Source organism: Giraffa tippelskirchi, chromosome 3 (assembly GCF_054371585.1).
Source record: "Giraffa tippelskirchi isolate mGirTip1 chromosome 3, T2T-mGirTip1v1.2.pri, whole genome shotgun sequence".
Classification (NCBI taxonomy): Eukaryota; Metazoa; Chordata; class Mammalia; order Artiodactyla; family Giraffidae; genus Giraffa; species Giraffa tippelskirchi.
In genome coordinates, this window is record NC_137277.1 from 80,350,062 (window position 1) to 80,793,359 (window position 443,298).

Consider the following 443,298-nt stretch of genomic DNA (forward strand, 5'->3'; position numbering starts at 1 on the left):
AAATCCCAGAGTGGATGATTTATCAGTTGGTACTCTGCTGCACTGCAAGAGTGAATGTATTGCCCATGCACGGATAAGTGCTTTTCCTATCAGCAAAGATGGACTCATGATAGCATGTTTCTAAGATTTCTTGATAGAAATTGGAGCTAGAATATGTCAGCCATTATATTATACTCTAAAAAGTAATCAGTTTCATAATGTCACATCTTGGTCAATTAAAATATGGAATACTATTGACTACTTTGGCACCTACATCTAACTAGAAACTTCAACACAACTAATCATTTTGTATTTTGTTGATGGTAACTATAAGTGCGTTCTTCATTTCTATGTTCTTGAAGGTAATTTTTGGTCATATATATCACTTGTCTAAAAATACAATTGGGTTCTCGCTTCGGCAGCACATATACTAAAATTGTAACGATACAGAGAAAATTAGCATGGCCCCTGCACAAGGATGACATACAAATTCATGAAGCGTTCCATATTTTTACGACTCTGAGGGGTGGGATGGGGAGCGAGGTGGGAGGGGTGTTCGGGATGGGGGATACATGTACACCCATGGATGATTCATGTCAAGGTATGGCAAAAACCACTACCATATTGCAAAATAATTAACATCCAATTAAAACAAATAAATTTTAAAAAATACAATTGGTATTATACCTTATCACTTAAAGGAAAATTGACTGAGGTACCACAAAGGCCAAGTGTTAAACTTGTATTTTATCAAATTATTTATAAATTTAATCATATTAAAAACAGTGAAGCACTGTTATGTGTCTACTCAGGACTTATAAATGGATATGCAAGCAAACCACTCAGTTTTTGTTCAAATCTATGGCAGCATATTATGTAATTGCACACATATTGATTTACTATTACAGTTCAAAATGTATCACAAATCATGCACAATGACCCAGGCGTCACAGAATGTACATGTGCAAGTCATGACAGCAGTCTAAGGTTACGAGCTGGTTTTCTTGACACATGAGTCCCATTCTTCTGTGCTCTAACTCTAAACCATCATAGGTAAAAATTCAATAAGTTAGCGGGATGGTACGACCTCAGAGAACTTCATAATTAGGAAAATATATATGGTTTCTTTAAATGTAAGAAATTATTAGTTGGCTTAATCACAGTTTTGTAGCTCAGTGTGTCATGTATCACTAATGTCCTTGTGAATGAATAAAAACCTTTTCAAGAGTTTTGGTATGGGTTCTTATCCATATGAATTAGGTAATATGCTAAATTCCCAGGTGATGTATGATACAATCAGGTTAGGAAAACACTTCTTGTTAGTGGAACCAGTGCTATGAGGAACTGATGACCAAGAGTTAAAGTAGGCATTTCTTAATTTAATGGTTGTATAATATAGACATATATTTATGTGCATGGTACAACAAAAATACCCAGCACAACTGCAATTTTTTAAATATATGATGAAAAACCAGTGTTTCCAAACATGATTCCCAGATTACTGATAAACAAGGAGAAATATTCTTCAGATTTATATATAAACATATGAACTCCAAATATAAATCCATTTAAATTCCTCCTTGATAGCAGTGCAGAGACTTATTTCTAAATAGAACTTAGAAGTTACTTTTATTTAAATGTAATAACAATATCATAAGTCATGCTTGAGAAGCAGCACTTTTTTTTTAATACATTGTCTATTATATTTGTGTCTTCTGTATAAAGTACTGAATGTGAGTTCTTAAAGATGGATTTTTCTAGTGTATTCCTCAAGGTTATGAAAGCATGTATCATTACTACAGGAACAAATGTTTTGTGTGTTCATATCTTTTTTATCCCTAATGGTTTACACATGCAGATAATGAAATGTATATTATGTCTACCAAGTACCTGGAAACAGTATAGAATTTACTTGCCTGTTTCTCAGCTCCACTACGAGTTCTCTGAAATGTAATTTAACATTAAATTCTTGTAAAGGTAATAATGTTAACATGATTTTCTCATTCACCCTTTGCAGGTACGGGATATTTATTATCATATGAATAGTGATTCATAATTGCTTTAAAGGAATGCAGTTGCTCTTATTTAAGAGAGAAAATTTTCACTGTATTTAATATTTGATAGGGAATATACTCCTATTTAATATCCCATTGCAGAATAGTGATCTGTTTGTAACAGGACAGTGACCAAATTAAATGAAGACAGTTTACTAAAGTCAAATATGCTGGTTTCTATGGTATAGTCTTTTTGCCATGAGAAAGGAACTAGCTATTGAATTCATTTCTCCTATACTTTCTCACCATGTCATTAATTTTAATGGGAAAAAGTTTAGAAGATGTGATATAATAAAGAATTTGTTTGCCTATCACTAAATAACTGACTGTATATGGCATAGATAATTTAACCCAATGGTCATATTAAATATTTTTTGGGTTCACAGAACTGTGAAGTTCATGGAAATTGAATTTCATGTTAGACACAAACAGGAAGTATTGTCTAAGGAGATATTGTCTATTTATTGATAGATGAGATGATAAAGACAAGATGTCAAATAATACCTATAACAATATAGTGAAATGACAGATGGAATGGAGGATGGAAAATTGAAAGAGATGGAAACTCAGTTATGATTATGTATTAATGTTCTTCTCTGTGATGTTGGTTGGAAAAAAATTATATCTTCCTCCTTTCTTCTGTTTTGGAGTTCAGTTCAGTTCAGTCGCTCAGTCGTGTCCGACTCTTTGCGACCCCATGAATTGCAGCACGCCAGGCCTCTCTGTCCATCACCAATTCCCTGAGCATACCCAAACCCATGTCCATCGAGTCGGTTATGCCATCCAACCATCTCATCCTCTGTCGTCCCCTTCTCCTCCTGCCCCCAATACTACCCAGCATTAGGGTCTTTTCCAATGAGTCAACCCTTCGCATGAGGTGGCCAAAGTATTGGAGTTTCAGCTTCAACATCAGACCTTCCAATGAACACCCAGGATTGATCTCTTTTAGGATGGATTGATTGGATCTCCTTGCAGTCCAAGGGACTCTCAAGAGTCTTCTCCAACACCACAGTTCAAAAGTAAACTTTTGGAGTAAACACACATAAATGTACATATGGATACACATCCATATATATATCTACAAACTTGCATACAAATGCATCTAATTGTATCTATATTCATAACGAGTGTCTTCTGAAAATCTTACAAAGAATTGGGGTAGAAAGTCATCCCAGGCACCCTCTTCTCTTTCCATATGATCATTCCATCAGAACTGAACTGACCCTGAGACTCATGGGCTACCTTCAAGAAAAACTCCTCCAGTATAGCACACAGACCCTGTCATGTAAACATCTAAGGCTTAGCCTCTTTGAGCCAACCTGCAAACTTACAGATGGGTAGAAAAGAGGAGTATTTCTCCATTGTGTGTTTACACTTGGCAGCCCCTCCCCTTCAAATTCGATTCTTTTTAAGTGAAGAGATAACATAAATAGGAGGAGAATCTTAAAGAATAAGTTACCATAAGTCATCACTTGATTTTATCTGGTGTGTCTTTTAGAGCATTGCTATAGATATACCCATTTGAATGCAGAGTTCCAAAGAATAGCAAGGAGAGATAAGAAAGCATTCCTCAGTGGTCAGTGCAAAGAAATAGAGGAAACCAATAGAATGGCAAAGACTAGAGATCTCTTCAAGAAAATTAAAAATACTGAGGGAATATTTCATGCAAAGATGGGCTCAATAAAGGACAGAAATGGGATGGACCTAAAAGAAGCAGAAGATATTAAGAACAGGTGTCAAGAATACACAGAAGAACTATACAAAAAAGATCTTCACAACCCAGATAATAACAATGGTATGATCACTCACCTAGAGCCAGACATACTGTAATGTGAAGTCAAGTGGGCTTTAGAAAGCATCACTATTTACAAAGCTAGTGGAGGTGATGAAATTCCAGTTGAGCTATTTCAAATCCTGAAAGATGATGCTGTGAAAGTGCTGCACTCAATATGCCAGCAAATTTGGAAAACTGAGCAGTGGCCACAGGACTGGAAAAGGTCAGTTTTCTTTCCAATCCCTAAGTCAGGCAATGCCAAAGATTGCTCAAACTACCGCACAATTGCACTCATCTCACACGCTAGCAAAGTAATGCTCAAAATTCTCCAAGCCAGGCTTCAGCAATACATGAACCGTGAACTTCCTGATGTCCAAGCTGGATTTAGAAAAGGCAGAGGAACCAGAGATCAAATTGCAAACATCCCCTGGATCATCGAAAAACCAAGGGAGTTCCAGAAAAATATCTATTACTGCTTTATTGACTATGCCAAAGCCTTTGACTGGGTGGATGACAACAAACGGTGGAAAATTCTGAAAGAGATGGGAATACCAGACCACCTGACCTGCCCCTTGAGAAACCTGTATGTAGGTCAGGAAGCAACAGTTAGAACTGGACATGGAACAACAGACTGGTTCCAAATAGGAAAAAGAGTACGTCAAGGCTGTATATTGTCACCCTGCTTATTTAACTTATATGCAGAGTACATCATGAGAAATGCTGGGCTGGAAGAAGCACAAGCTGGAATCAAGATTCCCAGGAGGAATATCAATAACCTCAGATATGCAGATGACACACTCTTATGGCAGAAAGTGAAGAAGAACTAAAGAGCCTCTCGATGAAAGTGAAAGAGGAGAGTGAAAAAGTTGGCTTAAAGCTCAACATTCAGAAAACCAAGATCATGGCATCTGGTCCCATCACTTCATGGCAGATAGATGGGGAAACAGTGGAAAGAGTGGCAGACTTTATTTTCCGGGGCTCCAAAACCACTGCAGATGGTGACTGCAGCCATGAACCTAAAAGATGCTTGCTCCTTGGGAGAAAAGTTATGACCAACCTAGACAGCATATTAAAAAGCAGAGACATTACTTTGCCAATAAAGGTCCATCTAGTCAAAGCTATGGTTTTTCCAGTAGTCATGTATGGATGTGAGAGTTGGACTGTAAAGAAAACTGAGCACCAAAGAATTGATGCTTTTGAACTGTGGTGTTGGAGAAGACTCTTGAGAGTCCCTTGGACTGCAAGGAGATCCAACCAGTACATCCAAAGGAAATCAGTCCTGAATATTCATTGGAAGGACTGATGTTAAAGCTGAAACTCCTATTCTTTGGCCACCTGATGTGAAGAACTGACTCATTTGAAAAGACCTTGATGCTGGGAAAGATTGAAGGCAGGAGGAGAAGGGGATGACAGAGGATGAGATGGTCAGATGGCAACACCAACACAATGGACATGAGTTTGAGTATATTCCGGGAGTTGGTAATGGACAGGGAGGCCTGGCGTGCTGCATTCCATGGGGTTGTAAAGAGTTGGACATGACTGAGTGACTGAACTGAATTGATAGAGGACCAGCAGCATCAGTATCACCTAGGACCTTGTTGAAAATGAAGAACCTCAGATTCCACTCCAGACCTACTGAATCAGAATCTACATCTTAGCAAGACTCTCAGGTCATTTTTATGCATATTAGAGTTTGAGGAACAGTGTTTTAGAGAACACTTTGGTTTTTAATGACTTCCAGCCTTGTATGCAGTAACTTCATGTTGGTGACATCTATGCTCCAAATTTTTAATATTCAAAATGGAAAAATTCAACACTGTCATAGGAATATTGAGATAGCTTGACAGATTTCTATAGTATAAACAGTAAAAGAAGTTAAAGTGGTAAGGACCATCCTGGAATCTAGAATCCTGTTTGCAAATTAACTTAGGTTGAGGGCTTACATGTTTAATCAGAGAGTTTTGACAATGTGTGTTATATAGGCAATGCCACCAAGAACTATGCAAAATAGATTCCAAAAGAATATATACTATTCTGTGTTTTAAAGCCCACAGTACTAGTCAATAAAGTCCTTGAGGGCCATAATAGGTCAGGCAGTACTTGTCTATTTGAAAATATGCCAAATATTTACTCAGAATGAATAAAATACTCTTGGCATTTAGAAGTTCTTTCGGTGGGGGATGGGGGTGCAGGAAATAAGAAAACATTTGCAATTATATTCAGAGTTGTATGCCCCACCAATGAGCGTAAATAGCCAACAAGTCACTGCCAACATTAAATGCCCTTTGGAAAATTTAGCAATGAATTCCCAGGGCATATTATTTCAAGTGACCTAGAAACTTCAGTTATAGTGGGATCACTTAAATGTTTTGCAGTAAAAGTAATCTAAGTCTTAGTAGATTGTTAATATTTATTGCTGCCATTTTTATAATCAGAGATTAACAAGGAAACTTTGCTATTCATGACATAAGCATTAAAGTACATTTTTGATGCCAAACACAGTACAAAGTTTATATGGCTATTTTAATAACATCGATAAATATATTAAAATTTGGCATTATTGATATTTAAATTATATGACTTTGGCTGTATACTACATTGTCAGAAATAAGGAAATTATAACTAAAGTTCATTCTCATTTTAATTATTTAGTGATAGATATGACTTTCCATATCTAATCTGGAATTGCCATTTGGCAATTCTAGATTGAATTCAGTTCAGTTGCTCAGTCGTGTCCGACTCTTTGCAACCTCATGGACCACAGCATGCCAGGCCTCCCTGTCCATCACCAACTCCCAGAGTTTACTCAAACTCATGTCCATTGAGTCGGTGATGCCATCCAACAATCTCATCCTCTGTCGTCCCCTTCTCCTCCTGCCTTCAATCTTTCCCAGCATCAAGGTCTTTTCAAATGAGTCAGTTCTTCACATCAGGTGGCCAAAGAATAGGAGTTTCAGCTTCAACATCAGTCCTTCCAATGAATATGCAGGACTGATTTCCTTTGGAATGTACTGGTTGGATCTCCTTGCAGTCCAAGGGACTCTCAAGAGTCTTCTCCAACACCACAGTTTAAAAACATCAATTCTTCACCGCTCAGCTTTCTTTATAGTCCAGCTCTCACATCCATACATGACTACTGGAAAAACTATAGCTTTGACTAGATGGACCTTTATTGGCAAAGTAATGTCTCTGCTTTTTAATATGCTGTCTAGGTTGGTCATAACTTTTCTCCCAAGGAGCAAGCATCTTTTAGGTTCATGGCTGCAGTCACCATCTGCAGTGGTTTTGGAGCCCCGGAAAATAAAGTCTGCCACTCTTTCCACTGTTTCCCCATCTATCTGCCATGAAGTGATGGGACCAGATGCCATGATCTTGGTTTTCTGAATGTTGAGCTTTAAGCCAACTTTTTCACTCTCCTCTTTCACTTTCATCGAGAGGCTCTTTAGTTCTTCTTCACTTTCTGCCATTAAGAGTGTGTCATCTGCATATCTGAGGTTATTGATATTCCTCCTGGGAATCTTGATTCCAGCTTGTGCTTCTTCCAGCCCAGCATTTCTCATGATGTACTCTGCATATAAGTTAAATAAGCAGGGTGACAATATACAGCCTTGACGTACTCTTTTTCCTATTTGGAACCAGTCTGTTGTTCCATGTCCAGTTCTAACTGTTGCTTCCTGACCTACATACAGGTTTCTCAAGGGGCAGGTCAGGTGGTCTGGTATTCCCATCTCTTTCAGAATTTTCCACCGTTTGTTGTCATCCACCCAGTCAAAGGCTTTGGCATAGTCAATAAAGCAGTAATAGATATTTTTCTGGAACTCCCTTGGTTTTTCGATGATCCAGGGGATGTTTGCAATTTGATCTCTGGTTCCTCTGCCTTTTCTAAATCCAGCTTGGACATCAGGAAGTTCACGGTTCATGTATTGCTGAAGCCTGGCTTGGAGAATTTTGAGCATTACTTTGCTAGCGTGTGAGATGGGTGCAATTGTGTGGTAGTTTGAGCATTCTTTGGTATTGCATTTCTTTTTTTTTTATTTTAAATTAGTTTATTTATTTATTTTTTAACTTTACAATATTGTATTGGTTTTGCCATACATTGACATGAATCCACCATGGGTGTACGTGTGTTCCCCTTTCAGAACCCCCCTCCCACCTCCCTCCCCATCCCATCCCTCCAGGTCATCCCAGTGCACCAGCCCCGATCACCCTGTATCATGGCATTGCATTTATTTGGGATTGAAAAGAAAACTGACCTTTTCCAGTCCTGTGGCCACTGCTCAGTTTTCCAAATTTGCTGGCATATTGAGTGCAGCACTTTCACAGCATCATCTTTCAGGATTTGAAATAGCTTAACTGGAATTTCATCACCTCCACTAGCTTTGCAAATAGTGATGCTTCCTAAGGCCCACTTGACTTCACATTACAGTATGTCTGGCTCTAGGTGAGTGATCACATCATCATGATTATCTGGGTCATGAAGATCTTTTTTGTATAGTTCTTCTGTGTATTCTTGACACCTGTTCTTAATATCTTCTGCTTCTTTTAGGTCCATCCCATTTCTGTCCTTTATTGAGCCCATCTTTGCATGAAATGTTCCCTCAGTATTTTTAATTTTCTTGAAGAGATCTCTAGTCTTTGCCATTCTATTGTTTTCCCCTATTTCTTTGCACTGACCACTGAGGAATGCTTTCTTATCTCTCCTTGCTATTCTTTGGAACTCTGCATTCAAATGGGTATATCTTTCCTTTTCTCCTTTGCTTTTTGCTTCTCTTCTTTTCACAGCTATGTGTAAGGCCTCCTCATTCAGCCATTTTGCTTTTTTGCATTTCTTTTTCTTAGAAACAGTCTTCCTCCCTGTCTCCTGTACAATGTCACAAACCTCTGTCCATAGTTCATCAGGCACTCTGTCTTTCAAATCTAGTCCCTTAAATCTATTTCTCACTTCCACTGTATAATCATAAGTGATTTGATTTAGGTCATACCTGAATGGTTTAGTGGTTTTCCCTACTTTTTTCAATTTCAGTCTGAATTTGTCAATAAGGAGTTCCTGATCTGAGCCACAGTCTGCTCCTGGTCTTGTTTTTGCTGACTGCATAGAGCTTCTCCATCTTGGGCTGCAAAGAATATAATCAGTCTGATTTTGGTGTTGACCATCTGGTGATGTCCATGTGTAGAGTCTTCTCTTGTGTTGTTGGAAGAGGGTGTTTGCTATGACCAGTGCATTCTCTTGGCAAAACTCTATTAGCCTTTGCCCTGCTTCATTCTGTACCCCAAGGCCAAATTTGCCTGTTACCCCAGGTGTTTCCTGACTTCCTGCTTTTGCATTCCAGTCCCCTATAATGAAAAGGACATCTTTTTGGGTGTTAGTTCTAGAAGGTCTTGTAGGTCTTCTTAGAACCGTTCAACTTCAGCTTCTTCAGCATTACTGGTCAGGGCATAGACTTGGATTACCATGATATTGAATGGTTTGCCTTGGAAATGAACAGAGATCATTCTGTCATTTTTGAGACTGCATCCAAGACTGCCTTTTGGACTCTTTTGACTATGATGGCTACTCCATTTCTTCTAAGGGATTCTTGCCCACAGTAGTAGACATAATGGTCATCTGAGTTGAATTCACCCATTCCAGTCCATTTTAATTCGCTGATTCCTAAAATGTCAACGTTCACTCTTGCCATCTCTTTCTTGATCACATCCAATTTGCCTTGAATCATGGACCTAATATTCTAGGTTCTTATGCAATATTGCTCTTTACAGCATGGGACCTTGTTTCCATCACCAGTCACATCCACAACTGGGTGTTGTTTTTTCTTTGGCTCGGTCTCTACCTTCTTTCTGAAGTTATTTCTCCACTGATCTCCAGTAGCATATTGGGCACCTACTGACATGGGGCGTTCATCTTTCAGTGTCCTATCTTTTTGCCTTCTCATCCTGGGTATGAAGCAGTCTTGGGTATGGCATAAGCCCTCTTGAAGGAGGTTGCTCTTAACCCCACCATAGAGCTGCCAGAACTTACACAGGACTGGGAAATAGACTCTCGGAGGACACAACAGAACCTTGTGCACCAGGACCCAGAAGAAAGGAGTCTCCCCAGAGGAGACTGCCCCGGACTCGCCTGTGTGTGTCCGGAAGTCTCTTGTGGAGGCATGAGTCAGTGGTGACCTGATGCAGGGTTGGCACTGAGTATCGCAGTACATGTATGGGATCTTTTGAGGGAAGTCACCGTTATCTTCATTACCTCCACCATAGTTTGGCCCCACGTAAATAGCAGGGAGGGAACACAGCTCCACAAATCGACAGAAAATTGGATTAATGATTTACTGAGCATGGCCCCGTCCATCAGAACAAGACCCAGTTTCCCCCTCAGTCAGTCTCTCCCACCAAGAAGCTTCCATAAGCCTTTTATCCTTCTCCATCACAGGGCAGACAGACTGAAAACTACAATCACAGAAAACAAACCAATCTAATCACTTGGACCACAGCCTTGTCTAACTCAGTGAAACTATGAGCCATGCCCTGTAGGGCCACCCGAGATGGACTGGTCATGGTGGAGAGTTCTGATGAAACGTGGTCCACTGGAGAAGAGAATGGCAAATCACTTCTGTGTTCTTGCCTTGAGAACCCCATGAACAGTATGAAATTCTAGATTAGATATGTAGGTATACTAGATGAGATAAAAGTAGACGATAAAACTCATATTGTAGATAAAGTAGATGAGATAAAATTCAGCCCATCTTTTGATGTTGCTCAGAGGATCCTAGAGGCATCAGAATCTTTTTTTAATTTGATAAACATAGGCTTTTTGTTGAGGTTGTCATGTATCTTCTTAACAAGTTAATTGAAATCCTTGAATAGTGCTTATTAAAATAGTGGAACACTGATTTTATAAAGTATAGCATGTATTTGAGCCTGTTTTAATCATCTTGCATTCAGATAGAAATAGAAATGAGCACTTGTTTTAAAGATATGGGCTATTCTGAATTACTCCTCTCAAATGTTACTGCTTTGAAGTGCCAAAGACCTAAATTCTAATCCTAGCTCTGCTACAGAAGAGCTCTAAGGATTTAGGCAACTAAAAATCTCTGTCCCTGATATTCTCTGCCTGTGAATAATGATGGTATAAATTAAACCATCTCTAAAAGTGCTTCCAGCTCTCACTGATCTCTAAGGGGTATTAAACACACAAGTGCATCCTTGGTTTTCTCATTAGAACAGACAGATGATATTACCAAGGACTTGATAGGTGGGGGCCAAATGATCGAGAGGCAAGCCAAGTTTTAGAATAAAATTTCAAGAAAAATTTTCTGGGAAGCAGAAGGCAAATAAGAACTTTCTTTTCTGGGAACAGTATACACTTGGAAGTCATAAAATATTCTCTTTGTTCAACAGAGAAGAAAAGAAAATATATTACAGTAAGATTCCAAATAGAGTCAGTTAAAAACACAGTTAAAAAGCAGTCAGACTCCTATTCAGTCCCTATAAGTCCCAGACTCAATGCCCTCTAATGCAGAAATGCTGTTAGCAATCTATTACTCAGTGGAATGATAAAATAATTGAGAACATAGCACATAGTAACTATTGACAAATTATCCCTATGTTAGAGAAGAGAGAGTTAATTGGCATAGATGTTGTCAATTTTCTGGAAAAATGCAACCTTAGTTGGCCATCACCTTTGTATGGAGTGAATGTGAAATCGAATGGTAGCATAATAGAATATAAAAAGTCATTTGGACATGTTTAGCATGTAGAATCTTGACCTTCATAGATAGGTAACCTCAGAAGATTGTAGCACTCAAAACAAGGTTATCAGTATGTCCACCCACACAACACCTGCTTTCAAGGAAAGGTCCATGTCAGTTTCAGGCAGTTACAAAATTTTGGCTTTTATTATATTGAAATGAATCAAATTATTTTCCTATCATCTCTTTTGAAATAAGCTTGGCTTCCCTGATATCTCAGTTGGTAAAGAATCTGCCTGCAATGCAGGAGACCCCGGTTCAATTCTGGGTCAGGAAGATCCACTGGAGAAGGAATAGGCTACCCACTCCAGTATTCTTGGGCTTCCTTTGTGGCTCAGCTGGTAAAGAATCTGCTTGCAATGCGGGAGACCTGGGTTCAGTCCCTGAGTTGGGAAGATCCCCTGAAGAAGGGAAAGGCTACCCACTCCAGTATTCTGGCCTAGAGAATTCCATGGACCATACAGTCCATCGGGTCACAAAAAGTCAGACATGACTGAGTGACTTTTACTTCACACTTTATATATATCTAATGTTTTCTTCTAAATGGTTCATGTATTTTTTTAATGTATCATTTGATTTCACTTTGATCTAGTTTAGCTCTCATTCTCAGGGGGAAGCAACTCTGTTACAGTCATTTTTTTAAACAATATCTTTTTATTGCATTTAGAGTAATTACAACTAGAACACTTCATAATTTTATTCTAAATTGAACTAAGTGAAAGTGAAAGTTGCTCAGTCGTATCCAACTGTGTGACCCCATGAACTGAGTCCATGGAATTCTCCAGGCCAGAATACTGGAGTGGGTAGCTTTTCCTTTCTCTGGGGATCTTCCCAACCCAGAGATCGAACCCAGGTCTCCCACATTGCAAGCAGATTCTTTACCAGCTGAGTCACAAAGGAAGCCCAAGAATACTGGAGTGGGTAGCCTATCCCTTTTCCAGGAGATCTTCCTGGCCCAGGAATTGAACCGGGGTCTTCTGCATTGCAGGCACGGATTCTTTATCAACTGAGCTATCATGGAAGTTAAGAGAAATTGAACTAAAGCCTGGACATAAATATTTTCAAGTGCTCAACATGTTCAGATATGATTTTCTTTATTTTTAAAGTTTCACAGGAAGAGATTATATGTTTAGTTAAGCGTACATATCTAAAAGGAAAATCTGATTTTGTGAAATTATACATTCTGGTTTTCAGAGCAAAAATAATCCTGATAGAGAAATTATCTGAGCATTGTCTGCGACCCCACCCCCATCACAAACAAGACCACACATGCACACACGCACACGTGCACACACATACACACTCACTCACCAGTATGACCAGTGTGGCCAAATGGTGGAGAATGAGGAGCAGGCACATAGTCACAAAAGTCAGAGCCATAAGAAGAATGAAAATAGCACACTAAGCTTTCAGAAGCACCAGTTTTCAAAGTGAGCCGGTAGAGAGAGCAATAGCTATATTTTCAAACACAAACGTCTTCAACTTTCTAATCAGTTGCCCTGTGATAGAACATAAACTGTAGTAAATCATGACTTGATGTCCTGTTATGTATCCCATAAATGAGGTGGGGGGGAGTATCACTGGTGTGCTTTACTTGGTGAATATGCTTATGCAGATGCTTCATAAACAGTTACAATAAATATATTCTACAGTGTCTTTTAATTTAATAGAAAACTTTAAAAAAAACTTGCATGTACATTGACTGGAACATGTTCTATGTGGAAACTGCATCTTTCTTGGGTTTTAAGAAGAGTGTTCCATAGCATATCTGTATTGTTACTGAAGTTCCTTAAAGATAGGGGAATGCGGTTTCATGGCCTATTCCTCTAATGCTGAGTTTCTCAACCTTGGCATTACTAACATTTGGGGCCAGGTACATCTTTGTTGTGGGGACAGTCTTGTGCACTATAGAATGCTCAGCAGCATCCCCAGCTTCTACACACTAGACACCATTACCACACCCACCCTCAGTTGTGACAACCAAAATATCTCCAAATATTGCCAAATATGCTTAGCATTCTATCATCCTCAGCTGGGAACCACTGTTCTAAAGCACAAGTTAAGATCAAACTATGGTGCTTTGTTAGCAAAATTTAGAAAATAAAATCCAGCAATTAATGTGGCCTTCACACAATAATTTTACTGGTATATCTCTATTTCACCTTTTCTTTTATCAATTTTTGTTTCTTAAGTGGATTACTACTATCCTGAATAGATTAATAACGTTTTTATTTAACAAATTTGTTACGAGAGCTGAAATTTCCAACTTATCACCCCCACTCCCCATATAATGATTATGTTCAATCAAATATGCCAAGTAGAAGCCCACAAAATTCATCAGATTAAAGTCCCATGTCCTCTGGGATTTGAGAGGAAAAAACTGTGGAGAATATAATTTTTTGGTAAAGAATTACCAAAAATTTCTGTTTTGGTGTTCAAACAGAACATTTGGTGTTCGTTTGCCATCAAAGTTTACATGCACACTTCTAAATGTCATCAATATAATTCTGTTTAAGTCTGTGCCTATAGTATAGTTTCTAAGGATGTGACTTTTTAGTCTGTAAACCCTTAAATCCACCATAAAGCATCAAAATTTGTAGCTTGTCAAACAAAATTTGTTTCTTGTCAATTCCTTCTCTCACCCTTCTATGTGAAGAAAACAGAATTTGACGAGATACTGTAGTCAAGAGTATTGACATAAAGTCACTTTAATAGGGTTGTTTTTTTCCTTTTTCCTTTTGCTTTTGTTTTTCATTCGGGAAAACTATTGGTGGTTGCTAGATGTTAGAAACTGCAGTATAAAGAAAATTGATGTTGTTTATAAATACTTCTGAAAATGAACTCATTTAAAATATTGCACATGTGTGGCTTCTGTCAGCAATTGCAAATATCTTTGTATTTTTTAGTACTAGACAAAAATTCCAGCATCTCTAGAAAGTGTTGAACCTGCTTACCTCCAGGAAGGAGATTTGATTCCACACTAGTGCCTGGAATATAGACTTATCAGTGTGACAAGCATATAACAGTAAGGCAAGATGTGCATGGTAAGGGAGTATATGGGAATTCTCAATTCTTTCCTCTTAATATTTCTGGAGACCCAAAACCTCTCTTTTGAAAGAGTCTATTCAATTTTTAAATGGCTCAGAAAAGAAAAAGGGCTTTCCTAGTGGCTCAGTTGTAAAGAATCCACCTGCCAAGCAGGAGAATCAGATTCAATACCTGGGTCAGGAAGATCCCCTGGAGAAGGAAATGGCAACCCACTCCAGTATCCTTGCCTGAGAAATCCCATGGACAGAGAAGCCTGGCAGGCTATATAGTCCATGCGGTTGCAAAGGGTCAGACACTACTTAGCAACTGAGCATTCAGCAGAAAAAGAAAAAAAACACTAATTTTTGAAGAGATAAAAAAAATGAAATCTAATCAAATTGTGATTCTTAGGTATAAGATGGAGTGATTGTTTTAAGCATTAGCTTTTTCAGTTGTGACACTTTAAAAATAAACAAACCTAGTAAGAGAAAAATATTGCAGGTCTCAAGAATTTTGAACATAATTTTTTAAATGCTTTGTAATTTAAATTTATGCAAATATTAAACTAAATATCAATCCCTTATGTTTATAAAACTAGGAAACAGAAAACCACAAACCAGAGAGAAACAAATCTAATAAAATTATACTTACCAGCATTTGTTAATGTGCCAGATGACATATTGTTGAAACTAATCACCACTTATAATGTGAATATAGTTTTACAGCAAGCTACAAGGAAAGAATGACCATTGAAAAGGTTGTTTGGTGAGCATGGAGTTAGAGAGGTAAGTTTGAATTCATTATCATTTGACTCAGATGGTCTGACATGCTACCCTCACAATACGATGAGGGTTCTGTGAATGTGTGGGAACTGACTGCCTTCTTTCAAGGTGGTGCTGGAAATCATGAGGAGAGCACCCGCTTCCCCTGGTAACCCCTTCTACTGCACTGCATTAATGAACAATGTGTTCATGACTTACTAAAAGTCTTTTTTTCCTTTGCATTCTCTTATAGCCTGAAAGCCATTCTCATTAAGGTAACTGAAAATCTATCTACCAAACAGGACCCGTCTACTGCTTAACTCTGTTTCCTAATAGCAACCCTACTTCCCTGATTGTTGAGTTCTGGGGTCTGCCTCAGTGTCACCTTTATGCCCTACACACACCGCCACCCTCTCCCACTCACTGTCAGTGGAGGTCTTTAATAAGCCAACATACATTCAATCGTTTCTCATTCAGTGTCAAAAACCCAATTAAAACGTTGATTGTCTACAAACAGTAGCAACTGTGATGTGACACTATTCCAGTCATTGGAACTGGAATGATACATGTCTTACGTATTAAAGCATCCACGTGTCTGGTACCTTGGGGAGGTGCACCCCTGACATTCTATACAGAAACTGAGCTAAGTACCTGAAACAGAAGTAAATGAACTCATCATGGATGTAGATGCTGATCTTTCACACGTCTCTGGAAAAAGGTGGTGGAATTTCTATTTCCTATGAAGAACTCTCTACCTACCCTTCTGTTTTTTCTTCCCCTTCAAAAAAGAAAAATTTTGACAAAAGTTATACACTTCTATCTCCTACCACTTCGTGGACACGACAACTCCCTAATGTTAAAATGGCACTGGATCCAAATGGCACATTCCAGCAACATTTGGAACATCTTCCTTATTCTTAAAGAATTCATTTCCTTTGGCTTTTGTGCTACCATTCTCAACTGGATTTCCTCTTATTCATCTTTCTTAATCTTTTGGCCTGTCTCCTCCTCCTAACTGTTGCATTTCCTCAGTTATCCATCCTTGTTCTTTTCACTTTTAGGTCTCCCTGTTCTCCTGAGTGACAGATCACCCACTCCCAAAGTTTCAGGTGCCAACCAAATGAGTTGAGAGATGCTGAAGGTTTATTTCCAGTCTAGACTCCTATTATAAGCTCCAGATTCTATCATCTATTCTGCACCTTCAGCTGAATCTCCCACCAGCCCCTCAGTTCTGCCTATATTAGAACTTCTTTTTTTCCAAGACAAGCTTGCTTCTCTCCTTAAAAGGCATTATTGCCAACCCACTTGTTTAAGCCAGAAATCTTGGAGTCATGCTTACATGTGTTTTTCTCACTCTGAGTTCTCTAATTCTTAACAACTCAAAAGTCTCGACTTTGATCTTTTCTTTTATCTTCACTGACACCATCCTGCTCTGGCCAGATGAGACAGCCTCCCTACCTGGTCCTGCTCCTCAAAGAGGGTCATTCTTGCCCCTCCTTGTGAGATACAGACCCAGAGGGGTTATGACACAACTAGATAGAAATTAAACTAGGATAGAACCCAGATTTCATAACTTCCGGCTATGCCATGTCTCTGACTGGGGATTTTCCTCTGTTTTAGCCAGAAAAGAAGGATCTCTTCCCTACCCTCATCTCTCCTTCCCCTCTTCCAGCAGGACGTCATGCTCCAACTGTCCCAACACGCTCTTAGATCCAACTTCTTGACTATCATGCAGACTCCTTTCACAAGGGAAGAGATGTTTAAAGACATTGATTATATTCACAGAAGGGACATTATATTTGGGACAGTGGGAAGATGGTCCATCTTTGGTGCAGCTAAAATATAGGCCATACTTAAAGATTTCTCAGTTCTGAATATTCTTGAGTCAAAGCCAAGTCTGTATGTGTCTGACTGTCCTAGAAGGGTGACTCCTGCTCATACCCACATCTCATAGCCAGTCTATCCAGCAAGTAGAATTGAATCCACACTATTTCTGAAGTTATAGTGAACTATTTAACTTAAATTGTTGGCTTTATTAATTTGGAACTGCAAATATGTTAATCTTATTCTTACCTTAGTAAACGTTTATTTCTCTTAAATGTCTATTGTAAAAAAAAAATCATTTAGTAGAGGAGGTATTACAGGAAGTAACAACTATTTACAGGAATTTCAAGACAATAAAACAATAGTGTGAACTGTTCTTTGCCCCTCAACTCCTATTTTAATATTATTACATGTTTCTATTCTCAACTGGGTCACTGACCTGGAATCATTGAATATAGAATGGCTAAAAAGGAAAAAATTAGACCTGGAACATTCTGTATGAGGTAATGTTAACTAAAAAAGTGGAGACATGGCATTAGTTTCTGTATATTTATCAGATACTACTTGCAGAATAAAGATGTGGAATGTTGGAATCTGATGAATTAATCAACTTGAATAAAGCTTTCAAAGGACACAGCAGGGGAAGGAATAATCAGAGAACAAGTTGAATTAAAAGATTTTAATTATTGTGAGCCATCACCTCCTATTTTTATTGTTTTTTTTTCAGTGTCTATAGTGAAATCAGTAAAATCTAGTTATATTCCATTATAAAACTATCTATTCATTGTGATTTGGATTATTATTTAAATAAATTTAGATTCATCTAATTCCATTGGAAAGGCTATAATATCTAAACATGAATGTTTCATTTTTTCAAATACTTTTGAAACATTTTTCTAAAGATAAGAAACTCCTTTCTTGTGTATTTCTCTATTTTAAATAGCTTTTCCTTTTGTTATATGCAGCAATAATCTTTACTGTAGAAAACACAAAGAATATAGATAAGCAAAAAATAAGAATATCAAATTAACCCATAATCTGCCACTCAAGAGACAATTATTATTAGCATTTTAGTATTTATATTTCCAGGCTTTTTGCTGGACATGCATGCATACACACATACACACACAGGTGTTATAGCTAGCTGTAAACATATAGATCATCAGTTCTCTCCAGCCAAAGACTATCAGGAGCATATCCAGAGTTAAACATTTTGGGCTTATTGCTTGTTGTAATAACCGTAGGGAAGGGAAGCTCAGGGCATCTCAGTAGCAGGGAGTTTGAAGGGACTTATGATAGGGTTTGGGCTTATGTTAGGTGACTTTGAGGAATTTTAAGGAAATAGGGCCTTGCTGTAGATTGGAGGCAAAGATAAGTCTATGTTTGGGTATCTTAATAAATGTTATCTATAGGGCAGGAATAATGAATAGAGATAGAAGGTACAAACTGGTAAAGAAGCACCAGTCACTCATATTAGCTAGGATAGATTTCTGTGTCATTTTTGTGTCTTGGACAACGTTCATGCTTGTGTTCAGACAAGGTGATGGAGTGGTTTTGCTGTTGTCTTGACCCATCATGGTCCCAGAATGTTTGTGTTAATGTTCTGTGATCTTGTTTACATTCAACAGGAGGACACAGATTGAGCTGGGAGTGCCCAGCCAGCTTCTTGATATCAGGGCCTGCTTTCTTCTCTTTCAAAGTTTAGAGAGTTTTGAAACTTACAGAGGATTTTATACTTGATACTCTTTTAACCTGTAATGGGTATAGTTTCTGTAGGGTTAATTATTCTGTTTTCTTCCTCTCGGCTCCCACAAGCATCTCCAGCCCATACCACACTCTACCTACATGGATGGAAGGAGATGAAGGTTCACATGCAGTTGATAGTGTTTTTTCATTTTGGCCAAGATGAAAAGAACTTGCTAAAGATAATACTTAACTGCTAATGCTTTAGCTTTTTATGGTATTCTATTCTATAGAATATAGATATATTTGGTTTTTTATTTTTTTGTCTTTTTTTTTTTATGGCCTCACCGCACAACTTATGGGATCTTAGTTCACCAACTAGGGATCAAACTCATGCCCTATGCAGTGGAAGCAAGGAGTCTTAAGCACTGGATTGCCAGGGAAGTCCCTGCTTTAGTTTTTTAAATGGGGGCATAAACATTTGCCTAGGGGGTGCAATGGTAAAGAACTGCCTGTCAATATAGGAGACTCAGGAGACAAGGGTTCGATCCCTCGGTCGGGAAGAGCCCCTCAAGCAGGAAATGGCAACCCAATCCAGCATTCTTGCCTGGAAGATTCCATGGACAGAAGAGCCTGGCTGGCTACAGTCCATAGGGTTGCAAAGAGCTGGACACAACTGAGCACGCACGCACGTAACATTTAACACTAAGGTCCACAGTGAAAGTCAAAAGCTGAGAGGTGTTTTGCTCCTGGTAGGGAGCCAGGGAGCAGCAGCCAGGGAGGTCTGACTTCCTAACCCACTACAACCTCATTTCCTTAAAATGAATCTCAGGTTTCAGAGAAAGTCATTCACCACATAGTCATCGATGTATTTCTCTGATAAAGTTATTCATTTCTTCAAGAAATATGTCACTGCATACTGTATTAGTTTGCTGTGGTGACTGTAACACAGTACCACAGACTGCATGGCTTAATAGAAATTAACTTTCTCACAGTCCTAGAGGCTACACATTTGAGATAAATGTGTCCGCATTGTTGGTTTCTTCTGAAGCCTTACTCTTTGGCTTATCATCTTCTTCCCACATCTTCACATGATCTTTCCTCAGTGTACATATCTCAATCTCCTCTTCTTACCAAGATACTTAATGACCTCACTGTTACTTAATTACCTCTTTGAAGACTCCAGCTACAGTCACATTTTGAGGTACTCAGGGTAACGATTTCATCACAGGAAAGGGAGGGGCACACAATTCAGCTCATAACAAATGCCCATGATGTGTCACCACTGCCCTAGGCAGTGTCCCTCACCTGTGCTGGTCAAAGTCAGAATAGGAGCCGGAAAGTCAAGAGTGGAAGATGGTGGATGCGGTCAGTAGCCCAAGTGATGCAAGGTTTCCAAGGGTTGCTGAAGATTTAAATAAAATAAGTGATGTGAAATGTGTACTGTGTATTTGTAGTATTTGGATTTTGGTGTGGAATTTAGATTGGAGGTAGACAAGAATACTAAAGAGCTAATCCAATAGCACAGTGAGGAATAAGGCACTGAGGATGGCAGTGGCCACAGAACTCTAAAGGTTCAGGATGTATTTAGGTGGTAGAATTAAAGGAATATATTGACCTCTCAGAAGCAGATATGAGGGAGAAAGAAGAATTGGAAACAATTCCCAGTGCTCTAACTTGGGTGATTGGATAGACTGTGGCATGATTAACTCAGATGGGAAAATTCAGAGATACGTAGACTCATAAGGAGTTCAGCATTGGTGATACCCAGTAGATGGTGAAATGTGAATGTGCAGCTTGTGTGGAGATGAGAGCGCCAGAGACATCATTTTGAAGTCATCAAGATGCAGTCGAAGCCTTGAACGGAGATGAGTTGACACAAGGAAAGCACAAAGAGTAAGAAGAGACAGAAACGGAGAAAAAGCAGCACTTAAGAAGAGGCGGGAGGAAGAATGCTCACCGAGGCAGGAGTGTGTTGGAGATTCTCCAGTGAGACTGGCACCTTGCAATTCAAGTTTGGAGAGATTCTTAGAGGAGGAAGTGCAAACGTTGATAGGTGAAATGGTGAAAGTGATGGAATGCATGAAAATCTTAGTTCTTCATTGATAAAATGTCCTATTAAAGAATCTGAGGACAAAGGAAGACACAGTCTGAGAACCAGTTCAAGGTCAGTGTTATGAACTAATTGATTTTTCAATCACTTGACATACATAGTTTTCCTGTGAGTGGATTTTATTTGAAGTTCTATACATCATATATTACTGCACATTATAAAAATACATTATTTTTTAAAGTACTCATTGCAACCTGCCAGGGATGCATCAGGAATTAATAACTCATGACAACCAAAAATGTCACATATAAGTAAAAAATGATCCTTGGACTTAGAAATAAGAAATGCCCTAGATATTTTGACTTGAGTATCATCAGAAGAATGATGAGAAAAGCAGCTAACGAGGTTCAGAAATGAATAGGAAATGAAGAAATGGACCTAGGAATAAACCCAGATATAAATTAAATGATGAGAAAATGTATATAATGTGTTAACTATCAGAGGTGACACAAAATAGGGACAGAGCTTCAATTAATGCAGATTGCTGTTATAGTTGGAGCTGTTACTGGAAGGGAAAAGAGACTGGCACCCACAAGGCATTGCAGAGTCATGGGAAGGTCTGTGTCTTTTATTATTTGTTAGTTTTTAAAACAAGCAAGACCATAATATACTTAACAGCTAAGAGGCAGAAGCTACTAAAAAGAAATGGTTAAACATATCATATGGATAAGCAGAGACAAGAGGGGAAGGATCCAGAATATTTATCTAGACATGAAGAGGAAGAGGTTATTTCCCTGTGAGCCTGGAGCAGCAAAGATAAGCATATGTATGTTTATGAGACAAATGTTTGGGCTTTGCCCTTGATGACAGTGTTTATAAGGGATGTAGCTTCAACTTGTCTATGGATATTGGAAAAGAAGCAATGCCACAGAGAAGAGACCTAGCGAGAGCAAGACGCGAAGCACAGCTATAGGGTCAAAGTGCTGGCATGGGAAAGGAGGGAATGTCATTCAAGACCTGGTGGACAGAGGCTGTGTGGCTAAGGTGTGGAAAAGGCCTTCCAAATAGTAACAGTAACCAATACACTATGTTCTGTGATGTGAACAAAGGCTCTTTAACAACTATGATAATGAATTAAAAACCAGCTATAAAATTTAAAAAGTAAATGAAAACTTATAAAGTATAGTTAATAAACAGTAAAATAAAAATTCTCACTATGAAGAAGTATTCTCATTTTACAGAGAAGAAACCAAGCTTCAGTGATTAATTCAAAGTCATTTTCCTAATAACTTGCACATCTGAGATTTGAGTTGAAGTCTGTCTGCTCCAGAAGCTGTGCTGTCCATCCTTCCCTCTGCTGTTATCACACGTGGACGTTGGAGTCCCTCGGGGCAGCCGCAGGGCTTACAGAAGTAGTGCTAATGTCCTTAATGAAGGTAGAAGAATGACCTGAAAGTCTGGAGGAGAAGAGTAGAAAGAGGTGGTCAAAGAACCTTAGCTTCAAAGGCAAAGCAGACTATGTACATGAGTCAAAATGTAACGTGTAGAGGTGGTGATGGGAAGCTGAGGAGACCCAGAACATGGCTGAGTGGACACTAAGCAGTTTCTACCAGGTGAGCCCACAAGGAAAGCAGCATCCTCTAGGGAGACCCGCATTTCAGGTATAGCAAGGAGCTGAGAGAGCACTCTGAAAAGACCGATTATGCAGAATGTTTACAATGGAATGGAGGTTCTAAACAGCCATTCAAGAGAGGCAGACAGAGCACCAATAGCAAAGAAAGATTTTTTCAGAAGGCTTATTTCCTACTCAACTGTCTTATTTATGTCAGCTATGGGATGATGGTCCAAACAGCTTTTTGTCAGTGTTTAAGTTTTCTTTGCTGTTTATAAAAGTAATTCAGGCTCCTTGTGCCCAGATAACATAGCTTATGCTTCAATACACAGGGCCTCTTTGCCTCTTTTTTCCCCCACATAGGTGTGATTTCCCTTGTTTAGTCTTCTTCAGCTTTTGGTGGCCTTCATACATAGAAAAGCAGTTTAATGGATATTTTTCATGGAGAAAGTTTTTTGTTTATTATTTGTTTTGATTTTATTGACTAGATTTTATATTTTTTAATTTTATTTTTTAATTTCACAACTGGTTTTGGATAAACTACCATGATAGTAATTAGAGGGTTTTTTTTTTAAACAAAAGTATTAAATGCTCATGGTGAAAATACAAACCCTTCAGGCAGGTGTAAAGGAAAACCTGAAAGTTTTTCATCCTTGATATGAGACAACTAGATTGAAGGCAGGAGGAGAAGGGGACAACAGAGGATGGTATGGTTGGATGGCATCACCGACTTGATGGACATGAGTTTGAGCAAGCTCTAGGAGTTGGTGATGGACAGGGAGGCCTGGCGTGCTACAGTCCATGAGGTTGCAAAGAGTCGGACACGACTGAGCCACTGAACTGAATTGAGGCCCAACTATCTAAAGGAAATCGCTCTTAACAGATTTTTAGTATCATCCCAAAAGTTTGCTATAGAGTCTCATCAAACAAATATTTAATGAGCAACTTCTACCTAGTACAGCACTGGGTCAGAAGTCAGGGATTTAAAGGCCAACTAAACAGATTCTGTTGCTTAAAAAAAATTTATAGAATTTATAGCCCCGTGGAAGAATCAGGAGAAAATTAAGGAAACATTAAAACATACAAACAACAACAAGCAAATAAGAACTATGACTGAAATAAAGATTGCTATGGACAAAAATAATATGCATTTTATATTGTTTTGGAACTTGCTTTTCATCTACTGCCTTAGCCATCTTTGTGGGGCAATATGGTTCTAACTCACTATCTGTAGTTACTGGATGATATTCTTATCATGGTTATATGATCTAGCATTCAACCATTCCCTTGTTGATCAATGTTCAGGTTGTTTCCAATATTTTTCCACTTAAAACATTACTAAAATAATCATCTTTATACTCATACATCTATGTTTTGAAGCATTTGACCCTTTTCTGACACATGTATGCAAATATTTCCCTCCATCTTTGGAATTTGACTAGGGTAGATCGTGCCATCCAATTATTTACTTGGTGACTCATCCAGGTCTCTGAGTTTCCAGTCTTGCTTAAGATAGTCTGTCCAACCTGAGAAGTTCCACAAGTATTTTTCTTTGTGTAGTTATTTTATTATGATCTTTTCACTTTTAAATATTTAATCCATTTGAGATTTATGTTACATGGTATGAGGTGCTTTCTTCTGAATAAATATTCAATTATATCAGCACCATGGTCAACTGAACCATCATAGATTCATTCCTCAGGTTTCCCTGGATCTATTTCTGGATACTCTATTCTATTTAATAATTTATTTTTATATTGCTATGCCAATACCTGGCAGTTTGCTATAGTTTTATAGTAAGGTGTAATTTCTGATAAAGCAGTTTCTGTTTTCACTAGTTTTCTTTTCCCAGGGCTACCAAATGGTCTACTGTATCAATATAAAAACTCCCTATTGGCAGACATAAGTTTCCCGTTTATATTTCCTACTACAAATTTCTAAAACAACTCTTTTTTTCCATCATTTAATATATTTCTATGTGGCAAAAATAGAAAACAAAAACCACAAATTAATGTGTGTCTGATCTGCTATCGGCCCACTTATTAGTAGGTGACACTGTCATACATAGCTGTATTATAAACAATTGAAATTCACATTTTCCCAAAATTAACTGCCATGATTCTGTAGTGTTATTCACAATGTGTCAAACCCACAAATGTTCAACATTCAATGCCATGAACCTACGTAAACAATTTTCACCCCACTGGATTTATTTTACTGGTATGCACAGCCTTCTGACCCTTAGAATTTCAAGGATCAAATGCTTTAACTGACTAATCCTTTTAACATCTTTTTCTAGTGGTAATTCCTGCTCATACCCACTGCCAAATATTATACCCACTGCCAAATATTAACGCCTAAAATCTTTAAACAAAACTCTTAGAAACAGAGATATGAGGCAGACAACTTGGCTGGTTCTAATATTGACATGTGACATTGCTTCATCTTCAAAGCCCTTTTGTGTCACTAACTCATGAAAAACAATGTGTAACTAGAACCTTTAGCCTTCTCCTACAGCAGCAGATTCTCACTCTGAAAGAGAGATTTGCATTCCATGCTGACTTCCCCAGGGTGTTTGCTTGCCTCTTACACATGTACAAAGAGAAGATCTACTCAACGCCTCTAAGGACTGTTCTACGTCAACAGTCTGCAATCAAAGAGCATGATTATTGAATTGGATTTGCTTACAAAAATGCAAATAACTTGGTAAAGTAGTAACTGTTGTTAGTGCCAGTGAAACAATGTGGGAAACTTTGCAACAGGGAATGTGAACTTTGTTTAAAAAAAATACTCTTAAAAATAATGTTAATCACTTGTCAATCAAACACACAGACAACCAGGATCCTAGCCAGAGTACTCCTAGCTTTCAGTGTCAATGCCTATCAAAGGAACACCTAAGAGGTGGTATTAATAGTTACCAAAGATCTTTTGGATATTATAAATCCTACTCATGGGTCAAGAGGTAGAGCCCCATTTCCATGCTTTTCTTTTTTTTAAACTTGCCCTATAGCTCCTCTATGCCTCATTCAGTTTCATCTAGTGAGTTACCTTTTAGTGTTATGTCCTTGACTTTCATTAAAAGCTTCTACCAAAAATATCAACTTATAAATCAGTTCACTACATCTGCAAAAGATATATTATTAAATACTTTATGTTCTATATATCACTCAATACCCTCTCTGTAAAGTTGTACCTCATAAATTTTTAAAATTCAGTGTTAACAAAATTGCACTTCCCCAAAGAATTGGTATGCTTCCCTCTCTAGACTGAAAATCATGTCTCTTTATTCTTTAACTTTTAGGAAGTTCACCATCAAATGTGAAGATCATCTATAGTAAGTAGAGTTGCCTTTTTGGTATGTGAGCTTATGTTCTTTGACATGGTTTTAGTTTTCTACTCTGTTTTTATTTTCTCTGAAAGGCATTCTTCATTTCTGTTTCTTTTTGACATATTTTACCTGATTTTGCTGAAAGGCCTCAATTATGGGGGGGGGGGGGGATGGATGAAATGTAAAGTTTCTGGCCCAAGTTATTCTCTCCATGAGGAGTTCTGCTTTTATTGCACCTTTCAGTGGCCTCCTCCATCTCTGGGTTCCTGAGCACTTAGTATCTTTATCAGTCATTTTTGGCTCTTCCTTCCACTGTCTTTCCTTGAATTGTTACATAGCTCTCTTGTCTTTCCAATTAGTAAGGGAAGGATATTACCCTTTCCATAGCCTCCATAGTTCTTGGTATATGGAAGACCCTCAGAAATAACTTGAGAAGAAAAGATATGTGAGAGAGGAAGGGAGGAAGAGAAAAGGAACAGAATAAAACTCGGAAGTTAATGTAAAAAATACACAAGCCTGTCAAGTTAAGGAATAAGTCTATTGGAAATGGAAACAATTATCTAGTAATAAGGTAAAGGCTTGGTAGGTTTAGCTTGAAGTTGGAAGAGTTTTATTATTTTTTAAACGTTATTTTATTGAAGTATAATACAATGTGTTACTTTCTGCTGTACAGCAAAATGATTCAGTCATACATACATACCTTTCATATTCTTTTTCATTATGGTTTGTTACAGGATATTGAATATAGTTCCCTATGCTATATAGTAGGACCTGTCCTTTATCCATTCTGGATATAATAGTTTGCATTTGCTAATCCCAAACTCCGGATCCATCTCTCTTCCAACCACTATTGCAACCACAAGTCGGTTCTCTCTGTCTGTGAGTAACTGTTTCTGTTTCATAGAAAGAGTTCATTTGTGTCATATTTTGGATTCCACATGTGATATTATATGGTATCTGTAAGAAATTTTTATTGTTGTCTCTATATAAGTAGTAGAGTCAGGCAGGAAGCACGTGCAACTCTGTAGCATAACTGAAGAGAGTTGAGTCAAGGGACTATTACAAGGTGTAGGCAGGTTTGTGAGCACTAACCATGGATGGTGAAGAGTCCTGGGAAAAGCCCAGCTAAAAACCCACGGGAAAGGAGCAGTTACCAGAAGCCAAAGAGTTTACCTGTAGGAAAGCGGTCCCCAATAAGAGCATGGTCACAATTAGGACAGGGCCAAACTACAGCCAGACAAGGAGGGAGCCAAAGGAATACTTACCCCAAACTCTCTCCTGCCAGTACATCCCATAGGACGGAAGGATGTGGGCAGTGGATGCAAGGGCAGCCAAAGAATATTCAGCATCCTGCCCTTTGCTTTCACAGTAAGGCTTACTTCAGAAGGACTCGATGTTTATCATTAGGTGAGAAAATGTGGGTGGAGGGGATGGTATCTGACTCGGAATTTAAAATAGATAGGGTAAAGCAGAGGTAAAAAACCTACATCTCTTCAACAGACATACAAACACTTCAGAATTCCAAAAGAACATAAATCATCATTTAAGGCTCAAAGGGTCTTTCAAATACTTCAAAGCTCACTTTTATTTTTGAGATAGTAGAGATGCCCTCGGAGAAGGCAATGGCACCCCACTCCAGTACTCTCGCCTGGAAAATCCCATGGATGGAGGAGCCCGGTAGGCTCCAGTCCATGGGGTCGCAAAGAGTCGGACACGACTGAGCGACTTCACTTTCACTTTTCCTTTCATGCACTGGAGAAGGAAATGGCAACCCACTCCAGTGTTCTTGCCTGGAGAATCCCAGGGACGGGAGAGCCTGGTGGGCTGCCGTCTATGGGGTCGCACAAGGTGGGACACAATTGAAGCGACTTAGCAGCAGCAGCAGCAGCAGAGATGCCTTAGGGGTCATTTTTAGGTTTTTGTCCCACACAGGCTCTTTTACTTTTGGAGAATCCATCCCTTAAATATCAACCATATTTAAAAATGAAAAATAATAGATGTTTATCACATGCCTACAAAAAAAGACATGTTAACTAGTCAACTGCAGAGCTAACATGTCTTTTTTTTTGTAGGCATGTGATAAACATTATTTTTCATTTTTGCAAAGTTTTTTGGAACAAAACTTTTTTTTCATCTCCAAAGACATTTTTGGCCCCCAAAGAGCCTTTAATCCTTAGGTCTGTGCCTGCAGTAGTTACTGGATAAAATAAGCTTATCTCTTTTTGGTGTATGTAAAGCTTATTATTTGACAATAATATCATCACCAGTGAGCATCTGCTTGTGGTTGCATTTGATCTGGTTTAAGGTTTACTGTGCCAAGGTCCCAGAAATCCAGCTTATTTCTTCTTTAAGATACCAGTAGTTCTCGAGTTTTGCTTTAATTCCACATATAAATGTCATGTCACCTGCTGAGGTTCTTCAGGGAAAGACATGATGTGTTTCTATGAGCTAATCTTTAGATTTTTCAAAGATTCCTTGGAGAACACTATTCTGGATATTCAGCTGGGTAGATAATGGATTAAATGAATATTACCAAGCACAGAAATGATTTTCTTTTATGTCATGCTTGGCAGCAGCAAACAAACTAAATGCTTATAATCTGTCACATTCTCACTGTCCTAGACACTGTCTTGTTCATTCTGTCATTTAATCTTCCCCCAAAACCCTTTGAAGTAGATATTATAATCCCCAATTTACAACTGACAAATCTGAGACTCTGAGATTCAAGTGAGTTGCCTAAGCCTGCGTAGGGTGAAAGTAAAATGCCACATGTCCCTGGAGTCAGGGCTACCAAGAAACACAAGAACAACTTTTTGATCTTTCTTATTTTGATAGAAGTGTCACACGTGTCTAAAATAAACTTTTTGTACTTAAGGTGCCATTAAATGTGTGAGTGACTATTAGCACACCTGTAAACAATTGTAGAAAGCAGTTAACTCAATCTTACTCCTAAAGCAATTGTAACTGCTACTGCTGCTGCTAAGTCGCTTTCAGTCGTGTCCGACTCTGTGCGACCCCATAGACGGCAGCCCACCAGGCTCCGCCGTCCCTGGGATTCTCCAGGCAAGAATACTGGAGTGGGTTGCCGTTTCCTTCTCCAGTGAAAGCAATTGTAACTAGAGGTAGAAAAATTTGGGACAAAGAGAAGTCTGGAATTTCAGGCAGCACTTCCTTGCTCCCATGTCTCTGCTGTAGCTTTGCCTGCCTTTGTAATTCAAGGACCACAGATCCTAATCCATCAGAATGGGTTGTTTGGGTCAGCACATTCTTTCCTATGCAATTCCTGAATTTGCTTTTCTACTTCCCTATGTAAAAATAGCTCAATGAGAAGCCTATATTTCAACTTTGAAACACTTTATGAGTGGAAGGGACTTTATAGATCTCATATTACTAGATATTACTGTGCTTGCTAAAATGCAGACTCCTTGAGAGCACAGATTCTGTTGCACACATTGCTATAATCACAGTGCTTGAGTTGTGTTTAATACAGTAAGAACACACACACACACAAATTTAATGGATTATAAGAGACATCAATTTTACTCTTTTCTGTCAGAAATGACTCTTATATTAACCTTAAAAACTGTACCCATTTCTCAAATAACCCCCAGTAAGTCCTTCCTTTGGTAACTTGTCCTAAAGAGTATAAATAAAGTCTGACAACAACCACAGTTGTGTAGATGGAGATACTACCTGAGTTTTACACACATCCTAGTCTAGGTTTCAGTTGTAGAATACTGAGAATTTATTAGTTTATGTGGACCATAGTGTCCAAAAATACAGGAACCAGAACTTCTTATTGGTCACCACTATTTAACCATCTCCTAGCACAATGCCTGGCGAAAGTCACCGCTCAATAAGCAATGTTTGTTGAGTAAATAAGCAATTATAGAATCCCAAATTATAATAATTTAGTACATTATTCAGCACTGAGCATATAGTTAATTATTTATTGAACTGCCTTGACTATAATGTTCAAAAAGAGAATCACCCCATGCATTCCAAAACTAAGTAGGCATTATATTTGAATTATCAGCTGTTTTGGATTATCTTTGGGACTCCTCTCCACTGTTAGGGTGATAAATTAGGAGCTTACTGCATCAATAAGCTCCCCAAATCTGAGTAGTGTTTAGTTTCCACTGGGATAGCTTACTATATTACAACTATGGAAGATTTAATTTTAAAACTAATGCTTACCATAATACCATGTGTTGTCCACTGTTGTTCACTAATCCAATAACATGGCCTCTTCCCAGAGTAGTGAATTAGCTCTTTACTTACTGGTCTCTTCTTCCTTTCCTTTCCTTCTTTTATTCCTTTCTTCTTAGCTCTGAATGTCACATAAAGATGGAAATGCCAAAAGGCAAGTATCTTGGTAATGCTGCAAAGTCTAAAAACATCCAAGAACAGTGAATAGATAAGCAGCTTTGGAGAACACTTGACCTTATGTCTATAATATATATGATCCACTTTCCCTGCTCTTGAACTCTCAGTTTTGCACCAGGTCAAAATGACATAAACTTCAAGATTCTATGTATCCACTCCCTCTAATTCCTATAAGAATTAAAGTGGTTTGATTTTGGTTCTAATAAACCTAACAACACATTAACATGCTTCACATTAGGTCAAGTGAATCTAAGAGTGCATATACATACACAGATTCACCATACATACACGTGCACAAACACATTTTAAATAGATAACCAGCTGGTGAACCCTGCAAATCAGAAAGATCACATGACATTTCAAGTCTTGCTTTGCTTTGTTACTGGCCAGTTGCCTGTAACACAGTCTGTAATTGAGAATTATTTTTATGATATGTAACATGAAACTAGTTGTTTCTGAATAAAGAAGTCAAACAGGATTTTGGCAGATAGAGTCTATAGTGGGAAAAGTAATACCGACAATATGCATATCACTGCTTAAGAAAATAAGACAAATGTTTCAATATGTCACCTTGTCTATATAACTATATTACATAAGTTGTTCAGTATATTTTAGTGCTGTTTTGTGTTAATAAGTTAAAGTGTGTTAGTCACTCAGTCATGTACGACTCTTTGTGATCCAGTGGACTGTAGACCACCAGGCTCCTCTGTCCATGGAATTCTCCAGATCAGAACACTGGAGTAGGTAGCCATTCCCTTCTGTAAGGGATCTTCCCAGCCCAAAGACTGAACCTGGGTGTCCTGCATTGCAGGCAGATTCTTTACTTTCTGAGCCACCAGGGAAGCCCTGTTAATAAGTTAATCACAACTCAGGAAGTTGAAAAATCTGATGCATGGCCTTCCACAGCAGGGGACATTTTAATTACAGACATAAACTTAACTTAAAATTTAAAATTTTAGTCTATTTTACTAAGAAAAATCTCTTATTATCAACAAGACAATTTTCTTCCCTCTTAGTGAAACTTTACAAATCTCTCAGCTGAACTATTATAAAGCTCTTTTGGTATGCTCTTTTGTATTTGAAATATCTCTTGCTTGAAATTAAATTCAGTCTTAAAATAGCAACTATATCATCTCCTAACTACTTCCCATTAGTAACAGCAAACTCCAGAGATTAGTAAGGCAGCTTTCATGTGCCTGAAAAAGAATACTATGGATGATTTAAACAAAATACTTGGCTACTCAGTAAGGATCAGTGCATGTATATTTGTAAATATTAATGCCAGGAAAAAAAAGGAATCTGAAAAAAGAAATCATTACACTGTATAGGCTAAGTTTAAGCCAAGTTCAGATTTTGTCTTTCAACTGTTATTTCTTGCAGGGCTGTAAAACACAGCTCATTAACACTGGCCTAACTCTGCAAAACACAAGTAGATTCTGGAGAAGATAGATAGCATAAATTAACTCTCTTCATTGCTGAGGTTTTTAGACACTGATTCTTAAAAAAAAAAAAAAAAAAAGTGAACTCTTATGCATGAGATAGACTCCCTCATCTGTTTGTGATGATTGACAGGTCCATTTGGTTGATTGTAAGGGGGAAGGGAACAGGCACCAGACCTGACTCAGGGCAGAGCCCTCAGGTTTGGAACTGTTTTGTATAATTGCCCGCAAGTGTTTTCTATTGTTAAAAATTCTCCTCAGACTCGTATTTTCAGATAGTAGCATGGGCGACAAGGGCTCTTCCCCAAGCCTCAACAGAGTTATTCTTTAAGTACGGTTGTTTCCTTGGTAAAGCCCCTTTTGAGATGCTAAACTTAGCACTGCCAATCAGAAGAACAGGTGGTCAGCGCCACTACCAAATAGGCCCCGCTCCCATCATGCTTTCCTCGGACAGCCAATCAGCCAGCGCCCTGCCCTGAGATGTGGGGCTGTCAGCAGATCTGGCAAATATAAGACCCGGCCCGCCCCTGGCTCTTGAGCAGTCGTGCATTCCCACCCTCGCCTCGGGTGTAGGGATTGCATAGAAAAAGCAAAACTACACAGTCTTGACTGTGTAGTTTTGTTTTTAGGTTAGAGGCTCACCGATTCATGTTGGAGATGGTCGAAAAAACCAACTCTAAATAGGACGTCGTTTCAGAAGCAACCTTGGGCTTAGTCCCACCCTTTTTGGGCACTCCTGAGAAATCAGGTGAGCAGCATCTTTTCTTTCTTATTAGTAGAGTCCCGTCCTTATTAGTTTCTAGTTCCCTACTAGCTTTGTGTGCTCAATGCCTATAAAGGTGTTTGTCGGACTGCTTGGTGCTGGTTCTGATTCACTCTTGCTTTTTAACTTCTGTTTTAAAATATGTGAACGCTTTTCTTTAAAAAGTTCAGTGTTTTAGCATATCGACAGTTAGTGATTCAAATTGTTTAAAAGCATTTAATTCTAAAAGTATTAAAAGTCGGGGTCTGAAATGATGTAAAATGTTTGCTTCTTTTAGACTTTTTTTTTGTTGAGAATGTTCAAGGTTATATTACTCAGTGATAAAGCGAGACACACCAAGAATAGCTCTGATAAAATGCATGTGGTATCAGCTACACCCTGATGACTTTTTAAGGGAATCAACTGCTGAGGTATCAGTTGCAGGACGGTGACAGAACACTTGCCTGCTGTCAGTCATCTGCTGAAGAGTTTATTTTGGGAGCATGACATTTTAGATGCATACCTTCAGCCCTAATTAGACAAAGGTCTCTCAAGAGCAAGTGCTAAAGCAACAAATTTACCTAAATGATGGGAAAAGAAGAACCATCTAGGCCAGTTAATTGCAATATATCTAAAAATTTTGAAAACAAGAAAAGCTATCTGTTTTCTAAAACACTCAGAATTTCATTATGTGTTTTAATTTAACTCATTATCAAATTATATGATATTAAATAAATGTTGAGGTTAAGGGCAAGAAATAGTGTTTTAGAGACTTATTTCAAATTATGCCTTGATTTCTCATCTTCCTGAAATTAGATGACTAACTGTGAATGCCTATAAATATATAGGTATATAAATGGTGCAAGAATACAGCTATTTTTAGAAGATGCACTCACTTGGAAACAGAAAAAGTTAGCCACAAAAATATTGTTTTTGTGTCCTACAGATATATGCTATGCTAAGGAATTCTTGGCAACAGTTAAAAAAAAAACCCTTTTGGATATTATCAGAATTTTTCAAATATAAATGTTATTATCTCAGAATTCTAGTTTTATTTTCTTTTTAACTTAAGTAAAAAGTAACAAGAAGGTAATTATGACTAGAAAAATTATTGCTCCATAAGCTTTTAATTAATACAGAATTGTATGAACACTAGTAGTGAAACAGTTGACAGCTGAGAATCTGCTTTTTATGTCAGAATAGTGGAATAGTGACATTGAATAAGAAGGTATTTATGCATCAGAAAAATTCTTCTCATGATCTCTAAAACTGATAAGCAAAATATTTTCTTCCACTTAACAAGAGAATTTAACTGCCAGTTTCATGTTATTTTCTTTGATTTTTTTAATATTTGTGCTATAAAAGTATAGGTGCTTTCACTTTAGCTACACTTCACACCAGCCTTCCCTTTTTGCATTCTGGACATTTGTTCTTTATTAAGAACTCAAGTTAGTATTTTTCAGATCTGTAATAAATTTTGGCATACTAAGTTAAATTTAAACTTTGTGAATATTTACTTCAGCTGTAGCAACATTTTTAGTGAGCAATTACAATATGAAGAAATATTAAGAAATAAAAAGCACTGTATGCTGTGTACAGAGGGTTTGTGCTTAGTTGACAAAGCTTTCCAAAACTTTTCAAATAAGGAAAGAAATTATAAAGTTTAAACTTTTAGTTTTGGTTACTATTTTAAACATTCACCTGGATTACTTAAATTTGTAATGCCTGAATCTTGTCAACTTTGTAAATAACAGTGAGTGAAAAATACTGGAAGGAAGGACATTTTAAAAAAATAATTCCTTCAGACATTGATGGGATGCAAAGATTCATTTTACCCTTTTGACACATTTCTTTTATTATTTGTCATGATCCCTAGTTGCCTCCAGCTTTCCCTTTCTCCTGACTCTCTCCCAGGTTTCCCACCTTTGGTAAGACTGAATATCCCTCTTTGACCACTAGCATACATTCCTTGCTCTGCTTGCTTCAATTTTTTCCCTCCATCTCCTGTTAGACTTGCTACTCCGTTAAGCTGCAAATCAACTCAGAAGCCAAATTCAAGCCACAAAAGAGAACACTCTGGGCCCACAGATGATCTGAGAAGCAACCCATTTGGAAAATGTGTGTTTCTGCCATCGACAGAGCAGCTCCAGAATGGCCCTTAGTTGTGACCCTCTAACTTCTTTTCTCTTCCTTTCCAGAGTGCCTGAAAAGATGACAACTCAAGCACCGACGTTTACGCAGCCGTTACAAAGCGTTGTGGTACTGGAGGGTAGTACCGCAACCTTTGAGGCTCACATTAGTGGTAAGCTCACTCATCCACATGTTCCTCTGTCTCCTCTGCCTCCTCTCTGTTAACTTTTTTGTAGGACTCAACATTAAGTCTAAGCCCTGCTTTCACTTTGTGAAATTGGCCCAACTCTATGGAAGGGTCATTATAAGAGTATACCATTCCCAGAGTGCTGACAAAATCTGACAGTATAATGGTTTGAAAATGTTTTATTCATATTTATAATTCCACAAAGCAAAATAATTAGCATTGGATTAAAGCTGTTGTCAGAATCCAGCTTCTGAGTAGGACCAAATTTGGTCATTCTATATTTGGATTCAGCTGCAGAGCCAGACTGGAAGCCAAGTACACCAGACTGATAGGGGCCAGTCCTGGAGCTACCGGGCGAGTAGCCTGGTGCTGACTGTTCGTGTCCCTGAGCCTCTGTGGTTTCATATGGAAAATCACAAGACAACTGACTTCTCCCAAAGGCAGAACTTTCAATGATGAGCTAACTCCAAAGTATTTCATTCTTTTATTCTCAATCTTTAAGTGACTCTAGTCAGTGAAAAGATTTTCCAGTCATTTTAAAATGACACTCCAAAATAATATATGCCACTCGTTTCATATATTAAAGAGAAACAAACACTAACCCTAGAATTATATTTAATAGAAAGTTCTTTTGTCTCATTGTTCCCCCTTCTTTTTCTTCTTTATAACTCAGTTAAAGGATGATTTTGAAAATGGAAGATTTCTGGGACCTGTCATCATGTGACAAAATGGTGGTAGTCTATGAACCATATTGTAAATAATCTGAGAATTTTTAATCAACATTTTCTCCTTTTGTAGTATTATAATTGGTTATGTAAGATTATATGAATTAATTAAAAGTTGATGCTTGATGCACCTCCATGGTGCATGGTTCCTCTTTTTTTTTTTTAACTTTATGGCTTATAATAAAGATATAAAATAAGATTTCCTTTTCCTTTCTCTTTCCACATTTTGTTTTCTATTATGTGCCAATCTTATTCATAACTGGGTAACACTATTTTACAGTACACAAATATCATATGTGATATTTTGACATAATATCATATGATTTGACATAACTATCATAATCATTCTTCAGTTTCTATTGTATATGTATATAGAGACCCATTCAGTTCTTCCCATACGTGACAAACTCTGACTGACTGCCAAATAATTTACTTATTCATCTTGTAACACTCAGTGACTCTTAAACAAGCAGATCACATATGGCTTCATTGGGAAGTTCACCTGCTTGTAGAGTAATGGAATCTGGCTTCCCCATAGCTTCTTGTTCCTTCATACTTTATGCTAATAGAATTCTTAGGAAAACACCACTGAAAATATTGGACACCCATGAATTCGTCAAATCAACTATTCACTCGGCCACAGTGGGAGATTGACTAATGTAAAGACAACAAAATAAACTTTCTCTTGCTCACCTTCACTTCCTCAGTTGAAAGAGTTAGATCACCGGCCTTCATACCAAAGGCAGAATAAACCATGCTCTGAATTTGCCTCATGCTTCTGAATGCAGAATTTTAGTATATTTAAAACATCCAACCGAGTACCTGTAGTCCCTCGCGCCACGATCCATGGTGGGTGAAGAGAATTGTCCTTTTCTACCTACGACTCCAAGTATCCATGTCGTTCTGAAAGACTGGGTTCAGCTTCCTCTCTTCCTGTGTGAGCATGGCATTTCTCCTGAAGTGTGTTTGAAAGGCAGGAGAGGTCAGGCAGACTGTGTCCCCATAACCACAGGGGAGGTAAAGAGATAATCGTGTCCTTTTGTGCTTTTTAGGCTGAACTTGCAGATCCCTTTGCTGCTTTTGTTCTTTATTTGTTTTTGAAGAGGACAGCAGTCACTTTTTTTCTCAGAATTTCCTTGGCTCTTCACTTTAATAAATCTCTTTTATGATTTTAATGATGTCTATTAAATTGCCTTAGATAGACCCCTGGGCAGGAGGGCGGGTGATGGCAGTTCTAGGCCTCTCTGTGCCACTGCCCGCTGAGGGACCTTGGAAGAATCATTGAGATTTTTTTGGCCTCAGTTTCCTCCCCTGTAAAGTGAAGGTGCTGGCCTCTGTGTGAACCCACAGACCTTCCTAATGGTCTGCAACTTTGTACTTTTATCACACAGCTGTCAAATTTTCACTGTCATTGAATAGCATAACACTCTGGATAGCTTTTATGGTTTAAGATAAGGGAGTGAACATAACGGGACAGAATAGAGGACTTGGCAGTGCCCCAAACATAAAGATGAATTCTTTGTTTCCTAGGTTTCCCAGTTCCTGAGGTGAGCTGGTTTAGGGATGGCCAGGTGATTTCTACTTCCACTCTGCCCGGCGTGCAGATCTCCTTTAGCGATGGCCGCGCTAGACTGACGATCCCCGCCGTGACAAAAGCCAACAGTGGACGATACTCCCTGAGAGCCACCAATGGATCTGGACAAGCGACTAGTACTGCTGAGCTTCTCGTGACAGGTAGGCAGGAGGGGACCTGCCCATCCCCTGAAACACGCCTCCCAGAAGGCATCTCCAGGATCTGGGGTGGGGGTTGTCCACCAAGAACTAGTGAGCACAAGTAGCTGGAATCCAGAGAAGGGCTCATTGGATGCTGCATTGACAGCAAAGTTGTTTGTCTTGTGGAATTTAATTTTCCTCAAAAAGTGGCTGAGAACTACTTCCTTTATGCATTTATCAAGCACCTAAAAGTATACTAAGGAAATGTTAAAAATTGTGTTTCTGAGCAAGTAGAAAGGCTTGGAGTCTTGTGTACACGCCTACTAAGGAAATATGCATATCTCCAAGAATTCCCACTTTAACAGGTGCCTATGATTCTGACACTAGTGGTCCACAGACTACCCATTTAAGAAGTATTGCTCTAGGCTATGATGTTTAATAATTCTTCATTTACTTTCCATTTCTAAAATAATTGCACTGTAAGCATAGAAAAAGGGCAAATTCTTGTTTATGATTCAAGTGCATGACACAGTTTCCCCATAAAAGTTACCACCCAATCTTTATGGCCTCTGTCATTTTGTCTATCCTTTACTTTGTAAGACATTAATACACAGAACATTACATTACTTTACATATCTTTCATGAACTGCATAACATTACATATGTTTATCCAATAAACTGTGTTTAGCACTGTTTAAGTATAGGGCTATCATTGACCAAAACAGAAGGAACATCAGGTATGAACTTTAACTTTTATCCAGAATATTCAGAAGGGACAATGCACAAGGTTGACAGCATCTGCTATTGTTTATTACTCAAAAACATGTCAAAATTAATCCCACTCACCCTTCACATTTATTTTATTAAAAACTTCCAACATAATTTTAAAAATCTGCTTTCTGTAGCATAACTAACATTAAAGCATGTCATTATTTGGATTAACATTTTAAATGCAAGTAAATATTTGAGTTATTTGAATATTGATTAAGTTGGAACCAATTGAGGATTTTATATTTAAATTAAAATGTAGTGATTCTGTAAGTTATAGGTATATCCAGCAAACCAACCATTGGAATTTATTTTAATGCAACCTGCTGAAATATGTAGTTACCTTAACATATTAAAAAGTGCTAGATGTGAAGTTGGGAGTAACTGATGGAAAAATTCTCTAAAAACATTGTAACATGATAACATTTTAAAAATGTGGTGACCTAGAACAGCTAAACTAAACAAAGCCGTAAAGTATGGCGGTGGGTGCCCTCTGCCACCTCCTGGCTCCTCCCTTGCTGTCATCTGATGGATGAGCTGGGCTCAAGGACAGCCAAGGATGTTTGAGTCAGTGAGTCATGGCCTGGTTTCGGAAACAGAGCTGTGATTACTTAAAAATAGCTTGCTGGGAGTACCCTGATTGGCACTGGTCCTGATTTTCTTCCCTTCTGCTGCAGCGGAGACAGCGCCACCCAACTTCACTCAACGGCTGCAGAGCATGACTGTGAGACAAGGAAGCCAAGTGCGACTCCAAGTGAGAGTGACTGGAATCCCTACACCTGTGGTGAAGTTCTACCGGGACGGAGCCGAAATCCAGAGCTCCCTCGATTTTCAAATTTCACAAGAAGGCGAACTCTACAGCTTACTGATTGCAGAAGCATACCCAGAAGACTCCGGCACCTATTCAGTAAATGCCACCAATAGCGTTGGAAGAGCTACTTCCACTGCCGAATTACTGGTTCAAGGTATGCCCTGGAGGTTGAGGAACAGGAGGTGGGAGAGGGGACATTCAGGACTGAGTGGGACCAGGGATCCACCTGCCTCCCCTCTGAGGTCATGGAATACTGTGAGCTGAAATCAAAGCTGGCTTTTCAACACCCATGAAAAGGAGGAGTTAAGAATCATTAAAGCAATCTGTAATTTTTAACGCCACTAGAAACTGGAAAGTATTTCAATTAAGTCATCTACATTTTCAAATTATTGGCAAATAATGAAATTTTTAAAAAGGATTCTAAGTAAACTCATATCTAATAATAAATATTTTCTTTGTTTAAACCTAACTTCTATTTATACAAAATCCAAATCTTACTGCAGTTTTCCCCATTGGGATACCTAGAAAATCCTATTGACTTTGTAGTCAGAATTAACATAACCCCTTTAAAACTGGGTCCTTGTGCTCCCTCCTAAATATTTGTCTTTCCCTTCCTACAGGTGAAGAAGTAGTACCCGCTAAAAGGACAAAGACAATTGTTTCGACTGCTCAGATTTCAGAAACACGACAAACTCGAATTGAAAAGGTTTTCTTTAAATATATACTGTATATACTGCCTTTTAAATTGTTGCTTCACCAACTATTTCTCCTCACCATGGTCTTTGTTTTTCTCTTTGCAGAAGATTGAGGCCCACTTTGATGCCAGATCAATTGCAGCAGTTGAGATGGTTATAGATGGTGCCGCTGGGCAACAGCTGCCGCATAAAACACCTCCCAGGATACCTCCTAAACCAAAATCAAGGTCTCCCACACCACCATCCATTGCTGCCAAAGCACAGTTGGCTCGACAGCAGTCCCCATCGCCGATAAGACACTCCCCTTCCCCTGTCAGACATGTGCGGGCACCGACTCCATCTCCGGTCAGGTAAGGCTTTTTAAAAGAGATCAGGTCATTATGCATTTTAAAATTAGGCTTAATTCAATAAGAAGAGATATAAAAGGAAGGAATAATGAATGTTGTGTGTGATAAAAAGAGTTAAACCAAAAAGATACTGTTTATGATCTTCACAAATCTTTACCGTCCACGGGTAAATTGGAAAACTTTCTAAGCTCTAATTCTACATTCTTATTTGTATGCCATTCAGTATCTGCTCCAGGAGCTAAGAGAAAGCACAGTGAGATGACAAGAGCACAGAATTGAAGGCTGGAAGCCCTGTGTTCAGTATTCTTGATCACCAGCTAAAATGTGACTTACAGAATAGTTGTAATAATAAAATATTAATATATACTGACCAGTTTCTCTGTCAGACATTTGATTGCACTCTGTGTATATTATCTCATTAAATAATCATAGCAACCTCTAAGAAGTATCACCCCTAATTTTTTAAATAGGTGACCAGTAGTTAAAGAAGTTTAAAGAAGTTAAATTGCTTAAGGTCTTAGTCATGTCATTTGTAAATTATAGAGAATGATAGTAAGAATGATCTCAAGATGTGAGGGTTCAATGAGATAATTAGTTGAAGGTATCTTCTAAATATGAATTATACAAATGTTCTTATGCTCTAATAGTAAAACCTTCTAAATATTTTGCATGTGCTTATGTTATTTCATCTAGAATATAAGCTGGATTTCTTTGCTTAGTTAATAGGGAGATATTTTAGAAAGTAAGCATGTATCATCAGAACTCAGAAACTATATAAGCAAGTGTAAACTATCCATAGCAAATTTGAACTTTTGGGATTTAGCTTAACATGCTGAGGTTTTGTTGTTTTTTTTTTAATATGATAAACTAGTAAAAGGGGAAAGTTTTGTGTTTTGTTTTTTTTTTTTAAAAAACAGTGTTTCTTGACCAATTTAAAATTTTTTAAATGTAGAGAAAGTTCCTGTGCCAAGAAAACTTTTAAAGAAAGAATAAGTTAATAGTTGATTCAAAAAATATTCAAACTTATTGTAACATTACTATCATCAAAAAATGTGACAGTGGTAAATAAATAGAATATACATGGGAAGCGGAACAGAGGATCCAAAAATTAATCCAGGTACCCAGGAAATTCAATTTTTAATCCATGTGACTTTTCAGTTCAGTGGGGAAAAGAATATTTTGTGTTACAAAGAATGCTGGCCCAATTAGCTATCCATTTGGGAGAAAACAAATGTAAACCTGTATCTCTCACCATTTACAAAATAAGTCTCATGTTGACCATGGAGCTAAATTTTTTAAAAATTAAAAAACAAATGAGAATAAAATTTGAGAAAACATTTGTTGGGCAGAGCTTTTAAAAATAGATGTACAGATTCAACTACATAAAAACAAAAATTTGTATATGGCAAAACTAAAATCATTGCTACACCAAATAGTGCATTTGTTAAAAAAAAATGTAAGGGTACCTCTTCCTCAAGATATGTCATTGCCTCTACCATAAAATATTAAAGCAAACATACAATACTTGCAGTGTGAATAGTACAAGTGTAGAAACCATGCATAACCTACACAACTGTACATGTCAATGCTGTCTAAGACCCCATAAGAAATAAGCAAATACAAACAGTAGATCTTGGGGAAAATATTTGCAACATTTCATGGCAAAGCTCTAATATGCCAGATGTATCAAGAACTTCCACAAACTAATTATTAAAGAAAAAACAAGCAACACAAATGAAAAAAGTGGAAAATAACAAACATTTTGTACCAGAGGCAATGTCAATGTCCAGCAAACATATGGGAAAATGCTAGATATTTTCCCGTCTTTATTATAGTGCCCACTTTAAAAATTAAAGATACTGATAAATACTAATATGAAGCCTTGGCCAAAAACCTCAGTTTTAAAAATTTGTCTGGCTATGAAGTTTTAAAAGTGTTCTGTTTCAAGCTAACTCCAAGTTTGCACACCACAAAATCATAAGACAGGTCAAACGTGATTTCGGGGTGGGGGGGGCGAATAACAACCTCACCATATATTTAATCCAAGCCCAAGAGTCATTTAGAATTACAGAGTTTCCCTGATTCTGTGGAGCATTTTTGACTGTCTTAGAAGTACTGAGAATTCATTAATAGCAATTCCAATTATTTAGCCCCCCAAATTTACTTTAAAATGATTAAGAAATTAAAATGTCAATTTCTGGAGAAAATAATAGTTATCCAGGATGGACAATTTCCTGAATCTTGATTTTTGTTGTAAAGTAAGGCAAACATATTTCACTGAATAAGGTGCATTATATCTCGCTGTGACCAGATGATTATTTTTTTTATTGTAAGAGCAGAAATAAGCACTTTCCTATAATGACTAAAATTACACTGATTTTCACAGTTACAGGCTTACCTGCAACCTGCTGCTAATCATTTATGTCATGCTAATCATGTCTTTAAGTCTATTTGAATTAGACCCATTTTACCAGGTACAGCAAGAACAAGACATAGGTCGAAAATTGGAAATACATGTCACTTTGCATTTCTTCAATTAGTGTAAACCCTACATTATTCTAAACTGGTCTTTGTTATGTTCAAAGGCAGTCACTTTCAAAATAGAGACATGTTCCCCTAGATCTCCCTTTTGTTGATTACAACTCCATTTATAAAATGTAAATTGATTTTCACCCAAAAAACCCTTCTTCAAGAAAATGATTAAGCATTTCTTCATGAAACAGGTCAATATTGTAATGTACTGTTGATTTACTCTAAAATTTGGAGTAGATATCAACTGTACCTTGAGCCTTAATTAGAATAATTGTTTTATTTATGATCGATATAAGTTAAATACCCTATGTAATGTCAGAATGCATTTATAAACATGTTTCCTGTATGCAGAAGTAGTTAAATGCAATGATAAGGCAATACTGCCACCTAGAGGGAAAAGTATATTAAACCCTATCAATTAAAAATTAAATTATGAAAAGTTTCATCTTAAAATAGTTGACTGATGCCTGGAATTATTATTGTCAATTAAATGCTGTCTTTTTTTTTGACTGTAGATAGCTTTATTCAGTACCCATATTCTTGAGCTGATGCTGTTGCATTTTGAACACAAATAAAAAATGATGAAAACTGTTTTGGAAGAAACTATCAGTTTAACCAAAAACTATATAATCCTTACTTTAGTCACTAAGTTGTGTCTGACTCTATGCAACCCCATGGACTGTAGCCAGCCAGGCTCCTCTGTCCATGGGATTTCTCAGGCAAGAATACTGGAATGGGTTGCCATTTCCTTTTCCAGGGGATCTTCTCAACCCAAGGATTGAACCCGAGTCTCCTGAATTGGCAGACAGATTCTTTACCACTGAGCCACCTAGGAATTATGGAATCCTTAGGTTTCAAATTATCCACTATAAGGATATTTAAAAGAAGTTCAGGGTACAATACAATGAGGATGTGAGGGTAAACAAATACAGAAGATATTTAAAACAGCAGTGCACCACACTTGGACCAGAACAGTTTCCAAAGCACAGCTATACCCCTAGAATTCTGCAAAATGACTAATGAGAAAGCCTTGCAATTCACAAAGCATATGAGCATGATGAAGGCTGTGGGAAGTCTTACAGGAAAAATGAGAAAGGTTTATCTTGTTTTAACCTCAAGCTGCACAGCATGTTGATTACAGAAATCTTGCTTCCTTCAACACCTATTTGACACCCCCTTGCCCCCCAGAATTGGGAGTGCAGAGAAATTTAGAGTTATGTTTCCATATTTTCAGTGCCCTTTCTTTGACTGTATTTTGAGGAAACACCTGCTGTCTTGACTTTTCTAAACATGAAACGGTAGGGCAGAGCACGGAATTCTTTAGGATGAAATCTGGTTCTCATACAGAATTACAGCAGATGAGAATAAGACTTACTGAAATTTAGAACAAGTTACTTTCAAGTACATTACTTGTCTCTGTATAGGTTATTGAGCCATGGATTTTAAAACCCTGCCTTAAACACTTCCAGATTTTTCTTCCTTCATTCAAAGCTAATGACCCAGAGAGTAGTTCCTTGCCTTGGCACTCTTTGACCTCTGCCATTTGACTTTCAGGTCCGTGTCTCCGGCGGGGAGGATCTCCACATCCCCCATCAGATCGGTTAAGTCTCCCTTACTTGTCCGGAAGGCTCAGACACCCACCATGCCCCCAGGCCCTGAAGTGCCTCCCCCTTGGAAGCAAGAGGGCTACGTGGCTTCATCTGAGGCTGAGATGAGAGAAACCACGGTGACTGGTGCTACTCAGATCAGGACAGAGGAGAGATGGGAAGGGAGATATGGGATCCAGGAGCAAGTAACCATCAGTGGAGCTGCAGGCGCCGCTGCCAGCACTACCTTTGCAGCAGGAGCTGTCGCCACTGGGGCTGCAGAGGTACTGCTAGAGCTTCCTCCCTCCTTTCCTGTTCTGGTTTCTCCCACCAGAATCCTGCCATTGAAACACAGTCTGTATAGGTTGAAGAAAAATGCATACGAACATAATACAACAGAAAGTGAAAACCAAATTTGGCTTATGCTCTGTGAAATGCTCTATGAAAATGCTCTGCCTGCATGCATGCTAAGTCACTTCAGTTGTGTCTGACCCTTTGCGTCCCTATGGTGTGTAGCCCGCCAGGCTCCTCTGTCCGTGGGATTCTTCAGGCAAGAATACTGGAGTGGGTTAGCATGCCCTCCTCCAGGGAATCATCCCGACCCAGGGATTGAACCCAGTTCTCTTATGTTTCCTGCGTTGGCAGGCGGCTACTTTACCACCAGTGACACCTGGGAAGCTCCACAAAAGCTGTGCTCTGTGAGATGTTTATAATTGTAGATTTTAGCAATGAATACCATATCGCTTAGCGGTGATAGATGCACATGTCTGTTTTACTCTTGATGACTTCGTTTCCAGTGTGTTTTGCATTTTCTACTGGGCATGTCATTTCAGAAACTAATATGCTTGCTCATTGCCAATCCAGGTGAAACAAGAAGCTGACAAAAGTGCAGCTGTTGCCACCGTTGTTGCTGCTGTTGATATGGCCAGAGTGAGAGAACCAGTTATCAGCGCTGTAGAGCAGACTGCTCAGAGGACAACCACGACTGCTGTGCACATCCAACCTGCTCAAGAACAGGTGGGCATGGGCCCAGGTTGAACAGATTTCCCAGTTGAACCAGTGTTCAGATTGTTTTGAGGGCGGCACTGAGCCCTCCATGGCCCAGACTTTTAGGACATTCTGAGCTGGTGGTCTGAGACTAGAGATGTTCAGGATACAAAGACTCTGTGTCAGGTCTCTGTCACGCAGCTCAGCAGGTAAGAGGTACCTCTCAGGAGGTCAGACAAGGTACCTAAAATATGGGGGCACGCCTGAGTTAAGATGAGTAAAGGGTGGCTGAGAAGTTAAGCTGAGCAAACGAGGTACACGGCACTTGAAGCTGTAGTTCCAGAACTCTTTCCAGGATCCAGGCAGGGAAACCATTATTTGAGGGCTGCCACTACGTTTTTCTAAGCTTTCCCTAAAGAGCTTTGCTTTTACTTTCCTCACAACCTATGTGACATTTGATTCATAGCTGAAAGGTGTTGTAAATCCAAGATCATTTCCCACCTCGTATTTGAATAGATTTTCTGTTATAGTTTAAAATCACTCTAGCTTTCCTCCTTATCCTCTCCTGTGTGACATTTATGTCTTTATCCTGATTTATCATTGTAACTTTTTATATAAGGCACATTACAGTGTTTCTTTTCTCTCCCCTGTGAAAATCAGATAAGAAAGGAGGCAGAGAAGACTGCTGTAACTAAAGTGGTAGTGGCCGCCGATAAAGCCAAAGAACAAGAATTAAAAGCCAGAACCAGAGAAGTAATTACGACAAAACAAGAGCAGGTGCACGTAACTCATGAACAGGTGAAAATGGTTTTTGATATGAAATTGTTGTTGCTGCTGTTATCAGTGTCAACACAGATAATGCTGTTTACAAGGAGAGGTGTTGTTTTGTGGGCAACATGGTTGTGTTCCTGGGTACTAGATACCAAAGTCTCTTAGAGTCCCTGAATGCTTCCCTTGTGTAGGCAAAAGGGAGCTCTGGGAACACACACTGGAAGTAGAGACAGGGGTCTCTTCTGCCCTGACGTGGAGATGCGCCGACTACCTATGAGGCTATGAGGGAGGGAGAACTAGATGCTGAAATAGGAAGAGTGGTAAAGAACAGCGAACCCACAGTGCTTTGAGAATAGCTTTGCAACTGCTTCCTGACTCGGGAAAAACATTTGAGCATGGATTTGAAATGAGGTGGAGAATCTGGCCCGCTCAGGGCAAATGACCAGAACAAAAGGTGAAAAAGACAGCCCCACGATTGGAGGCCTTCAGGAGCAGATTAGATAAGACCGCCTGATAGGGCTGTTGGCCAGCGCTGCCCATTGTCAGTTGGGTGGTTTGGGAAGATAACTTCCAAGCTTCTTTTAACCCTGAGATCCTGAATTTCAGTGATGATGGCCGAGAATGACAAAGAGGAAAATGGGGAAAACTGCCCCTCCCCCAGCACTCCACTTTCCCCTCACATACACCTTACGTGTCCAGATCCAAGCACAGTATTTTCTGGGCTTCCCAGGTGGCACTAATGGTAAAGAACCCACCTGCCAGTGCAGGAGACTTAAGAGACGTGGGTTTGATCCCTGGGTCAGGAAGATCCCCTGGAGAAGGAAATGGCAACACACTCCAGTATTCTTGCCTGGAAAATCCCATGGACAGAGGAACCTGGCAGGCTATAGTCCATAGGGTTGCAAAATGCTGGACGTGACTGAAGCAACTTAACTCACAAGGGTTTGGAAAACATTTTACCTGGGATATGGACAAAAATGTTCTCCCCATAATATCTCAGTTTTAGAAAGATTAAGTCTTGATATTCCAAACCTTCATAACATTTAGGACATTTTTCAAAGCAAATGCAAAAATATTGTATAAATGTGGATTATAAATCACCTATGCTTGATTTTTCATTTATAAAATTAAAGAATCAGTATTACTTGTAATGTCTTCCATTCTAATAGCCTATGTTCTAGGATTTCCTTTAGATGACAGAGTGGCACAGAATAATACGGCCATATACCCATTTATAAAAATTGGAAGTCTTTTTAAAGAAGACTACACTCTCTAATTCAAAGCAAAGAATGTTGAATCCATTTTTTTTCCTCTAAGCAGCCTAACTTATGGTTTAGACAAAGAGCATAGCGCTATTAATGAAAATGAGATCATTTTATTTAGTGGGCTCTCTGGAAAAAGACTTCTTTTATTTCCTATTTTGTTATATTTATTAAACATTATGTCAGCTTTCATTAGAAATCAGCAGACAATAAGGTTTGTTTTTATTGTTGATTTCAGATAAGAAAAGAAACTGAAAAAGCATTTGTACCAAAAGTAGTAATTTCCGCAGCTAAAGCCAAAGAACAAGAAACTAGAATAACTGGAGAGATTACTACAAAACAAGAACAAAAACAAATAACTCAAGAAACAGTAAGTCCAATTTTGTAAATGCCTTGTAATTTGTTGACAAATATCACATTCCAGACAGCTATGTGTTCCCTCTAACCAAAACCTCTACGTGTAGGAGTCTTCTGTGTATATTTTCTTTTTGTTTTTTCTCTATGTCTAGCATTGAGATTCTTTCATGATGGAAATTCTGCTCTCATTGCATAATTTTCCACTCAACTGATCAGTTTCAAGAAGACTGTCTATCAACTAGAATAGTTTGAGGCACGTCAATGACATTTCTAGAGCACACTTAAACAGAAGATAGTGATCACTCCAGCCCAGTTACCCACTGGTACAATCAGTTTTTCCATGCATAGCCCAAGCCCTGGGGCACTTAAACTGTAACGCACAAACTTTGTATAGTTGTAAGACATGCACGCATGTCCGCCCCCCTATACACACATACACCAGCTATGAACGCTGCAACTAAATATCAAGTGAAAGTGAAGAATTCCAACATCAGGGAAAACCAGTACTTGTAAGAAAGTGAATTTCTGGTTGATCAACAGTGACCCAGAAGTGTTTGCTGGTTTTATGCCATAGAGCCAAGTTGGAAAAACCTCAGTGTTACCAAAAGCAACTTCTCTCCCATGTATTGAATCCAACTTTAAAGGGCCTAGAAAGAGGTCCTTTCTTGTTCAAGTAGATTCTTTCATGTTCAAGTAGATTTCAGTGACACTGGGGTTGTTTCAACTTGTCCAGCCTCTCTTAATCTCAAGCTTTGTTGATCTCAGAACTACTTTTTTAAAAAGGTCCAACTCAGACTTAAAAGACTGGTCAGAGGCCATTGGATGAACTTTTCTCTCCTTACAGTGAGTGAGAGAGTTTGAATGCACAAGAACCTAGGTTGCATAATCAAGAGCATAGAAATCCTTGTTGCCATTGCAAGGCTGATAACTGGCAAGTTCAATAACCGTAGTTGTTTAGCCATTTGCCAGTGAGTACTCACTAAGTTCCCTAATGTGTCAATATATCTCAAAGATGAGAATTTTTCAGTTTCTAAGACAATTTACTAAGGGGCAGGTGGGCAGAAAAGAAGTCCATTTCTGGGTGTTAAACACAAGTGTAGGCCCTTAAAACAGAACTGTGGTATTTCCTCTCTCACCACTAAGCATTCTATATCCTCCTGAATGTTACAAAGTTAACTTGCCATTTCTCTTGTGCCTTTTGAAACTCAAACCTTTATTTCACTCTGAAAATCAGATAATACAGAAAGCTGAGACAGCTGCTGTGTCCATGGTGGTAGTTGAAACTGCCAAGCCCACAAAACTAGAAACAATTCTGGGAGCCCAAGAAGAAATTGTCACACAACAAGATCAAATGCACATAACTCATGAAAAGGTGACAATTCTTGCTGGTGTGAAATTCACTCTTGTTTCACTCTGTTTACAAGCCACCTACATTTTCATCCTAGGTCTTAAAATCATCACTTTTTCACCTTCTCTTCTTATAACTCATACAGGAAGCTTCACCATCTCTCAAGAACCTTTTGCTATCTGTCTAGCTTTCACCGCCACTTTTCACTCCTAACTTTCGTATTTCCTTTGGATTGTTACTAATATAATATTATCATTCATTTTAATATTTAACATGTTTCTATTGAAGATTCCAGTGTACAAGTCAATTGATATAATGCAAAATTATGTGTTATTGATGACTGTATTGGCACTTCCCATAAATTATGAGAATAATGTGAAAAATGCATCCTTTTATTGCTCATCACATTTTTTTGTTTTAGACTGAACTTACTTTGATATTGCTACTAATGAAACAATATTGATGGTCAAAGCAACTCAAATGACAAAATGTCCTTGAGTAGGAAGAAATGTTCTTCCTTTCTCAACTTTGAGTTACCTTTTTTTTAATTAGAGCTGAATGAAATTTAATGACCATTTTCTCACCTTTTTTTTTTTATCATATGAGCAGATATTGAAAGAAACTAGGAAAACAGTGGTACCTAAAGTCATAGTTGCTACACCCAAAGTCAAAGAACAAGATGTAGTATCAAGAACTAGAGAAGGCATCACTACCAAAAGAGAGCAAGTTCAAGTAACTCAGGAAAAGGTGAATACAGATATTCAATATGGGGAAAGTTCATCTTTAAACTAATTTCTAGTAAAACATTAACTGCGATGTGATATGAATTATTAATCTGTATTTTCCTTTTTGAATCTCCAACTAAAAACCACCTGGTGAATGTATGACTTTTTCTCATTACCTTTATCTGCACATTTGATTTTCATTCATCTGTAACATTTGTAATTCATTTTATTCACCATTATCCTTTGCATGAAGATTAGCATTTTTAGCCTGATTTCTAGAAAACAATATATGGAATCATCTGGAGATTTTTTTTTTTTGTAGTTAACATTTCTAAGGTTTGTGATTCCTAGTCAGTGTGTGCACACACTGCCCCAGTGAAAGTTAACTTCTCTTGTGTAGTTAACCCTGAATAACTTTGCCTTGCATCCCCACTAAGAGGGGGGAAGGGTCATTCCATATGAATCTAAAGCCCTGTGCAATTTAAACTTGATTTTACTGTGATAATCAGATGAGAAAGGAAGCTGAGAAAATTGCCTTGTCTACAATAGCAGTTGCTACTGCTAAAGCCAAAGAACAAGAAACAGTACTGAGAACTAGAGAAGAAATGGCTACTAGACAAGAACAAATCCAAGTTACTCATGGAAAGGTGACTATTGCTATTCCAAGTGTGAAATCCCCTATTATAATACACTGACACAAATCTCATGTGAAATCCTCTATTATAATACTTTAATACCAAGTCTCAGAATTTCTTATGAGACAGTATTAACCTAATTTATTTTTAGTTATACAATTGGAAAATTAAAAAACAAATTATTTATTATTGTTAATATTACTACATAGTCTTTTCCTCACTAATTGCTTTACTATTATTTTCCATTTTTTATTATTAATGTCTAGAATTCTCTAGAAGTTGATGATGGAAATTGCATGCAGGCTGTATAAAATTATAGTATTTTTATCTCTAGACTTGTACACATGGACCATTCAAAACTAAAAGCAGGGGTTTCATTAAGGTAGTCAATTTATGAATATATTTTTTTCACTTTTAAATATGTTACTTCTTGATTTTATGGGTATGAAGTTTCAGTTATGCAAGATGAGTAAGTCCTAGAGATCTATTGAACAACATTGTGCCTAGAGTTAACAATACTATATTGTGCATTTAAAGAGTAGACATCATGTTAAGTGTACTTACCACAATAAAACATGAAATTATGGGAAATAGGGAAAAAATGAAATTGCATGCAGGCTAATTTTAAGAAACACCATGGACATTTAAAAAAATATATATATGTATGTAAATAATGACTTACTGTCAAGAAGATATAGATTTTGAGGGGTTCATAAATTCAATATCTTACGTTGTAGAGTATGGTGTTATTTTAAGAAATAACCTATAATTTTCATCATGTGAAACTTTATCTTTTTTCTCTCTGCAAATATCAGATGAGAAAAGAAGCTGAGGAAATCATAATGCCTGCTATAGTAGCTCTCACTAACACTGAACAAGATGCAGTATTAAAATCTTGAGAAGAAATTATCCAACCAGAATAAATACACACAAGCTATGAAAAGGTGGTTTGTAGCATCTATTTGTGGCTATGAAATTTCCATGAATTAACCTACTTCCCATGAATCTATGCCTCGGGTACTGAGTAAACTATTTACCTAATTTTATTCTTTATTGCTAATATAGTAACTGGATATTAGCAACTAAAGTTTTTCAATTTCTTTAGTATCATAACATTCCTTTCTGTATTTCCCTCAATGCTGTTCTCTACGTCTACATCTTTAGGGTTTTTTCTGAGACACAATTTACGATCAGCTGTTAAACATTACCCAAGTCTAATATTGGGCTTCCCTCATGGCTCAGTTGGTAAAGAATCGGCCTGCAGTGCAGGAGACCCCGGTTTGATTCCTGGGTTGGGAAGATCCACTGGAAAGGGGATAGGCTACCCACTCCAGTATTCTTGGGCTTTTCTGGTGGCTCACCTGGTAAAGAATCTGCCTGCATCATGGTAGACCTGGGTTCAATCCCTGGATTTGGAAGATCCTCTGGAGAAGGGAAAGGCTACCCACTCCAGTATTCTGGCCTGGAAAATTCCATGTAATGTATGTATAGTCCATGGGGTCGCAAAGAGTCAGCCACGACTGAGTGACTTTTACTCCACACTCAAGTCTAATCTTGAATGGCATATCAACCTTTTTGAAGTCTCATTGACATCAGAAATTCCAATATGTAACATAACCTCATTTTTTTGTTTGTTCTGAATCCCACAAATTTGACTAACTTATTTTTGTTATTTAAAATTAGCTAAGAATGGAAGCTAAGAAAATGTCTACACCCAAAATAATAGTTACTAGTGCAAAATCTACTGAATCAGCCACACTGCCAAGAACTAGAAAAGGATTTGCTATTAAGCAGGAACAAATGTATCTTTTTCATAAGGAGATGAAAACTGATGCAGTGGAGGTGAAAAGCATTGTTTCATCCCATTTCATCATCAGTTCTCCCAACTTTTCATCCATCATGAGTCATTGTGCTTCTGCTGTTCCATTTATTTGCTTGACTGATCAACAGAACATTAGAGACAATTAGATTCAGTCCAATTCTTTCAGTGAAACAGCATTTCTAGTTGTGAAAAGTCAGATTAAATGACACTTTACTAATTGTTCTCAGCTTAATTTGATAGGAATTGAGATCTCCAATTCTAGTCTAATTCTTCCTGATTATCTAGTTTAGGAAAATATGAGGGATATTAGAGTCAGAAAGAAATAAGAAATAAAAGCGGCTGTCAGCCTAGAATACTCATTTGTGATTGTCCACCAAAATGAGGGTATGGGTCCACCAGCATATCTATATAGAGTTGATATATGTTAACTCAGGAAAAAACATATAAATACTTCCCCAATTTAAAATATCTTACCATAGTTAAGATTCTTTTTTTGCATAAGTTTTAAATTAAGAATGACATTCATCTATGTCAGTTGGTGAGTGACAGTTTCTTTGAACCTAAGATTTCTCATTATTAAAATAGAACAATTTATTTCATAGACTGGTTGAAAGATTCAAATGAGATATAATGTAAATATAATCATCTTACAGGCAAATTTGTTTATTTATATAAACAAATATAAATCTGTTGATAACATTTAAAACATCTCTAAAATTAAAGTCAACTTATGGCCCATGTGGTTTAAAAAAAGAAACAACCAAATGAACTAACTTAAACCACCTAATCCTCACATATATCTTACAGTTTGTTCTAAGATGCAATCTAAAGTGAAAATGGTATCTATCCTTCTTCAAGGCAGATTAGATTGTTTGTGGCTTCCTAGAAGGAGAGCTGGATGAAGCCTGTGATCACTAAAGGCCCAATTTCATCTCAAAAATACCTCATTTACATATTAAATGGTTCAGATCATTTACCATTTGAACAGATATATAGAGGTAGTACACTTGAAAAACATTTCAGATGCAATCTAGGTTCTACTTACAGCAGCAGAAAACTGGACACTAATAAAATATTCCAGCATTCTCTTAAACAGCACTGATGGACATGGTGATGTGATGTTTGCAATATGCTGTTTCCAAGTATTGCACAGAATCATAACATATGAGCCATATCAACTGGCTTGCTTTCTATAAAAGAGAAACTCCTTGCAAACTGTGTTCCCATTTGTGATAATCATATTCATGGAAATGAGAAAACAACATTTTGTTTTCCTTCTTCACTTGAACTTTCAATGGTAATGACAGTAAATTGAACTTTGCTGTGGAAGGTTATTCTCTTGAATCCAAATAGGATAACACTTTCATTTTCATCTCAGCATCTTCATTCATGTGTTTTAAGAAAGACACTTTCTAATAAATTAAAAATTTCTTATCTCTAGGGAATCATAAGTAAATTAATATGTTCCCTGTGTGTTCACAAGCTTTCTTGTTATCTCAGATTTGCATGTGAGTATACAATGCTGCAGCAGCTGATGTTTTCTGGATGGGACTGTGACAGTATCTGAGGGCATTTTTATCATCACTGACATTGCACCTACACTAGACTGAATGATTGGCAATAAGGAATAATAAATTAAGATAACCAGCCCCAAAGTTCTGACTTCACAAGTGCTGTCTGTCTGCCATGGACAAAATACTGGACAAACTCAAAACTTCTTTACTATTTTATACACATATTGTGTTGTCCTGTGTTGTGTTTGTGTGATTTAATGTCTAATTAAGCCAGGCTTCATAGAGGGTATCTAACTAGATGTCTACACATTATAATGATCAGTGAAACATTAAGTTCCTAAATGCATTTCTAAGTCACATTTCTGGAGACATTAACATAGTTATGTAACATAGGCACCATCTGCCCATCACGCCTTATAGGCATTTGTCTTTTCTCGATGACTATCCTAGGAGGAAAGTCCCAACCTGACTTTGACATTACTGAGTGTTAATTCTGGAAACCTTGTCTGCAGGTGGACGTTGGGAAAAAGGCAGAAGCTGTAGCAACAGTGGTTGCTGCAGTCGACCAGGCCCGAGTTCGAGAGCCCAGAGAACCTGGGCATGTTGAAGAATCATACGCTCAGCAGACCACTTTGGAGTATGGATATAAGGAGCACATTTCCGCCACAAAGGTAGCTGAGCAGCCCCCACGTCCAGCCTCAGAGCCCCACGTTGTCCCTAAAGCAGTCAAACCTAGAGTGATCCACGCTCCTTCTGAGACTCATATCACAACTACTGATCAAATGGGAATGCACATATCATCACAGGTGAGTTTGGACCCACTGCCTGTTTCTGGGAAAGCAAGCATAACTACTGTGGTCATCTGGTGAGCAAGGGCTTCACTGAGTTCCATTTTCATGCAGATCAAGAAAACTACAGATCTAACAAGTGAAAGATTAGTCCATGTGGATAAACGTCCCCGCACAGCAAGCCCTCACTTTACTGTTTCAAAAATCTCTGTTCCTAAGACAGAACATGGATATGAGGTAAGAAGTTAAAGAGCATGACAAAGCAATGTTAGGCTTAAAGGAAGAAAGTAGATGTGTGATATGGAGGATCTTTGGTAAAGGCAGTACAGGCTTGTTTTTGGTGATGTCTGTTTACCCTCACATAGATTCCGAAGCCCCTAAAGTTCGATTACTGGAACTTGCCCAGCAGAGTGAGCCTAGGCTATCAGATGGTTATCTGACACCTCTGAGAAGACACAAATCCACACAGGCTTCTCTCTGTTTCACATTTTGTAAAAGGTTCAGTTCAGTTTTCCTTATGCTGTGAGATATTTCAGAGAGACATAAATGAGAATTGATACAAATACTAAAGACAGACATTGAGAAATCATGTGTTTGTATACTCAGGATAACAAGATGGAGATGTGTTACCGTGTGGTGGTTGGGCTGGACTGTGGGATCACACAGGCCTGGATTAGCACCCTAACTCTGCCCCTTATTAGCTCTATCATCAGGAACAAATTAGTACAAGTGAAAACTTTAGTAAGTTGACAACATCTAATAATCCTCAATATTAGTCACAACTATTTTTATTTTGAGGTTTCCCAGGTGGTGCTAGTGGTAAAGAACCCACCTGCCAATGCAGGAGACATAAGAGATGTGGATTCAACCCCTGGGTTGGGAAGATCCCCTGGAGGAGGGCATGGCAACCCACTCCAGTATTCTGGTCTGGTGAATCCCATGGACAGGGGAGTCTGGTGGGCTACAGTCCATAGAGTCACAAAGAGTCAAACACAACTGAAATGACTTAGCAGGCACACATTCTTATGTTACACACCCAAGTCATAGAATCCAAACTTTATATGCTTCAGAGAATTATAAGGTATATTTAATACCTGCATTTGGGATAATCTCAAATACCCAGACAGCAACAGAATAAAGAGAGTAAGGAAACCCTTAAAATATTCTTCTAAGCTTTTCCACTGTCACCTCTCACACAGATTTGTGGCCAAAGCCTAAATGTTCTATTTTAAAGTAGTTCTTAGGAATTAACCAAGTAGTTAAAATTTTTATTATTTTTGAATTTCCCACTGTTGTATTTTCAAACACTGCTTCCTTGGCATGACTTAAGTGAAAATCCATGACCAAGTTTTAGAAGACCTTCAGTCCCTTTATGATAAGAGCATAAACTAAGAAGTTCTAAACACAACTGTATAAGGAAGACTTTCAAATGTATTTTAGAAGCTGGCAGGAATGATAGTGAGCTTTATTACTGGCTTATCTCTGACTTTTCACTAACTGTAAAAGTGATAATGAGAACATTAAAAAGGGGACCACATAGAAAATTGACTCAGACTCACCACAAGAGTGCTAGTGGCAAAGGACTTCTGAGAGGCGACTGGGATGGCAGTTAAGTGACTATTTTCTGACTCTTTCTATTTAGGCATCAATAGCCGGTACCGCTATTGCCACATTACAAAAAGAGTTGTCAGCCACACCTTCTGCTCAGAAGGTCACCAAATCTGTGAAGGCACCTACTGTGAAGCCTGCTGAGGCTAGAGTGAGAGCAGAGCCCACTCCTTCACCCCAGTTCCCCTTCGTAGAGACACCAGAGACTTTTAAGAGTCAAGCTGACATTGAGGTGAAGAAGGAGGTTGGGGTGAGCATCACTGGTGTTGCAGTCCGTGAAGAGCGCTTCGAAGCACTGCATGAGCGTGAAGCCAAGGTTGGTTGGTCACTGGAGCCCCTGCTGTCCCTTAATCCATTCCCGCGGAGCAGGACCAGGCACTAGGCCAATCTGTGCTACAGAAGTGTTCAGCCAGGTGTCCTGCCTTCCTCCATTGCTCAGACTTCATTTTATCCAGCACAGTATGAGTCAGAACTCTTCTTCTTGAATTATTTTTATAGTTTTGCACGTGCTAAGAGTTTGAGACTCCCCCTAATTTCCTGAGCATTATGTAACATCCTTTGTCAAAATTGTAGGTAACAGAGACAGCAAGAGTACCTGCACCTGTGGAAATCCCTGTTACTCCACCAACGTTAGTCTCGGTGAGTAAAGTTGATAGTGTTGGATCACATGACTATCTAGTCAAATAATGTTCATATATGCAAAGATCAGCTTCTCAAACTTGAAAATTCCATGAGTGTGTTTGCAAGTATTTATTTTAAGACAATATACTATTAGGCAAGGAGAGGGGGAATTCTGTGTGACAGCCTCAATCACGTATCCAACAGATTCGATGAGTTTCTGTTATGTGTAAGGCATGATGGCAAGACTAGTCTAGCCCTCCTTGAAATCTGTCTTACTATCTGAAAAAAAATGTATGTAAATAAGCATAATAAAATATAGAAGGTGATAAGCACTTTAGTAGAGGGAGGGTGCAAAGGAAAGTTCTATTACTTCCAGTTGAGGATAGCATGGAAAGCTTTGCTGAAGAGGCAGCATTCGCTGCTGAGCCTTCAAGCTTCGTTAGGATTTGAATATGTGCAAACAACAGAGGTTACAGGGATGCCCTTTTATATGACATCAGTACAGTTCCACCTTATGAAGTTGGAAATACCTTACATTTATTTCAAATTGGGAGTATTCCAATTTCCAAAGGAGTTTATTTACTGATAGTTCCACAGTCTTGATTTTAAGAAAGCATTTTATGACAATTAGAAGGTATGAGGTCAAACCCCCACATTTGGTACAACATATAGAGATGATTCGTTAATCTGCACACATATCAACACTTCCTATTTCTTCTTTCTTTAGGGCTTAAAAAACGTGACCGTTATTGAAGGTGAATCTGTCACCTTAGAGTGCCACATCTCTGGATACCCATCCCCCAAAGTGACATGGTACAGGGAAGACTACCAGATAGAAAGTTCCATTGATTTCCAGATAACCTTCCAGAGTGGAATTGCTCGCCTGATGATTCGTGAAGCCTTTGCAGAAGACAGCGGGCGGTTCAGTTGCACTGCTGTGAATGAGGCTGGGACCGTCAGCACATCCTGCTATCTAGCTGTGCAAGGTCAGTGGCCACACCCCCACTGACCTTCCACACACTCCTCCCTGTCACCTGACACTTCTTTCTACATACTTGATAATGGAGTCCCCTTTTAGAATTGAGGGGTTAATTACGGGCTCAACTGCTAAGGAGAGGTCAGTAGTGAAGCGAACTAAATACCTGACTTTAACAAGAGAAACTTCTGTCTTCTTCTAGTGTCAGAAGAATTTGAAAAGGAAACAACAGCTGTGGCTGAGAAAATTACCACAGAAGAGAAACGGTAACACCTTCTTTTGCTAATAAGTTTTCATTGTAGTACAGTTTTGCTTGGTTAGTCCCTTTCGTGTTGGCAAATGGCAGTCCAGAAGCTAATATGAAGGGCATTCTCTTTCCAGCTTCGTCGAATCAAGAGATGTGGTAATGACTGATACTAGCATCACAGAGGAACCAGCAGGGCCGGGAGAACCTGCTGCTCCTTTCTTTATTACAAAACCAGTGGTCCAGAAACTGGTGGAAGGTGGGAGCATTGTATTTGAATGCCAGGTTGGTGGCAACCCGAAGCCCCATGTCTACTGGAAAAAGTCCGGTGTTCCTCTAACCACAGGATACAGGTATTTTCATGGTTGAATGATAGAGCTTTCTGTGATTTGTCTGATAGGTTTATGAAGCCAAGAGAGAATAGTATATAGTTACCCCACCCTCAGAGGTAGGGTCTTTTGTTATAGAGCCTTCATCGTGTGCTTTGAAGTGTTTTCGTGTTTTCATACAAAGTCTTATTGAGAAACAGAGTTATGTGACAAAAGTGGATGGAAGATATATACTGTATATTCTGGTTTGATTCACTTATAGTGCTGGTGAAATAGAGAAAATGATGTGGAATTTTTACACACATAGAACATATTTTTCCACCAAGGATCTGAAACAACTTTCAATAAAAAGGCATAATAATTAAGTCACTAAAAGATAAAAGATAAAAGAAAAAGGGTAATTTTTGAAGAAAGACTGGTTATATGTGAAAATCTATGCTAATAAATTTGCAATTGAATATAAAATTCAGCTTTGAATTTCCTGCAACTTAATCTAAAAATGTATCCATCATATCTTAATAAGAAGAAATATAGTGTACCAAAGACTTAATATTGAAATGTTTAAAGAAATTTATTGTTTTCATTATTCATTTGATCTTCACATAAAACAGTGAACAAAATAATGAGCAAAGAGAAATATCTTAGTATTTAAATGACCTCATCATTTGCTAACATAAACACTGAAGTCTCTTATTTCCATACAGTTGATTCTAGTGGTATTATAGTCTATTATTTATTTTGAAGAATATATGACTATTATTTAAAATGAAAATTTTAACTTATTAGGCCTTTATTACTCATGTCCATGCATTTCGCTCAATTTTTAGCAATCTTGTATTCTATGGTGGAGCTTAGTCCCATGTTTAGGATCACTGAATTTTATACCACAGATCCACATAAGGCTTATTTTACTCACATAAGGGTTATTTATGAACTCTTTTGTTTGTTCATTTCCATAAAGATACAAAGTGAGTTACAACAAACAAACTGGCGAGTGCAGGCTGGTGATTTCGATGACTTTTGCTGATGATGCTGGAGAATACACTATTGTTATTCGTAATAAGCATGGAGAAACTTCGGCATCTGCCTCCTTGCTTGAAGAAGGTGAGTGCAACCCTAAGTAGTTCCATGTGCATGAGAAGAATGGAAATGCAGGGAGGAAGCAGTGCTGCATGATTGTCAGAAGTGCTGCTGCAGCATTCCGGTTTTGATACTGGCTCTGTCCACATGCGCCCTCCTCTTGGCCTCAGCTGTATAGGAAATGTTTTAGACCACATGGCCTCAAAAAACGTACCAGTACTAAACTTCAAAGGTTCTAACAATAGTTTATTTTTGGTGCATTCATTTCTAAGTATATAATGACTTTGAACTTTCCCAGCAGTTCAGTGGTTAAGACTCTGCCTTCCAATGCAGGGAGTGCAGGTTCAATCCCTGGTCAGGGAACTAAGATCCCACATGCCATGTGGTTCGGCCAAAACAGTAACATTAAATTAAAAAATGAAAATGTAAGGATTCTAAATCCCATGTCCCTCTAGATCTAGACAGATATTAGTGAGTGCAATGAAGACAGTGGAGAAATTGGAGGGTATATGTCCTGCCTCAAGGGGTCAGTAGCTCCTCACCTCCAATATGTTGTTGCCAGGCACACATGTACCAGGCTCAATGTTGCTAGAGCTTCCAATGGTTTTTTTTTTTTTAAAGCTAGAAATCAGGATTTTCAATATTCATAAGTAATTTGGAAAAAAAAATGTGTAATAGCACGTACCTGTGGGTCTCCATTATCTTTGCCAAAATGTTCATTTATAGTGGACCATCCTATGTTCTGTACAAAACCCCTTAGGATTAGAATATTGTCCCCATTGCGCAGATGAAGCACTCAAGACCAAGGAGGATAAATGAATTGCCAGAAGTCACATGACAAATTAGGAAGACCTCTAGGGTTGATCCCAAAGGACTGACTGCTAATATAAAATTTTTTCTACAATAGTAGTGGCTGCTTTGACTTATTAATGTAAGTTTGGGTTTGAAATTCAATCTACTTAGTCTATCCTGAACACTTTGATAGTAAAATTTGGAAAATCTGGCTTTTGTTTATCAACTTTCCATAGGCTAGGACTTGCTTGAATGAACAGTGACATGAGGCTTTTTCATAAGAACATTAAAAATTAACTCATGTTCTTAACCCCTAGCTGATTATGAGTCACTGATGAAATCCCAGCAAGAAATGCTTTACCAAACACAAGTGACTGCATTTGTGCAAGAACCTAAAGTTGGAGAAATAGCACCTGGATATGTATACTCTGACTATGAAAAAGAGTATGAAAAAGAACAAGCCTTAATTAGGAAGAAAATGGCCAAAGATACTGTAATGGTCAGAACTTTTGTGGAAGACCAGGTGGGTATAACAATAATGACCAAGTAAATCACTCCACACATTATTCTTTCCTCCCGCAGTGCCCCTGTTTTTGTTTGGTATTTTCATTTTTGAGTGATGGGCCAGGGTTATACTACTATAAGCAGGTCCAGGCTCACTGCTGATGAGCTTCTTAATCTTCATAATATTAATATGTTGCACATGTGACTTTGGAAATAAAGATTACATGTAAGTAGGAAAAACAATTACTAAAACAACAAAGCTCATTACTGCCGACATTTTTTTCATTGGTAGGATAGACGTCATATGTATAACCCATACTCTTAGAATACCATTGTCCCAGACACCACAGCATGAACTTCCAAAGATGACTGGAAGGCAGATTAAAAAATAATGACTCATCTAATTATCACTGAAAAACAAATAAAAAAGCAAAAATAAAATGCTTCTAGATGTTTCTTCCTGTTAAAAATTTTAATCAAACCTTATTTCTGAAAACATATACTCGTAAAGAATTTCTATCAGTCAGCAGATATCTTTTTAACAGATTGTCATCTTTTTTACTGCATAGGAATTCCACATTTCTTCCTTTGAAGAGAGACTTATTAAAGAAATTGAATACAGAATAATAAAGACTACATTAGAAGAACTTCTTGAAGAAGATGGAGAAGAAAAGATGGCAGTTGACATTTCTGAATCTGAAGCTATTGAAGCAGGATTTGATTTAAGAGTCAAGAACTATAGAATTCTTGAAGGGATGGGTGTTACATTTCATTGCAAGATGTCTGGGTATCCTTTACCCAAGGTAAAATATAAGCATTGATCATACCTCCATGCTACAATAAAGACACACATAGACTATAGTGTAACTCCTTTATCTAAATTTTATTTACATGTGCATGATATTATTTGCAGATTGCATGGTATAAAGATGGCAAGCGCATCAGACATGGAGAGAGATACCATATGGACTTTCTACAAGATGGCAGAGCTAGTCTGCGAATACCTGTTGTTCTTCCGGAAGATGAAGGCATCTATACTGCATTTGCCAGCAATATTAAAGGAAATGCAATTTGCTCAGGGAAATTGTATGTGGAGCCTGCTGCCCCTCTTAGTGCTCCAACTTACATACCCACACCAGAGCCAGTGAGCAGAATCAGGTGAGGCTCATAACAATTCAGGTTGATTAGTATTTAAATTGTTTAAAACACCAAATATCTCAGTAGCAAATTGCTGTCATGTCGTGGGGGGTATGAAGGCTGAAATAACCCGAAGTCTACCATTCTCAGTACTGGCAATTGCCCAATTTTTATTTTTTACCCCTGTGTAGAATGAGCAAAGCATCTTTCATCATGTATCATATTATCTGTTTTGCCAGTGCCATAGCTAATATAGTGAAGGCTGTAAAGAGTTGTTTAACATCTGATTTTACATGTGTTATCCCTAGTTTATGAGGAAAGCATGGCAACCCGTCCATGGGGTCACACAGAGTTGGACACAACTGAACCAGTTTAGCATGCAAGCATGCATGCGTGGCAACCCACTCCACTATTCATGCCTGGAGAATCCCATAGACAGAGGAGCCTGGTGGACTGCAGTCCATAGGGTCGCACAGAGTCTGACACGACTAAAGCGACTTAACACAAGCACACATCACTAATTTATACAACAACCGTGCAATGGAGGGATTATTGTTGCTATTTTGGGAGTGAGAACACTAAGTTTCTGTGACCCTGTGAAAATAGCCTTAGTTCACCCAGCCTGTGTGGTGGTGCCAGAACTTGAAATCCAATCCAAGCCAATCTGGCTACAATGTAGGGTTTGGGACTTTTTTCAAATATCTTTTATTTGTTTTTCCTCTTCTGGGGTATGTAAGTTATTTTTCTTTTTCCATATTTATGTTGGTGGTATTTAACCAACCAACATTTATTGAAATATTTTGTTAGTTGTACCAAAAAAGTTCAGTAACTCATTAAATCCAGTTGGTGAGGGAGCGACAGTATTAAGGACCAGTCTAAGATTTTGAGGATGGGTTCCCGGCTGTGTTGAATAATTCCTGACTGGGATTGATGGTATAGACAAATATAGTTTTGGGAGCAATAATAATGTATTCCGGTTTGGATCCCAATGAGTTTGAGGTACCTTTTAATATACAAAGTAAATTCTAAAATAATGTTAAGAAAGAAATTTATTATGGTGAGTTTTCTCTATGCCTCATAAAAATATTCTTTTTTGCATTTTGTTTTTCAGATCCATCTCTCCACGTTCAGTGAGCAGATCTCCGATACGCATATCCCCTGCTAGGATGTCCCCTGCACGGATGTCCCCTGGACGCAGGCTGGAGGAAACAGATGAGTCACAACTCGAGAGACTGTATAAGCCAGTCTTTGTGTTGAAACCTACTTCTTTCAAGTGTGTAGAAGGACAGACTGCCAGATTTGACTTAAAGGTTGTGGGTCGACCCATGCCCGAGACCTTCTGGTTTCATGATGGTAAGTGTAAGTTTTCGCTAATAAATTATTAAACGTAAAAATAAACTTATCTGTGTGTCTAACAACTTTTAAAAACAACTATTTTAACGTGATTTCTTTTTTGCTTATTTGTATGATAGGCCAGCAAATTGTCAATGACTATACCCATAAAGTAGTCGTTAAAGAAGATGGCACCCAGTCACTGCTTATTGTCCCTGCAAGCCCCGATGATTCTGGGGAATGGACGGTGGTTGCCCAAAACAGGGCAGGGAAATCTTCAATTTCAGTGATTTTAACTGTGGAAGGTATTTACTCTGAAGATTCAAAATAAATAACCTTATCACTTGGGTTTTAAACAGGTAGTTCAGCCCTACTCACTCAGAATCACAACCTTTTTCTTTCAGCTGTGGAACATCAGGTAAAACCAGTGTTTGTGGAAAAACTGAGGAATCTCAACATAAAGGAAGGTTCCCGACTTGAAATGAAAGTCAGAGCTACGGGCAACCCCAATCCTGACATCGTGTGGTTGAAAAACAGTGAAATCATTGTACCTCATAAATATCCCAAAATCAGGTAAGTTTGCTTGAAAAATAATAAAACTAAACTCATTACACAAATCCAATACTCAAGGAAGTAACAACTACTTCTGTATTGATGATTTATTTTCCACTTTTTATAGAATTGAAGGAACCAAGGGAGAAGCTGCCCTTAAAATCGATTCCACTGTCAGCCAAGACTCTGCCTGGTACACTGCAACTGCTATTAATAAGGCTGGCCGAGACACTACACGATGCAAAGTAAATGTTGAAGTTGAGTTTGCAGAGCCTGAGCCAGAGAGAAGATTAATCATCCCACGAGGGACATATAGAGCAAAGGAGATTGCAGCTCCAGAACTGGAGCCTCTCCATTTGCGATATGGCCAAGAGCAGTGGGAAGAGGGTGACCTCTATGACAAAGAAAAGCAACAGAAACCATTTTTCAAGAAAAAACTCACTTCCTTAAGACTCAAGCGCTTTGGGCCTGCCCACTTTGAATGCAGGCTGACACCAATTGGTGACCCAACGATGGTGGTGGAATGGCTCCATGATGGAAAGCCACTGGAAGCAGCCAACAGGCTCCGCATGATCAATGAATTTGGGTATTGTAGCCTTGATTATGCAGTGGCGTATTCCAGAGACAGTGGTGTCATTACTTGCAGAGCTACTAACAAATATGGAACAGATCACACATCTGCTACCCTTATTGTCAAAGATGAGAAGAGTCTTGTGGAGGAATCTCAATTGCCTGAGGGGAGGAAAGGCTTACAGAGAATTGAAGAATTAGAGCGAATGGCTCATGAAGGTGCCCTTACTGGTGTGACAACTGATCAAAAAGAGAAGCAAAAGCCAGACATTGTCTTGTTCCCAGAACCAGTAAGAGTACTGGAAGGGGAGACCGCCAGATTCCGTTGCCGGGTAACAGGCTACCCTCAGCCCAAAGTTAACTGGTACCTTAATGGGCAGCTCATCCGTAAAAGCAAACGGTTCAGAGTCCGCTATGATGGCATTCATTATCTGGACATCGTGGACTGCAAGTCTTATGATACAGGTGAAGTCAAGGTCACCGCAGAAAACCCTGAAGGTGTGATAGATCATAAAGTAAAGCTTGAGATCCAACAGAGGGAAGATTTTAGGTCTGTCCTTAGGCGAGCCCCTGAGCCAAAGCCCGAATTTCACGTCCATGAACCTGGGAAACTTCAGTTTGAAGTACAAAAAGTAGACAGACCTGTTGACACCACTGAAACCAAGGAAATTGTGAGGCTGAAAAGGGCTGAAAGAATCACCCATGAAAAAGTGTCTGAAGAGTCAGAAGAGCTGCGTAGCAAGTTCAAGCGCAGGACTGAGGAAGGCTATTATGAAGCCATTACAGCTGTGGAGCTCAAGTCTCGTAAGAAGGATGAATCCTATGAAGAGCTTCTAAGGAAGACAAAAGAAGAACTTCTCCACTGGACCAAGGAGCTAACCGAAGAGGAGAAGAAAGCCCTTGCTGAAGAAGGCAAAATCACTATTCCAACTTTTAAACCTGACAAAATTGAATTAAGTCCTAGTATGGAGGCCCCCAAAATATTCGAAAGAATCCAAAGCCAAACAGTGGGCCAGGGATCTGATGCACACTTCCGCGTCAGAGTGGTGGGAAAACCTGATCCTGAATGTGAGTGGTACAAAAACGGTGTGAAGATTGAGCGCTCTGACCGAATCTACTGGTATTGGCCCGAAGACAATGTTTGTGAGTTGGTCATAAGAGATGTGACTGCTGAGGACTCTGCCAGCATCATGGTGAAAGCCATCAATATTGCTGGGGAAACCTCAAGCCACGCATTCTTACTTGTCCAGGGTAATTTGAATTTCTTTCATTTGATGGATCTATTTTTATTTATCTGTGAATATCTAATAGTGTATTGTCTTAATTTTCTTTTCCATTATCCAAATTGTGTATTCAACTTAATGTACTTTATCCCCCCCTTTTTCTCTTGTAGCCAAGCAATTGATCACTTTTACACAGGAATTACAAGATGTTGTTGCTAAGGAAAAAGACACCATGGCAACTTTTGAATGTGAAACCTCAGAGCCATTTGTCAAAGTGAAATGGTATAAAGATGGTGTGGAGATTCACACAGGAGATAAATATAGGATGCATTCTGACAGGAAAGTTCACTTCCTCTCCGTGCTGACAATTGACACATCTGATGCTGAAGACTATAGCTGTGTGCTTGTGGAAGATGAAAACGTGAAAACAACAGCTAAACTTATTGTCGAAGGTAGTAAATAATGATTTTGTTGTTTACTCAAGTTTTAGAGTTACTTTTATTATGTGATAAAATTACCTATGCAATTTTCACCTCCTAAAAAGAATTACCTATGAATTAAATATAAGCTTCATACCAAGAATCATGACTGTATAATACTAATTAAGAATATTGACAATTGGGAGGTTTTTAAAGTGAGGGTTATTTTGATGTCTTGTTTTTAAAATTTTTTTGAATTATAATTCCATGCTTTATTAAAAATAATTTAAAAATTGAAATAACTCCTTTTATTGACAATTTATTTCTCAGTCCATAAGTTAGATATTAAGAATATTCCTGATAGGATAGGGAAGATAAGAGATTTACAGGAAATTTAATTTTTCATCTAAGTCTAGATACGTAACTCTCCAGAGAAATTAACTTCTCCTTATCTCATAATTCAGGTGCAGTTGTTGAGTTTGTGAAAGAACTTCAGGACATAGAGGTTCCAGAATCATTTTCAGGGGAGTTAGAATGCATTATAACCCCGGAAAATATAGAAGGTAAATGGTATCATAAGGGTGTGGAGCTTAAATCCAATGGCAAGTACACAATTACATCTCGCCGTGGACGTCAGAACCTCACAGTCAAGGATGTGACCAAAGAGGACCAGGGAGAATACAGCTTTGTTGTCGATGGGAAAAAGACAACCTGTAAACTAAAGATGAAACGTAAGCCTCCTCCTTCTTTTCAGCCTATAGCAAGCATCATTATGGTTTATTGATAATAAATGGTCATAACGTTCTTTTCTCTCCCCATATTTTCACAGCCCGCCCCATTGCTATCCTACAAGGACTCAGTGATCAAAAAGTCTGCGAGGGTGACATTGTTCAGCTTGAAGTTAAAGTCTCCTTAGAGAATGTGGAAGGTGTCTGGATGAAAGATGGCGAAGAAGTGCAGCCAGGCGACAGGGTTCACATTGTGATAGACAAGCAGTCACACATGCTGCTTATCGAAGACATGACGAAGGAGGATGCTGGCCATTACTCCTTCACCATCCCTTCCCTTGGACTGTCGACCCATGGGCGCGTCTCTGTCTACAGTGAGTGCAACTTACACAGTCTTATATCTACGCTGTCAAGCGAGCATGTATTTCCAACAAAAATTTGTATTCACAAATCTTTTGTATGTGTGGTTTTGCAGGTGTTGATGTGATAACACCTTTAAAAGATGTTAATGTTCTTGAGGGCACCAAGGCTGTGCTCGAATGTAAGGTCTCAGTCCCTGATGTGACCTCTGTTAAATGGTACTTAAATGATGAACAAATCAAGCCTGATGATCGCGTGCATGCCATTGTCAAAGGCACTAAGCAGCGACTTGTGATTAACCGGACCCATGCTTCAGATGAAGGACCTTACAAGCTGGTGGTTGGCAGAGTTGAAACCAGCTGTGATCTGTCTGTAGAAAGTAAGACTTCTTCCATCTCACTTAATATTGTCTTAAGCATTCTATTTTCCCCAGTGTAATAGTAACCAAGTGATGATTATATTTTTCCCCCAGAAATTAAAATTATCAGAGGTCTTCGTGACCTTACCTGTACAGAGACCCAAAATGTGGTCTTGGAAGTTGAACTGTCCCACTCAGGAATTGATGTCTTGTGGAATTTTAAGGACAAGGAAATCAAACCCAGTTCTAAATATAAAATTGAAGCTCATGGAAAAATATATAAGTTGACAGTTCTAAATATGATGAAAGATGATGAAGGAGAGTATACATTTTATGCTGGAGAAAATAGGACATCTGGAAAACTTACCGTGGCAGGTTAGGACATTTATAAATTATAAGTTCTTTTAACTTAAGAAATCATTGCCCGTTTCCTTTCTTATTCCCTGCAGTTTCCTGCTTGTGTTGTTGTCAACCAGTAATCCCGTCAACACTGTTCCCATCAGCCTAAATTCGAAATATTCTTCCAGGAAGTCATAACTCAAATGCCCTCTCCTCTGCAAAACCTTCCTTGATCTTCTCATTTGTAGATCTGACTCCTCCAACCACAGTATCACTCTGTGTTTCTTTCATGACCCATATTCGTATATTTGTTTTATTCTCCATTTCTTCTTCCCACACTTGAGCAGATACCTCCAAAGTCTGGAGTTGCTTCTTTCTCATCTTCATATAATCCAATACTTTGTAGATGATAGATTGATGAATGAATGTTTTGCTTGTTGGATCAAGTTTTATTTAAACCTTCCTACTGTAAAGATGTATTCATTTTTTTATTGCCCTGTTTCATTCATTTTTGTTCCCTTCACACTATTACTGGGCCCAATGAATATTTTAAAAATATACCTCAGTGGGTGTGTGTCTGTGTGTCTTTTTCCTATAACATGAAGTAAACCATTCTCAGCAGAAGTCACTAGCTTTAAAATAAGCAATCAAAAGTCTAAACCAATTGTCAAGAAAAAACTAGAAGTCATCATTAATTGGTGCATTACAATTTAGATTTTGAGAAGTGTGAATATGACATTGAGGTTAAATTATACAGTTCGTGGCATCTAGTATATAAGCAAGTCAAATGGGAATAGTGTGTCTTCTTTGGTATAAAAATTTTTATGGTTTGTACTTTATCACATTATATAATTTCCTCAGAGATTTGATCATGAAAACTTCTGAAACAAAATTTCAGATTCTGCACTTTGATACAGTTAATATAAATTACGTGTTTTTAAATGTGTGAAAACAAGAAAAAACTCTGAGCCTGTATGTGATCTCACCCAACATTTTTAAAGTAACTGATACAGGCCAGAAGCTCCTAGGAACTCAGGACACAGAAATGAATAAGACATGATATTTCTTTTGAGGAATTCACAATTCAGAGAGGGACGGATACATTAGCAACTAAGTTGCTGAAGGAATAATTATTTCTGCCGGTAGCTGATGGCACTGGAGCTTCATGGAAGAGATGACAGTGACTTTCAGTATATGGGAATCCCCAATCTTCTAGAGACGTTGAGGATATAATTTTGTTGAGCAGATTTGTTTTCCAGTCAAGCATTAGACATATTTTAAGGAAACCATCCTTAGGAGACTAAACAGAATGCTTTTGAAGAATAAACTGAGTTACAGGCCATTCATGAAGTGTGCTTCACATTGGAGTTCTCAGAATTCTGTATAACAGTTGCTTTTCCATTTGCAAACCCTTCCTGATTCTAATAGCTTCCCTGGGTACATACTTAGAATACATACTTACTTAGAATGAGAGATTTCTGTAATATCTTCTCAGTGTGGGTAAAAATAATTTTATTAGAAATTTTCATGATGTGCAAAATTATGTTTTAAAATTTGTTATATAATTGTGCGAAGATTTCTTTATTGTTAAAATATTTTTTAAAGACTCACACTTGTATTTCTCTTGTTCCAAAGGGGGCGCCATCTCTAAGCCACTCACAGATCAGACTGTAGCTGAGTCCCAGGAAGCTGTGTTTGAGTGTGAAGTTGCCAACCCAGATTCTGAAGGCGAATGGTTGAAAGATGGCAAACATCTACCACTGAGTAAAACCATCAGAAGTGAATCTGATGGCCACAAAAGGAGACTTATCATTGCTGCCACCAAACTAGATGACATTGGAGAATACACCTACAAGGTGGCCACTTCCAAAACATCTGCCAAACTCAAAGTTGAAGGTCAGTGATATAACAACAGAGTGGTCCATTTCAAATCATATTGCGTTTTGGACAGTTATCCTAAAAGTCAAATAGTGTAATCATTTTGGGTGCCATAAATCCTCATTTCATAAAATCATTATAAATTCTTGAACTTTCTGAGCCATATACCACAGGTGCAAAATTGCTTCTGAGTTTATATGAAGAAGCCATGTCTTGGGTTCCAACTCTATGAAACAGCAAATTAGATGCTCTTATTCCCTAGTCTTCTTTCATCCTTCTCTAATCCGTTGATTAAGCTATTGGTATACAGCTAAGTGAAGTTGCTCAGTCATGTCCTACTCTTTGTGACCCCATGGAATGTAGCCAGCCAGGCTTCTTCATCCATGGGATTTTCCAGGCAGGAATACTGGAGTGGGTTACCATTTCCTTCTTCAGGGGACTTTCCCAACCAGGGATTGAACCCAGGTTTCCCGCACTGCAGGCAGACTCTTTACCATCAAGCCACCAGGGAAGCCCAGTATAGAGCTATATAAACTTCATAGAAAAATCATTGTACAATGTACTTTTCAAACTGGGTCCTAGATTTTCCAGAGTAATCGCAAAGTGTCTTATTTTAAAAACTTTGGAGATGCTGCATAACTACGAAAATTGTTGATAACCATTCATTTGCAAGATGACCAGGTAACAGTCTTATTCAGGAATTCTCGTACTTGATGGTATCATCTTTATTTCCTACACCAATCATAAATTTGTCCTCAGCTGTCAAAATTAAGAAGACTCTGAAGAACCTCACGGTGACAGAGACACAGGATGCTGTTTTCACGGTGGAGCTCACACACCCTAACGTAAAAGGTGTCCAGTGGATCAGAAACGGCGTTGTGCTGGAATCCAATGACAAGTACACTATCTCAGTCAAAGGAACAGTTTACTCCCTGAGAATTAAAAACTGTGCCGTGGTGGATGAATCTGTTTATGGCTTCAAGCTTGGAAAGCTGGGAGCCAGTGCCAGACTGCACGTTGAGAGTAAGTTGACTTAGAAACACTTTGTAAGTTGCCACCTCATGGTTACCATGAAGTGAAGCATATCACTAAATGGCTTCATCTTTCCCCATCAGCCGTCAAGATCATTAAGAAGCCAAAGGATGTGACTGCCTTGGAAAATGCCACCGTTTCCTTTGAAGTTAGCGTTTCCCATGACACAGTGCCAGTAAAATGGTTCCACAAGAATGTAGAGATTAAGCCGAGTGACAAACACAGGCTGGTCTCAGAAAGGAAGGTCCACAAACTGATGCTGCAGCATATTTCCCCCTCGGATGCTGGGGAATACACAGCTGTGGTAGGGCAACTGGAATGCAAAGCAAAACTATTTGTGGAGAGTAAGTATGAGACAGCCTTGGCAGCATTGCTAGGTAGTCTTATTTGTTTGCTTCATCTTAAAAAAAAAAATATATATATATATATATTAACCAGAGTGCTCTCTGATTTTTCCCAAGCATTACATATTACAAAAACCATGAAAAACATTGAGGTGCCCGAGACCAAAACTGCCTCCTTTGAGTGTGAGGTCTCCCACTTCAATGTACCTTCCATGTGGCTGAAGAATGGCGTGGAGATTGAGATGAGTGAAAAGTTCAAGATTGTGGTGCAGGGAAAACTCCACCAGCTAATCATCATGAACACCAGCACAGAGGACTCAGCAGAATACACATTTGTCTGTGGCAATGACCAAGTCAGCGCCACCCTCAAAGTGACCCGTAAGTAAATACATGTGTATATAGAATACCCAGTAGACTCATCACCCCATAGCCTACACTTTTTCTTCCTCATCTACTGTGTGCACACTCAGTTAGGTATCTGGATAAAATTTTTGATTAGAATAGCATTCAGAGACTCTCTATAAAGATGCTCCAGTGTCTATCGCTTGCTTTTTCTGTTCCCCTGTCACTTGGCATAATCCTGTAGAGCGGTACCTCTCTGAACTGTGATCACTTGAACAGACATACTAAAAACATTCCAAGGTTTTGTTCTGTGCCTGTTATAACCCATGTCATACTGACACGAAATCTCCTTGGGTATATTTGCTTCCCCTTTTGCAGCAATCATGATTACATCCATGCTGAAGGACATCAATGCTGAAGAAAAAGACACCATTACCTTTGAGGTGACAGTGAACTATGAAGGCATCTCTTACAAATGGTTAAAGAATGGTGTGGAAATCAAATCAACTGACAGGTGTCAGATGAGAACCAAAAAGCTCACCCACTCACTGAACATCAGAAATGTCCACTTTGGGGATGCTGCTGAGTACACCTTTGTGGCTGGAAAAGCTACCTCAACAGCCACTCTTTATGTGGAAGGTATGGTTTCATAAATGTCATATCCATAAAAAGAAATGTCAAGCACACTACATAAAATGTTAGTGCATCAGCTAATGAATGAATAAATAAAGTGTATCTATACAATGAAATATTACTTAGTAATAATAAGGAAGTACTGCTAAATATTACAGCATGGATGAACCTTAACCTTATACCAAGTGAAAGAAGCTAGTTACAAAGAACCACATATTTTATGAATCCAGTTACAGGAAAAGTTCAGAATGCACAAATCAATAGAGACATAGATTTGTGCCTAAGTCTGCGGGAAGAACAGTGCATGGGGTCTGGAAGGTTATGGCTAAGGGATATGTGGTTTCTTCGGAGGGTAATGAGAATGCCTTGAAATTGATTATGGTGATGGCTGTACAATTCTAAGTGTACCAAAAGCCCCTAACGTTGTATGCTTTCAGTGGGTGAATTGTATAGTATGTAATCATATCTTGGCAAAGCTGTTAGAAAGGTTAATTCTTTTACATGCTATTCTCCAGCTCGTCATATAGAATTCAGGAAACACATTAAGGACATTAAGGTTCTCGAGAAGAAGCGAGCCGTGTTTGAATGTGAAGTTTCTGAACCTGACATCACCGTGCAGTGGATGAAAGATGGCCAGGAGCTGCAGCTAGTGGACAGGTCCGTTGGTGTGTTGTGCCCCCTCCCAGTGATTCCCAGTTTCCTTTGAGTCGTCATACATTAAACCCCACTTTCCATTTCCTCCACAGAATAAAGATACAGAAGGAGAAGTACGTCCACCGCCTGCTGATCCCATCCACGCGGATGTCCGACGCCGGGAAGTACACAGTGGTGGCTGGGGGCAACATGTCCAGTGCCAACCTCTTTGTCGAGGGCAGAGATGTTCGCATCCGAAGCATTAAAAGGGAGGTTCAGGTAATTGTCCACGTGCTGAGTTTTTAGAGGTATCATCAATAGCACCTAATCTATCATTTTGTCACTTAATTTTTTGACTTTAAAATTTTCCAACCACTGTCTTCTAAAAAAATGAAATCAGCTTATCCCTGGCTTAACACTCTTATACTGATATCAACTTAGTCACAGTTTCCTCTCACTTAGGGGATAAGTGTGTCCTCTGCAGCTGTCTAAATACTTTAATGAAAGCAGCTGTAGAAACTTCACCACTTGCCAAGCAGCACCAGCTCGAAAAGAACTGAAATTTAAATCGTGGTGTTTGCACAGCAACTGGAATTCAGGGAATTCAGAACAAGGTGGCTTTTTCTAGAAGCCTTCTACTGTGGAAAGGCAGCTGTTTAGGGACTTGGCTGGGAATACACCCTCTGAGCAAAGCTGGATTCCTAGCAGGGATGCTGAGAAAACACCTTCGCTCTTGACTGCCTGTGTAGAGCTTGTCCTCAGGGGTGCCAGTCTTCCCACAAGGTATAATGCGGGTAATATGTGAAGAGAAGCAGTACTTGAGTTCACACTTATGATGTTGCTCATCTACTAAGAGCCAGGCATTACAGGCTTTATTTAGTCCATAGTGAAAAAGCCTTCAATGAAGACTCAGATGACCTAGATATGTCTTCCCTCCTCTGCTGTCCAATTCTGAGCCTTTATTTCTTCACTTTAAAAAATGAGGATAATAGTTCCTGCCTAAGTCACAAGGTTATTGTTTACATCATATGAAATCAAATTGAGTAGTAACTTAAAAGGGCTTTGTCAGTGAAAACAGCCCTCGGATGTAAAGTGTCATTATTTCTGTTATGATAAACTAAGAAGCAAACATTTAAGGATGAAATCATTGTCTCCGTGAAGGTATAAGCATAATTCTCTGCAAAAGAAGTGTGGGCTCCATCTGTCCAAGTACAGGGAGAGAAAATTGAGAGGGTACTATAACAAGTCAACTTCCTATATCATGTGTGGGTTTGGCATGTTCTTCAAATGAGCTGGTTTAGAAACGGGTTAAAACCAAAAGGAAACCAGGACTTCAGTGTTCTTTTTCTGTTGCTCCATCAAAAGGTTATTGAGAAACAACGTGCTGTTGTTGAGTTTGAGGTCAATGAAGATGATGTTGATGCCCACTGGTATAAAGATGGCATTGAAATCAATTTCCAAGTTCAGGAAAGACACCAGTATGTGGTGGAGAGAAGAATCCACCGGATGTTTATCTCTGAGACCAGGCACAGTGATGCCGGTGAATACACCTTCGTAGCAGGAAGGAACAGGAGTTCTGTTACGCTCTATGTCAATGGTAGGTAGAGACGTTAACATGTCTGTTCATCCATCTGTGGTAATCCCCCCACTTCAATTTACTAAACTTCTGGTAGACCCTGGGCAATTTCTCAAGAACCCATGGTGCTTGTATGTTTGGGGCTACATGTATTTTCATGTTATACCTGTGGAAAAGGGATGGCAGCTTTAAAAGGGATTAAAATGTCATTTCTAGGAAGCACCTAATGGCTAGATTCTTATTCAGTCGGTCAACACTATCAAACTTTCACTGTGTGTCAATTATACTAGACCCCAAGTGGGTTTCTAGGTAGAGCAATCAGTGTTCTGGTTCTCTGCCCTTGGCCCTAACTGCTTGAGCACTTGTAGCACTACCAAGCAATGGGGCATTTCCACCTCTAGCAGGGCATGCATGGGAGAATCTAGAGAGCCACAGGTGAGTTCCAGGAGCTCTGACTTCAGAGGGGAATTTCACATGCTGCCAAACCAGGGGCGCAACATTAAACCACCGACTTCTCTTATGAGGAACCTTTGAGCTGAATGAGGCTGGTCTAGGTCTGAGGCTAGCCTCCATACACAGAGAAAATGCAACCTCTGTTCCTGTCCTGACCGTGAGTCCTATCTGTCTGAACAAATACTCCTGAGACAGTCGAAGGAACACTAAGAGAAATCTCAAGTTTCATAAAAATGAACCATATTGCCGACATTCCCTCGGGCCCTGGAAGACCAAACAGTCATGGTTCAGTTATTACAATTTCTGTATTAGTGGTAGAGAAACTGAGCAGCGTAGTAAAGGTCTTTCCATGTGACCATGTCAGAAAACAGCCTCACAGAAGTCATTTCTTGGCTCATGAGCCACTCAGTTTCCCTTAGTCATCGTGACACCAAGAATATGTTCTGATTAGCCTAACAGGAAAGTTGATTTTTAAAAAATTACCTAATTGCCTTTAGATCTAAAATGACATTCATTCACTCATAATGATTGCACTTCATTGGCACCAGTATCTTTAAAAAATGACTATGACACATACACAAATACTTGCAAAACAGACCTGAATGGGATAATCGAGCTCACCACGGGATTTGCCCAATGACTGTTAAAAATAGGTAGCATGTGGAAGTGTTCCAGTATTCTTTAGGGGACTGTCCACTGCTCCTCAATTCAGACCCCAGCCAGGAAAGGGGTGATCATATTATGTTGAGAAACTCAGCACTTGCAGCACCTACCTACCCCCCAAATATCAAAAGTATTTTTCTAAAGCTATTCCCTCTACTTATGGACAGAATTCCATTTTTTTTTTCCTACTTAGCATGAGGAATATTCTAACATTCTGAGACAATTAAAGATACCACAATTCCAAACTTCTGTTTCAGGGTACATAACCACTTGGCAGTGAACTAACATGGATTTTCCAGTGCTTTCCTGTGTTTTCATGGGCTATCTGTCTTCTTTTCTTCCCAGCCCCAGAGCCACCCCAGATTCTGCAGGAACTCCAGCCTATTACCGTGCAGTCTGGCAAGCCTGCCCGCTTCTGTGCTGTGATATCCGGCAGACCACAGCCCAAAATTTCCTGGTATAAAGAAGAGCAGCTGCTTTCCACTGGTTTCAAGTGCAAATTCCTTCACGATGGGCAAGAATATACACTTTTGCTCATTGAAGCCTTCCCAGAGGACGCAGCCGTCTACACCTGTGAAGCCAGGAATGACTACGGAGTTGCCACCACCTCAGCATCACTCTCTGTGGAAGGTAGAAATGCCTTGCTACTTCTCAGCTTAAACTGAAACCTAAGAAACTCGCTTTTGCATTCTCCCAGGGCATTTAAAAAATACAGCTTGGAAGTCCTAAAAGTAGATTGCTATACGACTTGGAAACTTTGAAAGGGCTCCATGGCCAGATAAATTAAGAGAAATTGGCTTGCTTCATTCTGAGAGGTCTGTAGGGTGACTTAATTCTGACGACTCTTGTGGTCCCTTTCTTTAGTTCCAGAAGTTGTGTCTCCTGATCAGGAAATGCCAGTTTATCCTCCTGCTATTGTCAGCCCACTTCAGGACGCTGTCACTTCTGAGGGACGGCCAGCCCACTTTCAATGCAGAGTTTCTGGAACAGGTAGGTTTACCAGGAAGGGTAGAATTGCTAATATTTAAAAAGACTGATTTAAGTGAAGAAAAGGTTTTCTCACCCCTTCCTCCCTTACAAACAGTTCTCATTCATAATTTGAAGTTTAATGGGCATCTTGCAGAACATTTACTTGAATTACTGAATTAAGAATTAGATCAGTGTTTCCCACCACTATTTTTAGGACTATACACCTGAAAATAGTGAAGATGATAAATTTCATGCTATGTGTTTAAAAGAAAAATTCAGTGTTTTTCAGTGTTTTAAACTTACAAAAATGTCATGTTTTCTTTATGGTTGTAGTCAGACTTTTGTTACCTCTTGAAAAAATACAACAAAACCTACAATCATTATTAAATTAATTATAATAGCATCTACATATTTTTTAAAAGAAGAGTCTATTTATATGTAAGACGTTCAGTCTACAGACAGGGCTTGTGTGAAAAGGCACATGCATTTAGAAGGCGTGTCTGGTACTGGACAAAAGTGGGGGCCTGACGATTGGAGAGGTTGAATTTGAATCTTAGCTCCACTGTGTGACCTTCAGCAAAGACATGATTCCTCTGGTTCTCTTTCCCTCATGAATAAAGTGAGGATAATAAAGCAGTCATAAAATATACATTTCATGAGGGCAGGGATTCTTAATATCGAAAACCTGATGCCTGAAAAGCAGTAGCTACTAGAAGAAAAGCTCTGTAAAAGCAAGAGTAGATCCTTGTCCTAGGATAGCTCTGGACATAGTAGATGCTCAGTACTTGTTGATTGGACAAAAGCATGATTGTTAAATGGCTGATATCCCCTGCTTCAGATCATTCATTCATCATGATTATTTTAGATAACCCACATTAGCACGTAGCACAGTGCCCATCTAAAAGTAATCCCTCAATCTATTAGCTGTTACGATTTTTTAATTGCTGCATGTTTCCCAAAGACCATTAGCCCCTCCCATCCCCCCAGGAGTATGACCTTAGTAGAATAAGACAGAATGTTTGGAGCCATTTTTACCCAATGATGATTTTAGATTGACAGGGTAAGCCAACTTTATCCCAGCTGAAAATCCTTCTCTCATTTTCTTGGCTTTTATATGCCACCACAAAGGGAAATTGTCCCAGCTTGGGCATCTCACAGCACTCCTAGTAAGTGTGTTTTGTTTATAGTGCTTCTCCCATTAGTTTATGACCCAGTCTCTACCTTGCCAGAGGCCATTTTCCTAAACAAGTTAGTATTTCTACCATGCTTCTATCACCTAATGATTTCCTCCTCTGATTTGGAGATGCTGATCTAGAAACCAAATAGACCCACTTGATTTTATGAGCATAATTAAAGGATACAAAGTATATAAAGCACTTATAGGCGTGACATGGCTGACAAGTGGCTGGTACTCAATATATTAATTTTATTACAACCACTGAAAGGAATTATAGAAACATAAAAGTCTGGTAATGGGGGACCAACATAGATAAATACTGTAGACTTTATTACTTTAAAACATAATATTTGAGAAACCCTAAATATTAAGAAATCAGAACTGAATTGATAATATCTTACTAACACAAGAAAGAAAAAGCAATTTTAATTTTAAATTCACCAAAGTCACACTAAATAATTTATCTATTTGTTGAATTTTTAGAGGAAAAATTTTGAATAATTATATGTAAATATGGATTATCTAAAGTAGTAGTCTTATATATATTTATATAGTGATTTTTTAGGTAAGTCATTTTATAGTTTGCTTTTAGGATGTTGTAAAAATACATCTGAATCTTTAGCAGACCTCAATTGGGATAGCAAAAGAAAAATATCTTTTCTATATGGGCAATGTCTTTAAATGTTTGAATGGACTTTATAAATTCATGTGATCATTAACTCTCTCTGTGTGGCAATATTTAGATATATACAGAGGTTTTAGCATCCTGTCATAAATGTATTTTCTATGTAACAAAAATTAAATGCATTGAATAAAATGCCTTTTTAAAATAAAAGCTTACTGGATCACATTGTTTCATGCCCTTCGGACTGAAAATATTTACACAGCTTGCCTTAAGAAAGTAAATGCAGCTCTACTTTCTGCAAACTGGAAAAAAAAAAAATGTAGGCTGAAGCCCTAGTCTCATGTTATGGGAAATCAATACTTAACAAAACACAGAATATGGTCCGAGCTATCTGGCGGTGCTTTTATGAGTGAGAATGTTGTCAACTGAAGGTCTCTGGTGCCACCTACTGGTAGCATAGAAATTTGGAAGAGTAGAATTTTAAAACGTAAATATTTGCTACTGTTCATTCTGTAATGAGTCAGTATCATTTGGAGGCTTACAGAGTGGCAACTAGCTAAGTGAAATGATAAATAATTAGTTAGGCAGTGAGGAAGGCCCATCGCTCATTTAAGCATCTCTTTTGTTTTATTCTACCAATATTTGTGTCCTGCTGTTGAGACATCATGCTAGGTTCTAGCGCTCCCACACCTGACCCTGGCTTCACGGAGCTCAGTGTGTAGGTGAGGAGATGCACGGCTAGATTCCAAGGTCGTAAGTGCTGTAACAGCCCACCTACTCAGTGCTCTCTGTCTGGGAGACAGCTGGGGAAAGATGCATGGATGGCACACTGAAGAATTAATGGCTTATTGAGCACAAGGGTGCTTCAGACAGAAAACGACATTTACAGAGTCCTAAAGGTTTCCAGAACACTTGTGCTGGCAACAAGTGGTTTAAATATGGTCATGTAATGAGGGAGCTGAGAGGCTAGAAAAGAAGGCAAGGGCCAGATACTAAAGTTATTAGTATCCTATGGTTAGTTAGGACTCCTGTTTACTTTGAGGAATCACTGAGAGATTTTTAAACCCCTCAGTAACATGATCAGGTTTTAGAAGCAACACTGATAATGAAAGGAGGAATGGACAGATGTGGGAGATGAGACTGGAGGTGAGGAGCCAGCAGAGAGGCTGGTATTCTTTCATATCATAAGGATAGGCTTGGAAAGTGTTGACAACGATGGTAGTCAGAAGAAAGAAGGGGGCAGATTGTGCAAGAGTTCAGGAGGTAGAATGAATGAGACCCAGGGACCAAATACAATGGTGTAGCGGGGGTGAGGAGCAGAGGTTGTGGGGTGGCCTCACAGGAGCTAGGAGAAGCCAGTGGCTGACACAGGGACTGGTAGTCCAACGAGAAGCACCAAGTCCACTACCAAGACAGATCTTGCCCTTTAGCTCATTTCTTACAGGCAATCCATGCCTGTCCTCCTGCTTCATTCAGTTCACCAAAGGAAGAAGTTGTCAGGAAAAATAAGCTTTCTTGTGAGGACTAATACTCTCTACCCTTCCCTTTCCATTGAGGACTAAACAAACAAACCAAGTGTTTGTAGGATGACTTTTACATCCTATGTGATAATATTGCTTTTATATCCTATGACCCTGTTTCTTTGGCAAGTTGTTGAAGGCATTGCTGATCCCTTGTGAGGTTAGCTATTCTTGCTTTAATGAATGACTGTGCTTATTGTTTATAAAGCCCTTTCCTCTGTGTGTCATGGAATTCACACAGCAGTTTTATAGCCTATGAATTATTATGCTTCTTATTTTACAAATGAGAAGACTTATTCAAAGAGATTAGCTTACATGTCTAAGGTCACATGGCTGATAAATTGTATTGTCAGGATTCCATTTCCTATTTTACCTTGCTACCTAAGGAAGTGGAATGATTTGTTTCTTTAAAAGGGGCACTTGTTTATAAACAACTACCATAGTGGGAAGTGGGGGAAACCTTCATAAACTAGTAGTTATGCAAAAATGCAAGCAAACACTAAATGATTGGACTGTTGGAAGATCTCCATGGATCATATTGAGATAAGGAAGTAACATAATGACCACATTGCAAAAAGAAGATGCTTTTGATTTTGGCTTTTAAAACAAGTAACTGAATTTGAATCTACATTCGACTTACAGGGTTATAGCTTTAGTGAAAGGATACTAATTTTAAAAGTACACATCACCTTAAACTTTAACAGCATATACTATTTTATCCTTGGTTTGGGTTTTTATTTTCTATCATTTTAAGATGGTTCAAATCCTTGTGTGGAAATACCTAGTTATAGTATTATTTATTATTACTGCTGCTTTGAAAAAAAGCCAAATTTATCTAAGATGCTCAAATTTCATGAATCTTTCTTTCAGTTTTAAAGATTATTTTCTGATGTGCTGAGACCTTCCAATGCTTGCCCACTGGTAACAAAATAGTAGAGGTTTTTTTTCTTCAGCCTTCAATGGTATCTCTTTTAGACCTTATGGAGTATTGATCATTTCAGCTCTAATTTTGATGGATCTTTCTCCCTAAACAGATTTTCCTCATTTCCTGTCTCAGTAGGCAACCAGTCTCAGTCACCTTGAGAGGTCACTATTTCTCAGGACAGTCCTTCTCTCAAAGTCACCGAATGTGTAAAAATCTCATCTTTGCTTCCATAGTGTGACATGCAAATGATTACAAAGAATATAACTAAAATTGTAAAATTTCAAACATTTTAACCCGTCTATAAGCTGGATTTCTCTAAAATCATGTTTCCTTCTTAAAAATGACAAGAAATTATATAAGATCAGATGTGGCATGCCCAAAAGTATCATATTATTTAGATAAATATAAAATTAGTCACCTATATAGTCCATTTTGTGTTTGCAGGTAAATAAAAATATCCACTTTGGGTAATTTAAAGATCCTTTTCCTTTTGTATTACAGATCTAAAAGTGTCTTGGTACAGCAAAGACAAGAAAATCAAGCCATCTCGGTTCTTTAAAATGACCCAGTTTGAAGACACTTACCAACTGGAAATTGCAGAAGCTTTTCCAGAAGACGAAGGAATTTATACTTTCGTTGCCAGTAATGCTGTAGGTCAAGTCTCAAGCACAGCCACTCTGAGACTAGAAGGTATGGTAAAACAGTTTTAAGAGCCACATTTAAACATAGATCTCATCTTACAATGTCAGTAACAATCACTAAGGATTTCATGTAAATCATCGTTGGTCCTACCTTTCTCTTAATGTAACTAATTGTTTCCATGTTACATGCAATGTTCTCTCTTTTCAGTTATCCCCTCCCACTATGAATCACAGAGCATATCATCTTTTATTTTGCCCTGCTTTGTCTCCATAGTATTTTGTAATGTATTGCTCTCATTACCAGCTTTCATGCTTCCTGAGCAGCATGTATCAGAATGGGGAGAAACATATGCTAAAGAATTAGGTAGATTTGTTTTCTCATCTGGTTAGCATGAAAATTTTTAAAAAGAATTTTTCTGTGTAAGGGTGTTCCTATCCCACATGGTATTGACAAAATTCTGATTTCCCAGAAGCTACTGTGGATGATTTCAGGTCTGTACATCAGCTGGATGTGTTTCGCCATCATTCAAAGAATGCTTGAGGATTGAGAGGCTCAGCTGTGAGATGGTTTAACATTTTTCTATTACTTGGGGCTCTTAAATTGCATTCAGGAACACTTCCTCAGTATCAGGGCAAGGGAGGGCGCTTTGATTCAAAATGAGATAGTATTTTTATACAGTCAGACTATTTTTCCTGAGCAATTTAGTCTCTAATATTTTTAAAATTTATTTGTTTTTGGCTGCATTGGGTCTTAGTTGTGGCTCGCTGGGTCTTCGTTGAGGCAAGAGGGCTTCAGCCCTGTAGGTGTGACATATGGCCTTAGTTGCCCCACAACATGTGGGACCTTAGTTCCCCGACTAGGGATTAAACCCATGTCCCCTGCATTGGAAGGCGGCCTCCTAACCATTGGACCACCAGGAAAGTCCTTAGTCTCTATGATATTAAACACATACAAATACATGAGGAGTTAAGGCAGCTCTCACTTTTTTCCCTTAATTTTAAAAACTTCATTTTGATAATCAGAGGTTTTCTTAACAATCAGTGTAATGTGGTTTACCAAAAATAAAAGCTGGTCTTACAACCGGAGGGGGAAAAAATAACAGAAAACAAGAACATCTAACCTGAATTGCATACTCTGCTACTGCCTTCATGAACAATGTATGAAATTCCTTAGACTATTTATGCCTCAGCGTGTCTGGAGAATGGTAGGGAACTTGTATGGTTTTGAATCAGTAGTGGCATATGTTGACAAGGCATCAAGATTGGATTAGATTCTAGTCCCCCATTGAAATTTGCACCCCAATGAGTTCTGGTTTCAATGCAGGGTATGTACGACATTAAAGGTTGGCATGCTTCTTTTCAGGATTTAGCACACTTGAAGAAGTTACATCCAACTCTCAATGGCATATCTCTTCATCAGTTTCATTTAAGAAGGAGCCCCTTGGCCAAAAGCCCATCTTCATCCAGCCTCTATCCAGCCTCAGGGTGCACACCGGGGAGACAGTCAGATTTCATGCCAGGGTTTCTGGCATTCCCAAGCCAGAAATCCAGTGGTTTCATAACCAACAATCAATTCTACCAACAAAAGATGTAGTTTTCCACTTTGAGGAGTCCACAGGCTTGGCTTTAATGCTTATAGTTGATGCTTACTCAGAGCATGCCGGGCAATACTGTTGCAAAGCAGCCAATAGCGCTGGGGAAGCCACTTGTGCAGCTACCCTCACAGTGACTCCAAAAGGTAAAGGAAGCCCAGCTTGCTTCAAAGACTTTGACCTGCTGCATCCCTGCTTCTCCCACTGTTGCTAATGAGAGTCTCTGCTGTGTGTCTAAGTGCATATTGTGGCTGGTCCATCATTTACTAACAGTTCCCCCTAAGTCCTCAACTATGGTTTAACCAGTATACTTGAAATCTCACTGAAGTATGTGTTCAGGGCATTCCACTAGTTATTATTTGGGAAGATCCCCTGGAGGATGGCATGGCAACCCACTCCAGTATTCTTGCATGGAGAATCCCATGGACAGAGGAGCCTGGTGGGCTACAGGGCACAGGGTCACACAGAGTTGGACACAACTGAGGCTACTTAGCATGCAGGCATCAACTTTGCTTGACATTTTTACTTTTCTAAACAACATCTCATCACTGCATCATTAATGATCTACTTGCTACCTATTGCTGATAAAGCATATGGGAGAGGGAGGACAAATGATATCCCAAATAGAGTCAGGAGAAAAGAGTGGTTATATCACTCTGTGAAGCTGCAATGACAACAGAAGGAAGGAAGCAGATACTTCGTGGCATCTGCGTGAGCCTTCATCGTCCATTCATCACAGCATCACTGGGAATGAACTCTCTTTTGTGTAATCCTGACACCCTGGAGCACACTGCATCTAGAAGGCTGCTTCTGAGCAACAGTGGTGTCTTTCATCTTCATCTGCCATGCCATTTTATTAACCTGGCCAAGTGACGAAACTTAGCTCTTAATATTGTTTTCTTTTTCTTGTCACTTATCATAAGTGCAAGCCCTAGCTAGGCAAAGTTCTGGGAGAGATCTAAGTGTCCACCAAGTCCCAGACAGCAGCAGAGTCCTCTTTCACAAAGCAGGACTGGCAAAATATTGCAGAGTGAAATGAAGTCATTTCAAAGATCATCATATGAATATGAATTGCAGGTTTTTGAAAGTGTATCTCAAAGTTGCACCCACACAGCTGCATCCATTGAAGATGTAGAGTTGCACCAGGCTGCATCCCTTTGACAAATTGCAGAAAGCACTGAGTTATCTGAGAAAAGTGCTGAAGAGCCAATGGGTGAAGTGCCAAAAATTCTCCTGCATCTTCAGGACCTCTCTGTAAAGTGCAGTGACACGACTCAGTTCCTCTGTGTTTTAGAAGATGAGTCTTCTGTTGATATAACTTGAATTTATGAAGATGTAAAGCTAGAGGAATATAAGAGAGTGAAGCAGTCACAAAATGGAAATATTCAGTCTCTTACCACATGTAATGTTCAGCTGGTAGACCAAGGAGTGTACAGCTGCATTGTACACAATGAGTATGGAGAGAAGACAATGTCAGCAGTGCTAAGACTAGAAGGTGGTTATTGGATTTTTAGCTCTGACTTGCTTCATTTCATCCTCATCACTTCATGCAGGTTTTCCATCATGCAAATTGTATCAATGAATATTAATTTAAACACCCTTAAGTTAACACTCTATTCATAAATGACTTGTGAAAGTCAACCAACTCATTGGCTAAACTTACGAACATGTAACTTTCCACTCTAGATTCACAGAAGCTTAACTTTCAAATCTGAGTTCAGGAAGTTAAGGTTTGTTTCATATGTGCCATTTTTTTCTAATGTTTACGAAACATACCACCTAGGAAGTGTACCAAAGTAGTTTAAGGTGTTATAGATCATTGAGTTTTTATTGAGTATTTATTATTGTGCCTGGCATTGTCTGGACCAAAATTAGTAGTCTTTAGACATTTCTCAATCAATGCCGCTGCTTTACAATCTCAGCTTCTTGCAGAATTGTAAAATTATCTCATAGCAAGATACTATTTTTGTTGTTATTGTACTTGACTCACCGCTGTGTCTGGAAGGACATGAATGTATTTATCTGGGCAGAAGATAATGTCTTCCTTTCATCCTTGGATTGTCTTCTTCACTATTAATGAAATGAGAAAAGTATTCTTCATGTACTCGAATCCTGTGCTGTGTGTCTGCAGGCAAAGGACCTTCACTGAATCCCATGGAGGGAGGTGGGAGGAAGAAGTTTGGGCATCTCCAAGAGTCTGTGGAGCTGTGCCCTTTAGTTCTTCCCCAATCCAGCCATGCTATTTTTGAGGTGTTAGAAATGAACAGGGGGGCAACACAGTGCTATTTGCATGGCCATCTTTGCACTGCATTTTGAAACAGATTAATTAACTCACTTAAAGTATCTGCAATCCTCACTCATCAGAAGGAGGATTTTTTTCTTTCTTGATCTGACGGTTTTGGTCTATAGCTGTTTCTGATTAATTTTCAAAGCCTAAGAAAGGAATAGGTCAAGAACTGAGGTCTAATTATGCAAATTAGATGAAAATTAAGTGGAAAATTGCACCATCCTGAAAGTGGACCCTCAGTTTCACCATGGCTGCTAGCTAGCACAGTCATCAGACAGGTAACTATCTACCTAGATGTGTTGTCTACGAGCCATGTAGGTGACAACTGGGACTGTTCCTGCAGTAAAATAATTGGGAGCTGGCTGTGTTTTTGGAGATGTGAGCAATGTAGGCCTTTCAACTTGCTTCCTAAAGAACTTGGTGCCCTAGGACTGTGTTTGATCACCATGTTCCCAGAGTGGATTTGAACTGGACATTTTTGCCTTGGAATTTTCAGTTCACTCAGTTCCAGCAGCTTATATTATTAAAATGTTCTTGGCCAATGAGCACTTTTTTTTCCCCTTGGCAAGTCCAGACTGCCTTATTTAAGAAAATTAAGACATAAGCCACTTTTAAGTGTATGAAGAGTAAAGGATCAGGCACAGTTATCTAATTATCTAACATGAGCCAGTCTTTATCTGGTCCTCTTTTATTTTGCCCTAATGACTTTATATAGGCTACTGAGTTAGCTACGAAAGTCAGGTAGGAATCTGAACCCCCGTAAGTCTGTTTGGGTAGAGTTCTCATGTGCATAGTAAGCATAGATAAATATCAGTTTTGAGACTAACGTGCTGCTTTCTCTCTCATCCTAATGACATTCCATCTCCTCTAAATTCTGCTTGTGTTTTACAAATGCAGCTAATTTATTCCTTTCCCAAACTTTATTCTTACCTAGCAAAAGTATACCAAATCCGAGCATTTACAAAATTACCCTTAGTTCAGACCCTAAAAGTATTAAAACACTCAAAGAGTCCCAACTTAAAACAACGCATGAAGTAAAGAGAGCGTCATCAAAGAAAACATCAAGTTTGTCAGTAACTTCATGCCAGAGACTACAAGGAACCGAGAAGGCAGGGCAGTAGACCCGCTGACTTGTGTCACGCAGACAGGAGAATGAGAGTGGACCTGGACATCTGCTTCCTCCAGAAGCCACCCCGAGATGATTGTGTCTAAAGGCTGTGACTTTTCCTTATATAATAAAAGCAACTTTGAGCTGAGGACTCTCTGTTTTGCTCTTTAACATATAATCGGACTTTGCATAAAGTTTTAAAGGTGGTTTCAAATCAAAAGAGTTTTTACTAGCAGGAAACACTTAATTCTTTAGGGAAAGCGGAGTTAAAAGTGGCAAGTTAGAAAATGCATGTTTCTTCTAAATGTGATTTTTGTCTCTTAGCAAGTATTCAGTCAATAAGACAATTGAAAGAAATATTCCTATAGTTTATGGATTGCTTTTCTCAATGCATGTAAAAGGCATGGGGAATTATGGAACTAAAAGTGGAAATTTCACAGAGAACCTAAAATAAAAATGTTTTAAAATCTTTCTGTCATCATCATGTACCTTACCAGCTCATTGATTTGTTTGGCATGGATTTTGAGGGGTGCATTTGGGGTATATAGTTTTCTATTATTATAATAAAGAGAAAATTGTAATTATATGAATCATGAATTGAGGCAGCAAGTATATGGAATTAATCATGAAAATCTCCTGTTTTTCCATTCCAGCTCCTGAATCAATGTTGCATGAGCAGATTGAGATGGAGATGAAAGGTATTGTAACATTGAATGTGAGATTTAAATAGAAATTCTGAAGGATTAATAAAATCCTTGAGCTTCCTTCTGTTAGTATTATTGAGAAAAATGACATAGATGTACAAATATATCTCTTAGAGTATATATTACTATGTCGCATGCCTGGTTTAATATGCTGATGGTTACATGCATTTCACAGTCATTTGTTTTGTGGTAATTTAAACTTTTATTTTTAAAATTTGTCAGCCATATTCACCTTCTTGTTTGCAGACATTTTTAAAAGCGTGTATTAGAAAAGGTTTTCATCTTAATGCATGAAATCATAAGTAGAAGTTTGTTTACAAAATCACAGTGAATTATATTGAACAATAGACAATAACCTAGCTGTCATTCTCAGAATGCAATGTCATGAATGAATTATAATTGAAATGCTTTTTTGTTTAGGATGTGTGAAAATGTTACATTCCCATTCTGGTTTACACTTCATGCACATACATCATTTTAACATTGATATGTCTCTTACACTGGCTTGCAGATAGCTGCCTTATGTGATCCTTATTGCCTGCTTTTCTTTGCATAACATCATGACTTTATGGCTGTATTAGTTCGAATAAACGCCTTCTCATTTTATCTTATTTTAGCTAATTATTTATGGTCGTAGTTCTCATATATATTTCTTAAATAGTTAATTCTCCAAAAATATAATAATTTAATCTATAATCAAAAGGATCAGAAAGGGCGTTTATTCCACTCTCTGCAAGTCAGGTAAGATTTGCCTCTTAGCCATCAAAAGAACAAAGTTTTCCTGCTCTCAAAACAAATATGCACAGGAACATGTTATTTTGAAATGCATTTTTGCTTGTTCAAGAAGAAATTTCAGCAGTTTGAAGAAAAGACCAGACAACGAACGATTTTCGTGTCAGAATCTTTTAAACAGAGCATGGTGTTGCGTTTATTCGAACAAATATGGTGAGTGAATTTTTTTTTATGGATTTGTGAGAATCTGTAGCATGCACTTTATTTCATTTTCTATTTTGCAATTTCATTTATTTTCAACTTTTTCAAATACTATGGAAAATAGTAAAATGCTTTCTAATTGAACTTTTTTTTTAGAGTCATCCTCTGAGGAAGAATCTGAGCATCCAGAAAGAGAGACCCGTGATGCTTTCTCAGATTCTGAAGACGTAGACCACAGCTCCATGACTGCTAAAAGATATGCAAGTAGAATATCATCAACAAGCTCCTGGCCAGAATATTTCAAGCCTTCTTTTACCCAAAAGCTTACATTTAAATATGTTTTTGAGGGTGAACCTGTTGTTTTTATGTGTAAATTAATTGCCTGTCCAACTCCAAAAATGACTTGGTTTCAAAACAATCGACCTATCGCAACAGGGCTTCGACGAGTCATAAAAACAGAGAGTGATTTACATCATCACTCTTCCAGCTTAGAGGTTAAAAGTGTCCAAGACCGAGATTCTGGAAGTTACAGATTATTAGCAATTAATAGTGAAGGCTCTGCTGAATCAACTGCATCGTTGCTCGTAATTCAAAAAGGGCAAGATGAGAAATATTTAGAATTTCTGAAAAGGGTAGAACAGACGCATGGAAATGTGGCAGCTTTAGCTGAAAGGAGAGAAGGGAGGTTGAAGGTTGACCTGAGGTTTACTGGTTCTCCCTTTAATAAGAAGCAAGACATGGAACAACAGGGAATGATACGAACTATACACTTTAAGACAGTGTGCCCTAGCAGGAAAACAGATTTAATGTATGAGGAAGAATATTTAGAAAGTAAATCTGACATAAGGGAATGGCTTAATGTAGGCGAAAGTTTCTTGGACGAGGAGACCAAAATGAAGTTGCGCCGTTTACGGGAGGCTAGAAGAATGTTGTTGGAGAAAAAGAAATTATCTCTGTTAGACACATCATCTGAAATAAGTTCAAGAACTCTAAGAAGTGAAGATAGTGATAAGGATGCTCTATTCTCTAGAGAGGAAATAAAAAGCAGTTCTATGCCTGATCTAGCTGACGATAGGGAAGAGGTAGATAATTCAACCGAGGGCTCTGTCCAGGATCTGCAGGTCCTTCCTAATTTAATGGATCAAAATGTGGAATCTGGAGAAGCTCCCACAATCTTTCACACTGCTGTCAATGAGGAAATTCTCCAGACTGAAATGAGAATGAGCCAAGAGGCATTTCTAAGAGAAGGTCTATCAAGAGACCATCTATACAGTAAGATTCTAGTAAATGAGACTATCCAAGCAGGAGAACAACTTGAAGCCATTATGACCCAAACTGAAATTGTAGAGTCATCTGAAGATACCGTGAATGTAAGTAAGAATGAGGAAATATTTGAGACTCCTGAAAAGGTATCTCAAGTCACTACACCATACACCAGTGAATCTTTTGGCTCAGTTGTAAATATCCAAGAAAGTGAAGCATTAGATATTGAAATAAGAAAAGATGATGTGAGAGAGTTACAACACTCCACCTCCGTTAAAGTTGATGAATTTGAAACTGAACAGGAAGAAAAAGCCACAAGATATTTTGAAAATCCTTTCCAAAAACGTCTGCAACGTTGCCCACCTTCATTTCTTCAAGAAATAGAATCGCAAGAAGTTTATGAAGGTGATCGTTGTGAATTTGTGTGTCATTTTCAAGGATATCCTCAACCCATAGTGACATGGTATAACAACGATACACCAATCCCACATAATCGAGGCTTTATCACTCAGACCTTCGAAAACTATTCAGTATTAACCTTTTCTTCTGTTCTTCCTCAAAATGAAGGCTTCATTACCTGCGTGCTATTTAACCAATATGGAACAGTAAAAACAACAAGTGTACTTAAAGTGAAGTCAAAACAAAGGCGTGATCTGGAAGCATATAGTGTCCCCGTGTTGCAAGACTATACCGATGAGGAAGAGGAACTGATGTTGGTGTTTGACCAAGCAAAAGGCATACCTCCTTCTTTAAGACAAGAGGGCCAAACAAACCTCCATATGTTAAAAACTAACCCACCAGTTCCTCCCTCTGCAGACACAGAATTGCTTTCCTTTCCTGTAGAAATTCAGATAACAGCAGCTACTCCTACCCCAGAACAGGATAGAGAGTCAAGAGACTTGTTTCAACTCGAGGAGTTGGAACCTAAAGCAACACCTCAGGATGAGGCAACTTGCTCACCAAAACACAAGTTCATATTCTCTTCTGACATTACTAACGAGCCACCAGATGTGTTACAGGAAATGCCACAACATGCCAGGTGTAGAGAAGGGGATTCCATAGTCCTTGAATGTTTACTCTCTGGTGAGCCTAAACCAGCTGTGACATGGTTCCACAACGGAGTCCTTTTAAGGCAGAACCAGAAGTTCCAGTTTGAAGAAATTAATTATTGCCACAGGCTATATATTAATGATGTTAATTCTCAAGATTCTGGGAAATATAGGTGCTTTGCTGAAAACAATTCAGGCACAGTTGAGAGTGTTTCAGACCTAACAGTGGAACCTGTCACTGACAGGGGATATAGTCAATTAGAAAATATGGGTGGAATTTATACCAGATATTCCAAAGATCAACATATTCAGGGAGAATCTGTAAGAGCACATTTTTATGATTATCCAACTGGTTCTTTTACTCCCCGATCCAGTATAAAAGAATATTCTGTAAGAGAGTATTTTCAAAGCCTTGAGACAGTTGAACAGATAGAACAGAAAGGCCATGTTACTTGCACATCTTCTAGAGAAAAACTGCCCAGATTTATGCAGTTCACTTCTAGATCCTTAAGAATCAACAAGCCTCTCCGAGCTGAACTCGTACAATGGCAAGATGAAGGGAAAGAGGAACATGTAAATGAAAAATCAAAGCCACACCAAGCAGAGGGGACTGTTTATCCATTTAGTGATGATTTCAGTGAAGTTAAAAATAGAAAAGAAGTAAGAAATGATTTTGGAAAATTCAGTGCACCAGAGAGGGAAAATGTGCAAGAATATGCCCAGCCTGACTATTTACCAAATATCCACTCTGAGAGAACTTCTGATAGTTTCAATATAAAAGAATCATCCATCGTTGTATGTGAAGAACCTTTTGGTGAAGAGACATACTACCCAGGAAAAAAGGTGAGGCATAGAATCATCGCATTTGAAAAGTTACAACAGGTAGAAAAAGGCATTCTAGAAAAAAGACCTACCAAGAAATCATTTGTGAATCCTCCTCAAAAGAAACTTGATGACAAAGACTTTCCATTAAGACAAAGAAAATCAAGACCAAGTAACCTACACACAAATGTGCATGAGGCAGAGGAAGTGTCTCCAAACACTGAACAGGATTCATCTAACATTGTAATGAATTTAAAGCTGCTTTCTTCTCAAACTCATAAGGAGTCTGAATTACAAGAAAGGGAACAACAGAAGGAAATAGCTCTTACAGATCAATCTGCAGTTTCTGAAAGGGCTGAATATGAAGCACCCGTTACATTTGACCTCAAGCAATTTCAGGCTCAAATAGAAACTGCAGATGTAAAATTTCAAGAAGTCAGATTACATGGTGATCAACCAGAAGAAACTTATTTTCAAACCCAGCATCCTGCTTCTGAAGCAGCCGATGCTGAGAATCTTGTATTTGATCTGAAACAAATGTATTCTCATTTAGGAGACCCAGCTAAGGAGTTTCAAGAGCAAAAAACTAGTCAAGAGCAGGCAACACCATATAAAGAGGAAGTTCCTAGCCCTGAAACCATACAATCTGACACACAGGATACCTCTCAAAGTGCGCAAAGTAACATACTTGCAAATCCAGAGATTTCTTCCAGTAAGGAGTTTTCAGATAGGACTCTGAGGGAGAAAAGTGGCAGTGATGAAAATGGCTTTTATTTGGAAAAACATACACAGGAACAAAATTTAGAAATTTTAAACACTGATATTTCTCTTAAAACTTTTTCTGAAGAGATCTATAGTGAGTCATGTGCCCTACTTCAGAGCTCATCTGCTAATGTAGGAGAAACTGATATTTCTGAGAAAAATGGAGATGGGAGTTTCATCTCACATTTGAAAAAAGCTGCAAGTGAGGAAAAGCTTTTAGAGATTTGTGAAATGGAGGAAGCACATACCTTGGAACCAGAGTTGACATCATTTCAAAAGCAAGATGGAGGGACAGAGGCATATACCACTGGAATTCTGGGAGACCACACAGGTGATGTTCAGGAAGCAGACACACTGCACAGGCAAATGCCCTTAAGTCAGTGCTTTCCCTTCCTGGTAACTGAGGAACAACAGAATCCAAACGAACAAGTTAGGGGAAAAACGGATACCCCTGAAAAAGAAAAATGTTATGAAGAAATTCAAGTACAGGATGAAACTTCTTTCTCCACTACTGAAAGAGAAAAGGTAGAAACTTGTTTTTCTGAAAACCCTCCTAAGTTGGATGAGGCACATACAACGGAGGTGACGGAATCTGAGACCTCCCTGACACAGTACTTACTTGCTGCTGGAAAACATGAAGTTCCTGAGACTAAAGACACGAGGCACAAGGCAGAACGTGTTCAGACTGACTCAGTCACATCAATGGAGGTTGAAGAAGTAACTTTCAACACTGTGTATGAGTATTACAGCCAACAACAGGAGTCACTGGGACGCCCATTTTCTCCTGAATCTGATGTTTCGATTGATGTGGGAAGTATCAGCAGTGAAGAAATCTCTGAGCTAGATCAGTTTTATACCCCACCATCCTCTGTTGAACATTTTGAAACTCCAAAGTCTCCTGATTTGTATTTTCCTCCTTTAGATACAACTAAAAAATTCTCAAGAGATTTAGGGGATAAGACTACTGAAAGAACCACAGCTCTAGAGGAAGCTAGTGAAAGGTACTCAACACCTTCTGAAGGCGAGGTAGCAGAAAGATATTCCACACCCCCAGGAGAGACACTAGAGAGATATTCCACACCTCCTGGAGAGGCCTTAGAGAGATACTCCACACCCCCAGGAGAGACCCTAGAGAGATACTCCACACCCCCAGGAGAGACCCTAGAAAGATACTCCACACCCCCAGGAGAGACCCTAGAGAGATATTCCACCCCTTTAGGAGGAAAAACAGCTGAAGAATACTCTATACCTACCAGAGGACCAAACCCCACTGAAAACTTTAAAAGGCACCCATCAGAGCTAGGAAGGGAGGACAGTCTGGCAAGTGAACATTTCCACACACCTACAGAAGACAGAAGCTCAGCCTATGAATTATGGCGTTCTGATTCCTTTGGCACACCCAGTGAAGCCGTTGAACCCAAAGACAATGAAATGCCTCCATCTTTTATTGAACCGCTGACCAAAAGGAAGATCTATGAAAACACAACCTTGGGCTTCATTGTTGAAGTTGAGGGCCTTCCAGTTCCTGGTGTGAAATGGTATCGAAATAAATCTTTGCTGGAGCCAGATGAAAGAATCAAAATAGAAAGGGTGGGTAATGTGTGCTCTTTGGAAATTGCTAGCATTCAAAACGGAGAGGGGGGAGAGTACATGTGCCATGCTGTGAACATCATAGGGGAAGCAAAGAGCTTTGCACACGTGGACATCGTGCCCCAACAAAAGAGAGCAGTGGCACTCCCACCTCCAGTAACACATCAGCATGTCATGGAGTTTGATCTGGAAAACACTGCGTCAAGGACCCCTTCGCCTCAGGAAATTATCCTGGAAGTTGAATTAAGTGAAAAAGATGTTAAAGAATTTGAGAAGCAGGTGAAAATAGTCACAGTTCCTGAATTTACTCCTGATCATAAAAGCATGGTTGTGAGCCTAGATGTTCTCCCATTGAATTTAGCAGATCCAAGTATGGCTTCAAGGGAGGCAGAAGACAAAGATTTAAAAATCGACTTAGAAGTATTCGAAATGCCTCCTCGCTTTGTAATGCCTATTTGTGATTTTAGAATTCCAGAAAACTCAGACGCTGTGTTCAAATGTTCAGTCATAGGCGTCCCAACTCCCGAAGTAAAATGGTATAAAGAATACACGTGTATTGAGCCAGATGACCTTAAATATGTTATTAGTGAGGAGAAGGGAAGTCACACCCTGAAGATTCGCAATGTTTGTCTTTCTGACAGTGCGACATACAGGTGCAGAGCTGTGAACGGTGTAGGGGAGGCGATCTGTCGGGGATTCCTCACCATGGGAGACTCCGAAATGTCGGCTCTGATGGCACAGAGAAGCAAAGTGACGTTAAGCAGTGTGAAGGAAGAGTTAGTCTTAAAGAGCAAATATGCAGACAGCTTTTTTGAATTTCAGGTGGTAGAAGGGCCTCCCAGGTTCATCAAAGGTATTTCTGACTGTTCTGCACCGTTAGGTACAGCAGCTTATTTCCAGTGTTTAGTCCGTGGCTCTCCAAGGCCCATGGTTTACTGGTATAAAGATGGGAAGTTAGTGCAAGGAGCAAGGTTCAGTGCCGAGGAAAGTGGCATAGGATTCCACAACCTGTTCATAACAAGCTTAGTGAAAGAGGATGAAGGTGAGTACAGGTGTGTAGCTACAAACAAATCGGGCATGGCTGAGGCCCGCGCTGTGCTAACTCTCATTTAAGCTCTATGCGATATGTTAGTGCCCCCATGATGATGAGAATTGATGAGTGCTTTCACTGTTTCCAAATTATGTAGATCTGATAGGTTTCCAAATACATCTGCTCTGTTTGAACACATTACACTGAAAAAACCCTGGGAAAACACTTTCTCTATGTGGAAATCTCTTGTTTGTAACACATGTAAATATTCTGTTATCTAAACTGTGGGATCATCACCTGTGTCAATTCTGCTGTGACGCATCAAGCACTATTAAACATCTCCTTGGCTACCTACTTGTTGGCATTTCTGCTTTACCTTCCTTCCTCCTCCATAAAGTGTGTCAGCAGCATGCATTTCTCTTTTAGCAGATAAACTGTCTATGTAAAGTAAACTGTGAAATGGAAGACCATGTCAGATGACCACACAGACAAATGGTAAGGTAAAATCTCTCTGCTCGGAGTAGAAGTCAGTTTTGAAATAATAACCCTTTTTCATCCAAATTCATGCTTATTTACTCAGACTTTGAATAAACCAAACAGCAATAGAAACCAGCTTTGCCCAGTTGGTAACTAATTCTATAATTTGTTTTACCTTGTAGTCTTAATATTTACTTTTAGCTCTTTAAAAAATATTTTCCTTATTAATATTCCTCCTCTTAAGCATTTTAACTCTTGCTGGTGTTGAAGGGACCAATGGTGCTCTCTTGGTGGATAGAGTTCACCTAGACATTTGCAGAATATGCAAATAAATATCTTTCCACTTCTGGAACTGCTTCATTTTCTCAATTTTTGAGATAACATTAAGTATAAAAATGCAACATTAATTTGATACTGGCCTGGGATGAGGAAAGGACTACTGTATCTCATTTACATATAAATTTTAAGCTGTAGTACAATTTCAGAATCTTTAAAATTAGAAAAAGAAAGTGGGATACTTTTAATATTGAGGCAGTATGGCAATTTGTATTTCAGATTATATACAAATAATTAGCTTGCCTGTCATTTTCCTGAATTTTATTTTTAAAACTAACTAGAAATTAATAAGCATTCAAATTTAAGATTTATCAACATATATGTTTCTAAAGTGACTCTTTTGGTTTTTCAAAGTTATAATTATATAAATTCACAAAATCCTTAATGTACCTATGTGCCACTGTGAGCTAAATTTTCTCTCATATAAGATGTAATAAATACAAAGAAATTTAGTTTTCCTGTATAAAAACAAAGGGTTAGCCCAAAAGACCTCAGAAGCAATCATTCAACTCTGATTGTATGTCATCCCAGTCAGTAGTAACTTCTCTTAATATAATTCAGAATGTATTTTAGCTTTGCCACAGTTGACAAGAGGAATAATAGAATATAGTAATTAGATTATGAAACTTTTCTTCTTCCAGCTCTATAAATTACTCACTATTATCTTATGGCTGTTTTCCACCCTGAGTTGAGCAATGTTTGCATACTATGATCATTTTAAATATACTAATTTTAATTGAATTGTAAAGCATTAGTCCTTTAAATTTTCAAAAGAATCCATATATCCAGTTATGTTTATTGTGTTTCTTTCATTGGTCAAATTTTTTATTCCCACAGTGAGGGTTCCCTAAAAGCCTTTCAAATTAAGGAAGAAACCTGGGAGTATATGTAGGATCTAGACAGAGCAGTCAGGCTTATACCCCACGCTCCTCCCTGCCCCGCAGAAGAACATTGGCTTTGCTTAGAGTCACCATAACTTATCAATATAGATACACTGTTGTGGAACTATCATTTCTGGTTCAACCAATGAGCACACAATATCTGGTCATAATTATAGACATGATGTAATATATCACATCATGAATCCCTGCAATAAAACTAATTCTACAGTTTAGAGACTTGGGGATTTATTCTACTCTTGATCACATAATGGATGTTTAAATAAATTACAAATTCAAGTTATGACAAACAAGCACACTTTACGCGAACGTTATACAGCATCACAATAGTTCAAACCTGTTCTTAAAAAAAAGAAGAAGAAAAGTTTTATTGCCTTTTTGGATTGGCAGAAAGAGCTGAAAACTATACTTTTATGCTTATAAAAAGGTGGGCTTTATTTGATTTTGCTCATTAGAATTCTGTTAGTCTCAGGAGCATTAAACTTGAGGATATTCAAAATAGCAATGACGGAGTAAAGAAAAATAAGCCTTGCCCACACGTGGCTTACTTATTGTTACAGATAATTAAATGGAATTTTTTGTTTGCCAGCTCAATGCCATATAACTTAAAAGCCTGAGATATTAATTTCTCTTATGCTAGATATAAAATTCATTGTACTACGCATAGTAGAATCTAGACATAATTATTAGCTATTACTACTGCATGTATTTTTAACTATACCTTTCATGTTTCAGCACTCTTGAATTTCCTTTAGTATCTTTTTATGGTTACTATACCATGTTTAGAAGAAAGGGAAAACACTGAAAATATTTCAACATGTTAGTGAGTAGGGGTATTTTCACTATATTGACATTCACTCCCTTTATAGATATTTTGGGAGTATAAATGAAGGGAAAGCTGACATTAGTGATAACATTATAGATTAAATGTGAAGTTAAGTGGTCATTAGAATGTGAAATTAATCAATGTTTTTACAACTTACTAATTGAAATTATAAATAATTGAGTATTTATAGATAAGTTTTATCAATATATTTATAGCCAACAGACACTGGAGTCTTGCTCTTTACTGCTTATACGTTTGTATTAAAACATAAGACTGTTCCCTGTAATGCAAGTGGAGTGAGCTAATACAATAGTCAAACTACTTTTAGGTAAAGTAATAAAACTATTATTAACAGAGCTGTTCTACATACCTAACAAATTTAATGAAAAGCTAATCCCTTGTTATCAAATTACATTTCTTTCATTCTGTTCATGAAACTTTAAAGAACATCTGTTATTCATTGCTTGTTTTTCTGTTCAATAAGACTGTATAGGTATTTCTTGTGCAATAAAATATAATCAAATTTTTAATGCTGGAGTTTTCTCTCATTTCTGATTCTCCCATTTTCTTAGCATAAGCCTCATTATAAAAGCTTTGCTGAAGTGATGTGGCAATTTACACAGGCAAAAGAAGCCCTGCATTTCTAGTAACTGAAAAACAGTGGTTCTCTTACAAATTCAGATCAACCATTTTCTGTAGCCACTTATTTTTAATAATGGCTTCAGTTTATAAGCAGTAACTAAAACATAAATGTTTTATTTTGGAAATAAGTAGTCTTCAATTTGACAATGAAGATCATTCTTAAACTCAAGAAAATTCTAAATGTAAGAAATAATTATGGATATTTTTAGGCATTTATTTAAATAGTCCTCAATTCTTTTTTATTTAATATTTAAGTAATATTAAATGATATTAGTTACTTAATGTTTATTGGAATTTTTAGTTAAAACTTACGTTTTAAAGAAAAATATTTGGATCCAGAATTCTTTTATTATAAATATATAGCCAGCAGTTTTGCAAACTTTAGAATTGAAACTATCACAAAGGAAAACTCATAAGAACATCTTTAAAATTTATAAACTCTAACACAAATGAAATGGATTGAAAGTTGCATCAGTACTTATATAATAAGCTAAGGTTAAAATTTTTAGAAATGTGCTTTTTGATAAATTGATCTCATGATAATTAACAATTTCAGGAATAAAGCAGAAGAAGACTGTCAATTGGTGTGTAATTCTTTGACTTCTTCGTTTAAGTAAAATTGATAGTACAATAATAATCATTTTTTCCCATACAGAGTTTTCTATTTCTCTTCCGTCTGCCGAGGAAGAAGGACCTCAAACCTCTAGCTGTGACCTTCAGTTATCTAATAGAAATGAAACACTTGAACCTTTGTCTGAACCTTCAGTTTATTCACCTAAATTCGATTCCAAAAAGGAGGGCAATGCCCCAGTTTTCATCAATGAAGTGTCAAATGCTGAAATAAGCATAGGGGATGTGGCGAAGCTGTTTGTTACTGTCATTGGCATTCCCACACCCCAGATACAGTGGTTCTTTAATGGAGCAATGTTAACCCCTTCAGCTGACTACAAATTTGTTTTTGACGGTAATGATCACAGCTTAATCATTCTGTTCACCAAACTGGAGGATGAGGGAGAATATACATGTATTGCCAGTAATGAATATGGGCAGGCAATGTGTAGCGCATATCTGAAAATAAATTCTGAAGCCGAGGGCCATGAAGAACCAGAATCGGCAGAGGAGAAGTCTCTGGAAAAGCTCCAAGGTCCTTGTCCTCCTTACTTCCTTAAGAAGTTAAAACCAGTGCACTGTGTGCAGGGGCTCCCTGCCATCTTTGAATACATGGTAGTCGGAGAGCCTGCACCCACTGTTTTGTGGTTCAAAGAAAACAAGCAACTTTGTACCAATGTTTATTACACTATCATTCATAATCCTGATGGTTCCGGGACATTCATCGTCAATGATCCTCAGAAAGAAGATGGCGGTCTCTATGTCTGTAAAGCGGAGAATGTGTGGGGTGAGTCCACCTGTGCAGCAGAGCTATCTGTGCTTCTGGAAGACACAGACATGACTGATGCCACCTGCAAAGCAGCGTCCACACCAGAAGCTCCGGAAGGTTTTCCACACACATTGTTAAAGGCCCCTGCACTTGAGACGTTTGACTCAGAGCAGGAAGTTGTAACTTTCGTAAAAGATGCCATTTTGAAAGCTGCTTTAATTGCAGAAGAAAAACAACAGTTTTCTTATGAGCATGTGGTTAAAACCAATGAACTAAGCAGTCAAGTTACTTTAAAAGCTGAGCAACTGCAATCCACAGTCATGTTGGGGCATGACATGCCCACTCCTGAAAGCACCAGAGAACTTCTTTCCATCAGTGACACTATTCATGTCCAGCCTATCAAGGAACTACCTCCCAATTTACAGCTGCAAATTGCCCAGTCCCAGGACACCCTCTCCAGAGAAGATACTCTGATGTGTCAAGAGCGTGAGTCACAGCTAGTTCTATCAGATACGGAAAAAATCTTCGCAAGTGCCATGTCCATAGAGGAAATTAGTTCGTCAACAGTTGAGTCTCTGCAAACTTTATTAGCTGAACCTAAAGAGAGTTATCCACGGTCATCAATAAAAGAAACACCAGCCTATTCATATCTGACCTCTGTGGCTGAGGAAGTACTTTTATCAAAAGACAAGACAATGTCTGCAGTGGACAGAGGGCAAAGAGAGACTTTTCAAAAACAAGAGTCACAAAATGCTCTCTTCCTGAATCAGAGCTTAGCTGAGGAACATGCACAAAGTTTCCAGGGTCCTGATGTCACAGTCTCCAGGGTCTCTTCAGAACACACGTGCACAGAAAGTGAAATTTTGATGGAAAGTGTGGATCAACTGGATAGTGCGGGGCAAGATTTTGCAGCCAGGGTTGAGGAAGGCAAGTCCTTAAGGTTTCCATTAGCATGTGAGGAAAAGCAGGTACTGCTCAAGGAAGAACATTCTGCCACCTTGGCATTGCCCCTGAACCAAACCATGGAGTATAAAAAGGAGCCTATGGCAGTAAATGGCGTGCAGGAGGTGCAGAGAAGTGATTTTCTTTCAAAGGAAAGTTTGCTTTCTGGTATTCCAGAAGAGCAGCGATCAAACCTGAAAACTCAGATCCGCAGTGCTTTGCAAGCAGCAGTGGCCAGCGAGCAACTGAGTCTTTTCTCTGAATGGTTAAGAAACATTGAACAGGTGGAGGTCAAGGCCATAGACTTTACCCAAGAGCCCAACTGCATTATGTGCACCTATCTGATTACCTCAGTGAAATCTCTGACAGAAGAATTAACCATCACTATTAAAGACATTGATCCTCAAATGGCTGACTTGAAAACTGAACTGAAGGAGGCGTTGTGCTCTATATGTGAGGAAATGAACATTTTAACAGCTGAGGAGCCTGGAATTGAGAAAGGAGCCACAGTAGTCTTGCAGGAAGATGTTTCTCTTTCCAGTTCACAGAAGCTTGAAGCAATCACTGAACTGGAAGTTGAATCAAAGTATCTTGTCTCAAAGGAAGAGATCAGTTATTTTAAGGTGGAGAGTCAGGTCAAAGCTGTGGGTACCACAACTGCTTCTGCTGCTGTTTCTGATGGAAAACAGGATGAGATACCAAAACCATTAGAGGAAAAAAAGAAAGTCTCTGAAGGTGGTACTGAGGAGGTTGGTACAGTAGAGATAAAGGAAGCTGAGGATGAGGAAGATAGGCAGCTTGGAGAAGATGGTCCTGATGTACAGACACCCTTGGTGGACACAATTGCTGAGGAAGGTGACATCATAAGCCTTACGTCAATCATAACAAACGCCAAAGAGGTGAATTGGTATTTTGAGAGTAAACTGGTCCCTTCAGATGAAAAGTTCAAGTGTTTACAGGATCAAAATACATATACGCTAGTAATCGACAAAGTAAATAGAGAAGAGCATCAAGGAGAATATACATGTGAGGCCTTGAATGACAACGGAAAAGCAACAACTTCAGCAAAACTCACTGTAGTCAAAAGAGGTTGGATTTTTAAAGATTCAGTGGATCAAGCTCTAACATTCACTGGGTTGTCGTGACTTAGGTTTCATCACTGAATTTTCACTTACCTGCCATTGCCAGAATTTATTTAGAGTAAAAATGAAATCACAGGCATAATCATGGTTATTAACTTTTCTCCTTTTCCCTTACTGCCTTACTGGGTGGTGTGTTATAGTTATACTGCTATTTATTTAAAAAAAAATAAATGTATTTTCATATATTTCATAAAACTGATCAATGTTTTCAGTCTATTCCTATATGAAAATACTTTAATGATATGTAATCAAAAGCTGTCAGTGAACACCTAGTTACCCTGAAATCATCAGTCTCATTCTTAAATTCATAATAACCATGATTAATTGTCTATTTGTGTTTCTCATTTCGATTTCTTTTTTTTTTGCTATTGTTTCACTACATCACTTTATTTAGTAGATCATGTTTCTTTCACGGTATTCTGAGTATTCCTAGTCAGCATGGTATATTAAAAAAATACATCATGTTATGCATGTAAGCCAAAGCATCACATTTTTCACAATTCACTGGAAAATAACAATTGAATATGTTGAAAGCTGCTCATTGTCTTCTTTTGCCTTCGATGATCTTTCTCAGTTTCCAGTCACTTGTCTTAAACTGCTGCAATCCATCTCACCAATTCAACTGTTTAACTCCATTAACAGCAACAAAAGTTAGAAGGAAAAGAAAAATATGAGGTGCCTGGTAAGGAGGCGTGCTAACAGCCTCTGCTTCCCTTTGCAGCTGCTCCAGTGATCAGGAGGAGAATTGAGCCCCTGGAAGTAGCCCTGGGCCACCTCGCCAAATTTACCTGTGAGATCCACAGCGCCCCCAATGTCCGCTTCCAGTGGTTCAAAGCTGGGCGAGAAATCCATGAAAGTGACAAGTGTTCTATTCGGTCTGCAAATTATGTCACCACCCTGGAAATCCTGAGAACCCAGGTTGTTGACTGTGGCGAGTACACCTGCAAAGCTTCCAACGAGTATGGCAGTGTCAGCTGCACAGCCACACTGACTGTGACAGGTAAATGCCGTATGCTGACACAGATGTCATTCCATTTCATATTATTGCCTGTTTTACTTTCATATAGGCGCAGGAAGTGTGTGTTCTACCAACTGGAGAGACCAATAGCCAACGTGGTAACACAGTGGCTCCTGCAGAGCCTATGAGAGATGAAAAATTCTTGTTTACGTTCCTATTTCTAACAACAGCTAAAGAAAAAAATAACTTTTTATTTCAAGAGGATGTCAAGGACTCATACAAGCAGTAACTCCTGATAGTTTGGTTTGGGTTTTTGTTTTGTTCTCTTTCTTTTCTTTAAATAGTCTGGCTTGCCCCTTAGTATAAAAAATTTTCAGGACACTTTGGTGCTGCTAAAAAATAAATGATGTCCCAATATATTTAATTACTTGGAATCAATTAACCAATTAATAACAGGAAAAAAACAGAACAGAAAAAAAGGACAGAGCATAAGACTAAAGTTAAACAAATCCTAAAAAGAGATAGGGAGGTATTATAGGACTCCAAGCTAGGTTTCTCACCCTAGGCTTTATTACTAATTTAAAAATAAGAATAACTACACAAATATTCTGTTCTTAGTTTCCTAATAACATACAGGATGACTGTCAAGTAGGTAACACTCAAGTGTTTGAATTCCCTTATTTGCAAAAAAAGATTCGTAGCTCTTTCCTTTCTCTCCCTTCCTTCCCTCTCTGTCTCTCTTGCTTTCTTTCTACCATGGGAAAATGTGACTATGAGCTTATGAATTATGGTTTGGGATCAGGGGTAGCAATAACTTGTGTTGTTGACAGAAGCCATGCACTAAATGTCAGGGTGGGCCTGTCCTTTGGTCTTCTTTTTGTTTTTGAAGTTTAGTTGACTTACCATATTACCTTTATCTTCTTTTCCAATGAGAGCATGGAGGGGAAAGACAAATGCAGCACATGTCATTGACTTGAAAAATACGGGGTTACCTATAGCTTCCTCTCCTCCACAACTCTTCCATGTCGGAAACTCCACACCGCAGGCCCACAGTGACCCATTCAGTGGTTTTTACTTTGTGATCAGAGAATATCTATGCCACTAAGTGCATGGCATTATTCTTAATGACACTTTGGGAAATTTCTTTATCCAAAATAGGCCTGTTCAGTAATGGAACTAACACTTGAGCTTCAAGTCACAGAGGAAAGAAGACGAGGATTTTTTTTTAATCAGAAAGAGAGGTTCCTAAAGGCTTTCTTCCAAATGCAGAATGGACAAAGAAAATTACTGTTATATATATTTTTACAAGTTTGAAATGGTTTAGCAGATGCATTTATAGTTGAAACATGAGGGTTAGACTTTACAAAACTATTCAAACTTTTTCTATTACTCACTTAATATCCCTGCTCTTCAGAAAAGTCAAGAACATTTTCTTCATATTCCTTATAGTTTTCTGATTTGCAGAAATAAAGTACCAGTTGAATTGCTTATCAGATAGTTCAAACAATCAGCTAATAAAATGGACAGATCTTTAGCAATTGTAAGTTAATGTTATGAAATAAAAGAAGAACAAATCTTCTTTAATTTCAAGTGCTCTCTTGCTCCGCTATAAAAAACTTTCTTGTCCCTTTCCTTTGATGCATCTTTTCATCTTCTTAATACATTACCCTACTTTAAATAATGTCTCATGTCCATCTAAAGCTATAACTCATCTCTTCTCTTTCTTGGAATATGTAATTACAACAGGAGCTTTGTGGGGACAAAATATAACACTGAAAACATTTCTCTTACAGAGGCATATCCACCAACCTTCTTCTCCAGACCTAAGTCCATAACGACTTTTGTGGGTAAGGCAGCCAAGTTTCTCTGCACAGTGACAGGCACTCCCGTGATTGAAACCATTTGGCAGAAAGATGGCATGGCCCTCTCACCTTCCCCTACCTGCAAGATTTCAGATGTAGACAACAAACACATTTTAGAGCTCTCAAATCTTACAGTTCACGACAGAGGAGTTTACTCCTGTAAGGCTTCTAACAAGTTTGGAGCCGACACGTGCCAAGCTGAGTTGGACATAATTGACAAACCACATTTCATTAAAGAACTGGAGCCTGTACAATCAGCTATCAATAAGAAGATCCACCTTGAGGGCCAAGTAGATGAAGACAGAAAAGTCACAATCACGTGGAGCAAAAATGGGCAGAAGCTCCCCCCGGGGAAAGATTATAAGATTTATTTTGAAGATAAAATAGCATCACTTGAGATCCCTCTGGCCAAACTCAAAGATTCGGGAACTTATGTTTGCACAGCTTCCAATGAGGCTGGAAGCAGCTCCACTTCAGCGACAGTAACTATCAGAGGTAAGAAGTGTGTGAACAATGTTTCACTCCCTTCTCTTCAGGGATGCCTCAATAGACAAACTGTTGACACACTGCAGTCGGCGCATTTTGTGATGAAAATGATTTCATCCCAGCAAATGTTTTGGTTTGGGGAAATCCTGAAATTGTTTGATTTTATTTTTTTAGTCTTTTCCAGAATTCACTTACTCTTGTTTGTTTCAAGCTGTCTGCCATTAACATAGCTTGCTTAAAACTACTTCTAAGAACTTTGAGTGTCTAGGCAATCCTTAAATATCTTCTTTCATAAAATTGCTCTTTGTCTAAGTAGAATTTGTTTAGTTTTGTTTTTGTTTATTTTTTAAATAAAGAGCCTGGGAAAATGTTTTGGAATCATAGAAATGTGGAAAGCTATTAAATACATCAAAACCTGTTCAGGAATTTCATGAGGATATTTTGTGTGTGTGTTGTATGTCTTTTTATTGTGTGATGTCTACTTTGTGTGTGTGTACTTTATGCTTCAGATATCTTTTCCTTTTCTTTTTTGTTAACTTCATATAGAGCCACCATCCTTTGTGAAGAAGGTGGATCCTTCTTACCTAATGCTCCCAGGTGAATCAGCACGCCTCCACTGCAAGCTGAAAGGCTCACCTGTGATCCAGGTTACTTGGTTTAAAAATAACAAAGAACTTACTGAGAGTAACACGATCAGAATGTCTTTTGTCAATTCTGAGGCTGTCCTTGATATTACGGATGTAAAAGTTGAAGACAGCGGGACTTACTCATGTGAAGCAGTGAATGACGTTGGCAGTGACAGTTGCAGCTCTGAAATAGTTATCAAAGGTTTGTTGACTTGGTCATAGTCCATTGGTTTTTGAGAAAAGATTTTCTTTTTAATTGTTTGTAACACATAACTTATACAATACTTTCATGCTTTTGTAGAACCTCCTTCTTTCATCAAAACTCTTGAGCCTGCAGACATAGTGAGAGGAACAAATGCCCTGCTTCAGTGTGAAATCGCAGGCACTGGACCATTTGAAATTAGCTGGTTCAAGGATAAGAAGCAAATTCGAAGTAGTAAAAAGTACAGGTTGTTTTCTCAGAAGTCCATTGTGTCCCTGGAGATCTTTTCTTTTAATAGTGCGGACGTTGGTGACTATGAGTGTGTGGTTGCTAATGAAGTTGGGAAGTGTGGCTGTGTTGCAACCCACTTACTAAAAGGTTAGTGCTTGAAAAATTGATATCTCTTTAATAAATTGTCGAAACAGCTTTCTTAGCTCAAAGAAGTAAAATAGGTACACTCTCTTCTCCTAATTTTTGAAAATACATTTTGCCTTCGGTTTGACCTAGGACCCTGGGGACAGTGCAGTCTTTATCTTGAGGCCAGTGTAAATATTGAGTCTCTGATGGTGGTGGTGGTTTAGTTGCTAAGTTGCATCCAACTCTTGTGACCCCACGGACTGTAGCCCAACAGGCTCCTCTGTCCGTGGGATTTTCCAGTCAAGAATACTGGAGTGGGTTGCCGTTTCCTTCTCAAGGGGATCTTCTGGACCCAGGAATTGAACCCGGGTCTACAAAAGTGAATTATGCAATAAGCGATTTTGTCAGCTGATAGCCATGTATCTTTGCATCTTCTTCTTGCATGGAATTGTAATACCTCTTAAATTGAATTTCTTTTTCTAATCAACCAACACTATGGACTAGATAAATGTAATCGAGATAAAATTCTTGAATGCACATGGTGTCAAAGTGTTTGGGAATGATCAATTTTATATGCTGTCTTTCTTTAACTAGAACCACCAACCTTTGTAAAGAAAGTAGATGATTTTACTGCACTGGTGGGACAGACAGTTACCTTCCAAGCTGCCGTGAGAGGGTCAGAACCCATTTCTGTCACATGGATGAAAGGACAGGAGATCATTAAAGAAGATGGAAAGATCAAAATGAGCTTTGCCAATGGTGTGACAATCTTGATAATCCCTGATGTGCAGATTAGTTTTGGTGACAAATACACATGCCTGGCTGAAAATGAAGCTGGAAGCCAAACGTCTGTTGGGGAATTAATAGTTAAAGGTTCGTGGAGGAACGTTTTGAATTGATATTTCCTTTAAAAATGAAACCTTAATCGACACTGCAGAATTCTAACTATTTAATACCATTGTAGAACCCGCTAAAATCATTGAGAGACCAGAACTGATCCAGGTGACCGCAGGAGACCCAGCCACGCTGGAGTACACAGTCACAGGCACCCCAGAACTCAAGCCAAAATGGTACAAAGATGGGAGACCTTTGGTCACCAGTAAAAAGTATAGGATAAGTTTTAAAAACAATGTTGCCCAACTCAAATTTTATTCAGCTGAACTGCACGATAGCGGCCAGTACACATTTGAGATTTCCAACGAAGTGGGCAGCAGCTCCTGTGAGACAACCTTCACTGTCTTAGGTTAGTATCCGAGAAACCTGTGCTCCCATATTCCTTTGAAACCCAACCAACGACAGACACTAAAATTACTGAGCCCTTTTCCGCATTGTTCTTTCTTCTCTTCTTGTGCCATGAACAGATCGAGACATTGCTCCATTCTTCACCAAACCCCTTCGCAACGTGGACAGTGTGGTTAGTGGCACCTGCAGGCTGGACTGCAAAATTGCTGGCTCCCTCCCCATGAGGGTGTCCTGGTTTAAGGATGGTAAAGAAATAACCTCCTCTGACAGATACAGAATAGCCTTTGTGGAAGGCACAGCCTCTTTGGAGATAAGCAGAGTAGACATGAGTGATGCAGGGAATTTCACCTGTCGAGCCACGAATTCTGTGGGAAGCAAAGACTGCAGGGGAGCCCTGATTGTACAAGGTTGGCTGGAGACTGTGCCTTTCATTCTTACGTAAATGATGTTCAAATTAAGGTATCTTCCTTTCAATGGCACCTCTTAACTCTTTGAAATTCTTTCTTATACTCCTTTAGAACCACCCAGTTTTGTAACTAAACCTGCATCAAAGGATGTCCTTCCTGGCTCGGCTGTGTGCCTGAAGAGCACCTTCCAAGGGTCTACCCCTTTCACAATCAGATGGTTTAAGGGTGACAAAGAGCTGATTTCTGGTGGAAGCTGCTATATCAACAAAGAAGCTTTGGAAAGTTCCCTGGAACTATATTCAGTAAAAACAACTGATTCAGGCACATATACCTGTAAAATCAGCAACGTGGCCGGAGCTGTGGAGTGCAGTGCAAACTTATTTGTAAAAGGTTTGCAGAATTTCCTTGACATCTTTGAGCTACCATTGTTAGTTCTTGCCTCTTTCTCACGTCTCTGAATGACTTCCTTCCACAGAACCTGCCACATTTGTTGAAAGATTAGAGCTGTCCCAGCTGTTAAAGAAGGGAGACACTACCCAGCTAGCCTGCAAAGTCACCGGCACCCCTCCAATTAAAATAACATGGTTTGCAAATGATAGAGAAATTAAGGAGAGCAGCAAACACAAAATGTCTTTTGTGGAGTCCACTGCGGTTCTAAGACTTACAGATATTGCTGTTGAAGACAGTGGTGAATATATGTGTGAGGCTCAAAATGAGGCTGGCAGTGACCACTGCAGTAGCATTCTGATAGTCAAAGGTTTGTGTTCACATTGTCCCTTGTGTTACCAAAGTTATGGCCCGGGGCACAGACTCCCGTCCCATTAACTCAAAATAATTCCTTTCCACTGTAGAGTCACCTTACTTTACCAAGGAATTTAAGCCCATTGAAGTGTTGAAGGAATATGATGTCATGTTGCTGGCTGAGGTGGCAGGCACGCCTCCCTTTGAGATCACTTGGTTCAAAGACAACACCACACTGCGAAGTGGCAGGAAGTATAAAACCTTCATTCAGGATCAGCTGGTTAGCCTGCAGATCCTCAAGTTTGTAGCTGCGGATGCGGGCGAATACCAGTGTCGGGTCACCAACGAGGTGGGCAGCAGCACCTGCAGTGCCAGGGTGACTTTAAGAGGTTAGTGTCAGTGCTAATGACAGACTGGCTTTTCTTTGGAGTCAATGCTTTTTGTTAAGCTGGTTTTGCTCTAGAGTCAGTATTGATTGCGAGTTCATTCTTCCACTAGAACCCCCAACCTTTGTAAAGAAGATCGAGAGCACCAGCTCCCTTAGAGGAGGCACCGCTGCCTTCCAGGCCACGCTGAAGGGCTCCCTGCCCATCACGGTGACTTGGCTGAAAGACAACGATGAAATCACTGAAGATGATAACATAAGAATGACCTTTGAGAACAATGTGGCAAGTCTGTACCTCAGTGGCATTGAAATCAAGCACGATGGGAAATATGTGTGCCAGGCCAAAAATGATGCAGGAATACAAAGGTGTTCCGCAGTACTCTCAGTAAAAGGTTGGTTCAGAAAGCTCACTGTGGGTTCTAGGAAAAAAATGCAGATGTAAGCCTTTAAGCAGAGCCATTCACAACCCACATCTATCCCTTTGTTTTCCATAGAACCTGCAACAATCATTGAGGAGGCTGTGTCTATAGATGTCACCCAAGGAGACCCTGCCACTTTGCAGGTTAAATTTTCAGGGACTAAGGAGATTACAGCCAAATGGTTTAAAGATGGCCAAGAACTGACCCTGGGCCAAAAATATAAAATCAGTGTCACTGACACTGTCTCTATACTGAAGATTATTTCTACAGAAAAGAGAGATAGTGGTGAATATACTTTTGAAGTCCAAAATGATGTCGGGAGGAGCAGCTGCAAGGCTAGCATTAATGTCTTAGGTTGGTACAGCTTTTCTATGGCAAGGAATTGGGCATTTCTATGCTCTCTCATCTCTTTCAATTTTAGAAAAAAAGTATAAATCAGTAGATTGACTTTTTTTTTTTGCTTTTTCATTGCATAGATCTTATCATACCTCCATCATTCACCAAAAAGCTGAAGAAAATGGACAGCATTAAAGGGTCTTCCATTGACTTAGAATGTATAGTGGCCGGGTCACATCCCATAAGCATTCAGTGGTTCAAAGATGACCAAGAAATAACAGCTAGTGAAAAATACAAGTTCTCTTTTCATGACAATACTGCCTTCTTGGAAATCAGTCAGCTGGAAGGTTCAGACAGTGGCACCTACACTTGTTCTGCCACTAACAAGGCAGGACACAACCAGTGCAGCGGCCATCTGACAGTCAAAGGTTGGCAAATTTTGTCTCTGCCTCTGGAGAACTTACTGCTCTCTCATTTCTTAATTCTTTCCTTGACTGATTGGTTCTAAAATAAACCTTCCTTTCCCCTTTTGCTTCTTCTTCTTTCACCCCAGAACCCCCTTACTTCCTGGAAAAGCCACAGTCACAAGATGTCAATCCCAATACAAGGGTTCAATTAAAGGCATTTGTGGGTGGCACTGCACCCATGACGATAAAGTGGTTTAAAGATAACAAAGAGTTGCACTCCGGAGCGGCTCGCTCAGTCTGGAAGGATGACACCTCCACCATCCTGGAGCTCTTTTCAGCCAAAGCTGCTGATTCGGGGACCTACATTTGCCAACTGAGCAATGATGTTGGCACAGCAACCACTAAAGCCACTCTCTTTGTGAAAGGTCTGGTCTCTGTATCTTCTCACTGTCTTGCTTGCCTAGATTTTCTTCAGGGGAGAGGGCTTGAGAAAACAGTTTTGTTCATTGGTCTTTAGTATAAAAAATGTTCAACATCACACGTTTTTTCCCATCTTTAGAACCTCCTCAATTCATTAAGAAGCCCAGCCCAGTCCTAGTGCTGAGGAATGGACAATCCACAACATTTGAATGCCAAATAACAGGCACTCCTGAAATCAGAGTTTCTTGGTATCTGGACGGGAATGAAATAACAGCCGTTAAGAAACATGGCATCTCCTTCATTGATGGTTTAGCCACTTTCCAGATATCTGGGGCCAGGGTGGAAAATAGTGGGACTTACGTCTGTGAAGCTCAAAACGATGCAGGCACTGCAAGCTGCAGCATTGAGTTAAAAGTGAAAGGTGTGTTACTGCTTCTCTGTTCCATTCTGGCTATGCTCCTGGCTGGTCCTTGGGTCTTCCCTGGAGTAAGCTGTTCTCTGTCTCCTTTTTGAATCTTTAGAACCTCCCACCTTTATCAGGGAACTGAAACCCGTCGAGGTAGTCAAAGATAGTGATGTGGAGCTGGAGTGTGAAGTTATGGGAACATCTCCATTCCAAGTCACTTGGCTGAGGAATAACAAGGAAATTCGGAGCAGCAAAAAATACACTCTGACTGACAGAGTGTCAGTGTTTAATCTCAACATAAACAGATGTGACCCTTCAGACACTGGTGACTACCAGTGCATCGTATCCAATGAAGGCGGCAGCTGCTCTTGCAGCGCTCGAGTCTCTCTGAAAGGTCAGTTGGATGCAAGGGAGCCGGCTGCCCAATACAAATTCTGTAATGTTTTCATCTTGTGATGATGGGTAGGAGTTCAGATATACCTCCTCTTCTCATACTGTCTACTTTAATCACAGAGCCACCCTCATTCATAAAGAAGATAGAAAACATCACTACTGTTTTGAAAAGTTCTGCCACCTTTCAGAGCACTGTGGCAGGCTCTCCTCCCATTTCTGTCACCTGGCTCAAGGACGATCAGATTCTGGATGAAGATGATAATGTTCACATCTCCTTTGTGAACAACGTGGCCACACTTCAAATTAGATCTGTGGATAATGGACACAGTGGGAGGTACACGTGTCAAGCCAAGAACGAGTCAGGAGTTGAGAGGTGTTATGCATTCCTTTTAGTACAAGGTGTGTAAGCTAGCCCCTTTCAGAGTTATTCTGTGGAGACAATTTCACAAGCAATACCTTTTTTCCATGGAATTATGAGTGCAACTCATCCATGTTTTCATTCTTACTACAGAACCTGCTCAGATCATAGAGAAAGCTAAATCTGTCGATGTAACTGAGAAAGATCCAGTGACCTTGGAGTGTGTCGTGGCCGGAACACCAGAACTCAAAGTCAAGTGGCTTAAAGATGGGAAACAGATTGTGCCTAGTAGATATTTTTCAATGAGTTTTGAAAACAACGTGGCCAGTTTTAGGATTCAGTCAGTAATGAAGCAAGACAGTGGCGAGTATACTTTCAAGGTGGAAAATGACTTTGGAAGCAGTAGCTGTGATGCTTACCTGAGAGTACTAGGTTTGTACTCTTGGCCCAGTCAATTTCCCTTATGTATATTATGTGCTTGGTAAACAAGTGGCAACATTTAATGGATGTGTTTTATTGTTTGCATTGGACAGATCAAAATATTCCTCCATCATTCACCAAAAAGTTAACCAAAATGGATAAAGTTCTAGGCTCTTCCATTCATATGGAGTGCAAAGTTTCTGGCTCGCTTCCTATTAGTGCTCAGTGGTTTAAGGATGGAAAAGAAATATCTACAAGTGCAAAATACAGACTCGTCTGTCATGAGAACACTGTATCACTGGATGTTAACAATCTGGAATTAGAAGACACTGCGAATTACACATGCCGAGTATCAAACGTAGCAGGGGATGCTGCATGCAGTGGCATCTTGACTGTAAAAGGTTAGAATTTCTTAACCTCTTCCTGACTCTTCTCTCTGGTTGCTTTTAAATGTAACACTCTTTCCTGGTGTCCTTTAAAACTAAAAATCGCCATAGTTCTGTTTCTTTAAATACATCTATATTGAGTTCAAGAAATATTCAGTCATTACCTCTTTTCAGTAATGTTTTCTTACATGTCCTTAAAACTGTTGAAATAATCCAAATACAAGGCATTTAATCATATGCATTTCTCTTAAAATCTGTAGAACCTCCAAGCTTCCTAGTGAAACCTGAGCGACAACAAGCCATACCTGACTCTACGGTGGAATTTAAAGCTGTACTAAAAGGAACACCACCGTTTAAAATCAAGTGGTTTAAGGATGATGTGGAACTTGCCTCTGGACCTAAATGTTTCATTGGCTTGGAAGGGTCAACTAGCTTCTTAAATCTCTACTCAGTGGATGCTTCCAAGACTGGACAGTATACTTGCCAAGTTACCAATGATGTTGGTAGCGACTCTTGTACCACAGTGTTGCTTGTGACAGGTGTGCAAGTTTGATTGTTTTATGTTTCTGTCTGACCTGTAGCTCTGGTCCTTTCTCTAATCTTTTACAATTCATCTACCCAGTCAAGAAAATACCCTTCTATTTGCCAGGCATTGTTCCTGTTTCATGTTTTTCTCTTTCTTGTACTACATAATTGAACTTTTGTTATTTATATCTATTATGTTCCCTCATAATCTCCTCTTTTCTTCACTCTCTAGAACCACCAAAGTTTGTAAAGAAACTAGAAGCAACCAAAATAGTGAAAGCAGGTGACTCAGCACGACTTGAATGCAAAATAACTGGATCCCCAGACATCAGAGTTGTGTGGTACAGAAATGAACATGAACTCCCAGCCAGTGATAAATACAGAATGGCTTTCATTGACTCAGTGGCCATCTTACAGATGAATAATCTTGGTACTGAGGACACTGGGGATTTCATTTGTGAGGCTCAGAATCCTGCTGGCAGCACAAGCTGTAGTACCAAGGTTATTGTGAAAGGTAGAAACCTCTTTCTTCTCTTCCTCATTACCTGAAGCCCACCTTCTTCTCCTCTGGCTATCAGAGCTCTTCATTGTTTTACTGTCATTTTTAGCTTCCATTTGAGATCACAGGACATTTTCCCAAATAGTATTATTCCTGTTTTTAGATGTTTTTCATAAGATTTGCTTACATATAGATAATCATTCTGAGATATTTTTCTTGTTATGCCAATGCCATAATTCTAATCACCTCAGCATATTAGCCAAGCAGTTCAAATTTGATGTTTCAAAACACTCAAAAAAGGAAGGCATTTTAAAATTAACTTTTGTGTTCAGTCAACTTATAAATATATCATCATCCTCAGCATGATCTTTATCTTTTATTTAAAACAAAGACTATTTACCACATAGATCCCAAGATTGAAGCAATAGAGCTTTTAACCTTACATTTACAACAGGACAATTATATATATTTTTTCTCTCTCCAAAACTAGTTCCTAGTTTTTAAAATAAGATCACTATACCTTGTTGTAAATAGTACTAGTATTTTCCAGAATTTTTGTCACAGAATCTAAGTTTGTCATATTGTGAGGCAATTATTTCAAAAACCATTTGTTGATGTGGAAGACTTAGAGCACAGATGTTGTGATAACTTCCAAGTATCCCAACAGTAAAGCACATAACAAAAAAATTTTATCCCTGAAGTCAGGACCCCATACCTCATGCAGATCATATTAATCTTTACACTTGGGTTTGGAGGTTTGTTTGGTTTTTGTTTTGGTTTACAATTTCACATCAATCTTTACTAAATTAGTAAAGTGGTGTAGCAGAATGTTGAGCTGCTCGGTAAGGCTGTCTGGGGTCTAGTCTGGGTCCTCAGCCAGTGAAGCCAAGTGATTCTGTAAAGGCCCTATTGCTTCTCTGAAGCTATTACTCTTCAACACTAAAGTGATAGTGCCTGACCTGTGTTAGTATTTTGACTCTTTCTTCCAATTTTTAAACAAAGAAATAAAAATATTATATGGAGTTGAGTAGCCCAGTTCATGAGGAATTCTTGTTTTTTACAGAACCACCTGTTTTTAGCAGCTTCCCTCCTGAGGTAGAAACCCTTAAAAATGCTGAAGTTAGTATTGAATGTGAACTTTCGGGAACACCACCATTTGAGGTGGTTTGGTACAAAGATAAGCGACAACTCCGAAGTAGCAAGAAATACAAGATTGCGTCCAAAAATTTCCATGCAAGTATTCACATTCTCAATGTTGACACTTCAGACATTGGTGAATACCACTGCAAAGCACAGAACGAAGTGGGAAGTGATACTTGCATTTGTACTGTGAAACTAAAAGGTAAGCATTATTTCCTGCATGTGGCAGAAATAGCAGGAACGTGCAAAATGGTAATTGTTTTCTCTTTTTCATTATCTGGACAATCTTTCCAACAACCTCCATCCATCTTTCCCTGTTCAGAACCACCAAGATTTGTCTCCAAGCTGAACAGCCTCACTGTTGTAGCTGGTGAGCCTGCTGAGTTACAAGCATCCATAGAAGGCACCCAGCCTATTTCTGTCCAGTGGCTTAAAGAGAAGGAAGAAGTGGTTAGAGAAAGTGAAAACATCAGAATTACATTTGTGGAAAATGTTGCAACCCTGAAGTTTTCAAAAGCAGAACCAGCTGATGCTGGGAAGTATATCTGCCAAATCAAGAATGACGGTGGAATGAGGGAGAACATGGCCACGTTGACTGTCTTAGGTTGGTACAATATGGTGCAGTGGTTCTCTGCTGTAAGGAGGTGCCAAAGACTGAGATGACTTACCAAGAGATACTGGTAGAATTTCCTTTTTTTTAATTTCTAGAACTATGTCGATCCTCACCTATTTCAAAGGTTTATGGAAAAGGACCTTTCAAACACTCTTTTTTGTGTCTGTGATCCTAGCAAAAATGAACCATTTTTATTGTTTTCTTGATGAATTAGTAGAGAAAATCATGACTGTCTTTTGTTTAACCATGAAAAAAATGAGAGTCCAACATATGCTACAAGGAGATTTTTTTTCTCAAGTATTAGTGTTTAAGTGGACAAAAACTCCAAAGATTGAAGTTTGATAAGAATGACTTGCACTTTCATCTTTGGGCATATTCATTTTTAATTTTGCAGTTGTTTGAATAACAACTTTCAAAAAGCTGTCTTTAGCATCTTAAAGTAGAAAAATAATACTGAGCAATTCATAGCAACATGTGGGCTTTGTTCTAGAGAGGGTCAAATACAAATCAATATATGACATTGAATTATTTCAGAAGTTGAATAATGCAAAAGCATATTTCTTAATAATTCCTATAATTTCATGACAGCATGTAATTAGGGAATCTCATTTTAAGGTCTAGAGAAAGAGGGCCTGAAGATATCCATATCATTGGAAGAAACAGTGTTAATGAATTTGATAGTTAGAGACAAGGTGAAGCTAACGGGCTTTAACAGATGGCTATCACATTTTATTTCAGAACCTGCGGTCATTGTCGAGAAAGCAGGTTCGATGACAGTGACTGTAGGAGAAGCGTGCACTCTGGAGTGTAAGGTGGCAGGCACTCCCGAACTCTCAGTCGAATGGTACAAGGATGGAAAGCTGTTGACCAGCAGCCAAAAACACAAATTTAGCTTCTACAACAAAATCTCTTCCTTAAAGATTCTCTCTGTGGAAAAGCAGGACGCAGGCACATACACTTTCCAAGTTCAAAATAATGTTGGAAAAAGCAGCTGCACAGCTGTGATCGATGTTTCAGGTTAGTTGCGACGTGTTCTTCCCATTGCTTCGGCAAATTCCTTTCACAAGCTTTCTTCCCTCGAGTCTCTTCTCTTCTTTCAAACCGCAAGTCTCTTGCCTCTCCTCCTGCAGACCGAATGGTTCCTCCCTCTTTCACACGAAGACTGAAAGGTACCATTGGAGTGCTGGGTACATCTTGCATCTTGGAGTGCAAAGTAGCTGGATCATCACCTATCTCTGTTGCCTGGTTTCATGAGAAAACCAAGATTGTCAGTGGAGCGAAGTACCAAACTACATTTTCAGATAACGTCTGCGCATTGCAGCTCAATTCTCTGGACGCATCAGATACGGGCAGTTACACATGTGTGGCTGCTAATGTCGCCGGGTCTGATGAGTGCCGTGCGGTGTTGGCTGTACAAGGTCAGTGTCAGACACTCACATCCTTTCTTACAAGTTCTTCTTTGGGTGCCCATCCCTGCTGACACATTCAAAAGGCGTCTTCTTTTTGATAAAAATCGCAACTAAATCTGAAACTTACAGGATCTTTTCATTGTCCTCCTTGCTTGTATAGAACCACCCTCTTTCGTGAAGGAACCTGAACCTTTGGAAGTACTACCAGGCAAAAACATCACCTTCACAAGTGTTATTAGAGGAACCCCTCCATTTAAGGTCGGCTGGTTCAGAGGTGCCAGAGAACTGGTGAAAGGAGACAGGTGCAACATCTATTTTGAAGACACTGTGGCAGAACTGGAATTATTTAATGTCGACGTCTCTCAGAGTGGGGAATACACCTGTGTGGTTTCTAACAATGCTGGCCAAACATTCTGCACTACCCGTCTGTTTGTAAAAGGTTTGCTCCAGTGCATTGTGCTTCCTGCTTTTTAAGTGGCATCTTTGTTCGTGTTTTCACTGTGTTTAATGGCTATGCTTTGTCACTCCCCAGAACCAGCTGTGTTTGTGAAGAAACTGAGTGATCACTTTGTAGAACCAGGGAAATCCATCATTTTGGAAAGTACCTACATGGGAACACTCCCCATTTCGGTTACATGGAAAAAGGATGGTTTCAACATAACACCCTCTGAAAAATGCAACATAGTCACAACAGAGAAGACCTGCATCCTGGAAATTCTGAACAGCACAAAAAGAGATGCAGGACAGTATTCCTGCGAGATTGAAAATGAGGCGGGAAGGGATGTTTGCGAAGCTCTGGTGTCTACATTAGGTGTGTTTCTTATTCTCAAATGATTGGCATTTGTCTAACGTGAGGCACGGTTCGTATGGTTTTCTTTAGTCTCAGTTGCTGATCATGAACCTTTCTTCGTTAGAACCACCTTATTTTGTTACGGAACTGGAGCCTCTGGAGGCATCAGTGGGAGATTCGGTTTCCTTACAATGCCAAGTTGCTGGAACCCCAGAAATTACAGTGTCTTGGTACAAAGGCGATACCAAGTTACGGCCGACTCCTGAGTACAGGACTTATTTTACAAACAACGTGGCCACACTTGTTTTTAATAAAGTGAACATCAATGACAGTGGAGAGTACACATGTAAAGCAGAGAACAGTATAGGAACTGCCTTTTCTAAGACTGTCTTCAGAATTCAAGGTGATGATTTTATTTTACAAATGAAGGAATTTCTTCTTCCTTATCTTCACACTTACCTTTATGGGGAAATTTTTGTTTCACCTACTAATGCCTCAAGTATTACTTGTCTTCCTACAGAGCGCCAGCTCCCACCTTCCTTTGCAAGACAGTTAAAGGACGTTGAACAAACTGTTGGGTTACCAGTTACCCTCACTTGTCGATTGAACGGCTCCGCACCCATCCAAGTGAGCTGGTACAGAGACGGGGTACTTTTACGAGATGATGAAAATCTACAGACATCGTTTGTAGATAATGTGGCAACTCTAAAAATTTTGCAAACAGACTTGAGTCACTCTGGCCAGTACTCTTGTTCAGCTTCTAATCCACTTGGAACAGCGTCTTCCAGTGCTAGACTGACAGCAAGAGGTTTGTTCCCATGTTACTCTTTTCTCTTTGCAAACCATGACTTCCTATTCATTGTCAAAGCAGAAATAGCCAATAGAGAACAACAGCAAAAAGCATGTTGATTTTTCTTCTCATCTTCCAGAACCTAAGAAATCTCCCTTCTTTGACATCAAGCCTGTATCTATAGATATTATTGCTGGGGAAAGTGCTGACTTTGAGTGCCATGTTACTGGTGCTCAACCAATGCGAATTACTTGGTCAAAAGATAACAAGGAGATCCGTCCTGGAGGAAACTACACAATTACATGTGTGGGAAACACTCCCCATTTGAGAATTCTTAAAGTAGGCAAAGGAGACTCTGGTCAATATACTTGCCAAGCAACCAATGATGTTGGCAAAGACGTGTGCTCAGCTCAACTCAGTGTAAAAGGTATATCTCTACATGGCACTGACCAGTACTCATTCTTTCCCATGTTGCATAATTTTCTTCAGCAAAGTTTCTTTACTTTTTAAATGTTTGGGATGAACTAACTAGATCATATTGGAATTTGTATATTAGTGTTGGAGGCAACATTAATCAAAGTTCTATTTTCCTTTTTATTTTGTTTTTTAAATTAGTGTATTTCTAAGTATAATCTTATCAGAGTGTTGTTTATGTGAAATTTGTTAAATGTCATTTCATCTCTTGTTTTCACTCTTTCCTGTTATATGGCATTCTGAATTATCATTTTGGTCAAATACTTCTATAATACATTAACTTACATGTTTTAGTTTCTATATCCAAACTAGAAGATTAACTTGTCAATTAAATTCTCTATTAAAAGTAGTAAAAGTTTATTTAATAGAAAAAATATGTATATCATGAAGTTCTCAGAAAATACATATATTCTTAATAATAAACAAGATTAAATCAGGTATTTATAAAATCTTAAGCTACAAACATAAGCTGTTTCTTCCTTTGACTTACTAGAACCTCCAAAGTTTGTTAAGAAATTAGAAGCTTCAAAAGTTGCAAAGCAGGGAGAATCCATCCAACTGGAGTGCAAAATAAGTGGTTCTCCAGAAATCAAAGTGTCGTGGTTCCGAAATGACAGTGAACTTCACGAGAGCTGGAAGTACAACATGTCCTTTGTGGACTCTGTGGCACTGCTCACCATCAATGAAGCCAGCGCGGAGGACAGTGGGGACTACATCTGTGAAGCCCATAATGGTGTTGGGGACGCCAGCTGCAGCACAGCCCTGACCGTCAAAGGTTAGATACACTAAGTCCCTTGCTTTCTTCCTTCTCCTCTGATCTGGATTCTTTCTCAGCAGTGTTCTGAGCTCCAAAACAAAAAGGCTAGTGAAGGGGATTGGCTTGCAATTCTTAAACTAGCTTTTATGACTTGTCATTTCTTACGTTAGTTTACTGTCATATGGTCACACCAGGCACTGAATGATTTAGACTCTAACATATTTTTCCCTTTTCTTAGACCAATGCTCTCATTGCTTATCTTCTTTTCTTCTGGTAGCACCTCCTGTTTTCACCCAGAAGCCTTCTCCAATAGGAGCCCTTAAAGGTTCTGATGTTGTCTTCCAATGTGAAATTTCGGGAACTCCCCCATTTGAAGTGGTGTGGGTTAAAGATCGAAAGCAAGTTCGAAGCAGCAAGAAGTTCAAAATCACCTCAAAAAATTTTGATGCAAGTCTCCATATCCTTCACCTGGAAGCCGCTGATGTAGGAGAATATTACTGCAAAGCTACTAATGAGGTGGGAAGTGACACATGTGTTTGCACTGTCAAGTTCCAAGGTTTGTATCCATGGGCCCCAAAATATATGCCTCTTGCTTTCATCTTTTCTTGCTTGACCAGTAATGTATTTGGCTGTGATTCTCATCTTTCTTCTCTAACTTCAAATTTCTTTCATTAGAACCCCCACGGTTTGTGAAAAAGCTCAGTGACACCTCAACCCTTGTTGGGGATGCTGTTGAGTTGCAGGCTGTAGTGGAGGGCTTCCAGCCCATTTCTGTCGTCTGGCTGAAAGACAAAGGTGAAGTCATCAGAGAGAGTGAAAACACTAGGATTTCATTTGTTGATAATGTGGCAACCCTCCAACTTGGGAGCCCAGAGGCCTCTAACTCTGGAAAATATGTGTGTCAAGTCAAAAATGATGCCGGAATGAGAGAGTGTTCAGCAGTCTTGACTGTCCTAGGTTAGTAACAAAGTGCAGCCTGAGGGGAAAAATGTCCATTTGACTGACCTATGACATCGCATGCAAATATTAGTCTTACCCATACTCTTGGTTTGAAAGATGACTTTGTGTTCAATGCAATACACTTCTTCTTTTAGAACCAGCCAGAATCATTGAGAAACCAGAACCCATGACTATCACTACTGGAAATCCTTTTGCATTAGAATGTGTAGTGACTGGAACACCAGAACTTTCAGCCAAGTGGTTCAAAGATGGGAGAGAAATAGCTGCAGACAGCAAACATCACATCACATTCGTCAACAAAGTGGCTTCACTTAAGATCCCTTGTGCAGAAATGAGTGACAAGGGGCTGTATAGCTTTGAAGTGAAGAACAGTGTTGGTAAAAGTAACTGCACTGTTTCTGTCCACGTTTCCGGTGAGTAGTGTGAGGTTTTCATGAATATATCATTTTCCCTGGGGGGAAAAAATAAAGCTTCTCTCTCAATGGAAAACTACGCTTCTCCATCCACATAGATCGGGTTGTGGCTCCTTCCTTCATCCGCAAGCTGAAGGACATCAACGCCATCATGGGGGCCTCAGTGGTTTTGGAGTGCAGAGTCTCCGGCTCCGCCCCCATCTCCGTGGGCTGGTTTCAGGATGGCAGTGAGATCGTCAGTGGGCCTAAATGCCAATCCAGCTTTTCAGAAAACGTTTGCACTTTGAATCTGAGCTTCTTGGAGCCCTCTGACACAGGCACATACACATGTGTGGCCGCCAACGTGGCTGGGTCAGATGAATGCTCGGCGGTCCTGACTGTCCAAGGTCAGTGCTCAGGGGCCAGACCGCTGCTTCTCCGTGCCTCCACTGCATGACTTAGTGCCTGCCTTGTGGGAGATTTCTGTATTTTGTCTTCGTGCCTAGTCCTAGTTCCCTTTTCTTCAAGTAGCAAAAAGCACTGCTCACTTGGATTCCTTTTTTTCTCTTGATCTTCCCCCTCCTCTGGGGTATCTAGAACCACCTTCGTTTGAACAAACCCCTGACTCTGTGGAAGTGCTCCCTGGAACGAGCCTCACATTCACCAGTGTCATCAGAGGCACCCCGCCTTTCAAGGTCAAATGGTTTAAAGGCAGCAGGGAGCTGGTGTCTGGGGAGTCATGCAGCATCTCTCTGGAAGATTTTGTCACGGAACTGGAGTTATTTGAGGTGGAGCCATTGCAGAGTGGGGACTACTCCTGCCTTGTAACTAACGACGCTGGCAGTGCTTCCTGTACCACACATCTTTTTGTGAAAGGTTTGCTCTTTCTTCCTAAAGCATGTATCTTTAACATTTTTTCTGATTCTTTACTTGAAGATGTCAACACTGCCTCCGTGTTTTGTCCTCCTAGAACCGGCCACCTTTGTGAAAAGATTGGCCGATTTCAGTGTCGAGACAGGAAACCCCATCGTTCTTGAGGCCACGTTTACGGGTACACCTCCCATCTCAGTGAGCTGGATGAAGAATGAGTTCGCCCTTACACAGTCTCAGAATTGCAGTATTACCATGACAGAAAAGTCTACCATCCTGGAAATCCTCGACAGCACGATAGAGGATTATGCACAATACAGTTGCCTGATAGAAAATGAGGCTGGTCAAGATATTTGTGATGCTGTGGTGTCTGTCTTAGGTGTGTTGACAGTTACCTCTTCTTATTGCTCTCTTTTCTTTCTTTCAAAACATCCTCTTTTAGTTAGTGTGACTGATTGATTATCATCCTTTCTACCTCAGAACCACCTTATTTCATTGAGCCTCTGGAACACGTGGAAGCAGTCATTGGAGAACCTGTAACTTTACAGTGTAAAGTGGATGGAACCCCAGAAATTAGAATTTCTTGGTATAAAGAACACACAAAGCTACGATCAGCTCCTGCATATAAAATGCAATTCAAAAATAACGTTGCCTCCTTGGTGATCAACAAAGTGGATCACAGTGATGTGGGAGAATATACCTGCAAGGCAGAAAACATTGTGGGGGCAGTGGCTTCTTCATCTGTGCTTGTTATCAAAGGTGATGATGGTTTTCTTTACAAGTCTTACCGTGTGTTGACAGATCCACTTTCTTAAAAACATCACAATGTTAATGGATAGAAATATGCCATGGTTGTTTTCTCTCTTATAAATAAGGATTGTCTATAACTTCTTTACAGAGCGCAAACTTCCACCTTCCTTTGCAAGAAAACTGAAGGATGTTCAGGAGACTCTTGGCTTCCCAGTTGCATTTGAATGTCGCATCAATGGCTCAGAACCTCTCCAAGTGTCTTGGTACAAGGATGGGGTACTTTTGAAAGATGATGCTAATCTGCAAACATCTTTTGTTCACAATGTAGCAACTCTTCAGATTTTGCAAACTGACCAGAGCCATGTTGGTCAGTACAATTGCTCAGCTTCTAATCCCCTTGGGACTGCTTCATCCAGTGCGAAGCTCATCCTCTTAGGTGAGTAACTCATCACGTTACCTCTTCATTATAAAGCAGTTTCACTGCACCCAACCACCAAGGACTGGTGCCACTTAGTTTCTGCTCCACGTCTGAGAGCATGAAAACTGAAGTCACTGTGTTGCTTCATTCTTTCCAGAGCATGAAGTACCTCCTTTCTTTGATCTCAAGCCTGTGTCAGTAGATCTGGCTCTTGGAGAAAGTGGTTCTTTTAAATGTCACGTAACTGGAACTGCACCAATCAAAATCACTTGGGCTAAAGATAACCGAGAGATTCGTCCTGGAGGCAACTACAAGATGACTTTGGTTGAAAATACCGCCACTCTGACGGTTCTCAAAGTAGGCAAAGGTGATGCTGGGCAGTACACGTGCTATGCAAGCAATGCTGCCGGAAAAGACTCTTGTTCTGCTCATCTGGGTGTACAAGGTACCTGTTGGAGTGAAGTAGCAAGGGCTCATTTCAACTTCTGACACCATAGGAGGAAGTGTGTATTTGAAAGATGTGTTTAGGACTAGGGTTTGGAAATTGGAAGTGATTCAGCAAATCTAGGGTCTTCCAAATGGGAGCAAGTTTTTAATTTAAAAAATACATATATAAAACTAGTCAAACATGGACTGAGGGTCCATTTTCAATGGCTGAAAATAGAGACTAGAGAGAGAACAGGAACTTTTCACAGAATGGTAAGATAATCCAAGTTTGAAAGAAACTATCTTTGGACAATAAAAGGAAGTTGTCTCAAATGATATATTGTCCACAGCAGTTTGTAAATTAATGGTTTTGTTCCTCACCTCAAACTATAAAGCCCTTCAAGAAGAGTCAGATTGTGTCAAATTCTTCTCTTCTGCTAGCCTCACTTAAATAATAGTGGAAGTCAGGGGACCGGAGAGTACATTAATATCTTACATCATGGAAGGCAACCATGTCTCAATGTAGCAAAAACAGTTCCTGTCTGCTGTGGTCAGAAATTAACTCAGTGAGCTGCTGGTCTAACTCATGAGAGCATTTTTAAAGACTTTTTGTGGTGATAGTTTATAAATAACTTGAAATTAAAATAGAGTTAGATTCAGCAGCCCATGTGCCCTGTGACATATTGCTAATTATTTTATCTCCCTAAACTTGAATTTTCTGATTCAGTTAATGAAGAAAGTATTGCTCTCCCCACTTCAAAGGGATATCATAGAGGTTGAAGAAATATCTATTAAAGTCCTATAGGAGAAAATAGCACTTTAAAATATTAAGATATCTGACCCAATTTTGCTACTCTGACACTTCCTGGCACATAACTGATATCTCTGCAGCCATAGGAAATAGACCTGTTCTGATTCACATACAAGAAAGTAATCAAATGCTCTTAATCCCTGTAAACCATAGAGTGCTTTCACCAACCGATACACACTCTGCCTCTGATCTTGCACAAAGAAGTGTCTTTTGCTGGTAGGAGGATTGCACAAGGATTAATGTCTCTTCTTCCTTCCTTTTGCAATAATATTTGAAGTGGGTGCTTACAAAAGTAAACACATTTTACTTGAGGATTTAGATTTCACTTACCTATTCTTTCTTGAACTGTAGCAAATAAATAAGTTTTCCAGAGCTAAAAACCTCTCTGTTTGACTTTTCACTTCATCCTGAATTATACATGTCTTTCCCATCTCTTCCCTTGTGTTTTCTTTCTTGCTTCCATAGAACCACCCAGGTTCATTAAGAAGCTAGAACCTTCAAGAATCGTGAAACAAGATGAATCTACAAGATATGAATGTAAAATTGGAGGGTCTCCAGAAATCAAAGTTTTATGGTACAAGGGAGAGACTGAAATTCAAGAGAGCAGTAAATTCAGAATGTCATTCGTGGACTCAGTGGCAGTGTTGGAAATGCACGGGCTCAGTGTGGAAGACAGTGGAGATTACACCTGCGAGGCCTCCAATGCAGCCGGCAGTGCAAGCAGCACGACCTCCTTGAAAGTTAAAGGTCAGCTCTTATCTCTCTTTTTTTTAAATTGGGATATAATTGCTTTACAATGTTGTGTTTGTTTCTGCTGTACAACAGTGTGAATCAGCTATAAGTATAAAAATATCCCCTCCTTCTTGAGCCCCATTCCCCATCCCACCCCTCTAGGTCATCCCAGAGCACCTAGTTGAGCTCCCTGTGCTATACAGAAGCTTCCCACTAGCTATCTGGGACAAACTGGGAGAGTAGCATTAACCCATCTTTTATGTCTTGCACATCCTAGTTGTCCTCTCAATTCCCTGTTGGATTCTCCATCGAGGTTCTAAAAGCTTTAAAAGATACAAGAGAAAATTAGAAGTGATACTCTCTCTCTATGTTGGAATAGACAACTGATTTTTACTTGTAAATACATAGTTAGAGAATACAGATTGATTTCCCTTTCTTTCTAACTTGATTTTCTTCCAACTTTAGAACCACCCATTTTCCGCAAAAAGCCTCATCCCATTGAAACACTGAAAGGAGCTGATGTTCACCTTGAATGTGAGCTTCAGGGCACTCCCCCGTTTCAAGTTTCTTGGCATAAAGACAAGAGAGAACTTAGGAGTGGCAAGAAGTACAAGATAATGTCTGAGAACTTCCTGACGAGTATTCACATCCTGAACGTCGATGCTGCGGACATTGGGGAGTATCAGTGTAAAGCCACGAATGATGTGGGAAGTGACACCTGTGTTAGTTCCATCACTCTGAAAGGTTAGAGACTTCAGCCTCTTGAGCTTACTAGTATTTTCCTTCTAACTTTAATAGTCTGTTGACCCCTCAGCTCTTGCTCCATCCTTTTCCACTAGTATCTCTTCTACTTTCCCGCTTTCTCCTTTCCTAAATCTTTTTATGTTTAGTGTGCATTTCAAATCCTACTAAGTACCCTTTTAAACAGTTTTCCCAATAGATTTTGATTGGATTTAGAAAGCTAGAGGGGCGAAGGTGTTCAACGCCTTCTGCTTAACACAAACTCTAGGAGGATTCCCTGATGGTCCAGTGGTTAGGACACGGCACTTTCACTGAGGTGGCCCAGGATTCAATCCCTGGTCAGGAAATTAAGATCCCACAAGGCTTGTGGCAAGGCCGGAAAAGTACAAAACTCTAATGCATTCTTGCTCCCACTCACCAGAAATGCCTCTTGAAGAAATGGAAAGAGTGCATGATCACTAGTTTGATTCCTAGCATCGATGGCTTTGAGGGAAATACTCTTAGCCCCACACCTTTTAAATCTCTTTTTTTTTTTGCCCCCTTTTCATCAGCACCACCAAGGTTTGTGAAGAAGCCCAGTGATGTTTCTACCATCGTTGGTGAAGAAGTTCAGCTTCAGGCTACTCTTGAAGGCGCTGAGCCCATTTCCGTGGTGTGGTTCAAAGACAAGGGAGAGATCGTCAGAGAAAGTGACAACATATGGATCTCTTATTCAGAAAACACTGCAACCCTACAGTTTTCAAGAGCGGAAACAGCCAATGCCGGGAAATACACCTGTCAGATCAAAAACGATGCCGGCATGCAAGAGTGTTTTGCCACGGTGTCCATCCTCGGTTAGTGCAGAGAGAATGTCATCATGAATAGCAGGCACAGACTTACCAGTGCCTGTGTCTTCTTGAGTTTTTCAATGGGATTTTAACACTTGAATGCAATTTATATCTCATTCCAGAGCCTGCAGCAATTGTGGAAAAGCCAGAATCCATAAAAGTGACCACAGGAGACACCTGCGCCTTGGAGTGCATGGTCACTGGCACACCCGAACTCACTACCAAGTGGTTTAAGGATGGAAAAGAGCTGACAAGTGACAGCAAATACAAAATAAGCTTCTTCAACAAAGTATCTGTCCTCAAGATTATTAATGTGGCCCCCGGTGACAGTGGGGTGTACAGTTTTGAGGTGCAAAACCCTGTGGGCGAAGACAGCTGCACAGCCTCCGTGCAAGTTTCAGGTTGGTTGGTTGGGTTTTTGTTTCAGTGTTATCATAGCATAGTTCCTGCTCTGTGTGTATGTGTATGAGAAGCTCCACATTCTACAGTGCAACGCGAGTCTGACATTCTCTGACAGCAAAATTAGAGGTAATACGCCTATTCTGTTGTTGTTCAGTTGCTGAGCCATGTCTGACTCTTTGCAGCCCCATGGATTGTAGCATGCCAGGTTTCCCTGTCATTCACTATCTCCCAGAGCTTCCTCAAACTCATGTCTATTGAATCAGTGATGCCATCCAACCATCTCATTATAGAGATAGGAGAAAAGCAAGTCCAAAAGTTCTATTCCTTTCTCTTGGAGGAATTACCACAATTCAGGGTGGTAGGAATAAAACTTAATTCCTGAATAAGCAATAAGGATACTGTGGTTTCCTACTGTCAGTTATGCTGGGATAATTCTCCACATAATGATACACAGCAAAGAGAGACCAAAATTCCTAAGTCAACAAGCACATTTTGCCCATTGATTCTCAAGGCTTTCCACTGTGTGAAGCCTCGGGCAGTTCTTTGATACCGCCACAAAAGAGCCAAATGGATCTAGGGATATTCCATCAAAAAGACAATAATTCTCTCTTCAAATCGTTTTATAACTGATGTCCCTTGTTTGTTTGATTTTTATCACATTCAGACCAAACTGTTCCTCCTTCATTCACAAGAAGATTGAAACAGACAAATGGTCTGTCTGGTTCCTCAGTGGTAATGGAGTGTAAAGTCTATGGATCACCTCCAATCTCTGTCTCCTGGTTCCATGAAGGAAACGAGATTAGCAGTGGAAGGAAATACCAGACCACCCTGACGGATAACACATGTGCTTTAACTGTGAACATGCTGGAAGAATCAGATGCTGGCAACTACACGTGTATAGCTACTAATGTGGCCGGTTCTGATGAGTGCAGTGCTCCTTTGACTGTGAGAGGTCAGTCAAAAATACAGTAAAATATAATTGCATTTCGTTATGCATTAAACATTTTTATAATCAAAATTCAAAAATGTTAACCTTTTTCTGATATGTGCTTTTTTGTTTAGAACCACCATCTTTTGTTCAGAAACCTGACCCCATGGATGTTTTAACTGGAACCAACGTAACTTTCACAAGCATTGTAAAAGGAACACCCCCTTTCAGCGTTAGCTGGTTCAAGGGCAGCAGTGAACTAGTACCAGGGGACACATGTAATGTGTCTTTGGAGGATTCAGTTGCTGAATTGGAGTTGTTTGATGTAGATACATCACAGAGTGGGGAGTATACCTGCATCATTACTAATGAAGCTGGCAAAGTTTCTTGTACAACGCATCTCTACGTAAAAGGTTTGTTTGACTGCTATTCTGCATTTTTACAGTTAACATAGGTAAAGTACTGGATATGCCCATATCCATGTGTATATGTGTTTGATTTCGTATTTTCAATTTGTCTGCTACAGCCCCAGCCAGATTTGTAAAGAAGCTCAATGATTACAGCATAGAGAAAGGAAAACCTCTGATCCTAGAGGGCACATACACTGGAACTCCTCCCATTTCCGTGACATGGAAGAAAAATGGCATAAATGTAACTCCATCTCAGAGGTGTAACATAACTACAACTGAAAAATCTGCGATTCTGGAGATCCCAAGCAGCACAGTGGAGGACGCAGGACAGTACAACTGTTACATTGAGAATGCTTCTGGGAAAGACTCCTGTTCAGCACAGATCCTGATACTAGGTTTGTTGTGATTGCACATTCCCATCTTTGCATACATATAGCCACCGTGGCATGCCTCCTTCATGACTGATTCTCTCTCTTGGCTGTAGAACCACCATACTTCGTCAAGCAGTTGGAGCCTGTGAAGGTGACTGTTGGAGATTCTGCCTCTTTACAATGCCAGCTTGGTGGGACCCCTGAAATTGCGGTATCCTGGTTTAAAGGAGATACAAAATTGAGACCTACTGCTACCTACAAGATGCATTTTAGGAACAACGTTGCTACATTGGTTTTCAACCAGGTTGATAGTAATGACAGTGGAGAATATATCTGCAGAGCTGAAAACAGTGTGGGAGAAGTTTCTTCATCAACTTTCCTGACTGTTCAAGGTAATTGCAATATCTTTAAAGTGAATGAATGTTTCTTTTGAACAAGATTTAAACATCTGGTGAGGGTTTTCTTTTTGGGAAAATCTTTCCAAATGCAAAGTTTTCTGCTTAAGTAGTTCTACCTACAAATTAGCAGATTATCTTTTTCGATCACCTTTACAGAGAGAAATAAAATGACTAAATCTTCAATTAGAAGGATCATGTCATCATTTGCCTCTATAATTAAATCTTTAAGAAAAACAAATAATCATAATTTTAAATCCCTACTCCCTGAGTGTCTCATTCAGATTGCTAGAAAGCAGTCTTAAAAAGTAAGAGAATCTGCTACATGCCAGAAATATACCTTAAACTAATCAGTTTTTTTATTGGCTTACATATTTTTACACCTGTCATGCATCAGTGTCAGTCACTCAGTCATGTCCAACTTATTGCGGCCCTACGAACTGTGGCCCGCCAGGCTCCTCTGTCCATGGGATTCTCCAGTCGAGAATACTGGAGTGGGTTGCCATTCCCTTCTTCATACCATGCATCAGCATGCCATCAAATTAAAACTTTTGCTCCAAAAATTTACCTACTTTTCCCTGAGTCCAAATTAATTTAAGAGTTGTGAATACCTCCTGATATCCTGATATTTTTATAGAAATTCCATTATCTAGGTAACAATAATTGTGAGAAGAATATTCAGTAAATTCAAAATGTTCAGAAGTATTCATTACTTTAATTCTCTTCCTACAGAGCAAAAGCTTCCACCCTCATTTTCTCGACAATTGCGAGATGTTCAGGAAACAGTTGGGCTGCCAGTTGTTTTTGAGTGTGCCATCAGTGGATCAGAACCTATCTCAGTGTCTTGGTTTAAAGATGGCAGGCCAGTGAAAGACAGCCCCAACGTACAAGCATCATTTTTAGATAATGTGGCCACTCTAAACATTTTTCAAACTGATCGGAGTTTTGCAGGCCAATATTCTTGCACAGCTACAAATCCTATAGGTTCTGCTTCTTCCAGTGCCAGACTCATTCTCACAGGTGCGTGAATTCCTAAGCTTCTATTTTTGTAAGTAAAATTGTTATAACCAAATTTGAAATTAGGGGAGGACGATTTGTGTGACCTAGGATGGTCAGGTATGGAGCCTGAAACCTTGTCTTTCTGCTGTCCTCCCAGAGGGGAAGAACCCCCCCTTCTTTGACATCCCTCTGGCCCCTGTGGATGCTGTGGTGGGAGAGAGTGCGGACTTTGAGTGCCACGTGACTGGGACACAGCCTATAAAGGTCGCCTGGGCTAAAGACAACAGAGAGATCCGAAGTGGTGGAAACTACCAGATTAGTTATCTGGAAAACAGTGCCCACCTGACCATCCTAAAAGTGGACAAAGGAGACTCTGGACAGTATACATGCTATGCTGTCAATGAAGTGGGAAAGGACTCCTGCATGGCTCAGCTCAATATAAAAGGTATCTTTGCATATCATATCCTAAGGGTGCAGTTTTGTTAGAACAGATAATATTTAGGATTTTTTTTTCACTTAGGACATTTTTGAACCACTGACATAAAAAAATGTTTCAGAAGAAACAAATTTCTCTAGAGAAAAAATGATCTTTTAAAATCTGCAATTCTCTAAAGTTTCTCTCCCCCTCCTTTTGCTTTTTACAAATATCTGGTTCTGTAACTGGCCATAAGTTATTCTTATCATCCATCCCATAAATCAGAGAACAGTTTAAAATAAGCTTGTTAAAACTAAAATATACAACATTGTTAATCAGCTATATTCTGATATAAAGTATTTTTTAATTTAAAAATAAAAATAAATACAATAAACTTGTGGAAGGAGGCAAAATATTTAGGAACATTACACTAATATGCTGTATTTAGTTGGTCAGCATTGATTTTGAACTTAAAATATGGCTTCTCTTTCTTGAAAAGCCTCCTATTAATAACCTACTTCTGGATTCCACTTCATATGTCCTTGAACTTTCTTACAGAGCGGCTGACCCCACCAAGTTTCACTAAAAAACTCTCCGAGACGGTAGAAGAAACAGAAGGGAACACTTTCAAACTTGAGGGCCGTGTTGCTGGTTCCCAACCCATCTCTGTTGCTTGGTACAAAAATAACATCGAGATCCATCCAACGTCTAACTGTGAAATCACATTCAAGAACAACACAATTCTGCTGCAGATCAAGAGGGCAGGCATGGAGGATGCTGGTTTGTACACATGCAAAGTGTCAAATGATGCAGGCTCTGCTCTGTGTACATCTTCAATCATCATCAAAGGTAAGTCTCCTTGACTGCCCTCAGCATGATGCGTTTTTCCTTACTGCCCATTAGACAGCCATGTGTGTTTCTTCTGACATCTCAACCTACTTCTGAATTCCAGATATATATTATTTAATTGGCTTGCTACAATTTTACTTATGTTTACTAAGATACATATATATATATACACACACATGTATTATTTGTATTTTAATTACATGGCTCAGCAAAGTAGGTGTCATGTTATAGACTATATATCTTAGCTTGTAAATCACATCCCAAAATGTTGTCAGGTAGTTAGAAGTCTAAGGCTACTTTGAAATTCATGCATAAATGACATACAAATTTTTATGAAGCACACTTGTTTTTAAATTTTTAAAAATTTTCATCATTGAATATTATATTAGCTTTGCTTATTATGAAGTCTATCACATTCTGAAGCATTCTCTTTTCTAAGGATATTTCTAAAGCATTATGTCTGACATATATTGCCCAAAGCTTTTAGCCTGTAAATGAATATTAATCTCATGCAAGAGGATGAAATTTACTCTAAGAGAAAAAATGGGTGGAAAGATGTATATCATTACAAATATACAGTCATAGCTTGAGGCAAAGAAATAGACTGTATTGTTTAAGGAGATTGTCTCAATCTGAGCTTCTAACTATAATGGCTTCATCCAGATGATTAGGAGGCAGTTCATCAAAATCACTTTGCAATCTAACTTCATTGAACAGCTGGGAGTTAATTACCAACTCTGATGATCTAGCTGGCCATTTCAGGGTGCACAGACAATAGGCTAGGCTAATATCATCAATAGATTAATATTACTAATAAGGTAATATCATTGAGTTAACTTGTAATTCAGATTTTATCATTCATTTAATAGGACTTAAATGCATTTAAACACATTTAGTAAGATGAAGAATATGTGCTTAGTGGTGGCTTTTATTCATGATTTACATTCATGATGGTTTTACCATTGAGTAGATAGATACTTTCTATAGAATTCTGAGGCTTTTTAATACATAGAATTTTAAAGAGTAAGGCATCAGAAGTTTTCATCTGTGCAATCATAAATGTTGCCTTATTCTTCTTAAATGTAGGTCTCAGAACGGTTGAGTAAAATCATTATATAATACTGAGCTATACACAGCCTTCCTATCATGTTACTGATGTCTTCTTCATTGGTTTTCAGTTGAGCACTGAGCTTCAACTCTTCATTCCTTTGGGCAAAGATTGGGTTTTTAAATGCTACTGTAGCTACATATAATAACTAAATCTGAACTTCAAGGAAAATCACATATTAAGATGTGGGCTCATGGATTTCTCAAATGTTGGCTTTCTTTCCCAAAGGATAGCAAGCATTGCATATCATAAGCAGAATTCTCCAACAGGCTCTTAGATTTTAGAGTTCAGTGAAAATACAGCTGCACGCAAGTTTGAGAGAATCAACAGTATACTATATGACACCGAAGTTTATAGTAACTGCCGGTGCAATGTTTGTAGTGCTTAATCAGGACACAGACGCTTGGGTAATTCATGGTCAGCATGGCATCTGTTCTTTGCTTGTTTTTAAACCTTTTTCTATTTTTAAAATCCAACACGTGTAACCAGTGTTTTCAGAAATAAAGGCACGTGATTCAATTCTACTATTGCAATCATTGCTACCTGTTAGAGGCAAAACATTCTTTTCTGGAATTTAATACTTTTTTGTTTTTATGTTCCTCATGAAAATACCTTTTTAATTCTAGAACCTAAGAAGCCACCTGTGTTTGCTCAGCACCTTACCCCAGTAACAGCAAGTGAAGGAGAACTTGTGCAACTCAGCTGCCACGTCTGGGGATCAGAACCCATCAGGATCCAGTGGTTGAAGGCTGGCAGAGAAATAAAGCCCTCAGACAGATGCAGCTTCAGCTTTGCTAATGGGACTGCTGTGTTAGAATTTAAGGATGTGACTAAAGCAGATGCAGGAGATTATGTATGTAAAGCTTCCAATGTGGCTGGAAGTGACACTTCCAAATCAAAAGTGACCATTAAAGGTACAGATTTCTTTGACACTATTATTTAGATTAACTGCTTATGTTTGCTGATTACAATTTAAATAAGAATGAAATTGGATTTTTAGAAATATCAGTTATTGCTCATTTGCAATTTATAGCCTTCATTGTAATTGAAATACTAGATCATTTCATGGCAATAATTTCCATATGAATTTTCTGAAAGTACCCAAGTTCACCATCACATTTCTTGACATTTTTTTCACCATATCCAAAAACATAACTAAATGGAGTTCCAGAAATGATCCTGTTTAATAATGTGACATAAGGTAGACTGATTTGTTGCTGTTATTGTTCAGTCATTAAGTCACGTCCAACTCTTTGCAACTCCACGGACTGCTGCACAACAAGCTCCTTTGTCCTCCACTGTCTCCCAGAGTTTGTTCAAATTCATGTCAAGTTGCAATGCTAACTAATAATATCAAATAGCCTGGCATTATGTCCCTAAAGGAAATCTATGTAATGAAACCAAGTCTAGAGGTATAAAACTTGATGCTATTGATGTGATTGTAGTTCAGTCTGCTTGCAGTAGCTGTAACTGGTTATAAATATCTGTAAAATTGCTTTATCTTCTGCAATCCACTCATATAGAGTTCATAATATTTGTGACATTGCCAACCTCTTAAAGTCTACTTTTCAAAGAAAATTATTTATTGCAATTTTAAGGTAATTGTGATAACAAAACATGTACATGTGTTTTTTTTTAGACAAACCAGCTGCCGTCCCAGCAGCTAAGAAAGCAGCAGTAGATGGAAAACTCTTCTTTGTATCAGAACCTCAGAGTATCAGAGTTGTAGAAAGTAAGTACTTCATGAAAAGTACATCTTCATCTATCTTGTGCATTTTACTACTGATTTAGTTTTAGAAAAACTGGTTTTAGAAAATTAAATTTTTATTGAATCGTTTTCATTGTTCCTTAGAAACCACTGCAACATTCATTGCAAAAGTTGGAGGTGATCCAATTCCAAATGTTAAGTGGACAAAGGGGAAATGGAGACAACTGAACCAAGGAGGTCGCATACTGATCCACCAAAAAGGCGATGAAGCAAAATTGGAGATTAGAGACACCACAAAAACTGATTCTGGGTTATACCGATGTGTTGCATTTAATAAACATGGTGAAATTGAAAGTAATGTTAATCTACAGGTGGATGAAAGGAAGAAACAAGAGAAAATTGAAGGAGATCTTAGAGCAATGCTGAAAAAGTAAGTTCAGTAAAACATCACTTTTGGTAACATTCCATTCGTGGACCATCCCCTTCACAGTTCAGATTGTGAAAGAAAATAAGCACATAGATGTTTTAACAAATAAGGAAATATATAGAATTTCAGTGGAAGTTAGTGGTGCCTTAATGTCAATTTCTAAATAATCCTGAGAAAGTTTTGAGAATGAAGTAAATTTTTATTAAAACTTTGAACAAAGGAAATGGCCTATAGATAAACCTGTGTCTGGACATAAAATTTTTGGTTCTACATGTAATTTTCTTTACTCTGAGTGGCTTTCTAGATCAACTGTTTTAAACATTTTCCATAATTACCAGTAATATCAATACCAATTATGTTTCATCATGATTAATCAATCAACATTTAATTTCTACACATTTTCCATGATATATATGTGTTCTTTATTAATATTTTCCATGATTGTTATCATTTTTCATTATTCTTTCAGTAGCCTCTTTTGTTGTGAAGTTTACAAAAATACTTGTTTTCTTTCCTTTCTTAAACTCTTTGATCAATCTCTGTACTTGGCACTGTGGTCCAATCTTAATCCACTCCGTCTCCAAACCCACATTTTTTGTTTGTTTGTTTCACAGTTTTGTTTGTTTGTTTAACATGGTAAAATTAGTAGTTATTAAATAAAGAACCCAGAACTATTATTTTGTGAAAAAAATTTAATTATATTTATAATCTTTGAATGATGATAGACAATTCAGAATAAGTAGAAGAGAGGTAATTCATGTTTATTTCTTATTTCACTTAGGACTCCAATCTTAAAGAAAGGAGCTGGGGAAGAAGAGGAAATTGATATCATGGAACTTCTCAAAAATGTTGATCCAAAAGAATATGAAAAATATGCCCGCATGTATGGAATCACTGATTTCCGGGGTCTTCTTCAAGCTTTTGAACTGCTAAAGCAAAGTGAAGGAGAAGAGACACATAGATTGGTATGCTCGTTTGTGTATATTGTAATCTCTAAAAATTCACACTTGTAACATCTAGCTTACACCTTTTGAATTTCCAGACCCTACAGTTGTATAATATCTTAATATAACCTAAGCAGCATTAAGAATGGAAGCTGAATATAATCATCCATCTTCTAATTCAAAATCTTTTCCATATGTAATAATTCTACTTTTTTCTCCTTAGGAAATTGAAGAAATAGAGAAGTCAGAGAAGGAAGAGAAGGAATTTGAGGAACTTGTATCATTTATTCAGCAAAGGCTATCACAGACAGAGGTAACATAAATCATGCTGATCACAAAATGAACAAATTATTGGAAATTACAAGGGAAGGAGTGACTAATACATTTTAATTTTTTATTCTCCTAGCCTGTCACTCTGATCAAGGACATTGAAAATCAGACAGTTTTGAAAGATAATGATGCTGTGTTTGAAATTGACATTAAGATTAATTATCCAGAAATTAAGCTTTCATGGTACAAAGGGACTGAAAAACTGGAACCCAGTGATAAGTTTGAAATAAGCATTGATGGTGATCGACATACACTCAGAGTCAAAAACTGTCAACTTAAAGATCAGGGCAATTACAGATTGGTGTGTGGTCCACACATTGCTAGTGCTAAACTAACTGTAATTGGTAAGTAAAAAGAGTTTTATTATTTTTAAAAAAAAGTATGAGATGAATTTACTTTTGAATACATCACATGTGATATCAAACAAAATATGTACTGTATTATACCCACAGAGCCTGCCTGGGAACGGCATCTTCAGGATGTAACTTTGAAAGAAGGCCAAACTTGTACCATGACCTGCCAGTTTTCAGTGCCAAATGTAAAATCTGAATGGTTCAGAAACGGCAGAATCCTTAAACCCCAAGGTAGATATAAAACAGAAGTGGAGCACAAAGTCCATAAGCTGACCATTGCAGATGTTCGAGCAGAGGACCAGGGTCGATACACCTGCAAACACGAAGACCTTGAAACTTCAGCAGAGCTCAGAATTGAAGGTGGGTGAAAGAGTATGGCTGGAGTTATCACAGCATCAGTCAGAGGCAAATACTATGCACAACCCCTGCAGCCTTGGTTTTGCATGTATCTAAAGAGGTTGTGTGATCTCATTTCCCAGCACACTCATAGCAATCCATTCACTCATGTCTCAAAATCTATACAAAATCAAAAGGGAAGTACTCCCATAAGTGCTGATTCATTTTTATAGTTCTTTTTGACTAGTAGATTTCAATCTAAACTATGACATGACTTTCTAACAGTTATTTCTGATAAATTTCATAATTCTTCTAAATTCAATAATTTTTTGCAATTCTACTAAATGCCATAAATCTCACATCTCTGATTTTGAATTCTAGAAAATAAATCTTAGAGAAAGGACCAGATTTCAAGGCTATATATCTTGAACATCTTGGCTAGAGGATGACATTATGTTTATAGGAATCAGTTTGACTCTATCTGTATGAAGCTATGTAGATAAAAATAATAATATATTTGATATGTGATTAGCAGCTAGTTTTCAAAAACAGTTATTTCATATGAAGATCACATTCCAACCTTCTGAATCTCTGAAATGAAATGGAATGTCAGGATTTAGAAGCAACAAGTTTTATTTCCTAAAGACCTACGCCTTTAGACTGTATGCAGCAACATTTGGCTCTAAGGATGGGCTCTACTTCCAGGCATTGTTACCCACTTATAGCTGTTGAAATAACAACTATGTACCTTCTTATTTACATAAGCATTTCAAAATCTCTGACTTGCTTTACAGTGGATATCAAGGTCTGGTTGTATTTTAAAATTCAGAAATTTTTAATAGCTTTCCATTTAAAGGATCCAGTTGAAACCACTTATTTTTTAAATAATTGCCTATTTTTTATATGATCCTTCAAAAAAAAAAAAGCTCACCAGACTACATATGATATCTAAGCTGCTCACAATGCTGTGACACATTGAATTCCAGACGAAATTTTGCAGGAGGATCTCCACCCCAGCCCCGTCTCCTCCTGTACACCTTGCCATTTGCAAGGGTGGACTCCCTGCCTGCCCACTGGTGCTTGCAAAGCAGGTTTCAGAACTTTTCAAAATGAATCCTGTGAAATTCAGAAGAGCAGATTTCCTGTTGAGTTTAAAATTATTTCACAAGAAAAGTTATAAAGGTCACGTAATAAACAGTTCTAGAATCTGAAAGGCAAAATTACTTTACAGAGTAAAGAATTTCAAAAGGGAATAAAGTGTATAGTAATATGAAGTTTATGTTCCCTTTCTTTTGAAGCCCCCATTTCACTAACATTTTTAAAGTTTAAGTTTTATTCTGGATTATAAGCACCTTGACTATTTTCTTCATGTAAATATTATAAGGACTTGCAGGATTTCTTTAAACTTTTCCACATTAATCTTGCAGGAGTACACTTAAGTATTGAGATAACTTTTTGTTACCGATGCAAAGAAGTGTACTTTTTCCTTGTTTTATATTTTCAGCCCTTTTCTGCTATTTTCCAATCATATAAAAAGATAGAGTCTTTGAACATCTGAGGGAAAAGCACAGTGAAAGAAATTCCTCCCATACAAACTAAATTTGAACTCTTTTTGTATTTAAACAGCTGAACCAATTCAGTTTACAAGGCGCATACAGAACATTGTTGTGAGTGAGCACCAGTCTGCCACCTTTGAATGTGAAGTGTCCTTCGATGACGCCATTGTAACTTGGTACAAAGGACCAACAGAACTGACCGAGAGCCAGAAATACAACTTTAGGAATGACGGTCGCTGCCATTATATGACCATCCACAACGTGACCCCAGATGATGAAGGTAACTAATTGACAATGTCCCTGTGAAAGTATAATTTAAGCTTTTCCTGTTTTATGTATTTCTTCTCTAGTTTATGCTTATACTCTATGTTTCTATCTAGGTTAGTTTCCTAGGAAAGAAAAATATAAATGAATACTATGTTTAAATAAAGACGTGTTCTTTTCAAACATATCAGAACGCAAAGGTCTCGTGATCTTTTTCCCTTAGGCGTCTATTCAGTAATTGCTCGACTGGAGCCCAGAGGTGAAGCGAGAAGCACAGCAGAGCTGTACTTGACAACCAAAGGTCAGAAAACACCCCATTCATATCACACTGCGATTCTCGCGACAAAGTAACCTGCCAAGACAATTCTATTAAATTTTTTAAAATATCATTTTTTTTTTTTTTATTTTGCAGAAATCAAACTTGAGATGAAGCCTCCCGGTAAGTTAAAAAAAAAAAAATCAATCCTTGCTTACAATACATTCAAGTGTAATTTTGTAAGTGATAGAAGCCAAACTAATATAAAATATTATTCAGTGAAATTATCATCAGGAAAATAATACCAATGTTAGGCTTTATGAGTTTGGGAAATTAGAGGTAATGAGGTCACATTCAGCTGACTGCTAGGATCAAGTCAAAAAATGTGGCTATAGAACAAAACAGATTGTCACAGGGAATGAATCTGCCTGTGTGGCTGCTTACAGAAGAATCTTAATATCTTTGTATTTATATTTTAGAGTCTGCTGTTGGAAATGCCTAACAACCAAACACATCTTAGTTGTCTAATAAGTATCTCAGCTTTCAGTCTTTCGGTGCCTATCATTATTAAATGTCTCTTTTCAGATATTCCTGACTCCAGAGTTCCAATTCCAACCATGCCAATCAGAGCAATACCACCAGAAGGTAAGAAAGACCTTCCACCACCACCACCACCACCACCACCCCACCCCAGTCTTGAATATGGTAGCAGCAATATGCTACCACTGGGCTTCCCTGTGGCTCAGCGTAATCCACCTTTAATGTAGGAGATGCAGGTTTGATCCCTGGGTTGGGAATATTCCCTGGAGGAGAGAATGGCAATCCATTCCAGTATTCTTGCCTGGAGAATTGCATGGACAGAGGAGCCTGGTGGGCTACAGTCCACAGGGTCGAAACAGTCAGACACGACTTAGCATGAAACAAACAAAAAACAAGCAATATAGTACCTACCACTAGAAAGTTACCAGTGCCAAACCATAGTATCCTTCCACTTTATCTTCTTCACAGTGTAATTAAAAATCAAAGCAAAAGAGTAGCTGCAATTATAAATAGATGCTATTTTTATGTGGTCTGACTATTGAACTGCTACTATTCCACCTTTGAAGAACTGAAAGAAATGCAGGAGACTTTTCATTGTATTTCACACAAAATGAGAAACCAAACCATGTTACTTATGATGGCATTTATTCTTTTAGAAATTCCTCCTACGGCTGTTCCTCCCATCCCTCTTTTGCTACCATTACCTGAAGAAAAGAAACCACCAGCAAAACGTGTTGAAGGTATTATATGTTATCTACCTAAATGCCAAAATATAAGATTTAATTATTGAATATACAGACCTGGAAAATGTTGTTTAGTGCAACATGTTGGCCCTCTAGTGGTCAGCAGGTTGGATTGCCTTTCAAAATGTAAGTTACATGATTTTAGTATAAATTAAATGTGTTGGACATGTGCTTAAAAGTCTGCAAATCATTAGAAAAAATACATAGCGTGCTTAATATTAAATATTTAAAAAATAACTTAAGCATTAATAGCAAGCTTATTTCACATTTCATATTTTCCTAACTACTCCATATAGCAATAAAATAATAAAATCAAATCCTAGTGAAACTTATAGAAATAAAAAATGCTAGTGTATAGTCAGGTTTAAAATTTTAGTTTGTGTTTTTTTTCTCAATTACACTGTTAACTACTCCTTAAAATTCACTATTTCATTATAAAAATATGAGTTAGAATATCTTTGATTTTTTTCCTAAAGCTAAGGAAAGAGCTCTCCAATAAACTTTTGAGTATGTCAGGGAATTGCCCCTCTTAAATATTTCAGTAGATAAGTTGTACTATTTGTGCCTGGAAACTTCTCAACTAATTAATCACAGACCGCCTGGACTTTCTAGAGTTCTGGGGAGTTCAGAACTGTTGTCAGAATTCTCCCAGCAACATCAGGAAAAAATTCTGCATGTCAAGGTCACATTTTCCCAAAGCCAAGCCACCATTACAGTAGTAGCCTCCAGTCTAATACCCTAATAGCCATTACAATTGGTGTCAAAAGCTTGAGAAAATTTTCAGCTAGCCTTAGGAGAAATCTAGTTAAAAGACAAAAAAATAAAAAACACTTCTAGTTTTATGATTAAACTATCTCAGTAACAAAGAAAAGTATTTTTATAACTTACATAAACATAGTTAACTATATTTCATCTACTTCCGATAGTAAAAATGAGCAAGAATCAAATACCAAAAAATAGATTTCTGCTTATATATGTTGTCAGGAACAATAATTCATCTTAATGAGTGAATTATGCTTTGAGCACTACTGTTAACATGACTAAGTTTGAGTACCCACTGGGAAACTTGAGAAATTAAATCACATTTTAAAAATTCAAAACAGTGTCATTATTCATGAATACTAGGAGCCATAATCAAGTTATGATCAGGGGCCAGGATCAAGGTATATGTTAGCATTAACAAAAGAAAATTTCCACAATATAGCATAGGTGGAACTTTAATTTTACTAATTCACTTGTTATTCTTATTCCTGAAAAATTTAAAGTAGCCTTACCTAAGTGAAACAAAGATGAAATAGTATACCTTTTCTATACATGATATCACCTGGGTTTGCCCTGGATGTTTCAAAAACTTGAAGCAGGCGTAAAATCAGAGTGGGCTTCCCTGGTGGCTCAAATGGTAAAGAATCTGCCTGCAATGCAAAAGACCTGGGTTCAATCCCTGGGCTGGGAAGATCTTCAGGGGAAAGATCCCCTGGAGAAGGAATTGGCAACCCACTCCATTACTCTTGCCTGGAGTATTCCATGGACAGAAAAGCCAGTTCATGGGATCACAATCAGACATGACTTTCACTTTCACTTACATATTCTTTCTCCTTCCCCCCAAATTTTTCTACTTTCTAGTCCAAGATCTTTCTGAAACAGGCATCTTACAATAATGTACAGAGTCTCTTGTTATCATCAAACCATATGGAAAAAATAAATTTCAATAAACCTCCCAATCTCCTGAAAACATTTTAGTAAAATTTACATCTGACATCTTATTTTTTAGTGACCAAAAAAGCTGTGAAGAAAGATGCTAAAAAGGTTGTCGCAAAGCCCAAGGAAGAGGCACCACTACCTAAAGGTATTGTGATTTGTCAAAATTCCAAGAATTCCCTGGCCGTCCAGTAGTTAGGGCACTTTCACTGCTGTGGGCGAGGTTCAATCCCTGATCAGGAAAGTAAGATCCTGCAAGCTGCACAGCACCACCCCCCACCACCTCCCAAAATTCAATCTTACTGCTTTTCTCTTAGTTAAAAAAATTTAAATCCAGATAGGGAAGGACAGAGGAAGATTAAGAGTGTGACTTTATAAAATAGTACCTCTTCATTTACTCACCCTCACACTCTTCTTTGACTCAGTCCTCACTTTCTCCTTCTCAACTTTCTTTATTTTCCCATTTTTTTCCTCCCCTGTCCTCCTTTGCCTGTGTCTGCCCATGACACCCAATGGCCACACCAGAGAGTTCTTATTATCTCTGGATGGTGATTTAAAGAAGGCATTGCCCTCTGGTCCAACATATGGTCTTAATCTAGTCACTCAAATAGAATGTTTTAAAGGGCTGGTGCTAATTTTGAGTGGTTGCTCCAGCCCAGTTCAGCATCTTTCCGGGTTCAGCTGAGCTAAATGTCAATACCCACAGAAGAAAAATACTTTTTACAGGGGCATCCATTTTCCTACTTTAAGTTTTTGTTGCAACTTGGAAAATTTTTAGAAAGAAAAATAGATAGCTAAATTTAAGCAAATAGTTTTATTCATCTGGCTAAGATTAGAGTACAGCAAGCTCCTAAAAAGAAGGAAAATTTAGGAGCACAGTGTACCCCTTCACTGAGACTTTTTTCTAAGTGGTCATTTATGAAGTGTTATAGAATAAGGAGAAGCTCAAAAGCCATGGATAGTTCCTGAACTTTATCATTAGTCCCTGAAAAAAATTATTTTCTTTTAGCATTATGTTTTAGCATCAGACATACTGAATATTCTCTTTATGTTTCATATTAATTGAAATTGTTTTAAATCAATCTAAGCTAGAAAAAAGTTTTACTCTTCCTGTATTTTCATTTGCATGGCATTGCAGAGCATTTCTGGTGAGCCAAATTTGCATCTTATAAAAGCATTTGGTATACAAATAGTATTTACAGAGCATACAAATGACTAACAAGGGTATATAGGATCAGTAAGCATTAAAAAATACATAATCCAAAAATAAACTTGCACTTTATGTTTTCAAAGTTCTAGAGGTTCCCAAGAAGCCACCACGTCCTACTGCCTTAATTCCAGCAGAAGGTAAATGAAATTATTAAATATTCTATTTCTTGCTGAGATTTTTATCCCTGCATTGTATTCTTATGTACTAGGCTTCCAACTTATTAGAAAATCCAGGCTCCTCTGCTACAGTAAAATTAGCAGTAGAAATAATGGCTACTTTATATTGGTCAAATTCCAGGAAAGATACTTAGGCAGATGTTTATGTAGCCTCTCAGCAGTGGACATAGGGAAAGAAGTGGTTAGGGCTAGAAAGGAGGGATCACCTCTTATTATTTCAGCTGCAGCTAACACAGATGTTAAGGATCATATGAATAATGTTAGCCTTAGTATTTTTAAAGTTGTCATACAAAAGCAATTGATTGATTTAGTTACAAAATTTCAAATATTATCTTTATTAAACTAAAGAGTTATATTCAATATTCAAAAATGTAGCTTTAAAATTAGTACTGTTTTTGAAAGCAGAATTGGGATTGTAAGTAGCTGCAGAAATATTAAATATAAATTCCATAAAATGATCAAATATTAAGATATTCCATGGGAAAAAAAGCTAAGAGTTTTACAAATTGGAGCTCCCACAAAACAATGGAAGATGTGTTCATTTAAGAATATTTACTGAATGCCATTTTGTGCACGTAGGAAGAATCCTCAGATTAAGAGTTAACTATCTCTTGTCCCTCCTGATTGTGTTCCATAATCAACAAAAATTTAAGCAGAACCACAACACAAAGAAAACATAAATAATCAAATTGATGCTAAAATCCGAGATGCTGATATTGCTAGATGACGTCGACTATTGTTTAGTGAAGTAATTGTGTGGATATAATTAATATGCTAATATTATTTATTTTTCAATTTATTTTAGCACCTGAAATTATTGATGTATCCTCCAAGGCTGAAGAAGTGAAAATAACGACCATAACCAGAAAGAAAGAGGTTCAGAAAGAAAAAGAAGCTGTGTATGAGAGAAAGCAAGCAGTCTACGAGGAGAAGAAAGTTTACATAGAATCTTTAGAAGAACCTTACGATGAGCTAGAGGTGGAACCATATACGGAGCCATATGAAGAACCTTATTATGAGGAACCAGAGGAAGAATATGAAGAGACCCAGGTAGAAGCTAAGAGGGAAGTTCATGAGGAATGGGAAGAAGATTTTGAAGAAGGGCAAGAATACTATGAAAGGGAAGAAGGTTATGACGAAGGAGAGGAAGAGTGGGAGGAGAAAGAAGTCATCCAAGTTCAAAAGGAGGTTTATGAAGGTATGTATTAGTTGGGTGATTTTTTTTCTCTTTTCCTCATTGTTGCTCAATTCTCTCTATTTTCAAGGTTATTAACCTGGTTCATAATGAATATGAAATAGATGAAAAGACTGTTTCCATTTTTAAAGTTAGAAATCTTTAGAATATTTAAAAGAATTATTTTCTTCAAAGTTACTTTCATGCTTTGTTATTGTCAATTGAATCATTTAGTCCTGTTACTAAGACTGAATTCCAAGTGCTCTTTTCTGATGCGGAAGTTCAAGTTTTAGTTTTACTACCTTGCTATCTCTGTTTGATCATGCTTCTAAATCTGGCCTGAGTAATCCTCTTAGCAATAAAGATCCCCAATACAATAATTTACACAGTTGTATATTCTTAATTTGCATTATTTGCAAACTGATACAATTTACTAGAATTTACGTATTCAACCACTCCTTTTTATTACTGTTTTTGTTAAAGAATCACGTGAGAAGAAAATTCCAGCAAAAGTACCTGAAAAGAAAGAAGTACCACCTCCTAAAGGTATGTAATTGGAATTATTTAAATAGATCACATCATCAACATCACGATCATGGCTTGCTGGGCAAAGATGTATGAATCACCAGTTTAATCCAATAGACACAACTTCTTCTCGAAGCTCCATTGTATCAATGATTTTTTTCTAAGAATATCTACCTACTTCATTTAATGTAAACATAAAAAAGATTATAAAAATATAGTTGTGGTAAGCATAAAATAAAGCAAAAATACTTGAAGTACAGAAGCTTGTACTTGAAGTTCAGTGCAACAAACTTCTCTCTCTTTAAAAAATGAAAGAAAAAGAGAGAGACTATTTTAATAGAAATTCTAAAAGTACTGCAATTTTTTTAAAATGCTTACAGTTGTAAAGAAGCCTGTAGTTGAAAAAATTGAAAAGACTTCTCGAAGAATGGAGGAAGAAAAAGTTCAAGTCACCAAAGGTATTATTATTTAAAACATTTCGCGATTCTGGGTAGTAGCTGAATTGGTGATTTTTTTTCCCACCACATTATATTTTTTATACAAATATTCCAAATATTCCATTGTTGTTGTTCAGTCACTAAGTCATGTCCAACTCTTTGTGAACCCATGAACTGCAACACACATTATATTTTTTATACAAATATTCCATTGTTGTTGTTCAGTCACTAAGTCATGTCCAACTCTTTGTGAACCCATGAACTGCAACACACCAGGCTTCCCTGTCCTTCACTGTCTCCTGGAATTTGCTCAAATTCATGTCCATTGAGTCGATGATGCCATCCAACCACCTAATCATCTGTTGCCCCCTTCTCCTTTTGCCTTCAATCTTTCCCAGCATCAGGGTCTTTTCCATTGAGTCAGCTCTTCGCATCAGGTGGCCGAAAGTATTGGAGCTTCAGTTTCAGCAACAATCCTTTCAGTGAATATCCATTATGTACACCTATTTTTATAATTTCAAAGTTAAGGGTTTTTCAAAAAAAATTTCTCTGTAAATTGGAAGGAATTTGATTTCAAAAAACCAATAATAAAACATTTCAAGTACCATGTACACAAGTAATTGTTTACTAATATATAGTCACATGTTAGTTACTTATATAGTCATCTAAATTAAGATATTTTTAAATTTTGTACAAAGCAATATTCTTCGCAATACAAATATGTTTGTACATATTTTTTAAGTACCTGAAGTTTCAAAGAAGATTGTTCCACAAAAACCTTCTCGGACTCCAGTGCAGGAAGAAATTATTGAAGTGAAAGGTATACATCTTTGTCTTTCAGCTACAAGTTTTAAACATTTTTATTTATGTGTATGGATATGTGTACATATATTACTGAACAATTCACAAATATGAAATCACCAAAATAAAGACATACTATATATTATATAGTATACATTTTATGTTGCACATTTATATAATTTATGTAAATAATAACTTTGTTTTTAGTTTCACTCTAAAATTGCATAATTTTTTAACTAAGGAAGGATTTGTGTTTAATCAGTAGTTCTCTAACTTTACTGTGCAATGTTTTCTATTACGTATAATATTCCCATCCTCTCACTTATATGAATAAGCCCTAATGGATTTGGGAAAAAACCACATCACATGTGAAGAAGTTGTCTCTATTTGATTCCAATTTAATAATATTTGGTAAAGCCTGCATGGGTTGTTTGTCCCTATAGATCAAAACATGATTTGTTTCCTTGTCAATATTGAATTTGTTCTTAAGCTATCATATTAACCCACTCATTCTGCAACTAAAAACTTAAATACAGTGTACACACTATGTATTTGATATGATGTCTTTTCCTGGAGAAAAGAAATACTAATGTGAAATACTTTCTTTGAAGTACCTACTGTACATACAAAGAAGATGGTTATTTCAGAAGAAAAGATGTTCTTTGCTGCTCACACAGAGGAGGAGGAGGAGGAGGTGTCAGTCACAGGTACAAGGCAAATTTGAATATGGGGCTCAATTGGAAGGGCTTCAGATGGATTTTCATCTCTCTTCTTATCTAATTTGTGTTTATGTAGGTATCTCTGTCTCCTTGTGAATCTTTGTCATCTTTTCATTTCACCGCTGTCTGTTTTAATTCATATTTCAATATTCTTTGTAAATTGCAATATCACCTACAGTTCGGCATACCAGGAACTAAAATGTACATTTTTTTAAAGTCCCTGAGGTACAAAAGAAAACTGTTACCGAAGAGAAAATTCATGTTGCTGTTTCCAAAAAGATTGAACCTCCACCCAAAGGTATTAGTGATTTATTCTAAGTTTAAAATCCTTTAAAAGTTTCAAAGTAACATTTTTTAAAAGTTCCAAATATCTGAATCTGTTACTATTAAACAATAGATTTAGTTACAGTCCACAGACCTATAGCCACTATATACAAAGGAAATCATAGGCAGGTGAGAAGACCCATGAGGAGGATATTGGAGAAAAGAATGACAATTCCCAGCAGCTCTGTTTCCCACTTCACTGAGCTTACAATCCGGTGACCAGCCCTTTAGAAATAGAAATACAGTGTCCTGGAGCGAGCTCCTACAAGCTCACCAGAGCTGTTGTTAAGTTTTCAGGAATTTGCTACCCAGCATTTAACACCTCCATAATTAAAAGTTAAATTATATAAAATTAAATAAATTATATTTAAAACTATGGTAATAAATGCTCAAAACTCATTAGTTCCCCCTTTTACTATGACTATGTTTCTGAGGTTATGTGGATTGCCTCTGAGCTGTGAAAATACTGGATCATTTTACAGGACTACTTCCTGTCCCTTCCGAACTCCATGACAGTGACATCATGATCGGTAGCCAGGATGCATGTATTTGCACCACCATGGAAATTGGAACTTGGAAACTGATCGAGACTACAAATTAGGGCTCCCGTCCCCCCACCACTGACCCTCTCCTATGCCCAGGCAAAATGTTAAACATTTAGGATACAAACATTATTTAAGATAATTGAATGCAATTGTTCTAGTGCAGTGACTTTATAAAAGTAAAGTTTCTAAAACTGGTGTCTGAGAAACGGGCACTAGTACCTCTGAGGAAGGGGCGTTCCAACCTGTTTCTAGGAAAGTAGAGATTCCACAGGTAAAAATGAATGACAAGCACATTTTCTAACTAGCCACTAGCCCATTGCCCTTAACCCTTGATTAGAACACATAATTCTGTTGCCTTCAATTGGTGTAAAACCAGAATATATTTTCTTTAAGTCTTACAACACTATATGCCTTGTCAAAATGTGCAGTTTCTCAGAAACAACCTATTTTTTTTGAAGTCCCTGAGCCACCCAAGAAACCAGAAGTGGTTCCTGTTCCTGTTCCTAAAAAGGTGGAGCCCCCACCAGCCAAAGGTAGAATCATGTTTTTGAAAAATATTTGTAGTGTCTGTCTTCTTGTACCTTTTTCTGTTGGATCTGTGTGTTGATGAGATAGCATCTGTAAACCAGTTGTAATATAGTTTAATCCTGTGTATATTGATTTCATTAATTAGTGGTAATATGTTATACAAATGTCAGTAACACTTTTAGATTCCAGACCATGCTAATTTGGTCTTTGTCAACTTCATGTAATATATGTGATGTCTCTATGGTATCGATGTACTTAGCATGTATTTTCATCACAAGTAGAGAGTATTAAATTACCTCCTAAATTCTTTTATTCTTACTGAGGATTTATGATTTAACGTAATCTTAAGTGTCTCAGAAGGAGACTAGAGTTCTCAATATTGTTTCACCAATGATGTCTTTAAAGTTCCTGAAGTTCCCAAGAAACCTGTGCCAGAGGAGAAAAAGCCAGTTCCTGTGCCCAAGAAGGAACCTGCTGCTCCCCCAAAAGGTACACCAGACCTGATCACGGGGTGCCCCTTTGCTCCAAATGCCAGTGCTTTGTTTTACACAGTCTTCATACTTATTTTGCTGTCTATTTTATGTCTTTTATGCCCCTAGTGTTTTTCATTTGTTTGTCAGCTTTGGGGCTCTACTCTTGACATACATTATTTATGATACTGAACAATAGAAGAAGTCACTTTTAAAAAGTACCTATATCAAACTGCTGTCTTAAATTTTTAATATCTTCCCTTAGAGAAAGAAAAACTATTGTGAAATTCACTTTCTACAGGGCATGTTTCTAGGAAAAACTCTTTCACCCCTCAACTGTGTGACCATTTCTTAATTAAAAAAAAAAAAAACAAACACTTTCATGAGTTATGACAAGATAAAGACTAATAGGAGGGAGTTTGGTAGAACTGAATGTTAACTAGGTAAAGATACTGCCGTGTTACTGGTAAGAGCCACTCTTCTGAAAAGTCACTAAGGCCTACTCTTAAATAATTGGAAGCATCAACTTTTGCCAGTTACTTTCACCATATTTCTCTAGACATTAATTGAGCATAGGCACTTGCCACAAATGTTGCAATTATCCAATTAGTGAGTGAAGGGATCTTGCATACAGGTGTGTTTGGATTCAAATGTGTTAATTCTGGCTTTGATTTTGGATTTGGTTGGTTTGGGGGGTTTTAGTGATAGAAAGACACTATTTTATGGAGGTGATGAAGCAACAAACTGCACACATCTGGTCAGTTATAGAGCTCCAGTATCATCCAGTTGGAAGAAAGCAGGCTTATGCATTTTATGTAGTGTTCTCTTTTGCCTGATTTCTCAATTTTCCATTTTCTTCGTGAATCAAATCTGCTTCTCTCTTTATCAAACTCTTGGCTGTTTCAGAATCCTGGGGGGAGGAGAGGTATTATTTTTTTTAATTGAAGTATAGTTGATGCACAATATTATATAAGTTACAGGTGTACTATATAGTGGTTCACAATTCTTAAAGGTTATACTCCATTTATAATTGTTATGGTATATTGGCTGTATTCCCTAGGTTGTGCAATGTATCCTTGTAGCTTATTTTATATATAGTAGTTTGTATCTCTTAATCCTTACCCCTGTATTGCCCCTCCCCTCTTCCCTCGCCCCACTGGTAACCACTAACTTATTCTCTATATCTGTGAGTCTGTTTCTTTCTTGTTATGTTCACTATTTTATTTTTTAAATTCTACATATAAGTGATATCATACAGTACTTGTTGCTCTCTGACATTTCATTTGGCATAATACCCTCCAAGTTCATCCATGTTTTTAAATGGCAACATTTCATTCTTTCTTTTATGGCTGAGTAGCATTCCATTGTAAAAATATACCACATCTTTATTCATTCATCTATAGATGGACACTTAAGTTGTTTCGATATCTTAGCATTATAAATAATTCTGCTATAAACATTGAGGTGCATGTATCTTTTCAAGTTAGTATGTTTATTTCTTTATAATCTTTTTTTTAAATCAAATGAACACTTCAATGTCATATTGAGAGGACTAGCACAAGAGTGTTTCCTGAGTTTTGAAAACACTACAGGTGCACAAGCAAACAAACAAACCCAGAAGAGAAATACAAAATAATAATAATGATATATATACAACCATTCTAATGACTTATTGGTCTAAGATGTGAAAATGTTAGTTAGTCACTCAGTCGTGTCTGACTCTTTGCAACCCCATGGACTGTAACCTGCCAGGCTCCTCTGTCCGTGGAATTCTCCAGGCAAGAATGCTGGAGTGGGTGGCCAGTCCCTTCTCTAAGTCTAAGATAGTTTTGGGTAAAATATACCCAAACTGTATATGTTGTTATGGATTCCAGTTCTCAATACAAAGCATAAAGAGATTTTCCTGTATACTGTATCCATACTCTATATTGATTCTGTAATTACTGATTTTTTATCAAAAGCATACCAATATATAAAGAATAAATTGTATACACATACTTCTGTGTATATAACTCTCCTTTTTAACTCCCTAAATGTCTCTGTAATATCACACGGGACATTTACCATGGCCTTTAGAACTCTGTATCATGGCCTTTAGAACACTGTATTTTAATTTTTTGCATTATTTTGCCTATACATAGAAAATCTATAACAGCATTAATGAACTACATAAAGATTTGTTTTCATGCTTATGTCCATTTATGAAAGTGATATATATCTGAACTAACATTGTATTTTAACACCTTTAAGTTCCAGAGGTGCCCAAAAAACCTGTTCCTGAAGAAAAGGTTCCTGTTCCCATTGCAAAGAAGAAGGAAGCTCCACCGGCTAAAGGTACAGTGACTTCCTTAGTAAAGAAGCCCTATCTTTATGTCTTGAGTATAAAACATTTTTGTGTTTAATTATCTGTTAATTCAGTTTAATTCAAAATGAATGTTTTATGATGTAAGAATTCAACAAAATTGTCTGTCCACCTGCCTACTTTCTTACAAAATAACTGTGTATCAGCTACTTTGGAAAATACAAAAGGCAACTCTAAAAATTAATGTCTTTTCAAGTTCCTGAAGTGCCAAAGAGGGTTGTCACAGAGGAAAAAATAACCATTGTCACTGAAAGAGAGGAATCTCCACCACCAGCAGGTACCTCATCCCATCTCCACGAAATAACCTTGCCTTTTCTTCAGGCTTCTTTAGTTGCATGTCTTCTTTAGCAGGCCTGCCAGTTCTATGTTGCTCATTTTCTTTGCCTTTCTGAGAATTTTTAAATCAAATACTATCCTTTAAGTGCCAGAAATACCAAAGAAGAAACCTCCCGAAGAAAAAAGACCTGTCCCTCGGAAAGAGGAAGAAGTTCCACCACCAAAAGGTATTGTCTCTCTCTCTCTCCAAGAACCACCTTTACGATTTTATGTTTCAAGGCAAATGATGATTTTGTTAGTTCTGTGATAAGTGTGCTTCGTGAGTGTGTATCTATGTTTTGTGTTGAGCTTCAGTGAAATAACACTGAAGTTCTGAAAGTGGACAATGTTTTTAAAGTGCCAGCTGTGCCTAAGAAACCTGTCCCGGAGGAGAAAGTTCCCGTTCCAGTTCCAGTCGCTAAGAAAGCCCCTCCTCCTCGAGGTAGGATTTGTTTCAAGCCTCGGGCAAAAATCTTTGAGCCAGTGAATTCTTTTTCCTACCTGATGTCTTCTTGTACTGACCCTTTGTCTCTCTTCGGATAGAATTTCTGTGTGCATATACTTGTGATACGTAACTTGTTTCCCACTTTGTTAGGGAGAGTGGTATACTGGGCAAATCTTCCCCTAACTTTAGGGAGACTCTTGATTAAGACTCTTGATTTTTAAGCTTTAATTTTAATGCTTTCTTAAAGCCGAAGTTTCTAAGAAAACTGTCATGGAAGAAAAAAGATTTGTTGCCGAAGAAAAAGTATCTGTCGCAGTTCCTCAGAGAGTGGAGGTCATGCGGCACGAAGGTATATAATCACGCGTGAGGGGAGAAATGAGTTTGCGTGTGTTCCCTGCAAGTCTTTTCTTCTTACCGCATTGTTTGCTTTAGAAGTTGTCCTGAGCATTGTCTGTCTGTTGTAGCCTCTGAGACTGAGTGTTTTGTGTCTGCGTTGGTCCTAAATCATTCTAAGAGAGTGAATGGGATGCTGAACGTGGGATAAACGTGAACGGGGCCACACTTGGGCATAAATTGAATATCCTTCTCAGTCGTGGGCTCTACCATCCCCTCTTCTGAAACCAGCTCACTCCTTGTTGCAATGAGGAAGTCCTATGAAGCCTCACCCCTAAGCAGATAGAAGGACATTATCCACCTGTAGGAAGCATATGGCTATTATCAGAAATTCAATGGACTATTCAGGTGGAATTTAGATTAAATCTTATCTTTTAAAACATCTGCAGAGAAGGAATGGAGTTATTCAGAAGAACAGAAAAGAGTATCCGTTTCAGTTTATAGAGAAGAGGAAAGAGAGGAGGAGGAGGAAGAAGTGGAGGTTACAGAATATGAAGGTAAACAATGCAAATAAGCTAGTGGTGACCTGGAGTCTTGATAAGCTGTTTTCCTTCACAGATTATGTACTCAGATTAATGAAAGTGATGCAAAAAATTTAGTGAACATCTACTGACCTTATCTGATGTGTCTTTTGATCAAACCACAAGATTCAGAAGCATTAATTAAACATCCAGTGTATTTATTGTCCACCCCCTCTTAACTTGGCTATATAGGAGACAGGGCTTCATATTTAACTGAACAGGTAACTAAAGGTGCACGTATCTTCATATACAGTTATCCTTTCAGTAGATGGGACTTGGTTTCAGTATGGTGAGCTGAATGTAGTCTAATGTCTAAAACATAGGTAATACAAAACAGTGTTGATAGCACAACTCAATAATGTGGCCTGACTCACATATTTTAAATGAAGAAGGAATTATATTACTTTATTTCATTCTGGGAGTCAAGGCCAGGTTTGAGAGTGAAGTACTGAGCACATAGGACTTTGCAATATTCCATGAATGGAGAGAGCAATCGTGAAATATCTGTTAGTAGTCCAGCCCGTTATTCAGATGTTCGCATGCCTATAATGCTAGTTCTCTAAGGTTTAAGGACTGAGCTTTATTTCAGCCTTTTTAATAAATTAAGACAGCCCTAGGTTTACTGCTAAAGTTCAGCGTTGTGGCTAAAGCTGTATACCTGAAAGAACTTTACTAAGAAAGTTTTAATGTACCTCTGCTTTAAAGATTAATCAGTAAGTTTCTTAATAAATGCACTGTCTTCCTAATGAAAAGGTGAATAGAACTGTACAGTCAGATGCCCTTGACATATGTGTCTCTGGCTAATAAAAGGGGTCCCGCCTCTTCTCCACTTGGAAGGAGACACCATGTGAAATCCAGATGTGCAATCTTGATGGAAAGCCTCAGAACAGAGAAGCTTTGACTCCCTGGAGGAAGCCCTCCAATTCTGTTGTGCTTCCTGGGAAAGACTGAGATGTCAGGCATAAGTCAGGAATCTGATGGATCCCAAGGGTCCTATCCATTCTAAAAATGTTTGGGAAAGCTTAACATGTACACAAGGAAAGTTCTCATTGCATGAATCTAATTTCAGCCTTTGACAGTATGCCTTATAAATTTCTTTTAGTACTATAGACTCTAATTAAAAGGAAAGACATTGTAGGATATTCTTATGCTTTCATTAAGTCCAAAAGATTTAGGGAAAAGATAGGTAGCCTGTTAAGTTTACTCTTACTGTTCATAACTAGATCTCTCTATTCTGTAATAATCTTATACACACAGACTCAAAAATCACAGGAAGACTGTTAACCTCATTCACCATACCTATTCTTGTAAAACTGGGGCGGTGGGGAGTCCTGATTCCAAGTTCTCAGCAGATTTTTCATATGTAATACAGGTCTTTTCTTTCTTATAAACCTACTTACAATTCTTCAAGTATATATTTCTGCCCTATGCCTTCAAATCGTATTTTTAATACTTGTCTTCAAATTCCTATGTTCTTGTTAATTTAGCCACTAGAATCGTTCTTATGTCTTGTGCTTGTCTTGTTCTTCCTGTGAATACAAGCATTGTTATCTTTATGATACACTTAAAAATTAAGTTACTGGAACAGTTTCTGTACTCTGTATTAAGGCATATGCTTTGATTAAAATCTTCTTCTTTGGGTATTATAAATGAGAACAACCAGGGATTTGGCAAGTGTTAAACGTTCACTATTTTACTTATTCTTTGACTTAATAAAGTACAGCTAAATTTGAACATGAAGAACACTACGGGCTTATCTTCTTTAAAATTGATATCTTTAAAGTGATGGAGGAGCCTGAGGAGTACATTGTAGAGGAAGAGCCTGAAGAATACGTTGTAGAAGAAGAGGTGCACTTGATTTCTGAGGAAGTGGAAGCTGAACCAGCTGAAGGTAGACCGACTCTTAGATTAACTCTAGCGCCTATGTGTGTTTTACTTGTCCCATTCTTAATGTTCTCTTATAGTTAATTCATTGCCTGTATTGTAAACGTCAGTAAATATCATGTTTAATTTAAAAATTCCTTAAATTTTTATTAAAAAGAAATCTGGACATTTCTAAAAATATATTTTATAATCTTTTCAAGTGCCTGAGAAGAAAATTGTACCAAGACCGAAAATTCCTGCTAAAATAGAGGAGCCTCCACCAGCTAAAGGTACAAATTCTGTCTCAAAGAAATGGGATGCCATTTGTCTTCATAGCTATGATAATGCTTTTAGTTTGAATAACTGCCTCAGTTTTGCCAACTTATGTGTAAGCATTTTAACTGGCTGTAGTCATTAATGTTTGTGTAAATGTGTGATCTTTCATAAAGTGAGCTCTTTGCCCCAAAACAATGGCACTTCTTCTGCAGTGCAGACTAATATCCTTAAACCTCATATTTCTAAAGTTCCTGAAGCACCAAAGAAAATTGTGCCAGAAAAGAAAATTCCTGCTGCAGTTCCCAAAAAAGAAAAGGTGCCGCCCACCAAAGGTATATTGGGTTTTCCTTTATTCTTAAGTAATGCCTGCGTTTAAATCTTAAATTGATACATTCTTCAAATTTTTATGACATTAACAAGAAATAAGGGTGCCTGTGTTTAATGTTTTTCACACTTGTGTTGTGTCTGACCGTGTTGTGCAATGTCTTTTAAGTGCCAGAAGAACCAAAGAAACCAGTTCCTGAAAAAAGGGCTCCTCCCAAAGTGGCTAAGATAGAAGAACCTCCTCCCACCAAAGGTAAATGAAGTCCCCCAGCACGGCAACTAGAAACATGTCTTGTCTCTCGTCCTCTCACTGCTGTCCTTAGGTCTCACCTTCTATATGGAGGTTATTGGTGTATGTTGGCCACAATGATGTATTATTGCCTTGTCTCTGGTGGGTTATTACTCACTTGTTGTGAAGCTTATTTGTGTGTACCTTGTAAAATTATATTCTAAAATCACAATAGCCTCTGGCCAATATACTTGATATAACTGATGCTGAAGCTGAAACTCCAATACTTTGGCCACCTGATGCGAAGAACTGATGCATCTGAAAAGACCCTGATGCTGGGAAAGATTGAAGGCAGGAGGACAAGGGGATGACAGAGGATGAGATGGTTGGATGGCATCTCTGACTCAATGGACATGAGTTTGAGTAAACTCCAGGAGTTGGTGATGGACAGGGAGGCCTGGAGTGCTGTAGTCCATGGGGTCGCAAAGAGTCGGATGCGACTGAGCAACTGAACTGAACTGAATATACTTAATACACTTTTTAAAATTCTACTTTAAGTAATACAACTCCATAATCCTAAAATTATCTTTCAAGTGACTGAGAGGCACATGCAAATTACCCAGGAAGAAAAAGTTCATGTTGCTGTTACTAAAAAAGTGGAGCCTCCAAGACCAAAAGGTACATGGGGCCTTTTGATACCCAGAATGTTCTGCTTACCCTCTTCTCTTTACCAAATACACTAGTTATGGGTGTTGGTTTTTTGTTGTCATTGTTATCATTGTTTTCTGTTTGAGATCATGAAAATGTCAAGTCTTTTATGTTTGAGTTGCTATTACACGACTACTATTTTGTGGTTTGAATGAAGAAAACAATTCTTTAAAGTGAAATCTGTCTTTAAAGTGCCTGAGGAACCCAAGAGAGCTGTTCCAGAAGAGAAATTTCCAAAACTCAAGCCTAGAAAAGAGGAGGAGCCACCAGCAAAAGGTACACCAACTTTTCCAAAAACCAAAATAAGCTTATAAGTATTGAAACTCATCTAGTGGAATTGAGATCCTTAGACAAAATAATTTATGTATTACAAAGTAATTAATATACATATGCTACTCCATATCATCTCAAAACTAACCATTTCTGATACCAGAAAATATTCTCTCTCTTCTCAAAAAAACAAAAACAAAAAATGAAACCTCACCCGAACATGTGTAGATACTTTCTCTTAAAATGTACTTGTCTTTTAATGTTCTTTTGTCTATATACTGATTTCCTTTGTGGAAATGCTTGTTTTGTGTGGTAACCTTTGATGAAATTAAAAAATTTTTAAGTCCTCAATCTTCTACATAGTGGTGGTAGAAGTTATGGAACTACCTCAGAATTAAAATGAAGAAACTATTCATGTAACATAAGTTTCTGTCTAATGGTTGTTTGATAGTCATTGTTTATGCTGTCTAGTTATCTTTTTTAGTTCTCTTATAATTACTACTTGATCTTCCTAAAGTTATTCAATGTCTTTTAAGTATTAAGTAGCTTAGAAAAAAGCATTCATATATATATTAGACCATGTTTATTTCTGAGGCCACTGAGTTTTCTTACCACTTGAATGAAACATTTAAACAAGGAACGTGGTTATGTTTATCTTTGTCATTGGATTGTGCACACACAAGTTCTCTTAACATGCATTGTTTTGAATCTTGCGATTCACTTTCCATAATTACTCTTTTTAAAGTGACTGAACTCAGGAAAAGAGCTGTTAAAGAAGAAAAGGTATCCATTGAAGTTGCAAAAAGAGAACCTCCAGCCGCTAAAGGTATATTGTGCTTTGACTAAATAATAAAATGAAGCACGAACCTACACAGCTCTTTGCCTGTTAGTTCCTAATTTAAGTCTCATCCTTCTGGCTTATTGTTGACTAAAGGCAGGGAATCTAACATTTGAATTTGTAAATTGCAACTGCACACTCTGTAATACCTTGGCCAGCAAAGGACAGACAAGGTCTCCTATAATTAGTGCATGAGACCATTACCACAGCACATTGTCACTATGGTCCCTAAATGGGCTTCAAGTAAAATGCTACTGTTGTCAATATTATTCCAGAAGTTACTGTAACAGCAGAGAAAGAATGGGCTTACACCAAAGAAGAAGAAACTGTTTCAGTAGAACGGGAAGAAGAATATGAGGAATATGAAGAATATGGTTATAAAGAATTTGAGGAGTATGAACCCACAGAAGAATATGATCAGTATGAAGAGTATGAGGAACGTGAATTCGAACATTATGAAGAGTATAAAGAACAAGAAGCGTATGTCACAGGTATGAGCAGAACTCTATACCTGACACCGCATTAAATATATGCAAATGACATTAGGACAGGATAAAAATTTGAATACCCGAAGAAATTTGAAAAGAACTTTGTTTTGTTTGGGAAACTCAGAATTTTCTTTCTTGGATAACTTTTAGGGAAAAAAAATTCTCTATAAACTGTCAAGTTACTGTTAGAGTTTGGTTCTGGGCATAATTTGTTTCCCCTCTCCTTTTTGCTTTTACAAATATCAAACAAATGAAACTAAATTTCTTTCTCCAAAAGGCTGAGTCTGTCTGCAAGTGACCTTGATCATTCTAACACATGGCCAAAAATTTCTGAACTTCTGTCATCCTGAAGCTTGTTATTATCAAACAGGATAGCCTATTGAGAAAACATCCTACCCTTGGAGTTCCCCTTATCAAAGCATAACAAAGAGTCCTTAAAAAATAAAGACAGAAAAGTCCAACACAAGCAATTGTGTTTTATCATTGTGCAGATCAAATTTGTAAGAATAAGATTCTATTGGATTTCAAAATGAATCAATATTATTTCATTTATTCAATTTTTGGTATTACACGGCCTAACTTTGAGAATGTTCTATGTAGTTTTACAAATAGAATTAAAAACAAATATTATATGGAGAGGAGTTTAACCATGATGTTGTCTACCTCAAGTGAAATGACGATATATAAAAGAGAGTCACAGTTACCTAATTGAAGTAAATTAGCAAGGAGGATATAGCAGTAAAAGCTTGTTTAAGTCTTTTATACCTTATTCTGCTTGAACCTCTAATTCTTACTCACCTCTCAAGGCTATGGCTATGCTGTAGATAAGATATATTATTTTAATTCTTTGTGTCCATTGAAGAAATATCATTTTTTATGTCCTAACATAAAAATGTCTAACATTAAATACCCTGTATATTTTTTAAAGAACCTGAGAAGCCCATCCCAGTAAAGGCTGTCCAGGAAGAACCAGTTCCCACAAAACCAAAGGCTCCACCAGCCAAAGGTAGAGTGAGAAAAACATTAGTTATGAGACCTGTGGTTCTTACATGTCTGTCCAGCTACAAATCCATGTTGAAGCGGCAGTGTACCAATCGTGTGTGTGTTTGGGATCCCTATGTTGTACATCGTATTTCTTAATTTTTTTTCTTACTGCTCTTAAGAAGTCTGGTTCAGGTTTTTAAATCTGTTAATGTTGATATTTTAAAGTGCCGAAGAAAGTGGTCCCTGAAGAAAAAGTCCCAGTGCTCATTCCTAAGAAACTCAAACCTCCACCTCCCAAAGGTACATGGCAGCATAATAACTACCAAAAACATCTTTGTTACTTACATTCTATGAACATGTCTTACTACCTTGTCTGATGTTCTTTGTTTTTACTGAATGTATTGTTTGGTGCTGATTCTTACCTTTCTCAATGTTTCATGAATTTTTATTTACATAATATTCATGTGGTTGGTTTTAATGGTCTTTAACAATTAATATCTTTAAAGCACATGAAGAAGCAAAGAAAGTTGTTGAGGAAAAAATACACATTTCAGTTACCAAACGTGAAAAAGAGCAGGTGACTGAACCAGCTGCTAAAGGTATAATTTCCTTCCTCAATTGTGGCCTTTTATAATGTCTCTTTTAAAACTTAAGCAGCTATATTTTGCTTTTTTTCTCACTGTTTTGTATCTTTTATATTAATTGCTAAATGGATATTGGATAGAAAAATCTATAAATACAGAATAAAAAGATAATATTATCTTAAAAGGAAAAGTTATCACAAAATATATCCATAACTACTTATGCGATGGCTGGCCTAACACACAGCTACAATGAATATAAAATACAATGTTTGGATTTAAAATCAGTGACCATTTGGCACATTCCTGACTTATCTAAACTGATGTAATGATATAACAATATACACCACCGTTTAAGATCTGTTTGTTGATCCTAAAGTCATTTTGAAGTTTGAAGAAAGAGTTAACTCAGTATCTAACCCTTTTCCCCTGCTTTTTACTAAGTAGCTCCTCTGCAATTTCAGGCAGTATACTTACCCAGAAGTAAATTTAGCTTTTTGCTAAAGGATGGTTCATACAAGAGATACCAGACACCAAGCACTATTTCACAATCTTGGGATTACCCCAGACGTCCTTGAGTACTTTAGTATGTTCTTATTCCAGTGAGGTTCAGAATCTGTTCCATGGAAAATATAAAGTTTCTTTAGTTGAACAACCATATGTCTACCATAGGAGAGACACTAGCAAAATCATTTTATATCCTTAAAGTACAATAGAGCAAGCAGTAATTGGGTGACCTGTTTCTGAAAATGAAATTTCCTTATACTTACTGTTTCAAGTGCCCATGAAGCCCAAGAGGGTTGTCACAGAAGAAAAAGTACCTGTTCCTAAAAAGGAAGTAGCAGCAGCTGTTAGAGGTACCTATATGTACTCTTTTTAATGTGTTGTTTGTCTTTTTTGGTATGAAATTCATGTTCAGTTCTATGTGTAAAGTTCTTCTGTGGGAAAGATGAAGCCTATTCCTTTTTCTGTTACAAATGGCCATGTTCCTAATGTATCTTAATTTTGTCAAGTAATTGGAAAATATCCAACCTAAAAATAATGTCTTTAAAGTGCCTGAAGTACCTAAAAGAGAAGAACCAGAAGAGGTTGCCTTTGAAGAAGAAGTTGTAACCCACGTAGAGGAATATTATGAAGAAGAAGAAGAAGAAGAAGAAGAGTACATTCATGAAGAAGAGGAACTCATAACTGAAGAAGAAGTGGTACCAGTCAAAGGTAGATTACATCTCCTACCAAGGGATAAGCAGCAACATCTTTAGTGTCCAGTTTGGTTCAATTCTGGGATGTGTTAGCACCAATGACCAACTCTGCTTGTATTAGGAAAAGACACTTATAGGGGCTGAAGCATGATTTCTGCAATTGCTTTTCACATTTTATATCTTTTTCTGCAACATTTCCAAAATTCTTCATAATATCTTTAAAGTGCCTGAGGTACCCAAGAAACCTGTCCCAGAAGAGAAGAAACCTGTTCCTGTTCCCAAAAAGAAGGAAGCCCCACCAGCAAAAGGTACACCACCATTCATATCATGAGTGTATAAAAAACTTAGTTGCTCAGTCGTGTTCAACTCTTTGCGACCCAGTGGACTGTAGCCTGCCAGGCTCCTCTGTCCATGGAATTCTCCAGGCAAGAATACTGGAGTGGGTTGCCATTCCTTTCTCCAGGGGATCTTCCTGACGCAGGAATCGAACCCTAGTCTGCTGCATTGCAGGTGGATTCTTTACCAGCTTAATCTGCATCTAAATAGCCATCTTCTGAGTTCAGAACTTTTGAGTTGTTACTGTCTGTTGTTTGAAACTGTTCTGTTGTTTGTTCACTGTCCTTTGCGTGGATATGTTGTTACTGGAAGCAAGAACTTATCAATAAACAATATTTTTAAAGTGCCTGAGATTCCTAAGAAGCCTGAGGAGAAGGTTCCTGTGCCCATTCCTAAGAAAGAGAAGGCTCCACCAGCCAAAGGTACATCTCTTTGTAATACATCAGTGGAATAATGTAAATATTTACCCATATAGTATAACTTGGTGAGCCACATCTGTTCTTACCCCATGATGATATTAACAGTATTAAAGCCAAGACAAAGACCTCCCGGCTAGTAACTGGAGCAGTTTATTTGTGTATTCATCTCTGAATTTTACCATCAAAGCATACTGATGATTAATGTTTGACTCCTCCTCTTTAGTGTCAAGTCCTTAGAATAAAATAAATTTTTATTGTAATATGAAGATGGACAAAATCACCATTTACCAGACATTGTGTGTTGTCTTTATTAGCAGTCTATGTTTGTTCAGTGTTCTTTATCTTAATTTTTGTGCATTTCCAGGCCTTTGTTTTGTGGCTATTATAATTATTGTTTTCAATCTTCAAGTGAAATTGTTCAAATGTCTATGATACTTCAATAGGCCTAAGATTGCTAAATTCTTACCTATGGGTGAAAAATGTGACACTAACTCTATTTTATGTCTTTAAAGTTCCTGAAGTACCCAAGAAACCTGTACCAGAGGAGAAAGTGCCAGTACCAGTTCCCAAAAAGGTGGAAGCTCCACCTGCCAAAGGTATGAATTTGCAATGTCATAAACATTTTTTACACTTCAAATTTGCACATGAGTGAATACTTAAACTCTGTGTTACTTGGAGATGCAATGCTTTAGTATTCCTTCATGGAAAAGAAAAGATTTTATTTTAAAAGCAAAATGCTTCCTGAAATAATGTGGTCATACTCTTATGACCTTGTCATAATCTTTTTGAGACTATGCTTGGATTCAAAGTTCTAGGTTGGATAAACTGTTTCTCTAATCATTTCTTTAAAGTGCCAGAAGTGCCCAAGAAACCTGTGCCTGAGAAGAAGGTGCCAGTTCCTGCTCCTAAGAAAGTAGAGGCTCCACCAGCAAAAGGTACATCGCTTCACCATGTAAAATCCATGGGAAAAAAAACCTTACGTTTACATATGCGTGCATGCATGCTCAGTCACTTTAGTTATGTCCGACTCTTTGCGACCCCGTAGACTGAAGGCTGCCAGGCTCCTCTGTCCATGGGGATTCTCCAGGCAAGAATACTGGAGTGGGTTGTTGTGCCCTCCTCCATGGAATCTTCCCAACCCAGAGATCGAACCCAAGTCTCCTGCATTGCAGGAGAATTCTTTACCATGAGCCACCGGGGAAGCCCAACATTTATATGTATATTCATATATAAATTCTCCCATAACATTATGTGGTTTAAACAAGTGTCTGTCTTGTTAGAAATATTACAGTCAGATATTTCGTGATTTTTTTTATGTCTATTGCTCTAAGACATGTAAAAGAACACATTCTTAATGAAAAATAATATCTTTAAAGTGCCAGAGGTGCCCAAAAAGGTCCTCCCAGAAGAAAAGAAGCCAACACCTATTCCGAAAAAAGTGGAGGCTCCCCCACCCAAAGGTACATTAATTTCTAACAAACCCAAAACAAAAAGGCAAACTAACTGGCATTCTACAGCCTCACTAATTATAATGACTTGTGTTGATAACAGTTGATGCTTTTTGACTACAGAATATTAGCTTTTCATGTTGTCCCACTGTTTTGAATATTGTACATAAAAGTGATGCTTGTCCAATTGACAAATATCTTTAAAGTGCCAAAGAAACGTGAGCCAGTTCCAGTTCCAGTTCCTGTAGCTCTGCTCCGGGAAGAGAAAGTTGTACTTAAAGAAGAAATTGTTCTTGAAGAGGAATTTCTCCATGAGGAAGAGGAAGTTCTACTCGAGGAAGAAGTTCCGCTAGAGGAAGAGGAACTTTCACCTGAGGAAGAAGTTCCACCAGAGGAGGAGGAGGTTCTTCCAGAGGAAGAGGAAGTTCCTCCTGAAGAAGAGGAAGTTCCTCCTGAAGAAGAGGAAGTTCCTCCTGAGGAGGAAGAATTTGTACCTGAGGAAGAAGTGGTATCCGAAAAAGAAGAAGTTCTTCCAGAAATTAAGCCTAAAGTGCCAGCACCTGCACGAGGTATTGAGCAGCTCTTCTTGAAGTCCTCAGGCCTCTTGTGTGTTGAATTCTGCCTTCGTCTCTAATTTTATCTATGATGCCATATTCTTTATTTTTCCTACCATCTAAATCTTAGAGAACATTCCAGACGTGTGTGCTCTTATATGTCTGTCTTATGTGTCTGTTTATTGTAAGTAATCTGAATGTCTTTTCAGATTTCATGACATAGAATGTTATTTAGTTGTTTGTGGTCCTATTCTCATGTGTCTTTTTGTTACATATCCAGTAGTGTACATGTGATTTTTTAATGTTTTAAAATGAATGTTTTAAAGTGCCTGAAGTGCCAAAGAAACCTGTACCAGAGAAGAAAGTCCCTGTTCCAGCTCCTAAAAAAGTGGAACCTCCACCACCTAAAGGTACACCTCCCCCAAGTACATACACATTCTTCATCCATAGTTTCACCAGAAAAATTATAGCAGAACTGGGATTTAGGAAACTTTATGTTTATAAACTAGTCACATTAACTTCTGAAAATGTTCAAGAACTCTGATATCCACTTTTCATTGGATATAAAGCAGTATGAAGGAACAAAGATGGAGAGAAGTGTTAAAATTTCCCCAAAAGTTCTACCCAATTCCCTATAATTTTATTAAACATCATGATTTCCATATAGATATTTTACAAGGCTAAGTTATCAATGCAAAAAGCACCCGAAAAATGTGATGACTTAATCTTCCTAAACATCATCCTTCAATCATTTATATAAAGTGTCTTTAGAACATCAAGATGAAAAGATAAAAGATTTGTGAAAACACTGATTAATAGCGTATGTCTTCTGATACATACATATCAATGGTAGCCCAGCCGGTTTTGATTTTAGCCTTGAATATGTATCTTGCTGTGTTAGCCTGAGCAAGTCCTTTAACTGATCTAAGCCTAAAAAGCGAGGAAACTAATGTTAGTCCTAGTGGGCTCAGATATTACTGTGAGGATAAAGAAAGTAAGGTATATAGAAGGACTCTATGATTGAATGAATAGTATCCAGATTTATCATATTCAATCAGTGCATAGTACGGGACAATATATATTTATGCCTTAAAGCTCAATATTTTCTGCAAAATTTATGACGTTACTGCTTAAAATAAGCATGACCTCTCCACTAGGTTAAATAGTCTTATAATCAACAAAAGAGTAGAGCTGATCCTTTATTGGATTGTAAGAATTTAGAAATATTTTATAGATAATGATTTAATAAATTTCTAGTGAAATTTAAGTGGATGAAATAATAGCATCTATCCTCTGGTATTCAAATAGTTGCTGATCCCTTCCTCTAAGACACCTAATTCTATCCTTACCTTTGGGCTCCTGACTTACACTACATCCTTGTCCTGAGCAACTGTTGCATGTTAGTCTTTCTCTGTGTGAACGTCTTGTGTTCTCTCTTTTTTGTCCTTTACAATAAATTCTTATCATTAAATGATGTCTTTAAAGTGCCTGAGGTTAAGAAGAAAGTGCCAGAGAAGAAAGTGATCATTCCCAAGAAAGAGGAGGTTCCTCCTGCCAAAGGTACTGCTCTTCCCAAGCAAATTAGACACTGCCATTTCTTTCTTCACCTGTAAATGCCAGAATGTCCTTTTTCCCAGTATTGGTTAACATAACTTACAATGTTGTGGTGTCCATTGTCTCTGTGTTCATGAAACTGAACTTACAAAATAATATCTTTGAAGTGCCCGTGGTGCCTAAGAAACCTGAACCAGAAAAGAAGGTGCCTCCACCTGGTCTTAAGAAAGCAGTGCCTCCTCCTGCCAAAGGTACTTCACTCCCAACAGGGGTGTGTTTGCTGCCCTCCAGTGTGGAATTGTGATGCTCTTCACCTAGGATGTTCCACATAAACGTTTGCACTGTGTGCTCTGTTGTGTAGCCATCACTTGAAGCTCTGCTGCACCCATATTTGTTCTATGTCAGTTCTTCTTTCTGCTCTGTGTGTATCTTATGTTGATCTGTCTATGTATGTTGTTTGTAAAAAAAAAATAAATAAAATAAAAATACTAAACTTATATATCTTTAAAGAGCTTAAGATAACTAAGGAACCAGTCCCTGAAGTACCCATTGCTCTTCCTAAAAAAGTAGGGGCTCCAGCAGTAAACGATAGAATGGTGTTTATCTTGAACCACCAACCTTTTAGTTTTGTCTCATTAACGATGCTGTGAAATGTCAGTGTTTCATCTGGGGCATGTGCATTCTGTTATTAGTTCTCTTGTGTTGAAAAATGGGGAACTTGGTCTTTATGTGCTCCTGGTTCTTGCATTTTAAGTGCCTAAAACAATCAATATCTTTTAAGTTCCTGAGGTGCCTAAGAAGGTGGAAGAAAAACGAATCATTGTCCCTGAAGAAGAGGAAGTTCCACCAGTTGAAGGTAGATGACTTTCTAAGAAAACAGCATTTTCAAAAGCATTCCTCTTATTTTGTCTAATATTTTCAAGAGTTATATGCATACTTCACTCCAGAAAATAAACATATTCAGACTCTACAAGAAAATATTCTTTACCTAGTAGAAATTGGATAGGCAAAAGAAAACCAATTGAATCTCTTTTCTTACATGTGTGGTTGTTTTTTGTTTGTTTGTTTTACCTTAATGAGAATCTTTGAAGGGAAACTGTGTTTGCCATGGGAAACTTTTCATCACATGACTTGGTTGGTAATTGTGGGATTAGCTTCTCCAAGAGGAGTTCTTAGTTAAACCTGAGTAACTGGTACAGAAAGTCTGACTTTGACTCCTAAGTGAATGTTTGACTTCAAAAAAATCCACCTCCATTAAAAATAATAATTTAAATTGAATTCTTTCTGAAGTCCTTTCCAGTTGTAAAACTCTAGGAAGGGCCTAATATATTTTGAAGACTCAGGAAGGCTTTTTTCAAGGATGAGTGAGTTTTCACATGTATTTAGAAGGCTGAGTTACCTATGCTGATCACACAACCTGTTTTCAGATGTATCATTTTAGTCTAATATCCAAATGGATTATAAAAATAATTTACGAAATAATCTTTTTTAAAGTGTTTGAGGAGCCTGAAGAGCCTGTTCCAGAAGAGGAGATCCCAGAGGAACCACCTAGTGTAGAGGAGGTTGAGGAGGTGGCGCCACCTAGAGGTAAAGCTGTTCATATGGATTGGACATTTATTCGATATCTTTCCCAGAAATCATCTAAACCTAATATTCACCAGTATACTTTACTTATATCATATCGATGATAAATTGAAGATTAATTATTATAAGCACCTGAAACTTTGTGTCCCTTTTCTTTTTCAACTTTTTCCACTGCATCTGCAGTACAATTAGAATGAGAGAGAGAATTTTATGTTATTGACACTTTGATTTTTTCTGGTCAGCTGCTATTGTAATACTTTCTCCTAGTTTTCAATCCTTATTTTTTTTCTTCAGTGGGAAAGTGGGGGGAAACCTATTTCTATGGTGTTCGCCCTTGAGAATAATTCTTAGGCTTTCCTTGCTAAAGACTATGACAGTCCTTTGCATAATCTATGCAAACCTTTGTTTGCTTATAGGATTTCCAAGTAATATTCCTCTCACCTTTAGAGTCAGTACTTCATATATGTAATTACTATTTAGGTTGCTAATATCTTTTGTAAAATAAATCAATGTTTTGTGTTTAGATTTTATTTTTTTTGTATATGGTAGTTGTTCTGTTTATTGTGTGTCATTTTTCAAAATGTCTGTAAAATATCTTTTAAGTGCCTGAAGTGGTTAAGAAAGCAGTACCTGAAGCACCTACTCCTGTTCCTAAAAAAGTGGAGGCACCACCAGCTAAAGGTATAACAAATCCTTTTACTAAAAAGATAATAATATCTTTAAATTCTTATTCATCTTCTTTTTAAAACACAAAAGTATCTTCTTTCACTGCTTTCTTAGAGGCATTTAAATAGAGAGCTTATGAAATTAATTAAAAACCTGTAAAAATATAATTCATTTGATTGTTTTAGCATTTTGGAATGTTAATGAATGATTATATGTGTGTGTGTGTGTGTGTGTGTGTATGTGAATTATTCCAGAAGATTCTTATTTTAAATAGCTGGGAATTTTATTATTAATAGTACATCTCTCTATACTTATATACATTATAGTGGATCTTTATTCTCAACATTCCATTCCTAGATTTTATTCCATTACATAAGTAGAATTTTCTCATATAATTATTACAGTAATTATATCTGCTGTATTTTTTATGGGAGGATATCTATTCTAATACTTAGATAATAATTATTTTAAAGAGCCTAGTGTTCCTTTTGTGATATCTGACCAGAGTATTCAAGGTTATTACAAAGCATCTATTTGTCTTTGCTTCCTAATTAGGCTAATGCTTCAGTAGCCTCCTAATTGTTTAGGTTATGCTGTCTCTATCACAGTAGATATCCTCAGCAGACATGATAGTGCCCAGCAGAATGTGACACCTATATTGAGGCTTAAGTACTTCATGAGGATAAGCACTTGAAAAAAGCCTTCATGAAATTAAAAATAGTAGATTCAGGCTCAATATTGGTAATGCCTGCTATTGAAAACAAAAAGATGGCACAGGTTTCTTGTGGACATACCTTCTTCTAAGGTATGAATAGCACAAATGAGTGAAAGTATCTTTATTGCCTCTAAAATTTGTGCCAATTTTACAGTATAGAGTGGCTTCTTAAACTTTGATTGTTGTAATATTGATGCTATTTCTGATGTTTTTATTTCATGTTTATCATTGAGTATTGTCAGCTAACTGAAGTGCCTAATATCTTTAAAGTGCCGAAGAAAGTTCCTGAGGAAAAACTACCAGTTCCTGTTCAGAAAAAAGAGGCCCCTCCAGCTAAAGGTACATCTTTTCTTTTTAACCTCAACTTTCTTATAATCTCTTTTCATTAAGAGTTTTATGTTTTATGTCAATGTGTCTTGATTGTATTCGATGTCTTTTGCTTATGAAAGCTTGCTCTTCACAGTCTTAAATATTAAAACTATGTCTTTAAAGTGCCCGAAGTACCAAAGAAAGTCCCAGAAAAGAAAGTCCCAGAAAAGAAAATCCCAGAAAAGAAAGTCCCTGTGCCTAAAAAAGAAGTTGTTCCCCCAGCTAAAGGTACTTTGGGGCAGATCTTTGAGGTTCTTGTATTGTTGCATGAAAGCTTTTCTCAGTTGTTTTTCTTTATATTTTGAATTTACATCTTCATTTTTGCTGTGTTTACAAAAATAAGTCTCTTAAAATAGATGCTCTTTCAGGGAGAGCTGTCCGTGAAGAAAAAATATCTGTTGCTTTCCACAAAGAGGAAGTAGTAAAAGAAAGAACAGAGTTAGAAATAGTGGAAGCACAAGTGGAAGAAGCTCTTGAAGAAGAAGAGTACCGTGAGGTTGAAGAGTATTTTGAAGAAGAAGAGTTCCACGAGGTAGAAGAATTCCTCAAAGTAGAAGAGTATAGAGCAGAAGAAGAAGTACACAGAGTTGAGGAAGTCCATAGGGTAATAGAAGTTTTAGAGGCTGAAGAAGAGGAAGTATATGAAAAACCCAAAGCTCCACCTAAAGGTATAGAGAATTGTACAGATATTACAAACTGTTATATGTTGTGCCCTACCTTTTTTTTTTTTTTTAAAGTAATTGTCATGTTCAGTTTGGACATCAGAAATTCACTCATTTTCCTTGATAAAATCATGAAATATTTGAAGTATGAGTTTACTTGATAACAATGATTGATACAGAGTAAAGATTAACCAGAGTATAGTTTCAGGCAATTAGATACTAATATCTGGTATCTACTTGCCTGAAGAGATAAGAAAATTCACTGTATGAATTTGTGGATTCCTTTTAAATTCCAAGTTAGAATGTTACATGATTGTTACAGGTTCCAAAATAACTAGCCAGTGTCATCAGTTGAATAAAAAGAAACTCCTCAGTGCACTGAGGAATTTATAGTGGAGGCAAAACAGCCATTGCTTTGTTAGCAATTCAACAAGCTGTTCACACACGGATAATTACTTATCCAAGGGTTCCACCATTTTATGATATTTTCACGAGAAACAACATTAAGAAAGGAAATGAAGTGTGGTAGCAGCACCTGCATTCTAGTATATTCTGAGAATAAACTTACAAATACTTCCTCTACAAGACCACTCCAGTTCTTGAACAAGTTAATAATATGTGTGTAATAGGAAGGAGGGGCTTCCCTTGTGACTCAGCTGGTAAAGAATCCGCCTGCAATGCCGCAGACCTGGGTTTGATCCCTGGGTTGGGAAGATCCCCTGGAGAAAGGAGCGGCTACCCACTCCAGTATTCTAGCCTAGAGAATTCCATGGACTGTATAGTCCTTGGTGTCACCAAGAGTCGGACACAACTGAGAAACTTTCACTTTCACTTTCAATAGGAAGGAATGTGTATGTGCTTAGCACACATAGTAAATTTACAATCTAGATGAAAGTTAGCAAAATCAAGTCTTTTTTGGAAGTAGGTCTGGGATAAATCTTTAGAATATGAATAGAGAAAGCATCTTATGAGCCCTCATTGTACTAACTTTGGTCATTGAGCACAATTACACTTCAGAAGTTGGTTCTAAACCAAAACACTAATATCTTTAAAGGGCCTGAGATATCTGAGAGAGTCATCCCTCCAAAAAAACCACCCACTAAAGTTGTTCCTCGAAAAGAGCCACCAGCTAAAGGTATTTTATTGGTGAAAAATTACTTACCTAATTTTACATGCAGTAGCACCTTGGCAGCTTTACAAGTTTGCATTCTACTTGATGTTTTTCTTCTGTGTTTTGTGTTTTTGGAATGTCTAAAACAAACTAATATCTTTAAAGGGAGTGAGGGGTTAAAGGAAGTTCTATCAACAAATAGTCACTGTTAAAAATACCCAAAATGAATATCACTACTAACCAAATAGTGAACCCAGTTTTCCTCCTTTGGTGCTCTTTGGTTTTATATTCACTAATATGTTTATTGATAAATCCCTGTTTTTCTGTTGATTATTAATTTTAATGACCTACTAGATATAAATATATCATGACTTTGTGTTTGATGTCCTTTGTTCAGGTTTTTAAACTTCTTGAATTTCACAAAAGAAATAAGAAACAGTATTTAATAAAAAATATATACTTATATCTTTAAAGTCTCTGAAGAATTTAAGAATGTTATCACTGAAAATGCAAATTATTCCACCAAAACAGGCGAAAAAGCAGAAAAGGTGTCTTACTCCTTTTTCTTGTCAAGTTCTTATGACTCTTACATGAGAAATTCCCTTGGATTTTTTTGTTATTTTATGTGTTATCAAAATTCAACTCATATTAATTACTGTAATGTAGCTGATAAAGCAATGTCTGTATTATATATTGTGGCTGTATTCTGTTCTGTGTTTATGTTTCTCTTGTGCTCTACTTGTTAAAAATCTTAATGAATGTTCAAAAGTAAATTATTGCTTTATCTTTAAAGTACCTGAAGTACCCAAGAAAATCGTGGTAGAAGAAAAAGTACATGTTCCTGAAGAGCCCAAAGTCGCACCAGCTAAAGGTATCTGCCTTTGCTGATTCACCACTAACACGAAACTCCCTTTTATTCAACTTACTGCAATGAAGAACGAGAGGGAGCATTCTCCCCTTAACACCACAAAATGGCTGAATGATGTAAATTTCAATTTATGTCCCATAATATAATCCTACCTTTTGTAACGACCTTCAGGGAACACAGACCTAAGTCTAAAAGTTGTTATTATCTGTACTGAACCTCTTCTTAAGCAGTATTTAAATGTTGACCCCTCAACCTCTTTTTCAAAATTAATTCATGTTGGAAGCTATTGTCAAGTAGCTTTAGAAACAAACATGTTCCAAATGACAATAGAAAATGATGCTATATTCAAAGGGGGAAGTTGCTCTAATATGACAAATCAAGGATTCATCAACAAGGCAATCTAGAGAGATGCACTGACTGTGTGTTTGGATGACTCCTAATTTGGGGATTTTTGACATTCTCCTTGTTAGATGCCCCTTTTTGTCTTGATATTTTATACCCAATGATGCAATAAAAATAAAACAAACACATATCACATATCTTTAAAGCTCCTGAAGTACCCAAGAAAATTGTTCCAGAAGAAAAAGTTCATGAAGCTGTTCCTAAAAAGCCTGAAGTTCCACCAGCTAAAGGTATACATTGATGCTAATCACAACAGGAAATAACACTATGTCTAATTATTCATGGTTTACAGTGAGTGTGAGTGATATATTTGTATTTTGTGTCTTTATATTCTTGCTATATTAGTTATTTATTACAACTAATATACTAATATCTTTGAAGTTCCTGAGGTGCCTAAGGAAAGTATTCAAGAAGAAATATCACACATAGTTCTTTCCGAAGATGCAACAACTTACAGTGAGTGTAGAAAAATTGGTGTTTCTCTTTGGTTTGTCTGAGTTTGTCTTCATAGCTTTTAAAAGTAAATGTACTAATATCTTGAAAAGGCCCAACATGCCCAAAATATTTGGCTCAAATTAAATAATTTGAATGACTGTTTGCCTCAGACAAGGTGTATTTCCTCACCAATTTAAAAAACAAATAGTCCAAAAAAAAAAAATAGTCCTTTATGTATACCATTGCCCAATTTTAGAAAAGTCATTTGTCTTGTTGAATTTATCATTGTCTTGTTAATGTGGTCTCTGTAAAAATGTCTTCTGTTTTTAAGCAGTTCATTTTCTCAGACCATAAGGTAACTTTCATTAACTTCATAATAATATTTTACTTAGATATTGTAGAATCAAAATACTTCACCATTAGTATTTTTTACTCTTTACAATAATTGTTGGAAACATTTTGGCTCTGCTGCTCAAATACCCATAGATTTATAAGGCCATTATAATTGCAAAGGAATCCTCAAGTCATTCTTGGTTTTGCTTTTATGCAAAATTATGATTAATTAATTTAAACAGTAAAATAATATGAGTAATAAAATATTCTAAATAGAATGCTATTTAATAATCTGAAGAGTGAAAATGCCAGTAGTCAAGATATCTTTCCACTTATTTGAATCTAAAATTTAAATCCAGTTTTTGTCACCCTATAATAATAGGTTGGGATAAAAATATATGATGACTCCCTTGTTTGAATACCCTTGGTGTACTTGAATTTGGTTATTATTATCAGCTAGTCTTCCTTTCTAAAAGCTGGAGAAATATTTATTTCTTCAGTTGCCTAATTTTTCCAAATATTTAATCATTTTTATTTTCTTCTAATCCTTAAATGGTTTTCACATTCATATTAATATGAAGCCATAAATTAGATTTGGTTTATATTTTTAAAATATAAGTAACTAGGTTCCTGGAACAGGAAGGGACTTAGATGAATTTCCAGTAGGTCAAATATTCACGAATTCTTGATGTGCAACTCAACATCAATCCCATTCTTTAAGAAAAAAATCCATTAACAATTAACAATAGGAAAAATTTACCAGTAGCTTTCTTCAGACAAAGTAGAAGAATTATATACTAGTCCCTGACCAGTGAATTCCTCAATTTTACCATCATGCTTATAAAGAAGTGCCAAAAGTCCTATATCATAAAACTGTAACTGAGACTTTTTCTTGCCAGTGTGTTATCATCACTAATTTGGGTCTATGTACTACTGTCATTTGAGTTATGAATGTGTATTATGTATTATGTTTTTCTTAATGCTATTCTTCATCCACTTTGAAATGCCTTTAATTATATATATACTAATATCTTTAAAGTTTATGAAGTATCTGAAGAATCATTTCTGGAAGAAAAAGTACTTGTGACTCATCCTCAAAAAACAAAACCCAAACCAGCAAAAGGTATATAATACCAATAACCCAGTGAAGAAAATTTACTTTTGGCTCATTTTAAAAATTCAGTACTTTCCTTCACTGTTAATAAATATAACTGTACTCATATCTTTTAAGTGCCTGAACCACCCAAGAAAGTTGTTCCAGAGGAAAAAATATATGTGACTGTTCCCAAAAAGAGAGAAACACCAGCAACTAAAGGTACATTTCAACAACATCAAACTTGGATGAATATCTTTGACTTGAAGACTCAAATATTGCATGTTACATAATTTACTGTTTTTACAACTTCTAAGTATAAACCTACTAATATCTTTAAAGAACCTGTTACAACCAGAGAAGCATTTCCAGAGGTGGAGTTACCTGAGGCTATTCCCCAAATTCCAGAGCATCCTCCAACTGAAGGTATAATTCTTAGTTATGAAAATCTAAATAAAAAAATCTTTCCTCATCAGTCTGCAAAATACGTTCACTGCTTTATGTAGATTTTCACAATCTCTAATGCTAAAATACTAATATCTTTAGAGTCCCTAATATACCCAAGACAAGGAACTGTCTATGGTTTGCCCCTAAAAAGTCAAATCCCATTCATACAACAAATAATGATAAACTATTAGAACAAAAAAATCTAATTTAAAGTTATAATGTCTGTTAATATACCTAACTTTCTTTGTAATTCATGTCTTCCTGTCTTTGCCTTTTCTCAATTAAAAAATACTAATATCTTTAAAGAGGTGGAAGTCTCCGAGGAAGGTGTTCCAGAGAGACGAGCTCCTGTTAGCAGACGAAAAACAATACCACCACCAAAAGGTACAAGCAAGAAGAAAGTCGGCCTCCTTATCTCATGATTGTTGTTGTACTTAACACGTGTAAAAATACTAATATCTTAAAAGCTCTAGATGCTACCAGGGAGGCCACTTCAAAGTGGGTCCCCCAAAGTAGCAGCTTGACTGGGTATTATACATGTCCCCATGAGTCATAAGCGGGAAAAGTCTATACCTTTATACACAGGGAGATGCCTGGGCTATAAATTTTATCTATGAGGTCTCTAGGAAAAATATATATCCATATAATATGCAGATGTGACCCAGATAGTTTCTTCAATAGGAAATAGCTATTGCTGTTGCCTTAAAAAGTAAAATTCAGAGTACTAGAAAAAAATCTATATGAGAGATCACCTGTAACATTTATATCCCTGAAGCTAGACTAAATAGGCTCACCCCACCACTCTTTAAAGTGAAAATTAGTGGTGTCAGATGACAGAGATTCTTGGCTGTAGACTATAGGTCAGTAATTCAAAAGTTTCATGGGATTGAAATTCCAGGATATGATACAACTACCTATTGGAATTGCTTTTCTATTAAAATAAACTTACCACCAAAAACAAGCACATGAATTTGAAATAATTGATTTCCCCTAGGATTTAAAGATCAGAAATACTTTCAGAAAACCATGACCTAAAGAAAATAAAATATTAAATTCACTGTGGAACTGTTCTGTTTTTAATATCCTCCCTGAAACCATCTGAAACCAGGGCAGTTAAAACCAAAGCCAGTTAACGTTAGAATTCTGCCCTGAATAATTTATTTGCCCCTCTCCTTGTCTTTTATTTTTAAAGAGTCTTAAGTTTTCCCATTTGTAACATTTTCAGGTTAATTAAAACATGAGAATGTTTTAAAACATTCAATATGACAAATTCTTCAAAATGCCCATGATATTCTGTAATTTGAAGAATATCTGAACACTTTGACACTATTTTTTCAGTCTAAAAATTTTAGTTGTTCTCCTTTCTCCTAAAAACAATTACCCTTTTAAAGTACCTAATGTGAGGGTACAAAATAAAGCCAGTTCAGATAAGAAAGGAGCTTTTTTATTTTCCCCAAACTAATAGCAAAATGTACATTGTTAATTATTCAAAATTCAGGGTTTTTTCACCTAAAGGTAAATTTTTATTATCTAATTTTCTATACTTCTACCATTCAAAGAAATAAAATTACTTGATAGTGTATTGATAGTGTATGAGGTGACTAAGAAAACAGCTCCCAATAATCAAACATTCATACTATTACCAAAGAATCAGATTCAGGGAGCAAGGAGGTCACCCAGTCTGGGACATTCCTATCGGTGGGGTTATGAGTAAAACTCTTCACTGCTCTTCATCACTCTGAAGTACAATGCATTAATATCTTTAAAGTGCCTGAATCTCCTGAAGAAGTTGTCCCTATAAAGGAAATACTCATGGCTGGTCCTCCTGAAATTGAAACACCATCCCCTGAAGGTATCATTTATTCTATCATCCTTCCTTCATTTATTTAACATATGCCCACCATGTGTATGGTGGTAGGGAGATGGGAAATAACAGAGACAAGATTTCATTCCTGTCTTCAGGACTTTATACCTCATCCAGTTCTTGATGGAAGCACCCTCGTAGTCATAAAAGTCACTTTGGTTAATGTCATTAATGTTTCCACTGATCCCTTAACCTCTAAGTATAATACTAATATCTTCAAAGTAGCTGAAGCTGTGAAAGAAGTTGCTCCTGAAATGAAAGTATTTAAGGATGTTCCTAAAGAGCCAAAATGTCCACCTGTGAAAGGTACACATCACTTCTGAACAGATACTGAAGAAATTGTCCACCCTCAGTTCTTAAAACTGTTTTTCTAGTGTTCTTCCTAACTCCTAAATGTAAACATACTATCTTTAAATCACCTGAAGCTCCACAAGAAGTTCGCTCTCAGAAGAAAATGTATGTGACCATTCCTATCAAAACAGAAAATGCTTTTATTAAAAATATTCATTCAACAAATATTTCATAAGGTGGGTCTAGTGTCATAGCACCTCAACTAGTTGCTAGAGAAGGGTGAGCCCATCTTCTCAAGGATGCTATTAATACTAATCCCATTCAACTTAGATGCTTGGTGGGGCAAGGGGAGAATAGGCAGAGAAGAGACATCTAGAAAACTACATTTGCTAACTTAGCGTGGTTACTGTTTTCATTAGTCATTTTAACTCCTATATTTGAAATACTAATATCTTTAAAGTGCCTGAAGCTGCTCAAGAAGGTATTCCTGCAAAAAGAATTCCTTCCAAAAAAAGAGAGCCTCCGTCAGTTAAAGGTACAAGTTCCCATGCCCTCAAATTCAAGAAGAAATAGCACTTGTAGTCTTGAAAATATTTTGCTGTTCCTATTGACCTTTGAAACACTAAATGTTAAAATACTGATTTCTTCAAGTGCCCAAGACTCCTCAAGAAATTGTCCCTGAAAAGAAAACATATGTGGTTCGTCATGAAAAGGCAGAAGTCCTTCCTGATGAAGGTATATGTTGCCAGAAACTTAGATGTTTGGGAAAATGTCTTTTCCTATATAAATGTGTTTCTTGTTTGTATTGATTCTTATGACTCCTAAATGTGAAAATCTTAATATCTTTGAAGTGCCTGAGGTGCCCATAGAAGTTGTCTGGGAAAAAGTCCATCCTCTCCAAAAGCCTGAAGTTTTATCTTTCAAAGGTAAATCCTAACAGCCCCTCAGGAGGGAATAGGGAGGGCTGTGGAAAATAACTGCCTTGGTAGCCTTTAAAGTGCTGTTGCTGTGTAAATGTGATTCTTGTCTGCGTTGATCCTTGTGACTCAAATGTAAATTTACTAATATCTTCAAAGTGCCTGAGGCTCCCAAAGAGGGTGTCCCTGAAAAGAAAGTGCCAGTGGCACCTCCTAAAAAGCCAGAAGCTCCATCAGTTACAGGTACTTGTCCTGGATCTTAGGCTTAAGAAGATAAAACTCATCTGCTCTTGAAAATATTTTGTTCTAGTGGTCCTATAACTCCTAAATATAAATTTACGAATCTCTTTTAAGTGCCTGAGGCTCCAAAGGAAGTTGTCCCTGAAAAGAAGCCACCAGTGACACCTCCTAAAAAGCCAGAAGTCCCACCTGCTAAAGGTATTTGTCACTGATCTTAAAAAGACATAACGCTTCTGCTCTGGAAAATGTTTGTTGCTGTGAACCGCATAGCTCCTAAATATAATTTTATTATTATCTTTTAAGTGCCTGAAGCTCCCAAGGAAGTTGTCCCTGAAAAGAAAGTACCTGTGACACCTCCTAAAAAGCCAGAAGTCCCACCTGCTAAAGGTATTTGTCACAGACCTTGGGCTTAAAAAGACATAACTCTTCTGTTCTTGAAAATAATTTATTCCAATGCTCTCATAACTCCTAACTGTAATTTTACTAATATCTTTTAAGTGCCTGAGGCTCCCAAAGAAGTTGTCCCTGAAAAGAAAGTGCCTGTGACGCCTCCTAAAAAGCCAGAAGTCCCACCAGCAAAAGGTAGCCGCCTCCAAGTTGCTGTGTTTGACACTGTCTGTTTGTCTTCACTCAGTCTAATCATGAAAATACTAATCTCTTTAAAGTACCTGAGGTGCCAAAGGCAGCTGTGCCAGAAAAGAAGGTGCCTGAAGCTATTCCTCCTAAACCGGAAAGTCCTCCCCCCACAGGTAATGGCAATACTATACATACTGGGAGAAAATAACTTCCTTTAGCTAGAAGAAATTATATGTATATATCCCGCTACATAAAAGTAATAAAATTCTAAAGAAAAAAGAGGTTTGGAAGTTATCCAAAATATCTTGGTGTATGATTGCATGATATAGTCATTTATTATTTCCACCTTTTTAAACGCAAATTACGAATATTTTTTAAGTGCCTGAGGTGCCGCTGGAAATCATCCCTGAAAAGAAAGTGCCTGTGGCTCCTCCTAAAAAGCCAGAAGCTCCACCAGCTAAAGGTATTTATCCCTCCGTGTTGTTGGTCACCTGTTTTGGGGGCTGGGGAAAGGGTGTTTAGAAGTGTCCGTCAGTTTTATAAATGGTATTTGCTTGGGCAAGTGTGTTGTCAATATTCCCTTTTCATAGATACTAACTAATAGATACTAATATCTTCAAAGTTCCTGAAGTTCCTAAAGAAGTTGTGCCTGAAAAGAAAGTGGCTGTGCCCAAAAAACCAGAAGTCCTACCTGCCAAAGGTATTTATTCCCACTGCTGTATTAAGAATGTATATTGTCTTGTCTCTTCATAATCATTATAACATATGCCTTCAAAATTCCCAAATTCTTAAAAATACTAATATCTTTCAAGTGCCTGAGGTGCCCCAAGAAGTTGTCCTAGAAAAGAAAGTTCCAAAGGGACCACCCAAAACACCGGAAGTCCCACCTGTCTCAGGTACATGTTAGCTCTGACCTCATTCTTCAGAAGAAATGTCTGTTCAGATTTTGAGAATGACTTAAGCCCATTGCTCATCATTAACCTAACCGTAAAACTACTAATATCTTTCAAGTACCTGAGATTCCCCAGGAAATTGTCTCAGAAAAGAAAGTTCCCAAGGCGCCACCCAAAAAACCAGAAGCCCCATCTGTCACAGGTACATATTGGCTCTGACCTCATTCTTCAGAAGAAATGTCTCTTCAGGTTTTGGGTATGATTTTAGTCCATTGCTATTCATTGACCTAATCATAAAACTACTAATATCTTTCAAGTGCCTGAAGTTACCAAGGAAGTTGTCCCAGAAAAGAAAGTTCCCAAGGCGCCACCCAAAAAAACGGAAGTCCCACCTGCCTCAGGTACATGTTGACCCAGACAACATTCTGCAGAGAAATGTCTCTTCAATTTTTGAGAATGATTTTAGTCCATTGTTCTTCATTAACCTAACCATAAAATTACTAATATCTTTCAAGTGCCTGAAGTTCCCCAGGAAGTTGTTCCAGAAAAGAAAGTCCCCAAGGAACCAGCTAAAAAACCAGAAGTTCCACCTGTCACAGGTACATGTTAGCTCTGACCAAATTCTTCAGAAGAAATGTGTCTTCAGTTTTTGAGGATGATTTTAGTCCATTGCTATTCATTAACCTAACCATAAAACTACTAATATCTTTCAAGTGTCTGAAGTTCCCCAAGAAGTTGTCCCAGAAAAGAAAGTTCCCAAGGCGCCACCCAAAAAACCAGAAGTTCCACCTGTCACAGGTACATGTTGGCTCTGACCTCATTCTTCAGAAGAAATGTCTCTTCAGTTTTTGAGGATGTTTTTAGTCCATTGCTCTTTATTAACCTAACTATAAAACTACTAATATCTTTCAAGTGTCTGAAGTTCCTCAAGAAATTGTCCCAGAAAAGAAAGTTCCCAAGGTGCCACCTAAAACATCAGAAGTTACACCTGTCACAGGTACATGTTGGCTCTGACCTCATTCTTCAGAAGAAATGTCTCTTCAGGTTTTGGGTATGATTTAAGCCCATTGCTATTCATTAACCTAACCATAAAACTACTAATATCTTTCAAGTGCCTGAAGTTACCAAGGAAGTTGTCCCAGAAAAGAAAGTTCCCAAGGCACCACCCAAAAAAATGGAAGTCCCACCTGCCTCAGGTACATGTTTACCCAGACAACATTCTGCAGAAGAAATGTCTCTTTAATTTTTGAGAATGATTTTAGTCCATTGCTCTTCATTAACCTAACCAAAAAACTACTAATATCTTTCAAGTGCCTGAAGTTCCCCAAGAAGTTGTTCCAGTAAAGAAAGTCCCCAAGGCACCACCCAAAACACCAGAAGCCCTACCTGTCACAGGTACAATTTAGCTCTGACCTCATTCTTCAGAAGAAATGTCTCTTCAGTTTTTGAGGATGATTTTAGTCCATTGCTCTTTATTAACCTGACTATAAAACTACTAATATCTTTCAAGTGCCTGAAGTTCCCCAAGAAGTTGTTCCAGAAAAGAAAGTCCCCAAGGGACCAGCCAAAAAACCAGAAGTTCCACCTGTCACAGGTACATGTTGGCTCTGAACTCATTCTGCAGAAGAAATGTCTCGTCAGCTCTTGAGAATGACTCAAGTCCATTGCTCTTCATTAACCTAACCATAAAACTACTAATATCTTTCAAGTGCCTGAAGTTCCCAAAGAAGTTGTCCCAGAAAAGAAAGTTCCCAAAGCACCATGCAAAAAACCGGAAGTCCCACCTGCCTCAGGTACATGTTGACCCAGACAACATTCTGCAGAAGAAATGTCTCTTCAATTTTTGAGAATGACTCAAGTCCATTGCTCTTCATTAACCTAACCATAAAACTACTAATATCTTTCAAGTGCCTGAAGTTCCCCAAGAAGTTGTTCCAGAAAAGAAAGTCCCCAAGGAGCCAGCCAAAAAACCAGAAGTTCCACCTGTCACAGGTACATGTTGGCTCTGAACTCATTCTACAGAAGAAATGTCTCATCTGTTCTTGAGAATGACTCAAGTCCATTGCTCTTCATTAACCTAACCATAAAACTACTAATATCTTTCAAGTGCCTGAAGTTCCCCAAGAAGTTGTTCCAGAAAAGGAAGTTCCCAAAGCACCACCCAAAAAACTGGAAGTCCCACCAGTTTCAGGTATTTTTCACCCCAGTCCTTTTTCTATAGAAGAAATACCTCCTCTGCTCTTGGAAGTACTTTTAATTCATTGATCTCTTTAACCTAAGCATAAAACTACTATCTTTTAAGTGCCTGAAGTTCCTCAAGAAATCGTTCCTGAAAGGAAAGCACCAGTGGTACCTGCTAAAAAGCCAGAGGCCCCACCTGTTACAGGTACCTGTCATTCACCTTAGATTTAAGAAGATAAAACTCTTCTGCTCTTGAAAATATCTTGTTCTAGTGGTCACATAACTACTAAACGTAAATTTACTAATATCTTTTAAGTGCCTGAGGCTCCAAAAGAAGTTGTCCCTGAAAAGAAAGTACCTGTGATGCCTCCTAAAAAGCCAGAAGTCCCACCTGTTAAAGGTATTTGTCATGAAACTTAGGCTTTAAAGCACATAACTCTTCTGTTCTTGAAAATATTTGCTCCATTGGTCTCATACTACTAAATGTAATCTTACTAATATCTTTTAAGTGCCTGAAGTGCCAAAAGAAGTTGTCCCAGAAAAGAAAGTACCTGTGACACCTCCTAAAAAGCCAGAAGTCCCACCTGTTACAGGTAGCTGTCACTCACCTTGTATTTAAGAAGATAAAACTCTTCTGCTCTCAAAAACATTTTGCTCTAGTGCTCCCACAACTCTAAATGTAATTTTACTAATATCTTTTAAGTGCCAGAGGCTCCCAAGGAAGTTGTCCCTGAGAAGAAAGTACCTGTGACACCTCCTAAAAAGCCAGAAGTCCCACCTGCTAAAGGTATTTGTCACTGATCTTAGACTTAAAAGACATAACTTCCGCTCTTCAAAATAATTTGTTCCAGTGCTCTCATAACTCCTAACTGTAATTTTACTAATATCTTTTAAGTGCCTGAGGCTCCCAAAGAAGTTGTCCCTGAAAAGAAAGTGCCTGTGACGCCTCCTAAAAAGCCAGAAGTCCCACCAGCAAAAGGTAGCCGCCTCCATGTTGCTGCGTTTGACACTGTCTGTTTGTCTTCACTCAGTCTAATCATGAAAATACTAATCTCTTTAAAGTACCCGAGGTGCCAAAGGCAGCTGTGCCAGAAAAGAAGGTGCCTGAAGCTATTCCTCCTAAACCGGAAAGTCCTCCCCCTGCAGGTAATCATGAAACTCTCCAAACTAGCATTTTTAAAAAGAAAAACTCTTCTGAGTGCTGTAAAAATCATTTTACAAAATGTTTCATATGCTTAAGTCAGTTCTAGCATTCAAACAAACTTGTGTCTTTAAAGTGCATGAGGAGCCTGAGGAAATAGCCCCAGAGGAGCCTCCAGTTGAAGTCATAGAAGAGCCAGAGCCTGCTCCTGCTCCTCCTCCAAAAGGTACCGGCCAGCTGCTGTGTGGCCTTAGCCAATCTTTGCCCTTCTTGTCCCCCAGATTCTGGGCATTATGACTTTTCTCGTTTCTCCCTCTTCTTCACCAATTCTAAAACATAAATCATAATATCTTTAGTGACCGTCCCACCTAAGAAACCTGTCCCAGAAAAGAAACCACCTGCTGTTGTTGCAAAGAAACCTGAACCACCACCAGTGAAAGGTATTTCCTTCCCACTGCCACTGCTTCCTGCAGAAAAATGTCTGTCTTAAAATGCTATGTTCCACTGCTCAGCTTAATGATTTCCATATGTCATTGAAATGATGAGCTAAATACTAATATCTTTTTAAGTGCCTGAGATGCCCAAGGAAGTTGTTCCTGAAAAGAAAGTGCCTCCAGTGGTTCCCAAAAAACCAGAAGTTCCGCCTGCTAAAGGTACTTGTAACTGTCTACTGTCTAAGAGAGGTGGATACAACCTCTAGCTCTTGAAAAGCATTTTGTTCTGTGTAAATGTGATGAATGTTTACAAGTGATTCTTCATAATGTTAAAATACTAATATCTTTAAAGTGCCTGAAGTTCCAAAAGAAGTCATTCCAGAAAAGAAAGTGGCTGTTCCCAAAAAGCCCGAAGTCCCACCAGCTAAAGGTACATGTCATTAACCAGTAGATAAGCACTCACTCTTGGTTTTGAAAGTCACTTCCAGTAGGAAAGCCTTTTGTTTGTCAAACATCTTATATTAACAACTACAAACCTACTATACTGGATGTTTAGGGTTTTAAATGTTTTTAAATAGCATCATTGATGGATAAAAAATCTTGGCTCTGTCCCTGGGTTATTTGAACTAGATACGGTATAAATTTCATGTACTTCTCAACTACCCAGAAGTAAAACTAACTCCTATCTTTTAAGTGCCAGAGGTACCAAAGAAACCTGTCTTGGAGGAGAAACCAGCCATCCCTGTTCCTGCGAAAGTAGAGTCTCCTCCTCCAGAAGGTACATGTAATGCTATTTGTGAGCTTAGCACTTTTGACTGTTTTTAATGTAAGCCTTGTTCCTCTTCTAATTCAGTATCTCTTGGTCATTTTCTGCCCTTTAATTATTTGTCTTGCTTCACTATTCTTAATTAGCTCCGATCTTAGATCTATTTGGGGTCCATAGTCAGCAACCACACTGGCCATCATACACTGTGTTACACAAAGCTTCAGTAATGTACACACAAAGTAGGACAGGCGAATAATGACTATAAGTGACATCAAACACTAAAGGGGTTTTTAAGCATTCAAAGCAATAGAAACACAAATCAGTCAAACAAGATGGATTTCATCTTAATATAAGTGATGATATTAGAAACAAGGGAAGATCAAGCTGACTATTTATTGTGTTTCACATTTGTGCGTTTTAGAATATTGTTACACACATTCAATTAAAATTAACTATATCTTTAAAGTTTATGAAGAACCTGTGGAAATTGTTCCTGAAGAGGAAGAGCCAGTTCCTGTTGTTGAAGAGGAAGAGCCAGTTCCTGTTGTCGAAGAGGAAGAGCCAGTTCCTGTTGTCGAAGAGGAAGAGCCAGCTCCTGTTGTCGAAGAGGCAGAACCAGAAGCCCCACCACCAGCAGGTACAAGACAAGATTCACTGAATGGAAGAATACACGATTTGATTTTTTATGTCTATTATTTATCTTGTTTAAAGTAAACGTCTCAGTCTTCCATTTCCTTCTTTAACATTTGACCTTATTGGCAAGAACAAAAGTCAGTTGCACACATAAAACTTTTGTCCTACAGACACAATGAAGCATAGCAAAGAAATAAGTGTGACCTTTTTTATTCATTCATAGCATTAATCTTTTCATTGTAATCATTTGACTCTAAAAGAAATCCCTATCTTTCAAGTGCCTGAAGAGCCCAAGAAGATTGTTCCAGAGAAGAAAGTTCCTGTCATCAAAAAACCAGAACCTCCACCTCCTAAAGGTACTTACAGTAAAACAAATATTTACTTCTTTTTTGTGTGTTGTCAGCAATTTGGCACTCTTTCCTTGTTTTACATTGTGCTATATTATGTGCTGTATCATGAACTGTCCTCTGTATGTTACAGTTCTAAGCAGACTTGTCAAATTAATGTGTACATATTGCATCTTGCAATTTTATATTATTAAATGCTACTAATATCTTTAAAGTCCCTGCGATGGCAAAGAAAGTTGTCCCAGTGAAGAAAGTCCCAACTATTAAGAAGCCAGAAACACCAGAAATTAAAGGTATTCACATCATCATTGATATTATAATTTTTTAAGTATTCTTATATCTTCAAGTGGAATCCAATAAGTTGTCTTCAGTGTTAGAGACAAAAATGTCCTTATTTTGCTTTCATTAATTTTAATGCTGCTCTGTTAATTTTAGGTTCTTTATTGTTAACATTTTTTTCCAATGTCTTTAAATACTCTTTCTAAAATAAAACTAATATCTTCAAAGTGTCTGAGCTGCCCAAGAGACTTGTTCCAGTAAAGAAAGAACCTGTGCCTGTTACCAAAAAACCAGAAATCCAGCGAGTAAAAGGTATCTACCATGAAGAAAGAAAGAATGTATTTCTCTGAATGCTATCTAAGCATCTTAATAGTAGTTCTTATAACAAAAATATGAAGTATAAGTTTGTGCAAGAACAGATTTTACAGAAAAAAAGAGGGAAATAATGAAGGCAAAGAGAAAATAAGACAGACAAACAGGAGAAACCTAGCTTATCCTGAAAGATAAGGCTGGATGTAATGATGCCAGTCATATTTTGGAGTTCTTTGAATGCTAATATAAGGCATGTACTTTAGTCTGTGGGCAATAGGAAGCTTCAGGGATGTATAAATTAACAGGAGTTGAGCTTCAGATAACTGGCAGCAGGTCAAATTCTTAGAAGAGGATAATAATGGAAAAGAGCCATTGCAGTTTTTAAGGTCTTCAAAAATTGAGTAAGATCAGTGGTGACAGAAATGGAAAGGAGATTGGATTTAAGAGAAGTGGAGATTGAGTGGCTGCCTATTCTCAAAGTAATGAGGAAAATAGATGAGCCCAAAATGATTGTAAGAGTTGAAGCTAGGCCATGAGAATGGTTCACTGAATCCCCAAACTAATATTAGAAAGAAGGCAGTGAATATATCTTTTACATTTCAAGTATGGATGTTGGGAATATGCATCTGGAACTTAGGAAAGAGATCGGGGCCAGAGATGTAGATCCACAAGTCATTACCATGGAAATAAGAGTTGAGAGTGCAGGAGTGATTGCTCAAAAAATGTAGATTCAATTTTTAAAATCATCAAAGTTAGACGGGGGAAAACATCTATATTTAAAGGTACACAGAGGATGAAGAAGGTTGCAAGGGCTCATTTATTAACTTAGGATGTCCAAAAGGGTGCCTTGCCTCCAAAGCCATTTTCCCCACAGAGTCTTATAAGATGAAGTACCGTACCCGTGTATTCTTTGCCTGCTCTTTGCAGTATCTTGTACATCTTCTAAATTCTTAATAGTAAACAAAATCAATATCTTTAAAGCGCCTGAAGTTCCCAAGGAAGTCATCAGAGAAGAGAAGGTGTCAGTTCCTATCCCTGAAGAACCAGAAGCTCCGCCTATCCAAGGTACATGGCTGTGCTCTAAATCTTGGAAAGATGATAGTCGTCTCATCATCTTGCTTTCATTGTAGATGAATCTTTTGTGTTTATCTGTTGTCTGTCTTATGTAGTAAAGCTATTGGTATTTTGAAATCTTCTGAAGAATATGTTATAGCGTGTAACTAAGTTGATATGTTGAAACTTAGCAGTTGCAGTATTCTACTCTGAATTCAGTCTAAAATAAAATACTGTTTTTTAAGTTGAAGAGTCGTCTGAGGAAATAATATATGAAGAAAGAGCATCCATAACCATTGGTAGAAAAGTGACTCCCCCTGTTGAAGGTATATATATGTATAAATATAAAATTTTTAATCTCTTAAAAACTCCTATTAGAAATACAAAAGTATTTATAGGCTAACATTCCTTCTTGAAATTATATGTAAAAGCATTCTAGCACATGTTTGACTTCTTTGTTTTTCAAATCATTATACTTCTTTTGAAGTATAATCTTTGATTATTCTTGATTATAATTATAAATTCCAAAAGATACAATTTACTGAGGCAAAACTGGAATCATGGCATTGGATCTTCAAATGATAACCCAACATCAGATTTTAAAAATCATTTCATTTGCCATCAACATACATCAAATAGTAGAAAGCTTGAATATAAGAAAATAGAAATATTAACCTCTTTTTCTATGTAAGTGAACATGTATATTTTTGTTTTTGTGACTGTCCTCTTTGCGTCTATGTGAAATTTGTATGAGTCTTGTGAAGACCTTTACATTATAACCTCTTATCCTGTCACCATTCTTTAAAGAACGTGAAATTGAAAAGTATGTTAAGCCTGAAGAACCTGAAGAACCTGAAGAACCTGAACCACAGCCAGAAGAAACACCAGTACAAGGTATTCAGTTAATTGGACTAAATCTTCATCACCATATTCTTCCTCTTGATATATATGTATATGTTTTACATTGTTTGATGTGTACAGTATGTCTCTCTTCACCTGTATGTAAGGTATTCTGTTTTAAATGTGCATCTCAGTTGTCTGTATTCATGTCATTTGTACTATTTATTTCATGTCACTGTGGCTTATATGGATGCTTCCTTTGTCATTTTCATTAGTGCTTGTACTGTACTTGTTATCTATGTACAGTGTTGATATTCTTATGTTTTATGTTGAACATTTTTATGTTTTATGTTGGAAACCAACATTATGTATCCAAAAAAGCACTTCTTACTTAAATATACTTCTTACTTCTTACATAAATATCCTTATATTTCTGCTGAATATACTGTAAGTCCACATAGCAATCATTGTATCCATATACTAATACTCCTGAAATACTCTTTTAAGAACCTGAACCTGAAAAGAAGGTTATTGAGAAACCAAAACTCAAACCAAGGCCCCCAGCTCCTCCTCCTGCTCCACCTATAGAAGATGTAAAGGAGAAAATATTCCAGCTTAAAGGTATAAAATGATACTTCCAAAGTTTTATTAACCTGCTCCAAACTTCCATCCAAACATCTGAAGTGGTGCTTGCAAGAAATGTATTTTTAAAATGTGTATTTTTGGACATGCTCATGCTGGGGAATTCCATAAAGATTTGTGTTTTATGTTGCCCTGGGTGCCTTGTCAGGCCATGCTTGCTGCCCAAAGTGTCAGAAAGTACGCCATAGTTAGCTTCATCCTGACCATCTGGATGCAGGGGCTGTCCAACTAACTTTCTCATGCAGAGTGGGGTGAATGGGTTTTCTGATTTCAAAGTGTGGTTGCTGTGCATATCTTTGGGATCTTGTGTATGTGAAATGTGGAAGAAAACTTAGCAGGATATTTTTAATATTGCAGTAACGAATTTATACAAAAGCCAAAACTTTGTCCTTAAAGAATGACATATGCTTTAAAATATACTATAGGCATTATATTTATGGGATCCGATAGCTGATGTGTTCATATACCATGAAAGGAAGGTATATGAACAACTTATCACTGCTTCCCCACTTTTTTGTTTTACAACTTGATAAAAACCCATCTGTGTTCTGTGGTTGTTCCCCTTGTTAAACTTCCTTTCATTCTCTTTGCATTTAGATTTTTCTTTGAATTCAGTATTCTTGGGCTTCCCTTGTGGCTCAGCTGGTAAAGAATCTGCCTGCAATGCGGGAGACCTGGGTTCGATCCCTGGGTTGGGAAGATCCCCTGGAGAAGGGAAAGGCTACCCACCCCAGTATTCTGGCCTAGAGAATGCCATAGACTATAGTCCATGGGATCGCAAAGTGTCGGACATGACTGAGTGACTTTCATTTTCACTTTCACTTTGAGTTGATTCAATATTATTTAATTCTTAAAATAACATCTTTAAAAGCTGAAAAACTAGCAAAATTGTATTATTCTTTTTATTTTAACGAAATGTTGTCTTATTTGTGGTGTCATGAGATTTCCCAATCTAAAATAATCTAGATATAATCTTAGGTGAGCACTTTTCCCTTACCTACACAGGTACACAAAATCAGAGTTCCTTACCTACACAGGTACACAAAATCAGAGTTTTCCTTAGGAAGACTGTTTCTTGCCTCTACAACCCTCCTGGCCTGTAGGGAGAGTCTTTGGCATTTTAAATCAGACATAGAAAAAGCGAGCACTCCTTAAAAGGTTACATCTGTTGATTGACGTTTTATGAAGTCACACACTTAAATATGTTTCCCTTCTTGTAAAATCTATATGCAAAGGAAGATTTCTTACCCCTGCAAAGAGCAAAAATTATCTTTCTTAGCCAGACTCTAACTCACTGCTCAACTTTGGAGTAAAACTTGAATCTGTTTTCATGGTTTGAACGCTTCTTGTATGTTCTTCAGTGGCTGTTCTTGGCTGTTATTAATGCTTTTGGGTATAGACAATAAAGCAGGTATTTAATAATTTGATTCAGATCAGTCTAAATAAACAAATAATAAAAGGAAGATCATCTTCTTTAAAGCTGTTTCGAAGAAGAAAGTTCCTGAGAAACCTGTGGTTCCAGAAAAAGTGGAGCTTACACCTCTGAAAGGTATTTCAACAGTCTAGAAAGCCTTGCTCTTCCTGCTTTCTACAATGTTCTTCTTTTTCTTCTTCTTTCCTTTAAAAAAAAAAATAATAATAACGAGAGTAGTCTCACTGATTTCTTGTGTTTTTGTAGCTTTTATAGTCCTGGTTCTTGAGTGTTGCTTTCATTGTCTTTCATCAATTTCATGCATTCATGGATAGATGTTGTTTTCTTTGTATAATCTACATATGTCTTTTTGCATTTTCCTAAACTAAAAAGTAGCAAATTTTACTGGTTAGCTGACATTAATATCAGGACACATCTTAGATTAAAATGCTGAGAGCTAGTAATAGAAAGCTTTGCGATTTCACTTGAACAACAGTATTTTAGCCAGTGTTATAAGCACCAAAAGTAAGTCCTGTTTTCCTTCTTTACTATTAATATGATTCATAGGGATTTCCTTGTGGCTTTCCTATCACTCTCTTCTCAGAGACTCCAAAACATTCTTTTGAATGTACAGATCTCATGTTGTAGGGAAGTTTCATTATCACTGCAGGTCATTTTTTCAAAATGTATTTCTCTTTAAACAGTATTTTTCCCTATCTAAGCTTGGACCAAAAAGAAAAGTAAATGAATCATAAAGGTTTATAAAACATCTATTGAAAACAAAATTGTTAATTTTTCCAGTGAGCATAGTAGGGAATAGTGTTCTATTTAAGTAATTAACACATCCACACTCATAAGTTGAATCTATTCCTGATTCACTCTGGGATTTTGGAAAAATCACTCATCTGAATATATATTTCCTCATTTATAAAACAGAGATTACAAATTAGTGTTGCTATGGATGTTACCTGTGGATGCAGAGGATGTAATAATCCTCTGCAAAGCCACTCAAACATTAAAATGACATGTAATGACATATTAATATAATGACTTTAAAAATAACTACAATGGTGTGTTCTATACTTGAGTCTCATACATAAGATCTTAAAAATGAAATAATAATATGGAAAAACAGATGCAAAGATACATTTTCACTATATCCATTATATAAGTAAAGGATATTACTGATGGAAATTAAATGCATAGGCATCTCTCCAGCTTGATCAATGAAAATGGTTTACATTACAAATATTGGTAACTCTAAAATAATTATCACAGATAAAAACATTTAATATTTGTGAAATATTACTTAAAATACTTAACAGAAAAAATACTTAAAATGAAATATTTACATATTTTCTCTGTATGTTTAAAATTTCAAGTAAGAGTTAAGCACGTCTATCTTTGTCACATAAAATGAAAGTTATTTAATGAATTGCAAATGTCTTATTTAAAACACCAAATGCGAAATTTTATAGAAATATCTAAAAATTCAGATTGTTTAAACGTTTCTCCTTTCCCCAAATCAAGTTCATAATCCATATTATTTGGCTTTCTTCTCTCGTTAGTGGAGATTTGAATAATGTCATTCACGCCTACTATAATTAATGGTCAGGGGAATATCAATGTAGATTTGGACAATCTACAATTGCATATTGGGGCAAAGATGCTGTCAAGAACCTTGTATTGAGTGAAAAATTCATAAAGTCAATATAGAATAACATCTTCTACACCCTTTTAAGACGAATGAATATATTTGCCTGAAATTAATGCAATTGAATTTCATCACAAGGTTATATAGATGTATGCAGAGGAAACAACTTGAAGTGTGTTCTTGCTTTTAAATTCTGTGATACTTATATGCAACAAGAATTATTACTTATGCATCATGGTTAACTAGTTTTGAAAGAGACAGTTTCTTGTTGAAATTTACTTTTTATATGAATTCACTTCAAAATTTAAAATCATATTCTTTTAAGTGGCTGGAGGTGAAAAGAAAGTTCGCAAATTACTTCCTGAACCTAAACCTCAACCAAAGGAAGAAGTTGTTCTCAAAAGCGGTATAGTATTTTTCAAACATTGTATCAGCTTCAAATATACAAAAAGAACTTGAAAGCTTACAAAATATTTCTGTTCCTTGGTTTTCTCCTAATTAGATTCCTAATTTATCAAAATTCATTTCTAGTTGCATTGAAAATTAAATATCATTTCCATATCTTTTTAAAAAGACAGAAATTTTGTGAGCATTCAGAGTATCTTGAAATTTACAACATTAATAGACATGACTAAACTGATAATATTCTAAACTAATAACAATGACTATAGCTGCCATTTTCATAACCAAATTATGTAGTAAAATACACTAAGCCTATTAAATACTCTAAATTACACCAAATGATTTAAGCCTAAACTCAAAATTCAGTTTGAAAGTGTGACACAGGATTACCACAACTAATAAATAACATTTTCTAAAACCTGAGCATTTCTTTCTACTAATAAAATATTAAAGAATTAGAAACAAGATATTTGAATGAAGAATCAAATTCTGACATTTTCTCCACATAGAATTACTTATTTCTTGGCTACATTTCTTTGGCCATCTCCACTTCTGTTAACTTTGTACTTATTTAAATTCTTCTTTTCTCATTAAATTATAACATTGAATTATTAGAATTTTTTGCTCTTCAGATTATTAATTTTGTGTTTGGATATTTCTGCCATGGATTTGTCTCTGAACAGACTGTCTATATAAAGTGACTCTGAGTGCTATTTTAATTACCTTAACAGTACTTGGTCTTTTTTTAAAAAGCATTTTTAGTGTAAAAGCCAGTTTCCTGGTGCACTTGATTGCATGCTTTTCACTTTTCTTGCTCTGTACATTATTTGCATTCATTAAGCTTATTCAACATCTTCATTCATTTGTCTTGGTTTACATATAAACCTTTTTGTCTTTTAAGTTCTAAGAAAGAGACCTGAAGAGGAAGAACCTAAAGTAGAACCTAAAAAAGTAGAAAAAATTAAAAAACCTGCAGGTAGGAATCTCAGTAAAAATTTGTGAAATTATCTTTTAACAAAATTGAGATTTAACAAAAGGTTTATCTTGTAACCATAAATGGAGTTAAATATAAATGTAGCTTCATATTTCATCTGTCTATGTTTTCCATTGTCTGCTTTCTATTTAAACATTTTTATAGTATTAATAGTTTTCAAATCCATTCATGCATTTCCATGCACTTCCTCATCATCATTGTTATTATTATTTGTGAAATAATCAAGTTGGCTGCAAAATAACTTCATGGGAAGGTGTCAGAAATGTTTCATAAAATTTGGGGCTTTTAGTGGGCTAATTTTTATCTATTCTCGAAGAGTGTATTTGCTATTTCAGAAGTGATTTAGAAAGGGAGAGAGAGCTCACTAATGGGGTTGGGAGGCAAGTAGGTGAAATAAGAAAAGAAAAATAAATTGAAGCAGAGTCAAGAAGAGAAAACAGAAATTAATGGATAGAATATAAGGGTTTTCTTTCTAAAGTCAACAGTAGAGCTTTAGAAAATAGTTTGGTCTGATTATTTCAGATTAGCTGATTTCTAAGGATTCAAATCCTAAAATAACACTAGAAAATCATCCTATTATCTTACAGTGCCAGAACCACCTCCAAAAGCTGTGGAAGAGGTTGAAGCACCTCCAGCTGTTACCAAAAAGGAGAGGAAAATTCCAGAACCAGCAAAAGGTACAAACTTCCAGTTGTCTCTAAAAATACAAATATGCATCAATTAAAATATCATTACACTGGCATTAAGATTTGAACACATGACCTCTGCTCATCTCATCCAGCTTAATTTTCTTTACAATTCACTCTCACGTGCAGTTGCCTCATGCCCACCCATTTGTTAAATAAATCACTAAGTTTTAAAAACTAAGAAAATTGTGTTTATGGGCAGTGAGATGAATAATAACATTAAAATCAGTAAAACTGACTTGCTGTATTTTCTAAGTACTTTGTTTAAATGTAAGAATAAACTTGGATCAAGTATTTGACTTGATGACTGTTTGTGTATAAATTCCAGTATCTTCCAAGATACATTAAACCTGTCCAATTTTGGTTTGACTTTGTGAAAAACTTCAAAAACACTGATAACCTGCTTACTACTGTGAATTGTTTTAGTGCCTGAAATCAAGCCACCGATACCTCTCCCTCCCCCTGAACCAAAGCCAAAGCCTGAACCAGGTAAGCAAGCTTATCCTCAATATCAACAGCATATACCTTCATGTTTCACACAAACAATGTATAGTTAATAAGAAAAAAGGAGTAAAAGTGTGCATGCATCAAATGATTTCTAATGTCCCAATGTCTTAGATAATACTGTTAAATTTTATTTAATATAATGTCACATATATTCAAATATATTATTATATTGTATATAGACTTTATTATAGTTAGAATATATTGTTCTTTGAAAAACGATTTATTAGATTTTAAAATTCATCAGGGAAGGCAAATAGGCAAATGGGTTTTAGGAAGTGACAAAGGATACATTAATGCAATGAACATCTTTTTGCAGAAGTGAAAATAATCAAACCACCTCCTGTGGAGCCCCCACCAGCTCCCATCGCTGCCCCAGTGACAGTGCCAGTAGTTGGAAAGAAAGCAGGTAATTATTCTGTTCTTTTCTTTTTGCTTGTTTGTTTTGGTGGTTTAATGAAAACTTCATTAAAAATCAAGCTTTCTTTTTGTTGAAAAACAGCATCATTTCAATTGTGGGAGCTTATAAATTCATGATTAAATTTTCTTTATCTGCTACCCTGTACCAACCTACTTTCTCATCCATGGATGCATATTGTGTTTTGATTGAAATGTGTATTTCTGCAAAGCATCGTTTATTTATATGCTTTTGAGATTAACTAATGAATATGTTCAAAATTAAGACATATAGATACTCTCTATGGACATACATATAGGAATCCCATGGAGATTCAAATTTCCCATGTGCCCTGTAAAAATCATTTCTCACTTTTTAAAAAGACTGCATTTTGGGATAAAGGAAATTTTCTGGAAATGGATAGTGTTGATGGTTGCATAATATTGTGAAGTATTTAATGCAACTGAATTGTACACCTAAAAATGGTTAAACTGGTCAGTTTTATGTTAGGTATATTTTACCACAATGAAGAGAAACAAAAAGGACTGCATAGTTCTGCCTTTAAATCTATATAAGAATTTAGATCAACAGTAATTTTCTCAAATGTACTAACTCAGTGGTATAGGTATCTTAGGTACAAACTTAAAATACGTATTGGTTGAACTATTAATCACTTGGGTGATAATCTCAAAACCAAAATGATTTGACATGTATAGATCATTGATAAACACATGTCCTAACTATTTGATCTTTGGCTACTTCCTTCATTTCTTTAAATTTTAATTTCCTAGTCTGTAAAATCAGAATATTTAATAACTCTACCTATTAAAACTATTATGAGGATTGACTATATGCAAAATTTTTAGCACAGTTCTTGGTACATAGCAAGAAATATTTTGATTTTTATTATGTTTAATAACATGAGACAATATACTGTGTTCTTTCATCTATGGTTTAATTTTAATATTATATAACATATGTTGTCACTGATACTTATGGTTTGGGCATTATTCTTCTAAAATTTTATGATTTTTATGTGACACTTTTATTAGTTTAGAAAAAGACAAGAACTGTCATTGAGATAATTAAGTATGTGTAAAAGTACAGCTTTTCTCATATCCCCAGGGTCTGACAGTAAAGAACTGGTTCTACAATTTATACTGCCGCATATTAATTGAATTAAACTCTTAAGTGTGGGACCTGTCTTGGTTTTGCCTTAGTTCATTGTCTAATTAAGGGAAATCTTCAAAGAATTTGTACATTTGTAGTACACAGACCCTTTCTTTTTCTGTCGTCTTCCCTGGATTTATTTGCCCAGCTTAATAAAGAAAGGCTTTTGGTAACTTCTGGGTTATTTCCCTTTTGCCTACATTGATTCCTTGTTGACAAAAAAAGGTATTTCTTGATTCACAAAACCAGCACACACATTAACATACAAAATATTTTACACAGCTAGGTAAGAGTAAAACTCTTCCTCACAAGGTAAGAGTAAGCCTTACCTCACAAGGTAAGAATAAGCAAGAATTACTTGCTGAGGGTAATTTTTTAATCCTAGAAACATTGGCAATTTAGCTTGGTCACAACATTCAGAATATGCCTTGCTGGAAATATCCAGATATTCTCAGTAAAAGTCACATAAATAAATCAAATTTTTCTTCATGCATTCATATTTGTAATAAAGAGCATGATTCAGCCCACATGGTTTACTACTAAGCATGAAATAAGTCTGAAAATTGTTTCAATGCTGGGTTTCATTTTTATTTCAGAAGCCAAAGCACCGAAAGAGGAGGCTGCCAAGCCAAAAGGTCCCATCAAAGGTAAGATTCATTTCCCTGTACCTGAGTTGTAAAACCTTTCACTCTTTGGAAACTTCACATTCAAGGGCAGTTTTCTGTTCGGGGGGGCGGGGCGGATCTCAAAATTTATATCAATCTTTATGATTTCTAATTGATTCTGCAAAAACTGGTATGTCTTTTGATATCGCAATGAATACACCTCTAATATTACTCAAGTGGATAATACATATGTAATATATACACTTTAGGATAATGAATCCTACAAGTTCCAAGTTTCATTCTTCATATACATGATATTTATACATGATGATAAAATAATGAGACATTAATCTGGACATTATACATTTGGCTTTCAAACTTGAGAAAATGAAGAATGTTTATTATCCATGGATTCCTTTTGCCACCTCATTTGCTTTCTGAAAGAAAGCAGGATAAATTCAATTGACTTTTCAGTTGCCTCATCTTAAATTTCCCCCTCTTGTCTCATAGTCACTCTATCACTGGTTTTACCCAGCAGATGCCAGGTATGCACTTTCTGACCCTTATGGACATGCCAATTCAACTTTTAATTTTATTTTGAATTAGGTGTAGCCAAAAAGACTCCTTCACCAATAGAAGCTGAAAGGAAAAAGTTAAGACCAGGAAGTGGTGGAGAGAAGCCGCCTGACGAAGCCCCGTTCACCTACCAGCTGAAGGCTGTGCCACTGAAGTTTGTGAAAGAAATCAAAGACATTGTCTTGACTGAAGCAGAGTCAATTGGCTCTTCTGCAATCTTTGAGTGTTTAGTCTCCCCATCCACTGCAGTAACAAGCTGGATGAAAGATGGTAGCAATATCCGTGAGAGCCCAAAGCACAGATTCATCGCTGATGGGAAAGACAGAAAGCTGCATATCATTGATGTTCAACTTTCTGATGCTGGCGAGTACACCTGTGTTCTACGTCTGGGAAATAAGGAGAAGACCTCCACGGCTAAACTGATTGTTGAAGGTAATTTCCAGTCTTCTGAATACGGTCCACATGGAATGCTAACACAGTAAACCTCCATAGCAATTTTTATTGTCCTTTAAACAAAACTTATTTCCAAATTTTATCTCATTGAAAATATTGTATGTATTGAAAAGTCTCTGCCAATTTTTAATATCGCAATTCTCCATAGAACTTCCTGTGCGTTTTGTAAAAACGCTTGAAGAGGAAGTCACAGTGGTCAGAGGACAGCCACTGTACTTAAGCTGTGAGTTAAACAAAGAACGTGACGTGGTCTGGAGGAAGGATGGCAAGATTGTCGTGGAGAAACCCGGCAAAATTGTGCCCGGCGTCATTGGCTTGTTGCGGGCTCTGACCATCAACGATGCAGATGACTCTGATGCTGGGACGTACACAGTGACTGTGGAAAATGCCAACAACCTGGAGTGCTCATCCTGCGTGAAAGTAGTAGGTCAGTACTTCTCTGGGAAATTAGTTCTATTTACTCTTAAGAAAAGAGAAGAGAGATCTTCAGTTTCCAGTATCAGAATATCAGCAGTCTTACACCTTACCTAACAGGAAGAATATCAAATCATAGCAGATTAATTATGTCCAGTTTTGAGAATTTTTTTGCTATTTCTGAAATTTACTAAGGAAGTTTTTGTATTGCTTATTCAGATCATAATTATCTTTTCTGATCTCTTTAATCATACAGAAGTCATTAGAGACTGGCTGGTGAAACCCATACGAGATCAGCATGTGAAACCCAAAGGGACAGCTGTTTTCACCTGTGTTATAGCAAAGGATACTCCAAACATTAAGTGGTTCAAAGGATATGATGAAATCCCCTGGGAACCAACTGATAAGACTGAGATAATAAGAGATGGAAATCATATACACCTCAAAGTTAAGAATGCTATGCCAGAAGATGTTGATGAATATGCAGTAGAAATTGAAGGGAAAAGATACCCTGCAAAGCTGACACTTGGAGGTATAAAAATCTTACCATTTATTCTTAAGTTTTGTATGTGCCTAAGGCAAAAATAGGACTTCCCTGGTGGCTCAGAGGTTAAAGCGTCTGCCTGCAATGCTGGAGACCTGGGTTCGATCCCTGGGTTGGGAAGATCCCCTGGAGAAGGAAATGGCAAACCACTCCAGTATTCTTGCCTGGAGAATCCCATGGACGGAGGAGCCTGGTAGGCTACAGTCCACGGGGTCGCAAAGAGTCGGACACGACTGAGCGACTTCCCTTAAGGCAAAATAATATACATAGGTACACTCACAAAAGTGTCATTAGATTGTTTAACGCCTGATGGTTTTTCATCCTTTACCAATACAGACCGTGAAGTTGAATTGCTTAAGCCAATAGAGGATGTTACCATTTATGAGAAAGAAAGTGCAAGCTTTGATGCAGAAATCTCGGAAGCAGACATTCCTGGACAGTGGAAACTGAAGGGAGAACTTCTAAGACCCTCACCTGTGAGTAATTTCTTCTTTTAAGTTGTTAATCATATACACAAATGAACCTGTCTACAAAACAGAAACCGACTCACAGACATAGAGAACAGACTAGTGGTTGTCAAGGGAGAGAGGAGGTGTGGGAGTTTGGGGTTAGCAGACACAAACTATTATATATCAAATGAGTAAACAACACATCCTACTATATAGCACAGGGAACTATATTCGATATCCCGTGATAAACACAACATTGTAAGTCAGCCATACGTCAATAAAAAATAAAATAAATTGTCAGTCATATAACTACATTCTATAACTGATTCTGACACTCAGATTTGGTTCAGTAATGATGGAATTATTTCTGGCTTCTAAAGTCTCAAAGAGGGGAAGAAATTTGATGCACTATTTGTAGACAGCTCAGCAATTTTAAAAAAATTTTATGACAATATACTTTATTTTTATTAGTAGTATTACAGTTATTTTATTGCTCTATAGAAATCTGTATCTGAAACAATCTATCTCATTCAAATGCTAACTAAAAGTATCCTTTTTCAGACATGTGAGATCAAGGTAGATGGTGGAAAACGCTTCTTGACTTTGCATAAAGTCAAACTGGACCAAGCTGGTGAAGTTCTTTACCAAGCACTGAATGCAGTTACGACTGCCATTCTGACAGTGAAAGGTATGGGCCTTTAGAACTCATGGAGTGGGCTCAACTTCATCTGACAGCCCCCTGCATTCTGAAAAACCTCATTCTTAATGTTTGATTTCCAGAAATCGAACTTGACTTTGCTGTGCCCCTGAAGGATGTCACGGTCCCAGAAAAGCGACAGGCTCGATTTGAATGTGTCCTGACTCGAGAGGCAAATGTTATATGGTCTAAAGGCCCTGACATAATCAAGTCATCTGACAAGTTTGATATCATTACTGATGGAAAGAAACACATTCTTGTCATCAATAATTCTCAGTTTGATGACGAAGGAGTCTATACTGCTGAAGTGGAGGGCAAGAAGACCTCAGCACGATTATTTGTTACAGGTAAGAGCTGGTGAGCTCTGACTCTAACATCCCGTAGTTAGGCACATGAATATCTGACTTTACATACAGAATATCAAAAAAAAAGAACACCAAGTTTTAATAGCTATAAATGACCATCAGCCCACAACTTTATTTTCACATTGTCATCAAAACAACCCCTTTAATTTTTTTTTAATGGAGGATAGATCCTTTTGAAAAGGTGACTCAATAAATGCCATGTGAAAGATTATTTTTACCAGGCAGAGTGAAATATTTCTGAAGGTAAATTGTATTTCTGATCATATTACCTTGCATTGCAGGTATAAGGCTGAAATTCATATCACCTCTTGAAGATCAGACTGTGAAAGAAGGTGAAACAGCGACTTTTGTCTGTGAACTTTCTCATGAAAAAATGCACGTGGTCTGGTTCAAAAATGATGCCAAACTCCACACGAGTAGGACTGTACTCATCTCCTCGGAGGGCAAGACTCACAAGCTGGAAATGAGAGAAGTGACAATGGATGATATATCCCAGATCAAAGCCCAGGTTAAGGACCTCAGCTCCACAGCAAACCTGAAGGTCTTAGGTAAATGTGACCAACTGTAACCAGAGAGCTGACTTTTGGATGGTGGAGTGGGTAACAGTTAAACATTTTGCAATGTGTAACTCTTTAATATCACTTTGACGTTCTCCTGATTATCTGCCAAATGTCCCTTACAGAGGCCGATCCCTACTTCACTGTGAAACTGCATGACAAGACGGCAGTTGAGAAGGACGAGATTATTCTCAAATGTGAAGTGAGCAAAGATGTGCCAGTGAAATGGTTCAAAGATGGGGAAGAGCTTCTACCTTCACCCAAACACTCCATCAAGGCAGATGGCCTGCACCGCACCTTAAAAATCAAAAAGGCAGATCTGAAAGACAAAGGGGAATACGTGTGTGACTGCGGCACGGACACAACAAAGGCAAATGTCACTGTTGAGGGTGAGTTACACAGAAGTTCTAAAGGTACCCCATCTGAATCTGCAATTGCTTTGTTCAGTCATTCTTAACAAAACTCTGTATAAATTTCAGCCCGACTAATAAAAGTGGAAAAGCCTCTGTATGGAGTAGAAGTGTTTGTGGGTGAAACAGCTCGCTTTGAAATTGAACTTTCTGAACCAGATGTCCATGGCCAGTGGAAGTTAAAAGGAGAGCCTTTAACTGCTTCCCCTGTAAGTCGCAATGATCTGAGCACATAGGTGGGGGTGGGGCGCTTGCTTGCTCACTGGTGAAAGATGGTACATTTCTGGTTCAAAAATCTCTTGATTATTTGTAGGAATAACCAGTTATGAAAATGATGTTTTTCTTTCTCTTTCCTCCTCATCTCACTCCACACAGGACTGTGAGATCATTGAAGACGGGAAGAAGCATATTCTGGTCCTTTATAACTGCCGGCTGGATATGACTGGCAAGGTCTCCTTCCAAGCTGCCAATGCTAAATCCGCAGCCAATCTGAAAGTGAAAGGTACATTCTGCTTGCCAGCCACCCTTCTGTATTTTCTTTGCAAGGGCTTCCTTTTGAGACCCAGAACTGATGACTGGAAGCATATTCTGGCTTCATCCACACCCTATTCTTTTTTTCAGAATTGCCACTTATCTTCATCACACCTCTCAGTGACGTTAAAGTCTTTGAGAAAGATGAAGCTAAGTTTGAATGTGAAGTATCCAGGGAGCCCAAAACATACCGTTGGCTGAAAGGAACCCAGGAAATCACAGGCAATGACAAAATTGAGCTTATCAAGGATGGCACCAAGCATTCACTGGTGATCAAATCTGCCGCTTTTGAAGATGAAGCAAAATACATATTTGAAGCTGAAGATAAGCATACAAGTGGCAAACTGACCATTGAAGGTAAGCATTCTTATCAGATAGGCTACCTTTAAATGCTTTTTTTTTTAATTTTTGCTTTTATATATCCTCCTTTAAGGATTGGAATTAGTAAATTGTTGTTGTTATTGTTTTCTTGATAGGAATCCGACTTAAATTCCTCACCCCACTCAAGGATGTAACAGCCAAAGAGAGGGAAAGTGCTGTGTTTACTGTGGAACTGTCCCATGATAACATCCGTGTTCGCTGGTTCAAGAACGACCAGCGCCTGCACACCACCAGATCGGTCTCAATGGATGATGAAGGGAAGACCCATTCCATCACATTCAGAAACCTCTCTATTGACGATACCTCTCAAATTAAAGTGGAAGCTATGGGGTTAAGTTCAGAAGCCAAACTCACTGTGCTTGGTAGGTGTTTTTTTTTTTAATTTAATTTATTGCATTCAATTCATCAGAAATTTATGTAGTATCTACTGTGTAAAATCTTTCAAGTGTTATATTGCATGAAAGCAATGCCTGCCCTTAAGAAACGATCACATACATTATTAGGCTTGTGTCTGAAATATTTTAACCTAAAAACATGAGGATTTTAAAGGAATAAAGACTCAGGCTTTCAAAATAGCCAGTTTAAATCAGAATTAAAACTCAATTAATTATGGAGCCTTATCATATTTAAAATTAGGAATATAAATACTTCCTCTCTCTTCACTTCATCAAAATTATTTCAGAAAAATGTTTCTCAAGTCCCTAAGAATCACAGAACTTACATTAATAAAGCTCATTGTTTTTCCTGGGCTGCTAGTATCAGGCAGATTATATATGAAGTCTAACATGTATAGTGACTATTAAAGGCAAACTATTAATTGATAGAAGAAGAACTAATAATGTGAACTGGAAAGCTTACAGGTAAACTAGTCATAGGAGATTTGCTAAGAAATTTAAAATTTAGCTGAATGATGGAGGAACACACAATTGTTTGAAGCTAAATTTCTGTGTCTTTCATACTACTGTTAATAAAATACTTGAAAATATAATATAGATAGATTAGATCTTGATAAATCCCAGGCATCAATTCCTTTTCTAACTTTTAGAGAACTTTTGAACATACATGTTAAGAGTGGAAGCATGGTACACTTTTTAAATACACCCAGACTTCTGTGAGCTGCCCCTTTAACCTTCCAAGAGATTTTTATCTCCTTAGGTGGTTAATGAATTTTTTTCACTTATACTTTACTTGCAGAGGGAGATCCATACTTTACAGGAAAGCTTCAAGATTACACCGGCGTAGAGAAAGATGAAGTGATTCTACAGTGTGAAATTAGCAAAGCAGATGCACCAGTGAAATGGTTTAAGGATGGACAGGAAATAAAGCCATCTAAAAATGTTGTTATTAAGGCAGATGGCAAGAAACGCATGCTAATCCTAAAGAAAGCCTTGAAATCAGATATTGGACAGTACACCTGTGACTGTGGGACAGATAAGACCTCAGGAAAGCTTAACATTGAGGGTAAGGAAATTTCCACAAGCTTTATTCTTGAAGCTGTTGGAGTTATTTCTGCCAGAGGCTAATGACACATGCTGACCCTGCACTTTTCTAGATCGGGAAATTAAACTGGTGCGACCCCTGTACAGTGTGGAGGTGATGGAGACCGAGACGGCCCGCTTTGAAACTGAAATCTCGGAAGATGATATCCACGCCAACTGGAAACTCAAGGGAGAGGCCCTGCTCCAAACACCTGTAAGGCTATTTCTGAACGCATCAATGCCCAGAGGAGCTGTGTGAGATAGGAAAAGGACAGGAGAAAAGTCAGAGTGCACACAAGGCATTTAAAACATGATATCAAGTTCATCAGAACTCAAGCCAATGAGAGCTATTAGTGTCTATGAATGGGCTCAGATAGGCACACTTGCATATTTTTGATCCAGCATTGGTACAAAGTTCTAGATATTCTGTAAATGCTGCTAGTTGGTTTAGAATGAAGCAGCTAAAATAAATATTGCCATCATGAATAATATTTGTGAGCTTTCTTTTACAAAACCGAAAATTATATAGTCACCTCAAGAGTTTTCCTCGTAAATTCCTTTAGTTAAGGTATTTTATCCTCAGAACAAAATACCAAAGAAGATGACTTCCTATGGAATCTTTCCTCTCTTTTGACACAGGAATGTGAGATCAAGGAAGAAGGCAAAACACACTTCCTTATTTTGCACAACTGCCGCCTGGACCAGACTGGGGGGGTGGATTTCCAAGCTGCCAATGTTAAATCTAGTGCCCACCTCCGAGTAAAACGTAAGTATTATGTCTTTCTGCTGAAAGTGAATGGTATACTCCTACAGCAACTGGATGTGAGTGAAATTAGTTGGATTTATTAGTTAATTAGAAAACATTATTAAAGTATAGAAACTGGCTTTCTGGTATTTACTTCTTTGTCATCCTCATACACCTGGTGGTTCAAATTCTAAAGTTTGGTAATTTCATCAACCATTCTGTTTGAACCAAAAAAAGTTAAGTCTCAGACTCCCCCACTCCCTAATTCTTTCAAAGTAGAATATTCATAGAAAAAGAGTCTAACTCAGAACTCCTAAAGACCCTTAAAGAAATTTTCAGGTGGCTGTACAACTTTCACACAAAAAAGAAAAACTCTGCTGTGTGGGCATTTCAGACTCAAGAAGGGAGGCAGGAAGCATCAAGCTAACATTTTTGGAAGGTGCAGAAGTGTTTATGGATTGGACAGGCTGTGTGATTGAGGGGCCCTTGTCCTCTCCCAATCAGAGTCTTAGTTATTTTGGAAGTCACATACCTTATGTAGCAAGAGGAACTCGATGCCTGGGAGAACAACAGATGCAGCACAAACTTCTCGCTGACCTTGCAAATCAGAACGAAAGGGCCCCTACAGATAGATACCCGCTCCCTGGCCACCTGCTCTCCCCTTCTCGGCACCAAGGGGCCATGTTCACACGGGATTGAGAACAGCAGGCAGTCCTGTGGCTCTTTCCTCCTTGCAGAAAGCAACCATGAAGATCAATAACTAAATCTGTATCTATCCTTTGGGAATTACAAAATGAGTCACCGGGAGCTATTTCCTTCCCTTCGCACAGCCCGCGTCATTGGTCTCCTGAGGCCTCTGAAGGACGTCACGGTGACTGCAGGGGAGACTGCCACTTTCGACTGCGAGCTGTCCTATGAGGACATCCCAGTGGAATGGTACCTCAGAGGGAACAAGCTGGAGCCCAGTGACAAGGTCAGAAGCAGACGGGTGGTGGCCTTGCCTGCACTTCTTTCTCCCTCAGTTCTTTCATCTTCACATATTTGCTCCTTGTTCTTCACTTTCTTACTGTTCCCTTGTCTCCCTCTTCCCTTTCTTCTCCCTACTCAAGCGTGATTTCTGTTGACACTGTAAAGCAGGTTCTTCTCATTTTTGTTGGGTTTAACCTGATGATATTTCTACTGAAATGGAAATTAAAATTTTGAGTATGATCAAGTTTTAGGTTTTTGCAGAAAAGGCAAACATTCATTAATGATCAGTGATAGTTTAATTCATTGAAGACAAAAAGGATCAAAAAGGCTTTCTGATTTGTGATGCGGTACAAGGGTACAGATTAAGTTTCATAGCGAATTCTCTCCGTGCTACTTCGTGTTCTGCATATAAGGGGATTAAGAGGAGAGGATGGAAATTCCATTTCGGGCAGTTGATCAAGTAGTTGAGATAACTTCTGGGTGGATCTGCTCTTCAAGCATTTCTCCAAAGCTATTTTTAACCGTCAAGTGCTTTGAGCTGTGCAAATTCTGGAATGCAAATGGACTATTTAAAATGCACCCGATGGTGGTAGCAAGAAAGAAGGGCTCTGTGATTATCCACATGTATGAACAAATATACGTTAAGAAGTTTTAGGAAGTAACTAGCTTGTGGTGGGTATTGAATAACTACCTCAATACCCAAATTGAACTATGTATTTTGCTCCCTAAGACAACATGTGTTTAAATTATCTTGATAACTCACCATTAATTTTGAATTCTTGAAATAAAATATATAGAAAACATCCAACATGTGTTGGAAATAAGCACAGGTCATTATGTCAATTTTTTTTTCAGTATTTTTAGAAATAGTATCAAATGTGACATCAAGTCTTCAATATAAATCAAACTGTTAAGAATTATAGGAATATAATTAAAAAGGGATTGGGTTTAATTAAGAGCCACAAAGTTGATTAAAGTATTAGAAGGAAAATGCCTTTGAACAACTATTCTTGAACAAAAATAGTAGTATTTTAACAAAGGAATTGAAGGGTAATCAGTTAACATTCATCTGGGAGATAAAATCTGCCTGCTATACAGACAGTAATGACCAGTTGATCTCCTTTGTTACCAAGGATAGAAAACAGTCATACACTCAATCTGCAGCAAGAGAATTAAGTTAAATGAGGAAAGCGTCCTCACTGTGAGGTCATCTACATATACTGAACTGGGTGATGGAGGCATCTCCACCTTCAAGTTTGCTTTTTCAAAATACGCATTTGTCCAGTTAAGTGTGGTTTAATTGTCTCACGTCTAAAGGCAGAGAATTGGTTGATTTTTCAAGATCCTTTCATGATTTGAATTAAGGAACACTGAAAGAGAAAGTGTTAGTCGCTTCAGTTGTGTCCGACTCTTTGAAACCCCATGAACTGTAGTCAGCCAGCCTCTGTCCATAGAATACTACAGGCAAGAATACTAGAGTGGGTAGCCATTCGCTTCTCCAGGGGATCTTCCTGACCCAGGCATTGAAATCTGGTCTTCTGCACTGCAAGTGGATTCTCTACTGTCTGAGCCACAAGGGAAGTCCCAAAGGAACATTGCTTAAGGACAAATGATATTACTCTTTTGCTACTAAATATCTTTAGCTCAAATTAAGAGCTTTTAATTAAAAGATTAGTCGTATTAGTTCTAATGTAAAAACCAGACCATTTTATTTTGAAAAAATTTTTGGAGTATAGTTGATTTACAATGTTGTGTTAGTTTCAGGTGTACAGCAATATTTCCTGAGAACCACTGAGCCAAGTTCTTGGTGATAGAATATTCTAGAGTAACCTCAGTGAAATTTCAATGATAAAACCATGTGTCAACAAATAAGATATATCTGTTGGTAGATTAGAACCTGAGATACTTTTTAAAATAGCCCTAAGTCAGTCGAATTTTTAAATGCACAATTTGTATTGAAACATCATCACAAAAACAATCTTTCTCCCATTCAAGCACTGTGTCCTTGAATAAGTAGCTGTGTTCCTAGAACATATCTTAATTACTTTCTCCTATTTACTCCCTTATTTTGTTTTGGCTTTCCCAATTATTAAGGTAGTTATTTTAATAGCCCAGCTCCTCATTAAGGAAAAACCTTCATATGAAACTTCATTCCTAACTCTTTTCTTTATACCACCATAATAAACAGTTCTACTGGTAAAACTTTTTACATTATTCTTAACTGTAAGTGAACTCTTCAGCAAAATCAATCTCTATGACAGGGCACAATGTCTTGAGGAATTTGGGATGGTTGAACTAGAAGAACCTCCAATTGTCTTATAATTTACTGTCAGGATAGCTCTGTCTGTAGCCTGATTATCAGTTGCACAAGCCAGTTACGGGAACTAATTGCAGCCCATATCAAGGCAGTGTATTCTTTTTGACAGTTCATTTTCCTACAGGTGATACCCCTTCAAACCACCTAAGGTTGCATTGACAACAATAATCTAAATCAAAATATTAACGGTAGTGGCAGCATTTGTCTTCATACTCTCAGATCACAGTAGTCTCCTGCTTTCACTAGTTCTGGAGTCTCTTTATCCATTTGTGCTATGTGAACAATCATAGCTCGTCTGATACCTGCTTTTCCCAGTCATAAGGTGCAAATACATGACTTTCATATGTGAATGAAGAGCCAACATCTTCATTTGTGTTTTCTAACAAAATTAAGAAACTGAAAAAATTATTTTAATCACATGTTTAATTGGTTTGCAAAATAATTGCTGAATAAATGGAAAGAATTTTAGTTCATTGCAAGGCAAACATCTTACATTTAGAACATAAGGTTTACTTTCAGCTAACTATATGTGATCATTTTTTTCCCTTACTTTCATGATTTAGCTATTATTATAAGTTCTTCCTTTATATATGTAAACCCAGTAGTAAAATGGAGTCAAATATATATGTATACATATAAATACTCATACATATATAAATTCACCAAGGCATTTCAACATAGAAGTCCTACCTGTAACTATATAAAGGTAACTGCAAACTATAAAAGCCTAAAATTTCCTCAAAAGATTCCAAACTATTGGTTTAAATTATTTTCAAATACATATATGCTATACAAATAATTATAAAACATTTTGGAAAACACTATTTCAAAGTCTTTACCTGAATGAACTAAATGTACCTACATATATATGTATATATATGTATATATACATATATATATAGAGAGAGGAATGTTGTTTCATATATTCTTTTTTCTTCCAGTTTTATTGATATATAATTGACATACAGCACTGTATAAGTTTAAAGTGTACAGCATAATAATTTGGCTTATGTGTATTATGAAATGATTACCACAATGTTTTGTGAGCACCTATTATCTCATATTAAAGATAAAGCAAAAAATTTTGTCCTGTGGTTAGAACTCTTAGGATTTACCCTCTTAACAACCTTCATATATAACATACAGCAGTGTTCATTATGTCTGTTGTGTTGTAGTACATTACATCCCTAGTACTTATTTATCTTTAACAAGAAGTTTCTACCTTTTGATCAGTTCATCCAATTAGCCTCTCCCCACCACTGCACTCAGGTAAACAAAGATTCAATCTCTTCTTCTATGAGTTTGTTGGGGGTTTTTTTGTTTTTGAAGTATAATTGACCTATAACACTATATTAGTTCCTGATACATAACATAGTGATTCTTGTTTCTGTAGATTTCAAAATGATCACTGTGATAAATCTAGTTACCGTTCGTATATCCTTAAACTGAACTTTTTTTCTTTTTTTTTTTTTCCAAAAACCTAGGTGGTTACACGTTCAGAAGGAAGAGTCCATACACTTACTTTGAGGGATGTAAAATTAGAAGATGCTGGAGAAGTCCAACTAGTAGCAAAAGATTTCAAAACACAAGCCAACCTCTTTGTGAAAGGTAATAATCACACAGCTTATTTTTTTAAAACATGTATAATACAGAGTTTCATAAATAATGCCAACTTTTAACTATCTGTATATGATAAGTACCACCTGGTGGCTCAGACAGTAAAGTGTCTGCCTGCAACGTGGGAGACCCGGGTTTGATCCCTGGGTCAGGAAGATCCCCTGGAGAAGGAAATGGCAACCCACTGCAGTACTCTTGTCTAGAAAATTCCATGGACAGAGGAGCCTGGGAGGCTACAATCCATGGGATCGCAAAGAATCAGACACGACTTAGTGACTTCACTTCACTTTACTTCACAGATCACTCAAATCCACCAAATATCAGAAAGGCTAATTTTACTTTTTGGCCTAAAATTAGACTAAAATTTAACTTAAAAAAAAAAAAAGCCAAACTTGGCTAGAATAGGTTTCACTTCCTTTTTCCATCCCATTGTTTTTATTGCATTCAGTAAACAGTTGGAGGAAATCTCAATATCAGTGGGTACCTATCACTCTCTTAACCAAGAGTTGGCTATTATTTCCTTGTTGTTTCATATTCTTTAAAAATGCTTTTCCTCTATATATAAAAATAATGATGAAACATCATTATTAGAGGAAAACATCCAGGTGGAATCAAAACTTAACAAATGAAACTTAAAAACAGAAAAGCCCTCGAGATACAAGAGGAGAATTGAGGAGGAACTAAAACTCTTGGAGAAGTTTGGCTAATTAGTATGATTCTTTCAGAACCCCCAGTTGAATTCACTAAGCCTCTTGAGGACCAGACGGTCGAAGAGGAAGCCACAGCAGTATTGGAGTGTGAAGTATCCCGAGAAAATGCTAAGGTGAAATGGTTCAAAAACGGGACAGAAATTCTCAAAAGCAAGAAGTATGAGATTGTTGCCGATGGCAGAGTCAGAAAACTTATTATACACGGCTGTACCCCAGAGGATATTAAGACATACACTTGTGATGCTAAGGATTTTAAGACTTCTTGTAACCTGAATGTCGTGCGTAAGTATTCTTCTTACACAGGACTTTTCACTTGTAACTCTTTGATAAAAACAACAACAACAAAACCACTTTTTGCATGCCCTTCTTGGCCTAACTGCATTTCTTGGAGACTTACATTATTGGTACTGACATAACATGATCTTTTATGTGTTTAAAAAAAAGAGAAATGTCCTTCTGCTACATCTGGTCTGAGAAGGGCAGAGTGATCACTTTTTGCTATGCTTCTCACTGAGTAATGAGCAGATGTGCTCTTTGTCTACGTGGGGTAAGCCTACTGCAGGAATACCCCAATACAGATGAGGACAATTTAAACTTAAAAAGACAAGAAGGGAGTTAAAAAAAAAAGGAAACGAAATGAAAGCAAGTTCCACTTTGAAGGAAAATGAATTCTCAGGTATGAGAAACCACTAGAAAAAGAGCATGAAACTTCAGTTTGAAAAGGAGCACCCAAGAGATCTGCTGTAGTATGATAACACCCATTCACATAAAGCTGTCTCTGAGAAGAAGAATGGAAAAAAAGATGGAGTGCAGCCTGGATTGAGCCCTATAAGTGAAGAGAGCACTAATGGTTTTTAGCCTTATTTCTTCCTCTGGTGCAAAATATAACATCTTTTTTCAAAATGCCACATGCTAGCTCATTTTTTTCATTCATTCATTGGTCGAATGATAACTTTTAGAGTGTCTTTATTTTTGTGCAGTATTTGCTATTTACTCACCTTAAGATATGCGGGCACCCCCCCCACACACACACACCCCTACCATGCCTAATCCATCAGGCTTACTTTCTGCACTCTGCAAACTAGGGTAGTACCCGCCCTAGTATGGAAAACAGTTTTACTTTTAAAGAATCAAGCCCATTTTTAAATTCTTTTGTGGAATTAGAAAAAAATACATTTGCTATTTGGTTTAGTTGCTTCCCATCTGTTAACAGCTCATAGTGGCTTTGATTGTGCTTCCATGCATCTTAGTCGGTTTTATTCTTTCCACACTGTGGTTGCTCTACTTTCACTTAAGACAGAATAGCTTCTTGGGTCACCTTCTTCTCTGTCCTCTACTTTGTCTCCACTCCAAGAAGGCTCAGCTACAATGAGCATATCTTGAAGCCTATTAGCCAGCACTTGTGTCCCAGAATCTCATTGATCAAGAAAGGTCATCTTGGGAAGGACTCACAAGGAGCCCTGAAAAAAGGAAGGACATGTTGGCAGCTCTTCAATCCTATAAATCCACCAACTTAATTCTGGACATAAATTAAACTATATATATATAAAAGAATCACCCCCTCCCATTCAAAGCTTGTTGCTTAGTTGCACTAATGAACTTTATGCCTTATATGTGACTTCTTTGAAGCTGACACACACCAAAAAAGCTGAACGTATATAATTTCAATTGCAGAATTATGCCTCTTAGCTATAGACAAGACTGGCCATAGCTCTTCAAGCTGTACTACCACTGAATTCTTCTAATTTTTCAAAGATTATTCTGCCTGCCTTAAATAAGATAATGATTCTTTGCTACTGGTATCTCCTTTGACAATATCAACTTTCAACTCTGGAGAAGTATCAATGAAGATTTTTCCTTCCAGCTATCATTCAGAAGAACTAAGCTGGTGATAGACAGGAAGAATTAGTTGGGCATATAATATGCTACTTAATTTTATAAGAACTACAGAGATGTGTAAAATGCAAAGTATCAGAACTGAATGGCAGCTCCAAGTGACTTCCAAATCAGTTGTAGCCTGATATGAAAAAGCTTGCAAAAGACTCACTTTTTCTTAATATGCACTATAGTAATGTCAGAATGAATTTCTAGAAACCTCATTTTGAATTCTGACCTTCTCTTTCAGCTCCTCATGTGGAATTCTTAAGGCCACTCACTGACCTTCGAGTTAAAGAAAAAGAAATGGCTCGGTTTGAGTGTGAAATTTCCCGAGAAAACGCCAAGGTCTGTGATTGTGTGGTTGCTAACTTGTGTTCTCCAATAAATTTGTTTACTTTTAGTCAGCCAAAATGAGAGGGAAAAGAAGTGAACCAAACCTATCTCTAATCATTTTATTTTTAGATTAATGGTTTTACTTTAGTATGAAAGACATACTTGATTTAATTGTTCTCTTGTTAGTAGTATTCATTTGCTATTACTTGAAAAACACTGAATTTACAATCAGGAGATTTAGATATTATTAATTTGAACCATAGGAAAGAGATTTTTCTTAAGTTAAAAACAATCAATAATCAGCAATTTCATATCTCTCAACTAAATACTCCTAGTGGCCATTAACTACCATAGGTGAGTCAACTTTGAGTCTCAGTTTACACATCTGGAAAACAAGAGTTGTTCTGCATGAAATCCAAAGCCCTCTATGACTCTACACTTAATATGATCTCATTAATTTTAATGCCTGATAATAGTATCACAGCTGTTCACTTAATAATTGAAGAAGTTTGTTCTTGTTTTTGGGGGTTTGGTTATATTTACCACTTTAGTTCTTCTTAATAATATAAAGTCTTATTGACTGCTTTTAGAAGAGCTAAGGATCATAGTTCTTCTCAAGGACACACATGTGAAGGAATAAGAAAACTGATAAAGGTATTTGTTTATCTTAAATAAAGGTTAAGTGGTTTAAAGATGGTGCTGAAATTAAAAAGGGCAAAAAATATGACATCATATCTAAGGGAGCAGTCCGCATTCTTGTTGTCAACAAATGTCTACTGGATGATGAAGCAGAATATTCCTGTGAAGTAAGGACAGCAAGAACTTCTGGCATGCTGACAGTTCTGGGTAAGAGTGAAGTCTTTCTCTGCAGCAGTATATGTGTTGGGGAAAAAAAAATCTCCAGTTTAATTCATTTTTTAAAAAATTCCTCTTGCAGAAGAAGAAGCTGTCTTTACAAAAAATCTTGCCAACATTGAGGTTAGTGAAACAGACACTGTAAAACTGGTTTGTGAGGTCTCCAAGCCTGGAGCAGAAGTAACTTGGTACAAAGGGGACGAAGAGATCATTGAAACAGGAAGATACGAAATACTTACTGATGGACGAAAGAGAATCCTGATCATTCAAAACGCTCACCTGGAAGATGCTGGCAATTACAACTGCCGACTCCCAAGTTCTCGAACTGATGGCAAAGTCAAAGTTCATGGTATGAAAATTACAATGAATGCTATTTTAAGAAAATCATGCTTGTTGCATTTAAGGTACAAATGCTGAATTTTTCAATATCTTGCAACTTTTTCTTTCCAGAACTTGCTGCTGAATTTATCTCAAAGCCTCAAAACCTTGAAATACTTGAAGGAGAAAAGGCTGAATTTGTCTGCTCTATATCAAAGGAAAGCTTTGAAGTCCAGTGGAAGAGAGATGATAAGACACTTGAATCTGGAGATAAATATGATGTCACTGCTGATGGCAAAAAGAGGGTTCTCGTTGTGAAAGATGCCACATTACAAGATATGGGCACTTATGTAGTCATGGTTGGGGCTGCCAGAGCAGCAGCTCACTTGACTGTAATTGGTAAGTGTGTTTGTGCTTCTTGGATTTACTTATATTTGCATCTACCACTTTGGTCCTTCGTACTATAAAGTTTTGCTGATTGCTTTCAGAAAAACTCAGGATCATAGTTCCTCTGAAGGACACCCATGTGAAGGAACAACAAGAAGTCGTCTTTAACTGTGAGGTCAACACTGAAGGTGCCAAAGCCAAATGGTTCAGAAATGACGAACCCATATTTGATAGTTCGAAATACATTATTCTCCAAAAAGACCTGGTCTACACCCTCAGAATTAGAAACGCGCGATTAGATGATCAAGCCAACTATAGTGTGTCTCTGACCAATCACAGAGGTGAAAATGTTAAGAGTGCAGCCAATCTAATAGTAGAAGGTAAGTCACTTATTTGACATTAGAGATTTTAAAAATCAATTTCTATTATGAAAACAACTAAAATCAACATTCTTCTTCTTTCCAACAGAGGAAGATCTTAGGATCATTGAGCCTCTTAAAGATATTGAAACAATGGAGAAGAAATCTGTCACATTCTGGTGTAAGGTGAACCGGCTCAACGTAACACTGAAGTGGACCAAAAATGGAGAAGAAGTGGCTTTTGACAACCGTGTCTTATATAGAATTGACAAATATAAGCACTCTCTAATCATTAAAGATTGTGGCTTCCCAGATGAGGGTGAATACGTTGTCACTGCGGGACAAGATAAATCTGTTGCTGAGCTTCTCATCATAGAAGCCCCTACAGAATTTGTGGAACACCTTGAAGACCAGACAGTCACTGAGTTTGATGATGCTGTCTTCTCTTGCCAGCTCTCCAGAGAGAAAGCAAATGTAAAATGGTACAGAAATGGGAGAGAAATTAAAGAAGGCAAAAAGTATGTGAAAACATCTCAAGCTCTATTTCTTAGCTATATATATATACATATACATGTTTGGCAATTTAGTGGTCCTTATGAAACCTAACCAATAATTCAATCTCTTCTTTTAGATACAAATTTGAAAAAGATGGCAGTATACATAGACTCATTATAAAAGACTGCAGGCTGGATGATGAATGTGAATATGCTTGTGGAGTAGAAGACAGGAAGTCTAGAGCTAGACTATTTGTGGAAGGTACATATTAAATGAAAGGACAATTTTTAATATCAGTACCAGTTTTCAAATGTTGTTAATCCCAATACAAACATGTTTGTATTTATTTCACATTTTCTTTTCAGAAATCCCTGTCGAGATCATCAGACCTCCCCAAGACATCCTTGAAGCCCCTGGTGCTGATGTTGTCTTTTTAGCTGAGCTCAACAAAGATAAGGTGGAAGTCCAGTGGCTCAAAAACAACATGATTATCGTCCAGGGTGACAAACACCAGATGATGAGTGAAGGAAAGATACACAGGCTACAGATTTGTGACATCAAGCCCCGTGACCAGGGTGAATACAGATTTATTGCCAAAGACAAAGAAGCCAGAGCTAAGCTTGAACTGGCAGGTAAGTCCCTTTCTTTTATCTTCAGATAGCCTTACAATACTACAGATACTGTGCTGGTTTCAGACTTCACAGTTAATGAGAAAATGTTTGTGAGACCCTTTTATTCCTATTAAGCCCTGTCCACATGTTAGCTATTCTAATTCCTCTTACCACCAAGAGCCCTGCTCTTTACTTGCTAAAACCCAGCACAGTTCCTGGAATGTGGCAGCTATTCATTAACTCCTAGAATTAACCTATTGCCCTGTGAGTCTCCCTAGCAAACCCAGGCCTAGAGCCAGCCCTATTCTTTTCTACTTTCCAAGTCCCTGTGGGGCCTCTTAGGTCTGTTCTCATTCTGACCCAGGCTTCTAAGACATCCTTTTAGGTTGACATTTTGAAAAAGCCATTAATACACCTCTTGTACATAAGAACAAGTTTGTCTGATTTATCTTGAACTAAGTATGAGGTGCCTACTCTGTATAAAACAAAAAGCATGTTTTATGCACTATATTTTAGGCCTGTTAGTATTGACAACAAAGAATGGAGATTTTATGGTTTCATATCATCCTTAATCCTCTATTCTTCAGAGTCTGATAATTTGTCAAGTAAGCTGTGAGAACTCGAAGTCAGCTAGTGTTCTCCACTGTAAAGTTACTGTGATATGCTTCCAAGGTTATGTAAATGGTATTTGCTGATGAATGCATAGTAACACAGCAAGGGCATCTCTGGACTACAATAAAGCACTCAAAAACATTCACATATGATTTTTCTCACTAGCTGCACCTAAAATCAAGACGGCTGACCAAGACCTGGTGGTTGATGTTGGCAAGCCTCTGACGATGGTGGTCCCCTACTATGCCTACCCCAAAGCAGAAGCTGAGTGGTTTAAAGAAAATGAACCCCTCTCTTCAAAAACAGTTGATACCACAGCTGAACAAACTTCCTTCAGAATTTTAGAAGCCAAGAAAGGAGACAAAGGAAGGTATAAAATTGTGCTTCAGAACAAACATGGAAAAGCAGAAGGATTCATCAATTTAAAAGTTATTGGTAAGCCCTTGAGTCACTTGGACTTTACTGGCAAAACACAAATAAAAATGTGATTATACACTAAAAACAAAAATTGTATATGTGAATTTCAGATGTTCCTGGGCCAGTACGTAACTTAGAAGTGACAGAAACATTTGATGGTGAAGTGAGCCTCGCTTGGGAAGAACCACTAAGTGATGGTGGAAGCAAAATCATAGGTTATGTTGTTGAAAGACGTGACATCAAGAGAAAGACATGGGTTTTGGCCACTGACCGTGCAGACAGCTGTGAGTTTACTGTCACTGGACTACAGAAAGGAGGAGTTGAGTACCTATTCCGTGTGAGTGCAAGGAACAGAGTTGGCACTGGTGAACCAGTAGAAACTGACAGTCCTGTAGAAGCGAGGAGTAAATATGGTAAGAAGACTTTCAGTAAATTGAGAAGTAGCTTATCTTTGCTTTTATCCCTGAGATAACTGAAAGCCCATGTTTTCTTCTGTGATGAAATGTAGATGTTCCAGGCCCTCCTCTGAATGTAACAATCACTGATGTGAACAGATTTGGTGTCTCACTGACATGGGAGCCACCAGAGTATGATGGAGGTGCTGAGATCACAAACTACGTCATTGAATTAAGGGACAAGACTTCTATCAGATGGGAAACTGCCATGACAGTGAGAGCTGAAGACCTGTCTGCAACTGTCACTGATGTGGTGGAAGGACAAGAGTATAGCTTCCGGGTCAGGGCCCAAAACCGAATTGGAGTTGGAAAACCAAGTGCAGCCACACCTTTTGTCAAAGTTGCTGATCCGATTGGTAAGTTCATCAAAAAAGGGGAAATAAGTACTCCACTAAATCAAGAAATTAAGCCTATCAATTAAAATAAATCAAAGTTAATGCAAAGAACATTAGAAAAATTTGAACAAAATTATAGAAATGCAGACTGTGCCTGCTTTTATTCAGTGATTGTGGGGATGATCAAAATGATGACTGCATTGTCTTAATAAATCTGTCACTGAATTAAATGGTGGGCTTCCCAGGTGGCACTAGTGGTAAAAGAATTAAATGGAATGCTCCAATTCTTTCTTCCAATCCAGAGAGACCAAGTCCTCCTGTGAACCTAAATTCCTCAGATCAGACTCAGTCCTCAGTTCAGCTTACATGGGAACCTCCTCTGAAAGATGGAGGAAGCCCAATTTTGGGCTATATAATTGAACGATGTGAAGAAGGAAAAGACAATTGGATTCGTTGCAATAAGAAACTTGTCCCTCAACTGACTTACAAGGTAGGGCATGTGTATCTAAAATAAATAGTATATGATTGTGGACTTAAATGTGTATATATATATATATATATATATATATATTTTACAAATATTGATTCCTAATTTTAGGTTACTGGATTACAAAAAGGAAATAAGTATTTATATCGAGTATCTGCAGAAAATGAAGCTGGTGTTTCAGATCCATCTGAAATTCTTGGTCCTCTAACTGCTGATGATGCTGATGGTAAATGGATATTTCATTGTTAGATTTGGGAACAGCACATAGCTTCTTTAGGGGTACTAGGGATTCAAATATAGTATTGGAAAGTCATTAATTTTTCTCTTTGGTAGCTGAACCAACAATGGATTTAAGTGCATTTAAAGATGGTCTGGAAGTTATTGTGCCAAATCCCATCAAGATCCTGGTTCCAAGTACAGGCTATCCAAGGCCAACTGCTACCTGGTCTTTTGGAGATAAAGTACTAGAAGCAGGGGACCGGGTGAAAATGAAAACCCTGTCTGCCTATGCGGAGCTTGTCATTTCTCCAAGTGAACGTCCAGACAAGGGCATTTATACACTGAAGTTAGAAAATCGTGCGAAGGCAATTTCTGGGGAGATTGATGTCAATGTAATTGGTAAGGAACTAACCTTTTATCATATAAGGTGATTTGACGGTACTAACAAATATTGGTTCAAGCTATTAATGATTCTGACTGAATTTTTTTTCAGCTCGCCCAGGTGCACCTAAAGAACTGAAATTTGGTGATATAACCAAGGACTCAGTACATTTGACTTGGGAACCACCAGAAGACGATGGAGGAAGTCCATTAACTGGATATGTTATTGAAAAGCGTGAAGTCAGCCGGAAAATATGGACTAAAGTGAGTTTTGAGAAGGAAGGTACCAACTCCAGAAAAGGGAGTGGGGGAAATCCTGAGATGCCTTGCAAAGTTAAATGTTTTTACCTTTACACTGCTGAAAAAGTACCTAAATCTTTTTAAAATGTATTGATGCTAATGCTTCCTGAGGTAGTTCAAACAAGATTTGGTGTAATTGCCTCATTCTATGAGCTTTACCAGATCTTCAACTAGGTTTGTTAAAAAAAAGAAAATCTACTTATTTACTTAGTAACTGATTATTATCCAGTATGTCCTTTTTTTTTTAAATTAGTTTATTTATCAATTTTTTAACTTTACAATATTGTATTTGTTTTGCCATACATTGACATGAATCCACCATGGGTGTACATGTTTTCCCCTTCCAGAACCCCCCTCCCACCTCCCTCCCCATCCCATCCCTCTGGGTCATTCCGGTGCACCAGCCCCGAGCACCCTGTATCATGCATCAAACCTGGACTGGCAGTCCTTTTAAAAGGGCTATAAGCCATTCTAAGGACATAAGTACTAAATTAACTCTCTGGTCGTCATACTTCTCACTCCACTAGATAACCTTAGTTGGCCTAATCTGCCATTTTCTCTCCCCAGTTTATACCATTACTTTCCTTTAACCTTGATTTATCGTACTTCTACTTGCCAAGCTGGTAGAAAGAATCAAATAAGGTTATTTGCCAACTATTTAATGCATATAAATTATGAAACAATTCTACCTTATATTAAGGGTCAAATATTATTTTGTATCTTTCTTTGCAACTTTTTCCTTAATATGAAATTAACATAAGATTCATCCTTAGCATTCAAAACTCTGCGCACTCAAAACTCTTTTGACTTGGGCAGAGAGTTTTTGGAAAACAACTAATTAATTGTATTGCTCTGTCCCAGGTTACAGACTCTGTGACTGACCTAGAATTCACAGTTCCTGATCTTCTTCAAGGAAAAGAATATTTATTTAAAGTCTGTGCTCGTAACAAATGTGGCCCTGGAGAACCTGCATATGTTGACGAACCTGTAAATATGTCAGCTCCTGCAAGTGAGTACATCCTTCTTACATAGCCTCTTGTTACCTGTTTTTATTTTTATTTTTTACTTATCTATTTTCTGGCCACACTTGTGCGGCTTATGGAATTGAACCTAGGTTATAGCAGTAAAAATGTGGAGCCCTAACCCCTGGACCACTAGGGAATTCCCACCTGTTTTTGCTTTAGACTTAGAGTTGAAGTTATGGGGGAAAGACACAGGTTGGCAATACAGAGATTTCATAGATGGTCTAAGACTGACCCTCTCTTTAAAATGCTGCAGCGGTACCTGACCCACCAGAGAATGTTAAGTGGAGAGATCGAACCGCCAAGAGCATCTTCCTAACATGGGATCCACCTAAACATGATGGTGGTTCACGTATCAAAGGATATATAGTTGAAAAATGTCCACGTGGTTCTGATCGATGGGTCCCCTGTGGAGAACCAGTGGCAGAAACAAAGTAAGTTTTTAAATTATTTGACATAAGAGTAAATATTTACTCTTACTACATGGGCTTTATTTTGGAAAGTCTAAATGTTAAGTTTAGAACTTCTTTGGTGTGCCTAGTTTTTTAAAGTGCTGCTGAACTTACCCTTTAATCAGGATTTTTATAAATTAAAATATTGAAGCAATCCAGAATTAAAGGATAGTATTATACCACGGGTATGAATTTTGGAAATATTATGAATACTACACAATGGGACAGATGAAATGCATTAAAGTAAAATATCCTCTTTTGTTTTCTGACAGAATGGAAGTGACAGGTCTTGAAGAAGGCCAGTGGTATGCCTACCGTGTGAAGGCCTTGAACAGGCTAGGAGCTAGCAAGCCAAGCAAACCCACAGAAGAAATCCAGGCTTTAGACACACAGGGTACTTACTTTAGGTTTTTGCTTTATTAGTCAAGACTTCTAACTTTAACGCCACCTGAACTTGCTAACATCTTAAATAATCTTTTCCAATTCAGAGGCTCCCGAAATTTTCCTGGATGTGAAGCTCCTTGCAGGTGTCACTGTAAAAGCAGGAACTAAGATTGAACTTCCTGCCACTGTAACTGGCAAACCTGAACCTAAAATAACCTGGACAAAGGCTGACATGCTTCTGAGACAGGACAAAAGAATCACCATTGAAAACATTCCTAAAAAGTCCACAGTGACGATCATGGATAGTAAGAGAAGTGACACTGGCAGGTACATCATTGAGGCTGTGAACGTCTGTGGTCGGGCCACCGCTGTGGTAGAAGTGAACGTCTTAGGTAAGGGAGGTTCTCGTTTTAAAAATGAGCAAACTCATTCCAGCTACTTTTGAAAATAAAACATGATTGAAAAATGTGTGTTTTCTGAGTATGTAATGCCATCCACAGATAAACCCGGACCCCCAGCTGCTTTTGACATCACAGAAGTGACCAATGAGTCATGTCTTCTAACATGGAACCCACCACGTGATGATGGTGGATCTAAAATCACAAATTATGTTGTGGAGAGAAGAGCCACTGACAGTGATATGTGGCACAAGCTCTCATCAACTGTCAAGGATACCAAGTTCAAGGCAACCAAGTTAACACCCAATAAAGAATACATCTTTAGAGTTGCTGCAGAAAACATGTATGGTGTTGGTGAGCCAGTTCAGGCCACTCCAATAACAGCCAAATTTCCATTTGGTAAGTTTCTCATTAATCAAGTTAGTTTAAAGAAAAAAAAGGATACTTATGTTAAATGTATATTTAGTTGTCATATTTGTATAAAGGCTATATAACCCACATGATTATCCTGTCTATAGATCCGCCTGGACCTCCAACTCGCCTAGAACCTTCTGACATCACTAAAGATGCAGTGACCCTCACATGGTGTGAGCCAGATGATGATGGTGGCAGCCCCATCACAGGATACTGGGTTGAACGACTAGATCCTGAAACTGATAAATGGGTTAGATGCAATAAGATGCCAATAAAGGACACAACATATAGGTACGCCCAAGCTCTCCATCACAATGTTAAAACAGCAGTGTATACAAATATTCATTCTTTAGCATTCCTTTTGAATATATCTGATTATATATTACTATAAAAATTTTAATTATTTTTACTTATCTTTTCTATTACCACATAATTTCAAAAAAAGACATAAATTCCATTGAAGGACACACTTCTTAATTTCTTACCATAAGATATCAACTTTATGGAAGTTCCAAAGTGTTTGGTCCTCCAGTATATTAATGATTATTATCATATATAATTAGATTGGTACATGTGACCAAATCTTGTGTGTGACCATGAAAAGGCAATTTTTAATTGAAATATTTTCATTTAAATTGCCAAACCAATTTTTAAGTAAATTACCTTCTTCTATGTGAAATAAATAGAATTTCCTGCTTTTCATCATGGTATTCAACTCACACTTTGTTCCTAATTCAGAGTGAAAGGTCTCACAAATAAGAAAAAATACCGATTCCGTGTGCTGGCTGAAAATCTTGCTGGACCTGGAAAACCAAGCAAATCAACTGAGCCAGTCTTAATAAAGGATGCCATAGGTATGATTCATTTATTTTCTGTGATTGATCTGAAGCTTATATTAATTCCTTTTGACAAATCTAAATAATGATTTCATTTCATTGCCTTGCAGATCCTCCATGGCCCCCTGGAAAACCAGTTGTGAAAGATGTAGGCAGAACATCATTAATGTTGAACTGGACAAAGCCAGAACATGATGGAGGGGCAAAGATAGATTCTTATGTCATTGAAATGCTGAAGACTGGAACGGAGGACTGGGTCCGAGTGGCTGAAGGGGTTCCCACCACCCAGCATTTGCTCCCAGGGCTCATGGAAGGGCAGGAATACTCATTTCGAGTTAGAGCTGTGAACAAGGCCGGGGAAAGTGAGCCCAGTGAGCCCAGCGACCCTGTGCTTTGCCGGGAGAAGCTCTGTAAGTCACTTTTGATTATTTCATCTTTGCTATCGGGGTTCTTAGTGACTCCTAGAAAATGTAGTGAAGACTGAATATTGGACAATAAGAAATTGACTATTTTCTTTTTCTTCAGATCCCCCATCACCACCTCGCTGGCTTGAAGTGATCAATATTACTAAAAATACAGCAGACCTAAAGTGGACAGTTCCTGAGAAAGATGGCGGGTCGCCCATCACCAACTACATTGTGGAAAAGAGAGATGTGAGACGGAAAGGCTGGCAAACAGTGGACACAACCGTTAAGGACACCAAGTGCACAGTGACCCCACTGACAGAGGGCTCGTTATACGTGTTTCGAGTTGCCGCAGAAAATGCCATAGGACAGAGTGACTACTGTGAAGTCGAGGACTCTGTCCTGGCCAAGGACACCTTTAGTATGCTAACTTCATTTTTGTGACACCATTTACAGTAGATTGTCACTTTTTTCTCTGGTTTTTCTAACCCATGAAAATTTTGCTTTCAGCCACTCCTGGACCACCCTATGCTCTGACAGTGGTTGATGTGACAAAAGGACATGTTGACCTGAAGTGGGAACCACCTAAAAATGATGGTGGAAGACCAATACAGAGGTAGAATGTTAATTAACTCATAAAGAAAAAATTACATCTGGCTGAAAATTCTTTATTGGTGTTAACAAAATCTTGTTACTTCAATAGATATGTCATTGAGAAGAAAGAAAAATTAGGTACCCGTTGGGTGAAAGCTGGGAAGACCTCAGGACCTGACTGTCACTTTAAAGTAACTGATGTCATTGAAGGAACAGAGGTCCAGTTTCAGGTTCGGGCAGAGAATGAGGCTGGAGTTGGTCACCCAAGTGAACCAACAGAAATCCTGAAAATTGAAGATCCAACAAGTAAGTAGTGCTGATTATACAAAGGATATTGTCCAGAGTTTGATGATGAGATTATGGATGCAAACATTTCACTGTCTTTTCAGGTCCTCCTTCACCTCCTCTTGACCTGCATGTTACTGATGCTGGGAGAAAGCACATTGCCATTGCTTGGAAACCTCCAGAGAAAAATGGTGGAAGTCCTATTATAGGATACCATGTTGAAATGTGTCCAGTAGGCACTGAGAAATGGATGCGAGTTAATTCTCGCCCAATAAAAGACTTGAAATTCAAGGTTGAAGAAGGTGTTGTGCCCGACAAGGAGTACGTGCTGAGAGTGAGAGCTGTCAATGCTATTGGAGTCAGTGAGCCATCTGAAATCTCTGAAAACGTGGTTGCCAAAGACCCAGACTGTAAGAACACAGTTTCTTTTTACAATTAATAAAGCAAACTTTACTCCTGCATTGCATTTTGACATACAATTTTTTTTTACCCTTTTGGATTACAGGCAAGCCAACAATTGATCTGGAGACTCACGACATTGTTGTCATTGAAGGTGAAAAGTTAAGCATTCCTGTTCCCTTCAGAGCTGTCCCAGTTCCAACTGTTAGTTGGCATAAAGACGGCAAAGAAGTTAAAGCAAGTGACAGATTAACCATGAAGAACGATCACATCTCTGCACACCTCGAAGTTCCCAAGAGTGTCCGTGCCGATGCTGGCATTTACACCATTACCCTAGAGAATAAGCTTGGCTCAGCAACCGCCTCAATCAATGTCAAAGTCATAGGTAATCATTCTTTGATGAAATACCAGGCGTGCTTTACATGTTGGGAAAATTGGTTAACTCTGCAGTGCTAATAGAAATGGCTTCATGATTTGGCTATTTGTAAACTAAAAGTCCTTTCAGATTATTTCTTACCATATGAGAAGCAAAGCAATTCTAAAGAAATGAAATTGCTAAACTCTGATTATATTTGTTTACTTCTGTTGTGATTATTTGCATATGAAATAGCAATTTGAATAAAAGATATACCCAAAGAATGTTTAAATAATCAATATTTATTTATTAATTGTATTTTCAAGTTTTCATAGTGTTCTCAACCAGGGGTGGTAACATTTTCTGTCCCTTCCCTCACACATGGTGGTGGATAGTGTTTGGAAATTTGGGGGGCCACTTTTGCTTGGAACAAAACTAAGGGAGAGCTACCGACATTTAATAGTTCAGAGTCAAGGATGCTAAATGGCCTACAGTTTCCTACACAGAGAAAGTGTGTGCTCTTAATACCCAGCCTTTTCAGGTTATAATAATAATTATCATTTTTATTTTTAATAGGCCTACCTGGGCCATGCAGAGATCTTAAAGCAAGTGACGTGACCAAGAGTTCTTGTAAATTAACTTGGGAACCTCCAGAATATGATGGTGGAAGCCCAATTCTTCATTATGTCCTGGAACGCAGAGAAGCTGGGAGGAGGACATACATACCAGTCATGTCTGGTGAGAACAAACTGTCTTGGACTGTCAAGGATCTCATACCAAACGGTGAATACTTCTTCCGTGTTAAAGCTGTCAACAAGATTGGTGGAGGCGAATATATTGAACTGAAAAATCCAGTCATTGCTCAAGATCCAAAGCGTAAGTTTGGGTGTGAATATCATAAAGCTAGGAGTTGTGCATTGTTTTTTATTTTAAGAAGATGAGTTTCCCTATATTAACAGGTTTTATTCTTGTACTCCAGAACCCCCTGATCCACCTGTAGATGTTGAGGTACATAATCCTACAGCTGAGGCAATGACTATTACATGGAAGCCACCTTTGTATGACGGAGGAAGCAAGATAATGGGTTACATCATAGAGAAAATTGCTAAAGGTGAAGAGAGATGGAAGAGATGCAACGAACACCTGGTCCCAGTCCTGACCTATACAGCAAAAGGCCTTGAAGAGGGAAAGGAATACCAATTCCGTGTGCGAGCAGAAAATGCTGCTGGTATTGGCGAACCCTCTCGGGCCACTCCTCCAACCAAAGCTGTGGATCCTATTGGTAAGTTGTGTTTAATGGGTTTGCCATCTTCCCATCATGAAAGAAATGAGAATAATGTTCTGTCAGACAGGGCTTCCCAGGTGGCTCAGATGGTAAAGTGTCTGCGTGCAATGCGGGAGACCCAAGTTCAGTCCCTAGGTCAGGAAGATCCCCTGGAGAAGGAAATGACAACCCACTCCAGTATTCTTGCCTGGAAAATTCCATGGACAGAGGAGCCTGGTAGGCTACAGTCCATGGGGTCGCAAAGAGTTGGATACAACTGAGTGACTTCACTTCACTTCAGACATTTTCATCAGAACTGAAAACAATTATTGCTTTTAATCATTACAGATGCCCCGAAAATCATCATGAGAACAAGCCTAGAAGTCAGACGAGGTGATGAAATAGCACTTGATGCAATTATTTCTGGGTCACCTTACCCAACAATTACATGGCTAAAGGATGAAAGTATTATCACACCAGAGGAGATTAAGAAGCGGGTAGAACCCTTGGTTAGGAGAAGGAGGGGTGAAGTTCAAGAAGAACAACCGTTCGTCCTGCCTCTGACACAGCGTCTGAGTATCGACAATAGTAAAAAAGGAGAATCTCAGCTACGTGTCCGAGATTCTGTCCGACCCGATCATGGCCTATTTATGATCAAAGCTGAAAATGACCATGGTATTGCAAAAGCTCCATGTACCGTCTGTGTGCTAGGTAAGTAGGTAAAACTACACTTTCCAATGGAAGAAAGTTAATATAAGAGTTCGTGGGGGCAGTTAAAAGAAGTGGGAAATAGCTTCAGTCAGGTGTCCTCATTCCCATTTTCTTCTCCTGGCTACGTCAAAGAAAACTGACATTGTTATTCATTAGCTAATGTGATATAAAGACAGATGTAGGAAAAACAGAAGTTGATATCACTGAAGCACATTCCACATTTACGTTTTCCATTGTAAGCAGTGCTACAAAAATTTTTAACCACTTCTGTCTTTTAAAATATCAGATATACCAGGACCACCAATCAACTTTGTATTTGAAGATGTCAGAAAGACCTCAGTCCTCTGTAAATGGGAGCCACCCCTTGATGATGGTGGCAGTGAAATTTTAAACTACACTTTGGAAAAGAAAGACAAGACAAAACCTGACTCAGAATGGATGGTTGTCACCTCAACGCTTAGGCACTGCAAATATTCAGTGACACAGCTGATTGAAGGAAAAGAGTATCTCTTCCGTGTAAGAGCTGAAAATAGGTTTGGGCCTGGACCACCATGTGTTTCAAAGCCATTTATAGCTAAAGATCCATTTGGTAAGGTTCTTTAGCATCTAAACTTTGCCTTTTTATCATATGTTGCTATATATATTATCCCAGCTTATACACTTGAATTTTTATGTCACACTAGGGAATTAATTCAGACTTGTCTTTTTTTATTTTAATCAGAACCACCTGATGCACCTGATAAGCCCATTGTGGAAGATGTCACCAGTAACAGTATGCTAGTGACATGGAATGAACCAAAAGATAATGGAAGCCCCATCTTGGGTTACTGGCTTGAAAAACGTGAAGTGAACAGCACACACTGGTCTCGTGTGAACCGAAATCTTCTGAATTCTTTGAAGACCAAGGTAGAAGGCCTATTAGAAGGACTCACCTATGTCTTTAGAGTATGTGCTGAAAATGCAGCTGGACCTGGAAAGTTCAGTCCCCCCTCAGACCCCAAAACAGCACATGATCCAATCGGTAAGTAATTCCTTAAGAAGAAAGAGGGTACAGCGTGGTCACTATAATTAACAGTACTGTTTGCTGCTGCTGTTAATTTCTAGTTTTCAAGTTTTGTATGCTTGAAAGTTGTTAAGAGAGTAGATCTTAAATGCTACCAAAAGGTGGTAATTATGTGAGGGGATGGTGGTGTTAACTAACATTTCTGAGGTAATCATTCTGTAATATATACATTTATCAGCTCATCATGTTGTACACCTAAAACTTACATACATTATATGTAATATCTCAAAGCTGGAAAACAAACTAAATACTAGCAGTAACTACAGACATATGTTGAGGTTGCAGTGTAAAATTATAAACATTTGTATATATACCTTAAAAGTTTCACAGAGCAACATTTACCCATATGCTGCTACTGCTAAGTCGCTTCAGTCGTGGCCGACTCTGTGCAACCCCATAGACGGAAGCCCACCAGGCTCTGTCGTCCGTGGGATTCTCCAGGCAAGAACACTGGAGTGGGTTGCCATTTCCTTCTCCAATGCGTGAAAGTGAAAAATGAAAGTGAAGTCGCTCAGTCATGTCTGACTCTCAGCGACCTCATGGACTGCAGCCCACCAGGCTCTGCCGTCCATGGTATTTTCCAAGCAAGAGTACTGGAGTGGGGTGCCATTGCCTTCTCCGATTTACCCATATAACATGTAACATACTGTGGGAAAAAAATGGGATAGCACAAGCTACTGCACATTTGCAAACCATCAGTGAGTTTTGATTTCTGTGTGTGCATTCATTCTAGCTCCACCTGGGCCACCTGTCCCCAGAGTCACTGACACAAGTTCCACAACAATTGAACTGGCCTGGGAACCCCCAGCTTTCAATGGTGGTGGGGAAATTGTTGGCTACTATGTCTATAAGCAGCTGGTTGGCACAAATGAATGGTCCCGCTGCACAGAGAAGATGATCAAGCCCCGTGAATACACTGTCAGAGAAATCCGAGAGGGTGCCGATTACAAACTTCGAGTGAGTGCCGTCAACACTGCAGGTGAAGGGCCGCCTGGAGAAACAGAACCTGTTACTGTGGCTGAACCACAAGGTACATAACCAGGGACATGAATAAGATGATGGATATTTTCCCAGGATGAGATTTTTTCCTCCCCATCTTTCTGGAGCTAATGTATGACTGTTCTCTTTCAACAGAGCCTCCAACTGTGGAACTAGATGTTTCTGTCAAGGGTGGAATACAGATCATGGCTGGGAAGACTCTCAGAATTCCAGCTGTGGTGACTGGCCGTCCAGTGCCAACAAAAGTGTGGACCATTGAAGAAGGCGAGCTGGATAAAGACCGTGTTGAAATAGAGAACGTTGGAACCAAGTCTGAATTAATTATCAAGAATGCATTGAGAAAAGACCATGGCAGATACGTGATTACAGCTACCAACAGCTGTGGTTCCAAATTTGCAGCAGCCCGGGTAGAAGTTTTTGGTAAGAAATGTTAACATGGATTTCCATAGGATTTTCCCTAAGCAATACTATCTTACTACATTGATTTTCTGTTGTTACCGTTTTATTTTTCAGATGTCCCTGGCCCTGTTCTTGACTTGAAACCTGTTGTAACAAACAGAAAAATGTGTCTGCTTAACTGGTCTGATCCAGAAGATGATGGAGGAAGTGATATCACAGGCTTCATTATTGAAAGAAAGGATGCTAAGATGCACACTTGGAGACAACCAATAGAGACTGAGAGATCTAAATGTGACATCACAGGTCTCCTTGAGGGACAAGAATATATGTTCCGTGTGATTGCCAAGAACAAGTTTGGCTGTGGCCCTCCTGTTGAAATAGGACCAATCCTTGCAGTTGACCCACTAGGTAAAAGAGAAAGTTTTGTGTTTATAAAGTGAGTATTGATTGCTTGTAGTTATGTCATTTATGTATGGAGTTTTATGGCTTCATACTCCCAACAGTCTCCAGATTTATATTTGGAGTAATGAGAAAGGTAAAAACCAAATAACTACAAGCAACTGTAAGGATACCATATTTACTGTAATTTCGATGTAATTTTGGGCATGGTTTTATGTGCTGAAAAACTTAAATCATTGGAGCTTAGCACAAATGAAAAAACAACCAAAGGAAATCTCCTTGACTGGTATGAACAAATATGAAGCCCTAATACTGCACACAACTGGTAATGCCTGCTGACATCCCATTCTAGAGAGCAAAGTCTTTGTGGTTCCATAAGAGACAGAGGAATTATTCCTCCACCACCACCACCCAAAAAAAGAAACAAAATTACCTTCTCACTGTAACAGCCCATCTCAAAATGTCTGCTGCAGCTCAAGTTGTGCCAGGAAAAACAGAACAGAGCTGGACTTAGACAGTAAAGCTCTGCTTCTGGTTGCAATATTAGTCAAGAATGGATTGGGTCTAGTTTCACCATTCTGAGCTTATTCTCTCTCTCTTATCCTTCAGTACACAAAACTACAGCAGCATCACTTAAATTCTCTTTCCACCCCTAAACCAACACTTGAGGCAACATGGTTCAAAGTATATTCAGTAGACGTATCCATTTTCTGTTAATGAGACAGGAATACTTTGCTCTCAGCTGGTCATTCAAAGCAAAATTTCACAGGCAGCCCTCCTCGGTCATTAAAATTAGCTTTCTCAGTGACAGAGGTAAAATATTTAAAATGCTAAATATAAAAAAGCATACATGCACCTCAATTTATTTTTAATCAATAATCTTGACTATAGAGTTTACTAAAAAAAATTCTGCCTATATGAATGCCTGTAATTTTGGTAATTGAGATATTTTGAGGATTTTAAAGACAGATGTAACATTATGCCAAATAGAAACCTATTTTTCATGTAATTTGAAGTTAAATGTGATTTCATACATGAATATTTGTCTCATTCTTGTCATTTCAACCTACCTCTGGTTAAAGGTCCTCCAACATCTCCCGAGAGGCTCACATATACAGAAAGGACCAAGTCCACCATCACCCTTGACTGGAAAGAGCCCCGCAGTAATGGCGGCTGCCCCATCCAAGGCTACATCATTGAAAAGCGGCGTCATGACAAACCTGACTTTGAAAGAGTTAACAAGCGCCTCTGCCCAACCACATCTTTTCTTGTTGAAGACCTCGATGAACACCAAATGTATGAGTTCCGTGTCAAGGCCGTCAATGAAATTGGTGAAAGTGAACCATCCCTGCCTCTTAATGTAGTCATACAAGATGATGAAGGTGTGGAATCTAAACATAATGGTCATTTGAATGCACTTTATCTCACAGGTTGTGTAAACATCCTTATGACTGTGCTATTTTTTCCCCCACTTTCCCTTCTCTTTGCAGTGCCTCCAACTATTAAGTTGCGCCTATCTGTTCGAGGAGACACCATCAAAGTTAAGGCGGGAGAGCCTGTTAACATTCCCGCAGATGTGACAGGCCTTCCAATGCCTAAGATTGAGTGGTCCAAGAATGAATCTGTGATTGAGAAACCCACTGATGCACTTAAAATAACTAAGGAAGAAGTTTCCCGAAGTGAGGCAAAGACTGAGCTTAGCATTCCCAAAGCAACCCGAGAGGACAAAGGCACTTACACGGTGACTGCTTCTAATCGTCTTGGTTCAGTGTTCCGAAATGTCCATGTGGAAGTATATGGTAAGCAATACTCTTTCTTATAAAAGAATGAAATCCAGCACCTGTTTAAGAATTTCCTTCTCAATCTCCTCCATTGGTTCCTTTTCAGATCGTCCATCCCCACCAAGAAATCTTGCTGTTACTGACATTAAAGCTGAATCTTGCTACCTAACATGGGATGCCCCTCTAGACAATGGTGGCAGTGAGATCACCCATTATATCATCGACAAGCGCGATGCAAGCAGGAAGAAAGCTGAATGGGAAGAAGTTACCAACACTGCTGTAGAGAGGAGATATGGGGTAAACTCTTCTAAGTATTTTCTTGTGCACATTAAAAGGACTTGAGTCTGAATAAACACCATTCTGGCATGACCTTGGAATTTAATGATTAAACTTAAAACTTCACACAAAAATCCTTAGCTTTTAGCACCTTGCACATAAGCCCCCTTAGTAATTTCTATTTGATATACAGATTCTCTTTTACTTGAGAGACAAATTATTAGGTTCAACAAATGTACACATTCTCATTTAAAAGACTTTCTCCACATTTGAGTGTATGTACTCAGATAATTGAGTCTACAGATTTCTTTCTTTTTACAGTCTTCCCCTACCAAATGACTTGAATTTTAAAACAAGTGAAAATCAACCTAAATATATTGTTTTTAAGAAATTATTATTCATCTGATTTCTAGATCTGGAAACTTATCCCCAATGGTCAGTATGAGTTCCGGGTTAGGGCAGTGAATAAATATGGAACCAGCGATGAATGCAAATCAGATAAAGTGGTCATTCAAGATCCTTACCGCACTCCTGGACCTCCGGGAAAACCAAAAGTTCTGGAGCGCACCAAAGGGTCGATGCTAGTGAGCTGGACTCCTCCTCTGGACAACGGCGGCTCTCCAATTACTGGTTACTGGCTGGAGAAGAGAGAAGAGGGAGGCGCCTACTGGTCACGTGTTAGCCGAGCACCAATAACCAAAGTGGGCTTGAAAGGCGTGGAATTTAATGTTCCCCGTTTGATTGAAGGTGTTAAATACCAGTTCAGAGCAATGGCAATAAATGCTGCAGGAGTTGGCCCTCCCAGTGAACCATCAGACCCAGAAGTTGCAGGAGATCCCATATGTAAGTATGCTTCCATCTCTGGAATATATCAAGGACAAAGCCACTAAATGGATAATTCTGCTCTTAAATTTCTTGTATTTATTCTATGCCAAGTTATTTTATTTATTAAAAGTTTCATACTTATGTAGACTGTCAAAAGTATATATGTATGTGTATATATACATATACACACACTAAGCACACATATCTAATATGTATATATACATGTGTATGCATACACATAGAGAAACTCATATCATTTTTAAACACTTAGATTAAACCTAGTATTGTATGAGGAATCACAATAATAAAGACCCTGGACTATATAGCTCCTCTTTGCTCCCATACTTAAAATAAACCTCTGCCTCCTTAATCAGCTACTGTGGAAATTATCTCCCTCACTAAACCTTCCAGTAGGAGTTTAACAAAAACAAAAGGTTGTTAAATTTTCAATAATACATATTGAACAAAGATGTAAGATCTTCAAGCATAGTCTGTGAAGTCAAATAAAAAGCAATTCTGAAAGAGCTATAAGCATATCAGTTCAAAAATGAAAATACTGTGGCCTTAATGATTAATACCATGTGTTGTATGGATTTTCTGTGGAAAAAATTCAGCTATTTGTAAAAAAGACTTAATCTAAGTCCTATATGGAGCATATATAAAAAATGAATATTCATTGATTCTGCAAGCTAGTATTAAATATATGCTATGTGTAAAGAACTGTCTTAGGCACTGGAAAGACCTATCATTAAAAAGATGAACAGAGTAAAAGAATTTCCATAATTGTAAAGCACTGTCAGAAATATAATGGATTGTTATCCCGGTGCACCAGCCCCGAGCACCCTATATCATGCATCAAACCTGCACTGGAGATTCGTTTCACATATGATAATTCATGTCAATGTATGGCAAAACTAGTACAATATTGTAAAGTAAAAAATAGATAAATAAACTAAAATAAATAAAATACATTAAACAAAAAACAACAACAACAAAAGTTAAAAAAAAAAAGGATTGTTATGTGATTAGAGACAGAGTCAATGTCTACAATACAAGGCACTAAGAATCAGTTTGTGTTCAAAAGTTTACAGCTAATGATGAAGTCATTTTTTAATTTTATGGTAGGTTATATTAAGTTTTTAGTATAGGATATTTCAGAGTCTCTTCAAAGAGATCTCAAAAGCAAAATAGCTTTTCACCAATCATGTGTAAATAGAATAATAATCTATCAAGAGCTAGCCAGTCATCTTTCTACTCCTGGTTAGTTGTTTGCTTTCTTTGTTTTAGCATTAATGCTAAATGAAAATAGACTTTCTTATATTTCTCTTCTCTGGAAGATAATTTATTCCTTTGGCATTCCTATTTTAATATTTTAAAAATATGATCAGGCATAGTAAAATATTCTTAACAGTACATAAATCTAGCATCTCATCAGCTTCACATTTTGATTTTTTTTTTATTAGATCCACCTGGGCCACCCTCTCGCCCAGAAGTCAAAGATAAAACAAAGTCAAGCATCACACTAGCATGGAAACCTCCAGCCAAAGATGGTGGCAGTCCAATCAAAGGATACATTGTAGAAATGCAAGAAGAAGGTAGTACGGACTGGAAAAACGTAAATGAACCAGACAAACTTCTACCTACCTGTGAATGTGTGGTGCCAAACTTGAAAGAGCTCAGGAAGTACAGATTCAGAGTGAAAGCTGTCAATGAAGCTGGTGAATCTGAACCAAGTGATACAACTGGAGAGATTCCTGCCACTGATATTCAAGGTACTAGTCCTTAATCCATTTTTTGCATTCATCTTTTGTTCTTATTATGAAATTGATTCATTTACTGAAGATATGTCAATTACTTTTTTGAAAAAGGTGAGCTAAATCCTATTATATTATCCATGGTATTACAGAGGTACCAGAAGTTTTCATTGACATTGGAGCACAAGACTGTCTGATTTGTCAAGCTGGCACACAGATTAGGATTCCTGCCGTCATTAAGGGACGCCCAACACCAAAATCATCTTGGGAATTTGATGGAAAGGCAAAGAAGGCAATGAAGGTAAGAAAATTATAATTCTCTGTATCTCCCACTGAATCACTCTCACTGAATCACTCTAAGGAATATTTACACTATAACTGATTATCCTATTTTTTAATAGGATGGGGTTCATGATATACCTGAAGATGCACAGGTAAGAAAAAAGAAAATTGAAATGATTTCAGAATCTGATTGACTTCAATACTGCTATTATTTCAATCATTGTATGATTACTGTTTTCTTTGTACAGCTGGAGACTGCTGAAAACTCATCAGTAATTATTATTCCAGAATGTAAACGATCTCATTCAGGCAAATACAGCATCACAGCCAAGAATAAAGCAGGACAAAAGACTGCAAATTGCAGAGTTAAAGTCATGGGTAAGAAAGGCTTTAAAAGTTATTATGGAATAAGAACAAATTATTTTAAACAAGATAGCACTGTTTACATTGTGATTTGTATCCAACAGATGTACCAGGGCCACCCAAAGATCTGAAAGTCAGTGACATCACAAGGGGCAGTTGCAAACTTTCATGGAAGATGCCGGATGATGACGGAGGAGACAGGATCAAAGGCTATGTTATTGAGAAGAGGACTATTGATGGAAAAGCTTGGACTAAAGTCAATCCCAACTGTGGAAGCACCTCATTTGTCATCCCTGACCTCATCTCCGGAAAGGAATATTTCTTCCGCGTGCGGGCAGAAAACCGTTTTGGTGTTGGTGCTCCTGTGGAAACGATTCAGAGGACCACTGCCAGAGACCCAATATGTAAGTTTTTAAGTCAAAGATTAAATTAGCTTCCTTAACCTGAAATATATTGTTATAAACAATTCATACTTTATTTTTAAAGATCCTCCTGATCCCCCTATTAAACTGAAGATTGGCCTCGTAACGAAGAACACCGTACACCTGTCATGGAAACCCCCAAAGAATGATGGGGGCTCCCCTGTCACCCACTATATTGTTGAGTGCCTTGCATGGGATCCTACTGGGACAAAGAAAGAAGCATGGAGACAGTGCAATAAGCGTGATGTGGAAGAACTGGAATTTACTGTGGAAGACCTCATCGAGGGTGGGGAATACGAATTCAGAGTCAAAGCCGTCAATGCTGCAGGAGTCAGCAAACCTTCAGCCACTGTTGGCCCCGTGATCGTCAAAGACCAGACATGTACGTACCAACATGTGATTAGAAAAGGTCCTCTTTATGGATGCCTTCCTAGATACTCAAAAATCCAAAATAAAAAGATGTCACTGTGCATTGGAAACTCCCATGGGTTGAGTCTGGACTCGGGCCTGTTACCTAATCACTCAACTCCTGCAGAATTATCACATTTCCTTACATATTACCTTTCCTTTACTAAAAGGAGATACCCTGTAGAATTTCTTTACTCTGATTTTTCTCCACAGCAGGCTGGTTTACTTACTAATAGATAAAACATTTCCTCTGCATGCTCCTCAAAAGGGGCAAAAAGCAACCAGTTATTTGCTTAGCAACTGCCAGGGCCCATTTATATTCATAGTCAAGTCTCTTTCTTTCTACTTGAGAAAAAGTAACTTGCTCACATATCATGATAACCATAAATAATCTGAGAACAGCATCAAAGGAAATGACACTGAGTGTCCTTGAGTAAAGATTACACAGGTTTTATTAAAACTATATTGATTTTTCTCTGTTTGAAAAAAAGACACATCCATTTTAAGAGATTAAATATCCACAGAAATATGCTAATAATTCTTCCTGTAATTATTGTTACCATCTCTACTGCTGTGTATTTGTTAGTTCTCTCTTCCACACTTGGGAAAGTGGTAGTCACCACCCACTTTGCATATTCTTATACTAAATTCATGAAAAAGGGGAAATTGCTCTGCCTCTACTAGCAGTTATATTTCTTAAAAGGAGAATTCATCTCAGAACAAACAAAATAGGTCCCCTCATTACTCTGAATAAATATTAGGGAATATCATAAAAGTACTCCCAAGCCTAAACTACTTACTATAGTTTCACTCTTCTCTGCCCTTTTTCAGTATCTACAATCATAATGATGCCAGGCAATAGCTGATACATAGTTACATATAGATCAATAAAGGATGATGACCACATATGCCTATCCCCCAAACTGGTACAAATTAGCTGAAGACAGATCTGTTCTTTATGAATTCTATTGAATACTTCTGATCCTTTAGTGTTTTATGTTTCTAATGAAAACTTTTTTTTTTTTAATAATCTAGGCCCACCTGCAATTGAGCTAAAAGAATTCATGGAGGTTGAAGAAGGAACTGATGTTAACATTGTGGCCAAAATTAAAGGTGTGCCATTTCCAACACTAACCTGGTTTAAAGCTCCTCCAAAGAAGCCTGATAACAAAGAACCTGTTGTCTATGATACCCATGTCAACAAACTGGTGGTGGATGATACTTGTACCCTAGTGATTCCACAGTCTCGCAGGAGTGACACTGCCTTATACACCATCACAGCTGTGAATAACCTGGGAACAGCATCAAAGGAAATGAGACTGAATGTCCTTGGTAAAGATGACATGATTTTAGTAAAACTACATGACTTTCCGTTCATAAACGTAATATTTGGTTTTAAGATCTTTCCCTTAAAAGCTTTTCTTTTTTAAAACCATTTTAGGTCGCCCTGGCCCTCCAGTGGGACCAATAAAGTTCGAATCTATTTCAGCAGACCAAATGACATTATCTTGGCTTCCACCTATAGACGATGGTGGGTCTAAGATTACAAACTATGTAATTGAGAAAAGAGAAGCTAACAGGAAGACATGGGTGCGTGTCTCCAGTGAGCCCAAAGAATGCACATACACAGTTCCCAAGTTGCTAGAAGACCATGAGTATGTATTCCGAATCATGGCCCAGAATAAATACGGCATTGGGGAGCCTCTTGACAGCGAACCTGAAACAGCAAGAAACCTCTTCTGTAAGTATCACATATTTCACATTCAAAGTCATTATTGTCTTTGTTTTTCATAATTTCTTCTAAATCACTGTGATTTTTGTTACAGCTGTCCCTGGAGCACCAGATAAGCCAACAGTTAGCAGTGTGACTCGAAACTCCATGACTGTCAATTGGGAAGAGCCAGAATACGATGGAGGCTCTCCTGTGACCGGATACTGGCTAGAAATGAAAGACACCACTTCAAAGAGATGGAAGAGAGTTAACCGAGATCCTATCAAAGCCATGACTTTGGGTGTTTCTTACAAAGTGACTGGTCTCATTGAAGGTTCTGATTATCAATTCCGGGTATACGCCATCAATGCTGCTGGTGTGGGGCCAGCAAGTCTGCCATCAGACCCAACGCCTGCTAGAGATCCAATTGGTAAGCCTTAAAACCATTCCTTTTTTTTTTCTTCCCAAAAGTACCATGGAAAAGTCAAGAATAATGTCTACTGGTTCTTTCCAGCACCTCCTGGCCCTCCATTTCCCAAAGTTACAGACTGGACTAAATCATCTGCGGATCTGGAGTGGTCTCCCCCACTAAAAGATGGTGGGTCCAGAGTAACGGGATATATCGTTGAATATAAAGAAGAAGGAAAAGAAGAATGGGAAAAGGTAGCTAAACTTGGCATGATGGGAATATACTGTAAATAAACTGAACATGTATAGTTATTCTCAATCCCATTCATTCTTACCTGTATTTTTTTAATTAAGAAATCAGAAATATAGTTTAACTGATAATCCAGACATATCAACAATTTAATCAAAATTTGTTCTTAAAGCAATTATCCTTCAATTAAAAATAAATTTAATTATAAAAAAACTTAAGTTTTATTATTATGAACCTTTTGTCTCTAAAGCTTAAAAAAGTGGAATAATTGAACAATACAGTTTTTTAAATCATTTGACAATATTTTAAAACATAATTGCTTCCATTCAGTATTTACCTATAATATCCGATCCATTAAACCTAAATTGACAAGTTTTCCCAAAGACAGTAAATATGCTATTGTTACACTTTGAAAAGCTATTAAAACAAAAAACTACAGTAGTCCCCTTCTATCCCCAAGGGATACATTCTAAGACCCCCCAGTGGATGCTTGAAACCAAGGATTGTACTGAGCTCTCTCTATATACTGTGGTTTTTCTTATACTAATGGGCAGGTTATTGTTGTTTAGGGGCCGTTGTTTAATTGCTAAGTCATGTCCGACTCTTTATGATCCTATGGACTGTAGCCCACCAGGCTTCTCTGTCCATGGAATTTCCCAGACAAGAATACTGGTGGAGGTTGCCATTTCCTTTCCAGATCTTCCTGACTCAGGGATCAAACCTGCATCTCCTGCATTGGCAGGCGGATTCTTTACAACTGAGCCACCAGGGAAGCCAGATGGTTCACTTCCCAAGCAGAGATGGAGCAGGATGACCCAAGATATCATATTGATCAGAATGGAACTCAGTTTAAAACTGATGAATTGTTTATTTGTGGAAACTTTTTTCCATTTAGTATTTTCAGATTCCCAATGACTTCTATGGTAAATAAAACCACAGATAAGAAAGCATTACTGTATTCTAGGGACTTCCCCGGTAGCACAGTGGTAAATAACCCACTTCCTAGCCAGGAGACACAAGAGACAACGGGTTAGATCCTTAGGTTGGGAAGATGCCCTAGAGGAGGAAAGGCAACCCCCTCCATTATTCTTGCCTGGAAAATCCCATGGACAGAGGAACCTGGCAGACTACAGTCCATAAGGTCACAAAAAGTCAGACATAACTGAGCACGCATGTCACATCACTGTATTCTAATTATAAAATGCCTGTGATTTTTCCCTAGGCTAAAGATAAAGAAGTGAGAGGAACAAAACTTGTTGTGACAGGACTGAAAGAAGGAGCATTCTACAAATTTAGAGTTAGAGCAGTCAACATTGCCGGCATTGGAGAACCTGGAGAAGTCACAGATGCCATTGAAATGAAGGACAGACTTGGTGATTATTGATGTTTCTATTATTTTATCAATGTTTGCATTTTGGATTGGAAATGAAAAGCACACTTACTATTTTTAAATTGTTTTCCAGAATTACCTGACCTTCAGTTAGATGCCAGCGTCAGAGATAGAATTGTGGTCCATGCTGGAGGGGTGATTCGGATCATCGCCTATGTGTCTGGAAAGCCTCCTCCAACAGTTACCTGGAGCATGAATGAAAGAGCTTTACCTCAAGAGGCCACCATTGAGAGCACAGCCATTAGCTCATCCATGGTCATCAAGAATTGCCAGAGGAGCCACCAAGGCATCTATTCTCTTCTTGCTAAAAATGCAGCAGGGGAAAGAAAGAAGACAATTATCGTTGACGTATTAGGTAAAAACTCAGTTTGTCCATACATCTTTTAAAAGTAACATTTTATTTCATCTACAAGAAAGATGTACTATTAAGAAAACTATATTACAAATATTTTGGAAAATAAGAAAAATTACCCACAATCTCATTGACCTCTATTATTAGCATTTTTAAAAATTCTCTCCTTACTTTTTATCTAATACATACTTTAACATGGCCATACTCCTACTATGAAGTCCTGTATGCTGCCTTTTTTATATAGCATGCTACCATAAGCATTTACTGTATTATTATATAGTCTTCATAAAAGCAATTTTCCTGCAAATGTCCAAGAATGTTTAACAGTTTGCTATAAGGTTGACCATTTTTCACATCATAGGACCTGCTATTTATTATAATAATGCAAAAATCCCTTTGAAGCTGTCTGCATTCTAGTCAAAGAAAAGCATCATATTGGATTATCAGTATTTAATTTCTAGTCCCTGAATATTGAGTTGAACTCTGCAGGGCTTGTTCCCGCCTCTCTCTGACTGCTCTCTTCCAGTGATTTGCTCAGAAAGTGAAGCCTTCCAACTCAGATCTCTTTCTCAGCATGTCTCTAGGCTCAGCCATACTCCAAACACACAATTCTTATGTTAAAATAACCAGTTCTCTATTGAGCATAATTCATATTATGAAACTGGTTTGTTTTTATTAATGAAAATGGCATGAAGAAACAATCTCATTGAGCAATGGTCCTTCAAGCTTCTACATTGTTTCAAACTCCTAAACAGCATCTGTCCAATGGCTGTTACTTTACGAACTGGTGTATTTCCAGGTTAAACTGCAACCCTCTCACTGGTCATTCTGAGATTTGGGGTCTTCTGTGCTACTCAGATTCACTGATCACCCTGAAAAAATTCTCTCCCCCTTTTCCTTCTGGAGAGTAAACTAGACACAAAAAATAGTCATGCCACTCCTCACCCTTCTCCCATCTCCCTCTGTGCACTTTCCTCCCAACATCACCCTCTTATCTGACTCTCAAATTACTAAAAAAATTTTATGTATGTGTATATATATATAAAGCTGTCCCATAAGTCTCTGTTAAAGCAGGGGCAATCAGTAACTACTGCAAACTTACTTTATTTTAAAATACGGTTGGATATAGACACCAGGAAAGAAAGAAAAAAAAAAACCTCAATAAACACAATATCTTACTTTTTTCATAACAGTATTTTTGTCTCCCTTTTAAAAACAAATTAAGGGTAACTAAGGGTAACTAGAGGGTAACAAATATTGAGCCCTGTAGTTCATTGAAGTCAAACAACTAGAAACCTTCCCCTCTTATTTCTAGATGTACCAGGTCCTGTTGGAATACCATTCCTGGCTCACAACCTGACCAATGACTCTTGCAAGCTGACATGGTTCTCACCAGAAGATGACGGGGGCTCTCCCATCACCAATTATGTCATTGAAAAGCGGGAAGCTGACCGCAGAGCATGGACCCCTGTGACATACACAGTTACCCGACAAAATGCTACCGTCCAGGGTCTCATTCAAGGAAAAGCCTACTTTTTCCGAATTGCGGCTGAAAATAGTATTGGCATGGGCCCATTTGTTGAGACCACAGATGCACTTGTCATAAGAGATCCAATCAGTAAGTACAGTTTAAAACAATTTCATCCTTAATCACTTCTTCACTCATTTAATCAAAGACTGTAGTGACAAAATAGGTGTATAAACAAATGCCAAACATTTCTTTCATTTGACAAATACTCAGTATCTGATGTTGGTTCTATTTGAATGTGACTGTGAAAGAGATTATGGGAGTACATATTCCTCAAATCCTTCCATATAATACTGCACTTTTTAAATTTTCACTTAATGGCATAAACATGAAGTCGTTTTCTAACTCTAAAACTACCAGCTCTGGAGAACATCTCTGAATTATCTGGTCTCAATTAACCTCTATTTTGTCATCTGGAAATCAGACTGTATTGGATCCCTTTTAGCTACTCATTTTATGCTGAGATCTCTTTTGTTACTTATCAAACAAATAGTTTAAATGCAATCCTCAGAAAGTAATATTTACCACATTCTCCTACATTTTTAACATTTGTCTCACTGTCACTCCACACTTGCAGCTGTACCAGAGCGTCCTGAAGACCTGGAAGTCAAAGAAGTTACCAAAGAGTCTGTCACTTTGACTTGGAATCCCCCTAAGTATGACGGTGGATCTGAAATTATCAACTATGTCCTAGAAAGCCGTCTCATTGGAACTGAGAAGTTTCACAAAGTTACAAGTGACAACTTGATGAGCAGGAAATACACTGTGAAAGGCTTAAAAGAAGGTGATACCTATGAGTATCGTGTCAGTGCTGTCAATATTGTTGGACAAGGCAAACCATCATTTTGCACCAAGCCAATCACTTGCAAGGATGAGCTGGGTATGTGTCAAATGCAGCTTACACTTTGAAAACTTGTACACATACAGATTTACTGTAAGACATCAGTCAGACTGATTTGCCTTTATCATTATACATTTCAGCTCCTCCAACGCTTGACCTCGACTTCAGAGATAAGCTCATAATTCGAGTTGGTGAACCTTTTGCCCTCACTGGCCGTTACTCAGGCAAACCAAAGCCTAAAGTTTCTTGGTTCAAAGATGAAGCTGATGTGCTGGAAGATGACCGCACTCATATAAAGACCACCCCAACGACGCTTGCTCTAGAGAAGCTCAAGGCCAAGCGTTCAGATTCTGGCAAATACTGTGTGGTTGTGGAGAACAGTACAGGCTCCAGGAAGGGTGTCTGTCAAGTTAATGTTGTTGGTAAGTATTATTTAGCAAGTATTAGAAACATTCTGTTCTTTCTGAAGCAGAAGTGGAAATAACATTTTGTGCTGTGTTTTTTTTTCTTTTTTCTTTTATTCAGACCGTCCTGGACCACCAGTAGGACCAGTTATTTTTGATGAGGTGACAAAAGATTACATGGTTATCTCTTGGAAGCCACCTTTAGATGACGGAGGCAGTGAAATTACCAATTACATTATTGAGAAGAAGGAGGTGGGCAAAGACGTTTGGATGCCTGTGACATCTGCAAGTGCCAAAACAACATGCAAAGTTTCTAAACTGCTTGAAGGAAAAGATTATATTTTCCGGATACACGCTGAAAACCTGTATGGAATAAGTGATCCTCTGGTGTCTGATTCAATGAAAGCCAAAGATCGCTTCAGTATGCATCATATTTCTTTTCAGTGATTTAATGTTTGCTGTTGTTAACAGGAAGAATTAAATCTCTAACACATTGTGCTAATGTTTGTTATAGGGGTTCCTGATGCACCTGACCAGCCAATCGTTACAGAAGTTACCAAAGACTCTGCATTAGTCTCCTGGAACAAGCCACATGATGGAGGAAAGCCCATCACAAACTACATCCTGGAAAAGAGGGAAACTATGTCTAAACGATGGGCTAGAGTTACCAAAGAGCCTATCCATCCATACACTAAATTTAGGGTTCCTGATCTTCTAGAGGGGTGTCACTATGAATTCCGGGTTTCTGCAGAAAATGAAATTGGTATTGGAGACCCAAGTCCACCATCCAAACCAGTCTTTGCTAAAGACCCAATTGGTATAGTACTAAAGCATTCTTTCAGCTTTCATTTTATCTGAGTTTGTTTCCAGCTATATTCTAACTCTGTTTTGATTTTCTCTTTTATTATGTAGCTAAACCAAGTCCACCTGTTAATCCTGAAGCGATAGATACAACATGTAATTCAGTTGATCTAACCTGGCAGCCACCACGTCATGATGGTGGGAGCAAGATTCTGGGTTACATTGTTGAGTACCAGAAAGTTGGAGATGAAGAATGGAAAAGAGCCAATCACACTCCTGAGTCTTGTCCTGAAACTAACTATAAAGTCACCGGTCTTCGGGATGGTCAATCCTATAAGTTCAGAGTAATAGCAGTCAATGCAGCTGGCGAGTCAGATCCAGCTCATGTTCCTGAGCCAGTGCTAGTAAAAGACAGGCTCGGTGAGTACAAACATTCTCAGTTGCCTCTACAAGGAAGACAGGTTTCATCGTCTATGCTTAATTGTAAAACACATTAACAAAGCAAATCTGAAAGTACCATTCTCTTTATTCTAGAACCCCCTGAGTTGATTCTTGATGCCAACATGGCAAGAGAACAACACATAAGGGTTGGTGATACTCTGAGGCTTAGTGCCATCATCAAAGGAGTGCCATTCCCAAAAGTAACCTGGAAAAAGGGAGACAGAGAGGCTCCAAGTAAAGCAAGAATTGATGTTACTCCAGTTGGCAGCAAGCTTGAAATTCGTAATGCTGCCCATGAAGATGGTGGAATTTACTCCCTAACAGTGGAGAATCCAGCTGGTTCAAAAACTGTCTCAGTAAAAGTACTCGTATTAGGTAAGAATTTCAGTGCTCGTGATGTACTTAATGCAATAACATATAAAAGTAACTCAATACATTGAGTTCTTAGCTGGATTAAATCACTTACATAACTGCGTTATGTAACACTTTTCAGATAAGCCTGGGCCACCTAGAGATCTGGAAGTCAGTGAAATAAGGAAAGATTCTTGCTACCTTACTTGGAAGGAACCCCTGGATGATGGTGGTTCTGTTATTACAAATTATGTGGTTGAGAGGAAAGATGTTGCCAGTGCCGAGTGGTCACCGCTTTCAACTACATCAAAGAAAAAGAGTCACTTGGCTAAACATCTTAATGAAGGCCATCAGTATGTCTTCCGAGTTGCTGCTGAGAACCAGTATGGACGTGGTCCCTTTGTGGAAACACCTAAACCCATCAAAGCTATGGATCCCCTACGTAAGTTGCTCTCTTTGGATACAAAAGTACTGTTTGACTGTCTTTGAGAATATTATTTATTCATCATAACTTCTTCTGAAAAGATCCCCCAGGGCCACCCAAGAACCTACACCATGTGGATGTTGACAAGACTGAAGTCTCCCTTGTTTGGAATAAGCCAGACCGCGATGGTGGCTCTCCAATCACAGGATATTTGGTAGAATATCAGGAAGACGGCACCGAAGACTGGATTAAGTTCAAGACCGTGACAAACTTAGAGTGTGTTGTTACCGGACTACAACAAGGAAAGACCTATAGATTCCGGGTAAAAGCTGAAAACATTGTGGGTCTTGGTCTCCCTGACACAACTATCCCAATAGAATGTCAAGAAAAACTAGGTAAATTTTAGATTGGCGCTATTTTCTTTCTTCTTAAAATTATTCATATTGTGATATTATCCATATTGTCAAAAGCAAAATCTAATTTCCTCATGTTTACTTTCCAGTGCCTCCCTCTGTGGAGCTGGATGTGAAATTAATTGAAGGCCTTGTGGTAAAAGTCGGAACTACAGTCAGATTCCCTGCCATTATAAGAGGTGTGCCCATTCCTACTGCAAAGTGGACAACCGATGGGAATGAGATTAAAACAGATGAACGCTATACAGTTGAAACTGACAACTTCTCGTCAGTACTCACCATTAAGAACTGCTTAAGGAAAGACACTGGGGAATATCAGATCACAGTGTCCAATGCAGCCGGCACCAAAACAGTAGCTGTGCATCTTACTGTTCTTGATGTTCCTGGTCCACCAACAGGCCCTATTAATATCCTGGAAGTTACCCCTGAATATATGACTATATCATGGCAGCCACCTAAGGATGATGGAGGAAGCCCTGTGATAAATTACATTGTTGAGAAAAAAGACACAAAGAAAGATACATGGGGTGTGGTCTCTTCAGGGAGCAGCAAGACAAAGTTGAAAGTCCCACACCTGCAAAAGGGATCTGAATATGTCTTCCGAGTGAAAGCAGAGAATAAGATTGGTATCGGCCCTCCTCTTGACTCTGTACCTACTGTTGCTAAACATAAGTTTAGTCCTCCATCTCCTCCTGGTAAACCAGTGGTTACTGACGTTACTGAAAATGCTGCAACAGTGGCATGGACCCTGCCAAAATCTGATGGAGGCAGTCCAATAACTGGTTACTATCTGGAGCGTCGAGAAGTAACAGGCAAATGGGTGCGAGTCAACAAAACTCCTCTAGCAGACCTGAAGTTCAGAGTGACTGGACTCTATGAGGGAAATACATATGAGTTTAGAGTTTTTGCTGAGAATCTTGCAGGACTGAGCAATCCATCCCCAAGTTCTGATCCAATAAAAGCTTGCCGGCCCATCAAACCACCTGGACCACCTATTAATCCTAAGCTGAAAGACAAGACCAGAGAATCAGCTGATCTGGTATGGACAAAGCCTCTCAGCGATGGTGGTAGCCCCATTCTGGGCTATGTAGTGGAATGTCAGAAAGCTGGGACAACACAGTGGAACAGGATTAACAAAGATGAACTCATTAGGCAGTGTGCCTTTAGGGTACCTGGACTCATCGAAGGAAATGAGTACAGATTCCGTATAAAGGCAGCTAACATTGTGGGAGAGGGAGAGCCACGCGAACTAGCAGAATCTGTAATTGCAAAGGACATCCTTCATCCTCCAGAAGTAGAACTTGATGTAACCTGTCGTGATGTTATCACCGTCAGAGTGGGCCAGACTATCCGCATTCTTGCTCGGGTCAAAGGCAGACCTGAACCAGACATAACTTGGTCCAAGGAAGGCAAAGCATTGGTCCGAGATAAGCGGGTGAACATAATTCACGATCTACCTCGTGTTGAATTACAAATTAAAGAAGCTGTTAGAGCTGATCATGGCAAGTACATCATCTCAGCCAAGAACAGCAGTGGACATGCCCAAGGTTTTGCTATCGTTAATGTCCTTGACAGACCTGGGCCTTGCCAGAATTTAAAGGTCACCAATGTAACCAAAGAGAACTGTACAATTTCTTGGGAAAACCCACTAGACAATGGTGGCTCAGAAATAACAAACTTTATAGTGGAATATCGCAAACCAAATCAGAAAGGCTGGTCAATTGTCGCCTCAGATGTCACTAAGCGATTAATCAAGGCCAACCTCTTAGCCAACAATGAATACTATTTCCGAGTTTGTGCAGAGAATAAAGTAGGTGTTGGGCCAACCATTGAAACCAAAACTCCAATTCTGGCTATTAACCCTATTGATAGACCAGGGGAGCCTGAAAACCTTCATATTGCAGATAAAGGAAAGACATTTGTCTATCTAAAATGGAGGCGGCCTGATTATGATGGTGGTAGCCCAAATCTATCATATCATGTTGAAAGGAGGCTGAAGGGCTCTGCTGATTGGGAAAGAGTGCATAAAGGAAGCATTAAAGAAACCCACTACATGGTTGACAAATGTGTTGAAAACCAGATTTATGAGTTCAGAGTGCAAACAAAGAATGAAGGTGGGGAAAGTGACTGGGTAAAGACAGAGGAAGTTGTTGTGAAGGAAGACTTACAGAAACCAGTACTCGATCTGAAATTAAGTGGTGTGCTCACTGTCAAAGCAGGAGACACCATTAGACTTGAGGCAGGTGTTAGAGGCAAACCGTTTCCAGAAGTTTCATGGACCAAGGACAAAGATGCTACAGACTTAACAAGATCACCAAGGGTCAAGATTGACACCAGTGGTGATTCGTCTAAATTTTCTCTTACTAAAGCAAAGCGAAGTGATGGTGGTAAATACGTAATTACAGCAACCAACACAGCTGGCAGTTTTGTGGCCTTTGCCACTGTGAATGTTTTAGATAAGCCTGGTCCTGTAAGAAATCTGAAAATTACTGATGTGTGTAGTGACAGGTGTTCTCTTCTCTGGGATCCACCAGAGGATGATGGTGGCTGTGAGATCCAAAATTATATTTTAGAAAAATGTGAGAGCAAGAGAATGGTTTGGTCCACCTTTTCCTCTACTATCTTAACACCTGGTACTACAGTAACACGTCTCATAGAAGGAAATGAATATATTTTCAGAGTCCGTGCAGAAAATAAAATAGGCACAGGGCCTCCAACAGAAACTAAGCCAGTCATTGCAAAAACCAAATATGATAAACCTGGTCGCCCTGACCCCCCAGAAGTCACTAAAGTAAGCAAAGAAGAGATGACCGTGGTTTGGACGCCACCTGAATATGATGGTGGAAAGTCCATCACAGGATACTATTTGGAGAAAAAGGAAAAACATGCAACACGATGGGTCCCTGTCAACAAGAGTGCAATTCCCGAGAGACGTCTAAAAGTACAGAATCTCCTCCCAGGACATGAGTATCAGTTCCGTGTCAAGGCAGAAAATGAAGTTGGAATTGGAGAACCAAGCTTGCCATCAAGACCAGTGGTGGCAAAAGACCCCATAGGTATGATGTTCTCGTTTTTCTCTGGTATTATATCAACTCTTAATTTCAAATGCAGAGGTATTAGACAAATAAGTTAAATCCACAACATCAAAACTTTATCTTAGCCAGTATTTTTCCAAATAGATCTTTTACCAAATCACCTAAAATGTATAAACAATGGTAGATTCTAAATTTACAAAGGAAAATAAGGAGGACTTAGTTAGCAACTGAGAAACTAAATGTACTATCTGTGGTTAATTAAGAATAGACTGTATAAAATTATACATTAACATATCACTAGTAGTGGTTAACCATGTGTAAATTTATTCTTACATAATTTACTTGCAGAACCACCTGGTCCACCAACCAATCTCAAAGTGGTTGATACAACCAAAAGTTCCATAACTCTTGGGTGGGGAAAACCAGTGTATGATGGTGGTGCACCGATCATTGGCTATGTTGTGGAAATGAGACCTAAAAAAGCAGACATGTCACCAGATGAAGGTTGGAAAAGGTGCAATGCTGCAGCGCAACTTGTCCGCATGGAATTCACTGTGACCAGCTTGGATGAAAACCAGGAATATGAGTTCAGGGTTTGTGCCCAAAACCAAGTTGGCATCGGGCGCCCTGCAGAACTAAAGGATGCTATTAAACCTAAAGAAATCCTAGGTGAGGCCCTAGGTTATCACTTATTCATTTTTTCACTTCTCACATGACTTCCCCACATTCTGAAGTCAACTAATGGCCTTCGTGTCATTTGTAGAACCTCCGGAGATTGACTTGGATGCCAGCATGAGAAAACTGGTCACCGTGAGAGCAGGATGCCCCATCCGACTATTTGCCATCGTGAGAGGGCGACCAGCCCCGAAGGTCACCTGGAGAAAAGTGGGTATTGATAACGTGGTCAGAAAGGGACAGGTCGATTTGGTTGACACCATGGCCTTCCTCGTCATCCCCAATTCTACACGTGACGACTCAGGAAAATACTCCTTGACGCTTGTGAACCCGGCGGGAGAAAAGGCTGTGTTTGTGAATGTCAGAGTACTAGGTGGGTGGTGAACAACTGTCTTCCTCCCCTTCAAAAACTCCTTAGTTAATCAGGAGGCTGAGGGAACTCATATATCTAATCTTGTGGTTCTTTACAGATACCCCTGGGCCCGTGTCTGATTTAAAAGTTTCGGATGTCACTAAAACATCATGCCACATTTCCTGGGCCCCTCCCGAGAATGATGGCGGCAGCCAGGTGACACATTATATTGTGGAGAAACGTGAGGCCGAGAGAAAGACATGGTCGACAGTCACCCCAGAAGTGAAGAAAACGAGCTTCCATGTCACCAATCTTGTCCCCGGGACAGAGTATTTCTTCAGAGTGACTGCTGTCAATGAGTATGGCCCCGGTGTCCCAACAGATGTCCCCAAACCAGTGCTTGCGACGGACCCTCTAAGTAAGTCACATCCTTTCTCCCCTCTCTTAACCCCAGTCCCTGACTTCAATCAAGTCAAGACACCAAACATTTACCAGATACCAAAACCCTAAAGGGCTTTAACTCATAGAAACATACACAGCACAAAAAAATATCTCACTCACTCACTGAAGACTTTTTGATCTGCCTCATCGAGTACTTTTTACTTTCAACAGCCCGAACCACAGTTTCCACATACTTTGAAGCAGGTGGCACATGAAAACATTAATGTATATTACAAAGGGATGGATTTGGTGACCTGGACAGTTTTTTCTTAATCACATTTTTCTTCCAGGTGAGCCGGATCCCCCCAGGAAACTCGAGGTTACTGAAATGACAAAGAACAGCGCTGTATTAGCCTGGTTACCGCCCCTGCGTGACGGAGGCGCTAAAATCGACGGCTACATCATTAGTTACAGGGAAGAGGAGCATCCTGCAGATCGCTGGACAGAGTACTCAGTAGTGAAAGACCTCAGCCTGGTTGTCACTGGCCTCAAGGAAGGGAAGAAATACAAATTTAGAGTAGCGGCCAGAAATGCTGTGGGAGTCAGTTTGCCGAGAGAAGCTGAAGGCGTGTACGAAGCCAAAGAACAGCTGTGTAAGTGGTCACTGAGTCATTTTTATCATGGGATAAAAGTTTACAAGAATTTTCTTTTGACACGGAGACATTTATCCCTGAAGAATCTAATTCCAGAAATACCTGAAGTATAGTAGAGAATAGTGGTTTTAAAACTTGCACCCACAACACATGGTAAAACACCTTAAATCATGACACAGTACACACATACATATATATAACTTTAAAAAGAAGTTTCTTAAAGCAACATCCATCCTTATTATGTATGCTGGACTCTAGTATTTTCAATTCAATCTCATTCTTTTTAAAAAGTATTAGCAGTGATGCAAATATCAACCTGCTAATGGGTTGCTATTCACCATTTGAAAAACACTAGTATAGTTCCTCATTAGAGAAAATTTAACCTCCCCACAAAATTAATGTATCTTCATCTGACTTTTAGTGCCACCCAAGATCCTCATGCCAGAGCAAATTACTATCAAAGCTGGGAAGAAACTCCGAATCGAAGCCCATGTGTATGGAAAGCCTAATCCAGTCTGTAAATGGAAAAAAGGAGAAGATGACGTTGTCACATCCAGCCACCTGGCTGTGCATAAAGGAGACAATTCTTCAGTTCTGATCATAAAAGATGTTACTAGGAAAGACAGCGGCTACTATAGCCTCACTGCAGAGAACAGTTCTGGGACAGACACTCAGAAAATCAAAGTCATCGTCATGGGTAGGTTAAGCATTAGACAAACAGCCATCCACATGTGAAGATCAGAAGCATTTTTTCCAGTCCCATTCCTGTCCTTACCTTTCTCTCCTCTCGGTTCACGCAGATGCTCCTGGACCCCCCCAGCCTCCATTTGACATTTCTGACATAGACGCCGATGCCTGCTCCCTGTCCTGGCACATTCCTCTGGAGGACGGAGGCAGTAACATCACCAATTACATCGTGGAGAAGTGTGACGTGAGCCGAGGTGACTGGGTGACAGCACTAGCTTCAGTGACAAAAACTTCCTGCAGGGTTGGAAAACTGATCCCAGGCCAAGAGTACATCTTCCGGGTCCGTGCCGAGAATCGATTTGGCATTTCAGAGCCTCTCACATCTCCGAAGATGCTGGCTAAGTTCCCATTTGGTATGTTCCTTTCAGGACGAAAAACTGAACTGTTTTCTTTCTAATCTGTTACTTAGGCTGGAAACTGACATTTCCCTGGTCTTCATCTCCAGGTGTTCCCAGTGAACCCAAGAATGCACGGGTCACTAAAGTCAACAAAGATTGCATCTTTGTGGCATGGGATAGACCTGACAGCGATGGAGGCAGCCCCATTACTGGTTACCTGATTGAACGCAAAGAAAGAAACAGTTTGCTCTGGGTGAAAGCCAATGACACCCCCGTCCGGTCAACTGAATATCCCTGTGCTGGCCTGGTAGAAGGCCTTGAGTATTCATTCAGAATCTATGCCCTAAACAAAGCTGGATCCAGCCCACCCAGCAAACCAACTGAATATGTGACTGCGAGAATGCCAATTGGTGAGTAATTTTTTTTTTAAGTATTATGAGGACACATTTAAATCCTGACATCTCTAAATGTTACTATTTCCATTCAGAAATATGTTCTGGGTGATAAAGTGAAATAGAACATTTCTGCTGTTAAGACAAATGCTGAGATTATCTCTTTTGGTTCTAGATCCTCCTGGCAAGCCTGAAGTCATTGATGTTTCCAAGAGTACTGTATCTCTTGTCTGGGCTCGTCCTAAGCATGACGGAGGCAGCAAAATTATTGGCTATTTCGTAGAAGCTTGCAAACTTCCTGGTGATAAGTGGATACGGTGTAATACTTCACCTCACCAGATTCCCCAGGAAGAGTTCACAGTGACTGGCTTAGAAGAGAATGCTCAGTATCAATTCAGAGCAATTGCCAAGACCGCAGTAAATATTAGCCAGCCTTCTGAACCTTCTGATCCAGTGACTATCATGGCAGAAAGTGGTAAGATTCTGTTGGACATTCTAGGCAAAGGAAGACATCACTCATAATATATGTTTCCCCTAATAAAAAGCTAAATCTACATCTATGAAAATAAGGACAAATAAAATGATAAGTACTTTGTATACAGACATTAAAAATTATGATTATAGAGAATCTTAATAACGTATTAAACTAAAAAGCAAGATAGCGAACTTTTAACCATACACATGCACAGAAAGATGACCCCCAAAATGCACCAAAATGATAACAGTAAAGCTTTAAGGATGCTGGGATGATGGGTAATATCTTTACTTTTTTCTTTATACTGTCAGCATTATCAAATTTTGGCATTAAACTTGTATTTCTTTTATTATGAATAGTTACTTTAAGAAAATCCCATCTTGAAAAAGATAGCATATTTATTTCTCACTTTTACAAGGAAGCATTAGCTTTGCATATATTAAATCCTTTTATCTTACTTCTTTCCAGTACCTCCCAGGATAGACCTGAGTGTGGCTATGAAATCTTTGCTTACGGTGAAAGCTGGAACCAACGTTTGCCTGGATGCTACAGTTTTTGGCAAACCGAAGCCCACGGTCTCTTGGAAGAAGGAAGGCACACTGTTGAAACCATCGGAAGGGATCAAGATGGCCACGAAGCGGAACCTGTGCACCCTGGAGCTGTTCAGTGTGACCCGGAGAGACTCAGGGGACTACACCATCACTGCTGAAAACCCCAGTGGCTCCAAATCAGCCACTATCAAGCTCAAAGTGTTAGGTAACTAAAGCACTTCACTAGAATCTCAGGCTTCACTTTGGTTAATGTGATGTCATAGAATTTACAAAGTAACATGTGAGAAAAGATACCTAACTTGATGTATCTTTTGTCATCATGGAATTATTCTCAACACAGAACAATAGTGTTTTACAGCTGAAAAGACCATTAGAGATCAGGTATTCCAGATACATAGTTTTAGATATGAGGAGATTAAGATCTGGAGAAAAGTAACTTCCAAAGTCGTAGAGGAAGTTAATGACAGTATAAAGACAGCAGCCCAGGTCTCCAGTCCTCCACTCTGTTCATCCCCTATTTCATATGTTTGGGTGAAAGACTTAACTTTTCTTTCTTATCCTTTCAGATAAACCAGGTCCTCCAGCATCCGTTAAAATCAACAAAATGTATTCGGATCGTGCAATGCTTTCTTGGGAACCTCCTCTTGAAGATGGAGGCTCAGAAATCACCAACTATATTGTTGACAAACGTGAAACGAGCAGACCCAACTGGGCACAAGTCTCTGCTACCGTGCCCATCACCAGCTGCAGTGTGGAGAAACTGATAGAGGGCCATGAGTATCAGTTCCGAATTTGTGCTGAAAATAAATACGGGGTTGGTGACCCGATCTTAACTGAACCAGCAATTGCTAAAAACCCATACGGTAAGAACATTTTCCTGCAGTTTTTCATTCTACTTTTTAAATATTACCTTTTAGACTGGGACATAAACCTGTCAATTAATCTCTGCAGACCCACCTGGACGCTGTGATCCTCCTGTTATTAGCAATGTAACCAAAGATCACATGACAGTCAGCTGGAAACCCCCAGCAGATGATGGCGGCTCCCCCATCACCGGCTATTTGGTTGAAAAGCGGGAAACCCACGCAGTTAACTGGACTAAAGTCAACAGAAAACCTGTGATAGAAAGAACAATAAAAGCAACAGGTCTCCAAGAAGGCACAGAATATGAGTTCCGAGTTACAGCAATCAATAAGGCTGGACCAGGCAAACCCAGTGACGCCTCCAAAGCTGTTTATGCCCAAGATCCTCTGTGTAAGTTTTCATGGAAGAGTCCCACAGATGTGTGACAATCAGGATTCAATAACCGGGAATGAGGTTTTAATGAAAATTTTCTATTATTATCTTCAGATCCTCCTGGACCACCAGCTTTCCCCAAAGTATATGACACAACCCGGAGCTCTGTGAGTCTATCTTGGGGCAAGCCAGCCTATGATGGTGGCAGTCCTATCATTGGCTACCTTGTTGAAGTAAAACGAGCTGATTCGGATAACTGGGTGAGGTGCAATTTACCACAGAAGCTCCAGAAAACCCGCTTTGAGGTTACCGGCCTAATGGAAAACACAGAATACCAGTTCCGCGTGTATGCCGTTAATAAGATTGGATACAGTGACCCCAGTGATGTGCCAGACAAACACTGTCCCAAGGACATTTTAAGTAAGTACTACCAGGAGAAATATACAGAACTCTTTTCATCAGTCATATTCTAAGAGGGAGTATACAGAACTCCTCTATGTAGATTTATTTATTTACAAGTTTTAGGGTTGGTAACTCTAGAAGTATGTTGTAGGAGAGCTGGGTTGGTACTTTATGGTACTGTACAACAAGCCAAATGGAATGCAAGGTGATTTGTGGTTTTGAAATGCTTTTCTTACTTACCGGAGAATTTCCTGTCTTCAAAAGATTATGGAATATAGGGATTTTATTGAGAATAAAAAGGTGTTTTTTTTTTTTTAAACTAAGTAGTGAGCTATTTCAAAGAAGGAAATAGCAACCCACTCCAGTATTCTTGCCTAGAAAATCCTGTGGACAGAGGAGCATTGTGGGCTGCTGTCCATAGAGTTGCACAGAGTCGGACACGACTGAAGCGACTTAGCAGCAGCAGCGAGCTATTTATCATTCTTAGGTTTTTATTTTCTCTTCAATTCACCCCTCTCCATCTTAATTTCTTTTCCCACTATTTCTTCTATTTACTTATTCTCCCGAATCAATGCTCCTATTACTTTGAATTACACTTCACCCACTGTGTACTTTTCTTCCTACAGTGAAATAAAGCCAGAGTGTATAGCAGAGTGCTTTCACTGGAAGAAAGCCCAAAATCAGTCATCTACTTGTAATACACAGAGAGTTTAAGAGTATGTAAGGTTCATGAGAGAAGGAGGTGCAGATCCTCCAGGGAAAACGTGGGTTGGCCCATAGGATACTAGAAAATAGAAGTCTTAAGATAGTCGGCAAAAGTTTTGAGAATTATATTAAGAATTTAAGAACTAGAAATCAGAAACATATTTTAGGAGTTATCAGGCCAGTCCTTGGAAATACACATTACTGTAACTTTCTTCACTCCAACATTAAACAGTTCCACCTGAGGGAGAACTTGATGCTGATTTGAGGAAGACACTCATATTGCGTGCTGGAGTTACCATGAGACTGTACGTGCCAGTAAAAGGACGTCCACCTCCCAAGATAACTTGGTCTAAACCAAATGTCAATCTAAGAGAAAGGATTGGACTGGACATAAAGTCCACTGACTTTGACACCTTCTTGCGCTGTGAAAATGTGAACAAATATGATGCAGGAAAATACATCTTGACTCTGGAGAACAGCTGTGGTAAAAAGGAATATACCATTGTAGTGAAAGTGCTTGGTAAGTCTACATGGAAAAACAATCATATATATGTTTAAAATGTAGCCAATATGTTTTTTAGGTATTCATTTTTTATTTACCCACTATTTATTCAGATACTCCTGGGCCACCTGTCAACGTGACTGTCAAAGAAATATCCAAAGATTCTGCTTATATTACCTGGGATCCTCCCATTGTTGATGGTGGAAGCCCCATCATAAACTATGTGGTAGAAAAGCGTGATGCAGAGAGGAAGTCCTGGTCTACTGTGACAACAGAGTGCTCAAAAACAAGCTTCAGAGTATCTAACCTGGAGGAGGGAAAATCCTACTTCTTCAGGGTGTTTGCTGAAAACGAGTATGGCATTGGTGATCCCGGTGAGACACGTGATGCTGTCAAAGCTTCCGGTAAGCAAATTAAGCTACCGCCCCATCATTCTGAGTGACACCTTACCTTGGTTATCTGGGGCTTAGACTCATCATTTCTCCTTTGCGTTAGAAACCCCTGGACCAGTTGTGGACCTGAAGGTGACTTCTGTCACCAAGTCATCTTGCAGCATAGGCTGGAAGAAGCCTCGCAGCGATGGTGGAAGTCGAATTATTGGATATGTTGTTGATTTCCTGACTGAAGAAAATAAGTGGCAACGAGTCATGAAATCATTAAGCTTACAGTACACCACAAAAGACTTGACTGAAGGGAAGGAATATACCTTCCGAGTGAGTGCTGAGAATGAAAATGGAGAAGGCACCCCAAGTGAAATCACTGCTGTGGCGAAGGATGATGTCGGTAAGCCCTTAGCCATCATCTCCATTTTCCCCTTGTCATCAAAAGTGCACTCTTGGGACTTCCCTGGCAGTGCAGTGGTTAAGACTTCACCTTCCAATACATGGGGTTCTCCAGTTTGATCCCTGGTCAGGGAGTTAAGATCTTACATGCCTCATGGCCAAAAAACCAAAGCATAAAACAGAAATAACATTGTAACAAATTCAATAGAGACTTTGAAAATGCTCCATATCAAAAACTAAAAGTGCTCCTGAGCCCTATTCCCTGGCTTACATAAAAACTCTCTAAAAACTATAATGATTTGAAAAAATTAACTGCCTGGCATTAAAAAATGACTTATCTCTGCTGTTTTACAGTGGCTCCTGACCTTGACTTAAAGGACCTACCTGATTTGTGCTACTTGGCCAAAGAAAACAGCAACTTCCGTCTTAAGATCCCCATAAAAGGCAAGCCAGTTCCATCCGTGTTCTGGAAGAAAGGGGAAGACCCTCTAGCAACAGACACAAGAGTCAGTGTTGAGTCGTCTGCAGTTAACACTACTCTTGTCGTATATGATTGCCGAAAATCTGATGCTGGAAAATACACAATCACACTGAAGAATGTGGCTGGCACCAAGGAAGGGACTCTCACCATAAAAGTTGTCGGCAAGCCTGGCATCCCCACTGGACCAATCAAATTTGAAGAAGTCACAGCAGAAGCCATAACCTTAAAGTGGGGTCCTCCGAAGGACGATGGAGGTTCTGAGATCACCAACTACGTCCTAGAGAAGAGAGATTCTGTAAACAACAAGTGGGTGACTTGTGCCTCAGCAGTCCAGAAAACCACTTTCAGGGTCATGAGACTGCACGAGGGGATGGAATACACCTTCCGGGTCAGTGCCGAAAATAAATACGGTGTAGGAGAGGGTCTGAAATCGGAGCCAATTGTTGCCAGACACCCATTTGGTAAGTGTCTCAAGGTCAGAAAACATAAAGCAGAATATGGTTCCAGTTCATTTAGAATACATTCCTGATTATAAATCTTGAATTATCTGCTTTTTCCCAGATGTCCCTGATGCTCCCCCACCTCCCAATATCGTGGATGTCAGACATGACTCCGTATCTCTAACATGGACTGACCCCAAGAAAACTGGAGGCTCTCCGATTACAGGTATTTTGTTGGCTCTTATCCTAGAGCATTTACATTAATATTTCTTCCAAATCTTCCTCCCCAAAAACAAGTTGAATCTGTGCTACTTATTTATAGTACTATCTGCACATCCAAAAGTGTAAGTTCCTTTTTTCAGTTTATCATGCATTCAGAACATTAAGAATTAAGTAAGCTAATTCATTAAGCTAACTTCATTTGAATGAAAAACTCCTAATGTGATAGTTAATAAAGGCTTTCTAAATGATAGTATCTATTTTTATAAGTTAAAATATTTCAACAGAAGGTGCCAAAAATAAGTCTATTCCAGGAGATAAAAAATATCCCTATGGCTAGGTAATAAAAGTATAGATACCAACAAGAATGATTATTTGTTGTGTGTGTGTGTGTATTTAAAAATCAGGCTACATTTGCACTTTCTATGTGAACTGACACATCACTGGGTCGTTTATAGGGTATCATATCGAGTTCAAGGAAAGAAACAGCCTTTTGTGGAAGAGAGCTAATAAGACTCCTATTAGAATGAAAGACTTCAAAGTGACAGGACTAACTGAAGGTCTGGAATATGAGTTCCGAGTTATGGCAATCAATTTAGCAGGAGTAGGCAAACCAAGCCTCCCATCAGAGCCAGTTGTGGCCCTTGATCCAATTGGTAAGTCATTATACAGAGACTTTGTATAATGTCTCTTTGTATTTCCTCATGAAGAAAACGTTGGTGTGTGGCTGACTGGGTTTGTTTGTTTGTTGCTTTATTTTAGATCCTCCTGGCAAACCTGAAGTTATCAATGTAACAAGGAATTCAGTGACTCTCGTCTGGACTGAACCTAAATACGATGGTGGCCATAAGTTGACTGGATATATAGTAGAGAAGCGAGATCTTCCCTCTAAATTCTGGACGAAAGCCAACCATGTTAATGTCCCAGATTGTGCCTTTACTGTTACTGACCTTGTCGAGGGTGGAAAATATGAATTCCGAATTAGAGCAAAGAATACAGCAGGTGCTATCAGTGCTCCATCAGAAAGTACAGGAACCATTATCTGCAAAGATGAATATGGTAGGTCTATTTTATTTTTTATGCACATTAAGAAAAACAGTAAATTAAGCCACCTTCCCTTTCTGATTACAATGTTTGTTTTTGTTTTTTTTTTCCTTTGCAGAGGCACCAACCATTGTTCTTGATCCCACAATAAAAGACGGGCTAACAGTTAAAGCAGGAGACACCATCATTCTGAGTGCCATTAGCATTCTTGGCAAGCCTCTTCCAAAGTCAAGTTGGTCCAGGGCAGGAAAAGACATACGAATATCAGATATCGTTCAGATAACTTCAACCCCAACATCTTCCATGCTTGCTATCAAGTATGCCACTAGAAAAGATGCTGGTGAATACACCATCACTGCTACTAATCCTTTTGGCACCAAGAGTGAGCATGTGAAGGTGACAGTGCTTGATGTACCTGGTCCTCCAGGTCCCATCGAAATCAGTAACGTTTCTGCTGAAAAAGCAACACTCACATGGACACCTCCCTTGGAAGATGGTGGCTCACCAATTAAGTCCTATGTCCTGGAAAAGAGAGAAACCAGCCGACTTCTGTGGACAGTGGTTGCCGAAGATATTCAGTCTTGCAGGCATGTGGCAACCAAACTTATCCAAGGAAACGAGTATGTCTTCCGGGTCTCAGCTGTAAACCAATATGGCAAAGGAGAACCTGTACAGTCTGAACCTGTCAAAATGGTAGACAGATTTGGTAAGTACAACACATAAGGGAATTGATACATAAACCTTTGCAGTGGAGCTTAGGAAATCATAGATTTCTCACAAATTTGCTTCCTTTTCAGGTCCACCTGGCCCCCCTGGAAAGCCAGAGGTTTCGAATGTCACTAAAAACACTGCCACTATCAGTTGGAAAAGACCAGTTGATGACGGTGGCAGTGAGATCACAGGGTATCATGTAGAAAGGAGAGAGAAGAAAGGCTTGCGATGGGTGAGAGCAACAAAGACTCCAGTTTCTGATCTCAGATGCAAAGTGACAGGACTGCAAGAAGGAAACACCTACGAGTTCCGAGTCAGTGCAGAGAACAAAGCAGGAATTGGTCCACCTAGTGATGCTTCAAATCCTGTTCTAATGAAAGATGTTGCCTGTTAGTATTTACCTTTTTCAACACAGCTCTTTGGGGAGTGCCGGTATTTAATTTATACCAAATCCAAACCTTTAACATTTTTGTGCCCATTTCCTTTCCAGATCCCCCAGGACCACCTTCAAATGCACGCGTCACTGACACTACCAAGAAATCTGCTTCTTTGGCATGGGGCAAGCCTCATTACGACGGTGGCCTTGAAATCACTGGCTATGTCGTAGAGCATCAAAAAGTAGGAGATGAGGGCTGGATAAAGGATACAACAGGAACAGCCCTCAGAATCACTGAGTTTGTGGTCCCTGATCTTGAGACTAAAGAAAAATACAATTTTAGAATCAGTGCCATCAATGATGCTGGTGTTGGGGAGCCAGCAGTGGTTCCAAATGTTGAAATTGTGGAACGGGAGATGGCCCCTGACTTCGAACTAGATGCTGAGCTTCGAAGAACTCTTGTTGTGAGAGCAGGACTCAGTATTAGAATATTCGTGCCCATTAAAGGTCGACCTGCCCCTGAAGTGACATGGACCAAAGATGGCATCAACCTTAAAAACCGAGCTAACATCGAAAATACAGAGTCATTCACACTCCTGATCATCCCAGAATGTAACAGATATGACACTGGTAAATTTGTGATGACCATAGAAAACCCCGCTGGGAAGAAGAGTGGCTTCGTTAATGTCAGAGTCTTGGACACACCAGGACCTGTCCTCAACCTGAGACCTACTGACATCACGAAGGAGAGCGTCACCCTGCACTGGGACCTCCCTCTTATAGACGGGGGCTCACGTATCACAAACTACATTGTGGAGAAACGAGAAGCAACACGGAAATCTTACTCCACGGTCACCACCAAGTGCCATAAATGCACATATAAAGTCACTGGCTTGTCGGAAGGATGTGAATACTTCTTCAGAGTGATGGCAGAAAATGAGTATGGAATTGGCGAGCCGACAGAAACGACAGAGCCCGTAAGGGCCTCCGAAGCACCATCACCACCAGACAGTCTTAACATCATGGACATAACTAAGAGCACAGTCAGCTTGGCATGGCCTAAACCCAAACATGACGGTGGCAGTAAGATCACTGGCTATGTGATTGAAGCCCAGAGAAAAGGCTCTGACCAGTGGACCCACATCACAACTGTGAAGGGGTTGGAATGTGTTGTGAAGAATCTGACTGAAGGGGAAGAATACACCTTCCAGGTAATGGCAGTGAACAGCGCAGGGAGAAGTGCCCCTAGAGAAAGCAGACCCGTCATTGTCAAGGAGCAGACCATGCTTCCAGAATTGGATCTCCGTGGCATTTATCAGAAATTAGTTATTGCTAAAGCTGGTGACAACATCAAAGTTGAAATTCCAGTGCTCGGTCGACCAAAGCCTACGGTTACGTGGAAGAAAGGAGACCAGATTCTTAAACAGACACAGAGAGTTAATTTTGAAAATACAGCAACTTCCACCATCTTAAACATCAACGAGTGCGTAAGAAGTGACAGTGGGCCCTACCCGTTAACAGCAAGGAACATTGTGGGAGAGGTTGGTGATGTCATCACCATTCAAGTCCATGACATCCCAGGGCCACCTACTGGACCAATCAAATTTGATGAAGTTTCATCTGATTTTGTCACCTTCTCTTGGGAGCCACCTGAGAATGATGGAGGTGTACCCATAAGCAACTATGTGGTAGAAATGCGGCAGACTGACAGTACCACATGGGTCGAACTAGCAACCACTGTTATACGCACTACCTACAAAGCCACTCGCCTTACTACTGGAGTAGAGTACCAGTTCCGGGTAAAAGCTCAAAACAGATACGGAGTGGGACCCAGCATCATGTCAGCATCTGTAGTTGCCAACTATCCATTTAAGGTCCCTGGGCCTCCTGGTACCCCTCAGGTGGCTGCAGTTACCAAGGACTCTATAACAATCAGCTGGCATGAGCCTCTTTCTGATGGTGGAAGCCCCATTTTAGGATACCACGTTGAAAGAAAAGAACGAAATGGTATTCTCTGGCAGACTGTGAGCAAAGCATTAGTACCCGGCAACATTTTCAAATCAAGTGGACTAACAGATGGTATTGCTTATGAATTCCGAGTGATTGCAGAAAACATGGCTGGCAAAGGCAAGCCAAGCAAGCCATCTGAACCTATTTTAGCTTTGGATCCCATTGACCCACCTGGCAAACCAATTCCTCTCAATATTACTAGACACACAGTGACTCTTAAATGGGCTAAGCCTGAATATACTGGAGGCTTTAAAATTACTAGTTACATAGTTGAAAAGCGGGATCTTCCTAATGGACGGTGGCTAAAGGCCAACTTCAGCAACATTTTAGAGAATGAATTTACAGTCAGTGGACTAACCGAAGATGCCGCATATGAATTCCGTGTCATTGCCAAAAATGCTGCTGGTGCTATTAGCCCACCATCTGAGCCATCAGATGCTATCACATGCAGAGACGACATTGAAGCCCCAAGGATAATGGTGGATGTCAAATTTAAGGACACAATTATATTAAAAGCAGGTGAAGCATTCAAGCTGGAAGCTGATGTTTCAGGCCGCCCACCTCCAACAATGGAATGGACCAAAGATGGAAAGGAGCTTGAAAACACAGCAAAATTAGAAATTAAAATTGCAGATTTCTCTACTAATCTGGTAAACAAGGATTCACTGAGAAGGGATGGCGGTGCCTATACCCTTACAGCAACTAATGCTGGTGGTTTTGCTAAACACATCTTCCATGTCAAAGTTCTTGATAGACCAGGCCCACCAGAAGGACCTTTAGCTGTTTCTGAAGTGACATCAGAAAAATGTGTACTGTCATGGTTGCCTCCACTGGATGATGGAGGTGCCAAAATTGAGTATTACGTCGTTCAGAAACGTGAAACCAGCAGACTGGCATGGACAAATGTAGCCTCAGAAGTCCAAGTAACAAAACTAAAGGTTACTAAACTTTTGAAAGGCAATGAATACATATTCCGTGTGATGGCTGTAAACAAATATGGCGTTGGAGAGCCACTGGACTCAGAGCCTATGATTGCAGTGGATCCTTATGGACCTCCTGATCCACCTAAAAACCCTGAAGTTACCAGTATCACTAAAGATTCCATGGTTGTCTGCTGGGGACATCCTGACTCTGATGGTGGCAGTGAAATCATCAATTACATTGTGGAACGACGAGATAAAGCAGGCCAACGCTGGGTGAAATGCAACAAAAAGACCCTTACTGATTTAAGATACAAAGTGTCTGGGCTGACAGAAGGACATGAGTATGAGTTCCGGGTCATGGCTGAGAACGCGGCTGGAATCAGCGCACCGAGTGCTACCAGTCCATTTTATAAAGCTTGTGATGCTGTGTTTAAACCTGGCCCACCAGGTAACCCACGTGTTCTAGATACAAGCAGATCATCCATTTCGATTGCTTGGAACAAACCTATCTATGATGGTGGTTCCGAAATCACTGGGTATATGGTTGAGATCGCCCTGCCAGAGGAAGATGAATGGAAGATTGTCACTCCACCAGCTGGGCTCAAGGCAACTTCTTACACCATCACCAATCTCACAGAGAACCAGGAATATAAAATTCGCATCTATGCCATGAATTCTGAAGGCATTGGGGAACCTGCACTTGTTCCTGGAACTCCAAAGGCTGAAGACAGGATGCTGCCTCCAGAGATTGAACTGGATGCTGAACTGCGCAAAGTTGTTACCATAAGAGCTTGCTGTACTCTGAGACTTTTTGTTCCCATCAAAGGAAGGCCAGCACCTGAGGTGAAGTGGACTCGAGAACACGGAGAATCTTTAGATAAAGCTAGCATCGAGTCGACAAGCTCTTACACCCTGCTTATTATTGGAAATGTAAACAGATTCGACAGTGGCAAATACATACTAACCATAGAAAACAGCTCAGGCAGCAAGTCTGCATTTGTCAATGTCAGAGTACTAGACACACCAGGCCCTCCACAGGACCTGAAGGTAAAGGAGGTCACTAAGACATCTGTCACACTGACATGGGAGCCTCCTCTTATTGATGGAGGTTCGAAAATAAATAACTATATTGTTGAAAAGCGGGAATCAACAAGGAAAGCATATTCAACTGTTACAACAAATTGCCACAAGACTTCCTGGAAGGTAGACCAGCTTCAAGAAGGCTGCAGTTACTACTTCAGGGTTCTCGCCGAAAATGAATATGGCATCGGGCTGCCTGCTGAAACTGCAGAATCTGTGAAAGCATCAGAACGACCTCTGCCTCCAGGAAAGATAACGTTGGTGGACGTCACAAGAAACAGTGTGTCACTCTCCTGGGAGAAGCCTGAGCATGATGGAGGCAGCCGAATTCTAGGCTACATCGTGGAGATGCAGAGCAAAGGCAGTGACAAATGGGTCACGTGTGCCACAGTCAAAGTCACCGAAGCCACTATTACTGGATTAATTCAGGGTGAAGAGTACTCTTTCCGTGTGTCTGCTCAGAACGAGAAGGGCATTAGCGATCCAAGACAACTGAGTGTGCCAGTAATTGCCAAGGACCTTGTCATTCCGCCAGCCTTCAAACTCCTCTTCACTACTTTCACTGTCCTGGCAGGCGAAGACCTGAAAGTCGATGTTCCATTCATTGGACGCCCTACGCCAGCTGTAACCTGGCATAAAGATGACGTGCCACTGAAGCAGACGACCAGAGTAAACGCCGAGAGCACAGAAAATAACTCACTACTGACAATAAAGGAAGCATGCCGAGAAGATGTTGGACATTACATCGTTGAACTGACTAACTCGGCTGGTGAAGCCACCGAAACCCTTAACATTATCGTTCTTGACAAACCAGGGCCTCCGACAGGACCAGTTAAAATGGATGAAGTGACAGCCGACAGTATTACTTTCTCCTGGGGCCCACCTAAGTATGATGGTGGAAGTTCTATCAACAATTACATTGTAGAAAAACGGGACACTTCCACAACCACCTGGCAGATTGTGTCAGCTACTGTTGCAAGGACAACAATAAAAGCTTGCAGGTTAAAGACTGGATGTGAATATCAGTTTAGGATTGCAGCTGAAAACAGATATGGAAAGAGCACCTACCTCACTTCAGAGCCTGTTGTAGCCCAGTATCCATTCAAAGTTCCTGGTCCTCCTGGCACACCATTCGTAATGCTATCCTCCAAGGACAGCATGGAAGTACACTGGCACGAGCCAGTCAGCGATGGAGGTAGCAAAGTCATTGGCTATCACTTGGAACGCAAGGAAAGAAACAGCATCCTCTGGGTTAAGTTGAATAAGACACCTATTCCTCAAACCAAGTTTAAAACAACTGGCCTCGATGAAGGCATTGAATATGAATTTAGAGTCTCTGCAGAGAATATTGTGGGCATCGGCAAGCCAAGTAAAGTGTCTGAAAGCTACGTAGCCCGTGATCCATGTGATCCACCAGGAAGGCCAGAGCCAATCATTGTCACAAGAAATTCCGTGACTCTTCAGTGGAAGAAACCCACTTACGATGGTGGAAGCAAGATCACTGGTTATATTGTTGAAAAGAAAGAACTGCCTGAGGGCCGCTGGATGAAAGCTAGTTTTACCAACGTCATTGACACTCAGTTTGAAGTAACTGGCCTAGTTGAAGACCATAGATATGAGTTCCGGGTTATAGCTCGAAATGCTGCAGGAGTGTTTAGCGAGCCTTCAGAGAGCACAGGAGCAATAACAGCAAGAGACGAGGTAGAACCACCACAGATTCGCATGGATCCAAAATACAAAGATACAATTGTGGTGCATGCTGGTGAGCTATTTAAGATTGATGCAGATATTTATGGCAAACCGATACCAACCACTCAGTGGATAAAAGGTGATCATGAGCTCTCAAATACAGCTCGATTAGAAATTAAGAGCACTGACTTTGCCACCAGTCTCAGTGTAAAGGATGCAATACGCATTGACAGTGGAAGTTACATACTGAGGGCCAAAAACGTTGCAGGAGAGAAGTCAGTCACTGTAAATGTCAAAGTTCTTGACAGACCAGGGCCACCCGAAGGACCTATTGTTATATCAGGAGTTACAGCAGAAAAATGCACAGTAGCTTGGAAACCCCCACTCCAAGACGGTGGGAGTGATATCATAAATTATATTGTGGAAAGGAGAGAGACCAGCCGCTTGGTTTGGACTGTGGTTGATGCTAATGTACAGACTCTCAGCTGCAAGGTTACTAAGCTGCTTGAAGGCAATGAATATATTTTCCGTGTAATGGCTGTCAACAAATATGGTGTTGGCGAACCTCTTGAATCTGAGCCAGTAACTGCCAAGAATCCATTTGTAGTGCCAGATGCACCGAAGGCTCCGGAAGTCACAGCAGTGACCAAGGACTCAATGATTGTTGTATGGGAAAGACCAGCATCTGATGGCGGCAGTGAAATTCTTGGGTATGTTCTTGAAAAACGGGACAAAGAGGGCATCAGATGGACAAGATGCCACAAACGTCTGATTGGGGAGCTGCGCTTGAGAGTAACCGGACTCTTAGAAAACCACAATTACGAGTTCAGAGTCTCAGCCGAGAACGCTGCTGGACTTAGCGAGCCAAGCCCACCTTCTGCTTATCAAAAGGCTTGTGACCCTATTTATAAACCAGGACCTCCAAACAACCCCAGAGTCACTGATATTACCAGATCTTCCGTCTTCCTTTCTTGGGGCAAACCAATATATGACGGTGGCTGTGAAATCCAAGGATACATTGTTGAAAAATGTGACGTGAGTGTTGGTGAATGGACAATGTGCACTCCACCGACTGGAATCAATAAAACAAACATAGAAGTGGAGAAGCTATTGGAGAAGCATGAATACAACTTCCGTATCTGTGCTGTTAACAAAGCTGGAGTGGGAGAACATGCTGATGTTCCTGGACCTGTTATAGTTGAAGAAAAGTTGGAAGCACCAGACATTGACCTTGACCTGGAACTGAGGAAAATTCTAAATATAAGGGCAGGTGGCTCCTTAAGGTTATTTGTTCCTATTAGAGGTCGTCCTACACCAGAAGTTAAATGGGGCAAAGTGGATGGTGAAATCCGAGATGCAGCTATAATTGACAGCACTAGCAGTTTCACCTCCCTTGTTCTTGACAATGTCAACCGATATGATAGTGGAAAATACACTCTCACATTAGAAAACAGCAGTGGGACAAAGTCTGCCTTTGTGACTGTGAGAGTTCTGGACACACCAAGTCCACCTGTTAATCTGAAAATCACAGAAATCACTAAAGACTCAGTGTCGATTACATGGGAACCTCCTCTGTTGGATGGGGGATCCAAAATTAAAAACTACATTGTTGAGAAACGTGAAGCCACAAGGAAATCATATGCTGCAGTGGTAACAAACTGCCATAAGAATTCTTGGAAAATCGACCAACTCCAAGAAGGTTGTAGTTACTACTTTAGAGTCACAGCTGAGAACGAGTATGGTATTGGCCTTCCCGCCCACACTGATGATCCAGTTAAGGTTGCAGAAGTCCCACAACCTCCGGGAAAAATCACTGTGGATGATGTCACCAGAAACAGTGTCTCTTTGAGCTGGACAAAGCCTGAACATGATGGTGGCAGTAAAATCATTCAGTATATTGTGGAGATGCAAGCTAAACACAGTGAGAAATGGTCAGAGTGCGCTCGAGTCAAGTCCCTTGAAGCTGTAATTACCAACCTAACTCAGGGAGAAGAGTACCTCTTTAGAGTTGTGGCTGTAAATGAAAAGGGGAGAAGTGATCCTAGGTCTCTTGCAGTTCCAATAGTTGCCAAAGATCTGGTCATTGAGCCAGATGTGAGACCTGCATTTAACAGTTACAGTGTACAGGTTGGCCAAGATTTGAAAATAGAAGTACCCATTTCTGGACGTCCTAAGCCAACTGTTACCTGGACTAAGGACGATCTTCCACTGAAGCAGACTACAAGAATCAATGTCACTGACTCACTTGACCTCACCGTCCTCAGTATTAAAGAAACTCATAAGGATGATGGTGGACATTATGGAATCACAGTTGCTAATGTGGTTGGTCAGAAGACAGCATCCATTGAAATTATAACCCTAGATAAGCCTGATCCTCCAAAAGGACCTGTTAAATTTGATGAAGTCAGTGCTGAAAGTATTACCATATCTTGGGAACCTCCATCATATACAGGGGGCTGCCAGATCACTAACTACGTAGTTCAGAAAAGAGATACGACCACCACAGTATGGGATGTTGTTTCTGCTACTGTGGCCAGAACGACACTGAAAGTGACCAAACTGAAAACTGGTACAGAATATCAATTCAGAATATTCGCTGAAAACAGATATGGACAAAGCTTTGCCTTGGAATCTGAGCCAATTGTAGCTCAATATCCCTACAGAGAACCAGGCCCTCCAGGTACACCATTTGTCACAGCCATTTCCAAAGATTCCATGGTTATACAGTGGCATGAACCAATCAATAATGGTGGCAGCCCAATCATAGGTTACCACCTTGAGAGAAAGGAAAGAAACAGTATTCTGTGGACAAAAGTCAACAAAAGTATTATTCATGATACTCAGTTTAAAGCAGTCAATCTTGAAGAAGGCATTGAATATGAATTCAGAGTGTATGCTGAAAATATTGTTGGTATAGGCAAAGCAAGCAAGACTTCCGAATGCTATGTAGCCAGAGATCCCTGTGACCCACCAGGAACCCCAGAAGCAATAATCGTTAAAAGACATGAAATCACTTTACAGTGGACCAAACCCGCATATGATGGTGGAAGTGTGATTACAGGTTACATTGTAGAGAAGCGTGATCTGCCTGAGGGTCGCTGGATGAAAGCCAGCTTCACAAACGTCATTGAAACTCAGTTTACTGTGTCAGGTCTTACTGAAGATCAAAGATATGAATTCAGAGTCATTGCAAAGAATGCAGCAGGTGCAATAAGCAAACCTTCTGACAGTACTGGACCGATAACTGCCAGGGATGAGGTCGAACTCCCAAGAATTTCAATGGATCCAAAATTTAGAGACACAATTGTGGTAAATGCTGGAGAAACATTCAGGCTTGAAGCCGATGTCCATGGAAAGCCCCTACCTACCATTGAGTGGCTAAGAGGGGATAAGGAGATTGAAGAATCTGCTAGATATGAAATAAAGAACACAGATTTCAAGGCTTTACTTATTGTAAAGGATGCCATTAGAATTGATGGTGGACAGTATATTTTAAGAGCTTCCAACGTTGCAGGTTCTAAGTCATTCCCAGTAAATGTAAAAGTGTTAGACAGACCAGGGCCTCCAGAAGGGCCAGTCCAGGTTACTGGAGTCACCGCTGAAAAATGCACATTAACATGGTCTCCACCACTTCAAGATGGTGGCAGTGACATTTCTCACTATGTTGTTGAAAAGAGAGAAACAAGTCGGCTCGCCTGGACTGTTGTTGCTTCAGAGGTTGTAACCAATTCTCTGAAAGTTACCAAACTCTTAGAAGGGAATGAATATATTTTCCGTATAATGGCTGTCAACAAATATGGTGTTGGCGAGCCTTTGGAATCTGCACCAGTACTCATGAAAAACCCATTCGTGCTTCCTGGACCACCAAAAAGCTTGGAAGTCACCAACGTTGCCAAGGACTCCATGACCGTCTGTTGGAACCGTCCAGACAGTGATGGTGGAAGTGAGATTATTGGTTACATTGTAGAGAAAAGAGACAGAAGTGGCATTAGGTGGATAAAATGTAATAAACGCCGCGTTACAGACTTACGGCTAAGAGTAACAGGATTAACAGAAGATCATGAGTACGAATTCAGAGTCTCTGCAGAAAATGCAGCTGGAGTTGGAGAACCAAGTCCAGCTACAGTTTATTATAAGGCCTGCGATCCTGTGTTCAAACCTGGCCCCCCCATCAATGCACACATTGTAGACACCACTAAAAATTCAATTACACTTGCCTGGGGTAAACCCATCTACGATGGTGGCAGTGAGATTCTGGGATATGTAGTAGAAATCTGCAAAGCAGATGAAGAAGAATGGCAAATAGTTACTCCCCAGACTGGCCTGAAAGCCACTCGATTTGAAATTTCAAAACTCACTGAACACCAAGAGTATAAAGTACGAGTCTGTGCCCTCAATAAAGTTGGTTTAGGTGAGGCTACAGCAGTTCCTGGTACTGTGAAGCCAGAAGATAAACTTGAAGCACCTGAACTTGACCTTGACTCTGAATTAAGGAAAGGAATCATTGTAAGAGCTGGTGGATCTGTCAGAATTCACATTCCATTCAAAGGTCGCCCAACACCCGAGATCACCTGGTCTCGAGAGGAAGGTGAATTCACAGATAAGGTCCAAATCGAAAAAGCAGCAAACTATACCCAACTATCAATAGATAACTGTGATAGAAATGATGCTGGAAAGTATATCCTCAAGCTGGAAAACAGCAGTGGGTCTAAATCTGCTTTTGTAACTGTGAAAGTTCTTGACACCCCAGGACCACCACAGAATTTGGTGGTCAAAGAAGTGAGAAAAGATTCTGTCCTTCTGGTGTGGGACCCACCCTTAATTGATGGGGGTGCAAAGGTCAAGAACTATGTTATCGACAAACGTGAATCAACCCGGAAAGCATATGCTAACGTGAGTAATAAATGCAGCAAAACAAGCCTCAAAGTTGAGAATCTCACAGAAGGAGCCATTTATTACTTTAGAGTAATGGCTGAAAATGAATTTGGAATTGGTGTTCCCGTGGAAACTGTTGATGCTGTGAAAGCATCTGAACCTCCTTCCCCACCAGGAAAGGTCACGCTCACTGACGTGTCCCAGACCAGCGCATCCCTGATGTGGGAGAAACCTGAACACGACGGTGGGAGCCGAATTCTGGGCTATGTTGTTGAAATGCAGCCCAAAGGAACAGAAAAGTGGAGTGTCGTGGCTGAATCCAAAGTCTGTAATGCGGTTGTTACAGGTTTGAGTTCTGGGCAAGAATATCACTTCCGTGTCAAGGCTTACAACGAGAAAGGACAAAGCGATCCAAGAGTGCTTGGTGTTCCCGTCATAGCCAAAGACTTGACTATACAGCCTAGTTTCAAGTTACCATTTAACACATACAGTGTCCAAGCTGGTGAAGATCTTAAAATCGAAATTCCTGTTATTGGCCGACCAAGACCTGAAATTTCATGGGTCAAAGATGGCGAGCCTCTTAAACAGACAACAAGAGTAAATGTTGAGAAAACAGCTACTTCAACTATTTTGTACATTAAAGAAAGTAACAAAGATGACTTTGGGAAATACACTGTAACAGCAACTAATAGTGCAGGTACCGCAACCGAAAATCTCAGTATTATCGTTTTGGAAAAGCCTGGACCTCCAGTTGGACCAGTTCGGTTTGATGAAGTTAGTGCAGATTTTGTGGTCATATCTTGGGAACCTCCAGCCTATACTGGTGGCTGCCAAATAAGCAACTACATCGTAGAGAAGCGAGATACAACAACCACCACTTGGCACATGGTATCAGCAACAGTGGCAAGAACAACAATTAAAATAACCAAACTGAAAACGGGCAGTGAGTACCAGTTTAGAATTTTCGCAGAAAACAGATATGGAAAAAGTGTCCCCTTGGATTCTAAACCAGTTATTGTACAATATCCATTTAAAGAACCTGGACCGCCTGGCACTCCTTTTGTGACATCTGTCTCAAAAGATCAAATGCTTGTGCAATGGCACGAGCCTGTTAATGATGGAGGCAGCAAAGTTATTGGCTACCATCTTGAACAGAAAGAAAAGAACAGCATTTTATGGGTCAAATTAAATAAGACTCCCATTCAAGACACCAAATTCAAAACAACTGGGCTTGATGAAGGTCTTGAGTATGAGTTCAAAGTTTCTGCTGAAAATATTGTTGGCATCGGCAAGCCAAGCAAAGTGTCGGAATGCTTTGTTGCTCGTGATCCTTGTGACCCACCAGGTCGCCCTGAAGCCATTGTTATTACGAGAAACAATGTCACACTGAAATGGAAGAAACCTGCCTACGATGGTGGCAGCAAAATAACAGGTTATATTGTAGAAAAGAAAGATCTACCTGATGGCCGTTGGATGAAAGCCAGCTTTACCAATGTATTAGAAACTGAATTTACAGTGAGTGGACTTGTAGAAGACCAAAGATATGAATTTAGAGTAATTGCAAGAAACGCAGCTGGCAACTTTAGTGAACCATCTGAGAGTACTGGCGCCATTACTGCAAGAGATGAAATTGATGCACCAAATGCCTCACTGGATCCCAAATATAAAGATGTTATCGTTGTTCATGCAGGAGAGACTTTTGTCCTTGAAGCGGATATCCGTGGCAAACCTATCCCTGATATTGTTTGGTCAAAAGATGGAAGAGAGCTTGAAGAAACAGCTGCCAGAATGGAAATCAAGTCTACTATTCAGAGGACAACTCTTGTTGTCAAAGATTGTATACGTAGTGACGGAGGACAATATATCCTGAAACTCAGCAACGTTGGTGGTACCAAGACTATACCCATCACTGTCAAGGTGCTTGACAAACCAGGGCCTCCTGAAGGGCCTCTGAAAGTTTCTGGGGTTACTGCTGAAAAATGTTACCTGGCATGGAACCCACCTTTACAAGATGGTGGTGCTAGTATTTCACATTACATCATTGAAAAGAGAGAGACCAGCAGACTCTCCTGGACCCAGGTTTCAACTGAGGTGCAGGCCCTTAACTACAAAGTCACTAAACTTCTTCCTGGTAACGAGTACATTTTCCGTGTCATGGCTGTGAATAAATATGGGATTGGAGAGCCGCTGGAATCTGAGCCTGTTATAGCCCGTAATCCTTATAAACCACCAGGTCCTCCTTCACCACCTGAAGCCTCAGCAATCACCAAAGATTCTATGGTTGTAACATGGGTACGCCCAGTAGATGATGGAGGTGCTGAAATTGAGGGCTATATTCTTGAAAAAAGAGATAAGGAAGGCGTTAGATGGACCAAGTGCAACAAGAAAACACTAACAGATCTTCGATTCAGGGTAACTGGCCTGACTGAAGGGCATTCCTATGAATTCCGAGTTGCCGCTGAAAATGCAGCTGGTGTGGGTGAACCCAGCGAGCCTTCTGTTTTCTATCGTGCATGTGATGCTCTGTATCCACCAGGACCGCCAAGTAATCCAAAAGTGACAGACACTTCCAGATCTTCTGTCTCCCTGGCATGGAATAAACCAATTTATGATGGTGGTGCGCCTGTTAAGGGCTATGTTGTTGAGGTCAAAGAAGCCACTGCTGATGAGTGGACAACGTGTACTCCTCCAACAGGACTACAAGGAAAGCAGTTCACAGTGACCAAGCTTAAAGAAAATACTGAATATAACTTCCGTATCTGTGCCATCAACTCTGAAGGTGTAGGTGAGCCTGCAACTATACCTGGTTCAGTTGTTGCTAAAGAGAGACAAGAGCCACCAGAAATAGAACTGGATGCTGATCTCAGAAAAGTGGTCATTCTGCGTGCGAGTGCTACTTTACGCTTATTTGTCACTATCAAAGGTCGACCAGAACCTGAAGTGAAATGGGAAAAGGCTGAAGGTGTTCTCACTGACAGGGCCCAGATTGAGGTGACCAGCTCATACACAATGCTGGTAATTGATAACGTTACCAGATTTGACAGTGGTCGGTATAATCTGACACTAGAAAACAACAGTGGCTCTAAAACTGCTTTTGTTAACGTCAGAGTTCTTGACTCACCAAGTGCCCCTGTGAATTTGACTGTAAGAGAAGTGAAGAAAGACTCTGTGATACTGGCTTGGGAACCACCGCTTATTGATGGCGGAGCTAAGATTACAAACTACATTGTCGAAAAACGAGAAACAACACGAAAAGCATATGCTACTGTTACAAACAACTGCACAAAGAACACTTTTAAAATCGAAAATCTCCAAGAAGGGTGTTCTTACTTCTTCCGAGTCTTGGCTTGCAATGAATATGGAATTGGTTTGCCAGTTGAAACAACTGAACCTGTTAAAGCTTCTGAACCACCCCTCCCACCTGGAAGAGTAACTCTTGTCGATGTGACCCGTAACACAGCTACAATTAAGTGGGAGAAACCAGAAAGTGACGGTGGCAGCAAAATTACTGGTTATGTAGTTGAAATGCAGACTAAAGGGAGTGAAAAATGGAGCATCTGCACACAAGTGAAGACTCTAGAAGCAACTATATCAGGCCTAACTGCTGGAGAGGAGTATATCTTCAGGGTAGCTGCAATTAATGAAAAAGGAAAAAGTGATCCAAGACAACTTGGAGTGCCAGTAATTGCAAGGGATATTGAAATAAAGCCTTCAGTTGAGCTTCCTTTCAATACTTTCAATGTAAAGGCCAGAGACCAACTGAAGATTGACGTTCCATTTAAAGGAAGACCTCAAGCTACTGTAAGCTGGAAAAAAGATGGTCAGACTCTTAAAGAGACAACAAGGGTCAATGTTTCTTCTTCAAAGACTGTAACATCACTAATAATTAAGGAAGCTTCAAGGGAAGATGTTGGCACTTATGAATTATGTGTTTCAAATAGCGCTGGATCCGTAACAGTTCCTATTACTGTAATTGTGCTTGACAAACCAGGACCTCCCGGACCTATACATATTGATGAGGTTAGTTGTGACAATATAACCATTTCTTGGAATCCTCCAGAATATGATGGTGGCTGCCAGATTAGCAATTACATCGTTGAAAAGAGAGAAACCACTTCTACAACATGGCATGTAGTTTCACAAGCAGTTGCAAGAACATCCATTAAAATAGTTCGTCTAGTAACAGGAAGTGAGTATCAGTTCCGCGTTTGTGCAGAAAACCGCTTTGGAAAGAGCTCCTACAGTGAATCTTCTGCTGTAGTTGCTGAGTATCCATTCAGCCCCCCGGGTCCTCCTGGTACTCCTAAAGTTGTGCATGCCACAAAATCCACCATGTTGGTAACCTGGCAAGTGCCAGTTAATGATGGAGGAAGTCAAGTACTTGGTTATCACCTTGAGTATAAAGAAAGAAGCAGCATTCTTTGGTCAAAAGCAAATAAAATCCTCATTGCCGATACGCAAATGAAAGTCTCCGGCCTTGATGAAGGACTGATGTATGAGTATCGTGTATATGCTGAGAATATTGCTGGAATTGGTAAATGCAGTAAATCTTGTGAGCCAGTTCCTGCGAGAGACCCTTGTGACCCTCCTGGACAACCTGAAGTCACAAATATCACAAGGAAATCAGTGTCACTTAAGTGGTCAAAACCACATTATGATGGTGGAGCTAAGATCACCGGATACATCATTGAACGTAGAGAACTACCAGACGGGCGGTGGCTGAAATGCAACTTTACTAATGTACCAGAAACATACTTTGAAGTAACTGAACTCACTGAAGATCAACGTTATGAATTCCGGGTTTTTGCAAGAAATGCTGCTGACTCAATTAGTGAGCCATCTGAATCCACTGGACCTATCACAGTTAAAGACGATGTTGAGGCTCCAAGAATTATGATGGATGTCAAATTCCGAGGTGTAATTGTTGTCAAAGCTGGAGAGGTCCTTAAGATCAATGCAGACGTTGCAGGGCGACCTCTGCCAATAATCTCCTGGGCCAAGGATGGTGTAGAAATTGAAGAGAGAGCAAGAACGGAAATTGTGTCAACGGACTACACTACTTTGCTAACAGTGAAAGACTGTGTCCGACGAGACTCTGGGCAGTATGTGCTAACAGTGAAGAATGTTGCTGGAACTCGGTCTATGGCAGTTAACTGCAAGGTACTTGATAAGCCTGGCCCACCTGCAGGACCACTTGAAATAACCGGCCTCACCGCTGAGAAATGCTCTCTTTCCTGGGGACCACCCCAAGAAGATGGTGGTGCAGCTATCGACTATTACATTGTAGAAAAACGTGAGACAAGTCGCCTTGCTTGGACAATATGTGAAGGAGAGTTAAGGACGACATCTTGTAAAGTGACCAAGTTACTCAAGGGCAATGAATACATCTTTAGAGTAACAGGTGTTAATAAATATGGTGTTGGCGAGCCCCTGGAGAGTGTGGCTGTAAAGGCCCTTGATCCATTTACAGTTCCAAGTCCACCCACATCTTTGGAAATTACATCTGTGACCAAAGAGTTCATGACACTTTGCTGGTCAAGACCAGAAAGTGATGGAGGCAGCGAAATCTCTGGTTACATAATTGAGAGGCGAGAGAAAAACAGCCTACTATGGGTACGTGTAAACAAAAAACTGGTTTATGATCTGAGAGTGAAATCCACAGGACTTCGTGAAGGGTGTGAATATGAGTATCGGGTATATGCAGAAAACGCTGCAGGCCTGAGCCTTCCAAGTGAAACCTCTCCCCTAATTCGGGCAGAAGATCCTGTGTTCTTACCATCTCCTCCATCCAAACCCAATATCATGGACTCAGGCAAGACCAATATAACTATTGGCTGGGTGAAGCCCTTATTTGATGGTGGGACCCCAATAACTGGATACACTGTGGAATTCAAAAAATTGGATGAAACTGACTGGCAAACTGCCATTCAGAACTTAAGAGGCACTGAATATACAGTAAGTGGACTAACCTCAGGAGCCGAATACGTTTTCAGAGTAAGATCTATCAATAAGGTCGGTGCTAGTGATCCCAGTGATAGTTCTGATCCCCAGATAGCAAAGGAAAGAGAAGAAGAACCTGTATTTGATCTTGACACAGAAATGAGGAAGACCTTGATTGTCAAGGCCGGTGCCTCCTTTACCATGACTGTGCCTTTCCGAGGAAGACCAGTACCCAGTGTCTCCTGGAGTAAACCAGACACTGACCTCCGCACTAGAGCTTACATTGACTCCACAGAGTCTCGCACATCACTGACTATTGAAAATGCCAACAGAAATGATTCTGGAAAATATACATTAATGATTCAGAATATTTTGAATGCTGCCTCACTAACCTTGGTCGTCAAAGTTTTAGATTCTCCTGGTCCTCCAGCCAATATCACTGTACACGATATCACTAAAGAGTCTGCAGTATTATCCTGGGATGTTCCTGAAAATGATGGTGGAGCACCAGTGAAGAACTACCACATAGAAAAACGGGAGGCCAGTAAGAAAGCTTGGGTCTCCGTGACCAACAACTGTAACCGTCTCTCCTACAAAATTACCAACTTACAAGAAGGGGCAATTTACTACTTCAGAGTCTCTGGAGAAAACGAGTTTGGCGTCGGTATACCAGCCGAAACGAAGGAAGGAGTAAAAATAACAGGTATGTTTTAAGAACAAAGAAAACCTACATATCCATATTCATTTTCCTTGAATAGTGTGAATCATTTGAATTACTGTTTAAATGCTTTTGGTTCACACCTCAAGCAATTCATACTATGGCACAAAATGAATTCTTACTAATAGAGAAAGTTTTTCATTGATTTACAAAAAAAGTAGAAATTTACATAGATGAAGATGGATAATATATGTTGGATTTAAGTATAATTGAACTTGACTGCACATATATATGTACATATATATATTGTGTATGTGCAGAAATTACATGATATTTTATAACACTGTTCATCTCATTCCTCATTTTTTACCCATAATAAATTTTGGATAAATTTAATCATTTAATTTGGTTATTTGATGCTTATTTGATTTGAATGCTATGACATGCTGTGAAATAAAATGACAAAGCCTGGGAAAGTTTTGCTTGACTCAAAAGCTAAACTGATCATATAAAAAGTAAGAAAGTCTCAAATCTAAGTAATTGTATGCCTTCATTAAAAATTTTTCTTTTAACAAGGCAGGAAGAACACACGTGAAGAAAAATGTTGCAATAATTTTCCCTTTCTTCTGATGTTTTACTTTCATAGAAAAACCAAGCCCGCCTGAAAAACTTGGAGTAACAAGTGTATCCAGAGACAGTGTTTCCCTGGCCTGGTTGAAGCCAGAACATGATGGTGGAAGCAGAATTGTGCATTATGTCATTGAAGCACTAGAAAAAGGACAGAAGAACTGGATTAGATGTGCAGTGGTAAAGTCAACCCACCATGTTGTTTCTGGTCTGAGGGAGAATTCTGAATACTTTTTCCGGGTGTTTGCTGAAAATCAAGCTGGCCTGAGTGACCCAAGAGAGCTGCTGCTTCCTGTCCTTGTTAAGGAGAAGCTAGGTATGTCTAATTTTATGTAGAAGCAAAATTTGGAATTATTTGCACTGATTTAAGTCAACCTGCAAAAAACACTTTTTTCACCTTCATCTTCTCTACTCTTATTTTTCAGAACCACCTGAAATTGACATGAAGCATTTCCCAAGTCATACCGTCTACGTTAGAGCTGGTTCAAACCTTAAAGTTGACATTCCAATTTCTGGAAAACCACTGCCCAAAGTGACCTTATCAAGAGATGGTGTCCCACTGAAAGCAACCATGAGATTTAATACTGAAATTACTGCTGAAAACCTGACCATCAATCTCAAAGAAAGCGTTGCCGCTGATGCTGGAAGATATGAGATCACAGCTGCCAACTCCAGTGGAACGACCAAAGCTTTCATTAACATTGTCGTACTAGACAGACCCGGTCCCCCAACTGGCCCTGTTGTGATAAGTGATATAACTGAAGACAGCGTGACTCTCAAATGGGAGCCACCTAAGTATGATGGTGGAAGTCAGGTTACCAATTACATTGTACTTAAGAGAGAGACAAGTACTGCAGTATGGACGGAAGTGTCTGCAACAGTTGCAAGAACCATGATTAAAGTCATGAAACTGACCACAGGAGAAGAATACCAATTCCGCATCAAGGCAGAAAACCGCTTTGGCATCAGCGATCACATAGATTCGGCTTGTGTGGTTGTCAAACTACCATACAGTAAGTTGTCGAACTTCTCAAAGATCCCACATTTCCATATACAAAAATGTTTTAAACATCTGTATTAACCATGGGATTTCTCTGTTTCATAGCAACACCTGGACCACCATCTACACCATGGGTCACCAATGTCACTCGAGAAAGTATCACCGTGGGCTGGCATGAACCAGTGTCCAATGGAGGCAGTCCAGTTATAGGCTATCACCTGGAGATGAAAGACAGAAACAGTATCTTATGGCAAAAAGCCAACAAAATGGTCATCCGCACAACTCACTTCAAAGTCACAACAATTAGTGCCGGATTAATCTATGAATTCAGGGTGTATGCAGAAAATGCTGCTGGTATTGGGAAACCCAGCCATGCTTCGGAACCAGTCCTAGCCATTGATGCCTGCGGTATGTATTTGTCACAAGAAGGACAGTTTCAACTACTTAGCAATGCAAACCTTCTTTCTGCAAAGTAAAATAATGACCTAAGTGCCACTAATCTGCTTTCTGTCTTATCACAGAACCCCCAAGAAATGTCCGTATCACTGACATTTCAAAGAACTCTGTCAACCTTTCATGGCAACAACCCGCTTTTGATGGAGGAAGCAAGATTACAGGCTACATGGTTGAGAGACGAGACCTTCCAGATGGCAGATGGGCCAAGGCCAGCTTTACCAACGTTACCGAGACTCACTTCACTGTCTCTGGCTTGACTCAGAATGCCCAGTATGAATTCCGTGTCTTTGCTAGAAATGCTGTCGGGTCCATCAGCAATCCATCCGAGGTTGTAGGCCCTATCACGTGCATTGATTCTTATGGTAAGCATTTTTAGTACTTTGAACCACAGCACTAATTTAACTCAATGTTCTATCTTACTTTTTCTGGTCCTAATCTACAGGATAACTTTTACTATGTACCTTGTTAGATATTTAGGAGAAATTATGAATTAGCTGGGGGTGGCGGGTGGTCTTAGGAAAATTCCATAACACCCCAGGCCTTTTGGCTTAACTGTAAAACATGAGATTTGGACTACAGGATAGCAAAAGGCCTTTCTGATTTCAATCTTTTATGATTCTTTGATTATATGAGTTAGTACTTTCACACTTCTATTTAAAATTTTCAGCATCAATAATTAAAGTGATGGTTGGATACTCAGAGAATATTCCTCTTAAGTGAAAAACTAAACAGAGGTATTAATGATGATAAATATTAGCAGCAGCTAACATTTGCTGGGTACCTTCCATGAGTTCTCTCCCCTAGTTCTAACACCCTTAAGATTAGCTTATTTTACAGAAGAGAAAGTGAGGTTTAGCATGCTTACATAATTTCCCCAACATCAAAGCAGCTTATTAATGATAGAGGGGAAATTCAAAGAGACTTCAGAATTCTCTCTACATTGCTGTCGTCCGAAATACACATACACATCCCAAAATACATTACTGGAAAAGAAGTAGCACATTCAACTCAACAGTGGTTTAAAAACTACTGAGATGGATGAAACTGGAGCCCATTATACAGAGTGAAGTAAGCCAGAAAGAAAAACAACAATACAGTATACTAATGCATATATATGGAATTTGAAAGATGGTAACGATAACCCTATATGCGAGACAGAATAAGAGACACAGATGCATGGAACAATTTTATGGACTCTGAGGGAGAAGGTGAGGGTGGGACGTTCTGGGAGAATAGCATTGAAACATGTATATTATCGTATGTGAAACAGAACACCATTCCATGTTCGATGCATGAGACAAGGGCTCAGGGCTGGGGCAATGGGATGACCCAGAGGGATGGGATGGGGAGGGAGGTGGGTGGGGGGTCCAGGAAGGGGAACACATGTAAACCCATGGCTGATTCATGTCAATGTATGGCAAAAACTACTACAATATTGTAAAATAATTAGCCCCCAACTAAAATAAATAAATTTATTAAAAAAAAATAAAAATAAAAACTAAAATTTCATAAGAGTTAGGTACCCAGTGATGCCGTTTCTAAAAGTCCTCCATTTCCAAGGGGGAACCTCTGTGGTGTCAGGGCAGAAGTACCCACTTCCATCTTCATGATGAGACTTCCTCAGGCCTCTGTCTATGAACCAGGCTTAGTAGACAGAGTCAGTATTTGTGAGACTGTGAAGCAAGTCAAATTAATTCTGTTTCTCAAAACTTATAAGCAGCCTAGCACAAAACCAGTCCAGGGGAGTATACAGCTCTGTGAGTAGAGAATTCACCATTAATGGTCTGCTGTAAACTGCCCCTCACTTTGGATACCAGTGAACTGGGAAGGGAAATAAAAAGAAACAGATGATTGTTCTGTGTCCCATTTCATTACTGGAATAAAACACATAATAGACTTAAAAATACATTTCAAAGGCACTTAAATCCCTATGCAATTAGTGCTGTCACTGAGGTTCAGAGATTGCTCACAATCTTTCTTCTTCATCTGGGATAGAAGAGTAGCTTATAAAACTAAATATAAAATATAAATGGGATTAGAACTACCATGCGTACATTTATTATTTAATAAAGGCCAATGAGCTTACTTTGAAGTTGCTGCAATTATTTTCTTCATCCTTGTGATCTTTTAAATGTTTATGATCTGTTTTTCTTACAGGTGCACCTGTAATTGATTTGCCTCTAGAATATACAGAAGTTGTCAAATACAGAGCAGGGACATCTGTGAAGCTCAGAGCTGGCATTTCTGGCAAACCTGAGCCTACAATTGAGTGGTATAAAGATGACAAAGAGTTACAAACCAATGCACTGGTATGTGTGGAAAATACCACTGACCTTGCATCTATACTCATCAAAGATGCAACTCGCCTTAATAGTGGAACCTATGAATTAAAACTAAGGAATGCCATGGGCTCAGCCTCAGCCACAATTAGACTGCAGATCCTTGGTAGGTGCTGAATGCAGGCCAACATCATATTTCATTTGCCTAAAATTTAATGATTTTAAATTAGAAACCTTTCTAAATTTATTAATATACTGTTTTGTTCTTTCATTGACAGACAAACCAGGACCTCCAGGTGGACCAATTGAATTTAAGACTGTCACTGCTGAAAAGATAACTCTTCTCTGGCAGCCTCCGGCAGATGATGGTGGTGCAAAAATCACTCACTACATCGTGGAAAAGCGTGAGACAAGCCGCGTTGTGTGGTCTATGGTGTCTGAAAATTTGGAAGAGTGCATCATTAAGACCACCAAAATTATCAAAGGAAATGAATACGTCTTCCGTGTTCGTGCTGTGAACAAATATGGAATTGGTGATGCACTGGAATCTCACCCAGTGATAGCAAGGAATGCGTTTGGTGAGATACAATTTCATTAGAAAAGTAAAATCAAATACATGAAAATTTATTTACTTATTTTCATTGAATCAAATCCTACCAGGTGATCAGTTTATTCCTTGAGTATTAGTTGTAATTGCTTTGAAATAAATGAGACCTTGTTTTGATTCAAGGCACTAAATAGTATCTCCAACAGCAAGTTTGGTAAATGTTGGCTTAGATTAAGATTATCTTCTAGACTCTTCTACGTCATGCAGCCATTACTAATCCATTTACAATTGTCTATATGCTCAGATAGCATCTCATCTCTCAAATTTCTATCATTACTCACTGAAATGAGTAAAATACATGAAAATTTAAAAATAAACTGGGATGTCCCTGGCAGTCCAGCAGTTAGGACTTGATGCTTTCACTGGCAGAGATTGGGTTCAGTCCCTGGTCAGGGGAACTAAGATCTCACAAGCTGTGTGGTGTGACCATAAATAAATTAATAAGTAAACGTATACTATTCTGCTAGCTATTAATAGTTTTCAGAGCTTGATTGACTTTTATTTTCTTGCTCATCATATCACTTCGCATAATTATCCTTTTCACCAGGTGGAAAATATAATAAATGAGACTAATATTCTTAAGTAGGACTTGAAGATTAAAAGGTAGAATCTATCAGTAATATTGATTCTTTTAACTCATTTTCCTCTTCCTTTTTAAACAGTCACACCTGGGCCTCCAAGTGTGCCAGAGGTGACAAAGATTAGCAAGAATTCGATGACTGTTGTCTGGAGCAGGCCAGTTGCGGATGGTGGTAGTGACATAAGTGGCTATTTCCTTGAGAAACGAGACAAGAAGAGTCTGGGATGGTTTAAAGTCCTAAAGGAGACAATCCGTGACACCAGACAGAAAGTGACAGGACTCACGGAACACAGTGACTATCAATACCGAGTTTGTGCTGTAAATGCTGCTGGACAGGGTCCATTTTCTGAACCATCTGACTTCTACAAAGCTGCTGATCCTATTGGTAAGTGCAGCCTCTTCACCTGTGTCATCTTTCATGTCACTCAGTTGTACACAATTGGATAATTATGGTATTGTGAATGTCCGTTCCAGATCCACCAGGCCCACCGGCTAAGATAAGAATTGCAGATTCAACTAAATCATCCATCACTCTTGGATGGAGTAAACCTGTCTATGATGGGGGCAGTGCTGTTACTGGATATGTTGTTGCCATGAGACAAGGAGAGGAAGAGGAATGGACTGTTGTCTCTACCAAAGGAGAAGTCAGAACTACAGAATATGTGGTATCAAATCTGAGTCCTGGAGTCAATTACTACTTCCAGGTGTCTGCTGTAAACTGTGCCGGACAAGGTGAACCTATAGCAATGACTGAACCCGTACAAGCTAAAGATATACTGGGTACGTACCTACTGATATGATTATGTTTTTATTTTAATAGAGTACCTCCAGGAAATCACTCATTTCCTTGCTTTAAAATTCACTGTATATGTCCATTTTATGTCTACAGAGGAACCAGAGATTGACCTAGACATGGCTCTCAGGACCTCCATTATAGCTAAAGCTGGTGAAGATGTACATGTGTTGATTCCCTTCAAAGGCAGACCTCCACCTACTGTCACATGGAGAAAAGATGAGAAGAATCTTGGCAGCGATGCCCGATACAGCATTCAAAACACTGACTCATCTTCATTACTCATTATTCCTCAAGTCACTCGCCATGATACAGGCAAATATATTCTCACAATAGAAAATGGCATTGGTCAACCAAAGTCTTCAACTGTGAGTGTTAAAGTGCTTGATACACCAGCCGCCTGCCAAAAACTACAGGTTAAACATGTTTCTCAAGGCACAGTTACTTTGTTCTGGGAACCTCCTCTCATTGACGGAGGATCTCCTATAATTAATTACATCATTGAGAAAAAAGATGCCACCAAGAGAACATGGTCTTCAGTGTCACACAAGTGTTCTAGTACATCCTTTAAAGTGACAGATTTGTCAGAGAAAACTCCATTCTTCTTCAGAGTTTTTGCAGTAAATGAAATTGGAATTGGGGAACCCTGTGAAACCACAGAGCCCGTGAAGGCTGCTGAAGTGCCAGCACCTATACGCGATCTCTCAATGAAAGACTCAACAAAGACATCTGTTACGCTGAGCTGGACCAAGCCTGACTTTGATGGTGGTAGTGTCATCACAGATTACATTGTAGAAAGGAAAGGTAAAGGTGAACAAACATGGTCACATGCTGGCATAAGTAAGACTTGTGAAATTGAGGTTGGCCAACTCAAGGAACTGTCAGAACTGGAATTCAGAGTGTCTGCCAGAAATGAGAAAGGACTGAGTGATGGTGTCACTATTGGGCCAATCACAGTGAAAGAACTTGTAATTCCACCTGAAGTTGACTTGTCAGAAATCCCTGGGGCACAAGTTGCCGTGAGAATCGGACATAATGTGCACCTCGAATTACCTTATAAAGGAAAACCCAAGCCATCTATCAGTTGGTTGAAAGATGGTTTGCCATTGAAAGAAAGTGAACATGTTCGTTTGAGTAAAACCGAAAACAAACTTACTTTGAGTATAAAGAATGCGAAGAAGGAGAATGGAGGGAAATACACCATTATTCTCGATAACGCAGTCTGTCGAAACGCATATCCCATTACAGTCATCACACTTGGCCCACCATCTAAGCCCAAAGGGCCCATTCGATTTGATGAAATCAAGGCTGATAGTGTCATCATGTCCTGGGATGTGCCTGATGATGATGGAGGAGGTGAAATTACCTGTTACAGCATTGAGAAGCGAGAAGCTTCACAAACTAATTGGAAGATGGTGTGTTCCAGTGTTGCCCGGACAACTTTCAAAGTTCCTAATCTAGTCAAAGATGCCGAATATCAGTTTAGAGTTAGGGCAGAAAACAAATATGGAGTCAGCCAACCACTTGTCTCAAACATCATTGTGGCCAAACACCAGTTCAGGATTCCTGGCCCCCCAGGAAAGCCAGTTACATACAATGTGACTTCTGATGGCATGTCACTCACCTGGGATGCTCCAGTTTACGATGGTGGTTCAGAAGTTACTGGATACCATGTTGAAAAGAAAGAAAGAAACAGCATCCTCTGGCAAAGAATTAATATGTCACCAATATCTGGAAGAGAATATAGAGCTACTGGATTAATGGAAGGCCTGGATTACCAGTTCCGTGTATTTGCTGAAAATTCTGCTGGTCTAAGCTCACCTAGCGACCCAAGCAAATTTACCTTAGCTGTCTCCCCAGTAGGTAAGTGACTGAAGATTATTCCAGTATATTTAATTCAGCAACTAATGTGTTACTAACACTAATTTTCTTCCACGTTATCACCTTCTCACACATTTTCTTGACACTAGAGTTGGTCAGGTAAAGCAAGGGGGATGATTTTAAATCAGTCTAATAAAATAATTAAAAAAAATTTTTAAAGATTCTGATACCAAAAATTTCAATTAATGGCTAAAATGAGTTTGGGGGATTTATTCATTTTTTTCCCTTCCATTGAGGATTAAGAGTTGATTACAGAAGTAATGACACCTTTAACTTTCATATAATTTTTAGACCCACCTGGAACTCCTGACTACATTGACGTCACCAGGGAAACCATCACACTGAAATGGAACCCACCGCTGCGTGATGGAGGCAGTAAGATAGTGGCCTACAGCATCGAGAAACGGCAAGGGAGCGATCGCTGGACCAGATGCAACTTTACTGATGTCAGCGAATGTCAGTACACGGTAACAGGACTCAGTCCTGGGGATCGATATGAGTTCAGAATAATCGCAAGAAATGCTGTTGGAACCATAAGCCCGCCATCACAGTCTTCTGGTGTTATCATGACCAGAGATGAAAATGGTAAGCATTTACGACTGATTTCCAGTGTAACTAAGAACATTCACCTTTTTAAATATATATATTTTTGGCCCCTGGTGTGTAAAATGGAATAAAACCAATGTTTCATACAGATTACCAAAGCTTGTTAGGTAGATAAATTAGATTTTCTACCTCTCAGATGAAGAGAAGAAAAAGGTGATTAACATCAACTTTTTACTGTGTCTATTATTTCATTTCCACATAAATAGCATGCAAATGGGGATGGTTTTTAGCTTTGTAATTTCAGTCATTTATAATAAAGAATAAAGTTCTCAAGAATAACAGTCCATTTCTATTGAAATCACAAAAATACAACACAAATTCAACAGCACAATAATCATCTTGCCTGAGTGCAGCTGATGGCCTGGAACAGGAACTCGTTTGAATATGCAGCAGTATTAGGAAGTAAATGACCTATAAATATTTCATTCCTCTTTTTACAAGTGGAAATTCAAGAGTAATAACATGACAAACATAACAAAGATAACAATATGCAAATGTTTAACCTTAGAGCCTAAATTCTCAACCATCAATCATACTTTCAAAATAGCCTTTGGTATAAGGATTACCCTTCCAGGCTTTATGATATGGTGTTAATGAAAAACATGTTTGTTTATGTCTTTATTAAACCAAATTAATGTATATGAATTCTATTTCTTTTCCAGTTGCACCAACTGTAGAGTTTGGCCCTGAATACTTTGATGGTATCACTATTAAGTCTGGAGAGAGCCTTAGAATTAAAGCTTTGGTACAAGGACGACCAGTACCTCGAGTAACCTGGTTCAAAGATGGAGTAGAAATTGAGAAGAAGATGAACATGGAAATAACCGATGTCCTTGGATCCACCAGCCTCTTTGTTAGAGACGCTACTCGGGACCATCGTGGTGTATACAGAGTGGAAGCCAAAAATGCATCTGGAACCACAAAAGCAGAGATTACAGTGAGAGTACAAGGTAAATTTCTAAAATAGCTTCTTAATCTTACAATGTACAGAACTTGGATTCAAGACAGGCCTAATTGTATTTTAAAGGACAAGGAAAAAGAAACTAACTCTAGAACCTTTCTCTTATAGATACACCAGGAAAACCAGTTGGGCCAATAAGATTCACCAATATAACTGGCGAGAAAATGACCCTGTGGTGGGATGCGCCACACAATGATGGCTGTGCCCATGTATCTCACTACCTGATTGAAAAACGGGAAACCAGCAGACTTGCTTGGGCACTAATTGAGGACAATTGTGAAGCCCTCAGCTATACAGCCACTAAACTAATAACTGGCAATGAATACCAATTCCGTATTTCTGCAGTTAACAAGTTTGGTGTTAGCAGGCCACTGGATTCTGACCCAGTGGTTGCTCAAATACAGTACAGTAAGTGACCATTTTTACTAAGTGGCACTATGTCATAAGATCAATTTCCAAGCAAACACGTCTAATTGGTTTCTTTCTTTGTTTTTACCTCACAGCTATTCCTGATGCCCCTGGCACTCCAGAACCTAGTAATGTAACAGGCAATAGCATTACTCTAACATGGGCCAGGCCAGAATCAGATGGTGGCAGTGAAATTCAACAGTACATCCTTGAAAGGAGAGAAAAGAAAAGCACACGATGGGTGAAAGTCATCAGCAAACGACCCATCTGTGAGACAAGATTCAAAGTCACAGGTCTGACAGAGGGCAATGAGTATGAATTCCACGTCATGGCTGAAAATGCTGCGGGGGTAGGACCTGCAAGCGGTGTCTCACGACTAATCAAATGCAGAGAGCCCGTCAACCGACCGGGTGCACCTGCTGTGGTCAAAGTGACAGACACATCAAAGACCACTGTGAGCTTAGAGTGGTCTAAGCCAGTGTTTGACGGAGGATTGGAGATCATTGGGTATATTATTGAAATGTGCAAAGCTGACCTGGGAGACTGGCACAAGGTAAATGCAGAGGCATGTGTGAAAACGAGATACACAGTCACCGATCTGCAAGCAGGCGAAGAATACAAATTCCGGGTTAGTGCTGTCAATGCTGTGGGAAAAGGAGACAGCTGTGAAGTGACTGGCACCATTAAAGCAGTTGACCGATTATCAGCTCCTGAGTTAGACATCGATGCCAACTTCAAGCAGATGCACATTGTGAGAGCTGGGGCCAGCATTCGCCTCTTCATTGCCTATCAGGGTAGACCAACTCCGACAGCGGTTTGGAGCAAACCTGACTCTAACCTTAGCATTCGGGCTGACATCCATACAACAGATTCCTTCAGCACCCTCACTGTGGAAAACTGCAACAGAACCGACGCAGGGAAATATACCCTTACTGTAGAAAACAACAGCGGTAGTAAGTCAATCACATTCACCGTAAAGGTGCTAGACTCTCCAGGCCCACCTGGCCCGATTACTTTCAAGGATGTGACCCGGGGCTCTGCTACATTGATGTGGGATGCCCCTCTCCTTGATGGAGGTGCCCGAATCCATCACTACGTGGTAGAGAAACGAGAAGCCAGTCGCCGTAGCTGGCAGGTGGTCAGTGAAAAATGCATTCGTCAGATCCTCAGGGTCAGTGACCTGCTAGAAGGTGTTCCATACTATTTCCGTGTTTCTGCAGAAAATGAGTATGGTGTTGGTGAACCCTATGAAATGCCAGAACCAATGGTAGCCACAGAACAACCTGCTCCACCTAGGAGACTTGATATTGTTGACACAAGCAAATCCTCGGTAGTCTTAGCTTGGCTTAAACCTGACCATGATGGAGGCAGCCGAATCACTGGCTACCTGCTCGAAATGAGACAAAAGGGATCTGACTTCTGGGTTGAAGCTGGTCACACCAAACAGATGACTTTCACAGTGGAGCGCCTCGTTGAGAACACTGAATATGAATTCCGCGTGAAGGCCAAGAATGACGCTGGCTACAGTGAACCCAGGGAAGCCTTCTCTTCTGTCATCATCAAGGAGCCTCAAATTGAGCCCACTGCTGACCTCACTGGAATTACCAATCAGCTCATAACTTGCAAAGCAGGAAGCACATTTACCATTGACGTGCCAATCAGTGGTCGTCCCGCCCCCAAGGTAACATGGAAACTTGAAGAAATGAGACTTAAGGAGACAGATCGCGTGAGTATCACAACGACAAAAGACAGAACCACCTTGTCTGTAAAGGAAAGTATGAGAGGTGACTCTGGAAGGTACTTCTTGACCCTGGAAAATACAGCTGGTGTTAAAACGTTTACCATCACAGTTGTGGTCATCGGAAGGCCAGGTCCAGTAACTGGCCCCATTGAAGTCTCATCTATCTCAGCTGAATCATGTGTCCTGTCATGGGCTGAACCTCAAGACAATGGAGGCACCGATATTACTAATTACATTGTTGAAAAGCGGGAATCGGGTACAACAGCTTGGCAGCTTGTCAATTCCAGTGTCAAGCGCACTCAGATTAAAGTCACTCATCTCACAAAATACATGGAATATTCTTTCCGTGTCAGTTCAGAGAACAGATTTGGTGTCAGCAAGCCTGTAGAATCAGCACCAATTGTGGCTGAGCATCCATTTGGTAAGAAAATTAAAATCATATTACCAAGTCTCTATTATTAAATATTTCCCCTGAATGTTATTTATATTCTGTATTTATATTTTGAAACTCTACTTATATTTTGATACCTTTGTTTATATTTAGTCCCACCAAGTGCACCTACCAGACCTGAGGTCTACTATGTGTCTGCAAATGCCATGTCTATTCGCTGGGAAGAACCCTACCATGACGGTGGCAGTAAAGTCATTGGCTACTGGGTTGAGAAGAAAGAACGTAACACCATTCTTTGGGTGAAAGAAAACAAAGTACCATGCTTAGAGTGCAACTACAAAGTGACTGGTTTGGTAGAAGGACTGGAATATCAGTTCAGAACATATGCACTCAATGCCGCAGGCGTTAGCAAAGCCAGCGAAGCTTCAAGACCTGTGATGGCTCAAAACCCAGTGGGTAGGTATCAGAATTTAAGGGTACATTTGTTTATCATCATCACCAGTACTAGCAGAATTCACAGTTGTATTTAACCTCACTCTTGCCTCCCTTCCAGATGCACCAGGAAGACCAGAGGTAACAGATGTCACCCGATCGACAGTGTCACTCATCTGGTCTGCCCCAGTGTATGATGGCGGCAGCAAGGTCGTGGGCTACATCATAGAGCGTAAACCAGTCAGTGAAGTTGGAGATGGTCGCTGGCTCAAGTGCAACTACACCATCGTATCTGACAATTTCTTCACCATTACTGCTCTCAGTGAAGGAGACACTTACGAATTCCGTGTGTTGGCCAAGAATGCAGCAGGTGTAATTAGCGAAGGATCAGAATCCACAGGCCCCATCACTTGCCGAGATGAATACGGTAAAAAATAATAATAATCCATGTTCTCCTTTTAAATTATCACAATTTCTGTGACAACAGGCTATCAAATATTCATTCACATTTTGTCTATGACAGCTCCACCCAAAGCCGAACTGGATGCCAGATTACAGGGTGATCTGGTCACCATCAGAGCAGGCTCAGATCTTGTTCTTGATGCTGCAGTTGGTGGCAAACCTGAACCCAAGATTATCTGGACCAAAGGGGACAAAGAACTAGATATGTGTGAAAAAGTCTCTCTGCAGTACACTGGCAAACGAGCAACTGCTGTGATCAAGTTCTGTGACAGAAGTGACAGTGGAAAATACACTTTAACAGTGAAGAACGCCAGTGGGACAAAGGCTGTGTCTGTCCTGGTCAAAGTTCTCGGTAAGAGGGCCAAATGATTTTTGATTTCCATAGCCTTCTCAAACGTGTGCAAAAAGAAGGACCTTCCTCATTGCTCATTCCTACATCTGTTTTAGATTCCCCGGGCCCATGTGGAAAGCTCACCGTCAGCAGAGTAACTGAGGAGAAGTGCACTTTAGCCTGGAGCCTTCCTCAGGAAGATGGAGGAGCAGAAATCACTCACTACCTCGTGGAAAGACGGGAGACGAGCAGGCTCAACTGGGTGATTGTGGAAGGCGAATGCCCCACCCTATCCCATGTGGTTACCAGACTCATCAAGAACAACGAATACATATTCCGAGTGCGGGCAGTAAACAAATACGGCCCTGGTGTTCCTGTTGAATCAGAGCCCATTGTTGCCAGAAACTCCTTCAGTGAGTATTAACACTTAAACCACCCGCCAGTGGAAGTGTAATGGAATCAGGAGATGGGGTGGGCAGGGGGCAGACAGTCATAGAAATAGTGACTTCGTGCAATTCTGATCAACATTTTATTCTCATAAAAATATAAACAGCTATTCCATCACAACCTGGCATACCTGAAGAAGTTGGGGCTGGCAAAGAGCATATTATCATTCAGTGGACGAAACCTGAATCTGATGGTGGCAATGAGATCAGCAACTACTTGGTAGATAAACGTGAGAAGAAGAGCCTGCGCTGGACACGTGTGAACAAAGACCACGTGGTGTACGATACCAGGCTGAAGGTGACTGGCCTGATGGAAGGTTGTGATTACCAGTTCCGGGTGACTGCAGTAAATGCTGCTGGTAACAGCGAACCCAGCGAAGCTTCCAACTTTATCTCCTGCAGAGAACCATCATGTGAGTTCCAAGACTCATTCATATTCCTAATGCCCATCAAAATCATATTACAAAGAATCATCCAATATGCAATTTCCAAGAACTCATAGAACTTATGACTGGCCTAGAAAGGCATATGCTTATTAGAAGGACTTTACAGCCTAAGACAGAAAATATTTCAGCAACTACTTCTGTTGATAAGTTAGCAGTTACATTGCTGGAAATTGTTGCAGTATTTTCCAATCTGTGAAAAAAAATTTTTTTTCCTACTACCAATATGACAGGGATGTCTTTTGCAAATCTTCCTAAGGATGGAGGAAATTTTGTTGTAATGATAATAACTACTGAAGAGAAAAAAGAACAATGTCTCCTTTAAGAGGCTTAGCAGAACAGGAAGTTTCTACTATCTTAATAAGTACCTAATAAAGTAATTGTCATAAGAGCCTCAAAAATAAGTGGCAAATCTTTGTACAAAGTTTAAGCCTAAGTATTAAAAGGAATAAATCACTGTGATTAACTCAGGGGAAGTAGAAGAAATTTATTCCTTCTTCCTTCTCCTTAGCAATGTAGAGGTGACAAGAATATTGACCTTGTTGAAAGCTGAGCTACTAAAGAAAGGTCCCTGGGACTTCCCGGGTGGTCCAGTGGTTGAAATTCTGTGCTTCCACTGCAGGGGGCACAGATTCAATCCCTGGTTGGGGAACTAAGTTCCTGTATGCCACTGGGCACAGCCAAAAAGAGAAAAAAAAAAAAGTTCCTGAGAATGGGTATTGTAAGCAATGAACTTAGCAGGACACAGTGTATCAAGCCAAGGTGGCCAGGGAGAACCATCTGCCATCCTAAAGTTTTTAACTCTTAAAATAATAAAAATAGTAACTCCAGAACACACAGTGCCATCTTGTAATATCAGAAGACCTTAGTTAAGAAGAGCATCTCAGTGAGTGTAGACAAAGAACAGCAATGCCCGAGTGAATCTTACAAATCAAGAATACAAATCTCAAAGCTTCCTTATTTGTATAATATCCTTCTTTCCACAGATACCCCTGGACCACCTTCTGCTCCACGAGTTGTGGATACCACCAAACACAGCATCAGTTTAGCCTGGACCAAGCCCATGTATGACGGTGGCACTGACATCATAGGATACGTTCTTGAAATGCAAGAGAAGGACACTGATCAGTGGTACCGAGTGCATACCAACACCACAATAAGAAACAATGAATTCACTGTGACAGACCTTAAAATGGGCCAGAAATACTCCTTCAGAGTTGCTGCTGTGAACGTGAAGGGCATGAGCGAATATAGCGAGTCAACTGCAGAAATTGAGCCTGTGGAAAGACTGGGTATTTATAATTCAAGGTTTTAGGTGAATTATTTTTCTCATCACACTTGTTCATAAATTAATTAAGCTTTGACATTTACTTTCCAGAAATACCAGATCTGGAGCTTGCAGATGATTTAAAGAAGACTGTGACCATCAGAGCTGGGGCCTCACTACGGCTGATGGTGTCTGTATCTGGAAGACCACCACCCATCATCACATGGAGCAAAAAGGGCATTGACCTTGCAAGTCGGGCGATCATCGACACCACTGAGAGTTACTCTTTGCTTATTGTGGACAAAGTTAACCGGTACGATGCTGGAAAATACACCATTGAAGCCGAAAACCAATCTGGCAAGAAATCAGCAACTGTCCTTGTTAAAGTATATGGTAAGTATTGGTCTTAATACTATGCTACGAGTAGATTCTTAATGACTATGCTGTGAGTAGATTCTTTAAAAACAAACACCTTGACCTCTGATTGATCACCTCTCTAGAAAGGAACTATGTTAAATATATTTTCCTAACCTTTCCCCCCAAAAATCTATCAACTAATCTGTCAAATAAGAAGTGTGGATCCTTCATTCTGTCTGTGTTTTTTAGATACTCCTGGCCCCTGTCCTTCAGTGAAAGTTAAGGAAGTATCAAGAGATTCTGTGACCATCACTTGGGAAGTTCCCACAATTGATGGTGGCGCGCCTGTCAACAATTATATTATTGAAAAGCGTGAAGCTGCCATGAGAGCATTCAAAACAGTAACTACCAAATGCAGCAAGACACTCTACAGGATTTCTGGACTTATAGAAGGAACCATGTACTATTTCAGGGTGTTGCCAGAAAATATTTATGGCATTGGAGAACCTTGTGAAACATCTGATGCAGTTCTGGTCTCAGAAGTGCCTTTGATGCCTACGAAGCTAGAAGTGGTCGATGTCACCAAATCCACTGTTACCCTTGCCTGGGAGAAACCACTCTATGATGGTGGGAGCCGACTCACTGGCTATGTTCTCGAGGCCTGCAAAGCTGGCACTGAGAGATGGATGAAGGTCGTCACCTTAAAACCCACAGTCCTAGAGCACACTGTTATTTCCTTAAATGAAGGTGAACAGTACTTATTTAGAGTACGGGCACAAAATGAGAAAGGTGTGTCAGAACCAAGAGAGATCGTCACAGCCGTCACTGTACAAGACCTCAGAGGTAGGTACCAAAACACCAAGATAACAATAATAGTAAAGCAAAATGAAGGAAACATTCAGAATTCATGACACACTGTCATTAGAGATTATACTTAAGAATAAATGCCTGCTTTCTTTCTCATAGTGTTGCCAACAATTGATCTTTCTACAATGCCTCAAAAGACCATCCATGTCCCAGCTGGCAGACCGGTAGAGCTGGTGATACCAATCGCTGGTCGCCCACCTCCTGCTGCTTCCTGGTTCTTTGCTGGTTCTAAACTAAGAGAATCAGAGCGTGTCATGGTTGAAACTCATGCTAAGGTAGCTAAATTAACCATCCGGGAAACCACTATCAAAGATACTGGAGACTATGTGCTTGAACTGAAGAATGTCACCGGAACTACGTCAGAGACCATTAAAGTCATCATTCTTGGTAGGGACATGGGAAAAGGCACAAGCAAGTTGTTGATGCCCAGTCACCCAATTTTGATTTGAAGTGAAAACTAATATCTGGAATTTCCTCTTCTTTTGTAGACAAGCCTGGCCCACCATCTGGGCCTATCAAGGTTGATGAAATTGATGCTACCTCAGTGACCATCTCCTGGGAACCGCCCGACCTGGACGGCGGTGCTCCGCTGAGTGGCTATGTGGTAGAGCAGCGGGATGCCCACCGCCCTGGATGGTTGCCTGTGTCTGAGTCAGTGACCAGATCAACGTTTAAGTTCACCAGACTCATCGAAGGAAACGAGTATGTGTTCCGAGTGGCGGCGACAAACCGCTTTGGGATTGGCTCCTACTTACAGTCTGAAGTCATAGAATGTCGCAGCAGCATCAGTAAGTCCTGGGCCCTTCTGCCATTCTCCTCACCTCTAAATGTTAACAAGAAGGCATTTGTTTTTAATATGCCCTTATGTAAGTAAAAAGAGGTCCAAAATTAATCCCAGGGTCTTTCTAAGGTTTCTATACCTCCTTTTCTTGGAGGGGTTTTCAACGTAGTTAAGGTGTTTTGTTTTGTTTTTTTTTAAATGAAAGAGAGGAAGGAGTTAGGGAAGGATGGGTAGGAGGAGAGGAGGGAGGGAGGGAGGGAAGACTGGCTGTTACAGTGAGAAAAAAATACAGAATACAAGTTTAATAAATGTTTATGATATTGAAGAAAATGAGGAACAGCAAGAAAGGTACAAAAATGAAAACACTAGAAAAATAGTCATAAGTCTTACATACCTTTTTAAAATGGTATATACGAGACACACTTACACAATGTATGTGTCTTTAATTTATTCATGGTGCCATGTTGTGTTTACCTCCGTCTCGCTGCAGACATTCCTGGACCTCCAGAAACATTACAGATATTTGATGTCTCCCGTGAGGGCATGACACTTACTTGGTACCCACCAGAAGATGACGGTGGCTCCCAAGTGACTGGATACATCGTGGAACGCAAAGAAGTGAGAGCAGATCGATGGGTCCGTGTAAATAAAGTACCAGTGACAATGACACGATACCGTTCCACTGGCCTTATTGAAGGCTTAGAATATGAACACCGTGTCACAGCCATTAACGTGAGGGGAACTGGAAAACCAAGCCGTCCTTCCAAACCCACTGTTGCCATGGATCCAATTGGTAAATACCTTTTGTATAAAAGTTTATTGAGATATAATTTAATACAGTAATGTTCACCTTCCTGAAATATAGAATTCTGTGAGTTTGGGGAAATTTATGGTTGTATAACCACCACCACAATCAAAATACAGAATATTTCCATCAGCCCCAAAAGTTCATTTGTGTCCTTTGTCGTCAGTCCTCTCCCCACTCCCAACCCCTAGCAGCATTGGGAAAATAACTTTTTATATTCTTCTCTTGAATCTACTTCTCCCTCTTTAAAATGGAACTCATGATATACACTCTATATCACAGTTAAAATTTTTAAGCAAGTTAGTATTTCTCAAAGCAGTTTAAAAACTGATGTTAAATGTTAGATAGTATTAGTGATCATAAACAAAGCATATATAAGACAAAGGAAAAAGCAAGAGTTTTAAGTAGTTTTAACTGATAAAATGAATTAAATATTTACAAAACGAAATACATCCTAATGTTATATTCCATTTCTCCACAACTCACTGAAATCATTAGGTTTTTAGCATCTGATTTTCAACTTTGCAGAAACTTTTAACAAGTATGTTGTTATTTTTATTTTCCAGCTCCTCCAGGAAAGCCACAAAACCCAAGAGTTACTGACACAACAAGGACATCAGTCTCCCTGGCCTGGAGCATACCAGAAGATGAAGGAGGATCTAAAGTCACAGGCTACTTGATTGAAATGCAAAAAGTCGATCAACATGAATGGACCAAATGCAACACCACCCCAACCAAAATTCGGGAGTATACTCTCACACACCTACCTCAGGGTGCCGAATACAGATTCCGTGTCCTAGCCTGTAATGCTGGTGGACCTGGGGAGCCTGCTGAGGTACCAGGAACAGTCAAAGTCACAGAAATGCTTGGTAAGAGATGGGATCACTTACTTTCTGCTATATTTGCCTTTAGACTTATTTCCTATGCCTGTGTTCCAAAATGCTAATCGTAACCTTACCTTTCTCCCCAGAATATCCTGACTGTGAACTTGATGAAAGATACCAGGAAGGTATCTTAGTAAGACAAGGTGGAGTCATCAGACTTACCATACCAATCAAAGGAAAACCATTCCCAATATGTAAATGGACCAAGGAAGGCCAAGACGTTAGTAAGCGTGCCATGATTGCGACCTCTGAAACTCACACTGAGCTTGTAATCAAAGAAGCAGACAGGGATGACTCTGGCACTTATGACCTGGTTCTGGAAAACAAATGTGGCAAGAAGGCTGTCTACATCAAGGTCAGGGTGATAGGAAGTCCCAACACTCCAGAAGGGCCACTTGAATATGATGACATACAAGCTCGCTCTGTAAGGGTCAGCTGGAGACCCCCTGCCGATGACGGTGGTGCCGACATCTTGGGGTACATCCTGGAGAGACGAGAAGTGCCTAAATCTGCCTGGTACACCATCGACTCCAGAGTCCGAGGCACATCTCTGGTGGTCAAAGGCCTCAAAGAAAATGTGGAATACCATTTCCGTGTTTCAGCAGAAAACCAGTTTGGAATAAGCAAACCCTTGAAATCAGAGGAACCCGTCATACCAAAAACACCACTGAGTAAGTGCTCTTCCAACCACAACACTGTAAACTTCCTCTGAGTACTCTTTTGTCTCACAATGAAAACCAGCAGCTTACAAGAGTTGGAACTGTACCCTAACATGTTTGTTTTCCACTTACATTCCTAGACCCTCCCGAGCCTCCAAGCAATCCTCCAGAAATACTCGATGTGACCAAGAGTTCTGTCAGCCTGTCCTGGTCCCGGCCCAAAGATGATGGTGGTTCTCGGGTCACGGGCTACTACATTGAACGCAAGGAGACCTCAACTGACAAGTGGGTCAGACACAACAAGACTCAGATCACTACCACAATGTACACCGTCACTGGGCTGGTTCCCGATGCCGAGTATCAGTTCCGCATCATTGCGCAGAACGACGTTGGCCTAAGCGAGACCAGCCCTGCATCTGAACCAGTTGTTTGCAAAGATCCATTTGGTAAGGAAAGAATTTCCAAAGGGGCTAGAATCAGAGAGTCAAGCCGTCTTTGCTCTCTTTCCTTTACAACTGTTTTCAAATATTTCAGATAAGCCAAGCCAACCTGGAGAACTCGAGATTCTTTCAATTTCCAAAGACAGTGTCACTCTGCAGTGGGAGAAACCTGAATGTGATGGTGGCAAAGAGATCCTCGGATACTGGGTTGAATACAGACAATCTGGGGACAGTGCCTGGAAGAAGAGCAGTAAGGACCGCATCAAAGACAGGCAGTTCACAATAGGAGGTTTGCTGGAAGCTACAGAGTATGAATTCAGGGTTTTTGCTGAGAATGAGACGGGGCTGAGCAGACCTCGAAGAACTGCTATGTCTGTAAAGACCAAACTAACATGTAAGTAGCCGTTAGTTCTCTGCCTTCATTTACAAACTAAGCAACATGTAAATATTAATTCTTCCTCTATACTAAGTAGGTCTCCAGAAAGCTTTATTGGAAAGCAAGTGTTTGGAAAGAAAGAACTCAGTTTGGCATATGTGCACGAAGGGAACACTTGATACGTTCTAGAGGAAGTCATTCCAAGCACAAAGCCTCAGCAGTAAACTGTTAGATGCACTGAACTGAGCACATTCCTAGAGCAATCTCTCCCATGAATACAATGGATTTTAATACTCCTAACAAGACGAAGTGTCAACAAATGTACCCCCCTTCAGTGAACCTAAGTTAAGGGCAAAGATACAAGGAATTATAGAGAACCCACATTTCCCCCAAACCCCATACATAGTTCAGTTCAGTTCAGTCGTGTCCAACTCTTTGTGACCCCATGAATCGCAGCACGCCAGGCCTCCCTGTCCATCACCAACTCCCGGAGTCTACCCAAACCCATGTCCATCAAGTCAGTGATGCTATCCAGCCATCTCATCCTCTGTCATCCCCTTCTCCTCCTGCCCCCAATCCTACCCAGCATCAGGGTCTTTTCCAATGAGTTAACTCTTCGCATGAGGTGGCCAAAGTATTGGAGTTTCAGCTTCAACATCAGTCCTTCCAATGAACACCCAGGACTGATCTCCTGTAGGATGGACTGGTTGGATCTCCTTGCACTCCAAGGGACTCTCAAGAGTCTTCTCCAACACCACAGTTCAAAAGCATACATAGTTAACACCTCCCAATCATAAAAAAGTCACTCTACATAATAATATGATAACCTCATTGAATTTCTACTTTCCAGATGATCCTCCAATCACTGTGAAGACTTAAGAATTAGACTCATGTAAATTATGGTGTAAATCATGGTGTCTAATAAGAGTATCAATCAGTACGATGAATTCATTCCTGATATACAAGGACAGTGGATTACAGATCCAGTAGTGACAATAATGCACTAATATTATCTTTCATACCCTTTAGCTGGAGAAGCCCCAGGAGTACGCAAAGAAATGAAGGATGTTACCACTAAACTGGGCGAAGCTGCTCAACTCTCATGCCAGATTGTCGGAAGGCCTCTGCCTGACATTAAGTGGTTCCGATTTGGTAAGGAGCTCATACAAAGCCGCAAGTACAAAATGTCTTCAGATGGACGCACACATACTCTAACAGTAATGACAGAGGAACAGGAAGATGAAGGTGTTTATACCTGCGTAGCTACCAACGAGGTTGGAGAAGTAGAATCCAGCAGTAAGCTTCTCCTGCAAGCAACACCGCAGTTCCATCCTGGTTACCCACTGAAAGAGAAGTATTATGGTGCTGTGGGTTCAACACTTCGACTTCATGTCATGTACATTGGCCGGCCAGTACCTGCCATCACTTGGTTCCATGGCCAGAAACTTTTGCAAAACTCAGAAAACATTACTATAGAAAACACAGAGCACTATACTCATCTTGTTATGAAGAATGTCCAGCGTAAGACTCATGCTGGGAAATACAAAGTTCAGCTCAGCAATGTCCTTGGAACAGTTGATGCCATGCTTGATGTGGAAATACAAGGTATTTTGTTTTCCTTTTCAGTGGTTCTTCTTCTTTTTAAAATTAAAAAAATAAAAGGTCTTGGGAGGCACACTACAGAGACCACTACAATTGTATTTTCCCCCAACAGATAAACCAGACAAACCTACAGGACCAATTGTGATTGAAGCTCTATTGAAGAACTCTGTGGTGATCAGCTGGAAACCACCTGCAGATGACGGAGGCTCCTGGATCACCAATTATGTGGTGGAGAAATGTGAGGCCAAGGAAGGGGCTGAATGGCAATTGGTGTCTTCAGCCATCTCAGTGACAACCTGCAGAATTGTGAACCTCACAGAAAATGCTGGGTATTACTTCCGGGTTTCGGCTCAGAACATGTTTGGCATCAGCGAACCTCTAGAAGTCTCCTCAGTTGTGATCATTAAGAGTCCATTTGGTGAGTATAACCTCTACAGACAGTCTTCCTATAGCAAAATTCCATCTGTATGTAAAACATTTTTTTTAAACAGAAATGACTTTTGAAAGGAGACAGCAAAGATTCAGCTCAAGTACAAGTGTCTTTTATGTCACTTGAATTTTGCTGATCTAAAAGGGCACATATATACCCTATCCCCTTCTTCTTTAAAAAGGAACTTCCTGTTTTGATAAGCTTCTTAGCATAAAGTAACCAATTTCATTTTTCTAGATTAGCTATCATTAATAGAACTTTGGGTTCATAACATTTTATTTTAAAAAAAAGAAAAAGCTCTTCATAAAGCTGTCTGTTTCACCTGATGAGTCAAATGCTTTTTGTTTGTTTTAAACAGAAAAGCCAGGTGTCCCTGGAAAACCAACTATTACTGCTGTCACAAAAGATTCTTGTGTTGTGGCCTGGAAGCCACCTGCCAGTGACGGAGGAGCAAAGATTAGAAATTACTACCTTGAGAAGCGTGAGAAGAAGCAGAACAAGTGGATTGCTGTGACAACAGATGAAATTCGAGAAACCGTCTTTTCAGTGCAAAACCTTATTGAAGGTCTTGAATATGAGTTCCGTGTGAAATGTGAAAACCTAGGTGGGGAGAGCGAATGGAGTGAAATATCAGAACCTGTCACTCCCAAATCTGATGTCCCAATTCAGGCACCACACTTTAAAGAGGAATTGAGGAATGTGAATGTCAGATATCAGAGCAATGCTACTTTGGTCTGCAAAGTAACTGGCCATCCGAAACCAATTGTGAAATGGTACAGACAAGGCAAAGAAATCATCGCAGATGGATTAAAGTACAGGATTCAAGAGTTTAAGGGTGGCTACCACCAGCTCATCATTGCAAGTGTCACAGATGATGACGCCACTGTTTACCAAGTCAGAGTTACCAACCAAGGAGGGTCTGTGTCTGGCACTGCCTCCTTGGAAGTAGAAGGTAAAAACACATCAGTAGACATCATTTTGGTGCAAGATTACATATTATTAATGGGGGGGGCACTCTTAAATAGTTTTGGGTGTTACTAAATTATATTCTTCCTTCTTTTGTTCTGATACAGTTCCAGCCAAGATACACTTGCCTAAAAATCTTGAAGGCATGGGAGCAGTCCACGCTCTCCGAGGTGAGGTAATCAGCATCAAGATCCCATTCAGTGGCAAACCAGATCCAGTGATCACCTGGCAGAAAGGACAAGATCTCATCGACAACAATGGCCACTACCAAGTTATTGTCACAAGATCTTTCACATCACTTGTTTTCCCCAGTGGAGTGGAGAGAAAAGATGCTGGTTTCTATGTGGTCTGTGCTAAAAACAGATTTGGAATTGATCAGAAGACAGTTGAACTGGATGTGGCTGATGTTCCCGACCCACCCAGAGGAGTCAAAGTTAGTGACGTGTCACGAGATTCTGTGAACTTAACGTGGACTGAGCCAGCTTCTGATGGTGGCAGCAAAGTCACCAACTACATTGTTGAAAAGTGTGCAACCACCGCAGAAAGATGGATCCGGGTAGGACAGGCCCGAGAAACACGTTATACCGTGATCAACTTATTTGGAAAAACAAGTTACCAGTTCCGTATAATAGCAGAGAATAAATTTGGCCTGAGCAAACCTTCTGAGCCTTCAGAACCAACAGTAACCAAAGAAGATAAGACCAGGGCTATGAACTATGATGAAGAGGTAGATGAAACCAGGGAAGTTTCTATGACCAAAGCATCTCACTCTTCAACCAAGGAGCTTTATGAGAAATATATGATTGCTGAAGATCTTGGGCGTGGTCAGTTTGGAATTGTCCACCGTTGTGTTGAAACATCCTCAAAGAAGACATACATGGCCAAATTTGTGAAAGTCAAAGGGACTGATCAAGTTTTGGTAAAGAAAGAAATTTCCATTCTAAACATAGCTAGGCACCGAAACATGTTATACCTCCATGAATCATTTGAAAGCATGGAAGAATTAGTTATGATCTTTGAGTTCATATCAGGACTTGACATATTTGAGCGCATTAATACAAGTGCTTTTGAACTTAATGAGAGAGAGATTGTAAGCTATGTTCGCCAGGTGTGTGAAGCACTTGAGTTCTTACACAGTCATAATATTGGACACTTTGACATTAGACCAGACAACATCATTTACCAAACAAGGAGGAGCTCCACTATTAAAATCATAGAATTTGGTCAAGCCCGTCAGCTGAAGCCAGGGGACAACTTTAGGCTTCAGTTCACTGCCCCTGAATACTATGCACCTGAGGTCCACCAGCATGATGTTGTCAGCACAGCCACAGACATGTGGTCTCTTGGAACACTGGTATACGTGCTGTTGAGTGGTATCAATCCATTCCTGGCTGAAACTAACCAACAGATCATTGAGAACATCATGAATGCTGAATACACCTTTGATGAAGAAGCATTCCAAGAGATCAGCCTCGAAGCCATGGACTTTGTTGACCGGCTATTAGTGAAAGAGAGAAAATCTCGCATGACAGCATCTGAGGCCCTTCAGCATCCATGGCTGAAGCAGAAGATAGAAAGAGTCAGTACTAAAGTGATCAGGACATTGAAACACCGACGTTACTACCACACCCTAGTCAAGAAAGACCTCAACATGGTTGTGTCTGCAGCCCGGATCTCCTGTGGTGGTGCAATTCGATCTCAGAAGGGAGTGAGCATTGCTAAAGTTAAAGTGGCATCCATTGAAATTGGCCCCGTTTCTGGGCAGATAATGCATGCAGTTGGAGAAGAAGGAGGCTATGTCAAATATGTATGCAGAATTGAAAATTACGATCAGTCAACCCAGGTGACTTGGTACTTCGGCGTTAGACAGCTGGAGAACAGTGAGAAATATGAAATCACCTATGAAGATGGAGTGGCCACCATGTATGTCAAAGACATCACCAAATTTGATGATGGTACCTACAGATGCAAAGTAGTCAACGACTATGGTGAAGACAGTTCTTATGCAGAGCTCTTTGTTAAAGGTGTGAGAGAAGTTTACGACTATTATTGCCGTAGAACTGTGAAGAAACTTAAGCGCAGAACAGATACCATGAGACTCCTGGAAAGACCACCTGAATTCACCCTGCCTCTCTATAACAAGACAGCTTATGTGGGTGAAAATGTCCGGTTTGGTGTAACTATAACTGTCCACCCAGAGCCTCGAGTAACGTGGTACAAGTCAGGTCAGAAAATCAAACCAGGTGATGATGACAGGAAGTACATATTTGAGTCAGACAAAGGTCTTTACCAATTAACAATCAACAGCATAACTATGGATGACGATGCCGAATATACCGTTGTGGCAAGGAACAAATACGGTGAGGACAGCTGCAAAGCAAAGCTGACTGTAACCCCACACCCACCTCCATCAGATACAACCCTCAGACCCATGTTCAAACGGCTACTGGCAAATGCAGAATGCCAAGAAGGCCAAAGTGTCTGCTTTGAGATCAGAGTGTCTGGAATCCCCCTACCAACGTTAAAATGGGAGAAAGATGGTCGGCCACTGTCCCTTGGGCCTAACATTGAAATTATCCATGAAGGCTTGGATTATTACGCTCTTCACATCAGGGATACTTTGCCCGAAGACACCGGTTATTACAGGGTCACAGCCACAAATACAGCTGGATCCACCAGCTGCCAGGCCCACCTACAAGTGGAACGCCTGAGGTACGTCAAACAGGAATTCAAGACAAAAGAGGAGCATGAACGACATGTGCAGAGGCAGATTGACAAGACCCTGAGAATGGCTGAAATTCTTTCTGGCACTGAGGCTGTGCCACTGACACAGGTTGCCCAGGAGGCGCTGAGAGAAGCTGCCATCCTCTACAAACCAGCTGTCAGCACCAAGACCGTGAAAGGGGAATACCGACTTGAGACAGAAGAAAAGAAGGAGGAGAGGAAACTCCGCATGCCTTATGAAGTACCAGAGCCACGCAAGTACAAACAGACCACCATTGAAGAAGACCAACACATTAAGCAGTTCGTGCCCATGTCTGACATGAAGTGGTATAAGAAGATACGGGATCAATTTGAAATGCCTGGGAAGATTGACAGAGTTGTACAGAAGAGGCCCAAGCGCATCCGCCTTTCAAGATGGGAGCAGTTCTACGTGATGCCTCTCCCCCGCATCACCGATCAATACAGACCTAAGTGGCGGATTCCCAAACTGTCCCAAGATGACCTTGAAATGGTGAGACCAGCCCGCCGGCGCACACCTTCACCCGATTACTACTATTATTACAGACCCAGGAGACGTTCTCTCGGTGACATCTCCGACGAAGAATTACTCCTGCCCATTGACGACTACCTGGCGATGAAGAGAACAGAGGAAGAGAGGCTGCGTCTTGAAGAAGAGCTGGAACTGGGTTTTTCAGCCTCGCCCCCGAGCCGGAGCCCTCCCCGTTTTGAGCTTTCGAGTCTGCGTTATTCTTCCCCACAGGCTCACGTCAAGGTGGAGGAAGCAAGAAGAGACTTTAGATACTCAACATATCACATCCCAACCAAGGAAGAGACCAGCACAAGCTACGCCGAGCTGCGGGAGCGGCACGCCCGTGCCTCGCACAGGCAGGCCCATCAGCGGCAGAGGATCATGGCCGAGAGGGAGGACCACGAGCTGCTGCGGCCCGTCACCACCACCCAGCGCCTCTCGGAATACAAGAGCGAGCTGGACCACCTGGAGAAGGAAGCAAAGTCTAGAAAGAAATCGAGACGCCAGAGAGAGGTGACGGAAATAACGGAGATCGAGGAAGAATATGAGATCTCCAAACACGCGCAGAGAGAGACATCCTCCTCGGTGTCCAGGCTGCTGAGACGCCGGCGCTCACTGTCTCCCACCTACATCGAGTTGATGAGGCCAGTATCTGAGCTGATTCGGCCGCGGCCACGGCCGGCTGAGGAATACGAAGATGAAGAAGATGAAGATGACGTAGAAAGAAGGTCTCCTACCCCAGAGAGGACTCGTCCACGTTCCCCCAGCCCTGTGTCTAGTGAGCGATCACTGTCAAGATTTGAGAGGTCGGCAAGATTTGATATCTTTTCCAGGTATGAGTCCATGAAAGCCGCTCTAAAGACTCAGAAGACATCAGAAAGGAAGTATGAGGTTTTGAGTCAGCAGCCTTTTACACTGGACCACGCGCCTCGAATCACACTGAGGATGCGTTCCCACCAGGTTCCCTGCGGCCAAAATACACGTTTTATCTTAAACGTTCAGTCAAAGCCAACTGCTGAGGTCAAATGGTACCACAATGGTGTAGAACTCCAAGAGAGCAGTAAGATTCATTACACCAACACCAGTGGGGTCCTGACCCTAGAAATTCTGGACTGTCATATTGATGACAGTGGAACATACCGTGCTGTGTGCACCAACTATAAAGGTGAGGCTTCCGATTACGCGACCTTGGACGTCACAGGGGGGGATTACACTACCTATGCTTCCCAGCGCAGAGACGAACAAGTTCCCCGATCTGTCTTCCCTGAGCTGACAAGAACAGAGGCATATGCAGTTTCATCCTTTAAGAAAACATCTGAGATGGAAGCTTCCTCTTCTGTCAGGGAAATGAAATCATTGATGACAGAGACCCGGGAAAGTCTCTCCTCCTATGAACACCATGCGTCCGCAGAAATGAAAAGTGCTGCAATCGAAGAAAAGTCGCTGGAAGAAAAATCCACACACAGGAAGATCAAGACGACTTTGGCAGCAAGAATTCTCACAAAGCCAAGGTCCATAACCGTCTACGAAGGTGAGTCTGCAAGGTTCTCTTGCGATACAGATGGTGAGCCAGTACCAACTGTGACATGGCGGCGTGGGGGACAAGTCATAAGCACTTCCGCCCGCCACCAAGTGACCACCTCAAAGTACAAGTCAACTTTTGAGATCTCTTCAGTCCAGGCTTCAGATGAGGGCAACTATAGCGTGGTGGTGGAGAACAGCGAAGGGAGGCAAGAGGCGCAGTTTACTCTGACCGTTCAGAAGGCCAGGGTTACTGAAAAGGCTGTGACATCACCACCGAGAGTCAAATCCCCGGAGCCTCGGGTAAAATCCCCAGAAGGAGCCAAGTCTCCAAAACGAGTGAAATCCCCAGAACCAGTGACTCCTCACCCCAAAGCTGTACCGCCCACAGAGACAAAACCCACACCAACAGAGAAGGTTCAGCAGTTGCCGGTCGCTGCCCCGCCTAAGATAATTCAGTCCTTGAAGGCAGAAGCTTCTAAAGACATAGCCAAGCTGACCTGTGTGGTTGAAAGTAGTGCATTATGTGCAAAAGAGATCACCTGGTACAAAGACGGCAGGAAACTGAAGGAAAATGGGCATTTCCAGTTTCATTATTCTGCAGATGGTACCTATGAGCTCAAAATCCTCAACCTCACCGAATCTGATCGTGGAGAATACGTTTGTGAGGTTTCTGGTGAAGGTGGAACTTCCAAAACTAACTTCCAATTTGTGGGACAAGCCTTTAAGAGTATCCATGAGCAGGTGTCAAGCATATCAGAAACCAAGAAAGCAGCTCAGAAAACTGCTGAGTCAACCGAAACCAAGAAAGCAGCTCAGAAAACCGCTGAGTCAACAGAAACCAAGAAAGCAGCTCCAAAAACTGCTGAGCCAACAGAAACCAAGAAAACTGAACCCAAAGCTCCTGCGTCGATTTCCACAAAACCAGTAATTGTTACTGGTCTGCAGGATACCACTGTTTCTTCAGACAGTGCTGCTAGATTTGCAGTTAAAGTTACTGGAGAACCCCAGCCGACTGTCATTTGGACAAAGGATGGAAAGGTAACTGGTTCTTTTTTTTTTTTTTTGAATGTGTTAATTAACTTTATTTTGATAATCATTTCACAATATACACATGTCAAATCATCACATTGTATACCTTAAATTTATACATTATTTGTCAATCATATTTTAATAAAGCTGGATAAAAGTAAAAGTAAGTAGAATAGATGTGTTGCATTAGAAAGTAAGCCCAAATGTCACTTTCATTCTAAATTTACAATTTCTTTTATCAAGATTTTTCATTAGGGCAAAAATATAATAAAAGTCATTTTGTGTATACCTTCTCCTTTTTCTTTCCTCCTGGAACAAAAAGGTCCCAGAGTGTGAAATGAAATCCTTGGAATCTACTGAAATTCTTTCTTTAAAATTGGAATTTTGTCCCTAGTTCCATGTTTAGTGCTATTTTCTTGTCTGACCAGAAAGTACTCTTCTCTCTCCAGCATTCCAGTATGTCATACATCAAAAGATTTGGATGTGTGTGTGTATACACGTGTTTGTGTCTGTGTGGAGGGGGACAGGGGATTAGGAACATCTGGAAGAAGGAGCAAAAGATAGATGCTTACTTGTAGCTCAAGCAGGAAAAGCTAGATTTAGATATTCCTTTGTGTCTAAACTTAGAGCTATCATGAACCATCTCTAAACTAGGAAAAGAAAGGATGCTATTTCTGAGTTTAGATTTAGGGAATGAAAGACAAGCTACCACTCAGGGATGCAGATTTTCCATCATATAATCATCACATATTCAGAAGGAGGTCAGCTTCTGAGAGTAGATCTATACGGCTTACCAGTAAGAAGAAAAGAGCAAATGAGTGGTGGACAAAAGCTTTGTTCATACCTAAATTTGCAGGATTTACCAGTTTATTTTGGGGACTTCCCTGGTGGCTTAGATAAGGTAACTGGTTCTTAAATGACCTTCTTTTCTAAAAAAATAAAAAAAAACTAACCCTCTTCCCTTTTTCCCAACTCCCAAAGAAAGTTTAAATCACTTTTTAAAATTTAAATCACTTGCATTCCACAGGCTATAACACAAGGAGGTAAATACAAACTCTCTGAAGACAAAGGAGCATTCTTCCTAGAAATTCATAAGACTGATACTTCTGACAGTGGACTTTATACCTGTACAATAACAAACTCAGCTGGATCTGTGTCCTCTAGCTGCAAATTAACAATAAAAGGTAAGCTGGCTTTTATTCTTACCAACAATTTTCAGAAAACTATATTGAGACATTTCTAAACATGCTTGCTTATACATACACACACACACACACACACACACACACAGTATTAAAATAAAAACTGTTTTACCAAGTTACAGAATACCACTTGTACACAAATGTACAAATACACATATTTGAAGTTAGGATATAATTTATATTTATTAAGTGCATAATTGTATGTAGTGTTATATAAGATTCCTGCTCCCTGTAATGTTTAAGAATGAATAGTCAGGTGAATATACCAAATGGTACTTCTTCCCTAAAACTTCGCTCTTGCTAATTTTCCAAAGCAGTGGAAAGTTAATGAAGGAGCTATATCAGTTTTCCCAATTAAAATGAGTTTGCCTTCATCTGAATCTTCTAAAACATAATTAAATTGTTTTAATTTATCAAAATCTCCTAAATCCATCCATCTCCTAGATCCTTTAACTATTCCTTTCAAAACTTTTTTCCCCTTAAGCCACAGAATTCATTCTTCAATTTAGTTTAGTTTAAATAATCATTACACTGATCTCAAGAGTCACGCATGACAACTTTCCAAGATTGGGGCTGAGAAAGAATCAAGTATTACGTACACTGCATGCATAAGTCAGTATTTTTTCTTTGTATATTACGTGCAGAATCCACAAGGCAAAAGGGTAGGACCTCTTTTCCATTCAATTTGCTTTACGGAGCTTTCTTTTTCAGTTGTAAAAGACACTGAGATACAGAAAGTATCTGCACAAAAGACCTCCGAAATTACATCCCAGAAGAAGGCATCTGTCCAAGAGGAAATCTCCAAGAAAGCCCTCATTCCTGAAGAAATCAAGACATCAGAGGTAAAATCTCACGAAAAGCTAGCTCTCAAGGAGGAAGCTTCAACAGTTCTGATTTCCGAAAAAGTCAAGAAATCAGAAGCCACCTCCCTGGAAAAATCTGTTGTCCATGAGGAAATCACTAAAACATCACAGGCATCGGAAGAAATCCAAACTCGTGCTGAGATCAAAGCGTTTTCTACTCAGATGAGTATAACTGATGGTCAGAAAGTGACTTTGAAAGCCAACATTGCTGGCGCCACTGATGTGAAATGGGTACTGAATGGGGTGGAGCTCAGCAATTCTGATGAGTATAGGTACGGCATCTCAGGCAGCGACCAGACCCTGACCATCAAGCAGGCTGGTCACAAAGATGAAGGGATCCTCACCTGCATCGGCAAAACCAGCCAAGGCATCATTAAGTGTCAGTATGATCTGACCCTAAGCAAAGAACTCTCAGATGCTCCAGCCTTCATCTCACAGCCCAGATCTCAAAATGTTAATGAAGGACAAAACGTTCTCTTTTCTTGTGAAATCAGTGGTGAGCCATCGCCTGAAATCGAATGGTTTAAAAACAACCTGCCAGTAAGTTTAATTATGAATGTTACTGAAGAGAACTTTCAATACTTCACACCTGAATAGCTCAAAAAAACATTTTGTTTTTCTCTTCTTTTTAGATTTCTATTTCTTCAAATATCAGTGTAAGTCGTTCCAGAAATGTATATTCTCTTGAAATCCGAAATGCATCAGTAAGTGACAGTGGGAAGTATACAGTTAAGGCCAAAAATTTCCGTGGCCAGTGTTCAGCTACTGCTTCCTTAACGGTCCTTCGTAAGTATATCTTTACCACTTTCCTTACTTGCTTAAGGCCATTGTATGGTTTTGTTTTTTGCTTTTGTCTTTCTGAGCACAGCAAACTCTCAGGAGCCTCTTTAAAAACCATGTGTAAGAGACACAGGGTTCCTGTGTGAATTCATTCTTAAGTCAATGTTTCTTTACAGCTAGATAGAAATATGGATAAGTTAACTTTCAAAGCAAAGCTACCAGCTGTCCTGTTACATGTATTTTCAGAATGCACAATATAAAAATTATTTTCTATATGACTAACCATTTTTTTCCTAGTGATTCTAGCACCTGCATGAAATGTAATAATAGAAATATAAGGATTCGTTTCTGGGAGACACTGGGCTAGCTCTTGACAACTGTATGTATGTATTTGCTTATGCTTTCACAGCAAATTGTTTGGGTTATGTTTCTCTGTGTGCGTGTCTAAGTTTCCATTTCTGCAAGTCAATGTCAGATGTCACAAATTAACCAGATGTCATTGATGTTCACTGTGTATCTGCTATGCTCCACAGCTCTAGTTGAAGAACCTCCCAGAGAGGTAGTATTGAGGACAAGTGGTGACACGAGCTTGCAAGGAAGCTTCTCGTCTCAGTCAGTCCAAATGTCTGCCTCTAAGCAGGAGGCCTCCTTCAGCAGTTTCAGCAGCAGCAGTGCTAGCAGCATGACTGAAATGAAATTTGCAAGCATGTCTGCCAAAAGCATGTCCTCCATGCAAGAGTCCTTTGTAGAAATGAGTTCCAGCAGTTTTATGGGAAAATCTAGTATGTCACAACTGGAAAGTTCAACTAGTAGAATGCTTAAAGCAGGCCTAAGAGGTGAGCAATCAAATTATTGGTAGAAGTAGACAAGCCTAGTAGCACAGTAGAATGTTTAGTACATACAATTCAGTAGAATGCAAGTTTTTATTTTTTTTTCAGTGATTCTAAAATTTGTTGTTGTTGTTCCATAAAGGAATTCCACCTAAAATTGAAGCTCTTCCCTCTGACATCAGCATTGATGAAGGCAAAGTTTTAACAGTAGCCTGCGCTTTTACGGGTGAACCTACCCCAGAAATAACATGGTCTCGTGGTGGAAGAACAATTCACAATCAAGAACAGCAAGGGCGATTCCATATTGAAAACACAGATGACCTGACGACTCTGATCATCATGGACGTACGGAAACAAGATGGTGGACTTTATACCCTGAGTTTAGGGAATGAATTTGGATCTGACTCTGCTACTGTGAATATAAATATTCGATCCATTTAAGAGGGCCTGTGCTCTCACACTCAGACTCATTCTTAACCTTTCCCAAATGATTCACATGGACTAATCTTTCTATCTTTCTGATCTGTAAATACTAAAAAAAAAAAGAGTAGTTTTGTATCAACCTAAATGAGTCGAAGTTCAAAAATTATACATTTCAATCTTTTCATAATTGTTGACCTAAGAAGATTACACATTTTCTAGTGACATGTACATACTGTATATAGCCGAATTAACGGTTATAAAGTTTTGTACCATTTATTTTATGACATTTTACACTGTAACTATTGAAACTAACGGTTGGTAGGAGAAAGTTTCTTATGGAACGAATACCCTGCCCAACACTTAAACAATCTTTGTGCCTCAACATAATGTTGATGTCTAAGTATGCCTCAGTGGGTCGAGAAATTCCCCATTGAAGATGTCCTATCCACCGAAACAATGCTGTGCACATCACCTGATACGTGCACGGATACTTATGGAATCAGAAATGTAAGGCATTGGTGATGTTTGCATTTACCCTCCTGTAAGCAACACTTGAACGTCTTACATTTTCTCTGATGATGTCACACTCAAAATTATCATGACTTAAATATTACCAGAGCAAAGTGTAACGGCCAACACTTTGTTCGCTCATTTCACACTGTCTCTGACCATAGAGAGTGCCTGGGTAGCTTGGAAAAGTAACATCACCTGGCCATCCCCTCAGTTAACCAAGTTATTCATGCGTTCCTATGCAAGAGCAGTGTCAACTCTTGGAGGTTCAGGGGTGCAGCCAACGCCTTCGTGTGGTAGTTCTAAATTTAAATTAAACCAGAAACTGGGGCAACTAAGCAATGAGCCACAGCAAAAAATAAAGAACAAAATAAAGCTGTCGTTAAATTTAAAAACAACAAAATATTACTAACTGCCCAAAATATCAATTTGATGTAGTTCTTTTCATGCAAGTTTAAATTCAATTGTTAGTTATCATTGTTGGACCTCCTTGAGATAGTAACAACAAAATAAAGCAAGCTATCTGCACCTCAAAATGTGTGGCTGGTTGTTTTCTGTGAAATTCTGCAGTTGGGGAGGTATGTGTCTTTGAAAATCACAGAAATGATCATAGAGAAGAAAAAGCAACTCAGGTTCTCTACAGCAAATATTTAAATTATCATGTTGAATGTACTCAACAATTTTTTAAAAGCACAGATATGATTCTCATGGATAAATTTATCCCATAGGTTAACAAAAATCCACCAAAATAAGAAATCTTCTAAACATATTATCAAGAAAAATATTTTTATAGGGACTGATTCAACTACATCCAAAGGTACAGGAACATCAAAAATCCACAATATTTTTGTGCAAAGATGAGCAAGATGAGATAGACTCTGTTCCTTAAGAAACATATAGAAGAGAAAATGACCACTTCAGAGAAAATGATCAATTGTTCAACTGAATCCATTACTGACTATTGTAGCTCCAAACTGAGACAGAACAAATCAGTCTTCAAAGCTAAAGAACTCTTTTTTTTTTAAAGCACTCATTTTAAATCGTATAGTCCTACCATGCTTTTCAAAACAACTGATCTATACTTAATAATAAAATACCTAGCGCCAGAAAAATCTGTATTTATCCATCTCAATTAGATAATCCTAACTGTAAACCTATAAAGTTGATTCTTTGCCTAAATTACCCCCTAAATGTAAATATAAGTGGCCAAAGCTGAAGCAAATGCACAGTCAATTCCCACTCCCCAAAGAAGATCTTGGGTCTGCATTAGTTTATTCAGCAAATATTCTTTCTTAAGGCTTCCTTGGTGGCTCAGCAGTAAAAGAATTTGCCTGCCAATCCAGGAGACTCGGGTTCAATCCCTGGGTCAGGAAGATCCCCAGGAGAAGGGAATGGCAACCTGTTCCAGTATTCTTGCCTGGGAAATCCCATGGATGGAGGAGCCTGGTGGGCTACATACAGTCCATGGGGTCACAAGAGTCAGACACGACTTAGTGACTAGACAAAAACAACTACAACAAATTTTTTAAGTCAGATTCCCTAAAAGCAGACTCTAGTTGTTTGAGGTACTGCTCTCAGAAAGAAACAAGTGAGGGGAGCAGACCAGGGGAAGAAAGCTAAGCAAGAATGTGGTCTCAGCAGGAGCTTCAGCCCCATCCCATAAGTACCATAGTTGGTTCCACCTGGGAGCAGGGACACAGACCATCTGGATCCCCTCATCAGTGGCTACAGACTGTGAGCTTGTGGGGGTGGGGACAAGTGAGGGATATAACCTCTGGGTGAGGGGCACCCCTTGGCCAGACAGCTCTCTGCAGACTAGCGCAGCTCAACAGCCGATGCTCACGAAACCAGGTGACATACACATAACCTGGTTCTGGGCAGTACTGACAGCACCCACGACACCATCAAACAACTTAATACCTATTCTTGAGACAGGCTGGGACCCTTTGCTGTAGTGCCTGCACCTGGACAAATGTCTTCTCAAGCAACAAAATATAGAGCAACTATGAAGGACTAAAAATAACTGCATGCATGTGTAGTTGGGGCAAATTATGAACAAGATACAGAAAAGACCAAAAACCCACACAGTACCATCAGGTAGGTGGGCAGACCACTTAAGCTACCCCTGAACCCACCGCTACCCTCACCCAGTATAAGGAACCAGCTCACCCCTGCTCCCCTCCATGAAGCAAGCAGGGGAAACTCACTTGTTTCTGCTCCTTCCTGCTGCAGCAGGGGCCCCAATAAAGCCTTGCTGGAATTTCTTGTCTAGCCTCTTATCAATTTCTATTGACTAAGGAGGCCACAAACTCTGGTCCACGAACATACGTTTTGGGGACACAATGAAGGGACAGTTGTCCCTGTCCAAGGAGAGGATCTGGGCACCGCCAGGGACCACCGAAGGCAGCTTCCCCAAGGGTGATGAGCGCTCGCCTAGACCTCGTTTCAGTGTCACCACATTTGATAAGTCTGCCTTCCTGGCCCCTGGCGGCCTCAGAACCCTCATTCAGGCAACACTCTCCCTGCCACCTTTGTCCCTTCCCCTCTCCTGAAATCTCTCTACTTCTCCCCTCTCTGTCCTCTTACTTCTGCCCCATCCTTCCCAGAGAGTGGACATCGGGCAGCTGCTGCATCACTCCTCTCGGCTTGTGAGACCCTCTGGCCAGCAACAGCTCTCCTTGACCAATGTCAAACAGGTGGGAGAGGCCTGCCTCACACTGTGCAGACAGACCTTGGTCCAGTAGGCTCTCCTTGACTGGAGATTTACAAGAGTGAAAGATATTCAAACCTAATATCACGTAGTGGCTGGAAGTCTGAGTGCCTCACAATATTCTCACCTTTATTTTCCTGCTGCCAAGAGATGTCCCACTGGGAACAGGTTGAAATGGCAGATTTCTATATACTGGTGGATGCATGGGTAGAAGTCCCATCTGTGGGTTGGGGACCCAGAAATGATGCACCACTGGCTGGTTTCCAGGCTTGATCACCCCAGTGAGCAGTGGACAGGGTGCTCCCTCCATCACCGGCCCTTTCTGGAAGCAAGTGGGTTGGTGCCTGAATAGACACCTGCAGGGGCAGGTTGAAAGGGCAATCCCTTTCTGTCTCTGTTTTTCAGTCTTTTCTGTCCCTCCTCCCTTTACCTCTCCCTTGGTCCTCAGCCCTACACTCCTGTGCCCTTCATCCTGAAGACTCTTTGTGTCTTTAAGTTTCTGTCATTGTACGTGTTTTTAAAAGGACCTCTGTTTTATGTATTTTTGTCTGTCCAACTGATCCTGCAAGTCTCTTCCAACATTGTGGATCTGGTGGAGCACTTAAGCCTTGAAACGCAATAACAGCCCACATGGCCTGAGACTCTAGGCTGGGGTTGCTTAGTAGGACTTTAAAGAACACCACACCAGGGGGAAAAGGAAAGAAGCTTGCCTTTCTCCCCCCTGCCTCCACTGCTAACTGCTCTGCCTGTGGCTCTAGGAACTCTCTGATCTACCTATGGTCCCCCAGATGGAGAAAAAAAACAAAGACGACTTTTAAACTCTGACGGGAAAACCACTGGATCTCTGGTTCTTGTAAATGAGTTGTATTTAATTGGCTTAAAGGAAACTGAGTACTTACATACATTCTCAGAAATATAAAAGAAACTAGCCAGAGTACATTTCAGATTAATGTAAATATGAGAAATGCCCAGGGTATCTCTGCATTCTTAACAACTGGAGACAGTTTAAATAACACAGTTTAAAAAGAAATAAACTGATTTTCTTTTCCAGTGCAGCCTGGTGCCAATATGCACAGGGTGACCAGGAGAAGTGGTCAGAGAATGGATCCCTTAACTTTGTTGTTTCGTTTTTTTTAAAACAAAGAATAACTTAATGAAAACATTGTTGTTGTTGTTGCGTCACTCAGTTGTGTCCAACTCTTTTGTGACCCCATGGACTGTAGCCTGCCAGGCTCCTCTGTCCATGGGATTTCCCAGGCAAGGATACTGAAATAGTTTGCCAGTTCATTCTCCAAGGTAGCTTCCCAAAATACAGGGATCAAACCCGTGTCTGCTACATTGCAGGCAGATTCTTTACCACTGAACCACCTGGGAAGCCCCAATAAATACACAGAATATTATAAAGGCTTTTGAATCCTTCTTTTCTTGCCATCCAATAGTAACCACTAAGGTCAAATCAGCTGTTATGATTTCCATGTGTTTTGTTTTTTTAAGCATTTCCCCAAAAGTATAAATCTATAAACAGTCTATTTTTCTGTTTATGTTTTCAAGCTTGATATAAATGATACCACACTGTACATCTCTCACAGCTTGCTTTTTTAAGGAAAGCACTTTTGTCATGGAAAAGTTCAAATGTATACAAATAAACAGAATAGTATAATGAGAATGGAAACAACAAGGCCCCATCGTGCAGCCCAAGGAGCCACACTCCATATTCATGAAAAACAACAGTGGAAAAGAATACAAAAAAGAATATATATACATGTACAACTGAACCACCCTGCTGCACAGCAGAAATCAATGCAATGCTACAAATCAACTATACTTCAACAGAAAAAATAAAAATCTTTTAAAAAGAATAGTATAATGAACTCCTATGTATCCATCACCCAGCTCCAATGATCAACTGGATCTCTTTAACACCATTTTACTACTGGATCTATTTTTGTAAGCAGCCCCCAAAATGGAGAAAGGTCCCATGTGTGCAGGCCTTTATACTTTATCGAGACTCAGGCCTGAGGAATTTTTATCATGTGTGTGTAGCCTCTATGCCCATGTTGTTCCCAAAGACTGGGAGCCAGACCTTCTCACAGACCCCCCCCCTTCCAGTCTCTTTTAATTAGTCATTGGCATGCTGAGCCTCCTTCTTGAGCTCCTTTTTCTTCCCCTTCACCATCTCCTTCAGCTTCTGGACTCCCACCTTACCACCCTTTCAAATCAGAAACCCCCAAATCAGTGCCCCCAATGCTTTTCCCAGTGGAGCTCTGATCAGGTTCAAAGTTAACACCCACTTTTGTCCCACAAAGCCTTTACCCCCTTCAGGAAGTAGCTAGAATGTGTGTCCCCTTCTCAGTGGCAGACTTGGGAATTTGTAAGCAGAGATTTGGCAGGTTCTCAGAGAACCCTGACAAGTTTAGGAACAAATTTGTCAGGCTGAGGTTGACACACTCTCTCACCTGGCAGAACATCATGGTTATCTGGGCCCACTGTTGCAACCTGAGCATATACTGAGAAACACCAGGGAACATGCAGATGGCCTACTGGCCACCAACCCACATCAGCAAATTTATCAGGGAAGTGAGGATGCAGTCCCAGAACATGACCCACGCTGGGACTATGAGATCATGTAGGCCAGGCTAGGGTAAGACATGTTACCTGTCTATCAGAAGGAATGAAAAACTGTATGGTAAAGCCTGTAAACTAGGTGAGTTCTAAGAGGTTACAGAGAAGAAAGATGGAAAGCTGCCACCTTCCTGAGCCAGCTAGTACATGAATATACACCCTCTGTCCACAGAAGGGACATCACTACTGGCCATGCCTTATCAAATGGTTGTCTAAGGAGTCCTTACAAATAGCTGAGAAAAGAGACGTGAAATGCAAGGGAGAAAAGGAAAGATATCCATCTGAATGCAGAGTTCCAAAGAATAGCAAAGAGAGATAAGAAAGCCTTTCTAAGTGAACAATGCAAAAGAATAGAGGAAAACAATAGAATGGGAAAGACTAGCGATCACTTCAAGAATATTAGAGATACCAAGGGAACATTTCATGCAAAGATGGGCTCAATAAAGGACAGAAACAGTATGGACCTAGCAGAAGATATTAAGAAGAGGTGGCAAGAATACACAAGGAACTATACAAATAAGATTCTTAACCACCCAGATAAACACGATGGTGTGATCACTCACCTAGAGCCAGACATCCTGGAGTGTGAAGTCAAGTGGGCCTTAGGAAGCATCGCTACGAGCAAAGCTAGTGGATGTGATAGAATTCCGGCTGAGCTATTTCAAATCCTAAAAGATGATGCTGTGAAAGTGCTACACTCAATATGCCAGCAAAGTTTTCATTCAATCAAAAGGTCAGTTTTCATTCAATCCCAAAGAAAGACAATGCCAAAGAAATGTTCAAACTACTGCACAATTGCACTCATTTCACGTGCTAGCAAAGTAATGCTCAAAATTCTCCAGGCCAGGTTTCAACAATATGTGAACTGAGAACTTCCAGATGTACAAGCTGGATTTAGAAAAGGCAGAGGAACCAGAGATCAAATTGCCAACATTCATTGGAACATAGAAAAAGCAAGAGAATTCCAGAAAAACATCTACTTCTGCTTTATTGACTATGCTAAAGCCTTTGACTGTGTGGATCATAACAAACTATGGAAAATTCTGAAAGAGATGGGAATACCAAACCAGGCATTGGAATACCTCCCTCCTTAGAAACCTGTATGCAGGTCAAGAAGCAACAGCTAGAACCAGACATGGAACAAAGGACTGGTTCCAAATTGGCAAAGGAGTATGTCAAGGCTGTATTTTGTCACCCTGGTTATTTAACTTATATGCAGAGTACATCATATGAAATGCAGGGTTTGATGAAGCACAGGCTGGAATCAAGATTGCCGGGAAAAATATCAATAACCTCAGATATGCAGATGACACCACCCTTATGGCAGAAAGTGAAGAGGAACTAGAGAGCTTCTTGATGAAAGTGAAAGAGGAGAGTGAAAAAGTTGGCTTAAATCTCAACATTCAGAAAACTAAGATCATGGCATCCAGTCCCATCACTTCACGGCAAATAGATAGGGAAACAGTGACAGGCTTTATTTTCTTCAGCTCCAAAATCACTGCAGATGGTGACTGCAGCCATGAAATTAAAGGATGCTTGCTCCTTGGAAGAAAATTTATGACAAACCTAAAAAGCAGAGACATTACTTTGCTGACAAAGGTCCATCTAGTCAAAGCTATGGTTTTTCCAATAGTCACATATGGATGTGAGAGCTGGACCATAAAGAAGGCTGAGTGCAAAAGAATTGATGCTTTTGAACTGTAGTATTGGAGAAGGCTCTTGAGAGTCCCTTGGACAGCAAGGAGATCAAACCAGTCAGTCCTAAAGGAAATCAATCCTGAATATTCATTGGAAGGACTGAAGCTGAAGCTCCAATACTTTGACCACCTGATTGGAAGGGCCGACTCATTGGAAAAGACCCTGATACTGGCAAAGATTGAAGGCAGGAGGAGAAGGGGACGACAAAGGACGAGATGGTCGGATGGCATCACTGACTCAATGGACATGAGTTTGAGTAAACTCTGGGAGCTGGTGATGGACAGGGAAGCCTGGCGTCCATGGGGTGCAAAGATTCAGACACGACCAAGCAACTGAACAGCAACAACAACTCCTGACATCAGGAGAAAATTATGAAAGCTCGAGGCTGGGCCCCAAACCTCATTGTCAACCTTGATAAAGGAGGTCTTCAAGGTCTATAACAATCGAGACTTAACAGAGAAGACCAATAAGGATAAGAGGCTAATAAAGAAAACAGAGCTATTGGCTGCTCTGACTCACCCACCACCTTGAGGGGACCCCAGAGGGCCAAGAAGGCTGGACAGGCTGCCAAGAAGCTTCCTGGGCCCAGATCAGGGTACCTTTTGTCAGAAGGAGGTCACTGGAAGGGGAACGTCCTGAGTGCCATCCTATGGGATGCCCCAGGGGCAACTTGACCGGCCCCAGATCCTCACAATTTATGTCTCCCCTTGCCTATGAAGTCGGGTCCGTTAGCATTATTCACTCCTTTTTGTATATGCCAGAATGCCTTCCTTGGGAGAGATTTGCTAAATAAGTTAGGAGCTAGTATATTCTTAGGACAGGGTGAAGTCCAAAGAGGCAGAGAACTCAAACAGAGAATGCATCTATTGGTAGCCCCAGATAAACCACCTGCTGGTCATCAAAATATTCCCCAAGACATCCCCCAAGAAATTAGAGAGCAAGTAGATAACAGCAGTTTAAGATACTTCAGTGTCAAGCAGGGCAAAATATGTTCCCCTCTACAGAAATAAGAGTAAGGCCTGGGAGGGAACATCCAGAGAGAATATCCCTGAAAGTCAGAAGCTCTGAGGGGAATCCAGCTGCTGGTCACCAAATTTCTAAAATGCAGACTCATTAGGCCCTGCCAATCCCCTTGTAACACCCTGATCCTCCCCATTCAGAAGCCTAATGGAAAGTATCATCAGTTTGTGCAAGACTTAGAGCAGTGAAGGAGGCAGTCATCCCTATTCACCCACGGATGCCAAACCCACACACCTTGTCACCCACACGCTGGGGAGCACTCAGTATTTCTCCGTTTGGCACCTCAAAGATGCATTTTTCTGTACTTCCCTCCATCCATACTCTCAATATCTTTTTGTCTTTGTATGGAGGGACCCTGACACCCTGGAGGCTACCCAATATACATGGACAGTGCTTCCACAGGGTGTTCAGAACAGCCCCCATTATTTTTGGAAATGCATTAGCAAGGGATGTGATCCTTGAAAAGGGAACACTGTACAATATATTGATGATTGATTGATAAGTACTGAGACCGAACAAGATTCAGATCAAAATACTGTTAAGGTCTTAAAGTTTCTGGTAAAAAAGGGATATATCTCATCAACCAAGGCTCAAATATCACAGCAATGGGTTCAATATTTAGGATCTGTTTTGACCGCTGGGGCCACACATCAGAAAAGAGCAACCGGTGGTTATGATCTCCAACCACAAAGAGGCAACACCGAGGCTTTCTCAGGATGACTGGGTTCTGTCATATCTGGATTCCAAATTATAGCCTTAAAGCCAAAGCCCTCTCTGAGGCTCTAAAGGAAGAAGAAAGGGAATCCCTTCATTGAAATAGCAACCATCAGTGACTCTAAAGACTGGGTTGAGCAGAGCATCAGCACCGAGACGTCCAAATTTGGACAAGCCCTTCACCCTATACATTCATGAGAGACTGGGGATAGTACAATGAGTCCTGACCCAAAAGCTGGGACCACATCAGCGACCAGTGGCTTATTTTTCAAAACAACTGGACACAGTGGCCCTGGAATGACCAAACTGCCTGCTGGCAATAGCAGCCATAGCCTTGCTGGTTAATGAGGCTTCCAACCTTACCCTGGGACAACACTTAGATGTGTTAACCCTTTATCAGGTACAGTCAGTGCTGGAAGTCAAAGATCATCATTGGTTGACTGGAGGAAGGTTAACAAGATATCAGGCCTCCTAACAGAGACTCTCAACATTACCTTATAGGTGTGCAAAACCCTGAACCCAGCAACTCTGCTTCCAGTAGTTGAGAGTGGGGACTTACTGCATCACTGTATAAACACCATAGAACAAACTTACTGCAGCAGATCTGATCTTCTAGATGAATCTCTTGACAGCCCTGAGGTCAAATGGTTTACTAATGGGAGCAGTTTTATAGAAATGGGAAACTGAAAGGTGGGGCCATTGCAAGTCTAGATCAAGTCACAGAAGCCAAAGCCCCACCAACCCAGACATCAGCACAGAGATGGAACTAATTCATTAATGGGAGCTTTGCAGTTAGGGAAGGATAAGAAATTAAATGCTTCTACTGACTCTAACTGTGGGTTCCACATGCTACATGCTCATACTACCATTTGGAAAGAAAGAGGAACGTTAACCACTAGAAATTCTCCTATAAAACATAAACATGTGATTCTGGCTGTTTTAGATAGGGTGCAGCTCCCAACCCAGGTAGCCACTGTAGGGGCCATCAGAGGAATGGATCTCTTGTGAGCCAAGGAGACAGCAAAGTTTATCAAATTGCAAAAAAGGTAGTTCAACTGCAAGAGCCTGAGCAAGTTATGGCCCTAGTGATTGATCACCCTGAACTCTGTAGCCTCCCCCAGCATTCTCCAAAAGAACAAGAAAATGCTGAGAAACGGGGCTATGAGAAGGGAAGCACAGGCTGGTAGAAAAAGGAGGGTAAGGTTCTAATTCCTGAGTCCCTACAATGGAAACTAAGAGTTTACATGATGCCACCCAGTATGGGAGGGATGCACTATGGGACTTGACACAAAAGGCTTTCTCAGGGAAGGGGCTTAAAAGAACAGAAAAACAAGTAATGCTTGCCTGTGATGTATGTGACCAGAATAACCCATAGGCCCATTCAATACCCCCATCATTACTCAAGCCAATCTACTGCCAAGCAACATATCTGGGGGGAGACTGGTAGTTAGATTTCACTTAAATGCCCCCACAATCAGGATATAAATATCTTCTGATACTTTTCACTGGATGGGTTAAAGCCTTCTCTGCCTGATCTGAAAAGGCTACGGAAATCTGTAATTTCCTTTTAAAAGAAATAATGCCTTGATTTGGACTTCCAAAGTCCCTCCAGGACAGTAACAGGCCCTCTTCCATAGCCCGAATCACACAGGGACTTACTATGGCCCCTAGGGATACACTATAAACACCTCTTGGCTGCCCCAGTCTTCAGGGAAGGTAGAGAAAATGAACCACACTTTAAAGAAAACCATAGCAAAGCTCTGCCAAGAATCTCATGAACCTTGGACCAACTTTCTTCTTATTGCACTACTAAAGGTCCATGTAGACCCCAGGAGTGGTCTGAGTCTTAGCCCATTTGAAATGATCTATGGAAGGCCTTTCTTACTACTGATATTCGAGAATTGTATTTGAAGGGGAACATTTAAAAGAGTCGTGTCCAATTCTTTGCGAACCCATGGACTATACAGTCCATGGAATTCTCCAGGCCAGAATACTGGAGTGGGTAGCCTTTCCCTTCTCCGGGGGATCTTCCCAACCCAGGGATTGAACCCAGGTCTCCCACATTGCAGGGGGATTCTTTACCAGCTGAGTCACCAGGGAAGCCCAAGAATACTGGAGTGGGTAGCCTTTCCCTTCTCCGGGGGATCTTCCCAACCCAGGGATTGAACCCAGGTCTCCCACATTGCAGGGGGATTCTTTACCAGCTGAGTCACCAGGGAAGCCCAAGAATACTGGAGTGGGTAGCCTATCCTTTCTCCAGATCTTCCCAACCCAGGAATTAAACTGGGGTCTCCTGCATTGCAGGCAGATTCTTTACCAGCTGAGCTATGAGGGAAGCCATTTAAAAGAATGCTGGATATGCCATCAACACCCCCAGCTGGCTATTAGCTCTCCTCATGCATTTCCCCTGAACTTGCTGGGTCCAATGGTAATTAACAATCTAAATGGGGTAAAATTGCCACCCCTTCACCTCTACTAGTCACACACACACACCTTCCAGAGGCCTATTCCAATGCTTTAGCCTGACTCCCTCATACAACTGGATCCAAGGTGTGGGGCATGCTACGTTAAACTGCACAAACAGCACTTGTTTTACATGCCCTGAAAACTCTTCCAAGGCATAATACACCAGATATCCTACAACCTTACCCACTGATGCCATGTTTCAAACTATGGCCCCACATCCCTAAACAACACAGAAGGGGGATGTGAGTGATGGGAAGGAAACATTCCATACACCTGGTCAATCTAAGTAAACCCACCTGTGGGATTCCAGACAAACAGTGATCAGGCCTATGGAATGCAACCCCCAACTGGTGTCAGCAGGATCATACATGAGCATCTAGTTTAAAATGTTGTAGAGAGTAGGGAGAGAGGCTACAGTGAAGGCTCCACACCCTGCACGTGACTCAGCAGTAGCGCCCTGCCTCTGTGACTGCCTGGCTTTCCTCCAAAAGCATTTCCCACCACGATCTCCTCCCTCCTGTCTCCTCAGGCCATCTCCCTGCAGTCAAAAGTAGTCCTCACTCTGGGATTGCTCTCCAATTCCTATACTCCAGCTCCCATCCACCACGTGTTCTGGTGGACTTGCATTCCTGTCTGGGACACTGGCCAAAAGAAGACCCTAGACAAGAAAGATGAGAGAAGAATGTCTTTTCAGAAACCCAAAGGGACTATTGAATATACTGTTGAATCAAAGGATTCTTTGAATAGTATAGCCCTGAAATTTGATACAAGCTCAACAAACTTGTTCAATCAAATATTCTCCCTAGAAGCTGTTAATGGACAGGTTTTATAATGTTCTCAATCCTGAATAAGTCTCCAATGTTGATCACCCTCCATCTGTAAGCCCCATAAGTCCTCTGTCACAAACATCATCCGAGGCTGTTTGATAAGACTACTAATCCTGATGTAGTCCACTCAAAAGAAGCAACTCCTTGAACTGCTTTTACTGGTATTCGACTGGCATGAGTTGTATCTTCCACTTCTGAAGAGGAAGAAGCACTTACTGAGAAATTTCTTAAAATTAATTGCAGATATACCACCAGTAGCAAGAGCACAGTCAGTGGTATGTTGCTAGTTATGCCAAATAATATAACATTTAAAATCAGTTTTAAATCAGTCAACAGGAAGGGACTTCTCCCACCTAAAGAAAATGACAAGAAGTTATACTGATGAAATAGACTCAAGAATCCGGAACACAGGTAATGACAGTGCCAGCACTGCTCCCAGGAGCACCAAGAGTCGCTTTCTGAAGATGTTGATGGAATCAGAACTCTCTCCTTTACAAGAGAAGCTTATTTCTTCAGACGAGCTGTGACAAGATAAATTGTCTGGTGCATCGAGTCTGTGCATACCGTCAATCAGAGTGCAGTAGAATGTTTGATAGTCATATCAGAGGCTGCTAGTACTCCTGATCACTTAAATCTGATCTGGACATACTACCAATGAAGTGGGGACTCTCTCTTAAAACAGACTTAAATAATCTTGAAATGGCCACTAAGGAAGGAGATCAAGATACAGATCTTCAAGAAACACTACTGACTCAATGGACATGAGTTTGAGTAAACTCTGGGAGCTGTTGATGGACAGGGAAGCCTGGCATCCATGGTGTCACAAAGAGTTGGACACAATTGAGCGACTGAACTGAACTGGATGGTGCTCTTCTGTTGAACCTATTGTGGTATATTATTTTTTAAACCATACTGATTGTTTTACTAAAGTAATCTAACTTAAGATATCGAGGGAATGAATACTTGATACTGCCATATCTGTCAGGTTGGCACAAATGACTTTTGGACATGCTCAACTTAGTTAATCTTAGAAAGAAAAAACACATGCCAAACCAATGCATACTTCATAGATCACTGAGCTCTAGCTTCAATTCACACTATAGCAACCTTTTTATTAATTTTGCCTGTATGTTGAATTTCACTTTAATAAAAATGTAATTTGAGGAGAATTCTGATGGTAATAGACCACAATGCACATAGTCTGCAGGCCTGGGCATATGCTTTCATAATTCAATTATCTGATAGAGTTATAAAATGACAAAGGAGAATGAGAACTTCATGATCCTACTGGATTTAATAGATAAACAAAATATACTATTTACATATTGGTAGCTTAGCAGGGCATTATCATAATTACAAAAACAATGAAACAGATGCATATTTTGTCAACATGTTGTGCCAGGTAAACTGTTTTATAGTTCTGTTGTTTTAGCTTTGTTGCACAACTCCCAAAATATAGGTTCCTATTCAAAAGGAAAAAAACAACTTGTTTTTGTTTGAGTGGTATATTATTAATTACCATTAGCATTTGCTGTTATAAAAGGGCAATGGTTATAGGAAAATATTATAACTCGGTAGACTTGCTGACCTGTCTCTTGAGAAACCTGTATGCAGGTCAGGAAGCAACAGTTAGAATTGGACATGGAACAACAGACTGGTTCCAAATAGGAAAAGGAGTACGTCAAGGCTGTATATTGTCACCCTGCTTATTTAACTTATATGCAGAGTACATCATGAGAAACGCTGGGCTGGAAGAAACATACTGGAATCAAGATTGCCGGGAGAAATATCAATAACCTCAGATATGCAGATGACACCACCCTTATGGCAGAAAGTGAAGAAGAACTAAAGAGCCTCTTGATGAAAGTGAAAGAGGAGAGTGAAAAAGTTGGCTTAAAGCTCAGCATTCAGAAAACTAAGATCATGGCATCTGGTCCCAACACTACATGGGAAATAGATGGGGAAACAGTGGAAACAGTGTCAGACTTTATTTTTGGGGGCTCCAAGATCACTGCTGATGGTGATTGCAGCCATGAAATTAAAAGACGCTTACTCCTTGGAAGGAAGGTTATGACCAACCTAGATAGCATATTTAAAAGCACAGACATTACTTTGCCAACAAAGATCCCTCTAGTCAAGGCTATGGCTTTTCCAGTGGTCATGTATGGATGTGAGAGTTGGATGGTGAAGAAAGCTGAGTGCCGAAAAATTGATGCTTTTGAACTGTGGTGTTGGAGAAGACTCTTGAGAGTCCCTTGGAGTGCAAGGAGATCCAACCAGTCCATCCTAAAGGAAATCAGTCCTGGGTGTTCATTGGAAGGACTGATGTTGAAGCTGAAACTCGAATACTTTGGCCACTTCATGCGAAGAGTTGACTCACTGGAAAAGACCCTAATTCTGGGAAGGATTGGGGGCAGGAGGAGAAGGGGACGAGAGAGGATGAGATGGTTGGATGACATCACTGACACGACGGACATGGGTTTGGGTAAACTCCAGGAGTTAGTGATGGACAGGGAGGCCTGTTGTGCTGTGATTCGCGGGGTCGCAAAGAGTCGGACACAACTGAGTGACTGAACTGAACTGAGACTTGCTAAATATGAAAATTAATGTCAAGTGACCTCAAAAAAGAGAAAAGATATAATATATCACTAGTTCTTATCCTCTTTTGTAGGAAACCAATAATAAGCCATTAAGGCAATAATTCATCAGTTAATTTTGAAGCTTCATTTACACAAAAAAGAATCCTGCTGTTATACATGTGATAGTGACCTTGTGCTGAAATTTAAGCTCTTCCAGATAAATATTGTATATTGTAAATTAATGTTTAAAGGTAGTTTTGATTGCCAGGTTGTTTATAGCACTTTATTCTAAAAATAAACCACTAGACGATTCAGATATGACCTAAATCAAATCCCTTATGACTATACAGTGGAAGCGAGAAATAGATTTAAAGGACTAGATCTGACAGACAGAATGCCTGATGAACTATGGATGGAGGTTCGTGACATTGTACAGGAGATAGGAATCAAGACCATCCCCAAGGAAAAGAAATGCAAGAAAGCAAAATGGCTGTCTGAGGAGGCCGTACAAATAGCTGTGAAAAGACGGGAAGCTTTTCGCAAAGGAAAAAAGGAAAGATATACCCATTTGAATGCAGAGTTCCAAAGAATAGCAAGGAGAGATAAGAAAGCCTTCCTCAGCAATCAATGCAAAGAAATAGAGGAAAACAACAGAATGGGAACGACTAGAGATCTCTTCAAGAAAATTAGAGATACAAAGGGAACATTTTATGCAAATATGGGCTCAATAAAGGACAGAAATGGTAGGGACCTAACAGAAACAGAAGATATTAAGAAGAGGTGGCAAGAATACACAGAAGAATTGTACAAAAAAGATTTTTACAACCCAGATAATCACGCTGGTGTGATCACTCACCTAGAGCCAGACATTCTGGAATGTGAAGTCACATTCTGGGCCTTAGGAAGCATCATTACGAACAAAGCTAGTGGAGGTGATGGAATTCGAGTTGAGCTATTTCAAATCCTAAAAGATGACGCTGTGAAAGTGCTGCACTCAATATGCCAGCAAGTTTGGAAAACTCAGCAGTGGCCACAGGACTGGAGAAGGTCAGTTTTCATTCCAATTCCTAAGAAAGGCAATGCCAAAGAATGCTCAAACTACCACACAATTGCACTCATCTCACACGCTAGTAAAGTAACGCTTAAAATTCTCCAAGCCAGGCTTCAGCAATATGTGAACCGTGAACTTCCAGATGTTCAAGCTGGTTTTAGAAAAGGCAGAGGAACCAGAGATCAAATTGCCAACATCCGCTGGATCATCAAAAAAGCAAGAGAGTTCCAGAAAAACATCTATTTCTGCTTTATTGACTATGCCAAAGCCTTTGACTGTGTGGATCACAATAAACTGTGGAAAATTCTGAAAGAGATAGGAATACCAGACCATTTGACCTGTCTCTTGAGAAACCTGTATGCAGGTCAGGAAGCAACAGTTAGAACTGGACATGGAACAACAGACTGGTTCCAAGTAGGAAAAGGAGTACGTCAAGGCTGTATATTGTCACCCTGCTTATTTAACTTATATGCAGAGTATACCATGAGAAACGCTGGCTGGAGGAAGCACAAGCTGGAATCAAGATTGCTTGGAGAAATATCAATAACCTCAGATATGCAGATGACACCACCTTTATGACAGAAAGTGAAGAACTAAAGAGCCTCTTGATGAAAGTGAAAGAGAAGAGTGAAACAGCTGGCTTAAAGCTCAACATTCAGAAAACTATGATCATGGCATCCAGTCCCATCACTTCATGGCAAACAGATGGGGAAACAGCGGCTGACTTTCTTTTCCTGGGCTCCAAAATCACTGCAGATGGTGACTGCAGCCAGGAAATTAAAAGACACTTACTCCTTGGAAGGAAATTTATGCTCAACCTAGACAGCATATTAAAAAGCAGAGACATTACTTTGCTAACAAAGGTCCACCTAGTCAAGGCTATGGTTTTTCCAGTGGTTATGTATGGATGTGAGAGTTGGACTATAAAGAAAGCTGAGCACCGAAGAATTGATGCTTTTAAACTGTGGTGTTGGAGAAGACTCTTGAGAGCCCCTTGGACTGCAAGGAGATCCAACCAGTCCATCCTAAAGGAGATCAGTCCTGGGTGTTCACTGAAAGGACTGATATTGAAGCTGAAACTCCAATGCTTTGGCCACCTGATGCGAAGAGCTGACTCATTTGAAAAGACCCTGATGCTGGGAAAGATTGAGGGCAGGAGGAGAAGGGGATGACAGAAGATGAGATGGCTGGATGGTATCATCGACTCAATGGCCATGGGTTTGGGTGGACTCCAGGAGTTGGTGGTGGACAGGGAGGCCTGGCGTGCTGCGGTTCATGGGGTCACAAAGAGTCGGACACGACTGAGCAACTGAACTGAAGTGAACTTATTCTAAAAATGAAATTATAAGCCAAATATTTAGCTTAAGTACTTTTAGTTGTATAGAAGGTGAATATATTTAGGTCTTTTAAAAGTTTATATAACTATCTAAAGAAAGCATAATGCTAGTGAAAAAGAAAATCTGACATTCTATTTAATATGCTAATGCCAAATATGAATAGAAATGCAGGGCATCATTTCTTTGTGTAAAGCTCTCATTAAAAGTTACTAACAGTGTATAGATCAAATGTTTACAATATAGGGGACTGTAAATAAATATATCAGTTTTTTTCCCCCTCCAGTGTTCCACGGCAGTATATTGTCTCTGTGGAGTTGACTAATCATTAAAAAATCCCATATTGGATTTCAATTACAAGAAGGTCATACTGGTGCATACCCATTAAATACATAAATATTTTTTTAAAATGTTGTAGAGCTTTATATGCTTAATTATCAACATAATGTCCTGCTGTCCCCTAATTGTTTAAGTATTAACAACAGTTATGTCCCTCAAGGAGTGTCCATTCTTAACAACTGTCAGACAGACATTTAGGTCTGCACACCTGAAGGGTCTGTTTTCCTCTGCAGACACACAAACCATGTGTTATAGAATTATGGCCAGGCCCTGCTCTTTTCCAACCAAGCTATAGCCTATAAATGTGCTGATAATGTCAACTTCACCATGACAGGGACTACAGGATAAGAGGGATTTTTATCCGTAATAGGATCACACCAGCTCACCACCGAACCTGGAGAGCATTAGGAATGATCTTAAGAGGGGCAGAGCTGGCCATAGGACTGCAGCTCCATGGAGAGGCTTTACTTATCATGAAGCAAAATTGAGAAATCTCACCAGACACCTTGGTTATATGATGGTACAGATGGGACAAGCCTTAAAAGGACTGAATACCTCTCTCATTTCTTTGGCTAATGTAGCTCTTGACAATCGTCTAACTCTTGATAACCTTCTGGCAGAACAATGTGGAGTTTGTGTGATAACTAATACTTCCTACTGCACCTGGATCAATGTGACAAGACAGGTAGAAGTTACTATTAAGGAAACACATGCTCAGGCAGAGTCACCTTCACAGTTTTGCCAAGGATGATGTCATTTCCACTGTCTGATCAATACTTAAGGGAGTCCTCCTAAAGTTAACCTGGTTCCTTCCCTTTCGAGGCCCATTAGTGGCTGCTGTTGTTCTCCTTTTAGGCCCTTGTTTGTTCAACATTTTGGCTAACTTTGTGTCTTCTAGGCTCCAACAGTTTCAAGTAAGACTCATGATGGCTCAAGGAATTCCCACCCATTACAGCAGACAGTGGCCCAGGTCCCTACAGGTTCTTGGAAAAGTCAGTAAGGGACTTCTACACCTCTAGGGTAGGCTAGGGTCTGTGGCTCTTGTCCAGAAGGAAGAAGTTACAGAAGAACAAATGTTTGGCCCCATACCCCTTAAGAATAAGGGGTGTAGAATTTGTCAGGGGGAATGAGACAGGCTGGGACCTGGACCCTTTGATATAGTGCTTATACCTGGCCAATCATTTCCTCAAGCAACAAAATACAGAGAAACTCTAAGGTAATAAAAATAACTGTGTGAATGCACAGTTGGGGCAAATTATGAACAAGATACAAAAAGACCAAAGGACTGACCCTCTTGTTTGTATCAGGTTGTAGATGGGGAGCAATGAAGGAAATCAAGGGGCAATTTTACTGTACAGGACTGGAATAAACAAGAATTAGCGAATCAGATTTCTGGACAAGATGGTGGAATAGAAGGACTTGAGCTCATCTCCTATCATTAAAAAAATCAAAATCACAACCAACTGCTAAACACCATCAACAAAAAAAAGACTCAAATCTACCAAGAAGAATATTCTACACCCAAAGACTAAGAATAAGCCACCGTGAGATGGTAGGAGGGGGGCTTTAGCAATATAATCAAATCCCATGCCCACTAAGGAGGTGACCCACAAACTGGAAAATAATTACATCACAGAGGTTCTCCCACAGGACAGTTCTGAACTCCACAACAGGCTCCTCAGCCTGTGGGTCTGGCATTAGGAGGAGGAGCTCCCAGAACATTTGGCTCTGAAGGCCAGAAGAGCTTGAGAGCAGAAGCTCCACAGGACTGGGGAAACCAAAGACTACTCTTAGAAGGTTACACACGAGGTTTCATGTGTACTAGGACTTGGGGCAAAGCAGTGAGCTCATAGGAACCTGTGCCAAACCTACATGTGAGTCTTAGAAGGGCTCCTGGGTAGGTGGAAGTTGGCTATGTCTCACTGTAGAGGCAAGACTAGTGGCAGATACCCAGGGGAATGCCCTTGCCATTCTGGCACCAAGACCTAGCTGCAACCAACTGGCTGCAGACTCCAGTACTGGGATGCCTCAGGCCAAACAACCAACAGGATGGGAACATGGCCCCACCTCATCAATGGACAGGCTACCTAAAGTTGTCCTGAACCAACAGCTGCCTACAAACATACTCCATGATATGGCCCTGCCCACCAGAGGGACAAGACCCAGTTCTACCCACCAGTGGGCAAGCACCAATCCTTCTACCAGAAAGCCTACACAGTCCCCTTGGACCAACCTCACCCACCAGGGGGCAGATTCCAAACAAAAAGAAGAGTTACTATACTGCAACTTAAGGATCAGAGAACACAAAAACACAGAATGTTAGACAAAATCAGACAGCAGAGAAATGCTCCAGACAAAAGAACAAGTTAAAACTCCAGGAGAATAACTAAGTGAAGGGGACATAGGAAATCTACCTGCAAAAGAATTCAGAGTAATGATAGTAAAGCTTATCCAAGATCTTGGAAAAAGAAGGGAGGCACAGACCAAGAGGATAGAATAAGTGTTTAATGAAGAGCTAGAAGCTTTAGAGAACAAATTGAGATAAATGATACAATAACTGAAATGAAAATACACTAGAAGGAATCAATAGCAGGAAAAAAAAGGAGGCAGAAGAACAGATTAATGACCTGGAAAACAGATTGGTGGGAATCACTGCTGTGAAACAGAATAAAGAAATAATGAAAAGGTGAGGACAGTCTAAGAGACTTCTGGGACAACATTAAATATAATCAACATTCACATTATAAGGCTCCACAAGGAGAACAGAGAAAGAAACATCCTGAGAAAATATGTGAAGACATAATAGCAGAAAAATTCCCTAACATGACAAAGGAAACATTCAACCCAATCCAGGAAGCTCAGAGTCTCATTCCATACAGGAAAGTCCCAAGGAAGAACACACTGAGACACACAGTAATCAAACTGACAAAAAATAAAGAAAAAATATTAAAAGCAATAAGTGAAAGTAACATAACATACAAAGGAATCCCTGTAAGGTTATCAGCTGATTTTTCAGCAGAAACTCTGTAGGCCAGAAGGGAGTGGCACAATATTTCTGAAGTGATGAAAGGGGAAAACCTTCAACCAAGAATACTCTATACTCAGCAAACTGTCATTTGATGGAGAAATCAAAAGCTTTGCAAATAGGCAAAAGCTAATAGAATTCAGCATCACCAAACCAGCTTTACAACAAATGCTAAAGGAATGTCTCTAGGCAGAGAAGAAATGGCCACAATTAGAAACTAGTAAATTATGAATGGAAAGCTCACGTGGGAAGGCAAGCATACAGTAAAGGTAGGAAATCATCCACACACAAATATATCAAGACCAGCCATTATGAGGAGAGTACAAATGCAGGATGGTGGAAATGCATTTGAAATTAACATGCCAGCAACCTAAAAAATCTTGTGTATATATGTGCTTAGTCGCTCAGTTGTGTCCGGCTCTTTGCAACCCCATGGACTGTAGCCCACCAGACGCCTCTGTCCATGGAGATCCTCCAGGCGAGAATACTGGAGTGAGTTGTCATTTCCTTCTCCATGTGTATATAGAGAGACAGCTATATCAAAACTGCATGGGAAAAGCAAACCAAAAAACAGTAGATACAGACACAAAAAAGAGAAAGCAATCCAAATACACTAAAGACAGCCATCAAATCACAAGTGAAGACAACACGAGAGGAAGAAATAAGATCTACAAAAACAAATCCAAAATAATTAAAAAGATGGCAACATATATTGATAATTAGTTTAAATGTAAATGGAATAAATGCTCCAAACAAAAGATACAGACAGGCTGCTGCTGCTGCTGCTGCTAAGTCGCCTCAGTTGTGTCTGACTCTGTGCGACTCCAGAGACGGCCGCCCACCAGGCTCCGCCGTCCCCGGGATTCTCCAAGCAAGAACACTGGAGTGGGTTGCCATTTCCTTCTCCGACGCGTGAAAGTGAAATCGCTCAGTAGTGTCCGACTCCTAGTGACCCCATGGACTGCAGCCTACCAGGCTCCTCCATCCATGGGATTTTCCAGGCAAGAGGACTGGAGTGGGTTGCCACTGCCTTCTCCAACAGACAGGCTAAATGGATGCAAAAATAAGATCCTTATATACTCTGTCTTCAAGAGACCCACTTCAGACCTAGGGACACATACAGACTGAAAGTGAGGGGATGGAAAAAGGTATTCCATTCCATTTCTTCCTGGAAAGAGGAAAATGGAAATCAAAAGAAACAGAGTAATAAATCTCATATCAGACAAATAAACTTTAAAGGACTGTTGCAAGAGACAAAGGAGGACACTACATAATGATCCAGTGATCAATCCAAGAAAAGATACAGCAATTGTAAATATATATGCATCATACACAGCCAGCACTACAGTATATAAGGCAAATGCTAGCAGCCATAAAAAGAGAAATTGACAGTAACAAAATAATCGTGGAGGATTTTAACACCCCACTTTCATCAATGGACAGATCATCCAGACAGAAAATTAATTAGGAAACACAAACCTTAAAAGACACATTAGACCAGATAGACTTAATTGATATTTATAGGACATTCCATCTGAAAACGAAATATACTTTCTTTTCAAGTACGCATGAAACGTTCTCCAGGATAGAGCATGTACTGGGCCACAAAGCAACCCTTAGTAAATATAAGAAATTGAAATCATATCAAGCATCTTTTCTGTCCACAAAGCTATGAAATTAGAAATCAATTACACAGAAACAAAACTGTAAAAAACAAACATGTGGAGGCTAAACAGTATGTTACTAAACAATCAATGGCTCACCGAAGAAATCAAAGAGGAAATGAAAAAATACCTACAGACAAATGAATATGAAAGCACAATGATCGAAAGCCTAGTGGTTCAGTGGTAAGAATCAGCCTGCATTGCAGGAGATGTAGGAAACCCAGGTTTGATCCCTGAGTTAGGAAGATTCCCTGGAGGAGCGTATGGCAACCCACTCCAGTATTCTTGCCTGGAGAATCCCATGGACAGAGGAGCCTGGTGGGCTATACTCCAGAGGGTTGGAAAGAGTTGGACATGCCTGAAGCGACTGAGTACACAAAAGCAGTTCTAAGAGGAAAGTTAACAGCAAAACAATCTTACCTCAGAAAACAAGTCACAAATAAACAATCTAACCTTACTTCTAAAGCAACTGCTACTGCTGCTAAGTCGCTTCAGTCGTGTCTGACTCTGTGGGACCCCATAGATGGCAGCCCACCAGGCTCCACCATCCCTGGGATTCTCTAGGCAAGAATACTGGAGTGGATTGCCATTTCCTTCTCCAGTGCATGAAAGGGAAAAGTGAAAGTGAAGTCGCTCAGTCACGTCCGACTCTTAGCGACCCCATGGACTGTAGCCTACCAGGCTCCTCCATCCATGGGATTTTCCAGGCAAGAGTACTGGAGTGGGGTGCCATTGCCTTCTCCATCTAAAGCACCTACAGAAAGAAAAACAAAACAAAACCCAAAGTAGAAGGAAAAAATTATAAAGATCAGGACAGAAATAAATGAAATAGAGATGAATACAACAATAGTAAAGATCAATGAAACTAAAAGCTGTTTCCTTGAGAAGATAAACAAATTTGATAAACCTTTAGAAAGACTCATCAAGAAAAAAAAAAACAAGGAGAGGGCTCAAATCAATAAAATCAGAAATGAAAAAAGTTACACTGACACCACAGATATAAAAGTTCATAAGAGACTACAAGTAACTATATGCCAGTAAAATAGATAACCTAGAAGAAATGAACAAATTCTTAGAAAGGTTCAATCTCCCAAGACTGAACCAGGAAGAAATAGAAAATATGAACAGACCAGTCACAAGTACTGAAATTGAAACTGTGATTTAAAAGCTCCCAACAAATAAAAGTCCAAGACCAGATGGCCTCACAGGAAAATTTTATCAAATATTTAGAGAAGAGTTAGCACCTATCCTTCTAAAACCCTTCCCAAAAATTGCAGAGGAAAGAATACTCCCAAACTCATTCTACGAGTTCACTATAATCCTAATACTAAAACCAGATAAAGATACCACACAAAAACAAAAGAAAACTACAGGCCAATGTCACTGATTAACACAGACATAAAAATATTCAACAAAATACTTGCAAACTGAATCTAACAACACTTTAAACAGATCATACACCATGATCAAATGGGATTTATCCCAGGGAAGCAAGGATTCTTCAATATATGTAAAATCAATGTGATACTCCACCTTGACAAACTAAAGAATAAAAACCATATAATCACCTCAATGATGCAAAAAAACCTTTTGACAAAATTCTACACCTATTTATAATAAAAAAAAATCTCCAGAAAGTGGGCACAATGGGAATATATATCAAAATCACAAAGGCCATATACGACAAACCCATAGCAAACATTATTGTCAATGGTGAAAAACAAAGTATTTCCTCTAAGCTCAGAAACAAAATAAGGATGTCCATTCTTATGACTTTTATTCAACATAATTTCAGAAGGCCTAGACATAGCAATCAAAGAAGAAAAAAAGAAACAAAATTGAAAAAGTTAAATTGTCACCATTTGCAGATAACATAATAAACATAGAAAATCTTAAAGATGCTGCCAGAAAACTACTAGAGTTCATCAATGAATTCAGTAAAGCCGCAGGGTACAAAATTAACACAGAGGATCCCTTGCATTTCTATACACTAACAATGAAAGGAAAGAAAAATTAAGGAAACAATCCCATTTACCATCACATCAAAAAGAGTAAAATGCCTATGAATAAACCTACCCATGGAGGCAAAAGACCAATACTCAGAAAACTTTAAGACACTGGTGAAACAAATCAAAGATGATACAAACAGATGGAGAGATACACCATGTTCTTGGATTGGAAGAATCAATACAGTGAAAATGACTATAATACCCAAAGCAATTTATAGATTTAATGAAATCTCTATCAAATTACTAAGGGCATTTTCTCCAGAACTAGAACAAAAAATTTTACACTTTGTATAGACAAACAAAAGATCCCGAATAGCAAAAGCAATCTTTAGAAAGAATGGAGCTGGAGGAATCAGGCTCCTTGACTTCAGAATATACCACAAAGCCACAGTAATCAAAACAGTATACTGGCACAAAAATAGAAATATATATATACATTAATGGAACAAAGATAGATGGCATAGAGATAAACCTACACAGGGCCACCTAATCTATAACAAAAGAGGCAAGAATATATAACAAAGAAAAGACAGCATCTTCAATAAGTGGTGCTGGCAAACCTGGACAGCTACATGTAAAACAATGAAATTAGAACACTCCCTAACAGCATGCACAAAGATAATTTCAAAATGGATCAAAGACATAAATGTGAGGCTGGATACTGTAAACCTCTTAGAAGAAAACATAGGCAGAACAGTCTTTGACATAAACCACAGCAAGATTTTTATTGATCCAGCTCCCAGAGTAATTAAAATAAAACAAAAACAGACAAATGAGACCTAATTAAACTCAAAAACTTCTGCACAGCAAAGGAAATCATAAACAAAAAGACAATCCATGGAATGGAGAAAATATTTGCAAGCAATTGACAAGGGATTAATCTCCAAAATCTATAAACAGCTCATGCAGCTCTATATCAAAAAAAACAAACAACCCAATTAAAAATTAGGCAGAAAATCTAAATAGACATTTCTCCAAAGACATATAGATGACCAAAAAGCACATGAAAAGATGGTGAACATCACTAATTAGATAAATGCAAGTCAAAACTAATGTGAGGTATTACCTCACACCAGTCAGAATGTGCTACACATGCTATGCTCAGTCGTGTCCCACTCCTTGCAATTCCATGGACGGTACCCTGCCAGGCTCCTCTGTCCATGGAATTTTCCACACAGGAATGCTGGAGTGGGTAGCCATTTCCTACTCCAGAGGATTTTCCTGACTCAGGAATCAAACCGCTATCTCTTGCGTCTCCTGCACTGGCAAGAGGATTCTTTAGCACTGCACCACCTGGGAAGCCCACCAGTCAGAATGGCCATCATCAAAAAATCTGTAAACAATAAGTGCTGAAGAGAGTGTAGAGAAAAGGGAACCCTCCCACATTATTGGCAGGAACGTAAACTGGTACAGTCACTATGAAGAAACGGTAAGCACCTAACAGAAGCAGAAGAGATTAAGACGTGGCAACAATACACAGAAGAATACAAAAAATAGGTCTCAATGACCCAGATAAGCAAAATTATGTGGTCACTCTTTTAGAACCAGACATCCTGAAGTCAAGAGGGCCTTAGGGAGCATTACTACAAAGATAGTGGAGGTGTCGGAATTCCAGCTGAGCTATTTAAATCCTAAAAGGTGATGCTGTTAAAGTGCTGCACTCAATATGTCAGCAAATTTGGAAAACGCAGCAGTGGCCACAGGACTGGAAAAGGTAAGTTTTATTTCAGTCCCAAAGAAGGGCAAGGCCAAAGAATGTTCAAATTACCATATAATTGCTCTCATTTCACATGCAAGCAAGGTTATGCTCAAAATCCTTCAAGTTAGGCTTCAGCAATAGATGAGCCTAGAACTTCCAGATATACAAGCTAGACTTAGAAAAGGCAGAGGAACCAAAGATCAAATTGCCAATATTCCTTGGGTCATATGATAAAAACAAGGGAATTCCAGAGAAACACCCACTCTGCTTCCTTGACTATGCTAAAGTCTTTGTGTGGATCACAAAAAACTGCAGAAAATTCTAAAAGAGATGGGAACACCAGACCACCTTAACTATCTCCTGAGAAACCTGTATATGGGTCAAAGAGCAACAGTCAGAATTGGACATGGAACAATTCACTGGCTCAAAATTAGGAAAGGAGTATGACAAGGCTATTTATTGTCACCTTGCTCACTTAACTTATATGCAGAGTACATCATACAAAATGTCAGACAGAATTAATCACAAGCTGGAATCAAGACTGCTGAGAGAAATACCAACAACCTCAGATATACAGATGATACCACTCTAATGGCAGAAAGTGAAGAGGAACTAAAGAGACCCTTGATGAGGGTGAAAGATGAGAGTGAAAATGCTGGCTTGAACCTCAACATTGAAAAAAACTAAGATCATGGTATCTGGCCCCATTACTTCATGGAAAATAGAAGGGGAAAACTGGAAGCAGTGACAGATTTTATTTTCTTGGGCTCCAAAATCACTGCAGATGGTGACCGTAGCCATGAAATTAAAAGATGCTTGCTCCTTGGAAGGAAAGTGATGACAAAACTAGATAGCATGTTAAAAAGCAGAGACATCACTTTGCCAGCAAAGGTCAATATAGTCAAAGCTACAATTTTTCCAGTAGTCATGTACATATATGAGAGTTGGACCATAAAGAAGGGTGAGCACCAAAGAATTGATGCTTTCGAATTGTGATGATGGAAAAGACTCTTGAGAGACCCTTTGACTGCAAAGAGGTCAATCCAGTCAATCCTAAAGGAAATCAATCCTGAATATTCATTGGAAGGACTGAATGTGAACTTGAAGCTTCAATATTTTGGCCACTTGATTCGAAGAGCTGATTCATTGGAAAAGACCTGATGCTGGAAAAGACTGAAAGCAAAGGAGAAGAGGTCAGGCAGAGGATGAGATGTTTAGATAGCATCACTGCCTCAATGGACATGAATTTGAGAAAACTCTGGGAAACACTGGAGGACAGAGGAGCCTGGCATGCTGCAGTCCATGGAGTCGCAGAGTCAGACGCGACTTAGCAACTGAACAACAACAACTGTAAGCATGGAAGTTCCTTAGAAAACTAAAAAATTGAGCTATCATATGATCCAGCAACCCCACTCCTGGGTATATATCCAGTGAAAGTTGCTCAGTCATGTCTGACTTTGCAACCTTATGGACTATACAGTCCATGGAATTCTCCAGGCCAGAATACTGGAGTGGGTAACCTTTCCCTTCTCTAGGGATCTTCCCAACCCAGGATCGAACCCAGGTCTCCTATATTGCAGGCGGATTCCTTACCCTCTGAGCTACCAGGGAAGCCAAAGAATACTGGAGTGGGTAGCCTATCCCTTCTCCAGCAGATCTTCCCTACTGAGAAATCAAACCCAGGTCTCCCGCATTGCAGGCAGATTCTATACCATCTGAGCCACCAGGGAAGCCCTATATCCAGAGAAAATCATAATTCAAAAAAATAGATGCACCCAAGTGTTCACGGCAGCACTATTCACAACAGCCAGGACACGGAGGCAGCCTAAATATCCATCAACAGAGGAATGGATAAAGATATGGTACATACATACAAGGGAATATTACTCAGTCATAAAAAGAATAAAATAATGCCATTTGTAGCAACATGGATGGACCTAAAGATTATCAAACTAAGTAAAATAATTCAGACAAAGACAAATATCATATATTATACATGTGGAATCTAATTTTTTTAAATGATACAAATGAACTTATTCATAAAGCAGAAACATATTTACAAATATCAAAAACAATATTATGGTTACCAAAGGAAAAACAGTGGTAGGGGAGGGAGATTAATAAGGAGTTTGTGTTAACATACACATACTTCTATAGATAGATAACCAATAACCAACCAAGATAGATAACCAACAAGGACCTACCATGTAACACAAGGAATTCTATCCAATATTCTGTGATAACCTACATGAGAAAATAATCTGAAAAAGTGAATATATGTATATGTATAATTAAATCACTCTTCTGTATACCTGAAACATAACATTGTAAATCAACTATACACCAATTAAAAAAAGAAAAAAAAAAACACTTGACAACAACACAAAGATGAACAAGATGATACAGACTGTACCTCAAGGAGTGTAGAAGAGAAAATGACAACTTCAGGGAAAATGGTCAATTGTGCAAGCAAATCCATTATTGACAACTCCAGCTCCAAACTGAGACAGAACAAATAAAAGTGCTCAAACCAAAGAACTCATTTTAAATGGTATAATCCTACTATTCTTTTTTAAACAAATGACCTACAGTTAATAATCTAGCACCAGAAAAATCTGTATCCACCTGGATTAGATCATTGTAAGCCTATAAAGTTAATTCTTTTGCCTAAATTACCTTCTAAATATAAGCACAAGCGGCCAAAGCTGAAGCAAGTTCGCACAAGGGCACATTCAGTGGTTTCTGACTCTTTGTGACCCCTCTGGACTGTACCCCATCCAGCTAAAAAGATGAAGTATATGCACTGTCAGTTCTTACACCCCAAAGATTGTGTGTGTGTGTGTGTGTGTGTGTTAGTCACCCCATTGTGTCTCTTTGCGAGCCATGGACTGTAGCCCACCAGGCTCCTCTGTCCATGGAATTCTCCAGGCAAGAATACTTGAGTGGGTAGCCATTTCCTTCTCCAGGGGATCTTCCCCACCCAGGGATTGAACCCAGGTCTCTAACGTTGCAGGCAGATTCTTTACCGTCTGAGCTACTGGCAAAGCCCACAAAGAATATCTTGGGTCTTCATTAATTTATTCAGCAAGTATTTTGTAAGTCAGATTCCCTAAAAGCAGAGTCTAAGACAGAGACTCAAGATAAATAATAGTTTGAGGAGCTGCTCTCAGGAAAAAGAGTGAGGGGAGCAGAGGAAAAAAGCTAAACAAGAACGTGGTCTCTGCTGGAGCTTCAGCCCCATCCCACCTGGAGCGTAAGTACCAGTTGGTTCCACCTGGGAGCAGAAAGACGCAGACCATCTGGATCCCCTCATCTGCCATCAGTGGCTACAGGCGTGAGTTTGTGGGGGTGGGGAAGGGGAGAGGGAAATAACCTCCTGGGTGAGGGGCACCCCTTGGCCAGACGGCTCTCTGCAGATTAGGGCAGCTCAACAGCCAAAGCTCATGAAACCGGGGCGGAAACGCATAACCTGGATCTGGGCTGTACCTACAGCTCCCAGGACACCATAGCACAGCTTGAAATGCCTGTTCTTACCTTAAAATGAGAGAGGCAGGGATTCCTGAGGATGACTCCCAGCTCTGACACGCTCGTGTTCTAAGGAGTCCTAGCCGCGGCTGAGGCACAGTTCGTGCTGCTAAGAATTCTAAAGTTGAAAGGAACTCTGAAGCTGAAAGTCGGAGCTCCCAAGTCCAGAGGGCCATTTGGGGCCTGGGAGAGAGGGGCGGGGCTACGACTTATCCAGGGAAGGAAATCCGCTTTTTAAGGAGCAGCAGAAGCCCACGCCTCTGAAGGACTGGCCAATTGGTCGCACAGGACAGCGTAGGGAGGATCCCGCGAAGTCCATCAGAGGCACTCCAGCTAGGACGACAAGAACACCTTCCCGGGTCTACTAGCCAGCCTCCATTTGCTAGCTCCTCCAAGAACCGTACTACCCCGCGGAGAGGGTATGGGGATTCCTGCTCAATCCCTCCCCACCGTCAGCATCCCCACGAGTGTCTTCCCAATCTCTTTGCATTTCCGGTTCAGACCACCTTTTCTCTCCCCTTGTCGGCAGGGGACGCTAGAGAGCAGCAAGCAGATGCCTTCTTGATTCAACCATCGGATCCACAAAACCTATAAGGAATCTTCGCTCTTATCCTGCCCCTCTTTTTGCAAAATCCTTTCTGTATATTTTCTAAATCCCACACCTGGCTACAGTGAAAAGTGGCATAATGTAGGAATTACATATACACAGTCAAAACCCAGAGTACCAGCTCAAATCCAGGCTCTGCTATTTGCTAACTTGTGCCACCTGGGACAGGTTACTAACCTCCATCCCTTGTTCTTACTCATAAGATGGGAAAAACAACAGCATCAGCCTCACAGGTTTTGTGAGGATTCAATAAATTACTACATATGTACCTCGTAGAACTGTGCTGGCATAGCACCCAATAAACACCAGCAATCATTATTATATTAGGGACCACCATGCAAAACATCCAATTTAGGGACCAGAGGAGCAGCATTTTAGAGCAGACAACACAGAGCTCACTTATGATCACTAGATGTTGTATTTTACTAGGGCTGCTGAAACAAAGTAACACAACCCTGGGGCAGGAGTTGAGGGGTTGGGTGGGGAGCTGCTGCTGCTGCTAAGTCGCTTCAGTCATGTCCGAATGACTCTGTGTAACCCCATAGAGGGCAGCCCACCAGGCTCCCCCGTCCCTGGGATTCTCCAGGCAAGAACACTGGAGTGGGTTGCCATTTCCTTCTCCAATGCATGAAGGTGAAAAGTGAAAGTGAAGTCGCTCAGTCATGTCCGACTCTTAGCGACCCCATGGACTGCAGCCCACCAGGCTCCTCCGTCCATGGGATTTACCAAGCAAGAGTACTGGAGTGGGGTGCCATTGCCTTCTCCGTGGGTGGGGAGGGCAGTAATCAAAGGCTAGAAGTCCAAAATGAAAAGTGTCAACAGGGTTGGATCCTGAGTTGTTAGGAAAGGATCTGTTCTGGGCCTCCCTGCTTGACTAGCAGATGACCACTTCCATGTTCACACAGCATTCTCCCTGCATGTGTGGGTCTAAAAGCCCTGAAACAAACTAGAGAGGTGGGATGGGGTAGGAGATGGGAGGGTTCAAGAGGGGACATGTGTATACCTATGGCTGATTCATGCTGATGTATGGCAGAAATCATAACAATATTATAAAGCACTTATCCTCCAATTAAAAATAAAATTTTTAAAAAAGAACACCAGCATGTTGGATTAGCATGTGTGTGTTCAGTCACTTCAGTTGTGTCCGATTCTTTGCAGCCCCATGGACTGTAACCCACCAGGCTCCTCTGTTCATGGGATTCTCCAAGCAAGAATAATGGAGTCGGTTGCCATTCCCTCTGCTCGGGGATCTTACCAACCTAGGGATTGAACCTGTGTCTCCTACGACTCCTGCATTGCAGATGGATTCTTTACCACTGAGCCCCATATTGAGTTAGGGTTCACCTTAATTTTACCTTAATTTAACTTTATTATCTGTGTAAAGACTGTCTCCAAAGAAGGTCACATCCTGAGGTACTATTTAGGACTTCAGTATATCTGTGGGGAGGGGTGCACAGTTCAACCCATTACATGACTGGCATGAGAGAACACATCTTTTTTTTTTAACATTTTTTTCATTGGAGGCTAATTACTTTACAATATTGTGATGGTTTCTGCCATACATTCATATGAATCAGCCATAGGTGTACATGTGTTCCCCATCCTGACCCTCCTTCCCACCTCCCTCCCCATCCCATCCCTCAGGGTCATCCCAGCGCACCAGCCCTGAGCACTCTGGAGAGAACACATCTTTAAAAGAAGTGTTTTGATGTAGTTTCTCAAAAGATAACCCATAATAGCCAATTATATAGATGAATCATGTAGTGATAGTAAAAGTGAAGGCGTTACTTGCTCAGTCATATCTGACTCTGCAACTTCATGGATTGTAGCCCACCAGGCTCTTCTGTCCATGGAATTCTCCAGGCAAGAATACTGGAGTGGGTAGCCATTCTCTTCTCCAGGGGATCTTCCCAACCCAGGAACTGAACATGGGTCTCCCACATTGCAGACAGATTCTTTACTAAATGAGCCACCAGGGAAGCCTATGTAGAGGTAGTGAAGTGTTAGTCGCTCAGTCGTATCTGACTCTTTGCAACCCCAAGGACTGTAGCCCACCAGGCTTCTTTCCACAGGATTCTCCAGGCAAGAATACTGGAGTGGGTTGCCAGGCTTTCCTCCAGGGGATCTTCCCGACCCAGGGATTGAACCCACACCTCTTACAAAATATCTCCTGCATTGACAGGCGGGTTCTTTACCACTAGCACCATCTGGGAAGCATCGTGTAGAGGGAGGGAGGGAGGTAAATCAGAAACAGCCAGTGAAATAACAGGTTAAACTGACAGTCTCCATGGTGAGACATTATTTTTGAAGAATAATGTTTTATGATTATGCTCCAGGAAGAGAAAATAATTTGTATTTGTTTATTCTACTCCAAATGCAATTTTGAAAAATTCAGGCAGAGAAAATTCAGTTTCCTTGTAATAGGAGAAAACAGTGTCTGCTAGGTATGTACAAGGACTTTTAAAAATAGATTGTCCTGTCGATTTTTATTCTAAGATTATAAAAATAGTCTTATGCCTTTTGGTATGTCTGGATCAGTATTTTCCAAACTCTTGCTCAAGATGCTGTTAGATATTATTGTAGATATTGTGGGGGAAATTGTCATCTCTAGATTACATGTAATGCCTAACAGAATGTAAATGCTATGTAAATCGTTGTAAATACAAAGTAGTCCTATATAAATAGTTGCCAATGAAGCAAATTCAAGTTTTGCTTTTTGGAACTTTCTGGAATTTTTTTTCAAATATTTTCTACCTATTGTGGGTTGAAATTGAAACCAAGTATGGAACCTGTGGATATAGAAGGCTGATCGCACATACCTAAAAGCACTCCTGAGCCAGCAGAGACAAATGCTCCTTGCTAAGGAATAATCAGTACAAAAATTCCCTGAATTTACAGGGGAAACCTCAGAGATGCTGAGGGAAGCTGGTCTGACACCAGCCTCAGCCTCAGCCTCAGCCTCAGCGAGAACATGGGGGCAGAATTCTCTGCAATTGTAACACATGAATGAAGTCAGCTTGTTGACAGCTGCCAGATCATCTGACATCACTGCAACTGGTTTTTGGGATTTTTAGTCAGGACACCCGCCTCCTTGCTCCCCTACGTGCTGAGAACCCTGGTCCACATCTATAAGGAAGGCTGGCTGCCCCCACTCTACTCCCACTACCCTGCCTCAAACATCCCAAAGAAGCTAGAGAGAAGGGACACCAGCAAACCCTTCAGGCCAAGGCCAGGGGGAGGAGCGAGAAGCCCTGTCCTGATAAGTAGGAGGACCACCACAAGGAAGAGAATGAGGCCTCCTGGAGAGATCCACCAGTAGGAAAGAAGAAAGGGAAGAAAACTGAGATCCAGGGGCTTCAAATAACATGCCCAAATTCACACAGCTAGTAGCAGACCTGGATTCAGGTCTCCATGCATCACTGTGGTCTTGCCACTGCTTCACAACTGCAAAAATCAAAATTGCTGGAGGGTGAGACAGCAAGACAAAGTGTTTAAGAAGAGGGTTCTTCCGGGGCAGGATAGACAACAAAATCCTTTCAGGTCACTCCCTATAAAAAGGCCCCACATAGTCCATTTCTCAGAAAGTTAGGCCAAAAAAGCTCAACCTTTTATTGGCATTTGCAACATAGCTAGGAAATAGGGTGATTTTCTGACCCAGGATATTATGGCCTTCAGCCTGGTGACCATTGTTTGAGCTCCTTTCTCTTTCCCCACAGTAGAGAGAATTTGATGGTGATGGTGATAGTGATGGCTGTTTCCTTCACATGTGCTCTCGATCAGAAAATCATCTCTACTTATCAACCTGCTGACATGAGCACACAGTACTAGTTTCATTTTCCAGCCCTGTGTGAAAATGTCTTGACTTAAGACAGAAAATCAGAGATAGAAGAAAAAGGGCAGGTATATCAAGATCAACCTTTGCCCTGATACCACCTCCAACAGAGCTTCTCAATCTCTGAAGTGCATAGGGATCACCTGCACTTGTTCAAATGCAGAATCTTCTTGGGCAGACCTGGGGTGGGGACCTGAGGGTCTGCATTTCTAACATGCTCCCAAGTGAAGACAATGCTGATGATCCTCAGACCATGCTAAGAATGATACAGAAAAATGTTTGGCCTTTCCGTCTGTTAGATGATGGCCCCGAACTTTAATGCTCTCTATACACCTCTTCTTAAACTCAAGTCATGTAGCTCATTGGTCTTCAATCCTGGCTACCCATTAGAACTACTGAGAAATTTTAAAAATACTGATAATCTCCCAGAGATTCTGCTGTAATTGTTCTTGGGCAACCTGGGCATCCGGAAGTTTAAATGCTCCTGGGGGTTTCTAATGGGCAGCCAAGGTGAGCAACCCCAGATCAAACAACGTTTTCACTTAAAGATTAACTGTTATTCTCCTGACATCTTTCCTCATATCACAGCACTAATTTAGCCAATCAGATTTTATATCTAAGTGTGCAGCAAACCAGTTGTCTTTTTCTTTAAAAAAGCAAAGGTTACCCTTCCTTAATCTTTCAAAATTTTTCTTAGTGACATGGCAAATTTATTAAACATATTCTCCCACACTGCTGACATGGCTCAGTTTTACTGATTCATAAAATTGCTCCAATACTTTAAACAAGCAGGATTTTCATTAAAATATAGAGTACACCTTTTGGCATTTGGAAGGAAAAAAGAATACTCACAAAATAATTATATACTTTTAAATGAAATTTATTTTTCCCCTGGGAATAAAAATCTTATTCTGCAAATGTTTCAAAATTAAAGTGCTTAGTTATATCGATCTAACGCCAGTTTTGCTATTAGGTTACTAGGTTTATTTAGAGACTAGCTTTTCTATCAATTTTAATATTTCCATTTATTTAACTTCTAAATTTACAAACTATTCATTTAAATACCCATAAACTCTTGTTGAAAGAAGCATATGTATTAGTTAAAACTAACCAAAAATAAAGACATTTAAAAAGCAAAAAAAAGTGTTTATGTTTTCAATATTTATACACACAAAGAAAAAGCTATTTTAAAACAATCATTTTCCAATGCTTGCTTATTTATATTAGTGTGAAAATGTGAATAATTAATACCATTCAACTAATTAACTAAAACAGTGAAAATTTAGGAAATTCAACTATAGCTAAGATAGTCAATTTATCTAAACTATTAAAAATAAAACAGTGAATTTTAAGTACACTGGATAATTAGAAAGCAAAAATGAATACTAGCAACATAGAACTCAGTAACTAGACAATACTGACTAAAATTTTCTGAAGAGGCGAATAAATACATAACCTATCCTAAATGTACATCCCCACTATAATTTCCCACACTTTCAAAATGATTCATTTCCCAAAGCAGTCCACCAAATATGCAGATACCGAGGAGGCTATTTGGGGGAGGGGGGAGGGCAGCTCTGTTAGGTTGGTGCAAAAATAATTATGATTTTTGCATTGTTGACTTTTGCTGCTTGATATTGTGATGTAATATCTTAAATAAATATGGTTATACATCATTTTAATTATGTTTCTCACTTTGTTTCTTTGCTAATGACTTATTACTTGCTGCTTATTTTATATTTATTTTAGACTAGGGAAGTGACATTAGACAAAGAGCAAATCCAAAAAACTTGTCATTTTGAAGTGTCATCTTCTTATTCTACAAAACAGCAATGAACCATTTCTCAATCGGATCGTGATGTGTGACAAAAAGTGGACTGTATACAACTGGTGACGACCAGCTCAGTGCTTGGACCGAAAAGAAGCTTCAAAGCACTTCCCAAAGCCAAACGTGCACCAGAAAACAGTCACAGTCTGGTGATCTGCTGCTGGCCTGATCCACTACAATTTTCTGAATCCTGGGGAAGCCGTTACATCAGAGAAGTATGCTCAGCAAATTAATGAGACGCACCCAAAACTGCAACACCTGTAGCCAGCACTGGTCAACAGAATGGGCTCAATTCTGCACGACAACACCTGACTGCATTTTGCACAAAAAAAGGTTCAAAAGTTGAATGAATTGGGCTAGGAAGTTTTGCCTCATCTGCCATATTTACCTGACCTCTTGCCAACTGACTACCACTTCTTCAATTATCTCACCAACTTTTTGTGTGGAAAATGCTTCCACAACAGGCAGGATACAGAAAATGCTTTCCAAGAGTACGTTGAATCTTGAGGCACAGATTTTTACACTACAGGAATAAACAAACTTATTTCTCATTGGCAAAAATGTGTTGATTGTAATGGTTCCTATTTTGATTAATAAAGATGTGTTTGAGTCTAGTCATAATTATTTAAAATTCACGGTCTGAAACCGCAATTACTTTGCACCAACCCAATATAACATCAATCAAAACTGGAGAAAAAATGACAAATATTGAATCCTATTGTACACCTGCAATTAATTGATGCTATATACATCAATTATACCTAAAAAAATAGTTTTCTGTTTCGTTTGAGCCATTAAAAAAAGAGAGGAAAAAAGTGAATACAAAGGAAAAAAAAAAAGGAAAGTTAGAATTGGAAAAGTTCACATGACTTTCTCTTTGGCTAATCATAGATAATACTGGAAAGTTCTTAGAAACTTTCTTGTAACATTCAACCATAATTTTAATAACATTCAACCATGACTTTTATAAAATACAGCCATGATTTCTTCAGAGCCAGTTAAAAGGAAAGGCTGAGGTAACAGAATTTTGACAAAGGGCAAAAAAAAAAAAAAAATCACATACTGAATCTTTTACTGTCTCTAGAGCAAGCTAGCAATGAACCTGAACTTAAAAATACCATCTAAAATATTATATCCATTCCCCTACTCTCTTCATTCTCCCCCTCCAAAAGAAAGAAAAACACCTGCAGGTGTCAAATCTGAAAGTGACAGGTGCAAACATTACAGCTGAGGAAGTCATGTGTCCCCTCAGAGACTGTTATGAAGACAAAAAACAATAGGTCATTGGTCGGTACATTTTGCTAGGCTTCACGATTCATGCCAATTAAGGACACTGTGTGGACAACATAGCCTGATTTGCAAAAGCAAGATAGAAAACTTACAATCTGTACATTTTCCCCCCAAAAGTCACAGCCTTCATTTTTAAAACACAGCAAAGAAAAAGAAGGGCAATTTGTCGAAGGAGGTTTGTTACTTATGCAAAACCACAAATAAACTCTTCTCTCAAGTAAGTGATGGCTAAGGGTGATTTAAACACAAAAGGTGACATGTGAAAAAGCACTGGCATGCTATAGAATTCCACTTCCTAAACTTATACTTTTAAAAACATTTTTTAAAGTAGGGCACTTTTTTTTTATTTTCCCCCAAGCACCATATCAAGGTTGCAAAGGTCTTCAAATTCACAAAGGCACTGCTAGTAAGTTAATGGTGTGCATTGCTCATGCACACATACACACCTGGCCTGAAGAGGGAGATGACAGGTTATTTTTGTTTCCATTTAAAAATATATACATTTGATTAAATTCACCCTGTGTGATAGTGGAACCTGAAAACAGAGAATCAATTATGAGTTGTTCAACTTTGTTTACTGTGAGTGATTAAAAAAGTAATCTAGCAAATTTCTGCAAAGTCAGACCATAATCATTGCCCTATATTCTGGACAACAGAATATCCTTGCTACCATTCCCGCACTTTCCCCACCAAGCCCACAGCAAGAAGGTGACTCTCTGCTGATACTAGCCTCAAATTCAGAATCCCCAGAAGCCACAACTGACTGGAACAGAATTGGCACAGAAGGAAAAAAACAAAAAGACAGTACGCCAATGTCAGGTACATTAAATCACAGGTGTTTACTGCCACTCACTTCTCTCTGGTCAACAACCGCAAAACAAGAGCAACAAAATAATAAAGTCAAATTACACTTGTACATATGACTTACATTCCAAGGCATCATCCAAAATGGGGTGTCACAGCAAGGGGCTCTAAATATTGGCTGGGTACACCAGTTTTGAAGGTATGCCGAAACACTTGTATAACCTACTATCCACAGACACCAAGGGAAAGGGCAAGCATAGAAATTTCCTATTTAATTCAAGTATGGAGTCTGATTCTCAGGTAAGACTTAAAACATATCTGTTGTATGCTCATTTACCATACAAATTTGTCAAATGAAGATTTTAAATCACGGACACATTCCAAGATAGAAATCTAGATGTTTAACTCTTACCATCTCTAGGTCACACTTTTGATTGCTGCCAAACAAAGAACACAACTCTTTTTTGACTGAGTCATGGTAGCTTCTAGCACAAACTTACTATATTCTTTGTAACTCAACTTATAAAATCAATTGTAAAGTTAAACATAAATGACTAAATGTATCTCAAAACAAAATGGTTCCAAGTTGCACTGTCCACAAGCAGAAAACCATGCATACAGAACTGTATACATACACACACAAACACACACACAGGATTAAAGAAAAGCACTAGAAATCCCAGGATGGTCTTTCAAAAGGAAATGGCCTCATTTTAGCTACACAGAAAGAGCAGTTCTTTGCACAGAATGATTAAAAAGAAAATACAGGAATTAGAATGTCAGGTCAAAAAGGGCAGAGGTCAGAATTATTCTGTCATACACAAGAAATACTTAACAAGATAAGTAGAGTCACCTCCTCCTCTATTGCCAGCTGTACCACATACATGTGCCACCATTTACTTAACCACCTTGCTTTCAACGAGCTGGTCTGAATGACTGCATAAAAGTCACTTACACTTACATAAAAGTCAGCGTACAGAGGAAAGGTCTGGAGGACACACACCAGAAGAGTGGATATCCCTGGGAGAGTAGGGGGTGTCAAGGTAAACTTTCACTTTATTCACACTGTCTAAATGATTACTTTATATATATTCACAGTAACTGAACATATTTAAATAAAGTAAACATATTCAGTTACTACTTTAAAATGAATAAGTGGGGGAAATAACACAGCTCTCTGAGTCTGAAGCTCAGAGTGCTGGGAGAGGGAAATGATAGCACTGAGGGGGACTGAAGTGTTCCCCTAGGCGCCCTTTTTCATTACACACAAGTATTCTTCATTATCTTCATTCCTAAACTGTTGCCTCTCATCCAAAATGACCACCTCTGCCTACTAATACCAGAAGAGAGTGTGTGGGCACAGCTCCTGACAGCTATTGATCCTTTCACCACACTGTTCTCTCTTCTTTGTTCCTAACTGTCCCCAAATCTGGCAATACACTTTACATTGGGATTCAAGTGAGTGAAGCAGTTTTTGTGACAGCTTTCAAGAGCACAGCTATCAACAATATCCTCCTCTCACTCTGGACACTAGGAAGGAAATTCATTACAGTCATACATTTTATTCATTTTTGGTGTTCTGAATATAGTACCCCTTACTGATGTGGCTCAGTGGTAAACAATCCTCCTGCCAAGCAGGAGATGTGGGTTCGATCCCTGGGTCAGGAAGATCACCTGGAGAAGGAAATGGCAACCCACCCCAGTATCCCTGCCTGGGAAATCCTATGGACAGAGGAGCCTGGTGGGCTACAGTCCACCGGGTTGCAAAAGACTCAGACACAACTTAGCAACTAACTAACAACTGACGTTAAAGGAATTACTAAATTTGTTACTATTCCTATGCATTAATTCGTTTTATCTATCAAAATTAATCAAAGTGTAATCCTCCCTTCCATAAATTCTCGATTTCATAAATTCTGGATTAGTTATTTGTTCAGCAACTAACCTTAGTCCAGCAGCATATGAACTAAAATACTAAATAAAGAGGTAATTTAAACACTTGGGTGTTTCAGGATATAGAAACAAAATATTTATCATTCCAGTCAATCCCATGAGTTAATCCTGGTTCTGTTTCTCCTGGTTGCTCCTGTATCCTTGTACCTTTAACATCTTTGTTATGAAGCGAAAATGAGGTAAAGCTACTGGCCCACGTTAAGTGTTTCATTCTCAAAGAGATCAACAGAAGACTATTTGAGGGAAGGAGCACATTACAGGACACAAAGGGGAAATGCCATCCCGTGAAAATACACTAGAGTAAAGAAATGGCAACCCACTCCAGTATTCTTGCCTGGAGAATCCTAGGGACGGCACAGCCTGGTGAGCTGCCGTCTATGGGGTTGCACAGAGTTGGACACGACTGAAGCGACTTAGCATAGCATAGTTGCTGTATTTGGAAAAGAGGGAGCATAAGGGCTCTAAAGATGTAGACCTTACAGTTCCAGAGATAAAATATCAAAGCAAATAATAAGGGGACACAAAAGGAAACGATATTCAAATCTAGGGACGGGGAAATGCCAGCATCAAGCTAACAGCAGGCACTGTTTGACACTGGCCATGGCTACCTGTTTCATCTATTCTACCGAAGTCGTCCTGGTAATATATACTGGTAATATATATACTCACACTCAGCAACTGACCATTCTTTTTGTAGAAAAATTTCTAGCATCTCTAGCGGTATTGATAGTTACAGCCATTTGTCCCAACCATGAGACTCTACTTTAGTGAGAGAGAATGCAAACCTCCTTACAAAAAAAATTCCCTTCCCCAATATAGGCAACTCACTATCCGTAAGAGTAATGTAAGCACCTACTCACATTTCACCTCTAAGAATTAGAATTCAGTTATATCATATACACTCTTAATCCAGACACAAAGGCAATACTTACAATAATTGAGTAAATGCAGATATTCTGCTTCATATAATTCACAACATTTTCTGAAAAGTATATAAATATTCACTAGGTCATAGGTGCAGTGACTAGAGTCCACTGTTTATTTCTATATATATTCAAAGAGTATCTCATCTACCGGCCATAAGGCATATAAACATCATCTCCATAATTTTGTTTTCTATACTTCATATTTAGATGACCAAAATAAAACACAATACAGGGATTTCCCTCACAGACCAGTGGTTAAGACTCCATGTTTCCAATGCAGGGCGTTTGGCTTCAATCCCTGGTCAGGGAACTAAGATTCCACATGATGCACAGTGTGGCAAAAAAAAAACAACATAACACAATACCAATAAAGCTTAAAAAGCACATCAAAATTGCTATTATATGTTTTAAAAACAGTAACTATTACTGACTGAATTTTTAAGGCTTTAATGTGTCTTAGATAACATTTAATACTTGAACATTTCATATGAAGTCTAGTTAAATGTAGGGTAATATCAAACACTAGATTTTCCCATATATCAATAATTTTTCCTTTGGTGAAAATATCTTTATTCAAGTTTAAACAGATTATTGAATTAACAGTGACAGTAATAATGGTGACAATATTAATAGCTAATACTTATTAACACACACTATGTGTCAGGCACTGTTCTAAGTACTTCATATGTATTGACTGTTCTAATCCTCATAACAACCCTATGAGGTAGGTCGTACAGTAAAACCATATTAACTGAAAATCATTAGAGTATAGAAAGATGAATTACAGAATAATACGAAAGAAATTTTACTTTCTACACATTACTATGATTTCAGCCTAGACTTCCAGTTAAATATGATAGACTGATCAACTTGTCAGAACAGACTACATGAGTATGAGGTTTAAACAAAGTTTAACAAAAATAAAAAACATGAAGGGGTGTGATAACTAACTAAGCAGAGGAGAGAAGGTTAAAACTTTATGTACCCAGAAAGAAGGAGCCAACAAATACACTCAACCAAACACCTAACAAGTTCAGGACTTGGAAGTAACAGCTACTGCAGAAAAAGGGCGTTAGGTTTAGGGCTGAAATCAGGACTAGACATCTGTTAAAAATAGTAACTGGACCCTAAGTCCTCTCCCCACTCTCCACAGCCAGACAACCCACTCACCCCAAACTCTATCCACAGGAGAAACTGAACCTGAGGGTCGCAAAACACAGAAGATGACTGAAGTGGGGTAGGGCAGGGAATGGAAAGGCCGAAAATAGAGATTTTAAAGTAAATACCACCATACAAACTATAAGGTCCTCAGCCTTATGTTCATATCCTGCTCCTAGAAACCAGGAATCCTTCCTAGAGAAAATGAACACTCCAAAGAAAATACCTACTCTGAAATTTAGGGAACTCCAAGAAAAAAGGCCAGCTTTCTGCCTAAAAGCAGACAACTGATAAACCCAGCCCACACATAAAGAAACATGAAGTTAGCTTTTTAGTACCTTAATAAGAATTCTTAATAAAAATGGATGACTCTTCCAATTTTCTGAGAGTCTTCAGAATGGAAGACAGAATCCAAAACAAATGAATACAACAGAAAACAATGCAGGAAATAAGACATGAAGAAAAAAACCATAATCATCCTCATGAAAATGGAACAGACAAAAAAGATACCTTAGAATATAAAAGATACAGCTAAAAAAAAAAATTCAACAGAAGAGCTAGATGAATAGAAAAAGGACAATTACAATACAACTTAGGAAAGATTTTTAAAATTAAAGGATCAATCTGGGAGGTTCAACATTCAAATAACAGGAATTCTAATAAAGATTATTAAAATTATGAAAAAGATAACAGAAAAAACTTCCCTTCAGAAATGAAATCAACAAGTCTACAAATTTAAAGTTAAGTGAAGATCCAACCAGTCCATCCTAAAGGAGATCAGTCCTGGTTGTTCATTGGAAGGACTGATGTTGAAACCAAAACTCCAATACTTTGGCCACCTCATGAGAAGAGTTGACTCACTGGAAAAGACCCTAATGCTGGGAAGGATTGGGGGCAGGAGAAGGGGACGACAGAGGATGAGATGGTTGGATGGCATCACCAACTCGATGGACATGGGTTTGGGTAAACTCCGGGAGTTGGTGATGGACAGGGAGGCCTGGTGTGCTGCGATTCATGGGGTCGCAAAGAGTCGGACACGACTGAGTGACTGAACTGAACTATAAAGTTAAGTACCCATCAACAAGAATGAATAAAGATCTGTGCATCCTCATGAAATGCAGGGCATAAAGAGATGCTCTTAAAAGCTTCCAGAGTGTATAAACAGGTCCTGAATAAAGGAATGGTACCAGAATTTTCACAGGAATCATGAAGGCTTTAAGACAATGGAGCACTGACTTCAACACTCTAAGAGAAAATTTATTTTCAACAGAGACTCCAAACTACCAATCAATCAAGAGAAGAGACATTTTCAGACCTGTAAAACCTCAAAATCTTTGCCTCTCATCTACTTTTTCCCAGGAAGCTTTTGGTAGTGGATATGCTTTGGCAAAAAAAGTAAAGCAAATCTCAATAAAGATCCAATAAACAAGAGATCCAATATGAGACTGAAAAACAAAATGATCCCACAATGACCACCAAGTCATGCATGGGTCTGGAGGGCAATTGTCCAGATGGTAAAAGCTGAAGGACTGTGGAAAAAATATCCTCATAGGGACAAGAAGAAAAAAAGGAATTGATAGATCTGATTTTTTTTTTTTAGCATTTAAGCCTTTGGATAATTAATGTAACAGATACAGTAAAAAACTAAGCAAATTTTAAAATCAGGCAATTATTAATTAAAGGAAAAATAAGATTATAGTAGAAAGGAACCAGAGATCAAATTACCAACATCCGCTGGATCATCGAAACAGCAAGAGGGTTCCAGAAAAACACCTACTTCTGCTTTACTGACTTATGCCAAAGCCTTTGACTGTGTGGATCACAACAAACCGTGGAAAATTCTGAAAGAGATGGGAATACCAGACCACCTGACCTGCCTCTTGAGAAATCTGTATCCAGGTCAAGAAGCAACAGTTAGAACTGGACATGGAACAACAGACTGGTTTCAAATAGGAAAAGGAATATGTCAAGGCTGTATATTGTCACCCTGCTTATTTAACTTACATGCAGAGTACATCATGAAAAATGCTGGGCTGGATGAAACACAAGCTGGAATCAAGATTACCGGGAGGAATATCAATAACCTCAGATATGCAGATGATACCACCCTTATGGCAGAAAGCGAAGAACTAAACCTCCTGTTGAAAGTGAAAGAGGAGCATGAAAAAGTTGGCTTAAAGCTTAATATTCAGAAAACTAAGATCATGGCGTCCAGTCCCATCACTTCATGGCAAATAGATGGGGAAAGAGTGGAAACAGTGACAGACTTTATTTTTGGGGGCTCCAAAATCACTGCAGATGGTGACTGCAGCCAGGAAATCAAAAGACGCTTGCTCCTTGGAAGGAAAGTTTTGACCAACCTAGATGGCATATTAAAAAGCAGAGATATTACTTTGTCAACAAAGGTCAGTCTTAGTCAAAGCTTTGGTTTTTCCAGTAGTCATGTATGGATGTGAGAGTTGAACTATAAAGAAAGCTGAGCGCCGAAGAATTGATGCTTTTGAACTGTGGTGCTGGAGAAGACTCTTGAGAGTCCCTTGGACTGCAAGGAGATCCAACCAGTCCATCCTAAAGGAGATCAGTCCTGGGTGTTCATTGGGAGGACTGATGTTGAAGCTGAAACTCCAATACTTGGGCCACCTGATGCAAAGAACTGACTCATTTGAAAAGACCCTGACGCTGGGAAAGATTTAAGGTGGGAGAAGAAGGGGACGACAATAGATGAGATGGTTGGATGGCATCACCGACTAATGGACATGAGTCTGAGTAAACTCCGGGAGTTGGTAATGGACAGGGAGGCCTGGCGTGCTACAGGCCATGGGATCGCAGAGTCGGACAGGACTGAGCGACTGAACTGAACTGAGTAGAAAGTAAACAATGATAGGAAAAATCGATAATGATCAATAAACAATATTTATATTAATCGATTTAACAAATAGTTGTGATTAATCTACACTGGGGGTATAGGGGAGGTGAGGATATAAGCAAAGTAATCCTGCCTGCCATAAAAGGAATTAAAAAAATCATTTCAAAAATTGACAAATCAAGAAAGAGGAATAAAACGTATTTTCAAATAGGAAGGTAAATACTAGAACCAACCACTGAGAGCTAAAAGTTCTTGCCTCTAGGGCACTAAGAGGAGGAATTACTCCTTTTCACTACAAACCTTCTAGCTTCTATTTGATCTTTTTAACTATGTGCTTGAATTGCTTAAAAAACAAAAAAGCTAATTTAAAAAAAAGAATTCAAATATACAAACTCAGTATGAATTCAAAGAAAAGAGGATTGTGGAAGTGGAAAACATTAGAAGGAAGCCCTATGTATGCTATGCTATGCTATGCTAAGTCGCTTCAGTCGTGTCCGACTCTGTGCGACCCCATAGACAGCAGCTCACCAGGCTCTGCCGTCCCTAGGATTCTCCAGGCAAGAATACTGGAGTGGGTTGCCATTTCTTTCTCCAGTGCATGAAAGGGAAAAGTGAAAGTGAAGTCGCTCAGTCGTGTCCGACTCTTAGCGACCCCATGGACTGTAGCCTACCAGGCTCCTCCGTCCATGGGATTTTCCAGGCAAGAGTACGGGAGTGGGGTGCCATTGCCTTCTCCGAAGCCCTATCTACCAGCTCCAATTACTTACCTGATCAGAGCTATTCAGAGAGTCCTCCTCCAAGGAGCTCCTACAGCCTAACCAGGCTTTTTTACAGGCCAGGATATACCCTCTGCACCAAGTGGTAGGAGCAAGGTTCAAAGGACAGACCCAGAGGCACTTCATGTAATAAGTCAAGAATTGGTAGAGTCCAAATTAATAATACTATAATGTGCATGGAGTCACATAGTATAAGACTGTATTTCCTGAGATCTTATGATAACTTCTAAACACTAATTATAATAACATACAGTGAAAACCTACAATTCAAGGCAAAAGGTTCCATGGAGATTGTCGAAATGAGGATACTTTACCTCTTGCTTTGGAATTTAAGTTTAAATAGCATCCATTTCTGGACTTGTCCTGACTGAAGATAACACAATAATTCAGTGTAATATAACAAAGTTCAAATTTGGTCCACTTACAAAAGAACTCTCATCAAAGTTGTTTTAAGCATAGAAGGCTTAGATTCCCATGCAACAGAAAGCAAACACTGGTTCTGCTTAGAAGATCACTGATATACCAACAGTCTCTAAATTTCTCAACCCCAAGGCCTAGATAAAGTAAAACAAGAACAACCAATAATTAGACACTACAAGAATTGTTACAAACTAAAATTCTTATGAAATTTTTCTTATTTGGTTCATCTTTTTCTGAAGATTCAGAAAAGTCAGGCACCCTTGAAAATACACAGGGCTCCAAAAAATGCAAGGTTTCCTGAAGCTTTGCTTCATGATACCAACTCACTGGTCAAAACCTAGATGTAATTCCAGATACACTGATATTCCCTAAAAAAAAAAAGATTTCACAAACGAGTTGATTCCTAAGGGAAAAAAGGTGATTCTGGTCACAATAAAATCCGTATTTATGAATATAGCAAACTTGTTCAAAGCACCTGCTTCAAGGAGAAAAAAATGATATGAGTCAGAAATAACTGTATTTTATTTTTAAAAATTATTTACAGAAAACTGTTCAGGAACTCATATTTTTGGATAAACCAATAGAAAATGGATTTATTTTCCATGAGTTCAAAAGCTTTGTTATAGTGTTTCCATTATAAACCTATTGATTAAAAAAAAAAAAACACTACCAGAAAAACTCCCAGTCAGTAGTAGCACCTTGATCTCCATGGTCTTATCACTACTCATTCCTATTTCAAAAAATAAAAAAAGAAGCCAAAAACCTGATAACTCACTCAACATGAAAACTTACTATATTATCAAACTTTTTTCTCAAATTAGACATATGAAGTACAACATATGAGCAGAAAAAGATTCCTCCTAATATAGTCTAATGACCTGTGCGCTATTTAAAATTTCAAATACCTTAAGTAGCATACAGTTTATCTAAATGTATATTAATGTGTATAGATTGTTTATGTCCATTTTAAACTTAAGAAAGCCTATAACTACAGACTTATTTTAATAAGGAAATAACAAGTATCTTTTTAAAATTTGTTTAAAAAAATATTTTAAACACATCTTTTAAAAAAATTCCCACATAAACTTACAAGAGAAATTTAAAATGAAATAGGACATAACATTCCAAGCTCACAGGCAAAAAACTAAAAATATGCCTTATTTGTGTATTTACTATGAGGTCTAAATATACAAACAAAATCAAAGCAATAAGGAATATTATTACCATTTGATAAAGATTAGACAAACTATCAATAAATGTAAAAAATACAATGTATTATATGATGAGTTTGAATGCAAAAACCACATATTTATTAAACATACAATTAACCTAAAAACACCAAACCAGTTTGTTTTAAAGTGCTTCTCATCTAAAACCTTGGACAAAACCGTCACTCCAAAGTGAACTAAAAAAACAGTTTACAAGGCAAACACTGACGGCATGGACAGGCACTACTAAAAAATGCTATTTGTTCTTTAAATAATGCCATTCTCAAGTTAAGTAGGGCAGTCGCCTTGACAGATTCCTTTTTTATAAATATTCATAAATAAAAGAAGTCTAGATATTCTAAAGAGCTGCAAATATTAATACCTTACAACAGTAGCTTAATAATGTCTATTCTGGGAAAAAAAAGCACTAAAATCCTCTTCCATTGCAAGTCATTTATTTCTCTGGTGAAGTGAGCAAGGTCACTACAACATGAACTTCTGTCTAGAACAATGTAAATAACAATGCACACACATCTTAAATTTGGTAGGTCATAAAAGTTAGGATGCAATCTTTTTTTTTTGATGCAACAGAAAAATAAATAAGTAAAAATTAAATACTTTAACACAGCATTTGGTATTGATAAATCAGTAGTGTCAACTTCATATACGAAGGACTGCACAGTCTGGTTTTTTAAAAATCCTCAATGTCATAGTATTTGGGGTAAAAATATCTCGAATATTAAATGTTTCCTCTTTGCTTAAAGGAATATAATACAAACACCATCAAGCTGCAACCATAACTCATTTCAGCTGGGGTAAAGTGACCTTTTGGTCCATGGCACAAGTTACATATATCACACTTCTATCAAACTGAAACCTTAGGTTTATAAGATTTCATGTTTATAAGCTACAATACACACTGACTAAGCTGTCAGTCCCTCACAGTTTTTTAGAAAAATATCTACATTTGTCTTTATGGATGTCAAAATGTTACACCATCATTTGTTTTTTTTAAAAAAAAAAAAGATGCACATTCATACTGTGAAATTATTAGGAAAATACTCTTGCAAATAAACTATATAAAGATAAAATACACTTCAAAGGTATGTGGGTTGTTTTTTTTGTTTGTTTTACAATATTCTATAAAGTGCAGAGAAATCCTAAGGGAAAAACTACTCCCTATAACATAGTTTAATTACAGCAGCTTTTGCATAGCAATACTTAGCGGAAGTTGGACACTTCCGTTCCTCAGGAAGAGAAGGATAGAAGAGGATCTTCTGATTCAGATTTTTTTTTGGCCATAAATCTGCTTTCTTCAGGAATGGTTGCTGATGCCAAATCTCCATTAAGTGTATTTCTTGAACAGTGAACAGGTCCTATTAAGAAATTGATTAAAAAGTTAAATATCCTACCAATATAACTCCAGTCCTCTGTGAAAGAACATTTTCTATTCAGGGACGTGAAATTCCTGTAGCTTCCTGCTAAGTTTTTGATGGTTGCTTAAAAGAGTAAAAATTTAACTTTTATAATACTGGCAGTTGTAAGGAGACACCTAAAAATTCATGAGAAGTTATGAAACTATCTGAAGTAGTAGAGATACTTGTTTTGTTCTTTGCTAGAACCAAGGTTTGCACATAATGGAGTAATCAATAAAGATTTGCTGAATTTGAATTTAGTCTTAATTAATTATTGCTTTTTCAGCTTTATTGTTTTAATGCTGCTGGCATCCTCCTCATTTTCTCGGCAAAGAAACCATGTTCTGAAAAGATCACAGACCTAACCCAAGATCACACAATTGGTAACAAAAGAACTAGGACTAACTCAGGTCTTGGTCTTTTCATCACAAGACTTTGTTTTCCTTAATATTTTGATTTTATTGGAGTATAGTTGATTTATCATGTTTTGTTAGTTTCAGGTATACAGCAAAGCATCACAAGACTTTCTGAGCCAAGTTGACTGGGTACCTCACACTGAAAGTTCTCACATCTGCATTTGGGATGCAGCTCACAAAACTAGTACTGCAGCTGCAAGCAAGCACAGGAAACACACTGGCATGGTCCTCTTCATTTTCACATGAACATATTTTTAATTTAACATAAAATTTATAAATTTTAAAACATCTAGTTAATAAGAAGTAGCTACATCTCTCAAAGGAAAGTATATGGTGACATAAAGACTTTCAACTTGCCCAATACACTTTCTAAAACGTGAAAGTCGCTCAGTCGCGTCCAACTCTTTGCAACCCCACAGGCTATGCAGTTCATGGAATTCTCCAGGCCAGAGTACTGGAGTGGGTAGCCATTCCCTTCTCTAGGGGATCTTTCCAACCCAAGGATTGAACCCAGGTCTCCTACATTGCGGGCGGATTCTTTACAGCTGAGCCACAAGGGAAGCCCAAGAATACTGGAGTGGGTAGCCTACCCCTTTTCTGGGGGATATTCTGGACCTAGGAACTGAATCTGGGTCTTCTGCATTACAGGCAGATTCTCTACCAACTGAGTATCAGGGAAGCCCACACTTTCTAAGAAACAGAACTAATACAGTCTCTGCTTTGTCAGCTAACTGGGACAATAAATTTTAGGGTAAAAAGTAGGAAATCTAAGGCTAAAATTGACCTATCCTATACTTGCCAACTTTAAAAAGTTTTAAAGAGTTGAGGTATATGTAAGTATATAAAGATGAATGCATGTGCATATAAATATTAATGCAGGTATGTGTGTGGATTAGCATACACGGTTGTATAACTAATTTTGTTACACTCCTTAACAGCTAAATTGTTAAATGGAATAAGCCATTTACACTTAGATCTTATGAAAACAGTTTTTAACAATTCAGAACTAGAGGTTCTAAAAGAAAAAACAGCTAAGGAAAATGGCTGGCTTAAAAAGTTAATTTAGCTATCACAAATGAAAATGACACCCTTAAAAAAGAGAAATGGCATTTTTAAAAAAAGTAACAAGGTAGTACGAAACTGTTTCATAAGCTCTAGATGAAAAGGGTCATGTATTTTTAAAGGCAGAAAGAGGAAGCTAAATTGCAATGTATATAACCTGCCTCAGGTGACTTTTTTTTCCCCCATACTTAACCTCTTGAACCATCTCCCTCTTTTTCTTATCACTTTGAAGATGGACTAAATCGGCCTAGGGAAGTTTCTTTCTCCCATATCCTTTCCCTACTCAATCGGTTTCCTTCTTTCATTTATTCACTTGTTGCCCCAACTTAAATTCAAAATGATAATGAGTACACAGTAGTGTTCTACATCAATAAATAGATTAATTCTGTAAGAAAAATGGGCATTAAGAAAAAAAGATGCCAACAACTTCTTGAGATCTGAAAGTGAGTAGCAGTTCCTTTTAGAATCTCAACTACCTTCACGAACTTCACATTCCCTTCTAATTAAACCTGTTTAATGTTCTGATTAAGTTGAACAACTCTATGTTAATGAATGTTTTCAATGTAATCAAATACTAGAAACCCAACACCATTGTTTCATCTCATTTCAGCCACACTATAAATTAGCTGGGCTCCTCTATGCAGTCTAAAGAATATAACTACCATTCACCATTTCATTTCCATAGAGAAATAAAATCTTGTTCCAAGCAGCTGACTTACAAATACACCCTTGGAACACAACCTGTTCCTTAATTGAGAATAGTATGTAATTTACCCCACATGTTTCATGGAAAAATAGTAAAGACTTTGGAAAGCAAAAGTCTATTAATGGAGTTGTAATAATAATACCATATTTGCATTCACTGGAAATCATAGTCACTATTGTCTAAGTACATATTCTGACAGACTTTCAAAGCTTCTCCTCTGGAGAAAAAAATAATTCAATTTAACATAAATCACAAAATCTTTCCTATTCAATCACAGTATGCTGTCTCTAATAATAAGGAAGAAAAAGGCACAAGAATAAATGTTAGTATAATTCACCATCACCACAAGAAAAAAGTGATTTACCCTGGCCATTTCAAATTATTTAAGTAACAATGCTGATTTATTTTTCTCTGAACTTAGAACTTGCCTTTATTTTTCCCTAGAATCCAACTCACAATTTATGCTTCCTTCTAAAATGTTTTTTAATGCAAATATAGTGGGAATGTATGATTACTAACAAATTACTAAAGTGCAATGGGAGTAAAAATGTTGATATTACATATGTAAATCTAAGATACGGTATTTACAAAGAGATATTTAGTAGTTCTTAGTACTGACCCTATTCACTGCCAGTATTCTTCATTTCAACACTTACAGAGCCCCACACCTATTTTGCTGAACAGGCCAAAGGGAGAGTCATACCCCTTTTAACTTACTATCTGGGTCTTCAAGAGTAACATCATTACAAGAGTCTGTATCTGAGTAGGTTCTTCGGCGTCGCTGGGAGAGTCGGTGAAGTGTAGACACTGGTTCTTTTATAGAGTGGCTACTCCTGTAAATTAAATGAAAAGCATTAAGGACTTCCAACAAATGAAAACACCCTCAACTTAAACTGCAGTTTCCAATGATTTCTCTTTAAATGAAAGAGGAACTGTTTTTATACTCAAAGTTCTATTTCAGCAACATTCTACTCCTTCAGAGGTCAGACCATAAACAAGTCAAATCATTTAGAATCTAGCTGGTAAGCTGGTGAATACACCCTCTGAGCCAAACTGAAAGGAAAAGAGGTACAATGAAGTGACTTCTTTTATAGAGGAAGGTCCAGCTAGAGAGTAACATGTCTTATGGTTAATAAGTATTTGAAAACTAGAAGTTACGGATTTCACAAGTGTATGCATCTGGTGTCACCCATATCCAATCTAAAACAGCAGAGCAAAGGGGATGGGCCAGCAGTATGGGAGTGTGCTAGGAGCCAACTCACTGACAGCAGTAAGAGTGGATAAACACAGCAAGTGAAGGCTAGAAAAACGAGTTTTCACAAATCAATTTGGAAAACCAGAAAACTAGAAATATCAAACTAAAAAATTCAACACAGAAGCAAATCACCACCACTCAACAGCATTATCACTGGATGACAGCCCAACATTACTGTTCTTAATGACAAACTTGATTCACCAAGAAAAAATAAAGTTTAAAAACTCACATTGTATCTTATTTAATAAGGCAAAATGGATAAAATACAAGTCAAAAAATTTGATCATAAAAATAAAAATTTGAAAAAAAAAATAAAACTTTGTCAAAGGAATCAAGCTTTTATTTTTCTGGAAAATTCAGTTGGTGAAATATTTCATTCCCTGATAGAATTAGATACAACACTGGACTCCTATGAGCACATAATAGTTCAATCAATTGCATAATCATGAGAGGGGAAAAAACAGTGACAAAATAATAAGGGGTCTCAGCATTTATTCTTTTTTTTGGTAGCCACTCAATAGACATTTACTGAAAGAAAGATTCATTAAATTCTATAGTACTTTAAAAATTTCTAAAGTTTCACATACATGATTTCATATAGTCCTATAATAACCATTTTTTGCCTCTACCCCATATTAATGTGGAGACATAAATGCTAATGTCACTATAATTTCATCACTTTCCAAAGAACCAATAAGACAACCACAGCAACTCAAAAGAATATTACTTGCTAAGATAAATAGCATGGGATATACTGGCAAGATCAAAAAGGTAAATTTTTTAAATGTGCTGATATGAATATATACTTTAAAATATCAATTGCTTTTTCTCTCTTTTCAGTAACAGCCTTAGCTCCAAATAAAACAGCTCAGAACAAATATATGATTCTATAATAAACTAAGTAAAATAAGCCTAAGCTTGGAGCCTTAATACATTGAAAATGGATTTCTATTAACCATCACTTGTTATAGTTTACAGCTTAAAAAAAGGATGATAGCTGGCAAGTTGCTTACCTTACTGGCTATTTTATTCACTCATTATTTTTCTTTACTATCTAGTGGGGCCAGGCTCTATACTAAGCAGTAAGAGAAACGATGAGCAAATCAGAACAAGACTCTGCCCATACAGAGTTTACATTTCATTTTATGAAAGACAAAAAAATTTCCCTAAGTAGGTAGAATTTTGAGAGAATTTGGTCAAAAGGTTATTTTACCTCTCTGTACTGCAAGAACCAGGATGGCTGACAGAACGCTTCATCTAGAAATTTTAAAAGAAAAGAAGCTTAATCACAGGTAAAGTAGAATAAGACAGCTCTAATATTATTATGGTGATGATAATTAACATAAGTTTACTCAAAGAAAAGATAGCTGGCCGAAAAATTTGCTTTTTACAGACTCAAGTAACATTAGCACAATATAAAGCTTTCTCCCTAGTAACTAATAACTGAAATCTTTCTCATGCTGGATTATTTTCTCAATATTAAAAACCAAATTTTATTTTACATATGTATCTAGGTGGCATCACTGGTAAAGAACCCGCCTATCAATGCAGCAGACAATAGACACGCGTTCAATCCTTAGATCAGGAAGATTCCCTGAACCTACTTCAGTATTCTTGCCTGGAGAATCCCATGGACAGAGGAGCGTGGCTGGCTACGGTCCACAGGGTTGCCAAGGAGCCGGACACGACTGAAGCAACTTAGCATGCATGTGCGCGCGCGCACGCGCGCGCGCACACACACACACACACATATAAAACAGTATACCTAACTAAGGCTGCGCACGTGTGCACACGCGCACACACACAGACACACACACACATATAAAACAGTATACCTAAGGCCCCTCAAAAAAAATCACACTATTTGTGATGAAACTGAAGCAACTTAGCACGCATGCACACGCGCGTGTGCGCACGCACACACACACACACACACACACAAAACAGTATACCTAACTAAGGCCCCTCAAAAAAAATCACACTATTTGTGATGAAATGGAGTATTTAAAAAGTCAGAAAAGAAAACAGTCTAATAAATGTCTCTGTCTCTTTTTTTAAAAGGCAGAGCTTCTCCTTGTCATTCATTATTCAGGTAGGTATTAAACAGATGTTCTAAAGTGTGGGTGGTTTTCATGGAAAACAGCATTAATAATTCAAGTCTTTTAAGAAATCAGAAGAGAAACCCTAAGCCTCAACTAGGTTTCTAAAATCATAGACTTAAAATATAAGTAAATAAAATCTGATTCATCAGAAAGTTAATATGAAAAATACAAAACATAATTTAGAAAATCTAACTACTCCACCAAAAAGACAGAGGCAGCTAAGTAGATTATTTCAATGCTTATGAGGTAGAAAAAAAGCAAAGTTTTTATTAAAACTAAGGATGGTTGTTTTAAATACAGAAGCTCAAAAGTCTTAGAAGTTAGTTCAAGTCTAACAGTTGTGTTATGTAAAGGCCTTCTACAGTTGCTCTGAGAAATCCCTGTTGAAATGAGAATTAAGACCCACCCAATTTGTAGTCCAGGGATATTTAATATGATTAAAATAAAGATGCAACTGGACATTAACAACTCCTTTAAGAGAAATCACTTCCTTTAGGATTACTAACCCAGCAACACTCCCACTACAAGTATCACTCAATTTATGGATCAAAATGACAAGTGTTAAACTTCCATGATGATTTGAGACATAACTGAATGCAAGCTAATTTAAAGAGAGACATGAGATTAACTATGCTAAGCAGTTATAAAGATCAAGTTAATTTTGGAATTCTCAAATCTTTCAGCTTTTTCATTTATTTGTGTCATTAAAAAAAAAAAGAAAAATTTCCCTTGAAGACTATCTGACCTGACTTTCTATGTTATGTGTCTGCAGAACTATTTACCATAAGCCACAATTTTTGCTTTAAGAATGAAGTAAAATAGCACAGTGAGGAAAAATAAGTGGCCTCTAACCAATATTTCCTAGATTAACTTACTGGATTTTTTGTAATGTTTCCACTGATAAAAGACTTTAGTTTAAAAGAGACAGTTATTATGGTTTACATAAAATGCACATATGACCTCTCTGGACTACAGAACATTCATAACAGAAAGCATTTTCCTCAGAAGTTCAATGCAGAAATCAGGTAGGTCTGAGGTGTTTTCATTATATTTGACTCTATAAAACAAAATACCTTATAAAAAAATAATTGACATCTTAAAAAAAGTACTGTGTACCCCTTATATATCAAGCTCAGGAACATAGTACTACATACATCCCAAAAGATTAGGGTTTTCTGTTCAATTATAATGTTATTTAGCAGTTCACAGTACACCTAAAATTGCACTAAAAAGCAACACTGTCAAACTGCATTCTATCAAACGCCATAATCCTGTGAGTTGTTATTTAAAAATATACAGAAGGGTTCAACCATCAAATAATTTCAGAAACACACCACCTCTCCTCAGAGATTCACATGCACTTCAGCATAAACGAGGTTCTAAGAAGTCCTATGACAGAGAAACCCAATTTGTTTAACTTAACCTAGCTGCTGCTGCTGCTGCTAAGTCGCTTCAGTCGTGTCCGACTCTGTGTGACCCCATAGACGGCAGCCCACCAGGCTCCGCCGTCCCTGGGATTCTCCAAGCAAGAATACTGGAGTGGGTTGCCATTTCCTTCTCCAGTGCATGAAAGGGAAAAGTGAAAGTGAAGTCGCTCAGTCGTGTCTGACTCTTAGCGACCCCATGGACTGCAGCCTACCAGGCTCCTCCACCCATGGGATTTCCCAGGCAAGAGTACTGGAGTGGGGTGCCATTGCCTTCTCCACTTAACCTAGCACTCCCAGACTAATTTGGCCATAAAACTCACTTTCATGGTATACTTATCTCAGAGGATGCTGTTGGTCCACCATAAATTAATTAGAAAACTATGATCTAAGTGGGGCTTCCCAGGTGGCACTCCTGGTAAAGAACCTGCCTGCTAATGCAGGAGACTGAGAGACGCAGGTTCGATCCCTGGGTTGGGAGGGTCCCCTGGAGAAGCACATGGCGACCCATAATACTATTCCCATAGTCTTGATTGGAGAATCCCATGGACACAGAAGCCTGGTGGGCTACAGTCCACAGGGTTGCAGAGTTGGATGTGAGTGAAGCAACTTAGTATGCACCCACGATCTAAATAAATATAAGTAATAATCATTACTAATTCTCATATGACTAAATTTGCTGTGGTGGGTAAGAAAATCTTGGAATAAGTTGTACCCTATTATTTCTGCCAACAATTAAGCCTTCAGGTAACTGCTAAAATAAAAGCCAGGTAGCATTCTTCCTCCTAAAAAAGGGCTCATGAAGTTTGATTTGAAAAAATGTAAGGTTTCATCAAAACTTATCTCATCTCCAAGTTTCCCCACAGCATGCTAAAGGAAGTTTATTACCTTGAAAAGCTCAATGAAGCCACCACCCTCGGCAAAAAGAGTACTTGCTGTTCGGAGTAAGAACCTAACGTTTAACCTAACATTTAAACAGGTTAGATCTCCTCTGATGTAAAAATAACACATGTACTTTAGAGATGAAAAAAATAAAGTCCAGAGAGATTAAGTACCTTGCCTCTTTGGAAGGTTCAAATCCAAATGCCAACTACAAAATACTGTCTCCCTTGTAACATGGTGTTTCAAACTCATTCAACTCCTTTAAAGATCTGCTTAATTTTAACCCCTTGTGAGTAAGACATAACCCTCTTGTGGTGCTTTTACCAAATAGAAGCATGCTCCCCAATCTTTAATGTCACAGCTCCCCAGAGTTCTACATTTTCCTGGTATGCTGGGGTAAATGGCACAGCCCTTCCAAGGAGAGGGGGTCAAGACCCTGGCACACACTGACCCCATCAACTGAGAGGCTCCCATACAAAATCTGAGCACAGTCAAGAAATTCAACCTGCTGACTCTTTCCCTCCCCCACTGCCAGTTTCCAGCCTTAAAAATAAACACAAAAACAAAGCTACATGCAATATCGTTGGAAGAAAAACCACAAGTCCCAACCATTTGAACAGGGGAAGGTGATACAGGAGAAACTAAGGGATCCGGATGGGATAGCTGAAACATCTCGGGTTTAAACTTGGCATTCGCTATCTTCACACATTCCTCAAGCGTTGTGATGAATGTATTACACGTGGCACTAAGTAGAGAAGAGGCTTCATTCATGTTCTGAAAAACAATATGCAAAGAGTTGAACAGACTCATACACAATTATGTGGATTCATATACCATCTTATAATCAAGTAATAAACGTTACCTTCAGTGGACACCTTATTAGATTATGTTCAAATCTATTTAAAATACATTACCTTAGAAAACTAAATCAATGAACGAATAAAAATTATCTGTCTCTCAGGCAAACAATATATGAAATTAGACTCCATGAAAAAATAACTCTTATACTTAAACCAAGAATCACATTGAAAAACTGTGTACAAAAATTTATCTTAAAAAAACCTAACCTACATTGTAAGCCTCCAACTATCAGAATTCCAAAGGTGATCACAGTAGTGGAATACCATGACGATGACTTAAGAGGCAGGCAGAATTCATGTCTACCCTATGCGCATTATCATACCATTTCTCCCTTGGTAGAATACAAACTCCAAGGTTTTTTGTAAGACAGCAGAGTGCCCTGCCCCTGGGGGATGAATATAGACTAGTATAAGTCAGTCACATCAATTCCGTGACCCTTTGTCAAATACTCATTTTTCCTAGTTTCCACTGACTCAGACTAAAAAGATGGTAAGTCTGCTGGGGTTCTGGAATTTTCATTCTCTGATAAAAGCCAAGGATAGCAAATTGAGACTCTCTCTCTACCATGACCACCCCCACTGCCTCCTGCTTCTATGAGACCTTGCAGTAGCATAGAAGGCTTAGCATGAGGAGAAAAAACCAACATACCAAGAATGGCAGAGTGGAAGGAAGGAACAAGATTGGGTTCCTGACACTGTCCCTGAGCCACTGGAGCAGATATGAGGGCACCTGCCTCTGGAGAGCCTGCAATGAAGCAGCAAGTGCCTTCAAGTTTAACATACCTACATCCAGAAACAACTGCCATGATCCTTCCCCAGGAGGAGAAGGCCACAGTAGAAGCAAGAAGGTTTCATGTTCCACTTCTCCCAAGTCAGGCAAAAGGGGACTGGGAACCATGCTGGCCTTTCACCTACAGAGCAGTAAGGCTCACTGGTCCTACTTTATCAGAAAGAATGAGACTATTTCATAGCCAGGTCTCATAAATCTGAATTTTGATTCTTACATCACTGGTCTAAGAGGATTTTTTTTCAAGTTCTTTTATAAAGCCAAATTATTAACCCTCAATAGCTAAGCTAGAACCTTATTACAAAAGAAAGAACAAACCAGCTGTCCAGTGAACTCATGCAGTCAGTCTAGGGAAGTGCCTGTAATGCTTCTTCCCCACCCCAACCATCAAATTATCAACTAGCTACAAAGACAGGCTTTGATTCCTTGGAGAAATGTGCTGCCTGCTGCTTTATTCTGGTTATACAGACCAAATCTAAAAGATCATACACGTTTCCAGATAGTCTACAGTACAAGAGGTCTGAAGCGGAGAATAACTTGTCTTGAAAATGCTCCTCGGTCACCTTATATGAAGGTGCTCACCCACCGTGTGTGCAGAAAAGCATAACCAGACATGAAAGGATCATCCTGAATATACCTCTATGCTGAGAGATGAATGACTCTCATCATGGTGAACAAATTCTTGGATTGTATGAACTTGCTTCATCAGGAGGTCACAGTAGAGGCGAAGTTCAGACATTTTGGTTTTCAGAGACTCACTGGTTTCACTTATTTCTGAAAGGAACACATGCAAACATTCAAACAGACCATTTTCATATTTTAGGGGCTAAGCAACAAAATGGAATCATTAAAAAGTAAGGCAATAGATATAAGTACCTATAGCTTAGGAGGCATGAGATCTTGAAAACAGAATGTAAAGTTTTTCCCTGAGGAAACATCATCTTTTTAGATATCTAGAAAAAGCTGGCAGTCTGACATGAAGTTTAGGTAGATTAATTTCCAGAGAGCAGTTGATGACAATGAATGCCTTATACAGGATATTTCCATTCCATTATTCATCTTTCATTTAATAAGTGCTTGTATTTTTTTTTTGTAAATTGGCTTTTCTTGTCCTTTACAGTTTTCCTTCACAGTCCTTTTTCCAGTTCTGATTTTTGTTTTTCTCTTAATAATATATAAATTGAAAATTTGTAAAAGTTTTTATGCATTAAAAATAGCAATCTTTCATCCATGCAAAATACTACAGATATTTTTCAAGATCTGTCAGCTTTCTTTCACTTTTCTTTACTGTATTTCGGTATATAGAAGTTTTTAACTTTTATGTTGTTAAACTGCTCTATATAAGCATTTATTTTCTTTTGTTCCTTTCACAGCTTCATTTTCATATAACATTGTTTTAAGAATCTGTTTTAATTAAGAACCTACTTTTCTTTATTATCTCCAGACACACTAAACATCAGCCATAATCTTAGCCACTCACTTACCAATACCTTCTAAATAGATGTGTAAGCAGCAGAGAAAGGAAAAGTAGTACACACAGTAGATCCTGGTGCTTCTCCAGATTTCTGGAGCCAGTGGCACTGTTTTGCGGTGCTAGCTACAAAGCCCCTATAGCCGGAGTGGACCAAAGCAGCTCAGATCTATGTGCCCATTTAACCTAACCTAAGTTAATTTATACCCAAGTTTAAGGCCATTCTTTCTTTTTTATTGTAGTTATATTATATACACACACACATATATATAACAAAATTTACTATTTTAACCATTTTTAAATATACAATTCGATGGCATTAAGACAATGCACATTATTATACAACCATTACTACCATATGGCAGAAAGTGAAGAACTAAAGAGCCTCTTGAAAGTGAAAGAGAAGAATGAAAAAATTGGCTTAAAGCTCAACATTCAGAAAACTAAGACCATGGCACCCAGTCCCATCACTTCATGGCAGATAGATGGGCAAACAGTGGAAACAGTGGCTGACTTTATTTTTTTGGGCTCCAAAATCACTGCTGATGGTGATTGCAGCCATGAAATTAAAAGACGCTTACTCCTTGGAAGGAAAGCTATGACCAACCTAGACAGCATATTAAAAAGCAGAGACATTACTTTGCCAACAAAGGTCTGTCTAGTCAGCTGGAGAAGGAAATGGCAAACCACTCCAGTATTCTTGCTGTCTAGTCAAGGCTATGGTTTTTCCAGTGGTCATGTATGGATGTGAGTTGGACTATAAGGAAAGCTGAGCGCCGTAGAATTGATGCTTTTGAACTGTGGTGTTGGAGAAGACTCTTGAGAATCCCTTGGACTGCAAAGAGATCCAATCAGTCCATCCTAAAGGAGATCAGTCCTGGGTGTTCATTGGAAGGACTGATGTTGAAGCTGAAACGCCAATACTTTGGCCACCTGATGCAAAGAGCTGACTCATTGGAAAAGACCCTGATGCTGGGAAAGATTGAGGGCAGGAGGAGAAGGGGACAATAGAGGATGAGATGGTTGGATGGCATCATCGACTCGATGGACATGAGTTTGGGTAAACTCCGGGAGTTGGTGATGGACAGGGAGGCCTGGCATGCTGCGGTTCATGGGGTCACAAAGAGTCGGACACAACTGAGTGACTGAACTGAACTGATTACTACCATCCATCTCCAGAACTTTTTCATTTTCCCCAACTGAAACTCTACACACATTAAACACTAACTCCCCTTTTCCCCCTCCCTTAATCCCTAGAAATCACCATTCTTTGTCTCTATGAAACAAAGACACAGATGTGGAATTATACAATATTTGTCCTTTTGTGACTGGCTTATTTCATTTAGCGTATATTCAAGATTCATCAATGTAGGATTTATCAGAATTTCCTTCCTTTACAAGGCTGAATAATATTCCACCCTATGTACATATCATACTATGCTTACCCATTCACCCAATTATAAACATTTGGATTGTTTCTATCTTTTGGCGATTTTGACTACTCATTCTCTCTTATCCTACCCTTAACCATACTTTATCCATGATGTTCCTTCCATATATTTGAAAAGTGTTTAAATTCAACCCTTAGCTTTCGTTTTTCAATATCCATATTTAGTTGCTTTCACTAATTTAAATAACTTCTACTGTTTTTAATTATAGAAGTAATACCTATTCTGAAAAATTCTGAAAATCAAGAAATATACAGGAAAAAACCCTGCACTCTCACAAGCAAGATATAAATACTGTTATTATTTTCACATTATATTTGCATATAACTGAACTAATACCATAAATTATTTGCTTGGCTTTTTATTTTTCTTTTTGGCCTTGCTGCAAGGCTTGGGGATCTTAGTTTCCTTACCAGGGATTGAACTTGGGGCCATGGCAGTGAAAGCACCAAGTCCTAACCACTGGACTGCAATGGAATTCCCTTGCTTTGCTTTTGAATTGGCAATACGTGAACATGGTAAAGTCAAAAGGTACAGTCAAAGGGTATAAAGTGAAAAGTGAGTCTTTTTTACGTAAATTTCCTTTGCAAAGGTAAGAACTTGACCAATACTTACATATTTTTCCTGAGCTGGCCAAGGAATGGCTATGTAATTTTCAATATTGCTCTTTTTAATTAAGTATCATATGACTTTGGGCATTTCCTCACATCATCAAAATTCCTCCTAAACATTTTACTGGCTACATAATATATCAGCCTACAGAAGCACTATATAATTTACTTAACCTTTCCCCTAAATTTAATCCTTGGCAATATTTAGAAATTTTTTCATTATAATGAACATTTATGTACACAGATCAACATTTCTGATTATTTCTCTGGAATAAATTACTATAAGTGAACATAACAATTTACATTTATGTTTAAGAAAATATTTCCACCATGAAGGAAAAATGTAGTCACCTTTTTCTTTTTTAGTCCTTGTATCAGTCAAACAGGCTTTGGAGCTCCCCAGAGCAACCAGCCACCTCTGTCTCTCAGCTGCATTCACTGCCTTCATGTAGAAATGCTGCTCTCCTGGAATGATTAATTCCATTCTCGTGTTGTCGGCTGAATGGACTATGATGATAAACAAAGGTGAGATACAGTCACGGACTTAAGTAATTTGGGGAAAAGCAAATCATCACTCACTGTTAGAAATTTCAGACCTAAACAACAAACTCTGATTCAAGATGCAGGCAGTACCACCTCCCTAAGGGGCTATCCAGGGGCACCCTCTAAGCCACCATTCTCACATACATCCAGGTGGGCAGTCAAGTGGTAGCAGCATATGAAGAGAAAACTGCCAAAAAATAACTACTGAAATGTGAGATCTAAGAACTCCCTCCCTTGGGACCACCTGTACCACTGCCACACTTCCCACACTTTTTTTTTTTACTAATTTCTTTGAAAGCAGTTTGTGTTTTGGGACACTCCCACCACCCACCCAAATCTAGGATAGTGCTTGGCATACAGATAAAGTGCAGTAAATGGTAACTAAAGTAACCTTCCGTCAGAACAAGAGTCCTCAACCAATGAGCATCTCATAAGAACTGCGAAAACAGGAGCATTTTGAAGATCTCCTCTTCCTCTCCCACACTACCCCTAACCTGGATCTCAGACAAAAGAAAGCTAGCCAAGAATTATACTGAGCCAATCCTCATTCTTTGCTGTAAGATTAATTTCTGTCATATTGTCATTAATCAACAAATATTTACTCTGCTCAGAGCAGTGCTTGCAGAGGGGAAGATAGAAAAGGGGGAAGAAAGGTGTCTTTGCTCTAACAGAGGAAATAATTTTATCCAGGCAACAAACTAATACGCTAAAAATAAAGCACTGAAATGTTGAACTCTTTGGTATAGAGACATCATGTGTGATTATAATGAAAGGTAAGCAGCAGCAGAAAGTGAAAAAGTTGAAGAAGGATCCAATGACAGCAGACCTTGGTTAAGAGAAAAATAGCACAAGAAAAGGCCTAGATGAAGAACTGAACACAATATGTATTGAGGATTATCAGTAGACAGGCCTAAATAGAGCCTTGTGTTGAATTACAAAATAATGATATATTCATGAATAAACAAGCTGAGTGGAGTCAAATGATGAGGGGCCCAGAAAGTTTGGCAGAAGCCCTAACTTAGATGACCAATTACTGAAAATACTGACCAGATGCTCAGTGTACTATGGCAAATAAGTGCCACAAAAGTTTTGTTATCCTATTATTCTACTTATAAAGACCATTCTTGGATATTTTGTTGTTCGGTCACCAAGTCATGTCCGACTCTTTGCGACCTCATGGAATGCAGCACACCAGTCTTCCCTGTCCTTCACTATCTCCCAAGTTTCCTCAAACTCATGTCCATTGAGTCGGTGATGCCATCCAACCATCTCATCCTCTGTCACCCTCTTCTTCTGCCCTCAAACTTTCTCAGCTTCAGGGTCTTTTTCAATCAGTCGGCTCTTCCCATTAGGTTGCCAAAGTACCGGAAAGCATCAGTTCTTCCAATGAATATTCAAGGTTGATTTCCTTTAGGATTGACTGATTTGATCTCCTTGCTGACCAAGGGACTCTCAAGAGTCTTCTTCGGCACAATTCACAATTCGAAAGCATCAATTATTCAGAGTTTAGCCTTCTTTATGGTCCAACTCTCACGTCCATACATGACTACTGGAAAAATCACAGCTTTGACTATATGGACCTTTGTCAGCAAAGTGATATCTCTGCTTTTTAATACATTGTTTAGGTTTGTGATAGGTATTCTTCCAAGGAGCAAGCATCTTTTAATTTCATGGCTGCAGTCATTGTCCACAGTGATTTTGGGAGTCCAAGAAAATAAAATCTGTCACTGCTTCCACTTTTTCCCCATCTATTTGCCATGAAGTGATGGGTCTGGATGCCATGATCTTAGTTTTTTGAATGCTGAGTTTTAAGCCAGCTTTTTTATTCTCCTATTTTACCCTCATCAAGAGGCCTTTTAGTTCCGCTACATCCTTTATAGTTATTATAAAATATTGGCTACATTCCCTGGCTGTACAATACATCCTTGTAGCTTATTTATTTCATACACAGTAGCTTGTACCTCTTAATCCCTTACCCCTATTTTACTCCTTCTCTCTCTCTGCTCCCCACTGGTAACTACTAGCTTGCTCTCTACATCTCTAAGTCTGCTTCCTTATACCTTGCTATTTTAACAAAGGTCAAGAATAATATTTTCTAGGACCTCCTGGCAGTCCAGGGGTTAAGACTCCACATTCCCAATGCAGAGGGCACAGGTTCAATCCCTGGTCTGGGAACCAAGATCCCACATGCCTCATGGAGGAGCCAAAAAAAAAAATTTGACATTTTCTTTAATAGCCATTAATGTTGAATGCATGAACAGTCAATGCCTCCCTTAGCAACTCCACTCCAGTTCTAGATATGTACTGAAGAGAAACACATATATATGTTCAACAAAACAAAAAGGGGCTTCCCTGGTGGTCCAGCGGCTAAGATTCCACCCTTAGAATCCAGGGGCCCAGGTTCAATCCCGGGTCAGGGAACTAGATCCCACATGCCACAACTAAAGATCCTGTGTGCTTCAACTAACACCTAGTGCAGTCAAATAAAGAAATAAAAATATTAAAAAAAAAAAACAAAACAAATATATGAGAATGCTTATGGCAGCTTTACTTATTATAGTCCCTAAACTGAAAAAATACAAACACCCATCAATACTAGAATGGAGAGCCAAATTGTGGGACAATCGCACAATAAAAATATTACACATCAATAAGAATGGTGACTGTTACACAGAACAATTTAGATGGCTTTCACAAACATAATGTTGAGTTAAAGAAGCCAGACACACACAAAAATACTGATCTATTTCACTTATAAAATGCTCAAAAGCAGACATTACTTATCTATGGTGATAAAAGTCAGATTAATGGTAACCTTTTAGAGAGATTAGTGGCTCAGGGAACATGATTATTATCCCAGCATCTGGAATGCTGACAATATTCTAATTCTTGATTTGGGTGGTAATTACACAATTCAGTACTCTGGCATTCATAATGCTGAATATTGAAGATTTATGCCCACTTCTGTATCTTATTCTTTAAACAAACAAGGACAATAAAAATGCTGCCATGGCTTGAAAAAGTTCTAACGTTGCCTTAGAATTCTGCCACTAACAGTCTTTTAAATATCCTCAAGGTTGTCAAATCTTTGAACTTTGAATGTAACTTGATTTCTGACAAGAGTCTATATCTCATTTGGAATTAAATCTGAGGAATAAGATTAAATAAAACCATCATTTTTAAAATAAAAATTCATGCTTTGAATGTGGTTTTCTTGTGTGATTTACAAAAATAAACAAAATTACACCTCATATAGTTCAGGGACTATGCATGTAACAGTCCCACCAGGGTGAAGTGTTCCTGTATCTTATGTAGGCATGAACCCCTGTATGGTTTAACACTCCTTCCTCTAGTGCTTTATCTTTTCCTTCAATTCTCTTCGAAGAATTCAATACTTTTCATTATCATTTTGTCTGTTCTCTCCTACCTGCTTGCACCCCACGTACCCCAACTACACACACAAATGAACCAATGGTCCACAAAACCTTCCTTTATGAAAATTACAGCAGGACTTAAACCACTTTATTTCTCCCCTTTCAAAAAAGCACAGTATGGAAAAAAAAATGGGGAGGGTAACTTTACAGTAGAGAAATCTGATAGACACTGCCTCAGCCAGGTGGTCAACGTTAATGTCAAGAGTAATGTGTCAGCTCTCTCAGGTCCTAACTCCCAAGATGACCAGAAAAGAAGGAACAACACTCGTGCCTAAAAGGGCTATAGCCATGTGCAGCCTATTCACTGCACCAACTCTGTCCATTGTGTGCCCAAGGACACCATTAAGGCCATTCAAACATTCATCACTGAAAACAGAGTAGAGGCTGCAGCCATCAAGGACATTTCAGGAGCGAGCGTTCTATGCCTATGTGCTTCCCCAGCTGTACTTACATTGAAACTACATTACTGCATGAGTTGTGCCAGTCACAGCCAAATAGTCAGGAATCATTCTCATGATGCCCAGATGGACCAAACACCCCTGACCCCAGTTTAGACCTGTAGAAGCTGCCCCATGACCTCCACCAAAGCCCATGTAAGGAGCGAAGTCCTTACACACGGAAGAAAAACCATCTTCTCCAAAAAAATTAAAATAGAAATTATACTTGGGGAAAAAAAGTGGGCTATCATGTTGATAGCAAGTACTCCTGATACGATGTGATGAGAATAGCACTTTGCCTCTGTGATCTTCCGCCCTAAAACCCATAAGCCCAGTCTAATCATGGGGAAAACATCAGACAAATTCCAACAGAGGGACTTCCTACAATATTCCTGATAGTACTCCTGCAAACTCTCAAGATCACAAAAAAAGAAGAAGAAAAGGAAAACATCTCTATAACCCAGAAGAGCTTATGTGCAGTTCAGCAAAAAACCAGAGTTTACAACTTTGAGTTCATACTTCACAAAAAATCTACTTCGCTGGCCTCATCTTCTTTGAGTTGAGCTTCCAATCTTTACAATACTTTTCAATGAGAATGAGAAACACACACACACACACACACACACACACACACACACACACACACACACACACACACACACACACACACACACACACACACACTTGTAGACTTAGCATGGACACTTAAAGTGTCATCCACAAGAAACTGTTATTCAAGTCCAAATTGGAAGACTAACACTTGTACTTTGAATTTCAAGTCTAAGTATTTTTATAGAGGAAGAAATATAAAAAAACTCGTGCTTAACAACACTAAGTGCCACTTCTGAATGCTATGGAGATAAATGGTACTAGAAAATACCTACCTGGTTTTTTCCTCTTTTTGCAGTATGCTGAAGAAACTATCACTTACCTAACTTCAGATTCATCTAATTCAATATATTCACTTACCTTTAATTTCACAGACTGCCATCTTTATACTTCCTTTGCTCCCTTTGCAAACGTCATCTTGAGAATCATAGTAGGACAGGATTCCATTATCTAAAACAAACCAACGAGGCTGCCAACCTACAAAGATCATAAATAACAAAAGATTGATAAAAAGTTACATTCATCACACTGAAAACTAGGATAACAAAATTTACTATCCACGTCATTTCTTGATTCTAAAATAACATTCTAACAATGAAATTTTTAACTGCCAAGATCTGCCCCAAATACTTTTGCATCAATCTCCATTTTGTTGGGAGAGATTTCTGGAGAAACCTCTAGATCAGCATAAATATGGGGAACGATACCTTTATTCTGGCTCACAATCTTCTTCTCATCAACAACCCATCAGACCCATCTTTAATAACCACTCTACATGCAGAGTGCAACACAAACTGCTCCTCTTTTCTAACGGAACAAGAGTTGAGTTATGATGTAATGGAAAAAGTAACAGAAGATATGGATGCTAGTTCCAGTTCTACTTTCATTTTTCAGTTGAGTTGCTGTTGTTGTTTAGTTATTAAGTCTTGTCCAACTCTGCTGCAACCCCACGGACAGCAGCCTGCCAGGCTCCTCTGTCCATGGAATTTCCCAGGCAATAAAACTGGAGAGGGTTGCCATTTCCTTCTCCAGGGGATCTTCCCAAGCCAGGGATTGAACCCACGTCTCCTGCCTTGGCAAGAAGATTCTTGAGCCACCTGGGAAGCCCTTTAGTTGAATAACCTGAGAAAAATCTTTTCCTCTCAATAAATATCAAAAATTTCTCATCTCCAAAATAAGTGTATTAAACAAGAAGACCTCCAGGTGCCACCCAGCTGTCTTAATTCTGCAATGTGATCTACCTCTCTACTATAACACACTTTGCCTAACCAAACTCCAAAGAACTTTAAACTATGGTACAATAGCACTCATTTCACATGCTAGAAAGGTAATGCTCAAAATCCTTCAAGCTGGGCTTCAGCAGAACATGAGCCAAGAACTTCCAGATGTACAAGCTGGGTTTAGAAAAGGCAGAGGAAATTGCCTGAGATAAACTGCCAACATTCATTGGATCATAGAGAAATCAAGAGAATTCCAGAAAAACATCTGCTTCATTGACTACATGAAAGCCTTTGACTGTGTGGATCACAACAAACTGTGGAAAATCTTAAGAGATGTGAATACCAAACCACCACCTCACCTGTCTCCTGAGAAACTTGTATGCAGATCAAGAAGCAACAGTTAGAATTGGACATGGAACAATAGACTAGTTCAAAACTGGAAAAGGAGTACGTCAAGGCTGTATATTGTCACCCTGTTTATTTAACTTATATGCAGAGTATATCACACAAAATGCCAGGCTGGATGAATCACAGGCTGGAATCAAGATTGCCAGGAGAAATAGCAATAACCTCAGATATGCAGATGCTGCTGCTGCTGCTGCTAAGTCGCTTCAGTCGTGTCCGACTCTGTGCGACCCCATAGACAGCAGCCCACCAGGCTCCGCCGTTCCTGGGATTCTCCAGGCAAGAATACTGGAGTGGGTTGCCATTTCCTTCTCCACTGCATGAAAGGGAAAAGTGAACGTGAAGTCGCTCAGTCGTGTCCGACTCTTAGTGACCCCATGGGCTGTAGCCTACCCGGCTCCTCCGTCATGGGATTTTCCAGGCAAGAGTACTGGAGTGGGGTGCCATTGCCTTCTCTGGATATGCAGATGACACCACCCTAATGGCAGAAAGTGAAGAGTAACTAAAGAGTCTCTTCATAAAGGTGAAAGAGGAGAGTGAAATAGCTGGCTTAAAACTCAACATTCAAAAAAACTAAGATCATGGCATCCGGTCCCATCACTTCATGGCAAATAGATGGGGAAAAAGTGGAAGCAGTGACCGACTTTATTTTCTTGGGCTCCAAAATCACTGAAGATGGTGACTTCAGCCATGAAATTTAGAAGACCCTTGTTCCTTGGAAGGAAAGCTATGACAAACTTCAACAGTATATTAAAAAGCAGAGACATCACTTTGCCAACAAAGGTCCAAATAGTCAAAGCTACAGTTTTTCCTGTAGTCATGTACAGATGTGAGAGTTGGACCAAAAAGAAGGCTGAGCATCAGAGAACTGATGCTTTCAAAGTGTAGTGTTGGAGAAGACTCTTGCGAGTCCCTTGGACTGCAAAGAGATCAAACCAATCCTAAAGGAAATCAACCCTGAATATTCATTGGAAGGACTGAATGTGAAGCTGAAACTCCAATACTTCAGCCAACTGATGCAAAGAGCTGACTCACTGGAGAAGACGCTGATGCTGGGAAAGACTGAGGGCAGGCGAAGGCGATGGAGACAGAGGATGAAATGGTTAGAGAACATCACCAACTCAACGGACACGAGTTTGAGTAAACTCCAGGAGACAGTGAAGGACAGGGGAGCCAGGCGTGCTGCAGTCCAAGGGTTGCAGAGTTGGACACAACTTAGCAACTGAACAACAGCCATAACAACACCACCAACCACCTTGCACACAGTGAGTGCTGAAAGAATTCCAGTCTCTTACAGAGAAGCTGCATACCCTGTGGTGAGAGCATGGATTCCCATCACTCCTCTCTCTTGGCCCTGCCGTTACACAGCACAGGCAGAAATGCTAGACTCTGAAAATAATTCATTTAATTAGTGTTTATTCAGTGCTACAGTACACAACTATCACAGATTTGGCTCCAATGCAACAGTGGGGATGAGGATGAGGGTTTTCCTTGAAACTTAACTTCCACTGTTTCGAATCAAACTCAAGTGTTCCCTGAAATCTTATCAAGCATGCACTGATTTACAACAGTTCACTGATTAATAACACGGTGACCATGCTGGAGGCAGTGTGACTGCCCTTGTTCTTTCTGTGACTATTAAATCACCATCCAGCCTGGTCACTTTAGACACTGCCTGCTATATGATTAACCAGTTCAGTTTTTATGGGTCAAATAGTACCAAGACAGAGACAGATAGGGGATTCATTCTTAAACCCTGATAGAGACCCAGGATTTAACTCCCCAAAAGGCTTTACTGGTTACACTTTCGAAATGACAATGCTGAGTCATCATAAAAAGATTAAATTTCACAGTAGAGAATGTGGTAATATCGTTCAGAGGGATGGATATCCAAAACCAAGTTTCAGATGCTTGGAAAATTCTTTTTATGAAACACTATATTCCTTAATGAGGCTTAACAAATTGGTATATGAACTTTATCTTGTTCATCACTGCATTCCCAGAACCTAGGAAAGGTGCTTGGCACATACCAGGTGCTAAAAAAAAAAAAAAAAAGTGATTGAGTGAATGAATGATTAAATACTAGAAAATTAAGATATTGCCTGTTACCCATGAGAGTATGGGGCTTCCCAGGTGGCTCAGTGGTAAAGAACCCGCCTGTAATGCAGGAGAGGTGAGTTCAATCCCTGGGTTGGGAAGATTCCCCTGGAAGAGGAAATGGCGACCTACTCCAGTATTCCTGCCTGGAAAATTCCATGGACAGAGGGGCCTGGTGGTCTACAGTCCATGGAGTTGAAGAGTCAGACACAGCTGAGTGACTGAGCGCACACGTGAGTGTAGAGATGTGCAGCATATCCATGAGGTATACTGCACTGGGCACGCATAGAAATGATGAAAATGGTTTCTTTCCAAACATTAATTCAGCTTGACAAATTATAAGCAGTGTATGGTGAAAATACACTCCTCCACCCCAGGTCCAGTGTCTTTATGGGGCAAATTGTGATCTGTAAGCTTGCGTTATTGTGATTCAGTATCTCTTTCAAATAAATATTGAGCAGAATGATTCATTTAGAATTTGTACCAATTTAAAGGTGACTATAGTTAAATATATTATTAAGACTGCTAATGACCTTCTCTACATACCTCTTTGAAGAAATAATTAATAAAATCATCTCTTAATTAATTCACACATATATATAAAGACTATATCTGTAACAAAGATTCATAGGTATTCCCTTTTTTACTACCTTTTCAAAACACATTTTTTTTAATCTCAAACTATCCCATGTTACTGAAATTCTTATTTTCTACAAAGGATTCTTAAAGAACATTGTCATGGAACTGGAAGGTTCCTTAAAGAACACACTATGAACAGTCACTCATCCTTCTGACCTAAGATGAACTATAAGTAATAGTAAGCATGCCACTGAGCCAAATTTAAATATTAAAAAGAGTTCTTCCAAATAAAAGATTTCATTTTATCAAGCTCCTATGCGCCCATACTAGCAGTCAACTTAAATGTTCTACACAGATAAAAACTTGAAGCACACAAGGTTAAAAGCTCAACCAGCTGGAGGGTCACTAACACTACACTTCGTTCCTGGAATAAATTATGACTCATCTTAGTAATCACCCATTGCTCTGGGCTACACATAAGAGGTTCCTCACATGAGCTCCCAAGACACTGTGCTTATGCATATTTGCAATGAGATGACCATTTGCATCTCAAAACATAGTAGCTAGTGTCTCAAAGTCAAACTCAACAGCATAACTGTTCTCACAACAGCCCATGTGAAAATTCGTAATAAAAAAATATTTGCATCATTTTTCTAATGTTTTTTCTTAAAACATGTTATAGAAATAAAATGTTTGACATTTTAATGCAACAAAACATCTATGTATCATATAAAGCATTTGCTGCTATAAATGTTTTTAGCATTCCAATTAATTAAAAAAAGAGACAATTAAAAAGTGTTTATGTGCAGATTTTTCACAAGGTTAGATGTACACACGATGAACTACCATACGATTACTTTTGGCTGAGTAAACAAGCAGGCAGCAAATCAAGACTGGCCTGTTACACTAAACCAAGATACCTGTTTGCCACTTAACCAAGATACCTGTTTGCCACTTAACCATACTTTAAATCCATTCCTTTTCCTCTAATTTAGTGAGATCATAGAATTCTGGAGTTGGAAAACACCTTTAGGATAAACTAGTTAATCACCCTGGCACTATCAGTCTCAGATCTTGAGATAAAAAATGATTTGTTCTTACCATTACTTGATGGCAGGGATGGGACTACAACTCAGACTTAAGTCTCTTAATAAGCCAGACTGTTGGTGTCACGGAAAAGGGCCCTTCCCTGATGGTCTCTCACTGCTGCAGAAACATCTAGCTTTTTGGAGTTATTCCTTTCATTCCACTTCACGAGTGAAACTGACTTGCCGGCTCCACCTTCCTGTATCCTGTACTTTCTCCCACAATTTCTCACACACTTAACTGAATTCCAAAGCACAAGCATAACTCATTGACAATCAACCTCTAAGAGAATATTATCTTAGAACAGCTTCCAAAATCTTGCTTGTTTTGCTCGAACGACTTCAACAAGAGAACTTTTAAAATAAACCGTGTTGCTAAACAAAATTAAAAGATACAGTGAAAAGACTTCTTAAAACGAAAACTTGATCTTAAAGGGTTCATTCCAGTCCTATGTCCCAACAACTCAGTTATTAACAGATTACTGAATTAAGTGCGAGTAAAGACAGCGATTGCAACAACATACGTAGAGTAAGAATGGTTCCGGAAGCTAAAGGAGGAAACAGAAGTATTATTACACAGGCAAAGAAGTGGTCAGGTGCACTTCCCACCCTCAGGAGGACGGTGCGCAGTCTCGAACTATCCCCTCAAGAACCCAGATGGGTACTTACAAGGGACAGAGAGAGGGATTAAGCCCGGAAACCAAACAGCCGATTTCGCTGTGGGGGTCCCCCTGGCAGGCAAAGGAAGGAGGAGTCCCTGACCCGCCTTCTCCTCAGCCTGCCCGCCGGAGCCCCCCCACCCAAGCCCTCTCCCCGCCGCCCCCCGGGGCACCCGACCCCATCGTACCCGTGAGATAGTTGGTCCACTTGTACAGAACCCCCTCCATGCTTCACAGCCCTGCGCCGCGCATCCTCCTGGCCCAGCGCCGGCCGAAGTGATGGGGGAAACGCAGAGCCTGGGCAACCCCTCCCCGCCCGCCCGGGCCCCGCCCCCGGCGCCCCCAGCCGGCACCAAGCCGCCCTCAGGCCGCGCGCGTCGCAGGGACGTGGCGGCCCTCAAAGGCCCGGACGGCGGCCGCTGCGTGGAGCTCGGGGGCCTCGAGACGTGGGCTCAGACATCCCCGGGCTAGCCCCGGAGGAGGCGGCGGCAAAATCGCGACCCCGGCCGGCCTCCCGTTCGCGTTTCCGCTGCCGAGCGCTCCCGCCTTCTAGCCCGCCTTCCTTCCACCCCGGGTTCCCCGTTTATTTTCATTGACCCCGACGTCGCTTTCACTTCCTGGATGAAAGGGGCCGGCGCGTCCCGGGAAACCCCTCCCCGGCGGCGGGGCTGGAGGAGCGGGCGCGGCCTGCGGCCCCTTTCACCGAGCCAGAGGCTACGCGAAGAGGGCGGGCCAGAGCCCTGACTCCTCCTCCTTCTCCTACAGACCCTCGGCTGGCGTCCTACGGGATCCCACTCTCATTCCGGACGCTGAGTCCTGTGCCGACCGCTCCCAGGTATCCTGGGGCCTAAGCCTCGGGGCCCAGGACTGGCGCACGCAGACTCCACTGAGCGCGCAGCCCCCGGGCCAACCTTAAGGGCTAGCTCCCAGCGCATTCGTCTGTCAGGCGCTGATTTAGGCCTCTCAGGTTTTCCTGTAATTGAGCCTCCGGTCCCTCTGGTGGTTGCTTTTCAAAAAATAAAATAAAAGACTTCCTACTTATGTTAACTTCTTATCTTCTTCACATTTGGGGGATCTCAGAAATTACCTCCTAGGAAGGTGGTGTGCCTCTGAGAGTCCTCCGGCAGGGAACAGCGAGGGACCCCAAGGAATTGTCACCACGCAATAAACCTTAGCCACTACTTCATTTAGAACATAAAACATGGGAGCAAGCTTTGGAGTTTATTTAAGAAATGAAAGTCTGCCCTCGCTTTCAGGATTTTTTAAATCCTATTTGAAAATGACCATTCTTATGCATGCTGCTGCTGCTGTTTAACTCCTGTCAACTCTTTGCTACCCATGGATTATAGCCCGCCGAGCTCTTCTGTCCACAGGATTTCCCTGGCAAGAATACTGGAGTGGGTTGCCATTCCTTCTCCAGGGTATCTTTGTGACCCACGGATCGAACCCACATCTGCTTGACAGGCAGAATCTTTACCAATGAGCCACTTGGGGAGCCCTATCCCCATGTATAACTAAAAATAATTTTCAGATGTATGAAATTTTGCACACTTTAAGTAAAGCTTAAAGCAGGCTCACTGCTGCTGCTTTTCTTAGCATCACCGACGTAGGTAATATCTCCCATTCCAGAACCAGGCTTTCACTTAAGTCCTGGTTTGGGTAAGAGTATTCGCCTGGAAATATACTGAATTGATGGTTGGATGGCCAAATGGATATGATAGTATACAAGTAGTGGGTTTAAGACCGCGGTGATGGGATAGTAAAATTTATTGTGTATATTGTAAAGTTTTTATACTAAAATGTCGAAGATGAGCATATACGGCTTTTGCGTCAGACTTGGTCATATCCCTGCTGCATATTAACTGTGTGAGATTAAAATAGAATGCCCACGACTCAAATTACCTCATTTTCTCATCTATGGAATGTGGATAATGACATCTCGAAGTGTTGGTAAGAAAAACAACAGCATGAAATTTACCCACACCTCAGTTCAGTTCAATCCCTCAGTTGTGTCTGACTCTATGTGACCCCATGGACTGCAGTATGCCAGGCCTCTCTGTCCATCACCAACTCCTGGAGCTTACTCAGACTCATGTCCATCGAGTCGGTGATGCCATCCAACCATCTCATCCTCTGTCGTCCCCTTCTCCTCCCACCTTCAATCATTCCCAGCATCAGGGTCTTTTCAAATGAGTCAGTTCTTCGCATCAGGTGGCCAAAGGATTGGAGTTTCAGTTTCAGCATCAGTCCTTCCAATGAATATTCAGGACTGAACTCCTTTAGGATTGACTGGTTGGATCTTCTCGCAGGACAAGGGACTCTCAAGAGTCTTCTCCGATACCACAGTTCAAAAGCATCAATTCTTCAGCGCTCAGCTTTCTTTATAGCCCAATTCTCACATCCATATGTGACTACTGGAAAAACCAAAGCTTTGACTAGACCGACCTTTGTTGGCAAAGTGTTATCTCCGCTTTTTAATATGCCGTCTAGGTTGGTCGTAACTTTTCTTCCAAGGAGCAAGCATCTTTTAATTTCCTGGCTGTAGTCATCATCTGCAGTGATTTTGGAGCCCAAGAAAATAAAGTCTGTCACTGTTTCCATTGTTTCCCCATCTATTTGCCATGAAGTGATGGGACCAGATGCCGTGATCTTAGTTTTTTGAATGTTGAGCCAACTTTTCCACTCTCCTCTTTCACTTTCATCAAAAAGCTCTTTAGTTCTTTGCTTTCTGCCATAAGGGTGGTGTCATCTGCATATCTGAGGTTATTGATATTTCTCCCAGCAAACGTGATTCCACTTGGTGCTTCATCCAGTCCAGCGTTTCTCATGATGTACTCTACATATAAGTTAAATAAGCACGGTGACAATATACAGCCTTGACATACTCCTTTCCCGATTTGGAACCATCTGTTGTTTCATGTCCAGTTCTAACTGTTGTTTCTTGACCTGCATACAGATTTCTCAAGAGACTGGTCAGGTGGTCTGGTATTCCCATCTCTTTCAGAATTTTCCACAGTTTGTTGTGATCCACACAGTCAAAGGCTTTGGCATAGTCAATAAAGCAGAAATAGATGTTTTTCTGAACTTTCTCAGTTTTTCGATGATCCACCCGATGTTTGCAATTTGATCTCTGGTTCCTGTGCCTTTTCTAAATCCAGCTTGAACATCTGGAAGTTTACAGTTCACGTACTGTTGAAGCCTGGCTTGGAGAATTTTCAGCACTGCTCTGCTAGCGTGTGAGATGAGTGCAATTGTGCCGTAGTTTGAGCATTCTTTAGCATTGCTTTTCTTTGGGATTGGAATGAAAACTGACTTTTTCCAGTCCTGTGGCCACTGCTGAGTTTTCCAAATTTCCTGGCATATTGAGTGCAGCACTTTCACAGCTCTCAAATCAAGGGCGACCCCAAGTGGGGAAAGAAGGAAAATGCAAACCTGTAGCCGGTCCCAAATCGCTAGTCGGCTCTGCGGAAAGGCTTTTAACCAGCGGGGAGCAGTGGCACCTGTTTACTAGTATGTGACTTAACCTGAAACCTCTTAATGTATGACTCTGACCTTAAGAAGGCACTTCAAGGAAACCCCAGAAACAAGAGGGCCTCTCCCGATGCGCACCAGTTCTCTAGGAATCTGAGGAGAAGCCTTTCACGCCCAATCGTGTATCCCTGAAAACCTCTCACGGTAGTCTTTTTATTTCGTCTTTTGCCAGTTTCCAAAAAAAAAAAAAAAGTGAACCCTATTTACTATCGAACCCTGAGGAAACTGGCTGTAAATATGAGGACTTGGAAAGGAGATGCAGTGCAGTGTTGCCTTAGCGACTGAGGACAGTCCGTGAAAGCACGGGGTACCACAGGGGTGCAGCCAGCAGCCAACTGACAAAAATTCCAAGGACTGGGCTCGCCGCAGGGGAAAGGGGCGGTGCTACGCTTCACCCCGCCCTTGGTCCTTTGTGACGTAGGACAATGCCCGCCTGCCACGCGTCGGAAATGGGCTACAGCTGCTGCCACCCCCCTGCGACTGACACGCCTGAGGGAACGCGGTGATCATCTGGGCGGTGAATCCAGGAATCATGCATTTCTTATTTAGAGTAATCGTTTTCTTTTACGTGTGGGGCATTTTTACTGCTCAGGGACAAAAGGCAGAGGAGAGCACAGAGGAAGTGAAAATAGAAGTTTTGCATCGTCCAGAAAATTGTTCTAAGACAAGCAAAAAGGGAGACCTGCTAAATGCCCACTACGACGGCTTCTTGGCTAAAGACGGCTCCAAATTCTACTGCAGGTAGGATATGATTGGAACAGCTCCCGAGTCCAATTGATGCACTAAATCTAACCTCCTTCCACCAACCAGAAGCCAAATTTGTTGAGTTGTTTGAGGTTGATTTTGAGCAGTAAGAGTTCAGCCTTTCTGAACTTTCTAGGGGGAAAATAGGATTTGATACTGTATTTCTCTATTATATGGAATATTATTTTTTAAATTACTGAAAATGTGAGCCCAAGAAATTATTAAAAATACACTACATCTATATGCTCTCCTAACCACCACCTATAGAATAAGTCAAGGTACTGTTTGTAAGAATGTTCACACTTTTCCTTTGCTGTGGGTTGGAGTCTCCTTACAGACGATTATGTAGGATAGTTTATCTGGCCTTAAGAAACACAATATTTACTGACTGGAGGCCGCTTTCCACTACTAGAAGCCACTACAATGACTTTCTCTGGTGATATTCGGACCCTGTGTCTTTCTGCCTGCCCCCTCATCCCACCACTACTTACTCTGATTTAACTGATGTTTTATTAACTCAGAGATAGAATGTCTTTTCTCCTTCTGTGCTATTACCCTATAAAAATACGATTGGGGAAAGTTAATTCTTTCCATTTAGAAGAAAATAGAGAAATTTAATAAGAAGAAAAGATACAAAATTTAATTATGGTTCAAATGACTTTTTGAGGCTAAACCTGGACCATTATTTTTTTCAGAATAAACACAGAATGGTTAAATAAGTCATTTGGACAAACTATGCTGTTAGGAGCAGGAGACCCATTAAAAATTTAACTGTTGAGTAGTTTTTGTAAAGATGACAATAAAAAAGAAAATGAGACGACTCCTAATGACTAGCTTTGGGCAAATCAAACCTCTGTCTGGCTATTATGAGGGAAGTTTGACCCAAACACCCCACTATGGGATTCAGAATGAGTCTTAATATAGGAAAAGACATGGTTAGAGAGGTTTCCAATTTTACATTGGAACTAAATGCTCAGCTGTATTTTAAATTTTGATTTTCCTTGAAATCAACTTACCTAGGTGCTGTTTTTAATTACAGCCGGACACAAAATGAAGGCCACCCCAAATGGTTCGTTCTTGGTGTTGGACAAGTCATAAAAGGCCTAGACATTGGGATGATGGATATGTGTCCTGGAGAAAAGCGAAAATTGATTATACCCCCTTCATTTGCATATGGGAAGGAAGGCTATGGTAAGGTAAAAATATGGTAAAAATTAATCATAGACTTCTGGGTATATAGTCAAAAAAATTGAAAGCAGACTCTCAAAGTTACTATGAGTAACTCATAGTTACAACTATGTTCACAGCAGCATTATTCAAAAATAGCCAAAAACTGAAAATAACCCAAATGTCTATTGACATAAGAATGGATAAACAAAATGTGGTATACACATTCAGCGGAATATTATTCAGCCTTAAAAGGAAAGAAATTCTGATATATGCTACAACATGGATGAAACTTGAATACATTATGCTAAGTGAAATTAGCCAAACACAAAAACCAATACTGTATGATCCCACTTATATAAAGTACCTAGAATAGTCAAATTCATAGAGCCAGGAAGACCAGGGTGGTTGCCAGAGCCAGGGGAGAGAGGGTGGAATATAGGCAGTTGTTATTTAATAGGTGTAGAGTTTCAGTTCTGCAAGATGAAATAGTTCTAGAGACTGGTTGCAATGTGGATATACTTACCACCACTGAACTAACTCTACACTTAAAATGGTTACAATGGTAAATTTTATTTTAATTGTATTTTCCCACAATTAAAATTTTTGAATTACTAAAAAAATTAAAAATCATAGAGAAAATAATTATAGAATATAGGGTCCAATAACCTTTAGCTGTATGGAATACAGTCCAGCCCAGTTCTCTCTTTTTACATATCGAGAAATTAAGCCATTGTTGCAATACAAGTCTCTGGCCAGAGTTCTTTACTCCACACAGTGGTAATATTCATAATTACAGTGTATAGTTTATAAACTCTACCTTAGTCATTTAAGTATAAGTTATTTTATTAATGTTATATAAATGTCTATAGAAAATACTTTTTGTAAGGAGTACCAAAGTCAAATTCATAAAACTTAGGAAACTGGAACATATGATTTTAAAGTAAAAGGACAGCATTGGAACATTGTAGAAAGAACATCTGAAATATAACAAGCTATTAGTCACTACTATCCAAATTCAGGAGAAGCCTTGAAATGTAGAAAAATGAACAGTTTCTTTCAATATATTACTATTTTTAAAATCCTTGAGTAAGCTATGAGAACCTAGGTTAAGCAGATAAGTGAGGAAAATGTTTGCAGCATGTATAAACATGTATGATGACCTGTCCTGGAAATGGGCAACTTCATAAACAAGTGGCCCACTCACCAAAAAATACAAATGAGTGGATTAAGATGTGATATAGATACACACATTTTGTGTACACAATGGAATATTTCTCAGCCATAAAGAGGAAAGAAATCTTGCCATGTGCAACAACATGGATGGACCTAGAGGGTATTATGCTAACTGAAAATAAACCAGACAGACAAAGGCATGTATTAATTTTTCCAAAATTAAATTTTTAAAAATCACTTAAATGGGGCTTCCCAGGTAGCTCAGATGGTCAAGAGTCTGCCTGTAGTACAGGAGACCTGTGTTCGATGCCTGGGTTGGGAAGATCCCCTGGGGAAGGAAATGGCAATCCACTCCAGTATTCTTGCCTGAAGAATTCCATGGACAGAGGAGCCTGGTGGGCTACAGTCCATGGGTCACAAAGAGTCAGACACAACTGAGCGACTACCAAACACAAAAGTGGAACAGAATAGAAAAAATTTTTAAAGGGGGGAAAATGAGCAGTATAGCAGAGAGCTGGTTTCTAGCATTCTCAGTTGGGTCCTTGCTTCCTTTTACTGTCTGAAAACTATAAAGACTTTCATTTTTTGGCTGTGCCCTGTGGTTTGCAGAAATCTTAGCTCCTGGACTGGGGATCAAACCCTGTGCTCCCTGCAGTAGAAACGCAGGATCTTAACCACTGGGCCACCAGAGAATTCCCCAAAGAAAGAATTTTTACCACCTCATTTTGAGTCCTTCTTAACCCCAGCTATTTGAAATATTTAGTATATAATTAAAGTAATTAAGGGTTTCTACAATGAAATATTATCTTTACACCCCAATATTTCATTGAAATGGCACGCCCTCTTTAAGGCTGTTGTTTTACTCATTAGAAGAGCTGGTTCCCTTGCCTATTCCTTCCAGCAGGAACAAAGATCACTGCCCCCAAATTGGACTGGAGGGACGTTAGTGATACAAATCAGATTCAGTCAGATTTAAAACTCCTAAAGAGACAGTCCAGATAACTACATCTTCACTTTCAAAGTTTTTTGCCAATCATTTGGTTCCATCAAAATAGTTCCCACAAAACCATAATTAAGCTATCCTAGTTTTAGTTGTAAAGGAGCTGAGGAGAGAGAGAATTGAAGATAAGTTAAGTTGAATGTAATCTTGTCCTAAAAACGCTGTCATAGACTGAGCCCAATTCTAGACAAAGTAATACAGGCAGAGTTCGCCTTTCAGCCTCCTTAAATATCATTTTCAGAGTTTCTCTTGCTCTCTTGTAGACAAGAGAGCATTCTGCCTGCTACAAGAGCACCCACATCTCTTGTCAACTGGTGTTCATACTAGGTCCCATTGCTGCTGCTGCTGCTGCTGCTGCTGCTAAGTCGCTTCAGTCGTATCCGACTCTGTGCGACCCCATAGACGGCAGCCCACCAGGCTCTGCCGTCCCTGGGATTCTCCAGGAAAGAACACTGGAATGGGTTGCCATTTCCTCCTCCAGTGCATGAAAGGGAAAAGTGAAAGTGAAGTCGCTCAGTCGTGTCCGACTCTGAGCGACCCCATGGACTATAGCCTACCAGGCTCCTCCGTCCATGGGATTTTCCAGGCAAGAGTACTGGAGCGGGGTGCCATTGCCTTCTCCGCTAGGTCCCATTACCAACCTGGCAAATGATTACTAATTTTATCCTTATTGTAAACTAATTTATGCTTAGATATGAATGACTACCCAGGCAGCCTAAGCTATTAATCAGCTAGACCCTTGTGGCAAAAATGTATAAATCTGATGTGAAAAAAAGTTCATATTCAGTTTGAGGTGTCTTCAACAAATATAATGAATCTCACTAGTATAATAATATCACCATCACCTCCATCTTACATGTAAGGATACTGAAGCCCAACAAAAGTGTGTTCTTTGGAATGTAGCTAACTGCTAGTTTACCTGTATTATTTATAATAACTTACTAATAGCTTGAATTCAATTATTTTAAAAGCTGCTGTGTAGACCATAAGCAACTGCTTAACACACAATATCTTGATTGAATAAGCTTTTCTAAATAAGTTGTTATTAAGACCTAACATAAGCTGTACCTTTATTTTAGGTAGTTCTTGAAGTAGTCTTTTCTTCTGCGCAATATTCTTGCCTAATGTCACAGAGCACCTCTGCATGTCTTGAAATGCATGTGATTTGTTAGTGCTTTAACTAACAGTACATGTGGTATGTATAGATTCTTTACATTAACTCCTAAGTCTTTTGATCTGGTTCTCTAAATACAAGTAATTCTATGGTAAATGCATGTTTTTCTCTTCTTTATACTATCATTTTTTAGTAAGATAAAACTAACTGGCAATTTATTCTATGTTTACAGTTGAATTTGGGGGAAACTTCAACTTGTAATAGTTTTCCTTAAGAATTTTGAATTTGTTTTTAATTATTGTCAGGAAAAGTTATTTTTCTGTCATAAAGAGATCTTAATGAGACAGAATGGGGATGGATCTTGTAAAATTATCATTGACTCAATCTTTTACTCTAAAGTTAGGTAATGTATGTTGGTTGGGATGGTCACATTAGTCATGTGATACATGGGTAGATTTTTCTGTGTCCTGGTTTGGAGGTGACTGATCTACTTCCTTTGGCTGTAAATTTCAAGCTTTTTTTCTTTGAATTATATAAATATTTTAGCAAGAATCCTCCACTTTTTCATTAAAAAATTAGTTTCCATCAAAGAACAAACTTAGCCATTTTTTAAAATAAGTGATAGACACCATTCATTCAACAAATATTTGAGTAACTATAATGCAGTGGTGACAAAAGCCACCCACTGCAGGTCATTTTTATGAATGGCCATCTGAGGTAGCCCATAGCTTGCTAAAATCATCTGTGACATCACTTAATTGGCTAACTTTATTAAAGGGAACTATTTAACTTAATACTTAAAAGAGTTTTTTGGTGATTAGAAATTTCTTCATGAAATTGTTACTGGTTTGTTCTGTTATTGCAATATTTTTTGTCTATATGACAAATCTGACAAACAAATATATTAATACATATATTTTATTCATACTTCCAAATAACTGAACAAAATCATTTTCTAAAAGATACTGATCTTTGAAATATTTCTGGCTGTGAATTTCTTCTCTGCACTAGCTCTTTCTTGTGTAATGCTGGAGTACATTTTATTAAAAATTATATGATTTATATTTATTTAAATTTAATCAGGAAATAATGGCTCCCTAAGTCTTTAGAATGTACTTGTTTTGAAAACATGAGAAAAGTGTTCCTAAGAAATATTTAGAAAGCAATTCTTATAAATATGAAATAATACAATCATAATGCTATCATGGCTATTTGTGAATAAATATTTGACCATTATCTTCATGTAAGTTAAACTGTTAAAATTCATACCTTTAGCAGAAGGCAAGATTCCACCTGATGCAACATTGATTTTTGAGATTGAACTTTATGCTGTGACCAAAGGACCACGAAGCGTTGAAACATTTAAACAGATAGACATGGACAATGACAGGCAACTTTCTAGAACTGAGGTAATTCAAACAGATTTCATATGTACAATCTAAATTTTTATTACCATTTAAATACATCTGTGTTAAAGCTATTATGTTTACTTCTATCTAGCATGGGCTAATTAATTTGCTTTTATAGAGCTAATTACAAAAATATTAAATTCTAAGAAGAAAATGTGCTTTTTTAATATGAAAGTTGAAATGGAGTCAGCCTGTTTAATTTCCTTTCTCCTTGCAAGAGGGTCATTAAAATACCAAACTAATCTCTACAGGCATCATGACTCTAAAAATAGAGTCATGTGACCCAGCAATCCCATTCCTGGACATAGGTATAGACAAAACTATAATTTGAAAAGCTAACAGGCACCCCTGTTCATTGCAGCACTATTTACAACATCCAAGACACAGAAGCACCCTAAATGTCCACTGACAGATAAATGGATAAAGATGTGGTGTACATACATATATACATACATACAATGGAATATTACTTAGCCATAAAAAAGAATGAAATAATGCCATTTGCAGCAACATAAGTGGACACAGAGATTATCATACTAAATGAGCTGAAAGACAAATATCATATGATATCACTTACATATGGAATCTAAAAAAATGATACAAAATAGAAACAGACTCACAGACATAGAAAACAAACTATGGTTACCAAAGGGGAAAGGAAGAGGGAAAGGATAAATTGGGAATTTGGGACTAACAGATACACACTACTGTATATAAAATAAACAGGGACCTATTTATAGCATCTGTGTGCATGCATGCTCAGTTGCTCAGTCATGTTTGACTCTTTGTGACCCCATGGACTGTAGCCCACCAGGCTCCTTTGTCCATGGAATTCTCCAGGCAAGTACAGTGGAACAGGTTGCCATTAACATTCAGATGTTAATCTCTGAGTGTGTACCATTAACCATCTATAACCTTAGGGGAAGCTAATTTGAAGATGTTTCTCTTCAGAAAATTGCTTCAAAGGTTGAAAAAAATAAAACCTCAAATAGCCTTTAAAATTTTTGTATCACGTATCATAAGAAGTCTGAGATATGTTTCTTGAAAGTTTTCTCAAAGTTTCTGGAAATTTACTCTGGTATCTTTTTTATTAAAGAAATATTATTTTGGTCCTCTAGGTAAGTCATTACCTGAAAAAGGAATTTGAAAAGGATGAGAAGCCACGTGACAAGTCATATCAGACTGCAGTTTTAGAGGATTTTTTTAAGAAGAACGACCATGATGGTGATGGCTTCATTTCTTCTAAGGAATACAATGTCTATCAACATGATGAACTATAGCATATTTTTATTTCTAAATTTTCTTAGCTATTTACTGTACTTTATATATGAAACAAAGTCATTTTTCTCTGCATTGTATTTTCTGTTTTCCCTCATGAACATATTTTGATCCTTCAATACAGGTAATATTGGAATAATAAATGTGAGGCTTTTTTGCAAAATTTAACTTTCAAATAGGCATGATTGTGTTTCCTATTGCTTTATTCTGTTAACATGAATTGCAGTACCATGAAATCGACCTCTGTATCCTATTAGGCAATTTTTTCCCCTTCAAGTTATAGGAAGACATCTATGTCATAATCTACAAATTCTTCCCAGCTCTAACCTTAACAGCATGTATAGATATGTAAATACCCAATTTTTAGTATTTAAAGTACCCCATATTTTAAACATATTTAATAGGAACCCAAGAATTAACATTTCACTTGTTTTATGCATTTCACAGCATTACAGACAGTAAGATACAAAAATCTACCAAACTTCCCTGGTAGCTAAGTTGCTTCAGTTGTGTCCGACTCTGTGCGACCCCATAGACGGTAGCCCACCAGGATCCCCCATCTCTGGGATTCTCCAGGCAAGAACACTGGAGTGGGTTGCCATTTCCTTCTCCAGTGCATGAAAGTGAAAAGTGAAAGTGAAGTCGCTCAGTCATGTCCGACTCTTAGCAACCCCATGGACTGCAGCCCACCAAGCTCCGCCATCCATGGGATTTTCCAGGCAAGAGTACTGGACTGGGGTGCCATTGCCTTCTCCCAAGACAGGTTAGATTAAATCAAACGTAATAAGAAGCACTTTATGCTATTAATGTCCATACTCATCTTTAACATGAATTGGTTTTTCACAAGGGGGACAACGTAGGGATGTTGAAAACAAAGTGAGACCAGATTTGCATTCATCTCATTCTGTTCAGTTTCCATAATGGAAGGATGGATCCACAATCATTCCTTCAGGTTTTCTTTGTTGCTGGCATCTCGCACATTCTGCCCTCCATGCCGAGGATGACCAGTGGTTAAAACTCTGAGCTTCCACTACAGGGGAAATGGGTTCACATTTCACATGGTACAGCCAAAAATAAAATCATGTAACTGAGGAATCTTCCTTTAGTATGCATGCAGAAAAGTATTAGTTGTAATAATATATCCCACAGAGAGCCTCAACACAGTGTCTCTACTTGACGGTGCAAGCTTCCGGCCTTGGCTATTTGTTCCAGTGGCTAATGTTTGAAAGAGACTTGATCAGACCAAAGGCTTTGCACCTCTGTCTCAGCGCACGCGTCATAAAGTCTGTGCTGCTCTGACTTGTGCACTCCCTCAGACATCATCATGAATGTGCTCCACCTCCTCCTTCTTGTAGACCTTTGTATCTACCATCCCTAACTTTTTGTCTTGATAGTTTTAAATTGATGCTGTGGCATTTCTTAAGTCTCCCTTTCTCTGGGTATTTCTGTCTTATGTCATTTCATTTCACAATGTTCTTATTATTAACCATGAGTGAACAGTACAAACTGGTATGCCACCAAATTTTTGATAGATGTGTAGAACTTATTTTACACATGAGGATACATGAGGATATCAAATGAGGATATAAAGTGCCTGGCAATTTTGTGTCATCGTCAAATCATTGTGGTCCAAAATGTTGAGAGTAAGAGATAAGAGATGCTGTAGAAGATCATGCTGGTACCCAAGAAAGGACACATATTTATTGGATCAGGTAAGATTTGCCTACTGTGTATGTAGAAAATCGTGTGTGTATGTGTGTTAGTCGCTCAGTTGTGTCCGACTCTTTGTGACCCCATGGGGTGTAGCCCACCAGGCTCCTCTGTCCATGGAATTCTCCAGGCAAGAATACTGGAGTGGGTTTCCATTTCCTTCTCCAGGGGATCTTCCTGACCCAGGGGTCAAACCCAGGTGTCCCGCATTGCAGGCAAACTCTTTACCATCTGAGACACCAGGGAAGCCCACAGAAAAGTGTGCTTAGGTAGTAAATAGCTCCATTCAAAACAAGTTTAAAACAGTTTTGTCCATTTTATGAAACTTACTGTTTCTAAACCATTGTTTATTGATTATCTTTTAACCTCTTTATATATACTACTGGAAATCCTATAATTTAAAAGTATAAGGGGACTTTCCTGGCCATTCAGTGGTTAGAATTTTGCCTTCCAATGGAGAGTGTGGGGGTTCAATCTTTGGTCGGGGACCTAAGCTCCCACATGCTTCTTGGTCAAAAAACCAAAACATAAAACAGAAACAATATTGTAACAAATTCAATATAGACTTTAAAAATATTCCACATCAAAAAAATGTTAAAAAAAATAAATCATAAGGGCAACACAAATCCCACTAGGTTAGTGAATATCATATATGTGTAGCACAGAGCTAGACACTTCATAAAATAAAAACATTTACTATCTTTTCCTGTCTCCCAATATTTCTTTATTCCTATAACCCAGTTTTATACCTTCTCCTCACTTAACTCAATCTTCAACTTTCATCCCTTTACTTTCCTCAGAAAAACCTACTCAGTAGTAAACTTAAGTTGATAACACAATATTATACTTTGGTTTAGAAACTGTCCCCATGTCTATATCCATATAAAAAAAGTCACTAGAGCCTTTTTTGATCAGTGTACTCATATTTGCATCTGAATTATATACTCTGCAAAACAAAAATGTCATGAAAGCTATCCTGGAAATTATCCTATGATACTGTTTCTAATTCTAACCTTTCTATCCCATTGTTTTCATACCAAGTACTTTTAAACTTATGTTTTAAAAAATCATAGATGATGTCATATGAATATGGAAATTTACTTGAAAACTATTCATGCTTAAAATAAAATTTTAACCCTTCTACATACATACAGTAAACAAGTAAATATTTCATATTTACACAATTTACACCTTCAGTGGCATATGCCTAGTAGTGATTGTTGTACTATATACTTTGAGTTCTGGAGCTTTAACAGTACTTCTGTAATTATTTTAATAATGCAAGTAAGTGCAAGTGAAAGTCACTCAGTTGTGTCCGACTCTTTGCGACCCCATGGACTATACAGTCCATGAAATTCTCCAGGCCAGAATACTGGAGTGGGTAGCCTTTCCCTTCTCCAGGGGATCTTCCCAGCCCAGGGGTTGAATCCAGATCTCCTGCATTGCAGGCGGATTCTTTACCAGCTGAGCCAATTATTTAGGTTTGTGTATGAAAAAATTTCATATGTCTTACAGAGTAGATGAAAAAGGTCTCTGAGAACAAAGTATGTTAAATGTTTTAAACACTTTCAAAGAAGAGAAGTAAATGTGTCTCAGCTGCCTTAACTTTAAAATGACAGTAGTGAGTTCTTATAAAGACAAAGCTGGTGCGCACATATATACCTGCATCACTGAATGGCAGCCCATTGCTACTACCAGTCACACTTCACTATGTGCACAAAACCCCATACTGAGCTCAGTGTGCTTTTAATTTGATACCACAATTAAACATTTAGGATTACATTAAATTATTAACACATTTTTCTCATTTTACCAGACCTAGGGCAATAGCTAAAGCATCAAAAAGTTGCCACTTGTGCATTCCTGTCATCCTCACATATTGAATTAAAAGTCGATTAAAAATAAAACATATCTCGAAAGTTTGGATGTAAAATGATAGACTAAGTTCCAAAGTATATGGAACTGGCAGATTTTATGAAGGAATGTCTATATTCTGAATTTTATATTTAAGCCTTTCCAATATAAACAATATTATTAATCTTCATGACAATTTCTCAGGTAGACACTATTATCATCTCCATGTTATAAATGGGAAAAATGATGCCCAGACAGGTTAATTTCTCATTCCTTCTCCTTCTTTAATTTGCTACAATTCATCAAAGTAAACCAAGATAATTTTGGAAAGGTATGTGGCACAGTTGCACCCAAAACACCAGCAAGGTACATTCATTTTCCATTTTATTTCATTCTCTTGTGCCAAATATCAAAACAAGGAACTGCATGAAGTCGCACGTACTTCTGCCCATCAACAGAGCACTGAAAACACCCATAAACTGTCTCCCTTTTAAAGTTCCCCATTCCACAGAGTATGCAGGGTCCTTTTGGAATGTTGTGATTAAGTAAGTTAACACGGATGTGAGTACCTTCTTTGAGTGAAATATCACTCATGCTGAGAGGTTTGTCATAATAGTCAGAAAACAGATCATCTAAGTAAAGCTGTGAACGAGAAATGGCGTCCATCACTCTTCTATCTAAAAGGATAAAAACAGACATGTGTTAAAAGTCAAATTAAAAAATGTACAGCCAGACTGCGTTTATAACTATGTGCAAATCTAAACAATCAGTCATGAAATTTGGCTTTTAAATTTAAATTCTTGAAGACAGGATTAATAAAGAGAACCTCAAGTGTTAATCTGAGAAGGAACAAAATCTTCAATGGACATACTTCTTTCAAACAGTATATTTCTCAATCTGTAGAGCAGTGCAAATGTTGCCGTTTCTTCCCTTTCAAATCCTCCTTTTGACACTGAAGTGACACAAAGGTCTATAAAAAAAAATTTTTGTAGAAGATGTTATAATCTGAACAACTCATATTTTACTGGGAGTTATAATTGTGGTTGAATTCTGGCACATGCCATTCACTTTATTTTTTAAGTTAAATTTCACATATTTTTAGAAAAGGTAGCATTTACATGGTACAAAATTCAAAGAGTACAAAAAGAGGATACAATGATAAATAAGTCTCTTCAGTGACCCCCAACTTCAGCTTTATACCCCAGGGGTAACTACTGTTGTGTGTACTTACAGAAATACTCCATATATTTCACAGGCATAAAGGCTATGTACGTATGTATGTAAGTATGTACATATATAAAATTTTAGGTTCCAAGATTAATAGATATACATCTCTTTAAAATATCATAGAGATTATTCCATGTCAGTAGTATCTTTAGTGCTAATTGTTAACAGCTTCACAGTATTCTATTGTGTGGATGTACCTTATTTAACTAAAGGGTACAGGTTTTTACAATTATACTGATCCTTAGAAGTATAAACTGATAGAATTGATACATCCATAAGAATTTAAAATTACATATATTTTAGTCTTATTTACACTTCTAGGGATTTATCCTACAGATATATGTACACACATGTGAAATTTATACTTAGGAACAGACTGCTGTAGCATTGTCAGGTTTTGAAGGATTCTTCCTCCCTACTGTATCACTGTCATTATTGGCAACCAACTTGAACCAAAAAGCTGCTGAAAAACACGTGTCATTCCAATTCTTTGCAAGCATTACTTATTAGCATATTAGCATGTCTGGGGTCATAAACAGAGCAAGTATGTTATTATCTACTTCTATTGGGTCCGTGCCGCGTTTCTTATTAACTCTAACGGTGCTTTCATTTTCTGATGATTTACCTCTATGTTAAATACCTGTATTAAAGGATATTTTCAAAATTCCAGCCAACATGGTGATCTAGGAATTAATAAGCAGGTAATGAAATAGAAGGTGTCCCAAAAGACTCAGTGCAATTTTAAACTTTAATACAGTGTGCTTGGATACCCCAGGATGCTGCTGCAGAAGTAGAAATGCTACAAACTGGCAAAACACCACTTGAAAGTTTACTTGAATTTCTTCTAAACTCATTTAGTTTTGTAAATCTTAGACATTAAGCTTTTTAATTTTTTGTTTCAGTCCCTCCATCTTAAGGTTATTTCCAATCTTCTACTATTACGAACTATCTTTATACACGTCATTTCACATATGTGTAAGTATATGTGTAGGATACATTCCTAAAAGTTTAAATAAGACTAAAATATATGTAATTTTAAATTCTGAAGGACATTAGCAGTTGTATCAGTTTATATTCTAATGATCAATATAATTGTAAAAACCTATACCCTTTCGTGTCCCAAACAAAATTTATTTAACATGTTTTGTTTTGTTTTTTGACTCCTCATTCTCTCTTCCAACAGAACTGCAAAAACAAAAACAGGTCTAAAAATGTTTATAAAAATGTTTATACAGACTTATGATTGCCAGGGGAGGGGTGGGGAAGAATGGGAGGAAGGATAGTTAAGACAGTTTGGGATGGACATGTATACTCTGCTATATTTAGAATGAATTACCAACAAGATCCTCCTGCACAGCACAGGGAACACTTCTCAATGTCATGTGACAGACAGGATGGGAGGGGAGTTTGGGGGAGAATGGATACATGCGTATGTATGGCTGTGTCCTTTTGCTGTCCACCTGAAACTATCGAAACATTGTTAATCAGCCATACTCCAACACAAAATAAAAAGTTTAAAGTAAATAAAAAACAACAAAAATGTTCATAAATGGCTGTGGCTAAGGGGCTCCCTTGCCTAACCCGTGGGTTATACCTAGACTTGAGCTGATTGGTCTCCTAATATTAAAACTTGATGCAATGTAGAAATGTAAAGTGACCTGAACTGCAGTATTATATAAGATGACAGTTTTAGGGAAGTATTTGTACCTTTAAGGTTTTAGGTAGTCCAGGGTCAGGAGAGCTGGGTCTATGACAGGAAAACCTGAAGAAAGCTTGTCTTATGCTAGTCTGGGTGCCCTGACACTTTGTAGCATCCTACTGTGTATACCTCCTCTATTTGCCATCTTCAATAACTACCTGCATGAGTTCTAAATCACTTCAGTAGTGTTCCTGTCATGCTCCTCTGTCCACGGTAGTCTCCAGGCCAGAATACTGGAGACTCTCATCTTCCTGACCCAGGGATCAAACCCGTGTCTCTTAATGTCTCCTGCACTGGCGGGCAGGTTCTTTACCACTAATGTCACCTGGGAAGCCCAAAAACTACCTATTAGAAGGTTATTTTTTTATTTTCCTATGTTAGTCAAGGAAATACTCTGCCAGTGGATTGCATTCTAGCTCTCAACTATAACTGGAAGTGGGGTGTTGGGAAGTCTACAGCTTTCCCCAAGAAACAAGGATGAGGTTATGGGGAAGGAGGGACTGTTGGGTCTTTCCCAGTCACTTCACCCAAGCCTAATATCGACAGTGCTGACAGCATCACTCTTCATCACTAGACATTTAGGGAGAGACAGAGACAGAGACGCTCACTATAATAATTTCAGTGTTTCACGTAAATCATTCACTCACCAAAGGCACCATCCAAGTAAATGAAGAGTTCAAAAACACTGAAAGCTATGGTTGTATGTGCTGGAAAAACAATAGCTTTGTCCCTTCCCTTGGGATTCTGTTCATCCATAAAATGAAACTATATTAAATAAATTAAACAACATTGTTAAGGAGTATAACATGTAAAGGATATATTTTTGGAGAAACAAAACATTCCCTACAATCCTACCAAAAACAAACTCTTCCACCCCTCCAAGTAAAAGAATTATCTTACTTGAATTCAACTGTTTATAGCAGAGGTTCAAATAAATGGTCCAATGGGGACTCCTGATCTATATTAGGAAATACTTATTACTTTCTCATTTACTTTGTATCCAAGCCAATGACTAGTGCTACCACAAGGGTGATGCTTTGGCTCAAAGGAATCTTTTCCTTTCAACTGCAAATCCACTACCTTTAAGGGCTACATTTGCTTTCAGCCTATTGTGTCCACTATTCCAAAGCCTCCAGGGCTTTCAGCCCCTTTCCAAAGCAATCACCTACAATTAAGTAAATGTTTCATTCAGTTCATGCCCCCCAAATGATCCAATATTAAACAATCTGATGGGCACTTAAATGTAGCCACTTCATTTGCAAAGACTTGAAAAGATGATCACTGTATTCTATCTTTCTAATAATTCATTTTAATAAAACAAATCATTATGTGTCATTATTAGGTGAATGGCAATGACAAATAATGTCATAATTGAGCTAAAAATTAAACACAAATAACTTTTCAAGATTTTTTAAAGGACTTAACATTGAATGAAGCACGTTTGGCCATTGACAATGTTATTTTAGAAAAATTAATATAAAAATATAAACTCAACTTCTAAAATTCAAGTACAAACTCTATCACTTAAAAATAAAATCGAAGAGTTCAATAAACACACTCAGTCTGTATTCTCAAAACAGCATTTAAACAGTACTCTGAGGGACTCCATTGTGCACAATATTTCACAAGGATTGGTGTTTTTTTACATTATTTTACATGTTCATAATTCAAATTTTCTTGGATTTCTTTCTTCATATTCTAAAACAAAACCATTAGCGTGCAAAATCCTACATACAATTGCAGCTCTTTAATTTCAACATTTGACAAACTACACAAGGCTCTTGAATACTTAAATTCCCATTGCAGCTTTTGAGTAAGAGAAATCCAATGAGTCTAATGGTTTACCCTCATGGCTTCCCCACGAATTCCAGCGTGCACAGACAGTGAGCACTGCCGTGTGGTTCGGATGCTTTCCATGACCACACACAATACTGCCTTTCTGCTGCTCCTTGACTGACGTATCAAACTGTGGTCAAAATTAATTTTTCTAAAATCAAGAAGACAGACATTCACAAGAATCTGTATCATCTAACTATGTATAATCAAGTACACTTTTGCTTATCATGTGTTACTTTCATGATCCACCTTAATTAAAAGTAAATCAAGGGAGTCTTAATACAAATCAGAAAGTATACTCAAAAGAAATTTAATAATCTGCCTCTCCTATTTCGTTAAAACATGTGTACTAGAGGGGTTTGCTGGAGGAAACTTTTAGTGTATTTGTTGCAAGCAGATTCTTGAAGTCTTGTAATCTTATAATTTAGCAAATGTGTGCAAAGCCAAAGCAATCTTGCAGAACAATTAAATACTGTTTAAACCAAATAATTCTGGATGTCTACACTTATCCAAAGTTTGAGTATATGGCTAATTTGTAGTATTTCAAATAAATCAAACAAATTATTCTAGTAAAATATAACTGGAATGTTTTAAACACTTTGTAATGAAGTTTATATAATTAAAATGTTTAAAGAAAACATGGAAGTATATTAAGGATTATTATACTGACCGTGTAGTAATTTCCTTGAGTAATGTTGATATTTCTACTTCATGTTTGGTTACTACACCAAATGAAGCTTTTACTGCAATGGAATCTGATCCAGTAACGTTAATCCCAACGTCATTCACAATATGGTTGCCTCGTCTTCCATAGAGTGAAACATCTGATTCATCTTCATAATTCAGTAGCTGATAAGATGAAATACCTTTAAAAAATGAAATCAATATTTTAAATGTCTCGAATTCATCTAATGTAAATATAGAGTAATACATTAATTTATCATTTACAACTTGATTACCCAAATGTTGAGAATGGTACCATCTCAAGTCAAGATGAAAAAGAGCAATTCAATTAATTTAACAAGAAAAATAAATATCCAGAGTACTTTAAACGAACTCAAACTTTCTTTCAGCCAACAGAACACTTAAGCATCAAGATCCAATGACTAGTTGAAAGAAAAACAAGTGTTTATAAGAAAAGTTTGGCATAATGTCAGTTTACTTTCTAAACTAGCCTGTTAATACATTTCAGCTTACTAACCATAATAAGAGAATTAAAAAATAAACACAAATTAATTTAATCTCATTTAACCATGTGAGAGAGGTAAGACTGAATAACAGCCCCATTTTATAAATGAAGAAATATATTATTATGCCATATTCTAAACTGATCTGATTAAAACAACTTATAAAATAACTAAAATTAAATTATACAGTAAACTTATAAAATACATTTGAAATTATTCGATCAATAAGAGATTTGATACTATACAAACATTAAGCATTGTTAACATTATTACTGCTACAGTAATAAAAGTTGCTTTCATCAATGAAAATGTGTAAACATTACAAATGAAAGTAGCACAGACAACCTACATTTAGATTACGAATAATATACGTGAATGAGTAATCACTCCCAAACAAACATTGAAACTTACCAGCTGAAATTTCTCTGTCTCCTAGAAGAATATCTTTCAGTGTAAAAGGTGTTGAGGTAAATTTATATCTAGGAAACAGAAAACGTCGCTTCTTTTTTACCACCAGACTTAGAGGTTGGTATTTGTCAGCCTCACTGAGGCTTGGAACAGGAACTAATCTCCCTCCATCTCCAACTTGTTTGACAAAGCTCTTGGTAGCAGCAGCAAACATATTAATACTGAATCAAAATGTCATCCACTGCAACCCTCAGATAACAAATCCATATTTTCAAAGAAAATCAGCCATAAAACTAACCCTTGCTTGATTTTAAATATAATTGTACACATAAAAAATGCAAAGCATGGTCTCAGCAAGTAGCTTACCACTATACAATTCACAACACTGCCTCCCCTGGTATGCTCAGGCAATGAATTATAGATTAACAGTGTAAAATGATACACTAAAAGCAAGTCAGTTTGGAATTGCAGTCTATAATACTAAAATATACACAGAAAACTAGTAATCTTTAAATATCACCAATATCCTTGATGAGGGTCACAGTTGATAGTGGTTTGCCAGGTTTGAAGGAAGCAAACAGCCCTTTGGGGAACAATACAATTTAGCCACTAACATTAGCCCTGGACACCATCTACAGTGGACCTAGTCCAAAGGGAAGTCCTTCACAAATCCATCATGCCAATATTGGCAACAGAAAAGTACTGTTTCTCTGTTATAGTCCACAGTTTATTCTTTGAACATTTCATTCATTTTCCTTGTATGTTTACAAAACCAAGTAATTAATATAAAAATAAATTCACAGAATATAAGGAAACAATTGCATGCAGAACTTTATAAAATACTAAATGCAACATATTTACATGTAACTGCATCAACTCTGACTTAGGGGTTTCTTATCTGAAGCTACTACATAGTATCTCTTTGAAATAGAGTCCTGCTGCATTTATTTTTTGTTTCACCATTATTATCCCAGTTACTCAACATGTAATGAGAGCAATATAAAGTTTAGGCTTGCTTTTAAGGAACTTTATGGCTAAAAATAAATTTTATAAACAATCTGAGTGCTGAAATAATGTACTGCCATAGCTATGTGGATGTTAACATTCTGGAATAGTGGCCATGTGGTACTTATACTAAGATATTCATTAAAATATATCAATGAAAAGCAACTGATATACTAACATCTATACAAGGGGGAGGTGGAGGAAGATAAAAACAGGCTTAATTCAAGCCTCAATCAACTTGATTAGATTCCGGATAATTTTTTTCATTTGATCTCTAGTATCCAGGGCTCCAGAGTAACAAAAAGTTTCTAATAATGTCCCTTCGTGTGAATAGAATTGTGCAAGGCCATCTCCAGAAACGAGAAGACACAAGGAGTCATTTCTGCACGTGGCAAGCAAAACCCCTAGAAGCCATAGGACACTTAATGTCGCTGTCTGATCCCCAACAAGGGTGGTACATCCCAGGCAAACGCCATCACAACCAACATAGGTGTTCAGAAACAGCATTAATTAGAAACGGTTCCACAGAAAAGCCTTCGTTTACTCCTAACGTGCCTTGCTGGGATCCGCTGGCCCAGCACTCACCAGGCGACGAAAGCCTAGAAGACAATGGAGCCCACCCTAGGTGAGAGGCGCGGGTCTCCGGACGTCCCCGGGAGCACCTAAACGCAGGGCTCCAGGACAGGAGGACCCACCCGAGCCCTCAGGAGCGGATATACTGCGAGTCTTAGGCTTCGAGCCCAGGCCCGGGGAGGCTCTCCAGCAATTCTGCATTTGGAATTTTGAAATTATTTTCTTAAAGTGACGTACTCCTCCTTTTCCCCGTCTCCGTAACCTCGCCAAACAAAAAAAAAAGGCTGAGCTTCAGGCCTCACAGACTCTGAAGCTTGCCTGCCCGGCGACAAGCCTCTTTCTGGGCAGGGAATGGCCTCCTTTTAAGGACACAGAACCGCGGTCTCCCCGAGCCGGTGGGCCGAAGGCTGGGCACCGGCCGCAGCAGATGAACCCGGGCCAGGAGAGAAGGCGGGACCAGGCGCCGAGGATCCCGGCGAGCCGGTGGGCGGGGCCGCCAAGGAGCGTGGCCGTGCCGGGGCAGCAGGGGGCGTGGCCGGGAGCGGGACCTGCGCGGCCTCATCGAGGCTCCGCCTCCTCCCCCGCCCGTCCCCGAGAGGAACTCCAGCAGTGAGGAGAGGGGAGGAGTAGCGGCGTCGGCGTTGGATCCCTCCTCTCGGGCACCAGTCCACTGGGGAAGCGAGGACGTCGCTCCGCACTGCTCTTCCTCCCTCAAAGCCGTCCCTTCTCGCCATGTCTCAGAGCAGGCATCGCGCCGCGGCTCCGCCGATGGAGCGCGAGGACAGCGGAACCTTCAGGTCAGTTTCTGAGCTGTCGGGACCGAGCCGGGCAGGGCCCGGAGTGGTGGGCAGCAGAGGGCGGGGGAGCCGGCTGTCCAGCAGCATTCTGGGTAAAGCCCCTTCCCGGCGCTCGCGTCCTAGCGGCGGCAGGCTGGCGGGCTGGCGGGCTGGCGGGCTGGCGGGCGGGCGGGCGGACAAGCGAGCGCTCCACCCCGCCCTCTCGGTCGCAAGCCTGCCGGGGTCTACGGTCCGACCCCGCCCCCCCCTGCGGCCTCGGGCAGCGCCGGGTGGACGGAGGTGGTGAGCCGCTGCCGTGGAGGGAAAGGGGTTTGTAGGCTGGGACCTGGGAGGTTGCAGCATCCGCCGCACCTCTCGATTCCCCTGCGAATCCCTCCTACCTGCATTCAAGTTATCTCCTTTAAGACCTCCGCAGCGGGGCCCGGAGACTGGCGCGCCTCGCCAGCTCTAACCCTATCCGACCGGGAGCTCGGTATATCCGGCGTCACCGGTGATGGCTGTTAAAACTAGTCTGGTTGCTTCTGCTTCCCTCCCCGCTTTGACATGCAACGCACAGCTTTTTCTGGTTTTTGCAGTTTGGGAAAGATGATTACAGCTAAGCCAGGGAAAACACCAATTCAGGTATTACACGAATACGGCATGAAGACCAAGAACATCCCGGTTTATGAATGTGAAAGATCCGATGTGCAAATACACGTGCCCACTTTCACCTTCAGAGTAACCGTTGGTGACATAACCTGCACAGGTCTGTATTAACCCCATGACCATGTGGGCTGGTGGTCCATACTTGGATATTGCTTCTCCGTTCGGAAAAAGTGCCCTTTTCGCCAGAGACGTCAGTAAGGAGCAGTCTCTTGAAACTGATGCCTTTCTCAGGTCATTGGGACTTTGCAACTTTCTGATTCTCTCCCTAATTTTCTCTTTCCCAGATATCAAGAGAAGCTCAGAAACATACCATAAGATCCTCCTAAGGTTCTTCCAAGAATTAGGGAGAAGCAGGAAAGGTTCTTGGAGCAGCCATAGCTGAATCAGAAGGTGCTGTCAAATTCCATAGGTTATAGCAGATGCCAGTAGGCATGACCTCAGAATTTTCTGACCTGCTCCCCTCTTTGTACAGTTTGGCACTCTGGGTCCACTGTACCACACTTGGTTCTGTATCCAAGCAAAATGAGGAAGGCAGAAGGCTCAACTACAGTGTATTGCATAGTAGCTTCTAGTTCCTGACACTGTACAGATATTTTAATAAGATATTATCACCTTTATTATATATGAGGAAATAGGTCCAGAGAGATTATAAGAAACATGCCCAAGGTCACATGGCAGCGAAGTTTCAAAATTCAGATTATGGTCATTGAGCTTCAGCAAATGATCACTGAAGTAGCCCATTTGTAAATGCAGACATTTTACTTCTTATGTATCTATTTAATTGCAAACATGAAATATTGAATACTAAATTTAATTTGGAAGAATGCCAAGAAAGAAATTCAGTAAGAAGGCTGAAGTTCCACCATCTGGTAGCCTGAAGGCATCATTTGTGTCCATGAAAATCTGGAGTCTGCTATTTTCATTGAAGTCCTTTTAAGAAACTTTTTTGTCTATGTGGGGCAGGTGGATTGTAGTTAGATTCTAGCTGGAAGTTTCTCATATAAACACCAGACTCAACATTGCACTACTGCTTTAGCTGGTCTGTCTTTAAGTATTCAGTGAAAATTCAAGAAAAAGAAGCATTTTTCCCCCCTCAGTGTGTTTTATGTGAGAGATTAACAACCTGTGGCAACTGCTTAGCCCCCCTAGCCTTCTCACACTGTCCTGTCTTCTGTGCAAGCTTATCTGCCTCCATGGTTTCAAATACTATCTAACGGCTAATAATTCTGAAATCTCTGTCTTTAGCCCAGGCGCAGTTACAGAAAAATGCCATCAGCCTGAGTTTGCTAGGCATTTTTGCTTGGATGACCCGAAGACACCTCCATCTCTCATTGTCCCAGACTGAATCCATCTTCTCTCTCAAATCCATTTCCCCTGCATTCCCCAGTTCAGTATAGGCACCACTATCATTCATTTGCTCACAGTAGAGATTTGAGTTTCACCTTCTTGATTCCTTCTCCTCCCTCTTTATGTTGTCCGTTATGCCACCAGATCCTACTTCCTAAATATCTCTTGAATCTGTCGTCTTCTCTCATCTTCCTGTTTCTCTTATCTGAGCCACTTGGAATATAGCTGCAGTCTTGTGGTATCCATTTTCCACACAAAAACCAGAGTGTTTTTTCTGGCATTCAAACTTGTTCATTTGAAGTATTCAAACTCTTAAAATCCATCCAGTGGTTTTCCCATCACCCTCTGGATGAATACAAATTTCTTCACATGACTGACAACCTTACTTCACAAAGTGTGGTCACCAGCAGCCTTGCTATCACCCAGGCACTTGAAAGAAGCACAGACTGTTGGGCCCCAGCCCACACCTACTCTTAGTATGTGTTCTAACAAAATTCCCAGGCAAGTCCTAAAGTTAGAGAAGCACAATTGAGGAGACTGTTCTTTGATCTCTCCTTCTGCCCTTCAACTCTCTGACCTTTTATCTCAAAGTTCCCTCCTTCAAGCTCGTACTGTCCCAACAACTTGGGGCTTGAGAACACCATGCTCTGGGTTGCCTCTCAGCCTTCACAGTTGCTCTTTCTCTGCCTACAGTTCTCTTCCTAATCCCCCAGCTCTGTTCACCTCACTGACTTACTGATCTTCCAGATCCTTGTTTAGTTGTCTCCTCCTTCATGAAACCCTTCTGCGTCCTTACTAAGAGTAGGGGAGCTACCCCTTCTGTAGGCTACCCTACAACCTGCACTTAGGCCTACTGTGATGCTTCATACTTCAGACATCTTTTTTATAGACAAAATCTCACACATTAGGCTGTATGCTCTTTAAGGACAGGGACTCTGCTTAGTTCTCTACTACGGTTATCTCTTGAACAACATGGTTTGAATTGCACAGGTCCACTTAGATGTCAATCTTTTTCAGTAGTAAGTACTACAAGACCACACAATTCACAGTTTGTTGACTCTGGTGGCAGTTACCGAGGAATCTAGAAATGGAGGAACCACAGATATGGAGGGCTGACTGTAAATTATGTGTGAATTTTCAATGCAGAGGGTCGGTGCCCCTAATTGCCACATATTTCAGTGCAGAGCGTCAGTGCTCCTAATGCCCACATTTTTCAAAGGAATACACTATCCATAATACCTATGTGAATGGATAAATGAGTGTGGTTTCTGTATTGTCTGATGCTTGAGAACCACACCTGACATTTATTCCATGTGCCCTTTCTTTCCTCTGCATCAGAGGAATGGATATTACCATTCTGACACAACTTTGGACAGGTTCTCAACACCTAGTTTGAACTCAGAAGAAAAAAGACTGAATTTATAATTTACTTGTGTGATTCCTTACTGAAATTAGGCATCCCTCTCAGTGATTATTAGTCAGGCCTGGTCTCTTCTACCCCCTTAGCTACCCATGTAAGGGATACAGATTGTATGAAAGACATGTAACAGTGTAATCTCTCACATTCCCTGTACAAACCTTCCCCCACTGTATCCAACAGGTAGCTAGTGACTGCTTAGCCAAGCAGAGGGATTTCATCCAGTATTGGAGAAGGCAATGGCACCCCACTCCAGTACTCTTGCCTGGAAAATCCCATGGACGGAGGAGCCTAGTAGGCTACAGTCCATGGGGTCACTAAGAGTCGGACACGACTGAGTGGCTTCACTTTCACTTTTCCCTTTCATGCTCTGGAGAAGGAAATGGCAACCCACTCCAGTATTCTTGCCTGGAGAATCCCAGGGACGGCGGAGCCTGGTGGGCTGCCATCTGTGGGGTCCCACAGAGTCGGACATGACTGAAGTGGCTTAGCAGTAGCAGCATAGGAGGGGCTATTAGAGTAAAATGTGCACATTTTGCTGTTCAATAATGTTGCTGTAAGTGCCTCCTTTAAAGAAAATTTCTTGCTATAGAAGAATTTCCTCTCTAGGAATAATGGAAGTAAGTTGCCTTTCTTTAGCATACATTGTGACAGTCTACTGTATTATCCTTTTATATAATAAACATGTACAAAGTAGATACAATAAAGATTTTTATACAAGTATACTTAGAATTAAATACTTAGCACTTTTAAAATCAAAGGGATTTTTAATATGTTAATTTTTATGGTATTTTATTTCAATGTATAACTATGCAGTATATGTTTTTATTACCTAGTGTGTATATATAATACGTGTAGTGACTTTGTTTTGTACTATGCAAACCTCTATGCAAGCCTCACATTTTTTCAGCATGTAAAGAGTTGTTTTTGTTGTTTGGTTTTTTTTTTAACCTTAATTCAGGTGAAGGTACAAGTAAGAAGCTGGCGAAACATAGAGCTGCAGAGGCTGCCATAAACATTTTGAAAGCCAATGCAAGTATTTGGTGAGCTAAATTTCTTTGTATTCTGCAGCTCAAAAATATCATGGCTGAGGTAAGATTAAAAGTTTGAACATGTCACAAAAGCAACAAAGTAAACAGTTGATAGTGTCTAGCTCTGTTAATAAAATTCTATCTCCTTGTGAAGACCTGTCATCCCCTAAAGACACTTTATCCGTAAGAAATTAAATCCAGCTTTTATTAGATGGCAAAGAAGGAAGTGGCACCCCACTCCATCATTCTTGCCTGGGAAATCCCATGGACACGGGAGCCTGGTGGGCTACAGTCCAGGGGGTTGCAAGAGTCAGACATGATTTAGCCACTAAACAGCATTATTAGATGAAGGCTCTCATAAACTAGGTTTTTTTCTTTTTTCCAGATGAGGTACAGGAGTAGAAAAACCAGAGTGCTTCTGACAAATATCTTACTGTATTAAGAGTTTTGTTTCTACACTGAAGAAAACAAAGTATGAGACAGAAAAATATCAGCTAAAAGTACTCTTTTGGAAATTTGAATTTGTAAGGAGACAAAGAGATTTCCTTCTACTAGAGAACGTATACCAAATATGAGGATGCTAAATGGGGTGTTTATTCTTGACATATCTTTCCAAAATAAATTTGTTATCACATTAGTTGTTTTTGGAAGGAGCAGTGGTCCTGGAGCATCTCTTGTATCGTAAAGTGGTATCTTTTGGTTTCTAATGGGCACATCCAAGAGGAGCATGTTTTGCCTTCAAATTCTTCCCTTTACATGCATTCAAGTATACTTGGGAGTGCAATCTGGTATATCTGCTTATAGCTGACAGCAGAGGCCTGTGAGAATTTAGGATGGGTTTTTTTGTTTCCCAGCCCTAGAAAAACTTTCTGTTTATGGATATGTTTAGGTTCTCCTGCAGCGTTCTTCCTGTGTACTTAGTAGTTCTAAACTGTTCAGGTCGTTTAGAACCAACCAGTGAAAGCCTTGGATCTCATAACATGATGTTTGATTCTCTAGGGTCATACATTATAACTGCTTTATGCTAGTTTTCTGGACATGCCAGATGGCATGGTGGGTTTTAGATTTTCTCCTTGCTGGTGATGGCCATGCCATTTTTGTGCAACCCAAAGGTCAACTCAGAGTGTTGCATATATTTGTAGAAATGAACATACAGAGTGTCCTTTCTGCACACAGGCACTTTGTCCTCAAAAAAAGGCTAATAAACTTTACTATGTATTTGTGCTTGTTGACAGATAAGATGGAAATCACTCAGCTATAAATCAGGCCTAAAGTGGCCTGATAAGATAAAGAGACTTTCTCACTTCTCCATCACAATTATTTGGGTACCTTCAGTGTACAGCATTGTAAATGAATGTTTGTATCTCATCAGCCTATGTAAAGCTTAAAATTCTGGCAGGTAGAAAAGAAACTTAAGTAAGTGGCGATGACAACCTCATTGGTAATGGAAGAAATGACTCTAGCTGCCAAGGTGGCAGTAATCTTGAAATGCAGCTTGTTCCACGTTAGACACCCATCATCCAAGTAACTAGTAAGTTCACACAGAAGAGGTTGTTCTCTCTTTCCTTAATCACAGTCCCTACATGTTCAAATCAGATTCATGCCAGCCATCAAAAAAAAAAAAAAAAACCCACCTGCAATGCAGGAGATGCGGATTTGATCGCTGGGTCAGGAAGATCCCCTGCAATAGGGAATGGCAGCCCCCTCCAGGATTCTTGCCTGGGAAATCCCACAGACAGAGGAGCCTGACAGGCTACAGTCCATGGGGTTGCAAAGAGTTGGACACAATGTAGCAACTGAGCACACATGCATAAATCTTAGGAAGATTATCCTAGGTAGAGCAGATGGTAGATCAAGCCAAGTCTTTCTTCTATAATTATCTGGATGAAAAAGCTACATTTATGATCTGTGTGGTTTACACTGCCAAGCTAAACATCCTGTTAGTCCTCCCTTTTTGTGTGGTTGTAACAATAGTATATTTATTTAAATACGTTTTTTATTGAGCATCTGTTTTATATAAAGCACAGCAAGGCTTATGAAGGTAAGTAATACATAGGCCCTACCATCAAGGATTTTACAGTCTGAACAGGAGAGAGGTATGGTGATGGATAGACAAATAGCATGTATTTATAAGAGGGTACAACTTAATGGTAACATAATTGCTTAAGAAAGTATCAAACCAAATGTTACAATGGTTCAAAGAAGGGAGAAATTATGTCCCATTAGGGTAAAAGAATAGGCTTCTGAGAAAAAGTTGCATTTGAGGTGTACCTTGGCTGAGGTATAGATCAGATTTCCATAGAAGAGGTGGGTGAAAAGGGTATTCCATGTAGAAGGAATGCCAAGAGCAAAGCCATGGAGAGCTAAATAGAAAATGCTTATTCTTTATTTAATAATTTGGGGAAGATTATTTTGTTTTATAACCCTTTATAAAAATGTTCAGCTTTGCAGTTCCTGATCCCTTAATGCCTGACCCTTCTAAGCAACCAAAGAACCAGCTTAATCCTATTGGGTCATTACAGGTAAGTGGCACGGTTTTTCCATGCTTAACTTTTTGTATACTGGAAAAAAAAGTCATAAATATTGATAATATCATAAGAGCTAAGAGAAGGAATTAATATTTTAAAGAGTAGATGGTACCACATTTTGTGTTCCAAGTTATGATCATTAGATATTAAAGTTCTAACTTGAAGTTATTTTCATATTTATTTATGTTTTGGATTTTCTTACATATACAGTATCTGCCTTTGGTTTGTGGAATTCTCATTTGAGATCAACAGGACCTCAATGCACATGGGTAGAGTGTTTTGTATTTTAAGAATATTTCTTGCCACTCTTGTGACAAATCTCTTTCTACTTCTGTTGAAACAGAAGACTATAAAGAACCCAAATTGATTTACCTAACACAGGACAAGGGAAGTCATCCACTTACTTGCTTATTCTACCAAAAAATATATTCAGCTTTGAATTTCTCTGTGAGAACATCCTTCTTGCAGATTATCCATGTGCTCTGTTGGACAGCTCCCCTCCCTGTTATCCAGCCAGTCATTTGATCTCTTCCCTGCTCTATGAGTTTTTCTGTAGTTTTCTTCCCCTTCTTTCCTCAGTCTCATCCAGTGTGTGTGTTTGCTCTCTGCTCCTCACCTGCTCTTGAGCGAATGCAGTCAGTTAGGCAGCTATGGGTATAGAAGGTTAGCTAGGAAGAGATTTTAGGGATTGATGGCCATGAGAACTGTAATGTCCTCTCCCATGTTCCCAAAGAGGGTGAGAGTAGCCTATACTTCTGTCTGACCTCTTTGATAACCAGCTCACTATAGCTTAACGGAAGAGCACCATTCACAGCAGGAAACTGCTTCAGTTTTGGTATTGTGGGCTTGTAAAATGTAAAATGCAGTAATATCTGTGGGAATAGAGGACCTTCTCTTTTTTTTAATAAATACTGCAGAATGTCATTATTCTCTGCAAACATATAACTAGAAATGGGATCAAAACCATGAGAGAATATCATTAATGTGATTGAGCCATTGCATAGTAAAAATTACTACTAAAGGCTCATCTCGATTTTCTAGGAATTGGCTATTCATCATGGCTGGAGACTTCCTGAATATACCCTTTCCCAGGAGGGAGGACCTGCTCATAAGAGAGAATATACCACAATTTGCAGGCTTGAGTCATTCATGGAAACTGGTATTTGTTTCTTTCTACTCTGATACAGTTGAAGACCTGTGAAATATTTTGAGAGGATAAAAAAATTTCTGCTGTGATTTCATCTCAAATACTTCTTTGGGGGAAAAAAAAACTGACACACTCCTAGTTTACTGTCTCTAACTTTCTGCTGTTGAATTTATTAATAAGTATAAATAGTTGGCTTAAGAATACTTCTTAATTTGATTTTTTAAAAAAAATCATGAGTTGATAATGGAAATACAAATAAATAATTGACTCTTTAAACAGTCTTCATTGATATAATAGGGACTTAAACATCATTTTGGAGAAAAAAGCAGTAGTAAATCTCTTGGAGCTTCAGTAGCTATTCTAGAAGACAGAGGACTAGGAGAAGATTACATTTAAAAAGAAGATAATTGATAAGAGGCTGCTGCTGCTAACCCGCTTTAGTTGTGTCCAACTCTGTGCGACCCCATAGCTGGCAGCCCACCAGGCTCCTCTGTCCCTGGGATTCTCCAGGCAAGAATACTGGAGTGGGTTGCCATTTCCTTCTCCAATGCATGCATGCATGCTAAGTCGCTTCAGTCGTGTCCAACTCTGGTGCGACCCCCCCAGGCTCCTCTGTCCATGGAATTCTCTAGGCAAGAATACTCGAGTGGGTTACCATTTCCTTCTCCAAAGGGGCTGATAGTGAAATAAAAATAAAGTAGAAATTAACCTTTTGTATTATAGCAACTTCGATGTTGTAAAGGCCACAAATTATGAGGAGAAAAGTCGCTTAATAAAGTACTCCTAAGGATTTCTATTTTAATTTCTCTTGCATGTTTTTATCATTTTAAAAGTGGCTTGAAATGGAATTTTAAGTTGGCTAGATATTAGTCTGAAGTACTAAGCAGCTGTTTGCCCCCAAGAGGTAGTGTGGGTCAGTGCAGAAAGCCCTGAGCCAGAAGCAGAAACCTCACCTCTGTTCTTGATGCAGTCCTTAATTTGCAAGGTTAGGCAAATTGCTTTATCTCCATGCCTAGGCCTGAGTTTTTAAATCTCTAAACATGGAAATAGATTATATTTATGGTACCTTTCAACTCCAGCCTCTCCTATGCCCTTCTTATTCATGTTGAAGAAATTCCACATAGTTATCAGTGTGCAGGAGATTATAAGCCAGAAGTAGACATTGAAAGATGGGAGATATAATTCAAATGTACCTTGGTAAGTTTGAATATTTAGTCAGAATTAAACCAAATACGGTTCATTAAAGCTAGACATAGGGAGAGACATCTGTTGAAGAAAAACAGAAAGTTTAACTATTAAAGGTAAACTGCTAAAGAAATGCCTTCAAAAATGTAACAGTTAATAGCTGCATGAAACAGAACAAGTAAAGATGTCAGGTCAGTAAAAGAATAGTATATAAAAACCATGAGATCGTTCTCTGATCAAACATAGCACTTTAAACATTTAGCCATTCTCTGTGGACACTAATCTATTTTCTAACCTGCTACTGTTTTTTCCTTTATTTAGGAAAAGGGGCATCAAAGAAACAAGCCAAGAGAAATGCTGCTGAGAAATTTCTTGCCAAATTCAGTAATATTTCTCCAGAGAACCACGTTTCATTGGTGAGTAACGATCAGAGGTCTGTGATGTTAATGGGATTACACACGTGTTGCTGTCAGAAACTTCTGTAGATTTCATTTTGTATAGGTATACGACAGAGTCGCAGTTTTTCACAAATCTCTCAACTGTTGAGTAATACACTACCCCAGTTTTTAGCTGCTTGCTCTATGTGAGCCCGAGTCACAGGGGTGGCCAGGAAAGAGAGCTTGGGAAGCACAGTCAAATTCAGAATAGTATGATGGTTTCTAAAGATGGTACGTCAGTAGTGCTGTTTTTGCCTTCAGATTGACATTTCACTCCCATCTCTTGACATCCATTCCTTTATCCACTCAGCACACATTTAGGAAAGTCATAATGTGTGCCCAGATTTATGCCAGATACTGGTATATAGTGAATAAGATAGTCTCTGGCCGTAAGGAGTTTGCAGCCAGCCTACTGAGAGAGAAAAGAACCCTACAGACTGGGCCTTACAAGGACTTCTTGGGAACATAGAAGAAAGATCCAACCAAGATAGTGCTTCAGGAAGACTTAACTAGAGGAAGTAATAGCTGAGACCTATAGGATGACAGCAGTGGAAAGAATTCCAGAGAGAAGAACGACCATGTACAAAGACCAGGAGTGAAACACTCATGTGATCCAGAGTAATTTTGGATGGCTGGAGCATTGAATTTGGAGGGAGGGAGTCTCAAACAATGAGGCAGGAAAGGTAAAGAAGGATTGAATCTTGCAGGGAGCACTATGTTCAGGAGATTGAACTTTATCCTGAAGGTAGTGTAAAGTCATTAAATAAATTTAATATAGGAAGGACAGGTCTAATTTATACATTAGAAGAGAATGACTGGCTGCATTATGGTGGATGAATGAATATTAGAGTCATAGAGACCTGCTATAATGCTGTTACAGAAAAGCAGATGAGACATGATGGTGACCTAGACAAAGGTAGTAGCAATTGAAATGATCAATTTAAAACTCACTTAGAAAACTGAAGTGAATTGGGGCATAATAACTGGATGTAGAGAGTGGGGAAAAAGGAAGAAGTAAACAGTTTTAGTTTGGCAGCTACCTAGATGGTGGTACCATTCAGTAACATGGGGAACACAGAAGGTGAGTAGGGTTTAAGGGGGAGCAGATAATGAGTTAAATGTAGGATATATTGAATTTGAAGTGTCTGTGGAGTAGCTAAGTGAAGATTTGAGTAGGCAACTGGGCATTCAGATACAGAGCATGAGATTGGGCTACACAAAATGTAGGTAGGTATGTATGATGGTCCATTATCTGAGAATAAGAGGTTAGGTATGAAATGAGAAGTGAAAACTATAGGAGTGTCCTAAGCCTATGATTTTAAAAAAAGGGCTCGTTCTGTAGGAAGAAACAACTATATCTAGGTAAGTAATACAATTTTGGTTTCACTTTTTTAATAGAAAAATATAAAACATTGCATTCCTTTCATTTAAGACTGGATCAGAGATGACACCACAGTCACAAAACAGTTAGGTTGCAGGTGAGTTCTGTTAAATCTTCAAGGAAGAGATAATCTTCAGTGCTGTTTAAACTCTTCCAGGCAATATATATAATGTGAGAGAAATTTCTATATAAATTTATTTAGGACCGCAATGGTGTTTCAACATTGGTAAATCTGTTGCTATAATTAATTATATTAATGGGTCAAAGAAGGAAAATATAATCCTCTCAATAGATGCCAAAAAAATATTGGGTAGTCACTACTGATAAATGCTTCTAAAATATCCCTATTGTGATTTAAAATATGTACCTCAGGTGTTCGATCCCTGGTCAGGGAACTAGGTCTTGTACGTCGCAACTAAGATCCTGCATGCCACCACAAAATTGAGGATCCTAGGTGCTGCAACTAAGACCTAACACAGACAAATAAATATTTTTTAAAAGATTTTTAAAAAATTAAATATATACCTTGGAAAAAAAATCAAAATCTTGGGTACATGTTTATATGTTATATCCATTCCCATTAATTTCAGAAATAAGGCAAGGATACCCACTGATACCATTTTTTTAAACCTTGTTCTAGAAGTATCAACCAACGTAACCAGAGAAGAGAAAACAATAAGAGGTTGGAAATAAGAGGAGATAAAAATAATCATTAACTACAAATAATATAACTGTACCCCTATAAAGCCCTAGAGAAAAACTACTAGAAATAATAAGAGAATTCATCAAGGTAACTGATCAAAAATTAATACACAAGATCAATAGCTTTCTCACTTCTGTTACAAAGGTAACCACCAGAATAATCAAAAATAAAAAGTTGAAAATTATTGCTTCTGGAAAGGGGACTGAAGGTAGGTATGGGGATTGTTGCTTTTATAATTCTGTATTACTTGATTTTTTGTTATCTGTGTATTTTGAATAACAAAATTTATGAAACTTGATAACATTGAAATTTGTATTGGAATAGACAGAGGATAAGTACAGATGCCAGTCCATATAGGAAGATAGCATGTGACATTGTTCATGGGTCAGCTGTATTTGCAGATTTGTTTATCACGCTCTTAAATGTGTTACACATAGTAACAAGACCGTTATGCTACACAAAAGTATTCTGAAATACTTCCAGTATTTCATTGCACATTCTTTTTTCTTTAATATTGTGTTGTTTGATAAATGTGTGAGCTTATTAGTGCTGTCTAGTTTAAACTGGAAAGTTAATCAAATGGTATTCATTTAAATATGCTTCATAAAGTATTGATTGCTTAATTAATACTCATAGTAGCATTCAAACCCAACCCAAGAGTCTTAATGTTAATCTCTGTTTTTCAGACAAATATGGTAGGGCATTCTTTAGGTTGTACTTGGCATTCCTTAAGGAATTCTCCTGGTGAAAAGATCAACTTACTGAAAAGAAGCCTCCTCAGTATTCCAAATACAGATTACATCCAGCTGCTTAGTGAAATTGCAAAGGAACAAGGTTTTAATATAACATATTTGGATATAGGTATGATTTTTTTTTCTTTGGCTTGTCCCAAAACCTGTTTCTTTTCAAAATATGTTTGACAAACAAAACGTCTATTATAATAGAGGATTCGGACCATATACAGTTACCAGAGTGGTAATATGTATCACTGATGTATCCCATTCTTATAAATAATAAAAAGAGAGATAACATCTGTACAGTTGTAATAATAAACAACAATAGCAAAGATTTATAGAGTTACTGTGTGCCAGGCACTGTTCTAGGGGCATTACATATTTCCAGTCACAGAATCTTCAAACTAATCCTATGAAGTACATTCTATTATCTTCAGTTCAGTCACTCAGTCATGTCTGACTCTTGGTGACCTCATGGACTGCATGCAGCATGCCAGCCTTCCCTGTCCATCACCAACTCCCGGAGCTTGCTCGAACTTATGTCCATCAAATAGGTGATGCCATCCAACCATCTCATCCTCTGTCATCCGCTTCTCCTCCTGCCTTCAATCTTGCCTAGAATCAGGGTCTTTTCAAATGAGTCAGTTCTTCACATCACGTGGCCAAAGGATTGGAGTTGCAGCTTCAGCATCAGTCCTTCCAGTGAGTATTCAGGACTGATTTCCTTTAGGATTGACTGGTTAGATCTCTTTGCAGTCCAAGGAACTCTCAAGAGTCTTCTCCAACACCACAGTTCAAAAGTATCAGTTCTTCAGCCTTCAGCTTTCTTTATAGTCCAACTCTTACATCCATACATGACTACTGGAAAAACCATAGGTTTGACTAGACCGACCTTTGTTGGCAAAGTAGTGTCTCTGCTTTTTAATATGCTGTCTAGGTTGGTCATAACTTTCCTTCCAAGGAGTAAGCATCTTTTAATTTCATGGCTGCAATCACCATCTGCAGTGATTTTGGAGCCCAAGAAAATAAAGTCTGTCACTGTTTCCACTGTTACCCCATCTATCTGCCATGAAGTGATGGGACTGGATGCCACGATCTTAGTTTTCTGAATGTTGAGTTTTAAGCCAACTTTTTCACTCTCCTCTTTCACTTGCAACAAGAGGCTCTTTAGTTCTTCTTCACTTTCTGCCATCAGGGTGGTGTCATCTGCATATCTGAGGTTATTGATATTTCTCCGGGCAATCTTGATTCCAGCTTGTGCTTCATCCAGCCTGGCATTTCGCATGATGTACTCTGCATATAAGTTAAATAAGCAGGGTGACAATATACAGCCTTGACTTACTCCTTTCTTGATTTGGAGGCAGTCTGTAGTTCCATGTCCAGTTCTAACTGTTGCTTCTTGACCTGGATACAGATTTCTCAGGAGGCAGGTCAGATGGTCTTGTATTCCTGTCTCTTTAAGAATTTTCAACAGTCTCTTGTGATCCACACAGTCAAAGGCTTTGGCATAGTCAATAAAGCAGAAGTAGATGTTTTTCTGGAACTCTCTTATTTTCTCAATGATCCAACAGATATCAGCAATTTGATCTCTGGTTCCTCTGGCTTTTCTAAATCCAGCTTGAACATCTGGAATTTCTATTATCTTAGATATGAGTGAAGAAAGTAAGACAAAGAAAGGTTGAGAAACTTGCCTGAGATGACATAGCTGGTCAGTTGAGCCAGGTTAGAAGAAGAGTCCCTGGTGGTATAATATCTGTTAAACTAGCCCTGATCGATAGCTTGACAAATAAAAAGGTACCTACATTTCTAGAACAAATACCAAGTTTGTGGGGGCCGGGCCAGACATCTTCTCTCCACTTGATCACTGTGTACCAATTCTGGAGATAAATGGGGACAATTTACAGCTTTATCTCATCCCAGCTATCAACTTCTATATTTTTTCTAGCCCGTGATCATTCAGATAGACAAATGTGGACAGATTGGAAAGCAAGTCAGCGTGGATTTTCTTTTAATGCAGTGGATAACTGGCTAATTTGTGTGTTCATGTGTGTTTGGTATCTTGATTTAACATCAGTATCGTATGTAAGGAATTTGATATCCCTTAGCCCAGCTTCAGTGACTTGGGGGGAACCTAGCTCATCAGAGCTACTACTACTGAGAAAATAGAGTATTTAGAGACTGAAGGAACTTCTGATTTTCTCTGCTACTTTGGGATTGAATAATGAGTCAGGTGCAATGTCTTAATATGCTGAGAATGATGTAGAACCTGAGGATTAATGCAGAAAGATGATCAGGAAAAGTGGTTGATTAAGAGACCATTCATTCAAAAATATTTTATTTATGAATTTGGGAAAAGGAAACCTGAGATGATTTTTAGATAATGAATTAATGATGACTTTGAAACGCTTCTTACTAATTTTAAGAACTAAATGGTTCTTATGAATAGAGAATAGCACCTGATAAGTGGAGTAGCATACCATGGATGCTTGGGGAGAGGGACAGTAATGAAAATTGTTTTTACAAAAAAATCTGCTTTCTCTGCATGTGGCATTAATCATCATGTTTGAATGTGTCATTGCAGAAGAACTGAGTGCCAACGGACAGTACCAGTGTCTCGCTGAACTGTCCACCAGTCCCATTACGGTCTGTCATGGCTCGGGAATCTCCTGCAGCAGTGCGCAGAGTGATGCAGCTCACAATGCTTTGCAGTATTTAAAGATAATAGCAGAAAGAAAGTAAACTTGGAACAACTGAGAAAACCCTTCAGTAGCACCTAAGAAGTTCCCCTTCCACCCCTTCCCAAGTAAAACATTTATTATGTTTGAGTTTGTGTGTTGGTTTTAAATCTCTTCATAGATTCCATCAACACTCCAGATTTAATTATCTCCTAGTAGTTGTTACTAAGATGTTTTTAATGGCTTCAACTTTGTATTGGTATATTGTATTTATAAACTTTGTACCATAGGCAGAGTGTAGCACCCATTTTACAATGCCATGTACATAGAAGGGAAAAACTGCATGTTTGTTGTTGTTGATGGTGGTGAAATAAAACTGCTAGCAACAGTCTCTACTACTGGTGCTTAACCTCTTTGCACAAGGCTTTGTAAAGGGATTTCAAAGGAAGCCCCTTAGAATTAGTGTTGAGGAATGCGCTAACAGGTTTTAATTGAATGCAGTTGTTAAATTTCAGAGAACACGATTGGTCTGTGTATTTGAATCCATGTAATAAAGAGCTGTTGTTATAATGGGTTCTGTTCATTTTATTAAAGTACTACTGACTTGACTCTGGCCCTGCTGTTTTCAGCCATTCCTATGAGTAACGTTATAATGTGGATACTGTGTTCTTTACATACCTCTAGTTTACTTCTGAAAGTCAAAGGTAAAAAATACAAGCAAAACTTTACAAATATATATGTGATGAATCACGTCCATATTTTCTCTAGTCATACACAGTATTGTCTTCTGATATAACCATTCATAGATGAATTAGTAGTTGAAAAAGCATTAGTATTACTAAAACAAAACTTTCCACTGCATTCAATTCAGTTACAAGAATGTTTTAAACAAAACAATGAGTGCTTAAAAGGTTAGAAAATAAGTTTCATGAGCCCATTTTAATTTTGCCTTTCATGTTTTCATATATCACCTAACACCTCAAGTCTGGCATCTGTCAGTACCAGCTGGTAATGCTACTTCTGTAGATCAGGGAAAACCTCAGAGAGGAAGAGAGCTTTCAGTGATGAAGGTAGCTTTTGACAATCTCAAGTGTTGATCTAGCAGGAAGTATGTAACAAGTGTTTTTCTGTCTGGAAAAAAGAATCCTATCCTGAGTGCAATCCTTTGAGAATAATAAACTGTCTAATAAAGGGAAAGCAGTATGTGTAACTTATTTAAAGCTCTAAAGAGCATTTCACTTCAAATTATAAGCCATATACATCAGTTAAATCACAGGGGTTTAGGCATTTGGGGGGGTGAGGTTAAGGAACACACAGGATGGAACAAAGTTTAGCCATAAAGCAGAGCTTATGGGTCATTAAGATTGGATTAACCTTGGGTGTTCATCAATGTTCTGGAATATTGAGAGGGCCCAATGAACTCACTCTAGAGATAACTTCAGACTCCTGTACAAGAAAATGCTCACTGTGGAGAGAACAGGTTGGGGGGAGTTTTCATAAGGCAAGTTTTCATGAAAGAGTTTTCATAAGATGAAGAGGATGAGGTGCAATTGGGGAAAGAACAATGTAGTCAAGTGTATTGATAAAACAAGATCTGTGTAAGTTACCCAGAAGTTATGCCCTTCCTTCTGCTATGATTTCTCTGCTTCTGGCTCTGGAGGAAGCAAGCATTCTTCAAGATACCGTTCAAATGTCACCTCTGTCAGACTGGCCAGTGTTCTAGGGAGTTAGCTGCACCATCCGGCGTTCTTTAACAGCATTTTGTCAAGGCTCTTGACCAATTACCATTAACCATGTTAGATGAGTGACTGAAACAGGCTGACACAGGCAACTATGCCTGTTGTATTAGATGCATCAGTAGTGGGGAGACGTGTGGAGTTTATGCCAAGTTCCAATGGGAAAGTCACAATGTGGATGCCATTCTGGGTGAAGATCATGCCATCTATAGTGGAGAAATAAACACCTTTCAACAAGCAGTTGTGATGTGCTAGTGTGCCCTGGTGGAGATGGAGCACCTGATGATGGGATGCTTGGTAACTATAGAGCCAAAACCACCAATAATGAGCTGGGTTCTATCTGTCCCATCAAGTCATAAGGTTGGGTTGAGTCATGTTGCAATCCATTGTAAAATGGAAGCTACATCTAGGATCAAACACAAATATGGCCAGAGGGCACAATATGCTTCGCAAACAAGCAGGCTGGACTCCCCTGTCACCCACCACTGTTGCACCAGTACCTCTCCCTCAGTTCACACCTGTTGCCAAGGATCCTCTATGGCTAACTGATAGAAGAGAAAAATGCCTGAATTTGACTCGTGGGTGGGTAAGGCCGGTACACGGTACAAAACAAAAATACATGATGGTTATACTACAGCCCATAAAGGGGTGGCCTTGAAAGTTGGAGATGAGCCGAAATCCTCTAAAAAGCACAGAGATTCAGGCAGTACACCTTGCCATCTATTCGTGTGGAAGGTGGCCCAAGATTAGAATACACTTAGGCAGTGGCAACTGGCATGACCAGTTGGCCCAGAGCCTGAAAAGAAATAGACTGTAAGATTGGGCGCCAGTAAATCTGAGATAAAGGTATGTGGACAGGCACAAAGAGGGAAGATCTTGGTACGACATGTTGATCCATACCATAAGGAATCCATGATGGAAGAGGCCCCGAACAACGAAGTTGACAAAATGACATCAGTGTCTGGGATGAATAGCCATTTAGCAGGATTGGAGTTGACCCAGTGGGATAGATGCCCACCCACCAAGGCTGATCCAGTTTCACTCACTGTTGAATGTTCATCCTACCAGAAACAGAGACCAGTGCTGAGTCCCCAGTCCTTGAGGAAACCCATCAGTCACTTGGTGGCATGTTGACTCCCAGTGGTATCAGGAGAAAGATAATGATTTTCTGTTGTAGCCCCAAAACCAGTTTCAGTGTTAGGGACTGTAATTTATTCTGCTTTCTTCTAAGGATAAGTGAATTCAAGCAATGCAAGGTATGGGCTGTAGTGAACACTGGTCTGTCACCCAGATGCCACTTTAGGGCTGAAGGACTTAACCCAGTTACAGAGTGTGCTGCAGGCAGGCAGCCCTCAGCTTTCAGTAGAAATGATTACAAAATGTGTAGTGCCCAGTGCCAGAAGAAAATATAGGGCTTCTTGGCCAAAAATCAAGAATTTTAAGACAGAGGCAGCAGAGTGTTAAACTAAGTATGGGGTCCTGTGTGACTACATGAATTGCATGTATATGAAGCTAATTCTGGCAATCAACCCTCTTCAGAATGGCTTCACTTGAAAAGAGCCACTGCAGGTCCCCTTTTCTGGGCAGCCTGCTTCCATCGACTGGTCAACAAAAATCTCGTCCTCTTGCTCCAATCTGCAACAATTCCAAAGAGCCCAGCACCTTCAGAGTTTCCTAGGGGACCAGCTGACCACTTTGTTGAGACTGTATCACAATCCAACTTCTCCTCCTGTCCAATTCCAATTTATTATCCCTTCCACAGATGCTAGTCCCCAAAGAATCCCCTAAAGAAGCCTCTGCCACTGTCTCTTCCTCAGAGTCTGCTCCCTACAGAGCCCGACCTGAGATACACAGAGTTCAAGGTGAAAAGATAATAATAGGAAAATAAGATCAATCCTGTTATTTATATATAAAATTACATCTCTTACTTTTCTCATTGGATCATATATCTTTTGCTTTTCTTTACTTTTTTTTTTTTTTTTTTGCAGATCTGTGTGGTTGGTATATGTATTACTTCAGTGGCAGGGCATACTTGGATTTTGAAAAGACTCTTCTTTTACATTCAAAAGGATATGTAGGAAATGAAATAGAAATGATCCTAATTTGAGAACCAAGCGTACTATGAGTAAGGCTACATCTAGATTAACACTGCACTTCAAGAGTCAAAGGACAGTTAAAAATCATGGAAGAGTCCATGTAAGTTCTAAAAAGCAGAGAGAGACACCAACTCTGGAAGCTTGTGAGTATTGGAACTAAGGGCTTCCCAGGTGATGTTAATGGTAAAGAACCATCTGCCAATGCAGGAGACACAGGAGACGCGGGTTCAATCCCTGGGTCGGGAAGATAACCTGGAGGAGGAAACGGCAACCCACTCCAGTATTCTTGCCTGGAGAATCCCATGGACAGAGGAGCCTGGCAGTCTCCATAGGGTCGCAAAGATTTGGACACGACTCAAGTGAATTAGCACATGAAAACAAATAGAGTAATATTAATAGAGTAGAAACAATAAATTTATTTTAATGCATTAAAGTATAGTTTACCTGAACATTTTACTAACTGGACATCTGAGAATTATTGACAGATAGGAGATAATGATGACTTTCAGCCACAGATAAAGCTGATACCAGAAAAAGGAAGTTTGGGCTTGTGGAAAGATAATAAACCTAGTCTTACATTCTACTTAGCCTACCATTTCCTGATTTTTGCATTTCCCTTTGTAAGTTTGTTTAGGTTTGAACTTATCAATTCTAACCATCTAGGGGGGAAACAGTGGAAACAGTGTCAGATTTTATTTTTTGGGGCTCCAAAATCACTGCAGATGGTGATTGCAGCCATGAAATTAAAAGACGCTTACTCCTTGGAAGGAAAGTTATGACCAACCTAGATAGCATATTAAAAAGCAGAGACATTACTTTGCCAGCCAACAAAGGTCCGTCTAGTCAAGGCTATGGTTTTTCCAGTAGTCATGTATGGATGTGAGAGTTGACCTATAAAGAAAGCTGAGAGCCAAAGAATTGATGCTTTTGAACTGTGGTGTTGGAGAAGACTCTTGAGAGTCCCTTGGACTGCAAGGAGATCCAACCAGTCCATCCTAAAGGAGATCAGTCCTGGGTGTTCATTGGGAGGAGTAATGTTGAAGCTGAAACCCCAATCCTTTGGCCACCTCATGCGAAGAGTTGACTCATTGGAAAAGACCCCGATGCTGGGAAAGATTGAAGGCAGGAGGAGAAGGGGACAACAGAGGATGAGATGGCTGGATGGCATCACCGACTCGATGGACATGAGTTTGAGTAAACTCCAGGAGTTGGTGATGGACAGGGAGGCCTGGCGTGCTGCGATTCATAGGGTCACAAAGAGTCGGACATGACTGAGTGATTGAACTGACTGGCTGACTGAGGGAAAACAATGTGCAATGAAGATCTGGCAGCTCCTATTCAGAGAGGTCAAAGTCGATGGATGTGTATGCTTGTAGGCTTGTCTGATCTGAGGCAAGAGGGGGCACCATGGAAAGAAAACCAAAATAAGCTAGTTCTCCTTCCTGTGCTAATCAGAGTGAATGGACAACTGCAAAGTGTTTGTTGCATTTTGTGCTAGTCGATATAACTGAAATTTGGAAAAAATTTACATGTATCTCACGGGAAAAAAACGGCACAAGCCAGAAGCAAACTGTTTTCAAGTACACGGGCTAAAACCAAAGAAAGGCATGGGCTTAATGACATCTCCATTATAAATTTTTTTATGAGATGAAAAGTTAGAGCACATGTAGGTGGTAGATTAAACATTAAGAATTAAATAGTAGATTCAGTGCTGGATGCTATTACAGATATTTGTGTTCCTATTCATGAGCTCGTACCTTCGTTCCACTGCAATCTCCTTCACGGCCAGATGGGTGTGTTACTGTACAGTATTTATTGACTTGAAATTCAGAAATTGATAGGAGTATCACCTATGCCTGATTGCTTGGAGTGTTTTATTTTTTGCTCTATATTTCTAATGAATAAAGATTGATTTCAATGGCAAAAGAAAGCCTCTGCTCAGATGCTCAGTCATGTCCGACTCTTTGTGACCCCATGGACTGTATCTCATCAAGCCCCTCTGTCCATGAGATTTTCCAGGCAAGAATACTGGAGTGGGTTGCCGTTTCCTTCTTCAAGGGATCTTCCCCACCCAGGAATTGAACCTGGTTTCCTGCATGGCAAGTGGGTTCTTCACCAACTGAGCCACCGGGGGAGCCCCAAAAGAAAGCATAGTAAGGATTTAATATTTCATGTAAATAAATAGTACTTGAGCAATAAAGGACTTAAGTAAATGTCCTCTTTTCACTGGCTAGTGGTAGGACAATGATAACGTTTAGTGCTCGTCAAGAATACCAACTCCTGTGGTGGTGCTTTTGTCCTATCCACTATCTTCTGCTTCTAAGCACCGTGCTAACAACACATTTCTACTGATCTTTAGAATTTTAAAGGATAAACTATCCAGACTTTATTAAGGACTTACTGTGTTTCCTGACACTAGACAAAACATTTTACACATGTATATATAAAACCATTTTTCTGAGAAGCCACATGGTACAGTAATTAAATGAGGAGTTCTGAAATCAGACTGCCTAGGTTTGAAATGCTGTGTGATTTTGGACAAGATGCTAAATCTTCCCATCCCTCAGTTTTCTCATCTCTAATATAAAAATAAGTGACTTCTGTTTCCAACATGAAAGAGTAACAGATCCAGGTCAGTGCTCCCTCTGTAAATAACTATGAAACTGGACAAAAGACAAAAGGCAGGTATCTTCAGACACTGGACATCAGCACAGGCTGTGAACCTGAGCGAGGCAAAGCACATGCAGTGAACCCAGGGCACATTCTAGAAGGTGCATGTAAAAGATTTTATTCAACTTATTCAGTAAGGAGGGACTGGTAAGATGCCCTGCCCAGTTCAAAGAGCATCTGTAGAGCTAGGGTATTTCTTTATGGGAGAATGAGATTGGTGGGTGAGATACGAAACTGTTTAAAGCATAACTTTGGGGCTGTCTGTTCCACCAGACAGAAATCTGTACTTTTATCAGGAAAAAAAAAAAGTCTACAAGTTAACCTGCATCATCACTAAGTCTGGAACCTTACATCAAGAATAAGTAACAAGGGACTTTCCTGGGGGTGCAGTGGTTAAGAATCCACCTGCCAATGCAGGGAATATGGGCTTGATCCCTGATCTAAGAACTAAGATTCCGCATGCCGCGGGGCAACGAGGCCCTGTGTGCTGCAACTACTGAAGCCCAAGTGCCCCAGAGCCTGTGCTCCACAACACGAGAAGCCACAGCACTAAGAAGCCTGCGCACAGCAACTAGAGAGTAGCCCCCGCTCGCCCCACTAGAGAAAGCCTGAGCAGCAACAAAGACCTAGCGCAGTCAAAAAAAAAGAGAATAAATAGCAAGTTGAAGTACATTATTCTGGCTAACCCTGGAGTAGCCTTCACTCCCATGTCACCGAAAGAACATGCCAGTCACTTTTTTTTTTTTTTTTTGGTCTCATATCCAAGTATTAGATAATTTATCTTAATTTCTATTTCCTCATTTGGAAAAGGAGGCATATTCATTTACAATTCTCTGAATCCTATTGTCATGCCTGCAAAGTAATTCTAAATGGAAATTTTGTTATCAGATAAGAGGATCTGCAGAGAAGAGTTTTGAAAGCTTTGAGAAGGATTACCTCCTGAACGGAAACACTAAAGAATAGTATTAGCACCTCGCTACACCTATGTATTTATCCTTAATTTGGATGATACTAAAATATAACTTCATGCTACTTAATACTAATAGTTAAATTACCAAGAGTTTCCTGGGATTTAGTTACTACGTCAGATGTTTTACACAGATTATCTCAATTAATGCTCATCTCAACCCTCTGTGGAAAATTCTTAAAGAGATGGGAATATCAGACCACATTATCTGCCTCCTGAGAAACCTGTATGCAGGTCAAGAAGCAACCATTAAAACTGGACATGGAACAACAGACTGGTTGTCAAAACTGGGGAAGGGGTACATCAAAGCTGTATATTGTCACCCTACTTATTTAACTTATATGCAGAGAACATCACCCAAAATGCTGGGCTGAATGAATCGTGAGCTGGAATCAAGATTTCTGGGAGAAATATCAACAACCTCAGATATGCAGATGACACCACCTTAATGGCATAAGGCAAAGAGGAACTAAAGAGCCTCTTGAAGAAGGTGAAAGAGGAGAGTGAAAAAGCTGGCTTAAAACCCAAAGTTCAAAAAACTAAGATTATGGCATCTGGTCTCATCACTTCATGGCAAATAGATGGGGAAACAATGGAAACAGTGACAGATTTTATTTTCTTGGGCTCAAAAATCTCTGCAGATGGTGAGGGCAGTCATGAAATTAAAACATACCTGCTCCTTGGAAGAAAAGGTATGACAAACCTAGACAGTGTATTAAAAAACAGAGGCATCACTTTGCTGTCAAAGGTCCATAAAGTCACAGCTATGGCACAGAGGTGCATGTACATACAGTACATGACTACACAGCCAGTAGTCATGTACAGATGTGAGAACTGGACCATAAAGAAGGCTGAGTGCTGAAGAACTGATGCTTTCGAACTGTGGTGCTGGAGAAGACTCTTGAGAGTCCCTCGGACAGTAAGGAGATCAAACCAGTCAATCCTAAAGGGAATCAACCCTGAATATTCATTGGAAGGACTGATGCTGAATCTCCAATCCTTTGGCCACCTGATGCGAAGAGCTGACTGATTGGAAAAGACCTTGATGTTGGGAAAGATAGAAGGCAGGAGATGAAGGGGATAACAAAGGATGAGATGGCTGGATGGCATCACTGACTCAATGGACATGAATTTGAGCAAACTCCGGGAGACAGTGAAGGACAGGGAAGCCTGGTGTGCTGCTGTCCACAGGGTCTCAAAGAGTCAGACACTACTTAGCAACTGAACAACAACTCTCTGAAGCAGGTACTCTGATTATCCCATTTACACTTGAATAAATGAAACTGGTAAGAATATCTGTTTAAAGCCACCAATCTGGGAAGAACTGAACTTTCTGACTCCAAATCCAGTGTTTTTTCTAGGACCTCGTAATATTTGGTCACTCTCAGTCACTGTTCTGCAGCATCCTTGATTCCAATGTTCTTCGCATCACACTGACTCTTCGAGGCTCAATTTCCTCATCAAAATAGAGATAACCAGTTCTACCTTCCTCCCAGATCATTAAAAAGATGAAATAATGAATGTGCAAGTACTTTGAAAACCTTGAAGATACACACAGTATAAAGCATTCTCTTTACAAAGTTATAAAATTGGTGTGACTCACTCAAATTCCTTCTGTAACATTTCAACAAGCCTTGAGGTATATGCTTATGAGATCAGCAGAGTATACATTAAAAAGTCTGGCCCAAAGATAGGAGCCAAGTTTATTTATAGCATTGTTTGATTCTCTGCAGCACTTCCTCTTCTTACAATCTGCACTGTACTGTCTGATGATTGGCCTTTTTCCTTAAATGATACTGAGCACTTTGGTTGCTATTTAACAGTTTAGATCAGCATTGTCCCCCCAAAAAGCCATATTACAAATCACACATGTAAATGTTCTAGTAGACACATTACTAGAGAAAATAAACATGTGAAATTAACTTTAATATTTTTATGTAACCCCATGTATATATAAAATTTTATTATTTCAACTGGGGTTAAATAAAAATATTAAAGTTAATTTCACCTGTTTATTTTCTCTAATAATGTGTCTACTAGAATATTTACATATGTCATTTGTAATATGGGTTTTTTGGGGGGGGACAATGCTGCTGATCTAAGCCGTTACATTTTTATATACTAAGTTGCTGAAATCTGCCCTGTAATTTACGTTTACAGCACATGTCTGTTCAAGCTAACCACATTTCAAGCCTCAACAGTCCCATGTAACAAGTGACTGGAGTACAGGACAACTAAGGCTCACCTCTCACACGGAAATGCCAGTTCCCTGAAGGCAGACCTCCTGTGCTCCGCTCCTGTGTGCTGTGCTAAGTCGCTTCAGTCGTGTTCCACTCTGTGTGACCTCATGGACTGCAACCCACCAGGCTCTTCTGTCCCTGGGATTCTCCAGGCAGGAATACTGGAGTGGGTTGCCATGCCCTCCTCCAGGGGATCTTCCCAACCCAGTGGTCGAACCTGCATCTCTTAAGTCTACCACTAGCGCCACCTGACTTCCTTTTATTCAGCCTTCACTACTTCCAAAGGAGTTTGTGCAACTGCTCCTACAGACTTTTCTGTGTTCTTTAGGACCCCAAATAACACTTAATTGCAGACAGATGCTTCTATTATCACAGAGAAGATTGAGGTCCTGGATGGACCCTTTCCCACCACAGTATATTGCTCTAGGAAAGCGTTTAGTTGTAGTATTAATGAGGTGTCTTAGAATCAGCATGTTAAGCAATCACACTTTGAAATACATGGATGGCTCCAATTACTTACATTTCTTGTACCACCTTAAACTTTATACTTTCTCCTAGTCACTCTTCCTTTGCTCATGTCTCAGAGGAAGCTGGTTAAGTATTCTAATTGCAGTGTTGACTCTGCATCCTACTCTTCCTTCATGGACCTTGTGGCATCAGTATCTCCATTTCTCTTTTGAATCATTAATTCTTCTTTGTCCCATTAGCTGGGTTAGTTAGTTCTCTTCTGATCCAACAAAACAGTGCCTTGTATTAGTCAGGGTTCTCCACAAAAACTGAATTAACAACAGGAGATAGATGATACACATACATTCTATAAGAAAGGATATATATTCTTCTTAATTACATGTGAGACATTCACAAAAAATTTCTAAGCCATACACACACAAAAAAACAAAACCCCACAACAAACACCCAATAAGTTTGGGTAAGGTGGAGTAAGGGGGTAGATTTATTTTAAGAAATTGGCTCATTGGACTGTAGAGACTTCCTGAATGCAAAATCTGATGGGGTTGGGCCAGCAGCCTTGGTGACTCAAGGAAGAATCACATTTTGAGTCTAAAGGCAGTGTGCTGGCAGAATTCCTCCTTTCTTGGAGAAGTCAGACCTTGCTCTGTTAAGGGCTTTAACTGATTGGATGAGACCCACCCACATCACAGAGCATAATCTGCTTGACTCAAAGTCAACAGATTTAAATGTTAATCTGTTCCAAAAAGTATCAATACCTTCACAGAAAGGCTCAGAATCATGTTTGACCAAATAGCTAGATACCATGGCTCAGCCAAGTTGACACATAAGAATTAACCATTACATCCCCTTTAATTTCTATCTCATCTCTTTCTTTCATGGGGAACTCCAGCTCACAGGTTATAATCACTGTTATTTCCTCACCTTATTCTTTCATCTTAATAACAGTTTAATCCTGCCGTTCTCACAGGTTTCCTCAGGGTCACTCACTGAGCTTCTTACTGCCATATACAACGATAATTCTAGAACTGTGTTTCAGAAAGTCTGTTCCACAGCTTAGGTTTAATAGATTTTATACTACTATTACTACTAATAATAATACTTTTTAAAAGATTCCACATATGTAGGTTCCACATATAAATATATCTGGTAAACTTTAGGTTAGACAAACTTACTTATTTATCAGGTCCTTTAAAAAATATCACAGCTGGGAGAATTTTCCAAATTTATTTTGATGTCAGAGTCCTTTATACACCCTGTCAGATTAGCTGAGAGGAACAGACACTTTGGAAAACACTATCTTACCACATTCTCTAAGTTTTTATAATTCTTATTAGCTCATAACACAGTTTTGACACAGCATATGCACATTTTGATTTTATTTTTTTCCTAGCCTTATTCCTGAGATCTAGTCTTACTCCTTCTGGGGTATCTGTATAGTGTGTCATACCTTTTCACATGTCAAGCTTCTAGAATTGTTGCTATACACACAGGGTGTGTTCATATGAGTGAGTATTACCTTATTGTTGATAACTTAGAATATAGCAACTACCCTTTTTTCCCAAAATTTATTTATTTTTTAATTAATGGATAATTGCTTTACAGAATTTTGTTGTTTTCTGTCAAACTTCAACATGAATCAGCCATAGATAGCAACTGCCTTTTCCCAGAGGAACTATACCACACTGGTCACTTAGGGGAGACACACAGCATGTGGGCCACCTCAAATGGGCCTCCTCCAATCCACTGAACCCATTACTATTTACTTCACCCATTCACAAACGATACCCCATCTTAGGTAGAAGATATCAGCTACCTTCTGCTTTGAGCTCTTGTGGTCAGTGTGCTCAGTCAGAGTGGAATCAGGCAAGGTGGAGCTCGTGCAAGAACGACCAAGCTGAGAACAATAAGCTAGGGGCCCTGGAGGGAGCAAAAACATTGGGGTTTATAAATAAAACCACAGACAAGCCTGCTACACAGACCTCTGGCAGAATTTTAGAAAAAAACAGCAAACAAACCAGCTTAAAGAGAGAAAATGGCAAGAAACAAAATGTGTAATAAAAAGGGAGAAATAATTTCAGACACAGAGAAATTTTAAGAAATAGTAAACCAACACGAACAATTGTACTATAATAGCTTTTTCCCGAGGGAAGGTTAAATCTTGTGTTTGAATTTGGAGGTAAAAGCCTGCTGTTGCAATCGGTCCTTGGTCAGAGGCATTATGATAGCTATGCTCTCTGGGTGATATACTAGGAAAGACTGAGGGCAGGAGAAGGCGATGACAGATGATGAGATGGTTGGATGGCATCATCGACTCAATGAACACGAGTTTGAGCAAACTCTGGGAGATAGTAAAGGACAAGGAAGCCTGGCATGCTGCAGTCCATGGTATTGCAAAGAGCTGGATATGACTGACGGAGAAGGCAATGGCACCCCACTCCAGTACTCTTGCCCGGAAAATCCCATGGGTGGAGGAGCCTGGTAGGCTACAGTCCATGGGGTCGCTAAGAGTTGGACACGACTGAGTGACTTCACTTTCACTTTTCCCTTTCATGCCCTGGAGAAGGAAATGACAACCCACTCCAGTATTCTTGCCTGGACAATCCCAGGGACGGCGGAGTCTGGTGGGCTGCCGTCTCATGGGGTAGCACAGAGTTGGACATGACTGAAGCAACTGAACAACAGCAGCAATGCCCTCAGTGTGATACTGGATGATATGCATGGAGAGCATCTGAACTACATTTTATGGTTTACTTTTGGGCAATATTAGGCATTTGACATGTAGGGGAATATTGTTGAGAACTTTGCTCGATAGGAAACCATTAGCAAGGCCCCGATGCCAAAAGGAAAGCTTGTTAATGCACTTTTCCTTGGCAGCTAATAACTTGTAATAGTCATTATATGGGTTACTTGGTCCTGCTGGGTCCCAGTGTGTAAGCTTCTTTCTGATCAAAGTTACGTCCCTGGGTAAGCTGTGTTTAAACGCTTGAATCTCTGTCTTCATGAAGTTCTATTATCCTGGTCCAAGAGATTGAATTGGCAGTCTCTAACTTCCTTATTTTTTTTTAAACACAAGAATATAATTTAAAAAAACCTTTTCTTTGAAGCAATAAAACATTCACAGGAACTTGCAAAGATAGTACAGAGAGGCCCCCTGTACCTTTAACTCAGTGTCTCTAAATGATTACATCTTACATAAATGTAATACATTATCAGAACAAGGAAATTAATAATGGTACAACATGTATATGCAGCTCATCTATGCCATTTTTAAATTTAAAGTATAAGCAACATAAAATTTACCACTTTAACCATGTTTAGGGGTACAGTTGAGTAGTGTTAAGTACATTCACACTGCTGTGCAGCCAATCTCGAGAGCTCTTTCACCTTGCAAAACTGAAATTTTGTACCCACTAAACACTAACTCCCTATTCCTCTCTCCCCTAGTCTCTGGGAACCAGTCTGTACTTTCTGTTTCTATTAACTGTAGAGATGACTGATATAAGTAGAATTACAGTATTTGTCTTTTTGTAACTGTTTCAAATCACTTAGCACAATGTCCCCAAGGTTCATCCAATGCTCTATCACGTATAAGAATTTATTACCTTTTTAAGACCATGATGTTCCATTGTATGTAGATACCTTGTTTTACTTCTCTATTTGTCTCCTGAAGGATACTTGGGTTGCTTCCACCTTTTGGCTATTGTGAATAATGCTGCTATTGAATACCCATATTCATGGGTGTACAAATATCTTTGAGATCTTGATTTCAGTTATTTTGGGTATTGTTACGGGCTGAGTTGTGCCTCTTTCAAATTCATATGCTGAAGTCCTAACCCCTAGATGCCAGAATGTGGCAACACTTTGAAGATAAGTCCTTTCAAGAAGTAATTAAATTAAAATGACATTTTGGGGTGAACTCTAATCCAATATGGTGGGTTTCCTTATAAAAAGGAAATTTTGACTGAGAGATTTTCTGAAGTATATATTTTTTAGTATGGTCTTAACTAGTCAGACACGACTGAACGACTTCACTTTCCCTTTTCACTCTCATGCATTGGAGAAGGAAATGGCAACCCACTCCAGTGTTCTTGCCTGGAGAATCCCAGGGACGGGGGAGCCTGGTGGGCTGCCGTCTATGGGGTTGCACAGAGTCTGACACAACTGAAGTGACTTAGCAGTAGCAGTAGCAGTAACTAGTTTTCATTTTTCCTTAAATTGCCTATAGTATTCTTTAACTTGCAGTTTACAGTAAATACATTTATGATCGTTTACCTCTTCAATTGCTTCTTCCTCATAGACCACAGGATTTTTAATTGAGAAAGTACTATTCTCCACAAATGCTGAGGTACTTGGTAAATTTGGGGCAAATTCTAAATGGGAGATATTCTAAAATCTAACACTTTTTTAGATGTGTTTTAGATGTGAAATGTGTAAAACTTCAGCCCAAATATTTTCACAGGTATTGTCCCTTCGTCATAAAAGTGCCTTACTCAACAAAAAGAGTTTATAAGACAAAATGTGTCTAATAAGTGACCTCTATAATTATTTTTAATATTTTGCCAAATTTAAATACTGTAAAACCACTGGTTGTTCTTGTTCATTCCATTCAAATAAAGAATGTAAATTTATCCAATTAAAAAATATTAATAGGAGTGCCATCAAAAGGCTCTTCTTATAAGTCTAGATTTCCAAAAGCTCAGAGAATTTAAAGATTACATCTACATTGTGTGAGCTCTCAGCATTCAATTTGGTCAGTTCCTTCCTAGTGCTTGGAGGAATAAAATTCATTGTCTTCCTGACTGGAAATTTTGTTTTCAATAACTGCAATTCACTAAAAACTTCAAAAGCTGAAGTTTTTGGCACTTTCTACTTGTTGAATATTTAAATTAACAATTTCCAATTAACTTTGAGCAAAGTGAAACCAAAATTTAGAGAACTTGTTACAAAAATGTTTGATACCATTGCAAGATACTTAGAATGATTTACAAAGTAGTACTTCAAAGAACTACTCAAACATTTTAAAATTCAATTGATGCTAGTGAAAATAGCATATAACCATCTGAAAACTGTGAATTTTTTATTCAACATCAGTTTTGTTACAAAAATTTTGTAATTTTGGTATTTTGAGTATATAAAAATATTTGTTAAATTTGATAACTTATTGGTAAGATTTGCCAGCTTGTTTGAATACAGTTATAAATTAGATTGTACAATAACCAATTCTTTGCATATTTCTATTCTGGAGGTTTCACAATTTATTAAGACCTTTGTTTTTATCACAGTACTGTACCCATCAATATTTTCATAGCAAAGTTGAATTTTTAAACTGAATTTATAATATTATTTACAAAAATGGGGTCAGATACTATAACCGATTCACTTTGCTGCACAGCAAAAATGCAACATTGTATATGACCTATACTGCAGTAAAAATTAATTTAAAAAACCCCAAAATATATTAGAAAACAAACTTACGGTTACCAAAGAGGAAACATCAGGGGGAGAGATAAATTAGGAGATTGGGATTAACATATCCAAACTGGTATAAATAAAATAGATAAACAACAAGGACCTATTGGATAGCAGGGGGATAGCAAGAGGATAGCAGAGGGAATGAGGATAGCAGAGGGAAATATATCCAATATCTTGTAATATCCTATAATGGAAAAGAATCTGAAAAACAGATATAGATAGATGTATAACTGATTAAATTTGTTGCATACTGAATCACTGTAAATCAACTGTACTTCAGTTTTTAAAAATTGACATTATTTTAATTATCTGCAAAATTATTTTGCTAATAGAGCCAACACACTGACAGCTATGGCTACATGCTAGTGTGCAGGTAAGGTATCTGGACTCAATATGAGTAAAAGTACTTTAGAAGTAGATGCACATGACCTGAATAAAAGTAATGCTTCTCAGAGTGATGTGAAAATGCACCTCCTGCTGCCGTGTATTAAATCACCTTCAGGCATGACATGCATAAAATAACAATTAGCTTTTCAAGTATATGTTGCCTTTTCAGCAGATTTGAATCATCTGACATTTTTGGTTTTCATATTCTGATTTTCATGTTGAGAGACTGAATGGACAAACAGGCAACGGCCATACCATTTATGACAACAGACTCTCATCCACAACCTCTCTGCAGCAATTGGCCCAAAACTGTCAGGACTTAGTCAATGGCTGCCAACTTGTCTATTTTTGCCTCAGTTTCCAACTCAGACCAACCAGAGAAAGCCAAATACACTTCCCAAGTTAAGCATGTGAGACAGAGTACTTCTAGTTAGCCTGCCTCCATCTTCCCCATGTCAACAGTTTCCAATCCAAGCATATCAGAAAATTTTTTTCACTATAGAACATTCCCACTCCCCTGTCTGTCTTTGGATTTCTGCCAAAGCCAAGTGATGGTGGCTCCTTTGCTACAGCAAGCTCTGAATATGTTTATGAGCTATGCTCATATGGATGGTCTTCACCCATTTCCACAGTGTGGTCACTGATTTCATGGTGGATAATAGTACCAATGGTGGATGATAAATGGTTGATAACATTTTGTGTGTTACTTATTCTTCATCAACTTTCCTGAGAAACAGAAATTTAGTACTTAAATTTCAGTCCTAGTTACTGCTTTACAAATTCTTTTCTATCAACCTTTGAATTCTGTGAGTGATTGTTCACCTAATAGTAAAATTTTCTTCCTGGTATGGAATAGTACCTTCTCTCTAAACACTGATAAGTAGTCACAACAAAACCTGGAGAATCTGTCTCTTTATGTAATAACATTCCTGAAAATTCCTATTCATGTTTTGACTCCTCATGAAGGAAAGACAATCACTTGGAATAAAGAGCTCTCAATGAGAAATGCATTAGTACAATCACTCTGAGCAGTAATATACAGAGTGGTAAAGGTAGTGTGCACGATGAAATGTACAGATCTACATTCTCTGGTATCATTTAGAAATGCTTTTTGAAGTCTCTTGCCTTGCTTGGATTTTTCCCAAAGGAAAATGTGCAAAGGAAAAAATAAAAACCCATTATCTTTTAAACATCAGCATTTTTGTTTGTTTCATGAACAGGTCATCAAAACAAAACCCATTTGCACTGGCAAAAGTGTTCAGATTCCTACTCTTGATGGTAGGGACCACACAGCCTTTGACTGTGTGGATCACAACAGCAGAAAATTCTTAAAGAGATGGGAATACCAGACCATCTTAACTGTCTCCTGAGAAACATGCATGTGGGTCAAGAAGAAACAGAACTGGGCATGAAACAACTGACTGGTTCAAAATTGGCAAAGGAGTACGTCAAGGCTGTTTATTGTCACCCTGCATAGAGTACATCATGCAAAATGCCGGGCTGGATGAAGCACAAGCTGGAATCAAGATTGCCGGGAGAAATATGCAGATAATACCACTTTAATGGCAGAAAGCAAAGAGGAAGTAAAGAACCTCTTGATGAGGGTGAAAGAGGAGAGTGAAAAAGCTGGCTTAAAACTCAGCATTCCAAAAACGAAGATCTTGGCATCTGGTCCCATCACTTCATGGCAAATATATGGGGAGAAAGTGGTAACAATGACAGATTTTATTTCCTTGGGCTTCAAAATCACTGTGGAAGGTGACTGCAGCCACAAAATTAAGACATTTGTTCCTTGGAAGAGAAGCTATGACCAACCTAGACAGTATACTAAAAAGCAGAGACATCACTTAGCCCACAAAGATTTGTATAGTCAAAGCTATAATTTTTCCAGTAGTCATGTATGGATATGAGTTGGACTGAAAGGTTCTTGCTGAACCACAAAAGACACCAGGATTCTTGGCCTCTGGAGAAGAATTCAATCTGGGGCCAGTGACAAGGCTTGATCGCTCACAGCTTTTGTGTAATAAAGCTTTATTAAAGTATAAAAGAGGTAGAGAAAGCTTCTGACATAGACATCAGAAGGGGGCAGAAAGAGTCTCCCCTGCTAGTCTTTAGCCAGATGTTATATAACTACTAGCAAACTGTTAATTATAGAAAGGAGATGTCTAACTCAGAGTGGCACCGGGCCCCTCACCCACAACATGCATTTTGAGATAACACTGGCACCAGTGAGTCATCCCAGGCCATAAGAGGATTGACATGAATCTTGAAGAGAGGCAGGTTTCCAAGTAAATACATAGTTTCATTAACATAGATTAGGACAACAATGTATGAGTAAAACATACTGGTTTGTTGAGCCCTTATCAGCTCTGAGTCTTAAGTGGAGCCGACTTGAAGAAAAACAGAGTTTAGGGTAAATACATAGTTCATTAACATAGCTTAAGACAAACATTTCCATACGAAAAACGCATTGGTTAGCTCAAGGTTTCAGCAAAGTTAAGTTCAGGTGGAACCAGGTGTCAGCACAGCAACACAGAATTTTAAGAGAAACCTCTTTTTAAATTTGTATAGGACATGGAAGCAACCTAGATGTCCATCAGCAGATGAATGGATAAGGAAGCTGTGGTACATATACACAATGGAATATTACTCAGCCATTAAAAAAAATACATTTGAATCGGTTCTACTGAGATGGATGAAACTGGAGCCCATTATACAGAGTGAAGTAAGCCAGAAAGAAAAACAACAATACAGTATACTAATGCATATATATGGAATCTGAAAGATGGTAACGATAACCCTATATGCGGGACAGAATGAGAGACACAGATGCATGGAACAATTTTATGGACTCTGAGGGAGAAGGTGAGGGTGGGCCGTTCTGGGAGAATGGCATTGAGACATGTGTATTGTCATATGTGAAACAGAGCACCATTCCATGTTCGATGCATGTGACAAGGGCTCGGGGCCGGGGCAGTGGGATGATCCAGAGGGATGGGAGGGGGAGGGAGGTGGGTGGGGGGTTCGGGAAGGGGAACACATGTAAACCCATGGCTGATTCTTGTCAATGTATGGCAAAAACTATTACAATATTGTAAAGTAATTAGCCCCCAAGTAAAATAAATAAATTTATAAAAAAAAAAAAAAAAAAAAAAAAATTTGTATAGAGAAGGGAGAAAAATCGAACACTTGTTTGTTTCCTCCTGCCGCTTAAGACAGAGATAAAAAATGTCTGACACTTGCAGCCTATTTCCTCCGTTTGGAGACCCCTGGCTTTCCTGCCTGTTACCCTCTCAGGATCATAAAAAGGCTGAGCGGTGGAAGAATTGATGCTTTTGAACGGTAGTGCTGGAGAAGACTCTTGAGAGTCCAATGGATAGCAAGGAGATCAAACCAGTCCATCCTAAAGGAAATCAACCCTGAATACCCATTGGAAGGACTGATGCTGAAGTTGAAGCTCCAATACTTTGGCCACTTGATGTGAAGAGCCGACTCATTGGAAAAGACCCTGATGCTGGGAAAGATTGAGGGTAGGAGAAGGGGGTGACAAAGGATGAGATGCTTGGATGGCCATCACTGACTTAATGCACATGAGTCTGAGCAAACTCCAGGAGATAGTGAAGGACAAGGAATCTTGGTGTGCTGCAGTTTATGAGATCAAGAAGAGTCAGAAATGCCTTAGCAACTGAACAACAACTTGTTAAGGCATCAGTAGGAAACTAATAAAAGAGACTTCCTTGGTGGTCCAGTGGCTGAGACTCTGTGCACCTAATGCAAGGGGCTTGGGTTCGATCCCTCCTCTGGAAACTAGATCCCACACAGTTAAGAGTCCACATGCCACAACTGAAGAGACCGCATGCCGCAATGAAGACTGAAGATCCCACGCGCCACAACTAAGACTGGCGCAGCCAAATAAATGATTTTTAAAAAAGAAACTGATACAGGTATAGGCCGGAGAAGGCAATGGCACCCCACTCCAGTACTCTTGCCTGGAAAAATCCCATGGATGGAGGAGCCTGGTAGGCTACAGTCCATGGGGTCGCTAAGAGTTGGACATGACTGAGCGACTTCACTTTCACTTTTTCCTTTCATGCACTGGAGAAGGAAATGGCAACCCACTCCAGTATTCTTGCCTGGAGAATCCTAGGGATGGCGGAGCCTGGTGAGCTGCCGTCTATGGGGTCACACAGAGTCGGACATGACTGAAGCAACTTAGCAGCAGCAGCAGCAACAGGTATAGGCCTAGGTTTTGAGTATAACTGTAATTTATACAAGTGAAATCTAGGGTGTAACCAAAAGCGCTACTATCATCCATGAGTTAGCAGTTTTGCAAATTTACCCCACTGACTAGAAAAAATAACAGTTTTGCCTTGTGGTTCCTTAAATCTACTGAGAAGGTAGTATGATGTGAGATGGCACTTTGAAGACAGGCTTTTCCAGAATCTGTCAGATTTGAAGTGCAAATAAAATAGCTGCACGGATATGTTGTCAGGATTTGTCCCAGATATTAACAAATTCAAGATAAAACATTTAAATTAATAACCTAAGGGCCTCTGTTGTGCTGCACCTCGCAGGCTTGCAAGCCCTGTACTTGCCAGGGGAGAAGAGAGAGCTGAGGTGGGGTGGGGGGAAGCTTACCTGTCTGAACCAAGGTCCTTGAACTGACACCCCACTGTGTGCACAGCCGGCTAGAAGGAGATGATGGGCATCCCTGCTCCCAGCGAAGGAGGCCAGGGATTACCCCTTATAGGAGACTTGACTTCTGGTTGGCTCACTGATTACCAGGGAAACTAGCCGAGGGAGCGCTTCTTACTAAGCCTTCCATAACTATCCAGGTGGAGATGTTTTGATTTGCAGATAAGAACAATTACCAGCTGGGGCCTGGGGCAAGTATGTAGGAAATGAGTATTAATCATGTGAATTGAGTGTAGGTGAAGCAGGCACTGAGAAGTACTGAGTGCACCTAAGCCATCTTGAATGGCCAGATCAGATGGTTTCTCACATAACACTAGATTAAGCACTTGGACCAATTCAGCTAGACTGTGGAAAAATGTCTTGTTCAATGAACAAAATTTAAAATTTCAGAATGTTTCATTAAGTATTGGTAACTATATTCGGCAAAACTGTGAGGAATTTAGAAGATAACTGTGACCTCTTGGGACGGATACTATGAATCTGAACATTACTGATTTGAGAAGCTTTGCTGGGAATGCCATCTTCCTGTGTGGCCACCTAGGTAGATGCCTGCATATCCAGGTACCTCCTAGAAGAAAATGTACAAAATCTAAAAGCTAGTGCAGGGGCTTCCCTGGTGGTCCAGTGGTCAAGAATTTGCCTTGCAATGCAAGGGACAGCAGTTGGAGCCCTGTTCTGGGATGATCCCACATGTCTCCGGGCAACTAAGCCCATGTGCCACAAATAGTGAGCCTGAGCTCTGGAGCCCACCGGCCGCAACTACTGAGCCACATGCAGCAACTACTGAAGCATGCCACAGCACAGCAACAAAGGCCCAGCCCAATTAAAAAAAGCTAGTGCAGGCCTACATTGATGACAAGCAGACCTACATTGGTGACATAAGTGATGGTATTTAAAAGGATCACTGAGACCCAATCTTGCATTCGTTACTGACTAGGGTCCTCAGCATAGGCTACTTCCCTCCTCTTTATCATCGGCATGACATTATTTCAAGAGCCTTCATTCTGGATTCCTATGGCTTTGTCAGGGATTCTTTCATTACAAACAAGAGAAACCACTTCCCAGGGCTTCCTCGGCACTGCCAGCAAGTTCAGTGTTACCATTATTTTGGACCCCAAAAAGATGAAAATGAATTGACTCACATGCCTATTTTGATGTGAAAAATAGTTCGTTGTTTTCAAAGTATTTTAAATCTGTAAGTTTTTAACCAACCTAGAACTTAATGAGATCTTTCTCCTGCAATTTGTTATTATTTGATGGTGGATACTGAGGTGGGGGCATGGGAGGCAGTTGGATGCATATGCACAACAGCCTTCTAGAAAACTTTCATATGCAATTAATACTAGAAAATATGCAGATTTTGAAAACTGATAGAAGCAGATGAATTACTGCCTCAAGATGAAGGATGGTGTGATGGGGAAGAGAGGGATTAGTAAGAGGCAGAGAAAATGATCAGTGATGACGGATATGTCCATTATTATAACTGTGGTGCTGGTGTCAAGAGCATATGCGTATGTCAAAATGTATCACATTGTACAGTTCAGATATGTAAACTTCATTTTATGTCAGTTAAAATAAAGTCAATAAAACTTTTAAAGTAAGCTTGAAATGAATGGAAGAAAAGTTTCTATTAACTATACTATTTCCTAAAGAAATCACTTAATGAAGATAATTAAAGGGGCAGGGATTAGCAATTAATACTTAAGATAAAAGAAATAATCATTTTAGCATTATTCTGTCTTTAACAGTAAAGTTGTGCTTACCCTATTAACTCAGGGCTTCCTACATGGTGCTAGTAGTAAAGAACCTGCCTGCCAATGCAGGAGACATAAGAGATGCAGGTTTGATCCCTGAGTTGGGAAGATTCCCTGGAGGAGGTCATGGCAACCCACTCCAGTATTCTTGACTGGAGAATCCAACGGACAGAGGAGCCTGGGGGGTTACAAGTCCATGGGGTCGCAAAAAGTTGGACACGACTGAAGTGAGTTAACATGCACGCATGTACTGTGTTAACTAAGAGTAAGAAGAAACAGAACTCAAATAAGATTATATTTTGTTTTTTGAAAGCTCGATATTCCTCTCTCCAAAACTGCCCTAATTTATATTTAGAAGGAAGAACTGAGAGAAAAAAAAATTTTTGCAGAAAATAAAAGCATTCCTTTTTAAATATTTTTTTCCTACCAGTCTGGAGATACTGAGAAAACTAATAATATGTAATAATGGGGTAATTTTTAATCCACAAACATTTAAAAGTAGTGTTCCACAGGAGCTAAATGCAATGGTTCTAATATTGATACACTAGCCTGCAACTGTGTATAAATGTTGCATGTTTTACAAACGCTCAGTGGCATAGTGCAAAAGAATAGGCATGTGTATTCCTGCCCCTCATTATTTTTGGACCACAGGAAAAGAGAAAATGAATCAAGTAAGATAGTTATTTTGGAAAACAAAAGGATGCATATGACTAACAGACAGGACTGTAAGCTGGAAATTATGGGATAAAGGAACCCATGAAAAATAATGACGTATTTTTTTTAAAAGCCAATTAAAGACCAGCAAAATCTGAGAGTAAATTTACAAAAATCTGAGAGTGAACGGGTAGCAGCATAGTGCCACCCGTAAGCTGCCTTAATCATGGGGCTTCCACTTGCTTCAGATATTGGGAATGCTGACTCATCACAGTCATTTTTAAAGAATTCATTCTTTTGATCTCATTTTGGAAGGATTAAAACTAGTCCTTTCTTGAACAATTTGTCATTTTCTCTACTAGTGAAGGCTGCAACAAAGGTTTTACAATTCAGTCACAAATGTGTGTTCTTATAATTATGTATTAAACATAGTCAGGTTTAACAGAATGATTCATGCAATGTATAGTTAAAAAGGATCAATCTTACAAAAGAAATTCAATTAAAACTTAGAGAATCTAATCCTAGTTTGATAAGCACAATTTCTAAATCACTGGGAAGCTTTTTGGAAAAAAAAAAAGAAATCCAAATAGTTTAATCTTAGCTCCCATGACATTTTTTCCATCTTTCCCCCAAAAGAATATTTCTAGAGCACAAAACAGATTCATAATTGTTTAATTAGATACAGTTTATATATCCTGAACATAATGGCTGCCATAGAAATAAATATTTTGTACACAAGCTTTATTTACTGTGCCACAGTCATAATATATCAACTTGAGCCAAGTGCAAACATTTATTACACCCCCTGGTGTGTGAGGAGCTCTGCTCCCACAAATACTTCATTATCTGGATGACAGAGTACAAGATGAGGCAAGATGGATAATTAAAACCCAAGGTACTAACAAAATGTACATTCAATTATGATTATAAACTCTTCTCCAGCCAGAACCATAATCAGAACTAAGCAAAACAGTTGGATCAGCTTCCTCTTTTAACTCTGAACCCCGCTGGTGCTCCTTGGGGCAGGACCTAATGTAATGCTTAATTAGTGGAATTACTGGAAGTCCTAGGGGCCAGATTAATGAAGAGGAGCACAAGGTTTAGAAAATCAACAACCTGGCATCCTTTGTATGAGAAACTCCTTGATTTCTCTTACCAAAATACATCTGGTAGTTTTTATGTCACATATAATTGATAGGTAATATTAAAATATCTCAAATGAAGTTTGTTTTTACAGTTGTCTGGAATTTAAAGTAACCTATGAAAAGTAATAACTTAATTAAAAAACCCAATAAAATAACAGCAAAATCTGAAAGTAAATTTGCACCCTTGGTAGCAGCATACGGAAGCAAAATAATCGGTTTCTGGTTGGCCTCTGCAAGTGCTGGTGTGTGCCATCGCTCTTTTCTGTCTAGCCACATCCACAGGACCATCATCAGTTATTACTGCTTTCCTTAATGACCAGCTCAAAAATATGAAGGAGCTTAGAATAAAGCACAGGGGAGGTATAAAGATATATTAAGTCCTCCTCTATCCTAGACTGTTTTAGGGGGGAAAAGTGCCCCTGAAATGAAAAGGTTTATATCAAATTCTAAGAAATAAGTTAAGTTTTATCAAGAATGATCTAATATCTAGTCTATTCTTTTGCTGTTGAAACTAGTCTCAAAAGCCCCCAAATTATGCAGATAAACACAGAGTCTTACAATTTGGCAATTACCAAATAAGTAAAAAGTGAGAAGGAATGAGGGATGGGGCCATTACACTGGTATGAATGTTTGAAGGGAATATTTGTGAATCAGGTACTACAGAAGCATTATCTAAAACTTGATCACTTGAACTGGAATTCTAATCAGTATATCTGAATCTCAAAAGAGTTACAAAGAATGTGGTGATTTTAATTGACAGTCTCATTCTCATCTTGAAATCCTAGCCAGAGTTTCCGGTTAGCTCTGACCAACATCCATGTATCTGATTTGTACCTTTAACTTATTAGGTAGTAAAGGTCTATCCTACTTGTTATTCTCTTTCTCAAAGCCCACTGTGAGGTACAGTAGTTGCCTCCCTCTTGGGTCATGGGTCCTGGTCCAGCCGCTTGATTGATATTATTGTTGGTCACCTGGTGTCTTACCTTCCTACTTGTAGTATCTTCTTATTTGCAGTACC

At 39.1% G+C, this 443,298-nt stretch overlaps 5 protein-coding genes, 2 long non-coding RNA genes, 2 other non-coding genes and 2 pseudogenes across 39 annotated transcripts; 7 read left to right on the plus strand and 4 right to left on the minus strand.

The window, feature by feature from the left end:
• The first annotated feature begins 385 nt into the window (after positions 1 to 385).
• LOC145543865 (U6 spliceosomal RNA) lies at positions 386 to 492 on the plus strand. Its single transcript, XR_014081112.1, has one exon. It is a non-coding gene; the product is annotated as a U6 spliceosomal RNA (small nuclear RNA).
• Positions 493 to 11,751: 11,259 nt separating this feature from the next.
• Positions 11,752 to 11,823, plus strand: TRNAC-GCA (transfer RNA cysteine (anticodon GCA)). The gene has a single exon. It is a non-coding gene; the product is annotated as a tRNA-Cys (tRNA).
• Positions 11,824 to 32,195: 20,372 nt separating this feature from the next.
• TTN (titin) lies at positions 32,196 to 307,127 on the plus strand. The gene is made up of 348 exons (XM_081579499.1): positions 32,196 to 32,407; positions 34,600 to 34,703; positions 36,974 to 37,177; positions 38,602 to 38,889; positions 39,356 to 39,441; positions 39,536 to 39,780; positions 43,864 to 44,179; positions 44,760 to 44,912; positions 45,543 to 45,680; positions 47,154 to 47,285; positions 48,507 to 48,644; positions 49,230 to 49,367; positions 49,855 to 49,992; positions 53,829 to 54,122; positions 54,219 to 54,341; positions 55,747 to 56,028; positions 56,286 to 56,351; positions 57,061 to 57,319; positions 57,512 to 57,575; positions 57,691 to 57,906; positions 58,844 to 58,986; positions 60,072 to 60,277; positions 60,828 to 61,061; positions 61,172 to 61,416; positions 62,507 to 62,748; positions 62,868 to 63,032; positions 63,132 to 63,300; positions 63,407 to 65,100; positions 65,243 to 65,524; positions 65,956 to 66,222; positions 66,321 to 66,593; positions 66,695 to 66,958; positions 67,052 to 67,312; positions 68,912 to 69,172; positions 69,914 to 70,177; positions 70,270 to 70,530; positions 70,648 to 70,908; positions 71,251 to 71,511; positions 72,021 to 72,162; positions 72,252 to 72,417; positions 73,504 to 73,735; positions 75,176 to 75,460; positions 75,695 to 75,820; positions 80,548 to 80,736; positions 86,328 to 86,372; positions 101,191 to 101,469; positions 103,221 to 103,784; positions 104,322 to 104,603; positions 104,703 to 104,981; positions 105,555 to 105,833; positions 105,925 to 106,203; positions 106,322 to 106,609; positions 106,721 to 106,999; positions 107,085 to 107,366; positions 107,461 to 107,739; positions 107,849 to 108,127; positions 108,230 to 108,508; positions 108,631 to 108,918; positions 109,044 to 109,322; positions 109,457 to 109,738; positions 109,839 to 110,117; positions 110,237 to 110,515; positions 110,628 to 110,906; positions 111,008 to 111,295; positions 111,541 to 111,819; positions 112,038 to 112,319; positions 113,368 to 113,646; positions 113,767 to 114,048; positions 114,796 to 115,074; positions 115,188 to 115,475; positions 115,627 to 115,905; positions 115,999 to 116,277; positions 116,381 to 116,659; positions 116,777 to 117,064; positions 117,186 to 117,473; positions 118,014 to 118,295; positions 118,555 to 118,833; positions 118,953 to 119,234; positions 119,372 to 119,650; positions 119,749 to 120,036; positions 120,227 to 120,505; positions 120,600 to 120,878; positions 120,980 to 121,258; positions 121,398 to 121,685; positions 121,825 to 122,112; positions 123,370 to 123,651; positions 124,102 to 124,380; positions 124,929 to 125,210; positions 125,327 to 125,605; positions 126,271 to 126,558; positions 126,669 to 126,947; positions 127,061 to 127,339; positions 127,429 to 127,707; positions 128,443 to 128,730; positions 128,867 to 129,154; positions 129,683 to 129,973; positions 131,708 to 131,995; positions 132,721 to 132,813; positions 132,934 to 133,219; positions 133,998 to 134,181; positions 134,384 to 134,473; positions 134,567 to 134,834; positions 134,943 to 135,203; positions 136,806 to 137,015; positions 137,223 to 137,300; positions 137,412 to 137,438; positions 137,841 to 137,900; positions 138,452 to 138,535; positions 140,310 to 140,384; positions 141,530 to 141,583; positions 142,428 to 142,820; positions 143,280 to 143,342; positions 143,702 to 143,779; positions 144,501 to 144,578; positions 145,171 to 145,266; positions 145,496 to 145,576; positions 146,606 to 146,680; positions 147,081 to 147,164; positions 149,396 to 149,479; positions 149,704 to 149,784; positions 149,930 to 150,010; positions 150,181 to 150,264; positions 150,515 to 150,616; positions 151,050 to 151,157; positions 152,965 to 153,072; positions 153,266 to 153,334; positions 153,569 to 153,652; positions 153,814 to 153,897; positions 154,468 to 154,551; positions 154,774 to 154,857; positions 155,597 to 155,677; positions 155,965 to 156,180; positions 157,106 to 157,183; positions 157,387 to 157,461; positions 157,668 to 157,760; positions 158,522 to 158,599; positions 158,796 to 158,957; positions 159,166 to 159,249; positions 159,622 to 159,699; positions 160,209 to 160,292; positions 160,548 to 160,631; positions 161,073 to 161,156; positions 161,351 to 161,713; positions 162,025 to 162,108; positions 163,184 to 163,258; positions 163,420 to 163,503; positions 164,034 to 164,108; positions 164,747 to 164,839; positions 165,440 to 165,517; positions 166,488 to 166,556; positions 166,710 to 166,814; positions 166,955 to 167,254; positions 168,303 to 168,383; positions 169,153 to 169,230; positions 169,776 to 169,859; positions 170,011 to 170,085; positions 171,437 to 171,520; positions 171,629 to 171,712; positions 171,833 to 171,916; positions 172,244 to 172,321; positions 173,706 to 173,789; positions 174,553 to 174,627; positions 174,744 to 174,827; positions 174,944 to 175,018; positions 175,169 to 175,252; positions 175,364 to 175,447; positions 175,553 to 175,636; positions 175,748 to 175,831; positions 175,915 to 175,998; positions 176,205 to 176,288; positions 176,448 to 176,525; positions 176,638 to 176,721; positions 176,837 to 176,920; positions 177,036 to 177,119; positions 177,234 to 177,317; positions 177,433 to 177,516; positions 177,632 to 177,715; positions 177,831 to 177,914; positions 178,030 to 178,113; positions 178,229 to 178,312; positions 178,428 to 178,511; positions 178,627 to 178,710; positions 178,826 to 178,909; positions 179,021 to 179,104; positions 179,216 to 179,299; positions 179,409 to 179,492; positions 179,603 to 179,686; positions 179,795 to 179,878; positions 179,962 to 180,045; positions 180,177 to 180,266; positions 180,397 to 180,480; positions 180,610 to 180,693; positions 180,827 to 180,904; positions 181,169 to 181,252; positions 181,707 to 181,877; positions 182,152 to 182,229; positions 182,436 to 182,513; positions 182,728 to 182,811; positions 183,793 to 183,876; positions 184,110 to 184,190; positions 184,672 to 184,758; positions 185,212 to 185,325; positions 186,827 to 186,895; positions 188,737 to 188,817; positions 189,715 to 189,789; positions 190,395 to 190,484; positions 190,920 to 190,982; positions 191,317 to 191,406; positions 193,161 to 193,211; positions 193,776 to 194,177; positions 194,347 to 194,625; positions 194,869 to 195,144; positions 195,493 to 195,632; positions 196,167 to 196,293; positions 196,386 to 196,649; positions 196,949 to 197,215; positions 197,350 to 197,613; positions 197,704 to 197,843; positions 198,010 to 198,136; positions 198,256 to 198,522; positions 198,642 to 198,908; positions 199,741 to 200,007; positions 200,099 to 200,238; positions 200,664 to 200,790; positions 201,600 to 201,742; positions 205,540 to 205,663; positions 206,398 to 206,664; positions 208,508 to 208,605; positions 209,271 to 209,439; positions 209,531 to 209,797; positions 209,899 to 210,165; positions 210,255 to 210,533; positions 210,622 to 211,030; positions 211,144 to 211,268; positions 211,373 to 211,639; positions 212,396 to 212,665; positions 212,758 to 213,060; positions 213,156 to 213,458; positions 213,740 to 213,927; positions 214,036 to 214,150; positions 214,258 to 214,542; positions 214,637 to 214,788; positions 215,686 to 215,833; positions 216,103 to 216,280; positions 216,571 to 216,692; positions 216,787 to 217,074; positions 217,183 to 217,479; positions 217,599 to 217,785; positions 218,233 to 218,348; positions 218,441 to 218,740; positions 218,856 to 219,155; positions 219,245 to 219,350; positions 219,438 to 219,634; positions 219,718 to 220,023; positions 220,119 to 220,397; positions 220,944 to 221,243; positions 221,347 to 221,649; positions 221,980 to 222,342; positions 222,629 to 222,931; positions 223,064 to 223,363; positions 224,139 to 224,435; positions 224,540 to 224,824; positions 224,918 to 225,211; positions 226,285 to 226,584; positions 226,693 to 227,001; positions 227,090 to 227,280; positions 227,673 to 228,102; positions 229,548 to 229,856; positions 229,991 to 230,139; positions 230,240 to 230,272; positions 230,369 to 230,498; positions 230,588 to 230,887; positions 230,970 to 231,287; positions 232,349 to 232,645; positions 232,755 to 233,054; positions 233,140 to 233,454; positions 233,539 to 233,687; positions 234,905 to 235,055; positions 235,146 to 235,427; positions 236,740 to 237,042; positions 237,530 to 237,832; positions 237,934 to 238,215; positions 238,319 to 238,618; positions 238,712 to 239,014; positions 239,110 to 239,418; positions 239,533 to 239,814; positions 239,933 to 240,232; positions 240,316 to 240,609; positions 240,717 to 243,683; positions 244,011 to 244,331; positions 244,426 to 244,710; positions 244,808 to 245,107; positions 245,421 to 245,723; positions 246,145 to 246,420; positions 246,524 to 246,823; positions 246,916 to 247,218; positions 247,376 to 247,675; positions 248,144 to 248,431; positions 248,793 to 249,089; positions 249,178 to 249,480; positions 249,577 to 249,882; positions 250,802 to 251,089; positions 251,185 to 251,475; positions 251,567 to 251,854; positions 252,208 to 252,795; positions 252,896 to 253,000; positions 253,452 to 253,649; positions 253,756 to 254,052; positions 254,156 to 254,743; positions 254,835 to 255,137; positions 255,239 to 272,344; positions 272,946 to 273,242; positions 273,352 to 273,939; positions 274,032 to 274,334; positions 274,448 to 274,744; positions 276,540 to 276,827; positions 276,940 to 277,239; positions 277,931 to 278,233; positions 278,323 to 278,628; positions 278,738 to 280,504; positions 280,814 to 281,107; positions 281,791 to 282,078; positions 282,198 to 282,497; positions 282,593 to 284,659; positions 284,783 to 285,085; positions 285,183 to 285,488; positions 285,585 to 285,875; positions 285,971 to 286,267; positions 286,408 to 286,713; positions 287,730 to 288,035; positions 288,122 to 288,403; positions 288,617 to 289,210; positions 289,334 to 289,621; positions 289,723 to 290,022; positions 290,506 to 290,808; positions 291,387 to 291,689; positions 291,791 to 292,375; positions 292,504 to 292,809; positions 292,898 to 293,197; positions 294,209 to 294,784; positions 294,894 to 295,199; positions 295,570 to 296,163; positions 296,285 to 301,992; positions 303,011 to 303,167; positions 303,897 to 304,588; positions 304,681 to 304,834; positions 305,362 to 305,664; positions 305,801 to 307,127. Exons 2-348 carry the CDS (start codon positions 34,613 to 34,615, stop codon positions 306,097 to 306,099), a joined length of 103,479 nt encoding a protein of 34,492 aa, XP_081435625.1. The 5' UTR covers positions 32,196 to 32,407; positions 34,600 to 34,612; the 3' UTR covers positions 306,100 to 307,127.
• On the minus strand, positions 245,262 to 338,462 carry LOC145541876 (uncharacterized). The gene is made up of 13 exons (XR_014079383.1): positions 338,273 to 338,462; positions 281,893 to 282,039; positions 280,820 to 281,005; positions 280,266 to 280,372; positions 254,543 to 254,719; positions 253,944 to 254,035; positions 252,482 to 252,611; positions 252,238 to 252,319; positions 251,778 to 251,976; positions 251,522 to 251,692; positions 249,184 to 249,342; positions 246,499 to 247,025; positions 245,262 to 245,453 (listed from the first exon to the last, which is right to left on the minus strand). It is a non-coding gene; the product is annotated as an uncharacterized LOC145541876 (long non-coding RNA).
• On the minus strand, positions 290,193 to 336,071 carry LOC145541877 (uncharacterized). Its single transcript, XR_014079384.1, has 2 exons — positions 335,883 to 336,071; positions 290,193 to 294,522 (listed from the first exon to the last, which is right to left on the minus strand). It is a non-coding gene; the product is annotated as an uncharacterized LOC145541877 (long non-coding RNA).
• On the plus strand, positions 318,465 to 319,413 carry LOC145542470 (oxidation resistance protein 1 pseudogene; annotated as a pseudogene).
• Positions 338,463 to 353,620: 15,158 nt separating the features above from the next.
• PLEKHA3 (pleckstrin homology domain containing A3) lies at positions 353,621 to 384,454 on the minus strand. 7 transcript variants are annotated; one of them, XM_081579522.1, is made up of 8 exons: positions 384,340 to 384,454; positions 373,364 to 373,480; positions 368,332 to 368,487; positions 365,088 to 365,224; positions 363,413 to 363,577; positions 359,609 to 359,652; positions 357,858 to 357,973; positions 353,621 to 354,917 (listed from the first exon to the last, which is right to left on the minus strand). In XM_081579522.1, exons 2-8 carry the CDS (start codon positions 373,383 to 373,385, stop codon positions 354,790 to 354,792), a joined length of 768 nt encoding a protein of 255 aa, XP_081435648.1. In that variant the 5' UTR covers positions 373,386 to 373,480; positions 384,340 to 384,454; the 3' UTR covers positions 353,621 to 354,789. The 7 variants fall into 7 exon arrangements, with proteins under 7 accessions (XP_081435648.1, XP_081435643.1, XP_081435647.1 ...); XM_081579517.1 differs by lacking the exon at positions 384,340 to 384,454 and adding an exon at positions 382,601 to 382,935; XM_081579521.1 differs by lacking the exon at positions 384,340 to 384,454 and adding an exon at positions 380,951 to 382,935.
• LOC145542471 (small ribosomal subunit protein eS26 pseudogene) lies at positions 372,017 to 372,554 on the plus strand (annotated as a pseudogene).
• FKBP7 (FKBP prolyl isomerase 7) lies at positions 383,062 to 402,763 on the plus strand. Of its 13 annotated transcripts, XR_014079394.1 has the most exons (6): positions 383,062 to 383,320; positions 384,363 to 384,514; positions 387,746 to 387,861; positions 389,056 to 389,189; positions 390,915 to 391,230; positions 401,728 to 402,763. XR_014079394.1 is itself a non-coding variant. In XM_081579526.1 (4 exons), exons 1-4 carry the CDS (start codon positions 383,112 to 383,114, stop codon positions 390,927 to 390,929), a joined length of 510 nt encoding a protein of 169 aa, XP_081435652.1. In that variant the 5' UTR covers positions 383,062 to 383,111; the 3' UTR covers positions 390,930 to 392,785. The 13 variants fall into 13 exon arrangements, 5 of the variants coding, with proteins under 5 accessions (XP_081435652.1, XP_081435649.1, XP_081435650.1 ...); XR_014079387.1 differs by lacking the exon at positions 387,746 to 387,861; XR_014079388.1 differs by lacking the exon at positions 387,746 to 387,861 and having other exon boundaries at positions 390,915 to 392,179; positions 401,728 to 402,378.
• On the minus strand, positions 391,268 to 402,490 carry PJVK (pejvakin). 6 transcript variants are annotated; one of them, XM_081579501.1, is made up of 7 exons: positions 400,392 to 400,623; positions 399,464 to 399,659; positions 398,803 to 398,944; positions 397,605 to 397,722; positions 394,903 to 395,001; positions 394,601 to 394,708; positions 391,268 to 391,497 (listed from the first exon to the last, which is right to left on the minus strand). In XM_081579501.1, the coding sequence occupies exons 1-7, from the start codon at positions 400,600 to 400,602 to the stop codon at positions 391,376 to 391,378; spliced, it is 996 nt and encodes a 331-aa protein (XP_081435627.1). In that variant the 5' UTR covers positions 400,603 to 400,623; the 3' UTR covers positions 391,268 to 391,375. The 6 variants fall into 6 exon arrangements, with proteins under 6 accessions (XP_081435627.1, XP_081435629.1, XP_081435631.1 ...); XM_081579503.1 differs by lacking the exon at positions 391,268 to 391,497 and adding an exon at positions 401,572 to 402,490 and having other exon boundaries at positions 394,294 to 394,708; positions 400,392 to 400,459; XM_081579505.1 differs by lacking the exon at positions 391,268 to 391,497 and adding an exon at positions 402,204 to 402,473 and having other exon boundaries at positions 394,294 to 394,708; positions 400,392 to 400,459.
• On the plus strand, positions 402,575 to 418,563 carry PRKRA (protein activator of interferon induced protein kinase EIF2AK2). 8 transcript variants are annotated; one of them, XM_081579511.1, is made up of 8 exons: positions 402,575 to 402,763; positions 403,339 to 403,798; positions 407,134 to 407,215; positions 409,647 to 409,725; positions 410,773 to 410,890; positions 412,385 to 412,479; positions 415,271 to 415,445; positions 417,900 to 418,563. In XM_081579511.1, exons 4-8 carry the CDS (start codon positions 409,669 to 409,671, stop codon positions 418,055 to 418,057), a joined length of 603 nt encoding a protein of 200 aa, XP_081435637.1. In that variant the 5' UTR covers positions 402,575 to 402,763; positions 403,339 to 403,798; positions 407,134 to 407,215; positions 409,647 to 409,668; the 3' UTR covers positions 418,058 to 418,563. The 8 variants fall into 8 exon arrangements, with proteins under 8 accessions (XP_081435637.1, XP_081435640.1, XP_081435635.1 ...); XM_081579514.1 differs by having other exon boundaries at positions 403,339 to 403,512; positions 407,134 to 408,734; XM_081579509.1 differs by having other exon boundaries at positions 403,339 to 403,512.
• The last annotated feature ends 24,735 nt before the right edge of the window (positions 418,564 to 443,298 follow it).

What these genes read in the sequence shown, in the direction of transcription:
- TTN (XM_081579499.1), top strand. Translation starts at nt 34,613, where the DNA reads ATGACAACTCAAGCACCGACGTTTACGCAGCCGTTACAAAGCGTTGTG. An exon ending in GGAGCCTCCACCAGCTAAAG is followed by an intron (nt 153,335 to 153,568) that starts GTACAAATTCTG and finishes ATATTTCTAAAG; the next exon opens with TTCCTGAAGCACCAAAGAAA. An exon ending in AGCCAAACTCACTGTGCTTG is followed by an intron (nt 198,909 to 199,740) that starts GTAGGTGTTTTT and finishes CTTTACTTGCAG; the next exon opens with AGGGAGATCCATACTTTACA.
- PLEKHA3 (XM_081579515.1), bottom strand. Translation starts at nt 379,276, where the DNA reads ATGGAGGGGGTTCTGTACAAGTGGACCAACTATCTCACGG. An exon ending in AAGGACTAAAAAAGAAAAAG is followed by an intron (nt 365,225 to 368,331) that starts GTGACTACATTT and finishes TGTTCCTTTCAG; the next exon opens with AAATAAGTGAAACCAGTGAG. An exon ending in CACCTTCCCCTGTTCAAATG is followed by an intron (nt 359,653 to 363,412) that starts GTTGGGACTTGT and finishes TAAAATTTCTAG; the next exon opens with ATGAAGCGTTCTGTCAGCCA.
- FKBP7 (XM_081579523.1), top strand. Translation starts at nt 383,112, where the DNA reads ATGCATTTCTTATTTAGAGTAATCGTTTTCTTTTACGTGTGGGGCATT. An exon ending in ATATGGGAAGGAAGGCTATG is followed by an intron (nt 384,515 to 389,055) that starts GTAAGGTAAAAA and finishes TCATACCTTTAG; the next exon opens with CAGAAGGCAAGATTCCACCT. An exon ending in GGCAACTTTCTAGAACTGAG is followed by an intron (nt 389,190 to 390,307) that starts GTAATTCAAACA and finishes TTGGTCCTCTAG; the next exon opens with GTAAGTCATTACCTGAAAAA.
- PJVK (XM_081579500.1), bottom strand. Translation starts at nt 400,602, where the DNA reads ATGTTTGCTGCTGCTACCAAGAGCTTTGTCAAACAAGTTGGAGATGGA. An exon ending in TTCGTGGGGAAGCCATGAGG is followed by an intron (nt 397,723 to 398,802) that starts GTAAACCATTAG and finishes TATTTAATATAG; the next exon opens with TTTCATTTTATGGATGAACA. An exon ending in TTACTTGGATGGTGCCTTTG is followed by an intron (nt 395,002 to 397,604) that starts GTGAGTGAATGA and finishes TTTTTTTTATAG; the next exon opens with ACCTTTGTGTCACTTCAGTG.
- PRKRA (XM_081579506.1), top strand. Translation starts at nt 402,699, where the DNA reads ATGTCTCAGAGCAGGCATCGCGCCGCGGCTCCGCCGATGGAGCGCGAG. An exon ending in TGAGTCATTCATGGAAACTG is followed by an intron (nt 410,891 to 412,384) that starts GTATTTGTTTCT and finishes TCCTTTATTTAG; the next exon opens with GAAAAGGGGCATCAAAGAAA. An exon ending in TATAACATATTTGGATATAG is followed by an intron (nt 415,446 to 417,899) that starts GTATGATTTTTT and finishes GTGTCATTGCAG; the next exon opens with AAGAACTGAGTGCCAACGGA.